Here is a 487,119-nt window from a genome sequence, read left to right as displayed (position 1 = left end):
TAGAAAATCACACCTTCCCCCGAAAATCTTTCTAAACTTTTTCATTGCTATATTTCAAGGAAACATAAACAGCTAAGCAAGCAAAAGATGTTGCAGAACTAATGAAACAATAAATAACACTCTGATTAGACAGATTGAGTAGCAGAAGGGAGAAAGGGAGGACAACAGAGAGATATAGGCGAATGAGAAAAAAGTATAAAAAAGCAACAACATACCTAGTGAAATCCCACTAGTAGGGTCTGGGGAGGGTGGTGTGGACACATACCTTACCCCTACCTTGTGCAGAGGCTATTCTGATAGACCCTCAGCTCAAGTAAAACATATCAAAACCGGTTTGAAAAAGAAATACAGTAGCAAAGAGGTCATGTCGAAAATAATGGGGAAAAGAACAGTAGCAACAACAAATAATACAAAAACCCGAAGGAACGGGTAATAGAAAATTCAAAGAATAAGATAATAGAATAGTAATTATGATATTAATACAAGGAGTGTTGACAAAGTACATAAGGGTTCCATTCACGGAACAAGAACTCTGACTAGTTGGAATGCCTAAAACAAATAAAGCTCGATTTGTAACTAAAAGATAAGGCTACACCAAATAGCTCCATATAACATTTTCTTACATTCTTCTGTCAGTTTAGGTGCATAGTGATCATAGAGAACTTAAATCTTCTTTTTGTTTTGTGAGTAAACTTGTAGCAATTAGCACCATGATTACGTTGAACTGGAGACCTTTACACAACGTTAACCATGTTTAATTAATGTAGCTATCATTTTTCCTAAAGTTGTATGATTTTCTAATCACAAATTATTTTTCTTGTTACATACAAATCTACCATAAACAAAGAGGGAATGAATGGACTAGTGTTGTAGAAGCTGGTCTTGTTATTAGTTGTCCAAATTCTAAAGGGCATAATACATAAACAAACACTCAAACTTGGCTTCAGAGGGCAAGTAAGTTCTCCAACTTTGAGTATGCACATCTAGACACCTCAACTCATCTCCACTGTGTCAATTGAACACTCCTACTTACAAAATGATCATCTAGACACCTCGTCCACAAGACATAGTGGAGACGAGTTGGAGTGTTTGGTTGCCAGTTGAGATCAAGTTGAGGTGTGTAGATGTGCACTCTCAAAGTTAGAGTACTTACTTGCCAGCTGAGGTCAAGTTTGGGGTATGTTTATGTATTATGCCAATTCTAAAGTTTTTGCATGGCAACTATCTCATTTCGGGCTGTTTCTCTCAATAAGTTTGCATTATGAATTGGGGTATTTGATATGTTACTTTTTCATGTAATTTTCTTTGTTAATTTTAAATCTATAATCTATATTATTGTTTGTTAAAGTCACGCTTTGTAAATGAAAGCTCGTCAAACCCTGGGACTGATTTTTGTTCTGAAGTTCAAAACTTACATAAATGTTATTCGAGTTTTATTATAATTTGTATAATTTTTTCAAAACAGGCATCAAAGAAGTTCGAATTGTCCAATGTGTTGGCAGCCCTTAAGTCTGAAAGATCCTACAAGGTTCATTTGGCTTCTTTTTCCCTTTCGATTTTCACAAATTCATATCATTTTCATGCTACGTGTTACCTTTGATATTCGACTTTGATCGTCTCCCCTGATTCGAATGATATTGCAGTCAAGAATTGCTTGAGGCAGTGGAACAAGAGAGGAATATTAGGTTTAATCAGGCAAGAAATGCTACATTGTTTCGTCGTCCTACTCTGGTAAATTTTGAATTTCACAAGCTATAATGTTCCTTCTCCTATCTGATTAATGAAATTCCACAAGCTATAATGTTGTGTTGTCTCATTTTCCTTTTTGATTGCTCTCTAGTTGACCACAGGGATGAGTGAGTCTGAACTCGAAGAGCGCATTATTCAGCATTTGGCTGCTGCTGCAGCAATGGGACGGGGACGCCACTTTGGTCAACGAGAGGGATCAAGAAATCAGTCATCTTCCCATGGTCGTCCACATTTTTTAGTGTTTTCATCTCATCCTGATCCATCTCCTACTGCTGCTGCTGAATCGGATTCTCGTCAAGCTATAGCTGATCCTTCTGTTCCTATAACACCTGTCCGCCGTGAGACCACACAGTTCTTGCCTCACCTCTCATCTGGTCAAAGTAATCAACTTTCTGCTTCATCATCTCGATATGCTCGCCCACAAACCGTTAAACAAGAAATATCTGTTGGCGATAGGTATTGATGATTTTCAATCTCTTGGCTAAACATCAATGGTACACATGTTTCTCATATCAAAATTTTTCATTTTCTTTTGTTTGTTTGTTTTTCGTTTTAGAAGCTCTTCTAGTCCATCTTTGACAGAAAACCAGGATACAGAAGGACCATCAGACCTTCATTCACTATCGGAATCCTGGAAATCTCGATTTAATTCAATGTCAATGAAGTATGAATTGCTAAACTTGCTCTTTTGAGTGTGTCATTTTAGAAGCTATAAGCAATGTTGAATGTGGTTTTTGCTTTCCAGATATAGAGAATCAATCACAAAGAGTACACGAGGGTGGAAGGAGAGATTGTTTTCTCGAAGTACTTCTATGGCAGATATTGGTTCCGAAGTTAGGAGGGAGGATAATGCTGGAACAGGTAATGTATCTCGCATAATGGAACACCTCGAGACACAGGAAAATCAAACGGACAACAACATACCTTCAAACGCGGAGCAGAGACACAATGATAATATGGTTGCTCATAACGAAAGCAGATTGAACGGAAATAATCCTACGACTTCCTCCGCAAGTTCAGCTCGGAATGAAGTCACTATTTAATCAGTTGCATGGCAATAGTCCTCAGCATTTCATCTTTGAAAGTAAGCAATTCTTTTCTTTCTATTATCTCTTTTATTCTTATTGTGTCTTTAAAGATGCTTTTTTTTATGAAACATTGGCATAACCGAAATCGGTAGTATCTTGGTTCTTGTCAAGAGTGGCGGATCTAGGCTAGACGCAACGGGGTCTGCAAGACCCATATGCGTCTAGCTCGGACTAGATTGTATGTATGTGAGGAAAGATTAGAACTCATTGACTCGAAATCCTGAATGTGAGTCATGTGACCCTCTTTTTGGTTAACGTCCATGTTCGGAGAGTATAATTGGATAATACAAGCAAAATCATATCGTTGTTCTTGCTATTATCGATCTTATAGACGAAAAAAAATCTAGCATCTTTATTGGTGTTTGTGTAAACTTGGATGAATTATTGCTCAAAAGAGATTGAACTAGACCATCTCTTTTTTATATAAAGGATAGCTCAGTGCACAAAGCATTCTACGTTCGTGAGGGTCCGGGGAATGGTCAAAAACCAAAGGGTGTGTACCTTGATGCAATCATTAGTGACTGATTTCACAACTTGAACCTGTGACCGATTGGGATTGATTCTCAGGATCGAGCCCTTATCAGAGGCGTGCCTACCGACACCTGTCAAAGTCTTCGGCTTGCACGACGTCTCCTTCCATAAATCACACAGATTACAACCTTCGAGATTATTGCTTTTATGATGAGATTTATTCCGTTTTCCAGGTTTTTCAGCTCATCAACCTTCCAAAAATGATATGCAAGGACGATAACAACAACAACAATTACGTCTCAATCCCAAACAAGGAGAACAATGTACTATATTTTCGCGCTGAATATTCGATGTCTGATCAGAACAAAGAAATGAATAGCCAGAGAAAGATAATGTTTATAGTGTGTACACATAAGTTAAATGTTGAACATTCACTAAAATTTGGCTCTAAGGAGTTTGTCTTGGATTTTCACTTTATATACAACTTGAAAATTTGACATAATTTCTGCAATTAGAGTTTAATAAACCAATTTTTTTTCTATTTTAAAAAATAATAATTCAAAAGATGCTCTCGAATGTTTTTTTTTTTCCGGAAGGTCTCACACCATTAAGAGTATTTTTACATCGTTATGTTGTTTCCTTATCTTGTCAATTTGAATGTAGATTTTGTTCACACGCCATAAAAATTCCCCCTCAAAACAAATTTTCATGTGACCAATAACTACGATCCACGAGTTTTTTTTTTCTTAGAGCTCCTCTCCTTATAGACTACAGTCAAGTGGCTTTTACTCCTCAACAAAAATAAAGCCTGAATTCTAGTGTAACTTTTCGTCTTTGATCGGTGTCTCTTTCAAGCTCGAGAACTAAGTTTAACATGACCAACTATGAGGATCTACACGTCAATTTTCAAGATCCATTATGTGTTACTCATGTGATCAAGCATTTATCGCCTCCAAAGTTCAAAACTAGCTTCTTCTTGTATATGTGCATCTCTATCTCCATCTCCGAGCTATTTTTGACATGTAAAGGTAATAAATTGAGCGGAATGTCATAATTACTTTTTTCTCTCTCTCTCTTCATATTCGTCTCATCAAATTATTCATCTCTAATGTCAGTCGTTGGAATAGGTCAGCCTAGCTAAAAATACTTTTGATATCATATGATATTTTATACTTTAGACATGTCACTCACAATTTTCATCAATAAGCCTTGTATATCGTATCATAAACAATATTATTACACCTTATACATAACTCACAAATTTTCAACTATCAATTTAGATTTTTATCTTCGGACCCAACAATGTATACCTCTCAAGTGACCCGCCCTGCTAAAGAAGATCGATGCAAAGGTTAAATTTCACCACCTCTATCTACCCAACTAGTACTATTTGATCTACAAAAATCCAACCTGAAACTTTCTCTCCCCCCAGAAAACCCTCTATCCCCAAGCCCCTTTACTAGGTTGGGCAAGCTTTGATTCCCTACTCCCAAGAAGTTGTTGGTCAGGGATCGTGGAACTGTCGTTCGAGAAGTAAGAAGTTGTGTTTTGGTCACAAGGATAATAGTTCTTCTTAGGTCAGGGGCGGCCGGACTATAATGCAGCTGATTGTGTAAATATTTTTTATTTTTACTATATTTATTATTATTGTTATTATTGTAATATTATGCAATAATAAAAAATTGAACAAAAAGATTACTAATATTACTTGAAAGTAATAATAAATGGCCTTAGTACTATAATGTCAATCATTATTATCCTTATTCAAATAAGGGTATCAAACCTACCCAAAAAAAAACAAAAAACTGCCGACAGAGTTCAAGGGTAGAATAGTCAATTAAATATTGTAATCATTAAGTTTCGATTTACGTGATGGTGTTCGATTGACTACAAAATTTAAGAAAATAAATGAAATTTCTAATAGAGTTGTCAATATTTATGTAATTATAAATTATCTTAAATAGAAACATATCAGTTTTTACTAGATAAACTAAAAAGAAAATATCGTCAAATAAATTAAGATGATGAAATAACACTCAAGATTAAAAGTTTAAAATATTTGATTCATTATAAAATTTAGTGTCGGTCAATAGTTTCTGATCACATGCATTGTGTACGTGTACCCTTAAGTACAAATAGAATTATAAAATAGAATTGAAGAGAAAAACGATATTTTTATTATAATTTGAGTGCAAAACTTTATGACAATCCAATTCAACCTCTTGTTATATGATGTGAAGTGAACAAAAGATTGAATTAATCAACAAAAAAAAAGTACTATAAGTCCTTTGTGTTACATATTTTGCCCCACGCATCTAACCACCTCGTGTGATTTATTGGTTCCACCAATTAAATATCTAAATTAATAATGTACCTAACACTGTAGAAAGTCTTTTATGGGACTTCATTGCGAGAATATAAGTTTTTTTTTGGAGATAAAAAGAAAATATATAAAATATAGAAGTTGGAATTATTAAAAGAAATAATGACTAACAACAAAAAAATAGATTTATTTTTCTTGCTATTATTCGGTGACTTGAGTTGAGAAATTCAGTATTTCACTGTGATTTTGAATAGCGATTCTGATTCAAAGTTAATTTTATTTTGACTATTTTTGGAGAAAGACGTCAAATAACTATTTATGATTTTTTTTCTTTTCTAAGAAAAAATAAAGATTAAGCTTTTTAATTATATTGTAGGATAGTAGATAATCACAATTTATAAACAAAAAGATTACCAAGAAAATAGACAAAAAAAAGTGTGTTAGTTGTATTTATCGTTCTTGAAAACATAATGATCCTCAATTTAAGCTTATTGATCAATAGGTGGATCAAAAAATAGAAAGTAAATACTTTCTCCAAATTAATTGTTATGTTTTCATTTTTGAAAGTTAATATGACTCTTTTAATTGAATTAGATCAACCCAACATTTAATACTTTAAATTAAAATATTCAAAATTGTACGATAAATACTACAAGTTGAAACTTTTCTGATGTTAACTTGATGAAAATATATATTTTAATTGACATGTTTTCTTTATTGTCGTATTTTTTTTTTCATAGCTATTTTGATTTGTTGCACTTGAATCGAAAATCTTTTGGAAACAGTCTATATATCTCCCACTAGGTACGGATAAAATTTGCATATAGTCTATCTTCCCAATTTTTACTTGTGCGATTATATTAAATATATTATTATTATTAATCAAAAGTCACATAATTTAACTCTCAAAAAATCTAACATTAGTAAATCTAATATTAAAACTAATATGAGACTATTTAAGTAGCAATTAAAGCTTATTAATCATCACATAATACAAAAAGGAATTCCCTCCCAATATGTCATGGTAGATAAAAGAAAAGAACATAAAAGACAAAATTCTCCTAACTCAATAATTTAGTATAATCTTTTTTTCTCTTTCAATAAAGATGCTTGTATTTTATTTTTAAAAAGTTTCAAAAGATTGGAAAAGATTATTAAGTCTTTGATATAGCATACTATCTTTGAACACCAAATTTCTAAATAAAAAAATTAATTAAGGGTCCAATCTATCATGAAACTCTCATCACCATCATCATTATTATTAGTTTGAGATGAATTATGCAATAATGCTAAAGCTTCTATAAAATCTTGTTAAATAGAAAAATATATGGCCTTCATTTTTATATTTAGGGGTGATTGCACTTTTAATCTCTCGTAACCTCAATACAGCTATCAAATATCAGGAATATCATGTGAAAAAACTAAAAAGAAACTTTTTTTTGGCTTTGATCCTCATAATATTTGATTAAATACATTTATTCTTTAATTAACTAAAAGTATGTTTAGCTATTATGCCTCACATAAATATTGATTATACTATATCTATGATTTATTTTACACTTATGATGATATTAAAAAAAATAAAAAATTGCGTCAATTACCAATTGTATTGTACCACATAAACAATATTATGATTAAGCAATAATAAGATTGTACAAGAGGATCTAAATCTTACTTAACAAGAATAATAGAGGGCCTTAAATCTTAATACTAGGGCCAACAATTATTCTCCTTATTCAAAACTCAACAAAATAAATAAAATAAAATGAACACCACCGACAGAGTTGAAAATTATAATTTTATTGATATTTGAGGATTAAAAGTGCTAATATTCTTTAGATTTATTACTTTATTTTAATTTTATGTGATGTTTTTCTTTTTAGCTGGTCCACAAAGAATGATATTATTTTATATTTATAAATAATTTAATTTTAATATTAATAAGATAATTTATAATTACACAAATAAAAAATTTCCACTAAATAAATGTAGAGGCATATTCTTTCTTGTATAGTTAATTAACTCTAGTTATCATATTATACCAAAAAAAAAAGAAAAAGACATCGTTCTTCCAACACCCATATTAATTTACCAATTTTAAAAAATCAAAAGATTGTTCCAAAAAGATCTAAATATTACTTAAAAATAAATTAGAGGGCCATCAATTATTCACTTTATTATTCAATATTATAAGATAGTTCATTTGATATGCGGAATAAGATACAATATCTCCATATAAAGCTTGAAATAAAATGACATAATATATAAATACGTTTTTTTAAACGTAATTTCAGTTGACATCTATATATGTACTTCAACATTGACGAAGTTGGAAATTTTGACTAGCCACCATGTGTTATATGTGGTTACACCACTGTCCTTCAACTTTGAGTATGTATAAATAAACATTTAAATTTATATAAAATTAAATAAATAGACAGATATAAACACAATAACGTATGTATCGATTTGATTATTTACTTATATAGACCTAAAATTAAAAGACAGTAATAATAATCAAATAAGACTAAATTAAAAATTAAAAAATATATTTATTATTACAACAAATAAAATTATATTGTTTTTAATTGTCGGTATAAATGTATCGTCTGATATTCTTTATTTTATTGTTCAATATATTTTATTTAAAAAATAAATAAATTGAACACCGCCGACAGAATTAAAGGGGTATTATAGTCATTTTCATAAGCCATAGAAAAACAGCGGCAAAGCTGTGGCTTGTCATTCATAATCATGACAATGACAGCTGTCCTTTTTGGTCATCGGCTGCGATATTTTTCTGTGGCTAATATTATCTTTTTTCAGCTCGGCTTCAAATTATTTTTCATATTTCTTTAGTTGAGCCGTTTGTTAAAAAGTAAAATATTTTGGTCGTATTAATAACAACTTTATATATGGTACACTTTTTTTTTTATTCGATAAAAAATATAGGGGAAAAAAGATAAATATACCCCCGAACTATCAAAAATGATATGCAAATATTTTCCGTCATACTAGAGCATATATACCCTTTATACTAACGGACACACACGTGTCATAATCTTATCCATCGATCTGACATTTATCGACGGATAAGATTGCGTACGTGTCCCTATTTAGTCTTCCGTTAGCGTGAAGGGCATATATGCTCTAGTTTTTTGACGACAGGGGCATCAATGTCCAAAAAGTATGACGGAGGAAATCTGTATACCATTTACAATAGTTCGGGGGTATATTTGTCATTTTTCCCAAAAATATATATGATGCAACCTCTTTATATTTAAAAAGTAATTTAGTTTTAGAACTTTTATTTTACATCAATGTAGTTATGGTAGATGAAGGTTTAGAAACAGAAGAGTTTAGAAATGATTGAGATTGAGTACTTGGAATGCAAGTTAAGTGACATGTCTTACGAATCAGACGTGGATGTGAAGTTCGATATTTTGGATTGATAATTTAAGGAAATAGAGATATTGATGATGATGTTATATATCGTATTAAAGCGATCAAGGTAGACTAAATAGAGGCTCACATATGGTGTTTTGTTAGACCTAATATGTTGTGTAGGGACAAACATTGGAAAGTCAAGAAGTTACGCGCTCAAAAGATTAAAGTTGTGGAAATGACGATGTCGAGATTAATGTATGGGCATTTTGGGAGAGATAAAATTAGAAACAAAGATATTTGGGATAAGTTATGGGTACCTACCATGGTGGGTAAGATCATGAAAGTCAGACTGAGATGGTTTAGACATGTGAAGATGAGATATACATAAGTCTCAATAAGAAGATATATACATATGTCTCAATAAGAAGATGTGAGAGGTTGGCCACAATGGATCTGAAGAGATATAGAGGTAGGTCGAAGAAAGATCTACATATGTGATTAGATAAGATATGTCACACATGTAGCTATTGAGGACATATAAAAGATGTAGTATTAGCGTAGAAGGTATGTAGATAGTCGATCGATATATAGTTTCCTTATCAGACACCTTATTGATGGTAGATTTTTGTTGTGTTTTACTCCTTCCATTTCAATTTAATAGTCATGTTTACTTATTAAGAGTCAAATTGACTAATTTTTAAAGTTGAAGTGAATTGCATCAATTCAATATAATGAAAAAATTACATTAAAAAAATTATACGAAAAGTACTACAAATTACAATTTTTGTCATGCTAGTTTAATTTAATGAAAAAAATACATTTTAAAATATTGATCAAATTTAACATATTTAATTCTTCAAAAGAGAAATATGACGACTAATTCGAGACAGAGGAAGTACGTACCTAATTATATTTGTTGCCTTGGTTCTAAAAGTAAAAAGAAATGCTCTCTCCATCCACTTTTTTTTTTTTTTAATGATAAGGGAAATCCGTAGCCGCTACCCTTTGGGTGCGCACAGGGTAAAACTCCCGCTCCTATGCAATAGCTCGCAAACCACATAGGAGAGGTAACCCACACTAGGCATGCCCGGTGCGACGAGCTCGACCCAGAAGGCAAACCCCTTGCTTTCGCTGGCAAAGGGTTTCAAACTTGAGACCTCCAACATGGAAGTCCCAAACCCAAACCACTGGGCCACCCGAAGGGTCTCTCTCCATCCACTTTTATTAGTCCATTATACTAAAAATAGATATATACTTTAATTATATTCCAATTTAAAAAATTAAAATGTAATTTATTACTTAATTTCTAATATATTCTGATTACATACTAATTATTTCTCAATGCATGTTTTAATTAAATTTATATTTAAAAAGTGATATAATAAAATTATTTTTCTATTTATTACTCTTTAAAAAACGTGTCACGTTAATTCTTGACAACTAAAATTAAACGAAAGAGGCTTATGATTGGCTTTTCTGTATTCCACAAGCATTGGATTAAATTTCTTTATGTACTAAAGAAGCTATAAATACAATTTTTGGGTAATATTTATGTCCAAACAAAATCCTATTTTTAATTTTGTTGCAAAAAATCGTCAAACTAGGAAACGCCAAAAAAAACTCGAAAGAGCATGCATATATCCTTAATTAGAAATCTCAAATTCAACCCTCTTTAAATTTTAAAAAATATCCTATAAAAAGTGTTGTCAAAAGAAATGAATGCTTATAACTTATATTTATAAAATTGTGATTTAAATTATTTTCAAACTTTGGAAATGAATTCTGATCTAAATAATCCAAATTTGGTCAATTATCTAGAGCAATATTAAAAAGGTTAAAAAATAATAATCTTTACCTATCAAAATTAGTTAGTGACCAAAGATATATTTATTTCACAGGTCTAATCTATATTGACAACTCTATTATTAGTTTTTTTTCTCTGACACATAATGTCACTATTAAAACACAGATACTAGTAATTTAAATAGAAGGAACTATTTTTAAATGTTAACCAATGTTCCCTCCAAAAACAGGTGATTTTTGTTGTATTTTTCATTCAAACCTTGAAAAAAAGAAAAAAAAAATAGTAAATGTATTTTGTCCAATCATTTAAAAGTTGGTGGTTTTCATTATATTCCACATTCAATGAATTCCACTCCAATGTTCCTACTAAAATTCATTTATTACCTTTAAAAATAAAAATAAAAATAAAGGACAACTACTAATAGTATATTAGAATTATGAAGAGATTGATTATCTTATCTAAATTTTATTTATCAGATTGAAATTTAAAATTTGATACTCCCTCCATTTCAAAAAGGATGATCTAATTTGATTTGGAATGACGTTTAAGAAAAAAAAGATTTTTTAATTTTATGGTTCTAAATTAAAGTTCTATCAAATGTATCAAAATGTTTTGTGTAAATATGTCATGTGAAAAATTGAAGTTAAAGTGTTGCCAAAAAAGGAAAGAGGTCATTCTTTTTTAAACAGACTAAAAAGGAAATTGAGTCATTCTTTTTTAAACAGAGGGAGTATCTAATATCTACTTTCAATTACTAATTATAAAATTATCGAAATCGAACTTTGAAAATACTGAACATCTCATACTAATAAGTATTCATTCATTTTTAATAAAAAAAATTAAATTCAAACCTTGAATATAAGATCACTATTATTAGAGAATACTTTATTTTGTTTTAAAACCTTTTGATGAAATTTCAAATTTTATGAATTTGAGTAAAGTTTTGAAATACTCCGAACTATTGACTGCCTTAAAAACACATCTCTACTTGCCTAACTAAATTTAGATACACCTTTGATCTACCACATGACATAGTAAGTAATCTTAAACTCTTGTAAGAGCATGAACTCTTAATAAAAAGCCGATATAAACGTTGAAAACACCCTTAAACTTGACGAGAATTCAAGGTTGTATTCCACTCATGTTGCAAGATTAGAAGTGTATTTAAAGTTCAGTTAGTCAAGTAAAAATGATTTTTTAAGGTTATCAATAATTCAAAAATGAAACTAATAATTCACATTAAATTTTGGGGTGTTTTTATTACTTTTTTCTATAAATTTCAATACAAATATCGAACCCCGACAAAAAACATAAAACCACAAGAAAATTGGAGAAAGCACCAAAAAAAGAAAAAAGTGTTGGAAGACAACACGCAAAAAACTACAAAAAGGAATCGGCTTGGCCTATATGCGCCGCTAAGCCACCGTTCACAGCTCATTGATTATGCCACTTAACCGTGTGGACCCCATTTACAGCCTGTTCCAACTAAATTTAAAATAAAATAAAATAAAATAAAACAAAAATAAAAATATTCCTAAACCACACATTTTTTTTTGAAGGGAAACAAAATCTTGACAAAACTAAACTTAGGTCCCCCTATATTTTCATTGAGTTTTCTTTGTCTATTAATGATGATAATCGTTCGATCAGTTTATGTGTATCTCGATTGTATTATTAAGTACTTGTTACTTTTCATTGGTGGAGATTGGAGGAAACAAAAATCTTGGCAAAATTCAACTTAGGTTCCCACCAAAAAGGATTTTTATTGAGTTTTCAATTTTTTAAAATCAATAACAATAGTGTTCGATCGAATTGTGTACGTCTTAGTTATATTATCGAATTCTTGTTGTTTCTTACTTGTGGATGAAATCAAATACTTGACAAAACTCAACTTAGGTCCCCCAAGAAGAAGGAGAAGTCACCTTTTCATTGAGTTTTTATTTGTCTATTAATGTCGGTTGTGTTCGATCAAGTTATGCTTATATTAATTATATTATTGAATACTTGCTATCTTTCATCGGTAGAGGGAATAAGAAGAACACTTGGCAAAATTCAACTTAGGTCCCCTGAGAGTGAAGAATTCAAATTTTTATTTTTAATTAATGCACATCTTAATTATATTTAATGATTTTTCTAGTGGTGGAAAGAACCCAACAACTTAGCAAAACTTAAATGTAGTTTTTGAGTAAATAACTTATATATATATTTAATGATTTATTTTTTTTTATAAATATATAGTTTTGAGCACAACTATTGGATTCGATCAAACTCATAAGTTATCCTCTAGCACAACCTCTAGTGGGGTAAGTATCCCTTTCATCATAACTCGTAAAAATCAATTTCGAGCTCTAAAAATGAAATTGTTTCCCATAAAAGTGAAACTTTTGATCACAAAATTATATTAGTTTATTCTCAAAACGGGTATATGATTGAGAAGAGTACTATTGAAAATACCCCTAAATTTGATATGAATTATATTTTTCATCCCTAAAGTATTAACAACCTTAAAAGCACCGTGAAATAGTGCTTGGTTAATTTGCGCTTGTCTCAATTATTATATCAAATATTTTTTACTTTTCACTAGGGAATCAAAATCTTGCCAAAACTTAATTTAGGGCCCCCAAAAAAGAAGAAATCAACATTTAACTTTCCTTTTTTAAAAAAAAAATTAATAATAGTGTACGATTAATTTATGCACACTTTAACTATTTCACTAGGTATTTACATTTTCTACTTACGTAAATATTTGGTAACTCTATATATTACGGATAAGCAAATAAGTAGTATTTTCTTGCCTTCTCTCAAGAAAGAATCAAATGGTACACCGAATGGAATAAATAAAAATATTTCATTTTTTATATGAGATAGTAATCTTTAGATTAATTAATATTTTAAATCAAGTATGATATAATGTTAATCTCAAATTTATATCGAGATTATTTTTCTTACGCCACGTATTAATGATCCATCTCTTTACTTCAACCCTCATATCATTCTCCCCATTTCTTTTTCTTTAAAATAATGCCTACTTTATTTAGTGGATACAACAAAGTTACCAATTATTAGAACAAGAATGAAAACTTAAGGTCTAATCAATTAGTGTCTAATATGCTTTACATAGTTTTTCATACTTTTAGCTAATATGTGCTTGATAAAGGATTAAACATTGTGTTTTAGTTTGAACAAAAATAGTCAAAAAAATCTTCATATTTTAAACCCTTTTCTCAATAAATTTTATAAATTGATACTCTAATAAACACAATTGTACAATAAATCATAATAATTCTATTTTTTTATGCTAATTGTATCTTGTTTATCAACATTATTATCAAGGAAAAAGTAAAATCTAGGGTCACATGTCATACTTAAAGCTTAATAATTAACTAAACTTCATTATCCACATGTCACTTTTCTTTGGGTAAGAACTTTAACCCAAAGTTTCCCTAATTCCAAATATTTTAATTAAACTTCATTTTCCACATGTCACTAGTTTTCTCTTAAGGGTAATAAGAACTTTATCCCAAAGTTTCCCCAATTCCAAAGGCCAAAAAAAAAGGAAAGTTTGTGTTTACTAAAGTTTTCACTTGAAGCCAAAGTTTCCCCCTTTCACCATCAAAAGTTGTGGGATGGTTTGAAGTTTATAGTTTTAGAAGTTTGTTTTTTCAAAGTTTTTGAGTTAATAACTTATACTATATATTTAATGATTTTCTTTTGACAAATACATAGTTTTGAGCATAGTTATTGAATTCGATCAAACTCCTACGTTATTCTCTAGCTTTAACTTCTAGTGGTAAGCACCCCTTTCATCTTAACTGGAAATCTATTCGAGCTCTAAAAATGAAATCATAAAAAACATTTCCTTTAAAAGTGAGACTTTCAATCACAAATTGTATTAGTCGGTCCTCAAAACGAGTACAAAACCGAGAGAAGAATAGAAAACACTTTAAAACTTGGCATAAATTATTAGTTTCATCTCAGAACTATTGACATCCTGAAAAAACACCCATCTACTTAATTAACTAAACGTAAATACACCATTAATCTTGCCACATGGGTGAAATACACCCCTCAATTCTCGCCAAGTTTAGGGGTACTTTCAAAACTTATCTTGACTTTTTATAAAGAACTTCACATTCCTACAAGAGTTTGAGATCACTTGTTATGTCATGCAACAGATCAAAAATATATTTAAATTCAACTAGTCAAGTAAACTGATATTTTTAAAGTCATCAATAACTCGAAAATGACACAAACAATTCACATCAAATTGAGAGGAGTTTTCTGATACAAAATTCAACCCAAAAAAAGATACAAAGAGTGATAGAACACTAACAAAATATTTAAGAAAATAACCCTTGACCCTCCATTACCACTATACTTTATTTTTCCACCAAACAATGACAACTATATACCCCACGCCCTACTCCCACACCCCACCCCACCCCTTCTTCTCTCTTTCCCCTCTTTACTACCAAAACCAAAGCCAACCCACAAACTCACTCCATCATCACCCCACACAACACACATTGTCTTAAAGACATCACTAACTATAGAAGAATCAAGAAACCAAGAGCAAATTTCAAGAAAGTTGAAGAAAAAAATCAAGTCTTTCTCCTCTTCCTTCTTTTTCTTCAAGTGCCATGGATTTACAGATCTATGGTTTCTTGTTCACTTTGTTTCTCACATTCGCCATTAATGGTGCTACATTACAAGAAAAAGCCCAAATAACACCTCCTCAAATCAACTCAAACTCAGTTCTTGTAGCCCTTTTGGATTCACACTACACTGAGCTCTCCGAGCTAGTTGAAAAAGCTCTCCTTCTTCAACCACTCGAAGAAGCTGTAACTAAGCACAATATCACCATTTTCGCACCAAGAAATGAAGCTCTGGAGCGTGATTTAGATCCCGAGTTCAAGCGTTTCTTGCTTGAACCCGGAAACATTAAATCCCTCCAGAACCTCCTCTTATTCCACATGGTGCCAACCCGACTCACGAGCTGGCACAAGAAGAATCACACAACTCTATGCCCCGGAGAGGCTGAACGCCTCTCCGGGAACATGGTGAATATCATTCACCCGAATGATATAATCAAATCAGACGGAATCATTCACGGAATCAAAAAGGTCTTAATCCCTAAATCCGTACAACAATCCTTCAACAACCGAAGAAATCTCCGGTCGATTTCAGCTGTGCTCCCTGAGGGAGCACCAGAAATCGACCCGAGAACAAATCGATTGAAGAAAAAACCCAATCCAGTCCCCGCCGGAGCTCCACCGGTGCTACCAATTTACTCCGCAATGGCACCAGGTCCATCACTAGCTCCGGCACCAGCACCAGGTCCCGGCGGACATCACCACCACTTCGACGGTGAAACTCAGGTGAAGGATTTCATCCAAACCCTATTACATTACGGTGGATACAACGAATTAGCCGACATTTTAGTAAATTTAACATCGTTGGCTACTGAAATGGGGAGATTAGTTTCAGAAGGATACGTATTAACTGTTTTAGCTCCAAATGATGAGGCAATGGCAAAATTAACAACCGATCAGTTATCGGAACCCGGTGCACCGGAACAGATAATGTATTATCATCTGATACCGGAGTATCAAACAGAGGAGAGTATGTATAATTCAGTACGAAGATTTGGGAAAGTGAAATATGATACATTGAGATTGCCACATAAAGTTGTTGCTGAAGAAGCTGATGGGTCTGTGAAATTCGGGTTTGAAGAAGGATCGGCGTATTTGATTGATCCCGATATTTATACCGACGGGAGGATTTCCGTTCAGGGGATTGACGGAGTTCTTTTTCCGGTGGAGGATATTAAGGTGGCTCCAAAATCTGCTCCTGTTGTTGCTGCTGGTGATGCTAAAGTTGTTGCTAAACAAAGAAGAGGTAATACTAATTATAGTTTTGAATCTTAATTGTTGGTGTTTATGTGTTTTAATTATCTCTAATTATGTGAGTAATAACGATATATTCAGTGTAATTTCATAAATGGAGGTCTGGGAGCGTGGTGTGTGTTGTATGTAGGATTGTTTTCGATAGACTTCGGCTCAAGTGGGGTCCGGAGAATGTGGTGTGTATGTTATATGTAGCCTTGGTTTAAGGTAGATGTATTATTTTCGATAGACTTTGGCTTAAGTGGGGTTCGGAGAGCGTGGTGTGTGTGGTATGTAGCCTTAGTTCAAGGCAGAGACATTGTTTTCGATAGACTTCGTCTTAGGTGGAGTCTGGAGAGCGTGGTGTGTATGTTATATGTAGCCATGATCTAAGGTAAGGATATTGTTTTCCATAGACTTCAGCTTGGGGGGTCTGAAGAGCGTGATGTGTACATTGTATCTAGCATTGGTCTAAGTTAGAGATATTGTTTTTGATAGACTTCGGCTCAAGTGGGGTCTGGGGAACGTGGTGTGTATGCTATATATGGAGCCTTATTGTTACCTTGTGAAGGTAAAAATGTTGTTTTTGAATGACCTCGGGTCAAGTAAAACATCATCAACAACAACATATCTAGTGTCATTAAGTGAGGTCTAGAAAGGATAGAATGATTAAGTGAGGTCTGGAAAGGATAGAATGATTAAGTGAGGTCTGGAAAGGATAGAATGTATACCGTTTTCGATAGGGTCCGACTTAAGAAAGAACATATTAAAGCAAGGCTTGAGTAAAACATATTATCAAAAAAATTGTTAAAAATTAGTTTTTTTCCTTACAAGTTAATGTTATTAGCTCATAATTTGTCAAAAATTAATTTCTTTTGTACAAAATTTGGCGGTGGGTATAATGAGAATAATGGAATTATGGCTTTTTGTGATTCCAGTTGTTGCCAACTCTTTTTGTGGTGGAATTCTTGGACTTGACATCTAAGCTATGTTTTTTTTAATAAAATAAAAATAAAAATAATTCTAAGCTATGTGTGTCCAACTTTTGGAAATTGTTAAAAATTGCACAAATTGACAATTCATCTTTTCCCACATCAATAAATTTCCTCAAAATTTGATGGACAGAGTTATTCGATATCTATTGTGAACGAGGTAGTAAATTAGTCGCGATATGCAAACTGGTCCGGACACCACATAGTGGTAGACTTGTTTGTTTGCTTGTTTTGCTATGTTTTTTTTTGTGAGTTAAGATATCATTGTCATTATTTTTGAGTGATTAGTTAGTTTTTGTTTAATTTCTTTTATTAAATGCCATAAATTGTTAGGTATAAATATGCCCTGCACGTTTTTGTAGAAAGTGACAATTATTTTAAGTAATTAGTAGTTGAGAAATTTTGTCGGTGAGCCATATATATAATAATTATATAATAAGATTAAAAAAAAAGAATTAATTCTTTGCTTGATATATAGAACTATTCTAAAACCATTTGATGGAGTTAGTATTTTCTTTTTTTTTTTAGTAGTTGAATTATTAAAAGATGAAAAAAGTTGGCTTGGTCATACCTAACCATAAAGCATTCATAGTAAAAGGTTAACCACCAAACGAAGGGCGGTTATCCCTCTTTATCTTTAATCAGAAGTCTCGAGTACCTCAAGTGAGACTTTCCGGCAAAGATAGGACTTCTTAGTTAAGTTATAGAGGGTTGAGTGTGGAGAAGGATAGAGAGACAAAAAATCACCCTCGAGTTTCAAAAGCCTCCCTTAGTCTAAAAGGTTAGCTGAGATAGAGCCTTTCGGTTCAAGACTTGGTGAATGTCCGGTTTTAACCTTATTACGTGTCTAATGTGTGTCTAATGTGTATATCACGTGTTTTGCTCTTACCACTAGACCAAAAACCGAGCGCTATCAAGTCAATTGTTTTGGTGTCTAATATGCATTGATTTTTCAACAATTTGGATGTTTAGTCCTTTGGAGACCAGCCAGCCTAGCCTATTTGTTGACAAATTCTTTGCCCCCACTTGTTCTCTAAATAGTATATTTCATTTCAATTATCAGTTGTCATGATCATGTCAATTTCATTTTGCTATTATGAGTTGGCATCAAAGGTAGTCAAGTGACACCCCTTCGTCGTAAGATAACACTGACATTGATAGGTTCATTCTTTTTTATGTATATATACTATGTATACCATCTTCGTGGAGGATGCTATGTTATTCGAACTCCCAACATAGGTTTCGAATGCAACCTTTCGTTTTCTACTGACGTTGGCTCACGTTAGGGGGGTAGCCATGTGGGAGGAAGGGGTTATTACACTGTATATACAAGGTTAAAATTATCTTCTATGTATATATATACATGGTAGATGTTCAATCTCTTACCTTGGTGAAAATTCTGACTCTGCTACTGAATCAAGTTACCACGCAATCTAACGAAAGCGAAACTGTCCCCTCTCCTATATCACTTTTGACTTCTTCACGTGTTTTACTTTTTTATACGTTAATTCTTCTTAGTGAAAATTCCGACTCTGCCAACACGTTTGCTAAATTATTTGTGTTTTTATTTGCAGGAAAGTTGATGGAAGTAGCATGTAGTATGATGGGGTCATTTTGTCATTAAAATTCAAGATCAAGAAATTGAATTATGAAGATGGTAATTCAGTTAGGATTTGGGGAGAAGAGGAAAAAAAATAAAAAGCTACAAAATTTTCTGAATAAATGGCAAATTTTTAATATTTTTTTTCTAGGAGAGCCTTGTAAAATTTAGGGAAGGAGAAAAAAAAATGCTTGAATTGAAGTAAAAATTCAGAAAAAGGGATTTTTCTCCTTTTTTTTTTTTTTTTTTGGTTTTGTTATATAAAGTGTAATTACTACATATCAATTTTTTATTTGTATTTAAGGTTTGTTGGTACCAAACACTTTGTATGCAGAAATATACAGTCTTTTTTGTCCTTTTATTTATTCACGGGTGATTATTATTATTATTATTATTTCTTTTTTAATGTTATTTTTACCATTGTGATGTGATACTTTAATAACTTGTAATGCAACTTTTTCCAATTCTTTTATTTGATGTGATGTAATTTGTATTTTAGTCTTTGTGGAATTGGAAACATTTTTTTATCCTTTAAAAAAAGTTTATTAGATATTTGTGCTAGTGAAAAATAGTAAATAGTGTAACACAAATGTATTTTTGCTATTTTGAGTTCTTGTTGGGAAAAATTGATATAGAGCTTTGTTAGATTCAGGTGAAATGTAGAGTGTAAGCGAAGAAAATGAAAAAGATGAAATTATGCCCCTTAATCAAAGTTTATATCAATAACTAACGCAACTTCATACCAATTGTTTCATACTATTAACCATCTGACCTTATTTTGTAACCTTACCCTCCCTCTCTTTAAATAATTTTTTATAACAATTTAGATTTTACTAATAATGTTAAAAAAATAAAAATCATTACACTATCTATCAATATATATGTAATTTAAATCCTATTTGAAAATGGTGGTTGGATGTACATCTTTTAGGGTGAAAACAAAAAGTAGGATGACTATGTTATTTCATGGAAGTTGCTCAATGCCCCCCCCCCCCAACCCCCCCCCCCCCCACAACCCAAAAAAGAAGAAGAAGAAAAACTAGTAGTTATACTAAAACCCCCCAAAGTTGTAGAAAATTGTCTTAAGTTCCATGTACTCTTTATCTCAAAATATACATTTCTAAAAATTAATTGTGCTAAATTTTGATTGCAATTTTAAGTTGTAGAAAATTGTCTTAAGTTCCTTCTCACTTCACTACTAAAAATAGAAGGAAAGAAGCGACGGCTAATAAATTTTGTAGCCAAATAAAAACATTTATTGGTAATCCTCTTTAGCGATAAACTATCAAAAAAATCTGATAGATACACATGCGTGTTTAGAAATAGATGAGCAATAAAATTTGTAGTTAATTTTAATTTTTTTGTTGTAATATTTTAAAACTCAATGCTTTTGATATAACACACACACACATGCATGATTTTTTTTTTAAAAGTTTAGTTCTTTCGCTCCTTGCTTGCGAAGCAACAAAAAAAAATAGACTTCATCGAGTAATGAGAAACTGAGAACCTAAATATGTAAATTTGCTAGTCGAAAATAGATCTCCACCTTTAAATATTCGTAAATAAAAGTGTCGCGATTCTCTCCATCAAATTGATTGTAAAAGCTAATACCTTCATGTGTTTGGTTGAAGCATGACAATAGAAGGATGCTTTGAACGAAAACTGGAATAAAATCCGTTACTAGCGAATAATCAAGATGCACGTAAGTTAACAATTGGTGAAACAATGAGGGATATATTAGCAACTTGTGTAATTTATCAAACAATTAGTAATATAAATAGACATTTCACAAAAGAAAAGAGGACAAATGTTCAATATAATTATTTAGAAACATATAAATAGTGGTTCCACTTATTTATTAATTATTATCAAGAATTTGGCATTGCTTTTTTTTTTGTTTGGTTTTATTAGGTTAATGATTAATCACATCAAAGTAGGAAAAAGCAAATGAGCTGGCCTTCACATGGAACTATTAATTATAAAAAGTTACTAATAAATAATTGATGTGGGGACTAAAGAAAATTGGACAAATTCATTGACTTTATTTATTCATTTTATTCTTTAATTTTTCATGCAAGAAGAAAAAGTCCAAACCATAGCCTTCACAAGTAGAATATATAAGAATCCAAAGTTATATAAAATAAAATAAATAATTGTCATTTCTATACTTTTCATGTGGCCATGGAACGTTCCACGGATCTTAGAGGTGCAAAAAATACAACATGTTTGTGCGGATCAGTAGAATTTAAAGTTTATGAATTTTTGTACGCTGGCAGATTCAACGAATTTTATATAAATTTCAGAAATTTAATTAATAGTTTGTGCTCATTAACTGTATTTTTAGTAATTGTGAACTCAATTATTATTGTATATTACTTGAGATCGTTGTATAAAAATTCATAAACATCAGATTTTGAATATATCTCAGGTGTTGGATTTATTATTGTAAATATCGTCGGTATAAGAAATTTTTATATTATTAGGAGGTAACTAAATGATATTTATAAGTAAGTCTCGTTAAAATATAAGATTCAACCTGATGATATAAAAATATTTTTTTCCTAATAGTATATATATATATATATAATTTAATAAAATATATGAGTTTCATATATATAATTCTTTCAAAGATAGAAAAATAGGAAGATAGATCCACCTTTGTAGCCATAACTTCAAGTTTCCTCTTAAATAAATCTCATTGTCATATTTTCATTTTTTTCTCTTTTGATATGATGTTATTAATTTTAATATTTTACTTGTCAATATCAACTTAGTCTTCTAATTGTAATAATTTAATGGGAAATATGACAAATAGAGTTATTATATATTTTTTTTTATCTAATTTAAATTATTAAATATGTTGTAAAAGAACTGGATAAAAGATTGATATTATTGACTCTATCATAAACACTTAGTGAGAATTTTGTTTATCTGATGATCTACAGTTTGAAGTTTATAATTTCTTATATTAATTACAAATGAAGATATTGAAAACATAAAAGTATGTTATTTTTAGCCGTTTATATTTTTAGATGAGATAATATATATAATTTAACATGATATCAGATCTTGACAAATTAAAGGTCATATATAACGTTAAAAAAATAGAATTAATAATTTTGAGTTTCAATTAAGAAAACATTGAGATTTTCTGAACTAAGAGTAAGTTTAAAGTTTAAAAATACTTGAAATTGGCAAACGTATTTTACATGTGTTTTTTTTAAAAAAAAAATAGTAATAGTTAGTAATTAATGTGATATATTACTTTATCTTACACGTTATTCTTACACTATGAATTTGCTTTTTTATATCTTAATTTTTTTTACATGATTATTGAAGACATAATTAGGTATATAAAAAAACGTCATTCTTTCTAACCGTTTAAAATGTATAGATAAAATAGTGATAATACAATGGACGAAGTGATATAATTTTTTTATTTTGAGATCACCATTTAAGCTTTATCTATAGCGCTTAAAATTTTGCAAATCTATCATACTCGACTTTAGAATAACTTCAGACATATGACTGAATTCAATCATTTTTGCTAGAAGTTCATGCTCATAGGACTGGTGTTCGTTCATTTTTGCTTAACTTCAAATAAAAATACCTTAACTTTTAGCCCTATGTAACTTCAAACATTTTATTTGAAGTTATTCCGAAGTCGATAGAAATGGAATTTTTTAAAAGTAAATACATGTTGCTTATTTGTCCTCCTACATTTTGCCCATTCCTTGAGTTGTTCATTTGGGTTGATGATTGTTAGCTTGTATGAAGGCCCATAAAAAAAGTATGAAGTACAAAATTCATACCTTAGGAAGTTTTTCCAATTACAAAAAAATCGATTTTTTCATTGCTCTCGAATATATTCTTTGATTGTCCATTACATTGCAAATGATACATTACTTAATGAGAGGAATGTATCCGAGAGGGGATGGATGTATCCGAGTGGGTATAAGAATGATCCAAGAGGGGATAGGGATGCATCCGAGATGGGGTATGAATGATCCAAAAGGGGATAGGGATGTAATCGAGATAGGGAGTTTTAGGTATTTATGTAATATTTCCTCCCACTAACGTCCAACTCATGATGATCCATCATGAGTTGTGGGCAAGTCTTATATGGCGATCCTCTAGACATCGACTCCAACTTCTAGTTCAAAGGTAGAGAGGTTGTTTTCGACAACGTAAAATTTAAGAACATACTATATGTTTAGAAAAGGAAAAACAGATGTTGTAACTCAGAGTGACACATTCATTTAAAGATGGAAAAGAACATATATATCAAATAAATTTTGAACCAACATATACAACTTATAAACACAAAACATACAACAATGTATTCACAACTTAAAATGAAGCATAAAATTTCCACAGATTCCAAAAAAGAAACCTATATATATAGAGAGAGAGATATATGAATACAACGCGCGTTAGAACTTCCTTAAATTCGTTAACCTTCAACAGTGACTTGGGCTGATGGCATAACAATAGCGTTTGGCGGTTTCTCTGCATTGTTGTCTGCTGGATTCATCTCGAACTTTTCATCAGGTTGTTCGAGCATTTCTTTTGATTTCTCTTCACAAATGTTCTCGTCCAACGCCTTTGCTTCAGCAGGTTTTGATTTTGTTACAACAGCTTTCCCTTTAGTTTTGGTAGTTGAGGAACTTTTCATTGGCTTCTTGGTTTCAATAGGCTTCCCCCCTTTTGAAGCACCAGTGACTTTATTGCTAGTTGACAGCATAGCCCGGGGTGACTTTACCTGTTCTTTGTTGACTACTCTTGGACTGAAACATGATCCTCCACTTTCGGAGCTGTTGGTTGTAGATGTGGAGTTCTTGTTTCTTCCGAGCTTAGGAGATACAGCACGTGTTGTCGGTATCTGTACATGAAAGCATGAAATTTCAACATGTAACACGGAAAGTTAATATAGTAGCCTCGAACTCTGTAAGCATATGTTTTACTCCGAGACAAGAATTAGATGAATACTTGGTGTATTAAGAGACAATCACAAACACACTTAAGAATTGCTCAGTAATGAAATCAGAATCTTTTTTTTAGTTCTGCTCATTGTGGTCAAGAATTTGTATCATCGAAAGCCTACTGATCATACGTATTACGTACATTAGATGGAGGCACATCGTTTCCCTATTTCAAATCCCTGATCTCACCAGGTTTGCCCTCAAGTATCGATTAAAAAGACATGACAATTGGGAAACGTAATGAGGAATTTGAACATGTAGAATTCCTAGTATAAATGACCAGTTATGCTAAAAATCCTACGCATGCCGGGCTTTCCATCATTTAGAGCTCCTAATGCCCTGTCCTGTCGGGGCAGTGGGGTGATCCCCAAGGTGGCCACAATGCCTATGCCATCACTAGAGGGCATCCTGTCGGGCGGCAGCGGGGTTGATCCTTTCAGCCAATGTCTACGCCATCACTGTGATCTACTATCTCGAAAGAATTTTCTAAAGTAAAAAAAATTCTACTAGAAATGACTTCTTGTTAAATTCTGAAGCTCACACTATAATTTTGACATGTCAAGTCATGCAGAAGATGAAGGTTTTTCCCGTGCGAGGATGTCAAAGACAACACATTAATGTGTTCTCCGAAAGTAATGAACCAGTGTGTCAACAGGGGAGATCTAAGATCAATATATTACCTTCCTAAGTTCAACTTTTTGAGGGGGTTCCTTGTAGAAGTTTGGCATTGGTGTAGCTTTAAATGTCAAGCTCTTCCTCAATTGCTTTATCTCCGCCTCTTGGTTTTCCTGTATCAAATCCCAAATTCCGAGGAAAAAAAAGGGTTAAGGCGAGAGTAGATCTTAAATAATTAACCGGGAAAACTTAATATTTTTCGAACCAACCTTGGATTTTGCTTGCAAGTTATTCTTTTCCTCTTCCTTTGCCTGTATCTTCTCTTCTATCTTCGCCAAGAACTAACGAAGAAACAAATCTTGCACTACTTAGCTTTGCATATAAAGTTACATTTCCTCATTGGTAAACAAGAAACAAGTGCAGAACTACAAACCTCCTTCCGCTTTTCTGCACGTTCTTCCAACCTGAAGGAAAATCCAGCAATACTGGCCCTTCGTTGCCCACGAGGAGTGGTACTCCTGGTAACAACAGAAACAAAAGGAGTAGATTTAGTTGGCCTGGAACATGAAAGATGACGAACAAACCAATGGAACAACAGAATGAAAGTAGTTGCAAGAACAAAAGCAGTACGAGGAAGTAGTAGAACGAGCATCCTCGTCCTCTTTAACAGGCAATTCAGATTTAGTAGGTTTCTTGTTTTCGTCATTCGATCTGCAGTACACAAAGAAATAACTTAACTGAAGAAAAATTCTTTGCAAATGAAACATAATATAAAGTAAAAAAAATTGATGCTATACACAAGTATAGTACAAAAAAAAAAGCTTTATAAAAAATGCAAACAACAAATTCACTTACACTTCAGATGTAGCTTTCTTTGCGTTTCCATTGGCTGTAAGAGACTTCCCGGACTGATAAAGAAAAGCCAGGTTAGAGACACAGTGATATAAACCATCTATCAAACAAGGTAAATGCAAATATATAACGAGGGTCGATACCATAGACTGTCGGAGACTCGGGCCAGCTGCAATAGTTGTCCTCCTGTTGGTTGCAACACCTCCATTTATGTTTGCATTCTTCAAGACTCCACCAGATACACCCCTGTTAGCCGGATTCGAACTAGAAGCCGATGATCCCTTCGAATGTGAAGTCTCATTCTTAACCCCTTTTGTTTTAAGTTCCTTGGCATCCGATTTCTTCGGATACACATCGATGCTCTTCCTCATTACATCGGAACTAACACCTCGTGAAGGGAACGACAGGCTTTGCGATTGACTCGCCTTATTCGAACGAGTCAATGCAGCTGTCGCTCTTAAACTAGCCTGATCTTTCACCATCTTATTGTTCTTTGTAGTTCCACCGGTAGCAAGCTTTTTTTGACTCAACCCTTTGCTCTTCGGAACATTTCGAGACAGTTCAGTTTTGACCACTGATACATTAGGTGCTTCATCAGCCTTTTCCTCATTTGCATTTGCCTTTTTTTCACTCACATTCTCCTCCTCCTTACTCATATCCAAATTCTTTTCAACCACAACAATCTTTTCCTCTTCAACTGGAACCCCATTTTCAGACTCCATTTATCCAAAATATCTAAGTAACACAGAGACAAAATCCACAAGAAAAATCAAAACTTTATGTAGAATCAACAACTATAAGAAGAAACTACACAAACCAACACTTCACAAATAAGTCACTTTCTTCTATAAAAATCTTCAAAGAAAATGACAAAACACATAAATGTAAGGAAAAAGAAACACAGCCCAAATGACAATTTTCAACCTTTGTTCACAAATAACCACAAGTTTCAACCATCAAAGACAATTCAAGAACCAACCAAACAAGGCATAAAGGGTAACCAAATCTAACTTCAACGGACTAACTGAAAACCTAGAAGTCAGTCGTGGACTCCAAACACCCAACCTACTATATAACACCAGAAGAGGGACAAGCTTCAAGGCATGGGCAGAGCCACATTGCTTATTCGGGTTCAGCAGAACCCACTAACTTTGGCTTAAACCCTATGTTTTGAGTTAAAAAAATTCATTTAATACGTTTAGATAATCTATTCAGAACTCCAATAAGCAAAATGAATTGTAATTCAGAACACATAAACTAAAAATCCTGAACCCGCCTAATAAATCAAGGGCATTCAACTTTCAACAAACATATTCAACACTTGTAACACAGGAAATAACCAGAATTTTCAACAATCAAGAAACTGGACAGTGTAAACTCAACAAACAATTCAAGAACCAACCAAAAAATGCCTAAAAGCTAACCAAATCCCACTTCCTAGATGCAAAAAATGGAATACACACCTCATAAAATTCCACAAAAGTAATAAACTTCACACTGTAAATTCAACAAACAGTTCAAAAACCAACCAAACATGCCTAAAAGCTAACCAAATCCCACTTCACAGAGGCAAAAACTGGGATATCCACCTCATAAAATCCCATAAAGTAAGAAACTTGACACTGTAATTCAACAAACAATTCAAGAACCAACCAAACAATGCCTAAAAGGGTAACCAAATCCCACTTCCCAAAACCAAAAAATGGAATACTCACTTGACACTGTAAATTCAAGAACCAACCAAACAGTGCCTAAAAAAACTAACCAAATCTCACTTCCCAGAAGCAAAAACTGGAATACCCACCTCATTAAATCCCATAAAGTAAGAAACTTGACACTGTAATTTCAACAAACAATTCAAGAACCAACCAAACAATGCCAAAAAGCTAACCAATCCCACTTCCCAGAAGCAAAAACTGGAATACCCACCTCATAAAAATCCCATAAAAGTAAGAAACGTGGCACTGTAAATTCAACAAACAATTCAAGAACCAACCAAACAGTACCTAAAGGGTAACCAAATCCCACTTCCTAGAAGCAAAAAATGGAACACCCTAATCATAAAATCCCATAAAAAGTAAGAAAAACACAAAGATCCAACAGAATTGAGTAAAAAAACAGTGAAAGGTAGTCTTGAAAAACCAAAATAGCAAACGAATGTGTTGAGAAGAAAGGAGTGAATAGTACCTTTTTGTCTATAAGGATTTTGAGTACTGATTGGTGGCAATTTTTTTTTGCTTTGTTGAATTGTACAAATCAATTATGACTCAAAGAATTCAAAATGCTTACTTTGGAATGTAAAGTTGTGTGTTAGAAATAGTAGAAGAAAAAAAAAGAGGACAGACAGAGAGGATGGTTGTGTTCAATAGGAGTTGAAAAAAAAAAAGGTAAATGGGAAGTTAATTTTTTTCCTTTTCCATTTTGGGAAAATCTTAGATCGACGGAAGGAATGTTTCTGAGATTTCGATTATATTCTAGAGGTATTTGTATTTATCCCTTCCGCTTTTGTTTTAAGCTCTCGTTTGGTGGTAAATTTTGAATTCAACATTTTGAAACTTGAAATTTTGAGTTTTTTGAAATTGTGTTTGAACGTGCATTTTACTCGATATCTAATTATTTTGTTATTGTTTTGGTGTGTTGATATTGTTTCTTTTTCATTGTTTGTTCAGCCGAGTGTAGTTCGGAAATAATCTATCTATCTTCTTAAAGGTAAGGGTAAGATCTAATAAACTCTATTTCTCCACACCCCACTTATTATATTACGGAGAATTTATTGTTGTTTGTAAGTGGAAGTAAAATTTCTCCTAAAAAGTGGTAGTGGATTCGATTTTGAAAATCTTATCAAAATTTCATGGTCAAATAGTTATTTGAAGATAAATTATCAAATATGATCCAAAATCTATGTATGACAAAGCGCTAGCTTAGTGTTAATTCAATTTTTCGGTCTGATTTTGCATTATTCAATTTTGGTTTATGTTCTTTTTTTTTAATGTCATCCAATTCGAATTAAAATAAATTGATTTGATTTGATTTCTCTTTCCAATTTGATCTTTTCCGATTTGAATTTTTAGTTATTCAAATATATCGTATAAGATAACATGGAGTTAAAATAGCTTTTAAACACTTTTATAATAGAATTTTTATCTTTAATAACCTAAATTATCTTATTCAACATAAATTTGGTCCAATTTACTCACAAAATAGTAAAAGTAGTATATAAGTCATCAATAATTAACAGCAACATCTGATTATTATCTTCCATTAATGGATAATTTTTGTAATTGTAGTTAATTTTGCTCCAAAAGTCAGCATGTGGAGAACACGTTAGTGATAATCTAATATCCTTTTCAAGAGTAGTATAAAAAATTTGACATTTTTTTGTTTCCAATCTTGTGTTCGATATCTGTATTTTCGAGTACGATTAAAATTTGAATTTGCACATCGCTAAGCTCATTTTTTAAAACAATGGGCTATCAACATAATTATTTTCTATTTCGAGGGACTTAAATTCAAAATCTCTAATTAAAATTAAAGAAATCTCAAACCATCCCACCACAACTCATATTAACATTTAACTAGTCATTGTTTTCATTTGATTGGAGAAGGTCTTACAAATTTTCTAATAATTATTGTAATATCTTGAAATGGTCTAACTATTTGATGACAAAAGAATCCTATGAAAACAAGGAATCCTACCAATATAATATATCTTATTATAATAAATTAAATATATGATTTGTATAGTTGTATATTTTAAAGAGGGTTAATTAACTATTTTACTTTTTCTTACTATTCAATAACATGCTTACAACAATCAAGAGATATATCACAATGATTTATATTCCTCCGTCCTTAATTTAGAGGTTTCTGGTTCAAGTTTTTGCAATAGATCTTTTTTTAATTAATTTATGCAAATGTTCTTTTTTAGGCCACTGTTTAGATTTTATCTCTGGTTTTTTTAAATGTGAAAATATAGTAATGAAAAATTATCTTTCTATATCACATTGAATTCGGATCTAATATTTGTTCATATATTCATCAACCTCATACACAAAATATTAAATCTGAGTCTAATATTTATAATAACTTACAAATTTTTGATTTGTCATCAAATGTTTTCTCATAAAATCTTCATTTTTACTCAAAAGAACATGATATAAAAGGTTCGTTAATTGCCAGTGAAGTAAAACGAGAACTATTTACTAAGCAGATGATGCAAAAAGGGACAATTGACAAAAAATCTGAAAAATCTCAGTAGGGGGTGCTTTTCTTTTTCTAATGAATCCCTAAGTGACACGAATTCAAATTAATCGACCCAATAAATATCGGAAATATGATTATTATTATTATTTTTTTAAAAATAAAATCAAACAAGAATGTTGTCAACTATGTAATTATATCTCTTTGAAGACTTGCACACATGATAAAACTTTCTATATGAAATAATAATAATAATAATAATAATAATGCCAATAATAATAATAATAATAATAATAATAATAATGTCAAACCTCATCACAATCTTATCTACTAAAGAAGTTAGTAATTGTATGTTTTCTATTTGGAATAAATGGAGCAAAAATGTTGGACACCAACATTTTATTGAGTTGATATTTTTCTTTTTTTGGAATATTGTAAAAGTCAATTAATAGATGACAAAATTTTGGACCACAATTCCATTTATTAGCAATTAATATCCTTAATTTTGACCTATTAATTATCATGAAATATAGTAACAAATGAGTGATTTGAGTACAATAATCCATTTCCCCCCATATATGTTGATCCTCTTAAAATATTTAGCCTTCTCTTACCACTTTTTTCGTGGTAAAGGACATTATACCGTGATGATAACTAGTAAGTAATTTCATTTTTAACCAGTGATTTCAATTTCGAGCCTTAAAAATGAAGTCGGCAGATCGCGTTTGATAGAAAGTGGTTATTTTCTAAGGTGAAGCTTTTCGACACAAATCTAAATTAATCGAGTCTCAAAGTGAATATTGGATGCCCTTTTAATTTTGGAAAAATCAAAAGCAAAATTTACAGACATAAACAATTCCAAAAAGAGCTTATGTTGCTTTCTTTTCTTATCAAATAAAAAATTGACTAATATTTAACAAATATGCATTTTATTTTATTTTTCGTATAATTTGAAAATCCATTTTTCCCTTAATTCTATTGTGAGTAAAATGGGCAATTTGGATAAGTAAAGGGTCAAAATGATCAATTCATCAACTTCATGGATCAAAAATAACAAAAGTCAAGGTCGTGGTAGGATGGTTAGTACTCGCATCTCTATTCTTAACTAGATTTTCAAATTCAAATCCTAAAATTACATTCGTCGAGTGATAAAGAAGGTTTACCCCTAAAATAATTTTTTCCACGGAATCTAGATTACTCGAGTTCTATAGCAGGTATCAGATATCGGATAAAAAATACAATCAAACTTCTCCATAACAATATTGATTATCTCGATACTCTTTAGCGTATATAGCAAAATATTGTTATAGAAAACATATAATATAATATGAATGACCATCGATTCAACATAAATCATGACCGTTATTGTAAAATATTGTCATAGAGCAATCTGATTGTGCAATAGAAAAGAATCGAATTTTAGAATTATCTATGATAGGAGAGGGATTTCAATCTATTAACTAAGACTTTCCGACATGAATCCGAAATAATCGAGCTAACCGAACACCGAACCGGGAAAAAAGTAATTTTTTTTTTTGAAAGTGCCAACGTGGCGCTACTTAGAACGTGAGTGGGTCCCACATTTCTCTAATGGGCCCCAAAATCAACGTGTCTCAACAACCGTTTCGGCGTGAGCTGTCAGAACGTGCCGGGACTTTGATCCAACGGTGGATCTGTTGAGTTTGAATGAATCTCAGCCGTTGATTGTTTATTTAAATTATTTTTCTCCGTTTTGGAAGAATTTACAAAAGTATGGGATTTTGTGTGTAATACGTTGTATTCAATTAATTAATTTTTTTATTTTTCTTATAATAGTAGAAAGTTTTTAATATTTTGAAATTTTAAATTGTTTTATTTTATATCAAAAGAGGAGCAAAGATTTTAATATATATCAGAAACAATTTTTCTACCTTTTCACGATAAAATAAGACTATATACTCGTTCAATCTTTCTAAACTTCACATGTGGATTATATTAGGAATGTTATTGTTGTTGTTATCGCTTATGTTTCTTTTTAGTTACGAAACTTATCATAAATATAGCTTGTAGCTAAATAAGATTTCTTATAATTCATTGAAAATCGGTAATTATATTAAATAAGATTAGCGATAGATTTTTATTGTTTGGAGATAATAATATATTATTGATTCTTGTTTTTTTAGTGATTTTATGAGAATTGATTAAACTAAATTATTTTTAGTTTAAAATCATAAAAACTTAAATATATTTAGATTAAAAAAAGTTATCGTTTGCCATCTAAAGTTGGATTTTAGAATGACGATAAAAATATTAACAAGTGTTTACTTATGTGATAAAATGCTATATTTACTCTCTATATTACTACTAATTCTTATAAAATTATCGATGCTCGGAGTAAAAGTTTAAATTGATTCTGATGATTGATTGCGTGAATTATGTTCGAATCTTATTTTTAATATTTGTATATATGGAGTCAAAATTGTTAATAATCGTTGATATATCTTTTTCTGAATTTTATACATACCGTTTGTCACACTATGAGAGCTGATAATGTCCAAAATCATTGTGAAAATAACCATATTGTAAAATAACCATTGAGAAAGGCCAAATGTGTTAAAAGCCACATGATATATTGTCTCCATTAATAACAATACTTTCCAAAATGACAACTGGAAGAACTTTGACATCCCTCATGCTATTGAATTGTTGTTTCTTTTTTGTACTAATGATACTTTTTTGTTTTCGTTCAATGTTTGATATTTGATTTTAAATTTTGATTAGATTGGATTCATATCGTATAAGATTTATTAAAAAAAAAGTTCATTCTCAAAACTTTGATCTGAAACTGTGATTAAAGATGGAGAGATCTATTCATTTCATCACAACTCTTGATGATTTGTTTTACGTGTACTTCAACTAATAGATATTATCAGATAATTTTGTCCACCAAAAGTAGGATAGATGAGAAGAAATTATCTAGTGTTTTTGTCTCATTTGAAATTTGAACTCGAGACCTCAGGATTCTGAACTCACATTATTGACTATTAAGTCACACCCTTGAGTGTTTCTTGGTGGTATTTGTATCTACATTTTTTTTTACTTGGCGTTTGATATGAGTTTTGAAGTTTTGACTAATTCGAGTTCATATCACGTAAGATCTATTAAAAGAAATGATATATGCTAATATATTATTACTCATAAAACTCAAATTCGAAATTTCAGATTAAAAATAAAATGAATTTTATATGTCCTGCCACAATTATTTGGACCTGTGTTATTTGCTGTAGTTGGTTATAACATAATCTTTGCAGCATTGGATTCATTTCAATTATTGATTTTTATGTGTCTTTTCTTCTTTTATCGTCCATAGTTTTCATCTATTGTCTCTTGTCCTCACATTTTTAGAGTCAATTATTTTACACTCACATTATTTTTCAACACATTTATAATTTTAAATAAAATACTTTTATCACGTGTTCAATTGAAATAATTGATAGCTTTGAGCGTTCTAGTTTAATCTACTAGCAAGTTTAAGGGACCGCTAATCTATTAAGTTATCTATTTATCATTATGATAAATACTTACTCGCACTCAATATTTATATCAAATCAAGTAATTTAACTTCATCAGTTGAAATTTAAAGTAAGAATACAAATCCCTTAACAATGATTAAATTATATATATGCGTATGTACAAGACACTTGTCTTATATTTACTGATTTGATTTAAATATCGAGTTCAAATAAACTTTTACCAGTCAACAATAATATAATGAAGGTTGTTACTTGCAATTACTATAAATTTTGTTAATAGTAGAAAATAAATTTAACCTTTTCAAAAGATAATGACTTCCCTTTTCTCCTTAATCAATTAATTAAGGATGGACCCAACTTTATTAGTACAATTTCTTTAAGTTAATTACTTTGATTAGACAGATTGTGGGCCAACTAAGAGATAAATAGGTTTGAAAGTGCAATTAAAGCAGGATTTGTACACCCCACTAGGATTTGCATTATCAAAGTTGATTAGTTTGCAATAATTTTTATTCTCTAATTTTCTCCAACATGATATTAACTTGTTATAAATTATAATACATTGAAATATTAGTGATAATTTCAATAATTTGGTCATATCAATTTAAGTATAATAATGATTAACATACTATTCTTGATTTATTAATAATTAATCAGGTGAGTCCAATAAGTGGTTAAATAACTTAGTTTAATTAGAAGCAAATTATCTAGTTATAATTGACATAAAAGGGGCTCCACAAATATGGGGAATAAAGGTGTAAACTAGACTGTTGAAGATAATTAGTAATGGATAGTCCGGTGCATTAAACATTTTATGTTGTTGCATGATCGGGGAAATGATTGTATCCTAAAAATGGTTTAAAATAGACAAGTCTATCTGATGATTCCAATGTTTCGAGTCTAGCATTGACTTGTAGGTCACATGGATACAACTGTATCGTTGCTCGAAGGTTCCCCTTCATAATCAGTACAACAAGGATAGCCCAATACATAAAGCATCTCATGTTCAGGTAGGTCCGAGGAAGGGGTTGTACTTGTATCCCAAAAGGGTGTAATATGTGTAAACTACCTTGACATAAGTGTTACTTGTTGATTCCATAGCTCGAGCGTATGACCTATAGGTTACGAGGATATTAATTTACCGTTGCTTCAAAACCCCCTTAGTAATCTTTACTTCCTTGAAAAATAATACAAAAGAGTACATCCTCTCGGAAAACCAAATGCACATAGCATCTAGTATTCACACAGGGTCTGAAGAAGGGCATACTCCCCCCCCCCCCCCCCCCCACACACACACCAAAGGATGTAATAAACCTACCATGACACAAGCGTGACTGACTGATTACACAACTCGAATCTATGACCTATAAATCACATGAAGACAACTTTACCATTGCTTCGAGGCTTTGATTGATAATCTATACAACAACAAATTAAAAAAAAAAAGATAAAGGAGAATTGATGACAACCAATATCATTACTTCCTTGAAATATAATACAAAAGAGTACAACCTATCTTTTTTATTAGTTGTATATATCTTTAGGACTAAACATTGAACTGGCAAAACAAATAAGCCATAACTCAAGACTATATGAAAAAAGAGCTGGCATTTGCTATGAGCCAGCATCATATGTTATGTTTAAACCTACTACACTTCTATACATCTTGAAAACATGTATCGACAAACAGAGGCGGATTCAAGATTTGACCTTTATGAGTTCAGGATTCTAGGACGACAAAGACCTCAAGTGCTAGTAATCGGGTTCTGAATTTAACTTTTGTACATATTCAATGAGTTTCTTAACGCATGTATAGGATCTTGATCAAACCTACGTTACACCCTATATCCTCCCTTGTCAACAAGCCACCATCGGTTCTCTATATCCGATGCTGAAATTATTTGGCAGGCGTTTCTTACCCAAATCTGCATTTCCTTTGTGCATCATGGCCACAAACTCGTTATAATCTATCCGTCCATCCTGAAAGATTAAAAGGGCATAAGTAACAATGTACACTCAGTCAGAGGCGGATTTAGAATTTAAACGTACTGGATTGTTATACATAGAGAACAACCCCGAAACACTAGCTAAGTTATGGAAGACACATGAATGATAAGAAACTTGCAATCTTAACGTTGTGTGATGCATGAACACTCCAAAATATTAATCTATAACTTGTGTTGTTGAACAAATGCACATGTTTGATGAACGTTGAACACAGACTAATGTTCGTTTTCATCAGCTGACATTTCAACACTAGTGGCCTAATATGTCTAAATGTATCTGTACATGAATGTATATATGTATAGTGACACTTTTCTCCGGGCCACCAAACTCTACAACTGATGAGATGGCCCTATGTTGCTGGTATCTTGTCACATTGTATGTCTTCAAAACAGAATTATCATACATTGTCATCATTGAAGACTACTCTCTATAAGCACTTTTCGAAAAATACATTTCCTTTGTCTATCAAGCTATGAGTTTCTCAAAGAAATCGTTTACTATTCCTTCTGTTTCAATCTGTTTGTCTTACTTTCCTTTTTAGTCCGTTTCAGAAAGAATGTCTTCCTTTTCTGAAAACTCTTTCATGTCAACGTTCCAAGTAGCATGTTTAAGATCACCAGATTAAAAGACATTTTGATACATTCTACGTATCTTTAGTATAAAAACACAAGATCTGTGCCAAGTCAAAACCATGCTACTGGTTTTATGCAATCGATATCAAAGTTTCATGTGTTGTTAAGCATATTTGGAGTAAAGAAATGCCAGAGGACTTACATTGTCTTGATCAGCTTCTTGTATTATTTCTTCCAAGTGAACATCTTCGATACCGAATTCCTCACAAGCCTTTTGAAGTTCATCAGCTGTAATATATCCACTTCCATCTTTGTCGAAATATGAGAAAGCTGCAAACAAATAATCTTCCTTCTCGATTTTGTTGGCGTGTAACATTGCAGCAACGAATTCCCCATAGTCGATTGTTCCACTATTATCAATGTCCGCCTATAATGTTGCATAGTTTCTTAGATATTAGCTGAATCTAAACTGCTCATAACAAGCGTGGCGTAACTTTTGAAGAAAAAATCAGGAAGGAAATGCATGTTATAACATGTCTATTACTTACAGCTTTCATCAAATCACGTATCTCTGATTCGTTAAGATTAGTTCCGAATTTCTTTAATCCTATCTTTAGTTCATCGAACGTAATTTGGCCACTGTTATCTGTGTCAATCATTTTGAACATCTCTTTCAAGCCAGCGATTTCCTCTTCGGAAAGTCTCTCTGCAATAACCTGAATAGTAAAACAAGCAGTTGCTAAACCACATGTATCGTTGGAAAATTACACTATATAGATAGGTAAAAACGAATTATGTATATTTACTATATGTATTGAATCCCCGTGACTTTTTTTTCGTATTTTGGTACATTGTGTACAAGTTAAAGCATTTATAGGATAACCTACCCTGATAGCCATTTTCTTCAACTTGTTCATAGCAGAAAACTGCGTTAAGCGCGTAAAGATTGCAGAATCGAGAGGCTTATCTGGGGCCACGCCATCAATTTGCACCCACGGATGACCTACAAAAGTAAATATATATAACAGCGAAAAAGAAACTTTAAAACAGTTCACGGACCCTGCTAACACGGGATGCTTTGTGCACCAGGGTGCCAACACTACTGCATTTTAACTCTTTACAGTTTATTGTTTCACTTTCAGACGAGTAAACTCGTATAATGTAACCAACTGGAATAACAAACTACTCAACACAGAGAGTTGTTTATCATTCTTCAATCAGAAACTTATGTCTTTAGTATTGTTAACTATATACTGAAAGACGCGTAATACTATAAGGGGCTCACGATTACCAAACAAAAAGAATGAAAACTCTAAATGTTATGTTCTCCCGACTCACGAAACAATATTAGTTACAGATATATGATGACTCACATAAAACTTCATGTGCTGTTAGTCGCTTTTTGGGGTCTCGGATGAGCATTCTTCTGACCAAGTCTTTCGCACCTTGAGAGATTTTAGGCCAAGGATCTAACTCGAAGTCAATATCACCATGTAAAACCTCATCAAATATTTCCTCTTCACTTTCTGTCCAAATATAATAAGTTGTTCATTTCTGTACTTTTTACAGAACATAATGGCAAAACTACGAAAAATGTGGCATCTCACGAGACGTTAAAAGATCAACTTACCACCCCAGAATGGAGGAACGCCGCTTAGAAGAATGTAAATTATAACACCTGCACTCCAGATATCAGCCTCAGGACCATAACGCTTACGAAGAACTTCTGGAGCAACATAATAAGGACTTCCAACAACGTCATCGAATATTTGTCCTGTTGTTCATATGTCATAACTCAAATTAATCATCTTCAACTTATTGAAAAGTTCATTTTTGATGGACGGAATCTATTACTCCCTCCATCTCAATTTATGTATCGATAAAAGCAAAGAATATGAAGGGAAATGGACAGATACCTGGCTTGAAGAACATTGAAAGCCCGAAATCTATAGTCTTAAGAGGTGAATCCTCTTCCTCATTGACAAAGAGAAAATTTTCAGGCTTAAGGTCACGATGCATCACTCCGAGAGAGTGACAAGCTTCTACCACCCCGAGTATTGTTCTTGCAAGCTCAGCAGCCTGTCTCTCCGAGTAATGCCCTCGTTTAATAATCCGATCAAAGAGCTCACCACCAGTACATAACTCCATCACAACATGAACTGCAACAGCATCCTCATAAGCCCCTTTGATTGAAATGACATTTGGATTCCCTGATAAGTGATGCATGATCTGAATTTCTCTCCGTACATCATCCACATCTTCGTCTGTCAACAACTTCCTTTTCGCAATAGACTTACAAGCATACTTCTTCCCCGTTCCCTTTTCTATACAAAGAAACGTCGTACCAAATTGTCCATGCCCGAGTTTTTCCCCTAGATTATAATGCTCCTTTAGATGACCTGTTCTGGTTTTCAAAACAGAATCAACTTGGAGCCCTGCACTAGCCATTCTCTTCACATTATGAGGCTTCTTCGGTTTTGCATTGTCCGTCTTTTCATGTTTCAAATCAACAGTTATCGTGATCATTTCTTCCTGTTTCATCATCCATGCATCTTTCTTCTCATCTGTCACTATAATCATAACCTGATCAGTCCCTTGTACATCCGATTTCCTACTCTCTATCTTCGCCAATTCAGGCGGATTACTCTGAACAACATCAAGACCTTCTTGAAAACAACTTTCCTTTTTCTCATACGTGATCATTTCAGGTGATCGCGACCACCAAGACGAGCTAAAGAATCCATCCTTTGATATCTTTGCATGAACACAATTGTTCCCCATCTATATCTACAAATTAATTGCTATTCACACATCAAAAACCAAACTCATCTCTCAAAAGGAGGTGACCTTATAGTATTTGAAGAAGTAAACCATGCCTTGTTCAAAAGTATGACCTACTCAATAAATCAAGAAAATGATAATCCGACATCAGTGGCAGAGCCAGGATTTTAAATATAAACAACTAAACGTTCAACATCAACTTACAACAACAACAACAACATGTTCAATGTAATCTAGCAGAAGATCTTACTCATATCTACTTAATATAAATACAATTTTAACATGATATATACAGTATAATTTTTTTCCGATAAAAGGAGTACATAGTCAACATCAAACATCACCACATAGTTCACATACTTTAGAACTAAAAATCCTTGACCTAAATTTTCAACTCTGGCAATTTGTAGGTACCAATTAAAGGTCAACATCAAACACACATTTCAAGAAAAGAAAAAAAAACTTGACCTAGTAAAGTTCCAACTTTATAAACTTAAAAATTCCAAATAAATTACTTCACAAAACATGAACAATTCAATAGATTCTAGCTTTAACTTAACAACAACATCAACAACATATCCAGTGAAATTTCACGAGTAGGGTCTGGAGAGGATGATATGTACGCAACTTTACACCTACCTTAAAATTCAAATCTTCAAGCCACCCTTAATAACAAAAGGTCTTTTTTTTTTACAAGTTCATTCGAACATAGTAACTTTGACTCAGACTCACTCGAACTCATAAAGTTCAAATCTTGGACGTGTCTCTAAATTAAAAATCAAACAAAATGAATAATGTAGAACATACCATATGAAATTCTGAGCTTATTGAGCCAAAAAGATGAGATTTTTTAGAACAACCCTTTTGAGAGAAAATATAATATAATGTATTTTGAAGAATTCAATGATAAAATTCACCAACCTTTTTTGAGTAATAAAGAAGAAAACTTCAACAAAACTCAGTCTTTGTAAAAAAAAAAAGGGACTTTTTTTAATTTGAAAATAAATACTACGTAAAAAATATTTTTTTAAAATATTTTTTGAGCGGAAATGAAAAGGGTTTTTGGATTTATAAATTTCTTGGTTTTTTTTTTTGTTTGTAAATAATTATTGTAGGAGAAATTTTCGAGGAACAAAGATAATAACAAGGAGAGAAAAAGTGGCAGTTTTTTCTGTTTGGATGAATGGAAATAATTTTTAATTCAAACCCCTAAAGTTTTCAATAATTGATAATATTATTCCCTCTAGTTTTAGTTATTATAAAGTTATGTAGTTTTGTTTCAATGATCATATGAAACGTCTTGTTTATGATTCGATCAGTCAGATGAAAATCATTTTTTGAAACTTCTGAAATCAACATGAAATGAAATATCAAACTAATCGAACAATATATCGATAAAGTTCAAAAATCTTAACATTTCGTGTGTTACATTTGACATCTCTATTACACTCGACTTTTAATTTGAGTTATCTAATACAAGTCAATTTTCTTTATAACTTGCGTAATTATGGACAAAACCTATAATTAAAGTACAAAAAGAAAAATATTTAAGGAATACTTAAGTAAAATGACGATGGTGTGTCACAACTTTGAATATTTTGTTTACGTAATTAATTGATTTTGTTGTCTTTTACAAATTTGAACGACTCAAAGACTGATCCTAAAAAATTGGAGGGTATGCTTGAACATGTCAACAAAGTTGTAGGGGTCTAAGAAAAAATATCCAAATAAATAAAAGGATAATTATTAAAAGTCTTCTATTGCTATATAAATAAATAAAATAGAAAAATAGAATGACAAGTCTTATGAGAAGTGGTAAGCCACTAAGAGATTGAATTTTGGATTATTTTGTTTGGTTTTTGTATTCTATTAATTTAATTTTGTTTGGATTTTTTATTCAATTAATTAATTTAATGCCATAGATTTTTTTGACTATTTAAAACAAAATTGTTACCGCCGGCCGCCGGCCTCCGTCGGAGGGCTAAGAGGGAAATTGATCCGTCAAATCGTAATAGTTATAGTTATCGTCGATAGAGTTATTATTTATTATGATTTTTTATGAGGTTTGTTAAGCTATTGCGTAGTGTGAAAAAATTATAATTTTCACATTGTAATTATTAATCGGAGTGTAACTAGTTAAAAAAATGATTTAATTCCTTTTGTTGACATCTGAATTATTGAATTTTCTTGACATAAAGAAACATTTAATATAAAATGAAATTTTTAGGTTACATCTCAACTATTGAATTTCAATGACATAGAGAAACATTTTAATATAGTGATAATAAATAAAAAATAAAAAAGATGTTTAAAAATTGTTTTAAGTCAGAATAAATCTCAACTATGACATTTTCAACAACAAAAGAAAAAAAACCTATGACCTATTTGTATATTTTTTACCCCAACATTTCAACGATGAATTGTTAAAAAAAAAACAATTGGGAATTAGAGAAATTGTCCCAAAAGAAACAATTAAATTTTAATGTTTATTTATTTACTTCACGCCAAGCTAATCCAAATATTATAGTAAAATGGAAAGTAGGTAATTTATATTTGACCATATTCGATTAATTATTAGTTACATACATTTAATTGAGTAAACAAAATCAGGTATGTACATTGTATATCTTTTATATCTCCCTTTTTTTTTGCCTAAAAGCTGACATCATTTTGAGACTCGATTAATCTTAATTCACATTAAAGAATTTGTAAAAAAGCTCAAATCCAATACAACAATAACCACTTTTCAAATATATTAATAGGACTAAATTTCAATTAAAATTCCCAAAAGTAAACATGACAATTAAAATTGTAAAAGCCCCAAACAAACATATAGAAATATCGAAAGTAAGACTATGGATTGATAGACCGAGGAAGGGAGATGAGAAGAGAAAATATAGACACTTCGGAAGGGAGATGGGGAGAACCAAACTTTCACACAACGATAAGCATAACCTCTCTTTCTAACTTCTCTTCCTTTTAAACTAGTTGCTAATTGGGTCTGAATCTCAAATCAACCTTTTGGGTCCAATAGCTGATTCCGTGACGTTAAAATTTATGTTGGGCTGCAGTTGATTTATAACAAAATTTCACTTTACAAGATAAATCGTTCTTTATTAAAGACGACTGTATATCTCAAGCTTTTAGTTTCCTTTTCTTTTTGTTCCGTTTCAAAACAAATCAATTTGAATCCATATTTACTCTCTTTTTCATTTTTTTTCCCCCTCTTCTCATTTTTGAATGAAATTATTAACGGAGAAAAACAGACTATTAATAAGTACCATCAAAGGGAGAAATGCTTTAAATCTTCTATTTTTAAAGCTCGAACTCGAAATGTTATTAAGAATTAGATGAATTTGGTTAATCACATCACACCCTTAGAAAACTACAAATCATGTTGCATATAGAAGCACAATATGTTATTTCATAGTCTACTATTAAAAAGAATTGAATATACATTAAAGTCCGACTAAATTTGAATTCGAGCCGAAAAATCTCATATTAAGATACACTGTAAAGTGCTCCCTAACAAAGGCGATTTCGCATTCAAGGGAACCTAAATTCAGGACCTCTAATTAAGGATGAATGAGTACTTACCACTCTATCACAATCCTTATCAGTAACTTTTGTGCATGTTGTTAAGTGTCTATTAAGTGGTCAACTTATTAACACAATGAACTCTTGAAAACACGCATATGAACTTATTAAAATTTTTGGTCGTAAGTATCTAACAAGAACACATTATTATGTATTCAATCAAAAATAGACTAGAGTAGGCACACACATCTTACGTGTCATAATATGTGTCCTACGCAAACATAATATAAATCAATTCGAGTGTATCTTATACAAATTGTCATGTAGAACGATTCTATTTATTTATTATTCAACTTTATACACATTTATAAAAGTCTACTTGTCCAAACCAAAGTTGAAATACATACATACACGTGAATCCAAGTTAAAAAACACGTTTACGTATTCGAGAAATAAGGTCCTATATATATACAAAAACATCCTTGGCGCCACTATCAAACAATGTTCCAAAGTAGAATGATTTTGAAAAATCTATGCAAACAAAAGCTTCAAATTTCTGGGAATAATCTGTTGAATTCAAGATTCAAGATTTGTTCTTCTTCTTCTTCAATCTCCACCAAGTCATCTAAGCTTCACAAATTGAAGAAAACTGAAAACCCAAATTCGAAAAACAAGAAAGAACCCCAGAATTTTACTTCACTCTTCAATGAAATCAGAGAGATTTTAGGAACAGGGAGTGTAATGCCATATGAATCCGCAAATTTAAAGGACACCCAATTCGTGAATTCATGGTCTTGCCCGGAAAGTGTTTGTGAAAATGCCAAGAAGAGTACAGAGCTGGAGGATTCATTATCTTGCACAGAACTTGTTTGTGAAAATGCCAAGCTGGAGGATTCATCGTCTTGCACGGAACGTGTTCGTGGAAATGCTGAGCTGAGGATAGAGCTGAAGGATTCATCATGTGTTGGTGGAAATGTGAAGCAGAGTGTAGAGCTGGAAATGATGAATTTACACAAAGATAATCGGGTTGAGGATTCGGTGAAAAGGGATGTTAGTTCTATAGTTCACAACATTACGGGGATTTTGAGGAGTGAATGTGATGTGATCGCCATGGAGGAACGGTTGGAAAGTGCAGGTTTTGAGTATAACGAGGAGGTCGTTGAGAAGGTTTTGAAGAGGTGTTTTAAAGTTCCTCATTTAGCTTTGAGGTTTTTCGATTGGTTGAAAACAAGAGAAGGGTTTAGTCATACTACGGAGACTTATAACACGATGATTTACATGGCTGTGGACTGTAAAGAGTTTCGTTTGGTTGATGAATTGGTGGAAGGAATGGAGAGGAGTTCTTGTCAGAAAAACCTTAAGACGTGGAGCATTTTGCTATCGCATTATGGGAATGGAAAGTTGATTGGCAAAGCGTTGTCAATGTTTGAACAGTTGAAGAAGTTAGGTTATGAGCCCGATTTAAGGGCTTATACGATCATGTTGAGTTCACTTTGTAATGCTGGAAAAGCTGACATAGCTTTGGAGTACTTCAACGAGATGATCCATAAAGGCTTGATGCTGGATGCAGCTATGTCTGGACAGTTACTCAAATGCTTGGCTAACTCCGGAAATATTGCTGCAGTTCACAAAGTTGGCGACGACATGATAAGGGTTTGTAGTATTCCAGAAAACCGCGTCTACAGCCTTATGCTTAAGAGTTTCTGCATTGCGGGGAGGATTACAGAAGCTTTGGAATTGATTCGTGATCTGAAAAGTAAAAACATAAACCTTGACTCTGAAATTTTTACAACATTGGTGAAAGGACTGTGCAAGGCTGAGAGGATCAATGATGCATTAGAGATTGTTGAAATTTTGAAGAAAAGAAACGGTGCTGATGAGAAGGTTTATGCAGTCCTTATAAGTGCATACTTGAGGAGAAATGAAATTTCAAAGGCACTTAATCTGTTTCAGAGCATGAAAGATTCGGGAAGTTTGCTCAACGTTTCGACTTATACCAATCTGATGCAGCACCTTTTCAGGGTTAAAGAGTTTCAAGAAGCGTTGAACCTCTATAATGAGATGACAGAGATGGGAGTTAAATTGGATGCTGTTGCAGCTACTGCTGTAGTTGCAGGTTATATCATCCAAAACCGTATTTCTGAAATGTGGGAAGTGTTCGAGAATATGAAGGATAAAGGAATTGTCTTTACTCGGAAATCGTACCTCATATTTGTCAAGGAACTTACCAAGGTGTCAGGGACAACGGATATTTTCAAGGTTCTGAATGAAATGAAAGCCTCTAAGATGTTTATTGGAAACGATATATTCCAGTATGTTATTTCGTACCTGGAGAGAAAAGGAGATATGAAGAACATCAACATGATCAAGCTGCTACAGGGGGGTTGTGAAGTTCACAATCAAGAAAATGAAACACGTGATGTGAGCAGTCAACGAGAACAATACTTGGAGTTAAATTCAGAAAACCTAGAACAAGTGTCCTCAGCTCATGACATGCCAGAGGCAATTTCAAAATCCTCTATTGAATGTGATGTACATGAGGTTTGCCAAATTTTGATTTCATCGAGGGATTGGTACTTAATACAAGAACAATTGGAGAAATGCAACATACAGTTCACCCCAGAAATCGTCATGGAAGTTTTGCGTAATTTCAGGCTGCAAGGTCGGTTAGCATTGCAATTTTTCTCTTGGGTTGAGAAGCAAAGTAGTTACAGACATACAATGGAATCCTACAATACAGCTATTAAAATAGCAGGACAGGGCAAGGACTTCACTCAGATGAGAAATCTATTCTCCGATATGAGGAGAAACGGTTGCTTAGTAACAGCTCATACTTGGACAATCATGATAATGCAGTATGGGAGAACAGGACTCACCGATATTGCTGTTCGTACTTTTAAAGAAATGAAAGACAGCAGTTGTAAACCGACAGAAAGTACGTACAAAGCTTTGATTACATCTCTTTGTCAGAAAAAAGGTAGGAGAGTTGATGAAGCAGTAAAAATATTCCAGGAGATGATTCAAGTTGGACACAGTCCTGATAAAGAACTAATCGAAGATTATCTTGGTTGTCTGTGTGAACTTGGTAAATTAAGGGATGCCAGAAACTGTACTGAATCTTTACTAAAGCTCGGTTTCAGTACCCCTTTAGCATACTCATTGTACATTAGATCACTTTGTCGAGCATGGAGGCTGGAAGAGGCTTTAGCATTGATCAACGAAGTTGATGACGAGCAACATGTCTTGAGCCAGTACGTCTACGGAAGTTTAGTCCACGGACTACTACAAAAAGGGCAGTTAGAAGAAGCATTGGCAAGAATCGAATCCATGAAGCAGGCAGGCATTCATCCAACAGTCCATGTATATACTTCCTTGATTGGCTACTTCTTCAAAGTGAAACAGGCCGGAAAGGCTCTTGAAACTTTCAAAGAAATGAAAGATTCAGGCTGCCAACCAACTATAGTTACCTACTCAGCGTTAATACGAGGGTACATGAACGTGGGAAAAGTTTCCGAGGCTCGGGATGTGTTTCATCAGATGAAAAAGAATGGACCATATCCTGATTTCAAGGCATACTCCATGTTCATCTCTTGTCTATGTAGGATTGGTTATTCTGAAGAAGCTCTTCAACTTATATCTGAAATGTTGGATGTTGGGATTGTTCCTAGTACAGTTAATTATAGAACTGTCTTCTATGGGCTCAATAGAGAAGGTAAACAAGATTTAGCAAAGACTGTATTACATATGAAGTTAGATGTGAAAAGGAGGAGAAAGTTTCTAACTTGATATTATTTTTTTGTTCATAATTGTATGATGATCCATCTTATTTAGTTGTTGCCTTTTTTTTCATTTTATTTTTTTTGGTTTTCCACTCGGTATCCCGTACCTGCATTGGGGTCTGACTAAATCTAGATTTGCACCAACAAGTCCCACATTGAGGGGTATAGCAAATCCCGTTATTACCTAATTAATTGTATTATAATCTCAATATAACTTGTTCACCAACCAAAACAACCCCTTAATGTGATTAAGACCGTTAGGATAATAATGTCAACAAAATATCACTCCTTTTGGGGCTTGACTAAATCTGGATTTGCACCAGTAAGTCTCACATTGAAGTGTATAGAAACTCCCGTTAGTACCTAATTAATTGTATTATAATCTCAATATAACTTGTTCACCAACCAAAACAACGATCAAGACCGTTAAGATAATAATGTCAACAAAATATCACTCCTTTTGTTTCATTGTATGTAAACTCCTTTCACTGAGCATAAAGTTTAAGATAGAAAGATAGAAAGATGTACTTTAAAACTTGTGGTCTTAAACATGCCAAAGAGATTTGTGTGACTATCTATAATCATGCCCTTTAGCGTAAAATAGAAAGTTTAAAATTACTTCCTCCGTTTCTTTTTAGTTGTCATAGTTTCCTTTTTGAGATTCAAACGATATGAATTTTGACTAACATTTTAAGATGTATTTTTTCATCATATTGATTTGAAAAAAATTGCAATTTATAGTATTTTCTATATAGTTTTTGAATATCTAAAATTTTATTTTAAAATATCAAATGAATATAATCTAATTTATATTTGAAAAGAAACTTGAAGGGAGTAGTATTTTTTTTTTCCTTGGAAGAAAACTAACAGAAGCAAGCTTATAAGTCCTGGAAATGGAGTTGCAACAAATCCTGAACTCAACTCAAACTCCAGTAACTTAAAGGAACATCCCTTTCCATTCAAATGCAACATTTCGAATCGTCGAAATCGATGTATTCTTATTCTGTTTTCACCATTTCATATAAATAGTAACTACAGGATCAAATCTACCAGGATCATTCACCAATGAGTGAGAGAGATCATGTATTCATACTGCTATCGACTTTCTTGGCAATTATTTTGTGGATCAACAGTGTGTAGTGTGTACATCTTCGGGGTCGTGTTGGAAAGTATGGTAGGTGACTAGATCCACCGGAGCAAGCGAACACCCAACTTCATCAGATCAACTGATTGTCGTATTCTGTGCATGCGCTGCTGGTGGTTCGGGTCTGTCCGGTTGTGCCTAGTTGCATTTCACTCCCAAACCACAGCTTCATGTTTCTATACAAGTTCACAAGCAAATACAATAAGAAGACAAGTAAATCCCACAGTATTTGAAGTTTGAACCAACAATTACTAATGCTGAACCAACATAATACATAGATAGACGCCTTAACTTGGCCTCAACTAGCAACTGAATGCTCCAACTTTAAGGATGCACATCTAGACACCTCAACTTGTCTCCACTATGACAGTTAAACACTCCCAACTTACAAAATGATCACATAGATACCAACAAAATTTATGTGTCGCGTCAACGTTGGGTGTCCACGAGACACAGTAGGGACAAATTGAGGTGTCTACATGTGCATTCTTAAAGTTGGAGGTTAAGGTGCCTATCTATATATAATGCCTTTCACAAATATGCTCTAGAGAACTCTAGCAACCACAATGAGTATTTTACAATAAAAGTTATAGGTCAAGTGAAGCCAAGCCCCGGACATTTTCACAATGAAAAATATTAAGTCCCAGGGTAGCTAGTTCAATACCCTCACATAACACCAAGTTGGTGACTGGAAAACCATCAGCTCGATGGATGTTTGCCAAACGAGAATAAATCAAAGATGAAAGTTCAAGGTTCCATACCCATAAACTAGAGCTTTCTCACTATCTCTTCATTTGCACGCTTGTAGTAAGTCATCCTTCGGATTGCAGCCAGAGCTTCTTCATACTTTCTACTTTGGAAGGCGTCTGTAAAAGAGATGGATGATTGTTCGAACTTTCCTTGTATCTGCAAAACAATGATGAGCGCCCACAGATAGAATTAACAAAACAAAAAAATTAAACTATCAGCAATTGACTTTGTTAAGCCTTGTGACTACTGTAAAGTTACACATATGCCATAAATACAAACAATAGAAGTGTTCAATCAGTTCTTTCTTATTATGATTACACATGTGAAACTTGTAGAAGCCTTTGCAGTAGTTCATTTCACACAGTAAAAGTTTGAGATGGCTTTACACGAAAGTTCGTCTAGCAGAGGGGGAATAATTACAGAACTGATATACCATGCTCTCAAGGTAATGTCAATCAGCATCAATTGCTTGATAACACTGTGGAGGCGGCATCCGATAAAAAGCTATTACGCACCGGAATTTGCCCACTCAGCTGACCCCCAGATTGCACCCAGCACAGAAAAAACACGGAGGAGAAATGCAAGGGGAAAGCAAGAAAATAATTTCTCTAACAGCTAGTAGAACAGTTGGGTAATCTGCGCAAAATTCAAACAGGTTTGTTGTAAATGCTTATACTACTGGTGTCCTTTTATACCTGCCCCTGAATTTGTTTAAGTGCCTGTGAGTCATCAGCTTCGTCAACAGTTTCTCTGATTTCCAGCATCTGCAAGTGAAATATTTGATGACTAATAGTCGGAGAAGATGAATTTAGGCAAGCCACTGAGGAGGAGCAAAGTTAGCACCTTTACAAAGATCACACAAAATAACATACCATTTTTCTATAGTAAATATTACATCTAAATGCTAATATTGTTAAACCCTACAAAGGAAGACCTCCAAATCATAGATAGTGTAACAAACTCATACCAAGACAGCATAACCAAAACTTTTATGATTAAGACGGAAGGAGCAAAAAAAAGTGTAAGTCAATTGGTTGAATGTGTGGTCAAATCATTTTTCATATTACTTTTGAGCCGAGGGTCTATCGGAAACAATCTCTCTACCCCACAAAGATAGGAGTAAGGTTCGCGTACATCCTACGGGTATGTGTTGTTATCATCATATTTCATATTACAGGCATCGACTGTCAATTTCTATCTTACATAAAAGGCCAACATGTCCAAGAAACAATTGGCAGCAGCGCTTATTAAAAAGCAATTCCAGAACAACAAATTTTACCTCAGTCAGCAGCTCTACATCATCAATCTTCTCCTCTTCATCCACATGCACGCCTTCCAACTTCAGCTGGAAGCCAGGACAAAACGTTAAGAAGAAAAATGACAGGACTTAGTAGACCACAATCTGAAACTTCTATAACTTTACAGCACTTCTTTCCTTGAGTTGCAATTATATTATTGAGTTTTTCTTTATATTAAACATTTCAGTGCAGATATTTCAGATCTTCACTCTGAAGGAAAAGGGAAGAAAAAAACACGGAGGAAACCAAATGCAATGGGCCAAAGTAGTCAACTTTTCATCTCTTGCAGTTCTCTAGAGGAAACAAGAACTCATATGTCGGAATATGAAATATGTGTGTAAAACATTTGCCTTTATAGTTTATACTATCTTTTTGTCCTTATAGTTTGTTAAGCACATTTCAGCCTAAAAAGGGGGGAAAATAGGAGTTATCTTCTGTCAAATGTCTCTTGCACATATAAATCATTGCCGAGTTACAGAATATGTTCGTGATGATCACCAATGAAAAAATGGAACTACAATAGCAATAAGTATGTATTAAGTAATGGTAACCTACAATGTATATTGCCCTTGACAATGGATCAGTTAGTGTGCGGTACGCATCAATGACACGAGCAGATTGTTCAGCAGCATACTCCCTTTCTTTCTAGCAGAAACAGCAAGAAGCCATAGTAAAACAATATCAAAATTTTGGCGGAAGGGAATCCCCAAAAGAATAATCAGAAGGAAGATTTTGTATTTATGTGTACAATGCAATTTTATGAACCTGAGATTTCGTGTGAACCAAGTCTGGATGTAGCTTCCTCTGCCAGTCTTTATACTTTCGTTCTAGATTCTCCCCCTCAATTTCATACTTCTTCTCCCTGAAAAAATGCAGAGAATCTTTAGCAAGTCAATTCGCTAAAGATGAAAGATAAATAAGAACTGACATAAATATATTTACATGCATATGTTTCGCGAGATATTACTATAACCTTATATTCCAACAATGGGTATGAATTAATATACTTATTCGTGCAGATCCTTCGAGTACACTGCTAATGATCCAAATAAGTGATATCTGATACTTATCCCTACCTTATTTGTTGCAAAGCTAAGAACACAATCAATTATCATGTACTATTTTGAAGTCCAAATCAATTACACTAAACTCTAGAACCTCCAAGTCAGGGGCGAATGAACAGTAGAAGCTACAGGGCCGAACCCAGTAGGTTTGCTTCAGATCAAGTATATACTAAACATGTACAAATTTTGAAACCAGTAACTCAAATGGTCAGTAGCTTCAGTGGTATACTGAACCCATAAAGTTCAAATCTTGGATTCGCCTTTGCTCCAAATACTAAAAAGGAAAAAGAATCTGAGCATAAACTAACAATATACCCAGTACAGACACATTCACTTCACTGTACCACCATTTATACAAGCTAAGAACAGGAGCGGAGCTAGCAAGGGCCAAGGGGTTCATCTGAACCCCCTTCAGCGGAAAATTACACCATTTATACATGGCTAAAATTATTTTTTATGTATATATGTTGAACCTCCTTTGCCCTCTTCGTGTGTTTAGTTTTTATATTTTGTTCTCCTTAATGAAAATTTTGGCTTCGCCACTCTAAGAACCTCCAAGTCATGGGAGAAAGCACAGTAGAAGCTACGGGTTCAGCCCAACACAATAGCTTTGATTCAAATGATGTACAAATATCAATAATTCTACTAAATATGTACAAATATTAACTTTCAAACCCCACTAACTAAAACGGTTAGTGGGTTACCCCGAACACATAATGTTCAAATCTTGGATCCGCCTTTCCTCCAAATACTAAAAAAAGAACAAAGTATCCTACCATGAACTAATTATATACCCAATACAAACTACATTCACAGTACCACCATTACACAGGGTTCAGCCGAACACAATAGCTTTAATTCAAATCATATATATATATGTTAATAATTCTACTACAAATATCAAAATTCGAACTCAGTAACACAACTTACAGTCCAAAAATCTGGAAAAAATCAACAGATTGATCTACAGGTTGCACACAGCCACAAGCAGTGCAAACAAGAAACGGCATCGTATTTGAAGAAACCCCATTACAACAATTCCAGCAAGAATTTTTTTTAGCAGCTTCAGTGCTAAAAAGGGTTCTTCCAGAAAAACCCAAATCGTTTCTAAGAAAATTAAGCTTTCTAGATTGTATAAATTGAGGAAATTGCTCTACTTTTGGAGAAATTGATGGAAAATCGAATTGGGTCTTAGAAGAAGAAATCACTATTTCCCTTCTTCCCAATAATAATCTTTGTGAAAAGGGTGTTGAAATTCTCAGCTTCTTCATCAACATTTTTTTTTTTCTTGGAGAAATTGATAGAAGAAGTTTCTCTAATCTTCAAGCTATATATAAGCTTGTGTAGTATGTAATTTGTAATAAGTAAATAAGCTCGGTAGGAACTAAGTTATGTTGGTTATATGATGATGGAGTGGTAAGGTGATTTTGGATTCGAACACTGAATATGATTACGGGGTAAATAGACTTTTTGGTCTAAAGTTAAGCTATGAATGTCCAATCCTTTTAAAAACTTACTTGAGTTAAGATGGACGAATCAAAATAGGTTAGATGATGGATTATAATCTAATATGACTAATTTCATTTCACTTTTTAGAGATGTTAATGAATTTTTCCTTCATCAAATATTCACAAAAAGTTTCACCAATATTACATATTATTAGGATATGGTAGAGGTTAGGGGTTGAGTCGAGGTTTGAATTTTAGGTCAAAGTTGGGTTGAGTTCGTGGTTGGGGTTGGGTCTAGGGTCGAGTCACAGGTAGATGTTAGGGGTTGAGTCCCGTATTGGGGTCATCGGCAAGTCTACATCGAGGTAATGATTGAGTCTTGAATTAAGATCGAGTTAAGGTCGGGGCTATAAGTTCTCGAGTCGAGGTCGAGCCGAGGTTTAGATTCTATGTCGAGGCTAGGTCGGGGTCCTGGGTTAAGGTCGGGTCTTTGATCATGTGGCTGGGGTCGAGTTTCGTGTTGGTGACATGGGTCGGGTCCCAAGTCAATGTCGGGCCAAAAATCGAGATCGAGATCGATCCCAAAAAATCAAGGTTGAGTCCCAAATTAGAGTCAGGGTGAGGTTAAGGTTTAAATTACATGTTGATGTTGATTTGGGGATCGAGACTTGGGTCCAATTCAAAAGTCGGGGTTGGATCCATTGTTGGGGTCAAGTCGAGGGTCAAGGTCGGGATTGAGTCCCAATTAGGGATTGTGGTTGAGTCTCGTGTCAATATCGAGTTGAGGATCCAGGTCTAGATCAAGTTCGGAATCGAGATGGGTTGAGTTTGGGCCAAAATAGCACTATTTTCTTCAATTTATGGGATTGAGTTTGGGCTGATTAATGAGTTGACTTTAGATTATTTTTGCCATGAATTAAGATGGATTGTGCCCAAATTTAGCCCATTTGTAATAGTCCAAAGCCTAATCCATTAAAACCTATATTATTTTCTCAATTTTTTTTATTAATATGAAATGTGGTTAAATTAATATAGAAAAAATTATATAAAGTATCAAACTATTAATTCAAAATGCTATAACCATTTATGTTTATTTTTAACAATAGAATTTCATCTAATATATTAAAATTTTGAATTAGACTACTCAAATTTTCATATTGATTAATAAGATTTTTGACAATAATAAACAAGGTAACGCATTAGAACAAACGTTAACATTTTGTTAACTTGAAATAACCATTATCAATAATAAATGTTACTAGTAGATAATTGTTGTGAAGCTATTAAACATTTCATCTCGTATAAAAATTACTATAGCTATAAACTAAAAATATCAACTTGAAAAGATTATACTAACCTTACTTATAACTTAAGCAGATAATACCAAATGAAGAGAAAAAGTTCAAATTAACTATATTAAATGGTCTAAATTTAAACTTGAGCAAGTATCATATACAATACTTCTATTATGGAAACGATCAATAAGTAAGGATCTTTTGACACTTATATATGACTATTTCTTACATAATTTGGAAATAATTTTGTAACATTTCAGATATATTTGTTAGATTTGCAAACAAATAAGAATGAAAATAAATTGGGCATTATTCTCCGACAGCAATCCACAGAAAATTCAGCTGAAAAATGATTTGAGAGAAGTATCATAGAAAACTTTTCATGAAAGAAGGATATTTTTATAAGTTATTTACTTTTTGTTTGTCTTTTCTATTATTAAAAAAAATTACGTTTTAAAATAATGTATTAGGTTTTGCAATTTATTCCTCGACATCTCTTTCAACCACCTAAAATAATGTATTTAAGTTTTGCAATTTATTCATCAGACATCTCTTTCAACAAATTTAAGATTTTATTTCTTTAATTAAGTTATATCTCAATAATAATTATTTTCTCAAAACTATATTTGTTATTTTGTACATTTCAGTTTTTAATTTCATGCTTCCATTAAGTTGTTATATATATATGGTGCTTTATCCATACACGTTTCTCCAGTTCTCATAAAAATTATTCGGGGTAGAACTTTTTAAACTTGAAAGAAGTAAAAAAAATATTGATAACGTAGGCTCAATATATGTCATATACCTTTAAAACTAAATATTTCACTCATATATACGATATAATTTTTTAAAGAAGAAAGATCATTTGACAAATGACAATATTTAGAATAATGTAATTTCGCCACATGCTTTCAAAATCTAATAGATCTAGGTTAAAACAACAAATATCAAGATAAATATGCATATTTACTTTTTATTCAAATAAAAATGAATACTATCAATGTCCTAATTAAAATCTAAACTCTCAATTATTTTAGGAGTATAGCAAGAGGAAGATATTTTTCAACCTCATCATTGAAAAACAATTGAACTTCTTATCTTTTTCATTTAATTTTATATGATATTATGTTTTCATTTTTTTAAATAAAAAATCATTATATATGTTTCAAAATAATTTAACTTCTTTGTTTTAAAAAAAAATAACTTTAAAGATTTCATTTTATCAAGATCGTGTGCTTTAAAACATATAGTTATCAATCCAAATATGTTAATGCATAACTTTTCTTTTTTCATTAAAATTTTCTTAACATATGAAAAAGTGATCAAATGTATATCAACATTTAGTCAAACTATATCATATAAATTTAAATTAAAAAAAAAAAATCAAAGTACACCACATAAATCAAAATAAAAGGAGTATATTTTTAATTAAATACACCACATAAATCAAAATGAAAGAAGTATATTTTTTAATTTTTTTTATAATCCAAATGTCTTACAAAACAATCAGCTACTTCCTCTAACACAAAACTTCAAATTAAAGTCTCTTCCAACCCAAAACTAATAAAAAAAAACTAATCAAAACCACAAGATCCTATTATTTTGTTGCTTCTAAAACAGTCCCATTGAGAAAATGCTCATAAAAAATTACAAAAGAACATATTATTTCGTATGTTCAATTTTACTTGTCATGTTTCATTTTGTGAGAGTAAATTTATTAACTAATCTCCAGAGCTATACTAAGTTCGATTATCAATAGTTTAAATTTAAATTTTAGATATTCTAAAATTATATGAAAAATACTATAAGTTGCAACTATTTTCATATTAATTTAATATAATAAAAAAATACATCTTCAAATACTAATTATAAATTTTACATTTTAACATTTAAAAAATAAAATACAACAAATAAAATAAACGAAGAATAACTCAATTGATAAACATGAATCTTGAACTATTAAAAATTAAAATAAAGAATGTTATTAATAAAAAAAAATAACAGCCATGTTGAAACTCTCAAACTCTCCTTTCAGATATACAGAGAGAGAAAAAATGTAATTTAGTTATTTTACGTATATAAATTCAATTTTGATGAAATTGCTTATTTCCTAATCTATTTTCCAATATAATCACTTTCTAAACAATCTAATTACTATGACTATCAATTACTTCAAGTTTAACCAAACTAAACAAATTGAATTTATTTGTCAAAGTTATAAATATTATAAAGTTAAAGTCATAAATAAAAATTTAAGTCCCTTTATTATTATTATTATTATTATTAGAGTATTTCCTATCAGTCTTGCTAATTACTCATAAATAAGTAAAAATTAAAAATTGTCTAACTATGTGATTTATAAACTTTAATCATGATATGTAATGTAGTAAGAGGTTATTCAAAACAACTAAATACTTTCATCCACAATTTTTAACGGCAATAAATATACATATTAATAAAAAATGCTAAAATTCCTACCGACATTAATTAACTATCATTAGAACTAATGTAGAGTCCATCACCAAAAAGGGCAAATATGCTCTATTTATTAGACAGAAAAGATATACATAAGCCACTTTTTTAATGAAGAATATATTAACTCAGGTACTTGTGGTATTGTCACCATCATATTACATTACTATAAATATGGGCATGCTTAGTTACACTATGTTGTACAAAACTATATTGCTCAGACTCTTACGAAAAAAGATGTCACGTGTGTGTCTGATCCTGCAAAAGCTATTGCAATTTGGAGGATTCACCACAGATGCAGTAACATTTTTGGAAGGTTCGAGCAACATAGGTACAGAACACTCTGGTTTTGACCCTTAATTACATAAGAACTATACATATGTAGTAACAGGTAAACTATAGCTGCTTTCTCCTATGAACAAAATTGCTCTTTTTAACTCATGACTTGTTCTGGTTTAAAAGACAAGCAACAGTAAAATGGTAGCTTTCGTCTTCTTATACCGTGTTTTTTTCCATGGACAGACGCGACATTTTCTTCCTTCATTTGGTCTACATGTACAGCAATGTGTTGTGTGTCGCCTAAGATTTCAACATAATCATCCGGTGATGCAGGAGCAATCTTCGTGTTGTGGTTAGCTTCCCTCGTGCACAAACTAGAACTTGTACGCCTGGAGAAAAAAGTTACGCCAATTTTGAGAGAAACTCATCTAGCATATCAACAAAGATGTTATCATAGGAAATACATTGTCACAAAGATTAAGTGTTCTCGGAATCTATGTTGCTTGGACACTCCAGAAATGTAGGTGCACCCATGTCGTATCCTCCAAAAAGGATAGGTTTTGGAGGATCGACACAAATACTGTAGACACAAACCCGACAATACTTATGAAGAGTCCGAACAACATAGCTCAGAACAACCTTTTTTATCATATATAAGTCAAACTTTCAGATTTTCTATGGTAAAGAAGTTGTAGAAGTCTTTAAATGGCTAGCATGTTTTGCAAATACGATATGCCGGTTTGGAAAATAAATACTCCCTCTGTTTCAATTTGTTTGTCTTACTTACCTTTTTGGCCTGTTTAAAAAAAGAATGTCTCTTTCCCTTTTTGGCAATTCTTCTATTCTAATTTTCTATGTGAAATGTTTAATACTACAAGATTAAAGCGTATTTTAGTACATTCTACATATTTTTTTAGTTTAGAACCAAAAGATTCAAAAGTCTCCTCACTTTCTTAAATTCCGTGTCAAGTCAAAATCAGACAAAAAAGTTGAAACGGAGAGAGTATTTAATTTCTCCGGAACCGATGTAACACAAATGATGTAGAATAAGTAAGCTTGGCATAGTTCATATTTCAATGAAGCCTCTTGCAATTAAGCAAACAAAATTTTACCTGGAACCATGACTAGCAGAGCTGTTCCTGTGTTCGTTGCGTGTCGCCTCTGATAATTCTTTTCCGGGTGATTCAGCGCAAGCTATGCGAGTTCCATGAATTCGATCAGTTTCTGATGATTTTGAGTCTCTCCGTCCATCCTCCTCTACACCTAAAGACTTAACAGTAGCATTTCCGGAAACAGATCTAATTTCCAAATTATATCCAAAATCCCTTATGATAGAAATAGCCTTCTCCAAAGTTCCCAGAGCTTGTCGAACCTCAGATCTAATCACGACCATCTTGTTGTTGGAAGGCACATCTACGAGTTGATTAGCTGGAGAATCCCCGACTTTCTCTTCATTCTCATCTAAACTTTCAATCATTTCACTTGTATCTTCATTAATTTCCTCAATTTCATGAACTTTATTATCTTCAACATTTGTTCCTGTTGCTTGATCCGGATGAGCATAGGCGTCATTTATCGGGTCTTGTGACTCTAAAGCACCATTTCCATCTCCTGTCCGTTCATCAACTCCAAAACATGCATCTTTCTTGAAGTCCTTTTGCAGTCCCGAAGCCCCATTGCTATCTCTTGCCCCTTCATCGAGACTAGCACGTGCTTCTTCCTTGAGGTCTTGTAATTCTAAAGCCTCATTGTCATTAGGTACATTATCTGAATAAAGTGCTTTTCGTATTCGATCATATAGTGGATCTTTTAGAGCATTGCTGAAATCTTCGTCACCTTTGGTAACCGAAGCTACTTCCTGCAAGAAAAAAAGAACAGTATATTACTATCCAGAGAACTAAAATATTGGTTTGATCAGAATCGTTGTTCCAACGAATAAACAATATCAGAAACAGAAGTGATAATTGAATTGGCATTAACCTTTTTATACAGCTTGAAGCCAGCACCTACGAGCTGCCTTGAAAGGAAATTGATGAATGAAGGAGGAACAAAGTCCAGTTTGATATCCATGTTTGCTATAGTCCTGTAAAATTTGATAAACACAAAAAGAGAGAAAATTTACATGGAAAAAGCTAGCATGAAAATGCAACAGGAAGCGTTTGAAGCTGATAATATGTCGTCTATTTGCTTTTAAGTGTTTGAGTTTTTAAGAGGTGTGAATGATGAAATGAAGTGTTCTCCCAAAAAGACTCCAAGAGAAAGGATGCAATTTGAATAGCACATTTTCACATTGAATGGGTTGTCATATGTCGTCTATTTGCTTTAAGTGTTGAGTTTTTAAGAGGTGTGAATGATGAAATGAAGCATTCTCCCAAAAAGATTCCAAGAGAAAGGATGCAATTTGAATAGCACATTTTCACATTAAATGGGTTGTGACTTTTTCGATAAGGCAAAATAGCACTTGTTCACAATACCCTTCGTTGGCTATAAAATCAGAGGACTAACCTCCGTTTTCTAGGGAAAAAAACCTGAACTTCTACTGCATATTTTCTAACAAATTGTGTGATTTGTTACCGTCTTTGTGTTCGATGAAGTTGTTGGCATTTGAGGTACTACTACTCTAGCGACAGGTATATCTGTTTTATTCTGGGAGGAAGTAATCCAAAACCTCTGGTAACAAATTCCTTAATGACACACGGTGAATTTTGTGGTCTTAAAGTTTCTATTTTCTGTTCCAGTTTATTTCGAAAATTCTGGTTTACTGGTTTGATAACAGGATACCAACAATAAGTACTTTTAATACATAAGAAATCCAAAGATACCTGAAGTAGCTACGATTATCAGTAACTTTCTGGATAGCAAAACCTCCCACCACGTCAATTCGTACTACATCCTGCGGTGGTGGTATTCCGTCTTTCGAGTACCCGTGAGTGCTTCTATCAACGGTATCTACATCAGAGATCTGGAAACATTCACAAAACAATCAGTTACTCTAATGATAACGCGAACAAATATGTTAACGGAAAAATGTCGTGGACTTTCACAAGCTTACCGAATTTAGAAGCACTACTATCAGACCATCTTGAATGTACTCAAATACAAAGAAATGTACAAGGGCCTCCCTTGTTGACAATGGCCATGAAAGCTTCATCCTAACTTACAAGTAGTTAAACATATATCAGCATATTAAAGATATAAGAAGAACAAAATAAGCATCTATGAACTACTACTCCCGCAATTTCAATTTGTTTATTTGGTTTTGACATGGCATGGAATTTAAGAAAATAAAGATGACTTTTGAATCTCGTGATGTTAAACTAAAGATATATGTAGAATGTACCAAAACGCCCTTTAATCTTGTGGTCTTAAACATGCCATGTGGAAAGTTAGAAATAAAGAGTTGCGTGAAAAGGAAAGAGACACTCTTTTTTAAACGGACTAAAACGGAAAGTAAGACAAACAAATGACAACGGAGGGAGTATAAGATGACAGACCTTACTAGACATATTTGTTCACCCTCTCTGACCTTCTGCAGGCACTCGGAGGCTGCAATCTTAAATGTTGGAATTGTGGTTTGCGGCCACCTGATGTGAAAATGAGGTGTATTAACACAAGTTGTTGAGACTATCCCTTGAACCAGTATTCAAGGAAAATAGCATATCATTCAATGCACGTTAAGATAATTTGAAACTTTACTGACATTTTATTTAGCATTAAGTTTCTTTTTTTCTTCACATTTACTGCATTAAATCTACCAGCGGCTTTAATGTACATCACCACCTTGATAAAATATGAGAGCAATCACTCCCCAACAGAGACAAAACCAAGAAATTTTGGTTGTGCTCGCATTATAAAATGTATTTGTTTTATCAACTACTTGGATTGTGGTGATAAAAAAAATTAATGGGAGGATGCTGTGATACAAATTTCATTTGATTCACAATCTCTCCCCCTAAAGAATTCACCATGATTGGTGTTCACAGTGAATTGCCTGAAATGACATCTATCCAACGGACATGGCCAGCTCCCACAGCTCCAACTTACTGAGGACATGACCATATATCGGAAGGTTTAGGGGTCGAGAATTAGGGTTGAAGGCTAGCGAGTAGCCGGGTGCTGTCACACTTTATGTGCAAGAGGTAGGGTGATATTTAGTAGGCGTGTAGTTTCTTATTCTTCAGTGAGTATTACTACTTGTTGTCTCATTTGCTTTGTATCTTTCTATCTTATTATTGTCATTCTATTCTTGCAATTCTGCTTCGGAAATACATCTTTTGAGCAAAAGGGTCTATCACTAGTACCCCTTTCTTTTATCAAAGTCTAATCAGGGAGAACAATCGGAAAAAAATTGGCAATATACTAGGTAAGTTGTTGTTGACATCTATCCACCAGTTCTACTAGCCTCATATCTGCCAAACTTATAGTGCTATTTTTCTTAACCTAATGCTTGCTGTCGAACTAAATAGTATCACAATAATATGCTGATACAAATACAATTCCATCATTACAACTAAAAGTTTGTAGTTCAAAAGCTCTCTCCACCTACTCCAGTCACTTTGTTCAGCAGACAATGCGAACATCTGTATTAAGTATTTATCCAAACAGCTCCCTAAATAATTTTTATTGCATTCTAAACATCACACGATACTAAAATAATGCAAGAGTCTTTAGCATATGGGATCCTCACCATTTCTTGTAGAACTCTGCCCCCCATGAGATGCATAAACCTGAAACAGACAGTTGTTATCACAAAAGTTGTCCAATAATAACGCAACACGGACTTTCTGGAGGTGACCTTGATTAATATCCACCCCAACAGTGAATATAAGGCGAAATAGTAGAGATTTTAATCTATCTTACAAACATCTGATGGGCCATCTACATAGCCTTCAACAAGGAGGGTATGGAAGGGAGTGCCTTCTGGTCCCTCTCGATACATAACACGGTAATCTTCAGTATCTTGTTTTACCTGCAAAAGAAGGAGAATCGGCATTACTCTCATAGTAAATAACAGATGGGGAGAAGTCTTTTGCAATACATGCATGGTAAGACTAAAATATCACATTCCAAGAAAGCAGCAGACTTTGGTGCCGCTAAAGACAACCAACATGTAAAAGAAAAGGGCAGCCCAGTGCACTAAGCTCCTGCTCTGCGCAGGAGTCCCGGGAGGAGCCGGAACCAACAAGGATCTATTCTACGCAACCTTACCCTGCATTTCTGCAAGAGGTTGTTTCCACAGCTCGAGCCTCTGACCTCTTGGTCACATGGCAGCAACTTTACCAGTTACGAATAGGTTCCCCTTCAAAGACAACCAACACGTGATGCTTCAAATAAGTTTCAGAGTCACAATGACATTGGTATGCGGAGAGTTTCGAGAATTAGGAAAAGATAATCTACAATGTGATAGATAGCCTACTTTCCAAACAGGATGAGCTGCTTCAGAAGATTTTGCCTTCTCATTATCAGTTACAGATGTACTCCTTAACATGCTCAGGAAGTTTGCCACTTCCTTGGTTCTTCGCTCTACTAGGTTGTCACTACATTCTGCAAAAAAAAAGAAAAGAGGGTGGATGGAGGGTTGTGGAATGCATCGTTGCTTAGTATATGTTGGATGATAAAGGTGACTGCCTATTTAAGTAAAATCCACATTTAGTGACATAGAACAAACCTTGAAGATCACATTCTGACGAGCGTAGCATTTGATTCTTGACAAGGTTTTTAAGTAAATCATCATTTACAAGATCATGAGACGACAATGTCTGATCTAACTTAGCTCGGTACTGAGAGATGTTACCAGTGTCCCTCATATTGCATATCCTAGGAAAACAGAACTGTTTTCTCTCAAATTTTTTAAAAGCCGCAACAGCTATACAAGAATTAAGTGTTTTTGGTGTTCCAAGTATGAATGGACCTACAAAATTATGAAAATGATGTTTCAGAAAAGCTGCATAGATGTGTTTGTATGAGTTAGTCGCAGCAGAAATTTGAAGTTCTGAAAAACAAAAATTATTATTCAAGGGATATGTATCTATGCATGCATTATTACACATAAAATGGATTAAATGCTCTGAAATTTATCGGAGAGGAATTCAGTCAAACAAGGGAAAGAGCACTCAAATCTTGAGTGTTCGAATAAGGTGCATATGATATACATATAATACATGTTGCGCGATTCAAACAATTCTTAAGACTTTGTGTACAATGAAGACATAAAGTCAGCCAATATGTTAATCTTTAGGGATTTTTCCACATAGCATAACTACGACAACAACAATATATGTCCGATGTAGTCCCACAAGTGGGGTCTTGGGAGTGTAGGATGTACGCAGACCTTAACCCTACCTTTGTGAGGTAGAGAGGTTGTTTCCGATAGACCCTCGGCTCACAAGAAGTGTAATCAAAACAGGATTGAAAGGAAAATAACGGCAGCAAAATAGCAAGATACATTGAGCAAATGAAGCAACAAGTTACTACTTTACTCTGCCCAAATCCACTAACAAATACTACTAAATTAAGAGAAAATGAGATTGGCCCCCTCCCTCTCCCACATAGCATAACTAAGTAGGGAAAAGATAACAGATGCTACAGGTCCAATTTACTCTGCCCAAATCCACGAAAAGGGGGAAAACGTCAACTCGGCTTCTAACAAGTAACATCTACTAGTCCATAGATGAACAAAACCAGAAAGGCAGAAACAGTCACCAAACTAACCAGGAAATAAAAACATCCAACCCAAAGCAAACGAATACTCAATCCGACTGACAATGATTAACCAATCAACACAAACCAAACAATTCAACTTACTTAGCGGATGGTATTAGTTCAATCAAACACATAACTTAAATCAACAAAAATCAAGATTCACTTGCTAGTATTCCCATCTTTCCTCAAACAAACAAAGTAGAAATGATCACTAAAAGACCACAAACCACAAATACATGAACTTTAACAATCAAATTCAAGCAATCCTCCAATCAACAAAAATCAAGCTAACAGCTGAAGCAAAGAATCCAAATTTCACCCAAGTTTCAACCTTTCAACTCGTTCAGAAGCTGTTCTGAAAGAAACCAAGCTGGAATCTTGAAGGTTTGAGAATGACTCTAAGGGGAATGAAAGAACCCGCAAACAAATACAACAACAACTACGCCTCAGCCCCAACTACCAAACAAGTCGGGGTCGGCTATATAAATGCTCACTTCTTCATTTAAACTCATTTCATATCATTATCATACTATAAAATCAAACTCAACCAATCATCCAATCAACAAAAATCAAACCAACAGTTGAAGCATAGAATCAAAAATTCATCCAAGATTCAACCTTTACTTCACTCAACAACTGTTCGGAGGAAACCAAGCTGGAATCTTTAATTTTTAAGCATGACCCAGTAAAGGGAAAGAGAAAATTCATAATAATCAAACTCAAGCAAAACCATTATTCATAAGAATTCACATACTGCTATTCCCATCTTTCCTCAAACAAACAAAACAGAAATGACCACAAAATTGTCACTAACCACAAAGACATGAACTTTAACAATCAAACTCAAGCAATCATCCAATTAACAAAAGTCAATTATTTATTCTTTTACCCCTCCCCAGTAAGCTCCCACCTTTTTTTGTTCCCTAGCTTACTCGAACCCACAACCTCACAGTGTTGGAGGCGAAGGGTGCTTACCGTTCGAGCAACCCCTCTTATCAATCAATCAATAAAACTCAATCTAACAGCTGAAGCAAAGAATCAAAACTTAATCCAAGTTCCACCTTTAACTCACCTCAGCAGCTGTTCTTAAGGAAACCAAGCTGGAATCTTGAATTTCTAAGCGTGATCCAGTAAAGGGGAGAGAATTCATAATAATCAAACTCAAGCAAAACCATTATTCATAACAAGGCTCACAACAAATGGTATTAGTTCAACCAAAATCATAATTCAAATAAAAAGTTGACATACTGCTACTTCCATCTTTCCTCAAACAAACAAAACATAAATGACCATCAAAAGGTCACAGACCACAAAGACATGAACTTTAACAATCAAACTCATGCAATCATCTAATCAACAAAAATCAAATCATTTAAAAAAAAAAAAAATTAAGCTCCCACACTTTTTGCTCCCTAGCTGACTCGAACTCACAACCTCATATTGGAGGCAAAGGGTGTTTACCATTCAAGCAACCCTCTTATCAATCAACCAACAAAACTCAAACTAACAGCTGAAGCAAAGAATCAAACTTTTTTTCAAGATTCAACCTTTAACTCACCTCAGCAGCTATTCTGAAGGAATCTTAAATTTTTAAGCATGACCCAACAAAGGGAAAGACTGAACTTTTATTTCCTCAAAAGTCACAGATCTCAAGGAAATTGATTAAAGCAAAAGGGACAAAGTCAGGTGATATGAGACCACCAAGGTGGATTATCTAACATGGGTTTTCCTTGAGAATAACAAATATGCAGACAACAAATGCAGAAAAATACACAGCTAAGAATCAGAATATGAACAATTCCAAAGAATTTTTCAAAGCTAGCAAAAAGTTACAATAAAATGGAGGTTCCAATGAACACTTGTACTAGTAGTAAGAAAAATTAGAAGAGTCAAGAAAATGGAAAGAAGCTTTGTCTTTAGTTTTTAGTTTGTTTTTTTTTTTCATATCCAGAACTCGTATTTTATGCCGATTAAATTTGAATCGCTCACAACAAGACTCATTTGAGAGTGACACTCCCGATGATTGTCTTTTAGTTAATATTTTTAGTATTTGTACAATGTTGAACACTTCTAATTATTTGTATTCCATTTTTGACCATTTATGCAATATTTTTGAAATAAGATTAGTTAAATTTTATTTTTAAATAAATTAATAATTTATTATAAAAAGATAAAGTAAAAAAGAAATTATGATTTTCTATGTAAAAGAAAAATATAACAACTAATATAGAAAGGATGAAATGTTTTTTAATATTATGTTGTTTTCAAATATTGGGCACTCACCTGCCATCATAAATATGAAATGTTTTTTCAACTCAATAAAAAATCTTTTTTTAATAAAATATTATTCAAGTTAGCTTGTATATGTATTTTATTTATTTTATTAAATAATATTTTCTTCAACAAATATATTTGTTGTGATGATGTTTTGTTAAATTGTAAGAAATATTAAAGTTGAAGTTAAAAGATATATATGAAAATTAAATTGTGTTTGGATATTAATTTTACTTCGAAGGAAATTGAACTTTTGTGAATAAAAATATTAGTTTAAATGAAAATTCTTCAAAAATATTTTTCTCAAAATAATTTTAATGAGAAGTTTCAAGAGAATTAGTTGGAGAATTAATGATCTCAATGTTCACTTTTTTTCAGCATTTATTTCCCCCAACAAATTTTTTCACACCTAATTGATAGGTGAGGTTAGTGGACCTATTCTGTTTCCTTTTCTTTTCTTTAAAATTAAAATAAAGTCACCTAAAATAGAATGACTAAAATAAAATAGAGTCACATAAAATAGAATGACTAAAATGATATATAACTTCTCTGATGGTGTCAAAAGTGAAATTATACATCTGGCATTAATAGTAGTCTCATTTCTAATTATGTAATGATACATCAAGAAAAATATAGAAAAGTATAAATTTGTAAATTTCAACTTATTTTACAATATTACGAGTGCTTATTAAGTCTTTTTGCATTATATAGTATGTTTGATATCAATCTTATTTGGTACGTCATTTTTAAAATGGACTCTGTAATACAAAATTTGATCAGATTTGAATACAAATTTGAATATCATAAAAATTAAAATAAATAAAAATTATACGATAAGTACTTCATAATTACACAAAGGATTGCTACCAACTTATTTCTATTTATTTTTAAAAAAAATGGTGTTCAACTATAAAAAATAAAAATAAATAAAAAATCTACTTTTTGGGTGAGTTCCGATCCCACCAAAGAAAGTTCTTCAAAATTAATAATTTAAGATGAATATTTAATAAAGTTTATTGAAAGTAGGTAAGTTAATTATTTGTTATTATTATAGATCATTAAACTTGTTATGGAATGAATTTCATTTTAATTCTTAATTAAAAATCTTAGATTTAAATCATGAAATTCTTTTTTGGTAAGAAGCTTTCTTTTAAAGTGAAATCACCCTATGATAATTCAAATTAATCAAATTTAGAATGAATATTAACATCGAATGAAAAAAAAAAAATCTAATAAATGATGTTTTATTTTAAAGCTGACGCAACTATGTTTTGAACTTTATGTCATAATCACATTCACTGACATAGTTTTTTTTTTTTTTAAATTAGCATTCACTTACATAGTCAGAGTTCATCAATTATCAAAAAATAAAAATAAACCACTCACCTCCATCAAAAGCTAATAGTCACATCATCAATATATACAAGTCAATATTAGTTACTCTCACAATAAATTGACAATTTAGCACGTCAAATAGGAATAATTCAATCCAAAATATTCATGGGTTATTATAAAATAACCTTCCAATGTATTATAAAAAAGTAGGGAAAATTACGCGGTTAAGCAAACTTATACTATTTAATTACTCATCATAGCTATAATTTGCTATAATTTTCACTCGCGACTAACATTATACATTAATTACGTGGGCTGACTTCGAATTTGTATAATTAGTCACGTTTGTATACGTATAATTCGACAGAATATACAAATACATATATATATATATATATTACAATTATCTAACCGATATACATATACAATTCACCTCTCTCCCACTCTCTCTCCTCTCTCACTCGCCTCTATCCTCCCTCTCCTAATCTCGCTTGTCATATATACAAATGCATAAGTATAATATACAATTATCTAACCAATATACATATACAATTCACCTCTCTCCCACTCTCTGCCCTCTCTCACTCGCCTCTCTCCTCCCTTTCCCAATCTCGCCGCCTCTCTCCTCCCTTTCCCAATCTCGCTTCCTCTCTCCTCCCTCTCCCAATCTCGCTTGCCATATATACAGATACATATGTATAATATACAATTATCTAACCAATATACATATACAATTCACCTCTCTCCCACTCTCTCCCCTCTCTCGCTCACCTCTCTCCCCCTCTCATAATCTCGCTCGCCTCTCTACTCCCTCTCCTAATCTTGCTTGCCATATATACAAATGCATAAGCATAATATACAATTATCTAACCAATATACATATACAGTTCACCTCTCTCCCACTCTCTGCCCTCTCTCGCTCGCCTCTCTCCTCCGTCTCCCAATCTCACTTGCCTCTCTCCTCCCTCTCCCAATCTCGCTTTCCATATATACAAATACATATGTATAATATACAATTATCTAACCGATATACATATACAATTCACCTCTCTCCCTCTCTCTCCCTCTCTCTCGCCTCTCTCTTCCCTATAACATGTAGTTACAAATTGTAATTATCAAACTATAGCTATAAAGAGTAATTAGGCTATTTTTGAGTGGCTATATGTGAAAGTTTCTCTAAAAAGTAACATCGAAATTTTTGGAATATGAAATAATATAAAATAAAGATATTTCACTGAGTTAAAAAATTTAGACTATAAGCTATCTCAATTTTTAACAATTAATTCCATCATTTTTCATACAAATAGTGAAATTGAATAATTTTAAAATTAATTAATAATACTCATTTTCAAATGTGGAATAGCATAATTATGAATTTTATCCTTTTTGCACCGCTCGATTCTCCTTAGAGTTGTCAAAAAGGGTTGGCTTAGCCCTACTCGGGCCAAGCCTCGCGGGACAAGGAATTTGATGAGCTAGGGAGGACGACCCTTCATTTGGAAGGGCCTGAAAATGCTCAACCCAACCCAACCCTAGAAGGGCTGAGGGCTGGGGTGGGCTAGCCTTTTTTTTTTTTCAAACTTAAAATTATATAATATTAAGGAAATGAGAAGATTTTCAAACCAAATATTGCAAATAATGGTGTTGTTTTTACTAACAATAGTAAAAAAAATATAGTGTGATTAACATGTATCTAGGATACTAGATACGCGAGATACATGTATCTGGTGTGATGCATCCGAGATACACGAGCGAGATAAGAAAGTGGCGAGCGAGATGGGAGGGAGGCGAGAGCGAGAGATTTGTCTATGTATCCTACATACATGCGAATCCACTTGAAGAGTGTATGAGTATCTAGAAAAAATTAACCTAATTTTGAGTTCATATATCCCGAGATACATGTATCTAGACATACCAAAATTTGGTAAGATTCGTTATATATAACATAACATGCATTTAAGTAATTATCTCATATATTAGTGAGATTGTTGTAAGTTATCCTCAAATAAAGGAAAAGGTTCAAAAATGTCCTCAACCTATTGAAAATGGTTCAAAAATGCCCTTTAGTTAACATAAATATGATATTGAATTTAACTAAACAAATGGCCGATTTTCATTGGTCAACATAATTATTTTATCAAATATAAAAAAACCCCACCCAAACCCATTTCAAACCCGACACTCAAACCTATTTCAAATTAATCTAACCCAACTTTTGTCTCTCTTCTTTCTTTCGTCCCCTTCCCCTTTTCCTCACTACCCTTTTTATTTAATTTGTGTTTTCTTTCTTCCTATTTAATGTATAAAAGATTAGTTTCTTAGTCAAGGTTAATCGTGTAATAGTTCTTGAAGATTGATTGTAAATCATTTCACAATGTGGATGCGAATGAATTTTGTATGTAAATTCCCACCTTGCGGCATCAATGATTAATATTACTATGCATTTTAGTTGCTATTTATTGGGTTAAAATGTTGTTTTGGGGGTTTACAATCTACATTTAGCTGTTATTTTTTGGGTTTCAAGCTTTCATTTTAATTGTTGTTTGTTGGGTTGAAAGTTACTCTTTTTTGGGCTTAAAAGCTGCAGTTTACTACATGCTGCAATTTAGTTGTTTTTTTTATCAAGTTAATTAATGCAACTTAGCTACTTTGGGAATGAAAATTGTTGTTTTTTAAAGAAATAAAAGAGGCTGAAGAAAGAACAGAGAAAGGAATAGAGGAAGAAGAAAGAACAGAGGTCGCATGAAGTGCCAGTTGAAAACGGGTTTGGGTGAAATTTTTTTATTTGATAAAATAATTTTGTTGACCAATGAAAATTGGCCATTTGCTTAGTTAAATTTCATGTCATATTTTTGTTAGCTAAATGACATTTTTGAACCTAAAAAAAACATTAAGGGCATTTTTAAATCAATAGGTGGAAGGAGGACATTTTTGAATCATTTTTAATAGGTTAAGGGCATTTTTAAGCCTTTTCCCTCAAATAAATAGTTTGGTCCATGACCCGACCCCAATCAAGCCTTAAGGGCCGAATGCTTATATGGATTGGGCTTGAAAAACTCTATCCCAACCCTACCCTAATAACGGGTTGGGTTGGACCTGCCCCATGGGCTAAGCACATTTTGACGACTCTAATTCTCCCTATACTTTTGGAAGTCAATTGGAACCAGTTTGTTCACAAAAATTATTTATTTGTTTACGATTTTTTTTACTTTATTTGAAAATTGATATTTGATTATTAAAAAAATTAGATATAACGTAATTGTATTTAAAATTTGGAGAACACTCAAAAAATTGTTTTTCCTTTATTCATTTAGTTATATTTGGTGTTTCTTTTTAAAGAAAAGTATATTCAAACAACTAAATATTCTTTGCAAAAATATAATCACACAAATTCATCTTTAACTTTGACTTTTAAAATTTTCAACAGTGGAAAATAAATGGTAATAATATGTAGTAGCTCGTACATGAATCTAATACTAACATTATGTATCTATCTATTTTGAGATGTTACTCTCTTGTAGTAGACTTGATTACATATTTCAAGATAAATTAGTCAAATTTGATGATTTTGCTAGTTTTTAAAAACAGAACGCATAAATAGTAATTACGAAAATACATTTAAATTTTAAACATTATATTATAAAAAGTACCTTCAAACAATTTCTACTCCAACTCTTACTTTAAGAATTCCAAATAGAGTAAAATAGTATTTAATTCTCATTTATGCTTATGCATATATTTTTTTGGTAAGTGAAATATTTTTTATATAGAGTTAAACTGGTGCAGAAGTTAGGTTCTGACTTTGTTCTAATACAATATTTATGGCCATATACTCCTCACTGTTGTTCATGTTACACAGAGAAATTTTCCAATGAACTATAATTCACTCATTTGATAATAGTATATAAAAATGAAAAAAAAATAAAATTCACAATTTATGAATTTTCATATTATAACAAAAAATACAATTTAAAAAATTGAAGTTATACGTCCAATCATGAATTCAGATTCATATAATCTAATCTCATATAGTATGTTCAAACGGGCCATAAGCCGTTCACTTAACATATTCGATTTTTGATCTTGTAATTTCCACATCCATTTCCCCTTTTCGTACCTCAATTTATTAAAAAAAAATAAAATCTCTTAGTATTTGCTTTTCTTCTTTTTATTTTACTCTTACCTTAAGTTCTTCACCCCCTTTTGCCCTCCTCTCTCACTGCTTCTTTACCAATCCTTCACAGACAAATTCACACAAAATCTTTGTTTTTCCCTAAAAGGGTTACTTCTATATGCAATTTTATCAATACCTAGAAGAAATTCTTGTTCTACACATCCAAGATTTGCTCTGTAGGGTTATCGCAGTGGTATCCTTTGGATTTTTTCGGTTTTCATTGACCCCATATCAGCAAAAGTTATAATAGGTTGGTTTTCTTCATACCCATCTCGATTTTTGTTCCAATTTGCGATGTATGTTTGGAATTATTCAATTTTAGATTGTGGGGTTGAATTTGTGTAAAAAAGATTGCATTTTTTTCAGGGTTGGTGATTTTTTGTTGTTGAAAGTTATGGTGTCTTCGATGTTTTGCTATGAATCCAGTGAAACAGAGATGGATTATCCTCCGTTTTACTCACGAAAGAGATTAAAGTCTTTAGATTTGATGGGAATGGATGTAACTTCAATGGATACTATTGAGGATGAAAAACATGATGATGTAGTGTCTACAATGGAGTTAACTGTTGGGTATTGTCTATTTTCGATGAAGTTTGTATTTTTTAGTTTTGTGTTCACACACCAAATTATTTATAGAGTGAAGGGTGTAAACACAGCTAAAATATCCTTTTTTTAGTTTCATACATGAACTACTAGGTGGGTGAGTTTCCTATGTGTACTATCACTAAATTTTTATCTCAACACACCTCATAGCTCAGGTATGATACTCAAAAAATCGAAATACTTTAGGTGTGTTTTTGACCCTTTTAACTCTTATTTTATACTTTTATTAATTCTTATGTTTTTTTTTGGTTTGGTGTGATATTATCAGTTGCTTGCAAAATTTTGGTTCACCATTGTGTGTTGAGATGAGTTGCCAGTCTAATGGAGAGAGTGAGAACGTTTCAACGTCTCGTGATGTCGGTGGCAGTTCAACGATTGACAAGAGTAGCGTGGTGTATCCACAAGGTGTACTTGCAACTGGATGGATGTATGTCAATGAACAGGGTCAAATGTGTGGTCCTTACATAAAGGAACAGTTATATGAGGGTCTGTCTACTGGTTTTTTGCCGGAAGAACTTCACGTTTATCCCGTCTTAAACGGGACCATTTCGAATGCAGTGCCCTTAAAGTATTTCAATCAATTTCCTGACCATGTTGCGACCGGCTTTGCTTATGTAATGGTTTCGTCCTCTGGTGCAAGTGGACCGACGGATAAGTCCATGGGAGTTGCCAAAGATTCAGGAGGAAATGGAGTGGAGTTGCCAACAACATCCCCCTATTCTAACTCGGTGGCTGAACATGGAACTCATTACTCGAACCAACAGATGGTGACCGCTGGCTCTGCCGGAACATTTGCTCCGTCTACCTCTTCGGTACTTTCTCTTTTACATTTAAGGATTTGTGTTGTTCTGTGGTGATACTTTTTTAATTACTTGCTTCTTCAAGCCGTTGTGTGTAACTTTGTCTCTACTCTCTCTTAGAGGTGTCACCTTTCTCCAAAAAAAGAAAAAGAAAAAGAAAAAGAAATTGACTCTCGTAGAGACCAAAAATATAATTACTTGCTATTCACAAATTGCAACAAATGTAATTATGTAATCTGGAGGAGACAAACAGACTTTTATTGTTTTGATGGAGGACAAATAGACTTCTTGTATTTTCTGCAATTTCGATTCCCTTCTTATGACTTTCTTTGCTTAATTGTGTGTGAAATAGGTCAACGAAGAATCGTGTTGGTTCTTTGAAGATCATGAAGGGACGAAACATGGGCCGCACTCTCTTATGGAGCTTTATTCATGGTGTCATTATGGATACATTGTGGATTCAGTGATGGTGAGTGTGTGTTTCCGTAGCATTTTTCTAGGTCCTATATTTAGCTCTGTAGTACATGGTGCAGCTGTTTCTCCTACTATCCCAGCCTTTCTGTTGGAAGATGTTTGTTTTATTATGTTGGATGTACAATTGGATTTTCTGAGCTATAGGCTATATGTAAACTGAACATATGTAAAACAGTTTACCCGGTTTTGATGGGTGGAATCCCTCGATTGAGCTGCTACACTGCTACTGATCACTTAACTTTTTTAAATTAGATATGGCTGGGTTTTAGTCGAAGTATAAAAACTGAGAGAACTCTTTTGTCTGAATATAAGTATTTTTATGAGTGCATATAATTTTTTTACTATAGAAGCAAACTTGGGGAGGTGGGGAGTGGCTGTATATATTATTTTTATGAACAACCTAGGAAATGGAGCCTTTTTGTTTGTGATAACGTTGTTCATACAGTGGGAACTTAATAGGATTCATTTCTGTAAAGGTGAATTCTCAGAATTTCTGTTGTGCTAAGTTCTATTACCATACTTTCTTGCATATTCCAAAAAGCATCCTGTTCTTGTTTCTGTATGGGCTCGTCGGATCTCTATTGTTCTTGTTGTCTTTTTCTTCCTCCCGGCTTGTGTCAATTTGGCCTTACTTAACCCGTAGTCTCTTCCCATTTTATCTGTAGGATTATATTCTCACTCATCTTCCGATATCCTCCAAACTTGCCATTTTGAATTTGGCATAATTTTCCTACATTCTTTGTGCTTGTCGCTTGGTTAATGGTCTTGTCAAAACTTGGAAAGGTCTATCTACAAACTGTTAGTCTATTGTACTTTTATATAAATTGTTCCACGCTGCACTCTCCGAACTGAACCCAAAATTAACTAAGCAATTCTGTGAAGTAGTTTCCTCTTTTCTTCACCAATCTTCACATCAGTTTAACTTTATTTCCCCTTTTTTAATTATACCATGAGTTTCAACTTGCTTCCCTTTGTTTAAGCCTCATATAGTTTAACTATTAATTTAGGTTCTAGACCGTTGGAAAGACAGTTCATGGTACCAATTATTAATGAGTTTAAAATCGAAGAGTTCGGTCATTTGCAACCATAGAGATAATCACCAGAGAATTCTACTCTTTTAAGTAGTTGCTTTTAATTTTTACTTAGGTTTCTGAACTAATTGCTTCAGTGTTTATTAGGGCTTCTACTTGATTTTTTTGGGTACATTTACTTCTCTATGAATACCTATTTGCCTCATTTAGTAGGTTATTTTAAGTTTTACAAGTTTCTTCAAGTTTTTGTTCCCATAGAAGAGCCATGGTAACTAAGCACCAATTAAGTTTTCTTTTAACTGGTTTTGTGTTGATTTGAGGATTTTGACCTTTTTTTCCCTCGTTGCTTGTTTTCATTGGAGATTGTCCAACTCTTTCAAGCTATGTGATACTACACCTAAGTGGTATGTGCTTATTGCTTGCTCATTGATGTTGACTTTTGCAGATACATCATGTTGCTGATAAGTATAGACCCTTTAGTTTGAAATCTTTGATTAGTAGTTGGACTACGGCTACCCCTGGAGCTCTCTTTTTGTCTAATCCCGATGGGCATGAGACTGCATCTTTACAAGATTTTGTATCCGAAATTTCTCAAGAAGTATGCTCCCAGCTACATATGGTTATTATGAAAGCAGCCCGTAGGACTCTACTTGATGAGATTGTTAGCCATGCAATTTCAGAGTGCATCTCTGAAAAGAAAGATCTCAAGAAAGCCACTAATCAAAAGAAAGTCACTAATCAGTCTGTCAAGATGTCATCTCCTGGTACCAGAATGGTAAATAACGTTCAAGCATGAAATAGAAGTGAGTGGAATTGAAATTTCGAATCTTGCATGCTACTTATCATTTATGTGAACAGTCTGCAGGTTTTGGTGGCAGTAAGGCCTTAATTGATCCTGAGAGGAGTGCAGAAGCTCCTAATCTTCTTAACCGGAAATCTCCTGCTGCTGAAATCCCTTTGAAGTCTTCAGGAAGCTCAAAATCTGTTGGAAGCTTTGAGAACTATTGTGATTCTTATACAGTTGTTTGCAGGAAATTATTTGACTCTTGCATGCAAAATATCTGGAATGCTGTCTTCTATGACCATGTTTCAGAGTATTCATCTGCGTGGAGGAAGAGAAAACGATGGTCACCTCCTTGTCTGATGGTTGAATCGAACATTCCAGCAATATCATATGCTAATTGCACCACAAAGCTTTCTACTGAAGTTGTAAGCTTTTTATGCTGATTTTTGGGGTCATTTTGCAGTGCTTGCGTATCCTGTCTTACTGACAGACCTATAACTTTATAGTTGCAAGTGGAGGAAGAATCCTTTCCCCCAGGGTTTGAGAAAAAGAATGTGACAGTGGATTTGCCTTCAGTTTCGTCATCAAAAGATTGCACCGTGGAGCTTTCTACTGAAGTTGTAAGGTTTTCTATGCTGTTGTTTTTCCTGTCAATTTGCAGTGGCTGTCGCTGCTGCCTTACAGATTGACTTATGACTTTGCAGCTGCATGTGGAGGAAGAATCTTTTGGCTGTGATCCTGATTTTCCCCCAGGGTTTGAGGAGAAGAGTATGACAGCAGATATTCCTTCAGTTTCGTCATCAAAAGATCGCACCGCGGAGCTCTCTACTGAAGTTGTAAGCTTTTTTATGCTGTTGTTTTTCCTGTCAATTTGTAGTGGTTGTGTGTGCTTCCTTACAGACTGACTTGTGACTTTGCAGTTGCAAGTGGAGCAAGAATCTTTTGGCTGTGATCTTGATTTCCCCCCAGGGTTTGAGGAGAAGAACTTGACAGCGGATTTGCCTTCAGTTTTGTCATCAAAAGATTGCACCGTGGAGCTCTCTACTGAAGTTGTAAGTTTTTTTATGCTGTTGTTTTTCCTGTCAATTTGCAGTGGTTGTGTGTGCTTCCTTACAGACGGACTTATGACGTTGCAGTTGCAAGTGGAGCAAGAATCTTTCGGCTGTGATCTTGATTTCCCTCCAGGGTTTGAGGAGAAGAATATGACAGTGGATTTGCCTTCAGTTTCATCACCTTTTAATGATGAAAAGGTGTTGTCGAGATCCAGTCATGCAACGGACCCTGAAGCTGATGATTGTATGCAACCTATCCTTGAGAGTGTATTTGATGAACTCCACTTGTCTGCAAAGATGTCCTTGGAAGATTATTTCACTAGCCTTTTGCATGAAGAGGTGATGGGAAAAGTTGATTCGCTTAAAGATGGCGTGATAATCAAGGTGAATATTTGAACTTGCTGTGATCTGTGTAAACTTTGTCCCTCCCCTAGAAGTGCATAGGTGGTGGAGAGATTTTGTTGAAGTAATCCTTTACCTGATAAAGTTTCCCCTGTATAATTCGAGATGCCAATGCTTACCGCAATATAATGAACTTCAGCATCTCAAGGAACAGTTTTATTCTGCAGGTTGCTGAGGACCCAAAGATTTTTAATGGCGGTGCAAGTCAAAATGACTCTTCTGAGGCCATTTTGGTGTCAGAAAATTTAACTCATGTTGATATTCAGAATACTTCCTCGCGCAAAAAATCATTGCACCAGAACTCTCTTGATCCATATGTGATTCCTGTGTCAGATTGGTTTTCAAGGGCATTTCAGAAGTCTGCTGGTTTAGACAATGCCTCCAGTAATGAAATGACTGATGAGCTGCAACCACCTGAATGCGAAGCTGTTCCTGTACAAACTTCTAAAGTTCGACTTGCTACGTCTGATGATTCTATTTTGAGAATAATATGGTATGCGACCCTGTCAAATTGCCGGCAGAGGGTACATGAGAAAGCACTGAGAGAGTTGAAAAGTTTTCTTGTTGATGATATAATTAGAAACTTTTTGACAACTTCGTCTTCTGCGAGGAGATGTAGTAAATCAGAGGATTCTCCGGTAAGTGCAATTGTTGGTTTTCTAAAACTGTCAGTTCAAAGAGTTAATTTTTTTTCATTTCACTGAGTTAATTTTTTCCCCTCAGTTCAGAGAGTCGATTCTTCCCCTAAATTTAGAGATTAAATTTCCTCAGTGTAAAGAGTTAAGCTCTTCTGAATGCTACTTTTGCTTTGTCAGGTTACAAGAAGCAAAGCGGGTGATGAGACACGTGATAAATCTCCAGATGCATTAAGCAAAAGTGGGGATGGTTTTCCTAAGGTACCTACAGCAGTGGGGAAATATACATATTACAGAAAGAAAAAGATGGTTAAAAGAAAGTCAGGCTCTTCATCGCAGCCTCTCCCTGGTGGAGACATTGGCTATGAAAAGAGTTCTCTAAACAAGTCAAAGAAAAAAGATCTCTCGGGAGAGGCAACAGAGAACACTAAAGGTGACAGTGCAACTTCAAGTGAGAAGGAAATTGGGCAGAAAGATTGTCGCAGAGAGTTGTTCACTAATGCCTCTTTAGTTGTTCCTCCATCATCGGTTATTAGTTGTAACACTAGCTCGGAGAAAGTTGCTTCTGTCTCCAAAGGTATTTCAGTTTTCCTGAGTTTTCTCAAATGTTACCAGAATGGACATTATATTTATTAGACATGTTTGCCATACTGTACTAAATTATGCAGCGGGGAAAAGTAATGCAAGCCGCAAAAAACTGAAGACCATTTTTGTTGCTGAGGTCTGCAGTGATAATGGAAAGGTTGATGGAGACGTTGTCTTCAGAAAGAGATCTATTAGCAAGAAGTCAAGGAAACAAGATCTCTTGGGGGAGGCAACGGGGAGCACTAAAGTTGACAATGCAGATTTAAATGGCATTGCAATTGGGCCGAAAGATTGTCTCAGAGAGTTGTTCGCTAATGCTTCTTTAGTTGTTCCTCCATCATCTGTTACTAATTGTAACACTATCTCAGAGAAAATTGCATCTGTTTCCAAAGGTATTTCAGTTTTCTTGAGTTAGATTTTTTAAATGTTCCCAGAAAGGACATTATATTATAGATGATGTTTATCATACTGTTGTAAATTTTTCAGCGAGGGGAAGTAGTGCAAGCCGCAAAAAACTGAAGGATGCTTTTGTCGCTGAGGTCTCCAGTGATAATGGGAAGGTTGGTGAAGATGTTGGCTTCAAAAAGAGATCTATTGACAAGTCAAGGAAACAAGATCTCTTGGGGGAGGCAACAGAAAGCACTAAAGGTGACAATGCAGCTTTAAATGTTAAGGAAATTGGGCTGAAAGATTGTCGCAGAGAGTTGTTAACTAATGTGTCTTTAATTGTTCCTCCATCATCTGTTATTAATTCTGACATTATCTCAGAGAAAGTCGCATCTGTTTCCCAAGGTATTTCAGTTTTCCCGAGTTAGTTTTTTCATATTTTATTAGAAAAGGACATTTATTTATTGATCATGTTTATCATACTGTTTAAAATTTTGCAGCGAGAAGAAGAAATGCAAGCCGCAAAAAACTGAAGGCTGCTAATGTCACTGAGGTCTCCAGTGATAATGGGATGGTTGATGGAAACATTGGCTTCAAAAAAAGAACTATTAACAAGTCAACGAAGCAAGATCACTTAGGGGAGGAAACAGAGATCAATAAAGGTGACAATGCAGCTTTATGTGTTGAGGAAATTGGGCTGAAAGATTGTCACAAAGAGTTATTCACTAATGCGTCTTTAGTTGTTCCTCCATCATCGGTTATTAATTTTAACACCATCTCAGAGAAAGTTGCATCTGTTTCCCGAGGTCTTTCAATTTTCTTGAGTTAGTTTTCTCAGATGTTACCAGAATAAGACATTATATTAATTAGTCATGTTTGTCATACTGTACTGAATTGTGTTGCAGGGAGAAGTAATACAGGCCACAGTAAACTGAAGGCTACTTTAGTTGCTGCGGACTCCAGTGGTGATGGAAAGGTGGCTGAGGTTGCAAACAGGGAATTGGGCACTCAAGAAATGCAACCACCCTCTTGTTCGAAGAAGACTCCTAAATGTTAGTGTTTACATTTCATCTAAATTGATGCTCTATTTTTCCTTTTTCTATGTTATCAGTGTTCACATGATCTCTCATGTTTATTGCCTCATTAATATGTGTCTTGGTTGGGCTATTGAAGCAGCAGCCAAATTACCGGATTTGAAAAAGAGAAAACTAGAGGATAATCTGACAGCATCTCGTTCAAGAAAATTTCAGAGACAATCAAGTGGTGTTGGCAACCAAGCTGCAACAAAGGTGGCTACTCCAGAGAAGAACCAGAAGGGTAAATCCCGGATAGCAAAACATTGTTCACAATCAGTTGGCTGTGCTCGAACTTCGATCAATGGTTGGGAGTGGCGTAAATGGTCGTTGAGGGCAAGTCCTGCCGAAAGGGCTCGTGTTAGGGGAACTAAGGTTGTTCATATACAATCTGTTAGTTCAGATGCTAATGGTTCTCAAATGTTAAATGTTAAGGGACTTTCTGCAAGAACAAATAGGGTTAAGTTGCGCAACCTCCTTGCTGCTGCCGAGGGTGCTGACCTCTTGAAAGCTACTCAATTGAAGGTAACATGAGAATTTGCCTTGTTATATGTGTTTCTTTAACTTTACTACAATTAATAAGGGAGAAAGAGAGGAGCTTCCCGTCAACGTGATTTGACGGGAAAGCCTTCAGATACTGGGTTATGATGTAACTCAATAAACTAAAATAATTCTATTGGCTTTCAAATGGATTTACTGTAGCTTACTTGAAAGAATTCATCCTCTTTAATAAATATGCCCTTTGACTTTTGTCAAAGACTAATGGTTCTGTGTGGGCTGATTAACTGTGAACTACGTGGGACTTTATTCTTTTTCTTTTCTTGCTGAAAAGAGAGGGTACATAGGCAGCTCTCCTAAAAAAGAGTGAAGTTCCGCCCACATTTGAATGCTAGCTCCTGCTTTGGACCTTCATCTCCACATCTAACATATTGGAAAAACACAAACTAAAAAGGGGAACTCAGTCAATAGACAAAGAAAATCCGGATATGTTACACGAGAGCAATTCAATGTTTGTCTTTTTAAGGATTGATTTTCCTTGTCGTAGTTCATATTCATATTCAAGTTGGCAAAATTCTTCTTTTTCTTCTTATTGTGGAAATGGATCCCACCTGCAGCTTTTGAAATGCATTTAACTGTTAAGCCTTCTTACCTCTTTTATAATACCTTGTTTTACCCCTCTTTTTCACTTCATTTAATAACAATAAAGTCTCCTGTGCACTTTGATAAATTTAGCAATGTTTGGGTTCATTTTTTTTGCCCCAAAAGCATTCAAGGCAGTGACATCATATGCACTATGACAGTGACATTTGTATATTCATTATTGTTTTAAAAAGGGACAAGTATGTATATAAATTTAGTTTGAGGGGCTTATGGTCATGCAACTTATTTTAATTAGTTTTTTTGTAACTTAGATACTTCATCTCTAATTCAAATGATGACATATATTACTCCATTTGTCATTTTACATTCATTTCAAATGATGACAGATATTACTCCATTTATTATTTTACATTCTTTTGACAGATCATGTACAATTTTTTTCCCCATTAATTTTTTTTATAAATCTTTAACTTTTTTAAAAATATCCTTTTAAAGTTATGTCTATTAAGCATCTGAGTTGCTCCTTTTACTTCTTTTTTTTCCATAGATACTTCTTTAAATTTTGAATGTCATTAATGAATATGTATGTATTGAGGTACTATACATCACTTCCATATTTCAACTTTAATCTTTCAGTGAAGAGCTCTTTGGACTTTTTAAACTTAGCGAACAGTAACATCTTAGTAGCTATAAAGGAAAGGAAATCTTATTGAAGTTTGAAAGATAATGGAAGGATAAGTTTTTCCTTTTTAACTATTATGCACCAAAAAGATTACTAAAAAGGAGAACTGATAAAGGAAGAATCACCAAGAATATAACAAAAGCCAATTATTTAATAGAGAGCATCATATTAGTCCTCTCTTATTTTGTAAAACAGGAGTGGAAAATTTATGCGGCTTCAAAGCCTTGCTTTTTTATTTTAAAAATAACTTAATTTTTAAAAAGAACCTCTTACGATACTACAAATCGTTTAATTAATAATAACCCTACTGTTGATTTTTTTTTTTGAATTGTGTCCAATAATGTTTTATCGTTGTTTGTTTTTTGAATTGTTAACATTGCTGAAATAATTTATAATGCCCATTATTAAAAGGATATTGATAAAACTTATGTACTTTGTGCATTGATTGTTGATTAACTATCTGAAACAAAAAAATAAGTCAAGAGTTTGATTAGTAAATTGTGTTCAAAGTAATGCTTGGGCTTGTGCTCAGCACGGGCGATTTGTATATGTTAGTTTTTTTTTTTTTTTTGGTTATATACAAGTTACATATTCATCTACGTCTTTTGTAGGCTAGGAAGAAGCGCCTTCGCTTCCAACAAAGTAAGATACATGACTGGGGTCTTGTTGCCCTTGAGCCTATTGATGCTGAAGACTTTGTCATTGAATATGTTGGAGAGCTTATACGTCGTCGTGTAAGAGCATTGCTTCCAAACCTGAAGTACATTCCAGCTTGCTGCTTTTGCCGCAAGTTTTCTTCATGCATTTTGGTGTCTTAGCTTTGTTTATTTGTGTACTAGTGATTTTGTTTGATTGTCTGAAACACTGATCTCAAGTGTTCATTATTTGAAATCTTACTCCTCTCCTTTTTGAGATTCTCAGGTATCTGACATACGAGAGCACTATTATGAGAAGATAGGAATTGGGAGCAGTTACCTTTTCAGACTGGATGATGATTATGTGGTGAGCAAGTAGTTGGAGAATTCAGTTTCTTATAGAATTTACTTGATGAAGTAGATTCCTCTCATGTTTCTATTTTGGATAGAATTATTTTTTTATACAAATTCTGAAAAGAAAGAGTCACAGGTTAGGATGAAATGCCTTTTAACCTTAAGTCGGCCAAAACCAAAATGAAGTAGAAATTCTATTCTAGCTGTGCTCTGTCTGTCTATATCTATCCTAAAAGCCATTACTCTTGGATCAAACTGATGCTAGGATAACTTGTTATCCCAATTTGATTGCCATTTATTGTTGTTGAAATGTTCTTGCTGTACTGTGTGTTTGAGAAGATCATGTTATAGAAGCAAGAAGGCATTATTTTCTTCTTAATGGCCCAAAATCTGTTTGTAAGAAGCTCATTGATAAGTCTTTCCAGTACTCCCAACAAAATCTCATTGCAGTAGAGCAATGCAAAAATAGGTGATCAGATCCTATTCATTTTTTTTCTTTGGAACGGTAGATCCTATCAATTTTAATGCTAGGATAAATAGCTTTTTGGCTTTTCTACTTGTAAGAGTCAGGTTTAAGTTTTCCATGAACCAATGGCCACGTTGAAGGTCCAATATTTCTTTGGTGATTTCTAATTGCTTATATCCTTAAAAAGATTGGATGTGGGATTGAAAAAAGGGGCAGCCTGGTACAAAAAGTATCCCGTGTTGACGCAGGGACGTACCCAAGGGGTGGGATATCAAGGAGAATTTTAACTTCTCATAATGTTCTCCATGCATGTGTACCTCAAGGAGCTTAGTTTTAAATAGGTTGTAATTTAAGGGGTTGTTTGGTTCACATGCGAGGATTATTTATGCGGTGATTAATATTGATGGACTTTTATGCAATGACTAATAATGTTGAATCTTTTGGAAACAACCTCTCTATCCAGCTGTCTAAAAAAAACCTCTTTATCCAGAGGTAGGGGTAAGGTTTGCGTACACTCTACCATCCCTAGACTCCACTTGTAGGAATACAGTAGGTATGTTTAATAATGTCGAGAAATGAAATTGTGTGTTGATGTTCTCCAAAACCACCCGGAGAAAAGATACAAGGAGTAGCGCAAGCTTTTTTTTTTTTTTTTTTTTTTTTTACCGTGGTTTCCGGGCGTCGCTTTGCGAACCCGACTAGCTGTACCCACCGGGTCCCGCTGTTTCAAGGCGGGTCCACCACGGTTAGTTCCACGGGGCCCTGGAGACGCGGCCGGTTTGTAATGCCTCCAGTGGCCCTGCTGGGGCTCGAACCGGCGACCTGAAGGACTTTGTCCCAGGCCTTTACCAGCTGAGCTACCCCTCAGGGTTAGGAGTAGCGCAAGCTGAGTGTGAATAATAAGACAAGGAATGGTATTTAGGAAATACTTGCTTTTTAAGAGTACCTTTGTCTTTAAATATTTGTCTTTAAATACTTTATCCCCATTTACACATTCTATCCCGCATAAAATGATACATAGATTCCTGCATAGCTAGTGCGGTAATTATTTAAATACCGTTGAACAAACTTTGCATTATTTTTGAGATTATTTTTCTTATATGGCCAACCAAACACTGCATAATTCTGTGCGAGGTTTGATGATGAGATTAGTTTTTCTAATCCCTCTCACCAAACAACCCTAAGGATTTAGGTGTTTTACTTGCTGAATCTGAAAGCCATTGCTTAATCTTGTAATCAAAATCGCTGTTGTGTGTTTCTGGAATAGTGGATGCAATTCTCACATTACCAGGGGTTGCAAGTGAATTGTGATAGCTTTTTGTGTAATGCTAAAGCTAAAGGAATGCTTTTCCAGTTTATGCAATTTTGCTGGGAATCTAGTCTAAGAGCCTGTTTGGATTGGCTTTTAGTTTGACTTATAAGCCATAAGTTAGAAATTCTAACTTATGACTTATTTTTATCATTTTAGCTTTAAACCAAGTGCTTATAAGCACTTTTTTAATTTATCCAAACACTCCAAAAGTGCTTAAAAGCTATTTTGGCTTAAAAACACTTAAAATAAACCAAATCCAAACAGGCTCTAATTAATCCGATCTTGAACCAATAGTCATAATGTGCTGCATATTATGAAAAATTGTTAATTTCATAAAGATTGAGCAGGCATTTCTTAATAACTGACTGTGTTTTATGAAGGTTGATGCAACAAAACGTGGTGGTATTGCCAGATTCGTAAACCATTCTTGTGAGGTGATTTTCTTACTATTGGAATTTACGACTGTGTGACATGAAGTGTCATAGGATTTCAACTCGATAATGTCATCTGCTTGATCTTAACATATGTTGCAGCCAAATTGCTATACAAAAGTTATAAGTGTTGAGGGTCAGAAAAAGATCTTCATATATGCTAAGCGGCATATTGCAGCTGGTGAAGAGATAACTTACAACTACAAGTTTCCCTTGGAGGAAAAGAAGATCCCGTGTAATTGTGGTTCTAAGAGGTATAAGACTATTGTTGATGATTGAATTTTTATCTATATTTTATTGTGTGCGCGATATAACACAGTATTGCACAGGGGAAGAAATTGATTGCTAGCTTTATCCTTTGTGTGCTAGTTAAAATAGCGAAAGACAATCTCTCTATAACAAGATGATAGTTTATAGACTATTATACCCTTTGATTCTTTTCCAAGACATTTGTTTCTCCGGTGATGTCTTAGTACACTGCTATTTCAGTTAAGCTTTCGTTGTTTAGGTTTGTTAAGGATCAGCAAAGGCCTTAACCTTATTTTGTTATTATATGCATTGTCTCATCAGGTGTCGTGGCTCGATGAATTGAAATGCAAAAGAGATGCCAGATCTGATGTGTTAGGTATTTTAATTTGCTTCTGAAATTTCTTTGAGTTTATTCTGTTTGCTGTCTCTTTGTTTTCCAGTACTAACTCCTTTTTCTTCTTCTTAGGGGTCTGTTCTTGACCTGTGGTTTCCAAGGACACCCATGCTGCAGTTTGCACAGAGTACGTCATCGTGTACATCTTGTAAGCAATGGTATTGTCGATAGCAGTTCCTATTTTTATGTTTCTAGAAGCAGAAACCAATTTATACATTGTAGTGGAACTATTGGTTTTTGAATATAGCCATCTTTCACTACTAGTGTTTGATATGCATTTTATTAGTTGTCACTATTTGCAATGTATCTCAACAGAATATGTTGCCTTTGAATTGTCGTGGATGACTCCTCCCTAGACGCAAATCTTCATGCCTTTGTAGTTCAGACAATCTAGCGCTTCTCCAATGGATAGCTACCTGGATTAAGATGCAATATATGTATTGTCTATAGGTCAGGAAAATATGAAGTTTTTTTTGGTCATTCTTTGTACACATCAGGGATCATACTATAAGGAATAGAGGCGTGTAAGAGTTGGGAGAAATTCTTTCGAAAAATAGTAATTGGTGTAAATGTTAAGGTACTTCATCTTTATTCTAAAAGGCTTCAGCTCCTCCCTAGATGCAAATCTTCGTGCCTTTGTAGTTCAGACAATCTAGCGCTTCTCCAATGGATAGCTACCTTGATTAAGATGCAATATATGTATTGTCTATAGGTCAGGAAAATATGAAGTTTTTTTTTTTTGTCATTCTCTGTACACATCAGGGATCATACTATAAGGAATAGAGGCGTGTAAGAGTTGGGAGAAATTCTTTCAAAAAATAGTAATTGGTGTAAATGTTAAGGTACTTCATCTTTATTCTAAAAGGCTCCAGCTCCTCCCTAGATGCAAATCTTCATGCCTTTGTAGTTCAGACAATCTAGCGCTTCTCCAATGGATAGCTACCTGGATTAAGATGCAATATATGTATTGTCTATAGGTCAGGAAAATATGAAGTTTTTTTTTTTGGTCATTCTTTGTACACATCAGGGATCATACTATAAGGAATAGAGGCGTGTAAGAGTTGGGAGAAATTCTTTCGAAAAATAGTAATTGGTGTAAATGTTAAGGTACTTCATCTTTATTCTAAAAGGCTCCAGGGCCAGTCTAGCACTAAAAATACAGATTGTGATGTGTGCGCGCGCTTCATGAGTTTGAATCCTGTCGCAGACAAAAAGCCCGGTACTTAAGTTGAAAAAGGATATAAGGATGAACCCATTATCAATTGTCTTGAATTTTGCTCCCACTAATCCTCGAGTATTTCTCCAGTATAACAAAAGGAGAAGAAACATGTTTGAGTCGCTCTTTGTATGTAATTTCTTTTTTTCTTGCCAGCCAGCTAGTGAAACCTTCATTTAGTGGGTGCAAGCTCTTTAGTAGATAGTCTTGCGGTAGTGAAAGCAAAAGAAATATACAGAAGCACACTAAGAAAGAATAAAGGATATGGTGAATTTAAATTATACATATTAGAATAACAACTCGAAGTGTTTGACCTAACAAATATGAAACAACTTTACTAATTAATATTCCAAACAAGATTCAATACAAAGGAAATACATAAAATCAATCCAAGAGAAAAGAAGGTAAGAGATGAACTTATACACTCCCTGCGTCACAAGTATTATAGTAATGAGTAATTGTTAAATAGACCGAAGATCTTTAAAATAGAAGTTCTAGGATAGATGGGGGAACCTATGTTGCTTTGATTCTCCAACAATGCTGCCACCGCCTACATCTATGTTAGATCCTCTTAAAAAGAACTCTTGAAGGATTCAATGCCCACCCGACAACATTTTTGAAGGATTCGAGCCACATATGTCTGCGTACACTTTATTCGCCCTACACGGTATTTGTGGGATTACACTGGGTATGTTGTTGTGTGTGTGTGTCTCTCTGCTTTCTGCACTCTCTTTCTCTCTTCCCTGCTTTGTTGAGGCAATTGATTTGGTTGTGTTCACCTTTACTTTTAGCAATATAACAAGTGGGGTCTAACGAGGGTAGGATGTACACACACCTTATCTACCTTTGTGGGGTAGAGAGGCTTTACTTTTAGAATTATGTAAAGTAATTATCTACTTGAGCTACTTTGAAGGTGATTGTATATGGATCTGTATAAATCCCAAAAGATGTAATACAATGCACGTATAAGACATAGGACCCAAATCCCTATTGATGTTAATTTGAAAATGGATGTGAGGATTGCAAATTTTAATAATAGCATTTTAGGCCAATATACTTTGTAACTTCGTTTTGCTACTTTGATGCCATTTCAGGGTTTGCCCTTGCAACTCCTGGTCGGGCGGTACCAGATGCATACACGTACTTCCGGGTTTACGCATTCTTGTGAAAAAAGGACGACGAGTGTGTGCCCCTTGCATATTTTCTTGTAGATATCACAGTTGCAGATGAGTTCCTCCTCTTAAGAATTCAAAATCGGTTGTTCTTTTATTATGCAATTTCAAGGCACTCTTTTGGAACTATATCTCGTGTACAGACATACATTACAATATACCTTCACATTTCAAGTATAATATAATACCATATTTAATTTCACGGAATTCAAAGTACCTTTTAGTTATTTGGTTGTTATGTTGAGATATCTCGTGTTGCGAGGGTCTATCGGAAATAGTCTCTCTTCCTCTCAAAGGTAGGGGTAAGGTCTGTGTACATCTTACTCTCCCCAGTCTCCACTTGTTGGAAGATTACATTGGGGATGTTGTTGTTGAGATATCTTGTCTCTGTGTGTGTGAATGCGCTATTTATTTTCGTCAATCTTTACATCTACGGGTTAACATGCTGTGTTATTTGTGAATTATTACTCTCGATAATCTTTCCATCGATACATATTGCCATAATCTGCTGTCTAGCATGTTAGGAGAGTTTGACCCGAAACTCGATTTAAGATCTAAGAGGTTAAGTTGGTACCCTGACTATATGTTGATGTCCCTGGGGTAAGAGTAATTTTAGCAATGAATGCGGGAATCATATTGTTTGGACTCTTCAAAAATGTTGTCAGATCCTCCAACACACACCCGTCGATATTTTTGAAGAGTCCGAGCTTACATAAGCCATGTGTATGCTCAAAATGCTAGAGTGCCTTTACAGGTTTTTCTACATGGATATAATTTTTCTTATTTTAGAATTTTTTTGATCACTTTGCAGTCAAGTTGATAAATCTAATTAGTATGCCAAAATCCCATTTTTGATCATAGGTTATAATGTTGTACTTGCATTATCACAAAGAAACTTTTTTTTTGTTCTTTTATACCAATCTTTAGTTATTATTTGACGCAGGGACAATCAGGTATTGCCTGTTCATTCAAAATTGCTAGTAGATGATGATGTGGGTCGATTGACGCCTTTCTGGTACGCGTCTTTTATCCTCTATTTAGTTTTTCTGCCCTCGACTGTGGCTAGAGGCACTCTACGTCGATGGTAATACACTATATGATAGTTTAGAGTGAAGCTCGTGAAGTGAAAAATACGTGAGTTAAGGGATTGGGTTGAGAGGGATAAAAGTCCAGCTATATACAATAGCTAATGACATATATTCTCCATGCTGAAGGTTTTTGAGTAAATCATTCCTCCAAAAAATACGATTTAAAAACCGACTAAAAATTAAATACGTGTATTGGATTCATACTCGAATCCAATACTACGTTTCATCAGGTGAAGTTCGCGTGTTTTTACTCTTCCTCCAGGTACTCTTCGAGACATTTTCCAAATGCATCATATACAAGTACAGAAAATAACAATAGAAGAAAGAAAAAAGAACAAAATTGGTACAAATATAAGTACATAAATATCTGTGCTACTAATTTTTTGTGTTACAATTTATGTACTTTCATTTTAAGAATGCTATTTTTTTTTTACATTTAGTAATATATTTAATTCCAAACATACTATATGGTATATTTTAGTAGTTAGGATCACACATGATTCATAGTATATTTTGGTAACTTCTCTATAGTTTAACTATACAAGGTTCAACCGTTTTTCTTATTTTCTTAAATTTCGTGTACAGTCAAACATAAAATGTAATTGAGATCGTAATCAAACTAGGTGTAAAAACTAGAAGGTAAAAAAACTCAAGGCTTAGTTGTAGTTGCAAATGTTGATGGACTTGTGACCTTAGCCATGCGAAATACGTCTGGTATTTGAGTGGAGAAGGATAGAAGATCGGATTTATTATCCTAGAGTTTCGAAGACTATGTTTGGTCTTTAGCGGTTGGCTTCAAAAGAATTTCTCGATTATAAAAAAAAAGCGAGTTTTCGAGTAGTTTGAATTAATATTGACATAATATTGGCCATTTATGTTGAAATTTTCGTTATACTAATTGTAATTTGATTATGTTAGCAGCACTAAATTTATATATGTTTGGTATTTCTTATCTTTTTGGTTAAATTATAGTTTTCATTTTATGGCCCATGGACCTTTTTTTTTTTTTTTTTTTTTTTTTGGCCATGTATATAAGCAGATATTGATTAATTATTAAAATTTTGATGTATTCTACCTTTAAGATCTTATTTGCACTTTTGGAATAATAATTTTGTAGTTTATTGTTTGTTGAAAATTTAGTATGTATCCAGCAACATAACTTATTTCTATTTTGTATATACTTTTGCCATAATGATTTATTCAGCGTATTCGATAGCACGAATCGTAAATTGCAGCACAATTTAAGCCGTATTTGCAATGCGTAAAATTTTGCAAGGCATTTCTTTTCGGAATAATTCTAGACATGTGGTGTCTGAAGTTTCATAAGACTGAAGATAAGTCGTTTTTGTTTGAAGTTCATGTATGCATATACAATTGGTGGCCATTACTTAAAAAGACCACTTTAAAAAGTGTCTATGGATACATCATACATGTGAATGACCTTTCTAGAACATATTTTCCCCAAAAAATATATAAAAAAAGCGAAATAAATTGAGGCGAGCGTAAGCTGATCTAGATATCAGATTGATCTAGTTGTTAATGTATGGATTTGTCTATTTGTACATCTTAAGAGTATTAGAAAACAATTTGAAAAGTTTCTTTTTAGAGGATAAAGTACTCAATTTATGAAAAATTGGAAGAAATTAGCCCCTTTTTTCCACTTTAGGTTTATAAAATGCAAATTGTGTATATCATCACAACAACCCCTATGGGCTTTAGTAAAACATAATAAAATTAGTATGAAAAGAAAATACAGTAATGAAGAAGTTATTTTGAAATAAATAAAGAAAAGAACAATAGCAACAATTTATAATATGTTAATCGGGGTAAAAGAAATCGTGTAATGATAAAATTGAAGTAATAATATCGATAAGGAAAATTAGATAACGCTTGACTACCTATTAATTTTTTATCCTAATTTTTGACTTTCATATCTTTTTACCTAGGGTCAGTCCTTGGTAAACTGCAAATATTTCATGTCTAATCTAATTACTCTCTCGCCAATACCTCTTCAATTTATCTCTACCTCTCTTCATACCTATCATAGTTAACTCCAATGGTGGAGCTAGGAATTACACGGAGTGTGTAAAAAAAAGTGAAAAATAAAATAAAAATTGTTGCTAGTGAGGTTCAAACACGTGAGCACCCTAAGCACCGACTCTTTCAAGACATCTAAAATCATTGGACTACAACACCTTGTTCTGTCAAGACTGTTCAGAATATGCTATTTAATCACTTTGTATATCCTTTTACTAATATACACGATATTATTTTCGGACAAAGGGTGTCCAATTGGAGATCCTGACTATAACGTAGTTATGCCCCTGGTTGACTCTCACATTTCTTCATTGGGGACATTTGTGCATCTCTTATTCACATGTTCGAACCATTTCAGTGACGTCATTCTCATTTTGCCTATTATATAGGTTACTCTCACCTTGTTTTGAATATCTTCGTTTCTAATTCTATCTCCCCTGGTATACTCACATATTTATTTCATTATCTTTATTTTCGCTATTTTCATCTACTGAACGTACGAGAAATTATGCATACCATTGGGCTAATATGCTCTTTTTCTCCCCCCCCCCCCCACCAACCCCCCAAACAAAAAAAAGTAAAAAAAGGTAAGGTGAGTGGGTGAAGAGTGGAGTGTAGTAAAAAGAAAAAAAAAATTGGTAGTTAGTGTTATTTAGTCAAGATTTTGTGATAAAATTCCAATTTTAAGGTCCACTTTTTTCCATAGCCAGTGTTACATTTGTCATTTTCTAAACAGAATTTGTTTTCTGGCATACACCTTTGTTTTTATCTTGTTTGTGTTCTTTTCAATGTCCAATATTTTCATCAACTATTAAAAAAATAAAATTACTATAATATATATACTAAATAAAAGGAAAAAAGATCCCTTTTTAAAGAAGGGATAGGAAAAATAGGAGAAGGATTAAAAAGAGAACAAGTTGGTACATATAGGATCATTATTATTACTATGTTGAGTACATCCAAATTCGAAAATTTTGGTTAAAAATGAAAGAATACTGGTGACTTAACCACATGTATGTTAAAGAGGACGGGATAGAGAAAGAAGAGCCATCAATTATGAATAATTTGCAAAAAAAGGCGAAATATATTGACTACCTCTTAAATATATGATTCAAACTTTGAAAAAAATATTTTCATATTTTCAAGTGTCCGTTATGTAATCATCATTTTTAAACACCTCCTTTAATTTTACATATTAGTGTAAATAAATCGTAAAACCTTAGACGATCGAGCTTATTCGAGTTGATATGTATTATGTGTTCAAGTATTTAATTGAAATATATTATAATTTGAGTGTCTAAATAAAATATACAGGTAAATTCCAAAGGTTCAACAATTTTGTCTTTTATATAGCCAAAATGTTCAAAGGCAAAGATAGTATATTAATATCACTAATTTACAAAAAAAAGTGCATTTTTCTAATGGAAGCATATGGTAATGGCCAGCTGTTCATTTGATATTTTCATGATAAAAGATTAGCATAAAAATATTAAACTATGAAATGCATATCAATTTTGGTATAATAAAAAATAATAATTTTGTTGATGTGTTTGGCCTAAGATTCCAGCAGAACCCAATGCAGAAGCATGGATAGTGACATGCACACGAATTCATATTTAATTAATAATATTTTTGTATATATTAGTAGGTAATTCATATAATATATTAATTAATCTAATATTGTATTGATAAAATATATATTTTTAAAAAATTATATGGTAATTGATGGTAGAGATGTGTAATGGTTGTGATTATCGGACGAGGAATGGTAGACTAGTGCTGGTGTTGACTGATGATGATAATTATAAATTATACGTTGTAAATAGTGGTGATAGTAATTAGAGTCGTTAACAATAGTGGTTGTGGTGGTGCAATTAGTGATATCAACGGATAACTAAAGGTGGATGATATGGTTTGCGATCTTAGTAATTTGTTACAAATAAGTTTTGGTAGCTAGCCGTGTGTGTTTGATTATTTATTTAAAAACTAGTTTTTGTAAATATTAGAGCAATAATAATAATACATTTTTCAACTTTCAAAAAATACTCATGTCTTTTTTTTGGAAGCTGACCAAACACTTAAACTTCCTAAAATTGGCATTTTTTAAAAACTTTTCACTTTTCAAAAACTTGGTCAAACAAATTATTAAAGAGAAAAAACAAACTGCCCACCTTTTAAGGACAAATTTTATTGCAAATTATAGCAAGTAACCATATATTTTTTAAAAAAACAAAAAACTGTTTAGTATACAAAGTATCTTGTATTAATGTAGAATTCGTAATAGGGTTACATCTCAAAAAATATAATATAGATAATCTATCCTCAAACTCGTACTATAAAGATAACATGAAAAAGATTTTACTGTTATTCTAAGAGTTCAATTTCGAACCATATATTTTGCCTCACATGAATTTTTTTTTTTCTCTTTTTAAAGGGTGTGAATAGGGTAAGGTGTAAAGTCAAATTTTATACAATCATTTCATTAATATATATTGATTTCAACCCACAATTTTAAGCAAAATCAACGGATATCGTGTGCAAGAAACAGCACATGAAAAAGTCAATGGTTTATCTTCAAAGTTTTTGACTACAATAAAATAAAATAAATTAGAAGTAAAATATAACTTAGGTAATTTAATAAAATATGATTAGCTTATATATAAATAATGATATAATATACGTATATGCTATGATGTCTATTGAAATAGTTGAAAAGATTGAGAAGTTACGTTAGGTATGAGATATTTTGTGGAAAAAATTATCTGAATTTAATATGTATATGAGAGAATACTTAATTTAATTATGACATGACACGTAGATAGATAGCGGAGTGATAAAATAGTGCAGTTGGTTTACTATATCTATTAAAAGTCGTTTGAAGATGCATGTGCTTAAGAAAAAGCTAGCTAGGTTTAGGTTTCAATGATCGTAAATGCTTGATCACGTAGGTAAATTAAAACATAGTATATATATATATGTATCTATATTATTATTATTATTATTATTATTGTGTGAGTTCAACTGAATTTATGAAAAAAAAAAAAAGGTCTCATATTTATTTAGTATTTTGAGTTAAATTATTTTTTTATTCCAGAGAAAATAAATTATATAGGTAGTAAGTATAATAATTATATATGTTTTGTAGTGTTATACTCTTGTTTGTTACTTAACTTAGGAAATACTCATGCATAATGTTTGTAATTATCTCGTGATATCTCCTACTTCTTTTAATATTTATCATTTAAGATCGTACTAGAGTGATAAATACATTTTTATTTTAAAAAAATAATATTCAGGTTCAAACTTTAGAAATAAATCGTGTTTAGTAACATTGTTAAAGTTTGAGCAATTTATTTTTACCTCTTAAATTGATATTCTCTGACGCATGTGAGTTTGAATTAATTGAGCTTCAAAAAACATATCTTAAATCTCCTATTTTATGTTAATTAAAGAATCAATGTTCACAGTATTTATCTGAGACTTGACTAAATTCAGATCGTGTCGAAGAGTTTTAAGAGGATTCAAATTCGAGATATTCAATTAAGGATGAAAAATGATATCGTTATTTAGCATGACTCAAAATCGAAACTGTTTTGATTAAAGATGAAACAAATACTTATCATTTCACCACGTCCTTATTGAAATCGGAGTAGGATTTCCATGATAAATTGAACAAGATTATGTCTTAATTAATTCCACCAATTATTATATTATATAGTAGTAGTTTATTAATAAAAATAAAATAAGATAAAATGGTGCTTCATGCATTTCCCATTCCTTATGTCATGCAAGTGGTTTACGTACCATGTTCTTCTTTGAATTAGTCAATTTTTCAATTTTTTTTAAAAATGTCAAAAACAAGATGATTAATTTTTTAAATCAAAAATTGAAAATAAAATATATTTTATGGTCTAGAAACCAAATAATACTTTATGAATTCGAGTTTGAAATTTTATTATATATAATAATTTTAATTTATTGAGTTCAAAATTTATTATTTAACTACTTTTTAAGTTAAATTATATATATATTATATTCGCCTCTAATAACTACTAGTTATATATTTTAGAATATAAAAAAAAAAACTAGATTACACATTGATATTTGCAAGTCATATCGAAAATAGTATTTCTTACGTAGTAATTATTGACAAGTAAGCTTAAATTGATTTTCTTAAACACTACTAGATAATTATTTATGCGCTTACAATACAATAAAACCTCTATAAATTAATATAGACGGGACCATGAAATATTATTATTTTGTAGAGGTATTATTTAATCAATAAATTAATATTTATTAATTTAAAGACTGTTTGACACCAAAAAAATTATCCAGGGATGAAATCTCAAAAAATTTGAAAGAATCCACTTGTGAAAATATCATTCATGAACTTGAGGTCATGATTAATGATCTCGGTTACCGCGATAAAATGGATGTTAATAACCTATTGGATAGGTGAAAATGATACATGTTTAGAGGTCCAAAATTTAGAACAAATTGTGGATATCATTGGAAAAATAGTGTTGATGATAAAGTTGAGGATGATACAATACCTTTGGAACTAGTTATGCGTAAGAAAACACTTACATTTAGAACTCTTCACAATTTTATGGTGCAATTAGAAAAGACAATACCAAAACTTTTGAATACAATAAGAAAAGTTAGAGATGAGCTTCAACTAGATTTAAATTTTAACAAAAAAACAGAACATAATTGAATCATATTTCACTAATTTTCTTAGATATATTTGTACTTTTAAGGAATTATTAATTTGTAATATTAATGGGACCATATATTTATATAGGAGTCTCCTGATAATATATTATCTTATTATCATATCGAAATGGGTGATTTTTTCCATTGGCCCAAGTCGGGACCGAAGGGAATTATTATCTTAGAGAGATTATTAATTAATCGAATATTAATTTAGTGAGGTTTTACTGTAGTTAATTAGTTATTAATACACGTTGACTTGACACACCATATCAAGCATATAATAGTTATTTCTTTGTATGTACGTAAAATACTTATCAATTAAGTAATCTTTAATTTTCTAATTAAATACTAATTGCAAGTTAAGTTTTTCCCCTACAACTATTAATTATTTCTAAAAAAACACCAAAAAAGTATATTACAAATTAATTTTCACAACCCTAACATAGTTATTTTCTTTGCATGTAAGTAACATGCATTAATTAAGTAAGCTCTAATTTTTCTCTTTATGTACACTAACTTATAGATTTCAAAAATGTGTTTAAACCACTAATAATCTAGTCATTTATATAAATTATAACAATTAATATACGTTGTGTTCACGTAAGTTTTATTACCAAACAAAATATCACTATATCCTTTTTTTTTTCTCTTAGTTTCACACTCGTTGGTCATAAAATCGAAAATTTTTATTTCTAAAAGTAAAGTACTCCATATAAAAAACAACTCTATTTTATATGTTTGAATTTAAAATTTCTGATTAAGAACATAAAGATAATTAGGATTGGACGTAAGTTTCCAAAAATTTAATTATTAAATCGAATCAAAATTTATTGTGTCAAAGTTTGATTTACCATATCTGAATGGATTTTGGAAATTTGGTATTCGATATCTACTTTCAATTACTAATTATTGAAATCGATCTTTGAAAATACATTGATATCGATCTTTGAAAATAATGATATGAATATCGAGTGGTTATTATGTCAAAGAAAAAAGTTGGTCATAAAATCGAAAATTTTCACTTTAAAAGTAAAGTATTCCATATCAAAAGCAACTCCATTTTACGTGTTCGAATTCAAAATTTCTGATTAAAAACATAACGATAATTAGGATAGGACGTAAATCACCAAAAATCAAATTATCAAATCAAATATTACCGTTTCGAAAATGGATTTATTGTATCTAAATGAACTTTGAAGGTTCGCTATTCAATATCCAATTATTAAAATTAAAATTTTAAAAATACTGATCTAAATATCGAACGTCCAAACCGTAGAGATTATTACTATCCAACCAACTACTATACAAACTTTGGTGGTTTCTAATTAAGTTGTGTTTTAATATGAGACAAAATATCAATAATTTTCCAAGGTTTCAACTAACCTAATGTTTGATAATTATGATAAAGAAAACTACAATACAAGTCAACTCCATTGTTCACACGCCGTTTTATATGCAAAATCACAATCAACACTTACACCGACCCACTATATATCCCCTTCTAACCACCCACCCCCACAAGTATATCCATGGTGGGTGGACCCCGCGATGAAATCGGATTTATATATACCGTATAATTTTTTGAAGATGAATATCGATAAGACGATCAAAGGTTATGAAGTGACGAGCGATATATAAAACATAATCCTCATTCATAATCGATAGTAATTTTGATAAGATCGTTAAAGATTGTAATGAATGATAATTCGGCGATAATTTATCTAGATAGTTAAATATAGTTTGAAAGATCGTGAAAAAATATGACGGATTTTTTCATTCATTTTTCAAGAGTTTTTTTTAAGAAAATGAATTATTAGAGATTACGACGAATAATAAGAAATTCTATATTCAAAATTATAAACGTTTTTCACAAAATTATTAAAAGATTGTGGACCTAACTGTGATGGATGATAAGTAATTTTTCATTCATTTATCAAAATTATTTTTTCTAAAGAATTATTAAAGATTATAATGATTAATAAGTAATCCTATATTTATAATTATAATATTTTTTTTCACAAAATCATTAAAGATTGTATGGTCGATAGATAACTCTCTCCATTCATAATCACAAATATTTCTCACAAATTCATAATCATATCTAAGTATTTTTTTTCTTATAAGATTATTAAAAATTATAGTTAGTGTAAGTATTCCATTTTCCACAATTGAAAAAAAATCTAGTTTGAGCTTTATAAGTAAAATATAATCCTTTAGTTCTTTTTTATTTGTCATGTTTTATTTCTCAAGTATTAAATCGTATGAATTTTGATTAGCATTTTAAGATACATTCTTTTAGTTTTTCAATACCTAAAATCTGCATTTAGTTTAAAAAATTAGTTAGTTAACTCTCATGAAGCGAAATATGACAAACATAAATAAACAAAATGAGTAAAAAATAACAATAATCTACTCAATATAATTTCGTAAAATGTTAGTGTCATAAATTTATTGTAATTCAACGAAAAAAACAAACCACCAAAGAAATTCCTCACAAGAACCCAAAAAACACATACATCACACACTTGATAACCTTGGTTTAACCTCCCCTGGCTTTTGCTCTCTCTCTCTCTCTCTTTCAATATATTTATGCAAAAAACAAATATACAAAGCACATATTTTGTACATTCTTCTCTCTCTAGCTGTGTTTGTTTTCTTGGAAAATCCTTTGAGAAAATTTGAAAAAATATCAGTTTTTTGCCCTTTCAAGCCAACCCCATTTCCCTAAAAACTGAAAAAATCCATGTAGTCCTCACGGATCTTTCAATTCCAGCACAAAATCCAAGATTCTTGAAAAAGGGTGTTGAAAAAATCTGATTTTTCTGGCATTTTTGGTGTGAGAAATGGTGGTGAAGATGATGAAATGGCGTCCATGGCCACCTCTCATTTCTAAGAAATTTGAGGTTAAGATTTTTGTAGGAAAGGTTGAGAATTTGGTGTGTGAGGTGTCTTCTAGCGGTGGTGTTGCGGTGGAGATCAGGTGGAAAGGGCCACCAAAAATAGCTTTGAGTTCTTTTAGAAAGACAGTGAAGAGGAACTGTACTAGAGAAGAAATGGTGAAAAATGGACCAAACGGTGGCGTTTTGGTGGAATGGGATGAAGAATTTCAGAGTTTATGTAATTTGTCTGGTTATAAAGACAATGTGTTTCATCCATGGGAGATTGCCTTCACTGTATTGAATGTGAGATTCTTCAGTTTCTCTTTAGATTTTAGAAATTTTTTTATTCAGATTCATATTTAATGTTTTTACCTTATATTTACTTAGATCTTTTATGGAGTAGTAACTTTGACCTTAACTCTTTATGGTTTGATTAGGATTGGTTGAAATTATGTTTAATTGTTTTTAGGGGTAGATGTAAGTGATGTGATCTATTGAAAATGAGTTTTCTTGATGTACTTGGATGGATATGTTGAAAAAATACCTCAATTTGTTTTTATGGTTTGATTTTAGATGGATTGATAACATTGTAGAAAAAGATGTCACTATATGTCTCAGTTGGTTGGCTACGACTCTCACCTTGTTGGTGAAGGTTCGATTCCCTACATTGTAATCCCGCCACATTGCTCCTTTCCCTACTCCCAATTTTAAAAAAGAATAATCATTTTTGTGGTGATTGTTTGTAGAAAACTATGCCTAAAGCTACTTTTTTTTTTGTTCAAAATCTGTTTAGAAGGCTCTACCATCTGATATCTTGATAATTTTTGGGGAAATGTTTTATTTTTTATACGACTTTGAGGTTTGAACTAACTCGAGTGGTTATTGTGTTTGTTTGCTGTCTAAAAGAAAGATTCTGGTAGTTATGCTTACATGGCCTAAGATGATGGAAGTCGGTAAGATAAGGAACATTTTCATAGAATTTTGTTGTTATGAAGCCACTGCACACTGAGATTTATGCTGCTGTTTCCACTTAGGTAGTTAGTGCTATGAGATTCATATTTGTCGCGTTGCATCCATTGCGTAAGCTAAAAGTTCCTCCTCCTCTTGATTATCTTAATGATTTGTTGGTGAAACTTTTGTCGTCTTGCATCTGTCGGTTGCCTTGTTTCAGTGCTAATACCTGCCTATTTTGTTACTTTCTTACTGTATGGATGTCGTAGATAGTAAATTTTGTTTGCTTGGATTCTCTAGTGCCTTCCTTTAAACGTGATAGTAAGTTTATGTCGGAAGGCTGGAAACGAGATGTAATTCTTTCTATTTGTGTAGTCTAATAGATGGCTTGTCTTTTCTTTAGTGGTTCAAGAAAATCTAAAGGACCGTTTTTGTTTGTAATGCGGTTCGTTTTGTCATTGACATCTCCTAGATCTAGAACAAACTTGTGGGCTTAAACAGTAATCCATTAAATGAAACTGAGATTTAGAGATTGAACTAAGAAGAAGATAGATGACTTATTTTGTTTCTTCCGGATCGCTTGCTACTTATAAATGAATACTAAACTTTGGATGGTTGTAAGTACATGCATCCAATATGGCTTATTAGGTTAAAAGGGCGGTGCTCCGATTCTTTCACATTACATCATAGCCAACTTTATAAAACTTAGTCCTCCGAATCCGCACTCATAACACTCATGATCCCCGTAACTTGGTAACACATGGGAACATCAACAACAATAACAACAAACCTAGTCTAATTCCACAAGTGGGGTCTAGGGAGGGTAGGATGTACGTTGAGACCTTACCCTTACCTTTGTGCGGTAGAGAGACTGTTTACGAAAGACCCTTGACTCAAAAGAAGTGAAATCAAAGCAATATTGAATAAGAAAATAATGAAAACAAAATATCAAGATGAACAAAGCAAAAGAAGCAACAAGTAGTATTAAAAATTAAAGAATAAGCTACTATACTAACTAATACTACATAGGGAGAAGATAGGCCGATGGAAATTGTTGAAAAATTTAATGTCGATTATTAGCTATATTATCTTCCAGATTATTTTTTTTCAAATCTACACAAGCATCTCAGTTTCTATATCTGTGAACTGATTTATGGTTTCTGCCAGTTTTAATGTTTGCTCAAGGTTCAATTTTTGGAGTTCAGTTTCGTTTAAGATTCACCTTCCTTATCTAGTTCTTCAATTTATATGATTTGATTTCAATGGTATAATTTCTCATTAAAGATATAGATGCTATTTTGTTTATTTAGATTCTTATAGCTGACATTTCTTAACCATCTGTTGATTCTTTTTCTGCTCCAGGGTATGAATGGGAAGAATAAGGCACCTATTGTTGGTTCAGCTGTCTTAAATGTTGCTGAATTTGCTGCCAAGATAGAGGAGAGAGAATTTAAACTGAACATTCCACTGGTTGTTCCAGGGGGTGCTTCCGATACTCGGCCCATGCTTTGTGTATGCTCCTTTTATTTCATGAGTTAATTTCTTACAATAACATGTTATTTGTACTGCTACCCTCCTCAAAGACCTATTCCCCCTTGTTATTATTTTTACTTGACTTGATCTCGACATGTCATGCAGATATCGCTTAGCTTGTTCGAACTAAGAGCTACCCAAGAGTCGACAGAGTTGGTTCAGAGGCCACTAGCTCCTGTCCAATCTCCAGCACGGTCCGTAGAAACTCCACCAGTAGAAAAGGATGAGCTTTCTGCGCTCAAAGCTGGCCTCAGAAAGGTTAAAATATTTACGGAGTATGTATCAACTCGGAGAGCAAAGAAAGCTTGTCGAGAAGAGGAGGGTAGTGAAGAAAGAAGCTCAGCGAGGAGCGAAGAGGGGGAATATGCATATCCTTTTGATTCTGAGTCCAATGATGAGTATGAAGAAGGAGAGTCAGATGAGGCAAAGGAGGATCCTACTGTTAGGAAGTCATTTAGTTATGGTCCATTGGCTTATGCGAATTGTGCAGGAGTTTCTTTTCATTCTAGTACAAGGGTCAACGGTGAGGGTGAGGATTGGGTTTACTTTAGCAACCGTAGATCAGATGTGGGCTGCTCACAAATGGATGACCAGGTCACCTGTGCTTCTGATCTTGTAGTTTTGCAGAATTCAAAGCGCAGTATCCTTCCTTGGAGGAAGAGGAAGCTGAGCTTTAGATCTCCTAAATCGAAGGGGGAACCGTTGTTGAAGAAGGATAATGGGGAAGAAGGTGGAGATGATATTGACTTCGATCGTCGGCAGCTCAGTTCTGATGAAGCTCTTTCATTTGGGGTAAGATCTATCGCCTCTCTTTTATCTGACGTTCTACTTCGTAGTTTTATCTGTACTGGCTATCCAAAAACCAAAATTTGGATTAGGATTATGCTTTAATCTTGTTGCCCATACTACTTGGACATCTGCATAAAGCATCCTTGCCTAGTAATTATATGTAAAGTTCACAAAGTGCACTTTAGCAAACCACGTTTCCTTTTCTAGAGTATGTTGAGTCAAATGAGAGTAGTTAAAATTTAGATCGTATTGCTTAGGCAGTAATTTTCTAACCTTATACATCTAATGAGTCCATATTGGTGCTTGGCGCTATCTCAAATTATCTAATAAATCTGCTACTTTGAGGCCACTCCATTTTTTTTTACATGTAAATTTGATGTTGTCTAGCAGGTACACAAGGTGGAGGAAGACTCGACTGCTAATCGATCTTCAGTATCTGAGTTTGGTGATGACAATTTTGCTGTTGGCTGTTGGGAACAGAAAGAGATAGTAAGTCGGGATGGACACATGAAGCTTCAAACTCAGGTGTTCTTTGCTTCCATTGACCAGCGCAGTGAACGAGCTGCTGGAGAAAGTGCATGCACAGCCCTTGTGGCTGTGGTTGCTGATTGGTTGCAGAACAATCGCGATCTCATGCCAATTAAATCACAGTTTGATAGCTTAATTAGAGAAGGTTCATTAGAATGGAGGAAACTTTGTGAAAATGAGAAATACAGGGAACGGTTCCCTGACAAACACTTTGATCTGGAGACGGTCCTTCAAGCCAAAATTCGCTCCATATCTGTCGTGCCAGAGAATTCCTTTGTCGGTTTTTTCCACCCTGATGGGATGGATGAAGGAGGATTTGATTTCTTGCATGGTGCCATGTCATTCGACAATATCTGGGATGAAATTAGCCGCGCTGGATTACAGTATGCTTCTGTGCGTGAACCACAAATCTATATCGTCAGCTGGAACGATCATTTTTTTGTCCTGAAGGTTGAAGCTGAAGCTTACTACATCATCGATACCTTAGGTGAAAGACTCTATGAAGGCTGCAATCAAGCTTACATTCTGAAGTTTGATAAGGAAACAACCATCTATAAACAGCCGGACACTACACAGTCGACAGAAGAAAAACCTGCTGTGGATCAGCAAACTATTTCTACCACAGCGGAGACAAAACTTAGCGATGGTCCTCATGCAAATGCAACGCATGGTTCTCTAGAGAGTGAAGCTGTGAACGAATCAGATGAACCATTGAAGGCTGAGAGCGCAGAAGAAATTATCTGTCAAGGCAAAGAGTCATGCAAAGACTACATCAAGAGTTTTTTGGCTGCCATACCAATCAGGGAACTGCAGGCAGATATCAAGAAGGGTTTGAAAACATCAACCCCTCTTCATCAGCGGCTTCAGATTGAACTTCATTTCACTCATTTACAACAACAACCACTCATAACTACTCCGGCAATAGAGATAGCAACGGCTGCACAAGAACCGCCTGCAGTTGCAATGACTGAGATCTCGGCGTAAGAGTCTTTTCAACTGTAAATTTTAAGAAGTGTGTGATAGTTTCTAACTAGTTTTCGTTCTGTCGTTAGTGATGTTTTGTGTTGCATTAGAGTAAAGATAGTGTTAAGCCTTTTAGGGAAGTAAAAGTTTGTAAATCAACCTTCTGTCTTGGACTTATAATAGATGGTTTCTAACTTCTGTTTTTGTACTATCATTGCATACCTTTTTTTTTAAAAAAAAAATGTTTACATAATTGGCATACATTAATTAGAGCTCTTGTTTTGAAGATGATTTGTTCCATAGATGTTAAGAAAGTTGAATAGAATGTTCAAAAGTTGATTTATCTGATTTATGTTGTGTGCATAGTAAGTTGAAGGGGAGATCTTGGAGCAACGATAAGTTGTATTTGTCTGACCTATTGGTTATAGGTTCGAACTGTGTAGTATTTGTGTGACCTATAGGTTACAGCTTTGAACTGTGGATATCACATCGCCTTGGGGTTCAACCCTTCCTCAGATCTTGTGACCTATAGGCTACATGTTCGAGTTGTACAATCAGTCACCATTGCTTGCATTAAAATAGACTGTTGACATTACATTTCTTTGTGTTTTGAGCCTTCCTCAAATCCTGTAACCGTTCTAGTCATTGAATCAGTCACTGATACTTGTGTTAGAGTAAGTTGTTAACATCGCATCCCATTGTGGTCCAATCCTTTTGTGTGAACGTGAGATATTTCGTGCACTGCATTTTTCAGTTTCTAGTTTTGCAATGGTGCTCATGTGATATGATGTTCCATGTTACTTTTGTTAGCTGTAAAGTTGAGATCCTTTCTTCCAAGTTAGTTCCTCGTGCACATGAAGAGATTCTTTCTTCAATGTTCAACTTTTAAATGATAACCCCCCACCCCACCCCCACCCCCACCCCCACCCCCACTTCACCACACACACACAAAATCACTTTTCAAAGATTTGCACTTTGCCATCAATATTCTTAAAAGATGTGACGTGATTCACGAAAATTCAATAATTTTTTTCTTCTCAAATTAAACTGTTTACTAAATATTTGAAATTTATAAGCTTTAAATTGTGACTCGATTTTTCCTTGTTTCACAACAAAGTTCCAAAATTAGTGGTTTTCTATTGATTTCCTAAAGTGAAGCAATGATCACTACAAGTTGAGAAAAATCATAACTTTATCTGAAATATTCCCATCATATTAGGGTCCTATTAGAATATACCTAACTTTAAGAAATATGCTTGAATTACCAATGCACTTGGACTTGACTCATTTTTTTATGTATTTTTTTTTTAAAATTGAAAAAAAAATATGATAATGTATTTAAAGTGAATGAAAAGGACTGTTTTGGTTTTTAGTTTGGTGTATGCAAATAACATTCTAGCAATTTAGATATATTTAAAGAACTTTCTTAATCTATAGGATCCATTCAAATCAATGGCGGAATCAAATAGGGTTAAGGAGTTTATTTGGAAAATTACACTATTTATACGTGATTAAAACTGTTGTATGTATATATAATAGATGTTGAGCCCATTACAGTTTCTTCGTGTATTTACTTTTCATATTTTGAACCCCATATTAAAATTTTTGACTTGCCTCTGATTCGAGCTCGTAAGAAATACTCTTTTCCCTTGCTTGTAGAAGTTTCGAACTCCAACACATTGTGTTTTCTTATTTTTTCTAGTGTTTTAGCTATGAATATTTTTTATTTAGTTTTATTTTTGCATTAAAAATAATTATTTTTTATATGCACACGTGGCAAAGGTTTTGACAAGAATTATTCTCACATTAACTATTCATTAAGCCCATTAAGTTCATAAATTTTGGATTGGGCCTATTTTCTTGAAGTGTCCACTGGACTTTGAATGGTCTCTTAAATCCATTGTTCATTAGGTTACACATGATGATTTACAAGAATGACCTTAGAAGTGGACAGTCTTGAACTTTCGACCCCGCTTGTTTCATGGATAAAATTTAAGTTTAACAAATTTTAACGTTTGGCCTTTTTTGCTCATGGGTCAAGCGGGGGCCAAAAAGTCCAACACCGTTAATTTTCGAGGTCATTGGGTGTAATTTCCTAGTTGTATCCATATTTCATTTTGGTTATACACATGAGCATTTAAGCTATGTCTTAATTTTATAGTTTATTTTTTGCATGTTTACTCTCTTTCGAACAACTTCAAATGTTCTGAAGTTTCATATGATTGATGATGAGACATTTTCGTCTAAAGTTTACTTAAATTTAACAATTTTTGCCCTACTTCAATCGTTTATGTTTGTACTTACTTTTGACTAACATCGATCCTATGTTATTCAAATAAGGTACCCCGTGAAATTTTTATGCCATAACTAGGAAGATAATTGTTCCATTATTTTTATTTTTTTTAATAATAAGATGCAAAAGCTCTTTCAAATTTGCATCATATTGGGCCAAATCAGTTCAGATTGTAGCCCACTAGCCCACCTCGTTGATTCTTAGTGGGCTGATTTTAATCAAACAGCTAGTTGTTAAGCCCAATCATTTTGCCAATATTTCCTATGTCTGGTAGAATGATCGAGGTACGTGTAAGTTGGCTCAAACATTACTGTTACAAAAGGTAATTAAAAAGTACAATGCCACAAGAAATGTTTAGTCTTAAATTAGCTAAAGGATTTATATATCTCTTGTACTGATTCTAAGTCAATCATAAGCATTAGTTACATGTAGTCTAACATAAATAAATGACATCTCAATGCACGAAGCATTTCACGTTTGTGTAGATCTCTAAGGACCACACTCCCAAAAGGTGTAATGCAAATAGTTTACCCTAACGCAAACAAACATCATTGGCTCCACGGCTCGAACCTTATGACTTAGTAATACTGAAACAACTTTACCGAAGCTTCAAGATGATACTATATTTACAAGAAGATGGCACCTAACTACAAACAGGACACTTGATCAATCCATTTTCGTTACATTTTGGACATCGAATTCGATATCCATTAGTATCTTTACCTTGATCTTGATCTATGATCTTGCAACATCCATGACAACTCAAACACAAAACAAATCTAATCCCACAACAACCATTACATGGAAAATTTGAAGAAATTAAAGGAATGTCATGTAATAGTTTCTTTAAAATCCCTTGTTCATGAAGTCCAACAACTTCATTAGCTCTACCAATGTCTCTACCTTTAATAAACAATCTTGGAGGGACAATTCTTCCTCCAAGAATCCTCCACAACTCCTCTCTATACTCGATGTGTATGGATACATCTCGTTCATAGTAGACAACACGAAAGCTTTCTAGTAGGAATCGAATCATGTTGCAATCCTCAAACGTCTTCCTTATCCCTCTTAGGCTTGTTGTGTAGAGAATGATCGCGTCTTTTCCTCCTGGTGGACACTTGTATTCGAAATCACACAAGAGTTTGTTTTCCTCCATAGTGTTTGATTCTTGAAAAAAATGATGAGTTTCATATTCACATGTAGTCTCTTGATGATCAACATCATTTGCAAGATCATTAAAGCTAATGTTTTGACAAAACATCTCATTGTCATGTTGTGTGTTTGTTGTTAGTTGACTTTGGAGATGTTTGGTTGGATGATTTACTTGGAAAACTAATGTTGGAAGGGATTTGATTTTCCTTAGAATTCCTCCATTGATGTTTTTCATCTCCTCTTTTCCTTTCTTTGTTTGTTTCTACAAAGAAAAGAGTTGAGTAACACTTTTGTCTACAACCAAAATTTGAAGGTATTAATGAAAGGGGGGTTGATAGGGACTTTGAAAAAGCAATGTACAAAAAAGGCTATTTGTTACTAACTTTTTGAACCTTTTAATGATGATAACTAAATTGACAAACATATGTAAGAAAAAAAAAAGAACATGTTCAAAAGTTGGTTTAAATTGACCACATCCATATGCCAAGGACTTATTAGTAATTTTACCAAGTACAAATGGCTGAGGTGGACCTCTATGGTTGGTTTATGTGTAGATAATTTTACCATGAAGATCGGGACAATTCATCTGAATCAAGTGTTTTTGAAGTGGAAGGTAATATATATGTGAAAATTTACTACCATTTCAACAAATTAGTACTAGATCTAAGCTCACAATTTTCAAGATTCAATGAGTATAGCGTCAAGAACCTTAGATGTCAAACGTAAAGTCCTGAAATCACATCCATATGGGGAGGACCTTTCAGTAATTTCACCCGCGTACAATGTCTAACGTGGACCTTTATGATTGGTTTAAACCAAGGAAAGATGTAAAGTATAACTAACTAACTATAACGTTCATCCAAATCCACTATCTTTAGTTCTGACCTTATATATGTGTTAACAAGTTCATTAAATAAGTAAATACTTGATTCAGAACCAAGTTAACCAAACTATCTTAGCATCCAAAACTTTAACTCATGTAATTCAAATCCTGAACTCATTAACTCAAGCATTTTGATGATTTCACCATGAAAAATGGGCGCAAATCTAATTCTTCAACGGCATGTCTATCTGAACTCAATATATTTTTGAAGCTAAGCATAGTATATACATGCGAAAATCCACTAAAAATTATGTTGGATCTTCACCCATGATTCTTAAGTTATAATAAATTGAATGCTAAGAAACTTAAAGATTGGATTGATCATTATGTTAAAATTCTGAATCCGCCGCATGACAGACAAAGTAGAAGGTGTCAATGGGACCAAATTGGGTATAGGGGACAAGGTGTGCCACAAGCAATAATACAATCACAAGGGATGCAAAGCAATTTCTTTTTATCAGTTAGAAAGTTTGGAGGATATAAAACAATAATAGTGACTCAAACATCTTTTTGCTTGTTGAGCATGGCCTGTTCTCAATAAGTCAAAAAGCCATAATGCTAAACCCCTTATATGATGTTGATTTGACAAGTTAACTAGAAGCATAATCAATAGTTTCTTTTGGATATATTCTTCTCTTCTCATAAAGAAAACTAATTTATAGTGGGGGCACTTTAGTCTCAAAAACTACACAACCCCCCTCCAAACAAGCATCCAGTGGAATCTAGGTATCCACGACGTTGGAGTGATAAGAGCACAACACGTGATGTTTCAATAAGGGGAAAACACATCAATGATTCAAACTTTGGCGTGTGTTCTATGGCTTTCCACATGGTGTCAGGTAACCCACATTAGGACCTTGACTAGTTGGGATTTGCACCACATAAGATAACTTAACAGAGTTTTGTTTTTTCATACATAAGACTCGAACTCGAGACCTCTGGTAAATGGAGGAGAGATCCTATCCATCCAGAAGCCTCTTATTCAGACTCTTAATAGTGCCACATAACCTCAAGGATGCAACATAAAACACTTCCTTCAGGCTTATTAGCAAAAGATAAGCAGTATCACTTGGGGACAAAGAAACACAGTTCTCTTGAGTTTCTGAGTAAACCAGTACTAATTAAGAGGTACAAGAAAAAGCCACAGAACACATAATACTTCACAAAATACAAGTACTACACATTAAGCAGAAACAGTTCTGGAGAACAGAACCATTATTTGTCACTAGGTTCTCGGACCACCTAGCTAGATGCTGATAAGGCCTGCGATTCGTCAAACAAACTGATGCTGAAGCTAAAAGTTATGCATGACAGTTGCTTATTCTTTTCATCCATCATCTTCATTGTCAGAGTGTATGATCCCTGAATTTTAAAAATAAAACATTTCAGTATGCTTAATGTTCGAGACTGAGGCGTAGTTGTTGTATGGTTAAAGGCAGCAGTGGAAGCTTTTCTTCCAATTTAAACAGGGAACACCAAACATAGACAACTAATCATGATACATAAATCAGAATCTGAACAATCAATAAATATGAAGTAGATGCAATTGGAAAAGGCATCTTCATACAATATATTGGATGGTTTTTATCAACAAAAAAAATAAGTATTGCACTGGCTTGAATGTGGTTTAATTTCTAGAAGGCTTCCTGCTGAAAACGATGAAGGGCAATAACAGAAGCAAAAAGGCAACAAAATCTACAAAAATGGCAAGCAAAATGACAACAAATCTAAAGGCTGTATTCCCTGTATTCCTCAAACTAGCTTTTTTTTTTCTTTTGAGATAACTTTACTCCCCGAGGACCATAGCGCACGATTCTTAACTTTTGGTGGATAATGCCCCCCCTGATGGGTGTGGCCTCGTGGCCAACGAAGTGGGTTGAGAACCATGAAGTCTCAGATTCAGAGAATCTCTCAACAGAGACAAAAACCACTAGGTGATTTCTTCCTCTCTGTCCTGGCCTTAGTGGACAGAGTTACCTGGTACATATTGGAGGGAGGTGGCAGGTGGCAGGTATCCCATCGGATTAATTGAGGTGCATAAAAGTTGGCCCCGACACCAAGGTAATTAAAAAAAAATGCCCACCCTGCCCTTCAACCTTTCTCCACTTAAATACCAAGATTTTGCTCGTCGCAAGGTCAAAACTATGACGTAGACCCAACTCACATCCTCTGCTGCACTGTTTCCACAACACCAAAGCCCCAGGGCCCCATAGCTTTACATTATACCAGAACTAGACCCCACTTCTTTCCCAAAGACGCACAGAGGATTAGGGTCTGAAGACTTGTAAGAACTAAGCAGCTCAAGAAATGGATAGATGATTATGTTGTTTTAAAATTTTTATGTAGAACGAAATTAGCAAGGGATTATAACAAGGATAGATCAAAATTGAATCAGAAAGTTGACTCACAGGTGGAGTAAATCCAGGCAACTCTTGTGAGTGGGAAATGACGAAATCACCGGATGCTGGGCAAGATGTCTCTTTACAAAGATCGATGGTCTCTTGGTGGACATGAAAGAACAAATAGTTGACATCAATCACCAGCTTTCCTCCAGTGAGATTCTTACCTGCAAGGACAATTAATACTTCTAGTCAACAAATACTTTCTACCATATTTTTAAACTTCCATTTTCCTGTCCAGAAAGGGCACAGAAAAAATAGTATACTATGTCGGGGCCCATTGGTCATATGAAAACAAAAGCTACTTCTAAAGGAATTGCAGAGACATTTACTCCACGAAAATGAAAAAATTCATAAATGGTCACTGATGCCCGTGCCTCAAGCAAGATCCTTAGATATAATGAACAAACCATAGGCTAGACAAAATTTCCCACCAAACAACAGATTGATAACACATAAATGTGATCAGTTCTCATCACAACAATGAGAGTTTTACTGCTTGCTCAAGATAAAAATAGAATATGACAATACTATGCATGGGTGCGAAAATCCAATCAAGAAACAAGCATGCCGTTGCCTTGTACTTTAGTCTTTATAGCACAAGTTTAACTGTCTTAAGACTCTTAGGAGTTGGATTTATGATGGATACATCCTAAGATGGGTTGAACTTCAAAGTGTTACTTTGATAGAGCGAAAATAAGGAGAAATCTATTAATCCGGTTAATCTAGAAAACCTAGAGGTTTTGCGGGAAAACCATAAAAGCCAAAGATATATGAACCAAAATGTTAACTTAAGAAAAAGGAACCTTAAAGTTAACTGAATACTTGCTGAGGTAGTCAAACTGCTTACAAGAAAAAGACTCCTAAAAAAGCTGAGTCCTTAACAAACTGCAACCACTGATTCTTCTCAATCAGCAAATTAAAAATATAAGAGAGCTCCTAAGAAAGCTGAGAAACAAACACCTAGATTGATAAAGTAGTAATGTAACAGCAACAGGGAGTTGCATTATGAAGCTTGGTAAGCTAATAAAAATAAAGAACCAAATGAAAATCAGATTTACTGTGGTATGATCAGCTTACCCTTGGGTTAAAAAACATGTGTCTTCATGTTGTTGATTGGCTGGATCAATAGAAACTCTATCCAAGCCTCTCCACCTTTTCTTTCCCTTTTTTTATTTTTTCTACGCCTACTGAAGTTTCTTTTACATGCAACTCCCTAAGCACTGATTACATTCGGAGAACACTTCTGCTGCCTAGAGAATCCAATCAACCCCAGTATATTGGCTAAATGCGAGGATTGTGTTCTTTTTTCCCTCTCATTCTTCACAGAAAACTAGGATTAAATCCAAAACTTCTTTATCTTTCTCGTACAGTGTTTAATTTTTGGAAATTCTCAGTTATAGCCTGTTTAACCAAGCTTCAAAAGACTGTTTATTTTGGGAAGTGCAAGTGTTTATTTTGGAGAAGTACTGTTGGAGAGTAACAATATGTGTATGGCTATAATTAATTTAAAAGCATTTTGGCAAACATTAGAGTATCAATTTGGGCTTTGCTAAAGCCCTTTTCCCCCTAAAAGCTTGGACAAACACCACGACACTCTAAAATTAAGAACTTAAAAGAAACTCTTTCAGCTATCCAAAAGCTAGGCCAAACAGCCTATTAGTCATCCATTGTATAATCGTCAAAATCCTACAAAAATAACTTTCTTCAAGACTATTTACTATTATGCCAAAAGTTCCAAAAGAATTATCTGGATCATATTCACAAATTTTTCGTTCTTGCTCATAAACTAGTGTATTCTTTGCTCTTCGAAGGAGCTTTGATTATGAATTCCCACAACCTCGCTGGAGATGTCTTTAGCCCTATGGTGACTTGATAAAGGGAGCACGAGGAAGGGATTTCATCTCAAATCAATTTCAAGGCCTATGTTCAGTAAGAGGGAAAATAACATGTTGAGTGCTATAGACAAGTGTACTCCACGTAAGTTCTTCTCCAGGAATATCATGAAATTGTGTTCCCTACTTTTATTGCCTTCTCGGCTTCTCCAATTTTAAGTATATAAAATACAATAATCTCAACCAAACTAGGCATGACACCACTCCATTCCACACAAACACAAACACCCTATTGTAAGCAAGACATTCCAATCATTAAACATATGATTAACCAATAAAACCGGCATAATTTTGGACCTATAATTCTAACGATTTTTAATGATAAGAACTTAAATATCGAACTGGTCAAATCTTTAGCTTTATCTTTCTCGTACAGTGTTTTCTCATGTTATACCCTGTTTAACCAAGCTTCAAAAGACTGTTTATTTTGGGAAGTGCTTATTGTCAGAAGTTTTTATTTTGGAGAAGTACTGTTGGAGAGTAACAATTTGTGTATGGCTATAATTAATTTAAAAGCATTTTAGCCAATATTAGGGCATCAATTTGGGCTTAGCTAAAGCCCTTTTTCCCCTAAAAGCTTGGACAAACACTAAAATAAGAACTTAAAAGAAACACTTTCAGCTTCCCAAAAGCTTGGCCAAACAGCCTATTAGTCATCCAATGTATAATCGTCAAAATCCTACAAAACTAACTTTCTTCAAGACTAATTACGATTATGCCAAAAGTTTCAAAAGAATTATCTCGATAATATTCACAAAATTTTCATCCTTGCTCATAAACTAGTGAATTCTTTGCTCGAAGGAGCTTTGATTATGAATTCCCCACAACCTCACTGGAGATGTCTTTAGCTCTATGGTGACTTGATAAAGGGAGCACAAGGAGGGATTTCATCTCAAATCAATTTCAAGGCCTATGTTCAGTAAGAGGGAAGACAACATGTTGAGGACAAGGTACTCCACGTAAGTTCTTCTCCAGGAATATCATGAAATTGTGTTCCCTACTTTTATTACCTTCTCCAATTTTAAGTATATACAATACAATAATCTCAACCAAGCTAGGCATGACACCACTCAATTTCACACAAGCACAAATGCCCAATTGTAAGCAAGACATTCCAATCATTCAACACATTATATGAGATTAACCAATAAAACCGGCATATTATTTATAAGCAAGTGAACTAGTTTATCAAATTAAGTACTCAATCATCAAAGTTCACTAAAATCAACCTATTGTGTTTACGTGAATATAATAAAGGAGAAAATAAGGAAGAGATATGCATGTCATTCATTACCTGTGTCTGCAATAATACTGAATGTTGTTGTTCTACCTCCCTTAACAGGATAGGGTGTTATATTTATTTGACTGACCTTAACATCATAATTGGCCTTTTTATCTGCAAACCCAAAAAGCAATTCCATCAGCTGGCATATCATCAGATATATCTATAATAAACTTCCCTCAATGTTCCCCAAAAGAAATTTTTTCGCTCAATACCGTAGTAGAAGAAACGCTATAATGCTCAATTTCAGTGGAAAAGTTGTCTTCTAAATACAAAGATACCATATTTAACTATCAAAACTAATTTCATACTCCTCCCCAGAGTTGGTGTTCTTTTTGCTTCACGAGAGTAAAAAAATACCACTCTTATAGCACAGAATGATTTTTGTGATCATTTAGAAGTATGAAAAAAAATCACTACCACTTATAGCACTTTCTTCAGGAAGTACAACTTATAGCTTATCATGTATAGTATGTAAATATCTAACAAATTATATTTCCAAAAACAGAATGAATTTATAGCAAAAAAACTTGTACAAGCTTCCAACATCAGCAAAGGAGATAATTTCAACACGGTACAAGAACAATTTCAGAGAAAAATCATCAGCTGCAACAGAAACAAACACAATAAATCACCAAAAATCAGATAGCACAAAATACTAAAAGAAAAAACCCAAAATGGGTATCTACCAAACAGATTCATTCAACAAACAATCAAGAACGAAAAACGACCAAAAAAGTGATAATGGTCAAAAACACACTAAATATAACTTTTTCGCAAGTTTTACATGATAACTGTTCCCTTTTTCTACTTGAAATACAACCATGTATGTAACAAAACACACCTACTTGAGTAGACGGTGATAGTCTAGGCACAAAAAGGAAACAACTGATAATTGGCCTAATCAGCTTCGCTTCGAGGGGTGATAGTTCAGGTATAAAAAAGAAAACAACTCACAGTCGGGGCCTAAAACTGGTGATAAAGTGATAGTTCATATGTGTTTTTTGACCATTTGACTCTAAAAAAAAAACTAAACTTGTGCAAGCTTCCAACCTTAGCAAAGGAGATAATTTCGAGACGATACAAACACAATATCATAAAAAAACAGTCAGCTGAAACAGACACAAACACAACAAATCACCAAAAAATCAGAGAACACAAAATACTAAAAGTACAAAAAAAAAAAAGGGAAAAAAATCACTAAAATTCAAAAACCCAAAATGGGTATCTACTAAACAGATAATCAAACAAAATCTGCATCAAAACCCAGCAAATTTCGGTTCGCATACTGTAAAGTCAACGAACCAATGGCAAAAAAAAAAAAAAACACAGCAATACTCGAAAAAATCACTAAAATTCTAAACCCCATATTGGTATCTACCAAACAGATAATCAAACAAAAAGGATCCAACAAAATCTGCATCAAAACCCCAAAAATAAACAAATTTCGGTTCGCATACTGTAGAGTCAAACAAAAAAAAAACTCACTGCAATACTCGAAAAAATCACTAAAATTCAAAAAACCCAAATGGGTATCTACCAAACAGATTCAACAAACAATCAAACAAAGCAATCCAACAAAATCTGCATTAAAACCCCAAAAAATCAAACAAATTTTGCATCGCATACTGTAAAGTAAAAAAAAAAAAAAACTCACTGCAATACTGGAAATCGGTGGATTCAGCTGAAGTGAGTGGAGAGACAAGACATAGTAAGAAGATAAGAGTGACGAAGAGTTTCATAGCTGCCATTGCCATTGATTGAAGCAAAGCACAAAAAACGGAAGAGATAATGAAGGAAACAGTTAAAAAAAACAAAAACACAAGTCTTCTACTATTTATTACTGGACTTCCAATTATCATTCTAAAATATTACGGACTCGATATTTATATCAAATCAATAAATTTATCAAAATCTATATTTTCTTCGTTTATTTTTTATATGTTTATCATTTATAATTTATTAAGTAGGTTTTAATCGTTTTTAACATATCAAGAAAAGGAATCGTAGTAGCTGAGTGTTTATATGAACTTTTACCTTATTGATAAGAACTAGATTCTTCATCTTTTAACGCTATAAGTTAATTAATATGAATATTATAATTTTTATTAAGAAACGTACAAAATTTAAAATGAACAAGTAAGAGTGAATGAATAGAGTATTTACTTATATGTAATGAATGTCGTTTAGTATGTGGAATAATTTTATTTCATGTTTAATTTAACGTGTCAACTGATTTTGAAATTATTTTATCCACTATTTATACTAAAATATTAATATTTCATTTTAAAAAAAGAGATAAAATACTTTGACATGATAATAAATAAACATTTAAATTTGACTTTATTTGACGACTAAACTCACTAATTCATCCTCGTTATTTTTCAAGAACACTCAATATTGATATAACACATAAATTTTGAAGTCTTTTAAGTAAGTCGGAGTACTATTTAATTGACACAATAAAATGAATTAAGGTATTTAGATACGCATATTCAAAATCAAAATGATTATTTATCAATTAAAGCTAAATTCTATATCAATCGTCTTTGTTAATCTCATTCCGTTAATCAAACAATCCTTATTAGTAATATCACGATGATTTGATATAAATATCGAATATGGATAAAATATTACTGGGGTGCTAGAGCAGACCAGAGAGGACTGTTTGGTGAGCAACGGGTGTGTATCAATATAACACCCAAAAAAATAGGGAAAATGAATATTATTTTCTTAGCTAGGTTGTATTACTAACTTTATAATAACCTATTTGTTTTATTGTTAGGTTAAATTAAATAGTTTTTGCTTTCGATATAATTTTATTCAAATGTGACTCAAAATTGATGTTAAGATTAATTATTTCAAGAGAATGAAATAATAAAATGAAGATGTTAATAGTAGAATTGAAGTAATATAGTAAAATTCGTAGTGTTTAATTTAACATATTAACTTAATTTGATATTATTTTATCTCACTATATAAAATTATCATTTCATATAAAAAGTGAAGAAAATAGTCTTGACATAATACATATACATATACTCAAATTTGATTTTAATTAATAACTAAACATCTCAACTTATTTTTATTATGTCTCATGAATACACGACTTTAATGTGACACGTATATTTTAGAGGTGTTTAAATAATTACTTTATAAGTTAAAATATTCAACAGACGCATTGAAGATAATTCGAAAGTCCGATATACCTTCCTAAAATTAGAGTGATTACTTCAAGATTTAAATGTATATTTATCTATTATATTATTTCATCCCGCTAAACAATTTCTATTAATAATATTATGATTTGATATAAATATCGAATACCAACAAAATTTTATTGAAATGTGTGACATTTGAACTGCTAATTAGGAAGCAGAGAGCAGACATAGAGGACTGTTAGGTGAGCAACGTGTATATGTAATTCAATAACATCCAACAAAATAGGGAAAAAAACAAAAGAGAAAATCACGATTCGATTTCGCGAAAGAGAAAATCACAGAGTAATTTGGAAGAGAAAATTGAAAAGTACGACGACGAAGAAGAAGAAGATTCTGTGAAGACGATGAATTGCCTTCTATCTACATTATACATGGAAAAAGAAAAAATACCAAAAGTTCCGCGTTCGAGTCCTAAGAATGGTAATCACCTTTGATAGGAGGGATTTTTCGGCTCCAATTCAGATAAAATCCACAAAATAGCTACTTTTCAGTCCTTATAATTGAAAACTAGTTATTATTATAAAATTTCAAACTCCACTAGTGAAACTCGATAATAATGTCCTAAAGTTTCACTCGTGAACTTGAAACCACATGACATTAACTATTTTTCAAAAGCAAGGCCGAATAGTGACAAGCAAATGTTATTTCACCCCAAATCCAGACTAATCAAGCTCAAAAGTGAATACAAGACCTTGAAATCGTCGAATTTTCCTAGAGTTTCACATGTGAACTTGAAACCCCATGACATTAACTATATTTTGAAAACAAGTCAAAAAGTGGTTAGTAAACGCTATTTCACCTCAAATCCAGATTAATCGAGCCCAAAAGCAGATAACATTGAATTTGAATAGCACTTTATCCAATAGGTCTAGTTGCCAAAGGAACAACTTCAGCTAGAGGAGTAGATAGTGGTGATTGCAATGGAGAAGTTCTACAAATAGGACAAGTTGGATGTAACCTCAACCATGGATCAACACATTTCAAGTGAAACAAATGGCCACAATCTGGCAATTGCCTTAACATGTCACTATTCTTGTAATCACCTAAACATATTGAACAACAAGAACTCACGGTTGAATCCTTGTGAATATTCTTATAAGTATCTGAATACAACAACTTTGGAAAACTCGATAGGGTTTCCTCATCAAGCCCTACGTCCACATCCACGTCCACGACCACAACCACATCGTTATTATTATTAGTATTATTCCTATGTCTCCTTTGTGGTGGCTCCACCGTTGTTTGATGCCTCGTACAAAAATAGGACGTTAGGGTGATTGTTGTTATCAATAACAATATCCCTGCAGAGACTCCGATACCATATGCGAATCCACCAAAGTTTTGTGACCCGAGGAACCCGTCATCGGAGGAATTCGGATCCGGGGCGGAAGCTGTGGCATTCATGATGATCTTGAGGGTGTTGTTGTGTTTGTTGTTTTGGTTTTGGTTTTGGTCATGATGTTTTTAGAACAAAGAGAAATGGTCTAAAAGAGTTTGAAAGTCAACTATTTACATATTTTGTGATAATAAAAGGGAAGTTTGATTGGGGAGGGTATATTTGGACTTCAACTAATAATGAACTTTAAAAGTTATGTCAATGATGAAAAGATATATATAAAGCAAAAAAGTAAAGTGTATTTGAAGAGGCTTCTTGTGAATATATATAGTGTATTTTTGGTAAGCTGTCATTTCTCATTTGATATTCAATATTCGATATTTGCTTTGAGATTTGACTAATTTAAATTTACATCAGAGAATTTTATCGTCTAAGACGCTCAATGGCTAAGTCAGAAATTTCACTAAAAATGTTTAAGATTTAATATTTATAGACAAAAAGTAGTATTTAACTTACGTAACAATATGATTTTTCGAATGTCAAACTAATCATCCTTCGCTAGTTGTAGCTTCACCATGAAGTGCTCCCTACTACCAAAGGTGGAGGCGGAATTCAAATATAAGGGGCTACTGAATTATAGGATAGCGTCATCAAATTTTAATGATTGAATTCTGAATTTAATTTTTGTACTTATTTAATGAATTTCTAAATACAAATTTAGAATTTTGACTAGGCCACAGGTTGAACCCATAGGTAATCTTCCAATAAGATGACTTTATTTTTTAAATTCGTATCTCGAGATTTCTGATTAAAGATAGGAGAGTATTTATATATTGTTTTCTAATAAGTAGTTCATTTCATGTTAGGGGTGTTAGGTTTGAGATGTCAACGGTTAGCCCATCTTTTTCTTCAATGTTTTGATTCATGTGAGTAACGTCTTTCTTTCTAGCTAGCTAGAAAATTATTCAACTTTATCCACTCATATATTATCAGTATTTTTATGAATATATTAAATTATATTATTGTTTTCCTCTATTATTCCCCACCCCTACTTTAGGTTTGACTAATCTGAATTTTCGAGGGTATATTAAATTTACATGATATTCCCTATTTTGGGAATGTCCAGTGCCAAAGTCATTGAATATGTAAGTCGTTAATTCTGGATTAAATAATTAATGTACTTTGTTTGCTGAGTTATGGGCGAACTATTTTAAAGAAGACTCCTCATTCATTACATAGAGAAGATCACCAAGATTTCGCGATCCGTTATCGAATTTATTCTAATTCCAAGAGCTCGGATTGGATTGATATATTTAAAATAAAGTTCAATGACTCTATATGTAAAACTCCAATATGATATCTTCGATATCTCATTATAATACAAATTGATTTTATTTGGTTCATGAGATTCATTTAAAAAGACGTAATTAAGTATGTAGATATATGTAATTAAAAATATTTTTTCTTTAATAGCTCGAGTGTTTAAATGAAATAAGCAATTTATGATGTGGAAATGTGAAAGTTGCTACACATTTTATTTTACACGTTTGATCCCCTTCCTAATTCTAAACAGTTTTTTTACTCAAACATTTTGTTTTCAATAAGACCATTTCTGTATAGATTTTTTAAAAAAAATTAAATTCTAAACATAAATGGTCCTATTGACAACAAAATATTGACTAAAAAATTGTCTAAGAATAACTCAGTATGACTTTGAAGACTTGGTTTTGATGTCCACATCAATCATGCAATAAATTGTTAAGAATTCAAACTTTTAATCTAACTACTCTAATGGTTGAATAGTTGCACCATTAACTAATTATAGAGTATTCATCAATCAGAATTGTGATGAGATATTTGAATTTGCTTCATTTTTATTCAAAGATTTCGATTGAGATCGCTGAGAAAGAAAAAAGTCATGTTAAGTGCAATTTCCTAAAAAATGAGTCATGCAATAATTCTTAAAGCAATGATAAAGTTATTTTTATGGAAAATAATGATACATATAATTATCTCCGTGTAATTTAGAAGTTACTGATTCTAATCATGAAAACAATCGATAGTACTTATATTAAGATAGCATGCTCTTATTCGAACCTTACTAACACGGTTTGCTTTGTGTACCTGTTTGCCATTCCCATTTTGAAAATTTTACAAATGCTTATTTCAACTTATTTGTATGCTTGTTATGTATTGTGTATTGTATAGTTTAAATATAATATTTGTCACTTAAATCTTAGGGGTCGTTTGGTAGAGTGTATAAGAATAATGCTGAATATGATGTATTAGTAATGCATGCATTAGTAATGCTTGCATTAGCTATGCTTGCATTATTTCTTATACATTGTTTGGTTTGATGTATTGGAAATAGCAAGCCTTGTATAAAGACTATTAAAAAAATATTTGTTTACAAAAATACCCCCACATTCTTTTACAAAAATAATAATAATTATTATTATAATAATAATAATTATAATTATAATAATAATTATAATTATTATTATAATTATTATTAATAGAGGGTAGTTTTGTCATTAGTTAATCTAATGCATGCATTAAAACCATTGCATTGCTAATACCTAGAAATCCATGGTATTAACAATACACACTTTAATACACAATAGAGTGTATAACTAATGCAAGCATTAGTTATACATAGGTTGGAAAAGAGTACCAAACAAGGTACTAGTAATACACAGTGCTAATGCATGCGTTATTTTTCCTAATACACTCTACCAAACGACCCCTTATTGTATTGTATCCTTAAATTCATAGTTTATGAACAATGAAAAGTCTCATTCTATATAATAATCTATTTGATGTAATTCCATCACTACCTTATATTTACTTTTCATTTTATTTTATTTATTATTTAATCATCCTATTTTATCGTTTTATAGCTACTCTATACCAAATTCAATTTTTTAAAATTTATCATTCAAATTATTTATATATGCGGTTACATAATGATGAAAAACTATACAATATATATTCAAATGGTATATTTAATAAATTCAAATGTTATACTCTCAATTTCAGCACAAAACTCTAAGACCGTTGTATTCCGCCCTAAAATGCATATTTTGTATAAGAGATAATGCTTAAAAACACATTTAAAGTATGAATTGATTGCGAGTTTTCATTCCTAGCTAACCTATATCTAAGGATGCGTGGTGTGCACTCTCTTTTTCCATTTAGAAATGGTGTCAAATGACACTCTTAAGGGGATAATTATAGAAATTAAATGGATTTTTTAAATTATTGAGTTAGGTTTCACGTGGATGAAATTTTATGGGCAAATACGTTATCTCGTACTTTTTGACGATTGCATTCAAACACCTGATCTAGTTATATGGACAAAATATGTTAATCAAAAGGAAGGTGTTAAGCACCTTTCGAGTCTCGTGTTCTAACATGATTGTTATGAATAACTATTTAAATGAAAACTTATACTATGTTTCCTTGACATCCCAAAATTTTGTCCAAAAACGACCTCCGTTTTGGCATTGATACTTTGGGACACGAAAAAAAGATACATTTATTTAAAATGAGTAAACAAATAAAAGAAATTGCCTTCCCGCCCTAATCATAATGCTAAAGGTCTTTTAACAAATAAATAAAAGTGATTATAATAGCTCTATAAAAAAACTATATTGTAAAAATAAAATATCAAAAAACGAATATTTGAGTATCACCCACTCTAATACTATTTTAAATCTCATCATAAATTTCCAACTCCGTCACTCCTAACAATAAACTTAACCATTCCTTATGAGAATTCGTAACTGAAATCTCTGTTTGCTGGTTTTCTGAAGATCCCGCCATTGATTTCCAGTTTTCGAAGATCAAATCAAAATTCCAGTTCGTAATCACATCTTCGATATTCGAAATCTCATCTTCAACAAGCTTCTCTTCTTCTTCCGCAGAAACAAAATTTCTTTTCGAAATCACAACTTCTTCTTCTTCTTCATCGTACTTTTTCTTCTTTTCTATTTTCTCTCCAAAGCTAATCAGTGATTTTCTCTTTCGCGAGATCGAATCGTGATTTTCTGGTGATTGTTGAAGATCCATTGTTGGTTGATTTTGAAGAAGAAGGGGAAAAACAGAGCATAAGGAGAATTAATTTGTTTCAGGTACCTTTTTATAGAAATTAAATTATAGGTTTTTTTTCGTTTCCTATATTGAATCGGAGAATTCCATTTCCGATTCCGATTCATATTATCTACTTGCAATATTAGGGGCTCTCAATTTTATCGGAAAGCTTTAAGTTCGAACTTTAAATAAATATCTTTTTAAGTTAACTATAACACTTGACTAACATTTCCGAATCTAATTTAACCGTTTCAGACTCGACTATGAAGTTTCAAGAAGTTTCAAGCAATACAAGTTTGAAGTTGTGCTTGCCAAAGCCCGACTTCAAATTTGCATAAGTTCGAACTTTAGATAAATATCTTTTTAAGTTAACTATAACACTTGACTAACATTTCCGAATCTAATTTAACCGTTTCAGAATCAACTTCAGACTCGACTATGAAGTTTCAAGAAGTTTCAAGCAATACAAGTTTGAAGTTGTGCTTGCCAAAGCCCGAAATCAAATTTGCATAACTTCGAACTTTAGATAAATATCTTTTTAAGTTAAACTATAACACTTGACTAACATTTCCGAATCTAATTTAACCGTTTCAGACTCAACTTTAGACTCGACTATGAAGTTTCAAGAAGTTTCAAGCAATACGAGTTTGAAGTTGTGCTTGCCAAAGAATAACAAATTTGAATAAGTTCGAACTTTAGATAAATATCTTTTTAAGTTAAACTATAACACTTGATTAACATTTCTGAATCTAATTTAACCGTTTTAGAATTAACTTCAGACTCGACTATAAAGTTCCAAAAAGTTTTAAGCAATACAAGTTTGAAGTTGTGCTTGCCAAAGCATACCAAATTTGCATAAGTTCGAACTTTAGATAAATATCTTTTTAAATTAAACTATAACACTTGACTAACATTTCCGAACCTAATTTAATCGTTTCAAAATCAACTTTAGAGTCGACTATGAAGTTCCAAAAAGTTTCAAGCAATACAAGTTTGCAGTTGTGCTTGCCAAATCCCGACTTGAAATTTGCATAAGTTCGAACTTTAGATAAATATATTTTTAAGTTAATAATATATAACACTCGGCTAACATTTCGAACCTAATTTAACCGTTTCAGAATCAACTTCGGACTTTACTTTGAGGTTCCAAAAATTTTCAACCATACATGTGTGAAGTTGTGCTTGCCAAAACCTAACTTCAAATTTGCACAACTTTAGATAAATATTTGCTTTTTGAAGGTAACTTTTAACACTTCACCAACTTTCCCGAACTCTGCTTAATACGAAATGTTTTGTAAAGCTTTAAACAATTATTTCATCTCCATATAAATATGCAGCAACTTTGAATTTTCAGCTCAAACAAATGAGTAAACTCTGTAAAATTAGCTGCAAATTTGAACCAAAATCCATCAAAAATGGTGTAACTCAATCTTGTTTCAGATTCTTCGCAGTGTCATCATCTTTATCATCTTCACATCATCGCTTCGAAGAAGAAAACTATCCTACTATTCACCGCAATAGAAGAACCCAACGTCATTATTTAAGCAAATTATTATTCACATTATCTGCAACCCGTTATAAAGAAATCCACACCCAAGTGATTCTTTGTGGATTTGAAAGCAACCCTTTTCTTAACAACATCTTGATTCAATCGTATTCGATTCGGGGGTGTTTGGACTATGCACGCAAAGTGTTTGATAAAATGCCTAAAAGGGATATGATTTCTTGGTCTTCAGTTATTACTATGTATACCCAAAATGGGGTTTATGATGAATCCTTGTTGCTTTTTGCTGAGTTGAGGAGAAGTTGTAAAGAAGGGGAGGGGCCAAATGAGTTTGTTTTGGCTAGTGTTGTTAGTTGTTGTGGAAGGTTAGGTAGTATTGTGAAAGGTGAGCAATTGCATTGTTTTGTGGTTAAAGCTGGTTTTGATCAGTTTGTGTATGTAGGGACGTCTTTGATTGATTTTTACTCGAAGGGTGGAGATGTAGGGGCAGCGAGGCGAATTTTTGATGGTTTGTTGGTGAAGAGTACGGCTACTTGGACTGCGATTATTGCAGCGTGTGTGAATGTGGGGAAGAGTGAAATTTCCTTACAGCTATTGAGGAATATGTTGGAGATTGATGTTGTTCCTGATAATTATGTGGTTTCGAGTATCTTGGGTGCTTGTTCGTCGCTTGAGTATCTTAAAGGAGGAAAAGAAATTCATGGTTATGTGCTTAGACGCGGAGCGGAGATGGATGTTACGGTGAGTAATGTTCTTATTGATTTCTATATGAAGTGTGGAAAGGTTAAGACTGCAAGGTCAGTTTTTGATCGGATGGAAGTTAAAAACACTATTTCTTGGACAACGATGATCTCTGGATACATGCAGAATTCTTCTGACTGGGAAGCCATAAGCATGTTTAGAGACTTGAACAGTTTGGGTTGGATGCTAGATAGATTTGCTTGCAGTAGTGTACTTATTTCATGTGGGTCGGTTGAAGCTTTAGAGTTGGGAAGACAAGTGCATGCTTATACCGTGAAAGCTAATGTTGATTCTGATGACTTTGTGAAGAATAGCTTGATTGATATGTACGCGAAATGTAATTCATTTGGTGACGCAAGGAAGGTCTTTGACATTATGGGTGATCATGACGTAATCTCTTACAATGCTATAATTGAGGGTTGTTTGATGCAGAATAGGCTATATGAAGCTTTTGATCTATTTGCTGAAATGAGAGATAATCTGATTCTTCCAAGCCTTTTGACTTTTGTTAGCTTGCTCGGTGCATCAGCTTCACTGTTTTCCTTGGAGTTAAGTAAGCAACTTCACGGTCTTACCATAAAATTTGGTTTTTCTGCTGACATGTTTGTTTGTAGCATCCTAATAGATGTTTACTCGAAATCTTCATCTATTGAAGATGCGAGACAAGTATTCATTGAAATGAATGAGAAGGATATTGTTGTATGGAATTCTATGTTGTTTGGGTACATACAACAGTGTGAAAATGAAGAGGCTCTAAAGCTCTTCCTACAATTGCGGCAGTCTTTGCAAAAGCCAAACGCGTTGACTTTTGTTGCTCTCATTGCTGCATCTAGTAACCTAGTAAGTCTGCTTCATGGTCTCCAGTTTCATAACCAGATTGTAAAACTCGGCCTAGATTTTGATCCACATGTTACAAATGCACTCGTCGATATGTACTCCAAGTGTGGAAGCTTGGAAGAAGCACATAAGATGTTTAATTCCACTATCCAGAGAGATATCGCGTGTTGGAATTCTATGATATCCACTTATGCACAGCACGGAGAAGCAAAGGAAGCTCTTAATATGTTTGAGAAAATGATAAATGATGGATTGAAACCCAACAATGTCACCTTTGTTGGAGTGCTTTCAGCATGTAGCCATGTTGGTCTTGTCAAAGAAGGATTGTGTCACTTCTATTCCATGGCCGGGTACGGTATTGAACCAGAAACGGAGCATTATGTTTGCATAGTGTCTCTCTTGGGTCGAGCTGGTAAACTGGTCGAAGCAACGGAATTCATTGAAACAATGCCAATTCCACCGGCCGCCATTGTGTGGAGGAGTTTGCTTAGCGCGTGTAGAGAAGCTGGTCATATAGACCTGGGTAAATATGCAGCATCAATGGCAATATCTATAGATCCAAAAGACAGTGGATCATATATCCTACTTTCAAATATTTATGCATCTAAAGGCATGTGGATCAATGTCAAAAAGTTAAGAGAGAAAATGGATAGCAATGGTGTAGTGAAAGAAAAAGGGTGTAGTTGGATAGAAATAAACAATGAGGTGCATTTGTTTATCGCAAGAGACCGAAGTCATCACCAAACTGATTTGATATATTCATTTTTGGAACTTCTGATTCGGAATATAAAAGGGATCGGATATGTTCCTGAGGATACTACCTTCTCAAATGAGTAAAATCTCTGTCATCTTTGTCATGGTATATGAAGAATCTTTGCTTTGCATCTTCTTACGTTTTTTTTTATTGCAAGTGTTTCCCTATTTCTCTTTTAGTTTAAGTTTTCCCACTGCTTTTCCGTCTGTTGAGTAACATCGATGTCGTATTTGTTTATTCATTTTCTTTAGAACAGTGACCTATAGCATTAGCAGCAGCATCTCTTATCATTCTTCCAGAAATTTAGACTTTGGATTTAAAGATTCTCTCTGTACTTGCTCATTTTCTTATTCATGTTTCAGATATGCTATTAGCAAGAACACTGTGATCCAGGCGGTTGTAGATGACCAAAATGACAAGTAAAAGCAAGACATTATATTAGAGTTCTATTGCTGTCGAAAGGTGAGGCACTTAAGCTGGACCACTTCCAATGTAATCATAAAATCTCATAAATCTTGGTTTTCACTTTTCGATAAATTAAACTCAAGGATAAATACCGTGTACTCATGGCTTCATATGTTCAGCATGTGCTTAAGTATCTCTTATAGATAGCATTTCATAGGCTTGTAACCCTAGCTATATATTTGTGCTCTGATGTATCGGCTATATGAATCCTCACTTTTACATTTAAGCTCATTTCATATCGCTAAACAAAATAAACATTAAAAATAGTTACATATATCTCTAACAAGTAGTATACCCTTCTTTTGTTTGTTTTGTTGATGTGTTATATCACTTTTTAGTTTCTCTCTCTAACTTCTTAGCAATGAAGCTAATGAAGTGTAATCCAGTCTTGCAAACAGCAGCCAGAGTCATTCTAAGATTAACTTCCTGATGCTACAGTTTTGCCTTTAATTCGCCTATATCTCGGAGTTTGAGAAAAAAGAAGTGGAAATATACCTATTGACTAGACTATACTGTACTTTCCATTATGTATGTCTCTGTGTGTGCATATATATGACTGGACATACTTCAAGTAGTCAAATTTTCTTTTCATTTGGCAGGTTTCTTCTTTGGTTTGGCAGTGGAGCTTTATCCAATCAGACCAGGTACAAACCTGAAACTGTGGACCAATATGAACTCTTGCTACAAGGTATCTGCTCTGAATGAAAGATATTCAAGCATAAGGTGTCATACACCAGATGGAATCTTGCCGAATATGGTCGATCGGGAGAGTATTCGTTGCGTGCTGTGGTGCCGCTAATATGTTGGGACATGATGGAGATGCATCAACCCAACAAGGTCCTTACGCAGTTTGGGATGTGTGTCAATTCATACCAGTTGCTTGCAATTTTGTGGATAATCACTACATGCATGATCATCGTGACTGAGAACGTGCAAACCATGTTTGTGATGCCCCACAAACAAATATACCCTTGTGTGTGATGACAACTACCTCAGATAGGATCTTCTGATTACTCGACAGATTATCGGGAATCCTAGATTTCATTTGCCCGAAGGGTATGCATCCTTTGCACCAAGGTGCGAGGTCACTGTTTCTACAATAGTTACACAAAATTATGCTCAATCCAATTCCGAGGTGTCCTTCCAAACAGGTTCTCAATGGAAAGCAAGAATACGAGCGATGGCACTGTAAGTCTTCTTGATCATTTAGTTATGGACATTGTGAACAAAGTCAAATGATTTGTGCTTGTGTGGCTGCATAGTTATAGACTTATAGTATAGTAAGATGTGGCAATTGCGATATCCATTGAGCTATTAGTGATTGATTGATTAGCTAGAAGTAGTACTGGATGATGAATTCATAAGGCTATTTCCTGTTTGGTTGCTAATATCTTAATCCAAAAACTCCGGATAAACTAGTTTGACCAGCTTATAAGCTTAGCCAAACAACTTCATAAAGTGAAACTTTTAGCCTTATTTAAGAGGAAAGCCACATGAAAAACCAGGACCATAGAAGTAGTAATTGTACCAACAAGGGTTGTTAGGAAGCGCTTTTCTCGTGGGACTTTTCGGCGCGAATCCGAATTTAGTCGGGCTCCAATGTGGGTACTGGACACCGCGTGGGAAACCGAAAAAAATAATTGTAATTGCATTCAGTATCCAATTTTCACCTATACCCAACAACAACAATACACCTAGTGTAATCCCACTAGGTGAGGTCTAGGGTATGGGAGAGGGTACGGTGTTTGCAAACTTTACTCCTAGTGTGAAGGTAGAGTGGTTTTGTTTCAAAATACCCTCAGCTCAAGTAACTCATAACAAAGCAATGTTAAAAATAACATACAGACGCTAAGCAGACATAGCAAATAATAACAAAATCATAACATAGCAATCAAAAAAAGGCACACTAACAACATCTCAAAACAATGCGATAACTGAAGCAAAGAACAACAGATATTACCAGAAATCGAAAGGCAAGAAACTACGAAATTAGTACTAATGCTATTGGAATGCGCGGAGACCACACTCGACAAATCAAACTTCAAAACTTCAAATATTTTGTTCAAAGTTTGAGATTGTCAAGCCAAACTTGGACAAAATATTTCTCAAGTTGGTTTCGAAGCGATTAAACTTGCAAATTTTTATCACTACAACAATAGCATAAATATTAGTTTTTGCCCCTCTTTAAAAAATGTAAGAATGATTTAAAGGATTTTATCAAAGGCTAGGCCCAATCTTCATATTCTATACATTTTCATCCTAAGTCCATTTTTTTTATATGTTCAATTCATGGCTCACCAAGTGATAGAAAATTGTTTATTTTGTCATGGGATAATTATTGTTCTCTTGGGTGATCTAGTTTACAAACTAATCAGCAAATGTATAGGTTTTGTATATTTAAGTATAATATACATAATCAAAGTATTATTTTATATATTTCGTCTATATTAGTAAATAAGTTTGCAATACATCATATTGCAATGAGTCAACTTTGAAAGTTTTTTTTTTTTTTTTTTTGGTTTCTCACCCGGTGTCCGTACCCATATTGGAGTTCGATTAAATTCAGATTCACGCGGGGAAGTTCCACATTGTGGGCTGGGGGGGGGGGGTAATACGCTCCCTAACAAAGGTGACTTTGTACCAGGAGGACTCGAACTCGAGACCTTTCGTTAAGGATGAAAGAATACTTATCACTCCATCACAACCCTTTGTTGGTAACTAAGAAAGATTTGGTGATGCTTCCTCCACTTTATTTTATGTAGTACTATTTTGGTTAGTACATAAAACTTAGGATATAAATTTAATTTGTGTACTTGATTGATAGATAGTACATAGAAGAAAATATTTGTTTAGATAATAATGGAAAGTATTGACAAAGACATATCAAATTTTAAAATTTGAATAATTAAACTATTTTGAATTCTTGAACATTAATTTAGAATGGAAGATCTAGTGTTAAAGATTTTATAGTTTTTTTAAAATAGAACAAAAATTTGGATGGAGTGCTATCACTTGCTTAAATAAAAAGCTTCCACTTCATTATAGGTCCCTATAATTATTGAAGGATTCTTGTAATTATTTTAGGTTTAAAGAGATCCTAATTGGTGTTTAACATATGTTATTAATTGATGGAATAACCATTCAAAGAGTTAATAGTGTTTATAGTTTCTTGATTTGGTGTTTGTTACTTGCTATAAACTTTGGCTAATTTAGATTCGCGACTGAAAGTATTTCTTAACTAATATGACTCTATTTTTCAGGATTCAACCTGACACCTTTGTGATTCAGAATGAAGGGTGTGCTTACAGTTCTATCAACTACGTTCCTAGGTATCGAAATGAGATTAAGGGGTGCTTACCATCTCATTGACTCTATTTTCAAGACTCGAGCTTGAAATATATGATTAAGAATGAAAAAATTTAGTAATTATCAATCAGATGTTATATATTGTTTGAGAAAGGGTTGCACCCCAAGGGCCACAACCTATATTTTGCACAAGTCTTTCTTAAAATAAGGTTCAAAATTTTATTTTAGGTTTTTCTAAAAGAAAAAAAGAGAAAAGAAAGGAAAAGGTTAGAAAAAAGGAAATAAATAGAGAAGTGAATTCATGAAAGTTAAAAGAAGAAATAGGGAAAAAATAACTGCCTTTCAATGTTTGATATAGTGTTATTCTCTTCCACTTTCCTTGTGCCAAATCTAGCAAATATGAAAGTAATTACAAAGAGTAAACATCATTATCAATAGATATCAATTATTATTTTAAGATCTTTCTTAATAGATGGACTTGACATTGTGTAAATCTCAAGATTTTAATCTTGGAAAGAGAGCCACTATTGATAAGTCCTTTCACTTTTTTATAATCTACCAAATAATGCCTTAAAAAGCATTGTTTCTAGGTTGTGATTCATAACCTCTTTGGGAAGGTAATTCGAGTACTATGTCATTGTCATTGTGGTGGGATAAATAAGATTATTTCACTCATAAATCTTAATTAAAAAATTTGAGTTCAAAGTATAAAACATTTTCAATGGATATTAGACGTCAAATAAGAAATCAAAAAAGCATTATTTTTTTTAATGGATCTTGCATAGTACGAATTCAGATTGATCAAGTGTTTTGGTAGAATGAATAAAATCACTCTATTTTTTAATTAGAGTCCTTAAATTCGAGTCATAAGAATGATAGAAACTTTGATACAAAGCACCTTTCTCTTTAACAAGTTTTACGTTGCTGATTAATCTGAACTCCAAAACGGATACTGAAACTAATAATAATAAAAAGTACTATGCCTATCATCTCCTTTTATATGATACCTTGTTAACTTTCTTTATCACATAGTACTTTCTTTTAATTAGTTTCCATTTTCCTTGTGCCAAATGTATCAAGATGAAGTAGCTTTATATGGTGAGTACCATCATTGTCAATAGATATTAATATGCATCAAAATTCTTGCTTAATATATAGACTTGGCATTGTGTAAATCTTCTCAAAAGTTGACACTTGGGAAGATAGCCATATTGATAAGTCCTTTCACTTTTTAAATCTACCAAATACTGCCTTAAAAGGAATTGTTTCTAGGTTGTGATTCATCACCTATTTTGGAAGGTAATGGAGTAATATGCCTCCATCAAAGGTTGTGACGGGATGAATTTTGAAAAAAAATCTATAATCAAAGGTCTTATGTTCGAGTCTTGAAATAGGGGTGGACCTACTTTTAAGTTATGAATTTGGTAGAACTTTAATAGTTTTGATACAAATCTTGTATACACAATGTGAATCTAAATTAATTGAGGCTTCAGAATAGGTCGAGATATTGAATGGGATAAACCAAAAAAGTACTATGCCCATCATCTCCTTTTGTATAGTAGGTTGCTAATTATTTCAATTATACTTTTCAAATCTTTTGATGTAATTACAAGATATGTTCACAATGATAATTTACAATTGTACTATAGATGTACCTCTTATAGCTTCTTTCCTTTTAAGTCAAGAAAAAAGATTGAGTTTTTTGGATTGATTTTCATGTTAAAATTATATTATATATATAATAATATTTTATTAGAACAGTTAATTAATTTTGAACAAACAACGTTATTATAAAAAGGCTCGACAAGTTTAATTATACATATGAACTCATTATAACATGAAACTTTTAATGATTAAGGAGGAGCTCTTCTAAAGAATGCTTACCCATTTTTTTGCAAGTTTGATTAAAACTCAAATTTTAATTATTATTTTAAAAAATATATAATAGGAAAGCTAATATCTTAGGTTACTCCAAGTAACTCCATCCATTATTTAACACCAAAGTATTAAAAAAAAGAAAAGATTATTAAAAAATTAATGAAATGGAAATCCACTTTCATATTTAAGTAACAGCTGGTCGTTTTTTTTATACTTACTTTATAATAAGCTAAATAAAACAAAAAACTTAGTGTTACAAACACACATTTTTGACTTGATCCATTCAACTTTTTCACCAAGTCCAAAAAGGAAATGCATTACTTAAAGAAGCAACATAAGGAAAATAAATGGAAATTGAAATTTTTAGCATTTATACAAAGCTAACGGCTTGATCCACTCCGCTAGTAATATTATTTATTTTAATTTGAATTTAGATTCACACGATTTTAAAACGCATCATTAGAGTGTACATTTTGCTTATATATCCAACATCACTTATGTGTTTTGTCGATGTTATTCTAAGGTAGGGTGTCACATACACCTCTTCTCCTCTTACAAAATTTGCCCCACCATATTGGTTTGCTTAGACTCAGCACCGAGGTTTATCCGCCTTTTTTGAATTTGCCTTAATTTAGTTGGACTCTGGCTCATCTTTCACGAGTCTAATATAGGAATGGTTCTGATACCATTTGTAATGACTCAACCCAACACGCTATTAATATTGTCCATTATAGACCTAGACTCACATAATTTTAAAATGTGTTATTAATACATAAAACATGAGTATTTACTTATCCAATATCTCTTATTTTTTTGCCATTATTATCCTAAGCTAGGGTATCACACTTGTATTGAAGAATATAATCTTGCTTGGGAAGTAATAAAACTATTCACGAAGCTTAGATTAGCTATTGCTTGTGAGGTATATAAAGAGTTTCGATTTTATTTTGTTCATAAAGTAGACAATAATAAATAAATTAGCAGACAATAAAAAAAATAAAAAATAGAAAGAAATATATCAAATAATTATCTTTCATTCTCTTAATTGAATCATAATTAAACTCGATTCAATCTGTTACTAAAAAGATTAAGTCGAACAGAATAAAAACAATTTGTTGCATAGGTAAAACAAACTTTTTATTTTATTTTGCTTATTTACAATATCACATTGTATACCAAATAGCTTGTATTTAGATTTGATTTAGTATTCATCCTAATGGTATACAATCAAGTTTTGTATTTATATTTGATTTTATATTCATTCTTATTTCTAAATAACCAAAATACAATTTATTTATGTTATATATGTATTCAGCTTAATTGCATCAGTAAAACAAATTTTGTATTTTATTTTGCTCATTTTATATTTTCAATATGACTTTGTATACCAGATAGTTTATATTTAGATTTGATGTTGTATTCATTTTCAATTCTGAATAACCAAAATACAGTTTATTTGCGTATTCATTATATAAGTATTCATACTAATTGCATTAGTAAAATAGATTTTGTATTTATTGGACTCATTTTGTATTTTCAATATCACTTTGTATACCAGCTAGTTTGTATTTAGATTTGAATTCGTATTCGTCCTAATGGTATACAATCAGGTTTTGAATTGTATGGTCTAACTCTTCAATTGAAATGAGTATTTATCGTGCTCAATTTGTAAAAAGAAGTTCATCTGAAATTCCGAATACACAAAATCATATTTAATGAAGTTCATCCGAATACACAAAATCACATTTAAAGAAGTTCATCCGAATATATTTCAGATAAAATTATATTTAAAAAAGTTCAAATAAGTAAGGATAAAAAACTAAGGGAAATATTTTTACCTTTTTTGAAATATTTTCTCCCATGATTCTGTCCATTCTATTATTAAAAATTTGTATTTTTTCAAATTAAATAAATACAATCAGCATTATAACAAACCAAAATATTGACATTTTAAATAAATATTGAAAGTGTTGACAAGGACACCCCTATTAAATGCAAAAATATTGTTATTTTGAAAATTTTCCCATATTTTTATTATTGTCTTGGATCCACAATTAAATATATGGATCCTTAGGAATTGATATATTTTTTTTCTATCACGTAACAGTGACGGATGGTCATTCGAGCATCCTTCATCAAAAAATTAAAGTGTGTCATGTTAATTTTTTACTGTTATTTTTATATTTAACGATGATATAATTCTATAAATAGTCAAATATAATATAATTTCTACTTTAAGGGACCAATAATTCACATTCTAATTAATTAAAAAATTAAATATATTGAGTTATATATCACAACAACGATCAAAAAGTAAAATTTATAAATAATTTAGGGATAAAAAGTATTGTTATCCAACAAAAAAATGCTAGAACAAAAGGTCCTACATATTTGTATGAAGCCTTATGAGCTAAGATTAGGGGTGTTCACGGGTTGGTTTGGATCGGTTATTGGTCAAAATCAAAACCAAATCAACTTAATCGGTTTTAAAATTATCAAAACCAAATATAATATACATTTATCGGTTTGGTGATTATCGGTTTCGGTTTGGTTTGGTTCGGTTATTAACCATACACAAAAATAAAAGAAACAATTCATTTAAAATGTGAAAAAAGTGACAATAATCCATTCAAAACGAAAAATAGTTAGAATGACTTAAATTACTAAACTTTCAATCATTAAATTTACTATCAATAAAGCTTTAAAATTCACTATATTGGCCTAGAAGGAAGAGACAATAACATTTTCAGTCCCACAAAGAATTGACATAGACACTTATATACGTGAAATCAATAAGATAAATGTTTCATCTTGGGCATTTTTGCTTTCAATAAGTAAATTATAAAGAAATTTTAATGAAAATATGTATAAGATCTTTAAAATTGTTTATAAAAATAATATATTAAGTATGTTTATTAATAAAATATATGTATATAATTCATCGGTTTGGTTCGGTTATTTCTTCGGTTTTTTTCGAATAAAATCATAACCAAACCAAATACTATCGGTTTTCAAAAATCTAAAACCAAACCAAACCAAATCCAAATAAAATCGGTTTTATTTTATCGGTTTGGTTTGGTTTTTCGGTTTGGATCGGTTTTTATCCAAACCGTGAACACCCCTAGCTAAGATCCATAATGAAGCCATTATAATTATCGATATCAATCCTGGTGAGATAATTGAGATTCAACCATTTTTAATTAATCAGAGATATTGAGTACTTCAAACTTTTGGGAATGGAAAAACCCTACTGAGAGCACCGACTATAGAAATGAATCATGCAATACATGTATTCGAATTTAATTGAGCTCCACTGCAGATATCGAACGCCGAGTGAAAAAACAAATTAAAGAAATCCATTACAATTGGTAGTGAGATCATTGCTGATGTCATCAAGCAAGTTTCAAAGGTCTTAAAAATAAATAAATAAATAAATAAAAAGTTTTAAAGTTCTTCAATTTTTCAATAATTCTTTTTCTTGTACCTTTTAAAAGGTGTATTTATTATTTTAAAAAAGTTATTAACACACACCCAGACAAAATCCGATGGTGGGTGTTATTTATAAAAAAACATTTTAATAAAAAGTCAGCTAAATCTGATGTGGAATTGCAAATCTAGCAGCAAATATTTATAACATAAAACACCTTTTCCTTTTCCTTTTCCTTTTTGTGTGTGCCACGTTTGTCGCCAGATTTAAATTTAACGGGTTCAACTTTAAAAGTTTTAACAATAAATTTATTATATTTTTAAAACTATGAGTTGAGATTAATATTTCATGAGATTATAATACAAGTTTTATATATATGTCGAAAAATATTAGATTTGATTGAATCCGCAACATAAAGTTGTTGCATCTGCGACGATTGTGATACGTTGGTTGAGATCTTTCATTTATTAATCTAAATCCATAATTTTAAAAGCATAATAAGTTCGGTTCTATTGAACTCGTAATAGAAAGATTGCATATGTTACTAGCAATATGTTTGTTGGGACGATCATTTTATTCTTAATAATTTTTTTTTGGATTTTAGAGCCTTGAAAATTAGAAACTTCTTGCTAGAGCATAGAGCACATTTTACTTTCTCAATGGTCTATTTGACGTGAATACAAATTAATTGGGCTAGGTTCTGAATATTGGATGCCTTTTTTTCGATCTTCACCTGAAATTTGATACTTATTTTGGCTCCTGCTTAATTCAGCTTCACGTTACATAGATTACTAAAGTAGTATCGATCGGATGTACTTCCTGCCATACTTTTTTTTCTATTTCTGAATCACTTGATGTTCGAGATTTTTAATTAAGGATGTAGAGATACTACTCGTCGGTCACTACTTTTACACTCTGTTTGGATCATTGTTACCCATCGTATTGTATTGTTATTATACCTACAATGTTTGTTTTGATTGTTACTTAAAATGTATTGTATTGTATTGTATTGTTAAATTTCGTTGTTACGAAATAATGAAAACTCCTAATTTATGGAACTACCGATTTGGTGTGTTCCGTTACTTAATTTCTTTTTCTAATTATATCTTTACATAATATTTCAAAATACTATTTTACCCTTTACCTTATATTATTTAATTATAGTCAAACCTCCTATCCTAGAATAATTAAGGATATTTTAGTAAATTTATAAATTACAATACATTACGATACAATCAAACCAAATAATTAAAATGTTATTAAACAACAACAAACAATACAGTCTAGCCAAACATTGTATTTTACCATACAATACAGTACAATAGAGTACAATATAATATAATACATTATGAAACAATGATCCAAACAAAGTGTTAGTGGTTGTATGGATTCCACTTGTAGACATCTCATGCATTCCAACAAACTTTCAATTGCTGACACGTGGATAACGTCATTCTGCAATAAAAGTTAAGAAAAAAAAACTTTTTTTATTTATGATAAAAATAATTATTCTGTTGGACCACTTGAATTTGCTAGAAGAAGAGAAGCACCTTAGTCCCGTATTTTTTTTTAGCAACTTTCACATATAGCAAACATAAAAATTATATTTGTATGTTATATCTATAGTTTGCATAATTGCGTTCCATAACAAATTTTATGTTTGCTATGGAGCTTTTGATTTATATAATTCGCTACAAACATTCAGTTTTATATAAATTGTTCAGTTTTGTATAATTGTAGGTGTATAAGATGAAAATATATGTATTTGTATTTGTATATACATTTTTCTCTCGTTTTATACAAACACAAATGCATTTTATACATTTTATACCGAAATGTATAAAATGACTAATTGTATACCGAAAATGACTAATTGTATATCGAATCAAATGGCAAAAAAGGGGGATGTTTGCTGCAAATTACAATTAAAATAAATTATGGTTATATTATTTAATTTGAATTAATAGTTTGCTATTTCATACAATTTTCCCTTATTTGTATTCGATGATGTCTGATATTCATTTCAAATTCTTACTAATTTGAAACATAACATTTATTAAAGAAAAAACATGCTTTCGACTAGAAATTTTTCCATTTTTGAGCACGAACTTAAATGTCGCTTTTGGTATATTGTTATGTTTTCTTTTTCTCACTCGATGTTCAATTTCTATTTTAGAGTCCTAGTTAATCTGAATTCATGTCGTATAAGAGCATTTTCTATCAATATTTGAATACATAACCTCTGATTCTTCTATTTATCTTTTCTTTTTAGTTTATTTTATAAAAAAATTTTCTATTACTTATTCCAACTTTTCACTTAACATATTTAAGATCACATTTTAAAAAAAAAAAGGTACATTTTACATAATTTTAGTTTAATTAATTAAAATCACAAAATTCTAGAATCTTCTTTACTTTTATAAATTTTGTGTCAAGTCAAAACTAGACAAACAAATTAAAACAGAAAAATCAGTAACAATTTCTTATATGGATGTATATATTTCTTTCAAAAAGAAATAAGAATGATGACAAATTATCCCGTAAGTAAAGAAAATTCAAATAGAAAGCTAGCGCTTTTTTAGCTATGTGACGTGAATCTGAATTAATTGCAAAGCTAAAACAGTTACTTAGTTTGATACGTTGCTATCTTGCTCCCTATTTTACCAACCATTAACTAGCTCCCTTATTACATTTGACAAATTAAATTTAAGTCCTAATTAATGTGATGTTTACTAAAATTATAATTTAGTCAAACAAGATGAAAAAGAAAGCAGAAGCTCGGTCATTTTTAGATGGAAATATTGAAATTAAATGAAATAAAAATATTATTATTATTATTATTAATAATAATAATAATAATAATAATACATTTTGTGATTAATATGTAAGCATATTAGTTAAAAGGGAAAAAGGCAAATATACCCTGAACTATCGTAAATGGTATGCAGATACCCTCCGTCATACTTTTGGGACATTGGTGCCCTGCCATCCAAAAACTATAGCATATATGTCCTTCACTCTAACGGAAGACTAAATAGGGACACATGACACAATCTTATCCGTCGATTCAATATCTAATAAATGTCGGTTGGTGGATAAGATTATAACACGTGTATGTCCGTTAGTATAAAGGGTATATATGCTCTAGTTTTTGGATGACAAGGGCACCAATGTCCCAAAAGTATGACGGAGGGTATCTGCATACCATTTACGATAGTTCGGGGTATATTTGTCCTTTTTCCCTAGTTAAAACATATTTTTTTATTTCTTTTCAACTATCAATGTAGGTCTTTGTTTGAACACACAACAATTTCTCCCTCAATCAAAGTTTCATATGCCCATCGGTCATCACAAAGATCCGTATGGCAATCTCGAGATCTATTGTATGTCACCCACATCATCTGAGTATTTACGACAAAAAACTCACTATCTTCTTTTTAGTGTGTTTTTCCAAAATTACGATAGTAAATCGACACATAGACAGACAAATACACTATATAGGGCTCCACATTATCATTGCGACATCTTCATATTCGTCTCGTTGAATTTTCGATTTTGATAATAATTATTGTGCTAAAACATCACAAAAATATTCTTAACATGATAAAATATTATCCGCTTTAAATTAAATCCACACACGATTTTTCTCAATGATATATACATACACCTACTCAAAGGGGACAAAGTGAAAATAAAGGAACTTAATATATTTGATGTGGACCTTATAAATAATGATTTTCTAGTCTAGTCTAGAAAGGAGAATGAGTTCCATTTAAGGCATCTCCTTACCATTTTGCAATTATTAATTATCTATAAAACTATGATCCATTTTATTAATATTAAACTTTATTTTACATCAAACACATGTATTGAAAATGTGCTTTTTTTTCTTCTTAATAAAAAGTTTATGCTACATATAAAAGTTTCTTTATTATTTCTTGAAGTTTACTTGCTTGGCTTCCAAATTTGTATTGACATTTTAGTAAAATCATTATTATCGTCAAATATAATATAGCGGTAATTATATTATTGTCATAAATTTCTTTATTTGTTTAATTGGCTCTTGACTTATACATTATTTTGTTCGTTTGAATATATTTTGAATATCTAATCATCTTTTCATTGGAATAGCAAATGCGTATGTGACACGTGAAAATCAATCAAAACAATTTGAGATTTTAGTGAAAATTATGACTCCACGAAATGCGAATGTGCAATTTGAGTTTGTACAATAGTGTTCCACAGGCACTTACTCCATCAACATCAAAATCATTTAATTAAAAAAATCAGAGTGGGAATTTATGTCAATCATTAGTGAAAATGTCAAATGGACACTAATTAGTTGTAGGTTGGTTAGTATCTAATAATGTATTAGTTGGTGATTGTGATTTGCTGTTTACATACTGTATCTATTTCATGCCCAAAAGTGGAAACAACTTTGCCATTAATTAAAAAGTTTAAATAATATATATTATCACATGTCATTATAAATAATTTTTATACTATCAAATTATCTTTATTTGTTATAATAAGTACTGTTAATATATTTTATTTTCAAGATTTTCAATCCAAAAGGATTTCATTTAAATATTGTTTAAATGATTTGATAGTGCTAAAACTGATGAAATATTACTTAAATTTCTCTTTTACTTGTTTAATATATTTTTTTTAAAATCATTGTTACTTATCTATTTAGCAAATCGAGATTTTTTTTTTCAATTTTACCCACATTCCTCAAACTTATTGGAGTATAAATAGTGAACACATTTTGATTCCAAAGTATTATTAATGAGGAAAATTTAATAAAATAATCACTAATTAATATTTTTTAGAGAAGTATAAAAATTCAAACTGGACAAATAAAAAAGAATGAGAGGGTCGGATTATACAAAATAAACTATCTCAAAATTGAAAACTTGTAGGTAAATACAATTATTTATATAATATCTTATATATATATATATATATATATATATATATATATATATATTTCATGATATTTGATATTTTTATTGAGATTTGACTTAATTTGAATTCACATATTTCAAGTCCATTTATGAGGGCAGACTATACTAACAATACTAGTGGCTAAAACATCCTTAAAATTGGCAACCATGCAAATAGAATTAATTTTAAAGAAGATTAATACTGGAGTGTTTGGAAGAGATTCGATAATCATATTAGAATTTCAATTAATTAAATATTACAATCTACTAAAAAAATTCATACATAAAGTTTAAATTCAAGATCTTTAATTAAAATTCACTAAATATTAATTAGAAAGGTTCTTAAAGTTAAAAACTAAATATCATCCCTTAGTTGGAATATTCTATTAATAATAAGAAAATTATTTTAAAAAATAGAATAAAATACAATGGTGATCCTAACTATGCAAAAATATCCAATAGGTTAACCAACCCTTGAATGTATCTTCTCCTTATAGTAATTATAATATATTGTTTAAAATATAAAATGTCATTTTCTCATTCAAAACAATTTTATAATTTATTACAAATGTTCTTAATATTATATGACCCTTTTCATATTTGGAGATCATTTTTTTATAAGATTTTTTTAAGAACACATGAAACAATTAAGGAAACATTCTAAAATATACAGAAAAAGAAATTTATAATAGTCAAAGCACAATAAACAGCATTAGCAAAAATCGAGGGACTAGAAACTACAAGAACAATGCTAATACTACTAATATGCAAAGAGAAACCTATCTCGTTGGACAATGAGACGACACTCAACTACCTACCTAATACCCTAATCCGCGAGAATCATATATTAATCAAATTTGTCTATGTTCATTTGGCCCTTTGCTTAAACGGTTTTGTTGTGGAATCCAACCACCTTGCCAAATAAAAAAGCATTAATTGGAATCAGATTTCCTATCTTATAAGGAGGTTGATGTCGTGTATACCTTCATGTATAGTTGTTGTTCGAAATATCGTCGCGTCCAAAACTCTGATCTTATGTTCCAAATTCCCACATTGTCTAATGCAACATATATTTTTTTATAAGATCGTTTTCTTTTATTCAAATTTTAATTGGCCATAAAAAGATCACTTTCTCTTACTAGCATATTTTACGACTGAGATAGGAGGAGGAGACAAAACACTTGTACCAAGAAAATTTCAGTCACATGTTCGACTTCTTGTTAAAGGCAGAGGGATTCCTACCTAACTAATCCTGATTTTTTCACTAAAATTTTTTGGATCTATCTCCAACCTGAATAATATTAGATAAGTGCTCCCTATAAAAAAATTCTTCATTCTAATAATTCGATGCCAAAATCTTTAGTCAAGGGCAGAATGATAGGAATCATCTCACCATACCTTTAATGATCTCATATCGAGTAATTAATCTAACTAATAGCATATACTAACCCTCGAATTTCGATAGTCATTTTAAGGTCGACTAATTTAATTTGTACTGAAATATTCAACTACGATAAGTAAAACTCTCTTTATTATTAAATGTACCATCATTTTAAAACTCAAATCCGATACATTAAATTAAAGATGATGATATGCTTATCGCTCAATTAGAATCTTTGGTGATATAAATTATAAGTACTCATAGGTATAGGTCCCCTCCCACCCTCAATTACCCAAATTAATTTATATACTCTATCTTCTTAAAAAGAATAAATCATACTAATAATAGTAGCCACTTGCTATAGTTCGAAAGCTTTGTATTTGTATAATAATGATTAAAAAATAACTAGTCACCCCCACCCTAAAAAATGTTCCACTTGGCTTTCTAAACAGTCGAAGAATAATTTTTTATGTCATAAAAAGTTGAGATTATTTTTTATGTTATAAAAAGTTAAGAGATTTTATGGTTATCCTCTTACAATCCACTAACAAATATCAAGTACTATCCACTTATGTGGTTTTCCTTTTTTCTTAATTTTTTTTTTTAAAAAAGAATTAAAGTTAGTAAAGTCAAAAGAATTTGAATATGTTAGACTAAGGTACAAGTGTTAAAAGCATATGATAGAATATTTTTATTACATAAATACACCACTTTTTTTTTAGTTGAGAATGAGTAGAAGGGGAGTAGTAAGTGCTCCAAATTTTCAATGTTTATTTCATGTTAGGCCAAAATAATTGTGTGGTCTAATCGTTAATGAAGTAAATTGAAATATAATAATTGATGAAAATTTAAATTTCATTAGAGCTAACAAAAAATATCAGGTGATTTTTTAATTATTATTACGTCGTAATACAAAAAGTATTAAATGTGCATAAATTAATCTTGAAATTAATATTATTAAAAATAACATATCAAGTATTTTTTTTGGGGGGTGGGGTGTGTGGATAGGGGTAGTGGTGGGAGATTTTTTTTTGTTGTTTCCTACCCCGAATTTTTTGATATCCATTTTAAGGCTCGATTAATTCAATTTTTCAAATGTGTATTATTGAACACAAGACCAATTCTTATGTTAATATGATTTTTCACGCCGAGAGACTAATATTAAAGCCTAAAACACATTATTTTTAAAACGATTTTATTTTTAGAATTCAAACCTGAGATTTTAATTAAGTATTGAGGGTATACAAATCTCCCGCCACAACCTTGAATTACTCAGTTGACACCTCTGAACAACAAGTACCCACACCCCTCGTAACAAAGAAAATAAACCTGTTAAATAAAAAAAGAGCCCTCGTTAGGATTCTCTCATCCCTTGCTTATGCTAATTCGAGAGAATCCTTATTAGGACTTCTTCAATAAACACTTGTTTTTCAATCAAGTTTTATATGACTTTCTAGTAAGATTACCCTTATGTTATTCTGTAAACATTCCAACGATCATCAACAAATAAGTCAACTTTAAAGTAAATTTATTGTGTTAAGAGTGCGTTATGACCCCTGATCACCAGTCGAGCAAGAGTGGGGAGTGATTAAAGAAGAAAAAAAAAACTAATAAAGCACATAAAACAAAGTCCTTCCATGAAGGCTATATTTCATTGGTCATTGCCAAGTAATTCCAATTTTTTTTCCACTTGTAAATCATCCTGTTGCCCTCTCTCTCTCTCTCTCTCTCCTTTCTCTCAAGCTTGAAATTGTACTGACATGGCTACTAACTAAATGGGGTTTCTCTAATTGACCGTACAATCACACAAAGCTTAAATTTTTCTTCTTCAACGTACAACTATTACTTCACTAGGTACAACACTCTACTTCCAAATATTCACTTATTTTTCTCTTTTTTCTATCATGGGTGTTGTAAAGATTTGATCTTTCTTGTTCAAATAGTGTTTTGTTTATTTTTGTTTGATGTTTTGCTCAGAGTTTGGTGATTTCTTGAAAATTTCCTTATTTTTTTAAGCTTTTCTTTTAGTATAATGAAGAAAAGATTAAAACTTGTTATCAAGATTTTGTTCTTCTTCTTAGTTAGTCAAGGCTGTAGTTTAGTGGTCAATAAAGTGGTTTAGTTTTCGGGTTTAAATTTTAGCATATACAAAAATATTAGGTGATTTTTTCCTAATGGTGTTAGTGAGAGGTAGTAGGTATCGTGTAGAATTAGTGAGTGTTTCTTTTATTATGATGGTGTGTGGGATAGTTTGTGAGTATATTGATTAATTTTACGGGATATGTGTTACCTGCACACCAGCAAATTTGAATTCTGCTTTGTTTTTGTCAAGAATATTCACTTTTTTTTTTTCTATTATGGCTGTTGTAATCTGTAAAAGTTTGTTTTCTCTCCTTATTTTCTTCTTTGTACTGTTCTTAGTATTATAGAACTCAAGGTTGGTTATATTTGATTTTTACTTTTATGGTGTTTGTGTATTGTTATGTTCTTTGACAACTGCCATTTTTGTGATTTTTGTCTGGTTATCTTGTAGTTTGGCTTATATCTATTAGAATATTTGTTCAATGATTGATGTTTTTTATGTAGTTTCTGTAAATTTTCCCTTTTTAGCTTTTCTTTCCTTAAAATAATGAATAAAAAGATAGAATTTGTTTTAAAGATCTTTTTTTGTTTCTCCTAGCATCCAGAGGGTGTAGCTTAGTAGTTAATGAAATAGTTGAGAATTATGAGATTTCAAGTTCAAATTGTAGCATAGGCAAAAACGCTAGGTGATTTCTTTTTATCTGTTCAAGCCTTGGTGGGTCGTATAAATAATTTATCAAAAAATTAATAACTTTCTTTTCGAGAATCTAGAATCCATAAACTCAAAAGCCTAGTTCCTCCTTTGTTATTACCTAATACTTGTGCTTGATAGGAGGTAATAGATACCCATTGGAACTAGTCGAGATGTCCACAAGTTGGCCTAGGCATCATAGTTATCAAGAAAATATTTTTATTTTACTATTGCAATTTTTTTGAAGTTCTTCTTTTTTGGTTATTTTTGGATATGATTCTTGAAAATTTTGGATTAAGTTTTAGAACTCTTATATTAGATCTTGAGGCATTGTTTTCAATGGAAACTTATGAAATATTGTTTGCTTCAATTGATTGAGCTGCAGGAACTTAATTCCTTCAGATTTTCAAGAAAAAAGGTGTGAATTGTTCTTTTATAACCATGCATACTACTGTATTTTCCAAAGGAAATGAAGGGGTTGTCCAGAATCAATCTGTTGCAACATTGTGCACTGCTCCTTGGTGGAGTAGTGGTTTTATGTCTCAATCTGTGGCTTTTGCTGAGCCTTTTGGACAATTGAAATCTGCATCTGTGGAGCAGCAGCCTAAGGGGAATGCAACAGAGTTCACTATTTCCTCTGGTACTTTCTTATTCATTCTTTTGGAAATTCATAGGACATGACCTTAGATAGAAGGGTGTGGATGTCGCGGATAAGGGTAGAAGGTTAGTAGGTGGTCGAGTGTTGTCTTGCTTTTCGATGGGATAGGCCTTGGTGGTAGTCTATATAGGTAACTATCCTTAAAATATATGCATTTGGGATGAATATAGTTTACAAATTCAATGCCCCTCTTAAACTTGATAAGTCACACCAAAAGACATTAGTGATTTCTAAGATCATCAATTTCAATGGCTTGGTGGCCTCTCAAATTTTGATATCTGATTCTTTCTTAAATATGCATTGTCCAAGAAAATGATATTTAGTGCCAATATGCTTGCTCCTTTCATGAAAAAGACCAAGTTCTTGGACCAATGTTAGATTAGAATTGTTCTCGTAAAAAAATCTTCTTTTAATTTACTTGTTGTTGGTGAAGTTCGTGTAACAAAATCTTAACTACATTGCATGAAAACCACAATTGGTGCTTCTCAGAATTCAATGTAAATTCAGCTTTTTCAAGAAAGAACGAAAACTGGTAGTGCTTTTCCAAACATTATGAAAATAACATTTAAGTAAAAAACTTTGGTAGGTTAAGTAAAATCTTTCCATAGTCAAGCTAGATTTGATGTACTGATATATTCTTTTGACCACCTTAAAAAGAGAAATGTTAGGAGTCTTATAAAGTACTTACAAGCTATGTTGCTCAGACTCTTCAAAAATGCCAGCGTGGGCCTGTAGGTTTCTCCAAAAGATTAGTATTTTTTGGAGAATTTGACACGGGTGCAGCATCGAAAGTGAAGAGTCCCTGCAACTTAGATTACAATTCCAAGACTAAAAAGAATATCTCGTTTGGAAGTTGGACAAATCTATTGCTCCAAACTTCCAACAAGTTTCTTGAAAAATGTGGCATAATCATGCCTCTATCTCCATTCTTGGATAATCTGAGTCTATGTTCCATGGTGGTACTAACGAGCTTGCGATTCACCATCTTGATTTTCTCTGCATATATTCTTCTCACGGTGGAACTAACGGGCATGGAATTATCTATTTTGATTTCCTTCCGATATTCTTCCTTAGAGATAGAACTATTATCCTTCTGCTTCTCCTTGATAGTTGAGTGACCATTTGAGATATTATCTCATTTATGTATTGATGATGCTGACAATTATGGAATATCATAAGCAATTTACTAGTTAACAAGGGATTTTATTAATGCTTCTCCTTTTACTCCATCTTATCTCTCGAGTTAGAGAATCTCAGCTATTGTGCCATTGTGTTTTCTCCTTTTTCCTTTAGTTTAACATCATACTCCATACACCTTCTCTTCTCTAGTTCTTGTTAATGGAAATCACGTTCTGTTGAAATGTTTAACCATTTGGGAGGATTTTTTTTTCTACAGCCCGTTTTACAAAAGACATGTTGACATTTATGTAGTATCTCCTTCAGGTGATTGCAAATCTTCAGCAAACGGGCAAAAACTTTCAAACATTCAGGCTGCTACCTCTGTTCGCGCAGCTAATATGGACTACCGAGGTCACTTTGAGCTAGGTTTTGGTCAGTCCCTGGTAATCTTTTTCATCATGAAAGTTCCATTTGTCTTCGATAAATCTCAATATATGTGCTTGTTCATTCTGTTTATGTGATGTGCTTTTAAATGGTGCAGATTTCTGCAAAATATCCTTATGGAGAGCAATGCATTGGGCTATTTTCAGCTTATGCTCCTCAACTTTCGGTATTACTTCTTTCTGATAGCATCACTTTCCAATCACCAAAGTTATGTGGGTTTGGTAATTTATGCTTTCTCTGGAATTAGTTGCATATTCCAAAAAGCGAAGTAACAGCATTACTGTAGACATATCTGCTGTTTTGTAGCATAACTTACTAAAGTAACCAACTTCAGCTTTATAAAGTTTTCTAAATCTTTTCAAACATGTAATGACAACCAATATCAACTATATGACAGCTTATATTGTCATGTTTCCATCATTGATAATATTGCGTAAATTTTGTTTTAGCACATCATATGGGAGCTGAGTTGGATTTTTAATGTGGTTGATTTGGAAAAGTTTCCAAAAACCATTCTTTCTCCTTCATCAAAACGAAGATTGGAATTTTTTTAGTTGAAAAAGACGAGAGAATGTTAAAGAAACCTTGATGTATGCCTGTTGATTTTGCAAGTTAGTTGGATCAATTGATTGTTAAAGACAGCATCTGATTGTAGTACGATTACTCAAAGCAACGTAATGTCCTTCAGTCTCGTATTTACTCTTTTTACTGAGGGTCTATAGTACGATTATTGATGCTGCTGGTTGGGCTATGATGTTCCCAGATGGCACTATAAGATGGGCACTAATGTTTACTAATGGAACTAGTTTAACGTCTAATATAATTGGTATATTTAAGTTTTTCCTCACAAGCAGAGATGTTATAACGTGCGTCATGTCTAGAAGAAGCCACCTCTGTGGACATTATATAACCTGAGCCTTGAGGAAACACGGCTCCAATTTTTCACCTAAGTAGTTTTTTGGCTGAGGAGATCTCCTTATAAGCAACTAAATAGATGAAAATGGGGAAGAAGTAGCTCCACTTAACTGGTGCTTACTATCCAATTTTGGAAGTTCAAAGGCTGTAGTTGCCTTGGTCCTAAGGGTTGGCCCCAGGTGGATTTCTCGGTCATTAAAATAACAACAACAACTAAGGAAACATACTTACCTTTCGTATTGAAGTAAAGAGTAGTCTGCTTGGTACCTATTTTAGTCGGGGTAGAACAGCGTTTGGCGAAGTATTGGCGTCAAACCAATTAAAAGAATGATGCAAAGAAAGATCATTGGAATCACATTTATCGCCCATTGAATTGAATTTGTTAAGAAAATTTGCTCCCAAATTGTGAAACCAAAAGGATGTTACTAATACTTTGGAACTATGGGTGAGATCCTCTAATTATTCACTGATTACCATTAGCGAATCACCTTAAGGTATCTTCTAAATGAAGGCATTCTTATACTAATTAGCATAGGAGTGATGGAGAAGAGACCAGGAATCTTCGCTCGTTGCATCAAGTATAAATGAAGAAGTGGTGAAAGGACAAATATCTCTAGAGGAAAGTTTTCACAGTTGTTTAGAACATCAGAAGGGTACCGTATCAACAGATTGTTCATTGAACTTACTTTCCTGGATTAATTCAGAGGATCGTTTTTCAGAAGTAGCGGTTTCAAATATTAGCTACAATTATGGAATAACAAAGGAAAGGTGGAAACGGAAATATTTCGGATTAATACAGAACACTGGAATATATGCAGTAACAGGAAACACATGTCTTCTGATAGAAAGCCATATATCATGTATCTTCGCAATATAGTTGGATTTTGTAGTGTAATTTATTCTTTACTCTCCCATACTCTACATCTTCAAATTGAATGATTTCGAGGCTCTAATATTCATATAATATCACTTCACAATTTTTGCAGGGCCGCATTATGCTACCATTGAATTTGGCTTCTGATGAAGGTCCGATATTCGTAAATGCCAAGCAGTATCATGGGATACTAAGACGTCGAAAGACCCGGGCCAAGGAAATGGAGAAAAAAGCTCTTAAACCACGCAAGGTAAAGTTTTATTTCTATGATCATGGATGGTGGATATCTACATATCAGCAGGATATTTTAGTTGATCTTTATGCTTTTCTTCAAAAGCATGTCCTCTGTTCACCCTGTTGTTACTGAGTTTTGCACTGCTTAATGCTTGCAGCCGTACTTGCACCTCTCTCGCCATCTCCATGCTTTGCGCCGACCTAGGGGCTGTGGTGGTCGCTTCTTGAACACAAGGAATATGAGTGGAACTATGAAGGGTGGAAAAACCACTGATATGTTCAAGGCAGGCGATGTTCAAAACTTTTACCCCACCGGATCCCAGAATTCTGAAGTGCTGCAGTCTGATAGCAGCAATTTGAGCTCACCAAAAGAAACATCTGGAAGTAGGTTCTTCGATTCATCAGGGGTCACTAACATGTACACTAGTGGCAATCTTGATCCTCTTCTGTTCCAAAACCTGAGGCCTCCGGTCCAGGCAATACCGGACATGATGAATACTGGACACGGTATTTTCATGTCTGGTAAGTGGGTTGGCACAGCAGATAGCTGTTGCAACCTCAAAGTTTGATAGCCTTGGCTTGAGAACGAGGTCAGGTGTCACGAGTTGAGCCTCACCTCATCCGTGCTACAACCTAGTACATACACATTTGGTTGCTGACAATTGTCGGATCATCCTTGGCTATCATGGGCAGTTCATCCTTGGCTTAGCATTAACGCGGTGCCTCTATCGTTCTATTGCTATCAAGCAACATGGATGGTAAGAGGCACTAAAGCCTTAATGCTACTTTATTTTCAGCTCTTTGTAGGATAAATAAACTTGTTTTGATAAGATGATGACGATGATGACCCTGTCGATCGGGGTCTCTGATGTTGCAGTGTGTTTGGATTACTGTTTTGTGATTTTGGTTTGTGAAAAATACAATGATGTATGATTGAACTTGATCCATGCAAATTGGTGTGTTTTCAGACTGGTATTTTGTATATTGGGAGTGTGGATTGTGATGTATTTGCAACTGTCATGTAATCTATAGTTACCTTCTCATTATGCATTTTGAAGAACATTAATCTTTTTTTTGTTTTGTCTCCCACCCACTTTCTGATACATGTATTGAGACCCGAGACCCGACTGAATTTAGATTTGGACCAAAATCCTACATTGTTTGGGGGTGGGGGGTGGGTGGGGGGATGTAAAGCTTACCATTCTATCACAACCTTTATCGTCGTTTTCAACCACCTTCAGACATGGAATATGCCAACTCTTCAAATTGCATCTGGTGAAATAATAACGAATCATATTAAATTGTCTCTTTTTTGTTATGTAACGATGAATTTCACAATGTACAACCAAAACAATTCATATATTAAACTTAAAAATCACCTTTTTCAACCAACTTTAGACATGAGATATGCCAACATCGATTGCGTCTGGTAAAATGATAACGAATCATGTTAGCCTGTCTCTCTTTAATTGTGTAACGATGAATTTCACAATACAACTAAAGCAACTAATATATTGTATATCGTACAATATATCATCATAGGGTAAACATTTATTTTGCATCGAATAGTTTACCACCAAATCGATAAAACCAAATAATGTCTTTCATGCTCCACATTAATTACTTAATCGTCATTAAGTACTTTCTCATTCACTTTTAACATATCAAAGAGAAACAATTAACTTTTTCTTATTTTACCTTCAACACCTTCTATACATTAATTAACATGTAAAATTTAAAATGAACGAGTAAAAATGATTGAAGACAGTAATTGCTGAGATTCAAGTTCACCGATAAGAGTTACTATGGGATAAATATGATTTCTTTCGTCTATTTGAGTTCGAACGTATGAACTTACCGATATAAAATTAGTCGAGATTTCAATATGGATATCGAACACGGAAATGGACCCCATAAGTCTGTCTTATCAAAACCTCATCTTTTATCTTCTCTCATTTCTTCACTGAACTTTCTTCTTTGGTAGAAAAATTTGGAAGAAGAAAAAATGTCAGCTTTTTCTTCTTCTTCTTCTTCACTTCATTTCTTCACTCAAAAGCCTAAATTCTCAGTAGTAGAGCACATTTCTTCAAGTATTACCAATACCCATTTCAATTTCAAGATTAATAACTCCATAAAACCCATAAAATCGAAACCCCATTTCCCCATTTCTTCTCTTTTAGCTTCTTTCAATCGAATTTCAACCCATTTTTCTACTTCTGCTGTGTCTGATGAAGCTGAGGTTGTTGGATTAGATGAGGAAGCTGAATTGTCAGCGGAAGAGGAAATTGAAGAAGATGAAGAGAATGAGGGAGGTGAGAGTGTGGAGAAAGAAGGAAATGGGGGTGTTGATGAGCCTAAATCGATTGAAGATGGTAGATTGTATGTGGGTAATTTGCCATTTTCGATGACACCTTCTCAATTGTCGGAAATCTTTGCTGAAGCTGGTAAAGTTGCTAATGTTGAGGTCTGTTTTTTGTTGCTTTGCTTGGGTTATCGCATTATTTTGTTGTTGTTATTGTCGTTTTTTCGAATGTTATGTAATGAATGTATGTTATGGTGGTGTTTTTGTAAATGCATTGATATGTTGTTTGTTGTATAACACTCTCCATATTGCATTAATTTGTTGTTGTTATTGCTTCCGTATATGTATCCCCTTTTTTGAAATTGTTTGGCGGGCTTTATTTAAGCTGAGTGTCTATCGGAAACAACCTCTCTATCTCTATGAGTTAGGGGTAAGGTCTGCATACACTACCAAACACTACTTGTGGGATTACACGGGGTATTTTGTTGTTGTTGATATTTGTTACTTGAGTGAAGGGTCTTTCGGACAAAAATTTTATCTCTCAAGAGTTAGGAATAAGGTCTGGCCTACATTCTACCATTCCTAGGCTCGGGTTTGTTGTTGTTGTTGTTGATATGTGTGACTCGAGCCAAGGGTCTTTCGGACAAATTTACCTCTCAGGAGTTAGGAGTAAGGTCTGCATACATTCTACCGTTCCCAGACTTCACTTGTGGGAATACACTGGGTATGTTGTTGTTGTTGCTTTTTCCCTTTCCAATTCTTGAATCTTTATGCAACAAAACCTTATGATATGTATATAGACATCAACATGTTATGGGAGAAAAGTCCAATTACAAAATTTGGACTAATTTTATTTATGCAACTCAACATTCCTATATTGGAAAATTATACTGTACAAATGTGCAAAGACTGAGTTTTTTTTGTTGTGTATAAGTTGTTGAGTGCATTTTATAATGGAAGGTTCTAGTGTAGGTGATAAAGGATGTTCAAAATTGCTTTGGGGAATAGGTTCAAATCCAACGTGTGATCTTTTGGTGTTTTTGGAGTCCCCTTGGATAAATTCTGGCTCTGCCACTGGCTGCATTAGCCCTCGAACAATGGAAAACAAGTTAGAGACACGAATCATGGGATACACATAGTTGTACTCGCAAACGTAATAATAACATATATTTTCTCATATTTGTTGTTTTGTGGTTAAAGTTGGTTGATTTAATTTTGTGTAGCTGCAGTTGAAATCTGGCTCATGATTTCTAAGCCGCTTGCATGTTTGTACATAAGTTCAATTTTGAGAGATTTCCTATATTTTTTCTTTTGGATTATAAGATACAGGATGACTCATGTTGTTTTTCTTCAATGAATTCGTAGATCGTTTATGATAGAGTTACAGATAGAAGTCGTGGATTTGCATTTGTTACAATGGGAAGTGTTGAAGAAGCAGAGGAGGCAGTTCGGTTGTTTGATGGATCAGTAAGTTTAGCAGTTTTCTCATCATTTACTAGCAAGTTCTCTTTTCTTGTATGCTTCACATCAGCTTATTAAAACACTAAATTCATCTGCAATACCAGAATATGAAAATACCGAACGCATGTTGAATTTTGATAGTCATTCACTAACAATATGATTCAGATTTGGTGTTAGTTACCTATCTTGAACTGATGTCATTGTCCTAATAAGAAACAGCAATGGTATTAAGATTTCGTTTTAGTTACCTATTTTGGACTCCTCTGTCTCAATTAGCGTTTAGTTTGGTCTCGAAGGCCATTCATTGCTCATCTAAATAATGTTTAACAGCAAGTTGGAGGTCGTACAGTCAAGGTGAACTTCCCCGAGGTTCCAAGAGGAGGTGAAAGGGAAGTAATGAGTGCAAAGATAAGAAGCACCTATCAAGGTTTTGTAGATAGCCCTCACAAACTATACGTTGCAAATCTTAGCTGGAACCTCACTTCTCAAGGTCTGAAAGACGCTTTTGCTGACCAGCCAGGATTCTTGAGTGCAAAAGTCATCTATGACAGGGCCTCGGGAAGATCTCGAGGTTTTGGTTTTATTACATTTTCGTCAGCTGAAGCAATGAACAATGCACTCGATACCATGAATGAAGTGGTAAGGATACGTAGTGATGAAGTATCTTAAGGACAATTTGACATATTTCTTGTTTCTCACAGTTTCTTATAATGCAATTAGGATCTTGAAGGACGGCCATTGCGACTAAATATAGCTGGGCAGAAAGATCCAGTATCTTCTCCACCAGTAGTCGAAACAAGTGATTCTGAGAACAGTGAAATACTCTCTAGTCTCAGCTCATAAGATCACCGAGATTCATAGCAGCATCAGCAATTTGGAGATATGTAGAGTTTTATATTCGACGGAGACATGCTTTTTCCAGCTTATGTAACTTTGATGCAGGTAAGCTGTGTTACTACATTGCCTATACATTTTCTAAAATGCATATTGTATTTTGATTGTAATATAACTCATCACTAGAATCAATAGAGATAACTCTTTGTAAAATGCTCATATATTCTACTACTTGTTCCTCCCTTTACCATATGCTCATTTTGTATTTTTCTGCTCACTTTGTATTATTAAACTTCTAGTAGTTCAAACTTCAGATTATTGGTGAAGTTTGAATTAACACAATTAAGTTTAGACCAGTGGTCTGAAATTTAAATTTACTAGAACTAAACTTTAGCTTAGTGGTCAAAAGTTATGAACTATTAGAACTAAACTTCAAAGTACAGGTCAGAAGTTTGAACTACTAGAACAAAATTTTAGACAAATAGTCAAAAGTTTGATTTGTGAGAACTAAACTTTAAACCTACTAACTGGATAACATATCCAGTGTAATCGTACAAAGTGGGGTCTAGGGAGGCTAGTGTGTATGCAGACCTTACCCCTACCCTAAGTTGCACGGACTCTTCACTTTTGATGCCGCACCTTGTCGGATTACTTTTGGAGAATCCGACACGCACCCTGACATTTTTGAAGAGTCCGAGTAACATAGCCCCTACTTTGGGAGGGAGAAGAGGTTGTTTTCGATTACCCTTGGCTCAAGTAAAAGCAGTTCAAAAAACGGAAAGTGAAAACAACAGGAGTGAAGAAGCCAAGAAAGAACTAAACTTTAGACCATTAAACCAAAATGTCAAGAAACATCAATTTAGAAAAAAAAACTCAACATAAACAAGAAAAAGAACAACTTAATCTTAAATGAAAATAACCAAACAAATACCTATGCCACAACACAAAAAGAATATACTCTAAATACATCAATAATTACAAAAATAATAATAATCCAATGTAGAATAACACTTGGACCCCCATCCAACTTACTTCTCCCCACATAAAAAATATATCCCAAAATACACAATATAGAATAATAAACTATAAAATATAGAATATTAAAAAAAAAAGAAAAAAAAGGGGGAGGTCCATCCACAACTAAACCAATGACCTTTGACCATCTCATTTCTTCCATGGCTGAATAGAAAGAACCACTATCAAGATGATGATAAGCAAAAGAATAATAGCAAAACAAGTCCATTTTCTTGTATTCTTTTGGTGTTTTCTTGCCACTTGTAATTGTTGAGCACCCCCTCTAACATATGAATTAGCCCTATTCACTTGGCTCTCAATATCATCAAGTTGTTCACCTTGAGATTCCACTAAAACAGCCATGTCCAAGAAAACTTGATGAAGTTCTTTCAAATTCCTCTCTATTTCCTTCACAGCTTCATGCCTTTCTTGAATCTCCATTATTGTGTCCATCACTTGTCCTCTTCCTTGTTCTTGTATTGCCTTTTGTAAGAATGTCTCACTTTGACCTGTGGGAGACAAAAACAAGTTGTTTGTTCTGTTATGACTCGTAACGTTGAACGATCCATCAACCTATTCGGTCTAAGACACATGAAATAAGTATTGTTTGATATGTCATTTGGAAATTTGGATGAGTTTCTCTTTGGACCTAAACGATGTCAGATATTCGTTTTGGAGCTTGATTAATCCGAATTTACATCAAGAGGTAAACCACTCCATACGAAAGACGACTCTATTCCCCTAAGTTTGATTTCAAGACCTCTGATTAAGGATGGAACTACATACAATGGAGGATCATCTTGTCGGAGAATTAGACTCTGCATATAAAAACTAATACTTAGTATATAGATCAAAACTTAAATCTTGAATACCCTTAACCAAATTTCTTTTCTGAGATGGAGGAATACTTACCACCCACCACAATCGTTCCCTTTAAATTTGTACTCCCTCCGTCTAGTTTTCGAGGTTTAGACAATCTAATTTTCCGTGTGAATTCGAATATACAATGAGACAAGGGAGTAAAATTTACCTGTAGATATGAGTGTATCAAGAACTGTTTCATCAGGATTTTCTCCAGTAACAGTATAATACCTTCTTTGAACCGTTTCTCTATATTCCGACGCCATCTTTTGTCTCAGCTCATTAAACTGATTCATAGATTCATGAAGTTTCTTCCTCAATCCATTCACAACAGACGTCCTCGTCCTATCAGAGGAGCTCCCCGGGCCACACTCGGGGAGGCTCCTATTGGAAGCGTTGGATCTATCCAACGCTTCCAAACGAACTTTAATAAACTTGGCCTTTTTCAAGGCCAGGGAAACATCATCATCCATTTTGGACCTAAGATCCTTCACAGCTTTCGCGTTGTGAAGGGTCTTACTCTTTTCATTAGAGCTCTGAAGCTGAGCATAGATTTTTTCGAGGTTTTTCAGCTCGTCTTTAATAGCTTCTACGTCTTCGAAAAACTTGTCTAGGTTGACACCACCGGTATCTCCCATTTCAATTCCATGAGAATCTTGATCATGATCGTTCTCTCCATAACGAGAGAACGATCCTGAGAAAAGATCATTCATCTTCTTCTTTTTTTTAACGAAAATTTTGATATTATGATATTCGATATAAAACTAAGAACAATAAGAAAGATGGAGTTTGAGGAAAAATGGAAATGGTGGGATGAAGGAATATAATGGGAAGGACTACTAGAAGAAGAAGAAAAAAAGACTAGTCAAATTGGTCGTCTAGATCAACTACTATAAATAAGACTTGGCACAAAATATGGAACTAAAGAAAAAGTCAAATGTTCTTTTTTTGAATATAAAAATAATATATTATAGTAATAAAATATAGAGAGAATTGTAGAGATTCTTGAGGTTTAGTTATTTCATCTTTTATTTTGAATAAAATAATATATATATAATTATGTAGATTTTCTACCAAGCTCTAATATTATAATTGAATAATGACTTACCTTTTAATCAGCTATCAAACATGATAGAGTAATATTTATGTAAAATTTAACATCTGCATAACTCATCTTCAAATCAACTGTCAAACGATCCATATATATATATATATATATATTTAAAAAATTCTTAAATTTATATGCAATATATGTAATTAAATGTAGGGAAAAGGATAAAAAATACCCTTAAACTATTACAAATAGAGCAAATATACCCTCCGTTTGAATTTGGGTGCAAAACTACCCCCACCGTTACTCAATAGGCTCAAAAATGCCCTTGGCTAACGGAAAAGTAAAAAAAAGGAATTTAAAAAACTTTTAAAATAAGAAAAGGTTGACTTTTTCGTTTGTTGCCTCCTCTCTCATTCTGCTCGCTGCCCCCAAGTTCCATCCACCAGCCTGTTTTATAAAAAAAAAAAGTTATTTTTTCTATCAAGAACTTGCATGATTTTTCCATACACAGGCTAAATTGCTAAATTCAAGTTATGCCATCTCATTGCCAAGTAGAGCAAATATATATCAAGCAAAGGATATGTAGAAATCTTGAGTACTTTTGTCAAAAAGTCTAAATCTATTACTCATTTTCTATCATTAATACTGCACAAAATTGAGTTAAAATTTCAGTGTACGCATATTAAACTGAACAATTCAACATATATACTGGCACTAATTGTTCTAGTAGAAAAATTTTGCTCTTTGTATCATTCCTACATGCTAGTTTTCTCCGTTCAATATCCTATAATATGCAATTAGTTCATGTTTACTTTTAAGTAACTTATATGCATACAAGAGAAATATTAAAAGGTTGCAATTTATCTTGATTGCAATATATGTTGCCACTTGTTGAAGAATAATACTTGAAGTTAGTTTGTTTTGCAATATTAATCAGAAATGACTTCAGTAGGATAAAAATAATTTTTAACGACAATAAATATACGTATTAATAAAGAGGTCTTTACCACATTAGTTAATTATTATTGGATCAAATATCGCTATAGGGTTTAGACACATTTACGAAGAGTGTTAATTGTTATTCAAAATACACACATATATTTATATATATAACTGTAATTAAGTTGTTGTTGTTAATTAATTGTCACTAAAGATATTTTTGATGTGGTGCTTATATACAAATTTGTTTACTTGACATCATAAAATTTCATCATCGAATACAAGCCATGGTCGTGGGTGAAACTTGAGTGTCGATTAGTCAAAATGCGTTCAGTTTTGAGTGACAAAAGAGGGATTTAAGTTTTTTTTTGTTTGGGTTTTGGTTCGATCTGATTTAAGAGGTAAGGAAGGAACAAAGAGGAAGAAGAGTGGCAGCGGGAGAAAATTGGAAGGGGCAGGTGAAAAGAAAAAGTTGACTTTTTCTTATTTTAAAAGTTTTTAAAATTCCTTTTTTTTACTTTTCCGTTAGCCAAGGGCATTTTTGAGCCTATTGAGTAACGGTGGGGGTAGTTTTGCACCCAAATTCAAACGGAGGGTATATTTGTTCTATTTGTAATAGTTTGAGGGTATTTTTGATCCTTTTCCCTTAAATGTAAAAGGGGTGTTTGTGTACGGAAAGGTCGTGGAAATGAAATAGGGAAAGAAGTGAGGAAAGTATCAAAATAAATAAATTAGTTAAGATTGAGTGGGTCTAAAGGGTTGGGTGGGGGTGTATAAAATAAATATATTCCTTCCTTTTTTTTTTCAATTTATATGATATAGTGTAACTGGGACACGAAGTTTAATATCTTATGTCAACTTAATTGATAATTTTTTTAAATTTTATGATGTACTATAATATTTGTGTGAAAATAAATGAAAAGTTAAAAGATATGTCATTTTTTAAAACTGATTAATAATAATAAAAGAAAATATCACATAAATTGATACGGAAGGAAAGAAATAATATGCAGGAAAGAAAAATATTTGAGTCATAAATTTTTTTCTAATAATTTGAGGAAATGTTTAAACGAGTAGGAAAACGCGTTTGACTAAAATATTTCTACTATTTTTTTTCCAATTTAAGGATTAAGAAAATAAAACTAAGGTAAGAAATTTCCTGGAAAAAAGGGGGTTGTTTTTCTAGAACAAAATAACGATAGCTATGACCATAAAAATCTATTTATTATGTTTTTATATTGAAAACGAGTAAGTTTATTTATTTGACATATGTATCAAAATCTTTTTCAAATTTAACTAAAATTGTAGACGATGAGGTGCTTAATGCCCTTGTTTATTTATTTGAAAAATCAAAATATATATTTAATTATTAAAATACTAATTTTAAATCCAAAAAAACGTAATTCTCAATATTTGAATGGGTATAATTTTATTTCAAAAATAATTAGTAAATATATATTCTCGCTGATAACGGTGGTTAGTGGTTATGGCTCGACGGTTTAGAATTGAAAGTGTTGGTTGTACAATGGAGAATGGGATGGTTGGTGGCAGAGGCGATAGGTTATTCGTTTTTTATATTAATATCCAGATGAATTATATCTTAATGATATTAAGACTATTCGAAATTTAAATAAGTTCGATATATTCTTAGATGGACAAAGCAAAAATTGAATGTACGAAAAGGCCAAATAGTTCAAGTGCAACATCAAATAAAAAGAAAAGAACTTGAACAATTATTTATTTCAGTTCAGGGTTCCTCGTCTTCTTTTTTTTAAGCCGATGTCGACTTATTCCAATCTTTTAAGAAATCAAATTCTCTAATCCCATTCTATGTTGCATTTGAATCATTATGTCTTATCAACTAATTTGGTAGATTTAACAGCTTATTATTTATATTACAAGGATAAGATAATGGAATTTATATATTAAAACATATTCCAAATCAAAGTTAGATGAACCATTTGGCTTCTTAAAATATTCAAATTTTGCCTCCCCAATCTATGATTATTGTGTGGTTGGCCGACCAAAACACGTCCAAAAGTTAATTACTTTTCTCCTAATCCCAATTTGCCCACTAATTAAATTATTGTTACCAATAAATCCATTACTTTCTCACTATTATTTTATGTAACATATTTTCATTTTTTGTCCGTCTCAAAAATGATAAAATGTTCCCATTTTTTGAAACTATTTAATTTTGTAAATTTTAGCATTTTATTTTGCCTTTTAACGATCACATGGCTAATTGGACTTCATGACCATTCATTTATAATGAATAAATGAATAGACACGTGAAACTCTCATAATCAATCATATATTACATATACCTGGTTACATATCAAAAGTCTTGTTCAATTTCTTATACTTTGTTTCGCTCTGCTTAGACTTATCTCCCTCTAGAACGTATTTTAGTGATAGATTTTATAGAAACTGGACGATGAGAAATATGAACACAACCAATAATGCATTGGAGAGACCGTTTCTTATTTTGTGCCGAAGACATTAATAAAACATAGGCTCATTTCAAAGATTAAGAAAAAAAATCCACATGAACCTCAATCACAAAAATTACAAATAATAGAATCAAAGTATCATCAACAACATATCCACATTCTAGGAGGATAGATAGAGTTTTAAGCAAACCTTGCCAATATCTCATGACTGTTTCCGAAAAACCCTCGGCTTAAGTGCAGTGATGGAAGAGAAAATACGGTATCGAGAAATAAAAATGTCTACCTTCCATGTTCTTAAACCACAAAATGGATGGATTACAAGCTTGTATTTGGTCCCAAGAGGATTGAAACAAATTAAATTCATATCCTATTGCTACCAGTCAAAATTGTTTTATTTTTCCCCATTATGACGTTTCTATTTCTGTGTAAATGTAAATACAAGAACATCATAATTTACAAGTTACAAAATCACAGCACGTTGATTTGCTAATTCTCAAAAGTTCTCAATCTTGTTGCAGCACTGTTATGTAGAATGGATGGCCTTGGCATGTTCCAGATGAAGTTCTCGATTCATCGCGATCAACGCTCTGGGATGAGAGACTCCAGTGCAATGAGTAGTTTGATAGATCAAATGTGCCGGGTGAGAATACACAAATTTCCATAGGAGTTTCCCTGGAAGATAACGACTCGAGTGTAAAATGAGTAGAACTTGAAGCTGACCAAATGAAAGGCGGAACTGTATCAGACGACATTGGCTTCACTACTCGAGTTCCTGGGGTATCAGGTGTGATTTTAATGTCATTCGACAGTGACAAATCGTGCCAGCCTACTTCATTTCCAGAAGCTGCAGATGTAGTTCCTGATGAGCTGATGTTGACTGCGGAATCAGAGGGGCTACAGCGAATGGACACAACATCATCAGAGGAATTGTGCACTATCATCTTTAGTGTAATCGCATAGAAAGGTTCCTTAAAATCATGTTTTACAGTTCGGGGGCCATCTATTATCCACCATATCGGGCTACTCGTCCTGACACTGTAAAATGAAACAAACAAGATTGTATGCATTAAAAGCGAAACATGTGTATGTATACTTAGGTTAATAATTCTCATGACAGAATCCTTGCCTGCAGTGACAAATGTGATGGGAGAAAACATTTGCGCGTTCATTCTCCTCACTTTGTGATCTGGATACCAATATAAAGTCAACCGTGTCCTCATGCTCCTGATCAATTCAAATAAAAAGGAACTTTTGAGTATAGCAGTAAGGCACAAGGAACTGTACACATTTTTTTTTTGAGACAGTAACAAGCCTCTCTACCTCCATGGGATAGGGGGTAAGGGGTAAGGTCTGCGTACACTTTACCCTCCCCAAACCCCGCATATGAGATTACACTAGGTATGTTGTATATTTATTTCGTGAAACCGCTCTGAATCACTGAGCAATCAAAAATATCTATCATTACAACTAAACTATACATTGATACTCCTACTATTGTTTATAGTTCAACTATAACTACAAGCACAAGAACCTCACAAGTTATATTCATTAACAGTATTGATCACATTATGACACTTGAATACTTCCCCTAATTAATGAGAAATATAGCAGAGTAATAAATGAACCTGATCCGATATTCTCTGATGCACTCGTTCATAATGGTGAAATTCAGACAAGGGAGAGCTGTATAGATCAAAAAGCATTTCACTTCCACTGAGCAAGTTGACATCTTCCTTCTCCGAAGGGCAAAGAGAAGAAGCACTCTCTTGATCAGTTACCGACCTACAATTCTGATTTCAAAAAGGAATTCCATTATATAAAACAACTATTTGATAGGTTAATTTTTAAAAAATATATCCTTGAATTGTAATATCGGAGAGGGAATATATCCAGAAAGCTGAAGTTGAACTGTGTCAAATAAGTAAACAGAACAAGGAAACACTCCATTTCTAACCTTGAGCTTGAGAAACCATGAAATGGCTTGACCAGCAAGTAGAAAATCTGAAGGGAGGACCTTAGTTGGTTCGAGCAATGATATCTCCCATTCATTTCCAACAGATGACAATTGGTGAACCTGAAAACCTTTTGAGCTAGACCTATTGACAACATCCATTTGGACAAGGAACTCCCGCAGTCTAGATGGACGAGGGCTGATTTGGAAAGACACATCCAAAGATGGTAGCACCTATAAAGTGAATATTGCAGATACTTGTAAGAGACTTTTTTTTTTGGAAAAGCAGCTCGCTCACTTTTGATCAATACACACACCAGCTCAGGGGATAAAGAAACTGTAAAACTAATAGCACTTGCTCAGATTCATGAGACTGTTCTCAACTGGAGACATTACAACAAATCTACACATATCTAGCAAATAGCAGGAACCAACCTCTATATTGAAGTGTACGCGTAAGGTACGATATGTCATCACACTTGATATGTCTCCCATCTCATAGTATACTGATAAATATAAAGATATTTTCCCAGGAGCTGCAGCCCTAAGCCAGAGAGGCCATGAGATTGGAGTTCCATCTGCAATTGATGTGTCCTAGAAAAAGAAACACAGAAAAGATAAAGGGGTCTGATCCTGGCTTAAAATGTAGATGGTTAACATCTTTAGCCTACACTGACCTCGGGAAATGGAAAAATGCCATCTGATACTTTATCAGCCTTTGACCTCAAAGAACTTTGTCTTGAACTTTTTCTTTCCAAGCAAGCAGGAAACTGAACTTCCAGATCTTCCTTGTGTCCAATTTGGAGAAACCTTGGCGGATTGACCTTCATCTTCAACTTCTGCCAGGACATTACAGCTATCATCATAAGAACTAGAAATTTTTCTAACAAACAATGCTCCAAATTGATATTATTAAAACAACCATATATACTAGTTCATCTTCATGCAATGCATGTATCCATTTCGAACACACAGGTGCCTCTCAGTTCATATGTATCGATGTAATCTCAATTTATAATTTTATATGTATCTAAATACCTCGATGTAGATGATTATGAGTAAATTTGGTGAATCATACACTGTAACCTATTTGCTTGTATAGCGCAGATTCTTATTAAAACAAAAGAGGTGCATAACCTAGAAATATTAGGTGGTGACAATAGCAATTGAAGCTATGCAGCTTGGTGAGTTAACTAGTAACTCCAAGACTAGGCTCAAAAAATAAATATATACTCTTAAATTTATCTCTTTAATGAATATATGTTGTGGGTTAGTCAGTTCAGTGGGTACCAGCTAAGTACAAGATGGTTATACCCAAAAAGAAAAGGTGATGGAATTGAATGAAATGCTTTTCCCAAGATTTTCTCTTCAATTTCCTACCTCTTTAGCTGTAAACACAGACATTCTCTTGAAACAAGAGAACTTCGGTCTTACATTTCCAAACTTTGTTCTCAGCCTTGATTATAGTTTCGTTCATCCTGTAGTTGGGAATTACTGCTCCACTTAGAATATCCTCCTGACTAATGACTTTTCTTGCCCATGAAGTAGGGCAGGTCTGAAAACTGCCTTTCGAACACAGCCTATTTTCAATCAATGCAACAGCAGCAATTGTGCCTATTATATCAGCTGAGATAAGATAATCCCAATTGAAGTACTGTCTACAGCTTTATTAGGTGATATTTGATGATTCTTAGGGGAAAATAAGAACTAGGCATGTTTGTCATTCTGATGTTCAAACATAAGGAAATGTTTTTACATGCTGTAAAAGAACCATGTTTTTTTCTATAAAGTACAAAAGAAGAAACATACTTTAACTGGAATTTTAGATGGATTTTTCAACTCCAGAGAGATACACCACAAATCACCAACATAAACTGTTTCCGGGAGGTGATGAATGAAGCCCTCAAGTTTTGGTAAACTCTGCATATAGTCAGTCAAGTCATATAGATATGTAACTGTGACCATCCAAGTACAAAATGCTAAAACATCTTAAACTGTCTACATCACAAGTAATAAATATGTGGACATGGAAGGAAGAAATCACCTTTATGACTAAGAACTTCAGGTTATCAAATGTAGATCGTTTAGATTTCCTGTTTCCTTTCATAACTTTCTTTCTGACTAAGTCGGTATCAAAAGTACAAAATCCTCCCAATGACCCTGACAGCTTCCACCTTATACCAACTATCTTGAGAGTACCTTCTGCTCTTGGAGTAACCGTTAGCTGTACCTGAAAGTTGAAACAGTAATATTATAATTAAGACAATAGAGGGAAACTACAACCATGGAACATCAGAATCACAAAGATACTGAAAGCAAGAAATGCACATAAGATGCTGGGACAACGACACTGGTATTGCACCCAAAAGTGTGGCCTAGTGGTCAATGAAGTAAACCTGGTTTCAAATCTCAGCAAAGACAACAAACACTAGATGAATTTTTCTTATTTACATATATTTTGGTGGCAATTACTACTTCATTGACCTCTCTACCTCCCCAGGTAACGGGCAAGGTCTGCGTACACACTAACCTCCCTAGACCCCACTTGTGGGATTACACTACACTGGGTATGTTGTTGTTGTTGTTATGTATCTTGGGACCAAAGTCACCCAACACTTGTGCTAGTGGGATGTGATAATAACCAGGTGAATCAGTCCAGATGCACATAAGTTAATGTGTGAACCCCAAACCAAGTTAGGTATGCTGGAAGGTGTATAAAGATCTTGGGTTACTCCACTAATTGCCTTAAGGTTTTGAAATGATTACTCGGATTCTCGCACACATGTCATGGACCAAATGGCTAGTTTTTCAATCGTAGGTGTATTCTGATTATATCATTATGTACAGAAGAAAAACCTAAAGTTCCCAGTTCTTACAGCATCACAAAACAGACATATAAAACTACCGGACACAGACAAAGAGAGAGTTAAGAAAGAGGTAATCACCATACAACAAATTACTGATTACTTACAAGAGAAATAGGTAAACAGAACTGGTAGTTTAATGCTAGAATGAAAAGGAAGTGATCTGTTTTTATCATATGCCTCGTCTGTTTGACCAGCAAACAACATAGAGCAAGGGCAAGGGGAAAGTCTAGCTTATGATTTAAGAAAAGAAATTGTTATGGATAAGTTTTGGTGGTAGAAATCACAACAGTCTTTAAAGTGAAGATGCACTGATGCAGCACTAGAGGATGATGCTTTCCATCTCAGTTGCTTGAATTTGGCTGAGGCCTCAAATTTATAAGCTCCAGTCTTTCATAAATAATCTTTGTTGCTAGACGGTGGATTCTTATAGCATAATTCGCTAAAAATTGTCATACACTAGAAACAAAAGATTATGCCATCTTTTCCTAGAACAGCTTCAGCACCCCTCCCAAGTAGAACAGGGAGAACAAGAAAAGAGTAAATGAAATCTACAAGCAGCCAGATAGACATGTTCAAATTACTTGTCAAAAAACTCACCAATACTGTTTCACCTTCTCCCAAGGCAACATCAGCCTCCGATAATGTAAATGAAGATGTATCAGAAGCAAAATTCCTGAAGCATCAAAAAAATGTGCAGCATCATAAGCATGTGGAAAGGGGATTAAAATTTTATCTGAAAAACATAACCAAGCTGGAAAGTCAAACTCTGGAAGTTTCAATACACTTACCCACTAGTGGCTGATTTGTTTGATGTCTCACCATTTTGCTCACCAATTGAATTATTTGCATCTACATCATTCACAATAGAACTTACTATGATTCTAATATTGCAATAGTTGTATTAAGGGAGAAAAAATTTGTGAGGAAACAAACTGAAAAGCTTATCAACTTCATTATCAAGTGAAAATGAATGAAAAATAAGTACTCCGCTCATCCCAAGACTCTTAAATATATATGCTTTCTGAGGAACAATTTGACCATTTTTTGCAAATATTTGCACAAAATATCTGGATATCTGAGAGCTAAATGAAAATTATTTCTTCTTAAAATGAAGTTGTTAAAAGTGCAGTCAAAGTTCAACCAAATAATCTCTAAAAAGCAAAGGGTGAGAACTTTGGGCCAGACAGGGATTAGAAAGAGACGGCATTTTCGTCTTTTCAACAAGTAGAAAGAAGATGACATTAAACAGGCTATTGTACTTACTCGGTTCAGATACTGCTGAAGAATGTTCACAAATTAGGGTAACACCAGATATTGAAATAGGTATTTGAAGTGGATTTTTGAATTCAATGGTTATCCCAATAGCCTCTGCAAAAAATGAAGCAAGAATAACTCGGATATTTTAGGAAATTAACAAGGTAATGTAGAAAAAGAAAAATCACTATACTGATGGAAGATTTTGAATAGAAGATAAGCACTACAAAGAATACACAGCTCTCTCGGAAAATTATTTCTCTTAATCTTTTCAAATCAGTGATATTCTTGAGTCTAAACTTGTTTAAAAAAGAAAGAGAGAAAACACTTTTAGCCTAATGTCTAGCTTATCAACTACAAAGAGTGTTCATTTTCATTGTGCTCGAGTAAAACACTAATGTATAAAAGGTTAGAATTCTTTATTACTAAACTCCTGTAAAAGACCTAGCTTTCTAATGAGAGAAAGTTTAGGCAATCTTTTTAGTTGATGGTGAGCGGGTGAAAACCATCTTGTACAAGTTTGTGGTAAGTGTATTAAAACCATAAGTTGGTGGTATGTGCTAAAACCATATGTTAGTGTTGTGGGATAAGAGGATTTGAAGTGGGTAAGCCTTGGGAATGCAGCATCTGCTATATGTAGATGTTACATTATTTTTTTGTGGAGTAGAAAACCCCAAGTCCTCTATCACAACCTTACCCTTCTAATATTTGAGGCCTTACCAGGATTACTCATCTATATGCTTATATCCTATCAATTATGTCCCTATTCTGAGGGAGCTAGCTGATATTTTATGCTGCAGTATTGGTTCTCTACCCACATCTATCAGGGTCTTCCTTTAGGTACCAAGTTCAAGTTTACTGAAGTCTGGAGTGGTGTTACTGAAAAAATTGTGAAGAGACTGGCATCTTGGAAGATCCAGTGATGTTCCAAAACAGTGCTTTCTCTATCATTGGATAACTTTTGATTTAAACTTACTACTCCTTGTTGTCACTCCAACTGGAGATACACAGCTGTTTCTAGTAATCCTTTATCGTGTGTCTACTTGTCTAGCGTTCCTTGGATGCATTGCAGCATTTCTTTTAATGACACAACAAACTCAATCATGGTTTAACTAAAGCTCATCAGCGAAAGACAGGAGTATAAATTTATCAACAGTGAAATAGGATCGGTCACTTACCTCCAGCAACACAAATGTTTGATTCTTTAAACTTCTTTGGCAACATTTTAGATTGCAGTTCCAGCCAATTACTCTTACTTGACATTGTTGGAATCATGTCTTCCTCTAATGATCGCCACAGACTTTCTTTGACATGAATCTGATGTTCCAAATAGAAAAAAACAACAAAGATTGTATCAGAAGTTTTAAATACATAAGAAACAATAAATATAAACAAAGGCATAAAAGTCCAATGAATTCAATTACTCTATTTTGCCACAGCAGTAGCAGAATGCTTCGGTTGACAGAAAGGATGAAAAAGAGGAAGGAACAACAAATGTTTAAACACTACATTTTATTTTAAATGATATAATATGTCCATTGACTTCAGTTAACCTTGTATGACACACCAATAACAGACAACAGCCTGGGTGGAGTGGAAAATATAAGAACAAGGAACAAGGAACAAGGAACAAGGAACAAGGAACAGGGAAAGAAACAGGGGAAAAGAAGACCAGTGAAGTATGAATCTGAATCATGGATTTGAATTTATGGTGTTGAGCATTACAGGTCGAAGAATTTAGTTGATTTTCAAGACTAAGTAGTTACAGTCTATTACTTTAATGAGACCCTGCTTTGTTAGCCCAGTCTTACCGGCAAAATGTTTCGAGTGTATTTTCTCACAGTTACCAGAATGCAAGAAGATGAGGATGAACACATAATCCAGAGGAAACAAAAGGCAACAGTAACGAAAGAGACTATTGAATAGGAAGACTACGCAGGTATTATTAAGTAGCACCTAGAATTTGCATCATGCACTGCCTAACAGAAATAGATAATTTAAACCGGATGACAGACAGAGTAACACGTCAGAAGGCCTTGGGCATTTAATAGATTCCAGAAAACCAAAAAAGAACGGAAAGAGAAGAAGACGACAAACAAATAGAAAAAAGTAAAAGATTTAGGAAGTACTAATTAGCTTACAGCTGCTTGGGATGCATAGGTACGATGATCCTCGTACACCACTTTGACTGAAGGGATGTTGATTACTGGTAATTGAAGCTTTGGAACCTCATATGTTTTGCCTGTTTGCTTCATAATATTACAAATAAAAGAGTAAACAAGGACACTATATATTTCAGATCAAGAACAATAATGAGACCTGACTAGATGAGAGAAAAAAACAAAGCAGTATGTTAAGAACTCTTGCAAAGCAACACATGCATCTTCAATGCACTTGTCATTGATCCATAAAAATTAAAACCAAAACAGTAACGGCTATTACAAACAAAGATTAAGTGAAACCAAAATCAAGATCATTCCATGGATCTAATTAAGAGAACTATTCTACATGCCAAGTTTTTTCTTTTTCAGTTAGGATATTTATATGAATAATCAAAACCATAGGTCAAGGAAATTGTTTCTGGCAATGCTGAAGCTAATACATATCAGCACACCAAATTATCTTTAGCAATTTTTGACAATTACCATAAAGACAACAGTGGGCTAAATTGAACTGCTCAGTTTAAATTTAGAAGCATCGCAACCTGCGAACAGGGCATTCTTTCTGTCTTCTGATCTATTGAATACTAAAAGTCACTAACACCTCACTTCTATTGGATGCTAATATAAATTTCATAAATCTATTTGCAGTTTCTGATTATTCAAAAGATTGGGTTGGAAATTGAATCTCATCAAGGAAAATTAGCAACCGGTAGACCAGTAGATCCAGAATTTCCATGATATTTTCAACTTCAATTTTTTATTTTTTCACCCCTACCCTCGACCCCCCACCCCCAAAAAAAATTTAAGTTTGTTTTTAAAAAATATTTTCAATTTCAAAAATTATTTTCTACTCTAGTAAAAATAAAAGATATTTCTCAAAAACATTTTTCATTCATAAATCAAACACTAAAAAAAATTTCCGGAAAATATTTTCTACTCACCAACCAAACATGAGAAAATAAGTCAAAAATCTACTTGTTTTCCAGGAAAACATTTTCCTTCATACCAAACACACCCCTAATGATCTTTACCATGATATATAGCCAGTTTGACTGTACAGAATAATATTTATCAAGATATATAGCCAGTTTGACTGTACAGAATATTTATCAAGAAATGAACAGACCACATAATTTTGAAGTTGATGATCTTTCCAGGAACCAACCCGGGGGGAACTCACGGGTAAGACACAGGATGTAAGAGACAGGAGGATATCAGGAACCAAAACTATGCTTACCTGAATTATCTGAAGGAAATCCTTTAGGAATAACTCCTGTGTGGTCTTAGATTGATGACCACAAGCTAGAACCTCCAACATATTTTTGATAGCAACATCAAAGATCCCCAAGAAACCATACCACCTGAATAAATGACAACCTTATTATGTTACTCCCTAATTCTCGAATAATATCTTAACTAGCTTTTATGATTATAACAAGAAGCAGCGGAGGGAGGGAATCTTTAGCTAGATTAGTACAAGGATATGGCATAACCAATGCAATAAGAAGGTTAAGACGAAGGACAAAAACAAGAAGCTGTGGGAACAATGGTGTCTACTGCCTTTTCCGAGCAGTTTTGTCTGTAGACAGGACTAATATGATCCAAGTACAATTCTGAAAAAAAACAAGGAGGTTCAACTCAGGTTTGTGCAGTTTTTATCAGTTTGACTAGGAAAGGTGGACCATGCCTGAACGCATAGTTTGCTAGAAGAAATGGTGGGGAACAGTCTCAGCTTGTATATGGTGGAACACATGGAATGAAAGAATCCTTGAAGGCAGGTTCAACTCCATTCAAAAAATCAAATGGAATTGTACCAGTTCTCTATGTTTTGGTGTAAAGAGCAATGTATAGATGATGAAGTACAGATAATGGACTTTCAAAGACTTCTGTAATTGCTTTCACTCTGTAGATCACTTTTTGGAGATTGCCAGCATAGCCCTAAATGTTGAGGAATACAAGTTACTAGTTTCAAAAAAACAACAAGGAGGTTGTTTATAACTTACTTTCCTATGTGGAAATGAACATGGTCTCTAATGTGCCTCCATGTAGTTCCCTTGAAAACAGAAAGAGCACCTTTGTATGTTCGAATTGCATGCTTTATCTGATAATGGAGACGGAATAAATAGTTATAGTCTAGATCACAGCATTTAAGAACCTATATGCATGATTGGGTGAGAACAAATACCTGATCACATTTTTTATACAGGTCCCCGGAAAGAACAAGATGAAACCCGTACTTGCGCAACATGGGGGGAGTGGAAAACAAGTAACAGTATGATGCTTGCTCGAGCATTACTGCTGAATGGAGGAGTTCCTAAAGAATAAACCTCTTTAGAACAGGAAATAAGGATTGTCATCCACCAAGATATCTAAATTGGGCATTACCTCACCAGAGATACGGAAGTATACACTGGCAGCCTCCTTATACTGATCTCTGGCCTTCAACATTTCTACCCACCAAAGACCACAACGTGTAGCATTTCTCTGACCCGATGATCCAATTTTCTGCAAAAAAGATAATGTTTTAATCCATCTACCAAAACCATAAAAAACCTTAGATCATATTTATACTACATCTAAGGCCAATAATAATAATTAAAATAAAAATAATAACAAAAAACACTTAAACCGAGAATATCATCACATAAATAAACTAAAAAGTATGCAATACAACAAGGTATTTGATCCATCAGTTTCTAGGTCACATAAAAAGCTTAACATGCAGACCTTAAGAGAAACAGGTTTCTAAACAATTGTCAGAGTGACTACTACCATCTTTTTCTTGATTTATCTAAGTATATTAAAAATTGTGAAGCACATTCTCTTCCCCTTTTTCTCTTTTTCAATGGTCGCTGGTGAAGAAATTAAAAAGACAACTGCTATAAAATTGACAGACTAGAGTAAAGTTCAAATAACTGACATAGAAGAGGGATGCGTACATACTAAATATGTAGTAAATGCATTCTCCATGCAATATTCACCATCCTTTCTCGACTGATCCAAAATGAAGTAGGTCAGCCCCATCATTTCCTGCAATATGAGTTGATAGTGTAGGTGAGAACACATTGAAAGATTATAAAACCAGGCAAAGCATTAAGCAGAAGTTCATCATTCATGTCCCTTCTATAACTCCAGTTGGTTACAGCTGTATGCATATTCACTCCATATGCATCAAAAACAAAGAAAGAAGTCAACAAGTAATTAATGTTCTAACTACTTCTCATGGATATTGGATCTCCCCTCCTCGGAAGAGTATCTGATGGAAAATGCAGTAGTTGGATCAATAGTAAGACACACCCAAATAGAAACCCAAGATACTCCAATCTCTCCCCACCAATAATATACTCTAGCTCTAGTTCAATGTATTTAACACTCCAGTTCTCTCAAAATGTTTGATATACCTTCACATTAACCTATAAGTAGGTCTTATCCCAAAATAAATTGGATATGCAACTACATTCATGAACGATTGCATGTAAAATAATAGGTAAATAAAAAATAGCTAATATTTTTAGCTCAATAGGTTTAACCGCACCAAATATGACAATCACAATAATTTCCTTTTTTTTCCTCCCAAAAAGAAGATAGCCGCATGGCAGAGATGTCTGACTGGTTCATATAGTAAGAAGATTTGCTTTATTAGCACAAACTAAGGGCCAACTTTGTTATTCGAGCAGCAACTTTGTTTTCCAAATTCAACCCAGAATTGTTAAATGTTTGTTTTCTAGAAAACCAAAAACACTGGAAGGCTGTTTCCAAAAACAATTCTTCCAACACACAATCCATCAATTCTTCAAAACCAAATACAAACACACATCCTCAGGGATCAAAATCAAAATAAAACCAACCGAAACCAAAAAAATAATAATCTGAATCCAAATGGCAAACTCATGATGAGAAAAGGTATATTGAATCTCAAATTTCTTGTTTTAAAGTCACTAATAGAAAAATACATAATGGAGAAAAACTTATCATGTCTCAATGTAAAAAGTAAAAAAGGGAAGTACATTATCCAGAGATTATTCATAAATCTCAAAGTAAGATGTGAAGGAGACCATTTACAATTTGTGAGGTGTATTACCAGTAATTTACAATGCATTACCACTAGCTGACTAGCATGTATCAATTAAATAAAACAAAAAACAAGGTGCTGTGGCTGCCTGATGCACCCAGAGGATATGAAGACACGGTGTCCAATGAGCTCATCTGCTAGCACTTGCTATTTTCCCAATCTCAATCTATTTCATGAAAATATGCAATAAAGACACAAAATGTTTCATATTTTCAGAGACATGTGTTTATGATTTAAGAATGTCATTCGCCAATTGAATAACTCTCTAGACCAAATAGACATAAGAACTTACAAAACTCATAATTGAGCAAAATACACAAAACGAACCAGGTTTCACTGGACACTCATTGTTTTGCTCATCTAACTACATGAACCAGCAACTGCACCTTGGGAACCCAAGTTAAGCAGATTCTATATTAAGTGAAGAAAATCATACCAGAGACATGCATTATCCAGAAATTTAGCTTACAACAAGTACTCTGCTAGTAACAATGGAAATCCAATACATAATGTCAAGAACTACCTGAACACCAGCATAGTGTTTCCAAGCTTTGTCGAGCTTGTAGTCGGTAGAAAGTAGACGATAGTTAGACAATGCAAGCTCATAATCATGTAACATGAAGGCATAATCACCCAAAACTCTTATTTGTGATTCAATGGAGCTGAAAGTATACCTTGAAAAGCAATCACAAAGTCTCATTAGTCATTTAAAGAAAAATGAAAACACAACCATGTCACAAACTAGACAAGAGATGAGCTTGCAGAATTACGTTGGACCAGCTGGGTTTTCTGGTGCATCTTCTTTACCCTTTCTCCACCACAAGTTTTTTATTTGGTTTCTAAAACCTTTCCTTGTTGCAGAAACCTGAAATTAAGCACTAAGTAAGAAAAACCCGATAGAAGTAACATGCATGTTATCATCAACTTCCAAGATTTAAACAATAAAATAAAATTCCAAAAACCAGGGTCAGGGTTGAGGGGTAGATACCTGCTGGTTAAGCAGACGGATTTTTTGCTCCATATGAGGAATAATATGTTTAGACGATAGATCTTGTACAAATTTTTTCAGCTGCTCAAATCAACACACATGTAAATAATTACTTATATCAAGGAGAAAGATGTTGATGACCAGCTATCCTAAGAAAGTACCTCTAAGTTCAGGCCATACAAGGTTCAGGAACAAATACCTCATCCAAGTCATCTGAGCTAAGGAAGCAACGTAGCTGCTGGCCATGTGAAATATCAGTTTTCTGTAAGACACAAGAATTTTTTTTTTCTTTAATTCATCTAATAAACAAAGATAACAAAGGCAATAGATATGATGTGAAACAAATAAGCTTCGGAAGGTTCTCTTACATAAGCAGACCATAGGTTCTCATGCTCTTCTGAGCCATCCTTAGAGGAGTTAATACACAGCAAATGGCAACAATTAGCCCCAAAAGTGCTCCTCATCTCTGCCAAGGTTTTGGTTGCTCTGTAGAAAATACAGAGCACCATTAGCAGCCACATCATGCAAAATTGAGCTCATCTTTTTGTAACCAAAAAACCACCACAGTAAGACTAAACCATAAGTCTAGAAACAGATTTAATAGTTTGAAATGCAGTGGGGAAAAGGACTATAATGAAAGGTCTACGCAAGTGTGAACATAATAACATGCTACTCCTCTTCAGTTGTGTGCCCCTTTTTATAGCTATGTTCGGCATATTCATCCCAAGACTTAAATGTGAAATCCTTGATGACACTGCATCAACATGACTTTGTGCGGCTTTGGGACTTGTTAAGTAATGAATTATATGTTGTGATTGAGCTTTGACAAGGCTCCTTGTTGTGTTTGAAGGTTATTCAAGTAAGGAGATACCACTTAGAAGATCTAGGAAAAGAAACGAATGACAAGAGATGAGATCAGAGCGTCGGAGAAGCAAGAAACAAGGAAGAGAAATGACCTATCGGCAGTGCCTAGGCTCCATCTAAGCACCACTGAGATACTGAAAAGCAGAAAAAGAAAACCGGTTCGTTCTTAGTACTGCAGAGTAAGAAGTTTTACTTCCAAAGTTGAGAGAGGAATGTTCTTTCCTCCATGACTCCATTTGGACACTAGAGCTCCGAGGAATGTTGTCTTTTTGTTGGTTAGCGGCTAGGGATGCAATTTTAACAGTGGAGAATCTAAGAAAGAGGAGGATTACCTATGCCAGTTGGTGCTTTATGTGTAAGTGTGAAGGCGAAATTGTCAATCATCTTCTTTTGCATTGTAAGGTGTCTAGTCAGTTATGGAGGGTGGCCCTTAATTGGTTTGGGAGGCAATGGGTGATGCCGGGTACAGCAAAGGAAGTTTGCAAAGTTGGACTCTTAAAATGGGAAAGAGAAGCTCGAGGCACAGTGTGTGTGTTGCCCCATTAGCAATCAAGTCGGTCATTTGGAAAAAGAGGAACAGGAGGGCCGTTGAAGTAGCAGCTAGATTTTTGTAAAACTGCAAAGCAGTGTTTTGTCTCTAGTTTCGTTTTGGTGTACTTATGAGGTCCCCATTTGTATAGAGAATTGGATCTTTTTTTGTTGAGAACGATATTTCGATGTAGGTTCGCTCCTTTTGGTATATGACTTGCATACAGAGTTTCCCTCAGTTGTTAATAAAACTATTTACCTTTGTTAAAAAAAGGTTCGCCAAGCGCTTAACTCCACAACCAGAGCCTGGTTCTGGTCAGCAGGCATTATGCTGTGGCTGTTGGACAATGACTGGGTGGTTCAACAACAGCATCTAGGCATCTGCACTTTCTAGGTTTACAAATAGCCCTTCCATACCTTATGTTAATAAGGAAAAAAGGAGCTCCTAGAAGGGTTTGGAAACATGGTTTTTTGGAAAGGAACAGAAGGCAAGGGAAAGGAGAAAGATGACATCTCCAACAGAGTTTCTTCTACTTTGTGTGAAGTCTTTCATTAGAAATGAGATTTAATGGATATCCTTTTGACGCTTTCACGTTCTGTCATCAACTACTTTACTTATTCCAGGATTATGATGGAAGTCAACACATAGTTTACTTTATCTGCATTCTTGCTAGCATCCGAGGTGGCTATCATGGACTTTGGAGCATTCTTCCAACCATCAAAAGCTTGGACTACTTGAAAGGAGGTTGGAAAGAAGATTCAAGTTCCATAAGAAGCTTAAATGGTTTTGTGGAGAACAACTTTGGAGAACGGCATCCTAGTCATTTTGTTGTTTTACCGTGAAACTAGCAACTCCAGGATTATACCACAGTGAGTGTGGCATAGAAATAACACCAAAATGTGGTATAGACAATCCCTTACGTAACAGTTACAGGCGACAGAGAAAAATTTCAACTAAAATGGCTGCATGTATATGTAATAGATCAATATTGTATAAATAGTTTATAATCGTTTATAACTACGTATCAGAGATGTACATACATCCATATACACTGTTTATACAAAGTTTATATATTGCAACAGTTCATCCTCCTCAACGAGCTGATATTTTTCAATCCCAACCAACTCAAATCTTCTCTAAATACGCCTAAATTTTAGATATGAGTTCCTCTCAATCTAGCTGCAAAAGTAAAATTAATGCAAAATGTTCCTAGCTATCGGTGTTCAAACTTTTAGATCGAATTAAAACATTTCTAGTTTCTCCTCTACCACTAAATGAAATTGTTATATGGATGGATGAGACTGATGAACAGATATTCAGTACTGGAGAAGAATTTTCACATTTTTCTCTTCACTAGGCAGGGGCACGTGGAGTGGCAAAACTTTGAAAGAGTCATACATGCCCGCCTGCACTTTGCCGGCAGTAAAATGAGTCGAATAGCCATTTTAGGTAATAAATTATGATTGGGTTGTTTTGGGTAAGGAATTTTAACTCAATGGACATTTTGTCTAATTTTCCCTAAAATAATCCTATATTTTATCCCAGGATTATTATTATTTATTCGTGTAACCGAACGGTCTCTTAGTTCATTTGTTTATGTTGGTGATGACTATTGAGACTCTTTGTGAACTTGGGGAAGTTCCATTGTATTTCTTCAATTGAACTTAGATTATTCAAAGGTAAGAATTTCATGTATGAGTTCAATTTCTCTTTCTACCTTGTTCCTTATCTTCAAATGAATGCCAATAATTCTTTTTATAATCGAGAAATTTTGGAAGGGCAAGGGCCAACGGCACTATTCAGAACTCGATGGATAATGGGTCCGTGATTCTACCCTTCTCCACTTAAATACCATACTTTTAATTGTTGCATGGTTTAAATCCATGACGGGTGCCTATCTACACATTACATGTTGTGCTGTTACACACTAGCCCAAGGCCTTGGGAGCATTTAAGTGACAAAATAACTAAACGACAGAAATGTGAGACTATAAATGTGTTGAATGACACTGATTATATTTTTACTGAAGTACTTCAACTTCCAGTCCTCATGGATTTGTGATTGTGATGTTAACAATTTCAATGTTATAATCACTGTGTTCAATTACACCGTGGAAAATTTCAGAAGGAAAGAGCATCAAACCTTTCTAATGGAACTTCCACACCATCGTGTACCAATACAAAATGCTTTAGCATTTTTGGATCCATTGAACCATCATTAAGTAGGGAAGGCAACTGATTGATGTTGAATAGGTCAACAAATTTGTTGATAGGATCTTCATCCCGTGAAGAAACAGCCAAAAGACCTATATTATGATCACCACAGACATAGGAGCATTGTAAGCCAGAAACAGAAATTCAGTTAAGTAAGATGGAACCTCATTTCTTAAAAAGGAAAAGAGAAGTGAAAACCGGGGAGTACAGGGGGAAAGTGACTCAAAAAGTGTAAGAAAAAAAAGGTAGCTTACATGTCACAGGATGGTCAAAAGCTTCATGTTCTGAAAAAGAGACCGTACGTACTAGCTCTTTGTTGAAATATTGGAACCATGACGGTAGGAACTCGTTTTGAGAAGCTTCATTGCACATCATAAGGGAATTAGTCCAACAAAATCACACACTTCCAGACAGAAAACTATTTTGTAGCTCCAAACTAGAAAGTAATTAAATGGTTATGGGACTACAAATAAAGCCAAAAACTAACTACACCAGGAGCAAAACAAGCAAGTTATTAATCTAGCAGTTCACAGTGAAATGTGAATTGCAATTTTGCTAGTCCTAAGTTTATAAGTTGATACACTTGCATTAATTATAACTTTGGAGATTAAATATCCTTCTTTTTTACTTCATCAAAAAAAAATCCTTCCTTTTTAGGATTAAAAAGAATTTAACAAATTTAATGTAACTGCATAAAACATACAGTTGAGCACACTCTCAATTTGCAGAGGTTCTGAACATAAGTTAGAAAGATCTTTCTCTCCAGCATCAGTGATAAGTTGGTTTAACCGCTCCTTTGCAACCTAGACAAGAAAACATGTCAATTTTAAAGGCAATAAGCATAATACAGGAAAACGATACCATCATTCAGTTCTCAGGTCATAGAAACCAACAAATAGACCATAAACTGAATATTTTAATGGTTCTGACCTCCAGCAGAAACAGATTTTGGAAGGAATAGGCCAATTTGACAAGAAAGTAAATGAAGGGGGAATTTAAACCAATATTTTGTGTGTATCACTAGTTCCTCCACAAAGGCAGATGATTAAATGAAAAGCTGCACTTTTTTCACAAAGATTAAAGCCTGGTGTTTGGGAACCATGTACTAGACAATGAAACACTATATTTTAGAACTTTTTCCATATTCCATTGGAAACTAAGAACTTTCTAACGGGTCATTTGAGAGGGTGTATGAGAATAATGCTAAATAGAGTGTATTAATAATGCTTGCATTAATTATGCTTCTTGTGCATTGTTTGATTTGGTGTATTAAAAATAGCAAGCATTGCATAATTTTTTTAAAAATATTTATTTACAATTGATTTTTTAAGAAGGGTTTAGAGGGGCAATTGGGTCTTTAACCATGCTAATGGATGCATTAGATCCCTTGCATTACTAATATCATGGATTTCCATGTATTAGTAATACACAATAAAGTGTATAACTAAGGCTTGAAAAGTGTACCAAACAAGGTACTACTAACACACAAAGCTAATGCATGCTTTATTTTTTCTAATACACTATACCAAACGACCCCTAAAAGATGTAGATCTTGGAATGCACATACACAAATGTTGAGGCCTAGGTTCTGGAAACACCACCCGCATACCTCACTTGTGGGATTACACTAGGTATGTTGGTGTTGTGTTGTTGTAGGTTCCGGATTTGAAAGTATATTTTTAAATGATGGAATTGATGGTTGCCATGTTCAACATTTTCCTTGCAAAGTATGCACATATTATGTAATTGGAAGCCTCTCTTTTGTAAATTATCCGGTGTGAGACATTTGTCATTTGCCACAATCCAGATGTAGCATTTGACGATATAAGGGGCCTCGGTATACAATGCCAAAAGATTGGGGAGGAACAAGAAAAAAAGCAAGAGAAACTCTTACCAAAAAAATCTCCACTAGAAAGTGGAGGTATACTGATAAATGGATGTAACATCTACATGTACTCTTCAAGTTCCAAATATTGAGATTTATTCTCAATGATATGGACCATCCTTTATCCTGCCTAATGTCCACAATTTGTTGAAGTATTGGTGTTATTATATTACTAGTGAAATTACACGCGCTTCGCGTGGGAATTTAATATCACGAAATTTATAAAATAATACTTAAAAAGCCTATAAGTCATTAAAACAAAAACACAATATTATCTTACATACAAGATTACGTAGTAACAAACATTAATAATGTAAGGGAAAATGAAAATTATTACATCTTATCATTTATTCTTAATAACATAAGCATAAATTAATGACGGTAAGAATACATACCAGGATTTGTAACATAAGCAATGGTGTCAGTGAACCACTCAACATGAGCAAAGTACACAAATATTTAATTGTGAAAAAGAAGAAGAAGAGGTTCAAAATTTCCGTTGTATTAAAATGAGAAGAAATCTCTCTATTTATAGACATCAACGGGTAGTGTGAACAAATGTTTATTGTGCCTTATCGGAAAGGTTACAACTATTTGAAAAAGTTGCAACCCTTCGGAAAGATCACAACCTTTCATAAAAGTCACAATTTTTCATAAAAGTCGCAACTTTTCATTAAAGTAGCAACTTTTCATAAAAGTTACAACTTTTCATAAAAGTCGCTACTCTTCATAGAAGTCACAACTCTTCATAAAAGTCACAACTTTTCATTAAAGTCGCAACTCTTCATTAAAGTCGCAACTCTTCATAAAAGTCGCAACTTTTCATGAAAAGGAAAGGCTAGTTTTGGAAATAATAAATTAAAAGGGAATTTTGATTTGTGGTGGCGCTATGTAGGCGGGCATAAGGTTTTCTTTTATATATATATATATATATATATTGTTAAGAAAGTGAATCCTAAGTCGAACTCAACATCAAAAAGTAGCTCATGAAGTGAGAATTGTTCAAAACAATAAGGGGTCGTTTGGTAGAGTGTATTAGTAATGCTTATATTAATTATACATAGATAATTTTTATGCACTGTTTGGTTTGGTGTATTAAAAATTGCATGTATTGCATAAAAATATTAATTTACGAAATATCCTCCACAATTATAGTGGAATAGATGTAAAAAGGGTTTTGAAGGGTAATTGGGTCTTTAATCATGCTAATGCATGCATTAAATCCCTTGCATTACTAATACTTAGAAATTCATGGTATTAGTAATGCACCCTTTAATACACAATAGAGTGTATAACTAGTGCTTGCATTAGTTATACATAGGTTGAAAAAGTATACCAAACAAGGTATAACTAATACACAGAATTAATACATGCATTATTTAGCTTAATACACTCTACCAAACGACCTCTAAAAGGATAATAGTTCATTGTCTCAATCAACAGCAGCATACCAGTATAATCCCACAAGGTGGGACCTGGGGAGGGTAATCCCACAAGGTACACAGAGATGGTTACAATGCAGTAAACTTACAATGCAGGAAGAGATGGTTATTTGTTTCCCCCGTCAAGTTGCACAGAAAACACCTAGGGACCAGCTGCCTGCCTTTCTTCTGTAGAACTTCTCCTGTTCAACATGCTCTCTTTATCACTAACCAGGTGAAACACTTTACTTTTGTAGGATTGTCACTCTTCCAAAAGTTATTCCAATTATATTTTGGGCCCCCTGTCATCCCTTGTAGTCCTCTTTTGTATATTTATGGTCATGTTAGGGATGTTCATACATAGAGTCACAATAGATCTCTTAGTTGTGATTTCACAAATCTTCACTATATCGGGTCAAAACTTGGTTTCAAAGATTCAACTTTCAAGAGTCTTTCTTGTGTTAATATAAGGTCCTCAAAACGTATCAAGACGGAAGTTGTTCTCTTAGTCATCGTGTTGCCTCTAAAGTACAATATTTTGTTCCAATGGGTTATAACAACTGTCTTTGCAGAATGTGCAGTGAATGAGATTTAACTAACTATGTTATATTGGTCCCAAAAGATTTTGGTCCTCATGTCGTCATACCCTTCTCTTCCGTCTTCGGCTCAACTCCTTTTTTCTTTTAGTCAAGAAATCCATCTGGGGCCACCCCATTGAACCCTCAGGACCAACTGCAACCAACGAAACTCGAGAATAATTTTCTCTCTCCTCTACCCTTCTCCACTTAAATAGCAGGTTTAGTTTGTGTGGCGCAGGGCTCACACATATGACTAGGTCACAAGTTACACAACTTTTGCCACTTGAACTAAGCCATGGGGTTTAGAGTTGCTTTCTCACCTCCGTTTCTCTACTATAGCTTCTTCAACAGCTTGCTACCTTCACTATGCACAACAAACAATCACCCCTAACACCTTTCATTTCCTCGTCTCTAACAATTTTGAGTTTTTTTTTATGACAAGGGAAGCCCACAGCCGCTACCCTTTGGGTACGCACAGGGTAAAACCCCCGCTCCTATGCAATAGCTCGCAAACCATATAGGAGAGGTAACCCACACTAGGCAAGCCCAGTGCGACGAGCTTGACCCAGAAGGCAAAACCCCTTACATTCGCTGGCAAAGGGTTTCAAACTTGAGACCTCCAACATGGAAGTCCCAAGCCCAAACCTAATAAAAACAAAATGTATTATGTACCTCTTCTCAATTTAACCTTCAAAATTCACGAGGACCAATTTGATTAGTGCACCCCAATCCTATACCTTTTTCTTGTTACCAAATGTACAAACATAGAAAAAGGTGGTTTATATTTTGGATGAAGCCTGATCTCATCAAGTTTTACTGGTTTGTGGAGAAAGTCACTTTTTTTGTCTCCCATTAGTAATTACATCTAAAACCTCTTGTGATTTTGTGTACCAGGCTACCTCACATATTTCCGAATCAAAGCAAATTATTACATAAAGAATTCTCTGCAATTACTTTGTTATTTAGTAGCTGCTGTTTGAAGCACTGCGGTAATTTAGTTTCACGAAAACAAAACGTTCAGCATCAGTGCAATCATTACAAGCAAGCAAATCATAAAATACACTTCTGTTGCTAATATACTGCAACTTTATCTTCCAAAAATAAAAACTGATAATTTAATGACCTTCAACTGAAGTATGTACTTGTCCGTCAAGTATTTCAGCTAAATAAAAGTACCTCGATATTGGGCTGCCGTATATCTGAAGCATAAAACAACCGCAATTTGAACTTCTTCAGTCTGTAAGGCTGATCACTAGCAGTTCGAACTGGCACTGCATTTCCAATAAAGTAAAACACTTCACAAAAAGTTCCACACACAAACAAAAAAAAATAGTATTTTACACTAAATTTGTATTGAAATGGAGTTGACCGTCGATATTATTGAAATTGCAGAAAGGAGAAAGCATTTGGATGAAGGAGAGTTGATTCTTCTGAGAAGATTCTTCAACAAGAGGAGTACGGAGGACCAAAACCACAGGAGTGATCTCATCCAATAGCATTCGGCCAAGTGTTGAGTTCGCCGGATCCATTATCGCCGGTGACTGGATTGAACTGACTCGTCGTAACTCGTGACTCGTCGCCGGTGCCGGCTCGCTTGATCTCACCGGCGATTATGCTCAGATCCAGAGTTGTGTATTAAGGAAGAGAAAATTGAAGTGATGAGAATTATGGGCTACTTGGCCCAAACCAGACTAAATGGGTGTAATGCTTATTAGTCCAATTTTTATTTTCACTTTTAAAAAAAATTAGAATAATAATGTCAAGATAAAATATTTATGATTTGTTAAAAAAAATTATTTGTGTATAAATAACTTTGATATTATTTTGTGTCATGTTTTGTGTGAAATGATAATTTTATAAATATTCTTTTTAAATTGATCTTATGTGACATTTATATCCTTCAATTTTGGTGCGTGCACAAGTAAAACACATGTCTTACTTGACGTTTTACATGACAATTTGCATCATACGCGACATCCTACGTGTATTGCGTCATGCAGGACACGTGTATCTACTTGTTCAAATTTATATAAGTTTAAGTAGTATTTATTTTTACACACCCAAAGTTGAAGAACTAAATGTCGATTGAGCCACAGTTAAAGAAAATATTTACGTGTTATGCCTATGATTTTCGAATAACTTATTCACAAGCTAAAAAGGCTTAAACGTATCCTTTAACTTAGACTTAGCTAACAATAACATTTATGTCCTTTAACTTTTGATGTGTATAAATACAAATTTAACTATCATAAAAATTGAATAAGTATATACACGTCCTAAATAATAAATTTCACACCATTTAACAGACAAAATACGTATGTACCACCAAATTAAAGAATACATTTATATATTTTCTCAACTAAATATCTTTCACTTAATTTCAATTTGACTTTCTTTCACTAAAATAATTTACGTTACCCCAATATTATAATTGAAGGAATTAATTTCCACCAAATTTTGACTTCAATGTAGACCAATGCCATTGACCATAATATTAACACTCTTTATCAAAATGAGTTGTCGTTGAGTGGTGGAATTGCCTTCGCTTTTAATTATAGTTTTCGAATTCAAACGTGGGTATAGGGAAGATTCTATTGGGAGTGCCATCCTTGAATGAACGTGCAGTACGTCACAATCTTTGGATTTAATCGAAACTCCAATTCGGACTTCGAATACCCATGGAAAACAAAAAAAAAACTCTTTAAGAACCAATTAAAATTCCCCACTCGCAGTTGTCACACGCGCTCCCGCACTAATGTCAGTGCGCCTTCTAAACCACCCACACTCCTTCGCCCTTCTCCGTTTTCACTTCCGTAACTCTCTTCGTTCATCACTCCAAAGGAGTTACTCTTTTTCCCATTCCGCTATGGCTTATCGTCCAAACTACCGATGCGGTCGCCGTGGAGGCGGCGGCGGAGGAGGAGGACGCGGCGGTGGAGGCCGTGGTGGCGGTGGTCGTGGAGGAGGAGGACGTGGTGGTGAACAGAGATGGTGGGATCCTGTATGGCGTGCTGAACGACTTAGGCAACAGGCAGCTGAGGTACTGTTTTAATCATCACTGGTTTTTGGTTCATTGCTCTAGCAGTTGTTAGAAATGTGTAAATATAGATGTATGGCTGCAGAAACCGAAGAAGAATTTAAACAGTGCGTACATGTGTTGCTATATTATCGAGATTTAGGCTAGAAGAAAAGGTGTAGTGTTTTGTAAATTTATAACAGGACAGAGGGAAGAATTTAGTTAGAGTTGTGACATAGGAAAAAAGTGTAAGGTGCAGGATCAGAGTTCAATCACACCAATTCATCACTTATAATAAAACTCACGGTTTTTGATTTGATCTTCCAACTTAATGAGGATGATATGAACTTCGACGGGAGGTTGTAGAGGACACAAATTACAATAGAAGTTTAGTAGGCTGTAGGTAGTATTGCATTGTCTTGTTGTCCATCCATACTAGTAGTCCTAGTATTACTCTTGTAGTTTTTTGTCCATAGATTTCTATTAGTATATGTTTCTTCTTGTACGTGGACTATCATATTATTTTGTTGTAGTACCGCTTTGTTACTATATGTTGTTTTTGTTACTATCTGTTTGTTTTGTACTTCCATTACTTATTTTTCTGGATTGCTTTGGACTGCTTTTTTCTTGTGCTAAGGGTCTATAGGAAACAACGAGGTAGGGGTAAGGTACCTCACACCGGGTATGTTGTCGTTGTTTATAAACTTGTGATGTCTATGTTTATGCTTTTGTGAATACAATTCAAGTGATTGTTGGCGTGTTTAAAGTTTACATTGTGATTTTTGGTTGTAGATGGAGGTGATGAATGAGAATGAGTGGTGGGGGAAGATGGAGCAGTTTAAGAGAGGAGGCGAGCAGGAAATGGTTATAAGGCGGAATTTTAGTAGGGATGACCAACAGAAGTTGTCTGATATGGCGTATCAATTAGAACTTTACTTGTAAGTGGTTTGATCTTGAAGAGGAACCGTGGCTATCACTAATCGAAATTTGGTTCGTTGTCCTTTGTTTTGTATTCCATCGGAAACAACCTCTCTACCTCCCAAGGTAGGGGTAAGGTTTGCGTACGCACTACCCTCCCCAGACCCCACTTGTGGGACTACACTGGGTATGTTGTTGTTCTTTGTTTTGTAGTAAGCATGCGGTGTGCTTCCATTTCAATCATTATGAACTTAAATTTATCATTAGACGGAGATTACGAAGACAAAATGTACTTGAAATTTGAGTGATCTTCCTTCTATAGTGCATCAAGATGACAAAATATACAAAAGCAAAAGAATTCTTCAAAGATGTTTCTGTTGTGTCAAAACAAATTTACTTTTCTCTCCATGCGTGTCCTAAAGCTTTGAGAACTGAGAATTGTGAACACTGCATACATCCTCTATTCCCTTTTTTGGGTAAATTCATAAAAACAAGTATAGGAAAAATGTGTAGGGAATTTGAGGAAAAATTTTGTGTTACGTTTCCCACAAATGAGATATGGTTGTGAGAGTGAAGTTAGTGAACTTCATATTGTAATATGCCTTTTGTATTTGTGATCTGTTAAACTTCATACAACTAATGGTTGCAAATGCACAATGAATCTAGTAGTTGCACAATTTATTTAAGATGTACATTTAATTAATTCATTTCAAATCACGTGGAAGCAAGTTGTCTCAAAAAGCCTACAATCTCTTACAATCCATGCAAACTTAGTGAAAATCAGGTATAATTGTAAAAAAAGATATATTTTAGACGACACTAATCAGTTGGATTAAGGCTTAGGCATGTTGGTAGCTTACTTTTGGCCCAGTGTTCACTAGGAGTCCTTAATCATGTTAGAGATTTGTATGCAAGTATTATATTGTTGGAGAGTCTAAATTATTGAATACTCGATAGTTGAGATTCACATGGCCGGTCTCAACTAGCTTCAGATTGAGGTATATTTTTTATTTTAAAATATGTAATTTATACATTTTTCCCTACCTTGAATTAATAGGATTTTTGTAAGTAACTGACACTCAGAAGATGAAAAGCAGACATGCTACTTACACTTCTCAATGTATGGTAATTGCAATAACTTATGTGTGCTACTGCTACATGATATTTCCTTTTTTCCTTTGTTCAAAATGATGGAAGAAGAAACTAAATCTGGTAGATTAATCGGCCCCACCCTCTCATTTAAAAACTAAATTTTCTTTCCTTGTCGCTTCACCATTAAAAAGCACTATTTTATGGTGTTCATAGTAAAGTAAAGTGTTTACTAACTGTCCTATCCATGCCTTTTGTATTTGCTGGAAGAAAGCCATGCTTATAACAAGGGAAAGGCACTTGTTGCAAGCAAAGTCCCATTGCCTAGCTATCGTGCTGATCTTGATGAGCGTCATGGATCTACACAGAAAGAGGTATAGTACTGCCATCTTACTTTTAGCTGGTGAGAATGTTCTTTCACTTATCAGTGCTGATGATTTGCTTGTGTTGCTGGTTTTAGTTAATGTATAACTTAACTGTAACCACACTAATGAAAGAATAACTAAACTGTAACCGTGTCGCAGATTAGGATGTCTACAGAGATTGAGGAAAGAGTCGGAAATCTATTGAGTAGTTCACAGGACACAGTATCTGCTGGGACTTCTTCTTCAACATCTGGTAATTCTGCCAAATTATCATCCAAAGCTGTAGAAACAGCCAAACCCAAGTTGACTATAGAGGATGATACTGCCACCAAAAGACTTAATGTGGAACTTAAACAGAAACAGGAAAAGACGAGGGTACAGTTTTTTCTCTCGATTTTATTAGTCCTTCATCTTATTTTTCGGTGGTACTTTCTAGATTCAGCAGTTGAACTGTTTTTTAATTATTCTGCTAGGAAAGTGAAAAAGTCAAGGCAATGATCTCATTCAGAGAAAAACTTCCAGCATTTAAAGTGAAATCTGAATTTATGGAAGCTGTTGCAAATAATCAGGTGAGATATCTGTAAAAATTACTTCTGCGACAACAATGCATGATGTTTCAGTTGATTCTTTTTTTCCAAATTTTCAATCCTGCTGATTGCACATACAACTTTACTTAACTCTAACTCTTGCAATATGCACTTAGAAACAACTAGCATCTTAATGTAAAATGTGATGAAGAAAGTGTGGTGAATTGCCATGCCTACATGTATTTGTGTACCGTATGGAAGGAAAGGACTGCTAGATGTTTTGAGACAAAGCTAGTCCAATTCAGCAAATAATGTTTAAGTGTATACTTCTGTTTTTTAATTGTAGATAGCACCGTTATGATGCAGATATATATATATATATAAGTTATCTTGTTGGTGTTAAGAGGAACTTGTAAATGAAGTAGAATTGATACTTAGTATCTTAATCCCTAAAGATTATAATGGGATTTTTCTTGCTATTTGCTTTTTGTACGTACTACAACACTTTCTTAGTGCTTCCACTTTTATGAAACTTACATCTTTTCAAAAAAAAAGGCAAGGAAGAGTTACTTCTAGAAGCAGTTCTGTCAACTGCATTCTTTGTTTATTTTCATCCTTTTTTCTCAGGAACACTGTGAAAGTAGTTTTATGGAAAAATTGTCCTGTGATGGAAATGCATTTCATTGGTAAATATTTCTGCTTGCAGGTTAATTGGCATGTTTGAAATAAATTTTCCTTTTGTTAGTCTAATTCAATTTCCTGGGGTTTTGTGGCACTTCGATGCTTTTGAATCACATTATTAGACTTTTAGGGATTTTACAGGAAGAGCATACTCACTATATGGTCAATACAGGTCTTGGTAGTTTCTGGAGAGACTGGTTGTGGAAAGACAACCCAGCTCCCTCAATTCATTCTAGAAGAGGAGATATCATCCCTTCATGGTGTTGATTGTAACATTATATGCACTCAGCCTCGCCGTATATCTGCAATATCAGTTGCTGCTCGAATATGCTCTGAAAGAGGAGAGAGTCTTGGTGATACTGTTGGCTACCAGATTTGGCTGGAGGCAAAGCGCTCTGCTCAAACACGGTTGCTATTTTGCACAACAGGAGTGTTACTGCGGCGGCTGGTATTTGTCTCTTGAACTCTTTTTTCCCAAAACTTGTGTAAATTCTAGAGCTGTCAATATGGGCTAGGCCCGTTGGGCCGGCCTGGCCTAACCCGTGATTTGATAGGCCTGGGCTACGATTTTTGGAGCCCATTTAAGAAAAGGACTTTTTAGCCCGGCCTGAATAAGTCTGTCGATTTGTGGGGCTTGAGAAATATGGATAGGGCCGGCCTGTGGGCCAAATAAAAATTAATTAAAAAATAAAAATAAAATAGAGTATTAAAAATAACAGGAGTCTACACTCAAATTTTGTTTAAAGTTTGAAATATTACAATTTAAATACAAATTATGTTTATAAAATATGTACTACATAAAATAAAGTTCCTAAAATTTCTAGGGAGTCACTACATAGGCCATAGCCTATGGAATATTATCATAGTTTTTGTGTTTTATTATGATCATTGGAAAACAATTAGGTTAATATTTCTATTTAACTATTTATGCTTTTACTTGAAATCAAAATTAATAAATATTATATAGATAATTTTATTTGTGTATTTGATTAACAAGTAGTAACACAAGTCGATATTTATGATAATATTTTTAAATTATAATTTAATTTAAAAAATTATAAAAAATATACTTTTAAGAAAAGAGCTTAATATTATTTTCTGCATAAATGGGCTTGGTATTATTTGTATAATTATCTATGTAATTATGATCTTGGATTAATTCTACTGATTTAGAGGTTTTGTAACTATTAGAAAGGCTGCGTACACACTACCTCCCCCACTGGACCAGTAGGACTACACTGGGTATGTTGTTGTTGTATCTATTAGAAGGAAAGGTGATTTTTCTCCTCTTCCTTTTGAATATAGGTTCAGGACCCTGATTTGACTGGTGTTAGCCATCTGCTTGTTGATGAAATCCATGAAAGAGGCATGAATGAAGACTTCCTCTTGATAATTTTACGTGACCTGCTTCCTCGACGACCTGATTTGCGTTTCATTCTGATGAGTGCTACTATTAACGCTGAGTTATTCTCCAAATACTTCAGAGATGCACCCACGATTCATATACCGGTACTGTGTTTTAGTCTTGTGTATCTCCACAATTCAAGACATGTCCAGCCATAATGTTCTGCTTCTTATTTTCTTAGGCTTAATTTTGCAGGGTTTGACATATCCAGTGGAAGAGCTGTTTCTTGAAGACGTGTTGGAGAAGACTCGTTACCTTATAAAATCCGAAGCAGACAATTTCCAAGGAAACTCAAGGAGAAGGATGAGGCAACAAGATTCTAAAAGAGATCCGCTGACTGATCTTTTTGAGGCATGATCTTTTCCTTTATTGTTGATGAAATTGAAATAAAAAAGAAATATTTGTTTCTCTTGAAAATGGACTTACTTGATGAATTAGACTTGGCTGTTTGTCTACAACCTACTGTGAGGTTATTGTTACTGTGTTTCTTTATGTTTTCAGTTAAATTGTGCTACATAAATTGGGTGGAGAGAGTAGTTGTAGAGTGTTAACATAAGAGCTTTTAGTATTCAAGGTTTATCACCCCCCCCCCCCCCTCCCTTCTCCTTCCCTCATGAAACGGCTTTGCTGGAATGGATGGCAGAGGCTCCATAGTACCTGAAGCGCTGGAGTGATCCAGTATCCAAGAAGGGGTCTAGAAAGTACTTGGCTCTAAACCACTGTCCAGTGCCTGGCAGAGCCAAGGTGGGATTCAATCTTTTCATCTACTCTTTATCCCCATCTTCTCCCAGGCTAAAGGGGTTGGGGGTAGTGGAGCCTCAAAATCAATGTTGAAAGTATTTTATATTTTGAACAACTTTGTCCTGTCTAGGGGGGAAACTAATGCTTGCTATACATTTTATACATGGTCATCTGATTTACCAATCAATTTTTTTTATATGTGGTCATCTAATTTGTTGGCCAAAGTGCAAACTGGATTTTTTTAATGTAATTTCACGTATAAAAGCAGATGCTATTGCTTTCTTTTTAGAAGGTTGACATTCTGATAATGAAAAATGAAATAACCAGAGAGATGATTATTGTCTTTGATGATGAACAATGACTAATACTACATCCATTTCAATTTATTTGTCTGATTTTGGCTTGGCACAAAGTTTAAGAAAGTAAATAAGACTTTTGAATCTTGTAGTCTTAAATTAAAGATATGTAGAATTTATCAAAATGCCCTTTAATCTTGTGGTCTTAAACATGTTATGTGGAAAGTTTTAGAATTAAAGAGTTGCCAAAAAAATTGAAGATGAAAGAGACGTTCTTTTTGAAATGGACTAAAAAGGGAAGTAAGACAAACACATTGGAACGGAGGGAGTATTGATTATGTTTCATGTCTGCTTTACCTTCTTAATAAGGAGTCATTTTAGTTTGCTGCAACATATGAAGCCAAATCAATCATGAGAGCTTCCTGTCCTGTGGATGCCTTGAATGGCCTCATAACTTGAGTATGACAATGCTCGTATATCTTATCGAACAGTTGCTTCATGTACTTAATTTCTATGATGATTGCCCTCCCTAAGAGAAATTGATATGTGGGGGATGTGAGGCTGTGAACCAGCTGGTTCACATGGGTAGAATTGCCGCCAGATTTATGCTTGACAGACCCTATCAAATTAAAAGGTTCAGTGTGGAGGACATCTATTTTCCTGTACTTAATTGCCAATTCTAAAAGCAGACTAATTAACTTTGAATCATTCATTTGATTATGTACTGTGAATACTGTTTTCTGTCAGAACTTGTGGTCTTCATCCTTTAGTTATTTACTCATTTCAAGGGGAATGCATGACCAGTTAGTGAGCTTTTTTATTGTAACTGAACTTTTAAAAATGACAGTTTCTCTTCACATGCATATTTTAATTCTCTTGCCAAGTAAACTCTTATTGAAGATTTCTGGTTGTAGGATGTGGACATTGGTTCACATTACAAAGGCTACAGCATGACTACAAGACAATCTCTGGAAGCATGGTCTGGTTCACAGCTTGATTTGGGTCTTGTACGTACTTTACCTTTTACCAACTAAAGGAGTTTTATTCATGTCGAACATTTCGATTTATAGTTCCTTATTGAAAGAGGGGTTTGGTTGAAGGCATATTTATTGCATTGGTTGCATGGGTTCTCTTGTTTCTTAGCTTTGATTGTTTTATTCCATTGCTTTGAATAGGTGGAAGCATCAATTGAATATATTTGTCGCTGTGAAGGTGAAGGTGCAATTCTTGTGTTCCTAGCTGGTTGGGATGAGATTTCTAAGCTACTTGATAAAATTAAGGCTAACAACTTCCTTGGAGACACCAGGAAGTTTTTAGTCCTCCCTCTTCACGGTTCAATGCCAACAGTAAATCAACGAGAAATATTTGATCGTCCACCTGCTAACACGAGGTACATTCTTTGTTTAGCATAAGCTGGATCTCCAAGAATTCACATTCTTTAATCATAGGTTGATCACCCTTTATCAATAATACCATTGCTCAATTATTTATCTCTTCAGGTGGATCATTACTTTTTCTGTTATTTCTTGTTGTTGAATGGTGGATTTCATTGTCAGTCACATAAACTAATATAGCAGTATGATATGAATCAAAGTACTCAGATTTCACTCATCAGTCAGTTTTTCTTTTTTAAAATTTAATATCTTGAATCTGATCATGCAGGAAAATTGTGCTTGCAACCAACATAGCTGAGAGCAGTATAACTATAGATGATGTCGTGTATGTCATAGACTGTGGGAAGGCGAAAGAGACTAGCTATGATGCACTGAACAAGCTAGCTTGTTTATTACCATCATGGATTTCAAAGGCCTCAGCACATCAGGTAATTAAAAATGCAATACATATTATGGGAGATTGATATATTTGGAGTCAACTTCATTTGGCTTTGTATTTTTGGCTTATTGGAGATTTTTTATTATCTGCAGAGGCGCGGTCGTGCGGGCCGTGTACAACCTGGAGTTTGTTATAGGTTGTATCCGAAACTAATACATGATGCTATGGCACAATATCAACTACCTGAGATTCTTCGAACACCATTACAAGAGCTTTGTCTCCATATTAAGAGTTTGCAGTTTGGCGCCATTGAATCCTTTTTGGCCAAGGCACTTCAACCTCCGGATGCTCTCTCTGTCCACAATGCTATTGAACTTCTCAAAACTATTGGAGCTCTGGATGATACAGAAGAACTTACTCCACTTGGTTTGTATAGTGCACATGATTTTCTCAATATATTCCACGTTGGAATGTTTACTTATAATGTTTCTTTACAGGCCGCCATCTTTGCACTCTACCGCTGGATCCAAATATTGGAAAGATGCTTCTGATGGGGTCCATCTTCCAATGTCTGAACCCTGCACTGACTATTGCTGCTGCTCTGGCACACCGTGATCCATTTGTCCTGCCAATAAACAGGAAAGAGGAAGCAGATGCTGCTAAAAGATCCTTTGCTGGTGATTCTTGCAGGTTAAACCAAATAAAATTAATGGTTTATACGCTTCTTTCTCTGGCTTCCATCAGGGACATCACTTTGTGGAATAAAATATTTCCTTATTCATGTGAAAACAATCTTCCTTTTGATGCAGTGATCATATTGCACTTCTTAAAGCATTTGAAGGATGGAAAGATGCTAAACGTTATGGAAAAGAAAGAACCTTCTGTTGGGAAAATTTCTTATCTCCTGTAACCTTGCAGATGATGGAAGACATGAGAAATCAGTTCGTTGACCTACTGTCAGATATTGGTTTTGTGGATAAATCACGAGGAGCTAAGGTAAATTCTCCGAATTTCTTTTCCTTGAACAACTGATGCACATATAACTCCCTTCACTCTAATGCTGTCTAGGTCTGGTTTGACCATGTTTTGTCGTAAATTATTACTATTTGGTGAAGTGTGTATATCATGGTGTAGAAGAAGCAAATAATATTAATCTTCTGATTCGAGTCCATCTAGCAGTACTTAAAACACCCATCCATGATCAAGATTAAGAGACAATGATCTTATATTGCAGGCATACAATGAATATAGCAATGATTTAGAGATGGTATGCGCCATCCTTTGTGCAGGCCTCTACCCAAATGTCGTGCAGTGTAAAAGAAGAGGAAAGCGTACAGCATTTTACACGAAGGAAGTTGGAAAAGTTGATATCCACCCAGCATCTGTTAACGCTAGTGTTCATCTTTTCCCTCTTCCCTACTTAGTTTACAGTGAGAAAGTCAAGACCTCAAGCATTTATATCAGAGATTCAACGAACATATCCGATTATTCTCTCCTTATGTTTGGGGGTAATCTCACTCCAAGCAAAAGTGGAGACGGCATTGAAATGCTTGGAGGCTATCTTCACTTTTCTGCGTCAAAAAGTGTGTTGGATTTAATAAAGGTTTGCCATTCGATTTCTGCAACAACTTCATCTTTGTGACATACATTTTTATCATTTCAAAACTTACACTTATTTGCTCATGTGTCTGAAATTTTGCAGAAACTGCGAGTGGAACTGGATAAAATATTAAAAAGGAAAATCGAAGAGCCCCACTTTGACGTCTCAGTCGAGGGGAAGGGTGTAGTTGCTGCTGTGGTTGAGTTGCTTCATAGTCAAGACATACGGTACTGAGAAATAGGGGGCGTTTTCGCCTTAATTTATAGCAAACTAGTTGTGAGCAAAACCATATATTAGATGATTATGGCTAGAGTGCACAAAACAGAAGGGTTGAGGCCCCTTTGTTGTAATAGTGTTAGCATAGAGATGCAGGGGGAGATCTAGCTGTATAGTTGTGGGTTCGTTTCGACCTATAACTTTTAGTCCAGACCGGGATTTATCTTATGTAAAATGTACTGAAATTGCTGAAAATATTGAACTATGAACCCACAACTCGAACAAGGTGATGGGTTCAGTGGTTGAAACTCGAGTCCTAGACTCATTGAGTTCAAATCTTGGATTCTGCCTCTAAGAGGTAGATAATTTTGTAACGATTTCAAGGATGATTTGACGTCGATTTAACAACAATGTTATATATGCAAAAATTATTACAACTCGTCAACCTGCTGATAAGCATGTGTTACATGTCTAAAATATTTAAACAAATATTTATTTTCATTTGTTCCGTTTGAAAAATTATGAGATAATCATCACCTAATTACTTCATTCTATACAATAATATTTGTCCACTATTGACTTGAGAGTAAATGATAGGGGGTCATTTTACAAAATCATCCTTATTAAAATAAGTTATCTAAATATTGAGAAATAAATAGTACTAACAAAGGTAAAATAAACATAATATGGTAAATTATTTATTGATTTTATATGCTAGACAAGTATTATTACATATCCCAAAATAATATAGCACACAAGCAAAGTTAGATGAAGGGAGTACTATTTTATTCTTTATCATTTACTATAGCCGTCATTAGGGGTGTTCATGGTTCGGTTTGGATCGGTTACTAGTTAAAACTAAAACCAAAACCAAACCAACTTAAATTGGTTTTTAAATTTCTAAATCAAACCAAACCAAATCAAAAAAATAACCGTCGGTTTGGTTAGATTTTTTCGGTTCGAAAGTAATAAGTTTGTTGAGGACATACGCATCTCGATAGACAAAAACACTTAGGACATGAATAATTCACAAATAAGCTATTACACGAACAAAGTGATTCATCCAATATACCAAGTTTCGAAAACTAAAAAAACTCATTGTCAATAACATAAAGTTGGTTCAATATTCTAGAGATCTCAACATCTTATCAATAGACTTTTCAATAAAATTACACCTTAAAATATTGAGAAATTACTTCTCAAAAAACAACAACAACCAGTATTTCATAGTCAAAACTAATCAATTACCATCTTCTTTAGTTTGAGCTTTAAATTATTCAATGTTGCGTTAGAAAATTTTATAAAGAACAGAGAAAGTGTGATCTTTAAAGTAATGAATATTGAGAGATTTAGACTTAAAGTTTTAATAGTTGGGCTAAAATTTAAGTGTTTGGTTTCAGAAAATAGTAAAATTAAAGACTTAAGTTAATTAAAATTTATCAAAATACTTATATTTTATTTATAAATAATTGTAAAATTTATATATATAACTTCTCGGTTCGGTTTGGTTATTTTTGCGGTTAATTTTTAGTAAAACCAAAACCAAACAAAATAATATCAGTTTTTTAAAATTTAAAACCAAACCTAACCAAATCAAGCTAAATATCGATTTTTTTAATCTGTTTGGTTCGAATTGCGGTTTAATTTGATTTTATAATCATAACCATGAACATCCCTAGTCGTCACTCATCTGTCGAAGCATCAAATACACTTTATTCAAAAAGTAATATAATAAAATTAATGAAAATGAGATATCTTGACTATTTACATCGAATTGAAGAAAATCATTTTTTTTCAAATTTCATATATGTAAAAATTGTAAAATAAATAAATTGTAAAACTATATTTTTTTTATAGGAAAAATTAGGGCTGGGCATTCGGTATTTCGGTTCGGTTTTGGTTTTTTTTTCCGGTTTTTTTGGTTTTCGATTCTTGTACAACGTGTACCGAACACCGAACCAAAATAATTCGGTTCGATTCGGTTATTATTATTTAGGTTCGGTTTTTGTTATTTCGGTTTGGTTTTTGTTAATTCGATTTTTTGTTATGGGTCTGCTTAGTGGGCTTTTTAAAATTTTGTAATTTTTTTGTTTATTTTATTTATGTTTATTTCTTTTTGCTTATTTTACTCTGTTTTTCAAATTATTGTATGATTCAAAATAATAAATTGTCATTAACATTGAAATTTAGCCTTGTTATAACATTGAAATTTACCGGTCATTGTTGTGCTACGGCTGCCTGCTGGTCGATTGGCAGCTGCTGCGTGCTGCTGGTCGACGAAATGGTCGACGCTGCTATAGTCTGTAGACGACTAGACGTGGGAAGTGGGAACGGTAATTTTTGCCTTTTGGGAAGTGGGTTTGTAAAGTTGAAAAGTTTGAAAAGACAAACTTTTGTTTTTAATTTTAAATTATAATATTTATTTTTAAATATTAATAATTAATATAATATTAATATATATTATAATTTATATATTTCGGTAAACTGAAATACCGAAATACCAAATTACACAAAAATTACATACCGAAAACCGAATCGAAATACCGAAAAATACAAAACCATATACCGAATACCAAACTGAAAATTGAAATACCGTAACCAAATTACCAAAATAATTTGGTTCCTTTCGATTTTTCGGTGTTTATGCCCACCCTAGAAAAAATAGTAAGTGACCTACAAAATCAATGTTTATTTGGTTAAAGCACTTGGTTAACTCCGCCATTGCAGCTTAGATTTGTTTCATCAGAAGTATATAAATGGTCTCCTAATTGCATGTTTTCCTCCGCCACCATTAACCCGACCGCCGACTGAGTCGACTCGCTCCGCCGTCCGTCAACTTGCAATCTGACTCAACAATGAGCTGCTCATCATCTTTGATTCTTCCTTCCATTTCTTCGAATGGATTTCGAAGATTTTGTCCTATGAAATTGGATAAGTCTAGGGTTTTTATGAGCAGCATTTCCGTTGGATCTCGAATTGCCGCCGTTGATGATGCTCTCTTCGCTGATTATAAGCCTACCAATGCTTTTCTCTTCCCTGGCCAGGTCATTTCACATTTATCACCACTACTGGATTAGAAAAATTGAATTCTGTAGTTTATTTGTTTAAGTAATTTCATTATTATTTGCTACTGAATTGAAATAATGATAATTACTATACTTTATAAGTATATCGGTTCTTCTTCATTTCATAATTCTCTTGCTGGATTAGATTTTGAAAAGAAGAAGAAAAATTTGCTAATTTGATTGAAAATTTTGAATTATGTAGCTCATTTCATTGTTATTTGCTGCTGAATTAAAATTATGATAATTACACTTGATAAGTATTTCGGTTTTCTTCATTTAGATTTTGAAAAATTAGCGATTTTATATTAATTATGTAGCTAGAGTTTGGCCATGGATTTTGAAAAAATATCTTTGAATATATGTTTGGCCATTTAAACTTTGATTATATCAGATACTGAAAATCTGATCTTTCAAATGTTTTTAAATTCTCAGACCTGGTTTTGGGATTTTTTGGGACTTGCGCTCACAAAGATACAATTTTTTTTTCCATTTAAAATGCATGTCCAAACACAAATTTAAATTCCAAAAGTCATAACTTCACAAATTTTCAAGTTTCAAGTTCCAACTTCAAAATTTATGGAAGTGGAAATTTTGAAAACTACTTGATAAGATTTTGAATGGGAGAAAAAGGTCTATGCTGTATAGCTGTTTTATTTCATCAATTGGTTCGAAGTTGGATTGAAAACTTTTTAGCTTTGAGTTCATTTTGTGTATTTAAATTCTATATTCAGTTGTCTAGTAACTTGGTTCCTACTTCCTGCTGAATAGAATGCTGATAATTACTTGATTATATTTCTCCTATTGCATTAGATTATGAAAAATTAATATGCTGTGCTGAACATAGAAGTGTGTTTGGAAAATTTGCTAGCTTTTAATTCATTCTATGTGTGATTTCTGCTAATTCAGTTGTTATTTTACCTAATTACTTGATTCCTGCTAATTCAGTTGTTATTTTGTCTAATTGGTGATCGGTTTTCTTGCTGATTCAAAAATGATCATAATACTTGATAAGTATTTGTGCCTAAGAAAGCTTGAACAATGTTTTCTTCAACATGGTGTAACCTAACCAGAGAAAAAGGTAGAACTGAAGCTTGAGAGTAGGAATATATCATGTTAGTATCTCCAGCTTTGCATTACCGCCACAATGCTTCAACTTCTCTGGCTACCTTTAAGTAGCTATAGTTCAAACCAATCTGTTCATGGTTAATTTAGTGAATATCTGGTCTCATGGTCATCACGGTGTATGACTAGTTTCTAGAATAGTCATGTCACTGTGATCACAAGATATCCAATTTCATGGCAAACTATTTTATCAGCACTATACCTCTGCAGGGGGCACAAGCTGTTGGAATGGGTGCAGAGGCTCAGAAGGTGCCTGCTGCAGCTGAATTATACAAGAGAGCAAATGAAATCATGGGGTAAATATGATGGATCAAGTCTTATAAATGCTCTGATCAACAATCTTTGGAAAATTGCTTCTTTTGCATAAACATTTTTAAAAATGTTTACTCATAATTCACATTCCTAACCTTTTGGATTGAGTTGAAACTGATAGATGTGCAGTGTTATCAAAGGCGCGCTTTGAGCTTGCTTAAGCCCTAAAGCGAGGCTCAAAACGTGTTGAGCGCTTCGCCTCGCCTAATGTGCGCTTCAGTGTCATCATCAAAGTTCTAAGACAAACTTTTCCTTGTCAATGAGCCTCTTATGAAGAAGTGATACTAAACAATTGATATTTAACTTTATCATAAGTTTTTTTCAATTTCTTTGGTCATATATTTTTCATTCATGTTTATAATTATTAGTCTTGGCCTAAACATACACATTTTACTTTTTTCTCCCTTTGCGCCTTTTTTCATTAAAGCCCACGCTTTATTTGTGTTTTGCGCTTAAAGTCCCCACGGACCTTAGAGCTCTTTTGCGCTTTTCGCTTTTATGTTAATGACGATTTTGAGAGATAATATTTCTTCATCCTTGCTTACAGGTTTGACCTTTTGGATATTTGTATTAATGGTCCAAAAGAGAAGTTAGACTCCACTGTTCTAAGCCAGGTATCGTCTCATCATTTTTTTCTTGTTTTTGAATCACACCTCTTTTTTGGTATTACAGTTATGTGAAACAACTTGTTCATAACTAAAACACATTGATCCCGTTAAATCACATATACAAAAGGAACAGCAGAAGGTTTTGCAATGCATGCACGTTTTGCTTTCAGTAAACAGAGGAAGTGTTATAGATGATGTTTGTGATGACAAATAGGATATAACTTACACAATCATTTTTGACTGGCTCATAATTTACTTGTTCCCAGCCAGCTATCTATGTCACTAGCTTAGCTGCGGTAGAGATACTCTGTGCTCGTGAGGGGGGTCAGCAAATAATTGATTCGGTTGACGTCACATGTGGTCTGAGCTTGGGTGAATACACTGCTCTGGCATTTACAGGAGCTTTCAGGTTTCTACCCTTCATAACATTATGCTTTAGGAGTAGCTTATGTCTAGATGTACTTTCTTATCCTTCCCATCCTTTAAGATGCAAGTATTTGGATTTCCACTAATCTGATTACCTTTGCCAGTTTTGAGGATGGGCTTAAGCTGGTTAAGCTTAGAGGAGAAGCTATGCAGGTAATATTAATGATCATAAATTTGTGTCATGCATGGAACTCTGACAATCAGAGTCAAAGCTATGATTTCAACTTTATGGGTTCGGCTTTTTATAATGACGATTTTGAGAGATAATAACTGGGTTCCAAATTTAATATTTATTCATATTTAATGAATTTATTAACATAAGTATACTGTTTGAGCAAAATCGACTGGGTTCGGACTTCGGCCTAACCCGCATGCAGGCTACTAGCTCTGCCCCTGCTGACAATATCTATTCTGTCCAGGATGCTGCTGATGCTGCAAAAAGTGCAATGGTTAGTATAATTGGACTGGATTCTGACAAGGTTCAGAAACTGTGTGATGCAGCTAATGAAGAAGTTGATGAAGCCGACAAAGTTCAGATTGCAAATTTCTTATGCCCCGTAAGTTTCTCCAAAAGCTTTGTAACCAGAATAAACTCCATATTTACATATTGCATGTGGCTAAGCATTTTCCAGTCTTGTTGTTGCACTATCTTTTTATAGGGAAATTATGCAGTCTCTGGAGGTGTTAAAGGAATTGAAGCAGTAGAAGCAAAAGCAAAATCGTTCAAAGCACGAATGACGGTATTTCCTTTTTCTATCCAAATGCTAATGTATGTCTTGTTGCCAACTGCTAATTTGCATCTTAACATTGGATTTAATTGTTCCAGGTACGTCTAGCTGTTGCCGGAGCTTTTCACACAAGTTTTATGAATCCAGCTGTCTCAAGATTAGAAGCTGCTTTGGGTGCAACAGAGATCAGAACTCCCAGAATACCAGTAATATCAAATGTTGACGCGCAACCACATGCAGATCCAGATACAATTAAGAAAATATTAGCTAGCCAGGTAAAAAACTGACAGTACACAAGATTAAGTTGATTAAAGATGGTTGGACACAATCTTCTGTGAAATGTTGATTCATCATGTTTGAACGTATGCAGGTGACTTCACCAGTTCAATGGGAGACCACAATGAAAACTCTCCTAACAAAAGGGCTAAAGAAAAGCTATGAATTAGGACCTGGAAAGGTAAAACTCATTGATACTCCACAAATCATTCAGTATCGATCACTTTATGACTAATGATCTTATCGCTTTAGCAAGTGCTTGATTTGGACTCCAATGTTTCAGGTTATTGCCGGTATTGTCAAGAGGATGGACAGAGGTGCCGAAATTGAGAACATTGGCGCTTAAGCTTTGTATTGAGAGACATCATCGGTGGTTATTCTTTGAGTGAGTTTGAGCTTGAGTTTTTGAATGTTAACGTCATTATGATCTTTGTTTAAGTAGCATACTGAACTCGGATTAAAATATAACTTTCTGAATCTCAGTAGATATTAATGTGATGAAACCATACACACTATCAGTTCTTATGTGGTTTGGTTTCTGATAGTTTCACTTTCACTAAATGTGAAAACTGGGCAGAGAAATAAGCTCAGCAGACCATGAGATAGTGTTGCCTTTTCCAGCGATTGTGCTTTCTTGTTGATGACTAATATCATGTTTGGTTGTTTTGTCACTTCAATGATACCAAATATTTGGTCTAGTCGAAGAGCGTTGCTCGTGGTGCTTGCTTGTTAAACCATAGACATTCTAGTGCATCAAGAGTGTTTTGTAAGTTCTATTGCTTTGCAATTTCAAAATACATGCCTTCCACCATGCTAGGCTTTGGTCATTTTTGGATAGTGATAATGATCTAAAACACATGAAGTATCTTTTTTTTTTTGCGAATTGTCTACCTAAATTAGGTGTTTGCATTTTCTACTTGAACTATCATCACTATTTGTTTTTCAATGCACATTGACTAGTATTTGATGGTGCGTATTTGATAATTATATGAATTCATTGAAAAAATAATTTTAAAAATTAAAAGATAATGGTTAAAATTACACTTTGAAGTATTACTTTGTTGTGACTTTTCTACCTTAACTATTAGAAGTTCGCATTTTTGTCAGAACACACATTGAAATAAATGAATTAACTGTCATATGAACAAATTTTTATGGGCAAATTTAGTTGTTATGCCTTTTTTTGAATGATGGTATTCAAACACTTTATCTAATCAGTTTCGAGGTGTGTTTTCATAAGTAATTGATGATAGATTAGGTTAGAAAAATATACACATGATAATTTATCTAATCAGTTTCGAGGTGTGTTTTCATAAGTAATTGATGATAGATTAGGTTAGAAAAATATACATATGATAATTTAGGTACGAAACTCGCAACAAATTGATACTTCAGGTATTTCTAAAGAAAGTTACGATTGGATGGTCAGATTGTTTGGGCATAGGCATTTTCTTTCTAGCTTTAACTACAACAACAAACGTAATCCCACAAGTGAGGTCTGAAATGGGTAAGATGTACACAGATCTTATCTCTACTTTTGTAAGGGTAGAGAGGCTGTTTCCGTTAGACGGCTCAAAAGATTCTTTCTAGCTTTAACTTAGATCAGAAATTATGGATGTCAATATCATATGCAACTGTTTTAGGCACAGCAAGGACAGCAACATAATCCAACTCACTACACCAGAACTATCATGTCACACATGAGCTAGCAGATTCATCTCAACACTTCCCACACAACAAAATACATGACATAAAATGAATCTACCAGCCAAACGAAGTCGTCCAACCACCAAGAACCTATGTTGCACAAACTCTTCAAAAATATTGTCAGACGCCCCGTAGTACCATCAAACCTCCCTATAACGGGAGTCGTTTGTTCGGATATTCTTTGAATGATATAGCGAAATGCAGCTAGATCACACGTATAGTATAACTTGGCCATTGTAGTAAAATATTGTTACAGAGAGGATTACTATTATAGAGAGGTCTTGTCTAACTATACCGACTTGACATAACTTGCTACAAGAAACCTTATGGACAACTTGCTACATGACCTGCTACATGCATAAACTGTACAGGTATAGCTTAATTGAGCAAAGCAAACAAAATTTTGGCTCATGCTCGCAAGCCGCAACCCCACTCTTTCTTAGCTAGAACAACCTAAGAAACGGTAACCATCACAAATATTTGTACAGTCAAATATCTCTATATAGAAGTTGGTTTTAAAGAAAACTTGGCCGTGGAAGCGATATGTTGTTATAGAGAAGGACTACTATAGAGAGGTCTGACTGAACACAGATTCAAAGGGCAAAACACAAACCAAAAATCAAAGGAAATCATAATTTGCTGGATTCATTTCAACCACATGAGCTAGCCAGCAGATTACATTCACTGTTTTTGCATAAACAGAAAAAGGAAATAGAACAAAAACAACTGCCTAGGAGTTATCCAAACACCAAAACCAGAAATTTCTAAATGGAACATTTCTTTTTCGATACGATAAAAGTTTTGAAATTTCCAAATGGAACATAAAAAGATCACTTCCAAAAGTACCATATTAACAAAAACTTGCAACTGAAACCTATTGCACTACTTATCATAGACATAAACTACAAAGCTTACTGCTAAAGACTTCAAGGGAAGTTGCTCCTATGTCCTCCAAGATGACAACGGCGTACATGGTTTGACCACGGATGGAGCAATCGAGAAGGTGGTGCCCGCCCTAACGGATTTCCAGTATTATCAAATTGTGGAGGGAAAAGATCATAATCTCCACCGATTACATGTGGCATCCAAGGTACCGGAAATGGATGACGACCCCCTAAAATTCGCAACCCATCAACCACTCTTCTTCTATTAATCACTTTCCTTCTCTTCCTACTCTCCCAAGACTTAACAAACTTCTCTTTCCAATGCCCCCCTTCTCCCGATATCTCACCATCACCAAACTGCTCCACATATTTCTTCTTCCACAAATCATCACTCGAACCCAAATATCGCAATTCAGAGCTCAAACAACTCACTTTCGCTATCTCAACACCCGGAAGGGATTCCAAAATCTTCAACTTAAGGTCAGTCGGAAGTCGCGTAAAGCACGGTGGAAGCACCAAACCAGACTTTTCACACAAATCAATCAACAATGGCAATACAAGCCCATCCTTAACATTCCTCCAAAACACAAACACTTCCTTCTCTCCAAAATCCCCATCTACTACCTCATTCAATCCACAATTAGCCCACACAACATTCAAAAACGGAACCAATTGATCTTCGTTTAACGTCACTCTAAACGTGGAAACCAACCCCCCACCGGATAATGACCCATGAGCAATAAAGAACTTCCCTAAAGACTGAAACTTTAACTCAATACAGTGAATCACATTACAATTACCTTCTTTTACATGATCAATAACCTCAGGTAAGGTGTAAAACAGTGTCCTTCGAGATCCAGAAGACCAATATTTCAAAAATTGAGATACACTAACTTCAGTAAACGTAATAGGGTCAAGAAGAACAAACCCAGATTCTACAAAAACAGCATGAACAGCAACCACCAACAGCTTATGGTCACGGCTACCATCGTCATCGTTTAGTTCCTCTGTAAACACTTTCCTCAAAAACCCAGGTACAGAAAACGATTTCGTAAAATTCACATCACTGTAATCTCCATTATCATCTACCTCCATAAACTCCTCCATTTCCTCACCCCCAGGTATATAATTTTGAGTTTTCGTCTCGTGGGGTTCCGATTGGTCGATTTGGGTGTCCATTTCTTTCACTGTTTCAGATTCTTGAACAATTTGGGTGTCCAATTTTTTCACAGTTCCAGATTCTTGGACGATTTGGGTGTCCGATTTTTTCAATTTGGGGATATGGGTTTCAGTTGAAATTGAAAACCCAATTGGATTTTGAGTGAAGAAGATGAGATCACCTGAGGTAATACCAATCGATTGAAGCGTATCTTCTTCAGAAGATTGAAGTTCGTCCTTTCGATTGAGAGAAAGATAAACGGAATTTGGTGTTGATGATGATGGTAATGCTTGAGAGATTCGATTTTTGAGTTCTTGAAGAGTGCAGGATGAAGATTGTACATCGATTTTTATGGTTTCTTTGGTTTCGATGCATCTGATTCTGAGTTTCATGGTGGCTATGGCTTATGGCAATGGCGGTGGATTTTTTTGACCCTTAGATATGTACTTTAGGATATATACAAATTTTTGTAGGGAGTAATATTTTTTATTTCCATATTGAACTAAAAAAAAATAAGTAAGAAATTATTTAATTTCTTAGAAAATGTTTTCTTGTTTTTTGTACTAATTTTGCGGTGAGTGTCTGAAGAGGATAGAATATATGCAAATTTTTATTACTCTCTTTGTGAAGATAGGGAGGTTGTTTTGAATAGATCTTCACAACCAAATTGTTTCGTCTTCAAAAGAGTTCCCACTTCCCCCCACCCCTCCTGCTATTACTACTACAAAGAGACTAGTCGCGGCAAGCGATGAAAAAGATCGTAGTTGTTTAAGGTGAAAGAAGTTTCGATCACAGATAACGATGAATTTCATTTTTTATATTGACATAGATGATTTTTCGACATCGATGGATCAACATTTTTTTATGTATATCATCTGAATTTTTTGACTCACGGTGTTAAGTATTTGCACTTTAGATCTCATGACTCGATCTGTAGATGATGATATCGTCATTCGTCATCTTCGATGACGTGATCCTTTCTTATTCATTTGTACTGATCCATTACTCATAAAAAGGGGGAACGGCCAAAAAGGGACGTATGCTTTGAGAGGCGGGGGGGATGGGGGAGAGAAAAAACGCATCCATAGAGAATTGTTGTTATTGTTGATCTTATTATCTCACCTAGTGAGACTACCCCAAACACAAGTGTAGGAGTGTCCGATTATGAGACTACATGTTAAATATAAGAGGGTTTTCTATTAATAATTTTCTAAAAATGTCTTGATTATTGCAATTTAGTGGATTGAGGATTTGGAGGTAGTAAATTTACATCAACTAATAAGAGAAATAATGGTGCCCTTATTCCCAAAAGCTCAAATTCATCATTTGTTTCGTATTCATTTTGATCATTATCCCATGTTGCGGGCTCTACATCCTTTTCATCTAAATCGAAATAAGATTTTTAGATTCGAATTTAATATTTGACTTTTTTTGCATGAATTTAGTAGTTTTTTTGTTTGCAAGAAACCTATTCTATTATATTCTAGCAAAGTTGATTGGAATACAAAAATCACTACATTTCTCTACTAGTAGTACTTTTCTACAAAATCTTGAACAAGAGATAATTTTCGAATTCAATTAATCACATTTTGAAATTAGAAGAGGTATTTTGGAAATTAAAATCGAGAATTTCTTGGGTAGACGATGGAGATGCCAACACTAAGTATTTTTCATTTATCTACCCTTCAACAACGTAGACATAATCGTATTGCAACAATAAATGATAAAACAAAAAGGAACTTGGGTCACTAATCCTATCACATTAAATTACTAGAAACATAGGCCTTTTCTAATGTGAATCAATGAGAAATTTGTGTGTAAAAACATGATTTTTTCATTTATTTTCCATCGAACCAACTCACTGGGAAAACACATGATGAAAATAGATTCTCACTAAAATACTGGAAAGCTTCCTAATTTTTTAATGTGAAAATACTATTATTTTTTCTTCACTTATCGATTCAATCAAAATATCAATAAAAGTAATCACTAAATATTTTTCAATGGAAATTAGTGATTTTTTTTAGTAGTGCCGCTATTAAAGCTACTGTTGTTAGCTATTGTTCTACTCTAATACACTATACTGAACACATTTCATCTACTAAAAAACACAATAGTACAAATGAAAGTGCTTAATTCAACCTTCACCAATATATATTACAAATTCAGTACGTGTATATATTATATTATTCTTGAGAAAAATGTTTTCACTTTTCCCATACATGCACTAGTATAGTAGATATATATATTTATCAAATGTAAGACTTGCAACAAAATTAAGTACAATAAACCTCTTTTTGATCTCACTAATCAAGGCCTCATGAAAATATATCCAAAATTGGACAAGTTGAAAAGGCTCCAATCATTTTCATTATTCGCGCTATGATCATGACTTGGATCTTGTACTGCTAATTCTGGCTCTGGCTCTGGCTTTGGTTCTGGTTCTGGCTCTGATTCTAACTCTAGTCCTCCGGTTGATGAATTATGACTTGTATTTAGAATATCATTAGGAAATACCATATGATCATGATGGTCATGTGAATTAGACCATATCATCTCTTCACTAGGCAATGGATGTAGCTCCATATAAGTGTTGCCTAATTGATCATGATTGATAATATTCACATTATTCATATTTGTATAATGACCATCATGAATATCACTACGATTCATTATATTTTGCTTCTCATCATGAATCCCACTTAAATAAACACCATCACAATCACCATCGCCAATTAATTGTGATTCTTGGCCTAAATTGCTAGTCATGAACTCCATGTCTATCATGGTTGAAAACTCAAATGATGGAGCGACAAGTACTCCTTCTTGATTAGACAATAATAAATTATCAGACAATTCAAGATTCTGATGGTTCTTCGATTGTGATGGAGTGAAATTATCACTATTCAAGAAATTTGAATAGACTAAAGCAAGATCAATAGTTGGCCCATGATGATCCAATGAATTACTATTGGATTGATTATGATGGTCAATATTAGAATGATTTAAACAAACCCCATGTCCCAAATTTCTTGAAATAAGATCATGTTGATGAATTGTACTAGAAGAAGACTTACCTCTTCTACTTTTTCTGCATCCACCACCAATTGGAACATTCCTTAAAGAACCACCTTTAGTCCAATACCTTCTACAACCTTTGCAAAAATACCTAGGTTGTGTCAAACTATAGTTGTTGTAGTAACAAAATTTTGTGTTTGTTGAACCACAACGAGGACATGTTGGTACTAACTCAACATTGGATTTCCATATACCTTTTTCCATCTAAAATTAACACAAGATTGTTGTTGTTGTTGTGTTTTTTGATCAAGAATTTGCTCCTTTTGAATAATAGCATACATCTCCCTTGAAGTTAAAAAATCTTGACCATATGAGTTATGACTATATTTTCTTGAAATATATATATCTACTCTCTCCTTTTCAATTTACATGATATGGTTTAATTAGCTCACGCGGCCCAAAAACAATTCAAGAAAACAATGAGAATATTTGAAAATTTTGATCTTAAATGTATCGTAATATATAATTATGTGATTATAAGACTTTTAAAATTTATAGTATCAAACATGTCATAAACATTGAAACAACTATAAAAGCTTGTCATGATCAAGGGTAATATGAGAAGTCTAAACATAGGTAGAGCCATCATTTGAATTTTATTATTCTACTTTCTTGGATAACATGTTAGTTAGTAATTAGATTCTGAATTTCAATTATTATTTTTTACGTATTTGATAAACTTTTAATACAAATATAGAATTTAAACTAGAGTTATGTACTGAGTTTAGCAGATCTAGTACGTAATCATCTTGTTTTACCTTTGAGAGTCTAAAGCTAATAATTTGCGTTTTCAAATATAATGTTTTTCTAGATTGACAAATAAGAAAATAGTGTCACATAAATGAAAACCGCGAGTAATTATTCTTGGTATTTTTTTATTTTTTATTTTTATTTTTATGGAGAATTGTGTCAAAAGAGCACATGGAGAAGGGCTGTTAAGGTTGACGGAATTACAAGACTTTAACATTCCCGGCGGCGAAGAAGAGGTGTCGGGTGTTTGTGACACGTGGAGAAACATGATTGGTTGAAAAGGGAGCAAAGTCCTCGAAAACTTCAAGTAGCTTTTAGGGACACAAAGCTTGGGTTCTAAAAAAAATAAAATAAAAATAATTTAAGTGTTTATAAATAATAATAACTATCTCACCGTCTTAATTTATGTGAATATTGATTAGAACGGAGTTTTAAAAAAATGAAATTCAAATAACTTTTTATTCATATTTTTTATTGTTCGATTTCTCATCTAAGTCTTTAGTATCTGATTTGAGGTTCTAACTAGTTCAGATGTGTGTTGTATATGACATATTAAAGGGTAAACTTTATACCAGCATATATATGTTTTTTTTCATTTTTGAGATCAATCTGAGACTTTTGATTAAGTGTATCGGAGTGGTATCTACAATACCCCTATCATGATTATTAGGCAATAATAATTCAAGTAATTAACACCATCATCTTTATTTTTAATCAGAAATTTTGACTTTGAGTATTAAAAACACAATTATTTTTTATAGAGAACGTTTTATCTCCTAGAATGATACTTTTACGAATAAATCTAAATTAATCAAACTCAAAATAGCTATCGAACACAGATAAAAAAAAGAAGTCTATGGCTAAACTTTAAAATAGTTGGTCCAATATGCAAACCAAACTAAAATTATTTACTCTCTTCATCCACACTTGATTTGACACATTTTTTTAAAAAAAATTAAAAAATTATATTATTCCTAATTATTTTAAGTTATTTAAATGTTGAAAACTAAATTGTAAAATGAGAAATACTTGATAATAAAAATAAAATAAATATAAAATAATAATAAGTTTTTAAAATTTTCAAACTGAACAAGTAAAAATGGACGGGACAGTAATTCCCAAATGTTTAGGCATATCAAGCTTCAAGATAACTAATCTCAAAGATCAAATTATTGCAACAAGTTTTGTCTCATAAGTTTGCAGCTAGATTTTTTTTTCTTTAAGCTCTTGATCAAAGAATTTTGGAGTAAAGATAAAATTATTTCTGTGTAATCTATATATTATGAGTTTGAACCGTCAAAACAATCACTAATGCTTGTATTAGAATAAGTTGTTTATATCACATGGTCTCTTGGAGTGAGGTCTTTTTCTAAATTCTTCTAATACAAAATATTTTATGTACTGAATAATATATATATATATATATATATTATTTTCAGATATATATCTTGGGAATTTAACTGCTAGCTGCATGTTGATAAAATGTTTCATCAATTTGATATTCTCATGTAATTGTTGCCATCAATGCGCAAGTACATGTTGGATAGTTAGTGAACATCTAATTGTGATTATCCCCCTAACCCAAACTTATCTTCTTCTTTTTTAATGACTTTGGAAATTATATTTATATGGGTGTGTACTGTCGATGAGGAGCTACAATATTAGATACGAGTTTAGACGAATTTAGTATATAGTTTTTGCATACATTTTGTATTTGTATAAGTATATGTAATTGTAAATTAATAACTAAATTGAGCTATATATATTTTTGATGACAAATTTAAAATCATAAACTTTAAATCTTAATTTCGTCTTAGTTAATTTATAAATATTCAGGGTATTAAAAAAGAAATGTGATCTAGTGCACATCTATTAATTAACACTAATTTTGCTTCTTTAGATAATATAATAGAATTTCTAAGCTTAGATTGATTAATGTTCATTTAATTTTATACTTTGGACAAACGATTCTCAAATAAGAAAAATTTGAAATATTAGTATAGAAAATGGAGTTATTTTATTTGAGCCCATTGCCCCTCCCCCCACACACCTACCCTTGCAATATACTCTGACAGTAAAGTGGTAAAAAGGACAGAAAATGAATAATATAGTGTAGTAAACTACAAATAATGATATATCTAATGTAATTTTATAAGTGAAATATGTGAAGGTTAGAATATACATCGATCTTACCTTTACTTCGTTAAGGTAGATAGACTGTTTTCGGAAGAAAACCTCAGCTCAAATAACACATAGGACAATAATAGGAGTTATAAACATAGCAAGTAATAGGAAAAACACTACATAACATATTTTGAAACAAGGATTAATATTAACAATAGCCAAATAATGAGATAATCAAAATATAAAAAAATAACATATAATAATCAAAATTGTAGGACAAAAAATTACGAGAATAACATTATATATTACTATTGATATGAACAAAGAAAAGTGATAAACTATATTGCTTAAATTCTCCAAAATTATTGCTGACCTTAGTTGAATTCTCTAAAATATACTATTTTTAATACACATCTATCTACATTTTTAAAGAACACGAACAACCTAAGGTAATAAACTAATTATAATAGTGAAGATTGAGAAGTAAGTATAGGACTTTTATAAGATAAAGTGTAATTGTACATTTGTGCACTCGTGTGATGAGAAATTAGGAATGTCACTACACCTAAATAAATTAAAAAATCAAACCTCAAATTGGGTACTTTTGTCTTGGATCATGGGCTTCTTGGATCATGCACAATATCCCTCTCTCCAATGCTTAGCAATAATATAATTTATTTGAAATATAATACAATAATTTGTTCAAAACTAGAAGCAAAATCTAAATGATGTAATCTCCAAGCAACTCCCAAGTAATTTTCAAGCACCAAACATAGCTTTAAAATTTAAATTCTGACTCTACATATGTTAAGATTTGTTATTTTACCCTTAATGAAAAACTTCTATGATCGATTATGCTAATGTTTTGACATATTTAATACAATAAGTTTTAAAAATCTTATAACCACACTATTTTGAATTATCAAGATATGTTTAAGATCAGAAGTTTCAATAGTTCTCATTTCTTTCTTGAACTTTGAGCTGAGTCGAACTATGTCACGTAAATTGAAAAGGAGAGTATATATATATATATATATATATATATATCAAGAGAATATAGTCATATGGTCAAGATTTTTAACTTCATTTGGTGGTAGCTTCAAAGGGAGATGTATGCTATTATTCAAAAGGAACAAGTTCTTGATCAAGAAGCACAACAACAACAATCTTTGTGTTAATATTAGATGGAAAGAGGGATATGGAAATCAAATGTTGAGTTAGTACCAACATGTCCACGTTGTGGTTCAACAAACACAAAATTTTGTTACTACAACAACTATAGTTTGACACAACCTAGGTATTTTTGCAAAGGTTGTAGAAGGTATTGGACTAAAGGTGGTTCTTTAAGGAATGTTCCAATTGGTGGTGGATGCAGAAAAAGTAGAAGAGGTAAGTCTTCTTCTAGTACAATTCATCAACATGGTCTTATTTCAAGAAATTTGGGACATGGGGTTTGTTTAAATCATACTAATATTGATCATAATCAATCCAATAGTACTAATTCATTGGACCATCATGGTCCAACTATTGATCTTGCTTTAGTCTATTCAAATTTCTTGAATAGTGATAATTCCAAGCCATCAGAATCGGAGAACCATCAGAATCTTGACCTATCTGATGATTTATTATTGCCTAATCAAGAAGGAGTACTTGTCGCTCCATCATTTGAGTTTTCAACCATGATAGACATGGAGTTCATGACTAGCAACTTAGGTCAAGAATCGCGATTAATTGGTGATGGTGTTTATTTTAGTTCGATTCATGATGAAAAGCAAAATATTATGAATCATAGTGATGTTCATGATGATCACTATACAAATATGAATAATGTTAATGCCAATAATATTATCAACCATGATCAATTAGGTAACAATTATATGGAGCTACCTCCATTGCCTTGTGAAGATATGATGTGGTCTAATAATTCTCATGGTCATCATGATATGGTATTTCCTAATGATATTCTAAGTACAAGTCATAATTTATCAGCCGGAGGACCAGAGTCAGAGCCAGAACCAGAACCAGAACCAAAATTAGCAATAGAAGATCTGAGTCATGATCATAGCGCGAATATTGCAAATGATGGGAGCCTTTTCAACTTGTCCAATTTTGGAAATATTTTCAGGCCTTGAAATAAAAAATCATAAGGTTCATATATCACTTTATTTTGATGCAATTTTCACATTGGATGTATAATATAGTGCATGTGTACAGAAAAGGTGAAAATATTTTTCTGAATAATAATGTATAATACTTACTGAATTTGTAATATATTGGTGAAACAAACACTTCAATATACATAAGAGTTTATAAATGTTGCATTTTTGGTGATTTTCACATTTGGGATGTATTTTTTAAACTCCCTTTCACTTAGTTTTGTTTTGAATGCTTGTTTTTTTTTCTTTTTTAATGTCTGATTTATTAATCCGTCATATTTATTTTATATAATGGTGATTGATTGAACATAGAGTTAAAATAAAAAAGAAAAAAAAACATATACAAAAAGTATACTTTCCACCTTCACTAAGACTTTATTTTTATAACATATAGTTTTATGCATTGAATTAGCTATCGATTTCTCTTCATATATATTATGATGTGTTTGGACATATTTTTTTAAAATCGATGTAGTATCGTCCCAACCCTATATATCGATGATCTGATTAAGTCCAATAAATCTCAAACTCAACTTATCTTTCTTTTTGTTCCTCTTAAATTGGTGATATACTTCCAGGTTTCATATGACTTATGTGTGTGCTTGCTTTGAGACATTTTATATCTTTCTCATACTAATCTTAGCCTTTTTCGAGGAATCTCGTAGTGAATTCAAACCTAAATTTTTTCTCTCCCCTAGATTAAGCCAACTATAGGTAATGTCTGAATATTAGACTGATAATTGTTATTTTAGGCAAATAATTAAAAAAAATTAAAGTTAAATTATTTTTACTTGATTTAAATTCATTTCATAGTAATTAATGCAGATATATTTAAAATTTTATGATTTGAAAGGCAACACATGATCCAAGAAAGACTTCATGGTCCAAGAAAACTCTCCTAGACAACAATCATATTCTTGACAAATCTCTAGGATTTTTTTATTTTTTTTTGCAAGTACAATTTCATAAAAATTAATCACTTCACAAATGGTAATAACCATAAGGCAAATAATACTTAAGTTACTTCAAAGGAAAATTCAAAAAAATCCAAAAAAGAGAATTAAATAGAATAGCCAACTAAATGATGCCAACAATTACAGTCAAAGATTGTGATAGAATGTATAGAATTCTTTCCCTCTTAATCAAATATCTCATATTCTAGCCCTTGGTATAGAGAAAATGTCTGATACACGAGTATTTTTCCTTTAATGGATCTTATGTTGTGCAAAACGAAATTATTTGGAGTTTCATATTTCAGGGATGCTCCAATAGTATATATGATTCCCAGTTCATTAATCAATAGAAGACGCGTGAATAAACCAGTTGACTAAACCATTCAATAATATTCAAATGACTCTTATTACTAGAATGACCAGATTCATTTCTCGCTCACCAATCAATCCTACCAAAATTAAGTATAAAGAACCAATTAGATTGACCTATAGGTAAATCAAGATTACAGAAAAAGAATTAAACCGAAAAATGCGATTGAATTATAAGGTCTCATTTGCCTAGAAAATGTGATTGCATTTGAATCGATCGAGCAAATTCAAATTGACGATTGTCAAATTGACGAATAAACAACTAGTTTTTTTTAAAAAAAAAGATAAAACCAACTATATCCTCATATTGTACCTATATTCCAAGAATAGGGAAGATTCAATCTATTTGAAAATTTAGTTCAACTTAATTTGGAAGACCAACCAATTTGTAAATAACGGTGACAAAAAGTCAAGCCACTTAGATCATAATATTAATTGTTCAACTATATTCCCACATGCAAATAGTTTTAAATTTCACTATCATTAGAAGTAGGTCTGACTAAAACAATTGAATTTACCGTTTACTTTTACCATTTCTAATCGATATACATAAATTATACTCCCTCTGTCCCTAATTACTTGTCCATTTTTCCTTTTATAGTTGTTCCTGATTACTTGTCCATTTTGACAAATCAAGAAATGACAAAATAAATTTACCTATTATATCCTCAATTAATTACTTTGAAAAAGGTAGAATTTCATGAAAATCTTAAATTTTTAATTCATCCACTTCATAATTAATAGGGGTAAAATGGTAAATTTACTATGTCAATAATTGCTTTCATAAAGTGTTTCAATTCAAAAGTGGACAAGTAATTAGGAATAAAGGGAGTACTGGTTATATAGATATTAGAATCCCTAGATACAATTAATCATGGAATTTGAATCCATCTTACTTACTATTATTTATCGCCATTGAGCCCTATATTAAATTGCTCATGCACCAAATTAAATATAATATTCTAAGTGTTAGGTAGGGTGCTAAAGAGTCTCGTATTCTATGAAAAAAGAATAAATACTGATCTGATTATATGAACTTGAACAATTAATCTTTCCCTAATAAGTTAATTTATGGTGCTGAGTTAAACCTCCAAATCTTTACATATATATATATATATATATATATATATATATATATATATATATATTATACATTAACCATGTATATGGAAGGTTGTAATTGTATAGGTAGCCTTCCATGATCTTTTTTTTATGTCCCTCTCTTTCAACGGTGTTTTGCATCAGGTGAGTGAGTAAGACAAGGGTCGAGCCCGGTCCTATAAACATCAAGGTGATAATATAAACTTTGATGAAGCAATTTCCAAAAAGGAAAAATAAAATAAAAATTGGATTAACTATTATTTAGATTAATTCATTAATAATATTTAAATGATCTGAATGTAAAATCTTCATTAATTACACTAATAATATATATAACTCAAACTCGAAAAACATTCATTCAAGTTCAATGTACTTAAAAAAGCCAAACAAAACAATTGGTTGAGTCAAAAGCAACTTGAACAACCAAAAAAGAGAAATATTAAGAAAATCACCCCACCCCCCCCCCCACTCACCCCAAAGTCTACGTCTTGTTAGGAAGTATCTATCCTCTTTTCTTTTTCTTTTAAATAAAATTAAAACACGAGTTAGATAGAGAAGAAAATTGAACATGTGATTTAAATACTTTTAGAGAGGAAAAAGTCAAAAGTGTACTGTTTTTTTCCATATGTACACACAATTGGGCCGCAAAAAATACACATATTAATAGACTTGGTAAAGTTAATATAACGTTTTATTCCATCTTTTAAATAATATATTTCATATTTTGCCATGTTTTGACTTTTGAATATTTCTTACTATTCTCCAACTATATAGTATATATACCACAACCAAATCCTCTAATTTTCCAAACCAATTCACTACTCATCTTTTCTCTCTTTTAAGTCTCAACAAATCTTTATATTTGTAACTTCCCAAAAAAATATAAATGGAAGAAATTCAAATACCTCCTTATTTTATTTGTCCAATTTCACTAGAGATGATGAAAGACCCCGTCACGATCTCCACGGGAATAACATATGATCGCGAAAACATCGAAAAATGGATATTCTCTGCCAAGAACAACACATGTCCAGTTACAAAACAATCTCTTATTACGGGCATAGAGTTGACCCCAAATGTCACTCTTCGGAGATTTATCCAATCGTGGTGTACTATCAACGCGTCTCATGGTATTGAAAGGTTCCCTACACCAAAGCCTCCGGTTAGCAAACCACAGATAATAAAGCTCCTAAAAGAAGCGAAATCGCCTAAGATGCAAATGAAATCACTCAAGACCCTCCGATCCATTGCTTCTGAGAATGATGCTAACAAGCGTTGCATGGAATCTGCGGGGGCAATGGAGTTTTTAGCTTCTATTATTAATAATAATAATTCGAATGAAGTGTTTGAAGAAGAAGAAGAGGGTTTCATGAGTACTAAACACGAAGCGCTTAGCATCCTCTATCAACTCAAATTATCCGAACAAGGATTGAAGTCACTCATCATGAGTGGAAATGGAGAATTCATTCAATCTTTGACACGTGTCATGCAACATGGGAGCTATGAGTCTAGGGCTTACGCGGTTATGCTAATGAAAGACATGTTCGAAATATCCACACCAACTCTAGTTTTGAGTTTGAAGCAAGAATTCTTCACACAAGTTGTTCAAGTCTTGAGGGATGAGATCTCTCAAAAGGCTACAAAAGCATCATTGCAAGTGCTAGTGCACGCGTGTCCATTTGGTAGGAACAGAGTGAAAGCAGCAGAAGAAGGAACAATTAGGGTTTTGGTTGATCTTCTGCTCGATTCATCTGAAAAAAGGGTTTGTGAATTGATGTTAATTTTGTTGGATCAACTTTGTCAGAGCGCAGAAGGGAGAGCCGAGCTATTGAATCATCCCGGAGGATTAGCCATTGTGTCCAAGAAAATACTTAGGGTTTCTAAAGTGGGGAGTGAAAGGGCAATCAAGATCTTGCATTCAATCTCAAAATTTTCATCAACACCAAGTGTTGTTCAAGAGATGTTGAGTTTGGGTGTGGTGGCAAAGCTTTGTTTGGTGCTTCAAGTTGATTGTGGAAGTAAATCTAAGGAAAGAGCTAGAGAAATTCTCAAATTTCATGCTAAGGCATGGAGTAATTCTCCTTGTATACCTAATAATTTACTATCTTCATATCCATTTTAGGAATTAGGTAGAAATGAGCAAAAATTGCTTAGTAGTGGATTGTTTTTGTGTACATAATTTATTCTTTTCAGAAAATAGAAAAAAAATGGACAAAATGGTCCATGAAATTTAATTGTTCATATATATATCCATCCTCAACATTTTCATTCCCTTCTTATTTTGCATCTCCAATAGCAAGTATAGAGTGGAAATTTTTGAGATCTTAATGCTCTATTATTTCAGTAAGAAGTCCATTGCATCCCAAATTCGCGTAAGGTCCAATGAAGGATATCAGGTTAATGGGGGTAATGAAGACAGTCTATCCTAATACAAATATAATCATTAGTAATAAATTCATAATCCAACCCGTAAACTATAAATTACATATAGATAATTTTAGCATTATTCCAGAACGTAACTCCCATTCATAGTAAATATTACGAATACTATATACATTTTACGAATACTATATACATACTAGCATTATGTGTCTTTGCACACAGGATTAAATTTGAAATCATTATTTTAGAGAAAACTCTTTAATTTGGTGAGAACCAGGTATTAGACTTTTCATCATCTAAAAATTTACAATAACATTCAAAATAATCAGCTCTTATTAATTATTTGAACTTTACTAGAAGTTAAAATTTTGTGATTGTGATATGAGTGCAACTAGTCCCAATGAAAGAAATAAGTAGTAATAATTAAATGAACTTTGAAGATTGTTGGACTTCAAATCTAAGCCAATAATATGATGATTTTGAATTTTTCATAAATTTCAAAGAATAATATAAAAGAATGTGTCATCTTATAAGTAATCTCTAATAGATTGTTTTTTTTTTTAACCCGGAGAGAGAATTTACGATTGGGATAGACATGCTAATTTCGGTAGATAGACACTAAAATTTATATAAAGTTAAACAGGTAGACAGACACATCATACGTGACATAATATAAATAAGTTTGAATATATCTTACACGAATTGTCACTAAAATGAGTTGTCTACTTATTCAACTTTATATAAGTTCAAGTGTCTATTTGTGCACACCTAAAATTGAAAGGCATAAAATATCACCTGAGGTCAAGTTAGAAGGGAATATCTTGATTATTATACATAAATTGATTGTGTTCTTGCACTGTTAATGTTTATTCTATTGCAAAACGATCTAATTATACAAATATTTCAATTAAATTTACCAAGTCTTCTTACAATTTGAAATAATTGTATATTGTCTCACTACTTAATAATGTCATATCAGATTTCAAGTCAAATTCACTTAGATACATGTATTTTTAATTGCTACCAGATACAGATACACTAAAATAGGGAGAGAGGTGAGAGCGAGATAGGAGGGAGGCGAGCTAAACAATATATGTATCCTAGATATATGTGAATCACAATAGATACATGTATCTAGGATATCCAGATACATATTAAAATCCAAATACATAGGGAGAGAGGATAGCGAGAAAGGGAGAGAAGCAAGTGAGATAGGAGAGAAGGAGCGAGATAGGAGAGATGTGAGAGAGTTAGACGATATATGTGAATCCACTTGAATACAATGTATCTGCAACAAATTACTCCTAATTTGACCTAATATATCTGGGATACATGTATCTAGACGCGAAAGATACATGTTCGAAGTTCAAATTCTGATAAGATTCGTAATATTAAAATCTTATATAAAAAAAAATAATTTACTTTTAAACTAGTGTAATTTGTGTTAATTGGCCTTATTCTATTTATACATTGGCTTAGATTAACTTGAATAGGCAAGGAAATATGCGATGGAATATTGCAAGCAATATTAAACTAGATAAATTAAAAGGTTGAATCAATTAAAAAAATACAAGGTGATTGTTAGATATAGCTATAACTCTTAAATTGATTTGAGCTAATTATTTATTTTTAAAAAATCACATAAATTGAAACCTAGTAATCTAGTTGTTGCCAACTGTTTCTTTCTCTCACTAATAAATAAAACACGAGTTATTATAAATAAAAAGGATACATTCATGTGTTTTTATTACTTTTAGAGAGAGAAAGTCAAAAGTGAGCTGTTTTTTTCTTCTTCTTACGTACACACATTTAGGCCACCGAAAATACACATAAAAGACTACCCCTTTTGAGCTAGTAATGTTTCCTTCGTTTTATTTTACTTGATCTGTATATCAAAAATTGATATTTTATATCTATCTAACAATTAATAAAATTTATTACATAAAATAGAAACTGATAAATTTAGAATTTCAAAAAATAATTAATCAAGTTAGTTTATATGGCTACAACTTTGATTAAAAATTTTTCAAGGCGGGTGTTAGTTCAACTAGGATCAAATAATATAAAACGGAGAGAGTATTTATTAAAGCGCTAAATAAATATTCCTTTTAAATACTCCTTTCGTTATTTTGTTTTACTTATTATTAAACATTATATTTTACTTGTTAGCATATCATACTCTATGCTTAACATGAAATACTTACTTTTCAAAACTTAAAACCAGATATAAATTAACATATTGTTTTTATCAAGGATAGATATAGTCTAAACTGAACAAGTAAAAAGTAATGGAAGTATTTAAATAGTATAATTAATAAATACCCTTTGAAAAGTCTTATTCTTCTATTTGCGTGTTGACTTTGAAAAGCTCAATCTCCAAATCATATATATAAGCACAACCAAATCCTCCATTTTTTCAAACCAATTCACTACTCATCTAAAGTTTCAACAAATCAAAGTTTCCTCTTTTTTTTTTGGTCAATTTGAAACTTTCTTATAAGATTGATCTCCTTCTTAGATTAATCTTGAAATTTTCCAAAATATACAAATGGAAGAAATTCAAGTACCTTCTTATTTTATTTGCCCCATTTCACTTGAGATGATGAAAGATCCTATCACGATCTCTACAGGAATAACATATGATCGAGAAAACATTGAAAAATGGATATTCTCTGAAAAGAAGAACACTTGTCCGGCTACGAAACAGTCTCTTACATGCATAGAGTTGACCCCAAATGTTACTCTGCGACGATTAATCCAATCGTGGTGTACTATCAATGCGTCTCATGGTATTGAAAGGTTCCCTACACCAAAGCCTCCGGTAAGCAAACCACAAATCATAAAGCTCCTAAAAGAAGCGAAATCGCCTAAATTGCAAATGAAATCTCTCAAGAGACTCAGATCCATAGCTTCTGAGAATGATGCTAACAAACATTGCATGGAATCTGCGGGGGCAATGGAGTTTTTAGCTTCTATAATTAATAATAATAATTCGAATGAAGTGTTTGAAGAAGAAAAAGAGGGTTTCATGAGTACTAAAGACGAAGCGCTTAGCATCCTCTATCAACTCAAATTATCCGAACAAGGATTGAAGTCACTCATCATGAGTGGAAATGGAGAATTCATTCAATCTTTGACACGTGTCATGCAACATGGGAGCTATGAGTCTAGGGCTTACGCGGTTATGCTAATGAAAGACATGTTCGAAATATCCACACCAACTCTAGTTTTGAGTTTGAAGCAAGAATTCTTCACACAAGTTGTTCAAGTCTTGAGGGATGAGATCTCTCAAAAGGCTACAAACGCATCATTGCAAGTGCTAGTGCACGCGTGTCCATTTGGTAGGAACAGAGTGAAAGCAGCAGAAGAAGGAACAATTAGGGTTTTGGTTGATCTTCTGCTCGATTCATCTGAAAAAAGGGCTTGTGAATTGATGTTAATTTTGTTGGATCAACTTTGTCAGAGCGCAGAAGGGAGAGCCGAGCTATTGAATCATCCAGGAGGATTAGCCATTGTGTCCAAGAAAATACTTAGGGTTTCAAAAGTAGGGAGTGAAAGGGCAATTAAGATCTTACATTCAATCTCAAAGTTTTCATCAACACCAAGTGTTGTTCAAGAGATGTTGAGTTTGGGTGTGGTATCAAAGCTTTGTTTGGTGCTTCAAGTTGATTGTGGAAGCAAAGCTAAGGAAAGAGCTAGAGAAATTCTCAAATTTCATGCTAAGGCATGGAGTAATTCTCCTTGTATACCTAATAATTTACTATCTTCATATCCATTTTAGGAATTAGGTAGAAATGATCAAAAATTGCTTAGTAGTGGATAATATTTGTGTACATAATTTATTCTTTTCAGAAAATAGAAAAAAAATGGACAAAATGGTCCATGAAATTTAATTGTTCACATATATCCATCTTCAACATTTTGATTCCCTTCTTATTTTTGAGATCTTAATGCTCTATTATTTCAGTAAGAAGTCTATGATAGACATTTTATTTGTCACATTTTTTTTTTGAAATTTAATCTACATAAACTATGATAGACATTTATTATCATACATCTCAAATTATTTGTCAAATATTTTTTAAAAAAAATTAATCTACATAAACTATGATAGACATTTATTATCATCATATGAATATGAAAAGAATTGAATCTTGTAGTAATACTTTTTTGTCTTATTACTCCCTTTGTTCAACAATAGTTGTCCAGTATTGACTTGAGACAGTGATTAAAAAATAGTATGATAGAGGTAATTTTAGCAAATCACCCCTATTAAATATAAATTATCTAAATATAAAATGAATAGTATTTAATAACAAAGGTAAAATAGATATAAATGATAAATTATATTATAATGATTTTATAATCTGAACAAATATTGTTGGACCTTCAAAAATATTATAATAAACAAATAATGACGAAGGGAGTGAGTATTGAAAAATAAAATTCAATAGAATATAATCTAACTATTGTTGGAAAAAATATATTCTTATTCATTATCAATGATTTTTCTTAATTTGCTATAATAGTCCTTTAGCTGTTGAAGGTTTTGACTACTTTATTGTATGATATTTTTCCATATATATATATCCTGAGAATAACGTTTTTCTTTTACAGTAAAGAACATTAAAAAAAATCTGATTCTCCATTTTTTTTTGTTGGGATATCCACTTTTAAAAAAAATTGTAATTTTTAGAGTTTCTAATTTAATTTTATATTAGAAGAGCTTGTTGAATTCGAGCGATACACTTAAATCCGGTGAAATATTCTGAAGAACAACGTCAATAGGCATGCCTCAATAGCTTCGAAAATTTCTGTGGTTTTCCAACAACTATTAATTTCGATAATTCTTTAAGCTTCAAGAATTTCCATGATTTTTCAATATTTTCAATAAATATTAATTTTGATAATACTTCAAGCTTAGAGAATTTCCGTGATATTTAAATATTTTCCAATAACTATTAATTTTGATAGTGCTTCAAACTTCAAATTTTTTAAATATTTTGTAACATCTCACACCTAGAAATGACTATAAAGAGTTTAAAATATGAAAATATTGATTTTTGGAAAGGATAAGAAAATCTGGAAATTTTTGTCTAAGTTAAGAAGTGAGTTTTGGCCTTTTTCAAACGGCCATAACTCCTAGCTCAAGATGATTTAGGAGAAGATCTGGATATTTTTGGAAACCTCTTGGAATAATATTTCCAACGCCGCCAAGTTTGCACGATTCCGAGTTCGTATGAGTAAGTTATGCCCTTTGGAAGTTGGGCTATTGGATTAAGGAAAGTCCAAATCCGGATTTGTGAGGGTTAAACTAGTCTTTTTCTTACCTAATTTGCCTATTTCGTTTTTAGGAATTAATTGGGGTAAAACAAGACTTTATTCAGTTTTAAAAAAAATTAGATTTTACGCTAGGGCTTGGAGAGGAGAAGATAGAAGAGAAAAGAGGAGAGAAATCAAGAAATCGCCAAGAACGTTCAAGCTTTGCGAGTGGAATTCGTCGGGGGTGATCCCTATTAAGGTATGTGAGAATTCTTTCATGTTGGGTTAGTTCACGCACACACTAACTTGTTTCAATTCAGCGAAATTGGTGTTGTTTGAATGTTAAGAAAGTGAAGTTCTTGAAGAACATTGTTGAATTCTTGTGGGTTGATTGTTGAATGCCTAGTGTTGATTTGATTCGTGTTTCCGGGTTGTCTTTCGAGTTAAATCTATCATGTATTGAGGGTATAAATGATCCTAAGTGTTTGGGGAAAGGACCACTGAAGTTTAGAGGGTTTAGAGATTAAAAACGAAGGAGAAAAGTCGGAGATTTTCTGGGCAAGGGCTTGGGGCGCTGCGCCTGCCAGAGTGCCACAAAAGTTCCTTTGAACTTTGGCCTCTGGCGTGTTGCGCCAGCCAAAGCGCCACAGGTAGCCCTCTGATGTTTGAGGGCTGGCACCCCACGCCTTTCAGAACGCCAGGGACGCCAGTTCTCCCCATTCGTTCCTCACCTTCTCATACTTGTTCCTAAGTGATGTACCTATGTTTCCTAGTCAATTTCAACACTCTAAAGTACATCTAAACACCATGAAATCATCCATAAACATGAGATCATGAACCTTGAATCCATAATTCAATTTAAGGAAAGTTAAGTTCAAAGTCAAAAAAGTTAAGAGTTAAGTCTATAAGTTAAGAAGCAAGTCAAAGCAAAGTTTCTTAAAGCTTCCAAGGGTTTTTAACAATGTTTTATCGTCGTTTTAAGACCTAAGTTTTGAAGTTAAGCAAAGAGTAAATTATGGTTTGAAGTTCTTTCTTCAAAGAGATCTATGTGGACTATGTATGCCCAAAGAAGTTTTAAAGAAATGTTTTCTCATTTAAACGAGATCGGAAACTGAGATTTCCAAAGATGCCTTTGGGCTAGTTTTCAAAAAAGAATAATGGCTTTCTAAATAAAGCAAGAAGGGAAAACTGAGAATTCCAAGATAGCCTTTGAGCTAAGTTTTGAGCACTAGTCTCAAATCAGCAAAAAGAAATATGTTTTAAAAACTTAAGAGCCAGTACATTTTTGGGAGTAGTATCGAGCATCGAATAGAGGGAGCGTTCAAAGAACCCACAGCCCCCACAGAACCATGTCTCCACCATGGGTAGACGAAGTTCATACTTTTTAGATGAATCATTTTCAAATTAGACTAGTGGATCCATTGGGCAGTTCAGGTCCTATACTTTTGGCCAGGTATAGGATGCTCTGGCAGCGTGAGGTTGATCGCTGTATCATCACTATAGCTCTTATATAATGGTTGTCGGTTAGAGAAACTCTCACAACAGTTATTGTATTTTTATATACATCAGTTCATTTGTATTTCTACATACATCTCAGATTTATAGTATCTTTGCATACATACATAGTTTATAGCATGTTTTTAAACAACTTTTCTTTATATTGCACTTGTTTAAAATTGCTTTATATTGAAATGAGTCAGTCAAGTTGAGTTGAGTTGAGCCAAGTAAGTTATTCAGTTTCTTTCAGATTTCCTTCTAGTTTATGCTGCTTAGCATTTCAACTCGCATACTCGTACATTCAATGTACTGATGCCAGTTGGCCTGCATCGTATTATGATGCAGATTCAGGTAACCAGGATCAGCATCCAGTGCCTCGTTGATCCAGTTGAGCAGCTCAGAGTCAGTGGTGAGCCTCCTTGTGTTCCAGATGACTCTTTTTATTCACTTTCAGTCTTTCATTTATTAGGATGTTGTGGGGTTTTTCCCAACATCCATCTCAATATTTTAGAGGCTTCATGGACAATTAGATAGATAGTAGTTCAGTAGTCTTTACATTATTCATTCAGATGTTGTTTAAAGACTAAGTTGCCATTTTGGCTACGATGTTATTTCCTTAAGTTATTGTTTAAACTTATTATGTTGAGAAATTCTTCCGCTGAGTTCATAAAGCCAGGCCAAGGGTTCGCTTGGGACCAGCGATGGTCTTCGAGTGTCAGTCCCGCCCAGGATGTAGACTCGGGGCGTGACATATTTTTCAACAACTGTTAATTTCGATAATACTTTGAAAATTTGTGGACATGAGTGCAACAAGTCCGTCAATTGAAAGAAGGAAGCATCAAGTGGTTAAGCTTTGAATATTGTAATTAATTGGACTTTAAAATTTAGCCACTTATTTTGATGATCCATGAATTCTCCAAACGACTTTAGAAAAATAAATGTAAATTTGTGTGAACTTAGTTGACTTTTCTAATTATTGAATTCATCATTAATTAAATTGGATAATTTGACTTGGAAATTCAATAGTATATACTATGAGCTCATTTCAACTTGTACCATTTCTTTTGTAGCTATTTTAGAAAAGGATGGCTATCTGTCAAACTCAAGTGTTTGTTAGGATCAACTTGTAAGTTAATACTTCTCCGTCTTAAATTATTTATTGTATTTTTTACGCACTTTTAAAAAAGATAATAACTATAAGAAATTTTGATTATTTTACTTTTATTTATATCTTGTGATATAGTCTTTCTATTCATTGAATAAAACCCCATAATAAGTTTTATGTGATTATCTTTTAAAAAAAATAAAATACTATTAAGAGTAAAATAAGAAAAAAATTAATTAATTTTATCTTGAACTTCTAAAATGTTGAATAATTTGAGATAATTACTTTTGAAAATCAATAACAATAACATACCTAATGTAATCCGACAAGTGAGATTTGAAAAAGACAAGATAGAACATGATATACATAATTAGTCTTTCTTTAAGGGATAGAGAATGTAACACCCCATATTCTACGTGAACTAGTTCTATTTATATGATGCTTATAAATTTCCGTGTGGTATAGTTTTGGACTCGATTTGCTATGCAACTAGTGACAATAGAATAGGTTTAAAGTGAACTGCCCATAGATTTTGATGCGACCCGATTAAGTTGACGTCAATGGAAGTATTTAAACTTGAGATCATAAGGTGGTATTTGAGTCTAAAGTTTAAATTGACATAGTGTATATAAGTTTTAAGTTAAATTAAAGGTATTAAGGTCGATAAATGGAATAAGATATTGAGGTGCTTGATTGACTACACTAAACTAGTAGGTGCATCACTTACTTTGACTTATTGACTAGCCCAAGGGACCAAGTAGGTGCATCACCTACTAAGACTCTTTCGATCATGTTATTGGGCCAAGTGCACTACCACATACTTGTATCAATCTGGCCCAAGTTGATTAGAAGAATAAGGGGAAAATGGACAGCCAAGGCCCAATCTTTCCAAGCCCACAAGAAATAATTTGAATGGAAAAGTAGGTGCATCACCTACTTAAATGTGTGCCTAAATTAAAGACACATGTTGGCTGCAAATGAAGTACAAGAAAGGTGGCAAAAGGCCCAATGTTCTTAGGTCCAAAAAGGCCCAAGTGAAAAGTCCAAGTAGGTGGGTCACCTATTTGACAAATTATGGCCCAAAATGAGTGAGAACGTCGGCCAAAGCAGGTCCCTTTAAAAGGGATAGATATCAGTTTTTCCAACCATTTTTACTTTGACAAAAAAATCTGATTTCTAGAGCTTTCCCTCTTCTCTCTCTTAGCTTCATACATCAGCCATTAAATACCATTAGGGTTCTTGAACATAAGGGAGTTCAAGCTATTAGAATGTATAATTTAAGGCAATCTTTTACCTTGAAGAATCCAAGTCTTAGCAAGTGGTAGTTCTGTCCAGCAAGGTAAGTTACTGCAATTTTCTCCCTTTTGTGCTTGAGTAAATTAGGACACTTGGTATGTGTTAGTGAGTTGGAAATTGTTACTTTTACATGGTGTAATATTGGGGGGGCTGTTCTAGTGATTAGTGCATGTTGGGACAGCCATGAAGGGGAGTCCTCTTTAAATTCAATTATGAGCTTGTTTGAGCACTTTAAAAGTAATGTTAGTTCTTCAGGTGTTGGTGATCAGAAACCATGATTCATATTGCTTCCATTACATTATTATGTTTAAGGATTGCTTTATGCATGTTATGATAAGGGATGTGACTGGATGTGCGGGAAAGTTATGGAGACGTTAAATGACTTAAATATTGCAAGGAGTTTTGGGGAAGACTTGATACGAAGGTTGTACGATATATAGACACGATTAAAGGGTAAGGGAAGGAAAGAAAACATTGGCTAGATAAATTGCATGCTTACTGCTTGGTTACTATTTGGGTGAGATCAAGTAGCTCAAATTGATTGATTAACTACTAATACTAGTCTTACAACTTATTTTATTGTAGATTAGTAATCTGAAGAGAAGGAGATTAAGTCATACATATTGAATTGTATAGCAAGGTATGTAAGGCTATTCGATTTCCTATTTCTTTTGCATGAATGCAACATTTGCATAACAAAAAGTAAGCTTTCTAAGTGCCCTTGGTAGTGACTGATCCATAGTTGCAGTTTCTACTCCCTAGAGCAGTAAAGTGAGTACTCTAATATGAGTTTATTACTAAATGTACGCGCTTACTCTACCAAGTATTAGCATGCAATGTTTAAACTTGTTTCATCGTCAAAGTACCCTTGGCACCTATTTCCCTTATATAAACCAAAATGATCCTAGATTACACATGGTACATATGTTTATATGTTGGATATATACAATTTTCCCATATCATGCCAACTTGCTTCAATTATCTATATATGTGTCATCTTTTCATATGTTCATATGTTCCCTTTATTGATTATTACTCCCATTGTGTTAGACTATAATGTTACCTCACAAGATCTCTACTTGCTTTATTGTACATTTTATATGTACTTACTTGGAATATGTATCCATCCTAAAGTTAAATCTACCCACGTTCTCCCTTGGTTTCACGTTCACGAATACCTTGTATTTGATATTAGTTAGTGAGTATTTGGCTATCATATAGAGTTCAAATCTCTTGGCTGAATGTTAAATATCTTCACTTGATATGTGCTTCAATTTGAAATGTCAAAATGCTTACTGAGTCATATAAGCTCATAAGTATTACACGTTCATGTCACATTTGCTTCCCATGTCATTGTTATTATCGTAAGTCCATATTCATATGTCTTCTACTACTGGTCTATAGTTTCAAATCTCAACAATGATTATGACCACCAAAACAACAATCTCAAAAAAGTTATGGAGATCAAAACAATAATCTCAAAGATTAAAAAGTCTAAAAGAAGCAATATGTATAATTATGGGTGGCAGCCCAGGGGCAAATGCCTAGCATGGGTCGATCCCAATTGGTATAGAAGGGTGGCAGCTCAGGGGCGAAAGCCTAGCATGGGCCGATCCCAATTGGTATAAGAGGGTGGCAACTCAGGGGCAAAAGTCTAGCATGGGTCGATCCCAATTTGTGGAATTATGAGAACAGCATCCCAGGGGTTAAAATGCCTAGCATGAGTCATCCTCTTCTACCGTTGATCAGCTGGTCATTTGTATCATATGTCTTATAAATATTAAAATGTAAAGAAAAGTAAAGTATGTAACATACACGATTCCACAAGTATAAGCAAATGTGGTCTGTAATCCTTATCCATTGGTATTTGGTTTCACTTGAGCTCTCATTTTACATATGGTTGTATTATGCCATGCATATTCAGTACATTCTTTCGTACTGACGTCCCTTATTGGAGACGCTGCATTTCATGTTGCAGGTACATGTACTCAACTAGTAGATCTCCCCAATAGAAGCACATGATACTCAACGGTTGTTGGTGAGCTTCAGGTTGATTCGGGACTTTGCCGAGTCTTTACTATGCTTATTTCATAGTGGTACAATCATGGATTCCAGTAGAGGCTTTGTAGACATTGTAATAATATCATCTGAATTCATAGTTTCACTTGTCACATGTATCGGTTCAGCTAGTCAACATGTGTTGTATATGAAGCTTGTCATTAGTAAATATATTTGCATAGTAGTAGTTTACTTTCTCATCATAGGTGACTTGTAAAGCATGTGTTCATATGGTACTTGTCCGCCTCACCTAGGGTTAGGGTGTGACAGAGAAGTTATTCTAATAGGACTCGAGACAAATTTGTAATAAGACAACAAAATAATAAGATACAAATCAAATACAACAACCTATAATAATACACATCAAAATTCATCATTCAAGAAAAATGATGTTTGTATTATATATATATATATATATATATATTAAATATAAGTGTATTTTTCTCAATATTCCGAGAGAAAAAATGCACACAATATTATTGACCCTTGTAAAATTCCTCAAGCTAAACTATATACAGATACATTTCTCTGTAACAAATCACTCTCTATAATGATATTTTATTATAAATTAATTATTTTTTATAATAACATTTTATTATAATAATAGAAATATTACATCGTTAAAAAAAGTTTGATTGCCACCCAAATGTATTGCTTAATGATCAATAAAGTGAGTTAAGCATTTTGAGGTCTCATCAAATTAAATATCAGCAGAAACAAAATATTAGGTGATTTGTTTTCATATGTTCTAACTTTGGTGAACATAATTACTTCATACCTGTTGTTGATGGAAGATAATATGTATTCTATAAAATTAACCGAGATACGTGCAAGCTGGCTTGAATACCACGATTATAATAAAATAAAAACAGTTTGATTGGAATGCTTCAATTAGTACCTATTCTTAACTGCCAACTAGTGCAACATGAAATAAAAATAACCTATTGAAAATTTCTTTGAAATTTTGAGTACTCAAAAGAAAATTTCAATTAAAACCTGGTCTTAACTACTAACTGCAACATGAACTATAAATAACCTGTTGAAAATTTCATGCAAATTTTCATTACTCAAAAAAAATAAAAAAAAATACGTAAGAAATAAATAAAAAGACAAGAGAATTGGTAAAGGTCAAAATGGGGAAGAATTAGTAACTTTGTGCAAGTCTTTTATTTTTATTAAAATTCATTAAATATTTATAATTATATAATTGTGAACTAAGATACTATTGTGTATTAACTTAGAGGCGATTGTACGAATATATAAATTTCAAATTTTTAATCCTCCTAATATAAATCGAAGTTGATAAAGAAAATTAAACAATAACCAAAACCCTCCATCAGCATTAATTTTTATTAAAAATATATTTTACGTGGTGTCTGCATTGGAGCCCCGATTAAATATGTATCATGCATTGCAAGTTCCATTTTGGGGATGGAGCTTTCAACATAATTTTTTTCAAACCCAAGGCTTGAACCCGAGACAACAAATTAATAGTGGAGCAGTTCCACCATTATACCACACCTAATTTTAATTTTATTTCAAATGATTTAACCTTAAAAGTTTTCTTTATACTCATCATAGATAACATTATTTTTATAATAACATAAATTAAATATATAATATATTTTAAAATTTCATGTTTAATCAAATTAATAACGTGAATAAAAAATAAAAAGTAAGTCTTGTCGGCAGTCTTTATTTACACTAATAAAACACGAGTTTATAATACATAAAATAAAACGAAATATATATTATTATTAACTTTTATTCTTATTAGATAGAAAAAGTCAAAATGTGTTCACTTTTTTTCCTACGTATACATGTAATTTGGCCTATTTAATTTGCCGTGTTTAATTTTGACTTTAAAAACCTCTTTCCAATATTCTCAACTTATATATATATATATATATATATATATAACCATAAAAGCTTAAACTTCTTCATCTACTCAAAATAACAAAAAAATATTCTCTTGTTCTTGATTTCTCCTTCTTTGATTAATCTTGAAATTTTCCAAAATATACAAATGGAAGAAATCCAAGTACCTCCTTATTTTATTTGTCCGATTTCTCTAGAGATGATGAAAGATCCAGTCACGATCTCGACAGGAATAACATATGATCGAGAAAACATCGAAAAATGGATATTCTCTGCAAAGAACAACACTTGTCTGGCTACGAAGCAGTCTCTTACATGCATAGAGTTGACCCCAAATGTCACTCTTCGGAGATTTATCCAATCGTGGTGTACTATCAATGCGTCCCATGGTATTGAAAGGTTCCCTACACCAAAACCTCCGGTTAGCAAACCACAAATAATAAAGCTCCTAAAAGAAGCGAAATCGCCTAAGATGCAAATGAAATCTCTCAAGAGACTCAGATCCATAGCTTCTGAGAATGATGCTAACAAACGTTGCATGGAATCTGCGGGGGCAACAGAGTTCTTAGCTTCTATTATTAATAATTCGAATGAAGTGTTTGAAGAAGAGGGTTTCATGAGTACTAAAGACGAAGCGCTTAGCATCCTCTATCAACTCAAATTATCCGAACAAGGGTTAAGGTCACTCATCATGAGTGGCAATGGAGAATTCATTGAATCTTTGACACGTGTCATGCAACAAGGGAGCTATGAGTCTAGGGCTTACGCAGTTATGCTAATGAAAGACATGTTCGAAGTATCCACACCAACTCTACTTTTGAGTTTGAAGCAAGAATTCTTTATACAAGTGGTTCAAGTCTTGAGGGATGAGATCTCTCAAAAGGCGATGAAAGCATCATTGCAAGTGCTAGTGAACGTGTGTCCATTTGGGAGGAACAGAGTGAAAGCAGCAGAAACAGGAACAATTAGGGTTTTGGTTGATCTTCTGCTCGATTCATCTGAAAAAAAGGCTTGTGAATTGATGTTAATTTTGTTGGATCAACTTTGTCAGAGCGCAGATGGGAGAGCCGAGCTATTGAATCATCCAGGAGGATTAGCCATTGTGTCCAAGAAAATACTTAGGGTTTCAAAAGCAGGGAGTGAAAGGGCAATCAAGATCTTACATTCAATCTCAAAGTTTTCATCAACACCAAGTGTTGTTCAAGAGATGTTGAGTTTGGGTGTGGTATCAAAGCTTTGTTTGGTGCTTCAAGTTGATTGTGGAAGCAAAGCTAAGGAAAGAGCTAGAGAAATTCTCAAATTTCATGCTAAGGCATGGAGTAATTCTCCTTGTATACCTAATAATTTATCATCTTCATATCCATTTTAGGAATTAGGATGGAAAAAAAAGTAAAAATTGCTTAGTAGTGGATAATATTTGTGTACATAATTTATTTTTTTTAGAAAATAGAAAAAAAGAAAAGGACAAAATAGTCCATGAAATTTAGTTGTTCATATTCATCTTCAACTTTTTTGATGCTCTTCTTATTTTTGCATCTCCAATTGCAAGTATAGAGTGGTTATTTTTGATATATATGATTTCATTAAGAAGTCTATTGCATCCCACATTCGCGTAAAGGCACGAAATGACATCTGTAATATACACAGTCTAGCCTGAAACACAAATATAATCATTAGTAAGAAAGTCATAGTTCAGCCCGTAAACTATATATTACACGAAGAAAATTTTAGCGTTATTCCACGACGTAACTCCCATTCATAGTAAAAACTGTGAATACTATATACATATAGTCAAAAACTAGCATACTGTGTCTTTGCACACAAGATTGAAAATTGAAATCATAATTTTAGAGAAAACTCTTTTATTTGGTGAGAACCAGGTATTAGACTTTTCACAATCTAAGAAACTACAATAGCATTCAAAATAATCAGCTCTTATTAATTATTTGAACTTTACTAGAAGTTAAAATTTTTTGATTGTGATATGAGTGCAACTAGTCCCAATGAAAGAAACGAGTATTAATAATTAGGTGAACTTTGAAGATTGTTGGACTTTAAATCTAAGCCAATAATATGATGATTTTGAATTTTCATAAATTTTAAAGAATAATATAAAAGAAAGTGTCATCTTATAAGTAATAATCTCTAATAGATTGATTTTTTTTAACCCGGAGAGAGAATTTACAATTGGGATAGACATGCTAATTTCGGTAAGGAGACACTAAAATTTATATAAAGTTAAACAGGTAGATAGACACATCATATGTGACATAATATAAATAAGTTCGAATAAATTTTACACGAATTGTCACTAAAATGTGTTGTCTACTTGTTCAACTTTATATAATTATTTAAATGTCTATTTGTGCACGTCACCTAAAATTGAAAGGCATAAAATATCACCTGAGGTCAAGTTAGAAGGGTATATCTATGTCTTATACATATCTTGATTATTATACATAAATTGATTGTGTTCTTGCATTGTTAATATTTATTCAATTGCAAAACTATCTAATTATACAAATATTTCAATTAAATTTACTAAATCTTCTTATAGTTTGAAATAATTGTATATTGTCTCACTAATTAATAATGTCATATCAAATTTCAAGTCAAATCTACTTAGATACATGTATTTTTAATTGCTACCAGACACAAATACAATGAAATAGGGAGAGAGGTGAGTGAGTGAGTGAGTGAGTGAAGGAGAGAGGTGAGAGCGAGATAGGAGGGAGGCGAGCTAAACAATCTATGTATCCTAGATATATGTGAATCACAATAGATACATGTATCTAGGATATCCAGATACATATTAAAATCCAAATGCATAGGGAGAGAGGATAGCGAGAAAGGGAGAGAAGCAAGTGAGATAGGAGAGAGGGAACGAGATAGGAGAGATGCGAGAGAGTCAGACGATATATGTGAATCCACTTGAATACAATGTATTTGCAACAAATTACACATAATTTTGACCTAATGTATCTGAGATACATGTATCTAGACGCGTAAGATATATGTCCGAAGTTCAAATTCAGATAAAATTCGTAATATTAAAAACTTGTATAAAAGAAAATAATTTACTCTTAAACTAGTGTAATTTGTGTTAATTTGGCCTTATTCTATTTATACATAGGCTTACATTAACTTGCATAGGCAAGCAAATACGCGATGAAATATTGCAAGCAATATTAAACTAGATAAATTAAAAGGTTGAATCAATTAAAAAAATACAAGGTGATTGTTAGATATAGCTATAACTCTAAATTGATTTGAGCTAATTATTTATTTTTAAAAATCACATAAATTGAAACCTAGTAATCTAGTTGTTGCCAACTGTTTCTTTCTCTCACTAATAAATAAAACACGAGTTATTATAAATAAAAAGGGTACATTCATGTGTTTTTATTACTTCTAGAGAGAGAAAGTCAAAAGTGAGCTGTTTTTTCCCTTACGTACACACATTTTTATGCCACCGAAAATACACGTAATAGACTACCCCTTTTAATCTTGTAATGTTTCCTCCGTTTTATTTGGCCCAAAAACTACATGCAATCAATGTGCGTCTCTCTTGAAGGTAAACAATATTTACTATCATATCTTTTAGTACGTAATGAATTAGGTGAGTCATGACATATGAGATTGTAGGTCAATGAATTTTCTTTCAAATGCCACCAATTTTGTATCATTTAATGTTTAAAGTAAAGCATTATGACCATTTTATCAGAGACTAGTGTACAGTGGCGGACCTAGGATTTTCGTTCAGGGGGTTCGAAAAATAAAAGTATAAACGTGTATATATAAGCCAACAAAACAAAATCTCAAGAAAGTCGTAGTATTTAGTTTTAGTGGCGGACCCTTGAATTTTTTTGGGTTTAAAACCACACTTTTAGCATGTTTTATAAAATAAAAAACTAAAAAAAAGGGAACTGAAACCTTAAAAAAAAAAGAAAAAAACTGAAACTGAAAAAGAAAAAAAGAAAACGCTAATGCAGGGATTCGAACCCTCGATGTAAGGCTTAATTTTCAGGGAAAATGCCACTGGGCTATCTCTTTCTCCTTGTCATTGAGGGGGTTCAAAATATATATATCCACATAAATACAGAAAATTACCTTATATATACAGTGTAATTTTTTGCCGAGGGGGTTCGGATACCCCCTCGAACCAACGTGGGTCCGCCCCTGCTAGTGTAGTGTAAATAACAGAAACTTCGAACGTTCATAATTTTGGCTTTGAAGCTGTGTTTTGGGATATTAAGTTTGCTCCAGACACCTCTCCACCACGGCCACTTTAATTTGTTCCATCCCTACATCTCCATTTGTATCCACTTCTTATGGTGTATTTCCCTGTTGCATTTTGCCACCCATTTCCTACTTTTACTGCCTTAAACTTCTCTTTGATGCTGCATATTTTCTTCCAGTACCAACTCGAGTTTTGACTTGGTTTGTATTGCCACCATTCTTCGCTCTTTATATATATATATGATTCACCCACATATTATCTTTCTTCCCTGCCACATCCCATACATATTTCGCTATTGCTGCCTCATTCCATTTTATACACTCTTGTATCACAGCCAATTTATCCACCAATACCTCACAATCCCCTACTGAGAGTCTTTTTGCTGAAATAGGTACCCTAAATACCTAAAAGGTAGTTTACCTCTTGCGTGTTGGGTTATGAAAGTGATTAGGCGTCATACGGAAGCTTACAATTGCAATCAAGACGGTGTTGAAATAGGTACCCCTAAATACCTAAAAGGTAGTTTACCTCTTGCGTGTTGGGTTATGAAGGTGATTAGGCGTCATACGGAAGCTTACAATTGCAATCAAGACGGTGCTGAAATAGGTACCCCTAAATACCTAAAAGGTAGTTTACCTCTTGCGTGTTGGGTTCTGAAGGTGATTAGGCGTCATACGGAACCTTACAATTGCAATCAAGATGGTGATAAATTAGATGACAAATAAAGCGATACTAAAACATAATATTATTAATATGAAAACTAATTTAAAAGAAAATATTATAACTGTTGAGAGAATAAATCTCCCCATAAACTAAACTCTTTAAATATCTACATTGTGGATGCTATTGTTTTTTGTTTTATAAGAAACAAACTTATATTTATAGAGCCCTAAAACTTTTTCTTACTAGAAAAAGAGTCTTTTCTAAAAGGAGAAAATAAACCAAATATGAAAGAATATTATATTTTCCTTTCAAGAAAAGTAAAATCATTTATGGTAATATTTTGTCTTTTCTTTAAGAAAAAATAAATCCTAAATTATGTTAAGAAAATCAGGACAAAACCCTAACATTGCGTACCCTGTCACCTCACACAGGGCCTCCAATTCTTGTTTATCCATGCTTGCTGAAAATATATTCGATTTCACAGCATTGGTCGTTTTGGAGATAGTTTTGTATATAACATTACAACACGATATTAGTCTAAAATCTCCCACCGATTCAGCATGACTACACTTTGGAATCAATGTTATTGTGGTTTTATTCATACCTGTAAGTAGTCTACCCGTATTGAAAAATTCCAGCACTCCTTCCACGACATCATCACTTACCCATACCTCATTTGAACTTATAAATACCTATAATTACCCATTCAAACTAACACACATAATTTATTAAATCATCACAAACACCCACAAAAAAAATTGATAAAAAAACTACATGCAATCAATGTGTGCCTCTCTTGAAGGCAAACAATGTTTACTACCATATCTTTTAGTACGTAATGAATAAGGTGAGCCATGACATATGAAATTGTAGGTCAATGAGTTTTCTTTCAAATGCCACCAATTTTGTATCATTTAATGTTTAAAGTAAAGCATTATGACCATTTTACCAGAGACTAGTGTAGTGTAAATAAGAGAAACTTCGAACGTTCATAATTTTGGCTTTAGATGTTAGTTTCGGGTATAGAAAAACTCTATTTCATGGTCCATACCTCATTTGAACTTATAAATACCTATAATTACCCATTCAAACTAACACACATAATTTATTAAATCATCACAAACACCCACAAAAAAAATTGATAAAAAAACTACATGCAATCACTGTGTGCCTCTCTTGAAGGCAAACAATGTTTACTACCATATCTTTTAGTACGTAATGAATTAGGTGACCCATGACATATGAAATTGTAGGTCAATGAGTTTTCTTTCAAATGCCACCAATTTTGTATCAGTTCATGATTAAAGTAAAGCATTATGACCATTTTACCAGAGACTAGTGTAGTGTAAATAAGAGAAACTTCGAACGTTCATAATTTTGGCTTTAGATGTTAGTTTCGGGTATAGAAAAACTCTATTTCATGGTCCATACCTCATTTGAACTTATAAATACCTATAATTACCCATTCGAACTAACACACATAATTTATTAAATCATCACAAACACCCACAAAAAATTTTGGTCAAAAAACTACATGCAATCAATGTGTGCCTCTCTTGAAGGCAAACAATGTTTACTACCATATCTTTTAATACGTAATGAATTAGGTGAGCCATGACATATGAAATTATAGGTCAATGAGTTTTCTTTCAAATGCCACTAGTTTTGTATCATTTAATGTTTAAAGTAAAACATTATGACCATTTTACCAGAGACTAGTGTAGTGTAAATAAGAGAAACTTTGATACATGTATTTTTAATTGCTACCAGATACACTGAAATAGGGAGAGAGGTGAGAGCGAGATAGGAGGGAGGCGAGCGAAATAATCTATGTATCTCAGATACATGCAAATCACAATAGATACATGTATTTAGGATACCCAAATACATTCTGGAATACAAATACATAGGAAGAGAGGATAGCGAAAAAGGGAGAGATGTAAGTGAGATAGGAGAGAGGGAGCAAGATAGGAGAGAGGCGAGAGAGTCAAACGATGTATGCAAATCCATACAATGTATCTGCAACAAATTACACCTAATTTTAACCTAATATATCTGAGATACATGTATCTGGACGCGTAAAATACATGCATCTGAAATTCAAACTTTGGTAAGATTCATAATATTGAAAACTCACATGAATGAAAATAATTTACTCTTAAACTAGTAAAATATGTATTATTTAACTTTATTCCACTGATACATAGGCTTAGATTAACTTGAATAGGTAAGCAAATACGCGACGAAATATTACAAGCAATATTAAACTAGATAAATTAAAAGGTTGAATCAATTAAAAAATACAAGGTGACTGCTAGATATAGCTATAACTCTAAATTAATTTGAGCTAATTATTTTTAAAAAATAGTCACATAAATTAAAACAGAGTAATCTAATAGTTGCCAACTGTTTCTTTCTCTCACTAATAAATAAAACACGAGTTATTATAAATAAAAAGGGTACATTCATGTGTTTTTATTACTTCTAGAGAGAGAAAGTCAAAAGTGAGCTGTTTTTTTTTTCTTACGTACACACATTTAGGCCACCGAAAATACACATATTAGACTACCCCTTTTAAGCTAGTAATGTTTCTTTAGTTTTATTTTACTTGATCGCTATATTAAAAGTTAATATTTTATTTTATATATCTATTTAATAATTAGTAAAATTTATTACATAAAATAGCAACTGATAAATTTAGAATTTCAAAAAATAATTAATCAAGTTAGTTTATATGGCTACAACGTTGATTAAAAGTTTTTTCAAGGCGCGTATTAGTTCAACTAGGATTAAAAAATATAAAACGGAGAGAGCATTTATTAAAGAGCTAAACAATTATTCTTTTTAAATACTCCTTTTATTATTTTTTTACTTATTCACTAAACTAAACAATATATTTTACATGTTAACATATCATGTTCTACTCTTACCATTAAAATACTTATTTTTCAAAATTTAAGACTAGACATTAATTAAAATGTTATTTAATCAAGGATAGATAAAGTCTAAACTGAACGAGTAAAAAATAAACGGATGGAATATTTAAATAGTATAATTAATAAATACACTTTGAAAAGTCTTATTCTTCTATTTGCGTGTTGACTCTGAAAAAATCTCAATCTCCGACTCATATATATAACCACAACCAAATCCTCTAATTTTTTCAAACCAATTCACTACTCATCTAATATCTCAACAAAACTTTATCTACTCAAAATATTCCTCTTATTTTTTTTTTTGGTCATATTTGCAACTTTCTTATAAGATTGATCTCCTTCTTTGATTAATCTTGAAATTTCCCAAAATATACAAATGGAAGAAATTCAAGTACCTCCTTATTTTATTTGTCCGATTTCTTTAGAGATGATGAAAGATCCTGTCACAATCTCCACAGGAATAACATATGATCGAGAAAACATCGAAAAATGGATATTCTCTGCAAAGAACAACACTTGTCCGGCTACGAAGCAGCCTCTTACATGCATAGAGTTGACCCCAAATGTCACTCTTCGGAGATTTATCCAATCGTGGTGTACTATCAACGCGTCCCATGGTATTGAAAGGTTCCCTACACCAAAACCTCCGGTTAGCAAACCACAAATAATAAAGCTCCTAAAAGAAGCGAAATCGCCTAAATTGCAAATGAATTCTCTCAAGAGACTCAGATCCATAGCTTCTGAGAATGATGCTAACAAACGTTGCATGGAATCCGCGGGGGCAATGGAGTTCTTAGCTTCTATTATTAATAATAATAATTCGAATGAAGTGTTTGAAGAAGAAGATGGTTTCATGAGTACTAAAGACGAAGCACTTAGCATCCTCTATCAACTCAAATTATCTGAAAATGGATTGAGGTCACTCATCATGAGTGGAAATGGTGAATTCATTGAGTCATTGACACATGTCATGCAACATGGGAGCTATGAGTCTAGGGCTTACGCGGTTATGCTAATGAAAGACATGTTCGAAGTATCCACACCAACTTTACTTTTGAGTTTGAAACAAGAATTCTTCACACAAGTTGTTCAAGTCTTGAGGGATGAGATCTCTCAAAAGGCTACAAAAGCATCATTGCAAGTGCTAGTGCACGTGTGTCCATTTGGTAGGAACAGAGTGAAAGCAGCAGAAGCAGGAGCAATTAGGGTTTTGGTTGATCTTCTGCTCGATTCATCTGAAAAAAGGACTTGTGAATTGATGTTAATTTTGTTGGATCAACTTTGTCAGAGTGCAGAAGGGAGAGCTGAGCTATTGAATCATCCCGGAGGATTAGCCATTGTGTCCAAGAAAACACTTAGGGTTTCTAAAGTAGGGAGTGAAAGGGCAATCAAGATCTTACATTCAATCTCAAAGTTTTCATCAACACCATATGTTGTTCAAGAGATGTTGAGTTTGGGTGTGGTGGCAAAACTTTGTTTGGTGCTTCAAGTTGATTGTGGAAGTAAAGCCAAGGAAAGAGCTAGAGAAATTCTCAAATTTCATGCAAAGGCATGGAGGAATTCTCCTTGTATACCTAATAATTTTTTATCTTAATATCCATTTTAGGAATTTGGATGAAAAAGAACAAAAATTGCTTAGGTGGAAATAGAAAAAGAACAGAAGTAGTGGATTATTTATTTGTACATGATTTATTATATTTTAAAAAAAATAGAAAAAAATGGACAAAATTGTCCATGAATTTAATTGTTCATAAATATATCCATCTTCAACTTTATGTGCTTTAGAGTTTTTTTTAAAGTTTTTTATTTATTAAAAGAAGTAGGTAATTGACATGAATATATTTATTCACGTATTTAAATTCCTAACTAACCACCTATATTATAATATCCATAGCTTCACATGGAAATTGATTTTCTATTATTTATTAGACTTCCTTATGGCATCTCATTTTTGACGCTCTTACTTGTGGTCTATAATAATGTTTTCTATTTATTTATTTTGTCTTTTTTTTAATGATATAGAAAAAATTTGAGTACGATCTAATCATGAAGATTGTAACTCTATTAGATCTAGTTTTAAGACGGAATATATTTCTTTTAATTTATTAAAATAAAATCAACTTTTAATATAAAGGTCTATCATATAAACTTGAATCATCGCTATTTTTAAAGTTGACATAAGTTTCTTTACTATAAATTTCACGATTTTTAAAGTCGGCGAATTTTTCTTTTGCCATAAATTTTATTGTTACTGATATTTACATATAAAAAATGGACACTTTATTAGCTCTTATTTGTGATACACAATTTTCTGAAATGTAGATAGTAGTTATGATCGTAACAATAGAAAGAAAGAAAAAACTAAGTCAAAATTTGTGATGAAACTTAGTGTTTATTATTTATGCGTATAAAGATTTTTTGTCTTGTCATAAAAGAATTATGATTCAATAAAATTGTATAATTTAGCTATTAAATTTGATATATAAGGCTTTGAAATAGTTTCTAAAAATCTGTGGACATGAGTGCAACAAGTACATGAAATGAAAGAACAAAGCATCAAGTGGTTAAAGTTTACTAAGAAGGATTGTGGTGGAGAGGTCTCGGGTTTGAGTCGTTTTTGTTAGGAATTACCCCTAATTAGTAGCGAAGCCAGGAATTTCACAAAGGGTGTTCAGAAATAGCACAATAAAAGTTGTTTTCAAAAAATAGAACTAGTGAGATTCAAACACACGAGCACTACTCATTCCAAGGAGATGAAACTACTGGGCTACAATAGTTTGTTGTGTTAAGGGTGTCTAAAATATATTATTTAATCATTTCGTGTATCATTTTACTTGTATATACGGTATTTTTTTCCGACGAAGGGTGTCCAATTGGACACCTTGACCACCGTGTGGTTACGTCACTGCCCTAATGTGGAAATTTTTGGCGCAAATTTAGATTTAGTTGGACTCTAATATAGATACTGGACATCGAGTGAGTGAGAAAAAAAAAATGGTTAAAGTTTGAATGCAATTTATTGGACTTCAATTATTAGCCAATTATTTGATGATCCTAAATATTTTTCAGCTGACTTTAGAAAAATTAATGTATATATGTTTGTATATGAACTTATTTGACTTTTCTAATCAAATATATTAAAGCCATCATTATTTGATAAATTTAACCCTTGGATGGATTAAAAACTATGTACGCATCTAAACTTAGACCATTTTGGCTATTTTGGAAGTAATTAGTGACGAACAAAGTTTCATGCTTAAATAATAAAAAATCTTTTTAATGGTTAACTTTATACATCTTGACATGTACTACTTTGATTAGAAGAGAATGCATAAAGACTACCCTACTTGATTATCAATAAAGACATTTAAAATTTGCACAATTTTATGATCCACTTACAATTGATATAAGAAAAAAAAATGGTAATGTGCGAAGTCCTTGAATAAGCACACAAGAATTGACGAAGTATTACTTCACTTTCTCTTAGTTCAATTCGTAATAATACGTAATAAAGAATAGTATTTGATGATGACGATATGGAGTCAAAAAAGGTTATAGCCTTTGACTTATATTCATAAGGCAAGTGGGAGATCTTATTAAAGTTCTAATTAAATTTTATTTTCCTAAAAGATGTTTTTTGATGTATTATAAGCAATTCAAAAATGTATTTTGAGTTTTGAATGACAAAATGTAGTGTATATTTGCTACTAATATACATAGCATGAGTGTTTCGCTTTATCACATTGTTTTTATGAAATTTTATTTTATTTTTATTTATAATTACACTTTCAGAATATGTCACATAAATTTTCGAACTTTGTTATTATAGATACTCCATGATTTATGTGAGAAACATTGAATAGGCCGATACATAAGATTAGATATTCCTAACAATGAATGAGAGAAAAGCAATGAGTAATTCTGAATTGAAATAAATAACTGTTTTGATGGAATCTTCTTCTTTATAGTAAATTATATTAAAAAAATACAACGTAGACACACGACTCAAACACATTAATAAGCTCAGCACCATCAACTAGTCAATCCAAATGAGGACAATACAAAAAAAAAAAAAAAAGTATAATAACAAAAAAAAAACAAATTTTTTTTTTGCGTCAATACAAACATTTTTTTCTACAAAATAATGAATTATTTTTTAAAAAAATAAATATTTCCAGAGGAGACTTGTGAATTCTATTCCACAATTGCGGCTATATAATTATTTATATTTAATAAAGGAAAAGGGAAGACTTTGTCTCATTAATTAATTGAATTAAATGTGTTGAGGTCCAGTCTCTTTATTATACTGATTGGAAGATATCCAGCCAATGCCAGTTTTCTTTGCTAGTTGGAAAATAACAACCAAAAATGAAATAAAATAAATAAATAAATACATAAATAATAATATTCTCTTTTTTTCTTAGTATCTTCATATCATAAAAATCAGAAGCGAAATTAGAAATTCAACACATATTTAATTGAATATAGTAATTTTCATCTAAACATTGTATTTGTGCAAATATGCTTTTTTTTCTTGGTAAAAGTTGTCTTCAGAGCTAGGAGTCTGAATATGTATTAGGTTAAAAATGATAATTTTTGTTTAAACTTATAAGTGATAGGCAATTCATTAAATATATATAAATATTAAAGTTAGAACTGTATTACTTGAAGGTTTAGAATACATAAAGTTTAAATTTCGATTCCATAATTAAAAAATATGTACTACTTAAAAAATAAAATAAATAGTACTTCTAACTTTTAGTAAGGCAGGGTCCAGTCTGTCATGGCTAGCTGCTAGGAAAATGAGAGACATTATAATATAAAAATAATGGAACCCTACCTTCCATGCAGGTAGTACAATGTATATGGGTGGTCGGTTAGAATTCGAAATAAAATATGAATTTTTTCACAAATTATATAGTGTTAATAACATATTATATTTTATTTATACACTTTTTTAAATCATAAAAATCTCTTAAATTTGGTGGAATCTGGATACATCTCAAAACGTCCCAATACATTACATCTCGGTTTCGAATACATCACTCGATGTCGCGTCAAGGGATGTATCCGATCGATACATCGCGTAAAGTGATGTATCCGATCGATACATCGCGTAAAGTGATGTATCCGACCGATACATCGCGTAAAGTGATGTATCCGACCGATACATCGCGTAAAGTGATGTATCCGACTGATAGATCGCGTAAAGTGATGTATCTGACCGATACAGCGCGTAAAGTAATGTATCCGACCGATACATCGCGTAAAGTGATGTATCCGACCGATATATCGCGTAAAGGGTTGTATCTGACGGATACATCGCATAAAGTGATGTATCCGACCGATAGGAGAGAGTAGGAATTTTTTGTAATTTTCTTAAATGGTGACAAATTTAAGGGAATATGATAAAATAAGTTGTGTATTAGGTAATTTTTCCGTTAAATATATATTACTAGAATAATTTCATATTTTAACCTTCTATCTCTTTCTGCAAACTTTAATTATATTATAACAACACATTTCTATATTTACAAATAATTAAGTAACATATATCGATAGTTTCTTAAATCTGCCAGTATATTTTATTTGAACACTCTCAAACACTTTAATTGAATCACAATGTTGAATATGGATATGGACAATCTTGTCCTTTTTTTACCTTCTATTTTCTGGAAAGAATAAATTATGTACACAAAAAACAATTATTATTTCTATCTAACAATTGTTTGTCCTTTCTATCCTAATTTCTAAAATGGATATGAAGATAATAAATTATTAGGTACACAAGGAGAATTCCTCCATGCCTTTGCATGAAATTTGAGAATTTCTCTAGCTCTTTCCTTAGCTTTGCTTCCACAATCAACTTGAAGCACCAAACAAAGCTTTGCCACCACACCCAAACTCAACATCTCTTGAACAACACTTGGTGTTGATGAAAACTTTGAGATTGAATGTAAAATCTTGATTGCCCTTTCACTCCCTACTTTAGAAATCCTAAGTATTTTCTTGGACACAATGGCTAACCCTCCAGGATGATTCAACAGCTCAGCTCTCCCTTCTGCACTCTGACAAAGTTGATCCAACAAAATTAGCATCAATTCACAAACCCTTTTTTCAGATGAATCGAGCAGAAGATCAACCAAAACCCTAATTGCTCCTGCTTCTGCTGCTTTCACTCTGTTCCTCCCAAATGGACACGCGTGCACTAGCACTTGCAATGATGCTTTTGTAGCCTTTTGAGAGATCTCATCCCTCAAGACTTGAACAACTTGTGTGAAGAATTCTAGCTTCAAACTCAAAAGTAGAGTTGGTGTGGATACTTCGAACATGTCTTTCATTAGCATAACCGCGTAAGCCCTAGACTCATAGCTCCCATGTTGCATGACACGTGTCAATGACTCAATGAATTCTCCATTTCCACTCATGATGAGTGACTTCAATCCTTGTTCGGATAATTTGAGTTGATAGAGGATGCTAAGCGCTTCGTCTTTAATACTCATGAAACCCTCTTCTTCAAATACTTCATTCGAATTATTAATAATAGAAGCTAAGAACTCCATTGCCCCCGCGGATTCCATGCAACGTTTGTTAGCATCATTCTCAGAAGCTATGGATCTGAGTCTCTTGAGAGATTTCATTTGCATCTTAGGCGATTTTGCTTCTTTTAGGAGCTTTATTATTTGTGGTTTGCTAACCGGAGGTTTTGGTGTAGGGAACCTTTCAATACCATGGGACGCATTGATAGTACACCACGATTGGATAAATCTCCGAAGAGTGACATTTGGGGTCAACTCTATGCATGTAAGAGACTGCTTCGTAGCCGGACAAGTGTTGTTCTTCGCAGAGAATATCCATTTTTCGATGTTTTCTCGATCATATGTTATTCCAGTTGAGATCGTGACAGGATCTTTCATCATCTCTAGAGAAATCGGACAAATAAAATAAGGAGGTACTTGAATTTCTTCCATTTGTATATTTTGGAAAATTTCAAGATTAATCAAAGAAGGAGAAATCAAGAACAAGAGAATATTTTTTGTTATTTTGAGTAGATGAAGAAATTGAAGCTTTTGTGGTTATATATATAAGTTGAGAATATTGGAAAGAGATTTTCAAAGTCAAAATTAAACACGGCAAATTAAATAGGCCAAGTTACATGTATACGTAGGAAAAAAAGTGAACACATTTTGACTTTTTCTATCTAATAAGAATAAAAATAATAATAATACTATATATTTAGTTTTATTTTATGTATAATAAACTCGTGTTTTATTAGTGTAAATAAAGATTGCCGACAGGACAACTTACTTTTAATCTTTTATTCACGTTATTAATTTGATTAAACATGAAATTGTAAAATATATTATATATTTAATTTATGTGATTATAATTCGATATCTCGGGTTCAAGCCTTGGATGTGAAGAAAATCTTGTTGAGAGCTCCACCCCCCAAAATGGAACCTACATATTTAATCGGGGCCCCAATGCACACACCACACGGCACACACCGAATGTAAAACCAAAAAAATCATTTTAAATATATAAAATATATTTTAAATAAAATTAATGCTGATGGATGGTTTTGGTTATTGTCTAATTTTCTTTATCAAGTACGATTTATATTAGGTGGATTAAAAATTTGAAATTTATAGATTCCTACAATAGTTTCAAGTTAATACACAATAGTATCTTAGTTCATAACTATATAATTATACATATTTAATGAATTTTAATAAAAATAAAAGACTTGCACAAAGTTACTAATTCTTCACCATTTTGACCTTTACCAATTCTCTTGCCTTTTTATTTATTTCTTACGTATTATTATTATTATTATTATTTATTTATTTTTGAGTAGTGAAAATTTGCATGAAATTTTCAACAGGTTATTTATAGTTCATGTTGCAGTTGGTAGTTAAGACCAGGTTTTAATTGAAATTTTCTTTTGAGTACTCAAAATTTCAAAGAAATTTCCAATAGGTTATTTTTATTTCATGTTGCACTAGTTGGCAGTTAAGAATAGGTACTAATTGAAGCATTCAAGTCAAACTGTTTTTATTTTATTATAATCGTGGTATTCAAGTCAGCTTGCACACATCTCGATTAATTTTATAGAATACATGTTATCTTCTATCATCAACTGATGGAAAGAAATCACCTAATACTTTATTTCTGCTGAAATTTGAATTTGATGAAACCTCATAGTGCTTAACTTAATTACCTTATTGATCATTAGGCGATACATTTGGGTGGCAATCAACCTTTTTTTTAACGGTGTCTTATTTCTATTATTATAATAAAATGTTATTATAAAAAATAATTAATTTATAATAAAACATCATTTGTTACAGAGAAATGTGTCTTTACATAGTTAGATTGAGGAATTTAACAAGGGTCAATAATATTGTGTGCATTTTTTCTCTCGGAATATTGAGAAAAATACACTTATATTTAATATATATATATATACACAAACATTATTTTTTTTGAATGATGAATTTTGACGTGTATTATAGGTTATTGTATTTGATTTGTATCTTATCATTTTGTTGTCTTATTCCCATACAAATTTATCTCAAATCCTATTAGAATAATTTTTCTATCCCACAAAGATATATAGACTAATTACGTATATCATATTCGATCGTGTTCTTTTCAGATCTCACTTGTGAGATTACATTAGGTATGTTATTGTTATTGATTTTCAAAAGTATTTGTCTCAAATTATTCAATATTTTAGAAGTTCAAGATAAAATTAATTAATTTTTTTCTTATTTTACTCATGATAGTATTTTAAAAAAAAAAGATAATCACATAAAACTTATTATGGGGTTTTATTCAATGAATAGAAAGACTATATCACAAGATATATATAATAAAAGTAAAATAATTAAAATTTCTTATAGTTATTATCTTTTTTAAAAGTGCGTAAAAAATACAATAAATAATTTAAGACGGAGAAGTAATTAACTTACAAGTTGATCCTAACAAACACTTGAGTTTGACAGATAGCCATCCTTTTCTAAAATAGCCACAAAACAAATGGTACAAGTTGAAATGAGCTCATAGTATATACTATTGAATTTCCAAGTCAAATTATCCAATATAATTAATGATGAATTCAATAAATTAGAAAAGTCAACTAAGTTCACACAAATTTACATTTATTTTTCTAAAGTCGTTTGGAGAATTCATGGATCATGAAATAAGTGGCTAAATTTTAAAGTCCAATTAATTATTACAATATTCAAAGCTTAACCACTTGATGCTTTCTTCTTTCAATTGACGGACTTGTTGCACTCATGTCCACAAATTTTCAAAGCATTATCGAAATTAATAGTTGTTGAAAAATATTGGAAAATCATGAAAATTCTCGAAGTTTGAAGCATTATCAAAATTAATAATTATCAGAAAATGTTGAAATATCATGGAAATTCTCGAAGTTTGAAGTATTATCGAAATTAATAGTTATTGAAAAATCATAGATATTTTCGAAGCTTGAAGCATTATTGAAATTAATAGTTATTGAAAAATATTGAAAAACGACGGAATTCTCGAAGCTATTGAGGCATACCTATTAACACTGGCCTTAAGAATATTTTACCTGATTTAAGTGTATCCCTATAATTCAATAAACTCTTCTAATATAAAATTAGGAACACAGAAACGGACAAATTTTTTTATTAAAGTAGATTATAACCCAACAAAAAAAAGGGAGCTAGAAGAAGTTTGTTTTTTTTATGTTTTGTATCTTCTTTACTGTAAAAGGAAAAAACTTTTTATAAAGAAAATCTCATATATACAATAAAAGTAGTCAAAACCTTCAACGGCAAAAATATTATTATAGCAAATTAAGAAAAATCATTATTAATGAATAAGAATAATATCCAAATATATGTTCTGTTTAATTGCAAATTAACGTTAGAAAATAGTCAACAATGCTATTAATGGTAGGAAATTATAAAGTTTTGCCAACGGTCAATTTATTATAATGAAGGCCATATATATATAAATGTTAATTAAAAGTATTTTAAAGACATAATCATATTTTTGAGATATTAAAAATACATTTTTCAACAATAGTTAGATTATATTCTATTGAATCGCATTATTTAATAATAAGACAATAAAGTATTACTATAAGATTTAATTATTTCCATATTCATATGATAAAATAAATGTTGATCATAGTTTATGTAGATTAAATTTCAAAAAACAAATGTGACAAATAATTCACATGCATATACAAAAGTCTAAAAAATTGAGTTTTATCATAAAATAAGTGGCTAAGATTAAAGTCCAATTAATTACACTCAATTCCTAATATTGTGTGCTGCTGAGAGACACTAGTTTTAGAATTTTGACAATGTATATTAGTCTTAAATTGGATTATTGACTTGATTAATTTAAATTTGTGTCGTGATGAACCTATTTAAGGGAGAAACATTCTAGGGTTTAAATGTTCTACGACTCTGATGGTTAAAATGGAGAGAGTTTATTCATTGCATCATATTTTTTTATGTTATTTGTGTAACAAAATATTGATACTTCTTCTTACTCTTTTACTAGGTATCTAACACAAATTTACTACTATTAAAGTGTGCGATCAACTCATTTAAAAGCTTAAACGATTAAAGTGGGCGCAATTGAGTAATAATATGACTAAGTAATGACGAATGTGCTCAACATAAGCTTTGCTCAAACTCTAGTTCTATGTTGAAGTATGATTGCGATTGTTTCACGTGTAGGTCTGATTCTTTTTAATTATCTTAAGCACTTGTTAATTCTTCTTTAAATAATGAGCAACGATGAGATTTTATACCACAACACAATTCTAGATGAACGTGTAATTGACATCCAATGCCTTAACTTTCATCAAGTGAAATCTACACATTTAAAATATAATTATGAATTAAAGAATTAGGAATCAATCGAATCTCCCCAAGTAGGATTTGAACCTAAAATCAATCTGTTAACAACCGACCACTCTATCACTGAGCTACTAAGGAAAAACATGAGATTCAATCTCATAGAGTTCAATTTTCCTTTAATTTTTGGGGTTTACGAGGTGAGCACAACTCTTGCTCGGGCAGGTGGTGACAGTTTCCGGCAACTTACTAAATTCCGCCATGCATCGATATCGCCTACCCTAATGTTCTTGCTCCATTACTTTTCTTTTTAGTTCGTTTAAAAGATAATTTTACTTTCTTTTTTCGGCAACTCTTTAATTCTTACTTTTCACATGATATATTTAAGATGACAAAATTAAAAGTCATCTTAATACATTCTACACATCATTAATTTAGAATTACAACATTCAAAAATTAAAACCAGATAAATAAATTGAAACTAAATATCATTTATTCTAATGGTAGGCCACAAGAAAGAGCGTCAAATAAGCTAAGTCTAACAGATATAGATCCATGGTTGGTTAGGAATTTAAGTACTTGAACAAGTGTTCATGTATATTATTTAATAAGTAGAAAAGATATTACATAAAATTAAATAGTAGGACAGGTGAAGATGTATGTATATGAACAATTATATTTCAAGGACAATTTTGTCCACATTTCAATTTTCCTATTTTATTTTTTTTAGTAAACAAATTATGTACACAAATCAATACACTGTATTTTCTTTCTTGTGTATACTATTTCAACCTAAGCAATTTTTGCTCTTTTTCATTCTAATTCCTAAAATGGATATGAAGATAGTAAATTATTAGGTATACAAGAAGAATCCTTCCATGCCTTAACATGAAATTTGAGAATTTCTCTAGCCCTTTCCTTAGCTTTACTTCCACAATCAACTTGAAGCACCAAACAAAGCTTTGCCACAACACCCAAACTCAACATCTCTTGAACAACACTTGGTGTTGATGAAAACTTTGAGATTGAATGTAAAATCTTGATTGCCCTTTCACTCCCTACTTTAGAAACCCTAAGTATTTTCTTGGAGACAATGGCTAATCCTCCTGGATGATTCAATAGTTCGGCTCTCCCTTCTGCGCTCTGACAAATTTGATCCAACAAAACTAGCATAAATTCACAAACCCTTTTCTCAGATGAATCGAGCAGAAGATCAACCAAAACCCTAATTGCTCCTGCTTCTGCTGCTTTCACTCTGTTCCTCCCAAATGGACACACGTTCACTAGCACTTGCAATGATGCTTTCATTGCCTTTTGAGAGATCTCATCCCTCAAGACTTGAACAACTTGTGTGAAGAATTCTTGCTTCAAACTCAAAAGTAGAGTTGGTGTGGATACTTTGAACATGTCTTTCATTAACATAACCGCGTAAGCCCTAGACTCGTAGCTCCCATGTTGCATGACACGTGTCAATGACTCAATGAATGCTCCATTTCCACTCATGATGAGTGACCTCAATCCATTTTCAGATAATTTGAGTTGATAGAGGATGCTAAGCGCTTCGTCTTTAGTACTCATGAAACCATCTTCTTCTTCAAACACTTCATTCGAATTATTATTATTATTAATAATAGAAGCTAAGAACTCCATTGCCCCCGCGGATTCCATGCAACGTTTGTTAGCATCATTCTCAGAAGCTATGGATCTGAGTCTCTTGAGAGATTTCATTTGCATCTTAGGCGATTTTGCTTCTTTTAGGAGCTTTATTATTTGTGGTTTGCTAACCGGAGGTTTTGGTGTAGGGAACCTTTCAATACCATGGGACGCATTGATAGTACACCACGATTGGATAAATCTCCGAAGAGTGACATTTGGGGTCAACTCTATGCATGTAAGAGACTGCTTCGTAGCTGGACAAGTGTTGTTCTTCGCAGAGAATATCCATTTTTCGATGTTCTCTCTATCATATGTTATTCCAGTTGAGATCGTGACAGGATCTTTCATCATCTCTAGAGAAATCGGACAAATAAAATAAGGAGGTACTTGAATTTCTTCCATTTGTATATTTTGGAAAATTTCAAGATTAATCAAAGAAGGAGAAATCAAGAACAAGAGAATATTTTTTGTTATTTTGAGTAGATGAAGAAATTGAAGCTTTTGTGGTTATATATATAAGTTGAGAATATTGGAAAGAGATTTTCAAAGTCAAAAATTAAACACGGCAAATTAAATAGGCCAAGTTACATGTATAAGTAGGAAAAAAAAAATTGAACACATTTTGACTTTTTCTATCTATAAAGTATAAAATAAAAATAATAATAATATATATTTAGTTTTATTTTATGTATAATAAACTCGTGTTTTATTAGTGTAAATAAAGACTGCCGACAGGACAACTTACTTTTAATCTTTTATTCACGTTATTAATTTGATTAAACATGAAATTGTAAAATATATTATATATTTAATTGATGTGATTATAAAAAAATGTTATCTATGATGAGTATATAGAAAACTTTAAGGTTAAATCATTTGAAATATAATTAATATTAGGTGTGGTACAATGGTGTAACTTCCCCACCATTATTAATTCGATGTCTCGGGTTGTGTATGAAAAAAATCCTATTGAGGGCCTCACCTTCAAAATAGAACCTGCAATGCATGATACATATTTAATCGGGACTCCAATGCAGACATCACGTAAAATATATTTTTAATAAAAATTAATGCTGATGGAAGGTTTTGGTTATTGTCTAATTTTCTTTATCAAGTGCGATTTATATTAGGTGGATTAAAAATTTGAAATTTATAAATTCGTACAATAGTCTCAAGTTAATACAGAATAGTATATAATTATAAATATTTAATGAATTTTAATAAAAATAAAAGACTTGCACAAAGTTACTAATTCTTCACCATTTTGACCTTTACCAATTCTCTTGCCTTTTTATTTATTTCTTACGTATTATTATTATTATTTATTTATTTATGAGTAGTGAAAATTTGCATGAAATTTTCAACAGGTTATTTATAGTTCATGTTGCAGTTGGTAGTTAAGACCAGGTTTTAATTGAAATTTTCTTTTGAGTACTGAAAATTTCAAACTGAAAATTTCAAAGAAATTTTCAATAGGTTATTTTTATTTCTTACTTTATTGATCATTAGGCAATACATTTGGGTGGCAATCAAACTTTTTTTTTAACGGTGTCATATTTCTATAATTATAATAAAATGTTATTATAAAAATAATTAATTTATAATAAAACATCGTTATAGAGAATGATTTGTTACAGAGAAATGTGTCTTTATATAGTTAGCTTGAGGAATTTAACAAGGGTCAATTTATACTGTGTGCATTTTTCTCTTAGAATATTGAGAAAAAATACACTTATATTTAATATATATATATATATAAAATTTAGTGTTTGACAAATAATATTTTTCTTGAATAATGAATTTCGATGTGTATTATTATAGGTTGTTGTATTTGATTTGTATCTTATCATTTTGTTGTCTTATTCCCTTACAAATTTGTCTCGAATCCTATTAGAATATTTTTTTCTATCCCATAAAGATAGACTAATTATGTATATCATGTTCTATCTTGTCTTTTTCAGATCTCACTTGTGGGATTACATTAGGTATGTTATTGTTATTGATTTTCAAAAGTAATTGTCTCAAATTATTCAATATTTTAGAAGCTCAAGATAAAATTTATTAATTTTTTTCTTATTTTACTCTTAATAGTATTTTTTTTTGTAAAGATAATCACATAAAACTTATTATGGGGTTTTATTCAATGAATAGAAAGACTATCTCACAAGATATAAATAAAAGTAAAATAATCAAATTTTCTTATAGTTATTATCTTTTTTAAAAGTGCGTAAAAAATACAATAAATAATTTAAGACGGAGAAGTAATTAACTTACAAGTTGATCCTAACAAACACTTTAGTTTGACAGATAGCCATCTTTTTCTAAAATAGCCACAAAAGAAATGGTACAAGTTGGAATGAGCTCATAGTATATACTATTGAATTTCCAAGTCAAATTATCCAATATAATTAATGATGAATTCAATAAATTAGCAAAGTCAACTAAGTTCACACAAATTTACATTTATTTTTCTAAAGTCGTTTGGAGAATTCATGGATCATGAAATAAGTGGCTAAATTTTAAAGTCCAATTAATTATTACAATATTCAAAGCTTAACCACTTGATGCTTTCTTCTTTCAATTGACGGACTTGTTGCACTCATGTCCACAAATTTTCAAAGCATTATCATCAAAATTAATAGTTGTTGAAAAATATTGAAAATTCTCGAAGTTTGAAGCACTATCAAAATTAATAGTTACTGGAAAATATTGGAAAATCTCGATTTTTTTTGAAGTTATTGATGAAGCATGCCTATTGACATTGTTCTTAAGGATATTTTACTCGATTTAATTAGGTTAGGTGTCTCATTTAAAATTCAACAAGCTCTTCTAATATAAAATTAAGAGCACATAAACTGGCAAACCATTTATACAAAGTGATCATACTCGACGTTTCAGACTACATGGAATAGTCGAAATATGAATCTGAAGTCTCCTTGACCCGACATCCGTGGAAACCACAAGAAACTACTCAACACCTACAAAGGCTAAAACAAGCTCGGGACCTCACAAAAATCAACCAAGACCTCACCTAGGTCTAAAATCATCCATTGAATCCAACGGAACTCTCGGAATTCTGATCCAAGCATCCAAATCTCGATTGTTGACCAAAGTCAACCCAAAGGCAAAATTTTCACAAATTCACAACTTAGGACCTCAAATCCTTAAAAAGACTCCGAATCTGAAACCGAAAACTCTCTCATATTAGATTCCACATTCCTGGGTTGATCGAATAGACCAAATTCTATTTCGACACTCGAAACTCCAAAAGACACCAAAAAACCATTTTTAAGCAAATTAAGTCTTTCCAAAATCAAAACTTACCAAATTCTCAACTTTTTACTCAAAGCTTGAAAAATAACTTTCAAAACTCAAAGATAGAAGACTTAGGGCTAATATCGAAAGGGTAAAATAGTGAATTTTCAAAAATGACCAACCGGATCATTACACTCCTTTGCTAAGTAATTGACACATGTTCATTACTGTTAAGGATGTGATCAACTCATTTAAAAGCTTAAACGGTTAAAGTGGACATAATTGAGTCATAATATAACTAAGTAATGAAGAATGTGCTCAACATCAAACTCAAGTTCGATGTTGAAGTATGATTGTGATCGTCATTGAGATTTTATACCACAACACAATTCTAGATGAACGTGTAATTGACATTCAATGCCTTAACTTTCATCGAGTGAAATCTAAACATTTAAAATATAATTCTGAATTAAAGAATTAGGAATCAATCGAATAGGATTTGAACCTACGACCAATCGGTTAACAGCCGGTCATTCTACCACTGAGCTACTGAGGAACAACAAGATATTCGATCTCATAGAGCTCAATTCTCTTTCTTCGAATTTACCCGGTGAGCACAATTTTTGATCAGGTAGGTGGTGCCGGTTTCCGACAACTTACTAACTTCCACCATGCATCGGTCATCGCCTACCCTAATGCTCCTTCTCCGTTACTTTTCTTTTTAATTCGTTTAAAAGATAATGTTTCTTTCTTTTTTTTGGCAACTCTTTAATTTTTACTTTCCGCATGATATATTTCAGATCACACGATTAAAAGTCATCTTAATACATTCTACACATCTTTAATTTAAGATCACAACATTCAAAATCCAAACCAATAAATAAATTGAAACTAAATATCATTATTCTAATGGTAGGCCACGAGAAAGAGCGTCAAATAAGGGATGCTGAGGAAGTAAATGTCTAATAAATTATGGTTGGTTAGGAATTTAAGTACTCAGCTTGAATAAGTGTATATATTACCTAAACTACATAAAATTAAATAGTAGGACAGGTGAAGATGTATGTATATGAACAATTATATTTCAAGGACAATTTTGTCCACATTTCAATTTTCCTAATTTTTTTTTCAGTAAACAAATTATGTACACAAATCAATACACTGTATTTTCTTTTTTGTGTATACTATTTCTATCTAACAATTGTTTGTCCTTTTTATCCTAATTCCTAAAATGGATATGAAGATAATAAATTATTAGGTATACAAGGAGAATTCATCCATGCCTTTGCATGAAATTTGAGAATTTCTCTAGCTCTTTCCTTACCTTTACTTCCACAATCAACTTGAAGAACCAAACAAAGCTTTGCCACCACACCCAAACTCAACATCTCTTGAACAACACTTGGTGTTGATGAAAACTTTGAGATTGAATGTAAGATCTTGATTGCCCTTTCACTCCCTACTTTAGAAACCCTAAGTGTTTTCTTGGAGACAATGGCTAATCCTCCTGGATGATTCAACAGCTCGGCTCTCCCTTCTGCGCTCTGACAAATTTGATCCAACAAAACTAGCATAAATTCACAAACCCTTTTCTCAGATGAATCGAGCAGAAGATCAACCAAAACCCTAATTGCTCCTGCTTCTGCTGCTTTCACTCTGTTCCTCCCAAATGGACACGCGTTCACTAACACTTGCAATGATGCTTTCATTGCCTTTTGAGAGATCTCATCCCTCAAGACTTGAACAACTTGTGTGAAGAATTCTTGCTTCAAACTCAAAAGTAGAGTTGGTGTGGATACTTCGAACATGTCTTTCATTAGCATAACTGCGTAAGCCCTAGACTCGTAGCTCCCATGTTGCATGACACGTGTCAATGACTCAATGAATTCTCCATTTCCACTCATGATGAGTGACCTCAATCCATTTTCAGATAATTTGAGTTGATAGAGGATGCTAAGCGCTTCGTCTTTAGTACTCATGAAACCATCTTCTTCTTCAAACACTTCATTCGAATTATTATTATTATTAATAATAGAAGCTAAGAACTCCATTGCCCCCGCGGATTCCATGCAACGTTTGTTAGCATCATTCTCAGAAGCTATGGATCTGAGTCTCTTGAGAGAATTCATTAGCATCTTAGGCGATTTTGCTTCTTTTAGGAGCTTTATTATTTGTGGTTTGCTAACCGGAGGCTTTGGGGTAGGGAACCTTTCAATACCATGGGACGCATTGATAGTACACCACGATTGGATTAATCGTCGAAGAGTAACATTTGGGGTCAACTCTATGCATGTAAGAGACTGTTTCGTAGCAGGACAAGAGTTGTTCTTTGTAGAGAATATCCATTTCTCGATGTTTTCTCGATCATATGTTATTCCAGTTGAGATCGTAACAGGATCTTTCATCATCTCTAGAGAAATCGGACAAATAAAATAAGGAGGTACTTGAATTTCTTCCATTTGTATATTTTGGGAAATTTCAATATTAATCAAAGAAGGAGATCGATCAATCTTATAAGAAAGTTGCAAATATGACCAAAAAAAAAATAAGAGGAATATTTTTTAGTAGATGAAGTTTTGTTGAGACTTTAGATGAGTAGTGAATTGGTTTGAAAAATAGAGGATTTGGTTGTGGTTATATATATGAGTTGGAGATTGAGCTTTTCAAAGTCAACACGCAAATAGAAGAATAAGACTTTTCAAAGGGTGTTTGCTTTTAATATTTTAAAAGATTGTTTACAGCTCGAGGCATCATCATATATAATACTCCTTCTAATTAATGAAAAATTGTTCAAAATATATTCAAATTTTGATCGAAATTATTGTAATAATCTCAAACTTTTTGTAGGATCTATTATCTCCGCACTATTTAATAGTGTATTTTAAAAATGTATAGGTGTTCACGTGGACATCATAAATATTGTATTATTATAAATATTTACTTGTCCAGCTGGGCACTTATATATCTTTAAAATACACTATTAAATAGTGCAAGGAGGTAATAGGTCCTGCTCAAAGTTTCAGATTGTTACTAACAATTTCCAAATATATTCCACACCTTTTTCCCTAAAAAAAATGACTTTTTTATATTTAGTAAATAATTTAATTTAATTTCCTACCTGACATGACATGTTTAAAATTATATGTACAATATAATCACCATAAAAATTATTAGTTCCTTTCACTTTCTTAAATTGTGCGCAAAGAGATGAATCCAAAAAATAAATTTTTATAAGTTATGGATTTTAAGACGGTGATCTCAAATTGTAATTAATGAATTCTAAATTTATTTTCCTTTCATTTACATTATATATAGTGGCAGAGTTGGAATTTTAATTAAAGGATAATAATATAAATATATAAAAAAGTAAAATCGCTAGTAGCTAAGGAATGTTAATATGTGATATATATACATAAAAATATTTTTATTTAACTATATAATGTAATTTTTCGACAACACAACTGACACCCTCAAATATAAGTGGCTCCACCATTATATATAATTATTAAATTTTATCAAATTCGTATTTCGTAGAACTTGTATTTGCGCGGGCCAAGTGTGTGTGAACGTGTTTTGACTTTCTCTCTCTAGAAAATAAATAAAAACACATGCATGCGTATATCTCGTGTTTTTATTTATTACAAATAATATATTTAGTGAGAGAAAGTGATAGCTGCAACTTGCCGACGTGACAACTACTATGTTAGACGTGTTTTTTTGTCCAAATTTCCATTTTGGCTGCGCTTTCTAAGTTACTTTTGGAGTCTCAAATTACCATGTGTTTTGGTCGGTTTGATTTAATATAATAGATAAGTAAAAGTTAAATTCGAGAAAAGCTTCTTCTCTCCGGCCCGATAGTGAAGCTCGAGCCCTTCTCTCCAGCCCAATTGAATGATTATGGTATGAGTTTTTTCCAACTTGAATCGGGCCGGATGTAGGTTGACCCAACCCTTTTGTTAGGCTTATGAGTAGGAACTACTTACATATAATGTAGTATTCGATTGGTCACTAATGGATTGAACAATACGAAATAGGGCTCTAGCTGGAAATCAAACCATGGTCTCGCAGGTAGTGTTTTGGCTTGTACCAGCAGTAATGCAGTATAAGGACACTCTTATTCTCCTCATTGGTGTACTACTCCCTCTGTCCCTAATAACTTGTCCACTTTTCTTTTTTTAGTTGTCCCTAATTACTTGTCCATTTTGACAAATCAAGAAATGACAAAAAAAAAAAGTTACCCATTATACCCTCAATTAATTACTTTGAAAAATGTAAAATTTTTTGAAAATCTTATGTTTTTAATTCACTCACCTCCTAATTAATAAGGGTAAATTGGTAAACTCACTATGTCAATAATTATTTTCTTAATAGGTGTGTCAATTAAAAAATGGACAAGTAATTAAGGACAAATGGAGTATTAATTAAATGTTAATTTCTATTAGTTTTTCAAGATAGATATATATAAATATACATATACATACATGATTTTTTTCGAAGTTACATATATGGCAAAAAAAAGTCATTGACTTGGGAAATTGATGGGTGAGTAGGGTTTCCACCAATTATTTTAGTGGATGTCCACTCAGCCTAAGATAAGAGTTAATGGTTTAAACATGTGTTTTACATGATTTTCAAATTTTATTATTTTACTATAAGAAACTCGAGAAAAAGTCACATGTACTATTAAATGCATCAATGAATATTTCTAAATGCAAACGTAACACACAAATTTAAGCCAAATCAATGAACATTAATTTTTTATATATATAATATATACCTTATAATTTTCTGATGACCTTAACGTTATCCTGATCTTCTTAGAATAGCATTAGTAAGATCGATTTTATGTAAACACTGTTATTTTATTATCATAATTGATTTATTTGTGCATTTTGAATTTCAATCTTAAATTTTTAGAGTTTACTTTATCTTAAATTTATATAAAAGACAATATAATTTGTATGGTGACATATGTAAGACTAATTGAGAAATAATTTTATTCTTCCACTATGATCATGATTCATGCATGAGTTGACATTTTAAATTAGGGCGTGATGGCTTTTCCAATCAAAACATTATTCAATTTGTCATTCATTAGTTTTTTTTTTAATAAATAAATGGAAAGAAGAAAAAGTATAATTAGTTAGTGATCACGTGCAAGGGATGGATGAAAAATTATTTGCACCACTCAAATAAACTTTATTGTTTTAAATTATTTATAATTAATTGGTTATTTAGTACATCCTCTTAAGCAGCCGGAAGACGTATAAATATAAATAAATAATATATCAGTGTACGTAATTTCACATGTAAAGTTTGAAAAGAATAGAATGTACGCAAGTTTTTTCTCTACTTCGTATAGACGTAGAAATATAATTTTTGAAAGATCCATGATTCAAGCAACCCATATTAAAATAGTTGAAAAAAATATAAATAAAGTAGACATAAATAATAGTAAAGAAAACATCAAAACAGTAACAGTAGTCAATAATACGATAAATCAAAGCATAAAAACAACTTATAACTATAATAAGACTTAGAAAAATAAATCTAAAATAAAATTTCATAGTACAATAAAGGACAGATATAAGAGACCAAGTTTAAATTTTGTTGGATTTTTAAGCACTTCAAGTTTGACTGAAAATTGTCCATATATATTGTTTATTAATTAGATGTATGTAATTTTTTATTTAAAAAAAAATCATTTTCTAGTTATACATTGCACCTACGTAAAAACTTCTTCAAATCAAATCTCACATGCATGAATTAAATTAAATTGTAAATTTATTGGTTATGTTCCCACTAAACTTAATTACTTAACAGGGACATATCTAGAGGTCTACTTATCGTGAGTTTATGTGAATTTAATATATAATAATTTTTACTCAAATTTTATAAAATATTTTTTGTTATATATATTAAATTTAATTATTATTATAATATTATTTCAAGACTATTAACTATAAAAATTCATAAACTTTTTAATTTTGGATCTGTATCAATTTTTAAATTATACGTGAAAGCCGATTACTTTTTAGTGGGCCGATTACTTTTTAGTGGGAACCCATAACTATAAACGTTAGGTTGGTGCTTTGAAGTGTTTGTGTGGCTATAGTTTGAGATAAGATAAATGGATTGGTGCCTCATTTACATGTACTCTCTCCGTCCGGTTTTATTTGTCCGTTATATTTAAAATTGATATTTTATTTTTATTTGTTCACAATAAAAAAATTAAATAAAAAATATTTTATTATTTTATATTTATTTTATTCCTATTATTAAATAATTAATATTGCAAACATTAAATTAAATTATATATTATCCTTGTAGAGCTAGCACTTATGATAGACGTTGACCAAAATTATAATGGAAAAATAATGATTTTATTATCCTTGTAGAACTAGTGAAGTCTAGACTTGGCACGTATATGATAAAAATGCATTGACCAAAATATATAAAGTTAAAAATAAGGTGGTAAACGTGCAATTTATAATGGAATAGTAATGAAAAAAAGATTGAGTGTTCATTCTTGGTCGACGCAAAATAAGAGGCCTAACTAATGCGTGAAATACGTTATTTGAGAAATATGATTATAAGATAAATTAGTAAAAATATCTGATACGAACAAATTTTTATTATCAAATTACTTCAAGCTAAATCTAGTAAACATTGTTTCGAGCTAGAGTTAGATTGTCGTTAGTTAATACTTCAATGTTCAAAATAGTAATTTATGACTTTGTTGGAACTAAATCTACTAACTATTAAATACCAAACGATTCCTCTATGAAATCAACTTTATATATATAAAGAAAGAATAAGATTGCAAATACCTCTTTTATTTATATTATATTTGATAAATTTATTGATATCTTATCGTCTTTTATAATTAGAGCAACTTTCACATATAGCAAACACAAAATTCATATTTGTATGTTATAGCAAAGTTTGCAAAATTGCGTTCCATAGCAAACATAAATATGTATATTTCGCTATACATATACAAAAGAAAACAGTTGTATAATCTGCTTTGATATACATATACAAAAAGATCAATTGTATAAAGTGAGAGAGGCGAGTGAGCGAGCGAGATCTGGGAGAGGGAAGAGAGGGGAACGAAAGTATATGTATATATATAATTTTCACGCATTTTATACATTTGCGTTTTTGTATAAAGTGAGAGAGGCGAGTGAGAGAGCGAGAACTGGGAGCGGGGAGAGAGGAGAACGAAAATATATGAATATATACAATTTTCTCTCGCTTTATACAAACACAAACGCATTTTATACAATTTGCGTTTTTTGTATAAAGTGAGAGTGGCGAGTGAGATCTGGGAGAGGGGAGAGAGGAGAACGAAAATATATGTATATATACAATTTTCTCTCGCTTTATACAAACACAAACACATTTTATACAATTTGCGTTTTTTGTATAAAGTGAGAGAGGCGAGTGAGAGAGCGAGATCTGGGAGAGGGGAGAGAGGAGAACGAAAATATATGTATATATACAATTTTCTCTCGCTTTATACAAACACAAACACATTTTATACAATTTGCGTTTTTTGTATAAAGTGAGAGAGGCGAGTGAGAGAGCGAGATCTGGGAGAGGGGAGAAAGGGGAACGAAAATATATGTATATATACAATTTCTCTCGCTTTATACAAACACAAACGCACTTTATACACTTGCGTTGGTATAAAAAATGAGAGAGGCGAGGGAGAGAACGAGAGTGGCGAGCGAGATTCACCATGAGAGAGGTGAAATAGCAACAGTTTGTTGTGATGTACAATTAAATCAAACTATATTTATAGCATTTAATTTGAATTAATAGTTTGCAATTATATACAATTTTCCCTTATAATTATGCTAAGCGCAGACAAATTCACTAATACCTATTAGATCAAGTTCATTATAACAGTTTCTGCAAACTAGAAAACTGTAATGAAAATAACAAATGCAAAGCCCAATTAAAAATGCAAAACTAAAATATGGGCCAAACTCAAATCAAAGATTTTGGGCTATTGAAATGGGTTTGGGCCCATGATTAGACAGCCTTTCAAATAAGAATCCTCAAAGTGAAAAATTCGTATATGACATATATTAGACTAATATTTTCAAGTTATAGAAGTAAAATTAAACTTTCAAGTTGTAACAATAAAAAATTTCAGGTTATAACAGTTTCTTAAAAAAAAAAACTTTTTTTAAATAATTGTAAAAATTTGTTTTGAAAAAAAATAAAATAATTCGTTTCTGAAAAAAGAGAGTAAAAAAACATAAATAAGTGTGTTAATTAAATTTGAATTGATTGAAGATAATTACAAATTAGCATAAATTAAGGAAATTCAAACTAATTAAGCATATTTAGTTTCCTTATTTCACTCTAATTTATTAAAATTAATTAAAAATTCTGATTTCATCCATTTTCTTCCACGTTTCTCTCTCTTCAATTTTTTTCCAGAAATCTTGTCACTCTCATCTAATTCATATTCGTTTTTATTCAATAATCTTTACTTTCTGGACGGCTTCTTATTAGTATTAATAAAACATGGTTGTAGATGGGATCCTTCAAGTTAGTGTTCTTTGTGATTTTTTATTTGTATTGCAATACAAACCAAACCTTATAAAATATTATGAATAGTGATTCTGGAAAAAAATTTCAGATTTTGTTTGTGAATAATAGTTTTAATTATGGCGTTTTTGGTATGAATATTCACTTTTGAAATTACATAAAATTTGTTTGAAATTGGTATAGATTTTTGTTTGAACATTCATTTTTTTGTATGTTTCTAGTTAAAAAATTACATAAAATTTATTTGAATTTGGTATATTGATTATACCATGTAGGTACGATTTTAGAATTATATTTGAATGAATTTCATATACTATTTGTCTAATAAATGACAATTAATAGTTAAAAGTGGTATTATTTTGATATTATAGTGGCATGATTCTGCTGTGAAAAAGTGACGACTTATGTCATGAAATAGGTATAATTTTGGGGGCATAATAATTATATGAAATTTATATACTGATTTCAGATTTTTTGTTGTGTATAATAATTTGAATTATGGTGTTTTTTTAAAAATGTGTAATGTTATATTTTGGTATGACCATTGAATTTGTTCATTATGTGTCTGACGCATTTTTTTTTGGTATATTTTTGGTTAAAAAATAGATAAATTTTTTTTTGGAATTTGTATACTTATACTACCAAGCATGTATGACAATCGATAATGTTTTGGTACGATTTTTGGTTTGATTGGATTATTTTTTTTTGGCATTATATTGTAATGAATTTTGAGAATAATAATGTAATGAATTTGGTATACTGTTTATTAAAGAAATGACAATTAATATTTCTAAGTTGGAATTATTTTTGTATTCTAGTGGCATGATCCTGGTATGAATAATTGATAACTTTTGGCATGAAATAGGTAAGAAATGTGTGAATAAGAATTGTATGAAATTTGTATACTGATATAACATATTTGTTTTTACTTTTGTATTCTGTAATAACATATGAAATTGTTTTAAAATAACATATGTATTTTTACTTTTGTATGAATTTTGTAAGCATAAAAATGGTATGAAATTTGTATATTGATATAACATATGTATAAAAGTTATTTGTACTTTTGTATGATATAATATTGACACAATAATTTATGATGCTATGCAATTCAAAAAGTGTCGGAGCAGAAATTATTGTCGCCTGGTTAAAAAAAAATTGTAGGGAGACCACAGCTTGTAAATGGTTTGCTGATGTGAAATTCAAGAGGTTTAAGATTACGTGCAGTACATGTCGTCGGGAGGAACACAATAAGAAGACATGTTCAAATTACCCTTCTGGAAAAAAAAACATAATTTATTTTTATTTTTATTTGGTTGTTTTATTGTGGCAAACTCATGTTTTGATTTATTTTGTCTTTTAAGTTAATGAATTATAATTTCAGAATATTTATTATGTGTGCTAGTTAATCATTTGTGTATTCAGTGTTTTTCAAATGTGTAACGACCCGCTAGGTCGTTTTGAGAACTAGGACTATTTTGACTCTTCCAAAAAAAAAATTAAAGGGGTATTTTAAACTATTCAGTAATTACGAATATCTAATTGATATAATTTTATTTAATGAGTATTATAGTTATTAGTTAGTGGGCCAAATCCATAATTCAATTAATACCCAAGTAATTTGGCCCATGTTAATAATTCTTTGTCACCCCCACAACCCACTAAAACTTCTATCTGCACACTACGAGGAGAATCATCGCATAACCTCAACCATCACGAAATCTGCCAGGTAAAAGAAAAATAATTTAAGTTGATATTGTCGTGTGTGTATGTGTTGTCTGGGTAGGAATTTTATTTGGCCTAACGGGTTAGAAATATGTTGTAAGTTATTGTTGCCAACAAATCAGTGCTAGCAAGATTTTGGCCGAAATTTGTCATTAATGGATATAGAATTGTGTCGATAAGATTTCGGCTGGAACATAAATAATAAATTAATTAATTGTTAATTAGGAGAGAGTAATTATTACGGTAATGATTGACTCATGATTTTAAGTGGTAATTCATTTAAAAAGGAACTAAAGTATAGTAATTATGAAGGCTTGGAAGTTGGAGTTTTTGTTAAATTTTTGTTAGTTTCTGTTGCTACTCTTGTCACTATTAATTATTAAGCATAATAGATATATATGAACACTATTAGAGTATGTTATTTAGTGGAATTAAGATATAACTCTAGGCTTAAAATCTAGGAATATGAGACTTGACATATTAGATGGCACCAAAAATTTAGAAATTTCATTATATATCATGGGTGTTAGTTTGGTGTCATTAGGTTGGATGAGATGTATATATCATTTTGAGTTAATGATAGGTGAGTGGATGTAAGGTGTTGCGTAGTGGATAGTACAAATGTTGTTTGTTGCTTTGGTTCAGGATCACTATATCACTTAGTTAAATTCATAGCATATTTTGTGTCTTGAAATATTCTGGTGGTGTTCACAATTGTTTACCAATAGTACTGGTTAATTGATCCAAGAGTGACCATCATGGTTAAGTTGATAATATATTTAAAAAGTGCGAAATTTTAAGGGGAATAAGATGGTAACATTCGTGAAGTTTGAATAAGTTTTGGGGTTCGGGATAGAGGTATAGCTCAATGGATGTCTATAGATTCGTTTACTTATGAATAATGCATATGTGATAGATTGTGAACGTGTTGAAGCTTTGCGAAAGGGAAGGGCAAAATCTTGAGGATTCATGACACGTGTTAATAGGAAAAATATGAAAAAAATATTAAATTAACGCTAAAAAATCACAAATAAATATTGTAACCTTAAATTCAACAATTTCAACAATTTTTTTAAATTTTTATTTTTTTTCGGTAAATCCTGAAAATGAGAAATTGATTAATAAAAAATATGAAAAAAATATAAAATTAACCCCAAAAAATCACAAACAAATATAGTAACCTTAATTCAAAAATTTCAACAATTTTTTTAAATTTTTATTTTTTTAGTAAATTTAAAAAATGAGTAATTTATTAAAAAAATAAAAATTAAAAAAAAATTGTTGAAATTTTTGAATGTAAGGTTACTATATTTATTTGTGATTTTTTGGCGTTAATTTTATATTTTTTTCATATCAATTACTCATTTTCGGGATTTACCGAAAAAAATAAAAAATTTAAAAAGTTGTTGAATTTAAGGTTACAATATTTATTTGTGAATTTTTGGCATTAATTTTTTTTCTCATATTTTTCCTATTTTTTATTAATCAATTACTAATTTTTGGGATTTACCCAAACAAAATAAAAGTTGAAAACGGGTCGGGTAGTTTATTTAAAGGGGGGGTTGATTTATGGATCGGATTAGTTGTTTATGGTTCGAATTTTTTAGGGGTATAATTAATCTCTTTCCATTTTTCATATAAATGTCATGTGGTAAAGTCAAAATGACATGGCAATTCCATGTGGCATTTAAAGAAATGAAAAATGAGTTGGATATGTCCAGCAGGCTAACTAACGCCCATAAGGGCATATTTAGACCAAAAGTTGGATGGCGAGGGCATGAGTGAGCCAAACTTTAAACGGAGGGTATATCTAGACCTTTTCGAATAGTTTAGGGGCATATTTGACCCTTTACCCTTTATCCAATTTATATACACTTGGTATCCAACTTGAAATTTTAGAACAAAGTCAAAAAAATAAAAATGTATAAAATTAGTATCCAACGGATATAAATCCGGGAAGAATAAATCTAGTTGTAAAACAATGCATATTATATATTGTTGTTAGAAATTGTAGCAAAAGAAATATACATCACCCAAAAATCAGAACATGTAATTAAAAGTCTAAACTGCAATAATTAATACAAGTTCTATATTTTCCTCTCTCTTCAATTTATATTCCATATTCAAGTGTGATTTTTTTTATCATATTTAAGCTAAAACTTAAGAAATCCTTATTAAAGATTTTATGATCTCATATTATCTATATATATCAAAAAAATTCAGAATTAAATATACTTATTTCACCAACAAAACAGTATTTTAGATATAGAAAAACACACCAAAAACAAGTTCAAAACTTAAGTAAAACTGTTTTTTTTCCTCAAGAAATCAAGTTTTAGATTAATTAAAATAAAAAACGAAATCAAATTTTCAAAATATAGAATTCTTAATTCTAAAAAAATCAGATTAAAAAAAAACAATATCAAAATTTAAAATAAAAAAAATCAAGAAAAACAAAAAAAATAGATTAAAGAGAGAGAAAATTACATGTTAAAATATACGGTGATAAATTCTTTTTAAAAAATAAATTAAAGGCCCCAGTAGTCATTAATAAATAAAATTTATTTGAATAAGTTAAAAAATCCCTTAAAAGGTGTAATAGATAATTACAAATTGATTTTCTGTCATTAATATTATATCTCTCACCTATTAATTATATAAAAGGAACTGCAATCAATATAATTAAATAATTAATAATATAAAAATATAAAAAGATTAATCATTTAATAAAGTATATTTTAATTGATTTTTAAATAAAGTTAAATTTAATTGATATGTTATAACCCGTAATTAAACTGTTATAAGTAAGAGTTTTTTAAGAATAGGTTTAAAACTCGTAATATTGTCTCTTAAATGTGTATATGGTGTGATTTTTCCATCTTGAAATATATATATTTTCACGAGTTACACACCGATATAAATTCAGTTAACTTATTTGTTTTGAGCATTGATCAATCATTTCCTCTTGAAAGGCACCGATTAAGAAATTGTGTGATCGACCTCTTTAGCTGTATATCGATAGAAAAACAGAGCGGTACAGTCACAAGCTTGATGATTTACTTATAGGTGTATAATTTCTTATTTGCGAAGGTAAATTTAAACTCGTTAAAAAAAGTATCAATAGTGAAAATCAATAGGTAGCAATTGTCATAGTACCTAGAAAGGAGTGGATATAGTCTCGATTTTCATGCGTCTTAATTTAAGTTGTGGATCTCCTTTATTAGTTTTGAGTTTATTATTCTTTGTATGATATCTAAAAGGAGTTGATTGGAAAAAATAAACCTTATATATCTAATCAATATATAAATAATCTATATATTAATATAAAATATCTGCATAACTCTAACCAACAAGTCAACCATCAAAAAATCTAATTTTTTTCTTCAAGAAGGTCGTTTGGTTGGGAACGAATTATCTCGAAATTAATTATCCCCGGATAAGTTACTTCACATGTATACGAGATAATTTATTCCACCACTAAGTTATAAATATTGCGATAAATAATATCAGGACTGCGCAATACCTCTAAAGCTCTAACTAAATACAGAATAAACTAATCTTACATTTTATTCCTAAAATTATTATACCTTGTATCTCACCGGCTCACACCAAACAACTCTAATGTATAAGAAAACTCTTTCTTTGGACCCCCTTTTCAAAATTAAAATACATTGACTACATGATCATAATTTAATTAAGAATACATCAATATCACTTGCACAAGTTGTGGAGGAAAATTAGATCAGAAATACAAGCAATCATCTTTATATACATACCTCGAGACCAACAAATTAAACCAAGACAAAGTCAAGCTTCATCGAACTTATAAAATACTTTTATTAAATTATTATAAGAAAATAAAATATTTAATTATTCTGACAAAGCCATTCTATATATCCTGCACCCCACCCCTTCAACTAAGTCTTCAAAAGTTTAAAAACTATTTTTTTTTTTCTGTACTTGGATTTATTTATTTTTATATAAAAAAATAAAATAGTCACTAAAGATACCTAAATTAGATGATAAACAAATTAGTCACAATTAACAGTGATCATGTTTCAGAGAATTAAACGAGGTAGATTTTGACTGACATGCAACTTTAATTTCACTATAACTTATACTATAATTTTTGAATATCGAAATTTTAAATATAAAATATTGAGTTGATCTAATCGAGTTTAACTTAAAAAATAAGTTAAATTGATTTTTTGAAAAAGAAAATATGACAATCAATTTAGAACAATGGAGAGTATTATAATAAACATTATTTTGGTTAGAAATTCTAAAGTGCGCATCTACCTTGAGCCCTACAAAATTATTGAACAACAAATAAAGTCAAGATTGTTTGAATATTACAAGAAACTAAACTAATAGATCTACTAAAAAAGATTTGAAAATTGGTCTATAAGCAATCTATACAATTGGATTCATTTATAACTTGCAAATTATTTCAACCACTAACATTAACAGATTATATCAAGAGAACTCTAGAAAGTTGTTTGGTTATTACCTTGGTAATACAAATTTATAATTCTTGATCACCATCAAAGGTTGTAGGATGATAAGCAATACCCTTCCCCTTAACCATAAATCTCATATTTTAGCCTCGAAAACAAAGTCGTCTCTATTAGGTAGCATTTTATCTTTCAATGTGAGATTTCCCTATGTAAAACTTGAATATAGTCGAACTCCAAAACAAATATTGAACACCAGAGATTTCCCCACTCAAATCAAGATCAGATAGTCCTCAAATTAGAGTCTCGACACCGAATGGAAAACAAAAATTTAAAAGGATCTTGTAACAATCACCCAAAATGGAATTTTCCAATATGAGACCGATTAGTCGACCCTCAAATCGAATATTAAACACCAGATGTAAAAAAAATGAAAAAAATTGTAAAAGCCACCCAAAGTGAGATTTTCCAACGTGAATCAGATTATTAATTGAGTTTCAAATCAGATACAAAACACATAAAACAAAAAAAATGTTGTAATGATTATCATTAACCATACCTTGTTAAGGTGGCAACTTCAACACAAGGTGAATTCTTCCAAACATCAAAATGATTTCTTAATATTTCCCTTGCTTTATCCTTTACATGTGAAGCACAATTAGCTTGTATCATAGTACAAATCTTTGATACACTTTTAACTTTCAACATTTCTTGAAGAACTCCACTTGTTGCTGAATATTTTGTAATCAAACAAAGAATCATTATAGCCTTTTCATCTACAATTGGAGAAACCTTCAAAATCCTCTTTGTAATCATAGCAATTCCAGCAGCATGACTTAAAAATTGTGCCCTACCATCAGCACAAGAACATAAATTGAATAATATCTCAAAAATTAGCTCTTTAGTCTTTTTATTTGATGAAAAGTTGAGTTCGAGCTCGATGAGCTCGAAAATTACCCTTGATTGAATCATAATGTTCCGGTTCTTGCCCGAATGACTAGTGTTTAGGATGATATGTAAAGCATTGTCAACTCCTTTTTGCGCGATGATGGTAGTATTACTACTACTCTCGCGTAAAACCCTAATTATTTTCTCGAATAATTGGGGTTTTAGTCTATCCAATGTGCTTGAATTCGCCTTCCCAATGATAGATCTCAATAGGCTCATCGCGTGGCTCTTGATCATTGCATGGTTTTGCATGTCGCGATCAAGACCTAACGCCCATGTTATTGAATCTATTAATATGTCTTTGCGATTTTCGACTTTATTATTTTCATGACAAGATGAAAAATAATCCCAAATTAATGAAAGTGTACTTAGGGCTTTTTCAAGGCCATTAGTGTCACATTTCATGTAACATTGGATCAAGAAATTAACTAGGGCTTCATGAACTCCAACTTCAACCATGTATGTCTTGTTTCTCTCATTATTCTCCTTAGCTAACATCTCTAACTTCTCTAACGTCTTGATATTCTCCGTCCTGGGGACGGAGAGATCAAGAACGAGGTTGAGGATGTAGCATTTGCTTAACGGAGGCTTAGTCGGAGTCAAGACTTGATCAACAACGTTGAATCCATTCGATACACACCACAATTGAATCAAACGACGGAGAGTGTGGTTTGCTGTTAGGTTTGAATCTCGTGACACGTGTAGCTTCGTTACCGGACAAATGGCGTTACTATTTGTAAGCCAACGTTCGATACTATCGCGATCATACGTGATACCGGTAACGATCGTTACGGGATCTTTCATGATTTGTAGAGAAATTGGACATATAAAATACTCAGGAATTTCAACATTTTCCATTAGAAGAGGGAAAAAATTGAGTAACTAAAAATGTTTTTTTTTTTTTTTGGTTTTTCAATTTTGGTTGTGTTGTTATAATAAATGGAGAAGTGTGGAAAGGAGAAAGAAATTTTGGTAAGAGAAAGTGGCCAAGTGTATTGAAGTAAATGAAGGAAAAAGACTGGAGCCTAATAGAGTGGAAAAAATTGTGTAAGGTTTATATAATTTGAGAACAAATTTATAATAGGATTGGGAATATTGGTCAAAGTAACTAGTCATACTTTCTCACAATGTGATTGATTGTGGTGGACTTTGGTCAAAGAAAAGAGCAACTAGCTAGTTGTTTCTTTTTTAAGTTTCGATATTCGTTTTGAGATCTGATTAATCTGATTTTTTTAGGAGTAGTTAAGTTTGGTACTTGTTTTGAAATTTGATTCTATAAGGAATAGTTAAGTTTTATACGGTAGATATCGAATCTCACATAATATGTAATTAAATTTTTTGATAATGCGATCTTGATATTATGGTATTTAATATGCATTTTTTTTGTATTCAATATTTATAAAAAGAATACTGCACCAAAGTATATTATTACATGTACAATTGATGTATATTATTCCCTCGGTTCATCTTTACTTGTCCACTGTATTAAAAATAGTTGTTTAACAATATTTGTGTAGTTTGAAAAATCAAGAGATAGTTTATCATTTTGTGTCTATTTTACCCTTGTTATTAAATATTTTTCAATATCTAATAAATTTTCCAAGACATTAAATTTAATATATTCAAAAGGGTAATAAAATAAAAATATCCCTATCATTTATTGTTTCTTAAGGTGTGTGTCAAGTCAATAGTGGACAATTATTATTGGACAGATGGAGTATTATGATAATGACAAATTATATAAACTGATATTTGTACAAAAATTGTTTGGACGGTGAAACTTTGACTATTCTATCTTGATTAAAAATATATATTTTTTTGTGTGTGTAATTGATTACGAAGGAATTACTTGTATTCTCTTTGATTATTTCTACATGTGTAAAGTGTTAGTATGAAATAATTAAGACGTATTTGAAAAATAGTCAAAATTTCTCTATATAAGTGTATATATGTAAGTTGAAGTTCAACAAACTATGATCAGGGCCGGCTCTATGTATACCAAAATAAGGCATTGGCCTTAGGCCCCCAATTTTAGGGGGCCTCAATTTTTTACCAAGAATAAATTATGTGTTAATTTTTTAAAGAAAAATATTAATTATTTATGATAAAAAGTATATATTTAAATTTATTATTTTATTTTCTTCAACCCCATTCAAATAGAAGAAATCAAGAAAATATTATTTTATTTTCTTACACTCTCTCTACTAATACTCACATTATTTTCTTTTTAACTCCTTTTACACTCTCTTCTTTAAATTGTTGATAAGTTAGAGTAATATTCTGTCAAAAATATCAATTAATAGTCGAAAAGTGTTGAACAAATTGAATTGTAAATTCTTTTTCCATTTCTTCTTAGATTTTCAAGCATTACAACAACCATAGTAAAATGTGGGGTAACCAAATTATCAACTTCATCAAAGCTATGGTTATAACTCTTATATTTATTTGAAATTTGTCAACTTATTACTTGTAGAACTATGTTAACAATTCATATAATGATTGCCCGAGTAAAATAATATTTTTCAACGTTGAATTAATAAAATCTTATTTAAAACTAATAATTGAAAAAGAAATCGAATAAATCATTTATATATAAAAAAATATTAGGTAATACTTTGCATTTAAAAATGCAAGAAAAATAAATTTTAAATAAATGCATGTGAAGTTTATTTAGATTTTAGGCCTCTAATTAAGATTTTGCTTTAGGCCTCCGATTACGTTGAGCCGCCCCTGACTATGATTATCATTTTACCAAAGCATAATACCGAAATCAAGCTTAAAAATACAATAGTGTAGTATTTTAAAAACACTCTACAACCTTTTAGGGGAAATCTTATACGAGGATATAATGTTTACACTGAGTGTATATATAACTCAAATTCATATTATCGCGCATATCGAGGTAGAATATCCAAATAACATTCTTGCTTAACCGTGTTATTTTAGCTGTCCCTCTCTTAATAATTTAAGTTTGAAGTCTATAACTCTACAAAATCAGCCAAACAACTACTTATAATACTTTTGATGACTTCCAAAGTTTATGGCTACTTTTTGGTTTGTTTTGCATGAAAATTATTCAATCAACTAATCAACTACCAAAAGAATATTATCTTGAAAATTCTATAAACTTTTTCTCAAAAAGGTTAAAATATCATATAAAGTCTTTTATAAATTAAAGATTATTAATATCTGTGATGTGATGGTGTTTAATCAACATGTTAATTAATTGATTACGATAAATTAATTTAGAATTTGCTTTAAAAAGGAAATTTCGCAGTACCTCAATGCGTGACAAGAACGTAAAAGAAGTTGCTTATGATCTTCCTACTTTTTATTGGCGTCATAAAAAAATACAATCCGCCTACTTTTTAAAGACTAGGGAGATATATGGAATTGTGCTCACATATTTTATAAGAAAATCATTTCTCTTTTGAAGGAAAAAACCTTATTGTTTACGATACATGTTAGATATTACTCAATTTTTCTGTTATTACCTCAAACTTTATATTTATTCTAAGAAATTTATTTTTATTTGTTGAATATTCTTTTATGAACAAAATAATTTTTTTCAAGTCATGTGGTAAACAAATTCAACACGTAATAAGGAATAGCTATATTAGAACAAACAAAAAGACAATGCATGATGTAGAAAATTAAATTATTCTCTAATTTTATTTTTCAAAAAGCCAAGTCAATGGTCCAACTGACACTACAACAAATATGATATATAGCTACGACATAAAATTCGTCATTAATTGTTCACTTTTAGTGACAAAAATTACTTTTCATGCTTAAATGTACAAGGCAGATACTTTTGGTGACAAAACATAATAGTTCGTAGCAAAGTTTTGTCGACTAAAGTTTCCCACCAAAAAATGTATTGGCGCCATTTATTGAGTACTGTCAGTCACGAATTTAAAGTTACCAGTGACACATTATTTCGTCACGATTGATGTTTTTAATTTGTGACAAATTATTTTTGTCTTAAAATTAATTAATTTTTAGACACAAAATAATTTCGTCTCAAAAAATATGTTGATACAATAGTGACAAATTAGAGCTTGTAGTTAAATATTCTAAATTTTAGCTATAAAAATTTAGATTTTATTGTAACATTTATTTTCGTCACTAATAATATAAACAATTGGTGACAATTATTTTATTATCTCTAATCAACCTACGATTTAGTGACAACAAAAAATTGTCACAAAATATGTAAGGTATTAAATAGCGACGACTTAGAATTTGTAGTTGAATAATTCAACTATTTTCTAAAAAAAAATCATTTTGGGTATGATTGTTCATAATTAGAGAATTTCATAAATGGTCCCTCAACTATTAAAGTAGGTCTAAAATTGTCCTATAACTATACATTTATCATATTTAGTCCTTTAACTATTCAAAATATTATCATGTTTGGTCTCTTAATTATATACCTACCATTTTTAGTCTCTTGACTATGCATTTACTAGTTTTAGTCCTTTAAGTATTCAAAAATTTATCATGTTTGGTCTCTTGACTATTTTTATACAAATAGAACTCATGTCTATGTGAAATTAGCTCTTTAACCCATTTTTTAGTTGTTTCTCTTTCCCACTACTTTTTCTTCAAATTACTCTGAAGAAAAGAACCTTACCTCAATGATTCAAAACAAAATTCACAGTAAAAGAAGATACAAGTCCTAATTCTTATTCAATGGAAGATGAAATGAAATATATTATTGCTACTAATGACTTGAGAATGCTAAAATTTATTATAAAAAGAAAAATGTTATTACCCGTTAGTTGTAGAAAGAAATTTATTTATATTTAATAAAAATGAATTTCCTACAATTAGAATAAAATTTTAAAAAAAATTACTTGTATATTTTGATTCCAAATTTTGTACTCCAACGACTTTATTAACGGCAATTTATTTGATATCTTAGAAGCTGAATTTATAAAATGGTAGATTTTCCACCATTTTTAAGATTTTTTTTAATTTTGAAATATATCAATTTTATTATTCTATTCATTTGATTTTATGTAGAGAAATTGAATAATAATATCAAATCTTTTATTTACTTTATATGAAAAAATGAAAAAAAAAAATCACGCTGATTATGAACCGTTAACCACTAAAGAAGAGAACATTTTATTTTTTGTTGGTAACTATACATACTAACTCGATCTATTTACTTCTGTCTAAAAATACATACATAATTAGTAGTGGATCCTTTTACGTAGAGCAACTCTATAGAGATAATATCGACTTACAAACTTAGATTGCAAAAGATGCAAAATATTTCATGGGTTCTATTACCTTTTTCATCCGTGTGAAAATTGAAATAAACTAAAAAAAATGAAAGAAATTAACCAACTAAGATTTTGAATATATTAAGATAAAGTACTATCATTGTGGGTATCAATATTTTTTAAAATTTGTTTTACCAATCGAAGTGAACCGAGTATTAATTAGTATTTCTTTTAATAAAGTTGAAAGTTTAATTTTATATAACTTTATAATTATACTGAATATTTTTTTAATTTAAAATAGTGTATACACTTGTATATACGTGTATAATATTGTATAAAAGGTGCTTATATACATTTTTATATTATTATACATAATTAAACAACACATACACAAATCAATTGTAGATAATTTTTAAATAATGTACCTGCACTTTATAAGTGTGTATAAACATTGATTATATACAATTATAATATAGGACACCTTTCAATCATCGCGAGTGTTGACACCCAATTTTGATCATATGCACTTCGTATTAATTATCGAGCTTCTTCAATTTGAAATCATTATTTTTGAAAATTCCAAAAATATTTTAAATATATTCTCTAAATACTTTATATATATATATACACACACACACACATACATATATAACTCTAAATTAGTTAACTTCATATTTATGTATAATTATTAATTAACTTATGTATTAAGAAATAATTTGTCTTATTTAAATTAAGAACCTCAAATAATTAATCGATAATTACTTGTCTTATTTCAACTTCAATCGAATTTAGCTAATTGATTCGATTTGGCAATATTTAAATTCAATTGACTAAATTCCTAATAGAATAGGCCACTCAATTCAGCTAAGATTACAATCATTTGGCCATATTTTGAATTCTTTATTCTAAAACCATCATATCCTCATACATCTACAGTCAATTAGGTCATTTTATATATTTGATTTAATATATTGTGTAGACATGTAATTTTTTATCAAACTTAAGTTTTACATTATTTTTAGTGCTTAAATATTTTTTTAAAATTTAAATTAAATATTTTAATTTTAATTTTATTTTATTAAGTTTATTTTAAATGATTTGAAAAGCACAAAAAATTGAATCGCAATTTTAGGTAAGTTTTACTTTTTCAATTGTTTTAAAAAGAAATAAAAAAATATAATTTTTTTATATGTTTTGTTTTAATTTAGGTTTAATAAATAAGCTAGTAATTTTAATATTTTCTTTAATTACATTTTTAGATTAACTAATTATCTTTTCTTATATTTTCATTAGTTCAAAATAATTAGCTAATATTTTTATAATTTTTATATAAATTTAATAAATAAATAAAAACCAACCTAAACTACCTCTTACCCCACTACTGCACCTACACCATCCTATTTTCCTCCCACTACCCTAATTGTTTACCCACTATCTACCCACACACACAATCATTACATGTATTAACACAACAATAAACCAAAACTAAAAGAATCAGCAACACGCCTACACTGCTCCAAACCGAGCAAACGACAAAAAAGAACAAAATGAAAAAAAAACTCCTATACTATCATCACACAAAAAAAAGGGACGATCAGCAAAAACCAAAAAAAAAAAAACAATATACACGCAAAGCAACAACCACACACAGAAACAAAAATACAATACGCACTAACACCAAAAAGAGTAGTTATGAGCGTTTTAATCGAGTTTCGATCAAAATTTTGTGGTTCTTATTTCTTCATTTGTGGTACTCAACTTGACCTTATCTTTTAATTTATTTATGGAAATTTATGTAATTATGTGATAAGTTGTTCTATAGTTTTATTTTATTTATAATTTGATTGAAATGAAGATTGGGTTAAAGTGTTATATCTCTATTTAATGAATGAAGTCCTATATAATGTAAGAATTTTTTTATTTTTTGTTGTTGTTGTTGTTGTTATTGTTGTTTAATTTTGTCATGCCCAAGCCACTATTTTTATGACATTGTTGTAGCTTAATGTTCATGTCAATTGTCTATTTTAATTTACATATTTTAAAATAAATGTGATTACCTAATAAACAAACAAATGGGTTATGTTGTTAAACTTGAATTTACTTCATTTTGGATTAGTTGAATCCTTTGATATGAGGATTAATTTATTTAAAAATAGTATCAATTAATATAATAATGGAATGAAAGATTAGTTCTCTAAAATTCACCAAAATAAGAGTAAGTACTTTTAATACTAGGTGAGTTTTAGGCACGTTAGAAATATTTGTTTCAATTAAGAGACTTACAATATCAATTCATGGCTTTTGTATTCACCTGCCACATTCATGAGTAATTTTAGGGCTCTTGTATTTAGCAAATGCGAATTACATTGTTGATAACATGCACCTAATTAACTGACATAATATTTCAATTTTTAGTTAAATGAGCTAGATAAAAAAGATTTGGACTTACAAGTATTTATCTATCAACTTTATGAAAAAAGAGCCTTTTGATTGCTTCATTTGTGTCATTTCTTAATCACATTAATTTGTTTTATAATTGATGGCCTTTTTCTATTTTGTTCTAAGAAATTGCTTAAGTTTTGTTTTTTAGAACTCTCGTCTTTTTTTTGCAACAAAATGGATGAGGCTATAAATTCTAGTTATATGTAGTTTCTCCTTTAATTCACGCATGTTTGATTCGAATGTGAGAATTCCTACATAGATTACATTATATTTTAATAGTTAATAGTTTTCATGAATGATAGAGTTTATGTTGCCATGTAGAGTAGTTTGTGATGATATATACCCCATAAACTTTCACTTGTGTTAAACTTGTAATGATAAAATTTATATTGTAAATTAGAAAGTATATATATATATATATATATATATATATATAATTGTAATACAAGGGACAATCCATCCAATAAGCCTTATAAAAGTGGGCAATAGAACATATGAAAGACAAATTGTGTTACATATTTTACTTTTGACTCTAGTATAAACATCTCAATCTAAATTTTTGTTTTATTTTCCCTCTCTTTGTACATGTATAAAGAGTGAGAAATTAATCAAGATTGATTACAAGCTATGTGTTACCACATAATTGATATTTTGGAAAGAATTTTTACTTATATGTCTTTGTATAGGAGTAATATTTAGTATATTTTTGGTTTGATTTTCTTGTCATTGGACATATTTTACTTTTATTTTAGGAATTTGTAATGAGATATTATTAATTTAGTATAATTTTAGTTGTTTTTATTGTATGATCATGGGTGAATTTTATGACAAATATTTGTGTCATGAATTAAATTAATTTATCACAAGTTAATTACATTCAGTGACACAAAATGTATTGTCCTAGTACCCCTTTTATTGAATATGAATTATTTTTTTATTTTGTCACAATTGTAATTGTCACTACTTATGATAATATTTAGGGACAATATATGTCGTCGATAAAAGCAACACTTTTAGTGACAAAATGATATATTTAATCACAAAATTATTAACCTTTTTTATAATAATAAATTTGTCCCTAATTTTTACATTTAAGGACAAAAAGAAATTGTATATAAAAAAATAGTCATTAGTGACGATATTGTATTTTTTCAACTACGAAATACATATAGCTTTAGAGACATTTGATGTCGTCACTGATTGAACAAAATAATTAGTGATGATTTAATTTTGTCACTAATAATAATATTTTTAGTGACAAAACATACTATTAACTACAAAAAAGTTACACTTTTTATGACAAATAAATTCATCACAGATGTTTATGCATTTGGGGACAATTTTTATTTTTGTAGTTAATATAATATTTTAGTGACGAAGCACTAAATCATCTTTGTATACTTTTAGTGACGCACGTTTAGTGACGACTGATTGACGAAAATTTTTTCGTCACACAAGAGTTTTAGTGACGAAATATGATTTATAGATGACGAAATTATTTGTCCCTGATAATCAAATTTGTTGTAGTCTTATATAACTCGACTTTGCAGTTTGTGATTCATAGAAATAAAGTTTATTAATTGATCAAATTAGTTTATAAATATCGACGTATTAATTGGTTGATAAGTATTTGAAATATAAATCTAAATTAGTCATAAGTTGGTCATTCCGTTTATGTTATCTATTCATCACAAGAAATATACAATTATAGTGATATCAAAGTAGACCTCATCGAATTATAAATGGTTGGCTTTGACGTTATCATGATATGAATTGTTAGAAAAATAATAGGAAATATAAATTGAAGAAGAAGATGGCTTTGAGACGTGAAGGATCACTTATCTTAAGGAGATATTGTCCATATACATATTGAGGAAAATACGAGCAATTCCCTTCAGGATACAACAAAGCCTTTGTATATACTTGCATATTTTTTTTAGATTACATCTAGTCAATTGAATGATCATGGTATCGGTTGCTTCCACATGTGGCATTCTTCGACCGCCTTGACACCTTAATGTCAAGGAACTCCCCCCCTTCCCCCCTATTCCACAAGTAGGTGGAGACATGGAGGGTCGGAAACCTCAACGGGAAAAGAGAGTTCTTATATTTATATAACTTTAGAGATGACTTTTCATATCATATTCTTTCATGAACAAATGTGTGTTCAATTTAAGACCTCTATAAATTAGAAAATATCCCACATTAATTACCTTTGTTTTATGTAACACATGATCATCATACTAGGTATCAACATGTATTGTGGTGCAGTGGTGTAACTACTCCATCCTTAACTAGATGTCTTGAGTTCTGCTCTGAGTGTGGAGGAAATTATGTTGGGAGTGTCACCTCCGAATGGATCCTGCAGCGCTTGATCCGAATTTAGTCGAAACTCTAGTGTGATTGTGTGATCTCCAAACACAAAAGCAGACCTACATTTCTATGTGAGTGTGCACGTGCATTCGTTAACTTCGAATCCCATTGGCAACAACACTAACAACTCTGTTTGGATCATTGTTACGCATTCTATTGTATTGTATCGTTACTATACCTACAATGTCTGTTTTGATTGTTTCTTAAAATGTATTGTATTGTATTGTTAAATTCTGTTGTTACGTAACAATGAAAACCCCCATTTTATGGAACAACCAATTTGGTATGTTTCCATTGTTACTTAATTTTTTTTTCCAATTATATCTTTACATAATATTTCATAATACTATTTTACCCTTTACCCTTATAAGTATTATTTAATTCTAATCAAACCTCTTACCCTAGAATAATTAAGGATATATTAGTAAATTTATATATTACAATACAATACGATACAGTCAAAACAACAACAAACAATACAGTCTAACCAAACATTGTATCTACCATACAATACAGTATAGTAGAGTACAATACAATACAATACATTATGAAACAATGGAAAACAATGATCCAAACAGAGTGTAAAACTAATTAGGTGGGTTGGATTAAGTGATGTTTAAGGCTGGGGCACTGGTTCGAATCCCGTTGGCAACTTTCTAAAAGATACAACATTTTGGTTGAGATGTTTGTTAATGAAATATAGGAAAGTCATCACCTATACATTAAGGAGTTCGGTTTGAATTTGAGTTATGATGGAATAAGTTATGATAAGATTATTTTTTATTGAGTGTTTGATTTGTTGTATTTAAAATAATAAATTTTAAGAATAATTTATTTGTTTACAAAAATACCCTTCATGAATGTAAAAAGTGATGTATAAAAAAGGTTTAAGAAGACATTTTTGTCATTTACTTATTTTATTCCGAGATTACTATACCACCCAAATCCCAATACTATTATTAATCTCGGGATAAGTTATCCCGGGATTGCCAACCAAACAACAAATTAAGTGGCACTATAATTTAATCCCAAGACTATTTGGTATTATCCTTCACACCAAACGACTTCTAAGGTAATTGAAAAATCATAAAAAGTCCGAACAACACAAAAATCTCCAATATATTCTCAAGCAGAGAAAATTATATACTTTTTTTGAATTCCTTATAGCGCGTGATCCATATCTAGCCGAACGAAAGCGTGAACATCTCTCCAATTGAGTTATAACTCTATTTACTAGTAATATGTGCTAAAGGAAAGATATATTAAAGAATTTATTTAATCAATAAGAGTGCAGTGGAGTAGTAAATATTTCTTCATCCTTAACCAGATGTCTCAAATTTAAATTCTCTTGCATGTGGAGTCGCGGGCTCCAATATGATTACCGAACACCGAATAGAAAAAAAAGTAAAAATAAAAATAAAAAATCCCAACTTGTGCCAAAAAAAATAAAATAAAAAATCAACCATCATCATAGTTTAGCCTTTTTAAAACATTTTCAATAATTATATTCCTCAATTTATCCTTCCAAAAAAAAAAAAGTGAACTCAATTTTCCCCAAATTTCTAATCTTTAAACAGTTTCAGGAATTAAATGCCCAAATCCCCCAAATTTGTACTCTTTGCTTCAACAATTTGAAGAGTAAACAACTCTAAATCTACTTGATAATGAATAAGAAAGGTATGTTCTTTGCACAAGAATCAATAATTTCTGCTAATTTGTTCAGATTATTTATGTATATGGAATTTGAAGAAATACCCTTTAAAGAATCTTGTTGTTACATTCTTGATATGGGTTTTTATCTTGTTAAGAAAAAGATTAGTACTTTAGGTTTTTTTTTTTTTTTTTTTCAATTCTTCAAGTTTAGTACTTTTTGTTATTGAACTGTTACATTCAATAGATTTTAGCTGATGGGTGTTTTGATTTTGTTTTTATTTATCATTTGCAGGTATCTATTGGGAGATTTTGGTATGTGTTGCTTGAGTGAAGGGAAGTAGACAAAGGGAGCTTTTTGATAATCTTGAAAATGGGGTTCATGAGTGGAAGGAGAATGTGGGTCATTTTGGATAAAGGGTAAGAAAATAGAACTTTGCATATTGTCTTGTTTTGTTTTTTGATGATTAGGGAACCCGTAGTAGCCGCTAAAACCCCGATAACTTGCATACCATACAGGAGAGGTAAAACGCACTAGGCAAGGCCCAAACCCCTGTTGTTGTGGGCAAGGGGTATTGAACTTGAGACCTCTATTATGGAAGTCGTAAGACAAACCATCTGAGCCATCCCGAAGGGTACCCCATTGTTTTGTTTTATACACATTTTTTCGAGTCTGAGAAATGCTTGGGGTTCTTTGAAATGTTACTAATTATTATGCAAGTTGTTTTTTTTGTTAAGTAGCTGAATTACTGAATACATTGTGATAATGGAGTTGCTGTTTTGCTTTATGTTAATACTTCTTACTAGTTATAGCAACTTCTGTCTTGAGTATCGTTCTAGGGTAGTGTATATTGTTGGAAAATGTTTCTTACGTGAGTGCTCGGAAAATTGGTGCCTTGAAAAGTAATGTGTACCAATGACAAATGTAGGGTAATTTTGATTCATTTGCTAACACTTCATGTTACATATGAATGATGCTACTATCCATGTTAACTGTGAAGATGCATATAAATTACTAAAACTTACAACTATCAAGTTTCCCAACTGTGATAATTGTCATGATGCACCAATCGGAAATTACGTTAGTAGTGGTGGGTATGTGCACGGATTTCAAATTTGGGTTATGATTTGTTTTTCTGACTTTATGAATCTCACAGGCCTTTCTTTGCAACTAAGCCTTATTTAGTTCTTTCTTGTAGTTTAGCGGTCGGGCATATACACCAGAAGATCCATTTTATGACCAAGCAAATCTAGGAACTTCTTCAAAAGGTTGTATATGATTGCCTTATTGGCGCTGGATTGTATTCTTCACTTTCCAATCCCTTGTTCAACATATATACCTAGTTTACTAGACTTTTATTGATCATCTATACACGCTTATGTGTCCTAACTTGTTTGTCAAAGACGCCTATTGGCTACAGCTACTATAGAACTTGATGGACTCTGTAATTCCTTTTGTAAGCTTAATGAGTAAAAAGCACTATTATGCTTCGAAAAAGTCACCTAGTTCTATGTGCCAACTCTTGAAATAACATGACTTTCCACTTTGACTACTGTATATATATATCTTTCGCAAGCCCTCAGTCCTCGGAGAAGGCCAGAAATTAATATAACATTTTAAATTTCAGTAGTTGATCCTAGTTCTGAAGACAAAAGAGGATGAGGTAGAAAGTAAGAGGATGAGCTAACATCCTTAAGCTATGTAAGATGACATACTTATGATCACGCTACCGTTAATTTGACTTTATTCCAGTATTGAGAGGTAAGGTTAAGAAGAGTTGAACATGTGGAGTTCATTAGTCTCATCATGATATTTTCATAATACAAAAATGAATGGAGTTTGTGGTGAGAAGAGTAAAGTTAATAGAGTTTTTCTTTCTTTCCTTTTTTCGAAATTGGCGTTACTAGAGTTTTTCATGTTATAATTACCTGAAAAGTTCTCTCTTTTAGGAAAATCGGAAGTTGATGACATTTCAATTAAAAGTTGGTAAATATGAGTAAGTGTTAATGCCATGTCTGCCAATTTTGGAAACTAACTTGATTTACCAGCCATTTTTGTATGACTTGAATTAGTGTTTCCATATTTGTTTTACATATTGATGCCTGATGGCTGATGCTGTTTGCATATTATAGATTTCTATCCCCGAGGCCAAGACATTATATATATCACCAATTCACTTGAGTGAGACAGAGGAGAGTGGAATTTCTTGTGTAGGGGGGTGAATTCTGGAGATCTACAAAGGAATGCCAAAAGCAAAGGCAGCTCTCTGGGCCCCTACTCCCTACCGACGCTGAGGTGCGAAAGCATGGGGCACAAACAAGATTAGATACCCTGGTAGTCCATGTTGTAAACGTATCACATCTAGGGTTTGTGCACAAGCTGACCCGCACATCACTGCTAAGAAAAGTTACTATTAATGACTGCTCTATTAACTTTTTCTTTTGATTCTTTTATGTGTTTTTGGGTTAACCAAATAGAGCTTAAATTTCTCTTCAGATCTATATCTAATTGGAAAAAAAGAAGTTCTGTTGGAATTTAATTATCCAAAAGAAACTTCTGTTGGACTTTTTTGACTTGCTAGGGATGCACAGTTTCTGATTGAATACAGAATCTGATTTAAGCTGTTTTGCTATCTTGTTTTGTGATGTCATGTATCCTTTTCTATTTGCAGATCTGACAATGCATCGAAGCTACACCAATTAGTCTTGTGCATTAATGGAGACAGTCGTAAGTGTCTTAACATAGTATAGAAAACTAAAAGAATATATGGTTCTTGTGTCATATCACCGGAGCGTTGGAAATTTGAAATAAACAGGAAACTCTTGATGAAACAATTTACCTAACTTCTTATTTGAAACATTTCAAGATATTTCTGGTGATATGAATGGAAAAGGCGTAAGCCGAGACAATCCAGCATTGGCCAGGCAACCAATAAGAGCAAGGGGTCTTCCTTTAGAGTGTGAACACTTTCTTATCTTTTAATTTGAAATGCTTTAATGGTTCAAAAAAAATTGAAAGAGTAAAAAGTTGATAAGAATCCGTGGAAGTTGGAAAGTTGTTTGTTATGCCACTCAATTTAACTTTTGAATAATATACTTGTCCTAAATGTTCTCTCTTTTTTTTGACGGGCAAGGAAGGCTAAAGAGGTTGTTTACACCTCATATTCAGGCTAAGAGTCTAACTCCTCATGCTGGAAGGTATACGGCTGTGAGGCGTTTGGCCTCCTCCCCCTGGCTGCCTTAGGGCAGTTAGGCTTTCCCTTGCCTTAAGAGCCATGTACATGGATTTGATTCTTGCATCTACTTATTTGACTGCTCTGGTGGGTTGCCTTCACTTTCCTGTGCTGATAGAAGGATCATTAAGGAGTGAAGTAGGAACATTAATCATTTAAAGGCATCATAGAAGCTTACATCCTGCTTTTCTCTTATTAATTTGACTGTTGAATACTGTCAATAAGTTATCACATTAACTAACCTATATCATTTCCCCCCTGCAGCCTAATGAATTGAAGACACCAAGCAAGATTGGAGATAGACCAACCAGTGATGTTGTCGTAAGACTTAGAACACAGGATGGCCGTGATGATTGGCTTTACTGTCATTCACATATTCTCGTTGAAGAGAGTAAATATTTTGCTGATCGGTTATCAGATAGTTGGCCGACATGTCAGATTCTGGATTCACGCAATTGTGTTGAGGTTTACTGTGAAGAACCTGATCTGGACTCCCATGTCAATGTCCTTCGACTCTTTTATGTCATTGCGGATGGCTTAATGATGGAAATTTGCCATGGTGTCAAGAATGCACTTGGCATTTTGCGAGTTGCTGTCAAACTTGGATGCCCAAGAATTATTGCAGTATGTGTGGATTATTTGGAAGCAGTCCCTTGGGAGGAAGCTGAAGAGGAGGAGATATTAAATACTATACCAAGCATGGGATCTAAGGTGGAACCAGTACTTGCTCGCCTCCAACCAGTCAATCCTACTGCAGTAATGAAGATTTTTCTTTCAGCCCTTCAATTTGCTACGTCATCACCTCCTTCACCTTTGAATGATCTGAAAAACACTGCTCAAGAACAGCTTGAATACATGCTTACCGAGGACGATGATGCTCCTTTACTGAGCGCTGATGAAGAGATAAAGCTAGAAGTCATGCGATGTGTCAAGAAGCTGCTTGATAGATTTAACAGCATTGTAGAATCTCTACTATGTGACCTCCAAGAATCGATTTCAGATTCTGGGAAAATGCAATCGTTGCATTCTTGTTTGACAGATTTGTTATGGGCATGTCAGATATTAGGAAAGTTGGAGATTATCAGAGATTTTGTTTGCAGCTGGACGGAGTTGTCAGTGAAGCTAGTAACCATCGTTCAACAAAAAGATGGAGAAAATCAAATTCTGAAGACAAAGCTGAAGGTTCTTGAGGTGACTGCAAAAGTATTAGAGGCAATAGGCTATGGCATAGTTGTGTTACCTACAGTAAAACGACTTCACATGGTGAAGCTCTGGCTTCCTTTTGTCCGGACGATGAAGCCTTTAGTCGATTCTGTCTCCGAGGAAACTGAGGATGATCTCACACTAAAATTCGATAGTGAGATCTGGCAATCTTTGGAGTCAGCATTTGTTGCTATTATACTTACATTGTCATCAGTTGATCAGACAGACATTTTAACAGAGTGGTTGGAAAATCAACAGATTCGATATCCAGACCTCACCGAGGCATTTGAAGTTTGGTGTTACAGGTCCAAGGTAGCTAAGCGAAGGCTGGCAACACTTGGGGAAGAACACAATACAGCTAAGGCAGTATGACTTCTCTCTTATTTTGCCAATTCTAGGATTTAGCTATCCTCCTTTTCGCGTCACTGATTATATGCTGAAAACTTTCTTTTATTCTTTCGAGTTATAACCTAGCTGAATTGGTAAGACATCTTAAAATGGCCTAGCTTCTGTAAAGTGACCTCTATTTTTGTTCCCCCTCCATGTTTTCATGCTTATGGTTTTATGAAGTATATCAATCACTTTCAGCAATATGCTCGGAACTCGAAAAAACTGGAGTTTTGCCTTGAAACTGGATACAAGTGATGATTGATGATAACTTATGTTCTTACATTTGAAAGGTTTCTCCTATGTTCTTGGCCATATCTGAATCTGCTTGTTAGTTATTTGGAACTAGTTCTGTTTTAGCTTTCTTTTCGTTACGAAAATTAGCCGAACCTTCTCCTTTGTAGTGCTTCCTTTGAGCTGGTAAGGCAAACTATGTTGCTTGGACTTTCTAAAAATGTCCGTAGATGTTCAGATTATTCAAAACTAATGTATTTTTGAAGGATTTGCCACGAGTTCATCGACATTCTTGGAGAGTCCGAGCAAACATAGAATGCATATGGTTATCCTTATGCTAGTGCATAAATTGTTGCTAGTCGTCTGAGTGTGTTGTTTTCCTATGAAACATGAACCACTTCTACTTGCATTTGGCTATTTTCCTTGTTATCTTGCTATCATTTTTTTTTCTTGCAACCCTACTTCGAAAGCTTCTCTTTTTGAGTTGAGGGTCTATCGGAAACAACATCTCTATCCCAGAAAAATAGGGGTAAGGTCTGTGTACATCCTATCCTCCCCGGCCTCACTTGTGGGATTACGGTTGGTATGTTGTTGTTGTTGCCTTGTTGGTATCAAAATTGCTCTTAGCTTTTGATTTAATGGTGAGAGCACAACATATGACGTGTGAATTACTCATATATCACGAGTTCAAACCCGGATATAGACTAAAAGACTTGGCATTTAAATTTTAAAGAATGATAGAGGAATTACCCATTTCAACTATATGCTAACCGACTACAAGAGATTTTTCGTTCGCATGTATGAAAATAAATACAATATCAAAAAAAATTAATTAAAGGAGGTTTAGATGAACCCTTTCGTCCCTCTAACTCTGTCCCTATGTGAAGGTGTGAAAAAAAACTTGCATTTGGGTCAAGAATCAAAGATCCCTATTAATCAAATAGTGGAAAGAACAATAAGGTGCAAATAAATAAAAAAGAATCACAAAAGCAAAGATTATTTCAAAAATAATTGATAGCAACATAAGAGAAATAATACTTTAAAATGCTCTTTATTTTTATTTTTTTCCAAAAAAAAAAAAAGCAAGTGAATAAGTATTCTAATCCAACAAGCAATTTCCCAAACAAAGAAAAAATTTCAAGAACAAAATTATTCTCTATATAATTTGTATCTATAATTAACTTTGTTAGGTTCATTTCATTTTCAGATGATATATTTTTTTGGGGGGAGGGGGGGGGGGGGGTGTTAGTGATGTTAAATTTCCACTCATAAAATTCTTTGATAGTAAAGTTTGAAGATAATTCAAATATTGATACTATTCTAATTAGGTGTTTATTCCTTCTATTTGTACATAGCAACTTGAAATTTCCATGTGTAACAAGTTATGTTGATATTTGAGATGATTTTTATTTTATATTATAATTAACATGAAATAATGACTTTAATAGTTTAAACTAAATGAACATACTTATTCAGAAGTTATTGTTTACATCAAACAAATGAATACAAATGTGTCTTGTATATTAACGATTAGAATGCAATTACACATTCCGATCGATTTATTATACTTCAATAAGAAAAATCGTATAAATATTTCATATTTAGTTATTTGTAGTAGTAATATATTATAGTGAAAAAATCTCTAAGTTCAAAATCTCGACTTTCTAAAATTATCTTTAGGAGGGAAATGATTTGAACAAAAATTTCAAAAAGCAGATTCAAAATATGAAGAAGTAAGCATACGAAGAAGTCAAGGAGATTCAACATCTACTATCTATATAGTAAATATGGAGAAGTAAGCATACGAAAAAAGTCAAGGAAATTCAACATCTACTATATATACAGTATAATTTTCGATGAATCACTCAACCCCTTACTCAAACATGCTTTCATTTTACTAGGGAATAAAACAACACTAAAACAAAGTTACTAGTAATAAGTTTTTTATTTATTTCCATCTGGTGTCTGGTAACCACATTGGAACCCGACTAAATCCATATTCGCGTTGGATAAGTCCCACATTGGGGTGAATCGCTTCCTAACAAAGATGACTTCATAACTCAGAACTCAGACACGAAACCTTGGTCTATGATTGAACAATATGGAAAGAGAAATAACAAAGATTGGCTAAAATGGATGGAGTATTATTTTATTTATACCACCCAAAATAACTACTTTTTTTCCACATCCAATATAACAATCCCAAAATTAATATACAAACCCTCAACCATATATATATCTTCTAGAAGTAACCTAGAAAATCTATCTATTTTGAAGAACTTAAATGGTTCTTCATCTCCAATGTATAAAGACTATGCAACTATGTAAAACTTGTTTCTTGATTCTTTACACTACCATGATATGATAGAATGAGAAACAATATACTAAAACATGGAATTTTTTTTTGTTGTTTAGCGACAGAAGTTGTCCGTCACTAATTCATCATGTTCTTGTTTAGCGACATACAGTTGCATACTGTATGTCGCTAATACATGTTCATGCTTAGCGACAGAAGTTTTCAGTCGCTAAGTTAGCGACTGAAGTTATCTGTCGCTAAATCATGTTCTTGTTTAGCGACAGAAGTTTGTCTGTCGCTAAATCCTGTTTTTGTTTTTGTGATCAGGCAACAAAATCTGGTAACAAGGGTGCGGCGAACCTCTTTCTGTTCTGAATGTTGAAGTTTTCGTAGACGCTTGATGTTGAGTGAGCTGATGTTGGTGTGTTTAAGCTACCAAACTCATGATTTGGTTCACTTCCAATTTGGATGTTTTGTGTTGGAATTGGAAGGAAACTGTGGTGTGTTGCAGACATTGAGAGGTTTTCGTTATGTGGTAGGCCAAGAGTGAGTGAAACTGTGCCACTGGTTGAGTATGGTGCTGAGAATTGCTCGGTGCTAAACCGAGCAATTTCTCCAATGGGATAGGCTCCGAATCCTCCCATGAAGTTCATCGGTCCTCCCATTAGTGAGAATCCATCTCTGTCCTGCCTATCATCACCAAACTTCATTGACATTTGTTCCTCGTTAGGCTTTACATCCATGTTGATGGATGGAATGCTGTTTGGTGAATGCAACATCTCGTTGTTCCTCGGTTTCTTTGGACTCCCTTGAGTAATGTCGATGCTTTCGATCTCTGGTGATCCAATGAGGTTGAAACCAGCAGACTGATTACGGATGGTCATACCGATAGTGGGTATGGAAGTGGCGTTGGACATCGGCATTGGTGAAGCAGGGTTGTGTTGGGGCAAATGATTGTCCTGTTTTGAGACAAAACTCTTGTTTTGGCTATCTGAACCAGGGCTTTTGTCTTGTGTAGCAATGGATCTTGATGTTGTTGAATCTTCGTTCTGTTCGCCTAATTTGCTCGTCTTTTCTTGACCCAATCCGTTCTGTTCGTGTTCTTTTATCTCTTCCAAGTACATCTCTTCAACCATTGGCTTCCAAAGACGAACTCGAGCATTGATGAACCAATTCGACACCTGAATAGTCCAAAAACAAAACTTAGTAAAAACCAAAAACGGAGAATCCAAGTGTCGATTTCTCAGATGGTCACTCAACTCTTTGTTGAAGTAAGATGACTTTTTGATATAATAACTACCAGTTAAGTGACCATCTAAGAAATCAACTCGAGAATCAAAAATGACAATGTTGTTATCAGTTATCACTGACCTGACTCCTAGTTAGCCCTGTTTGTTTTGCTAGCATCATTTTGTCTGAATCCTTGGGATAACTATTCAAAACAAATAGCCACAATATATCAAAATACAGTACTTTTAACTAAGTTATGTTGTTCAGACTCTTCAAAAATATCGTCAGGTGTATGTTAGATCCTCAAAAAATCAATGCATTCTATGAGGATCCAACACTGGTGTGACAACATTTTTGAAAAGTCCGAGCAACATAGCTGATGAAAAAGGGTTGTTTCGTGCTTACGGATGGAGGAAATGTTCAAAGAGCCAAGCGCGAAGAACAGAAACAGCTCGTTCGGGCAATCCTCTCTGAGGTCTCCAAGCATTATGCTGGATCATTCCCAATTGTTGCAAAGCCCTTTGCTGTCTTAGCTGATTATCAACAAATTTAAGCCTTGAACCTTCAATCTTCCCTCCCAAACTATCTTCTTCGCCTAACGTCTTGCTTGCTGATCGTATTTGACCAATTATCGCGTCCTTAAGACACCTAAATTGCTTCGAAATTGTCTGCAAAGCCAATGCTGTATATGTTTTTGCTGATCCAATACCAGCAGCTTGCTCCAACCAATGTATCACTGACTGCATTTGGTGATGATAATGTCTATACCTCTGCTCCACCTAAATAACAACACCCAAAATCGAACCGATATTTAGCTTTAAATCAAAGATTTCGATGAAAAAATTCTTTTTTTGTTTGTTTACAATTGTCAGGACAGTGCCCTGACGAAAGTAACAGTTTTGAAGTTCTGGTCTTTATCATTTGACAGATACTTTTTTGCTCTTATTTTCAGTAATAATATGATGCAACTTTTTTTTGATAGAGACCATTCTCTTACTATCTTGGAAGGCCAAAAACCTATGTTGCTCAGACTCTTCGGAAAAAAAAAATGTCAGACTGCAAGTCGGATACTCCAAAAATAGTGCATTTTGGAGAATCTGACATGAGTATGGCAATAATTTTGCAGAGTCCGAGCAACATAACCAAAAAACTATAACAACCAACAAGGTCATCGCTTTGCCTACTTGTCGTCAAGCTTATCAATGTAGAGTACACTATTGTAAATACTAGTTGGAAGTCGAAAAGGCCACAATTACACGTACTCAAGGATATGAAGTTTCTTCTATTGACTAGTTTTAAGACTCTGATCTGACACGAATGCAACAACATTAAGGTTACCTCGTCAAGCATGTTAACAAGTTTTGCTTTCTTCATTTGAATTTCTTGTCTCTCCGCGGTACTTAGCTCAGTTGTTGGAGCTCCGTCTTTGTCTGCTCCAACTCCGTCTAACTGTCCGTCCATATCGGCCATATTCTTCGATTTCTTGACATCATTATTAACAACAACATCAGTACTATTAGTACTTCTCATTGATTTTCCAACATTTACAACTTCATCAAGTAGCTCTTGTGCAGCCTTCATGTACTTAGAACTCAAAGGCACACTACTAATACTCTGTTGTTGCTGTTGTTGTTGTTGCATCCCGGAAGCCGAAGCCGAACCCGAAGGCGAAGAAACAAGCTCACGCGCCGCCGTGAAGTTCCCAAACCCCGGCTGCTGGGATGAGGACAGGCTAAGTGAAAGCCCTTGCTGCTGATGATGATGAGCGCGTGTGATCTCACGCGCCGCCGAGAGGTCGTTAGCCGGGTTGTAAAACCCGTACTGAGACGATCGAGCTAGGAAGCCGTGAAGGGCGGAGATTGACTCGTTGTTGTTGTTGTTACCGGAGTCTTGAGATGGGGCGGTGAAGGCGGCGGTGGCGAGAGGTATACCGACGAAATGTTGTTGTGGCGGTGGCGGAGGTGGTGGCGCGTGAGATAAGTTTATTGAATTTCCAATAGGATTGGAGTTGAAGAAAACTATGTTGCTGCTGCTGCTGCCACCTGGCGGCGGCGGTGGTGGCGCGTGGTGATGTTGTGTTTCAGAAAATCCAACATATCCAGGATTCATTAGTATTAGAGTTTGTAATCCATCATTTCCTTCTTGTATTTCTGAATTTCCATGAAAATAAGATGCCATTTTCTCTTCTTTTTTAATTTATTTTTTCTCCACAATAAACAAATAACACCAACTAATCTGAAAAAGAAATAAAAAATAAGTCAAAGTCAAGTCAAGTAAGTCCACATATATCATTTTTTTTCCAAAATAAAAAGGCAAAAGTATCAGAGTCAGAATTTTCATTAAAGAAATTTAAAATATGCAGAAGTAAATATACGAAAAAAGCAACGGATTCAGTATCTACTATGTATATGTATATAAATATAATTTTCTATCCGAAGAAGTCTAGATGAACCCCTTTTTACCCTTATCTAGCTCCACCCCTGATCCCAAGAAAACACACAATGGAAATTAACTTTAATACTTATTTTTCAAAACTTTTAACCAATATATACAGTATATAATCAATAATCACTATATATATATATTGGTGATGCCTACAAATTACGACTTTAGTGGCAGAGACATGATTTTCGTCAAAAGAGTTCATAAAAAATGAATTTTGACCTTATATACAGTATGATTTCAGATGAACCCTTTCGTCCCTCTAGCTCTGTTTCTGATTATTACGAGTAGGCGGGTGAATTATTTTTTTACCTAAATATGGTAAAATTCCTAAGTAAAAGTGGTTATAATTTTATGGTAATTATTGTATGTACCTTTTGTTGTTGAAGACAAGAAGCTACCTAGCTGAGGTCCAAAAAATTCAACCCATTCACACTTTGTAACACTTCAAAATCACAAAAATGGTAAAATAAACCTGAAAATTTATTTAGTAATATGTTACTATAATTGTAAAAAATACTTAATGTCATTAAATTTAATTTTCTTGATTAAAAAAAAGAATTATGAAATGGATTTGTAAATTAAAATATGGTTTTCACAAAAATTTGAAGTGCACGTGGTGTATTATAATCTGACAAATGGAAGAAATGAAGAATAATTTATTTTTGTGTAGGAGTGACACAGAAAATCATAACAGATTTTTTAGAGAGAGAAGGGAAATACACACAGTTATGGCAGAAATTACATGAGAGAGAAAGTTCGTATACGAGTTCGGTCAAATTTAATAAATTTTATTCAAATAATGCATTTATGTTAATAACTCGTTAAATAAATTTGTATAACTAATTCAATTATAATCGTTATTATAAAATTAAAATCTTAATTTCGAAAAAAAAATTAAGAAAGGGAAAAATAAAATACTCTTTGTAACATTTTTTTAGGAACTCTAATGTATCCATCTATGATATCTATAGATTTATGAATCAGTAATGATAAAAAAAAATTAAAATAATTTCTCTTGATAAGGTGAAGAAAAAGGAAAACACAAATCAAATTTGATCGAACTCAATAATTTTAATTTATATTTATCTTAAAAGTTTCATCTAACATGTAGAAATTGTCAATTTCGAATTCAGAATTCATAAACTTCAAATTCTAGATAGGTCTTTGAGCAGTGACAAAGCTAGAGTGTCGGTTATACGAATTCAACTGAACTCAATAGCTAATTTTGTTTCAAATTTTGTATTTACTCACTTATAAAATTAATTTAGAATTCAGTAACTCAAAAGCTAAGGTTACAAAGTTCATAAGTCATAACCTTCATATTATGGATCCGCCTTTGAACAGTGACGGAACTAAAGTGTCGGTTATGGATTCAATCGAACTCAATAGATTTGTTTCAAAGTATACTTACAAAATTCATTCAACATGTATAAATTATCAATTCAGAACTCAAACAAAATCAGAATTCAAGACTTATAAACTTCAAATTCTGACTCTGACTCTATTTCTGCTAGTCGAAATAAAAAAGAAGAGAAAACTAGCTCGTAAACTTCAAATTCTATATTTACATTGTTAATGAGTGAAGAAGTACCATACCTGAAAATAATATTTTTGATATTATTATTATTATTATTATTATAACTTTCTTTTTCTTCTTCTGATTTGACTCAGCTTTTCAAATCATTTGATGCAGCCATCAGCAGAAAGAAATAAAAATACCATCTTCTTCTGTGTGAAGTGATGAGAGCTAATAAAAGTACTCAACTTTTTAGAGAGAGAGAGAGAAGAGAAAGAAAGAAAGAAAGAAAGATGTGGATGTGTGGATGTGTGAATGTGAGTTAGTGTGTGTTTTTGCTTATATATAAAAATAAAATATACTTTTTTTATTCTAATTTATGTGTCTAAGGAAGTCTGGTGCAATAAGCTCGATTCAGGAAGGTAAATTTTTTATTTTTGTTGGTAAGGAGTTTTAAATTTGAGACCTCCAACATGAAAGTACCAAGATTAAATCATTGGGCTATACCGAAGGGTAATTTATGTGGCATAATTCGAATTTCAAAAGTCACTTTTTTTTTAAAAAGTGTAAATACAAATAGGGAAGGTACTATTGATGAATGGACTTCTTATAAAATTTGGACTATATTTTTTTATCGAGCTAGTATTGTAAGTTGTAACACGAGGGAGTGACGAATGGAACGACTTCTTTTAAGGCAAGCTAGCTTTTGATGTATGAATTAGGTTGAAGAGTTAATTTGATATGGTATCAAAGTCAGGCTCATCCAATGTAGCTCTTCCAGAGACGGCTTGAATGAGGGTGAAAATATCGGTATCTGTTAATGCACACACTCTAGTTCGAGAAATAAAAATTCTAACACGAGGGATTGACGAATGGGAAGAATGGTCCATGAATGTGCACACTCCAGTCTGGAAAAAAAAGGTTCTAACGCAAGGATGAATGGAAAGAACCTTACATCGATAAAGGATGAGATCTCTAGACTCGTTATAGGGCATGAACAATCTTTCTTTTTTTCTCCCCTTGAGCTTATAAAGTTTCGGATTTAATTTGACATAACTTTAACTCAATAGCTTTGTCTTGAATTATGTATTTGTATTAAAATAAATTTAATATGATACAAATAATTAATCAGAACCTAATTATGCTTCAAAATTTATAGAATAAATATTTCGACTTTGCCTTTAAATTAGAACATATAACTTTTAAAAAATATTATAAATTATAATAATTAATATAAAATAATTATAATTTTTTTATTTAACTCTCGAAATTAATATAGTATCACATAAATGTAGACGGAGCGACATATCCATCATCAAAGATCAAAGGTGTGTCAGAAAAAAACAAACAGATGAAAAACGAGGTAACGTCCACTTCCACTAACCTCCCTTTTTTCTTCTTTAACAATAATAATTATAAGGATTTAACATATACTTTTTCTTTTTAATTTATATGATAGTATTTGACTGAATTAAAAAAATTAATTATTTTTATAACTTATGATTATAATAATTTTTTAAGAGTATAAAAAATTTAAAATTAAATTATTTTAAATTTTAAAAAATATATCATATAAATTAAAACGAAGACCAGAAGAAAATGAGAGAGTGTGAAATATGATATGAACTTGAAGTGATAAAGAAAGAAAAAGAGAGGTAGGGTTGAAGAGATAGGGGAGAGGGCCCTATTGTCATTATTGATTTGTGTTGGCAACTTGGAAGAAGATAATGGTGAAAAAAAAATTAGGACCTACATTTATGAAAATTTACTTTTGACTTAGATTAGCCGTCGGACAAATTAGAATTTAAAATTTATATGAGAATTTTTAAAATAATAATTATAATTTTAATATTTAAGATTTAAACAAAAGATACTAATACTCTTCACCTTTTATCCATACATCATATTTGGATGGTTGTTAATTATTGTCATGATAAATGTCATTTTATTTTGATTTTTAGTTAAATTTTATTATATTATATTATTAAATTTGTTGTTGTAACGCTGGATATTTTTTAATATGTATAACGATTGATTAGTATGGTTTACATTATCGCCTTGTTTTTCATCTTGTCTTTATTTATAATTTATTTTCTTCGATCTTTATTCTAATTTATGTGATTTTCTTTGCTTTCTATTCCATTAAAAAAATTAACATATTTTTATATTTAATAAAACTTACTTTTTACCATTTTATATCCATAGAAATTTCTAATAATTTATTATAAATCATAAGTTTCTTTGGGTTTTCTTCTCTTAAACTTTGTACCAATCAAGTACATTTTTATATAAATTAAGATGGAGGAAATAATGTTCATAACTTACCCTTAACTCTATTTCATAGTTTATTGTTTTTTTCTAATTAATATTATAATTTATTATTTAAATTGATAAAAAGAAACAACAAAATATATCCAAATATATATTATATTCATCAAAATAAGATAATACATAAACACTACAATATGATATATTATGAGATAATGTGTGTGACAACTATTCAAACATGTTATAGATGAGACACTTTTATAATTATAAAAAATATTATAACGTGTTTAATGTCATAAGGTTTGAATTTTTTTAATCATTTAAATAGTATGTCATGTTTTAAAGCACAAGCTTCAAATTTTTATTTGTTTTTGTTTTTAAAATTTCTTATCAATTCTAATAACTTGTGACATATAAATTGAAACGGACGAAAATATTTTTCTTTTTTCAACCACAATTCTTTCAATTTTTTTTAAAAAGTTTTAGATAAGCTTTTCAATGGGCCCTAGCTACTATATAATTTATTTATTTTTCCCCTTCTCATTTTCTACTCTCTTTTTTTTTGTGGTTGGATGTAAAGAGTATGATGATAAAGCAACTATATATTATTATGCCAAGAGATACTGGGCCAACCACCATAAGACCTACTTAATGTCCTAAAAAGTCATAATATCATTATCTTCATATTTCTTTTTTTTTTTATTAAAAAAAACTCCAAATTGAAAAATATATGTGATTATAATAATAAGTAGAAAAAAGTAATATTTAAAGTAAAGTTTTAAAAAATGTATTTAAAAATTGAAATTTTGATTGAATATGTATTTAACTTTAATAAAAAAGGTAAAAGTTTGTGAGTTCGAAAAGATTTCTTACTTAAAATACTGATCAAGACCACTTTTCATATAATTCATCTTTAAAATAATTTTGAAAAAATTAATTCAATATATACCAAAGATTCTTTACTTGACAAACTAATCAAGACCACTTTTCATATTAGTAATTCATTTTCAAAATTATTTTGAAAAAAACAGTCCAATATATAATTAAACACTATGGACAAATGGCTTCTAAGAAATATATTATTATTTTTTTACAAAATTCAAAAACTATATGTTGAGTCCAGCTATATATCTACTTTTTTTAAAAAAAAAAAAATAGATTAACAATTCTTACGTGACTTCTGCTTGTGTCAAATAACATTTTTTTCCTCCTAATATATAGTACTAATAAATTACTTAACTACCGGTGGTTAACTTGATTTTTCTTTTTAATAATAATAGAATCCGCCGCTATTTTTGGGTACGCATGAGGTAAAGTTTATTTCAGTGTGATAGCCATAAATAACACAAATCCTATGCGACGAGTTCAATAAAAAAAAGCATCCAAAATATCGAACATGAGATTCTTTGCGTTTCCTGCTCAACCAACTCGGTCAGGTTATATTTATTTGTTTCTAAAAGGAAAAACATGAATGTTTGACAATAGATTCATATGTCACCTTTTTTTTTCTTTGATTGATTTATATATGTAGATATTTCCTTAAAGAAAAAATATTTTTTAAATACAAATGAGACAAAAGTATTATACATTGAGTTTCCTAATTGCCAGACAGTATTTGATTTGATTTAAAAGTTCAGTTTTTTTTTAAGGTTTTAATAATTTACTTTAGTTTTTTTAAAGAGATGAAATCTTATTAATTATAAATAGCATTAATTAGAGGACTTAAATATCCTTTTGGTTAAAGTTGTTGCCATGATGAGATTGTCTGAATTATGACTGTAAAGGATGTACTTTAAAAAATATATATATCAATAAGAAAATAGGATCAATGATTTTTTACTTCAATTATTAAATAAGGTAATGGTCCAAATTTAATTTAGTTTTGACTTTTATGAAATAAAGTTTAGACTTATCCTCCATTAATAGTTAGGGTCTAATCTATCTTCGTTGTTACAAAGTTTAAATTATTTTACAAAGTTCAGGAGTAAATTTAACCGTTTTATTTTGATGTGATATTGGGGGATAGGGATGGATTTACTACTTTTGACATGTATAACATCTATTGAAGTACAAGAAATTATGATTGAACTTTTGCATGAAAGAAATAGTATTTTTCACTTAAATATTCCTACTATAGTAATAAAAAATAGTGTGATTATTGTCAAGTTGAGCACCATACAATATTTCATAAGTACTTCACTAGATGCCTAGTGGATTTTTATTTAAATATTTTTTTATAAATATTGAGGATGTTGTAAGCTTGGTTCATATTTTATTATATGTTGAGACAAAATTTTGGATTCTTCTATTTTGTACGTGGAGCACTAGATTTGAATCCATTGGCTAAGGAAAAAGACTCAATCCAAAGAGTATTTAATGTTCTAAGAAATTTCCTTTCACTTTCTTAAGAATATACCTAAACGAGTAACCTGGTTTGTGATGAAATGAATCGAGATTCTTTCGTTCTTGATTTGAAATCTTGAATTTTTTAGTTTCTGTGATTGAAATAAATTCAATTAGACGCAATGTCTTCAGAAATGGACTCTACAATAAGCAGATCTGGATTTAATTGGCCTAATGCTAATATCAAACATCGAGAGAAAAAAATGAAGAGAATATACCTCTACAACAAACTTTTTTAAATAAATAAATAAATAAATTATGTTAATGCTTTATATCTTCTCTTTTTCCCTGCCTATGTTTTGGCATGTTGTAAGTGGATTTTATATGACTTTTTAACTACATCTTTATATTGGAAAACAATTTAAAAGAGAAAAGAAAATTATCTTTAATCGATCATAACAATACTTTTGACAGCACAAGTGATATTTTCTTCATTTTTTATTTATGTAAATCAATTTCCTTTTTTGTTGCACATGTAATAGTATAAATTTATATAAAAGTCCACTAAAATGTAACAAATAGTATTTTTGAACCTAGTACTTTCTAATAAAATTGCAAAAACTCATAATTTTAAAAATATAATGAGTTTAATATCAAGAATCTTAATTATATTTATTGGAATTAAATTCTAGATATGCCTCTGAATGTGTATCATGGATTTTTATTTTTATTTTTTAAAAAAGATAACTTTTGTCATGGTAACATACCTATATGCATGGAACTATCAAATCACAAAAATAATTTTCTACTTGTTGTGATTGCTTTTTTACTTTCTTCTTTTTTTTACTTACACATACATAGGTAATTAGTTGGAAAAAATGATTTGATTGATGTGGCACTTTTTGTAGTAGTATTGTGCATACAATACAGGAGATTAGGCAATTGAGTTCTTTGTAATATGATATGCTTATTTTTTCGGATAATTATGATGTCCAAGTCAATTTACATGCATTTCAACGAGGTACATGATAACATAATTGTCTTAATCAATATGTATTGCAGATACAAGGTATAGTTATAGCTTTAATGTGATAGTACTTGGTGCACTACTAGGAAAAGAGATCTTACTTAGTGTAAATTAATGAAAATTTTATGTTATAAAATATGATTATTTTAACATATTTTTTATTGAACCAACTCACTACAAAAACGTATGATATGAGAATTTTGAGACTTACTAGTCAAGAATCTCTCATTTCCCATGTTTATATATGTTTGTACATATTATATTCCCAACAATGGGATAATCAGAGGCGGTAAAGTTTATGGGTTTATATATTTTAAGATAACTAAAAATTGTGTACATATTTAATGAGTTTCTTAAGACATTTATAAGATTTGAACTAAAGTTATTGAGTTCGACGGAATCCTCTAGCTCGGTAGCTCCGCCCTTGGCATGATTGACTTATCCACCGGATATCGGTTGTTAATTGTTATTTTTCTTTTCCAATGGCCACGGGGTGTATGGAGAGGCAGAGCCATGTAGGACTAAGGGGTTCATCAAAATCCTTTTCAGCAAAAAATTATATCGTTTATATATAATTAAAACTATTTTATATATAGAGAGTAAATGTTGAACCTTCTTCGAGTTCTTCAAGTGTTTACTTTTTCATATTTTGAACCATCTAAATGAAAATCTTAACTCCATCACTGAATGTACGCAAACTTTACCTCTACCGTTATGGGATACAAAAATTATTTTCAATAGACCTTCGGATCAAAAGAAAAGCTTTCTAAGTTCATTGATGCAAAACATGCTAAAATGATAAAAAGAGTGAAAATTGAATAGTAGCAATTGTACTCTTGTAATTGTTTTTCTTGCTTTTGGAATAACAACTTGACAATGTGAATCAAAGGGGATTTTTCTTTTTACACATATATGTATGGGTCCATGTCTTTATTAGCCACAACAAGAATTGGTTCTTTTTCATTATTTGTTTGATTCTTTTGCTTTGCATAGAAACTCATCCAAATACTTTGCATTTAAAAAAAAACTTGGTTTCTTCCCAAAGAATATATAATAACAAACCCCACCAAAAAACAATTAACATAACCAAATTAATTGTATTATATGCCCAATTTGTGGACTCCACAATCCACCAAATTACTTACCTTCACTCTCCAATTCTCCTCCAAATGTAATCCTTTTTTTTTTTTTTACAAAATTGTTTTTTAATAGGATACCCTTTTTTTGAATTTTTTTCAACAAAAAAAAATATATTGTTATTTAAAAAGATCTTGAGATATATATTGAAGTTCAATATTTGAAAATATTATGATTTCGTTCATAGTTATAATATTTCATTAATATTCACAAACAGAGAGACTGATTGTCCATTCCACAGTCAATATGAGAGCCTTAAAACTCCTCGTCACACTAAGGTTAAAAACCTAGTGCGTGGATCAAGAATGTAACAACATTGGTGGTGAACGAATTGGGATGAGTATGATTTGTATATCATGTAAAGATATAGCACATCGTCTAACTCAACTTTAAAACTAGCTCAAAGGAGAAGATTGTCTAATCCATATAAGGGAATCAATTAGCCATCTAACAACCAATGTTACATTTCAATGCTATATAAACTTGATTTTAATTTATATACATTATCAAATTTTTTAAAAAAAAATTACACTATTAAATTTCGTAACAGATATTTATAGATAAGCTTTGTTAAGATGTCGGCTTTTATCATGTTAAACAAAAATTGCTTACTATGATAAATAAAAACAACCTAATATCTCAAATTCTATTTGATTGACGATATATTAAACTTAAACTCTATAAAAAAAAATTGACAAAAATCTTATTACAAGTTATAATTATAATGAGCCTATATATAGGCTAATTTGTCAATGGAGAAGAGACGCTATTGTAGACTAATTAAGTTTGATTTCTTATGATTGGTTCATAAAATAATCAATCACGTGCCCAAAATTTCTAATTTATTTATTTATTAGGTTGAACCACTTTGTCACATAAGGATGGCCTAAGTGCATAAATATCTGATTTTGGGATCAGTTATATTCGTAATACATAAAAAATTGTAGATATATTTATTTCGAAACCTTTTCAGATATGTGATGTATAATGCTTTATTAGGCTGAATTTTAAATATGTATGATTAAACTTTAAGCAAATGTCACACGTATAAATATCTGAACTTTAGTCATATTTATAGTATAGCTTCTGACTCCATAATATTTGAAATTGTGCCAGATTGAGTAGACGTGTAAGTAATTTTTAAAATGAATATAAATTAAATAACAATGTCCAAATAAAATATGTCACATAAATTTTTACTACAAGAGCATATATATGAAAAATGAAATCCCTCTATGGAAGTTAGGTACTCTTTACATTTTCTTAGTAAAAAAATAATAATTATTCTTATGTGATATTATATCCAAAGTAAAACAACATCATGTAATCATGTAAAAAGTATAGCAATGTTATAACTTATACAAAGCAAGTTTAAAGTGCAAAAATCTTTATTTTTATAAATGGAAACATGAAAAAGAATTGTTTTACGTAATCTTATTTGCCTTAGCATGCTAGACAAAAGTTGCCAAACTTTTAGAAAGTAGGGAAAATGTTAAAATTTATAATTAAAGTATCAATCTAGTTATCTTTATTGTCTTCGTATTATATTACTTGGTCCATATAAATTTGACGTTTTTAAGAAAACATTAATTAGATGTGTATTTTACTAGATTAACTTTATTACTAATGATTTAAAACTTTAAATTTGATTATTATTACTTCTACGTAGTAATTTAATACCAAATATTGAGAGAGAGAAATATAATAATTATATTCTCTTAATTTCGTACATTAGACAAGTAAATCAAAATAACTATTTTTAATACGAGACAGTAAGAACCTCTCGATTATCTCTTTCTCATATCAATTGATCAGAATAAATGTTTTATTTCACTTATTTATTTTCGTAAATCAAGAGAGTTTTATTGTTTTTGGCCCTATACTATTGTTAATAGTAAATAACTACATAAAATAGTAATAGTAGTCAAATTTAAAGTTTCAAAACATTATTAATAAAATTTATTTAGTAAAATCAATGTTTTAAAAAGTAGGGGTACGCGGTGGCTGGGGCGTATTATGCAGCACGTGACGAGGTGAAATCCTCGAGACACGGGGCGTATGTACCATGGATCTATGATGCGTACATCTCATTTATATTCAATTTTATAATTTTATTACTAATAAGCAAAAGTAAAGCTTTCAATAATTTTACAAATAAATTTTAATAAATAACCAATAATATAGAAAAAAATTATTATAATTATTATTTGAGAAATGTATTAATAACCAATTATATAGAGAAATGTATTATAATTACTACTTGAAAAAGGTAACCACTAACCAAACAAAAAGAGATAATAGCCAACATAATATTTAAAATGAAATCATCATCGATCTTCACATTTACTACCTAGTCCTTCCACCCTCAATTAGTGTTTGCACTAATTATTGTTTATGTATTTTCAAGAAGAAGGATAAAAAGTATAAGAATAATGACAAAAAACAAATAAAGTTGTCCTTATGAATATAGCGTTATGAAAACTCTATCTTACCAATTTCATACACAATTATCTAAAAAATTACTTATAGCAATGTCGTTTTCTATGAAAGTTTATTTATACATTTTAGAAAAAATTACTACAACCTGCAAAAATATGATAGCATAAAATTAAATATAAATATCATTACCACCAATAAAAATATGATTTTTAAAACAAAAAAAAATTCGGGACGTAAATTTTTACGCTAAAACTTACGTCTTTTGCTCAAAACTTACACTCCAAATTCTAAAACTTACGCCCTATGAATCTTCACATTCAATTTGCACTTCAAAACATTTTTAATACGCCCACTCCAAAACTCACCCTAAAAATCACATTAATTCCACATTTCACTATCAAATGAAGCAAATCTTTTGGCAAAAGAAAAAAAGAAAATGAAAACAATAATTACTTCCATTAATTTTGGAATTGGAAAAATTGACTGGAGAAAGAATCACTTCTTGTAAGATAGATTTTGGATATATGTGAAGTCACTATCAAGAAAGACTACTTCTATTAGTTATATATATTTTTTTTTGGCCAAACACATATACAGCCCATCTAACTTGTCCATATTTTTCATTTTAACACTTTATTTTAACCCTTAAACTCCATTTTTTATGTACCATTTTAACACGAAATACTATTTTTATAATTTCTTTATTTTTATATATATTCTTCAATTGCAACTTCTTATTTTAAATCGACATGTGTCAGTTAATTTTAGTTAAAAAATTAAAAATTAACAAAAAATAATTCTTTTTAAAAAATAATAATTTCTTTTTAAGAGTGTTATATATTATTGTGTGAAAAAAAATTGACAAAATTGTGTTGGTTTTCTTTCTTTAAAATCAACGACAACCTACAAGGTCAATCGAGTTTTAACATTGTTTAGTAGTATTATTAGCAATGAACAAGAGTCTTTTTTTAGTAATGTTATTAACAAATTCAGTCGAGTCTTTTTGAAGATGAGTTTTTTTATTCATATTGATTTATATTAAAAATTATAAGTGAGTATTTGCGTTAAATTTAGATAGCCTAGATGATAAGAAAAAATAAATAAGTAGTGTTATTTAATTTAATTGAATGTTTAAGAAAGAAAATCAAAGAACTTTCGTCAATTTATTTTCATGCAAAAATACAGAGAAATATCAAAAAATAATATTATTGTTTGAAAACTTTTATATTCGTTCGCGAATGTTTAATTTTTTTACGAAAATTAACAGGCACACGTCTATTTTTTTAAAATAAGAAATTGCAATTGAAGAACATAAATAAAAACAAATCATAAAAAATAGTATAAGTGTTTAAATGGTACAAAAAAATGGAGTTTAAGGGTTAAATAGAACAAGGCTAAGTTGAAGTGCCAAAATGAAAAATGAGGATAAATTTGAGGGGTTGTGTATGTGTTTGGCCTTTTTTTTTCTCTGGAACTTTCATAATTGAATGGGTCTAAAAGAAACTCATTACAATTAAGTACCTCGCCAGTCTCAGTTTATGCGATACTTTTTACTTTTATTATTTTAAAATATTTTTTCACCATACTTATATGACTTTTAAAAAACGAAAAAATAACATATAAATTAAAACAGAGAGTAGTATATTTTAAACGAAAGCATTCACTATGGACAAAAGGGAAATGTTTCGTATAATCCCATAATACAAATTTAGTATATAGTAGGAAGTAAAGGGCATCTCCAACCCAATCCTCTATTTTACTCTCCAAATATAGAGTTCTTTATTTTTTTCAGACAATCAACTCCAACCCAATTTTCTATTTTACTCTCTAAAAATGAATCTTTTTCTCTCTCCTCAATATTATATTATTATTTATATTTCATTCTTATTTTCTTATTTCATAATATAAATCATTTCTTCTTTTTGCAAATAATCACTCTATAATCTTTACGTAATACAAAATTTTATTTTTTTTCAAATTCTTCATTAATATAAAATTATATTTTATTCTAAATTTCTAAATAACATAAATTGTAATAAATATTATATATAATACATATTAACGAACAATTCAAATAAAAATGAACTCATTGATGAAATATAATTGCATCATAAATATTGTATTATCGTAAAATTTATTTTAAATTTTACATAAATACTCAACTTTTAAGACTATTAGGTTACTCTCATGAATAGGGGTGTGCATCGGTCGGGTCGGTTCAGTTCAGTTTTATGAACTATCGGTTCGGTTTATCGGTTTTTGGTTTTTAAATATGTTAAACCAATAACCAAACCATAGTATATTTTTTTATTGGTTTTGGTCCTTAACAGTTCGGTTTTCGATTTAACCAATAAGAAAATATTTATAAAACAAATATATGACTTTTCTAATAAATTTGATGCGAAAACACAATAATGTAACTTTACAAATACTCATAAAATAGAAACAATAATAACAAAGATGAAAAGAACTATACAAGCGTAACACAAAGAAAAATTAAGAGGAATATGGTTCTTACTTTAGATTTTAACGTTTTTTATAATGTGAAATTGTGAACTCAAAGCCATTGTAAAGTGTGAATTGAAGGCTTAAAGGACAAATATAGTAACTACTAAGGTATTAAGATTAATAAATAATATTTATGTACAAGTAAAAGTAGTAAATTACTAGTCTTAATGGGTTATCGGTTTACCCAATAACCCAATATTAAAAATCAATACCGAACCGATAACCCAATAATTTTTTTTATAAAACCATTAAAAAATCGCTAACCCAATAACCCAATAACAATAAATCAATAACATTTTTATCGGTTGGTTCGGTTTTTGCACACCCCTACTCATGAATGTTCTATTAATGTATTACGGAGTTCAAAATAAGCATTTTTTGTCCTTGTTTTTTATGTGTAGCTAAAAATTATTTAAATTATCAATTTCATCTTGTGTCCAATTATTTCGTGTATTAATTTACTTCCCCTATTCCATTTTGAACTATTGCATCAAATATTTGCATGCTCTTTAAAAAGTGTAGTTTAATAATTTATCATTATAACATAAAAGTATATTGTTTGAATTATCATGTAATTTTTGTGCATACTTCATAATGAAAAATAATTATAATCTAAATTACATATTTAATTGACAAAAAAAAATTAAAAATTAAATTAGAAAAATTGTTAATTCGGGATGGAAGTAGTATACTTATCAATAATGTTTTAGATGTTATATTACTTAGAAAATAATTACAAATATTAGAGACATAATTAATAATCTTATATAATATAAATAATATTAAAATAACTTTAAATTACATATTTAAAGTGACCATTTCTTTTAAAAAATAAAATAGAAAAATTATTAATTTGGGCGGAAGTAATAACTTGTTGATAATATATTTTTAAATGTTATGTTACATTAGAAAATAATTACAAATGATAGCAATATAATAGAAATAATATTATAATAATCAAAAAGTAAAATAGAGAGGTGAATAGTAGTTCTCCAAATTTGGAGAACTACTATTCACCTCTCTATAATTGAAGAATAGAGAGTGAAATAGAGAGTGGTTGGAGAACCCATTCTCTATTTTACTCTCCAAATATAAAAAAATGGAGAGTAAAATAGAGATGGGTTGGAGATGGTCTAACGTGACAGTTCTTTATTTTTTAAATTTAATAATCCTAAATACATTGGGACTTTTTAAATGTTTAGAAATTATTTGATCCAAATATTTCTATTTTATTCTTTATGTCATGTTGTATGAAACAACTTGGTATATTGAAAGCTACAAGACATTTAAGGTTGTTTCGGGTAGATTATCAGTTTAAGTAAAATATTTTAAAGCAGATTTAAAAAGAAAATACAATTAATAGTAAAGAAGTCATGTTAGAAATAACGAGGAAAAAAACAAAAATAATACAATAATTGAAGAAAAAGAAATAACATCATGTGACATATGCACGACTATATAATATTGATATGAAAAAAAAGAACAAAAAGATATTCCAAAACTATCACCATGCCTTCTCTCATAGAAAAGCGAAATAACGCACGACTATATATTAATCTTTTATTTTAATCCTCAATTTTTATATCATCCTCTCTAAGATTATGTACTCGATAACTGTAAGTATGCATGCTCTAAGCATTGTGGAAAATACCAAAAATATAGTCCAATAAGGTAAAGAACTAAATTAAGATTCACTAAATGAAATCATTTAGACAAAATGTTTTTGGAGGGAACATATATTAAAGAACTTGTGGCACATATGCATATGAAAACATTTATCTTTGAGTAAGGCTGGGTATAAAATATCAAAAATTGAATTATTGAATTGATATCATATCAATTATCGAATTAAAATTTAAAATTTTAATATTTTATATCTACTTTTAACTAATAATTATCGAATTTAAAATTTAATAATTTCGAATTGAATATCGAACACCTACCCTATCTTTGAGATACTCAAATCTCAACTAATTTTGTACGTAACTCATTGTGACATATGCACTATAGTGAAAAGTAAGTCCCAAATTAGTAGTGAAGTCAAAATATTCATTAAACAGATAATAAAAAAATTACACATGTGAAGAAGATAAGAGAATGTAATATTATTGTATACATATAAAAAATATTTTTAATATTGTATATATATTGTGTAACTTTTTAATGAACTTCCTTCTTGTGCCTAGCTATGCCCATCGTGAGTCATTAGTCAAACGATAATTAATTTCTTTATAAGCTAATTAAGCGATGATCTAGTGAAACTTTTATATAATCGATTCTAACTTATTTAAAATTGAGACGTCATTATTATTGTTACTGTCTTTTGAGTAAACATCGGTAACTGTTCGAATTTATTGTTGTTAGACAAGTGAATTTTTTTAAATCAACAATAACAACATATTCAAGAAATATTCTATAAATAGAGTCTAGAAAAAATGAAGTATACGCGATTTTATTCCTACCTTATAAAGATAGAGAAATGATTTCGATAGACCTTCCGCTTGAAAGTGAATTTTCGTAGGTGGATTAATTAAAAATGTTAGTTTTCATATGCAAGAAATTGATTTTAAAATGTTAGAATTTCAATTAATTAAATTAAACAAAGCACACGTATGCAATACGGCATCACTAGCAAAGCCATTTCAGTGCCGGCTGCTAAGAACGCGTCCTCTCCACGCGCCACCTTATGCGACTTTTTTCATTTTTTAATTATTTTAAAAAAAAAACAAATCGATAATTCGAATAGAAAAATAGTTATTGATTTATCAGTAATAAGTGGTTGATTTGAGGTTTTTTCTTAACGGGTTAACTGATATATCGATCGTAAATTAATAGATTATATTTAATACCATTTGGTATATAATGTCATTGATTTAGAGTTTAGTTTCATAGTTTTATATCTGATTATCTCAAACTCTCAGTTATTCTATAGTTTGTCGTGTTTGTTTTTGAACAAGATGTAATCTATCAATTCATGTGCATGATTCATTTAATTTGTCACATTGTTTCTAAGTAATTATTGATTCATTTGTGTATCAAATCTTAATAGTTAAACTGATAAATATCAATAATCGATAAATAAATAGCTAATAAGCCAAGATCTTAATAGTTTTTATAACGATTTAGCCGGTCCAAAATCGAACCAAACCGATTAACATGCAGCCCTATTTTTGGTCCCCAATTTCATTAACCAAAAAATAAAATAAAATAAATAACGTGGGACCCACAATTACTGTACACGTGTCAAAGAAACAGAACATCTTACCCCACAAATGAGAAAGATTCGAACCATATCTTGGGTCCTACAAAGTAATCAATTCAACCATTTTTTGTTTTTTTTCTAATTTATTTTAGCGTTAGAAAATTCAATTTTAAACAATAACAAACTCACTAAAAGATAAAAGATTTTGTTTTCGGAATCAAATGCAAGATATCTAGTTAAAAATGAAGAAATATATAATACCACATGTTTTCACATATAGGTAGAATAGTTCGATCTAATTAATTCATTTGTTATCTCTCACAAAATGTTTAATACCATCTTGATGCTCGACTAATTTAAAATTCTTCTCCCAAAGATCACATTTTATGAGATAAAAATGCTTCCTATTAAGAGTTGTTTTATTTATTAGAGTTTCTCATTCCAACATCAGAGATGAAGTCAATTTTTAAAATTTATGGTGTTAGATTTTATTTTATTTTTTAGAATTATTGAATTCTTAACTAATAATCTGATATACTCAATGAATTTTAAAATAAATATGAGATTTGAATAAAAGTTACTAGGTTTGTATAGACATTGAAATTTTGTGGGAATCTACGAGACATGTTCATTTTAAGTTGAGACTCTAGAAGGTGTGTTCAATTTCAATTAGGATTCTTGGAGGATACTCAACCTTAAAGGCTAAACTCTAGTTCATGCCTATATAAATGGTACTATATTCCCTTGAAAAGGCATATCAAATATTCCACAAATTCATGAAATATTTATAAAGAGATCAAATCCAAATCATCTTAATTCGAGAAATATGTCACTAACGGCCCTCAAATTATGAAGATCAAATTCAAATCATCTTAGTTCGAGAAATACGCAACTAATAGCCCTCGAATTATGAAAATCAAGTCCAAATCATCCTAATTTGAGAAATACGCTATTAACGGTCCTCAAATCATGGATAAATCTTAAGAGAGATATCAATAAAACTATGTTTCTTCATATTTTATTTGTGATTGCAATCAATTTTCGATCATTTTAAAATTTGTTGCAAACAATTCGTTTGTATTCTTAAAAGCCAATACAAATAGTTTTACCTCTATTCAATATGAGACCTATAATTATAAATGAAAAAATACTTATCACCAAACGTAATTTTTGAGAAGATAATAAAGTTTAATCAATTCATTTCTTATTTCTTACGCAATATTCCGTATCTATTTCAGTGTTTGATTAATCCAAATTTATATAACAAGATCACATTACTCTAGTATCAAAAATACAAAATTTAACCGAATTCTTAGCTATTCACCTCTTATCAAATTTGTGATTTCTAATTCTAATTAAAAATGAAAGAATATTTAGCGTCCGTCATAATTTTTGGTGAGGTGGTAAGGTCTAATCAATTCATTTTGGACTTTACCAAAATATTTCAAACATTAAAAATTTTAAAAAAATTTAAAACTTTTTCTATGTCCCACTTTTGGGTAGAGACGTGTAAAGAGTTTTTTTTGGGTCTATGTGTGGAATTTATGTAGAAGAGAAAAGAAAAAATAAATAAAAATGGGACCCTTTTTTTTAAAAAAAATAAAATAAAATAAACTTTTTATGATAGATGGGACCCACCAATCACAAAAAAAGTCAAGAAAGTAACCAATCAGAGTAAAGCCGTGTGTCAATCATCAACTCCCTTTTTCTTTGCTCATATTATCCTTTACTTCATTGTCGGGTGACACGTTTCGAGTATCGACTTAACGTTGTTGGACCGATTACTCGAAACGTTTATATAATTTGAATAGAAGAAAATGATAATAAGTATTAAATTATGTGTTAACGAATTTCACGAGGAGCTAGAAATGATGGGATAAGTTGGAAAGTGTCAAACAACTACAAATGATAATAATAATAATAATATATTCAGTGTGATTTACATTTTACAGGTTTGGAGAGTTAGAATTTACGTAGACGTTATTTCTATATTTTAAGATAGATAAGTTGTTTACAATACACTCTTGGCTTCAGATAAAACATACAAAACAGATTGAAAAAGAATATAACACAAGTAATATACGATCTCTATTGATTGTTTCATTGATTCGTCTAAATCAAAAACAATAACTCGAGTTCTTACCATTTTAATTTGAAATAGCTTTATCAAGACTATCTTGCCCGTGAGTATTTATAAATTACAGCCCTCCAATTTTAGATATGGAAGTTATTCTTCTGTAGGTAGAAAAATTAGGACAATTTATTTATATCTTTTTCTAGGACCATCTATTAAAAGTCACATAAAAAAAATTCTCAATTTTGGCTTTAACTAAACAAATTCCTATAGTGGTCAAAATTTAGTTGGTGAAACCTCTAGTATGATGTACACCCTAGTCCCTTTACATTTTAGGTAAAAGTATCACATTTTTATGGTTAATTTGAATTTATATTGTGTAAAAAAATAAATTTTATTAAAGTTTATTTCATACATAGAGTTCGAATACAAAACTTCTGATTAAGAGTAGGACGACAATCCTTAGAGATAAAGACATTTTTTCTTTCTCTCTGTCTTATACTTCATCTTCAATTATATTATGTCAAATAAATGGAAACATGTGAAATATTTTCACAATATTTGAATTAAAACAACAAAAATAATAACCAAAATAATTAATTAATTGAATATTTTCTTAAAGATTAAACAAAAATCATTTTAATCCCTACATTAAATTTATATATCATTAGGAAGAAAAATATCAAGTACTCTTGGCTATACCCAACTTGTTCTTTTGATTAATTATTTTCTTACTTAATTTGTGATAAAATATTTGTATACTTTGGTTTTGCTTGCACCCAAACCTAGATATTTTATAATTATTTTTATATAATAATAATAATAATAATAATAATAATTATTATTATTATTATTATTATTATTATTATTACTATTATTATAATTATTTAATTATTATTATAATTATAATAATAATTATTATAATTATTATAATAATAATAAACTTTTTTTTTTATTTTTTATTATTATTATTATCGTGGCTCTTTATATACCAAAAGAAATTGAACACACTTGCCCCCACACCTCACCCGAATTGGCGGATTAGGTACGCAACAATAGCAATTAAGACTTTTTTGGTCCTTCCTTTTTGACCCCCCCACCCCCGCCCCGGCTCCTCCCACCACCTACCACTTTATTGTAAGGGTATTTAAGTAAATTAATTTTTCGATTTTATGTGTTGATAAATATTTTTAGTTTTTCTAGGCATCTAAACACTTTTATTAGCGTTGGAGCTACTTTATGTTTGATTCTTCTTTTCAGAAAGTATTATAAGTGTTAAATAACACGAAAAAAAAAAGCATGTGAAGATTTTCCTTACAATTAACAATATTTGGATTATAAGATACTTTAATTATGTTTTTGAATTTAATCTAAAATGTTAAAATTAAAATCACACAATAGAGAGGGAAATATATATATATATATATATTTTTATTTTTTTTTTATTTTTTTTTATATATTTTTTTTTTTGTAGGATAATGATTATAAGGGGAAAAAGTTTCCGGAAAAATCTTGATTATTTATTCCACATTAGATTTAGAATAATGATTCTAAAATTGTAATTCTAGAATAAAGGTTAACAACCAAACAACCCTAAGAATTATAATTATAGAATATGATTCTAAAATTGTAATTCAAGAACAACTTTGTTAATAACCAAACAACCCCTAAAAATTATAATTATTCTAAAGACTATACTATCCTATAATACCTAGTTATATTATCTATTTCCAAAAAGAAATGGATTGTGACCCTTATAAATGCCTCATAAGAGCAAAACTTTCAAAGGTGTAATTATCATATAATCAAAAAGCACTAAAGAAATTGATAAACACTAGACAAGTCACCCCCTCTATGCTACTCTAGATCATAGACATGTCCAAATATCTAAAAGTCCTAAAGGTCAAGAAATCATTATAGACCTTTTATATGGTTAAACCTAATAATTGAATCGATCAGGAGTTTTGGAGCAACGATAAAGTTATCTTTATGTGATACATAAATCACAAGTTCAAGTCATGAAAACAACTATTAATACTTACATTATGGTAGGTTGTCTATATCAGTACGTCATTTTCTGAATTCTGCTAACGCGATATATTTTGTACACTAAAAACTATCATTTAAAACTATTAATAAATGAAGTGTAGGATGACCTATGTACTTTAATTTATTTTTATTGTGCACAAGTGGATTTATAGTGCTTTATGGTTCTTGATCATGCTAAGTTAATTAATTGATAAATTAATCATAGTTGTCAATTAGTAAAACAAATTTCTTAAGGAAATCATGCTTGAATTTTGGAGGTTTTCTTGTTCTGTTGCCTCACAAAGTACGGACAATTAGATCCTAGAATAAATCAATTCTTCAAGTATATATAGGAAATATACAAATCCTTCACTATCAAAAGATTACATATTGCATGAATCTATCAATCACTAAAACCAAAAAAAGAAAAAAAAGAAAAAAGAGGAGAATTCTAGTACTAATTTAATAACCAAGTAGTAGCTTTCTATAAATAGTACAAAAATCATATTTTATCAAATATTATTATAACAATTGAAGAAAGTAATCAATTATTTATATTAGTATAGTGGGACAAGCCAAAGGAGCCACATCAAAGTGGTTGCGATAGAGTAATAAGTACCTTTATCTTTAATTGAAGGTCTTGAGTAATGGAGTCGCCAGAATTTTAAGTAGAACGACAATAATATATTCAGTGTAATCCTACAGTGAGGTTTGAAGAGGGTAGGATGTACGCAGACTTAACCATTGTATTTGTGAAATAGAAAAATAATTTTCAATCAGAATTTTCACTAAAGGAGTCAAATTGGTAAAGAAGTAAATACATGAAAAAGAATCAAAAGGAATTCAAAATATATATAATATTAACTATCTACATGATGTAACATTTTAGTGAAGAGAGTTAATTGACACCCCTTGAACAATGATGGCTCCACCATTGATTCGGATTTGATCTCTAGATATATCCTCAAAATGAAGCTTTCTAATGCAGATTCGAATTTATTGGCCCTAAAACAACAACCAGCGGGGAGCACCTCAATATACGATCGCGCGCAGTAACTGAGAGTCCTATTACACCTAAGGCCAACTTCAATTCACCAAACCAAGGTTCATCTCGTGTAGTCTGTCAAGTACCAAGTGAAAAATGAAGAAAAAAGCCGAAGGACCCCATTTTACATTAGTTCTCAACGAAGGTACATGATGAAGGCCAAAATTTGAATGCAACTTAAAGAAGAAATAAAAATGGAAAAAAGTCATGGACATAAGTGTTGGTACTTTGGACAGTAACATATTCCTTATTTTATCACATTTTAAAAACTTTTCTATCATTTGAAAAAATTACGTAATTTTTTACTTTTTCCTATTCTTGGATACATAAATTTATGCGATGTATTGTTTGGATGCATCACATTACGTGATGTATTAAGACAATGAGTGATGTATTCGAAACCAAGACGCAACGTATCGAGACGTTTTGGGATGTATTCAAATTTCATCAAATTTAAGGAATTTTTATAATTTGAAAAAAAATAAAAAATAGGGATGAAATGTAATTAACTCTAAACACTATAAGATATTTGTGTAGAATTTTATTATGGACCCATTTTAGAGGGAAATTTGGCCCATTGGGTTAACATGGTTTGTTTTAGAAACAATGATGGAGACAGTTTAAGGGCCCATAGTTGTTGATATGGTTTTGTGTCTTTTTTTTGGTACTCAATCATGACAAAGAGACAATCTTTCATGTCTTTAGTGCATTTTCTAATCAATTGGTATTTTTTTTTTTTTACCATTTGAAGATTTTTCTTTTGTTTTTATAATTATTATGCATTTTAAGTTTTATAATAACCATATATACATAATATTTATGCAATCAGATCATTTGGTAGTGAATTGTCAATGTCCAGTTTGAGCCTGTTTGGATCGGCTTATTTTAAATGTTTTTTGACTAAAATAATTTTGAAGCACTTTTATATTATTTAACTAAAATAAAAAAAAAGTTAGCATTTTTTCCAATTTTTTTTTTTTTTTTTAAAATAAATGCAAGGTCATAAGTTAGGAATTTGACTTATAAGCTAAAAGCTATAAGCAAATCCATACAGACTCTTAAACATGAGTTGTAACCTAGAAAAGAATAAGGTCGGCCTATTGAAACTATCACAAAAGATTGTGATGAGTGGTTACTTTGAGGTTTGAAAATTGAGAATGAAATCGTCTTTGGTATGAGACACTTTACCCCTCAAAGTGGGATTTCACGTCGCAAATCCAGAATGATCGAGCCCCAAAACAAGTACCCGAACACCGGGTTAAAAACAAAAAACAAAAAACTATTAAAATTGATCAAATTATACTATGTGCAGGTGACAAATATAATTGTACATGTTCACATGATTGTTTTGGGCTGTTGGGCTTCAACAAGAAATTATTACATTAATGTACATCAAATTTGTTTGTTCTCATTACCATTTTTGTGATTTATTGTACCAAATCCAAAACAAAGTTTATGTCCACCTAATTACTCCTCCTGTCTCAAATTATCTATCATGATTTTAAAAAATAATTAACTCAAATTATCTGTCACTTAAAAATTCAACACAAAATTCAATTATTTTTTCTTATTTTAGTGTTAATAATAACTGTTCCTGATGACTACAAACACTTTATCAATAGAACAAATATTTAATACAGATAAATTATATCTTACGACGAATATCTTATCGTAAAATAAATAATAAAGACACCCATTGAAGATTGAACAAATCTTAAGTCTATATGTATCAAAATTTGTGGGCTTGTGGCTATGAAGCCCAATACATCTTGAGTTGGGCCACTCACCCCACACATGGTGTCCAAATAGTAAGTTGGGCCTCAACATGATCCATTAAGATCTCGTTGTGGGTCGTGACATATTTTTTCTTCGCGACACTCATAATGGGTTGATCGTTATAAGTTAGTTACACCAGGTAAAAATTTCTAAACTATTTGGTCAACATGTTTATTATTAAGGAAAATCGATACTCCCTCCGTCAGGTGTTACCATTTGTGAAGTCAAACCGTTAATTTTTTTCCCAACAATTTTCCAAAGCTTTTCGCTATTTTGAATTAATTTTTGTGTTGATTAGTTTGTTATACTCCTTCTGTCTTAAATTATGTGGCATTTTCTTATGTAAACTTTGACTGAAATTTTAAATATATTCTTCATCATATTGACATGAAAGAAATGTAATTTATAATATTTTTAATATAATTTTTGAGTACTTAAATTTAACAACCATGCAAACAAGAAGAAAAGGGCTAAACAAGAAGAAACACATTTGTCAATATGGATAACTTTGTATATTGAATATCTATCACACTGAAATAATGAAAAGAAATCTATTTATTTTCTTTTAAAAAAAGGAAGAAAATTCTTGTCACTTTGTAGTTAATCTTTTATCCTCTCTAGCTAGTTTATCCTTATACTCTTATATTATTATTTTTAGATATATACAGTTATAAGTTCACGTAAGTTTAATAATTTTTATCTAATCCTCTCTATGTACTAAGTTTTTTTCTTAAATATGTATAATCTTTGATTGGGACTAATTGAAGTCATCATTTTAAAAATACAAAAACTTCATATTCTGAATCTGTCTTTGCTTCTGTTATCGACTTTGCTTCTATTTACCCTCTGCTTTTATCTCCTCTTATATTACATGTATCTCACAAACAACATGTTCTCCTTTTATTGCACCTATAGGATTTTCCTCCTCCTTCACCGCATCATTCACAATTTCATGGTGTAGGAGCTGTAATCGAGGCGCCGGTAATTTCTCTAACGCCTTGATTGACGTAGAATTATCCTTCTTTTTATCCTCCTTTTGGAAACGTGTTTTGATCGAAAGCTCTCCTACCGCCTTGGAGATTTCGTCGACGCATCTAGTGACGTCGATGAGTATCGACGCCACCGACATAGCCGTGATGACATCAATTGTGTCTTCTTCTGAGATGGTTCTTGTGGTAATTAAGAGCGCCGCTATGAGCTCATCGATGGCGAATTTCGTGTTATACGGGCCGGGTTCACCCGTGGAGGAAGGGAGTTGGGTCCTAGTTTTGATGGACAAAGCAAGACACTTTAATGCATTGCTAGATTTCGTAATAATTCTCTTGCAGGCTTTTTCTATTCTTTTATGAAACTCAGTTGGTGCCTGAAAAATCAAACACGTGTCAAAATTAGAAATTATGTATTTACTTTATTTTACTTCTTATGACATAGTTTGAATCGACAAAGTATTTAAGTTTTTCCTTTTTAAAAATAAAATAATAATAATTATGATATGAAACATATCATAACATTTTTTTAAAAATAAATAAATATATACCTTAGATTTGGATTTTAAGTGACCACTAAGAGCATGAAGATGGCAAGCACAATCTCTACCAAGGTTACCAATCTTTAAGTACTCTTTCCCTGGATTATTAAACCTAAATGGTCCATTTGCTGGCTCCCACCATGCAAAGTTTGCCTGAATTAATTTAAGTTATATATATTGATAATATAAAACAAGCAAATGTATAGCGTCACATCACTTTAAAAAATAATTATAGATAATTCGCAATATAAACATTAAATGGTAAAACTAAAACGTATATCTCTTAAAAATTCTCAGTGGAGAGAATAAGATTATTCAACACTCATAATAGTATAAATTATAAGGAAAAATTACCAAACTATACAACATTTTTTACCTTATTTTCTATTATTCCCTACCATTTAAAAAAATTACAAAAATTCCTCTTTTTTCTCTCTAATTCTCTCCTTTCCAGATACATAACTTTCAATCTTCCAACTCCACAATTTTCTCCCCTTTTTTGTATATGATACATAGCTATGTCAAATTGTACGGGCATGATACATAAATACTAATTTATATACATGTATCCATCTCAAAGCAAACAACTTATGGAAACAATTACATGTTTAATGTATTCCGTAACAATACAATACTTATCAATTTAAACGAGATACATAAATAGTAATGTATCATGCACTAATTTTTTAGATATGATATGTAAATTTGAATTTATACTAAATGTATCAATTACATAGCAACTACCACACGGTGATGTATCGATCTCAAATCTAACATTTTATGGGCAACAATTACTTATTTAATGTATCTAGTATAAATACAATACTTATTAATTTAAACAACATACATAAATAGTAATGTATCATGCACTATTTTTTTTTAGAGATGATTCAAATTTATACTAAATGTATCAATTACGTAGCAACTACCACACGATAATGTATCGATCTCAAATCCAACATCTTATGGACAACAATTACTTATTTAATCTATCTAGTATAAATACAATACTTATCAATTTACACAAGATACATAAATAGTAAAATGTTATGTAGCAAAAATATTTATGATGTATCTTCTCAAAATTTTCGATAATCTTGAAAAATTGGAAGGACTTTCAATGAACTAGGAGAAGAATTTTGAATCTCAAAATTTTCAAAATTTTAAGGATCTTCGATGAACTGAGAGAAGAATATTGAATCTCAAATTTTTTGACAATCTTGAATCAAAATTGAAAGGATCTTCGATGAACTTGAAGATTCAAGAGGAAATCGTTTGTCCAACAACAATTTCATCACTTTTTTATCCTTCATAACTCACCTCGCTTACCCAAAATTTCGATAAAAGCTTTTGAATCAAATCTGAAAAGTTTTTTCGCTGAACAGGGGGGAGCAATTTGAAAATTTGAATTTCTTCGTTTTGTTTAGGAGTTGCCTCTGTATGATTGAGAGTAAGAAGAAATGTAAGCGTAATTTATGGGATTTAATTAGATTTTTAGATTTTATTCCCTTTTTAGCGCAACAGAAGGATTCTTTTAGTATTAAAATTAATGTATCCGGATGGTGAATTAACGTATCCGGATGGTGACTTATGTATTCGAAAGGTACAAATTTTAAGGGATTATTGTAATTAGAAAAAAAGTAGGGATAAGATGTAATTTACTCTTTACACTGAGATTTATTAAGTTAGCAATTAGTTTTGGTTTAGGTAGAGGATTAATTAGCTAATGGGCCAATAATTAGTGCGTCGCACCTTATGAATTATAAGCCCAAATAATATTTTTCAATAGTCGAGAGTAAATTTCAAATATTAGATAATAGTATTAAAAAGGAATCAAAAAGTCATCTTAGATATATGCATGGAGAAACTCTTGATAAAGAAATTTTTTCTCTTAAATGAATCTTATGCCGCATAAAGCGGATGAATCAGATAAATAATACGATATATATATATATATAAAAAATCAATTATACGTCTACTCACCAAAGATTCCTCAGTGGCCTTAGAACCAAGAACATTTTTTAAGGCTTCAAGAAATCCCTTTTCCTTGTCTTTGGAGCCCTCACCAATTGCTTGAAAATACTCACTTTCAAAACCTACAAAAGAATTCACTTTTTTTCAAATTTTGCACCATACAATTTGTGGCTAAGCTACCCTTGTTAAAGGAGAGTCAGAAACATCTCATTGTTCGAAAATTATACTATATAGATAGGTCAACCAAACCTTTCTATACCAATCAATATTTATAACAATATTGTAGTTTAACAATCGAGTTCTTTTTTTTGGAATCAATATTTCATATTACACTATATTATATATTTTTTATAACAATATTTTTCTATAGCATTACAAAAAATAATCCAGACAAATAACAATGTTATAAAATAATTTGATTGTAAACATTCAAACTCCATAACTTCTTTATAATTTTAATCTCCGAGTTGGAGTGGGGTAAGAAGTTTTTTAAAAAACTTTTATAAAAGATATTAAGAAAAATGTAAAATTCTTTTGGGGGACGGGGTTAGGAATTTTTTTTAAAAAATAAAAATTCTCTAATTGTTTTATGGGAGAGGAGGGAGAGGTAGGGGTGGGTGGTTCGAGGGAAGGGGGGTAAGATTTTTTTTAATTTTTTTTTTTTTTTAAAAACAATTCTTTTTGAGGGGTGAGAGTGGGGTGATAGACGGATAGTGATACTTTATTCTTTAATTTTTAACTAATATTAATAACTTATTTAGTTTTTGTCAAGATGGATTGGGCCTCCTCAATTTCTTTTCATTAATGAAATTTTTTAGCTAATATTAATAATTTATTTAATTTTTGTCAAAGTGGTTCTCTAGAGCCTCCACTTTTCTTTTCATTAATGAAACTCGCAAATGTTTTGTCCATGTGACAAGATTTTTTAAATAAAAGAGAGAATGTGTACACACCAACATGACAATTTAAAACAATTCACAACTAATAAGTGATATATAGTTTAAGTATGAAACAATTCACACTCTCAGCAGTTTAGATATAAGACTTAAAAAAAATTAAAAATAGATAATTTAGTTGTGTTTTTAACGTTCACGTACCATCTAAGAAGCTTGCTAGCTTTTCAAGATTTGCAATAATAAGATTATGAAGATCTTTTCCAGCCCATACTGGTCGAATGACCAATGAGATAACCATGACTGTGGCAACACTAACCATAATAGTTGATATCCTTTGCTTAACCAACTCCAAGTACCTATCACCAGACACTGTGACCAAACTAAATGTTGCCACAGAGAACATGCATCCATAGTCATACCTCCTTTGCATATGTGGATAAAATCTTGTAAATGTACCTAGAGCACCTGCGTGATCAGAAATGGATTCAAAATTTAAATATTATACGGTTATATTTCGATACTCTAGCTCAACTAGGGATGGACATGGTATGCATGGTATAGTACGGTACTAGAAACTTCTGTTAGGTAATTTTGATTTTTAAAAGTATTATACCATTATTATACCTAATTAATTTGGTATGTGTCAGTATTTTAAAGTTACATTTTTTTATTTTGCGGTACGCAGGGGCGGAGCTACGTGGTGGTTAGATTGGACACCCTTCGTCGGATTTTTTTTTTTGTATATACAAGTAAAATGATATACAAAGTGATTAAATAATATATTTTGGACACTCTTGACACAACAAACTGTTGTAGCCCAATGGTTTCAGACGCATTGAATGAGCCAGTGCACATGAGTTAGCAACACTTTTTAAAAAGAGCTTTTATTGTTCAATTTTTGGACACTCTTCGTGAAATTTCTGGCTCCGCCACTGGCGGTACGGTCGATTTAGATAGACTTATAATAGAAAATTTTGATTTTTGACTTTTCAGAAAACGTCTCAATTATATCATACTAGTATAGCGTTGGTCTTGGCTTCAATATTTAAAAAAATATGTCATTAGACTGATTTATTGTTGAAATTACCCGTGATATAATGAACATGCAATTTTATTTTTTTTATCATGAAGAGCTTTGTCGTTCCTGATTATACATGCTTTATCTTTAGATGTTATTTGAACAAGTAAAAGTTTTATCTTGATGATCTAAGTGGGGATAACATTTCTCCTCTGCATGTCCATGAAATTTTCTCATATAAAGTCTGAATCAAAACTATTGAATTTGCGTCGACCTATAAGATGTATGCTAGATCCTCACTTTGATGTACATATACACTATTGTTGTCATGTGAAACAATTTTATGATTTGATTAATATGAAAAAAGGACTTATTATCTATTTATCTTCCAATTTTTATTTTTATTTTTTGAATTTTTCCATTTTTTTTATAATAGAGAAAAAGATTGTATTGTGCATGCATATCATACCTAGAATGAAGACCAAACACCCAAGAATTATAGGCTCCCCTTCTTTTCCACAAAACTTGGCTAAATATTTAGCTCCAATCCCTAATGAGACACCTAATGCTGTAGCAAATGCAATGTTTAAGCACTTTGATATAGTTGCACCTGAAAATAATAAAAAAAACCTTTAACATGAAAATCAAATGTAAAAAAATAAAATTAAAAAATTCATCAAATTAGAAAGAAAAAAAAATAGGAATCAATGACAGACAATCTGTAATCAACAAATTATGTTATGACAGACAAGTTTTATAGTTAAACAATACAAATTCATCGCTGAACCTATTTAACGTTAGCTAATCAAAAAATTATGTTATTTATAAACAAATTAGTGACATGTCAGGTTAGCATCGAAGTTCGTAGCTAATTATAGTTATTTTATTTTTGTAGTAAAAATTTACCAGCAGTATACTCAAATGCAACCATTACTGTGAGGACAGCCATGATGGCTGATTGTTCAAAACTATGATAAAGTGGCCATGAATAGTAAAACAATATAACCAAAGTGAGAGATAATCCCACTTTGGCTGCATGCCAAATTTTTCTTGGATCATTTTTTCCAATATTTATTGTGTTATTAGCAATGTTGCTAATTTTGTTTATCAACTTTATTGGAAACCACTTGAATTGGTTCCACAACATGTTGAAGACACTATTTTTTTCTTGGATTTTGGAATCAATATCCATTGGAAATGATTGAGTTGAGAAAGAAAAAAGAGAAGGTGATAGGATGAAAATGTGCACACAATGGAACAACATTAACAAGTTCAATTTATAGTTGAGGTGAAACAATGGGATTTGACTTATTTTACTTTTTTGAAAATTTTTCATCCACAAAATGAGTATCTACCTTTTCCTATATTGATCTTTCTTATGAGAAGGATAAGTAATGTTATGTGCGAATCGAGTCTTCTATTGATAATTAAAAGGGTTGTGAATTTAAATATAAAATGTATGTCACGGTGCGAGGGTTTTGGGAAAAATCGTGTGGGCGTGACTTCTCAAGATACTATATTAAGAGTATTTTAGGGTTGGTTTACCCTCAACAATTAGTGTCAGAGTCAATAATTTAACACGACAAATACAAAGATGACGAAGTGATGGAGTGAGGCTCGCTTATTAGCTTTACCATGCCAAAGGTAGCTTGGAGATGCACGAACACAAGAAGTTAGCTCCGAGCTTCTTTAAAATAGCGATTAGTGTTCAGTCATGTGGATGACACAAATTAAAATGACTCAAAAATTGACCAGTGGATCGTGGTGATCAACTGATCATGGCCTATGTGGAACTTATTCGAGCAAAATATTGTTGAGTGTGCAAACAGAATCGTGCATTGATAGTTGAAAATATTGAGAAGCTATACGTGAGATATGGATAGACCTATCAAGACACAACATACATAATGATGTAGCGTGTGTATTTTTACATGAAGGATGTTGGAATACTGACCCCCAGATTTGCTTAAGGAACAAGTATATTCTATCTATTCCTTTGCAGATTACAACAGTTACGTTATGTAAAGCAAATAAAGTAATGACACAATATTTTATCGCGGAAAATCCTGGCCATAAAGGGTAAAAAACCACGACCTACACCTTTGTAGGATTTAACTCTACTTCATTAAACTCTGAGCCTCATGAATTATAAACTCTAATTCCTAGACACTAACAACCAACTAGATCGTCGACTCCACTCAAAGTTATGAATTCAGATTACAACTCTTGCAATCCTAGGAACTAACTCTAATTCCTAAACTCCAACACAAACCCCCCAAGGTTTATGTTCCCAAGTCTTTAAGTCGCCCCAACTTGAAGACTCTATTCCTACTCCAGTTTATACTTCACTGGATCTAGAAAGAATTAAAAATACAACTCGATAAAAACTCAATACAAGCAAACTTGACTTAAGAACTATAAAACATAAGCCTATGAACTAGTTCTTCAATTCTTGTTTCCTTGCGTTGGCTGCACTTCGTAATCAGAAATCAGTATGAACTCCCTCTATTTGATTATATTCTGCTTGTAACTCTCTATTTAAGTGCGAAAGTTTCTCCAAAGAAAATATTGCTCTATTTATAAACTTTGAACTCTTCAAAACCTTTTTCAACTTGAACTCGATTAATTACATATCTGATCATGCTTCCTACTCTGTTCCGGATTTGAAAGTTATTTACGTCGTTATACTTCCTACTCTGCTTATGCTTCCTACTTTGTTTACCCTTCCTACTTTGCTTAGGATTTCTTTATGAAAGGAAACATTTTTGCACTGGTTTCTTGTTGAAAAAGTAACCCTTCCACCGCTTTATAACTTCTAATTCGCGTGGTTGACGTTCTCCTTATTCCAGTCGGATTCGATCTGAAAGAAACATGTCGATGTAACTGATTCCTTTCCTCTGTTCCTCTATTTGTCAGTTATCAAAATCTTTCGATCTAACAAAGGATATAATCCATTTTGCATGATGGTACCAATAGTTATCATTTAAGATTGCATCACTCAATTCACTTATAAGGATTATGGCACGTGAGTTGTCCAAGTGCAAATTTATGTTATGAAGCGTGAGTGTTTTTTTTTTTTTTGGTTTCTCACTCGATGTTTGAAGTCTACATTGGAGTTTCGATTAAATTTGGATTACGCACCACAGAGCAAGTATTAGTTATGAGTTGTTTGGGACTAATACCAGTTCTTGATAGTTATAGTTGGTATTGTGCAGTGTATTTAATATATATATATATATATATATATATATGATATGATATTATTTTTGTTATTCTGATAACTATTCATGTTTGGTTTGCTTGACGAGTAGTTGAGTGTCATTTCGATTTTTGGGATTGGGTCACAACCTCTTTAGTTTTTTCTTGTGATTAAGTGGTATATGATAAGCGGGTTGAATCAAATTGAAGCAAATCAAAATAGATCAAATTAATTATTAGGTAATGATTCAATCCGTTAAATAGTTATCTAGATCAAAATAAATTAAATAATATATATATATATATATATATATATATTTTATAATAAAAATTAATAGCTGCAGCAACATGTACACTTTACCACATTAATAATTGTTGCCTAATTAAATATTAATCAGTTACTTGTCTAACTTATTTCTAGAGAAAAAAATGGATTTCAAAGGGACATATATATTTTCTAATATATTATGCTTTTTTTCGATTGGGTTACATATTGACCCTATGAGTTATACTATTTTGATTCGTTTTTGATTCGATTGATTGATGAATTATTTTGAATTCGATTCGTTGAGTTAACTCAATAAACGAATCATGGCTCAACCAGTAGAATCATCGAACGAGTTGCGCGTATTAGGCGTGTATTTTCACCCCTAATTGTAATAAAACCATTTTTTCTTGTATAGCTTGTAAAAAAGTAATTAAGGACCATCAATTGAAAATATACGACCATAATATTAATAATTTTTAGGACCATCTATATTATCTCAAGTGGCAATCTATATATTTTAGAAAGAAAAATCATACTTTACATTTTAACCGCCTAATAAATGTTTCAAAATATTCTATTGGTAGAAATGTCACTCTTAAAATGTTTCTTCAAAGAAAAAAAAAACAAGCAATTTTTTTCAACTTGAAATGCACATGCATGCATTTTTCAATCAATTTTCCTATTTTAAAAAAAAATAAAAAACAACAATTTTGAAATATATAGTAATATTTTCATTTTGAAAAATTAGGAAGTTTTCCACTATATTTCAGTAAGAAAATGTTTTCCACCATGCTTTTTCCCAATAAATTGATTCGGTAAGAAATGAGAGGAAAAATAATATGTTATAGCATAAATTTTCCACTATTTCGGAGTGGAGAAAAACCTATATTTCTAGTAGTGAATAACGTTATACAAAATCGTATAGAGATTTTCACCTCTGACCCATTATTTTACTTAAAACGTTTGTTTTTCACATGTTCTTTTAAGAAATTATTAATTAAAAAAGACAATTTTTATAATTTTTTCATATTTATTCTTTGATATTAATTTAATCTTTCTTCACATTTATCAAAGTAAAAATAAAAATGGAAAACAATATAATTGGGAAAACTATTATATTAGACATACATGATACATCCATGCCACATATATTAATTTTATATAATCGTGTCACTAATTAAGAGTTTTCTGTCATATATCAAGGAAGATACACATAGATACATGTAATTTTGCTACCAGATACACTAAATAGGGAGAGAGGCGAGTGAGATGGGGAGGAAGACGAGTGAAATAGTCATGTATCCCAGATACATGTGAATTACAACAGATACATACATATACATGTATCTAGTGTGTATCTTGTGATTCGCATGTATCCGGGATACCAGTTACATAGGAGAGTGATGAGTAAGATAGGAAAGAGGCGAGCGAGATTCGTATATAGTCTATCTAGAACAAATACTGACTTTGACCTCATGTATCCCAAGATACATGTATCTGCACATATCAAATCTGGTAAGAATCATAATACTGTAAAATAAAATGTATCTAAATAGTTAGCTCCTAAACTAGTGAAATTTTTTCACGCTGTCCAAACTAATTTGACTTGAGTTATATTTGTCCCACTTGAAGTGCTAGCAATCCCTAAGAAGAAATTAAATAGAAAGAGATCTACTGTTTTTTTTAACCAACTTGTTCTTCTACTAATTTATTATTTATTATTTCTTGTTTGCTAAGTATACGTTCACACAAAATTGACTAGATTTCAAGCCACATGAATTCTACGCGTTTTGGATTTGGAAATATTTTTATGTCAAATGTGAATAATCGGAATCAAAATTTAAAGTTTATGGGTTCAAAATTTTAGTTTTTTAAAGTTATTGTATTCTAATTTTAATAATTTATGTAAATATAAAATTTGAACCAAAATTATTAAATTCGCCTAAACTTGTTAATCATATCCTCAGCTCCGCTCGAGAAAAAATAGTGTGTCTCAATATTTACATAAATTTGATCGATAAAAAGAATAATGTGTGTCATATATATTGAGACATACGAAGATGATAATAGTGGATATTGTCAACTATTGGCTACCGCCATCGCTGCCCACCAATATCAACTACCACCACACACCTTGGCAATCACTGCAATCGTAAGTCGTCACAACTAGCCACCTTTTACGATTATCACCATCAAACACCATTATCACAAGAACCGCCCATCATTGCCAACAATCATTACTATATATCGTCAACTATCGTCGCCATTTCACTATTATGCATCACAATTATTAATTGCCATCATCAATCATTACTGTCTACTATCATCGCCACTAGCTATAACCCATAACAACACCATTATTAGCCAACACGATTCTCAATCGGCACCTACAAACTAGAGTCATATAATTTTTTTTAATTCTTTTGGTTATGCAGTATTACATTAATCTAGTATTTTATTGAATTTTATATTTATATATTATATTTTAAAAATAAATATAAATTTTATATATTCAAACGTAGAAAAAATAAAAGTTTTATTATCCTATTTTTAATATGTCAATATTTGATTCGATTCGTTTGTTGTCCACTCTTAATTGTGGTCAAAGGCAAAGTTAGGTAAGGTTGAGTCCTTCAACAAAAAATTACATTGTTTATTTATGATTAAAATTATTTCTTATGTATATATAGTATATGTTGAATTCTCTTCAATTTCTCGTATAGTTATTTCTTCATATTTTAAATAATACTAGTGAAAATTCAGACTCTGCCGCTGATCTCGTGATTTTATGTATTGTTAGTAACTCACAAAGAAAAGAGGGTATTATGCCTACGTTTGCTATTGACTAGAGAGGGAAGTTTCATGGATAATTAATAATAGCATTCATTTTTCAATTGTAATACTAAAGTCACAAAATTATCTTTTATAACGAAATAATAATTCAACTATATTCGTATATATCATAAAAATCTCGAAAAAAAATGCATACTCTAAAGTGGAAAACCACAAGTGGCTTACCACATCTATAAAATTGTCCTATAAATATAGACAGCTACATTAGCAACCCACCTTATCTAATATCAATATTGCACCACTTGATAAATCAACAAACTTATTTCTTGTCCAAACCTAATGACTATCTTATTAGACATATATATATTCCTATCATATATATTAATTAGTTTTATCTATATTTTCAAATAATTATGTATTTTATCACTAATTAAGAGTTTTCTATCATATATTAAGGAAGATACACCTAGATACATGTATTTTTGGTACTAGATACATTAATAGGGAGAGAGACAAACGAGACAGTCATGTATCCCAAATATACGTGAATCACACTAGATACATGTGTATATATCTGGAATATCGAATACATAGGAGAGTGAGAGATGGGAGGGAGGTGAGGGAGACGGGTGAGATTTGTCTATGTATCACAAATACACGTGAATCCATTTGTATATAGTGTATCTAGAACACATTACATCTAATTTTAACCTCATATATCCCGAGATACATGTAACTCGACATATCAGATACATCAAAATCTGGTAAGATTCGTAATATTAATAACTAAAGTGTGTCTAAGTAATTAGCTCCTAAATTAGTTGGACTAATGTAAGTTTCCCTTTTTAATTTATTTCTTAAGTAGATAAAAAAGTATTTTCTTTTAAATAGTATAATTTATGTATTTTAATTTTTTACTACAAAAACACATTTTTATGATTATTATTATTTTGTGTATAATAATTAAAAGTTGAATGACCACTTGCGAAATTTATCATGATAAATAAAAGTTAAATAAGAAATTAATTGATGTTTTTTTTATAAAAAAAAGTCTAATCAAAGCATCAGATCATAGACATAACCAATCCTAAAAAGCAAGGACATTTTAATTTTATAAGACTTTTATCAAATTGTTCAAGAGTGGTGTACTAAATAGAATTAATAAATGAAATGAAGTACCACTTATCTTATTTTAGATATTTAATTAGTTTTTTAACCCAAGTGGGGTTGTGTGGTGGATAAATTTTTCAATGGATAAATTAATCATAGTTGTCATTTGTCAATTGGTAAATTTATGTGGTGGTGTTTGAAATAAGAAAGAAAATTAAAAACAAGATTTACTTATAAATTTGTGGTTGTTAGAATGGTAGGTTAATTAGCTTATTTGTGGTAACTTAGATAGTCATTAAGCCAGATCTGTCCATAAAAAATGTCGGTTAATCAGCTTATTAATTTGTCCTCCTCCTAAATCATATCTATGATGTATTTCAAAAAACAGGTTTTTCACCATACACTATTAAAAAATATTAAATATTAAGCATCAAAATCGACAGACGACATTAATTTCATCCTAAAAAGTAAAATCGATAGACTTGACTATGTCGGAATATGGTGGGTTGATTAAAGGAACCCTATGAATTACCTCGGTTAAAATCGAGGAGTGTTTGTTAATTTCTTTAAAAAAAAATCTAGATCATTTAAAAAAAAATAACAATGGAGTTTTATTCATCGATCTTTTAGACACACAATATAATATTTGCTATTATATTGAACAATTTTATCATTAGACTCCACATGCTATTTGATGAAATAATTGTGTTATTTTTAATTTGTATTCATCAACCGCAGTTTTGCATTTAAAAAATCGACGGAGTTCATCGACTTTCATAAATTAAAAAAATCAATTGAGGGACTCTTTCGATTTTCTTGCAATCTTTTTAGGGGAAATAGCAGTTTTAATTCCTATATTGTTGCATAATTTCAATTTTAGTCCTTGTGTTATTTGACTATGCACATTTAACCTCAGTTATTTAAAGTGTGCGGTTTTGGTCCTTGAAATTAACAAAAGTTAACTATTTAACAAAATGATTATTTTAAAATATATAAAACAATATAAATTGAAGGATTGGTGATTCTAGAATTATGTGTATAAAAAAATTGAATTTAATAAAAAATAAATGTTAAATTTCTTCAAGACTAAAAGTAGTTAGGACACCATTGATAGCCTTAAGGACCATGTCCACCTACTAAATCCTTTCAAATGTAATCGCATTTGACCTTGATTAGTAACCATTAAAAAAGAAAGGAAAAAAGAGTTGCTAATGAATAAAAAATAGAGCAAACAGAGAAGCAAATTAAATGAGATTAATTTATATATTAAAAATAATCATTCTAATTGTATATTCTTAAGATTAATTTTATATACATATTCTTCAACCATTTAGAATCACCAAATCTTTATTTTATTTTATTTTATATATTTTCAAATAATCATTTTGTTAAATAGTTAATTTTTGTTAATTATAAGGATCAAGACCAATACATTTAAAATAATTGAAGGTTAAATATGCATAGTCAAAAAACACAGGAACTAAAACTGAAATTATGCAATAATACCGGGACTAAAATGGTTATTTCTCCTTCTTCTTTTTTTATTTTATTTTATAGTTTTTACATATTTTTATGCAAAAATTAACCAACGAACATTCATTTTTTAAAAGAGAAATTATTGAAAAAAATGTAGTCTATCGATTTTTTTACATTTAGTTTTCATCAAGTGTTTATGGTTGGGCATATGAGTAATGAAATTATTGATTAAATTGAAGGTTAAATATGCATAGTCAAAAAACACAGGAACTAAAACTGAAATTATGCAATAATACCGGGACTAAAATGGTTATTTCTCCTTCTTCTTTTTTTATTTTATTTTATAGTTTTTACATATTTTTATGCAAAAATTAACCAACGAACATTCATTTTTTAAAAGAGAAATTATTGAAAAAAATGTAGTCTATCGATTTTTTTACATTTAGTTTTCATCAAGTGTTTATGGTTGGGCATATGAGTAATGAAATTATTGTTTTAACTCGTCCAATCTGTTTAAGTTTGGGCGGGTAATTGACCCGTTCATTCATTAGCTCAACTCATTTCAACCCATTAAAAAATGGGTTTATAAATAACCTGAATTGGCTCATGAAATTTTTGTCAAAATATTTTAATTTTTTTGTTAATTCGATATGTTGTATATAGCCATAATAAAGAAAAAATATTATTATGTGCTAAAATAGTTTAAAAGAACAAGTAAAACAATTAAGTTTAGTAAAAATTGGGTTGGGCTGGATCTTGACCCGTAATGTAACCCATACCTAATCCATTTTGACCCAACCCGTTTTCACCCAAGCAAATTTAGATTGGATTGGGTCTTGACCCGATTATTGTCTTAACCCATTATGACCCGTCCAAATTCGACCCAATCCACCCAATTGTCACCCTAATTGTTGTTATAATAAACTAATAAAGAGATATGCTATATATATATATATATATAGATGTAAAATTGAGATTACAAATACGTTATTCAAATTCATCATAAGACTTGTAAATTTTTTAAATAAAATAGATTGAATGAAGATAATACCAAATCGAGCTTGTTCGTCAAATTTTTTGAAGAATTGAGTAACATAAACAAGTTCCATTAATATGTTAATTAGAGTAGTGAATAATTTAAAACTATAGGTAGAATGAAGATAGTAAAAAGTCTTGACATGCTGATAAAACTTGCATGTGAACTGATAAAAAAATAAAATAAATCTTAGATATAACTTAGTCTCAAAAGCTAGCTAATACAGTGAAAATTATGCAAGACCATGTAAGGAATCCAATTTCCCTTTCTATCGCCGACATGGTTCTCAACTCAACCCACCCACTCCGCACACCTAGAACTAAACATCTATAGCACATACAATATCATGTAAATAGTGGATTGTGAAGGGACTGATTCTGATATCCTAAAATGAACCTTAAATCTAACTCAACCGCAAAAATTAACTCATAAAATGAAAATACTTTTCAACTTATCTAGTCCTCATCAAAAACAAATCTACAATATAACACGTGGATTCACGTAAATTTAATAGCTTTCCAAAACTTGTTTCCACGTACCCTTAATTACAACCACTAATACTCATTATCTTGACTTGAACAAAGTACCCTTTGAAAAGTGATTTTCTTTTTTGAAAATAATAGCAATCTCTATGAAGAAAAATCTTCTAGGTTTACCCAATTTTTGAAAAATTATTCCATACTTACTTAGGTGAAAGAAAAAAAAATAATATTTTGGTCATACTTGCACACAAACTTGACTAAATTTTCATGTCATAGCCAAAAGGAGGTTAACAAACTCTAGAAAAGTTAGCTTTTCATGTAATTTTTTTTGTGTGGCTAAAAACATGCAAATGAGTCTTTCATTAGTATCAACACACTTTAAGTCTAGCCAAATCAATAGATCATAGACATATATAAAATATAATAAAGGTCAAGAAATCTTGATAAGACTTGTATCAAATGATTAAAATATGAAATTTGTTGAAAAAATAATTAATTAATTAAATGAAGTGTATAGTACAATCAATTATTAAAGATTTAGTTGTCCAAGTGGAGTTTTGGTGTTTTGTGACTCTTTGATCATGATAAATTTGTCAATAGATAATTAGTTGTTAGGATTAGAGAGATGGATCTAAAATTTGAAATTTATGATTTTTTAACGATTTTAAAAATCTTAAAAATAGTATAAAGTGTCCAAGGGAATTTGAATCCAAATTAGGAGGGACAATGTCGCTTTAGCAACTTCAATTTCTATCACAGGACCAAGCACTTACTTTGTCATAGTGGGTTTTCAATAAATATTTTTTTATATATTTGGGTAAACATTACAATTTTCACTAGTTTAGTACTTAATTACCTCATATCCCTTCAGTTTGCATTATTACGAATTCTACCATATTTTTCACCTCGGATACATGTATCTATCGGTTCTAGATACATGTATCAAATATACATATTGGTCAGATACATATCATTAAGTTTATCTAATTAAGGGTTGTAACTGCAATCATCTAAGGAAAAAATCACGCTTGTAACAATTTTGTAGTATTCTAACGTATCACAACTTCGAAAAAATATCAAAATCCTTTCGTTTTTCTCGGAAATTCAACAAAATTTACACTTCTTCTTCTCCTTAATATATGTATATGATACATCAAATATGTACTAGATTCAATAAGATTGTGTTTGATCCATCAATTATATTAAAGACTAATATGAAGTTTAGTACATGTTGGCCCATTGGGCTTCAATTAGAAAGTACATGTTACGCAATTGGGCTTCAATTAGAAGTTTACGGGTCAGCCCATTTTATTAACCCAACATCGATCCTTACAAAAATGTTGTTGCACCGAATCAAGATATATTTACGCGGGGTGTCCTTTTCATAATAGTGTAAATATGTATATTCGTCAGGATTTCTCCTCCTCTTCTTCTTCTCCGTTTTCTTTATATGTACAGTAGAAAATTGAATACTCATGCTTATGCGTGATTATTTTAGATTGATTTTTGGTCGAAAAACACCATTATCGAATTTTATTGAGCTTATTTGTAGAAGAACACAAAGTGTATCTATTGAATTTGTAAGATTCGAATTGAATTTTGTAATTGGGACATCTATATGAAAGTTGGTATCAAATTTGGAGTTGATTGGATCAATTATGAAGCAAAAATATATCCTTAATTTCCTTATAACAAATTATGGTGATCGATAGGATTTTGACCATAAATCATGACGAATTATAAAATATTTAGTCACAAATGCTATAAGAAAATCTTATAGATACGTCAATATACTGGTGAATTTCTACACAACATGTTATAGTGATTATAAAAATTTGACCAGTGATAATCACCATAACTTATTGTAGTTACGGCTAGTCTCTTGGCGATTCAAAAGATTTAATTTACTTTTGACTCTGACGAAAAGGTTATTATTTGCACATTTTTTTAATAAGGACAAAATTTAAACCGTGGCACCAAAAAAATGTTATTTGTGCATGTGGTTAAATTTAAACAGATTAAAATAATCGAGTTGATAAATGAATGGTCACCAATTCACCAAAGGTTACTAAACTTGGCTGAGATAAATTGGTCAAGATAAACTAATGGTTCTCAATCACTTAATTATATTTAATGCTAAGATAATAAGATTAAGAGTTACTTTTTTATTATTTAGTCAAATAAAAGGACCTAGCTATATGAAATTGAGTACCAATATAATAATCCTACGAGGGAAAAAAAAAGGAATTAGCCCAACGGCTTAGCTATGAATTTGTGTCCGTCGTTAATATGCTCGTAGCTGTTAACTTTCTACAATAAAAAAAATTGAACATGTTGCAAAATTTACATCATATAATATCTGTTTGTCAAATTTCGCGGTAAAAGAATTCATCATTATTTTCATTAATTAGTTTTGAAGTCGATGAATTCATAATTTATTTCATCGTTAGAATTAATTTGCAATGAAAATTCCAATTTTTTTCTTTAAAAAAATATTTTATATTTTAATTATAACTTGTTTGAGGAAAATTGGGCATGTGCGTGCACACATTATGCATTAATTATTCCCTTCCCTAGTTATGAGGTGAATATAGTATGACTAATTTCTACATTAAAGATAAGATTTTGAAGCAAAAAATACACAAGTTGAACTGCCTAGAGATTGACGTTGTTGTACATCTATCGTACAATCGAGTAAATAGCTCTAGGAACGAATGAATCAGATCGACTTGAAAAATGAAAAAAATTGTACAAGTTACATTTCGTTACCACTTTGTGATAAATTGTTAAGTATACATATATTAGATACATATGAATCGATTGGTGAAATAATGAAGTGGATTGCACATTTCTGAATTTATACACAGACAAAGGTATTCGGGTTATAGATGGAAAAAAAGGCTAGAATCTTGAGTAGGAGAGCATGCTTAGTGCGCTAGGGACATTATAGATTCGCCCTAACTTTTGAGTGCTATATATACATAGTTAAGTGATTTTTTCTGTTACAACATACAAAAAATAATTATAATTTTACTAAGTAATTTTCGATAATTGAATGATCATTTGAGTAATAAAATCGTTCCTTTTAAGACGTATATCGGGTTGAGTACAAATAAAAAAGAAAATTGAATAACATAAGGTCTAAGGGGGATATAATTACCTTGTATAACTTAAAAGGGGAAATTTAATAAATTTGTCACATCATTTGATTTTTGATGAGTTCACACCTATATAATGAAGATTTAAGTGATTAATTAATACATATTGTGTACTATTCATATGTACAAGGAAGCATAGGATTGATTAAATATTGGAGCTATAAAGAAATAAATTTAGAATAGTATATTTAGCATTTAATTGTTTAGTTTATTGAAGATTAAGCAAGTTTTATAACTTCAAAAGGTGGACAACATAATTTACATTAGAAATTAGTGTATTTCTCACATAATTATTTTCTAAATTTTTCGACGAAATTCATGGAAGATGTATTTTTTGGTAAGTGTTTCCCACAAAATCGATGGTATTCCGATAGAAATATTCAAAGAAAAGCAGTATATGATCAGCTTAATGTATTTATTGAAGAGTTCCACGTCAAATGAAAAATGGATGTTAAATCTTTTTAAATGTCTTGAGCAATCATCTCCTTTTGATCTAACTTTTGGATTGAGTACGGAGATTAATTTTTCACATGATATTAAAGTAAGATTCATTAGCTATTTTCTAAATTAAGTTAAGGCAAAAATTCATTTCTTTGTAGTATATGTAAATTTCCTAGGGATGAGGGTCGGAAATGGGTCAAGTGGACCCTTTATAATTTGAAATTGAAAAAAATTACCCTACTTATAAAAGGCTATAATATTAAGGGGAAAAGATCATATACGTCATCAAATTTCGAGAAAAGAAAAAGATTCATTTATGTCATTCGTTAAAAGTTTGGCTTATCTATGTCATTTTCGTTTGATAAAAGGTTCATCTATTTTTAAATCTGATCTTTGAATATTTTCAAGTTTTTTGAATTTTTGGGACTTTTACTCACTAATCTTTTTTAAAAAAAAGAATTAAATGTATATCCAAATACAACTTCAAAAACTCATACTTGCAAGTTTCAACTTCAAAATTAATGGCCAAATGAAAGCTCAAATTTACACCACGTATGATCTCATTTAAGAAGGGAAGCAAAACATAATTTTAATTACTTAATTATATACTTTAACATATGATTGTTTATATTGAAAATGATTAGATCGACTAATACATATTTACACCGTGTACGTAGAACTCATTTTAAAAAAAAACACTCCATGTCAAAAAATTTAGTATTCTCAAGGCTCAGGCCCAAAACTATATATTATGAATGAAAAAATTATATGATACTCCTATCGAAAAACTTAAACTATTACAGTAAGCAAACTTTTAAATTCATTAATTATAATTTTAACATGATTTAACATCGAAAAAACAAAAAAATTGTTGTTGAACTGTTTGAATATTCTTGTGTATAGTTCTTGATAGTTAACTATATTGCAATTTTTCATATATACTTTTCTCCACATTTATTAAAACCGTTGAGGTTTTGTAAAATTGATTTTATCGTGTGAGATCGCATTTTTTAAACTTAATTATAATTTAACACTCCCATGCTTATGCATATGTTTTTTTTCATGGGTCAGACATGTGAATTTTTTTATATATAATTTGTGTTAATTAAATAAAAAATTCAAATAAATAATAATTCGATCTTAGAATTGTATTGAGAGTGGTTGTAGAAGAGGAAAATCGAGTGAATAATAATCCAATATATTAACTCGTCTCCATTAATGGGTCAGTACTTGAACACTTCAACTTACAAAATAATTATCTAGATACCTCTAAAATTTGTATAAATCATCTAATACCATATAGTTGAGAAAAATTTAAAATAGTTATAGCATCAATTCAACTATCTTCACTTAATGTGACGTGAAAGATGGTAAAAACTTTTAAATTCAAGCTTTAACATAATAATATCCATCATTTAAAAAAAAATACTATCTAAATATATTTTTTTATCAATATTTATGATACGTTCAAAATTTAACGTTGATTTGTAATTAAATATAGAATAAATACCCAACACTCGTATCAATTAAAGATTAATTCTTAGTGAAAGAAAGAATAAATAAGTAAATCATGAACTAAGTCAAGCAAAACCCCTTGACTGCACTAAAATTTGAGGAAATGTATAATTTATATCACAAGATCTATGATTTTCATGATCGTCTTATTTTTCGATAAAATACTAGTGTTATCATGATAATTTCAACTAGAACTTTAATATCATGAGTGTTCTACAAAGTAAAACTATTTTTTGTTGACATTAGTATGCATTAGTATTAATTAGTCTCCTTTTGATCAAACTTTAAATAACTAAATGAATCATATGTCATGTGTACATACTATGAGGTCTATGATTTTTATGATCATGTTATTTTTAAAACAAAATTCAATGGCAGACCTATATATATAATAATAGGAAAAAATTGAGCAAGTCAAATTCAATGACTTCTAATTTCTACCATCTCCAGCCTCTTTTATTTAATTTGACTATTAGAGTAGATAAAATATTATGATTGTTATCAAAACAATTTCTACTAGTAGTGAAACCATTTTTGTTGACAATGTTATATAGTAATGTTTAATCTCATTTTGATCAAGTTGTAAATAACTAAAATGATCAAGCAAACGTTGTTCGTACTATGAGGTCTACAATTTTTATGATTGTGTTCATTTTTCTAGAAAATTCAGTGGCAGACCTATATAAATAAGGAGAATCAAGCAAGTTAAATTTAATGACTTTTTTTTCAAATAGTAAATAAAATATTATTATTACTATGACAACTTGTGTGCTCTACAAAGCGAAATTAACCTTGCTGATTTTAATATGTATTAATGCAAATCTCCTTTTACTCAAATTTTAAATAACTAAAATGAATTATATGTCATATGTACATACTATGAGATTTATGAGTTTCATGTTCATGTCATTCTTTCGAAAAATTCAGTGCCAGACATATAGATTACAAGAAAGGAATCACACAAGTTAAATTTAGTGACTTTTTTTTTAGTATCTCCATCCTCTTTTGTTTTCTTTGGCTATTAGAGTAGATAAGATATTATTGTTATCAGGTTAGTTTTTACTAGTACTTATAATATTTCGACTTTCTATAACAACTTGTGTGTTCTACGTACAAAGATAAATATCATTATTGATATTAGTATGTACGAATGTTCCTGTCTTTTTTATCACACTTTAAATAACTAAAATGAAACATATATCATATGTACATGTTTATGATTTTTATGATTGTGTTATTCATTTGAAAAATTCAGTGGCAGACCTACATAAGTAAGGAGAATCAACCAAGTCAAATTCAATGACTTTTTTTTCAAGTATCTCTCCCCACCACCCCCTCTTTTGTTTATTGGGCTATTAGAATAGCTAAAATAGTATTGTTATTTATGACAATCTTAATTTTACAAGTACTTATAATATTTTGGCCTCCTATGACAACTTGTGTGCTCTACAAAGCGTGAAACTAACCTTGTTGATTTTTAATATGTATTAATGTATATCTCCTTTTAATCAAGCTTTAAATAACTAAAAATAAATGAAATGTCATATGTACATACTATGAGATTTATGAGTTTTATATTCATGATATTCTTCTGAAAAATTCAGTGTCAGACATATATATTACAAGAAAAGAAACAAGCAAGTTAAATTCAATGACATTTTTTTAGTATCTTCATCCACTTTTGTTTTATTTAGCTATTAAATTAGATAAGATATTATTGTTATCAGGATAGTTTTTACTAGTACTTATAATATTTCGACTTTCTATAACAACTTGTGTGTTCTACGTACAAAGATAAATATCATTCTTGATATTAGTATGTACGAATGTTAATGTCCTTTTGACCACACTTTAAATAACTAAAATGAAACAAATATCATATGTACAGGCTTATGATTTTTATGATTGTGTTATTCATTTGGAAAATTCAGCGGCAGACCTACATAAGTAAGGAGAATCAACCAAGTCAAATTCAATGACTTTTTATTTTCAAGTATCTCTCCCCACCACCCCCTCTTTTGTTTATTGGGATATTAGAATAGATAAAATATTATTGTTATTTATGACAGTCATAATTTTACAAGTACTTATAATATTTTGGCCTCCTATGACAACTTGTGTGCTCTACAAAGCGTGAAACCAACCTTGTTGATTTTTAATATGTATTAATGTGTATCTCGTTTTAATCAAGCTTTAACTAACTAAAAATAAATGAAATGTCATATGTACATACTATGAGATTTATGTTCATGATATTCTTCTGAAAAATTCAGTGTCAGACATATATATTACAAGAAAAGAAACAAGCAAGTTAAATTCAATAACATTTTTTTAGTATCTTCATCCTCTTTTGTTTTATTTGGCTATTAAATTGTAACACCCCAGAAAATTTTTGAACTAAGACTCGAACCGTTCTTCGTAGTGAGTAAGATTTTACCAAGGAGTTTAAAATTTCTTAAGTGTTAAGGTCACTAGATGTAGCACCTTGAGTTTCAAAATGAATTAAATTGGAAATAGCAAAATCTGAAATTTTGCAAGTTATGCTTAAGTATGAGTTTTGGGTTGACTTCAAACAACCATAACTCCTACCTCAGGATGAATTAGGTGTGCTACCAGATACCGTAGCGAAGATCTTTGAATTATCTTTCCAACGCCGCAGAGTTTGCTATGTTTCGAGGTCGGATGAGTGAGATATGGCCTTTTGAAGATAGGCTGTCCAGTTAAGGAAAGTTAGCCGAAAATAAAGAGGGGTATTTTGGTCTTTTCCTTACCCAACCAGATTTAATTCGTTTTTAATAATATTTCAAGGGTCTAATCCTATTAGGTTCAGTTTTATAATCCTAAAATACGCCTAGGGTTTTAGTTGAGAATTCAAGAAGAGAAAAGAGGAGAAAAGAAAAAGGATGAAAGCGTTCGTCGAGATTCTTGCATCTTGTTGCGGATTTTCGCCATGGGTTTGATCCCTAAGAGGTATGTAAGCTTCCATAGTGTTGGGTTCTTTCACCCACACGCCAATCATGATTTATTCAGCGTAATTTCGTTCTTGAAATTTATGTATTTAAGTTCTTGATGAGTTCTTGATAAGTATTCTTGAAGTTTATTAAGTTTTGAAGTAAGATTCTGCTTAGGTCAACTTTAAACGATCATATCTCTTAGAATATTAAGAGTTACGTGAGCCATAACCTATCCAATTAAAGGTAATTGAATCTACTTTCCAACGCCACCAGTTTCACGTCAATCCAATATCTGAGTAAAACGTTATGACTATTTTAGTAACCTATACAGTGCTGTTACGAATTAGCCGACGGGAAAATATTGAAAATAATCGTTTTTGTCTTTTTACCTCCAAGAAAACCATCAACGAATTTCTTGACTAATTAAAAAGCTCAAAACAATCAGATTTTCATCTTCACTCATGAAAATCATAATTTTTGGCTATAGAGATTTTAAGAAACTAACTCGAGAATCTCAAGAAAGGTCTTCTTGATTGTTTACCTTCAAGCTAGGGTTTCAAGGCTTCTAATCAAGTTCTTCTTCAAGATTCTTAAATATTCTTCAAGATTCTTCAAGAATCTTGTTCTTCTAGGTATGTAAGGCTATCATAGTGTTGGACTAGTTCGTCCTCACACCCTACATCTACTTTCAGATCAGTAAAAGAGTAATCTAGGAAACTTTCCCTAGATTAGAGTATTCTTGAGATAAGTTGATTTTGAGTTCTTGAATTCACGTTTCTTTTAAAAGTTATATTCCTAATTATCGAATAGCTATATTGTTATTGAGATCTTTCATATCATGAATCATAACTCTTGAATTCATAATTCATAATTCATAATTCAAATTCAAGAGAGAGTTAAGAGTAGAGTTCAAGGAAGCCTTTGAGTTCAATTGTGAATCCTTTGAGATCAACTATCGATTTGAACTAAGTTTTGAGGAAGTAAGTCAGAGGATGAGAAGAGTCACATACATGAGGTTCATAATGTTATGTAGACCTACGAGTCAAGTCGTTCATGCCCATAAATTCCGCATGAACTCTAGAAGTTGAGTATCTTTGAGAGGAGTAGTATCTTCAAGTTCTAAGTCTTGAGTATTGAGTTCCTAATACCCTTTGAGATTATATTTCTAAGCATGGGACTATTACATGTTACCCATAAAGTCTTTGAGTTGTATTGTTCATGCCCATAATTCCGCATGAATCCTATAAGTCGAGCAGCCTTGAGAAGAGAAGTATCTTTGAGTCCTTGAGTTGAGTCGTTCATGGTCATAATTCCGCATGAACCCTCAGAGTTGAGCAGTCTTGAAATGAGTAGTATTATTGAAGTTCTTGAGTTCCAAGTATTTGAGTTCTATCTATGGTTATTGAAAACCTTGCATTGAGTAGTTCATGTCCATAATTCGGTATGAACCATATTTTAAGAAGTCTTTTACAAACGTTTTAACCTTGTTTTAAGACTTAAGTTTTGAGTTCAGTAAAGAGTAAAGAGTAAAGTTTCAAGTCCTTTTCTTCAAAAGTATATGGGGACTAAGTATTCCCAAAGAGTTTATAAATGTTTTCACATTCAAATAAGAACGGAAACTGAGATTTCCAAAGGACCTTCGGGCTAGTTTTCAGAAAATAGTAATAGCTTTCTAAATGAAGCAACCAGGGAAACTGAGATTTCCAAGATAACCTTTGAGCTAAGTTTTTGAGCAATTATCTCAAATCAGCAGAAAGAAGTATGTTTTTTTAAAACATAAGAGCTAGTATATTTTTGGGAGTAGTATTGAGCACCGATATGGGGGAGAGTTCAGACAACTCACAGCCTCCATAAACCATGTAGCCACCATGGGTAGAAAAGGGTCATACTTTTTAGATGAACCTTTTTCGAAATAGACTAGTGGATCCATTAGTAGTTCAGGTTCTATACCTTTGGCCGGGTATAGGATGCGCTGGCAGCGTGAGGTAGATCGCTGTATCATCACTATAGCTCTTATGTGATGGTTGTCGATTAGAGAAACTCCCACAGAAGTTATTGTATTTTTATATACATCAGTTTATTGTATTTTTATATACATTTAAGAGTTATGTTGTATCCTTGCATACACACAGATTTGACAGCATGTTTTTAAACAGTTTGTTTCTTTATATTGCACTTGTTTTAAATTGCTTTATATTGAAATGAGTTCAGTCATATTTAGTTGAGTATTCAAAGTTGAGTATCCAGAGTTGAGTATCTAGAGTCGAATATCATATCTTTGAGTCGAATATCATATCCTTGAGTTGAGTATCTAATCTCGGAGTTGAGTATCTTATCCTTGAGTACTTCTGAGTTGAGTAAGTTTGAGTAGTTTTGAGTACCCTTGAGTATTCCTTGAGTTGAGTAAGTTTGAGAAGAGGTAAGTATGTTTCATTTCTATCAAGTTTCAAGCTTATGTTTATGTTTTAGAATTCCTCTTACATGCTCGTACATTCCACGTACTGAGCCATTTGTCCTGCATCTTTTCATGATGCAGACACATGTATTCAGGATCATCAACAGGAGCTTCGTTGATACATCCGAGAGTTCGAGTTAGCTATGGTGAGCCTCCTTGCTTTCGGAGGATTTCATTTACCTTTCAGTTATATCAGTTGTTAGGACGTCGTGGGTCTTGTCCCGACTTCCATCTTTATCAGTTAGAGGCTTCATAGATAGTCAGTATAGTTGAGAAGTCTGTATCATTTATTTTATTAAATGTTTTAAAGACTAAAGTTGCCTTTTTAAGGCGAGTTGTATATATTTTATTATACAGAGTTTTCTTTGGACTTAAAGTTTGTATTTAAGTTTTACAAACTTTTATTTCAGTTTTTAAGCTTTGTATGCTTGAATCAGTTTTCCGCTTGTAGTCAGCCAGGATGAGGGTTCGCTTGGGGACCAGCAATGGTCTTCGAGTGCCGGCCACGTCCAGGGTGTAGGCTCGGGTCGTGACATAAATTATATAAGATATTATTGTTATCAGGATAGTTTTTACTAGTAGTTATAATATTTTGACTTTCTATAACAACTTGTTTGTTCTACGTACAAAGATAAATATCATTCTTGATATTAGTATGTACGAATGTTAATGTCCTTTTGATCACAATATAAATAACTAAAATGAACAAATATCATATGTACAGGTTTATGATTTTATGATTGTGTTATTCATTTGGAAAATTCAGCGGCAGACCTACATAAGTAAAGAGAATCAAGCAAGTCAAATTCAATGACTTTTTTTTTCCAAGTATCTCTCCCCACCACCCCCTCTTTTGTTTATTGGGATATTAGAATAGATAAAATATTATTGTTATTTATGACAGTCATAATTTTACAAGTACTTATAATATTTTGGCCTCCTATGACAACTTGTGTGCTCTACAAAGCGTGAAACCAACCTTGTTGATTTTTAATATGTATTAATGTGTATCTCCTTTTAATCAAGCTTTAACTAACTAAAAATAAATGAAATGTCATATGTACATACTATGAGATTTATGAGTTTTATGTTCATAATATTCTTCTGAAAAATTCAGCGTCAGACATATATATTACAAAAAAAGAAACAAGCAAGTTAAATTCAATGACATTTTTTTAGTATCTTCATCCTCTTTTGTTTTATTTAGCTATTAAATCAGATAAGATATTATGGTTATCAGGATAGTTTTTACTAGTACTTATAATATTTTGACTTTCTATAACAACTTGTGTGTTCTACGTACAAAGATAAATATCATTCTTGATATTAGTATGTATGAATGTTAATGTCCTTTTGATCACACTTTAAATAACTAAAATGAAACAAATATCATATGTACAGGTTTATGATTTTTATGATTGTGTTATTCATTTGGAAAATTCAGCGGCAGACCTACATAAGTAAGGAGAATCAAGCAAGTCAAATTCAATGACTTTTTTTTTTTCAAGTATCTCTCCCAACCACCCCCTCTTTTGTTTATTGGGCTATTAGAATAGATAAAATATTATTGTTATTTATGACAGTCATAATTTTACAAGTACTTATAATATTTTGGCCTCCTATGACAACTTGTGTGCTCTACAAAGCGTGAAACCAACCTTGTTGATTTTTAATATGTATTAATGTGTATCTCCTTTTAATCAAGCTTTAACTAACTAAAAATAAATGAAATGTCATATGTACATACTATGAGATTTATGAGTTTATGTTCATGATATTCTTCTGAAAAATTCAGTGTCAGACATATATATTACAAGAAAAGAAACAAGCAAGTTAAATTCAATGACATTTTTTTAGTATCTTCATCCTCTTTTGTTTTATTTAGCTATTAAATTAGAGAAGATATTATTGTTATCAGGATAGTTTTTACTAGTACTTATAATATTTCGACTTTCTATAACAACTTGTGTGTTCTACGTACAAAGATAAATATCATTCTTGATATTAGTATGTACGAATGTTAATGTCCTTTTGACCACACTTTAAATAACTAAAATGAAACAAATATCATATGTACAGGCTTATGATTTTTATGATTGTGTTATTCATTTGGAAAATTCAGCGGCAGACCTACATAAGTAAGGAGAATCAACCAAGTCAAATTCAATGACTTTTTATTTTCAAGTATCTCTCCCCACCACCCCCTCTTTTGTTTATTGGGATATTAGAATAGATAAAATATTATTGTTATTTATGACAGTCATAATTTTACAAGTACTTATAATATTTTGGCCTCCTATGACAACTTGTGTGCTCTACAAAGCGTGAAACCAACCTTGTTGATTTTTAATATGTATTAATGTGTATCTCCTTTTAATCAAGCTTTAACTAACTAAAAATAAATGAAATGTCATATGTACATACAATGAGATTTATGAGTTTTATTTTCATGATATTCTTCTAAAAAATTCAGTGTCAAACATATATATTACAAGAAAAGAAACAAGCAAGTTAAATTCAATGACATTTTTTTAGTATCTTCATCCTCTTTTGTTTTATTTGGCTATTAAATTAGATAAGATATTATTGTTATCAAGATAGTTTTTACTAGTACTTATAATATTTCGACTTTCTATAACAACTTGTTTGTTCTACGTACAAAGATAAATATCATTCTTGATATTAGTATGTACGAATGTTAATGTCCTTTTGATCACACTATAAATAACTAAAATGAACAAATATCATATGTACAGGTTTATGATTTTATGATTGTGTTATTCATTTGGAAAATTCAGCGGCAGACCTACATAAGTAAGGAGAATCAACCAAGTCAAATTCAATGACTTTTTATTTTCAAGTATCTCTCCCCACCACCCCCTCTTTTGTTTATTGGGATATTAGAATAGATAAAATATTATTGTTATTTATGACAGTCATAATTTTACAAGTACTTATAATATTTTGGACACCTATAACAACTTGTGTGCTCTACAAAGCGTGAAACTAACCTTGTTGATTTTTAATATGTATTAATGTGTATCTCCTTTTAATCAAGCTTTAACTAACTAAAAATAAATGAAACGTCATATGTACATACTATGAGATTTATGTGTTTTATGTTCATGATATTCTTCTGAAAAATTCAGTGTTAGACATATATATTACAAGAAAAGAAACAAGCAAGTTAAATTCAATGACATTTTTTTAGTATCTTCATCCTCATTTGTTTTATTTAGCTATTAAATTAGATAAGATATTATTGTTATCAAGATAGTTTTTACTAGTACTTATAATATTTCGACTTTCTATAACAACTTGTGTGTTCTACGTACAAAGATAAATATCATTGTTGATATTAGTATGTACGAATGTTAATGTCCTTTTGATCACACTTTAAATAACTAAAATGAAACAAATATCATATGTACAGGTTTATGGGAAATATTGAAACCGTCCTTTCCAGTAGTATCGCTGTTGTCTTTTTTGCAGCTTTTGTTGTTGCTGGAACATGATTTTTATGATTGTGTTATTCATTTGGAAAATTCAGCGGCAGACCTACATAAGTAAGGAGAATCAAGCAAGTCAAATTCAATGACTTTTTATTTTCAAGTATCTCTCCCCACCACCCCCTCTTTTGTTTATTGGGATATTAGAATAGATAAAATATTATTGTTATTTATGACAGTCATAATTTTACAAGTACTTATAATATTTTGGCCTCCTATGACAACTTGCGTGATCTACAAAGCGTGAAACTAACCTTGTTGATTTTTAATATGTATTAATGTGTATCTCCTTTTAATCAAACTTTAACTAACTAAAAATAAATGACATGTCATATGTACATACTATGAGATTTATGAGTTTTATGTTCATGATATTCTTCTGAAAAATTCAGTGTCAGTCATATATATTTCAAGAAAAGAAACAAGCAAGTTAAATTCAATGACATTTTTTAGGTATCTTCATCCTCTTTTGTTTTATTTAGCTATAAATTAGATAAGATATTATTGTTATCAAGATAGTTTTTACTAGTACTTATAATATTTCGACTTTCTATAACAACTTGTGTGTTCTACGTACAAAGATAAATATCATTGTTGATATTAGTATGTACAAATGCTAATGTCCTTTTGATCACACTTTAAATAACTAAAATGAAACAAATATCTTATGTACGTATTATTTTGAGGTTTATGATCGATTTTCATGATCATATCATTCTTCTGGAAAATTCAGTAGCAGACCTATATACTACAAGAAAGGAATCAAGAAAGTCAAATTCAATGACTTCTTTACTAGTATCTACACCGTTTTTATTTTATTTTATTCATCTATTAAAGTAGTATAATAATAATATTATTATTATTATTATTATTATTATTATTATTATTATTATTATTATAAGATCGGCCCCTAAAATAACATATACTCATGTACAAATATAAATTGTTAAAATACTCCACCTCATTATTTTTTTCTACTATAAATTGAGGTTCTTGAGATTCTTTTATTACACAATTCTCATTCCATCACCTTTCACTCGTCTCTCTTCTTTCTCTTCCAACACACTTCATTTATCCTAAAAAAAAGTATCTTCATGGAGATTGATTCAACAAATCAAGAAAATCTTAATGTTTTCACCATGTGGTGGAACAAGCTTAAGGATTTTCCAAGAAAATTTCAAATAAAAATTGGAAAAATTGCTAAGAACACAAAGCAAATTGGCAAAGATGATCCAAGAAAAATTTGGCATGCCTTTAAAGTGGGATTAGCTCTCACTTTAGTTTCTTTATTCTATTACACTGAACCACTATTTCATAACTTTGATCAACCAGTAATGTGGGCTGTCCTTACTGTGGTGGTTACTTTTGAATTTACAGCGGGTAATTCTTTTCTTTTTTTCATATAATAATTTTCCAATTTTTTACACCTAAAGAAATAGAAATTATCGATGGACGGTTTCTATTGTTAAACAATACAAAAACTCATCGTTCATCCTATTTAACTATGGATGTGATAAAAAAATTTATTAGATGTCAGCTATTTAGCGATGAAATTCACAGCTAATTCCTAAATAACAAAAAAAAAAAATCTAATCCTATCAAAAGACGTATCAGCGATGAATTATCAAAAATCATGTTAGATACGAATTATCTAGATTTTTGATGTTTTATTTATTTATTTATTCAGGTGCAACCATATCAAAGAGCATAAATAGAGGAATTGGCACAGCACTAGCTGGTGCATTTGGTCTTGGAGCTAAATACTTAGCTGAATTAATTGGGAGAGAAGGGCCAAATCCTATAATTCTTGGGGTTTTGGTCTTTATTGTAGGTATGAAAATATAAAGCATATTATATAATAAAATAATAGCAAAAAAAAATGTCAAACTGAATGAAGTCTACTATGTAAACATATTTGACTAATCAACAAATAAGTTTCAGCAAAAAAAAAATTATTGAAATTTATGGTCCTAACAAATATACTATACAAAAATACTTTTGAAACTGATGGTCATTTTTCAGACTGTCTTTAAAAAATACTCATAGATATGGAGTTTCAACTTTCAAGATTGAAACTCTAAGACAATAACTATTTTTCTATTGGGCTAAAATGTGGTTGTTGGTAAATTTTTGCTCTGTACGTATGTCATAACATTTGCATAGTTATAAATATTTTCGTTAAAAGTAAAATAAAAAATTCAAGAAAAATGTCATTTTTATTGGATAAACTAGAAATTTTAAAAAATAGAATTATATAAATTGAAACGAATTAAGAAGTACAAATTTAACCTCATTTCTAATGATATGTGCAGGTGCTTTAGGTACATTTACAAGATTTTACCCTCATATTAAGAGGAGGTATGACTATGGAACCATGATATTTGTCTTGACCTTTTGTTTGGTTGCGGTCTCCGGTTATCGATCAGAAAATATTTTTCAATTGGCTCATCGACGGATATCCACTATTTTTATTGGTGTCTTCACTGTCATGATCATCTCCATGATTATTCGTCCAGTGTGGGCCGGAGAAGATCTTCATAAGCTTGCTAGTACCAATCTTGAAAAGCTAGCAAGCTATCTAGAAGGTACGTTTTAATATATATGACTTTATTTTATTTTTTAATTTAGAAACGATTTAACTTTCAACTTCTTATTTACCTAACCTTTCAAAATGTGACCCCTATGTCATACTCCCTATGGTTCACATTAAATGATTTTCTAACCTTTTAAATTTTGTCTTATCTAGTTAAGCAATATTCCCTCTTATTAATTAACATTATTAAATAATTTCTTAATAGGAGTGTCAAAATGTAAAAAGAAAAATACTTTAAATGAACCTGATGAATTATATAAGATCGTAATTTTTTTTAAAATAACTTTTTTTTCTAAACTCTATATATAATCAAACACATTCACATAAGCTGAAACATACTGAATAATATCTAACCTTACGTCACATGATCAACTTAGGACTTTATGTACAGCAACAAGTTGAAAAAATTAAATATTTTTTTTTTGTTGTTTTTACAGGATTTGGAAGTGAATATTTTCACATTTCTGAGAATAAAAGTGTTGAAGGTAACAACAATAATGAAAAGGGATTTCACGAAGCTTTTTTAAGTATTCTTGGTTCCAAGGCAACTGAGGAATCTTTGGTAAGTAAATCACATTACAATTCTCATAATTTTAAAGAAAAAAAAAGTATAATTTTTCATCACTAGTCAAAACTTTTTTTTTCATTTTTTTTATAACATCCAAAAGAGGTTACTATTATTTGAGTATTTATTATTTGTCTGATTATGACAAGACATTTTCTTTAACTTTTTTAAATCACCTTTGTAACATGCATGAGTGTTACTTTCTAACGACTTTCAGAATTTAAGTTTTATTCACTAACGATATAAAAGAAATTCATATTATGGATAAATTTAGTTAACAACTTTGATTGATAACTTAAACTCGATAGTCAGCAACATAATATAATAAATTAAATTATACTGATAATATATAGTTTATTCGATGTTTCAGGCAAACTTAGCATGGTGGGAACCCCCTCATGGAGCTTTCAAGTTTAATCATCCATGGAAACAATACTTGAAGATTGGTAGTCTTGTTAGAAAATGTGCTTGCCATCTTCTAGCTCTTAGTAGCCATATAAACTCAAAATCTCAGGTACATATATAAAACACTCTTTTTATTAATCCCTATTTTTTTTTTGTCACCTTGTGACATACATTTAGGGGGGGGGGGGGGGGAGGGGGGTATTTGTACGAATTACTAGAAACAGTTAAAAAATACCGCGTCTCATGACATTTATTTAAGAGGATAACCTACTTGCACAATAATGTACCGCGATATGATTTTATAATTTGTACATAGTAAAAACCCGAATAATTACTAAAAGAGTATGAGACTTAAAAATTTGAACAACTTAATACAATTACATATATTTTGAATGGTCAAACATTTTGTAACACCAAAAGCCAAAAAAATCAATAATGTTACATAAATAAATTGAAACAAATTATAATATGATATCTTTTAAGTTTATTCAGAGACTAAAACTTATGTTCAAACATTTTAGTAAATGATAGTATAAAAATTATATATTTGTACTGATAATATATATAACTTAAAATTTATTATATATATAGTCAAATTAACATATTATTAATGGTTAATTTTGTAGGCACCAAATGAATTTGAGAGGAGGACAGAAGAAGCATGCAAAAAAATGATTATGGAATCTAAAAATGCATTAAAAGAACTTGCATTGTCCATTAAAACTATGGCACAACCAATTTCTTCGATACGTAACACAAAAAATGTCATTGATGACCTAAAACTCACACTAGGCACCTCAAAAACCCTTTTTCGATACGATGAATCGCGCGTCATGGACTTTGTTCCCACCGCGTCCGTCGTGTCATTACTCATCTCCGTCACTAAATGTGTCGACGAGATCTCTGAGGCTATCGAGGAGCTTTCGAGCAAAGCACGGTTTGAGAAGAAGAGTACGTCGCCACCTCCACCATCCCGGTCGCATTGGCCACATATATTGCACCGTGGGACCGTGAATCCTATTGTGGAGGATGAGGTGGATGGTGGTAATTTTGTCAAGATCGAGATAGGTGACAATGTAGAATCAAAGGGGAAAGTTGTAGTAGAGGAAGTGAATCCTATTGTGGAGGATGACGTGGATGGTGGTGATTTTGTTACGATCGAGATAGGTGACAATGTAAAATCAAAGGGGAAAGTTGTAGTAGAGGAGGTGAATCCTATTGTGGAGGATGATGTGGATGGTGGTGATTTTGTTACGATCGAGATAAGTGACAATGTAGAATCAAAGGGGAAAGTGGTAGTAGAGGAGGTGAATCAAGTGAGTAATCAAATAAATGCAACAAAAGAGGAATCTTTTGTTATTTGGATACGTGGAAGCACCGCAATGGCAATAGTGGAAGAGATGAAAACGCCAAAAAATATAAGAGATTTTATGGACTTAGTTGATATAAAGCTTTGTAATAGCACACAATTTTTCGAATCAACTGAAGGAGTACTAACAATCCTAGAGGGGATGAATCAAGTGAGTAATCCACTAGCTGTGACAGAAGGAGAACCTGTTGTTATTGGAATACGTGGAAACACGACAACAACAAAAGTGGAAGAGATGGAAATGACTAAGAAGAAAGTAGAACTAACAGACTTAGTAGATATAAAGTTTGATAATAGTATTCAATTTCTCGAATCTATATTGATGACCGTAACAACAGCAGTGGAGGAGATGAAAACGACGGAGAAAAAGGAGACTTTGTAAATTTAGTCGATACAAAGCTTTATGATAGTATTTAATTTTTTTAATTAACTGAGATAGAAAATTGTAAATAATTGCAAATGAAAGTGTAAGGAGTGAAATTTGTTCGAGTATTTCCCTTTCAATATTATTTTGTATGCGTAATACAAGTTAGTTTTTGCTCTACAAAGTGAAATTATCCTCATTGCTCTTAAAAAAAAAATAGTCTACTAGTACTTGTAATTAATATTTTAATTTGAGCTTGATATATTAGACGCAGTGGCGGAGCCAGGAATTTCATGGACGATATAAAAAAAATGAAAAAAATAAAAAATAAAAATTGTTGTTACCGGCTCTTTCAAGGCATGTAAACTCACTGGGCTACAACACCTTGTTCTGTCAAGGGTGTCCAGAATATGTTGATGAATAAAATTACAAAGCTAAGGGGCTTAAGCTCGACCCATTGTTCCAAATTGCAGCCAATAGTTACTTCACAAAAACTAAGATTCTGATAAAAACTATATAATTTTTGCACAAACTTACAAGTCTAGCGTGATAGATAAAATTAGCTATAGCATCTCAATAGTCAACTGGATCAATTCTATACAAAATAATTCTTCCTGTACTTATGCCTAGGGACTCCATATGTATGAGATTAAGTTTGTAAGGTCCGATAACTGCTATCGATGGGAGGTGAGCATGTGCAAAAATAAACTTTATTTTTGATTTATTTAACAAGCACTAGGGAGCCAAGGGGTTTTCGAAGATTGAATTGAGATCTTGTATTAGGGACTATATGTAAGCACTATGAGTTTCTTGTAATCTCGTTTAGATTGACAAATGCATATTTTGATAAGTTGGTGATTATATTTATCGAAAATATACTTGTATATACGTCTCTACGTTAATTTCATATATTTAATTTACAAAGAACCATGATCAACATGAAAAAAAATATTTGACACATTAGATAGACAAGAAGATATATCATAATTTTACACATCCTATTTACTTTTCTTGCAGGTTTAACTGCATCACTAGCTACAAAAATCATCAAAACAAAACCTGAAACACTAGGGCAGGGGTAGAGCTAGGGAGAACGAAGGGGTACATCGAAACCTCATTGCAAAAAATTACACTATATATAAGATCAAAAATACTTTTTACGTGAAGATCCTGGTTACGACACTAATACCAGGTAAGGATTGGAGTTATGAGTATCCAAGTTACATCACACCTATACAGGTCAAATAAGGTATATAACCACCTCACGAACTCGTTCCCTGTGAGACAATATTGTGCAAATGCCAGACTGCCATCAACCATCCCTCCGAGATTTGGCAAAAATCATATTTTATCAAATATTATTATAACAATTGAAGAAAGTAATCAATTATTTATATTAGTATAGTGGGACAAGCCAAAGGAGCCACATCAAAGTGGTTGCGATAGAGTAATAAGTAACTTTATCTTTAACTAAAGGTCTTGAGTAGTGGAGTCGCTAGAATTTTTAGTAGAACGATAATAATATATCCAGTGTAATCCTACAAGTGAGGTTTGGAGAAGGTAGGATGTACGCAGACCTAACCCTTATATTTGTGAAATAGAAAGACAGTTTTAATTTCAACCAGAATTTTCACTAAAGGAGTCAAACCGGTAAAGAAGTAAATACATGAAAAATAATCAAAGGGAATTCAAATATATATAATATTAACTATTTTTAGCGAAGGGAGTTAATTGACAACCCTTGAACAATGATGACTCCACCATTGATTCGGATTTGATCTCTAGATATGCCCTCAAAATGAAACTTTCTGATGCAATTTCGAATTTATTGACCCTAAAACAAATGTCGAATACCAAGTGAAAATGAAGAAAAATGCCGAAGGACCAAATTTTGAATACAAACATAAAGAAAAAATAAAAATGGATAAAAGTCATGGACACAAGTGTTGGTACTTTGGACAGTAACATATTATTTATTTTATCACATTTTTAAAAATTTTATATCATTTGAAAAAATTATGAAAATTTCTATTTATAAATTTTTGGGTACATAAATTTACACGATGTATTGATTAAATATCTCATTTTACGTGATGAATCAAGACATTGAGTGGTGTACCGAAATCAAGACACCGTGTATCAGGAGTTGAGAGATGTATCAAAAACTGAGACACAATGTATCAAAACGTTTTGGGATGTATCTGGATTCCATCAAATTTAAGAAATTTTTGTAATAAAAAAAAATAGAGATAAAATGTAGAGCAACTTACAAAAATAACTATATTTATAGGGTTAATGAATACCAATAGCTCTAAGTATGTTATTTACAATAAATGACTACAATTTATATCACTTTTTTGTTGTATTTTTGTATACATTTTTATTTTTATTTATTTATACATTATATTGCACTTGTCTTAAATTGTTTTATATTGAAATAAGTTCAGTTATGTTGAGTTGAGAAGAGCCAAGGTAAGTGTTTCTTTCAGATTCTTTTTCAAGCCTATGTTGTCTTAGCATTCCAACTCGCATACTCGTACATTTAATGTACTGATGTCAGTTGGCCTGCATCGTCTTATGATGTAGACACAGGTAACTAGGATTGACATTTCAGCGCACCGTTGATCCAGTGAGCAGTTCAGAGTCAGTCGGTGAACCTCCTTATATTCCGGAGGATCTATTTTCATTGCTTTCTAGTTTAGTCCATTAGGATGTTGTGGGGTTTGTCCCAACATCCATCTCAATTGTTTTAGAGGCTTCATAGATAGACAGTTAGTTAGTATTTTAGTTGTCTTTACTTTTCATTTCTTATGTTAAAGACTTGAGTTTGCCTAAATGGCCAGTTGAATGTTCTTTTATGACATTCTAGTTTCTTCATAATTGTTTATGTGATGAGTTAAGTCTTCCGCTGAGTTAAGTAAGTCAGGCCAAGGGTTCGCTTGGGGCCAGCAATGGTCTTCGAGTGCTAGTCCCACCCAGGGTGTAGGCTCGGGGCGTGACAAACTTGGTATCAGAGCCCAGAGTTCAAGAGTCCTAGGGAGTCTATGAAGCCGTGTCTGTAGATGTCACGCCCCGAGCCTTCACCCTGGACGTGGCCAGCACTCGAACACCATTGCTGGCCCTAAGCGAACCCTTGGCCTGACTTACTTAACTCAGCGGAAGACTTAACTCAACAACATAAACTTAAGTGATAGTTTAAATGATAACATCTTAGCCAAAATGGCAACTTATGTCTCAAAATAAAGTATCTGCAAATACATAGGTGAGAGACTCAAAAGTAACTGTCTGACAGTCTATGAAGCCTCTATAATACTGAGATGGATGTTGGGACAGACCCCACAACATCCTAATAAAGAAAACTAGGAAAGCGAAATAAAAGAGTCATCTGGAATGCAAGGAGGCTCACCACTGACTCTGGAGTGCTCAACTGGATCAACGACGCGCTGGATGCTAATCCTGGTTACCTGCTTCTGCATCATAATAAGATGCAGGCCAACTAGCATCAGTACATTGAATGTACGAGTATGCGAGTTGGAATGCTAAATCACAACTTAAACTTGAAAGGAGTACAAAGGAACACTTACTTTGGCTCTGTTTAACTCATGAATAACTGAACTTAATATGATCCGTTAAACTTGAAAGGAGTACAAAGACACATGCAATATATATAAAGCTTGTAAAACAGTGTAAACAACTTAGTTAATTAAAGATAAAGCAATAACAAACTCAACTTTACTTATATATAGAAGTAATATAACTTTAGTGGGAAATTCTATAATCGACAACCACCACATGAGCCCTAGTGATGATACAACGTTTTACCTCACGTTGCCCAAGGACCATCCTATACCTTGCCTTGATATAGGACCTTACTTAACTTAGTAGATCCACTAGCTTAACTTACGTGATCATCTAAAACGTATGATCCGTTAAATCTCATGTTGGCCACATGGTTCTTATGGAGATTTGAGTTAATATGAACTCGCATCCCCAATTCGGTGCTCAATACTACTCCAAAAATATACTTTAGCTCATATGTGTTTTAAACACCTCTTTCTTTAGTTTGAGATAATTGCTCAAAGCTTAGCCCAAAGGCTCTTTTGGAATCGATGTTCGCTTTTATTTGCTCAAATGTGAAAACATTTATAAACTTCTTTGGGAATACATAGTTCCCTAATAACTTTTGAGAAATGAACTCAACTCTTACTCTTGGCTTTACTTGAAACTTGAGTCTTAAAACGAATTTAAAACGTTTAATAAGGACTCTTGAAAACTTTAAGAAACTTTGCTTTAACTTGCTTCTTAACTTCTAGACTTGACTCTTAACTTCTTTGACTTTGATCTTAACTTTCCTTAAATTGGATTATGGATTCAAGGCTCATGATCTCATGTTTATGGATGATTTCATGATGTTTAGATGTACCTTAGAGTGTTGGAATCAACTTAGAAACATAGGTATATTGCTACGGAACAAGTACTAAAAGATGGGGGGCGAATGGGGAGAACTGGCGTCCCTGGCACTCTGAGAAGCGAGGGGCTCCAGCCCTCAAACTTCAGAGGCTGGGCTGGGGCGCGCTGGCTGGCGCGGCGCCCCAAGGGGTGGACTTCAAAGTCCCTTTTGGGGCGCGCTGGCTGGCGCGACTCCCCACCCTTTCCCCAGGTGAACCCCGACTTTTCTCCTTCGTTTTTCATCTCTAAACCCTCTAAACTTCTATGGTTCTTTCCCCAAACACTTAGGATCATTAATACCCTCAATACCCAATAGATTTAACTCAGAAAACAACCCAGAAACACCAATCAAATCCACACTAGGCATTCAACAATCAACCAACAAGAATTCAACAATGTTCTTCAAGAACTTCACTTTCTTAACATTCAAACAACTCCAAATCGCTGAATTGAAATAAGTTGGTGTGTGGGTGAACTAACCCAACATGAATTTATCTCGCATACCTTAATAGGTGTCAGCCCCGACGAATTCCACTCGCAAGCTTGGATGATCTTGGTGAATTCTTGCCTTCTTCTCCCGTTCTTTGTTTCTTTCTCTCTTCTCCAAGCCCTAAGCGTATTCTAATTTTTTTTCAAAACTGAATTAAGTTATGTTTTTACCCCAATAAATCCCTAAAAATGAATTAGGAAATAAATTAGAGAAAAGACTACTTTGCCCTTCCCTAAATCCGGATTGGGACTTTCCTCAATCCAACAGCCCAACTTTCGAAAGGCATATCTCACTCATACAGTGTCGAAATTGTGCAAACTCGGCGGCGTTGGAAAGATATCTCCAAGGGATTTTTAACTATATCAACAACTGATCCTAACTCATCCTGAGCTAGGAGTTATGGCCATTTGAAAATGGCCAAAACTCACTTTCTAAACTTAGACAAAAATTTCCAGATTCCTTATTCTTTCCAAAATCATTATTTTTAGATTTTAAACTCTTTCTATTCATATCTAGGTGCGAGATGTTACAGTAGAGTCCTAGTTATCGGTATGAAGCGCGCCACATCTATAATTAGGAGGCTGCAACATTTAGGAATTCCTTCATTTCTTTCATATTCATTTCGTGCATTAGAGTTTACCTCTAAAAAGTTTCCCTCTAATTCGTGCCTGTGTGTGTTTCAGATAATCATGCTTCCACGAAGAGCAGTCAGAGGTCGTCCAGCTAGGAGGAATGTTGAGGAGAAAGAACTACCCAATGCACCTGAAGTGCAACCACAAGGAGAAGTCTCTAATGCTGAGTTCAGAGAGGCTATTAGAATGTTCAGTCAAGTTGTTACCAATCAAGTTGGGCAGCAGAGAGGAGCTCGACAAGAAGAGGCTGACACTTCAAGGATTCGCGAGTTCTTGAGAATGAATTCCCCAAGTTTCACTGGTTTGAGCACTGCAGAGGACCTAGAGAACTTCATTGAGGAACTGAAAAAGGTGTTTGATGTGATGCATGTTGCTGATACTGCAAGAGTTGAGCTAGCTGTATATCAGATGGAGAATGTTGCAAGGACTTGGTATGATCAGTGGAAAGGGGTAGAGCTGAAGATGCACCACCTGCGAGTTGGGCATGTTTTGAAGAGACATTCATGGGGTGTTTCTTTCCCCGAGAACTGAAAGAGGCCAAGGTACGTGAGTTCCTCACACTTAAGCAAGATTCTTTGAGTGTGCATGAGTATGGGTTGAAGTTCACCCAACTATCCTGATATGCTATGGAGATGGTTAAGAACATGAGGAGTAGAATGAACTTGTTTGTTGCTGGGTTGGGCCGTCTATCAAGCAAAGAGGGCCAAGCAGCAATGCTTATTGGAGACATGGACATTTCGAGGTTGATGGTTTATGTGCAACAAGTAGAGGAAAAGAAGCTGAGGGAGAGAGAGAAATTTAAGAACAAGAGGGCTAAGACAGGGAATAAGTCTGGGCAGCAGAAGAGTAATGCCAACCAGTTATCCTTCCAACAGAAACCGAAAAGACCTGCTCCTTCATTTGCTAGTGCACCTGCACCTAAGAACAAGGGTGAGTACTATGGTCAGAATTCTAGAGCTAAACCTGATTATTCCCAGGGTAGTGTGACGCAAGGGGGTAGTAAGCCTCCTGCCTGCGCCAAGTATGGTAGGAACCACTCAGGTATTTGTCGTGAGGGCTACATTGGTTGTTTCAAGTGTGGTTAGACTGGGCATTTCATGCGAGAGTGTCCAAATAACAAGCAGAGAAGTGGTAATGGAGGCAATAGAGCCCAGTTGTCTTCAGTTGCTCCACCAGACAGAGCTGCACCTAGAGGGGCTACTTTCGGTACTAGCGGATGAGCAAACTGCCTCTATGCGATCACTAGTCGCCAAGAGCAAGAGGATTCACCAGATGTTGTCACTAGTATGATTCAAGTGTTTGACTTTACTATTTATGCTTTCCTAAACCCAAGAGCGAGTTTGTCTTTTGTAACTCTTTATGTTGCTATGAATTTTGATGTTATTCTTGAGCAACTTAGTGAACCATTTAGTGTTTCCACACCTGTTGGTGAGTCTATTCTAGCAGAGAGAGTCTATCGTGATTATCCCATTTTCATTAATTACAAGATTATCATGGCTGATTTAATTGAGTTAGACTTGGTAGACTTTGATGTCATTCTTGGTATGGACTGGCTTTATGCCTATTATGCCTCAGTTGATTGTAAAACTCAAGTAGTCAAGTTTCAGTTTCCAAATGAGCCAGTCTTAGAGTGGAAAAACAGTTCAGCAGTGCCTAAGGGTCGGTTCATTTCGTACCTTAAGGCAAGGAAGTTAGTTTCTAAGGGGTGTGTCTATCACTCAGTCCGAGTTAATGACTCAAGTGTTGAAGTACCTCTTATTCAGTCAGTTTCAGTAATGAATGCGTTTCTAAAAGTCTTTCCAGAGGATTTTCCCGGAGTCCCTCATGAGAGAGAGATAGACTTTGGTATAGATCTTGTTCCAGATACTTGTCCTATATCTATTCCGCCATATAGAATGGCATCAGCAGAGTTGAAAGAGCTCAAAGAATAGTTGAAAGACCTTTTAGAAAAAGGCTTTATTCGACCAAGTGTCTCACCTTGGGGCACTCTGGTTTTGTTTGTGAGAAAGAAAAATGGTTCCCTTAGGATGTGTATAGATTATCGTCAATTGAACAAGGTTACCATCAAGAATAATTATCCTCATTCGAGAATTGATGATCTTTTCGATCAGCTTCAGGGTGCTTCCTGTTTCTTGAAAATTGACCTCAGATCAGGCTATCATCAATTAAGAGTAAGGTAATGTGATATTCCAAAGACAACTTTCAGAACCAGATATGGTCATTATGAGTTTTTGGTCATGTCCTTTGGGTTGACTAATGCACCAGCAGCGTTCATGGATCTTATGAATAGAGTCTTCAAACCTTGTTTAGATATGTTTGTTATCGTCTTCATTGATGACATACTAATTTATTCAAGGAATGAAGAAGATCATGCTAACCATCTCAGAATAGTTCTTCAGACTTTGAAAGATAAGGAATTATATGCTAAATTCTCTAAGTGTGAATTTTGGCTTGAGTCTGTGGCATTCTTAGGCCATATTGTGTTTGGAGAGGAAATTAAAGTCGATACTCAGAAAATTAAGGCAGTGCAGAATTGGCCTAGACCCACATCTCCAACTGATATTAGGAGTTTCTTGGGTTTGACTGGCTATTATAGAAGGTTTATAGAAGGGTTCTCATCCATTTCGTCACCTTTGACGAAGTTGACTCAGAAAACAGTGAAATTTCAATGGTCTGAATCTTGTGAGAAAAGCTTTCAGGAATTGAAAAAGAGGTTGACTACTGCTCCAGTTTTGACCTTACTGAAAGGTACTCAAGGTTTTGTGGTGTATTGTGATGCATCTAGAATTGGCTTGGGTTGTGTTTTAATGGAGAATGGCAAAGTTATAACTTGTGCGTCTAAACAGTTAAAAGTTCAGGAGAAGAACTACCCACCCATGACTTAGAGTTAGCTGTTGTAGTATTTGCTTTGAAGATATGGCGTCACTATTTGTATGGTGTTCATGTTGATGTGTTCACCGATCACAAGAGCCTACAATATGTGTTCACGCAGAGAGACCTCAATCTCAGACAAAGGAGGTGGTTAGAGTTACTCAAAGATTATGACATGAGTATTCTTTACCACCCAGGTAAGGCTAATGTTATTGTTGATGCCTTAAGCAGATTGTCTATGGGCAGTACCACCTATCTTGAGGAAGGGAAGAAAGATCTAGCCAAAGATGTGCACAGACTTGAACGCCTGGGAGTCAGACTTATGGATTCCACAGAAGGAGGAATAGTGGTAACGAATGGGGCTGAATCATCACTAGTGTTAGAATTGAAAGAAAAGCAAGAACCAAGATCCCATTTTGCTATATTTAAAGGCAAATGTTCATAAGCAAAGAGTATTAGCTTTTGAACAAAGGGGGATGGTGTATTGAGATATCAAGGTAGGTTGTGTGTACCAATGGTGGATGAATTCCAAGAGAAGATCATGGAGAAAGCTCATAGCTCCAGATATTCCATTTATCCGGGTTCCACCAAGATGTACTATGACTTGAAAGAAGTGTATTGGTGGAATGGCATGAAGAAAGGCATTGCAGAATTTGTTGCTAAGTGTTCAAATTGCCAACAAGTAAAAGTAGAGCATCAAAAACCCAATGCTTTGGCTCAGAATATAGAACTTCCGGAATGGAAGTAGGAGATGATCAATATGGATTCCATCACAGGCTTGCCAAAGTCTCGCAGATAGCATGATTCTATTTGGGTGATTGTCGACAGGATGACGAAATCAACCCACTTTTTACCGGTAAAGACTACCAACTCAGTAGAAGATTATGCTAAGCTTTATATTCAAGAGGTGGTAAGACTTCATAGGGTTCCAGTCTCTATTATTTCAGATAGGGGTGCACAATTTACTGCACAATTCTGGAAATCTTTTCAGAAAGGTTTGGGTTCAAGGGTGAACTTGAGTACTGCCTTTCATCCTCAAACAGATGGGTAAGCAGAGCGTACTATTCAGACGTTAGAAGATATGTTGAAGGCATGTGTGATTGATTTCAAAGGTAATTGGGATGATCACCTATCTTTAATTAAGTTTGCTTACAACAACAGTTACCACTCTAGCATCCAAATGACTTCATATGAAGATCTTTATGGGAGAAGATGCAGATCTCCTATTGGATGGTTTGAAGTTGGTAAAGCAGGGTTGATAGGACCAGATTTAGTTCACCAAGCTATGGAGAAGGTGAAAGTGATTCAAGAGAGGTTGAAAACGGTGCAGAGTCATCAAAAATCCTACACTGATGTTAGGAGAAGGCCGCTAGAGTTCGAAGTAGATGATTGGGTATATCTAAAAGTTTCACCCATGAAGGGTGTTATGAGGTTTGGTAAGAAGGGGAAACTTAGTCCCCGGTATATTGGGCCCTATCAAATATCCAAAAGGATGGGCAATGTAGCTTATGAGTTGGAGCTACCACAAGAGCTAGCAGCGGTTCATCCGGTGTTTCACATGAAGAAGTGCATGGGCGATCCTTCATTGATCATATCAACTGAAAATATTGAGATCAAGGATAGCTTATCTTATGAGGAGATTCCTGTCCAAATTCTAGATCGCCAAGTGCGCAAGTTAAGGACAAAAGAGGTTGCATCAGTCAAAGTCCTTTGGAGGAACCAATTTGTTAAAGAAGCTACATGGGAAGCTGAAGAGGATATGAAAAAGAGATATCCACATCTCTTTGAATCCGGAGAAAATGCAGACCAAGGTACTAATTCTCTTCTTAGTACTCTTTAAATTATAAGTTAGCATGTTGTAATTGCTTTGCTTGTTGGGTGTTTGAACTTGATGTTACCACCCTTTGCCTAGTAAGAGTAATTTCATTCGAGGACGAATGTTCCCAAGGGGGAGATATTGTAACATCTATCAATTTGAAATAGCTAAGAAGAAGCTAAGAATTGGAAATAGTCATTTTTGGAAGGAATTGAAAATCTGGAAAAATATTTAAGTTAGGAAAAGTGAGTTTTGGCCATTTTCAAACAGCCATAAATCCTAGATCAGGATGGTTTAGGTGTACTTCATGATATGGTTGTAAATCTCTTGGAATGATCTTTCCAACGCCGCCAAGTTTGCGCGATTCCGAGTTCGTATGAGCAAGATATGCCCTTTGGAAGTTAGGCTGTTGGATTAAGGAAATGTCCAAAACCGGGTTTTTAAAAAAGGTATTTTAGTCTTTTCACTACCCTATTATTTTAATCCGATTTTAGGAGTTTAATAAGGGTCAAGACTGAACTTAGTCAGTTTAAGAAAATAAGAATTTTCACGCTAGGGCTAAGGAGAAAGAAGAAGAGAAAAGAGGAAGAAGGAAAGGACAATTTCATCAAGAACGTTGGTGTTTTCACTAAGGATTTGCTTCGATCGGGGATGTGAGGCTCTCATAACGTTGGGATTGTTCTCCCACGTGCCAAGCATAGTATTTCAGTTTGGATTCGTCCTAAAAGTGTTTGAATGTTGATGATCTTGATGCCTATTCTTGAATTCATATATTGTTCTTGAATTTGCCGGAGTTGGGAAGTTTTTGAGTTTGTTACGTTGCATTATAGAGTCGTTTCAAGTTAGGTTCCTAGGTACATGTGTTGGGTATCTGTATCTAAAAGTAATTTAAGAAAAAAAATCAGGTTTGGGTGAATTGGGGCTGGAAAACGAAGAAGAAATTTCGTCGGACGAAATTTGATAGTGCTTGCGCGTCGCACTCTTGGTCCCAGATTTTGAAAATTTCTGTTTCGCGTCGCGGAGCTGACACAAGGTGTTCTGCCTCAAAAGATATTTTTGGAACCAAAAATTAAATTATGCCTCCGCGTCACGTACCCACCTTCGTATTTTGATTTTCCGTTTTTTCTCATGTTTAGCTATCTAAAATCATTTCCTAAACAACATGAGATCTTTCCAGTTATAAATCTTAATCCTTGAACCCATAATTCAATTCAAGGATCAGTTAAGAGTCAAGTCAAGAGCAGTTAAGGTCAAAGTCAAGAGAAGTCGAGAGTCAAGTTAAGATAAATTCTTAAAGTTTATAAAAGTCTTTCACAAATGTTTTAACTTTGTTTTAAGACTTAAGTTTGAGTTCAATACAGAGTAAAGTTGAAGTTCTTTTCTTCAAAGAAGTATATGGGGACTATGTATTCCCAAAGAGATTTAAAAATGCTTTCACATTTTAAATAAGAGCGAAAACTGAGATTTCCAAAGAGCCTTCGGATTAGTTTTCAGAAAAGAGTAATAGCTTTCTAAATGAAGCAAGCAAGGAAACTGAGATTTCCAAGATAGCCTTTGAGCTAAGTTTTTGAGCACTAATCTCAAATCACAAAAAGAAGTATATTTTTAAAACATAAAGAGCTAGTATATTTTTGGGAGTAGTATTGAGCACCGATATGGGGGAGAGTTCAGATAACTTACAACCTCCATAAACCATGTAGCCACCATGGGTAGAAAAGGGGTCATACTTTTTAGATGAACCCTTTTCACATAGACTAGTAGATCCATTAGTAGTTCAGGTCCTATACCTTTGGCCGGGTGTAGGATGCGCTAGCAGCGTGAGGTAGATCGATGTATCATCACTAGAACTCTTATGTGATGGTTGTCGGTTAGAGAAACTCCCACAAAAGATTATTGTATTTTTATATACATCAATTTATTGTATTTTTACATACATCTCAGAGTTTTATGTATCTTTGCATACACACAGAGTTTACAACATGTTTTTAAACAACTTTTTTTTATATTGCACTTGTCTTAAATTACTTTATATTGAAATGAGTTCAGTTATGTTGAGTTGAGAAGAGCCAAGGTAAGTGTTTCTTTCAGATTCTCTTTTAAGCCTATGTTGTTTTAGCATTCCAACTCGCATACTCATACATTCAATGTACTGATGTCAGTTGCCCTACATCCTTTTATGATACAGACACAGGTAACTAAGATCGGTATTTCAGCGCACCGTTGATCCAGTGAGCTGTTCAGAGTCAGTCGGTGAGCCTCATTGCATTCCGGAGGATCTATTTTCATTGCTTTCTAGTTTAGTCCATTAGGATGTTGTGGGGTTTGTCCCAACATCCAACTTAGTTGTTTTAGAGGCTTTATAGATAGACAGTCAGTTAGTTATTTCAGTTGTCTTTACTTTTCATTTCCTATGTTAAAGACTTGAGTTTACCTAAATAGTCAGTTGAATGTTCCTTTATGACATTCTAGTTTCTTCATAAATGTTTATGTGATGAGTTAAGTCTTCCGTTGAGTTAAGTAAGTCAGGTCAAGGGTTCGCTTGGAGCCAGCAATGGTCTTCGAGTGCCAGTCCCCTCCAGGGTGTAGGCATGGGGCGTGACAATTCTCATTACCATTTTTGTGATTTATTGTACCAAAAATCCAAAAGAAAGTTTATGTCCACCTAATTACTCCTTTTGTCTCAAATTATCTATCATGATTTTTAAAAATAATTATCTCAAATTATCTGTTACTTAAAAATTCAACACAAAATTTAATTAATTTTTCTTATTTTATCGTTAATAATAACTGTTCCTGAAGACTACAAACACTTTATCAATAGAACAAATATTTAATACAGAGAAATTATATCTTACGACAAATATCTTATCATAAAATAAATACAAATAAAGACACCCATTGAAGATTGAACAAATTTTAAGTCTATATGTATCAAAATTTGTGGGCTTGTGGCTATGAAGCCCAATACATCTTGAGTTGGGCCACTCACCCTACACATGGTGTCCAAATAGTGAGTTGGGCCTTAATATGATCCATTAAGATCTCGTTGTGGGTCATGACATTTTTTTTTCTTCGCGACACTCCTAATGGGTCGATCGTTATAAGTTAGTTACACCATGTAATAATTTCTAAACTATTTGGTCAATATGTTAATTATTAAGGAAAATTGATACTCCCTCCGTCGGGTGTTACCATTTGTGAAGTCAAACCGTTAATTTTTTCCCCAACAATTTTCCAAAGCTTTTCGTTATTTTGAATTGATTTTTGTGTTGGTTAGTTTGTTATACTCCTTCTGTCTTAAATTATGTGGCATTTTTTTATGTAAACTTGACTGAAATTTTAAATATATTCTTCATCATATCGACGTGAAAGAAATGTACTTTATAATATTTTTAATATAATTTTTGATTATTTAAATTTAACTTTTAAATTATTGTTAGCTTCGATTCTTTTGTTTTTTTCCTTGTGACAAATCAACCATGCAAAAAAAGAAGAAAAGGTCTAAGCAAGAAGAAACACATTTGTCAATATAGATAACTTTGTATATTGAATATCTATATTTTTTTAAAAAAAAAAAATAGAAAATTCTTTTCACTTTGTAGTTCATCTTTTATCCTCTCGATACATATACTTATAAAGTCCACATAAATTTAATAATGTTTATCTAATCATCTCTATGTACTAAATTTTTTCTTAAATATGTATAATCTTTGATTATAAAAATACAAAAACTTCAAATCCATCTTTGCTTCTGTTATCGACTTTACTTCTATTTTCCCTCTGCTTTTATCTCCTCTTCTATTGCATGTATCTCACAAACAACATGTTCTCCTTTTATTGCACCTATAGGATTTTCCTCCTCCTTCACCGCGGCATTCACAATTCCGCGGTGCAGTAGTAGTAATTGGGGCGCTGGTAATTTTTCCAATGCCTCGATTGACGTAGAAGTATCCTTTTTTTTTCCTCCTTTTGGAAACGTGCTTTGATCGAAAGCTCTCCCACAGCCTTGGAGATTTCGTCGACGCATCTAGTGACGTCGATGAGTATTGATGCCACCGACATAGCCGTGATGACGTCAATTGTGTCTTCTTCTGAGATGGTTTTTGTGGTAATTAAGAGCGCCGCTCTGAGTTCATCGATGGCTAATTTCGTGTTATACGGGCCGGGTTCACCCGTGGAGGAAGGGAGTTGGGTCCTAGTTTTGATGGACAAAGCAAGACACTTTAATGCATTGCTAGATTTCGTAATAATTCCCTTGCAAGCTTCTTCTATTCTTTTATGAAACTTAGTTGGTGCCTGAAAAATCAAACACACGTGTCCAAATTAGAAATTATGTATTTACTTTATTTTACTTCTTATGACATAGTTTGAATCGACAAAGTATTTAATTTTTTCCTTTTTTAAAATAAAATAATAATAATTATGGTCTGAAACATATCATAACATTTTTAAAAAATAAATAAATATATACCTTAGATTTTGATTTTAAGTGACCACTAAGAGCATGAAGATGGCAAGCACAATCTCTACCAAGGTTACCAATCTTTAAGTACTCTTTCCCTGGATTATTAAACCTAAATGGTTCATTGGCTGGCTCCCACCATGTAAAGTTTGCCTGAAATAATGTTTTAAATAAAAGTTATATATATTAATAATATAAAACAAATAAATGTATAGTGTCACATCACTTTAAAAAAAATCAAACAATTTGTGACATAATAAATGGTAAAATACATATCTCTAAGAAATTCTTAGTGGAAAGAATAAGATTATTCAACACTCATAATAGTAAATTTATAAGCAATTAGTTTTGGTTTAGGTAAAGGATTAAGTATAAATTTTAGGAATCACATAGTTTTAATATGAAATTACAATTTATCCCTATTTAGTTTGTAATTACATTAATCCCTGAAAAAGTAAAACAAACCGGATACATAATATGTAGCTTGGATACATTAAAAACTAGCTCGGATACGTAAAAACTAGCTTTGATACATTAAAAACTAGCTCGAATACATTATAAAATAATTTAGAATTAGGAGAAATAAGAGATTTTAGAGGTTTTTAAAAAATAAAAGGGAATATTATAAATAAGGAAAACATAAGACGTGTATTTCAGTAATTTTTCCAAGGATGTATTAGCGAACATGCAAATAATTAGTGCGTTGGGCCTTATGAATGTACTAAGACCAAATAATATTTTTTCAAATATTAGATAATAATATGCATGGAGAAACTCTGGATAAAGAAGTTTTTTTCTTAAATGAATCTTACGCAGCATAAAGCGGATGAATCGGAAAAATAATACTATATATATATAATCAAATCAATTATATATCTACTCACCAAAGATTCCTCGGTGGCCTTAGAACCAAGAACACTTTTAAAGGCTTCAAGAAATCCCTTTTCCTTGTCTTTGGAGTCCTCACCAATTGCTTGAAAATACTCACATTCAAAACCTACAAAAGAATTCACTTTTTTCAAATTTTGCACCATACAATTTGTGGCTAAGCTACCCTTGTTAAAGGAGAGTCAGAAACATCTCTTCGTTCGAAAATTATACTATATAAATAGGTCAATCAGACCTTTTTATAACAATCAGTATTTATAACAATATTATAGTATAACAACTGGGTTCTTTTTTTTCGAATCAATATTTCATGTTACAATATATTATATGTTCTCTATAACAATATTTTTCTATAGCATTACAAAAAATAATCCAGATAAATGACACTGTTATAAAATAATTTGATTGTATACATTGAAACTCCCTAACTTCTTTATAATTTTAATCTCTGAGTGGAGAAGGGTAAGAAGTTTTTAAAAAACTTTTATAAAAGAAATTAAGAAAATGTAAATTTCTTTTGGGGGAGTGGGTTAGGAATTTGTTTTTAAAAAAAATAAAAATAAAATTCTAATTTTTTTTTATGGGAGAGGAGGGGAGGTAGGGGTGGGTGGTTCGAAGGGAGGGGTAAGATTTTTTTAAAAACCTTTTATAACATAAACTAAAAAAAAATAAAATTTAAGGGGTGAGGAGTGGGGGGGGGGGGGCGGACAGAAGGATAGTAATACTTTATTCTTTAACTTTAAACTAATATTAATAATTTATTTAATTTTTGTCAAGTTGGATTTGTGGCCTTGCCTCCGCTTTTCTTTTCATTAATGAAACCCGTCAATCTTTTGTTCATATGACAAGATTTTTAAAATAAAAGAGAGAGTGCGTACACACCAACATGACAATACATATTAGCTGATGTGTGTTTTTCAAACTAATAAGTGATATATAGTTTAAGCATGAAACAACTCACACTCTCAGTAGTTTAGATATAAAACTAAAAAAACAGCTAGTTTAACTGTGTTTTTAACGTTCACATACCATCTAAGAAGCTTGCTAGCTTTTCAAGATTTGCAATAATAAGATTATGAAGATCCTTTCCAGCCCACACTGGTCGAATGACCAATGAGATAACCATGACTGTGGCAACACTAACCATAATAGTTGATATCCTATGCTTAACCAACTCCAAGTACCTATCACCAGACACTGTGACCAAACTAAATGTTGCCACAGAGAACATGCATCCATAGTCATATCTCATTTGCATATGTGGATAAAATCTTGTAAATGTACCTAGAGCACCTGCGTGATCAAAAACGGATTCAGAATTTAAACATTATATGGTTAAGTTTCGATACTCTAGCTTAACTAGGGATGGACATGGTATAGTACGGTACTAGAAACTTCTGTTAGGTAATTTCGGTTTTTAAAAGTATTAAACCATTATTATACCTAATTAATTTGGTATGGGTCGGTATTTTAAAGTTACATTTTTTTATTTTACGGTACGCAAGGGCGGAGCTACGTGGTGGTTAAATTGGACACCCTTTATCGGAAATTTTTTTTGTATATACAAGTAAAATGATATACGAAGTGATTAAATAATATATTTTGGACACCCTTGACACAATAAACTGTTGTAGCCCAATGGTTTCAAATGCATCGAATGAGCCAGTGCACATGTGTTTGAATCTCACTAGCAACACTTTTTAAAAAGAGCTTTTATTGTGCAATTTCTGGACACTCTTCGTGAAATTTCTGGCTCTGCCACTGGCGGTACGGTCGATTTAGATAAACTTATAATAGAAAATTTTGATTTTTGACTTTTCAAAAAACGTCTCAATTATATCACACTAGTATAGCAGTGGTCTTGGCTTCAATATTTTAAAAAATATGTCATTAGACTGATTTATTGTTGAAATTACCCGTGATATAACAAACATGCAAAATATGTTTTTTTTTTTATCATGAAGTGATTTGTCGTTCCTGATTATATATGCTTTATCTTTAGATGTTATTTGAACAAGTAAAAGTTTTGTCTAGATGATCTAAGTGGGGATAACATTTCTCCTCTGCATGTCCATCAAATTTTCTCATATAAAATCTGAACCAAAACTACTGAATTTGCGTCGATCTATAAGATGTATGCTAGATCCTCACTTTGATGTACATATACACTATTGTTGTCATGTGAAACAATTTTATGATTTGATTAATATGAAAAAAGGACTTATTATCTATTTATCTTTCAATTATTTTATTTTTTTGAATTTTTCATTTTTTTTATAATAGAGAAAAAGATTGTATTGTGCATGCATATCATACCTAGAATGAAGACCAAAAACCCAAGAATTATAGGCTCCCCTACTTTTCCACAAAACTCAGCTAAATATTTAGCTCCAATCCCTAATGAGACACCTAATGCTGTAGCAAATGCTATGTTTAAGCACTTTGATATAGTTGCACCTGAAAATAATAAAAAACCTTTAACATGAAAATCAAATGTAAAAAAAAAAAAAATCATCAAATTAGAAAGAAAAAAAAATAGGAATCAACGACATACAAAATCTGTAATCAACAAATTATGTTATGACAGACAAGTTTTGTAATTAAACAATAAAAATTCATCGATGAACCAATTTAACGTCAGATAATCAAAAAAATATGTTAGTTATGACTTATGAACAATTTAGTGACATGTCAAGTTAGCATCGAAGTTCGTAGCTAATTATATAGTTATTTTATTTTTGAAGTGAAAAATTACCAGCAGTATACTCAAATGCAACCATTACTGTGAGGACAGCCATGATGGCTGATTGTTCAAAGCTATGATAAAGTGGCCATGAATAATAAAACAATATAACCAAAGTGAGAGATAATCCCACTTTGGTTGCATGCCAAATTTTTCTTGGATCATTTTTTCCAATATTTATTGTGTTATTAGCAATGTTGCAAATTTTGTTTATCAACTTTATTGGAAACCACTTGAATTGGTTCCACAACATGTTGAAGACACTATTTTTTTCTTGGATTTTGGAATCAATATCCATTGGAAATGGTTGAGTTGAGAAAGAAAAAAGAGAAGGTGATAGGATGAAAATGTGCACACAATGGAACAACATTAACAAGTTCAATTTATAGTTGAAGTGAAACAATGGGATTTGACTTCTTTTACTTTTTTGAAAAAATTTCATCCACAAAATGAGTATCTAGCTTTTCCTATATTGATCTTTCTTAATGAGAAGGATAAGTGTTGTTATGTGCGAATAGAGTCTTATATTATATTGATTATTAAAAGGGTTGTGAATTTAAATATAAAATGTATGTCATGGTGCGAGGCTTTTTGGAAAAAATCGTGTGGGCGTGATTCGCATGACTTAAAGAGAATAATATGATTGATACTATTAAGAGTATTTTAGGGTTGGTTAACCTCCGAAAACTAGTATCAGAGTCAATAATTTATCACGACAAATACAAAGATGACGAAGTGATGGAGTGAGGCCCGCTTATTATCTTTATCATGCCAAAGATAGCTTGGAGATGTACGAGCACAAGAAGTTAGACACAACATACATAATGATGTAGTGCGTGTATTTTTACATGAAGGGTATAATCCATTTTGCATGATGTACCAATAGTTATCATTTAAGATTGCATCACTCAATTCACTTCTAAGGATTTATGTTATGGCACGTGAGTTGTCCAAGTGCAAATTTATGTTATGAAGTGTGAGTGTTTTTTTTCTCACTCGATATTTGGAGTCTATATTAGAATTCCGATTAAATTTGAACTGCGCATTCAAGGGTGATGCATCTCAATACGATTTTCTCCATACTCATGCTCTCTACACTATTCATGTTTGGTTCACTTGATGAGGTAGTTGAGTGTCATTTCGATCTTTGGAATTGGGTCGTGACGCTAGACCTCTAAATTTACATATAGGATGTTGGTCACATCCTCTTTAATTTTTATTGTGATCAAGAGTGGTATATGATTAACGAGTTGAATCAAATCAAATTAATTATTAGGTAAATAATTCAATCCTTCAAATATTTATCAATTACTTGTCTAAATTAATTCTCTCTATATATTAAACTTCCACCAAAACTTGACATCTTCTAGAGACATATTTTTTCTAATATATTTTGCTTTTTTTTTTCGATTGGATTACATATTGACCTCATGAGTTGTATATTTTGATTCATTTTAATTCGATTGATTGATGAATCATTTTGAATTTAATTTATTGAGTTAACTCAATAAACGAATCGTGACTCAACCAATAGAATCATCGAACGAGTTGCGTGTATTTTCACCCCTAATTGTAATAAAACCATTTTTTCTTGTGTAGCTTGTAAAAAAGTAAGGACCATCAATTAAAAATATAGGACCATAATATTAATAATTTTTAGGACCATCTATATTATCTCAAGTGGAAATCTATATATTAGAAAGAAAAATCATAGTTTACATTTTAACCGCCTAATAAATGTGTCAAAATATTCTATTGGTAGAAATGTCACTCTTAAAATGCTTCTTGAAAAAATGTAATTAAAAAAACATGCAATTTTTTTCAACTTTATATGCACATGCATTCATTTTTCAATCAATTTTCATAATTTTTTTATAAAATAAAAAACAACAATTTTAACCAACTATAATCACCACTAACGGAATAATGTTTAGTGGTTATTCTCATGGATGTTTTGATTGAATCGATCTGAAAAGAAAAATATAGTAACATTTTCATATTGAAAAATTAGGAAGTTTTTCACTATTTCAGTAAGAACATGTTTTCCACCATGCTTTTTCCCAATATTGATTTGGTAAGAAATGAGAGGAAAAATAATATGTTATAGCATAAATTTTCCACTATTTCGGAGTGAGAAAAACCTATATTTCTAGTAGTGAATAACGTTATACAAAATCGTATAGAGATTTTCACCTCCAACCCATTATTTTACTTAAAACGTTTGTTTTTCACATATTTTTTTAAGAAATTATTAATTAAAAAAGACAATTTTTATAATTTTTTCATATTTATTCTTTGATATTAATTTAATCTTTCTTCACATTTATCAAAGTAAAAATAAAAATGGAAAACAATATAATTGGGAAAACTATAATATTAGACATACATGATACATCCATGCCACATATATTAATTTATATTGTCACGACCCGAGCCTACACCCTGGACGTGGCCGGCACTCGAAGACCATTGCTGGTCCCCAAGCGAACCCTCATCCTGGCTGACTACAAGCGGAAAACTAATTCAAGCATACAAAGCTTAAAAACTGAAATAAAAGTTCATAAAACTTAAATATAAACTTTAAGTCCAAAGAAAACTCTGTATAATAAAATATATACAACTCGCCATAAAAAGGCAACTTTAGTCTTTAAAACATTTAATAAAATAAATGATACAGACTTCTCAACTGTACTGACTATCTATGAAGCCTCTAACTGATAAAGATGGAAGTCGGGACAAGACCCACGACATCCTAACAATTGATATAACTGAAAGGTAAATGAAATCCTCCGAAACCAAGGAGGCTCACCATAGCTAACTCGAACTCTCGGATGTATCAATGAAGCTCCTGTTGATGATCCTGAATACCTGTGTCTGCATCATGAAAAGATGCAGGCCAAATGGCTCAGTACGTGGAATGTAAGAGGATGTAAGGGGAATTCTAAAACATAAGCATAAGCTTGAAACTTGATAAAAAGGAAACATACTTGCCTGTTTTCAATCTTACTCAACTCAAGGAATACTCCAAACTACTCAAACTTACTCAACTTAGAAGTACTCAAGGATAAGATACTCAACTCAGAGATTAGATACTCAACTCAAGGATATGATATTCGACTCAAAGATATGATATTCGACTCTGGATACTCAACTAAATATGACTGAACTCATTTCAATAGAAAGCAATTTAAAACAAGTGCAATATAAAGAAACAAACTGTTTAAAAACATGTTGTCAAATCTGTGTGTATGCAAGGATACACCATAACTCTGAAATGTATATAAAAATACAATAAACTGATGTATATAAAAATACAATAACTTCTGTGGGAGTTTCTCTAACCGACAACCATCACATAAGAGCTATAGTGATGATACAGCGATCTACCTCACGCTGCCAGCGCATCCTATACCCGGCCAAAGGTATAGAACCTGAACTGCCTAATGGATCCACTAGTCTATTTCGAAAAAGGTTCATCTAAAAAGTATGACCCTTTTCTACCCATGGTGGCTACATGGTTTATGGAGGCTGTGAGTTGTCTGAACTCTCCCCCATATCGGTGCTCAATACTACTCCCAAAAATATACTAGCTCTTATGTTTTAAAAACATACTTCTTTCTGCTGATTTGAGATAATTGCTCCAAAACTTAGCTCAAAGGCTATCTTGGAAATCTCAGTTTCCCTACTTGCTTCATTTAGAAAGCTGTTACTCTTTTCTGAAAACTAGCTCGAAGGCCCTTTGGAAATCTCAGTTTCCGTTCTTATTTAAATGTGAAAACATTTATAAACTCTTTGGGAATACTTAGTCCCCATATACTTTTGAAGAAAAAGACTTCAAACTTTACTCTTTACTCTTTACTGAACTCAAAACTTAAGTCTTAAAACAAAGTTAAAACATTTGTAAAAGACTTCTTAAAATATGGTTCATACCGAATTATGGACATGAACTACTCAATGCAAGGTTTTCAATAACCATAGATAGAACTCAAATACTTAGAACTCAAGAACTTCAATAATACTACTCATTTCAAGAATGCTCAACTCAGAGTTCATGCGGAATTATGAGCATGAACTACTCAACTCAATGACTCAAAGATACCTCTCATCTCAAGACTGTTCGACTTATAAGATTCATGCGGAATTATGGGCATGAACAATTCAACTCAAAGACTTTATAGGTAACATGTAATAGTCCCATGCTTAGAAATATAATCTCAAAGGGTATTAGGAACTCAATACTCAAGACTTAGAACTTGAAGATACTACTCATCTCAAAGATACTCAACTTCTCGAGTTCATGCGGAATTTATGGGCATGAACGACTTGACTCGTAGGTCTACATAACATTATGAAACTCATGTATTTGACTCTTCTCATTCTCTGACTTACTTCCTCAAAACTTAGTTCAAATCGATAGTTGATCTCAAAGGATTCACAATTGAACTCTACTCTTAACTCTCTCTTGAATTTGAATTATGAATTCAAGAGTTATGATTCATGATATGAAGGATCTCAATAAAAATATAGCTATTCGATAATTAGGAATATAACTTTTAAAAGAAACGTGAATTCAAGAACTCAAAATCAACTTATCTCAAGAATACTCTAATCTAGGGAAAGTATCCTAGATTACTCTTTTATTGATCTGAAAGTAGATGTAGGGTGTGAGGACGAACTAGTCCAACACTATGATAGCCTTACATACCTAGAAGAACAAGATTCTTGAAGAATCTTGAAGAATCTTTAAGAATCTTGAAGAAGAACTTGATTAGAAGCCTTGAAACCCTAGCTTGAAGGTAAACAATCAAGAAGACCTTTCTTGAGATTCTCGAGTTAGTTTCTTAAAATCTCTATAGCCAAAAATTATGATTTTCATGAGGGAAGATGAAAATCTGATTGTTTTGAGCTTTTTAATTAGTCAAGAAACTCGTTGATGGCTTTCTTGGAAGTAAAAAGACAAAAACCGATTATTTTCAATATTTTCCCGTCGGCTAATTCGTAACAGCACTGTATAGGTTACTAAAATAGTCATAACTTTTTACTCAGATATTGGATTGACGTGAAATTGGTGGGGTTGGAAAGTAGATTCAATTACCTTTAATTGGATAGGTTATGGCTCACGTAACTCTTAATATTCTAAGAGATATGGTCGTTTAAAGTTGACCTAAGCAGAATCTTACTTCAAAACTTAATAAACTTCAAGAACACTTATCAAGAACTTAAATCCATAAATTTCAAGAACGAAATTACGCTGAATAAATCATGATTGGCGTGTGGGTGAAAGAACCCAACACTATGGAAGCTTACATACCTCTTAGGGATCAAACCCATGGCGAAAATCCGCTACAACACGCAAGAATCTCGACGAACGCTTGATCCTCTCCTCTTTTCTCCTCTTCTCTCTTCTTTTCTCTTCTTGAACTCTCAACTAAAACCCTAGGCCAATTTTAGGATTATAAAACTGAACCTAATAGTATTAGACCCTTAAAATATTACTAAAAACGAATTAAATCTGGTTGGGTAAGGAAAAGACCAAAATACCCCTCTTTATTTTCGGCTAACTTTCCTTAACTGGACAGCCGATCTTCAAAAGGCCATATCTCCCTCATCTGACCTCGAAACTTAGCAAACTCGGTGGCGTTGGAAAGATAATTCAAATATCTTTCCTACGGTATATGGTAGTACACCTAAATCATCCTGAGATATGAGTTATGGTCGTTTGAAGTCGACCCAAAACTCATACTTAGCTTAACTTACAAAATTTCAGATTTTGCTATTTCCAATTTAATTCTTTTTGGAACTCAAGGTGCTACATCTAATGACCTTAACACTTAATAAATTTTTAATTCCTTGCAAAAATCTCACCCACTACGAAGAAAGGTTCGGGTCTTAGTTCGAAAATTTTCTGGGGTGTTACATATATATACTTTTAAATAATTAATTTTGTATATCTGTACCACTAATTAAGAATTTTCTGTCATATATCGAGGAAGATAAACATAGATACATGTATTTTTGCTACCAAATACACTAAATAGGGAGAGAGGCGAGCGAGATGGGGAGGAAGACAAGCGAAATAGTCATGTATCCTAGATACATGTGAATTACAATAGATACATACATATGCATGTATCTAGTGTGTATCTTGTGTGATTCGCATGTATTCGGGATACCAGATACATAGAAGAGTGATGAGTAAGATGGGAGGGAGTCGAGCGAGATTCCTATATAGTCTATCTAGAACAAATACTGACTTTGACCTCATGTATCCCAAGATACATGTATCTGGACATACCAAATTCGGTAAGAATCATAATACTGTAAAATAGAATGTATCTAAATAATTAACTCCTAAACTAGTGAGATTTTTGCATGTTGTCCAAACTAATTTGACTTGAGTTATATTTGTACCACTTGATTTAATTTTATTTTTTAAAGAAAAAAATCAACTTGAAGTGCTAGCAATCCCTAAGAAGAACTTAAATAGGAAAAGATCTACTATTTTTTTTAACCAAGTTGTTCTTCTACTAATTTATTATTTATTATTTATTATTTCTTGTTTGCTAAGTATACGTTCACACTTTCAAGCCACATGAATTCTACGCGTTGGATTTGGAAATATTTTTATGTCAAAATGTGAATAATCGAAATCAAAATATAAAGTTTATGGGTTCAAAATTTTAATTTTTTAAAGTTATTGTATTCTAATTTTAATAATTTATGTATGTTTAATAAATTTTAAAAATAAATACAAAATTTGAATCAAAATTATTAAATTCGCCTAAACCTGTTAATCATATCCTCATCTCCGCTCGAGAAAAAATAGTGTGTCTCAATATTTACATAAATTTGATCGATAAAAAAAATAATGTGTGTCATATATATTGAGATATACGAAGATGATAATAGTGGATATTGTCAACTATTGGCTACCGCCATCGCCGCCCACCAATATCAACTACCACGACACACCATTATTGGAAATCACTGCAATCGTAAGTCGTCACAACTAGCCACCTTTTACGATTATCACCATCAGACACCATTATCACAAGAACCGCCCATCATTGCCAACAATCATTAATATATATCGTCAACTATCGTCATCATTAACTATCACTATTATGCATCATAATTATTAACCGCCACCATCAATCATTATTGTCTACTATCATCGCCACTAGCTATAACCCATAACAACACCATTATTAGCCAACACGATTCTCAATCGGCACCTACAAATAGGGGTGTGCAAAAACCGATTTAACCAATAAACCGAACCGAAAAAAACACTATTGGTTTATTGATATTGGGTTATTGGGCTAACGGTTTTTAAATGGTTTTGCAAAATTTTTTATTGGGTTATTGGTTCGGTTTCCGGTTTTATAATTTTTGTTAATGGTTAAACCGATAACCCAATAAGACTATACTAAATTTACTAGTCTTATTGTTAATGGTTAAACGATTGTTACTTTCACACTTTTTGTTAATGGTTAAACGATTGTTACTTTCACACTTTTTCCTTTGAATGTGTCTAGTGTCTAAACTTGCAAGAAAAATGATTGTTACTTTTATGATTATTACTTTCATGCCAAATGCTGGAAAAATCATATGGTCTATTTGAAAATTTTCTTATCGTGTATATAATATATATGAGTATTTTCTTATTGGTTAAACCGGAAACCGAACCGTTAAGTACCATAAACCGATTAACCAAAAACCGATAAGAAATATGTTATTGGTTTGGTTATCGGTTTGAAGTATTTACAAACCGAAAACCGATAAACCGAACCAATAACACCTAAAACCGAACCGAACCGACCGATGCGCACCCCTACCTACAAACTAGAGTCATAATTTTTTTAATTCTTTTGGTTATGTAGTATTACATTAATCTAGTATTTTATTGAATTATAATATAAATATGAATTTTATATATTCAAACGTAGAAAAGATAAAAGTTTTATCATCCTATTTTTAATATGTCAATATTTGATTCAATTCGTTTGTTGTCCACTCTTAATTGTGGTCAAAGGCAGAGTTAGGTAAGGTTGAGTCCTTCAACAGAAAATTATATTATTTACTAGATAATGTTGTCCGTGCTATGCACGGGCCCAATAATATAAATGGTATGTTTTGGGGTTAATAACGGAGTTTTTGAAGCGATTGTTTGCGTGGATAAAGGAATAAGTTTTTTTTATCACAAACCTGTACTTTCTTTGACGCTATTCAAGGCACAATAAGACTACCCACATACAACATTTTTGAAATATTTTATGTTGTCAATTATCGTGATTTATAGTATTTTTACGATGGATTCACTTAAAGAATGAGTGGAATTTTTTGTATTTTTTTCAAAACATATTTTATGTTGTCAATTATCATGATTTATAGTATTTTTACGCATTTTTTAAATATAAAAAACCCAAAAAAATAAGACAAATAAATTAAAATGGACCCAATATATGTTATTTTTGTTGTCTCAATTTATGTGACACAAATAAAATTTGGAGAGTCATCCAAATTTTAATTTAAAAAAAAAATGTTTTAAGTTATTAATTATTGTGATTTATAATATTTTTATGTAACTTTCAAATAACCAACATTACTGGTCACTTTGTCATAATTTATGTGATATGGATAAAATTACAAAATTAACCCTTTTAAAATGTGTTCAAATATTTTAAGTTGTTAATTATTATTATTTATAATACTTTTTTGGTAATTTTAAAATGATATGTGTTATTTTTTTTGTCTCAATATATGTGTGCCTGATAGAATTCTGAGAGTGAACCTATTTTATTATATAGCTTTTGAATATTTTAAATTGGTAATTATTGTAATTTTTAATGCTTTTTAAGTCATTTGTAAATGATATATGTTGCTTCCTTTGTCCCATTTTATATAGTATAAATAAAATTCCCGAAACCAACTCAATTTTTAATATATTTTTAAAATATTTTAAATTATTAATTATTGCGATTTATAATATTAAAAAAATAGAAAATGTACAAAACTTGTATCAGCCTAAAAAATGACCACGATAATTCGAAGCCTACAGAAAGCAATATGGTTGTACGTAATTTTTAAATACTTAATATATATTACTCCGCTTGTCTCAATGTATGTAGCATAGATAAAATTTCAAGAGTCAATCAAATGTTGTTAATTGTTAAGATTTATAATACATTTTACATAGTTTTCAATAATTTCATATTAAACAATACATATTACTACTTTTGTCTCACTTTATGTGACATTGATAGATTAATTTTATGAATCAGTCAGTTTATTTTTTTCTGGTTTTTTAATAAATATTTTAAGTTGTCAATTATCACGATTTATTGTATTTTATACATAATTTTTAACGATAGATTAATTTCAAGAATCAATCAAATTTTTTTATATGTATTTATTTTTGAAATATTTTATGTTGTCAATTATCATGATTTATAGTATTTTTACGATAGATAAACTTCAAGAATCAGTGGAATATTTTGTATCTTTTTCAAAACATATTTTATGTTGTCAATATCATGATTTATAGTATTTTTACGCAATTTTTAAATATAAAAAAAAACTAAAAAAATAAGAAAAATAAATTAAAATGGACCCAATATGTTATTTTTGTTGTCTCAATTTATGTGACACAAATGAAATTTGGAGAGTCATTGAATATTATATCTTATACTTGGGCATAAACTCCCTTACGCACGGGCCCAATAACTATTATTTTTTGTCCTAATGTATGTGACACAAATAAAATATAGTGAGTTATTTAAATTTACTATGATTTTTTAATATTTTAAGTTGTTAATAATGTAATTTATAATATTTTTACATAATTTGTAAATACTTAATATATATTACTCCGATTGTCTCAATGTATGTAACATAGATAAAATTTCAAGCATTTTACGTAGTTTTCAATAATTTCACATTAAATAATCCATATTACTACTTTTGTCTCATTTTATGTGACATTGATAGATTAATTTTAAGAATCAGTCAATTTCTTTTTTTGTGTGTTTTTAATAAATATTTTAAGTTGTCAATTATCACGATTTATTGTATTTTATACATAAATTTTAACGATAGATTAATTTCAAGAATCAATCGAAATTTTTTATATGTATTTTTTTTTGAAATATTTTATGTTGTCAATTATCATGATTTATAATATTTTTATGACAGATTAACTTCAAGAATCAGTGCAATTTTTTGTATCTTTTTCAAAACATATTTTATGTTGTCAATTATAATGATTTATAGTATTTTTACGCAATTTTTAAATATAAAAAAAAATAAGACAAATAAATTAAAATGGACGCAATATATGTTATTTTTGTTATCTCAATTTATGTGAGACAAATGAAATTTCAAAGAGTCATCCAAATTTGCATTTTTAAAAAAAAAATGTTTTAAGTTATTAATTATTGTGATTTATAATATTTTTATGTAACTTTCAAATAACCTACATTGCTGGTCACTTTGTCCTAATTTATGTGATATGAATAAAATTACAAAATTTTAAAATGTCTTTCAGATGTTTTAAGTTGTTAATTATTATTATTTATAATACTTTTTCGGTAATTTTAAAATGATATATGTTATTTTTTCTGTCCCAATATATGTGACCCGGATAGAATTTTGAGAGTCAACCTATTTTATTATATATCTTTTAAATATTAAATATTTTAAGTCATTTGTAAATGCTTTATTATATTATATTATATTATTATATGTTATATTCTATATATATTATACATATATATTTATTTTTACTATATAATAAAAGGGAGTTTATGTATATTATATTATATTATATTATATATTATATAAACTCCATTTTATTATGTAGTAGAAAAATAAATATATATTATATATATTATATAGTAGAAAAAATGATTTATTATATTATATTATTATATTATATATTATATCTAATGTCCCATCATAAACTCCCTCTTATATAATAGTAGAATAGAATATATGATTAAAACTATTTCTTATGTATATATAGTATATGTTGAATTCTCTTCAATTTCTCGTATAGTTATTTCTTCATATTTTAAATAATATTAGTGAAAATTCAGACTTTGCAGCTGATCTCGTGATTTTATGTATTGTTATTAACTCACAAAGAAAAGAGGGTATTATGCCTACGTTTGCTATTGACTAGAGAGGGAAGTTTCAAGGATAATTAATAATATCATTCATATTTCAATTGTTATACTAAAGTCACAAAACTATCTTTATAACAAAATAATAATTCAACTATATTCGTATATATCATAAAAATCTCGAAAAAAAATGAATACTCTAAAGTGGAAAACCACAAGTGGCTTACCACATCTATAAAATTGTCCTATAAATATAGCTCCATTAGCAACCCACCTTATCTAATATCAATATTGCACCACTTGATAAATCAACAAACTTATTTCTTGTCCAAACCTAATGACTAGCTTATTAGACATATATATTCCTATCATATATATTAGTTTTATCTATACTTTCAAATATTTATGTATTTTATCACTAATTAAGAGTTTTCTATCATATATTAAGGAAGATACATCTAGATACATGTATTTTTTGCTACTAGATACATTAAAATAAGGAGAGAGACAAATGAGATAGTCATGAATCCCAAATATACGTGAATCACACTAGATACATGTGTATATATCTGGAATATCGAAGACATAGGAGAGTGGCGAGGGAGATGGGAGGGCGGTGAGGGAGACGAGCGAGATTTGTTTATGTATCACAGATACATGTGATCCATTTGTATATAGTGTATCTAGAACACATTACATCTAATTTTAACCTCATATATCCCGAGATACATGTAACTTGACATATCGGATACACCGAAATCTGGTAAGATTCGTAATATTAATAAGTAAAGTGTGTCTAAGTAATTACCTCCTAAACTAGTTGGACTAATGTAAGTTTCCCTTTTTAATTTTTTTCTTCAGTAGATAAAAAAGTATTTTCTTTTAAATAGTTTAATATATGTATTTTAATTTTTTACCATAAAAACACATTTTTATGATTTTTTTTTAGTATAATAATTAAAAGTTGATGACCACTATTAACACCCAATTTTGGACCTCCACAATATAAATTAATCATTGAGTTTCTTAAATTCCAAACGATTTGAAATAATTAACTTTATAAAATTCAAATATTTTCAAGTTATTTTATAATATTTTTTGTCACTTTTACGATTTTTAAATAATACGTATGTTTTATATAATTTTATATATAATTAGTATATTTTACAAATATTCAAAAATCATCTCAAAAAGATTTTAATTTTTAGTAAGTATTTTATTAAATTAGTTTAGTTTTAAATTATGGTTATAATTTTGAATCATTAGTTTACAATTAAGTAAATTATTTTATTTCGTTAAAATTAAGAAGCTCGTTAATTAATCAATATTAATTCGTCCTATTTAAATTTTAGTCGAATTCCTAATTGCAAATCTAACCCATTCTATTGCAATTTTGACTACCAATTTTGCCCCACCGTAAACCCATTTGGGACAAACCAAATTTTGGGCCATTTATTATGTTCCATTAATCCAAAATTTTCCAGAAGACCCAATCCCAGCAGCCCACTAATATTCCCAGCCCAATTATTTTCTCAAAGAAAACCCAGCAAATACACCAAATACCAAAAACACCAAAACCGACCCTGTACTGTTCTTCTTCCTCGCGATAACAAACCCATAATATTTACATGTGTTAATTATTTGGATTATGTAGCTATGTGTTTTAAATTGATGTTAACTTTCGTTGAGAGAATTTTTGCATTATGCTAATATGTTTCTTATTTTTCTATGTTGTATGTGGATCTGTCTGGAGTCCAAATGGGACCCAAATCTCCTTCCCCTTACATTTCGAGAGAGCCCTAAAGGCTCAAGTTCCTCCTTTATCGAGTCAGCCAGCCGTAAAATCGAAGAACAGGTCCAAGTGGTGAAAAATGGGCCAAGGTCCACTTGAAATTCAGCAAGATGGAGAGTTTTAAATAGGCTCAAACTCATGTTTTGGGCATTTTTAGTAGGGAAAATTGTATGAAATAACAAACTATTAATTTAAATAAAATGTTATAATCATAGTTGATTTTAATTGTAATTCGCAGCAAACATCCCCTTTTTTTGCCATCTGATTCAGTATACAATTAGTCATTTTATACATTTCGGTATAAAATGTGTTTATGTTTATATAAAGCTAGAGAAAAATGTATATACAAATATAAATACATATTTTTTTCGTCCTATACACTTATAATTATATAAATACAAATCTTATTATACAAATTACAATGTATAAATGAATTGATACAAAATCGAATAATTTGTATAAAATTGGATGTTTGTAGCGAATTATACAAATCAAAAGCTCCATAGCAAACATAAAATTTTCTATGAAGCACAATTATGCAAACTATAGCTATAACATACAAATATGATTTTTATGTTAGCTATATGTAAAAGTTGCTCTTTTTAGTACTAGGACAGGTTCAAGATCGGAAATTTGGGCCAACTCTTTATTTATTATTGTATCAACTAACATCTTATTTGATCTTGGTTTGACTTAATTAATTTCCCAAGGAGGTCATTTCACTTTTATGTTCAAAGTTTATATTATTACTAGATAATGTTGTCTGTGCTATGCACGGGCCCAATAATATAAATGGTATGTTTTTGGGCTAATAACCAAGTTTTTGAAGCGATTATTTGCGTGGATAAAGGAATAAGCTTTTTTTTATCACAAACTTGTACTTTCTTTGACGCTATTTAAGACATAATAAGACTACCCACATACAACATTTTTGAAATACTTTATGTTGTCAATTACCATGATTTATAGTATTTTTACGATAGATTCACTTCAAAAATCAATGGAATTTTTTATATTTTTTTCAAAACATATTTTATGTTGTCAATTATCATGATTTATAGTATTTTTATGCAATTTTTAAAAATAAAAAAGACAAATAAATTAAAATGGACCCAATATATGTTATTTTTGTTGTTTCAATTTATGTGACACAAATGAAATTTGGAGAGTCATCCAAATTTTCATATGTTTTTAAAAAAAAATTTAAGTTATTAATTATTGTGATTTATAATATTTTTATGTAACTTTGAAATAACGTACATTATTGGTCACATTGTCCAAATTTATGTGATACGGATAAAATTACAAAATTAACCCTTTTAAAATGTCTTTCAGATATTTTAATTTGTTGATTATTATTATTTATAATACTTTTTTGGTAATTTTAAAATGATATGTGTTATTTTTTCTGTCCCAATATATGTGAGCCTAATACAATTTTGAGAGTCAACCTATTTTATTATATAGCTTTTAATTATTTTAAATTGATAATTATTGTAATTTTTAATGCTTTTTAAGTCATTTGTAAATGATATATGTTGTTTCCTTGATTGGGACTTTTCCATTTGTGACATATATATATATATATATATATATATATATATATATATATATATATATGTCACAAATGGAAAAGTCCCAATCAAGGAAGCAACATATATCATTTACAAATGACTTAAAAAGCATTAAAAATTACAATAATTATCAATATATATATATATATATAATTTTAAAATGGAGTTTATGCCCAAGTTCTACTATATAATAAATATAATATATAATATATAATATTCAAGAAAGTCTCAATCTTGAATATTATATATTATACTTGGGCATAGTAGAAATTTTAAAAGTCCCACAAGTATAATATATAATATTGAAGATTGGGAAAAGTCCCAATCTTGAATATTATATATTATAATTGGGCTTAAACTCCCTTTTATAATATAGTAGAATAGAATTTATTACTTATCTTTATTTTTCTTTTTTGTCTTACAACTTTAGGAATTATTCCCCTTTAAATTATTATTTTCTTTTCTTTCTTAAGTTTGTTTTTCCTTTAAATAAAAAATGGGTTTTATTACTTAATTAATATATTTCTCAAAATTAGTCAAAGTCATTTTAGTCAAATCGTCGGTCAACCGCAAAGTTAGTGGATATTCCGAGGGCCTAACACCTTCTCAGAATGTATATTGAACTCGGATCCTTTTATTTTCAATTGATTTTATCTGTTTAAGTCTTTTGGAAACATTAAGTTTTTTTTTTTCTTGATTTTTACTAAAAAAATTAAGTGGCGACTCTATTCTTTTGGAAATTCAATTTCTCTTAAATAATAAATTTAATCGATTTTTTGAAACAAGTCATTTTTCTTTTATTTTATTTTCTTTCAAGTAAAACAACCACTTGCGAAGTTCATCATGATAAATAAAAGTTAAATAAGAAATTAATTGATGTTTTTTTAAAAAAAAATCTAATCAAAGCATTAGATCATAGACATAACCAATCCTAAAAACCAAGGACATTTTAATTTTATAAGGCTTTTTATCAAATAGTTCAAGAGTAGTGTACTAAATAGAATTAATAAATGAAATGAAGTACCACGTATCTTATTTTAGATATTTAATTAGATTTTAACCCAAGTTGGGTTGTGTGGTGGATAAATTTTTCAATGGATAAATTAACCATAGTTGTCATTTGTCAATTGGTAAATTTATGTGGTGGTGTTTGAAATAAGAAAGAAAAATAAAAACGAGATTTACTTATAAATTTGTGGTTGTTAGAATGGTAGGTTAATTAGCTTATTTGTGGTAACTTAGACAGTCATTAAGCCAGATCTGTCCATAAAAAATCTAGGTTAATTAGCTTATTAATTTGTCCTCCTCCTAAGTCATCTCTATGATGTATTTCAAAAAGCAGGTTTTTCACCATACACTATTAAAAAAATATTAATTATTAAGCATCAAAATCGACAGATGACATCAATTTTCATCCTAAAAAGTAAAATCGATAGACTTGACTATGTCAAAATATGGTGGGTTGATTAAAGGAACCCTATGAATTACCTCGGTTAAAATCGAGGAATGTTTGTTAATTTCTTTAAAAAAATCGAGATCATTTAAAAAAAAATAACTACCGAGTTTTGTTCATAGATCTTTCAGACACATAATATAATATTTGCTATTATATGAACAATTTTATCATTAGACTCCACATGCTATTTGATGAAATAATTGCGTTATTTTTAATTTGTATTAATCAACCGCAGTTTTGCATTTAAAAAATCGACGGGGTTCCTCGACTTTCATAAATTAAAAAAATCAATTGAGGGACTCTTTCGATTTTCTTGCAATCTTTTTAGGGGAAATAGCAATTTTATTTCCTATATTGTTGGATAATTTCAATTTTAGTCCTTGTTTTATTTGACTATGCACATTTAACCTTCAGTTATTTGAAGTGTGCGGTTTTGGTCCTTGAAATTAACAAAAGTTAACTATTTAACAGAATGATTATTTTAAAATATATAAAACAATATAAATTGAAGGATTGGTGATTCTAGAATTATGTGTATAAAAAAAATGAATTTAAGAAATTTCTTAAAGATTGAAAGCAGTTAGGACACCATTGATTGTCTTAAGGACCATGTCCACCTACTAAACCCTTTCAAATGTAATCGCATTTGACCTTGATTAGTAACCATTGAAAAAGAGAGGAAAAATGAGTTGCTAATGAATAAAAAAATAAAGCAAACAGAGAAGCAAATGAGATTAATTTATATATTAAAAATAATCAATTTAATTGTATATTTTTTAAATTTAATTTTATATACATAATTCTTCAACATTTATAATCACCAAACCTTTATTTTATTTTATTGTATATATTTTTAAATAATCATTTTGTTAAATAGTTAAGTTTTGTTAACTATAAGGACCAAGACCAATACATTTAAAATGATTGAAGGTTAAATATGCATAGTCAAATAGCACATGAATTAAAATTGAAATTATGCAATAATACAGGGACTAAAACTGTTATTTCTCCTTTTTTTAATTTTTTTTATAGTTTTTACATATTTTTGCGCAAAAATTAACCAACGAATATTCGTTTTTTAAAAGAGAAATTATTGGAAAAATATGTAGTCTATCAATTTTTTACATTTTTTTAATAGTGATAACATGACGATCGAAATAAAATTATTGAATTATGCGGAACCCATATTAGTTTTCATCAAGTATATATGGTTGGCCTGGTTGGGCATATAAGAGTAATGAAATTATTGTTGTTAGGAGTGACAAAATAAAACTTAATTCGTCCAATCTGTTTAAGTTTGGGCGGGTTATTGACCCGCTCATTTATTAGCTCAACTCATTTCAATCCAACTCATTTCAACCCATTAAAAATTGAGTTTATAAATAACCCGAATTGGCTCACGAAAATTTTGTCGAACTATTTTAATTTTTTTTTGTTAATTTGATATGTTGTATATAGCCATAATAAAGAAAACAAATTATTAGGTACTAAAATAGTTTAAAAGAACAAATAAAACAATTAAGTTTAGTAAAAATTGGGTTGGATATTGTAACCGATTACCTAAACCATTTTGACCCAACCCGTTTTCACCCAAGCAAATTTAGATTGGATTGGGTCTTGACACGATTATTGTCTTAAACCCATTATAACCCGTCCAAATTTGACCCAACCCACCCAATTGTCATCCTAATTGTTGTTATGATAAACTAATAAAAAGATATGCTATAATCATATCTCTCTCTATATATATTTTTTTTTTTTAAAAATTGAGATTACAAATACGCTATTCAAATTCATCATAAGACTTGTAAATTTTTTTAATAAAATAGATTGAATGAAGATAATACCAAATCGAGCTTGTTCGTCAATTTTTTTGAAGAATTGAGTAACATAAACAAGTTCCATTAATACGTTAATTAGAGTAGTGAATAATTTAAAACTATAGGTAAAATGAAGATAGTAAAAAGTCTTGGCAGACTAATAAAATTTGCATGTGAACTGATAAAAAAATAAAATAAACCTTGGATATAACTTAGTCTCAAAAGCTAGCTAATACAGTAAAAATTATGCAAGACCATGTAATGAATCCAATTTCCCTTTCTATCGTCGACATGGTTCTCAACTCACCCACCCACTCCGCACACCTAGAACTAAACATCTATAGCACATACAATATCATGTAAATAGTGGATTGTGAAGGGACTAATTTTGATATCATAAAATGAACCTTAAATCTAACTCAACCGGAAAAACTAACTCATGAAATGGAAATACTTTTCAACTTATCTAGTCCTCATCAAAAACAAATCTACAATATAAGTATATAACACGTCGATTCACATAAATTTAATAGCTTTCCAAAACTTGTTATCACTCTTCAAGTGTTTCCACGTACCCCTAATTACAACCACTAATACTCATTATCTTGACTTGAACAAAGTACCCTTTGAAAAGTGATTTTCTTTTTTGAAAATAATAGCAATCTATATGAAGAAAAATCCTCTAGGTTTACCCAACTTTTAAAAAATTATTCCATGCTTACTTAGGTGAAAGAAAAAAATATTATATTTTGGTCATACTTGCACACAAACTTGACTAAATTTTCATGTCATAGCCAAAAGGTGGTTAACAAACTCTAGAAAGGTTAGCTTTGCATGTAATTTTTTTTGTGTGGCTAAAAACATGCAAATGAGTCTTTCATTAGTATCAACACACTTTAAGTCTAGCCAACTCAATAGATCATAGATATATAAAATTCTAAAGGTCAAGAAATATTGATTAGACTTGTATCAAATGATGATTAAAATATGAAATTTGTTGAAAAAATAATTAATTAATTAAATGAAGTGTATAGTACAACCAATTATTAAAGATTTTATTGTCCAAGTGGAATTTGGTGTTTTATGACTCTTTGATCATGATAAATTTGTCAATAGATAACTAATTGTTAGGATAAGAGAGATCGATCTAGAATTTGAAGTTTACGAATTTTTAACGATTTTAAAATTTTTAAAAATAGTATAAAGGGTCAAGGGAATTTGAATCCAAATTAGGAAGGACAATGTCACGCCCCGAGCTACCCCCGAAACGCGGACACGGGACCTAGGACCACAAGTGATCCCAAGCTAACCTTGTTGGCATGATCATGAGCATACTAAATATAATCTGAATAATAGAAACTGTGCGAAAGCTAAATCATAAATAAGATGAAAAGATGGGGAATACCCATATACTATAACTGAGATAAATGAAAACTGATGAGTTTAATACAAGGAAGATATTAACTCAATACTAAGATGAATCTATCTATGTCTGAAATAAACCTCTAAACTGACTAGAAATGTTGGGACATGCCCCAACTAGGTCTAGCAAAACTGAAACTAAAGACTAAAAGCAATAAAGATAAACGTGTCACTAGTCCTCGAAGAATGAGGACTCACCACTGATGCTGCTGAACTGAAGATCGGGAATCGATCTAAGCGTGATCTGGATGCTGAGAACCCGAACCTACATGACGAGAAGATGTAGCGCACGTATGCGTCAGTACTTGAAAGGTACTGAGCATGCAAGATAGAGTAAAGCTGAAATGACATATCACTGAACAAAGCAATAAAGCAATGATATAATCTGAACATGATATAAATACTGAAAATATTGAATACTGAGCTAACTGATGCAATGACCAAATTTATAACATGTTGAGACTGAATACTGACTGTACTGAAATATGGTCAATGCAATAGAGTATGACTGAACTATGGGAGCTACTAATAACCGACATAAAACCATATGAGCTAAATGTGGAGTCCGATGTATTCGCCCCATCGAGAGGACCCAATATACCCTGCCAGAGGTATTGAGGCATGCTGGCGTGATCACTAAACTGATGTTGCCCACAGAGGGGACTTACACCTACGTGGCTCGTAGTTCTGGGACTATATAGGTACGCTGAATCCTAGTCCAACTCAGTATTATGCTACTCCCAATTGATTAAGTGATTAACACATTATGACTGGATTTCTGTAATACTGGATAGCTCAAAACTGAACATGTAAAACTGAGAATGCAACAATTAATCTGATAATGATGCATTAATAATTGAGGTATGTATAACTGAATAACTGAGATATCTGACCTAGCATGTGTAATTCAAGAACTAAAGAAATACATAGCTAGGGTTCTGAAATTCATGCGAGAAACGATGTAATAACATGATAATCTGATTTGGAACATGTTAATAACTAATTCATGATGATCTGTTGTAATTCTAGAAACCCTAGGTCTATTCATAATAAGGGAATCAAGAAACTGACTGAATTCTAGGGACCTAATGGGCGAAAGGAACCCACTAGTGAAATCCCACATACCTGGTGACGAATTTCACGGAGAAATCCTTTGATTTCTGGGCTGGAACTGAAGAAAACTTACTGCGTTCTTGACCTTTTTCTCCTCTCTTGCTACTAATTTTCTAAGTTTTGATTAATGATTTGACTTGGATAAGTTCTAGTTATGTTTCTAGGCATAAACTGACTAAAACCTCATGATTTAGGGTCTAAACGACGTATCTTAGGGGTCCAACGACATAGGAAAAGACCAAAAGACCCCTAACTTAATTGTTGTCGGAGTGACCAACGGACTGGACCTACGGACCGTAGGTCAATCAACGGTCCATCGATTGGGGTCGTCGGTCGGGTCTGCTGGACAGGGCTTTACTAAAATGAGCATAACTTTTTTACTCGGAGGTTGGAATTTAGCAAACTCAGTGGCGTTGGAAAGAGGATTCAATTATCTATCTTACCATAGGTTATGGAACACATAATTACTTTTGTGCTAAAAGTTATGACCATCTGAACTTGACCCATCAACAATTTTCAGCTAACTGGTTATTGACCCTCACCTACGGTCAGACCTACAGACCGTAGAGCGAATGACGGTCCGTGCTGGTCAACCATAGTTTGTGTCAGAGGCTGGGTAAAGGAGGTCTTGATCCACAGACACAGACCACGGACCGTGGTCTGATCTACGGACCGTGGGTCTGTCCGTGAGTCGGGACTTAACCAATTTTTCTGAGCTGGTTTTGGGGAAGGGTTGCAGTGGTGAACCACGGACCACCAGAACGGGCCGTGATCTGACCTACGGTCCGTGGATGGTGACCGTAAGTTACACTTGCAACTTCTCAAAATCTGCATTTTTGGTCTGTTTCGGATACGCGGTGTTACATTATCTCTCCCTTGGGACCATTCATCCTCGAATGAAGACTAAACTAGCAGAGATGGAGGGAGAGGGCTGCAATCCCTACCACTAAACACTGAGAACTAAATTTCTGATTGAACTGAGTTCCAAGAACATGCAAATACGCTAAAAATGCTAGTACAAACTGAAGGAACATGATTCTAAGACTGAATTTACGCATGAATGACTGAAAAACTGATGAGGAACTATTACCTCAAGCTGGAATGGAATTGGAAGGAAAGAGGTGAGGATACTTGGGCTTCATGGTTGTTTCTGCTTCCCAAGTAGCTCCCTCTACGGACTGACTCCTCCACAAAACCTTGACTGAAGCGACTTCTTTGTTTCTCAACCTTCTAACCTAACGATCGAGAATCTCAACTAGTATATCCTTATAAGAAAGGCTATCTTTTACATCCATAGACTTTAATAGCACTACAGATGCTGGATTACCCACACACTTCTTCAAAAGTGAAATGTGAAAAACTGGATGCACTGCTGCTAAATCTGCTGGCAACTCTAACTCATAAGTCATTTTACCAATCCTTTTCAAGATCTGGTAAGGGCCTACATATCTGGGACTAAGCTTTCCTTTCTTGGCAAATCTTATCACCCCCTTCATAGGTGACACTTTCAAGAAAACCCAATCATCAATTTGGAACTTTAGTTCCCTTCTTCTCACATCTGCATAAGACTTCTGGCGACTCTGGGAAGTCTTAAGTCTATCTCTAATGAGTTGCACTTTCTCCATAGCATCAAGGACTGAATTTGGTCCTATCAAGGCTACTTCACCTACTTCAAACCAACTAACTGGAGATCTACATCTATACCCATACAATACCTCATAAGGTGCCATCTGAATGCTGGAATGGTAACTATTGTTGTAGGCGAACTCAATAAGAGGAAGGTGATCATCCCAACTACCCTAGAAATCGATCACGCAAGCTCTCAACATGTCCTCTAAGGTTTGAATGGTACGCTCTGCCTCACCATCCGTCTGCGGAAGAAATGATGTGTTAAGATTAACCTGAGTACCAAGACCTTTCTGAAATGACTTCCAGAAATAAGAGGTAAACTGAGGACCCCTATCTGAGATGATAGACAAAGGAACCCCATGCAACCTCACAATCTCATTAATGTAAAGCTTGGCATAATCCTCCGCCGAATATGTAGTCTTGACCGCCAAAAAGTGAGAAGACTTAGTAATTTTGTCAACAATCACCCAAATTGAGTCATGTTGTCTGCGAGTACGAGGTAAACCTGTGATGAAATACATGTTGATCACTTCCCACTTCCAAGTAGGAATGTCAATCTCTTGATTCATACCTTATGGTTTCTGATGTTCTACCTTGACTTACTGGCAATTGGGGCACTTAGCCACAAAATCTGCTATATCTCTTTTCATACCATTCCACTAATAGACTTCCCGCAGATCGCGGTACATCTTAGTGGCACCTGGATGAATTGAGTATCTGGAGTTATGGGCTTCTGCAAAAATATGTTGTCTCAACTCACCCACATTAGGAACACATAATCGACCCTGATAGCGAAACACACCATGTCCCCTTTGGGAGAAAACCTCAACTCTCTGTTGGTGCACTGCCCCATTGAGTTCAAGTAATATCGGATCGTTGTTTTTCTTTCCCTTAACTGCCACTACCAAAGAAGATTCTGCCCCATTCTGAACCGTTACACCACCATCTGATATGCTCATAAGATGAACTCATAGGCGAGCAAGTCTGTGAACATACTTTGCTAGTTCTCTTCTTTCTTCCTCAACATGTGCTACACTACCCATGGATAATCTACTAAGAGCATCTGCTACTACATTTGCCTTACCTGGATGGTAATGCACACTCATATCATAATCTCTGAGGAACTCAAGCCACCTTCTTTGGCGAAGATTCAACTCTTTCTTGGTGAACATCTATTGAAGTCTCTTATGGTCTGTGAACACATCTACATGAACACCATACAAGTAATGTCTCCAAATCTTAAGTACAAACACCACTGCTGCTAGCTCAAGGTCATGAGTCGGATAATTCTTCCCATGTACCTTAAGTTGTCTACAAGCATAAGTTATAACCTTACCTCGCTGCATTAACACACAACCTAGGCCAACCCTGGATGCATCACAATAGATCACAAAACCATCTGAACCCTCTGGTAATGTCAAGACATGAGTTGTAGTCAACCTAGTTTTCAGTTCTGCAAAGCTTTTCTCACAATCATCTGACCACTGGAACTTAAGATTTTTCTGAGTCAACCTAGTCAATGTTGAGGCTATAGATGAAAATCCTTCAACGAACCGTCTGTAATAGCCCGCTAGACCCAAGAAACTTCTTATATATGTAGCAAAGGTAGGTCTGGGCCATTGTTTCACTGTTTCTATCTTCTAAGAATCTACTTGAATTCCTTCACTAGACACAATATGCCTAAGGAAAGCAATTGATTGTAACCAAAGCTCGCACTTGTTAAATTTTACAAATAACTGGCGATCTTTGAGAGTTTACAAAACAACTCTCAAATGACTCGCATATTCTTCCTCATTCCTAGAGTAAATGAGGATATTATCAATAAAGACGATAACGAACAAGTCCAAGTACTGCTTGAACACTCTGTTCATCAAATCCATGAAAGCTGCAGGAGCATTGGTTAGTCCAAATGACATAACTATAAATTCGTAATGACCATACTGAGTTCTGAAGGTTGTCTTCGGAATGTCACTATCTATGGCTTTAAGCTGATAATAACCTGATCTGATGTCTATCTTTGAGAAATGACTATCACCCTGAAGTTGGTCAAACAAGTCATCAATCCTGGGGATGGGATACTTATTCTTGATTGTGACCTTGTTCAACTGCCTATAGTCAATGCACATTCTGAGAGAACCACCTTTCTTCTTCACGAACAACACTGGTGCACCTCAAGGTGAAATACTAGGTCTGATGAAACCCTTATCTAGAAGGTCTTTCAACTGCTCTTTCAATTCCTTAAGCTCAGCTGAAGCCATTCTGTAAGGAGGAATAGAGATACCTTGGGTATCTGGAAGGAGATCAATTCCAAAGTCGATTATCCTTTCGGGAGAAACTCCGGGAAGATCATCTAGAAACACTTCTGGAAACTCATTAACCACTGGAACTGACTCAAGAGTTGCGGTTTCGGAACTAGAATCCTTAACCCGAACTAGATGATAGAGATAACCCTTAGAGATCATCTTTCTGGCATTAAGGTAAGAAATGAATCGACCCATAGAAGCTAAGCTACTACCCTTCCATTCTAAGGTTGGTTCATCTGGAAACTGAAAACGAACAATCATAGTTCTACAATCAACTGAGGCATAACAGGAATGTAACCAATCCATGCCTAGAATGACATTGAAGTCTACCATTTCTAACTCTACAAGATCTGCTGAGGTGACTTTCTGAACGACTGTGACAGGGCATTTTCTGTATACCCGTCTAGCCATAACTAGTTCACCAATTGGAGTAGAGACTGAGAAGGGTTCTGAGAGAGTTTCTGGACTGACATCTAAGATTACTGCTATAAATGGAGTCATAAAAGATAAAGTAGTCCCTACCATATGCGAGCCACATCCTTAAGCTGGTAGGATGCTAACTCAACCCTACCATTATCAGTCACTTGCATCACTCCAAAGATTTTCTTAACCTCATCAATGAAGTCTTGTGGGTCTTCACCAACTTGTGACCCTAAAACTCAGGCGGTTTCATCCTTAAAAAAAATCTAGAACTCTAACTGCCACTGATCCACTATTTCTATTAGTAGGAATTGGGCCCTGCTGATTGTTCTTGTTGGTCATATTGTGAGCCAATAGTTGGATCGCATTCTGAATACTGGATAGCTCAAAACTGAACATGCAAAACTGAGAATGCAACAATTAATCTGATAATGATGCATTAATAACTAAGGCATGTATAACTGAATAACTGAGATATCTGACCTAGCATTTGTAATTCAAGAACTAAAGAAATACATAGCTAGGGTTTTGAAATTCATGCGAGAAACGATGTAATAACATGATAATCTGATTTGGAACATGTTAATAACTAATTCATGATGATCTACTGTAATTCTAGAAACCCTAGGTCTATTCATAATAAGGGAATCAAGAAACTGACTGAATTCTAGGGACCTAATGGGCGAAAGGAACCCACTAGTGAAATCCCACATACCTAGTGACAAATTTCACGTAGAAATCCTTTGATTTATGGGCTGGAACTGAAGAAAACTTACTGTGTTCTTGACCTTTTTCTCCTCTCTTGCTTCTAATTTTCTAAGTTTTGATTAATGATTTGACTTGGATAAGTTCTAGTTATGTTTCTAGGCATAAACTGACTAAAACCTCATGATTTAGGGTCTAAACGACGTATCTTAGGGGTCCAACGACATAGGAAAAGACCAAAAGACCCCTAACTTAATTGTTGTCGGAGTGACCGACGGACTGGACCTACGGACCGTAGGTCAATCAACGGTCCATCGATTAGGGTCGTCGGTCGGGTCTGCTGGACAGGGCTTTACTAAAATGAGCATAACTTTTACTCAGAGGTTGGAATTTAGCAAACTCAATGCGTTGGAAAGAGGATTCAATTATTTATATTACCATAGGTTATAAGACACATAATTACTTTTGTGCTAAAAGTTATGACCATCTGAACTTGACCCATCAACAATTTTCAGCTAACTGGTTATTGACCCTCACCTACGGTCAGACCTACGGACCGTGGATCGAATGACGGTCCGTGCTGGTCAACCATAGTTTGTGTCAGAGGCTGGGTAAAGGAGGTCTTGATCCACGGACACAGACCACGGACCGTGGTCTGATCTACGGACCGTGGGTCTGTCCGTGAGTCGGGACTTAACCAATTTTTCTGAGCTGGTTTTGGGGAAGGGTTGCAGTGGTGAACCACGGACCACCAGAACGGGCCGTGATCTGACCTACGGTCCGTGGATGGTGACCGTAAGTTACACCTGCAACTTCTCAAAATCTGCATTTTTGGTCTGTTTCGGATACGCGGTGTTACATTATCTCCCCCTTGGGACCATTCATCCTCGAATGAAGACTAAACTAGCTGAGATGGAGGGAGAGGGCTGCAATCCCTACCACTAAACACTGAGAACTAAATTTCTGATTGAACTGAGTTCCAAGAACATGCAAATACGCTGAAAATGCTAGTACAAACTGAAGGAACATGATTCTAAGACTGAATTTACGTATGAATGACTGAAAAACTGATGAGGAACTATTACCTCAAGCTGGAATGGAATTGGAAGGAAAGAGGTGAGGATACTTGGGCTTCATGGTTGTTTCTGCTTCCCAAGTAGCTCCCTCTACGGACTGACTCCTCCACAAAACCTTGACTGAAGCGACTTCTTTGTTTCTCAACCTTCTAACCTAACGATCGAGAATCTCAACTAGTATATCCTTATAAGAAAGGCTATCTTTTACATCCATAGACTTTAATAGCACTACAGATGCTGGATCACCCACACACTTCTTCAAAAGTGAAATGTGAAAAACTGGATGCACTGCTGCTAAATCTGCTGGCAACTCTAACTCATAAGTCATTTTACCAATCCTTTTCAAGATCCGGTAAGGGCCTACATATCTGGGACTAAGCTTTCCTTTCTTGGCAAATCTCATCACCCCCTTCATAGGTGACACTTTCAAGAAAACCCAATCATCAACTTGGAACTTTAGTTCCCTTCTTCTCACATCTACATAAGACTTCTGGCGACTCTGGGAAGTCTTAAGTCTATCTCTAATGAGTTGCACTTTCTCCATAGCATCAAGGACTGAATTTGGTCCTATCAAGGCTGCTTCACCTACTTCAAACCAACTAACTGGAGATCTATATCTATGCCCATACAATGTCTCATAAGGGGCCATCTGAATGTTGGAATAGTAACTATTGTTGTAGGCGAACTCAATAAGAGGAAGGTGATCATCCCAACTACCCTAGAAATCGATCACACAAGCTCTCAACATGTCCTCTAAGGTTTGAATGGTACGCTCTGCCTCACCATCCGTCTGCGGAAGAAATGATGTGTTAAGATTAACCTGAGTACCAAGACCTTTCTGAAATGACTTCTAGAAATAAGAGGTAAACTGAGGACCCCTATCTGAGATGATAGACAAAGGAACCCCATGCAACCTCACAATCTCATTAATGTAAAGCTTGGCATAATCCTCCGCCGAATATGTAGTCTTGACCGCCAAAAAGTGAGAAGACTTAGTAATTTTGTCAACAATCACCCAAATTGAGTCATGTTGTCTGCGAGTACGAGGTAAACCTGTGATGAAGTCCATGTTGATCACTTCCCACTTCCAAGTAGGAATGTCAATCTCTTGATTCATACCTTATGGTTTCTGATGTTCTACCTTGACTTACTGGCAATTGGGGCACTTAGCCACAAAATCTGCTATATCTCTTTTCATACCATTCCACCAATAGACTTCCCGCAGATCGCGATACATCTTAGTGGCACCTGGATGAATTGAGTATCTGGAGTTATGGGCTTCTGCAAAAATATGTTGTCTCAACTCACCCACATTAGGAACACATAATCGACCCTGATAGCGAAACACACCATGTCCCCCTTGGGAGAAAACCTCAACTCTCTATTGGTGCACTGCCCCATTGAGTTCAAGTAATATCGGATCGTTGTTTTGCTTTCCCTTAACTGCCACTACCAAAGAAGATTCTGCCCCATTCTGAACCGTTACACCACCATCTGATATGCTCATAAGACGAACTCATAGGCGAGCAAGTCTGTGAAATCCCACATACCTGGTGACGAATTTCACAGAGAAATCCTTTAATTTCTGGGCTGGAACTGAAGAAAACTTACTGCGTTCTTGAACTAGGGTTCTTGATCTTTTTCTTCTCTCTTGCTTCTAATTTTCTAAGTTTTGATTAATGACTTGACTTGGATAAGTTCTAGTTATGTTTCTAGGCATAAACTGACTAAAACCCCGTGATTTAGGATTTAAACGACGTATCTTATGGGTCCAACGACATAAGAAAAGACCAAAAGACCCCCAACTTAATTGATGTCGGAGTGATCGACGGACTGGACCTACGGGCTGTAGGTCAATCGACGGTCCGTCGATTGGGGTCGTCGGTCGGGCTGCCCGACAGGGCTTTACTAAAATGAGCATAACCTTTTACTCGGAGGTCGGAATTTAGCAAACTCAGTGGAGTTGGAAAGAGGATTCAATTATCTATCTTACCATAGGTCATGGGACACATAATTCCTTTTGTGCTAAAAGTTATGACAATCTGAACTTGACCCATCAACAATTTTCAGCTAACTGGCTGTCGACCCTCACCTACGGTCAGACCTACGGATCGTGGATCGAATGACGGTCCGTGTTGGTCGACCATAGTTTGTGTCAGAGGATGGGTAAAGGAGGTCTCGATCCACGAACACAGACCACGGACCGTGGTCTGATCTACGGACCGTGGGTCTGTCCGTGAGTCGGGACTTAGCCGATTTTTCTGAGTTGGTTTTGGGGAAGGGTTGCGGTAATGAACCACGGACCACCAGCATGGGCCGTGGTCTGACCTACGGTCCGTGGATGGTGACCGTAAATTGCACCTGCAACTTCTCAAAATCTGCATTTTTGGTCTGTTTCGGATACAGGGTGTTACAGACAACTTCAATTTCTATCACAGGACGAAGCACTTACATTGTCATAGTGGGTTTTCAATAAATATTTCGTATATATTTTGGTAAATATTACGATTTTCATTAGTTTGGTACTTAATTACCTCATTTCCCTTCAGTTTACATTATTATGAATTCTACCATATTTTTCACTATATCTTTCAGTTCCAGTTACATGAATCTGACATACATGTTGGTCAGATACATATCATTAAGTTTATCTAATTAATGGTTGTAACTGCAATCAACTAAGGAGAAAATTACGTTTGTAACAATTGTGTAGTATTCTAACGTATCACAACTTCTAAAAAAAAATCAAAACAATCAAAATTCTTCCATTTTTCTCGGAAATTCAACAAATTTTACACTTCTTCTTCTCCTTAATATATATGTATATGATACATCAAATATGTACTAGATTCAATAAGATTGTGTTTGTTCCATCAAGTATACTAAAGACTAATATGAAGTTTAGTACATGTTGGCCCATTAGGCTTCAATTAGAAGTTTACGGGCCAGCCCATTTTATTAACCCAACATCCTTACAAAAATGTTGTTGCACCGAATCAAGATATTTACGCGGGGTGTCCTTTTCATAATAATGTAAATATGTATATTCGTCAGGACTTCTCCTCCTCCTCTCCTTGTTTGCCGTTTTCTTTATATGTGCAGTAGAAAATTGAATACTCATGCTTATGCGTAATTATTTTAAATTGATTTGATCGAAAAACATCATTATCGAATTTTATTGAGCTTATTTGTAGAAGAACACAAAGTGTATCTATTGAATTTGTAAGATTGGAATTGAATTTAGTAATTGGGACATCTATATGAAAGTTGGTATCAAATTTGGAGTTGATTGGATCAATTATGAAGCAAAAATGTATCCTTAATTTCCTTATAACAAATTATGGTGATCGATAGGATTTTAACCATAAATCATGATGAATTATAAAAAATTTAGTCACAAATGCTAGAAGAAAATCTTTTAGATACGTCAATATATTGGTGAATTTCTACACAACATGTTACGGTGATTATAAAAATTTGACCAGAAATATTCGTGATAATCACCATAACTTATTGTAATTACGGCAAGTCTCTTGGCAATTCAACAAGATTTAATTTACTTTTGACTCTAACGAAAATGTTGTTTATTGCACATTTTTCTTTAATAAGGTCAAAATTTAAACTGCGACACCAAAAAATATTATTTGTGCATTTGGTTAAATTTATAGAGGTTAAAATAATCAAGTTAATAAATGAATGGTCACCAATTCACCAAAGGTTACTTAACTAGGCCGAGATAAATTGGTCAAGATGAACTAATGGTTCTCAATCACTTAATTATATTTAATGCTAAGATAATAAGATTAAGAGGTGCTTTTTTATTATTTAGTCAAATAAAAGGGACCTAGCTATATGAAATTGAGTACCAATATAGTAATCCTACGAGGGAAAAAAAAAAGGAATTAGCCCAACGGCTTAGCTATGAATTTGTGTCCGTCGTTAATATGCTCGTAGCTATTAACTTTCTACAAATTGAACATGTTGCAAAACTTGCATCGGATAATATCTGTTTGTCAAATTTCACGATAAAAGAATTCATCTTTATTTTCGTTAATTAGTTAGTTTTGAAGTCGATGAATTCATAATATTTTATTTCATCGCTAGAATTAATTTGCAATGAAAATTCCAATTTTTTTCTTTAAAAAAATATTTGATATTTTAATTATAACTTGTTTGAGGAAAATTGGGCATGTGCACACATTATGCATTAATTATTCCCCTCCCTACTTATGAGGTGAATATAGTATGACTAATTTCTACATTAAAGATAAGATTTTGAAGCAAAAAAATGCACAAGTTGAACTGCCTAGAGATTGACGTTGTTGTGAATCTATCGTACAATCGAGTAAATAGCTCTAGGAACGAATGAATCAGATCGACTTGAAAAATGAAAAAATTTGTACAAGTTACATTTCGTTACCACTTTGTGATAAATTGTTAAGTATACATAAATTAGATACATATGAATCGATTGGTGAAATAATGAAGTGGATTGCACATTTCTGAATTTATACACAGACAAAGGTATTCGAGTTATAGAGGGGAAAAAAAAGGCTAGAATCTTGAGTAGGAGAGCATGCTTAGTGCGCTAGGGACATTATAGATTCGCCCTAACTTTTGAGTGCTATATATACATAGTTAAGTGATTTTTTCTGTTACAACAAAAAAAAAAATTATAATTTTACTAAGTAATTTTCGATAATTGACTGATCATTTGAGTAATAAAATCGTTCCTTTTAAGACGTATATTGGGTTGAGTACAAATAAAAAAGAAAAATGAATAACATAAGGTCTAAGGGGGGTATAATTACCTTGTATAACTTAAAAGGGGAAATTTAATAAATTTGTCACATCATTTGATTTTTGATGAGTTCACACCTATATAATGAAGATTTAAGTGATTAATTAATACATATTGTGTACTATTCATATGTACAAGGAAGCATAGAATTGATTAAATATTGGAGCTATAAAGAAATAGATTTAGAATAGTATATTTAGCATTTAATTGTTTAGTTTATTGAACATTAAGCAAGTTTTATAACTTCAATAGGTGGACAACATAATTTACATTTAGAAATTAGTGTATTTCTCACATAATTATTTTCTAAATTTTTCGACGAAATTCATGGAAGATGTATTATTTGGTAAGTGTTTCCCACAAAATCGATGGAAATATCGATAGTATTTCAATAGAAATGTTCAAGGAAAAGCAGTATACAATCAGCTTAATGTATTTATTGAAGAGTTCCACGTCAAATAAAAAATGGATGTTAAGTATCTTTAAATGTCTTGAGCAATTATCTCCTTTTGATCTAACTTTTGAATTGAGTACGAAGATTAATTTTTCACATGATATTAAAGTAAGATTCATTAGCTATTTTCTAAATTAAGTTAGGCAAAAATTCATTTCTTTGTAGTATATGTAAATTTCCTAGGGATGAGGGGTGGAAATGGGTCAAGTGGACCCTTTATAATTTGAATTGAAAAAAATTACCCTACTTATAAAAGGCTATAATATCAAGGGGAAAAGCTCATATACGTCATCGAATTTCGAAAAAAGGGAAAAGGTTTATTTATGTCATTCGTTAAAAGTTTGGCTCATCTATGTCATTTTTGTTTGATAAAAGGTTCACCTATTTTTAAATCTGCTCTTTGAATATTTTCAAGTTTTTTGAATTTTTGGGACTTTTACTCACTAATCTTTAAAAAAAATAAAAATTAAATGTATATCCAAATACAACTTCAAAAACTCATTCTTTCAAGTTTCAACTTCAAAATTAATGGCCAAATGAAAGCTCAAATTTACACCACGTATGATCTCATTTAAGAAGGGAAGCAAAACATATTTTTAATTACTTAATTATATACTTGAACATATGATTGTTTATATTGAAAATGATTGGATCGACTAATACATATTTACACCGCGTACGTAGAACTCATTTAAAAACAAAACACTCCATGTCAAAAAATTTAGTATTCTCAAGGCTCAGCCCCAAAACTATATATTATGAATGAAAAAATTATATGATACTCCTATCGAAAAACTTAAACTATTACAGTAAGCAAACTTTTTAATTCATTAATTATAATAACATGATTTAACATCGAAAAAACAAAAAAATTGTTGTTGAACTGTTTGAATATTCTTGTGTATAGTTCTTGTTATTTAACTATATTGCAATTTTTCATATATACTTTTCTCCACATTTATTAAAACCGTTGAGGTTTTGTAAAATTGATTTTATCGTGTGAGATCGCATTTTTTTAAACTTAATTATAATTTAACACTCCCATACTTATGCATATGTTTTTTTTCATGGGTCAGACATGTGAATTTTTTTATATATAATTTGTGTTAATTAAATAAAAAATTCAAAAAAATAATAATTCAATCTTAGAATTGTATTGACAGTGGTAGTAGAAGAGGAAAATCGAGTGAATAATAATCCAATATATTAACTCGTCTCCATTAATAGGTCTGTACTTGAACACTTCAACTTACAAAATAATTATCTAGATATCTCTAAAATTTGTATAAATCATCTAATACCATATAGTTGAGAAAAAATTAAAATAGTTATAGCTTCAATTCAACTATCTTCACTTAATGTGACGTGAAAGATTGTAAGAACTTTTAAATTCAAAAGCTTTAACATAATAATATTCATTATTTTAAAGAAAAATACTATCTAAATATATTTTTTTATCAATATTTATGAGACGTTCAAAATTTAGCATTGATTTGTAATTAAATATAGAATATATACCCAATACTCGTATCAATTAAAGATTAATTCTTAGTGAAAGAAAGAATAAATAAGAAAATCATGAATTAGTTGACAACTCATGTGTTAGAATACACATTTTAATTTTAACTAAAAATAAAATGGTTTCAATTTACTTTTAGGTATATTAAATTGGCACTAATGACATCATCTTACGCACTTCAAATTTGAGGAAATGTATAATTTATATCACAAGATCTATGATTTTCATGATCGTCTTATTTTTCGATAAAATACTAGTGTTATCATGATAATTTCAACTAGAACTTGTAATATTTTGGCCTCTTGTAATATCATGAGTGTTCTACAAAAGTAAAACTATTTTTTGTTGACATTAGTATGCATTAGTATTAATTAGTCTCCTTTTGATCAAACTTTAAATAACTAAATGAATCATATGTCATGTGTATATACTATGAGGTCTATGATTTTTATGATCATGTTATTTTTTTAAAAAAATTCAATGGCAGACCTATATATATAATAATAGGAACAAATTGAGCAAGTCAAATTCAATGACTTCTAATTTCTACCATCTCCAGCCTCTTTTATTTAATTTGACTATTAGAGTAGATAAAATATTATGATTGTTATCAAAACAATTTCTACTAGTAGTGAAATCATTTTTGTTGACATTGTTATATAGTAATGTTTAATCTCATTTTGATCAAGTTGTAAATAACTAAAATGATCAAGCAAACGTTGTTTGTACTATGAGGTCTACAATTTTTATGATTGTGTTCATTTTTCTAGAAAATTCAGTGGCAGACCTATATAAATAAGGAGAATCAAGCAAGTTAAATTTAATGACTTTTTTTTTCAAATAGTAAATAAAATATTTTTATTACTATGACAATTTGTGTGCTCTACAAAGCGAAATTAACCTTGTTGATTTTAATATGTATTAATGTAAATCTCCTTTTAATCAAATTTTAAATAACTAAAATGAATTATATGTCATATGTACATACTATGAGATTTATGACTTTCATGTTCATATCATTCTTTCGAAAAATTCAGTGCCATACATATAGATTACAAGAAAGGAATCACACAAGTTAAATTTAGTGACTTTTTTTTTAGTATCTCCATCCTCTTTTGTTTTATTTGGCTATTAGAGTAGATAAGATATTATTGTTATCAGGATAGTTTTTACTAGTACTTATAATATTTCGACTTTCTATAACAACTTGTGTGTTCTACGTACAAAGATAAATATCATTGTTGATATTAGTATGTACGAATGTTAATGTCCTTTTGATCACACTTTAAATAACTAAAATGAAACAAATATCATATGTACATGTTTATGATTTTCATGATTGTGTTATTCATTTGAAAAATTCAGCGGCAGACCTACATAAGTAAGGAGAATCAACCAAGTCAAATTCAATGACTTTTTTTTTTCAAGTATCTCTCCCCACCACCCCCTCTTTTGTTTATTGGGCTATTAGAATAGATAAAATAGTATTGTTATTTATGACAATCTTAATTTTACAAGTACTTATAATATTTGGCCTCCTATGACAACTTGTGTGCTCTACAAAGCGTGAAACTAACCTTGTTGATTTTTAATATGTATTAATGTATATCTCCTTTTAATCAAGCTTTAAATAACTAAAAATAAATGAAATGTCATATGTACAAACTATGAGATTTATGAGTTTTATATTCATGATATTCTTCTGAAAAATTCAATCAGACATATATATTACAAGAAAAGAAACAAGCAAGTTAAATTCAATGACATTTTTTTAGTATCTTCATCCTCTTTTGTTTTATTTAGCTATTAAAGTAGATAAGATATTATTGTTATCAGGATAGTTTTTACTAGTACTTATAATATTTTGACTTTCTATAACAACTTGTGTACGTTCTACGTACAAAGATAAATATCATTCTTGATATTAGTATGTACGAATGTTAATGTCCTTTTGATCACACTTTAAATAACTAAAATGAAACAAATATCATATGTACAGGTTTATGATTTTTATGATTGTGTTATTCATTTAGAAAATTCAGTGGTAGACCTACATAAGTAAGGAGAATCAAACAAGTCAAATTCAATGACTTTTTTTTTCAAGTATCTCTCCCCACCACCCCATCTTTTGTTTATTGGGATATTAGAATAGATAAAATATTATTGTTATTTATGACAGTCATAATTTTACAAGTACTTATAATATTTTGGCCTCCTATGACAACTTGTGTGCTCTACAAAGCATGAAACTAACCTTGTTGATTTTTAATATGTATTAATGTGTATCTCCTTTTAATCAAGCTTTAACTAACTAAAAATAAATGAAATGTCATATGTACATACTATGAGATTTATGAGTTTTATGTTCATCATATTCTTCTAAAAAATTCAGTGTCAGACATATATATTACAATAAAAGAAACAAGCAAGTTAAATTCAATGACATTTTTTTAGTATCTTCATCCTCTTTTGTTTTATTTAGCTATTAAATTAAATAAGATATTATTGTTATCAGGATAGTTTTTACTAGTACTTATAATATTTCGACTTTCTATAACAACTTGTGTGTTCTACGTACAAAGATAAATATCATTGTTGATATTAATATGTACGAATGTTAATGTCCTTTTGATCACACTTTAAATAACTAAAATGAAACAAATATCATATTTACAGGTTTATGATTTTTATGATTGTGTTATTCATTTGGAAAATTCAGCGGCAGACCTACATAAGTAAGGAGAATCAAGCAAGTCAAATTCATGAATGACTTTTTTTTCTCCAAGTATCTCTCCCCACCACCTCCTCTTTTGTTTATTGGGCTATTAGAATAGATAAAATATTATTGTTATTTATGACGGTCATAATTTTACAAGTACTTATAATATTTTGGCCTCCTATGATAACTTGTGTGCTCTTCAAAGCGTGAAACTAACCTTGTTGATTTTTAATATGTATTAATGTGTATCTCCTTTTAATCAAGCTTTAACTAACTAAAAATAAATGAAATGTCATATGTACATACTATGAGATTTATGAGTTTTATGTTCATCATATTCTTCTAAAAAATTCAGTGTCAGACATATATATTACAAGAAAGAAACAAGCAAGTTAAATTCAATGACATTTTTTTAGTATCTTCATCCTCTTTTGTTTTATTTAGCTATTAAAGTAGATAAGATATTATTGTTATCAGGATAGTTTTAACTAGTACTTATAATATTTCGACTTTCTATAACAACTTGTGTGTTCTACGTACAAAGATAAATATCATTGTTGATATTAATATGTACAAATGTTAATGTCCTTTTGATCACACTTTAAATAACTAAAATGAAACAAATATCTTATGTACGTATTCTTATGAGGTTTATGATCGATTTTCATGATCATATCATTCTTCTGGAAAATTCAGTAGCAGACCTATATACTACAAGAAAGGAATCAAGAAAGTCAAATTCAATGACTTTTCTTTACTAGTATCTACACCATTTTTATTTTATTTTATTCGTCTATTAAAATAGTATGATATTATTATTATTATTATTATTATTATTATTATTATTATTATTATTATTATTATAAGATCGGCCCCTAAAATAACATATACTCATGTACAAATATAAATTGTTAAAATATTCCACCTCATTTTTTTTGCAACTATAAATTGAGGTTTTTGAGATTCTTTTATTACACAATTCTCATTCCATCACCTTTCACTCGTCTCTCTTCTTTCTCTTCCAACACACTTCATTTATCCTAAAAAAAAGTATCTTCATGGAGATTGATTCAACAAATCAAGAAAATCTTAATGTTTTCACCATGTGGTGGAACAAGCTTAAGGATTTTCCAAGAAAATTTCAAATAAAAATTGGAAAAATTGCTAAGAACACAAAGCAAATTGGCAAAGATGATCCAAGAAAAATTTGGCATGCCTTTAAAGTGGGACTAGCTCTCACTTTAGTTTCATTGTTCTATTATACTGAACCACTGTTTCATAACTTCGATGAACCAGTAATGTGGGCTGTCCTCACTGTGGTGGTTACTTTTGAATTCACCGCTGGTAATTATTTTTATTTTTACTATAATAATTTTTCAATTTTTTACACCTAAAAAAATAGAAATTATCGATGGACGGTTTCTATTGTTAAACAATAAAAAAACACATCGTTCATCCTATTTAACTATGGATGTGATAAAAAATTTTATTAGATGTCAGTTATTTAGCAATGAAATTCACAGCTAATTCCTAAATAACAAAAAAAAAAAAATCTAATCCTATCAAAAGACGTATCAACGATGAATTATCAAAAATCATGTTAGATACGAATTATCTAGATTTTTGATGTTTTATTTATCTATTCAGGCGCAACCATATCAAAGAGCATAAATAGAGGAATTGGTACAGCACTAGCTGGTGCATTTGGTCTTGGAGCTAAATACTTAGCTGAATTAATTGGGAGAGAAGGGCCAAATCCTATAATTCTTGGGGTTTTGGTCTTTATTGTAGGTATGAATTTGTAAAGCATATTATATAATAAAATAATAGCAAAAAAAAAAATGTTAAACTGAATGAAGTCTACTATGTAAACATATTTGACTAATCAACAAATAAGTTTCAGAAAAAAAAAACATATATTGAAATTTATGGTCCTAACAAATATACTATACAAAAATACTTTTGAAACTGATGGTCATTTTTCAGACTGTCTTTAAAAAATACTTATAGATATGTAGTTTCAACTTTCAAGATTGAAACTCTAAGACAATAACTATTTTTCTATTGGGCTAAAATGTGGTTGTTTGTAAATTTTTGCTTTGTAAGGATGTCATAACATTTGCATAGTTATAAATATTTTTCTTTAAAAGTAAAATAAAAAGTTCAAGAAAGATGTCATTTTTATTGGATAAACTAGAAATTTTAAAAAATAAAATTATATAAATTGAAACGAATTAAGAAGTACAAATTTAACCTCATTTCTAATGATATGTGCAGGTGCTTTAGGTACATTTACAAGATTTTACCCTCATATTAAGAGGAGGTATGACTATGGAACCATGATATTTGTCTTGACCTTTTGTTTGGTTGCGGTCTCCGGTTATCGATCAGAAAATATTTTTCAATTGGCTCATCGACGGATATCCACTATTCTTATTGGTGTCTTCACTGTCATGATCATCTCCATGATTATTCGTCCAGTGTGGGCCGGAGAAGATCTTCATAAGCTTGCTAGTACCAATCTTGAAAAGCTAGCAAGCTATCTAGAAGGTACGTTTTAATATATATGACTTTATTTTATTTTTAATTTAAAAACGATTTAACTTTCAACTTCTTATTTACCTAACCTTTCAAAATCTGACCCCTATGTCATACTCCCTATGGTTCACATTAAATGATTTTCTAACCTTTTAAATTTTGTCTTATCTAGTTAAGCAATATTCCCTCTTATTAATTAACATTATTAAATAATTTCTTAATAGGAGTGTCAAAATGTAAAAAGAAAAATACTTTAAATGAACCTGATGAATTATATAAGATCGTAATTTTTTTTAAAATAACTTTTTTTTCTAAACTCTATATATAATCGAACACATTCACATAAGCTGAAACATACTGAATAATATCTAACCTTTTGTCACATGATCAGCTTAGGACTTTATGTGGAGCAACAAGTTGAAAAAATTAAATATTTTTTTTGTTGTTTTCACAGGATTTGGAAGTGAATATTTTCACATTTCTGAGAATAAAAGTGTTGAAGGTAACAACAATAATGAAAAGGGATTTCATGAAGCTTTTTTAAGTATTCTTGGTTCTAAGGCCACTGAGGAATCTTTGGTAAGTAAATCACATTACAATTCTCATAATTTTAAAGAAAAAAAAAGTATTATTTTTCATCACTAGTCAAAAGTTTTTTTTTCATTTTTTTTATAACATCCAAAAGAGGTTACTATTATTTGAGTATTTATTATTTGTCTGATTATGACCAGACATTTTCTTTAACTTTTTTAAATCACCTTTGTAACATGCATGAGTGTTACTTTCTAATGACTTTCAGAATTTAAGTTTTATTCACTAACGATATAAAAAAAAATTATAATATGGATAAATTTAATTAACAACTTTGATTGATAACTTAAACTCGATAGTCAGCAACATAATATAATAAATTACATTATACTAATAATATATAGTTTATTCGATGTTTCAGGCAAACTTAGCATGGTGGGAACCCCCTCATGGAGGTTTCAAGTTTAATCATCCATGGAAACAATACTTGAAGATTGGTAGTCTTGTTAGAAAATGTGCTTGCCATCTTCTAGCTCTTAGTAACCACATAGACTCGAAATCTCAGGTACATATATAAAACACTCTTTTTATCAATTCCTATTTTTTTTTGTCACCTTGTGACATACATTTAAAGGGGGGGGGGTATTTGTACGAATTACTAGAAACAGTTAAAAAACACCGCATCTCATGACATTTATTTAAGAGGATAACCTACTTGCACAATAATGTACCGCGATATGATTTTATAATTTGTACATAGTAAAAACCCGAATAATTACTAAAAGACTATCAGTGTTTAAAAATTTGAAAACTTAATACAATTACATATATTTTGAATGGTCTAACATTTTGTAACACCAAAAGACAAAAAAATCAATAATGTTACATAAATTGAAATGAATTATAATATAATATATTTTTTGTTTATTGAGAAATTAAAACTTCTGTTCAAACATTTAGGATTGTATAAGAGCTTCTAATGTTTTTAGAAAAATGAGAACTTCTTTTAGTAAATGATAGTATAAAAATTATTCGTACTAATAATATATATAACTTAAATTTTATCATATATATAGTCAAATTAACATATTATTAATGATTAATTTTGTAGGCACCAAATGAATTTGAGAGGAGGACAGAAGAAGCATGCAAAAAAATGATTATGGAATCTAAAAATGCATTAAAAGAACTTGCATTGTCCATTAAAACTATGGCACAACCAATTTCTTCGATACGTAACACAAAAAATGTCATTGATGACCTAAAACTCACACTAGGCACCTCAAAAACCCTTTTTCGATACGATGAATCTCACGTCATGGACTTTGTTCCCACCGCGTCCGTCGTGTCCTTACTCATCTCCATCACTAAATGTGTCGACGAGATCTCTGAGGCTATCGAGGAGCTTTCGAGCAAAGCACGTTTCGAGAAGAAGAGTCCATCGTCGCCAACAACATCCCGGCCGCATCGGCCGCAGATATTGCACCGTGGGACCGTGAATCCTATTGTGGAGGATGAGGTGGATGGTGGTGATTTTGTTACGATCGAGATAGGTGACAATGTAGAATCAAAGGGGAAAGTGGTTGTAGATGAGGTGAATCGAGTGAATAATCAAATAAATGCAACAAAAGAGGAATCTTTTGTTATTTGGATACGTGGAAGCACCGCAATGGCAATAGTGGAAGAGATGAAAACGCCAAAAAATATAAGAGATTTTATGGACTTAGTTGATATAAAGCTTTATAATAGCACTCAATTTTTCGAATCAACTGAAGGAGTACTAACAATCCTAGAGGGGTGAATCAAGTGAGTAATCCACTAGCTGTGACAGAAGGAGAACCTGTTGTTATTGGGATACGTGGAAACACGACAACAACAAAAGTGGAAGAGATGGAAATGACTAAGAAGAAAGTAGAATTAACAGACTTGGCAGATATAAAGTTTAATAATAGCATTTAATTTCTCGAATCTATATTGATTACCGTAACAACAGTAGTGGAGGAGGTGAAAATGACAGAGAAAAAGGAGACTTTGTAAATTTAGTCGATACAAAGCTTTATGATAGCATTTAATTTTTTTAATCAATTGAGATAGAAAATTGTAAATAATTGCAAATGAAAGTATAAGTAGTGAAATTTGTTAGAGTACTTCCCTTTCAATATTATTTTGTATGTGTAATACAAGTTAGTTTTTGCTCTACAAAGTGAAATTATCCTCATTGCTCTATCTACTAGTACTTGTAATTAATATTTTAATTTGAGCTTGATATTTTGGACGCAGTGACGGAGCTGGGAATTTCATGGACGATATAAAAAAAATGAAAAAAATAAAAAATAAAAATTGTTGCTACGGGCTCTTTCAAGGCGTGTAAATTCACTGGGCTACAACACCTTGTTCTGTCAAGGGTGTCCAGAATATGTTGATGAATAAAATTACAAAGCTAAGGGGAGCTTAAGCTCGACCCATTGTTCCAAATTGCAGCCAATAGCTGCTTCGCAAAAACTAAGATTCTGACAAAAACACTATAAGTTTTGCGCAAACTTACAAGTCCAGCGTGATAGATAAAATTAGCTATAGCATCTCAACAGTCAACTGGATCAATTCTATACAAAATAACTCTTCCTCTACTTATGCCTAAGGACTCCATTTGTATGGGATTAAGTTTGTAAGATCCGATAACTGCTATCGATGGTAGGTGAGCACGTCCAAAAATAACCAACTTTATTTTTGATTTATTTAACAAGCACTAGGGAGCCAAGGGGTTTTTGAAGATTGATTTGAGATCTTGTATTAGGGACTATATGTAAGCAACTAAGCACTATGAATTTCTTGTAATGTCGTTTGGATTGACGAATGCATGGACATATGAATAGGGTATTCAATCCATAGTTTGATAAGTTGGGGATTATATTTTTCGAAAATATACTTGTATATACGTCTCTACGTTAATTTCATATATTTAATTTACAAAGAACCATGATCAACATGAAAAAAAAATTATTTGACACATTAGATAGACAAGAAGATATATCATAATTTTACAAATTTTACACATCCTATTTACTTTTCTTGCAGGTTTAACTGCATCACTAGCTACAAAAATCATCAAAACAAAACCTGGAACACTAGGGCAGGGGTGGAGCTAGGGAGCACGAAGGGATACATCGGAACCTCTTTGCAGAAAATTACACTATATATAAGATCAAAATGGCTTTTTACGTGAAAATCCTGGTTACGACACTAATACCAGGTAAGGATTGGACTTATGAGTATCCAAGTTACATCACACCACAGGTCAAATAAGGTATATAACTACCAGCCATAAATTGGATTTTCTACCTGGGGAGGTAAGAGATTGAGATCTTCACAATGCTGCTTGTCATAGTCTCGTGTTCCCGGTGTTGCACCTGAACACCACCTCACGAACTCGTTCCCTGTGAGACAATATTGTGCAAATGCCAGACTTCCATCAACCATCCCTCCCAAATTTGGCATGGAAACTGATTTTCCTATGCCTTTCCTGCTTTTTCTACTGTCACTGCCTTTTTCACTAGTCAAAACCTTATCGAGATCAGAATATTCGATGAATCTCTGTGTTGCAGCTTCCCACGAAAGCTTATATTGTTCCTCGGGAGTGAGAGGCTGAGGCTCACCGGTCATTGCCTCTTTAACCTTTTCTACAAAGTCTTCTGATGTCTTATAAGTCAAGCAGTTAGGAAATGCCTGGAAGAACTCATTAGACGGATGATCTGCACAAACTACAAATTTCCCCATAGCGAGTGCCTCAGCTGTAGCTGTACAGAGTACATCACTGATACTAGGATTTATGAAGATTTTATAACTGCAAGCAAAAATTTATCGATCAGGAAAGGTGAACCATGAAGTACGAGATGGAAGTACATTTTTACGCAAGTAACTAACAGTCGCCTTTCAAATCCATTAAAGAACCAAAAAATATGCTTTCAAGTCAAAGAAAGTTTATGTATTTGTGAGTAAAGTATAGGTAGCACCAATGTTCTATCGAAACTTCAAAGCTTTATGATATTACATATTACCAGCATTTTCGCAGAAAAAATAAAGGGGTTCTATTAAAAGGATACCTATGAAGAGAATCATCCGCGTGGTCTCTGCCTTTCATGAAGTTGACATTCAAATTTAACGTCCTAGCTGTTGTCTGCACTTCATGAGCATCTTCCCCGTTGCCAAACACATCCATATTAAAACCAACAAGGTCACTTTTGTGCTTCGCTAAAAGGTCTATTAACTCCCTGTAACCCTTGGCCCAAACCATTTTTCCCAAGAAGTATGCACCTTTAGAGAATACTTGCTGACCGCTTTGTCTTTCTGCAGCCATTTTTTCTCCAATTTTCAGAAACTTCGGATTTACACCATGAACATTACAGACCACAGACCTGGGTAAATCCTGTGTAGCAGCAGAAAGGCGAAGCACCTAAACAACGAAATTAGCATTTCCATCAGAACCAGGATAAATAAAATAATTAGACATGATAAACACAATTTGAAGTGCTAACGCATCTTTTGGTCTGTAAAGCTGTAAAGAATTTAATCAACAACTTTTCCTACTCCCGTCTTGGAGAACTCAATCAATATGTAAAAAATTACCTTGTCACAATGCGCTCTTGTGACCCAATTATTTACGTGTTTCACAAGGAAGGCTTGAAGAGCCCCATTCTTCTCTCTTTTGATATACTCTAAATAATTTGTGTGAACAATACCAACGACATGGTTAAACTTATCAGTCCAGCGTTTGCCATGATGGTACCAATTTAGATGTTCTGGCTCCTCTAAGATTGCAATATCAGCATCCCTTGATGGGATAAACTGAGTAGTATCTCCAGCTGGTAGTATACTTCGCCTTTCCTTGGAGAACTGGAGAGGAAAACAAAGTGTCAAATAATCACTGCATTTCAGTAGCGTCTTTTTGTTTACTGAATAATATGCAATTAGTTTGCCAGGAATACCTTTCCAGGATAAAACGAGATCTTGAAATCGGTCTTGAAACCGACTCTTTCCTCGAGCCAATTCCGTATGTAGAGCTCTTGCTCTTCTGGTGAACTAAATGTAAGATTGTTTGGATAAACTAGTTCTTGGTCAGATTTACATAGCCATGGAACCAAGAGTGTAACATTCTGCCTTTCAGACTTGGCCAAATAAGCCGCTCGGAAGAGAGGATTGACAGCTGTTCCAGTCATCCAAGGTAGGCTAGCAGTTGTGACTATGGCTACATGTCTTTTACCATCTGATATGTTTTGCTTTGTAGAATTGCTCCAAAACCCACCTTCATAATGATGACCAGTACTTTGTAGTACACTGGCAATTCGTAGTTCTAGTTCATCATTCATATTATCGCCTTCGATCAGGGAAGAATCTCCTTCAGGTAAAGCACGTAATAAAAGTTTGTTCCGCCGTTTGCTGCATAAACTCTCTACGATCTTATCGGAGATATCTATAGTGAAATCAAAGACCCAAAGGAAATAGCATATGCTTTTAGTAGACGAAATAATATAGAGGTCAAATAGTATCAAACCAAATTTAGTGAGTACAATCAACAAAATGCACATGGTCCAATTAAATATAAAATGAATAAAACGAAACAAATTACGCAAAAACGAAGCACATGGAATCTCAAACCAGATATCGATAGCATCTACATCACAGAGACCTCCAATATTCACATTTTGTTCTAGAAGCATGTCTAGTTCAACAGATCAAAAACCAGATTGGGATAAATCTAGCAGGTTGTCATGAATTAATATGATCGTAGCAAATGTAAAGAGAGAATATTGCAAGTAGAACAATCCAGAGAAACACAAACTCAGATCGAACCTACAAGTTCACAAAAACAACAAACCGTTTGACAGACAATTACCTCTTCTTATGCCAATTAGATCCAAAAATGGGCTTGACTGTCTAACTAAATATGCTAACAACTCTGGCACGTCCAGTGGCGGAACTCCCTGCATAGACGAAGATCATGTAAAGGAACCAATAGCTTCAACCTCAGTCAATTTCTAGTTAAACATTGATATGTCCACTTTTCAAAAAAGATGTAGATCCAAAGACAGCTCCACTTGACATGTCGTCGGTACTCCAATTTGTGTATTGACCTGGCTATCCTAATTTACAATCAAAGGTTCTAATGGTCAGCTTATAAAGTTGTGTTTCCTTCGATGTTCTTCAATCAAAATCGTCATTTCAAACTACCCTACCTTAGCCGACTAAGCAAAGCATTATTTACACAATACGTTGAAAAGTTCAAACACATCTAAAACCTTGCAATTACAACTTCACGAAATGTAAAAGTAAGACACTAACCTTCGACTCTTCTGGTTCCTTGCAAATTGACTTCTGGAAAATCATTAGACAAAACACAAAAATAGCAGATTAATCATGTGAAATCAGACCAATTTATAAAGTAAAAAAGCAAAAGCCATGATAAGTAGCAAGTCAGATCAATTTTAATACAATGTTTGGATTTCCATATAAAACTCTCTTCTAAAACAAATCGGCATAAAACTCTACATTACTAGTAGAACTTTGGCTTCTAGTGTAGAACTTGTATAACTACTACTTACATAACTTCATTTTTCATTTTCTATGGAACTGAACAATTCCTGGAAAATTATTGACTGCGTAAAAATCTATAAATATTAATCACAATTCACACACGATAATCTTTGTGCGTGAAAATCAGTATATATTAATCACAATTCAAACACGATAATCTTTGTGCTATAATCCCTCCATAGCTAGTCCATTAAGCAAATCGCCACTAACTAGTTAGCCTTATTCTTAATAATTCTGCTTCCAAGTAAATAAGCATAAATTAACATTGTAGCATTGGCTCAAAAAGTTCAAAACTTAAGTTTTGACGACAAAAAAAATAATCAGTTTTTGTAAACTCCTTTTGCTTGGGCTGTTTCTGCAAAAGAAAAAGGTAGTGACTTTCTGGGTTTTTTGCCAAAAAAAACATACTTAACTTTTCTCTTTTGTAACAATCAACAACAACGACATACCCTGTGTAATCCGACAAGTAGAGTCTTTGAAGGGTAGAGTATACGCAGACCTTAATCCTATATTGTAGAGATAGAGACATCATTTCCGATAGACACTCGACTTAAATAAAGCATTTCCAAAAAATTTGAAAAAGGGAAAACAGAAATGAGGGCCGTAACAACAACAAACTAATGCAAAACGGAGAGCATTAACAACAACAACATACTCAGTATAATCCCACAAGTACGCAGACTTTACTCTATCTTGTAGAGATAAAAAGGTTGTTTGTAATAGACTCTCGATCTAAATGAAGCATTTCCAAACAATTTGAAAAGGGAATACATAAATGAGAGCAGTAACAACAACAAAATAATGCAAAACCAAAAGCATTAACAACAACAACATACTCAGTATAATCCCACAACTATGCAGACTTTACTCTATCTTGTAGAGATAAAAAGGTTGTTTCTGATAGACTCTCAACCTAAATGAAGCATTTCCAAACAATTTGAAAAGGGAATACACAACTGAGAGTCGTAACAACAACAAAATAATGCAAAAGGGAAAGCATTAACAACAACAACATACTCAGTATAATCTCACAAGGGCGGTCAAGGAGGGTAGTGGGTATGCAACCTTACCCCTACCTAGGCGGTCAAATGAGAGCATTAATAGTAACAACAACGAAATAATACAATAATCGAAGCACAAACAAGTGATAACAAAACTTACGAAGCTCGATTTTACTTTCTCCATAAATTCACTATTCTTAATCCCTTCAAATATCTCCACCGGAGACGACGAATTCGGACTCTTAATCTCAACCTCCATCTCCCTTAACCGATTCCTAAAAGCCCTAATTGGTTCCCAATTACTCAATTCCCCAAATTGTCTTTCATCCTTAAACCTCTCTCTTCTCCATTTCCCCAATTTCTCATTTTCCGTTTCCGTCACAATTGCATTCTTAATTCCCGATAAATCAATTCGAAGCTTCCCTTTCGGTGCCCAATTAAAGTCCGGCGACGAATAAACCCTACGTATTTCCGATAATTTCGGACGGAGCTTCTTAACAAAGTCTATCTCTCCCGGAGTTATAGTAGTAGTTGCAGTAGCCGTAATTGTTGGTACTGAGTTAAGGAAATTCTCTAGTTCCTTAGCTCTGTTTCTGATGAGTTGTAGATCCGCGTCGGCGGAAGAACGAACCTCTTCCCATCCTTTAGATATCAATGAGAAGGCTTTCTCCGCCGTAGACGACGACGACGTCGTTTTGGTCTCCGGTGGCTTGAAATTCATCATTTTTTTCTAGGGTTTTAGCAATTGCTCTGTTTTTTTTTTCCTGAAAATTTGGAGAAGAAGAAGAATGGGTGGTTGAAATTGATGCTTTAACAATGGTGGAATGACACGTAGGATGACACGTGTAGTGGTAGATTCCCGGGAGATGACGTGGATGGATAGAATTCGATGACGTGGATTTTACGATGTGATTGGGCCCGGACTGTGAATAGATTGGGCCTTGTTGGTATGTGAACGGAGTTTAACAAGAATTTGTGGATTGTGTGTAGCTACTTTTAGTATATTTTACACAAATCTCGTAGTATTAAGAGTTAATTGTATTTTATTCCTATTCTTTTTAAATTATAAAATTTCTTAAAATTTAATGATTTCGGATACATCATTCAACGCCTCGGTACGTCGCGTCTCGATTTCAGATACATTACTTAATTTCTTGATACATCGTGTCACGATTTTAGATATATCACTCAGCATCTGATACATCACGTCTCGATACATTACCTTTGATGATACAAGACACACCTGTCCTGATATATTTCCTTTGTTTTGATACAAGACACACATATCCCAATACATCACGTTAGAGTAATGTATCCGAGAATAGGAGAGAGTAAGGACTTTTGTAATTTTTTCAAATGATAGGAATTTTTAAAGAATATGATCAAATAAGTTGTGTATTTAGATAATTTTTTCAATTTATTAAATTACTCTTATTCTTATTCTTTCTTTTTATTTTTGCTAAAGGATAAGTAAATTTCGTTACTATCAACAGATGCGTCGTAATGAATGCAGTTGCTTTTCTGTTAATCATAGGCCTCAAATTTGAGTTTTAGGTATAAAAAAATTCTTAATAAGGAGTGCTATCCCCGAATGAGTCCTACGCAATGTAAATTTAAATAAGTCGGACTCGAATCAAGTATCAAACACCATATGGAAAATTTGAACAAAAAAACTTTTCACTACATACAAAATAAATATGAATTACTGACACATAATTAATATCACAACAATAACCACACCTGACATAATCTTATACGTGATATTTGGAAAGGATAAAATATACATAAAATCGCAAAGTTTATATGATATATATAGAGAGAATATTTTCGATAGATCCTTAATTTAAATAAAGTATTTCCAACGAGTTTAAATTATAAAAATTATGCATATTACTGAAAGAAAAAAGATCCAAGTGCAACCACATCAAAGATCAAACCCATCTGCATGAAAATGTGAAAACGTTCAACTGTCAACTAACTCTTATATTGTTTGTGTAAACATGTAACACTTTATTTGGATGATTGTCATCTATTGTTTTATAATAATGTTTCGTATCATATCGTACTATATTGTGTTGTATTGTATGGTACTATATTGTTTTAATAAATATAATATTTAGATAGATTATATCATTCTCCGTCGTTACATAATATCATTATCCATAATTTGAATGATAAACATACAAGAAAACTAGGGTGCGAATAGAGCTACTATGATAAGGTAGGGTAAATGATAAAATAAAATTATTAAATAATAAATAAAGACAAAATGAGCGAAAATATTAACTTAACGGTGCGACCACACCAAATCGACCGTCACACAAAATGGATCTTTTTCGTTGTTATCCAACAATGAATTTGAACGATACGATACAATAAAATTTAAGCAACAATAAAAACAAAACATTGTACTTAAGCTAACAATACATACAATACAATACAACAGGTAACAACCATCCAAACAAGATGTTAAGGTGATGTCATCACTAAGCTAAATATACGTCAATATTATGTTCCCTCGATCCATATTTACTTGTCTACTTTTGAATTGACACATCCATTAAGAAAACAATGATTGACATAGTGAGTTTACTGTTTTACCCGTATTAATTATGAAGTAGATAAATAAAAAAATTAAGATTTTCAAGAAGTTTTATCTTTTTTAAATTAATTGGAGGTATAACTCCCTCTGTCACTTTAAATTGTCATGTTGCGTTTTTCAAAAGTCAATTTGACTACTTTTCAAAGTTAAATTGGATTACATTAATTCAATATTTTAAACAAAAAATTTAGATATTCAAAAATTATACGAAAAGTACTATAGATTTCAATTTTTTGCATATGAAAAAACACATCGTAAAATGTTAGTCAAAATTATTATCGTTTGACAGAAAAAGGAAAAATTATGACAAATAACAGTGGACGGAAGTTGTATGTAAAAAAAGTTGTTCTTTCTTAATTTATCAAAATGGACAAATAATTAAGGACAGACGAACGAGTAATTATTATCTTTTTCCTCGAAAGAATATATAACCCCACCTCCTTAGGCCACATGTTTGCTTAATAACGAAGCTTGCATAATTTTAAAGGGTAATTTCGTCATTTCACTAGCTTCAAACTCCATTGAAATCCGTGCCGTAAAGCAGACACAAAAAAACACGAAGGATACGCGTCTTCTGTGTCTATCATTTGCTTAAAAGGCAAAAACGGTTGTTCTTGATCAAATTTTCAGCACAAAAGATTCATCATATCCTTCTGTTTATCCGAAAATTAAGAAATGGGGTTGCTTTCTAATAGGTAATCTGATTTTTTCCCAATTTTTTTCAATTTTTTTGGTGGGGTTTTGAAGTTTTTACTGATTTATCTTTTTTGTTTTGTTGTTTTTGGTGAAATGATGACAGAATTGATAGAAGCAGCCTCAAACCTGGAGATCATATTTATTCTTGGCGCACTGCTTATATTTATGCCCATCATGGTTAGAATCTGAATTTTCTGCTTTAATCTGATATCTTAATGTTGATGTAGAAAAATAAAAACTTTTTCTTTATGGTAAATAATGTTTAATTGGATATGTCCAAAAGGGTATGGAACCATGAGGTCTCGGGTTCAAATTCCAAGTGATTTTTTCTTATATGTTAACTTGTTGTTGGTGGGTGGGAGGTGGCAGGTATCCGTGGAATTATGGAAATGAGATACTACATAGGGTTGTCTTAGATTTATTGATAGCATTTAAGGTTGATGTAGTAAAAAAACTTGTTCTTTATGGTAAATAATGTCTACTTGGGTATGTACCTATTGGTGTGGAACCATGAGGTGTCTGGTTCAAATTGCAAATGATCTTTTCACCTATTTGTAACCTGTTGTTGGTGGGAGGGGGCAGGTATGAGGTATCTCGGCGAATTATGGAAATGAGATGATACATGGGGTTGTTCAAGATTTATCGATGGCATTGAATTTTCAAGAAGATTGTGTTTTCTATTTGAATTGTGTCTGTGAGTGTTTGGATTTTGCTAAGTTGCTGTTGTTTCTATGTTTTTAGACTATAACCAGTTAAATTGATAAAAACTTTGGTCAAGTACGAAAACTTGGAATCTATTCTTTTCATTTGTCTAAGCCTTGGTAGATAGAGTTGTGTGGTACATGTGTCGGTGGGAGGTAGTAGATACCTCGTGGAATTAGTCGAGGTGTGCGCTCGTTGGCATGGACACCACGCTTATCATAAGCAATTAGGAACAAAATGCATTACTGAGTGATTCATCTCTTTGATCGAGTAATTCTCAGGGTTACTTTTTTCTGGACTATGTGCTTAGTGATAGACCTTAGAGAGCTTTGCCAATATGGGGTGTAGCTCATTCACTTAATAAAGCAGTTAATTATCGAATGGAAGATGATCCAATGATGTTATTGGTAAAATCCTTTAGTAATTTGCTTGCTACGTGAAGGGTTATCGGTCTTTCTGTAAATTCAAGGCAATTGGCTCCTTGCCAGTGTTCACATTAGGCTAGAAAAGATTTAAAGTGCATAACTAATGTTATCCAAGCGTTTGCGCTGTGGCATGCTAATTTAATTTTGATATTGCTTATGCTTCTGAATCACTTTGACCATCTAGTTTCCTGAATACCTTGATTAATAAACGATGGAATACAAAGATTATTTTCTAATCATATTGGATATGCCTAAATAACAGGTATCTATGTTGGGGACAATAAAGTCATTCACTTCACAAGACGTGGTCAAGAAGTAGGAACTGGGACCGTTTTGGATCATATCTTGGTAAGCTCAATTCCAAATCGATCTGTTGTTCCTTGTACTGTTTGCACCCCACCATCAGATGGTCATGGAGTAGTCTCGTCATGTTTGGACTGCTTTCTAGCTGGAGGTATCCTCTATCGCTTTGAATATGCTGTAACTCCTGCTATCTTCCTCGCAAAAGCACGTGGAGGAACATGCACTCTTGCAGTCTCGGACCCAGATGACATTGTGGTTCATCGAGCAAACTACCTCCTTACTAATGGCTTTGGATTGTACAATGTGTTCAAGAACAACTGTGAGGACTTCGCCATCTACTGTAAGACAGGACTGCTCGTGGTAGATGATAGTACAATGGGACAAAGTGGACAAGCAGTGTCTATAATTGGTGGACCACTTGCAGCTGTTATGTCAACACCACTACGTCTCGTCACCACCAATGTGTATGGGATGGTAGCAACAGCTGTTGGGGTCTATTGTGCCAGTCGTTATGCAGCTGATATTGGCATGCGGAGGGATGTGATGAAAGTATCTGCGGAAGACCTAACAACAAGGCTAACAACTGGCTTGTTGCAGGTTGTTGAACCTTGCCTCGCAGTTTTGCCACCTACTGTTAGCTAGTATCATTTCTCGATATGTAATAACGCACTATAGAATCGGAAAGTGAGTGTTCTTTTTAATACATGGGAGCCTTTTGCTTTATGTCCTCAGGCTCTGTATCTGTTGTACCTTATTATGTGTTGCTTTGCCTCCAAAAGTTGTTGTAATGTGACTATTGTGATTGTGAATTTGTGATGTTTAATTTCATTTTCCCTTCCTCTTTATTTAGGTAGGGATATGATTCTTTTTCAGTTTTGTAAAGTTCGCAGTTTACCTTTGTGTAGTCATACTCATACATGCAACTTGCAACTATAGTTTAGAGAACAACAGCAACAAAACTAGTGTATTTTTACAGGTGGAGTTTGAAGAGGATAGAATCTACGCAGATCTTACTACTACCGAAAGACCCCCGAAAATATGTTTTAGTCAGATAATCAAGAAACTAGATGAAGGAACATAAATATCCACACTAGGATAAGATATGTAAGAATTTATGTACTATTACTTTTAGAAATATATCCACTAATTGTCACCATGGATTAGGAATAGCACAAGTTTTTTGTCACCAATCCAAATAGCAAAAGTATGATTAAAAATAGAATATCTAAGTAGTTCTTCACACCTACATAACTGTTTCTGGTTTATAATCTTTAGTAAATAACAAGTACATTTAACAATCTTAAAGCCTTCATGTTCTGTCAAACATGCTACCAAAATTTTGAATATACAAGACAGACTGTTGGGACAAAGTATATCCAAGTCAAAACTGGATCATTCAGCAACTTAGTGATAGCTCCTCAATATAATATTATTTCCCTTCTACACCTTCGCGCAAAAGAAATTTCGGGGATTGACCTTCAAAAGACACTGAATACTGAATAGCATATTCTTTAACAGTGTGTAGAGTTCGTCTGGATTCATGTACTTCACCAGCCACTCAATTGCTTATGGACCTTTGAATTCTGCGAGGATTTCCCACCTTTGTCCTTGTATGTATTCCTCGAGGCAAAGTTCCTCTTGCCCCGATGGGCAGCTTGGATAGCCTTCCTCCTCTGCTTGCTCAGGCTTTTCTCTAGTTCAGGATCGTCTTCAGACTCGGCCTCTTCCTCTTCCTCTTCCTCTTCCTCTTCCTCAGGATCATGCTCATCCCCAACTTGATGATTATCGTCGTGCTTATCATCCCCAGCTTGATGATTAACGTCCTCCTGCAAGAGAATATCTTTAGTAAATGCCACAGGAAATGTTCTCTTTTGCTTTACAGCAAAGCTTAGTATTTACAAAAGTGGTTCATTGGTTGTCATCTCTTTTTTTATTTTGATTTATACGAGAACTGTTTGAGGATCATCTTATGTTCCATATTTGTGGTGAAATTCATATTAAAGTTTTAGGCTCCAAGTTTGATATAATCGCACATTACTGTGTTCAAGTAATAAAGAATAGTGTGGAGAATTGGGTCCTAAATCCCCTTGTCAACGAAAAGAACCAGAAACATTTCAACTTATGACTTTAATCTGAGATCACTACAAGTCTGTCTCTTCTCTCTTTCCTTCTTAGTGGAGAAAGAGGAATTACCTTCGACAAGTCCAAGGACTCCAGCTGCTTGACGTTTGTGTTGTTAATGTCTTCTTCATCAGCAGTTCCTTCATCGTCAGAATCTGACTGCTTTTCAAGTTCTCCCTCAATCAACTGCAAACAAAGTAAAGAATAACTACAAAGTCAAGTACAACAAGCGATTCAAGTTCAAAATGGTAGGATATCACAAAGCTGCAATAAGTTTTTCTTATACATGTACAAAAGAGTAAATGGTGCTATGTTTGACACAGACGAAAGACAATGTCAGGATAATCATGTGCCAGGGCCAGAACAAGTGTCTTCACAGCATTGCAGCACATCCCACAAAACCAGTCCCCCAGGTTTTCAGAAAGGAAAAATCAAAAGCCGGCAACTTCATGCCTTTAAGTAAGCTTACCTCCTTCAAAGATAAGTGACCTAGTCCCAAAGATTTTGGTTAAAATAAGTAAAGTTGTGGTGCTGCATGGGAAAGTAGAATCAGAAATCCCCATGACTGTGTAATAACCATGACAGAGGAACAACATACCATAAAAGGAAAAGAAAATGCTTTGTTCCCAACAAAATCAAGCTGCCAGCTTAAAAGACAAACTTTTTTCCCGTTCTCTTTTGTTGCCTGTCTATTTCCTTCATGAGACGGCAATAGAATATGAATATCTAAGTTACTCAGCAACAAATACCATCACATTTGTCACACAATTTCAATATTCGAAGTTAAGTTTCCAGAATAATACGACAGTCAGCTTCATTGTGGTTCCAAAAGAAGTCATTCAATCTAAACATAGTTTTCTTTATTTGTTTCCCTTCTTACTGGAATAAAGCTATCCAGAAAGTTTCTTCTTCTTCTAGCAAGGTTCACAAATTGTAGTTGCAATTGAGCTACTTGACTGTACCTTTTCAAGCTCATCTTGATCCTTTCTTGTAAAACCACTGGCAGCAAGTTCTTTGTCCAAGAAACCGCTGTTCTTGTTTATTTCAGAAAATTGGGGGCGACCAACTTCATCTATCTCAACCTCCAAACCATCAGAATCATTTTCATTTTCTTCAAAGGACATATTGTACCTAAACATAGGTAAGAGAGGTAAACTATGAGCTCACACTTCAAAGGAAAATTCAGTGTCTCAAATTCATATGTAGCAGCAAAATAGTTATCAGGATAAAAAGTGACTCCATAAGATGAGTCCCAAAAATACATCATAAAGTGGAAGAAGTCTTCACAGTAGCGTCTTGGTCAAACAGATGAACTTCTCCAAATAAACAGAAAGGAGTAATTCACTAACCGCTTTGCAAAGAACTTATAGATGCACTCCACATCACGATCAAAGTACCTAAAATGTAGAAACTTGCATCAGGAACAGCAATTTTGCTAAGAGCACAATCTATAGCACACAGTGGTCCAGATGAAGGGGGGAAACTAACAAGAAAAACAGAATTCTGAAAGACTGTTTAGACGGAATAAGATGGGAAAATATCTTACATCTGAGCGTTAGGATGAGAGACTGACACCATTTGTGGGAAATCAATGATGGTGACCTTTTCATCATCATCAATCTGTAATCGAACAAGTTACATAAGGATTATTAGCGAACTGATGAACAGGTCTAATATAAGCCTATACAATGAAATTCAGAGCAATTGAAATGGGCAAAGAAATGAAAAATGGAACAACATATTCCAGTCGCACACTGAGCGAACGAAGCTCACAAGAAACAAAAAGTTATAGCAGTTAAATATAATGATAACTATAAATAAATCAAAGAAGGAACATAAGATACCATTATGTTAAATTCATTAAAGTCACAGTGAATAAGCCCGTGTTCTGCCAAACGAATAACAGCAGCAATGATTGTTTCAAAAACCACGTCTGGGTTTTGCAGCTCCCTAACCTGCACACTATTATGACCATTTTATAAGTTCTACAGTCACTATTTCTAGGAAGAAACCAAAAATACAACAATAATGCACACATAGCCGAAGATCAAGAATATGTTTTTTCTAAGGTTAAGTTCATAGATAACAATTTCTTTTACAGATTAACATTATTCTCATAATGCTATTAAATAGAGTATCCAAGCATTCCATGTATCTTACAAGGAGTTGTTGCTATAAGCACAAAATATATTAGTTAAGGTTATAAGGTTTATGCAGGAGCGAGATTCGCTAAATAGTATTTTGGGAAGAAAAGTTAAAATTACCAACTTAGTTAAGGTCAAAGGTCAGTTTAGCCACATAATTTGATCATATGAAGGTACATGAAGCTAACATACTTAAAGAAAGGAAAACCACAGAACATGATAGGAGAGCTGCTATGAAGCAAGCTATGGAGAATCCAATTACTACTATACAAAAACCGCAATTACTGAAAAATTATGGTTATACTAAACCTCAAATACCACAAAAATTATATTTTTCCGGTTATGATGGTGATTAGAAATAAGCAACTCTTCTTGCATCCTTATGACTAATGTTATAAAGCTAGGTATAGACTAAAATGTTGCATATGTACTGGTACGTAAATAAGTAAATAACACCAAGTTTACAGAAGTTTAGAGATATTAGGAAAATCGAGTTTAACAGATAATCTCCATCATTACTATATTTGTGCAGTACTTACAGTGGATAGCCTGGGACAAGTGACATAATCACACAATGTCGATTGCAATCCACAGCCTGAGGAACAGGAAATCCATGTTCTTCTAGTGCCTGTTTACACAAGTGTTTAAGATCAAACAAATCTCCAAATTCAAAGACGATACGGCAAATTAGAGAGCTGCACTTACCTTCATAAAAGCAAACTCTTTCAAGGCAGCAAGCCGCGATAAGTATAGCCAATTGTAGCTACTACGATGCCTCAAATAGTCACGTTTTGATTTTACTGCCCTAAAAGAAACCCTACCAAGCCTGTGCAATTTCATTGCAAGAACTGTGCCATCTTCCTTTACAACCTCAAAAATATCTATAAAAATTGGATATATGGAAGTGTAAATTATAAAGTAACAAAAGCATAATTAAACACAAGAATATTGATAAAAGGTTACCAGACTCTTTTCCAACACCAATTTGACGACCCACTCCATTAAATATCCCACGATTAACCAAAGTCTTTATCGCAAGGAAATCATAACCAAGATAGGTGAGTCGAAATCCATCATCTACACAGCAATGTTAAGAAATAAAATTCAGAATAAAAAGGTAGCCAGAATACTCTAGTTTTCAAAATTTTAACAAAACAAAAACATTCAAAACACTCACATTTAGAAGAGTCATGATGCACTAATTTGTGCTTTAGCAAATTCTTCAACACTTTATATGTGCCTCCATGCCTAAAAACAATTGAACATAACTATAAAACCACAAAAAAGTTAACAAAACAACACAACAGCTAATGTATTTCAATTCAGAAAAATCGACTAACTTGAGGCGAGCAATCCGGTCAATGAGCTCACAAGGTACAATCTCATGCTGAAAACAACAAAACAAGAACCATCATAAATTGAAAAGAAAACAAATCAAAGTTGAAAAGGGTGTAAGATTTTACAGACATTGCGCATTCCCATCTCAACAGCAGTAAGGACCCTGAAATCATCTTTCGAAAGGTATCTCAAAACGTTAACATCCAACTTCATCTTTGCCTCTGTTGTTACTGTTAGTGATTGCTAATACCTTTATACAAAAACCCACCAAAGATTCAGTAATTTAGACAAAATATTGAGAAGTTTGAGGATTATAATCAGCTCTAAGAACTACTATACAAAGTTAGTTTTAGGGCAGACAGAGAGAAGATAAAAGGAACCAATTACACTAGCTAACGGCAGCTACCTTGAACACCAAAACATCTGAACCTAAAAAAGATCATAACTTTACAAAAGATAAAAAAGAAACATGTAATGGGTCGAAACCCCATATCAAATAGAGCACAGAAATCATTGAATCTTTGATTTTTATTCCTGTTCTATACACAACAACAACTGTCCCCCAAACACAACAAAATACTAAACTAAACAATTGGGTTTCTAAAAAAAGCTTAATTGATAGAATTAATACAATACTTACTTGTTAATGGAAGATTGGTAAAGAAAGATTGAAACTTCAAGAAGAGAAAAACTGAGTTGCTGAAGAAAATTAACCGACAGTTTGAAGGCTTGAGCTAGTGAAGGAGAAAGAATTCTAAACAAACCTAGCTGAATCCCTAAAAATATATTTTTCAAAAAAAGAAAAATTATAATTTTTTTAAAAATATATTTTATTTTCCACCCAATTTTTATTCGAAAATGAGGTAAAATTTATATTTATCAAATTAAAAAAATTAGGTACAATTTTATTTTTTGGAATTTGATGTGTAAAAGTATTTTTTAAAAAAAAAAAAAAAAAAATATATATATATATATATTGTTCAAATATAAACTACAAATAAAAAGTATTACCCTCCTAAAATATAGGGGTGTCCACCGGTCGGTTCAGTTCGATTTTATGTATTATCGGTTCGATTTATCAATTTTCGATTTTTAAATATGTTAAACCAATAACCAAACTAACGAGATATTTTTATCCGTTTTCATTTTATCGATTTTGGTCCTTAACGGTTCGATTTTCGGTTTAACCAATAAGAAAATACTTATAAAACAAATATATGACTTTTCTAATAAATTTGATGTGAAACACAATAATGTAACTTTACAAATGCTCATAAAATAGAAACAACAATAACAAACATCTATACAAGCGTAACACAAAGAGAAATTAAGAGGATATGGTTCTTATTTTAGATTTTAACGTTTTTTATAATGTAAAATTGTGACTCAAAGTCACTGTGAAGTGTGAATTAAAGGCTAAAGGACAAAGACAGTAACTACTAAGGTATTGAGATTAATATATAACTAGTAAAATTATCTGCGCTTCACGCGAAAATTTAATGTCACGGAATTTATAAAATAATACTTAAAACCTATCAGGCATTAAAACTAAACACTATATTATCTTACACACAAGATTACGTAGTAACAAACACTAATAATGTAAAACAAAATGAAAATTATTACATCTTATCATTTATCCTTGATTGATAACATAAACATAAATTAATGATTGTAAAAATACATATCAGGATCTGTAACATAAGCAATGGTGTCAATGAGCCACTCAACAGGAACAAAGTACACAAATATTTAATTGTGAAGAAGAAGAAGAGGTTCAGAATTTTCGTTATTTTAAAATGAGAGGAAATCCCTCTAATTATAGACAACAAAGGGTAGTGTGAACAAATGTTTATTGTGTCTTATCAGAAAGGTTACATTTATTTGAAAAAGTTGCAACGCTTCGGAAAGGTCACAACCTTTCATAAAAGTCACAATTTTTCATAAAAGTCACAACTTTTCATAAAAATCGCAACTCTTCATGAAAGGGGAAGGCTTGTTTTGGAAATAAATAAATTAACAAGGAATTATGGTTTGTGGTAGCGTCATGTAGGCGGGCCTAATATTCTCTTTTATATATATACTAGGTAATGTTGCCCGTGCTATGCACGGGCACGAGCCCAATAATATAAATGGTATGTTTTGGGGCTAATAATGGAGATTTTGAAGCGATTGTTTGCGTGGATAAAGGAATAAGTTTTTTTATCACAAACTTGTACTTTATTTGACGCTATTCAAGGCACCATAAGACTATCCACATACAACATTTTTGAAATATTTTATGTTGTCAATTATCATGATTTATAGTATTTTTACGATAGATTCACTTAAAGAATGAGTGGAATTTTTTGTATTTTTTTTCAAAACATATTTTATGTTGTCAATTATCATGATTAATAATTTTTTTACGCATTTTTTAAATATAAAAAACCCAAAAAAAAATAAGACAAATAAATTAAAATGGACCCAATATATGTTATTTTTGTTGTCTCAATTTATGTCACAGAAATAAAATTTGGAGAGTCATCCAAATTTTAATTTTTTTAAAAAAAATGTTTTAAGTTATTAATTATTGTGATTTATAATATTTTGATGTAACTTTCAAATAACCAACATTACTAGTCACTTTGTCCTAATTTATGTGATATGGATAAAATTACAAAATTAACCCTTTTAAAATGTCTTTCAGATATTTTAAGTTGTTAATTATTATTATTTATAATACTTTTTTGGTAATTTTAAAATTATATGTGTTATTTTTTCTGTCCTAATATATGTGAGCCTGAAAGAATTCTGAGAGTGAACCTATTTTATTATATAGCTTTTAAATATTTTAAATTGGTAATTATTGTAATTTTTAATGCTTTTTAAGTCATTTGTAAATGATATATGTTGCTTCCTTTGTCCCATTTTATATAGTATAAATAAAATTCCCGAAACCAACTAAATTTTTAATATATTTTTAAAAATATTTTAAATTATTAATTATTGCGATTTATAATATTAAAAAAAAAGTACAAAACTTGTATCAGCCTAAAAAATGACCACGATAATTCGAAACCTACAGAAAGCAATATGGTTGTACGTAATTTTTAAATACTTAATATATATTACTCCACTTGTCTCAATGTATGTAGCATTGATAAAATTTCAAGATTCAATCAAATGTTGTTAATTGTTAACATTTATAATACATTTTACGTAGTTTTCAATAATTTCACATTAAACAATACATATTACTACTTTTGTCTTATGTGACATTGATAGATTAATTTTAAGCATCAGTCAATTTATTTTTTCTGTTTTTTTAATAAATATTTTAAGTGGTCAAAATCACGATTTATTGTATTTTATAGATAATTTTTAACGATAGATTAATTTCAAGAATTAATCAAATTTTTTTATATGTATTTATTTTTGAAATATTTTATGTTGTCAATTATCATGATTTATAGTATTTTTACGTAATTTTTAAATATAAAAAAAAATTAAGACAAATAAATTAAAATGGACGCATTATATGTTATTTTTGTTGTCTCAATTTATGTGACACAAATGAAATTTGAAGAGTCATCCAAATTTGCATTTTAAAAAAAAAATTTATAAGTTATTAATTATTGTGATTTATAATATTTTTATGTAACTTTCAAATAACTTACATTGCTGGTGACTTTGTCCTAATTTATGTGATATGGATAAACTTACAAAATTAACTCTTTTAAAATGTCTTTCAGATATTTGAAGTTGTTAATTATTATTATTTATAATACTTTTTTGGTAATTTTGAAATGATATATGTTATTTTTCTGTCCCAATATATGTGACCCGGATAGAATTTTGAGAGTCAACCTATTTTATTATATATCTTTTAAATATTAAATATTTTAAGTCATTTGTAAATGATTTATTATATTATATTATTATATATTATATTATATATATTATATATATTATATTTATTTCTACTATATAATAAAATGGGTTTTATTATGATATTATATAATAGTAGAATATATATTATATAAACTCCCTTTTATTATATAGTAGAAATTACAATTACAAAATTAACCCTTTTAAAATGTCTTTAAGATATTTTAAGTTGTTAATTATTATTATTTATAATACTTTTTTGGTAATTTTAAAATGATATATGTTATCTTTTCTGTCCCAATATATGTGACCCGGATAGAATTTTGAGAGTGAACCTATTTTATTATATATCCTTTAAATATGAAATATTTTAAGTCATTTGTAAATGATTTATTATATTATTATATATTATATAAACTCCCTTATATAATAAGAGATAAATATATATTATATAGTAGAAAAAATGATTTATTATATTATATATTATATATTATATATTATATAGGGAGTTTATGATTGAACATTACAATGTCCCATCATAAACTCCCTCTTATATAATAAGAGAATATATGATATTTATGTACAAGTAAAAGTAGTAAATTATTTGTCTTAATGGGTTATCCATTAACCCACTATTAAAAATCAATACCGAACCGATAACCCAATAATTTTTTTTATAAAATATTAAAAAACTGTTAACCCAATAACAATAAACCAATAACACTTTTATCAGCTTGGTTTATCGATCGGTTTGATTTTTGCACACCCCTACTAAAATACTTGTTCGGAGAATATTTTGATACAAAAGTATTTAACAATAATAAGTTGATTTTGACCAAACAAGCTATAAGTAGATATATGTAGTCTTCCGCATCGGACAATACTTGCATACAAAAATTCTTCTTCCTTTTTTTTAGGGGGACGGGAAATTCATTTGTAATATGGTATCATATTGAAATTCGACTAATTTGAATTTGTCGTGTATGGGAAAATGTTCTCCTACTAAGGATTTTTCTTAACTCAAAGTTTGAAATCGAAATTTCTGGTTAAGGAAAGAACAAACTTTATCCGATGCACCACATTTTTTATAACAGTATTGAAAAATTTGATTATATGATTAATCAAAACTTCTAATTTTTTTTAATTGGCATTAATTCGATAAATTGATAATTTTAATTAAACTTTAAGTTGATCGAAAAAATAAAATTGAAATACATAATATTTGGATGGGCTTCAATTTTTTCGATTTTGACCCAACAATACCCAATGGACTTAGACACCAACTTGAGAGTGGAAAAGCCCAATGGGCTTAAACAGCACTCACAAAAAATATTTTAAAAAATTATGGAAAAATTACAAAAATCCCACCTTTAGTTTACTTATTACCATTAGCCCCTATAAGTTTTACAAATCTCTAAAATCCCTCATTTTCGCGCATCAGATTAGTGTATCTCGCGCATCAGATTAATGTATCAGCGCGCTTATATTATTGTATCTCACGCATCAGATTAGTGTATCATGTATAAAATGTAATGTATCTCACTTAACGATTAATGTATCTCGCTCATCAGATTAATGTATCAACGCTTATATTATTGTATCTGTTTGAGGGATTTCTGTAATTATAAACTTTTAAGGGATAGATTGTAATTTTGCCTTAAAAGTATGTGATTTCTGTAATTTACCCAAAAAATAATCTAAATAGACGTTGAATCAATTGTTTAAACTAAAAAGGGAAAATTGTATATAATAGCAAACTATTAATTCAAATTAAATGCTATAAATATACTTTGATTTAATTGTATCTTATAGCAAACTATTGTTATTTTCGCCACTCTCCCTGGTGGAATCTCGCTCACCACTCTCGTCTGGTGGCAGTCTCGCTCGCCTCTCTCGTTTATATACAAACACAAATGTATAAAATGTGTTTGTGTTTGTATAAAGCGAAAGGAAATTGTATATATACATATATTGTCGTTCCCCTCTCCCAGATCTCGCTCGCCACTCTCTTAAATCTCGCTCGCCACCCTCGCCTCTCTCGCTTATACAAACAGAAGCGAAATGTATAAATTGAGCTTCTGTTTGTATAAAGCGAGAGAAAATTGTATATACACATGCAATTACATATATCTTCGTCCTATACACTTATAATTATACATTACAAATATTTCTCTGCCCAATTTTCTTTTGCCTTTCTCTCTTTCTCGTTTTATACATACACAGATTATACAATTGATCTTTTGTATACAATTGCTTTCTTTTGTATATGTATAGTGAATTTTACAACTGTCTTCTTTGTATATGTAACGAATTATACAATTGTTTTTTTTTGTATATGTATAGTGAATTATACATATATATATATATATATGTTTGCTATGGAGCACAATTATGCAAACTTTGCTATAACATACAAATATGAATTTTGTGTTTGCTATATGTGAAAGTTGCTCAACTAAAAATTATGTGTATATATACACATGTAATATCACAAAGTGAGGTCTGAAAGAATAAAATGTACCCAAATATTAGTTTTCAGATAAGGTATGTTTTGGTACGTTGTGTCAAAATAGTTTCCCTTTTGGCGTTAAAATTCTTGTTGTTATGGGTAGAATGTTGTAATAGAGAAGTAAATATAGTATAAAAAATGATTTTGAAGAAAATTAAGTTGTCATAATAAAATATTATTACAATGAATGACCGTTATAATAAGATTTGATTGTATAGCCTAAATATAATTAGTTTTACGGTCAGACATATATAACGTTATTTTCATCTTTTAGTTACCTGATTTATAAGATTTCATTGTTTATTTGCTAGTGAGTCATCTAAGTTGATCTGTTAAAATGTGATTGAGTAATACAATAAAAGGTCAAGTATGAACTCCCTTTTAATTTACTATCCGAAGTCTGATATCTATTTTGGGATTCAACTAATTTAAATTCAAGTGGAAAAGTCTCACTTTGACAAATACTAAACCCTTCATAGCAAAGGCGATCAACTGCATTCTCAAAACCCAAATTCGACAGTCAACCTTTAATAAAAATAAAAAATAAATATTTATCACTCCACCACCATCGTTAACGACGTGAATATTTTGTTTTTTTTTCTTAATATTGAAAATTATTGTAGCAGACTAACCAATTATTGATTGTAACGTGGACCAAATGGATTGAATAATGTAGCAATTGGACCAAACAATTTTTTCACACTTGTGTGGATAAGAATTTAATATATTTCAACAATGTATAGCTATTGGTCCAAACAAATCTTCTTCTTTTTCTTAATAGTGGGGTTGGAAAATTCAGAGAGTGGCTGAATTTTTTTTATATAGAAATAACAAACTAATTGATCGGATCGACTTGAAAAATGAAAAGATTGTTCACATTTACTTATTCATTATATAATAATAATAGTAATAACGTATTCAATGTAATACCACAAATTGAATATGAGGAGAGTAGAATATACTTAGACCTTAATCCTATCTCGTAGAGATAAATAGCTTGTTTTCGATAGGTCATAGGCTATTCCAATACTAACAATAAATGTCCATTTGTATTTGTCTAGTTTAGAAAAATAAGAGATAATTTATTATTTATTTTACTATAATCAAATCTATTCATTTCTTAGCATATATATACTATTAATTATGTTGATATAGTAAAATTACTAATTTATTTATTATTTTTTTAAAATGTGTTAAATTTAAATATGAAGAAGTAAACATGAACTAAGCAAATAATAAGGTAGAAAATTCTCCAAATGTTTATAGAAAAAATTATGTATCTCTCTCCCAATTCAGTATATGTGTCTTTAACTAAACTTTCCTTTCTAATAGATATTAAATCTCCTTTCCTCATTTCTTTTGCATTATTTTCACCTTTTGGTCACTATCATTAATCCAAATCACTTCCAACTTGCACATAAAATGCACCATGTTATAATATTTTAAATACTTTTTTCTACTTTTATGTGGGCCCACACATACACATTATAATTTTAACTTATAATTAGCTCGACTAAATTATGAAAAATTTATGAAGCTTTATAAAATTCATATGAACTTTTTAAAAAATCCTAAAGATGGAAGGAACTAGCATACTCGGAAAATGCATTAAAAAATCGAATCAATCTCAGATGACATTAGTTTTTTTTTAAAGATAGTCATTATCATTGAATTTTATCTAATAAGAATTAAAATTTCATGACGATATCGATTTTTCAGTTACTAGAATCGAAAATTTGAAATTTCATAATAATATCTATTTTTTAGTTACGAAGAGATGAAAAATTATTATTTGTAAATTTTACTGTATGTTATCCTTAATATTAATATCAACTCTAGATTTTGGTAATTGTTACAAGCAATATATTTGAAGACAGAAGGCATTTATTTAGATTTAGCAGACAATTGCTTTTGCCTTTTGTTATAAAATATTCCCACAAATTCTACTCCAAATATTGACCAGACCCACTTTGTCTATAGGCATCATCTCATAAAGCAAGATAATAATTAAAAATATATGTATTTTTATTTTATTCAATTTTATATTTTCGTTTATTAGGATTCGAATTGACAAGTTTTACGTTGGTTGTCGACCTTTGCACAATCCTCATCTTCCTTATGTCCTCCATATTGTGAAAAGAAGTGATCAGTGACGGACCCAGAATTTCAACTAAGGAGTATCAAAATATAAAGAAGAGGGTCAATATGTACTACTATATATACATACAAAATATATTTTTATTCTATCTACACAATGTAATTTTTTGACGAAGGGATATCGATTGATACCCCTCAGCTATATGTGACTTCCTCACTGAAAGTGAGGATTCATATAGCCAACCTAACTAACTACCTATGTGTTATGTTAAATTTGTTTTGATATTCCGTCTTTAATAGTAATATAACATATTTCCTTCACAAAGAAATTCAAAAAAACACATTTCTTAACTTATTAAATGTTATATATGTTTTACCAAATATCACAAGGTTCAATATCAACATTTATCAATAATTAAGGAACTAAAAATGTTATTATTTCAAAAAAAATAAAATATAATTTTAAAACTAAGTCATATACCCATGTAAGAAAGTCATAAATTATCATCTTGATAGTTAAAGTAATATTTCTGATGTTCAATGAAAGAACCATAGTTTTTCCTTAAAACAAAATAGACCATTCAATAGTTTTGCTCAAATTTCAAAAAGATTGACTTTTAAATTTTTCTTTGATGTATATTATTATTATGTTGATAGAAATTGATAGGTGCCATATACATGTGTGCTTAGCATCAAAATTAGATTTTGTTTTTTCTTGGGTCGACAAATTGATCTAACCTACCTTATTGTCGTTAAAAGAAAATTATTTAACTACATCTAAAAGTAAGAAAGTCTAGATTGAACAACACAAAAAAAAAAGGACATAATAATTTGATAATCAAACTCTATTCATTTCTAAAATACAAGACTGATGTTGAATAAAAATATAATAATATTCACTAGAAATTGACTCATTAGTAGTATTTATGACAACTTTAAAATTTCATTTTATTTGATAATATTCTGACAAAAATATTCATCGAAAATTCACATTTTTTTTTTACTTTACACATCTAGAATGCAACTTAAATGGTTGTGATATTGTATTACCACTCAATTCTTATTGATTTATTTATTACTACTTATAATTTCTTCAATAATTAGGGTTTAAATGTGATTAATAATACTAATCTTTAAATGGCATTTATGAAATTTGTAGCACATAGAATGGTAATTCCAACACCGACCTAATAGTCCCTAAATAAACTTTAGATAAAACATAAGATCTTTGTCAATTCAAAGACAAAAATATTTTCTTTTAATTAAATAATAATTAGCATTAGTATGTTTTTTTAATTAAGGCAAAACAAAAAGTAAATTATAAAAGTGTTATTATGGCCCCAACTTTTTGACCTATTTTAACTTAAGTCCCCACAAATGGGACCTCATTTTGTCTCCACCTTTGTGGTTAGGCTTGCTTTGCAAAGCATGCCCCACCAAGATAATGACACACTTAAATAATAATATTAATTATTTTTTTAATGACGGTGGTGTTCAACTCTGTTCATGTGAGCTTTTTCACATTATCGATTTAAGTTTGAGTAAAAAAAAAAGAGTCACGGTAGACTATCAGCTAGAGTAAGATGTGTTATTTCATTCAGTACTTTTTATGTTCACCAGCACAATATCAAATATTTTTGTATATCAAAATTAAAATACCAGAAACATATCACCAAATATTTTTGTTTCTATTAAAATTTGAATTTGAAATTGTATAGGTCACTCCACTTTGTTGATTACTAGACCATATTGTTATGTGCTTCTTAAATATTTAATAATTCTAATTAAAAAAGAAGAAGAAAATATTAAGAGTTCAAATAAATACAAGGTAATAAAAATATCAATTGGCCTATATTATATATATATTTTTTTATTTTTTTATTTAATCACTCGGTGTTTGATATATTATTGTGGATTTGATTGGTTTAAATTTGCGCAAAAAAACACTTTGTATCATAATTTTTGTTTTTTATTTCAGACTCAAACTTGATACCTATAATTAAGATTTAAGAATAGAAAAAATCTATAAATAAAATTGTCCCATTATATTTGTAATGTTTTATGAGGAGAATGATTGATCCAATTTGTGCATTAATCATCCATTGATTATTTACTTATTTTTTTACTTTTTTCTGGAGATATCCATTTATTAAGTTCAATAAATAATGTATGTATGCCAAATAAAACAGTGATTTAAAATTATATTTTGTTTGTTTTTTGTTTTCTTGGCTGGGAATCAAAGTCTTCAAGCGTAAGAAACAACAACATATATGTCATTATGTATATATCAAATTTTGAATTAATTAAAATTATTTTTGTTTGTCTTTTTTACGAAAGAAATTTGTTATATTTAAATGATCTTTAGAATTATATTATATCCTCAAATATAAAGTAACAAATACATATTTAACAAACTCCATGAGTAATAAAATGATTTAACATTTAGTAACTCATTAGATTTATAATTACATAAAATGAAACTATACATATTAATTAATAAAAAAACAAATATATTCAATCAAATATTATAAGAACCAAAAAAAGATTGTCAATTTTTTGAATGCCTACAAGTGAAAAATTTCCTTTAGAAAATAATGATTGGACATGTTGATCCATAAAAGGACTTTTACACTTGTAGAAACTTATAGTTTCTTATCATTTGGGGTAAAATTCATGAACTTTTAATTGCAAAATAGAAGCAAATTAAGTGTAGAAAATAATAATCCAATTTGCCATAAAGGGAAAAACATAAGGTATTTGGAAGTTGGAAGGAGAAATAGACACAATTTACTTGCACTATTTTTTGCAATCATTTTATGTTCAGAATCTACTTGTTCAACCAATTTAGATTTATATCACGTAAAATTATAAAAAGAAAAATGACCTTATTAAGAGAATAATTTTTTATTTGTACATATTTACACGTCTTAGATATTTGTGCAACTTTGAATTACTTTCTCCGTCTCATTTTATGCAACAATATTTTTGAAAAAATAATTAAAGTTTATAATTTGAAACAAGTTATACATATTTTTATGAGGCTATAATCATCTCATTAATGGTAGAATATTTTTTTATAACATTTTTAAATCTGAAAATATATTGACATTTTTTTAGACAAACTAAAGAAGTATGTCACTTGAATTCAGATGGATTGAAGTAAAATAATATTTTTTTTATTTTAATTTATGTGACGTGATTTGATTAGACATGTATTTTTTAAAAAAATTAATAAATAAATTTAAATCATGCGATCTTAATTATTTCATAACATGTGTATAGTTATAGTCTTATAGACATTTGAAACCTGCAATTTTAAATATTCTATAACATTCATGTTTTAGTAAAGGATTCTTCAAGAGTACTATAATATACTATAAAATAAGATATTTGGAGTTGAATTATTTTGAATTATAGAATTATGTCATAGTTTTTTTGAATGAACTAATAATAAGGAAAGTATGTCATATCAGTTGAAACGAAAGAAATTGTTTGTTAATAGTGTACATAAATAAGATTAAAATTCAAGAAGTATGTTTGTTGACATATCGTGTGTAATAAATTTTTATTAAGTACTAATAATTTTTTAATGGGGTAAACTTATGAGTCAGATTTCTCTCTGACCTGATAACAAGTATCGCCTCCTCTCCCGACTCTCTTTAAGGAGAGAATTTGCTTTTCCCGACTTTCTTTCTGATAACATGTTAGAAAATTCCAAACATGACACTTGTTAGTTTTGAATGAAAAATGAAAAACACGGAATGTGAATCTTACTTCTTAAGAATAAAACTACTACTAATTAATTTAAACTGCCTCCACATGGTTGGAAGTGGGCTCTTAATGATTATAATTTACCATACTTATGGACATATTAATAATTTCTAAAGGACGCAAAATAGGATTAATACAATTTTTTTTATATTCATATTTTTTCTATTTTTCTTGCGTTAAAAGTAGAGTTAAATTATTTGTTGCATACTTTTGTTTATAAATATTAAATGATATTTAACTATCAAATGTTAATATACATTATATAACAATATCTCATTATAGGAGCCATAAATTTTTCAAATAAATATTGTCACTCTAGTGAGGTTTGATAGGTAAATCATTAACTTCCAAAAAATATATATGGAAAATCAAATATTCAAATTTACATAGTTTTAATCATTAAAAACTCTACCTACTAATAATGTAGGAATATCAAAATTTTAACTTTTACTAACAAATATACAACTACTTAAACTTCATTGGTACAATTTACATTCATGTGCATTAATAATCATGTTTTCTTGTTAGGCATGCATTAAATAATTAATATTGAACCTGTTATAAAGTAGTTTACAAATTACTTTTGTAAAATTTTTCTATATAAAAATAAAAATAAAGCTAGTCAAAAGTATGATAAAATTAATATTGAACCTGTTATAAAGTAAACCACACATTTTGGGATGGGAGGAGTAGTACTTACTTTTGAATTTTGATAGTATAGACTAATAACAACTAAAATTCAATAATTTTTGTGGAGTTATTTCCTTTCTTCATTTGATTCCGTCCGATATTCGATATTCGTTTTAAACGTTCGATCAATTTTAGTTTATGATATATTTTTCATGTCTAAACATGAATTTTCTGATGCGGTTTATCTTTTTTTATAATAAAAGTGAAATAAAAGACTTTTTGTCCAAAAAAAGAGATTTTAAATTAAATCTTGGATATAACTCACATATTTGAAAAACTAGCTTAGAGGATGAGGATTATTGCCCACGTCTTATAAGAGCTTAGAATTCTAGTTATTCACGATGTGAGATATTTCATTCATCACTCCTTCAATATAGAGACATGTATTTTCACCTCCCACAATTGCCCGATTTCTTAGGGCCTCGTATTGAACCTAACTATGATATTATGTCAAATTAGATTTTGAACCTTACTGAAAATCCAAAACTAACCCAAAATGAAGGAGATTGTCCAAACTTTATAAAGAGTGCAAAATTTCATTTGTTCACCAATGTTATATTCATCACTTCATAATTTGTGGTGGGGGAAGGGGTTATACTCATCCAGTGTTTAGTATCTGCATTGAAGTCCGACTAAATTCAGATTTACGTTGGAAAAGTCCCACATTAGAGTAAACACTCTTTAACAAAAATAACTCTGTATCTAGAGAACTTAAACTCGAAACTTCTAATTAAGAATGAATGAACACTTACCGCTCCACCGTTAGATCACTTTGTATTACTTCCACAACCAACCCTACCAGGTCCATCTTGAATGTGACTGGATGAAAAACATGAACCCAAAAAAAAATAAAAAATTACTCCAATTAAATACATACAGATACATGCTTATGAAAAAGACCATAATACCCCTACAAGTTCTTGTCTTCAAGATAAATTTTCCCTCTAAACATGCCATTATTATATGGTATAGTTTCTCACTTTCTTGGATTAGCATTCCTCATATGAAAAATCCACTCTTTATGGTCATTTCTTGCTACTAAATCTGCACTTATAAAAAAAAAGATTAAATTTTTTGGATTACTCTGTAAAAACTACTGTGTTGTCAGCAAGAACAACACCATAGTAGTAGCAACTAGCAAGCATTGTGCTTTTTCTCACTCCAATTATCACTCTCTTTCTCCTTTTTTTGTTTTGGGGTTTAGTGATCTGAACCCCATGTTTTCCACCTCTTATTGTCTCAAGATTTGACATGGGGGTCTTCAAGAATCAACCTCATTAGGTGGCAAAGATTGTAGCTTTCTTGATTTTTGTTGTAGTGGGGTTTTTTTTTTGTTGAATGTTAATGCAAATGCTCAAATGTTGTTGCTTTGTGGATCATCTATGGAGTTTTATTTTCACCACATATGGTTTGTTGTAGCTCTGTTTCTTGCTTTTGCTTCACTTGTTTTCACTGTCACTGACCCTAATGACTTGTCTGTTATTAATGAGTTGAGAAAAGGGTTGGAAAATCCTGAGGTCTTGAAATGGCCTGAAAATGGTGGAGACCCTTGTGGTTCTCCAGTTTGGCCACATATTGTGTGTAGTGGTAGTAGAATTCAGCAGATTCAAGTTATGGGGTTAGGGTTAAAAGGCCCTTTACCTCAAAACTTGAATAAGTTGTCTAGGTTGACACATTTGGGGTTGCAAAAGAATCAATTTAGTGGAAAGTTGCCATCTTTTAGTGGTTTGTCTGAATTGAGCTTTGCTTACTTGGATTTCAATCAGTTTGACACAATCCCATTAGATTTCTTTGATGGACTTGTGAATCTACAAGTTTTGGCTTTGGATGAAAATCCTCTAAATGCCACTAGTGGTTGGTCATTGCCAAATGGGCTTCAAGATTCAGCTCAGTTGATCAATTTAACAATGATAAACTGCAATTTAGCTGGTCCTTTGCCTGAATTCCTTGGAACTATGTCTTCTTTAGAGGTTTTGTTGTTGTCTACAAATAGGCTTTCAGGGCCTATTCCAGGTACTTTCAAGGATGCAGTGCTCAAGATGCTTTGGTTGAACGATCAGTCGGGTGATGGTATGAGTGGTCCAATAGATGTTGTTGCAACAATGGTGTCACTTACACATCTTTGGCTTCATGGGAACCAATTTTCAGGTAAAATCCCAGTAGAGATTGGTAATTTAACAAATCTGAAGGATCTCAATGTGAATACAAATAACCTTGTTGGATTAATCCCTGAAAGTTTAGCAAATATGCCATTAGACAATCTTGATTTGAATAATAATCATTTTATGGGACCAGTTCCTAAGTTCAAGGCTACTATTGTTAGTTTTATGTCCAACTCTTTTTGTCAAACCAAACAAGGAGCAGTATGTGCCCCTGAGGTTATGGCACTTTTAGAGTTTCTTGATGGTGTGAATTATCCTTCTAGGCTTGTTGAATCATGGTCTGGAAACAACCCTTGCGATGGACGTTGGTGGGGAATAAGCTGTGACGATAACCAAAAAGTTAGTGTCATAAACTTGCCTAAGTCTAATCTTTCCGGGACCTTGAGTCCTTCAATCGCGAACCTTGAATCCGTTACTCGCATTTATCTTGAATCAAATAATCTTTCTGGTTTTGTTCCATCTAGTTGGACTGGTTTGAAATCTCTGTCTATTCTTGATTTGAGTAATAACAATATTTCTCCACCTCTACCTAAATTTACCACCTCTTTGAAACTTGTTCTAAATGGAAATCCAAAGCTGACTTCTAGTCCTCCTGGAGTAAACCCCTCACCAAACAACAGCACAACTCCCGCAGCTTCACCCGCGTCATCTGTACCATCTTCACGATCTAACAGTTCAAGCTCTGTGATCTTTAAACCCGGTGAACAGTCACCCGAAAAAAAGGACTCAAAGTCAAAGATAGCCATAGTTGTGGTTCCTATTGCTGGTTTTCTACTTTTGGTTTTTCTTGCTATTCCACTGTACATTTTTGTCTGTAAGAAGAGTAAAGATAAGCATCAAGCTCCAACTGCTCTTGTGGTTCATCCTAGAGATCCATCTGATTCGGATAATGTGGTCAAGATTGCGATCGCCAATCAGACTAATGGAAGTCTTTCCACAGTAAATGCAAGTGGTTCTGCTAGCATACACAGTGGTGAATCCCATATGATCGAAGCTGGGAATTTGCTTATATCGGTTCAAGTACTTCGGAATGTGACTAAGAATTTTTCTCCGGAAAATGAACTTGGGCGTGGTGGTTTTGGTGTGGTTTATAAGGGAGAATTAGATGATGGGACACAAATAGCTGTCAAAAGAATGGAGGCTGGTATTGTTAGCAACAAAGCTTTGGATGAATTTCGTTCAGAAATTGATGTTCTCTCAAAAGTCCGGCATAGGCATTTAGTGTCTCTACTGGGATACTCTGTTGAAGGTAGTGAAAGAATTCTGGTTTATGAGTACATGCCACAAGGTGCACTTAGTAGACATCTTTTCCGCTGGAAAAAGTTCAAGTTGGAGCCTCTCTCTTGGAAGAAAAGGCTTAATATTGCCTTAGATGTTGCTAGAGGTGTGGAGTATCTACACACACTAGCACATCAGAGCTTCATTCATAGAGATCTCAAATCCTCAAATATCTTGCTGGGTGATGATTTCCGAGCAAAAGTATCCGACTTTGGACTCGTGAAACTTGCTCCTGATAAAGAGAAATCTGTGGTCACCAGGCTGGCCGGAACTTTTGGATATCTGGCACCTGAATATGCTGGTAAGCAATTTTTTGCTTACTTTGTCAAAGAGAAAAGATGATTTTTTAAAATGCATGTTTATATGACAATTTTTACTTTTGCAGACACCTAGAGTTTGCTCAACTCAATTCTGATGTATAGCATTTTATTTTTTTGCATACCAATGTACTGTTTTCCGAACTAACATGAGATGTTTATTTGGTCCAGTTACGGGTAAAATCACCACGAAAGCTGATGTCTTTAGCTTTGGTGTTGTGCTAATGGAGTTGTTAACTGGGATGATGGCACTTGATGAGGATAGACCTGAGGAAAGCCAGTACTTGGTTTCGTGGTTCTGGAATGCCAAATCCTCTAAAGAGAAGCTTATGACAGTCATTGATCCAGCTCTAGACGTGAAAGATGAGATAACCAAGAGCATTTCCACCTTAGCTGAACTTGCTGGTCATTGCACTGCAAGAGAACCTGGTCAACGGCCAGATATGGGCCACGCTGTAAACGTGCTCTCCCCACTTGTTGAGAAATGGAAGCCTCTTGAGGATGATCCAGAGGACTATTGTGGTATCGACTACAGTCTTCCCCTCAATCAAATGGTCAAGGGCTGGCAAGAATCGGAAGGAAAAGACTTAAGTTACGTGGACCTCGAGGACAGTAAGGGTAGTATCCCTGCAAGACCAACTGGGTTTGCAGATTCATTTACATCAGCTGATGGTAGATAATGGAGGTACTTCTATGTAGTAGATGTAGATATCGATTTCTTTGTATTGTGTGAGATTTTGATCGTATTTTCCACGTGCCTTCGTTCATTTCTCCCCCTTCAATGTGAATGTATTAGAAATTCAAACTAAGTGTAGCCTCAGTTCCTTCTGTAGATATAAAATAGTGGTGAAGGGGAACTATACATCAGTTAAACTCCTCACTCAGTCACTATTTTCATCTTCTATATACTATTGTGAGATTTAAGAGCATTTCTTACAACTTTGCTTATTTTCGTCGTCCAGTTTGCTGCTTCAGAAGTTCTGTGTTGAGAAACATACTGATGTTGAGATATCCCGGTAATAGAATATGTCGTTTGATTCGATGAATCTAACCATATGGCTTCTTCCTTCTGCTCAAATATGGCAACACTTGGAGAAAGTTAACCCTTATGCTTCCCTCATCACTGCTGTTTTGAGAAAAAGTATAACATATGTTGCTCAGATTCTTCAAAAATATTGTCGAATGTGTGTTAGATCCTTCGAAAGCTATGCATTATTTAGAGTATCCAACACGAATGCAACATCATTTTTTGGAGGGTTTCGAGCATAGTATTAGATATCTCATTTTGTTGATCACATTTTAATTTTGAAGTTAATATGTTCTTTACCTTTGATCTTTTAGCACTTAAAAAGGCATGGCTTCTAGTAATCCTCAGTTATGTTGTTTTGACTCTCTAAAAATATTGCCGCACGAACATTGCCGCACGAACCACCGACATATTTGAAGAATTCGAGCAACATATATAGTCCCTCAGTGAGTCCTCAAACACCATTAATACAATAATTTAAGTTTTCTTGAAGGGGAAGCCTTGAAACGATGGTACTGTTATTTTCATATGACCTACAGTTCACGGTACGGTACAGTTGCTTGGAGCAACATTATAGTTGTCTCCTTGTGATCTATAGGTCACAGTTAAGTTGCATTGGTGCAACGATACAATTGTCTCCATGTGACCTTTAAGTCACAGTACAATTATCGCCGTGTGATCTATAAGTCACGAGTTCGAGTTGTAGAATAAGATTAGCACTATCACTAATTTAAGGTTGAAACTGCCATTCAAAAAAAGCACAAATTTCCAACAGAAACAGTTGACATTGTCAAAATCTAGGTGAGCAGAGGATTGTCATTTTCAAGTATAAAAAATGGTCTTTAAACTAACCAACAGATTAGATTACTTGATTGACATGGAATTAAGACTATAATTTGTACACTAATTAATATAATTAGCATAATTCAAGGGGATGTAGATTTTATTACCATCATTCATGCATGAGTCACTTTATATTTGGTCCACATATTTGGTGCTAGTCCTTATCACTTTTCATAGGTTTCCTAACCAAAATATCAACTAAAAAAATCACAATCTTGTGACTCTCCTAACTTTTTTTTAAAAAAATAATCATTTCATGGTTGGTATCCTTTTGATTAATCTGAATTTATATTGCGTAGGATTCATTAAAGGATAAAGCAGTTTCAAATGATATATCTTATTTTAAAACTTATGATTAAGAATGTGAAGATATTCAATGACTCTAATAGTTGTTTGTGATGTAATTTTGCATGATGTTGACAAAATTTTGCCCTTTAACTTCAATTTACAAATACTATCTAGAGAGCAACTTTGCTTATATAAAAATAAGTGAATAATTTTCAAGGATGGTAAATTTTAAGTTGGTTCTAGTTTGTTTGAGATGTCGTCTTTTTTTTTTAACTTGGATTGCATTCAATATTTATTATGAGGCTCGATTAAATTAAATTCATGCAGAAAAAATTTAGTTGAAAGGTATAGTGTTTCCTAATCTCTATTAATAACGATTTAATTTTTAAGACTCGAACCTAAGTAATGTTTGGTGGACACATCATCAATATTAAAAGAAGTAAATTAACGTTAGTAGGTAAAAGTTAGTTAATTTATAATAGTTTTGGACAAATTTCTAACTACCTTAAATTTGAAACGTAATTTTTTATTGTCATAACAGTTCTTTTTTTAAAAAATAAAAAATAAAATAGGAGCTTTAAAAGTTAAATCATTTTAGGCATTTGAATATGGTTTGATTGAGATTTTCTTAATTTTAAAAAAAAAGTTTTTGAAATTAATTTGAATAAATATATTTGAAAATTGAAATTGTGTTTGGATATGAATATATAATTCAAGTTTTATGAGTAAAAACATAAACTCCTACCAAAAACATTTTCTTTTTAAGTTTAAAGTTAAAATAATGAATTAAATAATTATTCGTATTTAATGTTTACAATATATTTGACGTATTTATTACATGATTTTTTAATCACTAAATCATAGTTAGTTAATACCTATTTTTATATTAGTTTATACTTAATCGTAATAACTCAATATGATTTATGTAAACTTCAAGTATCTATAAATATATTTATAAAACAATTAGCTAGCAAATTCCTTTCTTATACGTCAGGAACCCATTAATGTAAAAGGGTCGGAGAAAATTTACGCACCAGAATTTTAGTAGCTCAATTGGCTGACTATTTCAATTCCATCTTATTGGTGAGCATTCGATTTCCCACATTGTAATCAAACAAGAAAAAAAGAATATAACCTTAACTAAAATTCGAGAGTTATACTATATTTTATAATTTTAACCTTTAAATCAACTCAAGACAATTACGCAAGTTTAATGAATACTTTACTATCTAGTACTTAACTTATTATTATTATTCAAAAGCATTTTAATCCTTTAATTTTTTTCCGCCATGTACGATAGGAATAAGGGTGTCAAATAAGAAGTTAAGCACCAACATGACGTGTGAATTGAGCTTTGCTTACTTTTGGAGGGTTCGAGCATAGTATTAGATTATCTCATTTTGTTGATCGCATTTTAATTTAAAGATAATATGTTCTTTACCTTTGATCCTTTAGCACTTAAAATAGGCATGGCTTCTAGTAATGCTTAGCTATGTTACTCTGACTCACTAAAAATATTGCCACACGAACCACTGATATATTTGAAGAATCCGAGCAACATAGCCCCTCAGTGAGTCCTCAAATGCCAATAATAAAAGAATTTAAGTTTTCTTGAAGGGGATCCTTGAAGCGATGATACAATTATTTCCATTTGACCTATATATCACGGTACAAAAATTGCCTTGGAGCAACAATATAGTTGCCTTCCGTGTGACCTATAGGTCACAGTACAATTATGTTGGAGCGACAATACAATTGTCTCCATGTGATGTGTAAGTAACGATACAGTTATCATCGTGTGATCTATAGATCATGAGTTCGAACCGTGAAATAAGAAAACAATAATAGCATTGTCAAAATCTAGCTGAACTTCATGATTGTCATTTTCAAGCATAAAAAAATGGCCCTTTAAACTAACCAACATATTAGATTACTTGATTGACATGGAATTAAGACTATAATTTGTACACTAATTAAATTAGCATAATTCAAAGGGATGTAGATTTTATTACTATCATTCATGCATGAGTCACTTTATATTTGGTCCACATATTTGGTGCTAGTCCTTATCACTTTTCATAGGTTTCCTAACCAAAATATCAACTAAAAAAATCACAATCTTGTGACTCTCCTAACTTTTTTTAAAGGCCAAAGTCATCTACGACCCCTTAAAGTTGTCCGCATATTTCACTTAGACACTCCAATTTAACCTTTTACCTATTGAACACTTTTACCTATACAAAAATTGTTCCTATTAGACACATTTTGATAATCAACAAAAAAATGTCTAGAGTGTGTGATGCACTTGCCATGACATGGCAAACTAACTAATTAAAAGAAGCCACGTGTCTTAAAAGATGTCATGTGTCTTTTGGGCTCCAAAATAATTATAATTAAAAAAATAAACTAAAATCCTAAACTATGTATGTTGCAGCCTCCGCCTCCGACTCTGACCTGCCCATTCCCCCCACTTCATCTTCTTCCCCCTTTTTTTTTTATAAAAAAAGCTTAAATCTCCTAAATTTTTCTACTTCTTTTTTTTAATTTATTTTTGTTTTTAAGCTTAGATTCGATTCATGTTTGAGTTGATTTGGCAGAAAGAAAGAGATGTGTGGTGGCAGTGTTTTTCGATGAACAAATTAAAATTTGTGATTGATTGTTTGAAAGGCTAAAAAAAAAGATATTGATGACGATAGATTTGGAGAAAAATGAGGTGGTGCCAATGGTGGGAGGTGGGTTAATGGCTGGTTAAAAAGGATAAAGAAGATGATGGTCTGCAAAAAAAAGGGGAAGAAGATGATCGGAGAAAGAAAGGAAAGGAGAAGTGTGGATATGGTGACGGTAGATCTGATTAAAAAACAAGGTGGCGTGGAGAAGAAAAATGATTGCAGCTCGAGAAAGAAGGGGAATGAACTTTAATGGTGGGACACCGGTGATTGCAGTGGTGAGAAGGTGGTTGCAATGGTGGTTGAGTCAAAGAAGAAGAAGAAGAGATGCTAATTTTTTTTTTTTTTTAAAGATAAATCTTTTAACGTTAAAATATTGGAGAAAAAATAATTCACGCACCCCATTTGTGTGACTCACAAACGATTTGCCATGTAGGCAAAAAATGCTTAGATGGTTCAAATTTGGGATGGTAGAGGTGTTCAATAGGTACAGGTGTAGTTGAGGTGTCTAAATGAATAATGAGGACAACTTTGAGGGGCCGCAGATGACTTTGGCCTTTTTTTTAAAAATAAATCATTTCATGGTTGGTATGCTTTTGATTAATCTGAATTTATATTGCGTGGGATTCATTAAAAGATAAAACGGTTTCAAATGAGATATCTTATTTTAAAACTTCTTGATTAAAAATGTGAAGAAATTCAATGACTCTAATAGTTGTTTGTGATGTAATTTTGCATGATGTTGACAAAATTTTGCCCTTAACTTCAATTTACAAATACTATCTAGAGAGCAACTTTGCTTATATATAAAAATAAGTGAATAATTTTCAAGGATGGTAAATTTTAAGTTGGTTCTAGTTTGTTTGATATGTTGTCTTTTTTTTTTTTTACTTGAATTGCATTTAATATTCATTATGAGGCTCGACTAATTTAAATTCATGCAGAAAAAATTTAGTTGAAAGGTATAGTGCTTCCTAATCCCTATTAATGACGATTTAATTTTTAAAACTCGAACCTAATTAATGTTTGGTGGACACATCATCAATATTAAAAGAAGTAAATTAACGTTAGTAGGTAAAAGTTAGTTAATTTATAATAGTTTCGGACAAATTTCAAACTAACTTAAATTTGAGATGTAAATAAAATAAAATAGGAGCTTTAAAAGTTAAATCATTTTAGGCATTTGAATATGATTTGATTGAGATTTTCTTAATTTTTTAAAAAATAGTTTTTGAAATTAATTTGAATAAATATATTTGAAAATTGAAACTGTGTTTGGATATGAATATATAATTCAAGTTTTATGAGCAAAAACATAAACTCCTACCAAAAACATTTTCTTTTTAAGTTTAAAGTTAAAATAATGAATCAAATAATTATTCGTATTTAATGTTTACAATATATTTGACGTATTTATTACATGATTTTTTAATCACTAAATCATAGTTAGTATACCTATTTTTATATTAGTTTATACTTAATCGTAATAACTTAATATGATTTATGTAAACTTCAAATATCTATAAATATATTCATAAAACAATTAGCTAGCAAATTCCTTTCTTATACGTCATGAACCCATTAATGTAAAAGGGTTGGAGAGAATTTACGAACGAGAATTTTAGTAGCTCAGTTGGTTGACTACTTCAATTTCATCTTATTGGTGAGCGTTTGATTTCTCACATTGTAATCAAACAAGAAAAAAAGAATATAACCTTAACTAAAATTCGTGAGTTATACTATATTTTATAATTTTAACCTTTAAATCAACTCAAGACAATTACACAAGTTTAATGAATACTTTACTATCTAGTACGTAACTTATTATTATTATTCAAAAGCATTTTAATCCTTTAATTTTTTTCCGCCATGTATTATAGGAATAAGGGTGTCAAATAAGAAGTTAAGCACCAACATGAGTTGTGGTGCACTGATGGGAGTACTTCACCCTTGACCAGCGGTCTTGGGTTTGAGCCCTGGGTATGGAGATAATCCTGTTGGGAGCGCCACCCTCGAGTGGGCCTTGCAGAGCGTGATCCGGATTTAGTTGGAACTCCAATGTAGGCTTTGAACACCGGATGGGGAAAAAAATAGGGAAAATTGTATGAAATAGCAAACTATTAATTCAAATTAAATGCTATAGCCATAGTTTATTTTATTTGTAATTCGCAACAAACATCCCATTTTTTTGCCATCTATTCGGTATACAATTTGCCATTTTAGACATTTCGATAAAAAATGTATAAATTGCGTTTGTGTTTGTATAAAGCAAGAGAAAAGTGTATATACAAATACATATATTTTTTGTCCTATACATTTATAATTATACAAATATAGATCTTATTATACAAATTACAATGCATAAATGAATTTATACAAAACTAAACAATTTGTATAAAATTGGATGTATCTAGTGAATTATACAAATCAAAAGCTCCATAACAAACATAAAATTTGCTATGGAACGCAATTATGCAAACTATAGTTATAATATACAAATATGATTTATATGTTTGCTATAGGTGAAAGTTGCTCAAAATAATAAAATAAGAAGTTAAAGCTGAAATTGGACATATATAAGTTATCAAAAACGTAAGAAAAAAAAAATCTTTTAAAAAATTGTAAAACAAATTTACTTATTGGTGAAGTTAAATTACGTATCAATTGAGTTTTTATATGAATTAATAAATTAAAAGAATCAAAATAAATTAAATAATAAAATAAGTGAATTATAAATTTTGTCTTCTTCCTTCCATGTGCCTGCTAAAGCTAAAACCCTGCTGATAAACCCTAATTCAAATTGCTGGAATTTTTTTTTTACAGTGACTTTCATCCGCCATTAACAATGGTCAAGAACAAAGCTCAATCCAAGAAGCAGCAAAAGCGTGGTGTCGATTTCAAAGTAAAACAAATAAAAAAATTCAATAGAATCTTGAAATTGTTATAAAAATCGATTCTTGTTTTTATTGAACTGGGGTTTTTTTTTGGTTGCAGAAAATAAGAAGGAAGATTGGAAGAAAATTGCCTCCAGCCCAGAATGCCACCAACACTGAAATCAAATCAAAAGGTAAAAAAAAAATGCTGAATTTGTTTAGCTGTATTTTGCCTATGTATTGTGTTGTGTATATATGGTTTCTATTGTTGGAATAGGTTAGAAATAGTGGTAAATTGGATAACCCCTTTTTCTGTAAATGTATGTTTTGATAGTTTCATCCATCTTTTTGTATTAAAGTTGGTGCTTTAACCAGTTTGGGTTAATGGGTTCCAATTAGTAATGTGAATTCAGGTCAAAGTGATCTCTTTTCACGATTAATGATCTTTCCGAACACACTAGAAAAGGTAGAACCTTTAGCAATATACTTCTAATGTCTAATCAGGATCAACTAGGAGAGAAATATAGAATTGGGTTGAACTCTTCTTTGAGTGTCAAGGTAATAACTGTGAATAGTCATCGACTTCTGGGAAAGAGTAGGAGAATGAGACCTATTATGGGACATACCATTGTGTTCCATTCCACCTCTTAGAAAGAAAAGAACGCAAGTAAAAATACTTAATAGCATGGTGATACATTTTTATACGAAACTTCTACCCCTAGCATACGCAATCGAATCGTAGACAGTCGAGAGGTCCGTCCCTTTTTCGGCTTCCTCTGCCACTATTGGCCACTGGTTCATGTTCAACACCTTTACTGCCGGTTCATTTGTTAAATCCAGTTCAGCAGCTACTGATACAAACCAGAAACGAATACTACTTTTATTACATAAAGTACGATTCTTTACAGAAGCAATACAAGTATTGCAGTTTTATTTTCAAGAAAAAAAGAAAAGAAAAAGATCTTTCAGAGCGAAGTATAACACCCTTATCTGTGGTAGAGGAGAACTGACGAATTAAAGTGCTTTATTGATGCCTTAATTGCAGCAATTATTCTACCTGAGCAAAGTATAGCTTCAGATAAGGCTGGTTTAGCTGTGAGCAAGAAAGGTTTAACCTTGAAAGAGCTTCTTCAGCAAACAAGTCATCACAATGCGAAAGTTCGTAAAGGTACAAACTTGTTAAGATTATTGCTTGTCGGGGACAACGATCTGAATATCATGCAGTTTGTTACACAGTAAAGAGTAGAAAAGTGAAAAAACAGAACTGTTACACTTTACCTCTCTGATTTTTTAGTGTTTCAAAAAAAAAAAAAACAGAAGAGAGAAAGAAGAACAAATTAATCAATTGATTTACATGGCATATGATCTAATCAAGCAAAGTTGCTGCATTTAATCAATTCTCCTTTCGGGTGGCTCCCGAGGTGAAGTGATAAAAGCTATGAGAAGATTATTCCAGAAATTTCAGAAAACTCCGCATCATGGAATGTTGTATCTGTTTGCTACTTACACGTTATGTGTGCCCTTTGGCACTTGCATTCTCCTTCTGTTCTTCTTTTTGCTTTTTCTCTTTTTGGTATTCTGTTTTCCTTTTGGTTTCTATTTGGAAAAGAAACTTTCAAGTGGCAGTATTATGATTATAAAAGACGAACTTATGTCACTCTTCTAGAGCTAGCCTTTCACTGCTTTAAAGTTTACTTTGTGTTTCTTTTTAAGTCATTTTTGTTCCTTTGGTTAGAAAAAAGTTAGATGTCTGGTGAACATCCTATATTGAGTAAGGCAAGTATTTGAGATTGCAAAACATGTTCTATCCATTATGTTTGCTTTTATGCCTTATTTCTTGTCTTTGTAGTTATGGTATAATGTGGTCGTTACCCATGTTCAATCTCTGTTAAATTTCAGATGCATTAATCGGAATTAGAGACGTTCTTCTTAAATTCCCAGCTGAGTTGAAACTGCATAAGCTTGCTGTTATTGAGAAACTGCGGGAACGTATCAGTGATGATGATAAGTTGGTCCGTGAAGCACTATATCAACTTCTCAAATCTGTTATTTTTCCTGGCTGCAAAGAGGTAGGTTCTTAAACCTTTTTCTTCCAGTCCTCTCTTCATCACCTGACATGGTTTCTAGGAGTGAGAGTGCATTTGGTATGCGTACTACTTTTACACTTGTAAGCCTCTTTCTTCAACACTTCCTAGAGAATTTATTCATCACGTGTAGTAGTTTCCATGCATTACAATCCCACTTAAGTGGCCATCGTTTTTTTTTGTTGTACTTCAACAACAACAACAACAACAACAACAACAACATACCTAGTAATCCCACGAGTGGGGTTAGAGAAAGATATAGCGTACGCAAACCTTCTCCTACCCCACCAGAGATAGAGAGGCTATTTTGATAAGACCCTCAGCTTAAATAAAGCATATTCAAGCAGTTTAAAAAGGGAACAGAAACGAGAGTAGTAACAACAACGAAACAATGTGAAATGGAGAGCAGTACACAACATAGAGAGGAAAGAACAGTAGTGACAACAAAATAATGCAATAGTCGAAGTTCAAAAAATAAAGGTGATAACCAAATCCGAAGAATAAGAAACTACGAGAATAGTGCTAATACCACTAGTAAGAAAGAAGGTCTAAGTATGACCACCATGCCTATCCCGCAGGAAGCAAGATAATGCTCAACTACCAATTAAATTTCTACCCTAATTTGGTGCCTCCAAATAATGCTGTCAAAGGCGTGCTTTAGCCCTGAAGTGTGGCTCAAAATGTGTTTTGCGCTTCACCTCGCTTAGTGTGCGTTTAATTGTTGTTATAAAAGGTTCCAAGGCATACTTTTCCTTGCCAATGAGCCTCTTCTGAAGAGGCGACGCTAAACAATTGATATTTTACTTTATTGTATAATCAGTTTCTTTGTTCATATAAATGTCATTCATGCTTATAATTGTTAGTCTAGGACTAAACATATATGTTTATATTTTTTCTCCTTTGCGTTTTTTTTCATTAAAAACTCATACTTTATTTGTGCTTTGCGCTTAAAATCCCAACAAAACTCAAGAGCTTTTTTGTTCTTTTTGGTTTTCCATTGCCAACTTCTCACACCTCTTTACTGGGTTTATCTATACTTCTCCTCTTCCCATGCCCAAACCATCGTATCCTCGCTTCCCTCATCCTGACCACCTGAAACCAAGTGAGAACTATGCCTAAATAATCGAATTGAGTCTCAACTGCATCACTAAAAAACAGGGTATCAGTGAATCATGAGCTGGTTTAGGCATAGTGAATCATGAGCTGGTCTATGTTGTTACACCTTCTGTGAGCATTAGCCATCTTGTGAAAGAACTTTGTATTCTTGTCCCCTCCCTTCAACCAAAGAGCTCTTGACTTTTGCCTCCAAGATATTTCTTCCTTCTTTAACAGTTCTTCATATTCAAGAAGCAATTCATGGAAAAGGCAACTTGGAAGCTTTATTTCCAGATATTTTCAATCTAGCTTTGTTCTAACAGAGATCCATAGCATAGTTATAGACGCCACATGGGTGGAACTTTGCCTTTAGGAGGCATCTAAATGATTGGGAAATTATGAGAGTTGTTGAATTCCTTAACACAGTGGAAACCTTCAATGGGCTTCAGATTGGGGAGGATAAATGATGGTGGAGTGGTAACAACAAAGGGGTATTCAAAGTTAACGAAGCTTACAGGATGATGGACCAACCTAGTAATCATAATCTAAACTGGCCATGGAAGTAAATTTGGAAAAATAGGATACCTTACAATATATCCTGTTTCATCTGGTTATTAGCCAAAGAAGCAGCTTTGACTCAGGGCAATGTGATGAAGAAAGGGATAACCTTATGCTCAAGATATTTTCTTTGTAAGGAAACCTATGAGACAGTGAACCATCTGTTTCTACACTGCACTTACACCCTTAAGCTGTGGAGAATATTTCTAAGTCTCAAAGGCATCTCCTAGACCATGCCCAGGAAAGTCCCAGAGGCGCTGAAGAGCTGGGAGGAAGCAGGAGTACATGCTAAAAACAGAGATAGATGGAGAATTATCCCTGCTGCTATATGGTGGTCAACCTGGAAAGAGAGGAATTCTAGGTGTTTTGAGAGCATAGAGAATAGTTTGCAGAAGGTTAAACTAAACTGCATTATGTTGTTATGTTTTTGGTGTTACCAGATATACTCCAATGAAACTGTCTCTATAGTTGATGTTCTACACTCAATTTAGGTTCAGGACAGTGAAATTTGCAGTACATATGTATATAAGGTTTCAGTACAACCCATGTACTGGTTGTGATATAATACCAAGTTGCTAAGTTCAAAAAACAAAAAAAAAACAGGGTATCGTTTGTAAACAATAAATGAGAATTTGATTCTGTCCCTACACCCCCAACCGCAACATCGAAACCCTTCAAGCAATCCCCCCCAAGATAGCTCTCTCTATTCTGCTTAGAGCTTCCATAATTGGAATGAACAAAATTAGTGATAGAGGATCCTCTTATCTCAGACCACTCGAACTTCCAAAAAACTCACATGGGTTAACATCCACCAACACAAAATCTCACTGAAGAGATGCAAAAATAAATCAATTTCCTCCACTTCACCCCAAATCCCATTTCAAGCATAATGGAATCTAGGAATTTCCAGTTCGCATGAGCATAGGCCTTTTCAAGATCAAGTTTGCACAACACTCCTTGCTTTATCCTTGAATCCACCACTTTGTTTACCACCCCTGCATCTAGAAAATGTCTAGTGGGAAGCATCTATAAGATAATCGAAGAGATGCAAAAATAAATCAATTTCGTCCACTTCTCCCCAAATCCCAGTTCGAGCATAATGGAATCTAGGAATTCCAGTTCACATGATTATAGGCCTTTTCAAGATCAAGTTTGAACAACACTCCTTGCTTTATCCTTGAGTCCACCACTTTGTTTGCCACCCCTGCATCTAGAATATGTCTACCCTTCACAAAAACATTTTGCGAAGTAGAGACAGTCTCGTCTGGTCTAACACTTTCTCAAGTCTAATAGAAAGCACCTTAGAGATTATCTTATAGATGCTTCTGTAAAGTTATGTAAAGATATGACACCTGGGCCTAACTCAACCCCAAAAGCTAGCTCATGAGGGGAGGTTTGTCCAAGTCCATATAAGGAAACCAATTTCCCATCCCTCTACCGATGTGGGACTTCTTTAACAGCTTCCCACTAGACTAATAGGTTTATAGTCCTTTGTGGTCCTAACTCCCTCCCTTTTGGGGATGATGATGATACTGAATGAAGCATTCACATTATCATTGAAGCAATACAAAATGTGTGTTTCCTCTGCTGTTAATTTGATTTCCACGGGTGAAATTTTAAGAAGAGCTAGAGTTTGCTTCTATTGCCTTCAATGTTTACTGTTAGTTCCATTTCTGCTTGTTCGCCTTGAGGTTTTCAGATTATGTTAAACCTTCCCATGAATCCCTTGTTTCTGCTTGTGGTTTTGCTGTATCTGCTTATATTCTCTTAGTATTTAAGTGCAGATAGCTGTATTTACTTTTTGCTGTGATTATGGATGTTGTTTGTTTGAATTCTACAGGACTTCGTATTATGTTTCACCTATAAAAGACGGGGCTGACACTATTTGTTTGTGTTGCAGGATAATAAGGGGCCAATTAATTCCTTGATGATGACATATATATTTAATGCAATGACACACATGGCTATTGAAGTGCGGTTGATGGCTTTCAAATTTTTTGACCTCTTGATCCAGTATTTTCCATCTTGCTTTTTGCTGTATGCTGAAAAGGTAGATACGTAGGTTTTTCTTTGTGAGAAGTCTTAATATTGCTCCGAATTTTAACTTGATTTTTATTTTGGCACTGCTTTAGCTGTTGATGGTAATTCTCTATCTATATCTTGATTTAACAAAAAAAAACCTTTTCTATATTTTCTTTGGCTAATACATTCTAGAAAATTCCAGTTCAGATGTGGGATGTAAACTTTGATAATGTGCTTAAATATAATCATATTTAGGTTACTTATCAGAGAAGAAGAGTCTTGCACTCTTGCTTCTATTTTTCGCATCCCATTGTCTTTAAATTGATGAAACTGCTCTTGCTGTATAGTGGTGTTTCATGATTCTTCTTTTGCTATGTCTTCCTAAACTTCTTCATGCACCATTTTGTCTGATGTAAGATCTTTATGTAGCACTCTATTGTATTTTATTTTCATTTTCATATATTCTGTTAGGGTTTATTGTCTTAAATGCCATGATGGAGTTTTTCTCTCAGTAAGCTTCTTCTTTTTACAGATTCTCCAGAACTACGAGGACATTCTGCAGAAGAACAAATTTTACTTGCAAGACAAGGGCAGGCTAAAGAACGCTCTTGCTGGGTTGGTTCGCTGCTTGTCTCTGTTACCGTGTAGTAATCAAGAAGAAGGCGACTCCTTAAGTTACAATGTACTATCTTGTTAATTGTGCCATCAGCATACTCAAGTGCATTCTTTTTTGAAGGTTTATGGTTCTGTGTTAGTTACAGTAAATTATTTTTGTATTCTGATCAGAGGAAATAATTTGTTTTGGTAGTCAAGAAAGTGTGCAATGTTTAATTTTGCATCAAATCAGACTAGTTGACCTTTCTGGCTCTTATGGGCACTATTACACATACTTATTCTGTCTTATCTCCTATTCAGGTTCTATGAAGTTTTATCTTCTATGATCCGACAAAAGCATGTTCGTTAATCTGTTAGGATCCATGAGTAAGTGCTATGGAGGTATTAGCTAATCGTCCAAGTCAGTAACTTGACGTTCCTTTGAATAATAATCTGTAGGTTGAATCTTGACAACAGAGAAGAGGGGGAAAACTTATCTTTGTTTTCAGTATTATAGGTAAATGTAGTGACTAGTTTCAAATTACCTTACTCAAAAAAAAAATGTAGTGACTAGTGAGCACCAAGCTTGCCTACTTGTACAGTGATATGCGAACACTTGTATTCAGTAGAGCTCCTAACCACCATAATCTCATCGGAAAGCTTAGCCAATATAAGATACTGCTAGATAACTTTGATGACTGGCCTATTCTCTTTATTTATCCTTGCAAATTCAGAAAATCCTCCTGCTTATGGAGTAAGTTTCTCCTTTCCTAATGACATTGCAAAAGTGGACCATTGTAATTTAACTTTCTTTGGTGTGCATGTTACCTTTTTTATGTTGGTATTTCCTTGTTTATTAGGGGTGAGATAGTTCTGTCAGCTAGTGGTTGATGTGCCACAATTTGCCCTTAATTACTGCCAAAGTTGTTCTGTACTGTGCTTGCAAATACTTCCCTGTAAGATAATTACTCTTTAATTTGTACAGGATGCAACTCGGGGTAGCTTGCATGCTTTTGACCTTGATCTCTCCGATAAATCTACTGGTAAGACTCTGTTTAATTGAACTTCTAGATCTCCTTTCATTACAAAGACCAAGGTTGCTTATGATAAATCATTGTAATGGATATAAATACACCCCTCGTCCACTTAAATGTAACTGATACTTTAATGAAACCTTTGCGTACTTAAACCAACCATTAGGGCGTTGGTAACATTTTTTATCCTCTAGATGCACAATGCACAATCACATGATATCTGGTCCACAAAAGCTTAGATGATCTCCTTGATTGTGTTAAACATCTAATAAATGTGGTATCACATGTGGGCTATTGCTCTTCCATTGGCCAAAATACCAAAGCATTATCCATTTATTAACTCCACTACATAATCCCTAGGGAATCTGTCTAGTGGTAAGAGTGTTGAGCATGATGTGTGGGTTAGGCGCACTTCGCGAGTTTGAACCCTGTTCAAAACATGGTATTTAAGTGGAGAAGGATAGAGCCCGACCCATTGAACTATCCGCTAGTTGATATTGGGGGATATATCTGTTAGTAGAAAAACTCACACTCCCTATGCTCTAAGCAAAAAATAACGCACCATGAAGAGGTTGAAAGCGACATCTTTAACAATATTTTGAGTTTTGTCCAAGTTCTCTGAATAACTCCGGTTGCCTCGCCGGCACCAGAAAAGTTTCTGCTGAAGCGTGGGATTGTTTACAGTCCAGTGATGATCTATTGGGATATAGCTCCTAGCTGCATGCATTGTGACTTTTGAATGGTCTTTTTTCTTTCGAGAGTTGCTGAAACTGAATCTAGATGTCATTTGTTTTGCAGATCTTTCTGGTGTTGTCAACAAATTGACAGATCTCTTACCCGTTCTAGTTAGCTGCTTCCAGGACTTTAGTCCATTAATCCACTCCATGGCCCATGTCGATGTGCAATCCTTCGATTGTATGTCGTTTTTACTTCAAAGCATTGATCTTGTGGTCAGGTTCTTTGTTCATGCGTCTGGCAATAATCAACATGACTTCCAAAATCTGGCACCTGCTTACAAGAAAAACAACCTTAGCATATGTGACCAAAGTATATCAGCAGTGACTTTAAAAAAGTTATGGGATGAGTTTCCCTTAAGTCCGAATCATTGCTTGTCAGAGAAGGTACAATTTCCTTATTGATATTATTTTTCTTCATCCATGTCGCTCTCTATTTATTTTTAGTGTTTGTTTTCTTGTCTCCTTAGATTAACTTTTCTTCCTCCCCACCTCCTTTCTTGTCTTCTTAGCTTAACTTTTCTTCCTCCCCACCTCCCCCGCTTCCCCTATGCTTGGAAACCAGGGAAGGGAAGACACAGGTAGGGAAATGTACTCTCCGTTGTTAGTTTTCAAGAGAAAGACGAAAGGAAGAGGAAAGTAATGATTTTCTTGTGGGACCACCTATATTTTACTGTCTAAGTCTTTAAAAATAGGTCTTGAATGCTTGAACTTGTTAAAGACGCCAGTCTAAGTAAACTGAATATCTATGTTCAAACTGTTACTGCACTTAGTAATTAGCATGTTAATTTCATGCCACATGCATTTAAAATTTGAGCCGTGGTTCAAACATTCTTAAACTAGTTTTAGTCTTCAAAGAAACAATATGGTTTTATCAGCAAAAGGTTTGGAACAAGAATGCTAGTCCTTCCTATCTTGCATCTCAAAAATATTGTCTTCAATCTTGGCAATCATTCCAAACAAGACATCTTTGCTAGAGTAAAAGTAGACCATGAGTTACCTTGTTGACGTCCTTACAAATTTATTGTTAAAATGCTCCTACGTTATTGGGTCATGGATGCAATAACTTCTCTTTTTCTTTCTGTTTTCCTTTTCGTCCTTTCTCATTGAAAGTAATTTTTCTCTGATTGTTCTATCTTATTTTTAAAAAAAATATTGCAGGACGGCGACCGATATTTCATGCCGAATATTGTAATTACAGAAATATTTTTGCATCTAAGTTATGGGTCCAAATTATCACCTGCATTGCTGGAAAGATTTCTGGAGTTCATTGAGAGTTCTCTATCTGAAAAGGTTTGTGATGCTGATTTTAATTTTTATGCCTATGAATGAGAAGTATGCCCTTCATTTACTTAGTTTAGAGAAAAAGAAACTTGGGAGTTAAATTAGAGAGCTAAAGGACAATACTGTTGGTGTGGGGTTAATGTTAGATATATTCTGAACGATAATGGTGTTCTGGGATTCGTTAGAGTTTGGATAGCTCATAGAATCCAGAGACAGGGAAGATGAGCAGGGATACGAGAATCAAGACCGACATAATACATAGCAAGAAGCCTACAATCTCCAGGAATCAATGTGATGAATTTAGCATTAAAAGAACATTGGAAGCAAATAGACAATGAGAAAGTGACCAACTAGTGGGGATTAAGATTTAGTTGTTGCTGTTGCACTTAAATTAGGTTCAGATAGGTCAAGTGTGCGATTTTTAATGGAACTGTAAATAGCAATTGAAAGCTCTGAACCTGTAAAAGTTTAAGAATTTTGCCAGTGAGAAGTGAAAAAGTAACTTAGGAATGAGAATGTCATTGCTGAACTTGCCAGCTAGTGTATATTTCACCATGCCCCAAATATTTGGTCATCCTGTTTTAGGATGGTATTTAATCCACTTTGAAAGTGTGTGTTGCGGGGGGGGGGGGGACCAGTCTGAGGGGATACTTATACCTTTTACGGCTTTATCGTAAGAAAAATCATCGGAGCAGCGAAGCCTTTTATCTTGTTGAGCATGGTGGCTCTTTTAATCCTCAATCAGGATCTGGGTGAGGTGGCTCTTTGGCTCCTAAAGACTAATAGGAGTTGTTACACGTTTTAGTAAAGCTCTTTCTCTATATGCAGAGAACCATAGATAGAAATCTTGTTTCAATATCTATTAAGAGCATGTTATATGGAACTAACTAAAGAAAAAAAATGTCCTCCAGTAGTGTTCAGTTAATGTCATTGTTTTCTCAATGTTCACTAGGTCTCTTCAGCATACCTGCCTGACTGGTGAAAAATTTTCTGCTCTCTGTCTCCTTCGTTGCTTAAATCAGTGAGCTGGTTTTACTTGCCTTTCTCTCTCAAAAAAGAAAAAAGTAAAATGTTCACATTGAAGAATGATATTTTAGTCATAATTTTCTATCATTTTGGTAATGTAATCCCAGAAAATCCTCTGGCTGTAACCTTTCACAAAAGAAAAGAATAAGTAAATTAGCTTTGGCAATAAAATTAATGCACAACAGGCAGAGCTTGAGATAAAAATCTAAATGTTAGGCATCATTACTGCTTATTTATTCAGCTCAAAGCTAGATTCTTCGTAGTTGCGTGTTTTCCCAGAATTTTTCAGACCTTCTGAAAATTTCTTACCTTGCCTTTTTTCCTATTTCATCTCTCTAATTGTGTTTAAGTTGTCTCTCAAGATGAGTATCTGTGTTTTAGTCCTGATGATATGCTATAATAGAATACCTATATCCTGCAGATTCACAATGGCAGAAAGGCTGGTAAAGTACATCATGAGAAGCATTTAATTTCACTGGTTGCTTTTATCCCAAAACTCATTATGCAAGTGTCTGCTGCTTGGAAGTCACGTATCCTTCAGGTTTGCACATCAAACTGAAAAACCTATACTTTTTAAGTCAAGTGTCTCTCTAGCAACTTCACCATTTTGTTTTCTTGATCTATGGTTTAGTCTTGTCAAGCAGTTCGAAGAACTATAATTTTCAGTTTTAGTATCACATATTGGAGGAATTGAAAAAAAAAGTTTGACGTTGATTATGTCCTTATTCCTTAATCTTTAGCATGCCCTCAAATTTTCAACTGTATTTAGACCCTAGGATTATGATCCCCTTTTGATTTGCTTTTCATGTGCTGTGTGCTGCCAGTGTTAAATAGTAAAAAATTTCAATCGATTGCAGGCTTTTACGACAGTTTTTGAGAATTGCAGTCCAGAGTCCTCAATGAAATTGGCTTGCCTTTCTGTTGTTGAGGAAATGCTACTTCCTGTAAGATTATCTATCAAAAGAACACATTTTTCATATTCCTAGCATATCTTTGGAGTGTTTACATTTTTAATTTGTGATAACTCCCTTGTCTTAATCGAAGGGAAAACTCCTTTTGTCTGGTTGCTGTTATCTGTTTAATTGAAGAAAAAGTCATGTATTAGCAGCCAGCTGGATGAGTAACTTGGATTATCTCTTGTTGCTAGACAATCAGCACAAGGCTGACGTCCCTATATGCTTTCTTCGTTTTATCTAATATCAAACTTTGGGTGATTGTAGGAGCAGAATTGCCTTTATCTGGATTCCAAAGATCTTGAAATATTAAATCATAGTACATGGATAGGGGAGCTTCCAAAGCTGTTGGTCCTCTTAGGTGATAAACACCCATTACATGTGAAGGTACCTACTTAGCTACCACCATACTGGTCTTTCTTGGGATGAATTTTATGCTATATGCATATCCATTTGTTCTTCAAGTTTTAACATTGAGCTGCTAATTTGAACATGACACAATAATTGCCTCTTGTAGGCTGTGTTACGTCTTCAGCTTCGTGTTGGACAAACTGCTAATTTGAACATGACACCGGCAAAAGAATATGACAATATGCAGTACTTTATAAGAGCTTTTTACTGCACCTACTCCAATGGTACTTAGGATTCATCTTCATCTAGTTCTAACTTTTATTTCTTATATAATTCTGAATCTCACATTATTAATTCCTCACATGTTTTCCCTTTTTCTTGCACTGTAGGAACTGTAAGCTATGGTCCATTCATGAGGCTTCCTAGAGATATTCAGGAGCTCTCTGTATGCTGCCTGTATTACTTCCCTTTCTTGGACAAGGTGCTACTCCAGTCTTTAGCCTCATGCTGCATATGTAAGTATAACTCATTGCCATCAATGATTTTTATCTCCTTAACTAGTAGGATTGGTGTTCAAATTGTTGAATTGCTTGATGTGTGTGATCATTTGATGTAAAAGCTTGAGCTGTTAGAGAGAACACACTTTTATATACTTAATTATGTCTTCAGCACGCCTCCTCATGTGCGGACCTGATTCATTTTTCATGGGCCAAAATGTGTAAATCCTTTTTGATAATGGATGGCGGTGACACTTGAACCCATGACCTCTACCTGCTCATACCATGTTAAAATAATAAGTACTAATAAATTTCTCATTGACTTTTCTATGCTTAGGAAACCGTTTAAGTTTAACCCATGTTGTTTAAGTTTAACCCATGTTGGCACCGAGAGTTTCCCATTTGACTAGTGTATCCATGTTGATTATCAGCAATCGACATAGGAAGAGGGAGATAAGCCTAATTTTAGATCAAGATTATGACTTGCCCCTCCAAAATTAGCCTCACATCTTAAAACCTTTCCTCATGTGCTTAGCTCAAAATTGATGACTATGTCCCTTCCATTGCATTTTATAACAGTCTAATCGTATGCCCTTGCAGCTTCTTTCTCACTGTCAAATAGTCCTAGATAGATATACTTCCTGCCCCATATGTGCTTCCCATCATCCACATTTGTGCAGAGTGACCCCCGAGACTTTAGTCCTCTCATAAAATTCTTCTGTGGTGAAGTTCTACTTCATACCTTCTTCATAATCACTGATGTTAAAATCCTTCAACAGAATATAACTAAATTATTTCGAGAACTCTGAGACTTGGGTCCTCTCCTACTCTTCCTCACTTGTAATCTCTGCTACAGAGGCGTAGCAATTCCCTGCTCATTTGAAGCATTGTAATTGGCCAAAAGATCCAATCACCACTGCTGCGGCAACTCAGCCTCTGCACTTACCAATAGAAATAACTCACGAAATCTTCATGATTCCTAGTCTCTTCGTAGTCATCCCCTTTCCTATGTGTTTTCAGTATATCAAATGCATAACCATTGCAGCGATTATCTGGACATGATACTAATCATCACCGACAGTACTAGACATTTCAATGTAAACAATGGAGGAATTGGAGGTCCTAGAATTCTCCATTTGGGTGACACTTCGTTGAGCTTTTTACGGTGCTATTTTCCCTTGTACAGGAACGGATTCCACTGGAATATCTGGAAACTAAGATTAAGATCAAACATCTCAAATTCCCACTATATTATGTCCAAAGTTGCACTAAAAAATTTAAAAAACCAAATGGGAACTCGAATTATAGAATCAAAAAGCAAGAATGCAAGAGAACAATCAAATTATGGAGATTGAGTTAAGTTTCAGGGATATAAGAATGTGGCAAGTGGGTTGGGGGTGAGAATAAAAAGGAGGATATCAAGAAAAACAGGAATGTGGTAATACACACACTACACAAGTACATTCCTTATGTATGACACTTTCAAATGTATAATATATAGAGAGGGGACAATGATGATATGGTAATTACATTGGTTTTGGGCAAAGAAGGATGGATGGAAGGGGGAGACAGTTACCAAACGTTAGAGCAAACAAAGAAAACATTGGGCCGATACCACCTGCCGGTAGCAGAATCTATTTGGATCTCTACCAAGATCGTAGAGGCTTTGATACTATTTTGAACTGTTTGTGTGTCTGACCATTTCATCTAAAAGTTTAATCGGTTAGAGAGAGAGCCCATTTATATACTTTATTATGTCTTAAATACAAATGTTGCATGAGTTGCCTAGTTATTGAGGGATTGGTGGGAATATTGTTATTTGAGTGTGTGACCATCTTACATAATAGTTTATTGGAGGAATACAATTTTATTATTTCATTATATCTTCAACATGCTCCCTTGACTGCAAGCTTGTTTATTTCATCGGCCAAGCACGTGGAAAGTCTTTTTAATAATGGGTGCTATGAGAGTCGAACCCAAGACCTCCACTTGCTTTGAGGTAATATTGAAGTGTGTGACCATCTCATTCAAAAGTTTACGTTGTTAGAGAACATACTTCTATTTTTTTAATTATATCTTCAACAAGTGTTATAGCTGTTTTGTGAGTGAATCCCATTAATTAAACAAGAAAATAGAAAAGAGGCTAGAAAAATTGAAGGCGCAAAGCTAGGAGTAGCAAAATGTAGAGAAATTGATAGAGCAGAAGAAGGGCTGGGTTACTGATTGAGTAAAAATGTTTGTGTGATTCTCCCTGAAATATCTTTAAAAACTCATATAAAGATAAGCACACGACTTGGATACTAAGGGTACTTGCCAAATGAGTTACTTGACACTCCCATGTCCTCCAACTCCATGGGGGTAAGGTGGACCTATTGATCTGGTTTCAACAATGTCACTGACAACTTGAATAAAACCATCTCTAGCATCAATAAGGTTTTTGCTCCAAGACAGTTGGACTACCATGAAGGCATGACCTATTCTTTTTGAGTTACAGAGAGTGCAAGTGTGTCCATAACATCAATTTTCATCACATTCCTGCAATGCTCAGAGCATGTTGGATTAAAATCATCAGATCGCGATTCCTTTATCGTGAATAATTCTTTACCGTTTTTTCCACCTATCTCAAATGGATTCTCAAGCAATTCCTTTTCAGTCGAACTAATTCGTCACATATCAAAATATTTCCAACAAATTGTTGTCTCCAATCAACGTTGTCATCTCAACTGTTGATAATATTATATTATATCATCGTAACTATGATCTTCTTCCTCCAGCATATGCCCATTAATTTGTAGCTTTTTAAGGAGCATGTTACTGCATTAAACCAGAGGATTATTCTCTTTTCAGGTTTTCATTGATGTTCTCTTAATATTATATCTGCTGTTCACGAATCATGAGTGTCACCAATACGTCAGTGTTCCTTAAAAGTTTTGTGTTTTTGTGTGTGTGTTTACTGTAAAATTGGACAGGATTTTGATAGAAGTTTGGCGCATGTTCTCTCAGGCCATGACGGTTCCAGTGAATGACCTTATGGTTTGAACTGGTTCTAAAATATTTTAAATAAACGTTCTTCTCTTGTCTCGGGAGAAATGATATGACTTTATAGGTTCAGACATATTTTAAATAAATGTTCTTCTCTTGTATCGGGAGAACATGTTATACTTAAATAAAGGGAAATTCTCTTTGGTATGCATCTACATGTATTATTACAAAAGATGATTCAGTTAAAATATAATAGAAGAAGCACAAACATATACCTTTGGTGCTTCTCTCTTGTATGAGTATGAGCAGTCATCGTCACGATATTATTTTATTTATGGTTGTTTTAATGTAGGTCACGAGTTGGAACCATTTATCCTTTTCCGAATCATGGAAGTTCTACACTCAGCCTACAAGGCTGGCCATATCCAGATTGCAGATTACATTAGCTTCTTCATCACTTTGCTTTCACGCTTTCAAGTTTATCCTGGTACCTTCTGAATCAGTCTTTTTGGTGTTTCCTCAGTACTTTCAAGAATTGGAAAACTATAAATGTGTAGCCTAGTAATCAATAAATTGGTATTTAATGGAGACCAGGATTTAAATCCCAGAGGTGATTTCTCTCATCTGCCTAAGCATTGGTGGACAAAGTTACATGTACTTGTGTTGGTGCTAGGTAGCAACTGGCAAGTGGAATAGTCAAGGTGTGCACAAGCTGGCCCAAATGTTATGGTCAGCGTGTTACCTCAAAAATATTGGACTAAAAGACATAATTATTCCCTAGTTTATTGATTATCCATTAAACAATCAATAAAGAAGAGAAACCAATAGAAAGATTACCGCAAAAAAATTGGCAGGTATTGAGATTTGAGTCTGACTAAGAAATAAGATCCCTTGCAAGGAATTCGTCCTTAAATATTCTGCATTTTATTTTTTATTTCCTTTTTTGCTGTAAAAGTACTTTCTGCTTCAGACACCTTGTTACTTGTTCTTTTGCTGTGACCTATAGTTTATAATATTAAATCTGGAACCTGGATGCTTTTCTGCAGAGAAAATTGATCCTACTGAGAAGCACGAAGTGAAGTCAAATCGTGGAACTTTCAAATCAGTTGTTAGGGCTGTTTGTTCTTGGTTGTCGCAGATAGGGGATGATGTACTCGTTTTGCAGATGCTGGAGAAAATTGTCCTTGATGAGATAGTGAGTTAAACAGTAGATGCTGTATTGATAAGGTGTTTTTGTTTTGGGATAGATGATCATGATATTTCTCCAGCCACTTAACTCTTGGTTTTATTTGTTCTGCAGTCTCACAAACGACCAGTAGACAACATTTATGGTTTTATAAGATTGCTTATCACACTAGACTCAAAACCTACTAGACTTTCTGAACAAACTATCAATAGACTAAGCGAGGTCCTTCCAGAGTACTTCTTAGATGTTGTGCATGTAAGTATTTTTCAAGTCTCCTTCATTTATCAGTGGTTAATTTCCTGTAACCTTATGTACTGTTCTTTATACATATGTTCAAAGTTTTGTTGATTGCTTGTCGCCTGATCTTTCATGATGTTAAGATTATGTCTCTGCCACTAACTTGTATTTAGAAGAATGCCAACTTGTAACTCGAACATATAGAGGCCCATAAAGCACAAAAAATGAAACCCATCCTCTCAGAGCTTTGATTTGCATGATTCGTGGAATTTTTTTCTTAATATCATTTGCTTGTAATACCTTCAACTCATGTCTTTTCAATTGTTTTAACTTTATGTAGAACATTGCAGAGGAAGATGACGAGTCTACTAAATTTTTGATTCGACAGACAAGGGATTATTACCTCCTTCCGTGTTTTTTCCTATTTGATAGGAGCAATATGCTGTTAAATCAGATATTGGAAGTGATGGAATCATTTATCAGGGGAAATGCTTCGTCACTTTTGCCTCATCAGAAAGGTGCCTTGGCGAAGGATCATTCAAGCAGAATTCTTTCTGTAGTCTCTGTTCTCTTACTTGTGCTTCGAGATATTAAAATGCAGAAACTTCTTCTATCATGCAAGACAGCGATTAGAAATATATTAGAAAGCATGCACACACTTGAGGTATGACATCAAACTCTGAGCTCAAGCTTCCAGTTTCCCAAGTAACCTTTGCATATAATACGAGTTATTTGTAATGTATACAATAAGGTTATTGTTCCTATGTTCTAATTTGTCAAGAGTCGTGGAATTATAAATATTGGTTAGGATGCGTAATAATTTCAAGTGCTGCTAGCTTGTCCCTTCTGAACCATTTAAATTGATAAATGAGTGAGTTTTAGAAAGGAAGTCATTTATTACAAACTTTCAAGCTTTCAAGAGTAAGAAGTTTCTCTTTCAGGTCTAATATGAAGAAAGGATCATTTACCTTGTGCATTTGTGCAATGACACTTACTAAGAACCAGTTCCATTAAGATTGTTGAACGAAACTGTGTATTGGTTTGTTCAGTGAAAAGGGGAAAAGACAAGCGATGGGGGACTACTTCGCTGGTTCTATGTTTCTAGTATTGGGCTTCATTTGGACGTGTATTTACATGTAATCAATTTTGTGTTTGCAGTCTTCTGAGGATATTACAATGACAATTGAAGAAAGACATAAAATTCGAAGTGCTTATGACATACTGACTGCAGCCGTTAGCACATTGGAATATGACTAACCTGGAATAGTGTATCTGAGGCAAGTCTGCTTATCTGCTACACAGTATGTGTGCTTGTACAATCTGTTTTGTTCTTGAGAAGGACGTTAACAGCATAGATTACACGAACAGAAAATTTGTCTTGGATGAATCAAAAGTCTTTAAGTATGTTTGGTAAAACCATTATAATGCTTTTCCACGTCTGACTTATAATTTAGGGATGTTTTGTGCTTTATGAAGTGATACAATTTGCAGTACAGGATGAATATTTCACTCTCAATGATCATTCATTGACATTTTACCATCTGCAGACTCGATGCAGTTCATGGTAAAGAAAGAGATTGACAATGCAATCGTCATCCAATTATCTTTGATGACATCTAAAAGCTAATGTTCACCAATTGAGCGGGTAAGTAGGACTTTTGTTCTGAAGGCATTTCTCAATCAAACATAAGGACATGTCTTGAATCCATATCAATTTTCATATAAATGCCTAAATTTGCCAAGGCAATGGTATGTTGTACATGACATAATTACAATGTCATAAGAAAAACATCTCATATTGAGACTAATTCGTCTGCTGGGACATTCTTTAAGCTGTATTCCCTTGGATATATCGTCGATTTGAGAATGCAGAAAAACTATGGGACGCCTTTGGCAGTTTGACAAACAGAATGCAGTATGCTATAAGAAATCCAATAGCATTCTTCCGAAAGTGTCAAGTCTGTTTTGCTGCAAGAACAAGAGACATCTCTGCCAGTGGTGAACATCTCAAGCGCTGCTAAGTCACAGTGTAAGCTGTGTGTTGTCTTGGACTCTATCCAACCTCAACTCGAGTGATGTGATGATACGTATACTATTTGGTGATTTTGGTTTTCCCCGTCTGCTGTTTTGGCATATACATACCAACTACACTCAAGATTACATCTGATACGGATTTCCTGTTGTAGTCACCACCCTACATTTTGTATCGACATTTTTGAGTTTGTATTTTAGCTATAACGAGAAGAAGAGAAAATTAAGCTACGAGCTCTTCTTCTGGCTGTTCGCGATGAATTATACTAGTAAACGTTCTAGTAAAAAGTGTCTTCTTTAGATGTAATGCAACAAGATGTAATTTACCATGTCTCAATATGTTTTTTTACGTAAAGTAAGTCGATTACGAAATATTTTTGAAGTATTTTATATCTTTGCTATGAAAATGTTCATTTTTCATAAAATCTTTGGTTGTTATTCAAAAGGTTCAATAATGTGCATGTATTGGACATTTAGAGGTGTAGATCCTATAGAGGCTAATGGAGTCGTTCAATAGGTCTTCACGGATGGACATGAAAAATTTGAGGTAAAAATGTGTTAGTTGGCAATACTATATAAAATTCATTGACTAATATTAACACGAAAATTTGAGATAATCTTGAATTTCTATATTGTGGCTCTAATATTCAGAAAAGGTCGTGTGGATCATGAATATGTTATGGGTTGTCACGGATGGACTCGTAAAATTTTAGGTAAAAAAGTTTGATAAAATTCAAAAAAATCATGGACTAATTGTGAGTATACGTAACGGTTCCTCAACTCATTACGGAGGTTCTCATAATTTTGGGTGCTCTGGGCGCCATAATCATGGACTAATACACACGAAAAATCGAGGAATTGGCGATTCTTAAAAAATGGCTTATAAATGCGGAAATGGAGTTGAAAAAATAATGTGAGTATACGTGAAGGTTCCCCAACTCATTACAGAGGTCCTCATAAAGTTTTTGAGAATTTTTTTTTGGGTGTTCCGGACACCAGATCTATAGGCTAATACACACCAAAAATCTGGAAATTTGAGCGATTCATAAAAAGGGCTAGTAAATGTGGAAATGACATTAAAAAAATAGTGTGAGTATACGTGAAGGTTCCACAACTCATTACAAAGGTCCTAATAAAGTTTTTTGAGAAATTTTTTTTGGGTGCTCCGGTCGATAGATTCATGGGCTAATTCGGGTGATTCTTAAAAAAGAGCTTGTAAATGCGGAAATGAGAGTTAAAAAATGGTGTGAGTATACGCGAAGGTTCTCCAACTCATTAATGAGGTCCTCATAAGGTTTTTTGAGAAAAAAATTTGGGTGCACCTGGCGCCAGATCGATGGGCTAATACACACGAAAAATTGGGGAATTTGGGCGATTCATAAAAAAAGGCTTGTAAATGCGAAAATGAGCATTAAAATAATGGTATGAGTATACGTGAAGGTTCCTTAACTCATTACGGAGGTCCTTATAATAAATTTTGAGAAAAAAAATTGGGTGCACTGGGCTCTAGATCCATGGGCTAATGCACACAAAAAATCAGGGAGTTGGTTGATTCTTAAAAAAGGGCTTGTTAATGCAGAAATGAGAGTTAAAAATGGTGTGAGTATACGTGAAGGTTCCCCAACTCATTACGGAGGTCCTCTTAAAAAAATTTGAGAAAAAACTTGTGGGTCCTCCGGGCGCCAGATCCATGGGCTAATACATACAAAAAATCGAGAAGTGTGGGTGATTCTTAAAAAATGGCTTTTAAATAAAGAAATTGGCGTTAAAAAAATAGTGTGAGTATACGTGAATGTTCCCCAACTCATTACGCAGGTCCTCATAAAGTATTTTGAGAAAGCAATTTTGGGTGCTCCGGACGCCAGACTCATGGTTAATACACATGAAAAATCGAGGAATTTAGGCGATTCTTAAAAAAAGGGTTTGCAAATACGGAAATGTGCGTTAAAAAATGGTGTGTGTATACGTGAAGATTTCTTAACTCATTACGGAGGTCCTCATAATCTATTTTAAGAAAAAAAATTGGGTGCTCCGGCCGCCAGATCCATGAGCTAATACACACGAAAAATTGGAAAATTTGGGGGATTTTTAAAAAAATGCTTGTAAATGCGGAAATTGACGTTAAAAATGTTGTGAGTATATGTGAAGGTCCACATCTCATTACAGAGGTCCTCATAAAGTTTTTTGAGAAAAATTTGAAGTGCTCCGGGCGCTAGATTAATGGGCTAATACACACGAAAAATCATGGAATTTGGGGGATTTTAAAAAAAGGTGTGTAAATGGAGAAATTGGCGTTAAAAAATGGTGTGAGTATACGTGAAAGTTCCCCAACTCATTACAGAGGTCCTCATATATTTTTTTGAGAAAAAAAATTGTGTGCTCTGGGTGCCAGATTCATGGGCTAAATTTGGGCGATTCTTAAAAAAAGGCTTGTAAATGTGGAAATGACAGTAAAAAAATGGTGTGAGTATACATGAAGGCTCCCTAACTCATTACAGAGGTCTTCATAAAGTTTTTTGAGAAAATATATTTGGGTCTGGGCATGGATCCATGGATATTACACACGAAAAATCAGAGAATTTGGGCGATTCTTAAAAAGGACTTGTAAATGCGGAAATGAGCGTTAAAAAAATGATGTAATTATACATGAAGGTTCCCCAAATCATTACAAAGGTCCTCATAAATTTTTTTGAGAAAAAATTTTCGGGTGCTTCGGACGCCAGATCCATGGGCATTCACACAAAAAATTGGGAAATTTGGGCGATTCTTAAAAAATGACTTGTAAATGCGGAAATGGGCGTTAAAAAATGACAGGTGTATACGTGAAAGTTCCCCAACTCATTACGAAGGTCCTCACAAAGTTTTTGAGAACACAATTTTGGGCTTTGGGCTCCAGATCCATGGTCTAATACACACGAAAAATCGAAAAATTTATCCGATTCTTAAAAAAGAACTCGTAAATGCGGTAATGAGAGTTAAAAATAGTGTGAGTGTATGTGAAGGTGCCCCAACTAATTACGGAGGTACTCATAAAGATTTTTGAGAATTTTTTTTGGGTACTTTGGGCTCCAAATTCATGGGCTTATACAGACGAAAAATTTGGAAATTTGGGAGATTATTACAAAATGGCATGTAAATACGAAAATGAGCGTTATAAAAATGGAGTGAGTATACGGGAATGTTCCCCATTTCATTACAGAGGTCCACATAAAGTTTTTTGAGATAAAAAATGTTGGTGCTCAGAGCGCCAGATTCATGAGCTAATACACATGAAAAATCGATAAATTTGAGCGATTCTTAAAAAGGGGCTTGTAAATGCGGAAATGGAGGTTAAAAAAATGGTGTGAGTATACGTGAAGGTTCCCAACTCATTACGGAGGTCCTTATAAAGTTTTTTGAATAAAAAAAATTGGGTGCTCTGGGCCCTAGATCCATGGGCTTTAACAAATGAAAAATTCAGAAATTTGGGCGATTATTCAAAAAGGACTTGTAAATACGGAAATAAGTGTTAAAAATGATGTGAGTATGGTGAAGGTTCTCAAACTCATTACAGAGCTCCTCTTAGAGTTTTTTTTAGAAAATTTTTTAGGTGCTCTGGATGCAAGATATGTGGGCTAATACACACGAAAAATCATGGAATTTGGGCAATTCTTATAAAAGGGCTTGTAAATATGGAAATGAGCGTTAAAAATTGTGTGAGTATACGTGAAGGTTCCCCAACTCATTACGGTGGTCCTCATAAAGTATTTTGAGAAAACAATTTTGGTGCTTGTGCGCCAAATCCATGGGCTAATACATACGAAAAATAGAGGAATTTAGGCGATTCTTAAAAAATGGCTTCTAAATGTGGAAATGGGCGTTACAAAAATGGTGTGAGTATACGTGAAGATTTTCTAACTCATTACAGAGGTCCTCATAAAAAATTGTGGGTGCTCCGGACGCAAGATCTATGGGCTAATTATTAACACATGAAAAATCGGAGAATTTGGAGGATTCTTAAAAAAGAGATTGTAAATGCGGAAATAGAAGTTAAAAAAATGGTTTAAGTATATATGAAGGTTCCCCAACTCATTACAGAAGTCCTCATAAAGTTTTTTGAAAATTTTTTTTGGGTTCTTTGGGTGCTAGATCAATGGGCTAATACACACGAAAAATCGGAGAATTTAAGTGATTCTTAAAAAAGGACTTGTAAATGCAGAATTGAGCATTAAAAATATGGTGTGATTATACGTGAAGGTTCTTCAACTCATTACGGAGGTCCTCATAATTTTTTTGCGAAAATACTTTTGGGTGATTTAGGCGCCAAATCCATGGGATAATACATACGAAAAATTGAGAATTTTGGACGATTTTTAAAAACGAGATAATAAATGCGGAAATGGACGTTAAAAAAATGGTGTGAGTATACGTGAGGTTCCCCAACTCACTACGGAGGTCCTCCTAAAGTTTTTTGAGAAATTTTTTTTGGTGTTGCGGGCGCCAGATCCATGGTCTAATCCACACGAAAAATTAGAAAATTTTAGGCGACTTTTAAAAAAGGGATTGTAAATGCGAAAATGGGTGTTAAAAAATTGTGTGAGTATACGTGAAGGTTCCTCAACTCATTACGGAGTCCTCGTAAAGTTTTTTGAGATAAAAAAATTGGTGTTCCGGACGCCAGATTCATCGGCTAATACACACGAAAAATTAGAGAATTTGGGAGATTCCTAAAACAAGGCTTGGAAATGCGGAAATGGGCATTAAAAAATGGTGTGAGTATATGTGAAGGTTCCCCTATTCATTACGGAAGTCCTCATTAAGTTTTTTAAGAAATTATTTTTAGGTGATTCGAGCGCCAGATCTATGGGCTAATACACATGAAAAATTGGGAATTTGAGCGATTCTTCAAAAAGGGCTAATAAATGTGGAAATGAACGTTAAAAAATGGTGTGAGTATACGTGAAGGTTCCCCAACTCATTACGAAGGTCCTCATAAAGTTTTTTGAGAAAAAAAATTGGTACTCCGAATGGGCTAATACACACAAAAAATCGGAAAATTTGAGCAATTCTTAAAAAAAGGCTTGTAAATGCAGAAATGAGCGTTAAAAAAATAGTGTGAGTATACGTGAAGGTTCCCAACTTGAGGTCCTCATAATTTTTTTGAGAATTTTTTTTTGGTGATTTGGGAGCCAAATCCATGGACTTAATACACACAAAAAATTGAAGAATTTGGGCGATTCTTAAAAAATGGCTAATAAATGCAAAAATGAGCATTAAAAAAATGGTGTGAGTATATGTGAAGGTTCCCCAACTCTTTACGGTGGTCCTCATAATTTTTTTGAAAAATATTTTTTGGGTGATTCGGGCGCTAAATCCATGGGCTAATTACACACGAAAAAATGGAGAATTTGGGTGATTCTTAAAAAAGGGCTAATAAATGCAAAAATGGACATTAAAAAAATGGTGTGAGTATACGTGAAAATTCCCCAACTCTTTATGGAGGTCCTCATAAAGTTTTTTGAGAAAAAAAAATTGGTGCTCCGGGCGTCAGATCTATGGACTAATACACACGAAAAATTGTAGAATTAAGGTGATTCTTAAAAAAAGGATTGTAAATGAGGAAATGGACGTTAAAAAAATTGTGTGAGTATACGTGAAGGTTCCGCATATCATTACGAAGGTCCTCTTAATTTTTTCAATTCTTTTTTTTTTGGTGATTTAGGCGTCAGATCCATGGGCTAACACACGAAAAATAAGGAAATTTGGGTGATTCTTAAAAAATGACTAATAAATGCGGAAATGAGCATTAAAAAAATAGTGTGAGTATACGTGAAGGTTCCCCAACTCATTACGGAGGTCCTCATAATTTTTTTGAAAATATTTTTTTGGATGATTTGGGCGCTAGATTAATGGGCTAATACACACGAAAAATTAGGGAATTTGGGCTATTGTTAATAAAAGGCTAATAAATGCGGAAATGGGCGTTAAAAAAATGGTGTGAGTATACGTGAAGGTTCCTCAACTCGTTACGGATGTCCTCATAAAGATTTTTAAGAAAAAAAATTTGGGTGCTCTGGGCGTCAGATCCATGGGCTAATACACACGAAAAATTGGGAAATTTGGAAGATTCTTAGAAAAGGGCTTGTAAATGCGAAAATGAGCGTTAAAAATGGTGTGAGTGTACGGGAAGTTTCCTCAACTCATTACGGAGGTCCTCATGAAAAAATTTGAGAAAAAACTTTTGGGTAACATTAGGTGCCAGATCAATGGGCTAATACACACAAAATATCAGGAATTTTGGCGATTCTTAATAAAGGCTTGTAAATGCGGAAATGAGCGTTAAAAAAATGGTATGAGTATACGTGAAGGTTCCCTAACTCATTACGAAGGTTTTCATAAAAAAAAATTGAAAAAAAATTTGGGTGCTCTGGGCGCTAGATCCATGGGCATTACACACGAAAAATTGGAGAATTTGGGCGATTCTTAAAAAAGGACTTGTAAATACGAAAATGTGCGTTAAAAATGGTGCGAGTATATATGAAGGTTTCCCAACTCATTACGGAGGTCCTCATAAAGTTTTTTGAGAAAAAATATTGGGTGCTCCTGCGCTAGATCCATGGGCTAATAATACATACGAAAAATCAAGAAATTTGGGCGATTGTTAAAAAAAGGGTTTGTAAATGCGGAAATGCGTGTTAAAAAAATCATGTGAGTATACATGAAGGTTCTCCAACATATTACAGAGGTTCTCATAAAGTGTTTTGAGAAAAAAAATCAATTTTTTCGAGCGTCAAATCCATGGACTAATACACACAAAAAGTTAAAATAATATTGAATTCTTATTTTGTGGCCCCAAAACTCTAAAAAAGATCGTCATGGATGGACCCATAAAATTTGAGGCAAAGAAGTATGGTTCAACAATACAACATAAAAATTGTGGTCTAATACATACGAAAAGTCGAGATAATTTTGAACTTCTATTTTTTGGCTCCAAAATTCCAAAAAAAAAAGAAACGTATATCGTCATATATGGATGGACCCATAAAATTTGAGGTCACATAGTATGGGTTGGCAATACTCTAAAAAACTAATAGCTTAATATACACGAAAAATACATATAATCTTGAATTCCTATTTTTTGGCTCCAAAATTTCAAAAAATAGTGGTGTGGATCATGAATAGGCTATGAGAATCGTTCAATAGGTCGTCACGGATGGACCCATAAAATTTAAGGTTAAAAAGTTTGGGTTAACTATAGTCTAATAAATTCATAAACTAATACACACGAAAAGTAGAGATAATTTTGAATTCATATTTTATGGCTCCAAAATTCAAAAAGAAAAAGTGGCATGGATCCTGAATAAGCATGGGAATCGAGAAACTCGACGCCACTATTCTTGAACAACTTGAAGTCGGGCCTTCTTTTCGCACTATTACGGATATGAAAATAATGGTCAAAATCTGATTCAATTGGCAATTGGTCGTCTCGGATGGACCCAAAAAACTTTAGGTCAAGAAAGTTGTGTTAGCAATACTCTAAAAAAATTCATAGACTAATAGTATACACATGAAAAGTCGAGATAATCTTGAATACCTATTTGTGGCCCCAAAATTCCTAATAAGTAGGTCTTCACGGATGGATCCATAAAATATGAGCTTGGTACAACAATACTCCAAAAATATCATGGACCAATACATATGAAAAGTGGAGATAACCTTGAATTCCTATTTCGTGACCCCAAAATTGTAAAAAAAAATAAAAAATCATGGACATATACACAAACATGGAATAGAGCAAGAGAATGTGAAAGAAGGAAACTAACTAAAATTTCAATATATAATATGGCACTGGAAACTGAGTTGACTTTGTTTACACAAAAATGGAAATCAGGAATTGGAAGTTACAGAAAGTAACAGGCAAAGAGTGACTTGTACCAAATTCATTTAAATTACAACACACAGATAAAACAGCACTACTCTCTTGCAATTTCTCTACAAAAAAAATGTCCTCAAATAAGAGTAAAATGCTCGAATTTGGCGTATCCGAATCTAAAAGTGCAGTAATACAATTTCTACAGGTTTACTCAATAACCCCAGCACTCCTCCAAGCTACAAATGGGAGATGTGAAGGAGTCTCAGATTCATGTTTTAATAACCTGCAAACAGGGAAAACCGATTAGAGGGTACTCATAGAAGCCATCCACCTAGAAAACGACACTTATGTTAGTAAACAATGCTATGAGTTCCTAGTCAAACAAACTTGTTCAACAAATTGTTAACCAATTACTTCGACTGAGACTGATACAATTAACAACTCTGATCTGTGTCACATTAAAATGGTACCCAGGGAGTAAAGTTACCGAGTTCAAAAAAAAAAAAAGGTACCCAGGGAGTGATATCTAAAACACACTTCTAATATATAGGTATTTTGTATACGTTTCCGTGTGGTTTCCAGAAACTGCAGAAAAGCAAAGCCCACCTAAACTAACAATTCAATGGAAACATACGAGGCAAAGACAATTAAGTTGTAAAACTTTAAAGATGAAGTAGGATACCATTGCTGTCTAGGAGAGGACCATAACAACACGATAAGATCAATTGCCTCCCTTCTGCTTGAGTGTTATTTTGTCTCCCAAGCTAAGAGCAATTCCTTGTGTTTTGCTTCTTATCCTAATATAACCACTCAGCTTACCATCCGATTGCTTTTCAATGCTCAAATTCACCAAAGCATCCTCTCCAAACACACTCTTTGCATAAAGATTAGCAGCAAGGAATCCACATTCATCTTCCAGAGCAGATCTGGAATTATGTATGAAAGCAAATACCGGAAAAGTTATACATTGATCAGCAGCCATGCACCACAAGGAAATAGGACTTAAATGACTTAAGCAACAAACAAGAAACATGTTACTTCTTTCTCTTGATAAATCAACTCACAGGTAACTCCAACATGCTACAAGGAACTTATAAATATATTTCGACACACAATTACACATGTGCACACATATATATGAAGAGATGTATACTAAATACTGCCTGACATATGCAGCGGGTGAAAAACAAAAAACTAACCTTAAAGTAATTGTGAACCTGAAACATCCATTTGAATATCTTCTAAATTTGGTGCAATTAATTTACATTCAACAAGTGTAGATGAAAAACTGTTACTATAAAGAAACTGATCTCGAGATGATAGAAAAAGAAACTAAGTAGTAACCCTCAATTAGAAGAGTACTAGACAAATCTAATTTGGAAAAAAGAATCTCATTTCTTGGTCAGCACAATATGATTCTTGTAGATGAAGTTTAAAAAAATTCTACGGAAGTAAAAAAACGAGGCTTGTTCCAACAGTTTGTGCAGCATCGCCATACAGTTAAACAAATGTTGTCTATGAAGAATATATACACACTCTACAATGTAGATTGTATTTGATATCAATAAAAACAAAATAAGAAATAAGAAAATGCAAATTAAAAAAAATCAAACAGCAATTTCCATAATATAGCACATAACAAGTGACCAGAGAACTCACGGTGCAGTCAGGCACTTCATGTTGGTTGATTTGATAATATGGTCAAGAAATCCTTTTTCATCTTGAATGACAGTGTTGACAGCAACCTGCAAAGTATAATATTAGCCTGAGGTGCTCATGGTTTTGATTTCAGTCTGGGCCATTCATCAGTGCATAAAATATTAATTCATGTGTCTGTAGCTCTGTTATTTTCACAGTAGGACACAGAACAGTCCACACAAGAGTCTAATAGACTCAAATGATGTACTTATTTTTTTTTATTTTTGATAACCGAGAAATCCGTCTGTGACCTGCCCTTTGGACCAATCACAGCCTTCTAAACTCGGTGGATAATGGGCCTGCCCCTCTACCCTTTTCCACTTAAATGATGTACTTATTAAATCAAACAACTTCATTAAAAGATAAAGATTCAAGAACACACATCAAAGAAACATATTTTCTAGAGAATTATATCACCTTCGGACCACTAATTTCCTTAAATAAAATTGGTAAACCCACTCGTAACCCGAATTTTGAAGGCACCCAAAAAAACCCAGAAATCACGTGACATAATTCATCAAAACAAAAGAGGAAGACTTTGTCTCAATTTCTCCAACTCAAAGGAACAGTTCTTTTATGACATCGAAAGGCTTAGAGAATTAGAAGCAGCAAAAAAAGAACTATCAAATGATTGTGAAAAAATAAAGAATGGCATTCTACCTTGTTTTCCCACTCAAATTCAGCCCACATAGTTCTAAAAGCAGCCTCACTGCAAACAGCAGGAGAGATGTAATCCATGATGTCAATATGGATATCATTGAGCACAACAACAGTTCGCTCAAGCACATTTGAAGACTCATACACAATGTTACCAAAAATCACTCCAGTCTCTGTAGAAGACACCTTGATATTAGCTTTTATCTGCTTGCTTGACTCAGGAGCTAAAGTATAATTCTGTGGACGCTCAACGAGCTTAAGATCACCCATTGTTGCCAATTCCAAACACAAATTCTGAAGTGTCTCTTTGGTTCGATTTATTACGGTAACATCTAGGACAATGTCATAGTGATGAACTGTTACATATGCTTCAGCATAAACAGGATCACTAAATCCTGTAAGCTGCAGTACCCGGCTTAGCTTATTAGCATCATTCTCGTCCTTGACGAATTCTCCAGTGGCACGTTTCAAATCATCCTGGACTTCATCTTCCAACTCCAGTTGGCTCATTCCCTAGCATACATATATTTAGTTAGGACATGGAGAAGCAACTATTGCATTGATTCTAAGCACCAAGGGAGAAAAAAATGAATTAACTAGACAAACCCTCGCATGATTTAGAAACTACTGCACAAATTAGTTAAATAAGGAGAATGATAAAAATAACTTGAGCCATAAAGTAACATAGGTTCTTTTCAATTAAGACGAGGCATGGATAGTGAAGATTCATATAGCCGACTGTAACTTGTTTGGGATAGAGGAATAAGGTGTAATTAAGTTACAAGTCAAACATTCTTTAGTGGGAGGACAAATGGAGAAGGTGATAGGGATTGCATAGTGGGGACTAGAGCAAATGGTGTCTTCGTTATATTAATTTATAAAGAGCCTACATTTTGTATCCTACCCCTTTTTTTTTTTTTTTTTTTTTGAGAATGATATCCTACCCCTTTTTTTTATAGCAACAAAAAGTAATTTTGTCCTACACTTTTTAGCTGCACACGTAATACAATAACCTTAGGAACATGTGCAACCATACGACCTTCTCTTTAAGTCTTAACACCATCATTGTGGATGGAAAAGCTCATGCTTTCCACAATCCACATGACCTAATTATCAACATTTTTGGGGCTCAAAGTCCATTCTCATTCATTCACAATTTTTGGAGAAACAAAACCCAATTGGCACCAAACCACCCCAAACCTCTAATATGTAGACAGATTTAAGACTGTAATATAGTAATAAGAGTTATTTGTCTATACAACCATATTTATGACATTTATTTTCTTTTTAATTTGTTACATAGAATGAAAATATTATTGAATTAGCTGGAAAACAAAACTATTTCATTTTAAATTGAATAAGACTCAAGAAACAACAAAAGGAATCTGTTTCGTTATGAAACTTTTCTCCATTTTAATGGTGCTAGAAAGAAAGAAAAATGATACGGTATCAATTGCTAATGAGATCTTAAAGTCATGCATTTGACGTGAAATGTAGTCAATTACAACAACATACCCAGTATAGTCCCACAAGTAGGGTCTAAGGGAGGGTGTACACAATCCTTACCCCTATCTTTGAGGGGTAAAGAGGTTGTTTACTCAGAAATTAGAGTTAGCGTGAATGCTCAATTTTTCTTACTTTCTATAGACAGGTCAGGTGCAAGGCAAGTTAAGTTATACTCCAGAAAGTGCTGTCAGTATTAGAAAGTCCAATTTTTGCACCACATATAAATTAGGGAAAGATTTCCAATTTACTCTATTGTTAAATTATAAAGACGCATCACACCTAATACATTTTTTTTTAAGAGTAACTTAATCATTTTTTTTATTCCCCATGCTTAAAGAGACTCACCAAAACACACATGTATAACTCTAATTATTTGATTGAAATACTATCATGGAGATAAAAGTCAAAAACTAAGCCATGAAAACACTGAGAAACACCAGAAATAAACTACTTTTTTTTCCTCGATGGGCAGAAATAACACCCAAGATCCCAGATGGGTATGTGGTTCGGCAAGGGGGAAAAATAAGACAAGATGAGAATGACCCATGTAGGGCCTGAACGAAAACAGAGTAAGGATTATGAATGCAAGATCAGACTGTTTGATATGCTGGTCAGTTAACAAAAGGTTTACTAATTAACATTTTCAGTAGATAGCAAGTGAAGTATAAGCAGGAACTAGAAAAGAGAACCTCCCGTATCCTCCAAACACATCATGTTTCAGATAGAAGTTTCTTACCCTCCTACTCTTCAAATGGTAGAAATCAATGAGGTCATCTGGCTGGGAGTGAGAAATTTGTGCCTTTGCTTTGATCTCCTCTGTCTCTCGTAGTTGTTTATCAGAAAGCATATTAACAAAACTCTCGCGACAAGAGCTCAACCAGATCTTCCTAACCTCGTTGCCCGTATTACAGAGCAATCTTATGCAAAGAACTATTCTGTCATGAGAATCATTGTCCATTGGGTGAGGAAGAACATGAGACTGCCCTAGCTGTATCATTGAGACCATGATCAGTAATGCATTTGTTGTTGCTTTGTTCACTTCAAGTTTTGATGGTTGAACTTCTTCCAGCCTCAGAATGAGCTTAGTTAGTGTACAAGCAACAACTGCTCCCAGGAAGAAATCACCAGTGAGAAGAAGGGATCTCAAGTTTCCGGTGGTTAAAGATCCTTGAACAACTGTCGGGGGAGAGAAAGCAGTTTCAGATGCAGCACTTTGAGTAGCATATGTCCCATCAGCAAGTACAGCTGGTCTTCTAGATGACAAAGTAGTAATGGAGTTTGCTTGCTGAGTCTTTTTTGAAGAATCAGCAGCTTCACTTTCCTCAGAAACTGAGTAAAATGGTAGGTCTCCGAGGCACTGCTTGATAGTTGCAATGCCACTCTCAACTTCAGAGAGAGATAGACAATACTCTCCAATGATCCAAAGGGCACAGGAGCAAACACGTGCTGCTCGAATTTGGTAGAAAGTGTCTAGTAACCTTGTCACAATGGAAACCCTTAATTTTGGGTTTGTTTCAATAATCTCCCGGACAAAAACGACCACATCAATTGCTGAAGCAACGTTGCTGTCGCTCAAGAAGTCCATCAATAGATGGACCACCGTGCTTGCCACTTCTGGGAACTTTATGGCACATGAATGAATGGCTTGGATGAGCATTTGGCGGTACTCACCATTTTTCTCAAGCTCACCACTTTGAGTTTTCACAACTTCTTTCTTCAGTGTGAGAACAACCTCATTGATATTCCTGGGAGTGATCAATTCAAGAACAATGTCAAGTGTTTTTCTACGGATATCAAGGTTCGGGCTGGAAAGTGCTCTAAGGACATCCATTATCATATCAACCATGACATCTTTATGCGAAGATTTCAATTCATTCAGTCGATCAAGCACAATAAGCTTAACATTGTTGTCACTTTGAGATTGAAGAAGTTGACAATAGGTGTTGGCTGCAGCTCTTATAGCACTTGGGGCAGAAGATAAAGAAACAAGAGTTCCAGCACATTCATATGTAACAGCAGCAGAAGGGGCAGTTAACAATGATATAATAATTTTGATATACCTCCCTTTCTCCGCTTTGTTTGTCCTGCAAACTTTTCGAATCAAATCCAATACAACCATCTGAAGTAACTCGCCCCAATCAGAGACTCTATCAACATGAGTCAAGAGGTAATTGATGGCACGCTCCTGAGCACATTGGAAGAGCATCAGAAACGCATTCCTCTTAGCCGATGGATCCTGCTCAGTGGTTAGGACATTCTCAATCTTCTCTGGTGCGTCTACCAGGAGCTGCTCACCATGTGGGAGCTTGTAAACGGACATCACAGCAAGAATTGCATTCCTCCTCACATATGGATGTCGGTGCTCCAAGTTGTTCATAATTGATGGAATTAGAGGTTCAATTATATCAACCTCATTCAGCCTGCAAAGAAATCTCAACGTAGCTCCACGAAGGTACTCATTGGGATGCTGCAAATTATTCCTCAAGTTCTGGCAGATTAGGATCATCTCGGGCAGCACACGCCCCTTAGAATCTGTTTTCTCAATGATCTCCAAATACAAAAGTAACAGTTTTTGAATTGTGTGATCCTCAGAAGGCAAGACATATCTAATAATAGTGATAAAGAGCTGAGGTAGGGTTTCTCCATTCAATAAAAGCATAACGGCTTTCTTCATAGCCTCAATCTTGGCGGGGATATCATTTCCTTCAAGTGCTTCTTTGATCTCATTGGCAAGAGCGGGTGTACCCTTATCAAAATGTATCAGCAATGAGCAGGACTTCTCCATTTTATTCTAGTCACCTTACCTGAAATTAATGTTTCTTCTCATAAATTTCGACCTGACAATATTTAAAGTTACAAAAGAAGGAATAAAGTCATAAGGATCAAGAAAACGAGTCCTAGTTTTCTTCTATTGCGCCAGTTAAATTACTACAATTGATGTTCTATGGAAACAACAAATGCTACATCAACTCTGTGAATGCATCTATTTTACAAGGAGATCAAAAATCACAATACCACTGAAAGACTGGGAAAAAAGCACGAAATGAACTGCAAGATAATTGAACTCTTAGGGGTCATTTGGTGTGAGGGATAAAAATAAATAATCCTGGGATAAAAAAAAATAGTCTAGGGATAGTGTCTTGTTTGGTAGCCAAGTTAGGGATAACTTATCCCACCATTTTTACCATAGTGATGGGATAAGTATCCCATATACATGGTGAGATAACTTATCCCGGGATAAATAATCATGGGATAACTTATTCCCAACCAAACGACCCCTTAGTGATGCTCGTTTGATTCTTCAACAATATAAGGAACGGACACCCTAATACCAGATTCAATCTTATTACAAGCCAGAATCCAGATCAATACTAAATTACATTATTGAAGTGGAGAAGACAACAAACATGTGATATTGAAATTTAAAAATTACCGAGTTTTTGTTGATACATAATGGTGCACATTAACAATTTGACCAATAAACCTATAAGAAAAGTAGGGTACGGGGTAGAGCTACTATAAAAAGATAAAGTAAACGATAAATTAGGATTATTAAATAACAAGTAAAAACAAAATGAAAAAAAAGAAGAAGAATATAATGACGCAATCACACCAAATCACTCGTTACACAAAATGGGACTTTTCTTTGTTACCTAAGAGTAAATTTAACGATACGATACAATAAAACTTAAGTAACAATCAAAATAAGCATTATATTTAAACTAACAACATAATACAACAACATAGGTAACAACCTTCCAAACAAGCTGGAAGAAACACACTGCATTTTTTATTCAACCACCTAATTTAGATCCACAAATTGATCAAAATAGCATAATGAACAAGACATCTAACCTTAAACCATCAAATATCTTAAGTTAGACGCCAACCCAATACGCACAGCACAGATACAAGATGACCCAGGTAAAGAAATCGAGAAAAGAGCAGACTGGGAAGAAAATTTTAATGTGTGGTGACAACCCAATAAACAAAGCACAGATACAAGCGGACCCAGATAGAGAAGTCAAGCAAAGAGCAGAACTAGGATGAAAATTTTAATGTTTGGGGTCAACCCAGTAAGCAAGCATGGATACAAGATGACCCAGATAGAGAAATCGAGCAAAGAACAGAAGTAGAACAAAAATTAATGTTTGATGTCAACCCAACAAGCACACCACAGATACAAGGGTACCCATACAGAGAAATTGAGCAAATAACACAACTAGGACTAAAAATCAGTTGTACACATACTATAAATCGATCAAACTAGCATGACTGAACGAGCCATTTAGCCCTAAGCCATCAAATTCCTAAAGTTTAACGCCAACCCAATAAGCAAATCACAGATGCAAAATGACCCAGATATAGAAATAATACAAAAAACAGAACTAGGACAAAAATTAAAGTTTGACGTCAAACCAACAAGTGAACCACAGATACAAGGGTACCCATATAGAGAAATCGAATAATCAACACAAATAGGACGAAAATCAGTTGCAGCATAACTGAATTAGACATTTAGGCCTAAGCCATCAAAATCCTAAAGTTCAACACCAACCCAATATGCAAATCACAGATACAAGATGACCCAGATAGAGAAATAGAGCAAAGAACAGAACTACGACAAAAATTAAAGTTTGATGTCAACCCAACAAGCAAACCACAGATACAAGGGTACCCATATAGAGAAATCGAACAAATAACACAACTAGGATGAAAATCAGTTGTACACATAATATAAAATCGATCAACTAGCATAACTGAACAACACATTTAGCCCTAAACCATCAAATTCCTAAAGTTTGACGTCAACCCATTAAGCAAATCACAGATACAAGATGACCCAGATAGAGAAATCGTGCAATAAACAGAACTAGGACAAAAAATTAAAATTTGATGTCAACCCAACAAGCAAAGCACGGATACAAGATGACCCAGATACAGAAATAGTGCAACAAACAGTCGTAGAACGAAAAATTTAAAATTTGAGGTTAATCTAAAAGGCAGAGCACAGATACAAGATGACCCAGATAGAGAAATCAAACAAATAACACAACTACTATAAAAAAAAACAGTTGTACATATAAGAGAAATCGATCGAAATCGATAGCTGAACCGAGACATTTAGCCCTAAACCATCAAATTCCTAAATTTTAACGCCAATTCTATACGCAAATCACAGATACAAGATGACCCAGATAGAGAAATCGAGCAACGAACAGAACTAGGACGAAAATTAGTTGTACACAAGAATCTAAATCGATCAAACTAGCGTAACTGAACCGAGACATTTAGCCCTAAACCATCAAATTCCTAAAGTTTAACGCCAACCCAATACGCAAATCACAGATACAAGATGACCCAGATAGAGAAATCGAGCAACAAACACAACTAAGGACGAAAATCAATGGCGCACAGAAGAGAAAACTGATTAAACAGTAGAAGAAATTAAACAAGAACATACTCACCAGATCAAATCCAGCAAATGTTGGATCAGATTGAATCTTCAGAGGAGAAATTCGGTTGTAGGAACAAGAATTTGGTCTATACCCAGATCTGCAAGATCGAGAGAGAGAGAGTAGAGTGTGCTGTTTCTTAAGTTGTACGTTGTAACGAGCCTATAGAGAAAACAACAAATTATGACAAAAGAAAGGTCAAATATGTTATCGAACTTCAATAAAATGTTTATTTATTCGTTCTTTAAAAGTTTGATTTATATGTTATTTATGATTGAGAAATAATTCAACATTATTTGTTAACTGAAATGATATAAATGAGTTAAAACTTTAAGAGATGTTTGATGTATAGGTCTTTTTTTCAAAATTTGACGGCATAGTTGAAAATGATTTAATTATTGACGTTGCTAAATTATAATTGACCATGTGTAGAAAATGATTCTATAAAACATAATTATTTTCAATTAAGAAATAATGGCATGGATGAGTCTAGTCTCAAACAAAAATGGCATAGATAAATCAAATTTTAAATGGATTATATTGATGAATCTTTTCTCAAAGTTCAATGGTATATTTGAGTTTTTTTTTTATAATAAACTATAAATGAAATAGTTAATAGCTTATTTTTGTTAGGAATAATACACTTAAATGTATTTTTTAACTTGGTTTGAGTTGATATCAATTCTTCAATTTTAAGTATGCACAAATAACACTTATATTAAACTGAACAATTAAACACATAACACCAACTCAACTTTTTGAATATTTAATTTGATTTTTTTTAAGTTCTATACCATGGTGGTTAGATCGACATTGTTTTATGGGTGAAGTATGGATGGAGATGGTTTGGACATGTAAAAAGAAGATGTGTGTATGCACTAGTGAAGAGATGCCAAAGGCTGGTTATAAAGGTTACTGAGAGAGGCAGAGGTAGATTGAAAGAAAAATGTGGGGTGGGGGGTTTGATAATTGAGGGCGATAGAAAGGTGTGGAAGACATATATTAAGTTAGTAGGTAGTGTAGTGTTGTCTTGCTTAAGGTGGTTGGTGTTTGCCGTTGTACTAGTTATATTACTATAGTTTTTTTTTTATATCCATCATTATTTATTATTGTTTTTAACAATCTATCCTAGTATGTTGTTTATTGTCTTTTGATTATTGCATTATTTAGTTGATGTTCCCTTCTATTAGACTTTGCACTGTTATCTTATGACTTGCTATATTTTCTTCTATATATAACTAGTGAATATGGTTATAAAAACATGAATGAACTTATAAAATTATAATATAATCAAGATCAAGTCAAATTTCAATTCAATATAAGTCACTTGAAAAAAGATTTTTGTATATGACCTTAAAAATTAAGCTTACATATACTTTTCATTTTTTAAGATAGGTAGCAATATCATCCTCTAAACATTAGAAACCTCAAATGTTTATTTATTCAACACTAATGTGAACATAAGAAGTTTGTTTTGAATTCAATAGCCATAATTCATTTGGTGTACTTAAAAGGATTAAAATTAATTGAAAAACTATCAAGTTTAATTTGTCACGTTAGTAAAAGTCTTTGTTAAACAAAATTCATTATTTAGGCAATATGTAGAGTGATTAAAATTAATTAAATGAACGGTATGAAATGAAATGGAAAATCAATAACTTGTCAATTTTACCGTTTCATAAAAATGATAAGTTAATTGAATAGGTTCATCATCATCCTCCAATTTTACCGTTTCATAAAACCAAATATTTGGCTTGTATGTGTTGTTTGATTATTGGTTGGATATTCTTACAAATATACATATATTATGCAAATCTTGATCAAAGAGAGATGTCACATCAGCAGATCTATGTTTCTGTTTTATATATATACAGGGTACTTAACCACGCTTCGCGCGATTATTAAAGAATTAATTTACTTCAATCAATCTTATATTCATTTTATTATCTACAAGTAACATTATTAGTTATTTTAATTATACTATGAAAACTCCTTGATTAATTTTTATATCTTTTTTATATTCTCCAATTAAGATAGTCTCAAAGTTAATTGTTATTTTCTTATATCCTCCATTTCACTTTAAATGGGTCATCTATACTACATTTACACTCGTTGTGATATTAAAAAAATCAAACATTTTCTATAATGAAAATCCTACCCAAACAAAACTACATCTAAACTAAATATATTTAAGATAATTTTAAAGCAATGGAATAAATAAAAAAGAGAATTTCTATATAATAAATATTTGAATTAAATAAAATTACTAGTAACTAACATATTTACGATTTTTTTTATTCTAGTTTCATGTATAAAATTAATTTAAATAATTATACAAAGTGCACTTTATTCTTTGATTCAAAAAATAAAAACTCACACATATATGCATATAATAATATAATTCAATGGACCTGCAATTTTGTATGAGTCGACTCTAAACGGAATGAAAGAAAAAAGATATTTAAGATTAGGAGGTGAATATAGTACGGTATATCAACCATTACTGTTTCTTTCATTATTCAAAATAATAATGAGAGAACATTATATTAATTTAGTAACCAAAAGGCGAGTACAACACAAAAGAAATTAACCAAAAAGACAAAATATTAATAAAAATCAGTAAAAAGTCATATAAATTGAGAATAAAAAAAAATACTTTTGTTATTCTTTTGATCTTTTAATTAAAAAATAAGAGAAATTATAACAAAAATATAATTGATAAATTAATAAATTGAAAAGAAGCAATTAAGGAAACGGAAGTGTAACATAAAATTTTTATTTAAGTTACTTTAAATAAAATAAAAAACAACGTAACTTAATATTCTATATTTATTTTCTTACCTTTTAATGTTTATTATTTATTTACTATTTTTAGATTTTTCTTTCTCTTACTTTTTTCTTTTTATTCTTTCTACTTAATTTAATATTTTCCTCCTTTTATTTTGTAATTTGCCATCTCTATCTCCTTATTTTACTCCAATTATCACACTAAATTTACTCTTTACTTTTGAAAATAATAATTATAAATTCATATGTTTTTTTCTAAATAACTCTCCATATCATTTAATAACCAATAGTCCTCATTGTTTGTAAATCAAAATGGTAGAAAGGAAGAATTGATACTTTGTAGTGGCCGTCATTTTTGAGATTCACAAATTGATTATCGATTTTTGGTATGTTGAGCTCCTTTTATATTTTTTCTTAGATTTTGTAATAATTTTGTACAACTAATATTTCTTTTAATACAATAATACAACGCAGAGTTCGTCTTAAGCTTGTTGGCTTATATAAAAGGGTAATATGTGTGAGTGTGTGCGAGAGAGTTTTTATAAACTTTAATCTACAAAATAAATTTTTATTATTGATGACTTTACTTTCAAAACTCTAATAAAAAAACTTTAACTAAGAATTGAAGGATATGAGATTAAACCTTCTACCTACGCTAATTGAAAAGACTAATTAGTATAGAGTATAGACTAAGAGCAATTCTGTGTGGCACTTACTTGAACAAAAGAATTATTCATCGATATCGTAGCATCACCAAGCATCACATTATACACGTATTTCTTCTTTATCACATAAAAAAAAAATTCTAGTTTAATTTATTATTCCAATATATATTATAATCCTACATATCTAAATAAATTTTTGATAAAGAATTTAGATTATGACCTGAATAAGGAGATGAGAGTGATAATTCATCAAACAAGAATGACACATTATTTTAATGTCTTTGAAATCTATAGCTAATTTAGTAATATTTATAAGGATATTGTTTTTTTTTTGTTGTTAATGATGCAGTTATATTAACGTTACAATTGTTGAATTAATAGAGGATAAATGGAATAAGAATGTGGAATTTTATAAGTCTTATTTGCACATTAGTATTTATTAATGATTTACCGTTAGAAATATGAAAGTTTTTTGTACAGATAATTAAGGGTAGTTGAAATTTATTTAGCAAACAAATGTCAATTTTTGATAGTGG

At 32.1% G+C, this 487,119-nt stretch overlaps 41 protein-coding genes, 1 long non-coding RNA gene and 1 pseudogene across 58 annotated transcripts; 22 read left to right on the top strand and 21 right to left on the bottom strand.

Moving 5' to 3' along the window:
* Positions 1 to 1,444: 1,444 nt before the first annotated feature.
* LOC125835698 (E3 ubiquitin-protein ligase RHF2A-like) lies at positions 1,445 to 2,669 on the top strand (the record flags this gene model as incomplete). The annotated part of the gene is made up of 5 exons (XM_049514808.1): positions 1,445 to 1,528; positions 1,644 to 1,731; positions 1,841 to 2,205; positions 2,306 to 2,413; positions 2,495 to 2,669. Coding segments are annotated over exons 1-5 (774 nt in total), but the record flags the coding sequence as incomplete, so codon positions are not given.
* Positions 2,670 to 15,266: 12,597 nt separating this feature from the next.
* Positions 15,267 to 19,355, top strand: LOC125837563 (fasciclin-like arabinogalactan protein 17). The gene is made up of 2 exons (XM_049516661.1): positions 15,267 to 16,720; positions 19,274 to 19,355. Exons 1-2 carry the CDS (start codon positions 15,463 to 15,465, stop codon positions 19,321 to 19,323), a joined length of 1,308 nt encoding a protein of 435 aa, XP_049372618.1. The 5' UTR covers positions 15,267 to 15,462; the 3' UTR covers positions 19,324 to 19,355.
* Positions 19,356 to 23,585: 4,230 nt separating this feature from the next.
* LOC125837997 (protein WVD2-like 4) lies at positions 23,586 to 105,441 on the bottom strand. Of its 4 annotated transcripts, none has more exons than XM_049517070.1 (8): positions 105,428 to 105,441; positions 25,892 to 26,483; positions 25,752 to 25,804; positions 25,527 to 25,607; positions 25,330 to 25,414; positions 25,166 to 25,237; positions 24,962 to 25,069; positions 23,586 to 24,181 (listed from the first exon to the last, which is right to left on the bottom strand). In XM_049517070.1, the coding sequence occupies exons 2-8, from the start codon at positions 26,468 to 26,470 to the stop codon at positions 23,753 to 23,755; spliced, it is 1,407 nt and encodes a 468-aa protein (XP_049373027.1). In that variant the 5' UTR covers positions 26,471 to 26,483; positions 105,428 to 105,441; the 3' UTR covers positions 23,586 to 23,752. The 4 variants fall into 4 exon arrangements, with proteins under 4 accessions (XP_049373027.1, XP_049373014.1, XP_049373021.1 ...); XM_049517057.1 differs by lacking the exon at positions 105,428 to 105,441 and adding an exon at positions 27,936 to 28,086; XM_049517064.1 differs by lacking the exon at positions 105,428 to 105,441 and adding an exon at positions 27,755 to 27,878.
* Positions 34,913 to 38,820, bottom strand: LOC125838029 (calcium-dependent protein kinase 26-like). The gene is made up of 7 exons (XM_049517083.1): positions 37,956 to 38,820; positions 37,670 to 37,813; positions 37,413 to 37,565; positions 36,927 to 37,042; positions 36,588 to 36,755; positions 36,242 to 36,466; positions 34,913 to 35,440 (listed from the first exon to the last, which is right to left on the bottom strand). The coding sequence occupies exons 1-7, from the start codon at positions 38,818 to 38,820 to the stop codon at positions 35,318 to 35,320; spliced, it is 1,794 nt and encodes a 597-aa protein (XP_049373040.1). The 3' UTR covers positions 34,913 to 35,317.
* Positions 42,859 to 46,171, top strand: LOC125837958 (putative pentatricopeptide repeat-containing protein At5g06400, mitochondrial). Its single transcript, XM_049517033.1, has one exon. The coding sequence runs from the start codon at positions 42,859 to 42,861 to the stop codon at positions 46,141 to 46,143; it is 3,285 nt and encodes a 1,094-aa protein (XP_049372990.1). The 3' UTR covers positions 46,144 to 46,171.
* Positions 47,092 to 51,786, bottom strand: LOC125838021 (iron-sulfur cluster co-chaperone protein HscB homolog). Its single transcript, XM_049517076.1, has 7 exons — positions 51,323 to 51,786; positions 50,094 to 50,190; positions 49,884 to 49,973; positions 49,310 to 49,375; positions 48,726 to 48,794; positions 48,042 to 48,186; positions 47,092 to 47,456 (listed from the first exon to the last, which is right to left on the bottom strand). The coding sequence occupies exons 1-6, from the start codon at positions 51,667 to 51,669 to the stop codon at positions 48,049 to 48,051; spliced, it is 807 nt and encodes a 268-aa protein (XP_049373033.1). The 5' UTR covers positions 51,670 to 51,786; the 3' UTR covers positions 47,092 to 47,456; positions 48,042 to 48,048.
* Positions 55,936 to 64,437, bottom strand: LOC125837982 (uncharacterized). Of its 2 annotated transcripts, XM_049517053.1 has the most exons (11): positions 64,147 to 64,437; positions 61,555 to 61,797; positions 61,303 to 61,430; positions 60,747 to 60,855; positions 60,574 to 60,613; positions 59,381 to 59,470; positions 58,939 to 59,038; positions 58,709 to 58,848; positions 57,867 to 57,969; positions 56,999 to 57,744; positions 55,936 to 56,275 (listed from the first exon to the last, which is right to left on the bottom strand). In XM_049517053.1, exons 2-11 carry the CDS (start codon positions 61,691 to 61,693, stop codon positions 56,041 to 56,043), a joined length of 1,830 nt encoding a protein of 609 aa, XP_049373010.1. In that variant the 5' UTR covers positions 61,694 to 61,797; positions 64,147 to 64,437; the 3' UTR covers positions 55,936 to 56,040. The 2 variants fall into 2 exon arrangements, with proteins under 2 accessions (XP_049373010.1, XP_049373004.1); XM_049517047.1 differs by lacking the exon at positions 64,147 to 64,437 and having other exon boundaries at positions 61,555 to 61,922.
* Positions 70,443 to 86,408, top strand: LOC125837908 (uncharacterized). 7 transcript variants are annotated; one of them, XM_049517009.1, is made up of 24 exons: positions 70,443 to 70,621; positions 70,738 to 70,941; positions 71,243 to 71,786; positions 72,127 to 72,243; positions 73,725 to 74,054; positions 74,138 to 74,488; positions 74,570 to 74,683; positions 74,768 to 74,896; positions 74,984 to 75,115; positions 75,200 to 75,499; positions 75,685 to 76,155; positions 76,333 to 76,729; positions 76,821 to 77,129; positions 77,224 to 77,529; positions 77,625 to 77,930; positions 78,030 to 78,176; positions 78,298 to 78,722; positions 80,592 to 80,714; positions 80,902 to 80,982; positions 83,128 to 83,181; positions 83,281 to 83,432; positions 83,749 to 83,803; positions 83,894 to 83,979; positions 86,132 to 86,408. In XM_049517009.1, the coding sequence occupies exons 2-22, from the start codon at positions 70,766 to 70,768 to the stop codon at positions 83,768 to 83,770; spliced, it is 4,986 nt and encodes a 1,661-aa protein (XP_049372966.1). In that variant the 5' UTR covers positions 70,443 to 70,621; positions 70,738 to 70,765; the 3' UTR covers positions 83,771 to 83,803; positions 83,894 to 83,979; positions 86,132 to 86,408. The 7 variants fall into 7 exon arrangements, with proteins under 7 accessions (XP_049372966.1, XP_049372959.1, XP_049372942.1 ...); XM_049517002.1 differs by having other exon boundaries at positions 70,444 to 70,621; positions 74,768 to 74,899; positions 74,984 to 75,112; XM_049516985.1 differs by having other exon boundaries at positions 70,444 to 70,621; positions 74,768 to 74,899.
* Positions 96,767 to 101,904, top strand: LOC125837967 (uncharacterized). Of its 2 annotated transcripts, none has more exons than XM_049517043.1 (4): positions 96,767 to 97,235; positions 99,246 to 99,395; positions 99,522 to 100,208; positions 100,596 to 101,904. In XM_049517043.1, exons 1-4 carry the CDS (start codon positions 96,897 to 96,899, stop codon positions 101,715 to 101,717), a joined length of 2,298 nt encoding a protein of 765 aa, XP_049373000.1. In that variant the 5' UTR covers positions 96,767 to 96,896; the 3' UTR covers positions 101,718 to 101,904. The 2 variants fall into 2 exon arrangements, with proteins under 2 accessions (XP_049373000.1, XP_049372996.1); XM_049517039.1 differs by having other exon boundaries at positions 100,593 to 101,904.
* Positions 104,633 to 105,145, bottom strand: LOC125835687 (uncharacterized protein At5g39865). The gene has a single exon (XM_049514798.1). It carries the CDS (start codon positions 105,143 to 105,145, stop codon positions 104,633 to 104,635), a length of 513 nt encoding a protein of 170 aa, XP_049370755.1.
* Positions 105,442 to 107,096: 1,655 nt separating the features above from the next.
* LOC125836502 (uncharacterized) lies at positions 107,097 to 113,425 on the bottom strand. Its single transcript, XM_049515672.1, has 4 exons — positions 113,258 to 113,425; positions 111,613 to 111,714; positions 108,433 to 108,590; positions 107,097 to 107,386 (listed from the first exon to the last, which is right to left on the bottom strand). The coding sequence occupies exons 1-4, from the start codon at positions 113,355 to 113,357 to the stop codon at positions 107,267 to 107,269; spliced, it is 480 nt and encodes a 159-aa protein (XP_049371629.1). The 5' UTR covers positions 113,358 to 113,425; the 3' UTR covers positions 107,097 to 107,266.
* A 2,247-nt stretch (positions 113,426 to 115,672) lies between these two features.
* On the bottom strand, positions 115,673 to 116,269 carry LOC125836483 (RING-H2 finger protein ATL70-like). The gene has a single exon (XM_049515659.1). The coding sequence runs from the start codon at positions 116,223 to 116,225 to the stop codon at positions 115,677 to 115,679; it is 549 nt and encodes a 182-aa protein (XP_049371616.1). The 5' UTR covers positions 116,226 to 116,269; the 3' UTR covers positions 115,673 to 115,676.
* A 5,343-nt stretch (positions 116,270 to 121,612) lies between these two features.
* LOC125835676 (pentatricopeptide repeat-containing protein At4g39530) lies at positions 121,613 to 124,178 on the top strand. Its single transcript, XM_049514789.1, has one exon. The coding sequence runs from the start codon at positions 121,613 to 121,615 to the stop codon at positions 124,166 to 124,168; it is 2,556 nt and encodes an 851-aa protein (XP_049370746.1). The 3' UTR covers positions 124,169 to 124,178.
* Positions 124,179 to 141,134: 16,956 nt separating this feature from the next.
* LOC125836349 (nuclear transcription factor Y subunit A-10-like) lies at positions 141,135 to 147,452 on the top strand. Its single transcript, XM_049515530.1, has 6 exons — positions 141,135 to 141,342; positions 142,647 to 142,901; positions 144,363 to 144,481; positions 144,580 to 144,648; positions 146,384 to 146,521; positions 146,664 to 147,452. The coding sequence occupies exons 2-6, from the start codon at positions 142,703 to 142,705 to the stop codon at positions 147,072 to 147,074; spliced, it is 936 nt and encodes a 311-aa protein (XP_049371487.1). The 5' UTR covers positions 141,135 to 141,342; positions 142,647 to 142,702; the 3' UTR covers positions 147,075 to 147,452.
* Positions 147,453 to 148,470: 1,018 nt separating this feature from the next.
* Positions 148,471 to 151,349, top strand: LOC125836308 (33 kDa ribonucleoprotein, chloroplastic). Its single transcript, XM_049515495.1, has 4 exons — positions 148,471 to 148,969; positions 150,173 to 150,274; positions 150,599 to 150,907; positions 150,989 to 151,349. The coding sequence occupies exons 1-4, from the start codon at positions 148,511 to 148,513 to the stop codon at positions 151,109 to 151,111; spliced, it is 993 nt and encodes a 330-aa protein (XP_049371452.1). The 5' UTR covers positions 148,471 to 148,510; the 3' UTR covers positions 151,112 to 151,349.
* A 687-nt stretch (positions 151,350 to 152,036) lies between these two features.
* On the bottom strand, positions 152,037 to 153,939 carry LOC125836367 (syntaxin-121-like). The gene is made up of 2 exons (XM_049515546.1): positions 153,147 to 153,939; positions 152,037 to 152,625 (listed from the first exon to the last, which is right to left on the bottom strand). Exons 1-2 carry the CDS (start codon positions 153,688 to 153,690, stop codon positions 152,267 to 152,269), a joined length of 903 nt encoding a protein of 300 aa, XP_049371503.1. The 5' UTR covers positions 153,691 to 153,939; the 3' UTR covers positions 152,037 to 152,266.
* A 3,746-nt stretch (positions 153,940 to 157,685) lies between these two features.
* On the bottom strand, positions 157,686 to 179,865 carry LOC125836521 (uncharacterized). Its single transcript, XM_049515695.1, has 28 exons — positions 179,577 to 179,865; positions 179,384 to 179,478; positions 175,027 to 175,126; positions 174,578 to 174,682; positions 174,253 to 174,415; positions 171,086 to 171,203; positions 170,917 to 170,979; positions 170,718 to 170,798; positions 170,500 to 170,594; positions 170,253 to 170,403; positions 168,601 to 168,687; positions 168,043 to 168,162; positions 167,843 to 167,971; positions 167,661 to 167,758; positions 166,895 to 167,018; positions 165,637 to 165,744; positions 164,674 to 164,812; positions 163,505 to 163,609; positions 163,030 to 163,090; positions 162,839 to 162,914; positions 161,419 to 161,604; positions 161,184 to 161,294; positions 160,052 to 160,213; positions 159,810 to 159,968; positions 159,378 to 159,608; positions 159,049 to 159,213; positions 158,550 to 158,647; positions 157,686 to 158,458 (listed from the first exon to the last, which is right to left on the bottom strand). Exons 1-28 carry the CDS (start codon positions 179,734 to 179,736, stop codon positions 157,927 to 157,929), a joined length of 3,822 nt encoding a protein of 1,273 aa, XP_049371652.1. The 5' UTR covers positions 179,737 to 179,865; the 3' UTR covers positions 157,686 to 157,926.
* A 1,081-nt stretch (positions 179,866 to 180,946) lies between these two features.
* On the top strand, positions 180,947 to 191,217 carry LOC125836092 (DExH-box ATP-dependent RNA helicase DExH1). 3 transcript variants are annotated; one of them, XM_049515175.1, is made up of 16 exons: positions 180,947 to 181,247; positions 182,016 to 182,161; positions 183,505 to 183,604; positions 183,755 to 183,970; positions 184,069 to 184,164; positions 184,976 to 185,251; positions 186,109 to 186,312; positions 186,404 to 186,559; positions 188,160 to 188,252; positions 188,421 to 188,635; positions 188,908 to 189,067; positions 189,171 to 189,444; positions 189,516 to 189,708; positions 189,828 to 190,014; positions 190,253 to 190,621; positions 190,721 to 191,217. In XM_049515175.1, the coding sequence occupies exons 1-16, from the start codon at positions 180,963 to 180,965 to the stop codon at positions 190,850 to 190,852; spliced, it is 3,102 nt and encodes a 1,033-aa protein (XP_049371132.1). In that variant the 5' UTR covers positions 180,947 to 180,962; the 3' UTR covers positions 190,853 to 191,217. The 3 variants fall into 3 exon arrangements, with proteins under 3 accessions (XP_049371132.1, XP_049371142.1, XP_049371137.1); XM_049515185.1 differs by having other exon boundaries at positions 181,227 to 181,247; positions 183,501 to 183,604; XM_049515180.1 differs by lacking the exons at positions 180,947 to 181,247; positions 182,016 to 182,161 and adding an exon at positions 183,245 to 183,266 and having other exon boundaries at positions 183,501 to 183,604.
* Positions 191,218 to 193,607: 2,390 nt separating this feature from the next.
* On the top strand, positions 193,608 to 197,969 carry LOC125836295 (uncharacterized). The gene is made up of 10 exons (XM_049515473.1): positions 193,608 to 193,878; positions 195,232 to 195,317; positions 195,881 to 195,947; positions 196,208 to 196,350; positions 196,472 to 196,520; positions 196,787 to 196,924; positions 197,027 to 197,107; positions 197,194 to 197,370; positions 197,466 to 197,552; positions 197,655 to 197,969. Exons 1-10 carry the CDS (start codon positions 193,690 to 193,692, stop codon positions 197,715 to 197,717), a joined length of 1,080 nt encoding a protein of 359 aa, XP_049371430.1. The 5' UTR covers positions 193,608 to 193,689; the 3' UTR covers positions 197,718 to 197,969.
* A 1,734-nt stretch (positions 197,970 to 199,703) lies between these two features.
* Positions 199,704 to 418,279, bottom strand: LOC125836196 (F-box protein SKIP22-like). The gene is made up of 2 exons (XM_049515310.1): positions 418,275 to 418,279; positions 199,704 to 201,524 (listed from the first exon to the last, which is right to left on the bottom strand). Exon 2 carries the CDS (start codon positions 201,511 to 201,513, stop codon positions 200,005 to 200,007), a length of 1,509 nt encoding a protein of 502 aa, XP_049371267.1. The 5' UTR covers positions 201,514 to 201,524; positions 418,275 to 418,279; the 3' UTR covers positions 199,704 to 200,004.
* On the bottom strand, positions 203,432 to 204,403 carry LOC125836330 (dof zinc finger protein DOF3.5-like). The gene has a single exon (XM_049515515.1). It carries the CDS (start codon positions 204,401 to 204,403, stop codon positions 203,432 to 203,434), a length of 972 nt encoding a protein of 323 aa, XP_049371472.1.
* On the top strand, positions 208,258 to 209,205 carry LOC125836339 (dof zinc finger protein DOF3.5-like). Its single transcript, XM_049515523.1, has one exon. The coding sequence runs from the start codon at positions 208,258 to 208,260 to the stop codon at positions 209,203 to 209,205; it is 948 nt and encodes a 315-aa protein (XP_049371480.1).
* Positions 212,539 to 213,774, top strand: LOC125836232 (E3 ubiquitin-protein ligase PUB22-like). Its single transcript, XM_049515390.1, has one exon. It carries the CDS (start codon positions 212,539 to 212,541, stop codon positions 213,772 to 213,774), a length of 1,236 nt encoding a protein of 411 aa, XP_049371347.1.
* Positions 216,531 to 217,938, top strand: LOC125836247 (E3 ubiquitin-protein ligase PUB22-like). Its single transcript, XM_049515415.1, has one exon. It carries the CDS (start codon positions 216,583 to 216,585, stop codon positions 217,813 to 217,815), a length of 1,233 nt encoding a protein of 410 aa, XP_049371372.1. The 5' UTR covers positions 216,531 to 216,582; the 3' UTR covers positions 217,816 to 217,938.
* Positions 227,279 to 228,508, top strand: LOC125836263 (E3 ubiquitin-protein ligase PUB23-like). The gene has a single exon (XM_049515438.1). It carries the CDS (start codon positions 227,279 to 227,281, stop codon positions 228,497 to 228,499), a length of 1,221 nt encoding a protein of 406 aa, XP_049371395.1. The 3' UTR covers positions 228,500 to 228,508.
* On the top strand, positions 235,294 to 236,600 carry LOC125836284 (E3 ubiquitin-protein ligase PUB23-like). The gene has a single exon (XM_049515461.1). The coding sequence runs from the start codon at positions 235,346 to 235,348 to the stop codon at positions 236,561 to 236,563; it is 1,218 nt and encodes a 405-aa protein (XP_049371418.1). The 5' UTR covers positions 235,294 to 235,345; the 3' UTR covers positions 236,564 to 236,600.
* LOC125836274 (E3 ubiquitin-protein ligase PUB22-like) lies at positions 240,679 to 241,976 on the bottom strand. The gene has a single exon (XM_049515449.1). It carries the CDS (start codon positions 241,938 to 241,940, stop codon positions 240,720 to 240,722), a length of 1,221 nt encoding a protein of 406 aa, XP_049371406.1. The 5' UTR covers positions 241,941 to 241,976; the 3' UTR covers positions 240,679 to 240,719.
* On the bottom strand, positions 246,663 to 247,930 carry LOC125836252 (E3 ubiquitin-protein ligase PUB23-like). The gene has a single exon (XM_049515429.1). It carries the CDS (start codon positions 247,893 to 247,895, stop codon positions 246,663 to 246,665), a length of 1,233 nt encoding a protein of 410 aa, XP_049371386.1. The 5' UTR covers positions 247,896 to 247,930.
* On the bottom strand, positions 251,943 to 253,321 carry LOC125836238 (E3 ubiquitin-protein ligase PUB22-like). Its single transcript, XM_049515403.1, has one exon. It carries the CDS (start codon positions 253,205 to 253,207, stop codon positions 251,975 to 251,977), a length of 1,233 nt encoding a protein of 410 aa, XP_049371360.1. The 5' UTR covers positions 253,208 to 253,321; the 3' UTR covers positions 251,943 to 251,974.
* LOC125835666 (E3 ubiquitin-protein ligase PUB24-like) lies at positions 266,042 to 267,298 on the bottom strand. Its single transcript, XM_049514781.1, has one exon. It carries the CDS (start codon positions 267,296 to 267,298, stop codon positions 266,042 to 266,044), a length of 1,257 nt encoding a protein of 418 aa, XP_049370738.1.
* On the top strand, positions 278,042 to 279,399 carry LOC125836540 (uncharacterized). The gene is made up of 3 exons (XR_007443457.1): positions 278,042 to 278,166; positions 278,435 to 278,559; positions 279,339 to 279,399. It is a non-coding gene; the product is annotated as an uncharacterized LOC125836540 (long non-coding RNA).
* Positions 280,713 to 283,133, top strand: LOC125836231 (BTB/POZ domain-containing protein At3g05675). The gene is made up of 2 exons (XM_049515374.1): positions 280,713 to 280,867; positions 281,637 to 283,133. Exons 1-2 carry the CDS (start codon positions 280,856 to 280,858, stop codon positions 282,945 to 282,947), a joined length of 1,323 nt encoding a protein of 440 aa, XP_049371331.1. The 5' UTR covers positions 280,713 to 280,855; the 3' UTR covers positions 282,948 to 283,133.
* On the bottom strand, positions 285,422 to 290,970 carry LOC125836189 (BEL1-like homeodomain protein 1). Its single transcript, XM_049515296.1, has 5 exons — positions 290,764 to 290,970; positions 288,061 to 288,957; positions 287,128 to 287,501; positions 286,864 to 286,924; positions 285,422 to 286,673 (listed from the first exon to the last, which is right to left on the bottom strand). The coding sequence occupies exons 2-5, from the start codon at positions 288,898 to 288,900 to the stop codon at positions 285,816 to 285,818; spliced, it is 2,133 nt and encodes a 710-aa protein (XP_049371253.1). The 5' UTR covers positions 288,901 to 288,957; positions 290,764 to 290,970; the 3' UTR covers positions 285,422 to 285,815.
* Positions 313,393 to 319,189, bottom strand: LOC125836223 (aluminum-activated malate transporter 8-like). Its single transcript, XM_049515343.1, has 6 exons — positions 318,853 to 319,189; positions 318,416 to 318,556; positions 317,130 to 317,393; positions 316,042 to 316,154; positions 314,068 to 314,211; positions 313,393 to 313,893 (listed from the first exon to the last, which is right to left on the bottom strand). Exons 1-6 carry the CDS (start codon positions 319,136 to 319,138, stop codon positions 313,393 to 313,395), a joined length of 1,449 nt encoding a protein of 482 aa, XP_049371300.1. The 5' UTR covers positions 319,139 to 319,189.
* LOC125835656 (aluminum-activated malate transporter 8-like) lies at positions 343,436 to 347,655 on the top strand. Its single transcript, XM_049514772.1, has 6 exons — positions 343,436 to 343,721; positions 344,029 to 344,172; positions 344,654 to 344,926; positions 345,372 to 345,496; positions 345,870 to 346,013; positions 346,531 to 347,655. The coding sequence occupies exons 1-6, from the start codon at positions 343,436 to 343,438 to the stop codon at positions 347,653 to 347,655; spliced, it is 2,097 nt and encodes a 698-aa protein (XP_049370729.1).
* LOC125836212 (aluminum-activated malate transporter 8-like) lies at positions 361,657 to 366,286 on the bottom strand (annotated as a pseudogene).
* LOC125835646 (aluminum-activated malate transporter 8-like) lies at positions 402,973 to 406,784 on the top strand. The gene is made up of 6 exons (XM_049514760.1): positions 402,973 to 403,258; positions 403,562 to 403,705; positions 404,192 to 404,464; positions 404,907 to 405,031; positions 405,405 to 405,548; positions 406,095 to 406,784. The coding sequence occupies exons 1-6, from the start codon at positions 402,973 to 402,975 to the stop codon at positions 406,782 to 406,784; spliced, it is 1,662 nt and encodes a 553-aa protein (XP_049370717.1).
* On the bottom strand, positions 408,289 to 413,330 carry LOC125836179 (digalactosyldiacylglycerol synthase 1, chloroplastic-like). The gene is made up of 7 exons (XM_049515286.1): positions 412,733 to 413,330; positions 411,320 to 411,352; positions 410,874 to 410,961; positions 409,966 to 410,450; positions 409,607 to 409,873; positions 409,084 to 409,433; positions 408,289 to 408,824 (listed from the first exon to the last, which is right to left on the bottom strand). The coding sequence occupies exons 1-7, from the start codon at positions 413,294 to 413,296 to the stop codon at positions 408,296 to 408,298; spliced, it is 2,316 nt and encodes a 771-aa protein (XP_049371243.1). The 5' UTR covers positions 413,297 to 413,330; the 3' UTR covers positions 408,289 to 408,295.
* LOC125836400 (protein LEAD-SENSITIVE 1) lies at positions 415,645 to 418,172 on the top strand. Its single transcript, XM_049515574.1, has 3 exons — positions 415,645 to 415,869; positions 415,974 to 416,047; positions 417,260 to 418,172. The coding sequence occupies exons 1-3, from the start codon at positions 415,850 to 415,852 to the stop codon at positions 417,940 to 417,942; spliced, it is 777 nt and encodes a 258-aa protein (XP_049371531.1). The 5' UTR covers positions 415,645 to 415,849; the 3' UTR covers positions 417,943 to 418,172.
* Positions 418,280 to 418,496: 217 nt separating the features above from the next.
* LOC125836230 (serine/threonine-protein kinase rio2) lies at positions 418,497 to 423,667 on the bottom strand. The gene is made up of 13 exons (XM_049515358.1): positions 423,544 to 423,667; positions 423,033 to 423,153; positions 422,906 to 422,952; positions 422,743 to 422,813; positions 422,529 to 422,642; positions 422,271 to 422,446; positions 422,105 to 422,193; positions 421,266 to 421,383; positions 420,968 to 421,041; positions 420,771 to 420,818; positions 420,384 to 420,552; positions 419,494 to 419,607; positions 418,497 to 419,126 (listed from the first exon to the last, which is right to left on the bottom strand). Exons 2-13 carry the CDS (start codon positions 423,114 to 423,116, stop codon positions 418,848 to 418,850), a joined length of 1,383 nt encoding a protein of 460 aa, XP_049371315.1. The 5' UTR covers positions 423,117 to 423,153; positions 423,544 to 423,667; the 3' UTR covers positions 418,497 to 418,847.
* A 13,153-nt stretch (positions 423,668 to 436,820) lies between these two features.
* On the top strand, positions 436,821 to 440,463 carry LOC125836122 (receptor protein kinase TMK1-like). Its single transcript, XM_049515207.1, has 2 exons — positions 436,821 to 439,581; positions 439,769 to 440,463. The coding sequence occupies exons 1-2, from the start codon at positions 437,199 to 437,201 to the stop codon at positions 440,275 to 440,277; spliced, it is 2,892 nt and encodes a 963-aa protein (XP_049371164.1). The 5' UTR covers positions 436,821 to 437,198; the 3' UTR covers positions 440,278 to 440,463.
* Positions 440,464 to 447,200: 6,737 nt separating this feature from the next.
* On the top strand, positions 447,201 to 465,247 carry LOC125836149 (uncharacterized). 2 transcript variants are annotated; one of them, XM_049515246.1, is made up of 19 exons: positions 447,201 to 447,323; positions 447,416 to 447,488; positions 448,340 to 448,462; positions 449,194 to 449,363; positions 452,932 to 453,081; positions 453,586 to 453,735; positions 454,633 to 454,690; positions 455,480 to 455,802; positions 456,577 to 456,708; positions 458,147 to 458,266; positions 458,583 to 458,669; positions 458,946 to 459,065; positions 459,196 to 459,313; positions 459,419 to 459,544; positions 462,861 to 462,995; positions 463,555 to 463,703; positions 463,809 to 463,949; positions 464,272 to 464,595; positions 465,090 to 465,247. In XM_049515246.1, the coding sequence occupies exons 1-19, from the start codon at positions 447,267 to 447,269 to the stop codon at positions 465,186 to 465,188; spliced, it is 2,655 nt and encodes an 884-aa protein (XP_049371203.1). In that variant the 5' UTR covers positions 447,201 to 447,266; the 3' UTR covers positions 465,189 to 465,247. The 2 variants fall into 2 exon arrangements, with proteins under 2 accessions (XP_049371203.1, XP_049371212.1); XM_049515255.1 differs by lacking the exons at positions 447,201 to 447,323; positions 449,194 to 449,363.
* An 8,499-nt stretch (positions 465,248 to 473,746) lies between these two features.
* Positions 473,747 to 483,343, bottom strand: LOC125836132 (coatomer subunit beta-1). 3 transcript variants are annotated; one of them, XM_049515217.1, is made up of 7 exons: positions 483,144 to 483,241; positions 481,431 to 481,477; positions 478,412 to 480,479; positions 476,173 to 476,682; positions 475,474 to 475,559; positions 474,497 to 474,740; positions 473,747 to 474,097 (listed from the first exon to the last, which is right to left on the bottom strand). In XM_049515217.1, the coding sequence occupies exons 3-6, from the start codon at positions 480,458 to 480,460 to the stop codon at positions 474,536 to 474,538; spliced, it is 2,850 nt and encodes a 949-aa protein (XP_049371174.1). In that variant the 5' UTR covers positions 480,461 to 480,479; positions 481,431 to 481,477; positions 483,144 to 483,241; the 3' UTR covers positions 473,747 to 474,097; positions 474,497 to 474,535. The 3 variants fall into 3 exon arrangements, with proteins under 3 accessions (XP_049371174.1, XP_049371182.1, XP_049371191.1); XM_049515225.1 differs by lacking the exon at positions 481,431 to 481,477 and having other exon boundaries at positions 483,144 to 483,343; XM_049515234.1 differs by lacking the exon at positions 481,431 to 481,477 and having other exon boundaries at positions 478,412 to 480,512.
* Between the last annotated feature and the right edge of the window lie 3,776 nt (positions 483,344 to 487,119).

The sequence above is a fragment of the Solanum verrucosum genome, unplaced genomic scaffold (assembly GCF_900185275.1).
Source record: "Solanum verrucosum unplaced genomic scaffold, falcon-dt-bn FXZP01000284.1, whole genome shotgun sequence".
Classification (NCBI taxonomy): Eukaryota; Viridiplantae; Streptophyta; class Magnoliopsida; order Solanales; family Solanaceae; genus Solanum; species Solanum verrucosum.
The sequence above is the reverse complement of the archived record's forward strand: the minus strand, read 5'-3'. Positions and strand labels throughout refer to the sequence as shown.

What these genes read in the sequence shown, in the direction of transcription:
- LOC125837982 (XM_049517053.1), bottom strand. Translation starts at nt 61,693, where the DNA reads ATGAGGGACACTGGTAACATCTCTCAGTACCGAGCTAAGTTAGATCAG. An exon ending in CAGCTCATCCTGTTTGGAAA is followed by an intron (nt 60,856 to 61,302) that starts GTAGGCTATCTA and finishes CTTCTTTTGCAG; the next exon opens with GTAAAACAAGATACTGAAGA. An exon ending in AGATGGCCCATCAGATGTTT is followed by an intron (nt 60,614 to 60,746) that starts GTAAGATAGATT and finishes TGTCTGTTTCAG; the next exon opens with GTTTATGCATCTCATGGGGG.
- LOC125836308 (XM_049515495.1), top strand. Translation starts at nt 148,511, where the DNA reads ATGTCAGCTTTTTCTTCTTCTTCTTCTTCACTTCATTTCTTCACTCAA. An exon ending in TTCGGTTGTTTGATGGATCA is followed by an intron (nt 150,275 to 150,598) that starts GTAAGTTTAGCA and finishes AATGTTTAACAG; the next exon opens with CAAGTTGGAGGTCGTACAGT. An exon ending in TCGATACCATGAATGAAGTG is followed by an intron (nt 150,908 to 150,988) that starts GTAAGGATACGT and finishes TAATGCAATTAG; the next exon opens with GATCTTGAAGGACGGCCATT.
- LOC125836232 (XM_049515390.1), top strand. Translation starts at nt 212,539, where the DNA reads ATGGAAGAAATTCAAATACCTCCTTATTTTATTTGTCCAATTTCACTA.
- LOC125836223 (XM_049515343.1), bottom strand. Translation starts at nt 319,138, where the DNA reads ATGGATATTGATTCCAAAATCCAAGAAAAAAATAGTGTCTTCAACATG. An exon ending in GTGTTTGGTCTTCATTCTAG is followed by an intron (nt 317,394 to 318,415) that starts GTATGATATGCA and finishes CTGATCACGCAG; the next exon opens with GTGCTCTAGGTACATTTACA. An exon ending in GCTAGCAAGCTTCTTAGATG is followed by an intron (nt 316,155 to 317,129) that starts GTACGTGAACGT and finishes ATTCTTTTGTAG; the next exon opens with GTTTTGAAAGTGAGTATTTT.
- LOC125836092 (XM_049515175.1), top strand. Translation starts at nt 180,963, where the DNA reads ATGTCAGTGCGCCTTCTAAACCACCCACACTCCTTCGCCCTTCTCCGT. An exon ending in ATGGATCTACACAGAAAGAG is followed by an intron (nt 183,605 to 183,754) that starts GTATAGTACTGC and finishes ACCGTGTCGCAG; the next exon opens with ATTAGGATGTCTACAGAGAT. An exon ending in CGTCCACCTGCTAACACGAG is followed by an intron (nt 188,636 to 188,907) that starts GTACATTCTTTG and finishes CTGATCATGCAG; the next exon opens with GAAAATTGTGCTTGCAACCA.
- LOC125836149 (XM_049515246.1), top strand. Translation starts at nt 447,267, where the DNA reads ATGGTCAAGAACAAAGCTCAATCCAAGAAGCAGCAAAAGCGTGGTGTC. An exon ending in AGAGTTCTCTATCTGAAAAG is followed by an intron (nt 456,709 to 458,146) that starts GTTTGTGATGCT and finishes TATATCCTGCAG; the next exon opens with ATTCACAATGGCAGAAAGGC. An exon ending in ACTTCTTAGATGTTGTGCAT is followed by an intron (nt 463,950 to 464,271) that starts GTAAGTATTTTT and finishes AACTTTATGTAG; the next exon opens with AACATTGCAGAGGAAGATGA.
- LOC125837908 (XM_049516985.1), top strand. Translation starts at nt 70,766, where the DNA reads ATGGTGTCTTCGATGTTTTGCTATGAATCCAGTGAAACAGAGATGGAT. An exon ending in AATTGCATCTGTTTCCAAAG is followed by an intron (nt 77,130 to 77,223) that starts GTATTTCAGTTT and finishes TAAATTTTTCAG; the next exon opens with CGAGGGGAAGTAGTGCAAGC. An exon ending in TTCGAAGAAGACTCCTAAAT is followed by an intron (nt 78,177 to 78,297) that starts GTTAGTGTTTAC and finishes GGGCTATTGAAG; the next exon opens with CAGCAGCCAAATTACCGGAT.
- LOC125835666 (XM_049514781.1), bottom strand. Translation starts at nt 267,298, where the DNA reads ATGGAAAATGTTGAAATTCCTGAGTATTTTATATGTCCAATTTCTCTA.
- LOC125836238 (XM_049515403.1), bottom strand. Translation starts at nt 253,207, where the DNA reads ATGGAAGAAATTCAAGTACCTCCTTATTTTATTTGTCCGATTTCTCTA.
- LOC125837967 (XM_049517039.1), top strand. Translation starts at nt 96,897, where the DNA reads ATGGTGGTGAAGATGATGAAATGGCGTCCATGGCCACCTCTCATTTCT. An exon ending in TTGCCTTCACTGTATTGAAT is followed by an intron (nt 97,236 to 99,245) that starts GTGAGATTCTTC and finishes TTTCTGCTCCAG; the next exon opens with GGTATGAATGGGAAGAATAA. An exon ending in ATGAAGCTCTTTCATTTGGG is followed by an intron (nt 100,209 to 100,592) that starts GTAAGATCTATC and finishes GATGTTGTCTAG; the next exon opens with CAGGTACACAAGGTGGAGGA.
- LOC125836400 (XM_049515574.1), top strand. Translation starts at nt 415,850, where the DNA reads ATGGGGTTGCTTTCTAATAG. An exon ending in ATGGGGTTGCTTTCTAATAG is followed by an intron (nt 415,870 to 415,973) that starts GTAATCTGATTT and finishes AAATGATGACAG; the next exon opens with AATTGATAGAAGCAGCCTCA. An exon ending in TTATATTTATGCCCATCATG is followed by an intron (nt 416,048 to 417,259) that starts GTTAGAATCTGA and finishes CCTAAATAACAG; the next exon opens with GTATCTATGTTGGGGACAAT.
- LOC125837997 (XM_049517070.1), bottom strand. Translation starts at nt 26,470, where the DNA reads ATGGAGTCTGAAAATGGGGTTCCAGTTGAAGAGGAAAAGATTGTTGTG. An exon ending in GCTCGTTCTACTACTTCCTC is followed by an intron (nt 25,415 to 25,526) that starts GTACTGCTTTTG and finishes TGTTGTTACCAG; the next exon opens with GAGTACCACTCCTCGTGGGC. An exon ending in GTGCAGAAAAGCGGAAGGAG is followed by an intron (nt 25,238 to 25,329) that starts GTTTGTAGTTCT and finishes TTTCTTCGTTAG; the next exon opens with TTCTTGGCGAAGATAGAAGA.
- LOC125836230 (XM_049515358.1), bottom strand. Translation starts at nt 423,116, where the DNA reads ATGAAGTTGGATGTTAACGTTTTGAGATACCTTTCGAAAGATGATTTC. An exon ending in GCATCATGACTCTTCTAAAT is followed by an intron (nt 422,643 to 422,742) that starts GTGAGTGTTTTG and finishes ATTGCTGTGTAG; the next exon opens with ATGATGGATTTCGACTCACC. An exon ending in TCTCATCCTAACGCTCAGAT is followed by an intron (nt 420,819 to 420,967) that starts GTAAGATATTTT and finishes TCTACATTTTAG; the next exon opens with GTACTTTGATCGTGATGTGG.
- LOC125836502 (XM_049515672.1), bottom strand. Translation starts at nt 113,357, where the DNA reads ATGGCAATGGCAGCTATGAAACTCTTCGTCACTCTTATCTTCTTACTA. An exon ending in CAGTATTATTGCAGACACAG is followed by an intron (nt 108,591 to 111,612) that starts GTAATGAATGAC and finishes TTGTCCTTGCAG; the next exon opens with GTAAGAATCTCACTGGAGGA. An exon ending in TGCCTGGATTTACTCCACCT is followed by an intron (nt 107,387 to 108,432) that starts GTGAGTCAACTT and finishes TTTAAAATTCAG; the next exon opens with GGATCATACACTCTGACAAT.
- LOC125836295 (XM_049515473.1), top strand. Translation starts at nt 193,690, where the DNA reads ATGAGCTGCTCATCATCTTTGATTCTTCCTTCCATTTCTTCGAATGGA. An exon ending in CTTTTCTCTTCCCTGGCCAG is followed by an intron (nt 193,879 to 195,231) that starts GTCATTTCACAT and finishes ATACCTCTGCAG; the next exon opens with GGGGCACAAGCTGTTGGAAT. An exon ending in TTAGAGGAGAAGCTATGCAG is followed by an intron (nt 196,521 to 196,786) that starts GTAATATTAATG and finishes TATTCTGTCCAG; the next exon opens with GATGCTGCTGATGCTGCAAA.
- LOC125837958 (XM_049517033.1), top strand. Translation starts at nt 42,859, where the DNA reads ATGTTCCAAAGTAGAATGATTTTGAAAAATCTATGCAAACAAAAGCTT.
- LOC125835687 (XM_049514798.1), bottom strand. Translation starts at nt 105,145, where the DNA reads ATGGAGGAAAACAAACTCTTGTGTGATTTCGAATACAAGTGTCCACCA.
- LOC125836274 (XM_049515449.1), bottom strand. Translation starts at nt 241,940, where the DNA reads ATGGAAGAAATTCAAGTACCTCCTTATTTTATTTGTCCGATTTCTCTA.
- LOC125835656 (XM_049514772.1), top strand. Translation starts at nt 343,436, where the DNA reads ATGGAGATTGATTCAACAAATCAAGAAAATCTTAATGTTTTCACCATG. An exon ending in TACTTTTGAATTTACAGCGG is followed by an intron (nt 343,722 to 344,028) that starts GTAATTCTTTTC and finishes TTATTTATTCAG; the next exon opens with GTGCAACCATATCAAAGAGC. An exon ending in ATATAAACTCAAAATCTCAG is followed by an intron (nt 346,014 to 346,530) that starts GTACATATATAA and finishes TTAATTTTGTAG; the next exon opens with GCACCAAATGAATTTGAGAG.
- LOC125836330 (XM_049515515.1), bottom strand. Translation starts at nt 204,403, where the DNA reads ATGGAAAAAGGTATATGGAAATCCAATGTTGAGTTAGTACCAACATGT.
- LOC125836252 (XM_049515429.1), bottom strand. Translation starts at nt 247,895, where the DNA reads ATGGAAGAAATTCAAGTACCTCCTTATTTTATTTGTCCGATTTCTCTA.
- LOC125836339 (XM_049515523.1), top strand. Translation starts at nt 208,258, where the DNA reads ATGGAAAGAGGGATATGGAAATCAAATGTTGAGTTAGTACCAACATGT.
- LOC125838021 (XM_049517076.1), bottom strand. Translation starts at nt 51,669, where the DNA reads ATGTTGATGAAGAAGCTGAGAATTTCAACACCCTTTTCACAAAGATTA. An exon ending in TGGTTCACACGAAATCTCAG is followed by an intron (nt 49,974 to 50,093) that starts GTTCATAAAATT and finishes TGTTTCTGCTAG; the next exon opens with AAAGAAAGGGAGTATGCTGC. An exon ending in TTAAACAAATTCAGGGGCAG is followed by an intron (nt 48,187 to 48,725) that starts GTATAAAAGGAC and finishes ATTGTTTTGCAG; the next exon opens with ATACAAGGAAAGTTCGAACA.
- LOC125836179 (XM_049515286.1), bottom strand. Translation starts at nt 413,296, where the DNA reads ATGATGAATTTCAAGCCACCGGAGACCAAAACGACGTCGTCGTCGTCT. An exon ending in AGGAACCAGAAGAGTCGAAG is followed by an intron (nt 410,962 to 411,319) that starts GTTAGTGTCTTA and finishes TCGTCTATGCAG; the next exon opens with GGAGTTCCGCCACTGGACGT. An exon ending in GCGGATGATTCTCTTCATAG is followed by an intron (nt 408,825 to 409,083) that starts GTATCCTTTTAA and finishes TTTTGCTTGCAG; the next exon opens with TTATAAAATCTTCATAAATC.
- LOC125836189 (XM_049515296.1), bottom strand. Translation starts at nt 288,900, where the DNA reads ATGGCATCTTATTTTCATGGAAATTCAGAAATACAAGAAGGAAATGAT. An exon ending in TTTGAACATTTCCTCCATCC is followed by an intron (nt 286,925 to 287,127) that starts GTAAGCACGAAA and finishes TGTTTTGAATAG; the next exon opens with TTATCCCAAGGATTCAGACA. An exon ending in CAGGGCTAACTAGGAGTCAG is followed by an intron (nt 286,674 to 286,863) that starts GTCAGTGATAAC and finishes TGGACTATTCAG; the next exon opens with GTGTCGAATTGGTTCATCAA.
- LOC125836247 (XM_049515415.1), top strand. Translation starts at nt 216,583, where the DNA reads ATGGAAGAAATTCAAGTACCTTCTTATTTTATTTGCCCCATTTCACTT.
- LOC125836483 (XM_049515659.1), bottom strand. Translation starts at nt 116,225, where the DNA reads ATGAATGCCACAGCTTCCGCCCCGGATCCGAATTCCTCCGATGACGGG.
- LOC125835646 (XM_049514760.1), top strand. Translation starts at nt 402,973, where the DNA reads ATGGAGATTGATTCAACAAATCAAGAAAATCTTAATGTTTTCACCATG. An exon ending in TACTTTTGAATTCACCGCTG is followed by an intron (nt 403,259 to 403,561) that starts GTAATTATTTTT and finishes TTATCTATTCAG; the next exon opens with GCGCAACCATATCAAAGAGC. An exon ending in GCTAGCAAGCTATCTAGAAG is followed by an intron (nt 404,465 to 404,906) that starts GTACGTTTTAAT and finishes TTGTTTTCACAG; the next exon opens with GATTTGGAAGTGAATATTTT.
- LOC125838029 (XM_049517083.1), bottom strand. Translation starts at nt 38,820, where the DNA reads ATGGGGAACAATTGTGTTCATGCAAAGATATCAAAGGATGGATTCTTT. An exon ending in TGAAGAAAATGGCTATCAGG is followed by an intron (nt 36,756 to 36,926) that starts GTAGGTTATCCT and finishes TTTACTATTCAG; the next exon opens with GTTATTGCAGAGAGACTTTC. An exon ending in AAGAAGCTGATCAAGACAAT is followed by an intron (nt 35,441 to 36,241) that starts GTAAGTCCTCTG and finishes TTAATCTTTCAG; the next exon opens with GATGGACGGATAGATTATAA.
- LOC125836263 (XM_049515438.1), top strand. Translation starts at nt 227,279, where the DNA reads ATGGAAGAAATCCAAGTACCTCCTTATTTTATTTGTCCGATTTCTCTA.
- LOC125836284 (XM_049515461.1), top strand. Translation starts at nt 235,346, where the DNA reads ATGGAAGAAATTCAAGTACCTCCTTATTTTATTTGTCCGATTTCTTTA.
- LOC125836521 (XM_049515695.1), bottom strand. Translation starts at nt 179,736, where the DNA reads ATGGATCCGGCGAACTCAACACTTGGCCGAATGCTATTGGATGAGATC. An exon ending in CAATTTCAATAATATCGACG is followed by an intron (nt 179,479 to 179,576) that starts GTCAACTCCATT and finishes TTGGAAATGCAG; the next exon opens with TGCCAGTTCGAACTGCTAGT. An exon ending in TACGGCAGCCCAATATCGAG is followed by an intron (nt 175,127 to 179,383) that starts GTACTTTTATTT and finishes TTTCTTGTCTAG; the next exon opens with GTTGCAAAGGAGCGGTTAAA.
- LOC125836122 (XM_049515207.1), top strand. Translation starts at nt 437,199, where the DNA reads ATGTTGTTGCTTTGTGGATCATCTATGGAGTTTTATTTTCACCACATA. An exon ending in TCTGGCACCTGAATATGCTG is followed by an intron (nt 439,582 to 439,768) that starts GTAAGCAATTTT and finishes TATTTGGTCCAG; the next exon opens with TTACGGGTAAAATCACCACG.
- LOC125836196 (XM_049515310.1), bottom strand. Translation starts at nt 201,513, where the DNA reads ATGAAACTCAGAATCAGATGCATCGAAACCAAAGAAACCATAAAAATC.
- LOC125835676 (XM_049514789.1), top strand. Translation starts at nt 121,613, where the DNA reads ATGAGTAAACTCTGTAAAATTAGCTGCAAATTTGAACCAAAATCCATC.
- LOC125836349 (XM_049515530.1), top strand. Translation starts at nt 142,703, where the DNA reads ATGCATACTACTGTATTTTCCAAAGGAAATGAAGGGGTTGTCCAGAAT. An exon ending in AGAGTTCACTATTTCCTCTG is followed by an intron (nt 142,902 to 144,362) that starts GTACTTTCTTAT and finishes TATCTCCTTCAG; the next exon opens with GTGATTGCAAATCTTCAGCA. An exon ending in CTTATGCTCCTCAACTTTCG is followed by an intron (nt 144,649 to 146,383) that starts GTATTACTTCTT and finishes CAATTTTTGCAG; the next exon opens with GGCCGCATTATGCTACCATT.
- LOC125837563 (XM_049516661.1), top strand. Translation starts at nt 15,463, where the DNA reads ATGGATTTACAGATCTATGGTTTCTTGTTCACTTTGTTTCTCACATTC. An exon ending in TGTTGCTAAACAAAGAAGAG is followed by an intron (nt 16,721 to 19,273) that starts GTAATACTAATT and finishes TTTTATTTGCAG; the next exon opens with GAAAGTTGATGGAAGTAGCA.
- LOC125836132 (XM_049515225.1), bottom strand. Translation starts at nt 480,460, where the DNA reads ATGGAGAAGTCCTGCTCATTGCTGATACATTTTGATAAGGGTACACCC. An exon ending in ACCATTTGAAGAGTAGGAGG is followed by an intron (nt 476,683 to 478,411) that starts GTAAGAAACTTC and finishes TATGTATGCTAG; the next exon opens with GGAATGAGCCAACTGGAGTT. An exon ending in AATTTGAGTGGGAAAACAAG is followed by an intron (nt 475,560 to 476,172) that starts GTAGAATGCCAT and finishes TATACTTTGCAG; the next exon opens with GTTGCTGTCAACACTGTCAT.
- LOC125836367 (XM_049515546.1), bottom strand. Translation starts at nt 153,690, where the DNA reads ATGAATGATCTTTTCTCAGGATCGTTCTCTCGTTATGGAGAGAACGAT. An exon ending in TGATACACTCATATCTACAG is followed by an intron (nt 152,626 to 153,146) that starts GTAAATTTTACT and finishes TGTCTCCCACAG; the next exon opens with GTCAAAGTGAGACATTCTTA.